This window comes from Mugil cephalus, chromosome 8 (assembly GCF_022458985.1).
Source record: "Mugil cephalus isolate CIBA_MC_2020 chromosome 8, CIBA_Mcephalus_1.1, whole genome shotgun sequence".
In the NCBI taxonomy this organism is placed as follows: domain Eukaryota; kingdom Metazoa; phylum Chordata; class Actinopteri; order Mugiliformes; family Mugilidae; genus Mugil; species Mugil cephalus.
Window position 1 is genome coordinate 21,395,995 of NC_061777.1, and position 576,716 is coordinate 21,972,710.

The window sequence follows — 576,716 nt, forward strand, 5'->3', positions numbered from 1 at the left end:
GATAGTGTAGGTAGTGCAGTGAACCCTGTGCGCACATCTGTTTCAACTAATTCTGTATGGAGGTATTGATCTGCGGTGGGTGCAAGTGCAGTGTACTAGAAGATCTTGCCTCCCCACACTTGGCATCCTGCCAGGATCCTGTCAACCATGGGTGTGAGTGACGGCCTGGGCAGAGGCCTCACTGCCTCACCGTTCAGAAGGCTGTTAAAATGGTGCCTCAAAATGTAGTAGGCCTCCAGTTACATGTTGTCGGGTGGCGTGGGGCGGGATCCCATGCAGTTTTGCGAGGCTAGCTGGGAGCCCATGCTGCAATGCGCCTGAGCATGTTTGAAAAACAGTAGAAACAGTGAATTTGGCTGGTAAACGGCACCATGACTGTGAGTCCTTCGCCGACCGCTTCAGCCCATGTGCTGAGGAATAACAAAAACAGCATGAGCAGGGCATGACTTAAAGCATGACAACAACCCACAACCCTCATCGTCCTACTGTGCCTCACAGCATTTAAAACTTGATTAAAACCTCTTCTCAAGTAAACCCTCAAATGATCTGACGGAAAAGTGTTTGCAACTGTTTACATTGCCTCCCACAGTCCATCCATCCTCATGCACCTTTACCACCAGCAGACTATGATATGCAAACACACGTTTTTTCTTCTGTGCTGAATGAACAGCATACAGTATGAAGACCCCAGAGTCTGGACCGGCTCATCCAAGGATTCTCTCAAATGTGAGAAAAGGCTTCTTGAGCACACACGCTGCCGCCTTGACTTCATCTGTTTGCGTATCTCTTATTCAAATACGGGCTGAAGCCACCTGATCCAGTTTCTGTGGACATGCACATATTGAAATGAAATTAAAGGAAACAGGATAGAATTACCATAGAAACACAAGCGCAAGTTTTTAAACAGCTCATCTAATTAAACCAGTTGTCAGTATGGTTTAGACAGTCAGTGGCTAGTACAGCCCTGCTCTTGATAACTCAACTCAACACTTAAGATGTAGTTTAAAGGTTTGTTTTATTGACAGGGAACTGGTTTGTTAAGGCAATTTGTGTCTGTGGTAATGAGCTGTTAAGACATGCTCCTTTCTTTAGACTGCAAAAAAAGTAAATCTAGTGTATTAAGGACGCACAATAACGTCACTGGAACCATGGTACCGGAGGCGAAAAGGCATGTAAATTGTCATCTTTTTTTTTTTTTTTGCTTTAAACCTCTCATAGTAAGAGGTTCACTAGAAAAACAAAGCTTTTAACAAGCACTAACGTATTCATTGTTACCATCATGAACAAGCCCCAAAAAGAGTATTAGTGCTCCAGGGAACAGTCGTTGCCTGTTGTTTTTTTTCTGTACTCTTGAATAATTTAAGGAGTTGCATGTAAGACAAAGTTGCATCCACTTGCTTCATTATATTTTAATCCGGAGCAAATGATTCTATGCATACTCTTGGCATGGCGTTTGATAGTCGTTGCTGCAGTGATTGCTCATAAATCTGCTGAAGCGATCCAAGAACATGAAATAGTATGCCCTCCTCGCTGTGCCTTTCTCATCTTTCCAGGGATTTGTGTTCCGGTAGATGCCAGATCGTCCACAGGTGCCGTGCTATTACCAGAGATAACAAGAGTACACTTGTGCTCATAAAACCACTACACAAGTATTCAAACTCATTGCCAAGTGATTATTGCTTAGTTACTAGAAATGTAGGTTGCTGTGAGTCCTCAATAATAATCAGAACTAGCCACAGATATCGCAGATATCGTAACTCTTGGCAAGTTCTAACTATTTCCTACACGGTTGCAGTAAGGAGCGGCCGTTGGAATTGAAAACCGTCACTAACATGATCACTGTCAAGGTCAGGTCATAGTGTGGTGTGCTAGAATGATGTTACACAGTAAGTGTCAAGTCTGATGCCATAAGCTCTTTCACAAGATCTCTGCAGTTGTCGCGTTGGCGTTAAACTGGCTTGTGCTGCATTCCCAAATGGTACACAGTTAGCTCAGCACCTCCTCCATCATCTCCCCCCTTACAGAGCAATGCTCCTGGCATGTCCCACTGATATGTCATCATGGTTATTTATACACTCCCACCCACCCCACATTAAGTTACACATCTGGACTGTCAGTGACAGAGGAGCTCGAGCGCTATGCCATGTCATGTAAGGGATGTGGGCAGAGCGGAGCATTTATAGCTCACTTTAGGCCCACATCTTTTCCATGATAGGGACTCATGACATACCTTACTCAAAACCTCGTATGAAATATGAAGGTCAATGAAACAGCAAAGAGTCCGCAAGGTGCATTGCTGTGCTGTGACAAAGCGCTGCCGTAAAATGTATTTTGTAATCTGAAAATGCAACACATCCAGCCCACTATCAGGAATAGATACTAAATACTACAAGAATAAAAATCCAATAACAAGCTCACCTCTCTGTGAAATAAAATAAAATCCTGCCCACTGTAAAAAGAAAAGAGGAAAAAAAAAAAGAACGACACTCAGCAACCTCCACAAGCCTTCTCCGCCACTTTATAAGGACAGCTGAACAGTGAAGGCATGTCTTAAGGGGACTGCCTGGGCGTTGGGTGTCCTATCCAACCCTGCAGGGAGGCCTCGGGGAGAAGCTTGGGTTACAACTGCCAGAAACCTGAGGCCCTATGTCTGCATCAAAAGTAAATTCCACTTAACGTGCCACATCCCTTTCCAACATGACCAGGGGGCTTGAGAGGCCTGAGACTCCTTTTTATAGTCCATACCATGTTTGTTTGTGGTAGCAGGGCGGACGGTGTGCCTTAAAGCAAGCTGGTGGTGTGAGACCAATGGGATGTTTGGCAATGGATTTTAGTCTTCCCTGCTCCATTTCCAGGTTTCCACTTGCCACCTCCTGCACTGCCCGGGTCCCCCTCCGTTCCTCAGAAGGACGAGCGGCTTCATTGAGCTTAAGAGCGTGGTCGGATTTGATGGAAGAAGCCGACAGCTGCCAAGTCAAATTCCCAAGTTGTCTTTGCCTCATTTGTGGAAGTTTTTGTAATTTAAGCACCGAACCCATCACGCTGATGGACTGCGGGCTCCGCGCAAAGCCAAGCCGACGTCCCAGACATGCGCCGTCCGTGGTCTGCACATGATTTAGGTGTCAAATGACTGATATGAAGCATAGATTCCCTGTAGCCTTACTTGCCCAGATTCAGCTTCAAACTCCCACTGGTATTAGAACAATATTTATTTGTGTTAGAGGGGAGGTGATTCATATTACTCGAAATCACTGGCATAGTACGGGTGAGATCCGTCTCTTGCTGCGCATTTTTCCTCTCATTAAAGGTGTCCGTGCCCAGAGGAGCGAACCAATGCCTACCACACATTTCCATGTAGTGCCAGCGCTGCCTTTTCTTCTCTTTGTGTGCTGTCTTTTGCTGCTGAAGAAATTCACTCCGTGTGGGTTGAGGCAAGGGAGAGGGTCACAGCTTTTTTATCGCTGCATTATTTACGATCTCGCCGAATTCATTTTTTTTTTCTCCTCCCCCCCCCCCCTTAGCAAATTCATCCAAGTAAAAAGCACACCGCAATCTTAAGAGAGAGGAAGAAAGGAAGAATGTAACTCGTGTAGCCCGAGGTGGGCTATGACTCACCTAGACATTGTTCAGATGGAGTGAAAAAATAAAACAAGTTCAATAGGAGTTTCTATTGAGCAGTGCTTAAAGCCACCTTTCTTTTAACAAGCTGCAGTGAGAGGTGGTTTGCCTACCAAGCTTGCCTGCAGCTCTCCGCAGGGCGATTATGTCACGGCGGGCCAGTCAGAATGATGTGTATCTCTCTGTTAAAAGGCAGCTCTACTGCAGCAAAGGCTCTGACTAGGAATATTATTATTATCTCCTCCAGGATCCTCTCCACAGCAACAACGGTGCCGCATTGAGAGAGCTCTGGAGAAAGCTGTTTTTGAAATAATCTGCCTGTCTGTTATCCTGCCTCTCAGACAATAACATCCAGAAAGGATTTTTTACTTTCCACCACCCACACTGACAATGGTGTAAAGGCTTTGCAACAAAAGGATGATGTGGATATGGGGAGAGTGAGTTTCCGTGACCTGCCCTATCATAACTCCACACGGTGGCCCTGAGGGAGCCGGGATTTGGTTGTGGCTGTTGACCAGCCAATCAGGAAGCAGTGAGCCGTGTCTTAAAGGGCTATCTGCCATCTCTGCTGCCGAGAATCCTGGAGAGCCAAGAGGGAAGCCATTGGTGCTCAGATCTGTATCAGGGCCAGGGAGTAATGACGAACAGCCCCCCTGATTCCACCGGGAGATTACCTGTTTTCTTTTTTCTTTCTTTCTTTCTTTTTTTTTTTTTTTTTTTATCGCCGCTCGCACACATTTCGACATTAAAGAGGAAACTAGGCCACGCCTTTTTCACAGTCAACCCCGCTGCACCGAAACAGAATGCTATCTCCCGCTTTTGTTTTCCATCTCTTAATTCTCTTATTTGTTTCTCTTTCACTGCCTTTTCCCATAACCGCGGTCTCGGGCAGGACTCGGCCCCTCCAGCTCCACTCCCTACCCCGAGAGAGAGCCACGCATGCTTTTAAACCACTGAGCTCAGATCTGGTGTTGCATTAATTGAGTTAAATGGATTGCGATGGCCGAGATGATTTGTCTGTCGGCTTTTATTGCTGCAATTTAGACTGTGCCTCATTGCATTATGCCACTTAATGAGAGCCCTTAGCTGCTGTTTTGTCTCTGCTGGTATTAACATGCACAGGTTCACTTAACAGGAGAATGTGGGAATGTACTCGCCCTAATTTCCTGCAATTTGTAGTGGTTAATCAACTGGGGGCACTTAAAAATATTGAATGCCTCTACCTTTTATTTTATACCTATTGTTCACGTCTTTGTCTGTGACCTCTTTATTGGTTATGCCCTACCACCAGTCCACCTCCATCCTTCATCCGTGGTCCTTCCGGTGAGTTTGAGCAGTTTCTGGATCCTCGCTGGTGAAATACGCCTCGTCCCCTTTCCTTCATTTCTCCTTATCTGATTAGTGCTGGCTGTGGGCCTGCTGCGGCGTTGATTTGTGACCCTCTCTGCGGCGGCGAGAGGCTTTAATGCAATGCGTGCCTCTGCCCTTCTCCCTACTGATGAAACAGGCCCCTGCATTCCCCTGATAGACTGCTAATTTGTATACTAAACTGACAGGCAGCTGTGATAAGGGCTAGCAACTGCTGCGCAGCCGGGGGAGGCACGAGCGGTGGTGCGGGGTGTGGTAAGCGAGACGAAGGGTAATATTTTACACAAAGCTCAAGCCCCCTGCTCTGCTCTCAGCATTCATTTCCCTGTGTCTGTTGCTAGGGGGAGAGGGAGCAGGGAGTTTTCAGCCCCGGCCCCGCCGCCGTGCCTTTTGAAAATGGCGCTCAGTTTGTGTGTGTTTTACGAGCGTGCGAGGGGACACCGCTCCGTTCTACACAGTCACTATGGAATTCATTATCATCTTAATGATGCTCCGGTTGAGGCGAGTGTCTGTTGGTTGACAGTTGCGTGGGACGTTTCTCCTCTATTCTCTCTATATATCCCATCATGCTCGCTGGGGGTTTGCAGTCTTGCTGGCTCACACCTGTTCTGACAAGCAGGCGGTGGCGGCCGCCGTGATAGCGGTGGGTGGGAATTGGAGGTAAGGTAGATGTGCCTGTTTCGTTGCCCTGGGAATGCATAGCACTGCTGCGACTTATAATAAACGACCGCTCGGGAGGTCATTAAGTTTCTGGAACGGAGTGAGGACAAATGCAAGGGAGATAATTAATTTGGTGTCTTCTGTTGAAGCCTGGGAGCAGTGGGCCCACTGTGCATGTCTAATGCGGCATTTATTGCCAAAGTAGCATTAGCGGACGTCAGGGGTGGAAAGGTGACATCAGCGGAGGACCCTGAGTGGGTGCTGATTGAAGTCTTCGGTGAGCACTGTGCTGCTCCCGTACGAACAGAAAAATCAAGGAAAGTGTTTTGTTTTTTTTTTGCCATAAAAGTGCTGCTATCATTAAAGCTGTCTAGGTTTACGCCGAGCAAATCAAAAACTAAATTAATCTGAATGTTACAGTGGTAACACTTAAGGGTTTCGCTATAATTGTGTACCAAAGTAAACTTAAATCGTTATTAAAAAAAAAAAAAAACAAAAAAAAACAAACACATTCTTATCACTCTGAAATGAAAAGGAGTACTGGTCCTCAGGCGACAGGGGAATGGAAAATTGGAAGAGAGGGCAGTGAAGGAGGAAGTTGACAGTGATGAAACACCCAGCAGTGAAGCAAATTAACACTGGCTGTGTGTGTGTAGTAGGACGAATGATAAGTGTGGGCCCACAGACAGACAGGTTCAGCCAGGGTAATTGAGAACCTGACCGTTCATGCCAGAATATGTGCCCTCTTGCCCAGTTCCCTTTTCTCTTTCTCACTTTATGTTTTTTTTTTTTTTTTTGGGTTTGTTTTTTTTTGAGTAAACCTTCACTCTCAGACCGTCATGTGGGTCCTCTGTTACCCACGCTCGTCCTACTGTACCCGCGACTCCGGGTGATTATCATCTACCTGTTGTTATGTACTAGCGACTTTTCGTACATTAACCATTAAACCGGTTTAAGTATTAAGTTACCAATTAATCAACAACAGTTGGCTTCTTGGGTAAAAGTGAAAAGGGGAATATACCATTTTGCAAACACATTTGCTTTGTTACATGTTAAGATTATCCGTCTAACCGCTTTTACAACTGTCTGTCAAGAACATAGCATGTGCCAAATGACTCAGAGCTAAATTGTAATTATAGTCTTTACAGGCATGTGCCCACAACAAAGCCTGCTAACAGGTTTCTTTGTTTTCACGCCACAGCAGCTGAAGCACCGCCAGCTTGTGTCAAAAAAGATATCTACCAGGTTGGGGAAGGGCCGTACCTTCCCTTGCAGCGAGGGGTGGAGACCGTATTAGGAATTTGCTTGTATTTAGTCTAGGTTTAACCAACCTCTGTGTACAAGGTTTCTTCCTGTTTGGAGATTATTTGCTCGGCTCAAAGGAATGCGGGGCATGCAATAGGAGCTCTCAGATCAAAGGTAGATTGAAGGCCTGGGGATCATTTGATATAAAGAAGGTGGGGGGGGAGTGTGGGGGGGGGGGTGAGGGTTTGCGGGGAGAGAAACTGGTCTCTCAGCAGTCTTTACTAAATGAGGTTAATTGAATCTGGGTAATTGCTGACCTTCCTGTCTCGGTGAAATCACAGCCTTAACTGATCAATGCTTTTCATAAATTTATGCCTCAAGGTCGTTCACTTGATTATTCTGCCCTCCCTCGCTGCCTGCATCGCCGCGCTCAGTTGGCCCATTGTGCAAAAATTAAGCGTGGAAGCGTTTTAACACAAAAAGAATGCAATTAAGCTTGTCTCAGATTTTCTAAATTAATTAGCTTGCTGTGCTGTTCAGTAAAAACAATGTGGACATGGAGCATTTGCAAAGATTCCCCCCCCCCCTTGCTTCTCTGCTGTGTGAAAGCAAATGCATTTCGCCTCGCAGTAAATGTCTCACTTACTGCTAGCGAGGTTTTCTGCCTCTCTGCTCTCCCTCTGCGGCCCTGCTATTATCTGGAGATTTATGCTGCCAGTAAGTCATTGGTGTTCAGGGAAGTTGGGGACTTTTTAAAACAAACAGCAGTGTAATTTGTAATTTGGCATCACCTAAATCTGGGAATTATGGTTCTGCATGTGGCTCTTTGGGGAGTTAGCACTCTGATGGTGGGTTTACTGGCCCCGCTCCCTCCCTGGACTCCTTCTTTTTTCTTTCTCCCCCTTGGTCCTTTTACGCCTGCCGAGGAAACGGGAGGATTTCACAGCTGCTGAGAGCTGGGCCCCGGCTGGGCCCTATGACCTCCTTCTTGCTTTCCCCCCTCTCTCAGTCTCACTCCCTTTTTTCTCCCTCTTTCCAGCAGTCTCTTTCCTCAGGGAGCTCTTGTGTGGCTCAGAGGAAGCTGAATCATAAAGCATGGCTAATGAATAGAATAGGGAAGGAAAGCTGAGGCCTGCTGACGGCCCTCCAGAGAGCGGGCCAGGCCCCTGAAGCCCCAGGCTCAAATAGCAGACGGCCCCCACAAAGGTCAGGCTTCCTGCGGCCTGCTCCAAGGGCTTTTGGCTCCCAGGCAGCGTGGCTTGAATTTCCCCCATTATTTTTTTAAATGGTTAAATTTCCCTGTTTCCTTTGGAAAACCTGCCCTTTGCTCCTCCTTTTTCATTGTCTTTCTCTTTCTCTATAAATATACTTCCCCGCAGTCTCATCTTTCCTTGTCTGTTTTTAATGGCAGCCAAGGTTGCCTCAACAAAGAGAGTGTGAAGAATTTGTTATACATGACCTCTGCACACCACAACCACAGGCAGCCCAGACTGCCAGCAGCTCAGCCCCGTGCAAAAATGTCAACTTGACCAGCGAAACCAGAAACTTTTACAAAAACAACAGCTCGCCAAATCAGGGCTCTGCTTTGACATGCCTTTTTAAGAAGTGCTTTTGCAAGCTGGCCTTGTAATTGTGGATTATAGGACTGACTCATGCAGACTTGGCAGGTGCAAAACACAGTATTAAAACCTAAATATTGGTTGTTGATGTTACTTGGAATACATTTGGAATATAAAACAGCTCATTGCACACTGAAAATGTCCAGACAGGAATAAGGAGATCTAGGTCATCTTGGCACGCGGGCGAACACATCGTTTTCTGTTCTCTTTCGGAGGAACGTGTTATGTCTGTCTTGCTCTCTGGATAACCACTCTGGTCATAACAATTGTTTTAACTGTTACAGTGAGTTATGGTATCACCTACGCTGTCTTTTCTGGTGTTGTGACCCCGTGCCACGCTAAGCAAGTCCCTGATCCAGCTCCCGTGTCCATTTGACAAGCTTCATTTCATTCTGAGCCCATATTTTTCTTCCAGGGCCTCCGGGGCTGTGATTCAAGGCTGGGGTTGTGCTTTTGCAGCGCTGAGGCTTGGTACTGGAGCGTTTAATGTCTTCCAAAGCTAACAAAGGGCTAGTGTTGTAGCCTGGCGCCCTGGTTCTGGGAGACTGAAAGAAGGCAATGGACAACACTCTATCTTTCCTCCGCAGTCTTTAACCTTGTCTACTGTAAGAGGAAACAGGAAGTATTCCAGTTCAGCTGATCGCTCACCCTCCTTTGAACATTCTTCTTATTGAGATCAATCTGAAGAGGTGTTACTGACCTCTTTTTGCAACGCAGTAGTTGACTAGTCCGTCTATATTTCTGTAGTTTATTAATGCTGTAACAAGAACAGTCAGAACTACTCTAGCAGTAGCTAATCATATTCATGTGATCATGATTCAAATCTGAAATGAGTCTAAAATCTTATTAGTGTTGACATAATACAAGATTAGAAGAACTCGCCACCACACACTCATAATTATCAGCAAATAATTGTGTTTAGTAGATGCCACTGTTCATATCCACTGGGTTGTTTCACTAAAATCCATAGTCGTGTTTTTTACCTGCTTCTGTGCCAGAAAAGCCCATTTGTGTGAGAACCGGTAGCGCTGTTGTGGTTAGACTCGCTGAGACGAGACATCAAGCGCCGACATACAAACATTGTTCAGAAAAGTAACACAGTGACAGCAAAGGAAAAATTGGGAGGTCTTGGAAAGAAGAGGACGTCCTCAAAACACTTGTGAAGAACTAACAGGGATGCCAAGGACAGCCATCTGTGTTTACAAAATCATTTGCTTTCTCTTTCTGTCTCTGTCTCTCTTGTACTCACTCTGATTCACTGTTCATTCTTTACATATGCTCCCTTTGTGCTGCGTAAAATACAAGCATGGCAGTTAAGGACACTCGGGCCCTTTGGGTGGAACATATGTTCGGCTCTTGCAGCTTTTTACAAGTCTGGAGATCTCGGATGAGCGGAGATGAAGCAAAGGGATATTTGTGGCTTTAAATAAAGCCCCCGTGTGGACTGATATTACAGGTTGAGGAGAATTTTCGGTGTTAATAATGTCTTCCAAACCCACTGACTGCTTTTGAACAAAGACGGATTTTGTGTTGTATTTTACGGGCTTTCGGACAAAGCGTTTCCCAGACAGCGAGCGTGGATATTTGCGAAAATGCACAGCAGCAGCTCCCTCCACCGAGTGACAGGTCATCTGTTTACCTCTCATATGGGCTGATATTGTCTTTGATACCGAATTAGTGAAACGACGCCGTACATGTATGAGTGGGATCATATTGTATTGATGAGCTGTGAAATTCCCTTGAAAATGTTGCCGAACAAAATGTGACTTCTGAGTCACATGAGTGAATGTAGGAGCTTTTGTAGTCTAACGCTGCATAGCCATCTTACTGACGTCCCCTATCTTTGACGGCGTTTCTTTTAAGGGTTTTCAGGTGGCACAACAGTGCCACCTAATGTTACCTCCTCAGGAAAAAGCCAGACAGGGACCATCTGGTACAGAGGGAGCTCTTCTTGTTGGCTGATTGGAGACTGTTGATTGACTGTATAATGCCATGTGTGGGAGATGAACTTTACCTCCAAGCACTTGTTACCACACTGGTGGCTGAATAAGCCTTCTACTTGGCAGGCAAAACATGAGCCAGTGCTTGCATTAGTTTTGATGAATTACCTTAAATTATATGAGTCAGTTTTTAATAGGATTGACTGCAGTTTGTCACTGATTCGACTAATCTGACAAATCCACTAAAGCGCTGCCTTCTTGTTTTTCTAGGTGTCTGATGTAGGATCGGAGAAGCTCTTTTCCCCCACCACACCCAAAGGTAAGATCCCTGTTCTGTTTTCACCTCCACCCTTGCAGCCCTTTTCCTCCTCTGCCTCATTCATACACATAACAACTACCGGGTTTTGCAAATGAGTCCGGTTCTCCCCCTCTCTAATCCTGCAGCTTCCATTCAGATTTAAATGTCAGCAGACATAAACAAGGTCTGGTGACTACATATGCATACATTTTTGCCTGGGTGCAGAGTGGCGTTTCTTGGACGACCCCGCCAAAGGCTTAGCCCTCCTACATATTGGTTCATTAGAGGGGATTTAGAGCCTCCCTGCCACATGCTCCCACAAATGGGAACTTCCCCTCAGGCAATACAAGCTCTCTGACAGCAGGCCTGGACCATAATGGATGCCAAAGGAAAGAGAGAAAGAGCTTTGTCAGCCCCCCAGACAACACAAAGTCTGTGTGTGTGCATTCACATAGGCCCATATGTGGATTATATAGCTTTTGCTTTTGTACAGCATGATCATGCGTGATTTCGCACAATCTTACGGATTTCTGCGCTTGTGTGCATGCGGTGCGTGGGCGTAAAGTATTTGCATGCCTGACACACCTTCCAGGCAAAGAATGTCGGCTGCACCTGTAAATTTACTACATGCGATGATGCCTGGCAGGTCAGAGCAGGGAGATAGGTGTCAAACTGTGGATGTAGGGAGGCGGGGAAGTGAGGACAGGCGCGATCAGCCTACTAGTGACAGACAGCAGCATGCAGACCGTGTCCCCTCAGGGCAGGAACCAGGAGGGAGGCCATTAACACAAGCTAAGGGAGAGGGAGGTGGATCTGCGGAACAGTGTAAACTAATGCCTTATGAGGAGGGTATATCTGCAGAGAAGACATATAGATCATCATGCCACAACTGAAATGTTAAAAATGGTAGATATGTTTACTCTTGGGTCCAATATCTGTTGGAAAAAGTCTTGAAAGTCTCGTTTTGTTTTTAGCTTTTATTTTACTTGTAACATTGCCCCACAGCTCTTATATTAATCACAAACTAGAGTGTTTCATTTAGCTCCACATTAGCGAATGCAGTCCAAACGCTAGATTCCGTCTCGACAACACAGAAAGGTGTTGCTTGGTTTAGCGCAGCAGCTTCGACTGCCGAGTGGAAAAGCACGGCTGACAAGCAGGAGAGAAACCAGGCCTGCTGGCTGTGTGATGTAGATGACCTGTGACCAGTGTTGGCCCTCGCATTCACAATGACAATGACTTCCAGACTTGCATGGTTTAGAAAACAACTAGACCGCGTCCAACTCCATCTATTCTCCGCCGGGCTGTTGAACTACCGCTGTTGTCATCTGTCAGGGTGTTGACTTATTTTCCCCCGCATGCTTGTATGGAACGCAGCTGCATATAAGCACACTCTGCCACGGAGAACTGATAGTACGGGCACATTAGCGGCCATTGTCTTTTTATACTTTTGCACTGCAGCCGCTGAGGGAAGTTCCCTGCGTATCTGCATCCAGCGCGAATGCAGGGCTGAGGATTAGGGCCCCGGAATTACATCCAGACAATCCAATCAGAGTCTTTCCTGATTATCACACAGATCGACCAGATCCTGTTTGGGCGACTTAGAAGAAGGGCACCGGATTAGAATTAGGGGTTAGAAAGGGTGAGGCAGCAAATAAATCAGCGGTTTGATGAGGTGATTTTGTGACGACGAGCAAGAAGTTATCACGCCACAATTGCAGAGCTGCCAGACGGCTCTCATCTCCCATTCTAATGTTGTTGTTTGGAGCTGTAATGGATTCTAGGACAGTGTTTGTTTTAGCCCTACACTAGTTTTTCTGTGTGAATAATGTGTGTGTAATACAGAGCAGCCCACAGGCTGTTTTCCTCTGGTTTAGAATGCAGCGTATGTGTCCCATTACCGGTCTCGCTCACGGTCCTGTGGGACTGATGAAAAGCCCGCTTCCCTCTGATCACCAGGCCTGTCGAGCTGCTGGCTGGGAGACTCTGAAACAGACACACACACACACACACAAAACGCAAACATTATGGCACACATAAATATATAATGCTGCGATGATGTTTAGCTTGTACAGTCCACCAGATAATGAATGCTTATTTTACTTTTACATCTCCCTTGCTTTTCAACGTGGTGCTCCCCTCTCTGAACTTTATTTTGGTGAGCACTTACGGGTACAAACAGTTGAGGTTAAGTCCAAATTGTACACAGGCCCGCAGTCTGTCATGCTAATGAAACGGTTCAGGGTTAATAGAGGAGAGAAAAGACCAACATTGTAATCAGTGACGGCAGAGCACTGTAATTATGCACACAGAACAGGGTTTTGGGCAAAACCCAGACACCCTTGCTTTCTTTCTCTCATATTTACTTTTCATCATTTCTACACTGCCAGGCTGTTGACAGCCTGTTATAGATGCAAGCCGACAGTACTGATAATAGCACAAACTAATAGTATCTGTAATAGCACAGCACAGAGTGAGCAATTCTCTTCGGGTGTTGTTACCCAAGAGCTATCACAAGTTCTGCTGAATGTCTGTCTGTGTTGGTGGTTATGATGTAGGAAGATACAGCAGAGGGCAGGCATTATCTAACAGCTATTGGTTTTTGTTTATTTCCTGTCCTAAACCTCCTGCAAGTTATCGATTTCCTGGAGGATGGCGTGTTTAAGTAAAAGCACAGAGAAGACTCGTGCTCCACTCAGGGCTACCCTTATTGGATTGCGGGTCAGAGTTTACCGTTGTCACTTGCTCGAAGGCGAATGAGAAGCTAAATGTAGCTGCTGAGCATGAGCGGGGCACCTCTACAGAGCACAGATAAACACTTCCCTGGTAGGCCTTCTTATGACATTTCACAACGCTGGGCCTATGGAAGTGGTAGGGAGTTATCACCCAGCTGTCAGCGGCTAGAAATATCTGAGGAGAAGCCGTAGGAATCTGCACTGACTATGTTGAATGTTGCATCTGTGGGTTTGGAAGCAGGAGGTTTGGTCTCGGCGCCATCTTTTGCTCGTCCTGCCCTCTCTAAGGTTTTGTTGTCTCTGCCTGCTGCTACCTGCCTGGGTGTGAGGGTAAACCCGTGCGGCGCGGCGTCTACCGGAGGAACCTGGTGCATTGTGGGATAGAAAGAGAAAGATTGGGAGAAAACCCATTTCTGAAGTGGATTTGTGCCCTTGTAATCCTGATTAATTTTGACCCGTTGTGCTCATTTTAAACAGAGCATTACAGTAAGCGTGAACACAGCAAGCTCCAGGGCGAAACCAGGAGCTTAGCGGCTTTGGGAGGCTTAGCTGCAGATGGCATTTTAAGCCGGACTTAATAAATTGTTTCCATTAAACTTACCGGCCCACACATACTGGATTAGACCAGTGGAACAAAGGAAGAAGAGAGCATGCAGACGAAAAGAAGGGGGGGGACAGGGAGCACACACAACGGCCATCGAGCACATCTGACTCTGTTAGCATCCCTCTGAGGCTACGTGAAAGGTGAAGATGAGGTTACTGTAGTGTTCAGGGAGATAAAAAGCTTTTGGACATGAATGCAAAAATCTCTCACTTTAGATCTCCTGCTCGTCAGGGATGTTGGACCAATTTGCTTAATTGACTTGGAAGTAAACAAACAAAAAAGATGCATAAACCATTTAGCTTGGCAGTGGATTTAGGGCTTATCCTCTAACTGTTTATATATAAACACATTACCAGTGCTGTAGCTTAAGGATTTAGGATCTACCCATACATATTGCTTTTTTTTTTTTTTTCTATGAAGCCTTTTTACTCATATATCCATCTGCTATTGTGGGAAATCAATTCCTTATGGTTGAACCCCGCCTCTCCCCTCTTCTGTCGTCAGCCCGCCTCCGCCATACCTCCTTCCCCCATCGGCTCATGGCTCGCTCCCTAAGCTCTCATTATGTGCTACACAGTCCAGGGTCCCTGTGTCGAATCGCTAATCAACCACCCTGTCTGCAGGCCTGCTCTCTCAATAGGTGCTGAGTGGCCTTTGTTCCACCGCTGCTGTTTTCTGCATGTCAATAAAAGAGCTATGGCCGCCTCTGCCGTCTTCTCCTCCTCCTCCTCCTCCTCCTCCCTTTCCGTTACCTGGGCTGTGCAGAGCTTCAGGGCTGCTCCTGCACTGGAACATTACATAAAAATTAAATCCCATCGCACCTGCTGGATTCTGAATGCCGGAGAAGGGCGGAAGTGCGGTGATTGGAGAGGGAGTAGCAAGGTCAGGGGCAGGGTGATTGAGGGCGGCTCAGGCGTAGTGGAGTAGATGAGAGAGCATGTTTGTATTCGGCCGGGCAGCTCTCCTCTGGCCAGGTCAGTGTAATGTATCACTAACCTCTGAGGCCAGCCCGACTGTTTGCAGCCTCTCACCCATTAAATAATGAATGGAGGTTGACCCTCTGACCAACTAATCAGCTTTCCGCAGCCGCTGAATCAGGATAGACTGGAGGTAGATGGAGAGAGCGTCTGGCTGGCAGGCAGGCTAAATGACTGCGTGGTGGGCATGACGTTGGGAAAACATAAGGGGTGCAAAGGCTACACGCTGCCAGATTAGCAAAAATTGAAAGCAGCCTCCGCCGCTGTGGAATCTAAGCCTGATGGAGGTTGATTTGTTTGATAAATCCCAGACAGGAAACGCTGCTTTTATCAGAAAGACCAATGTTCCTATATTGACGCAGCATTTATTTTCAAATTGTGGTGTTTTTGCCACTCATGTGACGGCTGCATTTAGGAAGTGGAAGTAGTTTAGAATGCATACATGTAAAAGAAACCATCCCTCTTGTTTCTAACATTGCATCCTTGGCGAATTTGTAAGTCCACTGCTGCGTTTTAAAAGGTTATTATTATATTACAAACTTAGAGCAGAATACAGAAAGCAGGTCTTTCTTCAGGGAGACAAAATACTTGCAAAAAAAAACAAAACATTTCTTTATTAATCTTTGCGTTATTACAGTTCACAGCTATAGGACAGCTTATGAGTGCAGTGATTTGTTTTTGGAGAAAGGAGCTGATATTAATTCTCCCTTTATTGATAGTGCTAATGCTGTTTGTGCAGCCATCCTTGTCGGAAAGATGAAAATAAATAGGGGGAGCTCAGCGGAGATAAGACACGTGTTTAATTATTAATTGAGCCATTACTGACAGAGATTGCCTTTTTTGATTTAAAGCAGGAAGGCCTGCTTCGGGGACAGAAAAAGCAATTACAGAATTCCCAGCTTGCACCGCTGCTGCCCATCGTTCAACATGCGCCGCGGAGAGAAGTGAAAGGAGACAAAACGCTCCCGCACACACATACACTCACAGCCATCCTGTCGCACTGTGGTGTTCCATAAATTATTTTAATTCTTCTTCAATATTTATAGCTTTTTAAATTACGATTACATCGTCATGTACTATTTATGTAGAGTGGCAGGTAGTCAAAGGGCCACGCCGCATTACCCACAACCCCGCTGTGGACTAGCACGCTGAAAAGCTGACTAGAATAAATTGTTTGGTTTTGTGTGATTCAGGAAGTGATGTCAAACGGCACCAGCTTTTTCATGCCACCTGCTTTCCAAGACGGACCTAATTTTCTATGCATGGCAATTAACTGGCTTGTAAAGTCATCGCTAATATGTCATGTTAACCCCCTGTGCGCTCTTTCAGCCTGGCTCACAGCACTATTATGTCGATTAGAAAAGCGCCTGTTTTGTGCAAAGGGCCTAGCGTGCATGAAATATTAACTTCGCCCTCCCGTTTAGAGCATTTGGTCACTGCCGGTCGGGTTTAATTCCTGGAACAGAAACTCTGTTAGATGGTTTATGTATTTGTCTCCGCTGTCTGCGTTAGCCCGGACATGTAAGGACGCTTGGCACCTGTCAGTCCCTGCTATCGTTCCCTGTCATCAGTGTCAGCGCGACCGAGGGTCGTGATCAGCTATTGTGACGGAAAATTGGAGTCACATTGAAAGCTGTGATTAGGCTCCATTGTGCGGTTCTGTGTTCATTGACCGAATATGGATTCGGCTTTAGCTGTGGGGAGGGAGCGATTACAAAATCACTAAAAGTCACGAGGGACTTTTCGGATAAGTTTCTCAGGGATGTTATCAGCGTTTTGGATGGCGTGCTTGGGCGTGTCATCTCTCAGCTATGCTTTTGTCTTACTGTCCAGAACAGGTTGGCATACACAGGAGAGTCAGTGTTTCTGATGAAGTCAAAGTGAATAACCTCAAGCACTAAAATAGGGATCACCTACTCTGCCATCAACCTGCACTCCATACTAGACAAAAGAGTATATTCATTTTTGCTCTGCCTGATGTACAGTTGAGATATTAAAATATATATTTTTTATTATTATTAAACTTGATTTGAATATTACTATTAAGAAGGAAGTTGGCACGAGCACTTCTTAGTAGTGATTTTACTGTGGGCTAGGTTTAGTTCACAAGGTCTTAAACCTGTGTAGCGAGCTGGTGCTTCCCCTCTGAGTGAGGAAATCAGAAGCGCTCACAAATAAGCAGCTTTGCGGTCCACTGACCAACTTTTGAAAATCAGGTGGAGTACTATATAAACACAGAGGCAGCTTTGGATGAGACGAATGTAAGCACCTTGTTGTTGTTGTTGTTGTTGTTTTGTATTTTAGAGAAAGGGAAGAATTTAGAGAGGATAACTCGAGAGAGTAGCAGCTCTCATCACATCTTTTTAATCTTAATCCTCCTCCTACCCCAATGAAAACACAGCCAAGTGCATTATGGAAGGTATTTTCATTGTTTACTTATGAGAATACATGACCAGCGTCTTATCACAACTGTCAGGCCTGAAATGTAAAGCGTGTCGGCTGTGATCACTTGCAGGTTTTCTTGCTTTTAATCCTTTATTCCCAGCTCCAGTCGCTCTGCCAGCCAGAGTGGGGTTTTCCCCCTACCCCGGGTTTGTTTTGAAGATCCCTGCTCCTCGCTATGTGAGTTTTAAGCTCATCTGTGTTGAGAGGTTCAGAGCCAATGTTGTTTGCAGATGAGGCTGTGACGCTCGTTGACAAAGCCAGATGGTAGGCGACTGTGGCCAAACACAGCGCTTGGATAATGTCGAATCGCTGGCAAGGGGACAGTCGTCAGCCTAGATGGATATTACAAACATGCTTGTAATGGATTGGACATTTTGGGAAGCAGTTCACACAGGCTTACAAAGATGGAAAATCCATCGCCAGGAACAGAACGAATGTAAAATGCCTCAGATTCCATGACAGACAAGGACATCCAAGTATCAGAAGAATGTGCCAGAGTATTCAGGGGGAAAAAGGAGATGAACCCTGGAAACAAGTCCCAAATCAAACAGAAGTAAAGCATTTTCCAAGCATTTCCAGATGGGTGGTCTTTCTCTGATGTTTGTTCAGTATTTATGAGCCCTTTACCTTTCCAGTGGTACCATATTGGTATCCATGTTTCTGTTAGTGGCTTATCAGAGCCACTCTGTCTACGAGCAATACCACAGGCTTGGACTGGTAGGGTGGGTCTGACAGAGGGCTGGGTTTGGAGCAGAATGCGGCAGAGCCGTGCTATTAGCTTTGAACTCGGCACATGGTGAAAGACGTTACCTGACACGCACTGCTGGGAAAGGGCTCTTGTTCGGTCTTGTTTCGGCGTTTCACCGTTTTTGAGCAACGTTAATCGTTCCCATGTTTGTTAACAGACAGGCCATCATTCGGCTGAGAAAGAGGGCCATGCATTTCGGCCGTTTCAGCGGCGGTTTATTTAAAAAAAAAAAAAGGAACACGCACAGTGTGGTCTCGAGATTTCAAGCGGTCATCTGTTTGGCTGTTGTGTTTGGCTACCGGTGAATTCCCTGCACTGGGCCCTGGTGGTGGGGCCCCTAATGGTCACTGACTGACTGTAATACCCCATTCAGCAGAGCGTGAGCTCCAACCTCCCTGGCTGTTGGGTTAGTGCTGCTGTGTTGAGGGGTGAGCAGCAGGACTGGGATTTTACTGCTGTTTGCTTTGGTAAGGAGCAAGAGAGAGCGTTCCAGTGTCACAGGAGCCATGGAGACATGTGTAGAGCACTAACAGCAGCGTTGACCAGGGTTAAACTCATATATGATTTTGTGTAACTTTGTGAAAGTTTTATTGTTTTCAGTAATGTTCTAGTCCTGCATTAACAACCTAAGGTGAGGTATTTCCTTTGAAATTACTGCTACAGAGATGTCAAAATAACCAATTAACAGGTCTTTACGTCACATCTGTTAACTGTGACAAATTGCATCCAAATCACAGCTGCTCACAGCTTATTTTTTAGTGGGGGATAATCAATATATGGCTATCACTGTCGCTAATGATACAGGTATTGACTCATCAACTGTTATGCGCAGGGCAAGTGTTGAAGTGCCTCGGGCCCCTTATCAGCTGTGGCACACTCTATTAGTGTGCTGGTTTGGTGTAGCACTGACCTAATCCTGGTAGCAGGTGCCACTGGAGCCGTGCTGGAGTGGACATGTTTTTCAGGGAGGATGAGCCATCTGGGTCTTGATACTTTATGGTGCTTAAAACACACTCTCAAGTGTGACACTCCCAGCACTTACCTTTTAGTTGCACACAATAATCTAAGCGCTGGCTGCTAAAGGGAGAGGTGAGGCTTTCAGGAGAATTTACAGGGCTTGATGTGGCGTGGAGCCTCCGCTTCGACATGGATTCGTGAAACAGTCAGACACACTTGCCGGTTTTGATTTTGATTCCTCTAACTCTTTCGGCGTTGTTTTTGTCATACGCGGTCTGGAATATGTCGAGCAGAGAGAAGGAAAGTGTGTTTGTTTTGTTTCAGTATGTTCAGTATTTTTTTTTTTCTTTCCTTTGGCTTTTGTACCAGCCAGCCTCGCTCGACACCTTTCTGGGGCCTTGTGTTGTTTTGTTGTGTTTCCCCTCCCTCCCCCCTTTTTTTTTTTTTTTTTTTTTTTTTTCTTGGTGTAGTCTGTTTCATCTCACAAATGATTTGGCTGGTTTCAGAGTCCAATTTCGCTCCCGTTTCACCGTGCACCCCCCCCTCTCCTCGCAGACATACTCACATTCACACATTTCCCCAAACTGACACGCCGCCTTCACACTCCAAACAAATCAATTCTTCACTCGCCGCACTTGGAACACCAGAGTGAAATGCTGCAGCTTATAACAGTCCTGAAAACGTGCAGGCAGTTGTTAATGTTCCTTGTCCGCCACGGCTAAAGGAGGCCAGACTCGTACCCTAGTGGGTGTGCGTGTGTGTATATAGCTGCCTGCTTGCGTGTCTGGCTTGGGCTGTGCAGAGATGGGAGCAAACGGTTGTGGGTTTAAGTTAGTAGCAGCACTGCAGGTCAGGATCCAGACCTTGTCTCCATTAGTTTATTTGACACCCTCCGTACCCTCTGCTCCCTCGCCCCTTTCATCTGCCTTATTAACTAACCTCTGTCTTCCTCTTTCGCCCCAGTCTGGGTCACTTTATCCCTCTCTCTCGGTCATGCTCTCTCCCTCTAATCAAGAATGATGAATGAGGCGGACGGGAGGACAGCGAATGTTTGCAAACCTGATACACCCTCCAATTGTCTCTCTTCTTACGGCAGTGGAGAACATGGCGGTTGGGTGAGCGAGGGGAGTGCTTTTAAGAAGAGTGTGTTTGTCTAACTAAGCTCTGTATGAGGGCTATTTCAAACATCTCTGCCTCAGCCCTCTAAGTGTGTCATCAGCCTTGACATGTAATTCATCGACGCCCCAAAAAAAGAAAACAAGGCTGTAGCAAGTTTTTTTTGTTTTGTTTTGGGGTTTTTTTTTTGAAGGCCTCATTTTCAGGTATCACCAGCCGTAGAAAAAAAACGGGGCTTGTAGCTTGTAAGAACACAACTCCTGTGGCATGTAGCAGGGCTAAAATGGCAGACCTAGTCTAGCCTTCAGCAGCTGCTGTGTCTCCATCTGCGAGCCTAATTACGCAGCAGCACCCCAGGAGCAGCTCAGCGGCAGTGTCCTCCTATAGAAAGTGGCATTGATTACATCGGCGGCCCTATACTGGACAGTGTGTTTCTCCCGGGGGCCTGCAGATATGTGAAACTTAAGCTCAAGCACTTTAATGTGCATGGGGGTGCTATCTTTAGACGAACAGTAAGCTAAGACCTTCACATCCACCCTTCCTGTGAAGGAAGTTTGACATATATCCAATCATTCGCTCTACAACTGGCTAGAGAGTATGTTAAAAAAAAGACTAGGTACACTAATTACATTTGGTGTGTAATATTTGCTGATTTGAGCTTCATGAATAAGAAAAATCTTTATTTAATCGATGGTATCCTTCGTTTTTTGGGTGTGGTTCCAAGAAAAAATCCCATTTGAAAGGTGTTGTTTTGATGTTGTATTATTTAAAGAATGTGCGTTGGTGCTGTTGGTAGCACTGATGGCTTTAGCTTGGAATTCCTGTGGCATGCAGTAACGTAGAGTGCACAGTTGACAGACTCTTGAATTATTACAGACATGACCATTGCCTTTGATCGTCGTCGTGAAGAACAGAAGCCCTGGCCTGTAATGACGGCTCCGACATGAAAACATGACTAAGACAAAGAACGGGGCTGGCTGACTGATGATGTCCGGTAGATGTTGACGCAGAGATATTTGTTTAAGCACGCTGCCAGCAATAGAATACCACCTGTTGACAACGCTACCTGCCCCGGGCATTATTTGACATTTTGAAAATGGCCGCTGTATTTGCATGAAGCAGGTGTGTAGCTCGGGCAACGTCTCGGCCAAAGCCGCAGCTTGCGATACTCGCGCAGATAAACCACCTGTATCTGTAAAACACTTGAGGAAATGCGATACGTCGTCAACGGTGTTTTGTCCTACCCCATTCATTGCACTAAACTGCAACGGCTGCGTATGTCAAAACAGTGAATGAGGTATGGCGAACGTTTAGAAGCTGTCAGCTTCCAGTTGTTTCTTTGCTTTCAGAGTGGGGAGTGAAAATGGAGCTGGAGGAGGAGGAGGAGAAGAAAAACATGCAGGCTCTTTCAGCCTACTGTCATGCCACTTAAGATTTGTTGAAGGATTTTCACCCTGCCATTTCCATCCCATTGAGAAGTAATCAGTACGGCACTGAAAGATAATATTATATCCACTTAGAAGCATGTGGGCTTCATGCATGTTCATACATGAAATGAGGCTGGAAAGCAGTGCTGTTGTTTACATTGCTGAGCACTCACTCCCTCCATTTCTGCTTGGACTTGAAGCTTCCTGGCAAAATCTCCCCGTCTTTGTGTCTCTTACATTCTTTCTCCCTCTCTCTCTCTCTTTCATTCCTCCCTTTCTTCCATTTTCTGTGGATTGTGAGCCAGCTGGTGGGCTAATAGAGGATGCTTTCCTGTGGGGCACCAAAGTGATACTGTTCAGGCGTTAGGCGAGCTTAAGTAAAGCTGACACGCTGCTCAAGAACTACAGCCCACACTGAGCTCTACAGCAGCACATGAAGAGATTCTGAAAAGGTCTTAAAGGTATGGGAGACGCAGGGAGGCTGCCACTGTCCTCCCACCGCTGTGCTGTGATGTGGGAAGCAGGAGTTAAGTCCTTTATTAGAAGTGGCAGGCGTTGTCTCCAGTCACCTCGATAATTGCAGCACCACGTCCACTGCTATAATCATTTGAGACAGCTGCCGCTGCGGCGTTCAAGTCCATCAGGCGGGCGTGTCATGCTAATTAATGAAATGATAAGGCTAGTGCTTGCAGCATTGCACAAATAATTCCTGAAGGCTCCTTTTCTTTTCAATCCTTTCCATCCTTAAAGTTCAGAGCACCCCTCCCTCTCTCCGCACGCTGAGGCCTCTGGAAAATAAAAGGTCGTCAGGGTTGTTGATGGGTCAGTGATGGTGAAAGGGGTCAAATTCCAGGCTGGCAGGGTGGGCCGCGTCAGAGGAGCCATTAGACTTGAGCCTTTCTGTTGGAACTTCCAAGATGTGCGTCCTTTTATTTGGGACAGCCCAGTGGCACTGACCTCAGACGACCCGACTGTGTTCATAAGAAGCTGAGACCGACGGCTGTCCCACAGCACATGAGGTCTGTTAGAAACAATTCAGCAGGGGGGTGGGCCTCCGACTTCCAAAGGAAGAACAAGGATGTGTGAGTGTGGAGGCATCTTGCTTGTTTGCAATACTTAATAGCCAGAGGTTAATGACGGGTTAACACTGCTTATGCAGCACCACTGGACCATGCATGAAAAAAGAAAATAATTTGGACCATCAACAGCTAGACCTCTGCAGTTTCCTCTCTCCCTCTCAATCTTTTCTTTCCCATTTAAAGCTGTGTTCTCCATCACTTGCCTCCTATCCATAATGGCATATGTACCATGAGGGATGACTGGCATATGTGTCCTGCACCATATGGCTTGAGTTTGAATTGAGATCTGATGTGCACTGGAAAAACTGATTCATCCCTCAGCTTGAGCTGCCAGCTCTCTGAAATGAACATTAGGTTCCCGATTTATGCCTGGGCTATGACTGTAAACGTGTTACAAGCTTAACACCCATCCCCATTCTGGTGCCATACACTCGTTTGTCAGCTGCAGCAAAGAGACAGAGAGAAATAATTGAAACGTGCCAGCTGTCCCCACTCTTTAGCTATCTTGGCCGTCTTCCTCCCTCGTCCACTCCCACAGAACATTTAACATTTTTGAGTGATTTGCAAAAACATTGCCTTGGCTCCCCTTGTTACCAGCTTGGAGATGCTCGAGGCAGATAAATAGTGTGAGGAAACGCAAGGCGTCGCAAATTTCTCCTATGATTTTATTATTAGGATAATGATTCAACGCTGCTCAGTCCTTCTGTTCCTCTCGTACAAAATGGTTTTGTTGAAATCACCCCGCCTTTTTTTTTTATGACTGAATACCTCGCGGCAATGAAGTGTTGATTGGCAAGAGTGCGGTTTCCTGCCTTCTGCCAGTATCTGTTATAGCCATCTTCCTCAGTCACTCACTCGTGAGCTAAGCCTTGGCTGTGTGCAGATTGCTTGTCTAGAGAGGTACAAAAACCAAATCATTGTGAGCTCAACCGTCAAGAGCAGCAGAATATTCTGTCAACCACAGCCAGCAGGAGACGGATCAAGGCAGCGTGCGCTCTCACGTACCTTCTGCATCCTCCAACGTCTTTCGGGCAGATATGCCGCTTTATTTAAATATCTGTCTGTCCATGTCCTTATTTTATCTGTGCCCCGGCTGTTTATGCGTTGGCAAAGCCATGAAGGGAGTAAACCGCAGTGTTTGCCTAGTAAATGAGAACGCCCAGTGGCCTTAAACTTCTGTTGGCCCATGACATCTCCTTGTCACAGGTACGTTTTGCATATTCTCGTATCTAATCTGAAAAGGGGTTTTGCATACAGGTTCTGTTTCCCTGGCTGTTGTATACACTAGCATCTGTGTCAGCTCTGAGCAGGTCATTTATGTAACACACTTATTTTCATGCATACCATTAGTCTGCTAAGCTTTCAGGTAGAGGCCACATGAGGATATTCTCTAGAGCCCTTGTCTCATTCATGGAGTTATTTGGCCCATTTGCAGTTAGCCAGGTGTGTGTTTAAAAAGCGGTTAAAAAGCTTCAAAGAGAGGGACTTTAAAGACTGCTTCTACAACTGAATGAATTTGATAGCGAATGCGTGCAGGGTTTCTGCGCTGCAACTTGAGTGTGACATGCTAAACACAAGGAGGCGCTGCGCTTTCCTTGGATGGTGACAACCGACCTAGTCCTAGTCCGACTCGGGGCCAAGTCATTCCACACTGGTCCAAGTCATTCCAAGCCGGGCCATCTGGCTACTTAAAGGCCACATAGGACCAGAACAGTGCCAGCTCTCCAGATGTTCCACAGGGACAAACAGGGTCACAAGTGAAGGATATCGGAGGTAGGAACAGCTGTGTAGTGACACTGTGTTCACCCCGGATTCCCCGCTGGACACATCAGTCATCCCCACAAAGTCCCAGCGGCTTGTTGTCCGTCTGCTACCTCAGTCCCCGTGTCCCTCCTCTCTCCAGCCCCCCAGCTCCCAAAGCCGTATCACAGCGAAGTGAGGCACGTGCACACAGGACAAGGCCCAATTCCCCTGAGTAAGCAGGGCCACAGGAACAACTATAAAAAGATCAATACTGGGATGAGATGTCATCTGGTGAGCGGACCTGCCAACATCCCCCTAGGGAATGTCCCTGTCCCCCCGGTGCACTAACGGGAGAGGGGTGCCACCCCCTACCACTGGGCTGCACTCCAACCTGCTTGACTCACTAACACCATCTGCTCAGGTTTGCAGGGCAGGGCTTCAGGACAGCACTTTTTTTTTTTTTTTTTTTTTTTTTTTCTTTGCACAGACACTCGTATGGCATTTGTTTCACATGACTGCCTGTGGCTTGCCTACTGTTTTCCTCAGCATGTGATTGCAGGGGAAGTGTGTTCCGTGTCCCGGGGAAAAGAAGAACAAAACAATGCTGAATTTGGCAGTTTGCTGATATGCTTGAAACTCCGGTTGACAGTTGTGTTGTTTTGCGGCGAGGGGACAGAATTCGTTGAAAAACGGCAGTGATTTCGCTACATGCAGCCCGTAGGTGACATGTGTCAGCGAGGCATTCATGTCGGCGCCGAGTGTTACTTGCGCGACGCTCAAAATGGCTGCTGCTGTAACACTTGTGAAAAAAGTAATCTATAAAAGTAATCTAAATTGATGGCATACACAAAAGCGTATTCACTCCGCTAGACAGACCGTCTGAAGATGCTGGAACGCCTGCAGTTTAAAGAGTTGTCACGCAGTAACTCTGCATTATGTTTCTAGAACAGGAACACATCCTAGCATGTCGCCGTCCGTTTTGAAGTAAAGAAGCTATTGAAGTTATTGCCAATTTGTTTCTCCAAAAGTCTGATACCTCTTACTTTCACTAAAATGAAGCTGTGTCTTTGTATATACGCTGAAGGATTTTGTATCCATCATCTTTTGTATTCGTTTCTGTGTGTGCGAGTGTGAGCGTGTGGTGTGTGTGTGTCAGCTTTCAGATGGATTTTAATGAGGAATGGGTAGGTCTGAGCTGATACCTCCTCGCCTCCATTAGAGCATATTAGAATCATCATTAAGATAACCCGGCGCTCGCTGTGGCCCTGGCTTACCAGCATTAGTGTGAGAATCCCCCCCCCTCTATATGCTAGTGGTCACAGTAAAGCTTCCTTCAGTATCGCTCGCCTCGCATTGTGTCTGGGAGAGCCGGTTACCATGGCAACATCACCCAACGGCGACATTTTGACTGTGGATATTTGCTTCTTTGCCTCTGTTTGTCTGTCTGTGGCTGTCTGCCCTGTCTTTGCCTCGAGTCTTTCTCTTTCTCCTTCGCTAGCAGGGACGAGAGCCTGACAGTTTAATCCAAGTCCCAGACCCCTATAAATCTGGAGGTCTATATACGCCCGGACCCCGGAATTCATTTGAAAATCGTGACACCTTAGCCAGCCCCAGTTCTCCCATAAATGACTAAGGGAGGGGGAGCTCAGCAAATAAAAAAAATAAAATAATAAAAGCTCTGCCTTGCCTTTTTATTGGCCTTTTTATGGGTGTTAGGATCCTTGAAAGATTAAGCAGGCTGTTAATAGGGACTGGATATTCCATTAGTGGGCTGCATGTTGAGTTCTCACTGGCTTGACAGCAGCTCCCAGCTCTTCTCATTTTTTATTTTTTTTTTTTTGTTACCGTTGAAAGTGCCTGTGGAGCTTTTTTAATTGAGGTGCTAGTAAGCCTTTTTACTGAAGCACTGCCGCATCGTAGCTGTAGATTAGAGCCGTGCGGAGAGCGTCTTAACTGCTGGGCTTTCTTGCTCTGCCTCTGTCTGTCTCTGTGTAATACCTTCTTTCTCAGATTTATTTATTTATTTTATTTATGTGGTGTTCCTGGGCTTGGAATAAAATCCACCACTAGCTGCTTTGATTAGCTACAGCAGAAATGTTGCTATAGCAGTTGTAGCCGCACTGTTTCCTGAGGCGCACTTTCTTTCGGACCAATTTGCCTTCCATTCATTTAACCACCAAGACCAGCGGCGACCGCCAAATATCTTGTCTTTTCCATTAAGATTCATAAGTGCTTTGGGATTCTTTGTGCGTGAAAGTGTTGAGATGTAGCATTTGCTACCGCTTCTATTTTCCCGCTACAACAGCATATAATTACAGTCATTAAATTGCAACAGCCTAAGTTTGAAAAGTCGTTGTTCGGTGGAATGCTGATTATAAAAAGCTTCTTCTCTGCTGAAAAGACCCCTGATGAATGGTAAAGACAAAGTGGCCGAGTTCAGAGTTCTTTGCTGTGGTTTCCCATATCCCCTGAAAGAACAGGAAGGGAGGATAGAAAGACGCAGTGGCGGAGGGGCCGTGATAAGGGGCCACGATCTCTCTTCACAGCACAATTGAAACATAATTATTTCATGCCAGATTGTGTGCTCAGCAAAGCCCTGAATGGGGGCCGACATTTAACTTTAATTAGCTGTGATTTATTCATACTGACTGGATCGCGGGAAGAAATTGGATCATCTGATTATAGTCAAGCATGAAAATGACCTGATTAAACACTTAATGGAACCTAGGGAGAGGGAAACAAGGGGAACCTTGGACAGGACATATTGGGACAACATTATAGGGCAGGACGGGGAGTTATTTTTTACTTCATCACTGAAGATCATTCATCATGCGCACTCTTTCCTTTGCTTTGAAATCAAATCAAGAAGTAGCTTAACGTTTACGCATGTTTTTGGACGCATTCTTTTCTCACATTTCGCCGCTTGTTTCGTTTCAGGTGTGCCAACGAATGAGAGTCCTGAGTCCAAGACTTGTAGCTCAGCCAAAGTCTCGGGGCTCCAGCGCAGCCAGGAGCAGAGCAACAGTGAGGTGCCCTTTGCGCCCCCCGTGCCCAGCCCCATCCCGGCTTCGGCACCCACGGGCTCCCCTGCCCCCGCTGCGGCGGCAGCCCCCGCAGAGCCTCCCAGGTTGCGGCTCTCCACTCCGCCTCCTTCCAGCGTCAAGAAGGAGCAGCAGCCTCCTCCCCCTGTCCCCACCCCTCCCCTACTGAGGGCACCACCTCACCCCCAGGCCCACCCTCCTCACCCTCACTCGCACCAGGAGCCCCGCGTTCTTCCACCCCCACAGCATCACGCGCGGCCGTTAGTCAGCCACCCGCTGCAGTACAACACCCTCCGCGACATCAGGTAATTTGTTGCATGTGTGTGTTTGGTCACTGGGACATGGGCACACTGTAGGTCACCCACTAGGAGTAGGAATTGAACACCTGCCAACAAAAACACAACCTGGCGCTTCATTAGCGGCTCAACATTTCAACCTCCGTTTGTTGGCTAGCTGACGTGTAAATGTAAGACCACTAGAGATCTAAGTGCACTGACTAAAAATATGGGACTTGAAATTCAGTATCCGGGGAGGCGTTTTCACTTTCACCGCTTCACCTATTGTACATTTCAGGCACCACTTTCCTTTTATGTGTTCTGGCCAGTCTAGTGGAGACAGTGATAAAATAAGAATTTCCAAATTATTATAATGTAGCCCAGCGCACAGTTCTGTGTTCTACGCTATATTGACTGTTTTCATGTGGATATTGATTTTCCACCTCACAAACTTGCAATAACCAGTTGTCAGATTTACTGTTTTTCATCGAGCAACGCTGCAGTCCATATACAGCGCAGCGGAGTATTTCCCATTTCACCTCATCTTCTCGGATTGTGCCCTCACCCTTTTTAGTTCAATATAAAAAGCGTTATTGGAAAATCATTCTCGTGTTGTCAAAGTGTCAGACACATCATCAGTTCAGCTGAACTAACACGAACCCATAAACAAAGAAACATGTAGACAGTGCATTCTGTCTGAACACTTCTTAAGTAATAAAACACAGTGTGTGTATATAAATATGTGCTAGCGGTGCAAATGATCATTACTTTAATGGAGACTGTTGTTTTTCTTTGTGTCCCTTTGACTCCTCGGCCGCGGCAGCAGTCCATTGGGTCTTCCCAAACAACACTTGACCCCGTCTCCTCACCACCACCTGAGTGGGCTCCCATCCTCAGCCCCAGCCTTGCCTCTGTCCATAGCCAATCTCTCTACCTCGCACTATTCCTCCCTACGGAGCCCGGCCCATCGCCATTCGGCCATGTTTGCAACCCCAGCCACACTGCCGCCACCACCGACCTTACCGACCAACAGTTTAGTGGTGCCCGGGCACCCAGCCGGCACCCCCTACCCAGGTAAAGCCGCGCACCTCAGACGTTAGATGATATCTTCAGCGCAGGCACAAAGTGGCTCATTTACATTTGATTAGATATTTTAAGAACACGTCTTGACGAAATGGCAAAGAACTACAAGGAGGGGTAGAATTCACTGCAATAATTTCTGCCATTTATCTTAACTTTTATAACTAAAAGTTAAGACATTTGTAATGATTTAAAACGTTCCTATAGCTCCGTCTGGGAATATGTGTTTGATGTAACAGTACATATCCTGAGTACTCTGTAATGTTTGTGGACTAAAGGGCTAAGGGCCACTTTATATTCCAGGATATATTTTAGATTCAGTTCCACTAGATTTGTCTGCATAGATTGTGCATATATGTGTGTGTGCATGTAGTGCATACAACAAGGATGATTATTCTAGTATTTGCTGTCACAAAATATGTTGCTGAAACTAGTCAACTAGTTCATGCATGATTTGCTCATCTGGTAAGTGCTTATTTATTACATTTTTACTTCTCTCTTCTTATCTTAAGTGCTAAGTGTAGTCAGCACACATAGGTGTGTCTCTTCCCTATTATTTTAAATGACTTTTCCACATGCCTTTGCATAAGGAACAGTCAATGCCGATTCTTTGTAGAATCTCTACAGTACTGTGTGAGACAAATGATATATTAATGCTAATAACACAGTAGCCATTAAGCAACTCAGAACTCTTTTCTGAAAGTCGGCAATGTTATGACTGTGAATAACTGGAATGCAGTCCAGTTTGTCCAGCAGCTACAGATACCTCAAATATCCTCATGAATTTAAAAAAATAAAATAAATAAAAACAAATAAATCCATCACCCCTGGTCATTGCAGAATGGAAAGGCATCTTAAATGGAAATAAATCATCTCAGAGTCACTGGTAGAGAACACCATAAATCAATTTCTAAGATGGACTGTATTTATAGAAGAGTAGAAATATTAAAAAGATCATAAGGTCACTGTGAGAGGGCTTAGATACGCCACTGAAAAATGTCAGTTCACAACTGGACCTCCATCACAGCTGGAGACATCTTTAGCTTCCTGATGGCAGCACTTTAACAGTAACTCATCGAAAAAAATGCACACCCACTAGTCGCCTAGTCTGACTCGGCCTCAAAAAACAATATTACAGCATGTTTCCTATTGCCAACATTATGAGAATTTAACAATTTAACATTATGTTCAACGATTTCATCGAAAATGGCAATTCCATGCTGCGCTTTAAGGAAAATAATGTATGTTGCGATGACGGGTGTCTCCAAAATATGTCATAAAGCTGCCACTTGTGCACTGACATTCTAATGGAGGGCAAGAGTGTGTGTGTTTTCTGCTGGGATGACTCTTGGTTCTCTCTTGTCTTTAGATACCAGCCTGTTGATATCATTCAACCAACCAATCATGTATTGCCAGCCTCATTCGGGGATTCTGATTGGCACATTGTCACAGGCAACTCTGTTACCACCACCAATGAGTCCCCACGTAGAAAACCCTCACAGCATGAGCTGGAGAAACAGAGAATGCCAGGTGACTATTTTCTTTCTTCTCTTCTACCCTTGTTGTGAAGACTGACTGGGCGCCCGTGCCTTTTTTTTTCTTGTGTCCCCCCCTTCCTTCCCCCCCACCCTTTTTTCTTTCTTTCTTGCCTTTTCTTTTTCTTTTTCTTTTTTTTTTTTTTTTTTTTTTTTGGTTTTCCTCGCTCTCCTTTCTTACAGAGCATGACCTCCTGAGGCAAGAGTTGAACAACCGCTTCCTGGTTCAGAGTTCAGAGCGGGGCCGGGGGCCGTCCGCCTCGCCGCTGGCCCCTGTGTCACTTCTGAGGGCCGAGTTTCACCAACACCAGCACATGCACCAGCACCAACACACCCACCAGCACACCTTCACGCCCTTCCCCGCCAGTCTGCCCCCGGCCGCCATCCTCACCCCGCCCACCGCACCCCCCATGGTGCGTACCCAAGCCAGAAATGTGAGGATAAGTAAAAAAAAAAAAATTTAAAAAACAAAACAAAAACAAAGCTCCCGTAACTTCCCACCAACTCACGTGTCACCCTTCCCGATCTACTTTTCAATCAACTCCTTTTTTTTTTTTCTTCACCCCCAATTTGACCGAACATGTCCCGTAGCTGTAGGAACCCCTCCCTTCCAAACAAAACAGATATGACACAATATGAATTTTACCTTTGCTCTTCGATTTCTGTAAACTGTCCTGCTGACTACAAGCTGAGAGCACCACATCTGCTCCATTTTAATAAAGGCAAATACTGGGCTGAAGGCCCACTGCCCGCCACCTCCACAGCACAGACACACGCGCTAGCATGTCTACCGTTTCGTCCAGATACATGCTAGCTGCTGCTCAAACCATGTTCACATATATATATATTTACATGCTCTGCCACTTCTTCATCCATAACTGTGCGTCAGCCTCCGTGCAGGCCGTTTTCTAACACCGCGGCACATCTGCCAACAGCCCAATTACCAAATTTCACTTGAATTATCCACCTTCGTTTTAAACGTTCACGTAGACTTTGCTGTTCAGTGTTTGCTGATGATCAAAAAAAGGAATCGCCCGAAGGCAGGCTTTGGAATTGTTTGCATATGGACGTGGTTTAAATGTTTTCATTTCCCTGTTCACAAAGAGCAACAGAGGCGCCGTCAAACAGGTCATTGTGTGCGTGTGCGTGTGTGCGCGAATGCATCCCTGCTGTCTTATATTGGTGTGTGATTTTTTTTTTTTTTTTTTTTTTTGGCTATGCGTGTCTGTGCGCACAAAGCCCAACAGCAACCAAAGTTTCCAATGACAAATTCAAAGCTTGCAGTCGGTCGAATGACTTCACTGCGGATAAAGGGGGGATGACATCACTGTAAAACTGTTTCGATAATGTTTCTAATTGCTTCCGTGCTTTGACTGCCATCAAGTCAGGAGGGAGCGGAGGGAGGGGGCTGCGCATTGTTCAACACGGGCAGCTCTCAGATTAGCACAGAGGAAAAAAGGTTATGACTATTCATCCATCATTTCAAATGCACGGCAATCTCTGACAGTCGATTCAGACTAGTCCCCATTTGTTGCTTTTTGGCATTAGTCTAATAGATCTAATCCATCAAGTCATGACCTCTGATTAAGAGCCTTCGGTCCCATTAAGGCCCTGCTCCAAGATTACCCCCATCCTGTACATTAGAAATCAAAGCCTTGGCATTTATGGCACGGCCTCAGATAAGTATGGAGTTTAGGCCGTTCTGCAGCCAGCACACATGCTGTTATCTGCTCTGCTGTTCATTCCTGACATGGTAGGAATTATGTTCAGTACACAGTCCTCGCTTTGAAGATGAAAGAGGCGATTTTCCCCATTTCACTAATTCTGGCATTATTTCAGTCCGCGATGTGCACGCCCCATCTTTCATTGTGTTGTTCCAGTGGTGTTCGAGACTGACGTTAATGTCTTTTTTTTTTTTTTTTTGTTTAGTTTTCTGTTGTTGGTGCTTAACTTATGCCTTTTCCCCTCCCTCCTTCCCCTACAGTAACAATGCTGCGATTCTTCTCTTTGGTGTTTGCTTAGAGAAGCAGGAGTAATGATGATGTTGTGGTTGTTTTACTGATTTGTCATGAAAAGGCAGAATATTTCTCAGCTGGGCACCCTGTCACTCTCTTTCTCTCTTTCTCACTCTCTCGGTTTTATTGTCTCCTGCTCTCTAGATGCCCCATGTCATTTCCACTATGTAACAGCCCTTGGCTAATGGCTGTAATTAATGAAATTATGAACCTCTATATTTGTTTATTGTTTTACGCCCTAAAGCAGCTGGCTTGCCAAATGGCAGCACTGAGTGCCCGACCCCTTACCCCTGTCATGTCTTTGGACAAGGAATAGCCTTAATTGTTTTTAGATGAAATATTAAGCCTTAATTAGCCAAAGCTGTTTACTATAAAACTTTGACAGCCACCATAAATTATAAAGGCAAGAGTTTGTGTTTTTTCTTTTGCCTTTTTTCCTTTTTTTTTTACAGGGCCATAAAGCAGCCTAAGTCCCTTTTCCAGTGTCAGACATTAAACGCGCCGCGCCCTCAGAAATGCAGAGGAGCTGTTTAATGAGCTCGGAAGCTGGCGCTGCGTTTCCTCTCAATAGGCTGTCTGTCTTTGATTTGTGCCCATTATCGCCCACAAACAAGGCCGCCAACACCCTCGCTGCCGCTGTGCGCAGATGTGAATGGCCGCGCTTCACCAGAGGGCCCCTGACCCAAACCGTGCGCCTGCACCGGCGGCTTAGCCGAGCCTGCGCCAGCTCCCCCCTCAGTCACCCGTGTCGCAGCACGCGCGCACACAGAAAATCTGATTCATACCCATTCATTTCGCTCGTTTTATGTAAACCCAAAACATCTGCGCCTGCCAAGAGAGCTTTGTGAAAACACTCGCAAAAAGTACCTGCAAATGGTTTGTGTATTTGTGGGATAGGAATAAGTTACTGTCACTTGTAATTAGCCGCTTTCAAAATAGAACCAGCGTCGGTTTGAGAACAGACGTACAAAGTCTCCATTCATACCCAAGGCAATATTCTTCGTTCCCTCGCTCCTTCCACTCCTTCTCAGCTTACTGACTAGATTCACATGTGTTCGGGGCATGATCGGAAACGTTCTTCGACAAAGCCACAAAGTTTTTACATGGTAAATTCCAGTTGAAAATATTCCAATAGGCACAAGCTTTGCCACAGAAAAAGGGTGGTGTCAGTTTCATGCTGATCTGTCCTACATTAGCTCCTAACCGTAGCAAATTCAATCTACTCAATTCATTTTTAATCATATAAAACAGACTGCTCACACAGGCTTCATATGCTCTGTCCGTGATTTTATGCACAGACCTGCTTTTTGTCTAAATCCCCTTTGAAGTCTGGTTTTCTAACACTGAACACAAGCTATATGTCTCCACATATTCGCCTTCCAGTCTATAACATCGGGTCTTGTAGTTAAAGAAGAAGAAAAAAAAAACGTCATAGCCGTCAAAAGCAATTAGATTCACATTTCTGCAAATTTTCCAGTGAATAGAAGCAACTGGTCTAGTTTTAAAATGGTCTGATTCCTAAGCTGGGTCTCCACGCCCAATGTCTGTACGCTCAATTGGAAAATCATGCAGGCTGTCTTCATCTTGGCAGTCTGCTCCAGCAGTCGTATTGTTAGCAATTTAACTGCCTATCTAACCATGCTGTTTAAGGAAACCCGTGACCAGTGCAAGCCAGCTGCTTTATCCCGGGGCTTATTATTCTGGATCAAACCCTGCTTATTACCAGTTACAGATGTTGATCATGTGTTTTGTTTTCGTAATGTAAAAATAATGAGATGACATTATTAAAGAAGGCTTTTGTGTGCAGGACTTTGCTGGAGCAAACCATTTTGTTGACTTTTGTCTCCTAACTCTTTTCTTTCTCCTCCTCCTCAGTTCGACAAATACACCCCCAAACTGGACAATCCATTCATCAGACATTCAAACGTGAGTTCATTTTTCTCGTTCTGATTTAAATGTGTTATTTGCATTTGGCAAATCAAATATTTCGCATATTTGAATGTTGCCGTGAGCACATTTATTGTGACTGTTGCTTTGCGTGTGCCTACGCTTGAGTCCTGTACGTACCACTGTATGATTTTGTTTCTGTGTCTTTTTGTGTCTCCCATACTCTTTTCCTCCCCAGTTCTTCCCCTCCTATCCCCCAACCATGCCAGGCATGCCCCCGCTGCTCCCACACTCAGGACCCTTCAGCTCGCTGCAAGGAGCCTTCCAGCCCAAGGTCAGACCCACACCCCTGTCCTCAACCCACGAACCAAAAAAAAAAAAAAAAAAAAAATGTAGATAGCACACAAGCGTACGCATAAAGTGAAACAAAATTTAATAATGAGAAATAAAAGGCAGCCTGGAATACTGAACTGCAAGCTGACTTATGACTTCATTATAAACAGACACGCACTCAAACAGAAACTATTTAAATTTCCATCGGGATATAGCGTACGTAGCATGCATCAATAAGGCAGGCTAACTGGAAAATAAATTAAAGGAATAATGAGGAGTAACACACTACATGGAATCAGTAGCCTAATATCTTAAGTGACAAGAACAGTCCCACTGTTTTGGGTTGAAAAAATCATACATTATACAACTTAAACGTCATAAAAGAAGCATTTTGTAAAAGAAATGAAAACGGTGCTGTCCGTCTTGGATTAGAAAAGCAGCACCTCACTAAAGCCGCTGTAACGCACCATCCGCCTTGACCAGTCCTGGTTCACAACGCCATATTGAACCGAGATACGACAGCCCCCTGGCAAAACACAGGCGGTGTCTGTCAGTTCAGGAAAGAAGATGCAGGGGATACGGAGGGGTGGGAGGGCTTGAGTGTGTCTGGCAGATGCTCAGGGACTGTGACCTGGAGTAAGCTACCAATCAAAGCTGGCCTAAATCCGCTGGCCCTATTCCCAGTGGGCTCTGTCATGGAGGGGCCTTTGACAAAAGGGCCCCTCCAGATGGTTCAAGGAACACTCGTATGCATCCAAAGCCTCCGCTAAGTATTCTTGGAGACGAGCTTCGGGGGGGGGGGGGAGAACTTGGGATGTGTGTTTGTTTGTTGGGGGGAGTCCAGGTTGCCCTGCAGAATCTTTTTATCCCTGATGTAGGGATAAACTGATGAGGCTCATCTAGACGCTTGATGTGTTGCTCTGGCGTGGCTCAACGCCTGAAGTATCACTACAGTTTTATCTACATCAGCTTTAGAGGAGCAGTAGCTGGAGATTAGTGAGCCGTAGTGCCACCGAGGAAGGACACGGGTTGAAAGTGATGCTGGAGGATTGTAGTAGTTTGTAGAACAGGAGATTTTCTTGAAACAGGGTTTCAGAAGCAATTCTTTTTTTCATTCTCTAAGGAGGATACAACATAAAATGTAATGTAAGAATGCAATTAAAAGGAGACTCTTGAGGGCGCCTCAGACGCCATTCGAGAATTATTTTAAGAGGTCAGTTTTTGCAGAAAGGATGTAACAATTATTTTACACTCACTCTAAACAGTTGTTTCGTGCAAGAATTAGCTGCTCTAGATGTCGGTGATCACCACGTATGTCTCCTTGTCTCTCTTCTCCATGTCAGGCGTCTAATCCCATCGACGTGGCAGCGCGTCCAGGAGCAGTACCTCACACACTCCTACAGAAGGATCCACGGGTAAGAACCAGGACTGTGACGTCACAGCCAGTCAGCTGTTGCTTTGTTCCTTCCGGTCAAATCCATAATTCTCTATCTGCCAGGGAGAAGTCAATGCATGTCTTTTCGTTAATGTCTCTTTAAGTCAAGGCATGTATTCAAGTCCAGTAGGGAAATACACACAGTTTGACTATTTGTATTTGTTGTCGATAATAAGGATTATGTGTTTATCCACGCAGATAACAGATCCGTTCAGGACGTCTGTCAGGGTAAGTGGATGCCGCATCCATTTTTGTTAAGCGCTTCATCTCTCTGGCCAGGCCACAAAGTCTAAAACCTCAAATTCTTCAACAATTCGCGATCAAACAAATGCAGGGTTTTGGCTGCATTTAAGTTTAACTTCAAGGTCTGTATTGGGTTAAAGTCAGGGTTAGATCCTCTCATTCCATTGCCTGGTTGAAAATTCTGACGAGTTCCCACTTTGTAGTTTGGCCAGAAAAATAATCTCAATGCCAGAGTCCATTTTTAGTTCCCCATATCAAAGCCAGCAGGCTAACCTCAGTTTCTCTCTAAATTTTTAGAAACCTGGCAAGTGGTGCGCAGTGCATGTCCAGATCGCATGGCAGATCTACCACCACCAGCAGAAAATGAAGGTGCGTGAGATGGATAATGATGTCTTGCAGGAATGGTGCTGTCATGTTACTCCAGATACGCTATATTTGCTATGTAATGATTAATGATCCGGATGGATTACTCACTGAGTGCACAGTAGGGTTGATCATGTCAAAGTTGGATCTTTGTCTGAAGAAAAACTCGCATTCGTGTTCCTGGATTCAGAAAGGTTATGTGGGAAGGGAAAGGGCAAATTATAAAAACACGCTGCAAAATAATAAAAAATAAAAATAAAAAGTAGTGTCTTCCTTTGTTGAGTGTTCTTTTTTTGAGTGTGTCTCTTTATGTAACACACTCTCAAAAATGCAGTCTGAAGGTTGCACTTTGTGAACTCCGGCAAAGACTATATGCATGGCTCTGTCCTCCTCCGCAGATCTTAAGCCACATTTATAGCACTCAGACAGAATTAATAGTTGACTAGTTATACTGACTAAAATGCAACACAGACTAAAAGTAGTTGGTTTGAAAATACACCTCTCACTGTCAGAGGATGGTGTGGCCTTGCCATGGAGATCCTCTGCTCATGCCACTGGCCCGGTGGAGTCCTTCTTGGGCCTTGAAGCCCCGTTACCAAGGATTTAGTGTCCCTAATCAGCTTACATGTATTTGTTGTTACACAGCTGGCCAGTATCGGAGACATGGAGCCATTGTTGATGTTTCTGTCCCTCTCTCTCTCATATCTCTCACCCAGTGTAGCCGAGGATAAATCCTACCCACTCTGTTGTTGGAAATGTTTGGTGCTGTTGCCCGCTGACCTAATTTCCTTTGTCTCTGCCTCTCTCGACTACAGCAAATGCCTCTGGACCCTCACAAACTAGACATGAACGGGAAGCTGGACCTGTTCAGTCGACCCCCGGGCCCAGGAGTCTTCCCGGGGTTCCCGTACCCTCATGACCTGGCGCGTCCCCTCTTCTCTTCCACAGGTCAGTCAGATGTCCCAGTACCCAGCATTAATTAAAACACTCAAATCATCCCATTTCCGAAGCCTTCCAGTGCCATTTTTGCCATTATGCAAATGAGCATTTATAGCCACGTGTCAAAAAAAACACTGGAATGAAATGCGTTTTTTTTTTTTTTTTGCTTTTTTCTCCCCCTGCCTCCCTGTAACGTTCACTTAATTATAGAGCTTGCGTAGCAAATGTTTTGCCAGTAAAGGGAGTCAGATATGTCTACTGTCTGTCTATGAATATGTATGACTCTCAGTTAGGTAATTGACTGATTTGCCCTGCGTTGGAGGGCAACAGAGAGGAGAACGGCCTTTGACTGGTAATTATGCAGTGGTGTGTCAGAGGCACTCCTGTAATTGGTTCTTTCATTAAGAATTCATGGAATACGGGTGATGGTAACAGTGTTTTGTGAAAGAGGCCAGCTTGTTGCACATTCAAGTACGGACCTCACTGAGCTGCCATAGATTCACACGTAAACACGCAGCAGCTGCAGGCAAAACAAACCATTACTGACGTTTCAGTGGCATTACTCAACCACCTCTTAGCTCATCCAGCTTATATGCATATTCAGCAAGTTTGTGACGCTGATATATGTTGGTTTATATTTACTCACGTTTACATTTTGCAATTACATGGGTCAGAATTATGATCTTTTTTCTTTAGTTTCCTTCCTTTTAATATTTGACTGGATAATAATAATAAGACCATTTCCTCTTCTCTCCACTCATAGGCTCTGGACACCCAGCGCCCTCTCCATATGGCCCCGCCCCCCACCCCAGCGGCTTCCTGCCTCCTAGCCATTTGGCAGGTAAGTGTAAGTAACCCCACGTTTACAATTTTTATACATTTATATTCCCTTTCTTTCCGTATTTTTCTCACTTACTCACTCTCTCTCTGTTGGGCTCATGTTTCAAACACATTACAGGCCACCGGGGTGTAATTTGAATCATAGATATTTCTACTTCTGATCTCGGGTTCACCTCAAGGTTAATGTAGAATCCAGCTGGCTGCAGCCGGCTGCAGGACTCCTTGAGCAAACTTGTAGTTTACGGTAATGGATTGTGTAGCCATCCTATAATCAGCTGGTATGATTCATAACACAGACTTAAATAACTCCTGTCTGGGCTTATTAAAAACGATGTAGTTTCTAGCCTCCAGACCTACTTGTCATCTCTCATCTATCTGGACAGCACATTGTTTTCATCTTGCAAAGCTGTTTTTCTCATCCATAGGAGTCTTGGAGAGTAGTTGTTGGATCGATTTGTTTATTTATTTGTTTTATTAGTTGCAGTAGAATTCAGAATGACGTGGATTTGCTAAAATAAAGCCTTGAATCAATCCATAATGTGCCAATGAAACAAACTGACGGTGAAGATTTAGAAAAATCTCCATTCCAGTGAATTCATGTATGAAGCACAGATCGAACGCTGTTGTATTTTTCTGGTATATTAACAAAAAAATCCTACCTCTGATCTGTTAATAAGTTCTACATTCCCTGATGGATTGTTGCTGGTTTAAAACGGGAGTGCAAATTATCAGTTGATGAATGTTGGTCATTAACTTTTGTGTTATTCCTGTAAATTTAGAGGCTGTAGTGTGCGACAGAGGAGTCCATCAGACAGTGACTCTCCAGCTAAATCATTTTGTGCTTTCTAGCCTAATTGTACAGCTCCTAATTCTTCTGTCCTACCACAGTCCATTTTCAGCTCAGCTCAGCTCAGCTCCAGCAGCTCAAAACTAATTTCCCCACCAAGCAATGTTGTTCCACTGGTGCCAGCCAGGTCAGAGACACTCCACTCCACTCAGTGGCAGTGAATTCAGCTTCCAGGTGACCTGGCCACCGCAGGATTACCAGGCAGAGAGCTAGGGTGGCAGCGCTTTAAAAAAAAAAAAAAAAAAAAAAAAAATGCAGCTCGCTTGTAAGAGAAAAGCCGAGTGGAACGGGTTGGTGTTGGGGTGAGCACCGCTAGCCAGCCCCCCCTTTTGCTAATCCCTGTTTGGCATTTTGCAGATCCTTTCAGTCGCTCCAGTTCCTTTGGCGGCCTCGGCAACCTTTCAAGCAGTGCCTTCGGAGGATTAGGCAACCCCTCGCTTGGTAAGCGCTGGCCCCCTCTCCTCCTCCACCGCTCCCCCCTTCAATCTGGCCCCTGTGGCCAGTAACAGAACAGAGCAGGACAGCGTTAGACCACAGGGAGAGCCAGGAGGGGAGGAAAAAAAAAAAAAAAATCAAAACACTTAGCTCTAGTTTCTGTGTCAAAACAGCCCCAGCCCAGGGAGGCCCAACAAGGCAGCAAACACCACACCACAGCAAACCTCCTCCCTGCCTCCACTCCATCCACCGACCATGTCCCCAACAGCCTGGCTTTAATCTGGCTGTGCTGCTGCCAACATGCACTCTCAGGTCTGCTGTTTGGTGGCAATTCATCTATTAATTATTTGACAAGCCCCTTCTGCACCACCATGGAGGCCTTTCTCTTCTCCCTCCGCATCCCTCTCTCTATGCCTTTTTCTTTTCTCTTCATCCCTCCTATTTTTGTGTGCCAAATCGGTCACCCTGTTGTGAAAATGGATGTGATTGGAATAGACATGCTGTGGAATGCTAAGGTCTCCCTTGGCTTTTCACAGCCCTCAGCTCCAGAGGGCAAGCGAGTCTCCCCTGTTCATCCGGTGCAGAAAAGGGAGAAGAAGGGGGGGGCCTTTTAGTCTAAAGGCAAATGAGTAGAGTTTTTTTCTACGGTGGGGGGAGCCATTAACCTCTAACTCTTTCAAACAGCCCCAGTGAGAGAACCTCCAGAGACAAAGACAAAAGCAGCTTTTGTTGTTGAGTCTTTCTCATCTTATGTGTCCTCGAGAAGGTTTTGTGCCCAATTAACTTACAGCGGGTCCCACGCCTGTCTCCTTCTTTCCTCCAGGGTCCAACAGCGTGTTTGGCACCAAGGAGGGGCCAGGAGGACTGCCCACGTTTGGCAGCCCCCACCACGACACCTGGAACAGGCTTCGTCGCACCCCGCCGTCTTTCCCCACCCCGCCCCAGTGGCCCAAAACCGCAGACGCTGAGAGAAGCAGCTCAGCCAACAGCCACGAGAGAGAGCGAGAGAGGGAGCGGGAACGGGAAAGGGAAAGAGAACGTGAGAGGGAAAGAGAGAAAAGAGACTCTTCCATCGGCAAAGAGGAGAAGGACAAAGACAGGTGAGTGGTGGCTGGTGGAACTTTTAGCGTACGAATCGGCATTTGTATCAGGGCTTCATTGGACTTGAAGTTTGTTCCAAGAAGAGATTAAATATGATTGTCGTACACACACAATGACTGTAAAGGTCAACAGCCATCAATATTGCATACGTATAAAGAAAATCTATATAAAAACTCATATTTGCAATGAGTATATAATATATTTTTATATAAGATCTTATATTTGAACAAAACAAAACCACTTGGGTTACCTAAATCAGGGGAAGGAGGGGAAAAAATGGGAGTTCTCCAGCTAGTTTCCATGGAAACTAAAAAAATTAACACATGTTTCCAACAAGAAAACAGACACAAATCAAGGCTAACAAGAAACAAGCATTGAGAGATGCAGTTTGTGAAAAATTAATTGGAGCAATCGCTGCGGATGATATTGTACCAGATCATAGGGGATACTGTCAAATTCACACCCTGTAAGACAAGAGCACGGTGAAACGTAATTCAGCTTAATGATCTACCGGCTCAACTCAACTGTTACACGGTGTCGTTACAGGGACTCTGTCGACCGCAACCGCCATTCAAACCGCTCCTCTCCAGCCTCGGCGCCGGTCAGCTACCAGATCAGCAGCCTGATCCGCTCCAACAGCCAGAACTCCAGCGACTCAGGTCGGCACCACAGCGGCAGTGTAGACCGGGTCCGTGAAGCGGAGAAGGAGCTGCTGGAGCGCCACAGAGAATCCTCCACGCTAGCTGACGTGAAGGTGAAGGAGAGTCGCTCGCCAGGCAAGGAGATGCTGGAGAGGAGGCCGTCGGAAGACTCCATCAAACCCACTCACCGCTCCCCTTCTCCGTACTCTAAGGCCGTGATCAGTGAGCAGGGCATGAAGATGGCGGGTGGGCCTCCGTCCACGCTCAAGGACACTGATAGGAAGGAGCCCCCACCTGCAGAGCTCCTCCACAAGGTGAAAAATGACATGAAGATTAAGGAGGAGAGGAAAGAGGAGCAGGAGGTCATGGTGGTGAGTTCGGAACCGGCTCCTCAACCGCCAGCACAAGCTCTTCCCGTTCCCGTGAGTCAGTCAGGAAACCCTCACCACCACCACCCACCTTTGTCCCAGCAGGCCCCTCTCCCCTCACCCCGTTGTAGTGACATCCCAGCGCCTGGCCTGCACGGCGTCCCCATGGCGCACTCCCTGCCGCTTTCCATGAGTGCCATGCCCCAGATGGGCAGTCTCAACGTGCTGGACCGGGCTCGCATGGCTCCCTTCATGGGGGTGAGTCCGCTGGCGGGAAGGGAGCGCCTGCCCCACACAGCCTTCCCCTGGGACCCGCTTAGAGAGGCCTACCGCAGCCTCGACCTGCAGCGGCGCATGGACTTCCAGCTCAGGGCCGAACAAGGACACCGCTTCCCCAGCGTGTACGAACAGGAGCGAGCCTACCGGGAACGGGAGGCGCACGACTACTCTCACCACGAGCACCTTTTGGAGGTGCGCAGGGAGCACGAGAGGATGCGGCAGCAGGCGGAGGAGCGAGAGCGCCTCCACCTGAGGGAGGAGCTGGACAGAGCGCGCCTCCATCAGCTGCACCAGTCCCCCATGGAGGGCCATCTACCCCACATGCCCCCTTTTATGCCCCACCTAGGCGGAATGCACTACCCTAGACTCAGCCCCTCCACGGGGCACAATGGCCCCCTGAACAGAACACCTCCTACAGCCGCACTCAGTGCACCCCCACCCCTTGTGCCAGCCGGCAGTGCCAGGCCAGCCTCGCCCAGGAGGACTACCCCCCTCACCACCACCCAGGACCCACGGGACTACTCCCCATCTCGCAACCCCAAAGAGGTAGAGGCTCGGTAGCTTCTCAGAAAAGTGCACAAAGTCTTACGGGGCGCACTCACAAGCCCCACTTCCCCTAATCTGAAACCTTGTTGTGAACAAAAATGCACTGCTCTTCATCAGAGAAGGGCAAAAACTCCCTAAGGGAAAGGGTATGATTGTACAAAGTAAAGGTGTGTAAGGCTGATTAAGCACATGCCATGACTTTATTTTTAGTGGACTGGAGGTTGAATTATGTCGGTAAAGAGAACACAAATGTGTATGTTTATTTCCGACTTAAATATTTGGTAATTATTAATATATTAATCCAATACCTTTTTTCAGCTTAATGCAGAAAGAGAGGTCCTGAAATGAGTTTGTACATTTCCTATCCATGTTCCATGTATAGATATCATTTCTATGAATTTTATGTATTTTGTGCATTAGTCACGCCTTTTACAATATTTATCCCAGTTGATTGTGAGACATATCCCTTATGACCCACTGTAAAGACTGGATTTATGGTTTCAACCTTCAGTAATTTAACCTCATGGTACCAGGATATCCTCAGTGATGACAATGTACAATGCTACATTACAGATTTGTTTTGGTCATTTGTTTTGCCTTTGAGATATGCAGATAATTATATATTATGAGGTCTTTGTTCAGTCCCTGTAAAGAAAACAGATGTAAATAACTTGTTGATATTCCTTCGCTGCAAGATCACCATGTAAATTTATTAGGCTTTTTAACCATTTCTAGAAAAACAAAATGAAATGAAACATGGGGAATCACTTGCCTGTTGAATATCGCGGTAACAGACAAGCCTGGCCAATGGATGGGAAGTGTGAAGGGAGGGTGTTGTAAGGGGGCCTAGATGGATCATCTGCAATCTATGCAAAGCAGCACACAGCACCCTAATGAAGAAATCGCCTGGAGGGAGCAGACGATACCGGTGATTCTGAGAGAAACTTGGATTTGCTCGTGTTTATATTTACCAATGAAATAATGATGGAATTATTAAAAGACTTCCAAGTCACAAACTGGACCAGCCCCAGACAGAAAAGGACACTTTTGAGTGGACGGCATACGAACTTTCTCTGTCAACCTTGTGGTGTTGTGCAGTTGTTTTTCTTAGACTCTTGTATACAAAACAAGTAGAGTTTTAGGCGTGAAAAAAAAAAAATGAAAATGAACATTCATGGTTTAAAATGTACGGAATAAAGTTTGGACCTAATGTCAAACACTTCCCGCCTCACTTCCGTCCTGGTATTCATTGTCGGTGCCGACTGTAGACTGTGAGAAGTGCATTTGTCTGTGAGCCAGACCTACTGAGTGCCATGTTTATGTGAGGTTGATAGTTTTGCCAATAATGCTTGTGCCTTCGTTTTCAACATTTAGAGCATTTGCCCATCTCACACCGAGCTATTACTTTGAAATCAGAAAGGCAACTGACTTGGCTGGCAGAGTAGCCTAAGCCATCAGATCATTTGACCATAATCTGTCATACATGCGCTGCAGAGCTCTTCAGAACAGATCGATGAGATTGGACCAAGGCAATACAGGGAGGGTCTAATAGAACATTGATTTTGTATGAAAGCAGGTTTTGAGTGTTTGTGTTGCAGGTAACCGGTATTGACTGGCAGCCCAGCGGCATATTGACCCGCGGTCTGGACTCATTAAGAGGAGCAATGCCTGGGAGGCAGGCTATCGGATGGTGGAAAAGAGGCTCCTCTCTCTTCTCGTACGCCTCCTCTCCTCCTGCACGCCACTCATCTGCTTTTCTAATGAGGCCGGAAGGCACTCTGGAGTGGGCCGCGGAGGGAGCCCTGAGGTGCCCTGTCCTGTTATCGACAAGACCTCGCCTGCGCTTGCCGCCTGTCCAGAGACAGTCAATTCATCCTGATAATGCCCCGACTACTCATCTCGCCGCTGTGTGCTGTGAGGCCCGCCAATCCCGTCCCATGGTATCAGCCCTTAATGACAGCGTGGATCAAACCATGGCCAGGTCATTAGGGGATGTTATTGAAAATCAATGGCGCTCCTGTGTCTCACACACTCCAGCAGGGTTTTAAAAGGGCTCCTTGAAAAGACTGTTTGCCAGAATGTGGCTGGCGTATTGGGAAGACTTAAATCACTATCACTTTCAATTTGGGGTCCAGGTAATTGAACCACATATTCTTCCTACGGGTAGCATCTGTCAGTAGCCGGCATCACTTTGACACTGTGTGCTTTTAGTCCTAATAATCTAGTCAACAGGTACTTAACCCCTGTACTTGTTACCGCATAGCGATTTTTCCTGTAAGTATTATTTACCAAGCAAGCTTTGGTGGAAGAAAAACACACACCTTAAATTTCCCCCCGACTCAATCACTCTGTCCTGCGCTCTATCCATTTTACGGCTGAGTGTGGAACGGCCCTCCGGAGATGAAAAGCTCCATCAATTTCACTCATCGTCTGGCAAGGTCAATTTATTTCAGCACACAGTCCATCATCAGATGGGGAATCAATTGACACATTGCCTAGCATATCCAACCCAAGGTGGATTATTACAGCGTCTGCAATTGTCAGCTCCTTTCCACGGCTATTCTTCTAGCTGTTCCATCCAGCCCGTCTCGTTTGTTTGTCTCGTGTCTTTTTTTAAGGGATTGTTCATGATTTTCTATATTTACCTGTTCATAATTTGACACGGTGTCATTGTTACCGCGGCACGACTTCATGTAACATCTTGTCACAAAAAAAAAAAAAAAAAAAGACGACTGACACTTTTTTCCACTATAATCCCAATTAATAGGATACGGTGGTATCTGAGGTAAGACATTGTTTTATTGTTCCTCTAATCCCCTTCATTTATCTGTGAGAAACCTCAATGCTGAGGGTTTGGGATTGAATTTTCATGGTCTCAAATACCTCCAAAAAGCGCTTGGCACAGAGCTCACCCCAGATCCAGCGAACAGTGGAACAGGCCTAAGGGGCTTTTATAGAGCACAATGGCAGCTAATAACACAGTGCCAGGCTAATAAGATGGGCAACAAATGAATGGTTCGGTCCAAGCTCCTTTTCTCTCTTGCTCACTCTTCCCCCGCTGATAAAACATGTATGAAAGCGTTTCTGAGCCGCTATGTAGTGGCTCCCTAGACTTTTTCCCCCAGCGAGAGCTAATGCATTAGTTCCCATTTGAAGGCTGTTTTGAAATGGAGATTGGTAATGAGACGGGAGGCCCCCGCCATGATCACATTTGGATTGCTGGGGCCTCCGCTGGGCCTGGTGATTTGGGAGACTGTGCCTCTGCGCGGAGTTCAAACCCATCTCTCTGCAGGGGTTAGCAGACCCTGACAAAAGTCATTCCCGACCACTATACCATATCTGAACTGTGAATTTAGGGAGAAAGGGAGCACCGAGCCGAGGGCTTTGGCAGCGGATCCCTGTCGCAGCGCTCTTAGTCGGCTGCATGTTGTTTTGACCACCTAAAAAGGCGAGCAGCATACATCCTTCCATGTTGCCATCTTTTTTTAGCCCTCAATGTCAACAGAGCGGCAGCTGACAGAAACCAGGCCAGTCAGCGGTTAAGGAGCTGACATGGAAACAGCCAAATGGTGTGAATTCCGGACCCTGGTGACAAAGTGCTGTCTAATGTCTTTGCACCTCTGGACCTATGACAAATATTCCAGCTCTCTCACACCAACACTACTGCTGCGCGAGGAGATCAAGCAGGACGACCTCGGAGAAGAAAACGCCGCGGATCACTCACAGAGGAACCTCAGGGAGCTCCATGTGGGACAGAGGGGACTAAAAGAGACTTAAGGGAGATGGAAAAGGAGGAGGTCCTGAACAGCCACCAGCCAAAATAAGTTTTCCACTTTGATTCAATTTAGAGGATTTTTCCAGCCTTTAGTGGAACCTCACAATCTCCCACAGTGGCCATATTATGTACACAAGCCATAAAAAATGAATAACATTTATGCAGCTGGGTGCATCTGGCAGTGATAGTCCTCTCATTCAGGGACCCGCAGGATGGCACGGTGCCGCCACACCACCCTCTCTGTTCTATGTATGGACACAAGGCAAGAAGAGACTTAGGGGAGGGGGTGGGCGGTGGAAAGGGAGGCTCTCGAATGCTTCAAATGAGTTTTTAAAAAAAAAAAAAAAAAATAGAGAGAGATTTCAAGGCAAACGGAGGCCATACGTGCCTCGTCCAATTTGGCACAGCTAACGCACATGATTAGCCATAGAGACGTTAATCAAAAGTGGCTCAGCATTTGAAGGGGCGGTGAGAGGCACTGCCAGCTGGTGACAACATGGCTTGTGTGCACGGGCCAAGAGTGAAGTTTATTTGAATATGGATCTTGCCGTGACCGTATTTCTCCAGAGCTCAGTTAGCAGAGCGTTCCCTGGCTCATCAGTGGGATCGCCTCAGAGCCGTTGGCACCCGGGAAGGCGGAAGTTTTTCCAAGCCGCGGAATGAGAATTACGATTTAGTCCATCCCCTCTGGTGGTGTGGGCATATTCATAAGCATTTATTCAGTTTGACGCTGGCAGAGATGCAGCACCTAGCGCTTGGCACCCGTGTGTGAGGATTTCCTTTCCAATCGGAAATTATGAAATTGACAAAAAAATTTGAAAAAATAAAACAAAAAGGGTTGTTTTAACATGCTCTGAATTAATAACACATTTAAAAATAAAACATCCTATCTTTCCACATGAAAACCATGTGAGGCCTCTCCTGAAAACACGGAGCTTAAAAATTAAACTGTCAGTGTTTCTTCTGAGCCAAGCCTCAAGACCACCAGCACTTTAACTGCACAGCATCTGCATTCAGCTTTAATGAGTAATGGGTTGGTATTTGTTCAGCTAAGGCGCCAACTCAAGAAACGTGTTCAGCTTTTCTACAAGGTGGGGTGATTTTTATTAAAGGTAGTTTATAGATGTGCACCAATTGGCCACAACATTAAAACCACTGACAGGAGAAGTACATTATATCGACCATGTGACAGTCGAGCACAAAGACAAAACCGGTTCAGGAACAATTCGAAAACATGAAAAACAACACAAGGTGTTGACCTGGTCTCCAAATTCACTAGATCCCAAACTGATGTAATATCTGTGGGATGATACATAGAGGCCCCTCCCCTCAACCTAACAACATCCTGTTTCCAGACACTACAGGACACACTCAGAAGGTCCATGTCCATTCTCTGATGAGTCACAACTGTTTTGGAGACACAAGGGAGACCTACACAATATTAGCAAGGTGGTCATAATGTGATGCCTGATTGGTCTGGTTACTTTTATTATTTGAATCTTACTACTTGTGTATGTTATGGCAAACTTACTGAAGCGTGATGCACTGAAATGATCTGTGAATGTCAAAGAAAATACTGCAAAGAGATTCTGTTTCAACACAATAAAAATTATCAAAAACAAGCAGGACTTCTGAACAAAGAAGGTATTACCACAGCCCAATCCCTGCAGCACCAGCAGGACTAATCCAGGTGGAGAAATTGAATTTGGCATAAAATGTTCCCAAAATTAGCAATGAGTCAGTAACTTAAATTCTGTCATCCGCTTTGCAATTTGCAAAACATTAAAAGGTGATGAAATTATTCTTATGCTGCTTACAGCTTCAGATGACAAACCTTGTTTTTTTTTTTTTGTTTGTTTGTTTGTTTGTTTGTTTGTTTTCTTTACAGATTTCATTACAACAGCGTTGTTTCTTTCAGTGTGTAAGTGAGGACATGAACAGACATTTATACTTGAGGACTTTTAAATTAAAAGTCAGCTTTGTCTGGCACATATGGCCAGTCATGTATGCAAACAGCAAGGTTACTCAGTGGTACTGAATGTGCTTACAAACAGACAACCAGTGGCCATATGTTGATTCCTACTATGCTTATCTGGAACATATTGTCAGCCAGTGTGGCATCACTGTTGAAGGGAGACACTTTTCTTATTGAATTGATATTGCATTAGGGGGTTCGGCTTGCATGTGTGAGGTCGTTCTCTTGCTGCATTTCAAATTCTTATTACTTCATTCAGCCCACACAGGTCCACTGTGCTGTTGACAGAATGGCTGCAGGTTTTAGACAACCATCAGGAAGAACGTTCACTCAATAGCATAACAAAGGTGTCCATGCTTAGGTGGAAAATGGCAGATGTGTTGTATTCGTCATGAGAATAGCTTCAACAGGGCTTCTCAGCATTCCGGCTTTGGCCCCGCCTCCTATGATTCTTTGGAAATTCGTCTGGCAGCAAACATGCTTTGAAAAGCTCTTATCTCCTATCTGGGCAGGAGTTCCATGCACAAAGATAACAAACCCTATCTTATCTCGCTGTGTTCGTTAATGTCACAGCTTAAGGGGCTTGTTCTTCCACTTGCAATGGGGCTTGCAGAGCGGATTGTTTGCAGATTAGTCAGTGCGGGCCCCTGCAGCACGCACAAAGCGCTCGTCTTGTCCCGCACATGTTCTTGTATGCACACGTTACAGTGCTGGCAGCCTCCCACTTCCCTGTGTCAAATGGCACAATGGCAGGCATGAGATCTAGAGTGACACTTATGACATCAGACAAGCCGGTGTTGTGAGCCAAAGCAAAAATGTACACAATAGCCTCCCCACACACACACACATGCACATGCAAGGCCAGCTATGCTGCTGAATGTTTCAGGGATGACTTGTTGTCATTCTCCTGCTGATTAGCCCAAAGTCTATATTTTGAACCAGCACTTGAGCCTATCAGCGCTTGAAAACGTCGAGGTTGCAGCGCTGCGCGCATTTTGTCCAGTCTGTGTGGCCATGTTCATGATCATCCCTCTATGACACAAGAGACCAGGCAAAGCTCCATTGGCTTCAGCCATCTGGCTATCTCACACAACCCTTGGCTACACAGTGGCTCTCTCAGCGATTGATTGGGGTGTTGAAGGCCAGCTATTTAACACATCAGAACAACAAGTACTGCTATCATGCTGGCTCCTTCTCATGTCTCGTTTCTGTGCCGCCCAAGAATGTCTCTTATCTCTTCCCTTCTGCTTGTTGGTTTAAGCCAGACAGCATATGCCCACATTCCCCCTGTAATAAACCATTGTGCTTTTGGTGTAACCCTGTCAGGCAGACAGGTTGCAGCCGAGCTATGATGGGGGATTTAACCCTTATGGTGCTTAGTAAGAAACAGGCCCGTGAAAACGAATGCAAAACGCTTCCACGTTTGAGGGTCTGAAAGGATTTTTCTCCTCAAAATGTTCCATTGTTGTTGCGCCGATAGAGTGACGGAGAAAAAAAAAAATGAAACCCCATGTTCCATATCATTAAATCCCACTCTCTCACCTGATTACATTCTTATTAGTGTCTCCATTCTTCTCCCATTATTGTTACTTCTAGTGAAACAGGTCTGATAATGTGCACTCACTCACTGGATGCGCAACCTGCTCATTCCCATCTCTGATTCTTTGTTGTCGCCGAATGGTTTGTAAATGAAAAGTGTGAGTGCGGTGTAATTATAATTCTGGGGGTATTATGAAATCAAATATCACAATGAATGTAATTTTATTTGCTTGTAATCTCTCTCACCCAGGCTAATAGGCGTTTTCAAAGGGCACGCTTGGGGGGTTTAAACCGCGGACCATCTCTAAATAGAATGGCTGCTCTGCACTCTCGCTCTCCACCTCTGTTCTTTTGTCTTTGATATGCAGGAAAAGAGCTCGGCAGTCTGGGAGACGTGGGAGATTTGTCGGCCTGTGATCTCCATGCCTCCCTGACAAATGAGCGCCTTTGGCAGGGCTGCTGGAGGTAGAGCTTGTCGGCCCTGCTGGAATCCTGATGAGACCATTCTGGAGCTGCTGGCAATGAGGTCAGGGCATAGGACCAGCCCGCTGCCAGAAATGACCTTTAATCTACACACATGCAGGTCATTTGGCATGCGATATCTCACAATTGCACATCCACCTTTGTGCTCGTACACCGAGCACATTTGTCAGTGAGATTTTCCAAAAATTGAGCAAGACGCATGATGTGAATTCTTAACATTAATTTGCCACATTATTTAAACTGATTTATAGTAATTCAAAAATCTATGCTGCTTATTATGGCAGTGGCCGTCTGTATTTCACAACAATCTGTTATGGCCGGTGTTTTATCTGTATTCATATTGGATTTGTAGGGGTAATTTAGGATGCAATCACCGTCCAGTCAATCTTCATTACATTGGCCTTAACTGCTCCCCCAAGCACGCAATTGCTTGCCATTGATTTTGCAAATTCTTTCAAGCCATGTAATTCCTAATACGGCGTATGGTAAAGAGCTATCTTTTGGTACGTCTGTGCGAAGTAAGATGTTAACAAATTACAGCCAAAATAAAATGTGAATCCCCCGAGGTTGTACGTACTCATTTAAGCTCCACACTGAGCAGGAAATGGTTGATATTGATTGGGGACATTCCCATTCCACACTGTGGAATCACTAAACCTCCACGCTCACTAAATCCAATCCAACATGGTTGCCTTTGATTTTTCAGCTTGCAGCTTCAAGGGGGTTGAGTAATGATTCATAGGAAGAACAAGCACTACCCCTTGTGGCCCAGTTGGCCCAGTGCACCGTGGATGAATGGCATCTCCAGCTGCTTCTGGGCCCCTCCTGATAAGTTAACCTTGTGATAACATGCTAATGCCTGATTAATGTTGCAGTAATTAGACACAGCTTTTCACACTCAGTTAAGAGGACATCCTCCAGCAATTAGCCCGAGCCGGAGAGAGATAATTTCAGAGAACACAGCCAAATCACGTTCCTCCGCTCGCCTCCATTCCCACTTGGCAACATAAAGGTTTATTTTCTCATTATTTCATTTAATTACTCGTTTGATGTTTTATACAGCTGCCACAAGTAATCTTTGATCCAATTAGGAAATGCTGACTGACGTGAGCGTGGGCATGGGATTCAATAAGCTGCTTTCAATTTGCCGGTGTGACCTTATCAGAGGATCTGTGGAGGTTTCGTGTTCACCACTGAATTTCCGTGAATCTCAAAGTCTAATAATTTCCCCTTAAAATGTATTCTACATGGATGGCACACCTTAGTGCATGTGTGCGTGCGAGTTAGTGAGTGGGCTTGTGTCTGCAGGTATCAGTCTCTGAAAAGGCAGCATGTGTGCGCGTTTTCCTCACCGGGCATCTAACAATGAGGAATGAACGCATTAGTGAGCAGAGGCCCCTGTGCTCAGCAGCCTCCACACTGCCCATTAATAATGCACTGCCAGGGAGTAGATGGAGGTTTGCTAGGATTAGTGCTGCACTAAGGACTGGTTTGCTGTTTCTATTAGAGAGACACAGCTTTTCTTAAACAAGAAAGATCAGCCCACTTATAATTGGACTGTGAAAACCTATATCAAAGTTGTCAGCGGTTCCATGAAGCCAGCAGGGGAATTTTGTTCCAATATGAGCAGTGACCCAGGGACTTTCTCTGTGGATATATTAAATAAATGCACATTAGTAATACTGTGTGTATAAATGCATGAAAACGAGAAAAAAAAGGAGATAAAGATGATTAAAGAAACAGACATGACATATGAAAATGGTCAATAAATAGAATCAGCAATGACTTATTACACTGAACATACATAAAACCTTAAACTGGATCTAACAGAACAGACACCTTCTTCAGATTTTCAGCCAAAAAGCAACAGAATAGTGGATATAATAGAAATGTATGATATCAAGGAAGAGTTCTCATTAAGACCCTGTGTTTACATATATTATTATCATTTTTTTTCCACATTTCATTTCCTCGTGTTACAGTAGTGTTTGGTCACCGGCTTCAAATGAAGTTTTATTTTGTCACCTTTAACTGAACACAGTATTTGAGTAAATCTAGTGATTTAGTATGATATGCCAACATTTGCACACTATATATAAAACGCGTCACCTATTTATGCCAGTATTTGGCTCATCACTAACAAGATAAAAAAATTGTTAAGTTCTTAGTGGTATTGAAGGGTTTGTCCTGAAAATGATTGGAAACGTGTTTGTTGTACTTTTGAAACCAAAATGAGGTGTTACCGTATGAGACACGTGTCACACCTTGCTCTTTTACTCTGCGATTTTCAAAATTAGATTTCTAAACCTCCAGAGAGTAATTAGTTTATATTAATTCACTATGATTGTTTTTTTTTAATTACCCTCACGGTGTGTTCGTATGTACACAGCTGAAAACGCTGAGAAGAAAAAAAGCAGCAATTAAGTTCTCCTCCTGACAAGCACTGAACAAGTATTGAACACTATGTACCTTGTGACCAGTTAAGTGCAGTCAGTATTGACCTGTGTGCTGTTAGTCGTGTACATGTGTCTCTGTTCATGATCTACATATTAACAGATAATGGGCTGCAATCAGATACAAATGACAGACTATGACATAGTCTCTCTCAGTTGTCACATACTTTTATAATTAATCATTATAATGGTATTATTTGAAATGCATAATTATTGTATACACGCCAACCAGGCATAACATTATGACCGCCTACATGATATTGTGTAGGTCTCTCTCGTTCCTCAAAAACAGTTGTTGGATGTTGTAGGTGGGGGCATTTGGGTCCTATGAGTTGATGGGAGGGGCCTCTGTGGATCAGGCTTGTTCCAGTGAACCCCATCATCCCAGATACTTGATTAGTTTGGGATCTAGTGAATTTGGAAGCCAGGTCAACACCTTGTGCTGTTTTGTGATGTTTAATGAGTTGTTCCTAAAGCATTTTTGTGTGTGTGCCTTTCAACCATTGCATCTTACAGAAAAGGGTATTTAAGATTCTAGTGATTCTAGTAACTCTAGTGTTGTTATTGATGAAGCTGTGTTTGTGCTCGCTAGCTGTGACTCGTAGATGGAATCTGAAATAATTACGTTCATCATCAGCTAACAGCTTAAAGCTAGGAAGCATCAGATCATATATGTCCTTCTGAAGTCAGTAGCACAAAGCTGAGGCTCATGCGATCACGTGATCATCTATTTTGCTTTCGGCAGTTGTTGTTGTGTTAGCTATAAAACCCTTGAGAACGACTTGTACTTTCACGCCTTCTTCATGTAGGAGATATAGGAAAAAGGAGGCACATTTTGCTTCGTGTCTGTTCTTCTGTCAGACTCACGGAGGATCTTGATCAACAACGAGATCAAAAACAGCTGACATCTAAGGGAGTGTGTTGAGTTTTATACGGGAGCCAGCCTCCTCCATCAAGGAAAAGGATATCGAACTTCCAACAAAACATCCAACGCAGAAAACGATGACAGCAGGGATGGATAAGAGACAGTCAATCTTTTTTTAAGAGATTTGGAGGCTATCTCCAAATTTTCAGGCGCTCAGAGGAAAATTAAATTGACTTTAAGCCAGAGGGAAACATCTCCGTTTAAGGAGGAAAGAATCTCCCTCCAAACTTGCTCAACCTTGTACACATAATGAGAAGAGACTAAACCTCAGTTTGATTGAACTTAACCTCAACAGACATGTTCCTGAGTCACGGCTCAGCAAATGAATGCTGGGGTGCAGGGTGAGTTATTTCTAAAGAATGCTGCACATGCTGTTCTGTTTATAAGATTCTGAGGGCTATGTTTTGGTGTTGCGTGTCCATTTTCCTGTGTTAATAATAATTTAAAAAAAGAAAAAAAGCTTACTGTAAAGTCCACTAAAAAGCAATTCTTCTGGAATCGGTCCCACAGTCTTCCTCCTCTTGAGAACAGCTGTCATGTTGAGCTATGAAAATATCTTCTGGAACAAAGTTAAAGCAGGGTCAGTTATATTCATAGGCTACGCAAAAACAAGTTCTGCTTTTTCAGGCACTTCACTTAAGAAAGACACTGCCTTTGTTTTTTCTTTAAATCAAACTAAAGACGAATACTCATGTTTACTTGAGTATGTGCAGGTGCAGCCAAATGAAGCCAAGATATTTGGCTTCCAAATATCAAATTTATAGTACCACTGTTTCAAAATCAGCAGCTGGAGAATGTCATTATTTAAGACCGCATCTGTCGGCTTCTGAGGAAAGATGACCAGGAGTGTCTGGAGCACCTTATCCATTTCCTCAACATCATGTGCCGACAGCTGGAGCTGGTAGCAGCCAAGTGCTGAACTGATGGACTTTTTCAGGGATGAGATCTTAAGGAAGAAAAAAAAAAAACTCATCCAAAATCCAGATGTTGCCCCAAAGGAGTACTTGGGTTCAAGGCAGAGGTGAAGCAGTGTGGCAGTCTTCCTCTAAGTCTGAGGCAAACTTTGCATAGGAACCTGCTCCTTTCAATCCACTGAAGATTCCACCTGTCAAGACAATGGGAGTATGCATCAGCTTGACTTATCCAAGCATGCATCAAAGTCAGAGTTAGAGGAAACTATCATTAGTTTCCTCACTGGAGATGATGTCCCAGGAATAAATGTGTGCATGTGTGCTTTGCGTCTTTGTGACTCTCAGAACTCACAAAGTGTCAGGGATGCTGCCCACCCTGCACCACCTGAGACATCTTCGAGAAATCCCTGAGGTTTCACAGAACACCGACACAGATGTGCCTGAAATTTGGCTGCACCTGGAAATATCATTATGTCGATTTTGGATGAGAGAGAAATCCCCCCAAGAGGCCTGTTGAAGCTCACGGGGGCCCTGGTTCCTCATGGGATGTCTGGCGGCAAGGTGGCAGACATCACCAGTTTACTGTGCGGCAGTTGGGGCTCACTTGGGGAGAGAAGCTCAGCTGACGATTTTATTCTAAAACCTTCATGATTGATTTTGTTTTTAAATAAAGTTGGCTTAAACTTGTGAAAATCTATATTTCATTACATTTCACACTAATGAGGCAGCAGCAGTTACATTTAGGCCTCAGTTTTAAGCATGAAGGCTACAGATGTGAATTTTGCACAACAGTGATATTTACTTCTCCTGTCAGTGGAGAAAACCACCTCCAAACATATGATATTAGAACTTAGACTTAGCCAGACTTTAATGGCAATTGGTCATAGTAGTTTAGTCGTTACAAAAAGGTGAGGTGTTATACAGCTGGATAGAATACGGTATAAAAGACATTCTGTAGCATTTACTACGGGAGCGGAGCTGAATCGGTCTGCTGAGCCAAGTCCCTCACTGAGACAAATGTCTCCAACTCCCTACCGATCACATGTCCAGACTTTCGGATCAGTTTGTTGATCCCAATGAGGTCTTTTTTGATGGTAACACTCCCAACAAACCACAGCACAGATGTACAGGGAAAGTACAGGGCAGACTGGTAGAAATTGGTAGAAAGACTCTAGTAACTCGCTGCACAAACTGAAAGACCTGAGCTTCCTGAGAAAGTAGAGTCTACCCAGGCCCTTTTTGTACACAGCATCACTGTTGTCCCTCCAGACCAGCTGACACTCACCTACTACTTCATGCACTGGATGCAGCAAATGCATGCAGTTTGTTGACATCAGCAAAACGGCAAGCTCACTTGGAGACTCTGTCAGACACCGCTGTCCCTCCAATCCGGCCTGTTGTTCATGCAGACTTGCAGGTACTTGTAGTGGTCCACTACTTCCACCTCTAGGCCCTGGATGCTGATGAACTCCACTGGTATCCTCTTCCTCCTGAATGCAGTGACCAGCTCCTTGGTCTTGTCCACAGCCAGTGGTACTTAGTTTGCCTGGGACCACTCCACAAAGTTGGCAATCAGTGTCCTATACTCCACCTCCTGTCCATCTCTAATACACCCAACCACTGCAGAGTCATCAGAGAACTTCTGCAGGTGGCAGGACCCGGAGGTGTATTTGAAATCAGAGGTGTAGAGAGTGAACAGAAATAAAGACAGGACAGTCCCCTGTGGTGCCCCCACATTAATGACGACGTATCAGACAGGGCCTGACAGCACAAACTGGGGCCTGACAGACAGGTAATCAGCAATCCAGTAAATCCACTAAATCCAATGTATGTTTAAGGACACCTTCTTTTCGTGCTGACATTCACCAATGAACACACCTGTGCCTCACCATGGACATTACTACGTCTAGGTGCCTCACACCCATCCTGCCCCTGGCCCCTCCTCAATCAGCTGACTGCTGGTGACGTCAGCGCCGCGCTCGGCAGGAAGTGAGTCTGATGCCTGACGCTAGCTGGAACATGAAGAGGAGAAGCTGTTTTCCACAGAGCTCCTGGGACAACAGACTGCGCTTTTGATGGTAACGTTGCAGTTCCCGACGTGACACCAAAACGGCCTTAAAGGCAGTGACGGTAGTTTGGTCGAGTATTTCTGTTTCCCTGTTGAACGTAAGGTGGATCGCTAATGCTAACAATCGCGTTAGCCTAGTGTTGTTATTGATCGAAGTTGTGTTTGTGCTCGTTAGCTCGTAGATGGAAGTTTAAATCCAGATCTTCACCGAAAAAAAAAATAATAATTAAGCTAACAGCTTGAAGCTAGGAAGCAAAAGAAATTCCAGTGTCAGCTAGGTGTCGTCCGGTTTTACGCCAAACTTGATGAGAAACTCTACATTTAATGTAACGACGCGTATTTGTTAAGGTCTGTATATTTACTAGCGTTGCTCAAAAGCTTTCGTGACTCTGTACAGTTTGTCTTTGCGGCGTACAATAAAACCGCACATCCAGCATCACTGGATTTAAAATCCAGCTGAAACCTAGCGTTGTTACTCACTTTCTTTTTAAGGCTGCCTGGTTTTAGAGTCATGGGAAATCCCCCTCCTTAAAACGAAACAGTTCCTCATGTTCAAATGTTACAGAAATAAGTGCAAGCAGATATTTTTGATGAAACCCGAAATAAAGAATGGCTGGTTGTTTTCATTTTGAAAGACTTCGTGTCCTGTAAGTAAAGGGCATGTCTGCATTGGACTAGAGAGTCTTTAAATGTCGACTTTTTGAACCTCATCAAGTATTGTGAGGATCGATTTAAGCTGCTTGTCATGAATAGATAGTTTGGCCTTGATTTGATTTGTTTTGATTTATTGAGTTATTTATTCCGAACCTGCAAATGATATGTATATGTGAGCAAACAAAACAGAAATGATAATACAAAAAATGGACAGTCAGAACAATCACGAAAGATAAATAAATAAAAAGGGCAGCGCAGTTATGTGACTTACATGTCCAAAAAGGGGCGGGAAGATGTACAACTTAAAGTCTTAAAGCGTTTAAAGTCACATTATGCCAAACTTAATTCATTTTACTTTCTCTTTTCCACCATGTCTGCATAGAACAATACCTTAATCGAGTTTAATATCGGAAGCTCTTTACAAACTAGTTTTCTCGTAAATTCTTAGAAAAGACTTTTTGGGACATGGACAACTACAAAAGAGGAAGACCATGGGGGAAGCTTGTCAAAGTGGACTCCAGTGAAACTATTCTGCTTTTCACCCGGGAGTGCACCGTGGGCAGAAAAAAAGGTTAGTATGCATGTTTGGGAATGAGCAGCAGTGTGTTGCCTTTGCCTGACATCGTGTGGAAAAACAAAGTTGCTTAACATTTATGTCGCGTTTTAAAACGCTTTAAATGTAGTGATGGCTGTTAACAAAAGACAGTCCCGCCGGTAGATATTGCTGTCAGTGTCTGGAGCCTTTAAAACCTCCCCCATGAAAATACAAAGCCTTCTTTGGGGCACCAAACTTAGACAGCCCCTTGTGATGAGAACAAAAGACGTCCATTGAGAACATGTGTGCAGAATATTAAGTAGATTTTTTTTGTATGGGGTTTGCTTAAGAATAGGTGAGGGCTATATTTCCCCCGTGTTTTCTTTGTTTCCAAGAGCTTTTGGGGGTCTTCTTTTTTTTTGCAATGCAAAGCTAGTACTACACTTAATTGGTAAGTTTACGTCTGGACAATGACAGATTCAGAAATGTCATGGCAACACAGATTTAGACGGGAGGTTGACATTTTAGTGTAGTTGTTTAGAATATAGGTCAGAATTTTAAGATTTGGTTTTGGAAAAGAAAATGATGTGTTGTAGAATTAAACAGATACATGTATCACCCAGCGAGCTCCTGCAAAACCGACAAAAAAGCAGAATATTTGTCTAGTTTCTGTCAAAATAATGTTCTATCCATTCTGTGTGTTCATGGTGTTTCATCATTTTGTTGCCAGGATGCTATTTGTCGTTTCCAGCCAATAAACTCATCTCAGGGGAGCACTGCAAGATTGTGAAAGATGAAAGCTCAGGGCTGGTGTGGCTTGAAGACATGAGGTACTGTAAGCTGAACTGTTCATCAGTGAATTGTGACTGCATTACAAAGCACTGCGTGGATCACACACTTGTGTCCCAGTGGAGTGCACCGGATAACGGCTGAGCTCTGTGGTGCACTGTTAATTAGAAATTAAATGAAATAAACCGAGTGTGGAAAAAGAGCAAAATGGCTGGAAAGGATTTGCCTTTTTTCATTTGAAAAGTGTATGAAACATCAGCGGTGTATTTTGAAAAATCCATTTGTATGTGTCTTTGTCCGCAGCACTAATGGCACAGTGATCAACATGTCCAAACTGGTCAAGAAGCAGTCTCACGTGCTGGAAAGTGGCGATGTCATCTACTTTGTGTACAGGAAAAGTGAACCGGAACAAAGTAAGTTGTTCACTTTTTGATCCCCCAACATGATGCGCTTCTATGAAGGTGTGAGAAGAAAAGACAGACTGCAGCTCCTTTTGTCACCCTGTAGACATCGCCTACGTTTACCACTCGATCATCACGGACCATGCTGTTTCACAGGACGGTTATGGTAAGTGAGTGGTTAGATCTGTATGTGAAGTGCAACCACACTTTCATTTGTTTTGCCATTAGTAACTTCCTACCATGTGTTTAAACTTCAGCCATGGAGAGGTCAGCCCGCTGTCCTTCTCCTGTTGCTGCTACAGAGATGTCCCTCTCTGTGGAGCCTGTAATGCTCACGACGGCCCCTCGGGATCTGTCTCAGGAGGAACCTCAGCCTTCCACCTCCACGTCGCACTTCTGTATTGAGAGCCCTTCCTCCTCTGCACCCATGACGACCGCAGCCTCCCTTGTCTCCGGTAGGTTCTCTGCTGACTTACTTTTTATGGGAGGGGAGACTTAGACTTAGATTTACGCAGACTTTATCCACCCACAAGGGAATAAATAATAAATAAAAAGGAATAAAAGGAAATACTGTGATGCGTGGAAGAAATTTGGCCGCTTTCTTCAGTTTAATGCTAATTAACGTCTTATTTCTCTGTTACACGTTGGGCAATTGCCCCACTATTTATGAAATAGTCCAGTGGATACAGTAACTCCTTGTTGAGCCACAACGTGGAGTCTGTCACACCCAGATTAAAACAAACAAGATATAATGTGTTAATTAATTGGATTTTATTACCTTTGGACACATTAAGGTTAACTGTCTTGGTGCTAAGTGCTGTTCTTGGCTCCGGCTTCACATTTAATGGACAGACATGAGAATTACGTTAATTGTCTTGGCAAGAGATGCTATTGGCATCCTTCAGCTTTGTGTGCATTTGTAGCTGCGCAATTTGCTTTATTAAACTAAAACCCCCAAGATGTTTATTCAGAGCGTTGGCCTTATTTAATAGTATGATATTGGTATTTATTAAAATGTAAATGATAACATAATTGTAACGTAATTTGAGCTGCTGTGGTCGGTTGTACATGCAGCTCTGTGATAGAAGGCCAGTGAACAGACAGAGGCTGAGCTGTGTTTAAATTAACTCTCTGACAGTAGTCGGTGATGGAAACAAACCTGCTGCTGTTACAGCTGATCAGTACTGAACTTGAAACTAACTTCAACTCTGTGAAGACTCCAGTCGGTCTGCCTGCATGTGCTTTCCTGAATGACACTTTCTGCTTAGAATAACAGTAAATACGTAACCGCGTTGCAATATCGGTATGGTATCGCATTTATTTTCTGATCTTTGGTTCTTTACTTTCTCAGGCCAGTCTAAGGAGGATTCCCCTGCACAGGAAAAAGACAGCGACTTCTCGGAGCCAGAAACCAAGAGGAGGAAAATTGATGATGGTTTGTTATTATTTTCTTCATTTAGGAATAATTCCTCGATTTGTCAGAGCTATTTAAGCTTTGTTCACTCACCAAGCCTTCTTTTCAGCTTTAATTGCCTGGAACCTTTTTTTTTTCTTTTCTTTTTTTAAAGAAATAAACCCTGAAAACTGCCAAAATCCCACACTCACTGTAGTAAGTAACATGCAGTTGTTGTGTTTACAGATAAAGATTATGATCTGGGCCTGCCACACACCTCCAGCACGGACGTGGCCGGTTCAACACAGAGGAATCTTTTGTCTAAAGCCCCAGTGGGAGGAGCCAAGACGGACAAGATGGAAGAAACTCTGACGTGCGTTATTTGCCAGGACCTGTTGCATGATTGTGTCAGGTAAGATTTCACAGGCTTTGACCCGTGCACAGATGTACGCACAGATGCAAAGTTGGGCGTCTTGAACATACATGCAGAATATATGTTAAACGAGTGTGAGATTTAATTCTTTGTCTCTTGGTTTTGCCGACAGTTTGCAGCCGTGCATGCACGTCTTCTGTGCCGCCTGCTACTCGGGCTGGATGGAGCGCTCGTCTCTTTGCCCCACGTGCCGCTGCCCCGTGGAGAGGATTTGTAAGAATCACATCCTCAATAACCTGGTGGAGGCCTACCTCATCCAGCACCCAGGTTTGCGCAGACGAAGACGATTCTAGTAGCTAACACAGAGCCGATACGATAGAGAACGAGCCTTGATTTGTCTTCTGTTGCACAGAAAAGTGCCGCAGCGAGGAGGACATGAAGAGCATGGACAGCCGTAACAAGATAACTCAGGATATGTTGCAGCCAAAAGTTGAGCGCTCTTTCTCCGATGAGGAGGGGAGTTCAGATTACCTCTTTGAGCTCTCTGACAACGACAGTGACTCCTCAGACATAAGGTAAATCAACCCGTTGTGTTTGCAGTGGATTTGTGCTGGCATTCTGGCATCTGATTTTTTTCTTCAGTTAATTAAAAAAAAAAAGTCTTAATATTATCATACATTTAAAATTTTATGTCGTCTCTCGTCGCTCTCGTAGTCTTTGTGTGCAGGGCACATTGTCTGTTGTGAGGCTAATGAAAAGACACTCCGCAGAAAATCATCCATCATTTATGACCCACTCTCAGTCTTTCCTTCCTGTCACCTAACAGCAGCTCCCCGATCTCATTCAGGAACTGGATTTGCTCTCGTGTCTGGCCTTGGTTTCAGCGGAGTAGTTAAATTATTGCATAACACAGCGGTTATTTTTCTAGAGGTAGATCTCAATCAAACTGCTGACGTTACTCCAGGAATGAACTCATTCCTTTGGAAAGCATCTAGAAAGATAGTGGACTAAAAATAATCCGGAACAGATGGTGTACCTTTAGAGTACCTTTTCAAAAAGTGCCCTGCATGCATTTGTAATTTTGTTGCTCCTCGTTGCCTTAACTGTCATCTAATGGGTTCTTGAGTTCACTCCGTAAATCTGATACTGACAGAGACATGATGGCGAATGGGGGTAAACTTAGAGTAACTAGGGAGGCTTAATGAAAACACAATATATGCAAGGCATTGAATGAGGCCTGTAACAAGCGATTTCCTATGTTGGTCTGATTTTGTTTTTGAGAAAATGTATGTGAGGACCTATGTAAAAACACCTGAAATGACCACCTCATAAATAGTTGTTATACAGTTTCACCATTATCTCTTTTTTTTGTCCACAGTCAACCTTTAGTGATGTGCAGGCAGTGTCCTGGTTACAGGAGAGAGGTCAGCCAAGTGCTGTTCGCCACAAGATCAAACTTCTGGCTCCCCAGCCTGTCGACTCTACCGACCATACCTCCGCCCCCCAAACCGGCGGCCGAGGAGGAAGTGTCTGCAGCTTCCACGGGGGAGCAGCCCTCCACGTCGTCTGACCTTCCCTCAGGTAATATCAGGCAATATTACATGGCAGATCCGCAGACGTCTTCACTTCTCAACTCCCGTCTGAATCATTCTTCTGCTCCCGTTTCACGTGCAGCTCCCCAGGAGTACCGCTGCCCCCCTCAGGGCTGCCACCTCATCTGCACCTGCTGCCTCCAGCCGATGCCAGACAGACGGGCCGAGCTAAACCACCAGCAGCTTACCGCTCAGCAATGTGAGTGGTCTCTAGATGCGACGATTACGCGTACATTTACGTGTGACGAGTCACGCGGAAAAGGGAAACTTTCCTGTCCTCAGCTGCTGTAACGTGTTGTGTGTTGGCAGGTGTGCAGTGCCTGCGGCCTTTCTGTCACATGTACTGGGGTTGCCAGAGGATTGGCTGCCAAGGCTGTCTGGCTCATTTTAGCGGTACGTATATTATTGCTGCTGCTGGAGGGTCTGGTGGCCTTACGTTTAAGGGGCTGATTGCCGAGTAGCGTCTAAATGCGGGTTCTGTGTTTCTCTTAGTTTAGCCACTTTTAAAGGAATTCAAACATTCAGCCTCTGACTGTCTCGTTTCCTTCAGAGCTCAACCTGACCGACAAATGTCTGGATGGCGTGCTTAACAACAATAACTATGAGTCTGAGGTCCTGCAGGTGAGATGGATTATACTTCAAATGTATGTTTCTGTGTATTTCTTGTTTAAGCCAAAGTTTTGTTATTTACGTCCTGGATACAGAATGCCAGGAAATATTTGATGATGCTGAAGTAGTGGTCAGCTACAGTATGTTACAGTAATGTTGCTGGGAAGAGTTGGATTAAATAGCACTGGGGAACATCCATTTGAACGCACAAGGGAAATAGAAAATAGAAGTGAAACCGTTGTTCATATAGTTTGCTGATTATCGTTACCACATCACCGAAACTCCAGCTCAACCAGAAGAACCAGCTCAGCTTTGATTTACTGTACATTATATTTTGTCAAGCAGCGAGAAGTGTCGGGCGTCAGTGTGTAGTTTCATGCGTCACAACAGCCCGTTGCTTTTTCACCACGGGGCACTTTGAATTCATGTGTCTGCGCACCAAATTGCTTTTGCTACTTCAAGATGCCTGTAAGATGCTTAGGCCCTTTCGTGTGTTTCCTCCATCAGAACTACCTGTCCTCCAGAGGGAAGTCATGGAAAGATCTGCTCCAGGAGTCTTTGCAGGGCTTACAGCAGGGAAGCTACTGTCTGACAGGTGAGCCCTTAGATCAGAACATAAGGCGCTTCCATCGCGTTCGTCTTTGGTGCGCACACACATCTGGACAATTTCCACAAATCCCCCGTTGAAAAACAGAGCCGCGGCGCTCGCATTACTCTACTCTTATTCGACGTCATCTCTCGTCAGATTCCCGTATCTCTGCAAACACCATCCTGTGCTTCTGCTGCGGACTGCGTGCGTTCAAAGAGCTGGCCTACAAGTACAGACAGAACATCCCTCCGTCTGAACTGCCAGGTCAGGAGACTCTCCGTTGTTATGTTATTTTGTTTTTTTTTTCTTGTTCCATCCAAGCATTTGTTTGTTCCGTCCTCAGCTGCTGTAACGTCTCGTCCTGACTGTTACTGGGGCCGCAACTGTCGTACGCAGGTGAAGGCGCATCACGCAATGTAAGTCTAATATCATAAACTCATAAAGGTAGAGACAGCGGCTCCCACATGGTCACTTGATGAAATTACATTTTGAAAACTTAATCACCCAGTTTTCCTAGTGGATTATTGTTGTTATCATTACAGCGTCTTTCAGGTCATTTAAAATTTTAGCTCATTAGCAGCTTGATATTCTATATTGAAACGTGTGTGTCTGCCTTAAATTGTTATTACTGCGCTGTGGTCTCCATCTGCATGCACTTTAGATCTTGATACGTTTTCTAGATGAAATTATAAATCCATAAACACGCACAGGACAGGACACTACGATTTTATACTAAAGAACATATTAGGTGTAGCTTAAAAATGCACCCCGTAGAATTTTCTCCATTGCTTCGTAAAAATGACTTAAAAGAAGCAACACATTTTCACACCAAATTAACCAAGTGAGAATATACTTGTGTATTTGTTTATTTGTGAAAATGAGCCGATATTACCTATTTGTGAGGTGTAATAGTAAGTTAATTACAAGACCAAATAAGAGTCCATCTGTTCAGAAGTGTTTCCAATCAGTGTAATGAGGCGTGGGTGTTGTGCAGTGTCCCGTTTTGTTTAAAACAGCAGGGATTTGTCGCGGCCTGATCTTCCCACCACATGTTTATGGAAGTGTATGATGGCACAGACAAAGGAGCTTTATGAGGACCTCGGCAAAAGAGTTGGTGTTGAGGGAAAAAGAAAGTTAGAAAACCGTCTCTGAAGAGTTTGGAATCCATAAATCCTCAGTTGGGCGGATTATGAACAAATGGAGGAGATTGAAGAGGAGTGGTCGACCGCTCAAAAAGAAAAATACTGAAAATGCTAATCTGAGAGGTCACAGAGGAACTCAGGGTAACTTCTAAGCAGCTAAAGGCCTCTGTCATATTAGCTGACGTTAATGTTCATGGATCCACCGTCAGTGAACACTGAATGCAGTTTGCTTAATTTGTTTCTATTTAGATTTTTTTTTTTTATTAAAACCTGCACCTTAGCGAGTTCTTAGCGAATACATTTGAGTAGAGTCATTAATCTGTCCTCAGTCTGCTTCAGACTAACATGGCAGAGATGAGAGGCAGTGGGTGTCAGCCATATGCATGTATTTCACTTGTTCCGCCACTAGGAGGAGTGATTGTATCAAAACACTTGCATTGCGTTGTGCTTCAGGTCTACAGTTCTAAGGATCGGCTCGTTTAATCTCTTTGGCTTTGCGTGTTTCCATGCAACAGATAATAATTGTTTCCTTTTTCTTTTCATTTCAGCAAATTCAACCACATATGTGAGCAGACACGGTTCAAGAGCTAAAGGAGCAGAGCGACTCCTTTCTTTCCCCCGACCTGTGTCAAATGTAGAGAGCTGAGCATCCCGTGCGTTTGAGAAACACAACGTTGTTTTTGTCGTTCATCGTAGCTGACTGCCTTATGCAATAATGCAGAAATTACAATCAGTGTCCATTTACGATAGTGGCCAGTGTGAAATGCTATGCACATTAAGATTAGAGTTCACAGTTTAGTAAAGTTTCCTTTTTCAGACCTGGTGGGCCGTTTACGCCAGCCGCCGTTTAGAACTGAGATACATGTTTGTGTTGCTTGTGCGTTCATCAGGCTTAACCAGGTAACTAGTCCTCTTTGGATAGAGCAGCTCTTTTACGTGGAAGGTTAACTAGTGCTTCCTGAATTGTCTGTCCTCTAGCCTGTGCAACAAAATAGTTTTCTTCTCAGATTAAGAGCGAGTAAGGCAATCTGTACGGATGAAGGCCATATACGTATTCTTAAAAATGTTATTGAGCTGTTGGTGTTTTCTGCCACATCCTCCTCTAGCCTTGATAAGCGAGTCTGAAAAGACCTGTTGTTTATTTACTCTTTACTAGCGTTGTATTTTAAAATACCGAGTTTAGAATCCGGGGCTTCCTACATCGTGATTCGGACGATTGACTGTAAAGTGATCAGCCGTGTTACGGTAAGAGCAGCTGCACCGTTGTCGGCCATCGCGGCTAATAATCACATGAAAACGCGTCACCGCCCCGAGGTAAACTTTTCCTGTTTCCCTCGAGCATTACTGGGCTCCCAAGGGCAAAAAGCCACGTCAAAGCCCCTCGCGCACGTACGGGGGTAGATTTGTAATCCTGTGTGATATTTGTATAAGATTCCACGTCTGTGGGAAGGGGATCAGTGTGTTGTAACGCTGTCAGAGGGCGCAGGGGCCTCATTTGTATGATTTGCTCTGGATAATCATCTCCAAGGTGATTAAAGTTGTGTGGAAGGGATACTTTCTCAGAGCTTCATAGTAAGGGCTAATCTGTCGCGAAATGTTACTCTGTGGAGAATCTTCCAGAACAGTTTAAAGGATTGTGCCAATGCAAAGTGACAGCAGTGGTTTCTGTTGTCATTTGTGTTCCAGTTTTTATGTGCGTCGTAGCTTAGTTGATCAGTGTGGTGGATGTGGCTGGATTTTAGCTGGCTCCTCAGGTACACAAAGCTGCTGTTTTGTTGTGTCGGTTGCAGGTTGAACCGTGATTGGTGGTTTGAAGTTCTGTTTCACAGCGGAAGAGCTGTCGCTGACCTCTCATTTATGACTATCATCACCCAAGTGTCAGAAAGCCCCCGTCATGCAAACACGCGTGGCAAACATTGGCGTCTGCTGTAAAAACAATTTGACAAATCAGCCTTTGTTTTTTTTTGTTTTTTTCCGCCTTATTTAGTCAAAACATCCATATATAAGTTTCCCGAGGCCTTATATACTGAGATTTATTAGTCCTGATGCTCCCCGTCCCCTTTTTTCCCTGTAGGATCACTGTTATTAGTGGGTAGGAAAGCCTGGTGGAAAATTACATTTTGTGTGATTTCACACACGAACACTGGTCTTATTTGTTAATGTTTGTTTAGTGTTGCATTTGATTTAGATGAAAACATAAAATGTTAACTGTGTTTTTTTTTTCTTGTACAACTACGAAGATATTTGCACATATTTGTCTCACACATTGAAAGACTTCTTTTCAAATCTACAAGATTATGATGGAAGGCAAGCTTTGTAGAAGAGCTGCACTCTGTGGATCCTGTGTATGGGACGGCAGTAGTCTGATCAGGTTTGTTATCGAACGAGTTTTATTCCAAAATGACGTGTATTTAATCAGAGAGAGAAAGGCATCAGAAAATTCTGTCCCATTTTGAGTAATGATTTACTGGATTTGTACCATTTGCCATGGTAAATATGGAAACGGTGTGTGTTGTTTCAGAATGTAGCTTGTAGTCTTTGTGTTTTCATTGTATGTGTTGGAAAACATGGGGTTGTGAATGGGCACTCTCCTGGCCTCTGCCTCAGCTCCTGAGTTCATTTGTATTGTTTGCAAGGTGATTTAGGTATTTCTTGTCCTTCTTTTTTCTTTATTATTTTTATTACCCCTTCAGTCATGGTGAGTCCACATTGGCATTCCTCAGCAGCTCAGGCCCTCAGCACAAGCCCTGTTGATCCCCCGACAGAGTGGCTGAGTTTTTAATTATTCCCTACAGGAGACGTGGGCACCCTAAGCCAACAAAAGTCCAACACCGCTCCAATCAGGAATTGGTATTAAAAGGCTTTGGAGCAGTGCTTTGCATTCTCCCTACGGTGATGTGCATGTGTGTTTGGGAGGAGGGGATTTATGTTGTACACTAAGGCGAATATTTACTCACTTTGTGTGCAAAAGTCTGGACCAAGCTGCTCAGCAGTCTGCAGGGGGCAGGTTTCATTCTACCTCATCACAGCTCCCAGGGACGTGGGACTGAAAAGGCATCAGTCACATTCACGACAAAACTTAGACCTGCATCTCTCAGCATGAGGGATGTTAAGTTCTTACTGATGCCTGCAAACTTTGTATACAATGCATATTAATATTAATTTTACAATTAGTCTAGACTATAATCAACTTCTAGTTAAATGACTCTAGAGTAGCACTAGACCTGTGCAGAGATTGTTATTGGTGGACACTGAGCTGTGTGTTTGATTTTGCTAAATATATCTTTACCCTGTAGGTTGTATTGTTGAAATGCATATAGACCTGGATTGCCCGTTTCTTACCAAATTAAAAGGCTGATAATGCTCAAAGTACAAACTGACTCGATATTTGTTACCTTCTGGTTAAATGTTTTTTTCCTCGTTACTTTGTCTGCACCACGCGGAGCTGATGCTCTTAACACGTTTTAACAAAATATTCAATAACATTACTGCATAAGAAATTGTGTCACCTATTGTAAAGTGGCGGTTACAAAACCCACTAGTTGTTCATTTACTTTATTTGAAGTATTGCATTTGTGTTTCCACTTTCAATGAGGACCAAATAAGAAGCTTGTGCATATTCAAAACTATTTCAAGTTGAAGATCAGCACAAGTTTGTCTAAAGTTCCCGTTGACCATGTAACATTTTCTGTCAATCAAGGACACAAGATGTGAATGACATTACCTTTATTAAAACTTTACATTAATTCATAACAGCTTATTTTAAATACCATTGTGGGTTCTAGTTCTCCCTTAACACTACACGTATCTCTCTTAACACTATGGTGTATATTAGTACTTTTATACACTTTTATTTTGAGTTCCCTTTTATAATCCAGTATCAGCCTTAGATGAGTATATATTGTATGCATGCACTGTTGCAACATTGATATAACTGTATGATCTATGCTCTGCAGAATTCCTTTGGGTAATAATGAATGAGCAGTATCAGAAATGATCACATGGAAACGACATTAAGGAAAAAGCAGAAAGCACAGGCAGCTCAAAATCCAAAGTGAAAGATCTATTGAAAGCAAAGTGCGATGGTTGGAGTATCATAACTCCCTGAATAGCATCTATCTAAATATTGACATGATAAAATATTGGGGTTATGAAGTAGTCACTCCAAACAATACATTTAGTTTGTGTTTGCAGTCATCTTTTTTATATATAACACCACAGCAGTCAGTGCCTTGGTATCGTAAGCAGCATATTATTTCTTCTTTGTCCATACATAACTTTATAAAAATAGAAAAGAAAAAAAAAAAAACAGCGTGACAAGAATATATTTGACAACAGGAAGCTATAGTAAATGTAATAATAGTTTTGTAAAAGCTGAGAAGTTGGCTATATATTTCACAGTGGTACTAATAGAGTTCAGAAATGCGTGAACTGTCCCGTCAGAGTCCCTGCTCTTCACCATCTCCTCACATCTGTTTGGTCACACTGCACAGCCCTGGGGACAGGCCGAAGGGTGTCTGGCTGTCATTGACTGTGTTTGATTGGGTCAGCGCGCTGGAAGGGAGTGGACCAATCCCTCCCGACACCTGGCTCCCCCATGGCCTCCACTCCTGCCTTGCTCTCTGAGGGCTGAGGCTGATGCTTCTTACAGTGGCCTTCTTACTTTCATGTGTCCCCTTAGCCAGTCCGTTCACTACAGCAGAGGTCTGGTCCAGGTGCTCAGCTGAGACCAGAGGCTGCCGGTCCTCCTCCTCGGAGATGGCAAACACGGGGACGCTGACGTGATCGCCCTCGCCCGGGAAATCGCGCCTCATTCCAGCCTGACCACTGTCGATCTGACACTGTGTGGAGGAGGAAGAGCCGGGGTTGGGCTCTGGAGGGGAGACGGGGGTGTTAAGGACCCCGCAGGCTTTCATTGGGTCTGCCGTCCCGGACAGAAGGCCAAAGCAAGGCCCTGTGAACCGCGAGCGTCGCAGGTTGCTGGCGGAGTTGAGACGCCGCTGCCTCTGGGCAGGCTGCGTGAGGGGGTAGGAGGCGTTGCTCATGGACGAGTCAGAGATGGTGCTGGTGTCTGCCTTGGCTTCCAGGTGAACGTCGGAGAAGACCTTCCTGCTGTCAGGACCTCTGCAGTTAGCTGCCAAACTGGGTGGAGCCTGGAATGACGCAGACGACATGACCGAATTTTTAGACTTAAGAGTGGAAAAAGCTCTGGTAGTACTAGGACACAACAACAAGCCAACATTCACCTTACCCTGGCAGTGGATGTGATGTTAACAATTCAAGTGAAAATGTTTCACATTAAAGCTACTTTTCACATTACTCAAAATGTCCCGAACTACAACACAGTTCTATAACTTGTACATAAGTTTTAGCTAAACTTCTGACGGCATAGGAAACAGTGTGTTCTACTATAGACAAAACATCATGTTTGATCTGTTGTAAAACTGATCCAATTGTCCAAATTGGAAACATGGTCAGTTTTTACAACAGCCCAGTGAAAGAAGTAATTGTAGTTTATGTATTTATTTTTTCAAATGAAATCATCTTTCCACAAACAATTGTCTGGTTATTGTGGTTAATTATGCAAGCCCAAACCGATCTGCTTAGTTAAATACGTGACCCTTTTAGTCAAGTCAGTTCATAAAGTAGAATTTATGACGCCCTGTCACAACAGCATCAACAACGCCTCCTCAACCTTTCAAGCCGTTCTGGCCCTCGGTGGGAAAACACTGCAATGCTTTCAATACTGACACTGTCCACCAGCTTGGTGAAGGGACTGGTGGAGTTCCAGCTGCACCACTTCTTATGAAGCTGCGGCAACGGAGGGAGGAAGTCCTGGAAGGTGCGCACGCTCCACGCTCTCTGCCTGGCGCAGCCGCTGCCGTCGTCCTTGGCGGACCTGGCACCGGTCGGTGAGGCGGTGAGGTCAGGCCACTCTCCTGCAGGGTCAGGACCGGTGTCACTGTGTCGCAGAAACCTCTCCCGCTGCTGAGAAACACGGACGTCATTAGATTCTTCTTCAGATGCGCTCATCCATGGATCCTAAGCACGGAAGTGCTGACAAGCTTTCCCAAGAAAAGGTTAAAAGACAGTGGCCTATACCCGGATGAACAAACTAATTAGAAATAAACAACATAAATAGCTCACATATCAAAGGCGGCATTATGCACAGTCACTCAACTGCAGCTACAATGGTCAATGACCTGCACTGAGCATGGGGCTTGTTACCGAATCATGCACGCATCTTTGGTATGGAGCAACGCTTGAAAAACAGGGCTCAGGTCAGGCAACAAGAAGAAAGTCTGACCCCAGTTCATATAAGTAATAAGAAGCCACATTCAAACAGAAGGAAAAGTGCTGCCCCACACACACGACACTGTCAGCAGCCAAATAGTATCACTGTGTGCAACAGCGCAGGGATATTAGGAACCGACTGCTGCCTGTCTGGTGCTTGCACCTGCTACATTAACTCCTCACACCTGAATGTCTCCCTGCAGATTTTGTTGTGTACTACATTAATGGATTAACGAGAAGAAAGTGTGCTGATTAGCTCAGCCCACTCAGTCACACAGCCAGCCAGCTGAGCATGTGTGGCGACAAATCTCATCATTATTTATTAAGTATATTAAAACTGTCGAGGGAACAGCCGGGGACTTTAGAATGTTTTCACTCACATTTGTAGTATCGTGTAGGCACACACTTGTACAATCTTAACTGCACTTCACAGGTACAAAACCAAGCATCATTTGAGGCGACTCGGCACCAAACTGAGCCTTATATATGTCCTTTTTGCAACCACAGAGAGGGTAAATGTGATGGACGGGTCTGATGTGCGGGTGTCAGCATATCATTTCTGATAAGTTACCTGCTGTTGGTCAAGGAAGGGGAACGGTTTAAGGGGTTGCACTCATCAGAGAGAGATAATCCTTCCCACAAAGTCACTAGCAGCTAGCCTTGTCTAGACAAGAATTAGCCAGGGGTTTAAATAAAATGTTCTTTAGCTCACTAAAGCCGAATGAACACAATGGCAACTTCTAGATTTGACACACGAAGCAAGAAATCAACCCCCCTCCCATCCCACCCAGCGCTGTTGCTTACAAACTGTGGTTCCAAAGCCGGGGTTAGGGACCCTTCTTGGGTCCTGAGGAAAACAGAACGAGACAAAGTTGATTTTCAGACGGCGAGACATGTACAAAAATTTTGATCCAGACTTCTCCGTCTTGATCTCTTCACGCTGCCCACAGCAAGAAATGTTATAAACTCTTCTCATTGCTTTATTGTAAGAGAGGTCAAACTGAGGTTCAGTACATGCCCGCATAGTTTTCCAGGTAAAAGTATCACATTTACCTGGAAATTTCCCTGGCAACGACACCGAGAAGACGAGTTTTATATCTTTTTAATAATTTTTGCAACAAGTTGCTCATGCAGCGTTTCCACATTATTTACATGGAGTTCTGCATTGAGAACACACACAGGCAGACCACACACTGTGCACTAAAGCGTGCATGACACACACCAACACACAAACACACACACAATTGGAGCTGGGAATCTGGCTCTGTAGATAATACTCCATTAGCCTAGGCTGCAGAAAAGCCTGCCAGTCCTTCAAAAAGCTGCCAGACTTGTTTTATGCCAACTCTTATTCCAAGAGAATACAAAAGAGAGCAGAGGAAAAAACGCCTGGTTGAACCATTGCTACTTCAACGCTCCTCCCATCTTTTAATTATCCTCATTTCCCATTTATGTCCTCCTAGTATTCATAGTTTTAGATTGTACCATGCGTATGCCAGTGTAGTGGTGTCAGTCTTAATAGGAACACTGGGTCAAACCAAAGCAAAGAATGTCCTGGACCCTTGATCTTCATTGGTTAAAGGGATCATTTCCCCAAAGCAAGGACATAACCCACTGACATCAAATAGACAATTTCCGTGTCCATTTATGGCTTTCAGAACATTTCATCCTACTGTAATGGAGAAAAGAAGAAGTGCCCAAAGCCATACTAGCAACATTCTAACATGCAGACTTTAATAATGGTTAGAGGCTCATGTTTTGCAAGTATATTGTTGCCCATACCATCACTGAAACCATAGTAAAATTTGATCATGTGTTTGCAGGTCATTGATCGTAAGGTGAAGACCTGGAATAATCTATATACATATATACATATATATATATATATTTTTTTTTTTACCTTAACAGGTCACCAGATTTGATAGAATCACGAAGCTGGAGCAATGATGTCAATGCAAATTACACAAAAAAATAGATAAAAATGTCAGCAGGTCATCAATGATAGTAGACCATCATCCTCTAAGGAGTGTGACTAACCTCCAGAAAATCCATCCAGCACTTTGCATATTTCAAAATGGAATAAAATGGTGGCTCAACACACCGACACATAATCATCCATGGAGCCATGCTGCTAGCTTATTGATTCTTACGCCAGAGTGTTTTTGCCTTGGAGCATGTGATGATATCACTGAAACGGTTCTTACCGTGAGAGGGGAGAAGGGTAGGCCACTTGGGCTTGGGGCTGATGATACAATGAAAACCTCATCCGCACCAAGATCGAGCTCAGTCAGACCGCTGCAGGACAGATCCACCTCTGCATTCTGAGAAACGTCGCCGCCAACGCTGACTACAAAAACATGAGGGGAAAATCGTTTACTCAACATTTGCTGTGCGTAGTGGTGCTTTTTTCGTCACGAAACTGGTAACTAGTGTATTCTCACAACTGGAAAATGACATTAATTCCAATGCACCGCGTTGTTTCCATGCTGACTATGTCTTGGGACTGCTTGGTGTTCAGAAAAGTAGCAGAGCTTATGGTTGTTGTACCCTAACCTAAATGATTGAATGAAACAACATTCAGAGTGAGCTAATCTTAACTCCTTCACTGTGTATAAGCTGTGGGTTTTGGTGTAAACTCAGTGACTGGAGCCCACAGAGAGGGGACTGTACTCCCCTGTTGTTCAAAATACTCCCAGGCTGCTTTATGGGTTAAATGCCACAACCCACAAATCTCTCAGCCTGGGTTCAGTCCCACTGAGAGAGCGAGAGGTCTTTGGATTGTCCCAGGACCAAGCCTGTGTGCTGCTCCAAAACTAATGCAATTTTCCTTTTCATTGAAAACTCAGCAGACCCACCCAGAGTCCACCGAGAGTTTCTCAGAGCTCTGGATTTAAAGTAATATTTTACAACGTACATAGTGATTCAACCAGAATCTTCCCATGACTTATCCATTTCTGGAAATAGCAGCTGCATGTTGCTCGGAAGTCATTTAGAAGAAGTGGGCGGTTAGTAGAACACCAGGTTGAGATACTTTTGGACTAGAAAACCCAATCCTACACTGTTTGACTGATAAATCCTGAAAACAATTCACAGCAACTGAGACACATTTCTGAAACCTCAAGTCTTCACTTTTAAATTAGAGCACTTAAATTTCATCTCATCATTACTTTGCCAGGAAGTGAATTAATGACAGATTTATTTTCCTGAAGGTATTATTATCATTCCTGAAATTATTGTAGTCAAATGTCTAAACACGCAGTGTAGATATAAATCCAAATGAGTGACATCCAGAATAATGAGTTATCCATGGGCTTTGGGCTTGTTGCAATAACTGCATTCCTCATCATAAAATCTTATCTTCTAACTCAAGAACAGCAGAATATAGTTTGAATTCAGAGTTTGGATGTTTTATTGTGACCAACATCAGAAATCTGACACATCTATCCAATGTCTGGTGCATTTCTGTGTGTGCCCTTCCAACCTGTATGTGGAGGGCTGTCGTTGTTGTTGTCCTGCTCTGTGTTTGTCTCCAGGTTGGCCTGACTCTCAGCCATCAGCTGCAGTTCACTGACCTCGGCCCCGGTGGTCTGGGCTCCCGCTGGCACCTACAGCACAGCACAATGCCACTGAGTTGATCTACAGAACTTCATCATGGTGTAAACCAGCAGAAATACCAGGTAACAGGCATTTTGCATAACTGTCCGCTAGTTTCTCACATTAGGTTTTGACCAACATTCAAGAAAAAAAATCTTCAGCTGCAGGACTTTTGAGGGATTCTCTTACATCAACTGCCTGTTTCAAATCTGGACTTTGGCTGGGCCACATCTTTTTTTTTTTTTTTGAGCCATTCCTTGGTGGATTGGTGTGTGAGATTAGGATCATCACCCTGTTTAAAGGTCCAGGTTCGGTTCAGCTTAAGCATTCAGTCAGTCGGCCTCAGGTGACCTTCAAGCACTCTATGATATAATGCAGAGTTCGTAGTTGACTCACTGACTGCAAGCTGACCAGGTCCTGAGGCAGTGAAGCAACTCCAAACCATAACATTTCTAATGCCATGCTTTACAGCTGGTATGAAGGTCTTCAGAAAAGCTGTCTTTGGTTTGCACCAAACATGACTATTGTTGTGGTCCAACAACTCCATCTTTGATGTATCCGCCCAGAGCACATTTTTCCAAAAGGTTTATTTGCTTATTGACAAACCGTAGCTTTGGACCACAAAAGGTTTTCCTGGAATGACTACCATGCATGTCAAATTTGAGTTTTTTCTGATAATAAATGAATACACGTTGACACCGAAAGCTGCCTTCTTTTGGAAGAATTGCTATTGTAAATTACTTTTAGAGTTTAATGATTTGCTTCAAAAAATCCAGAGATATTGTTCTAGGCATATACAATCTTATTTTCTTAAAGAATTAGAGAGCTCTTTAGGTCTTGCTATGACGCTATAAATGCTCAAATAACTAGTTCCTCATGACAGTCCCCTTCGCTCATAAGCGTCTAATCTGGGACCCCTAATCCAATTCATTTTGTGGACTTTAAGGTTTGAATTTAAATTTAAATGAAAATAGCTACAGCATATGAGTTTTATCCTCTGTGATATTTGTTCAAGACTACCATCTTTATCTGTAAGCACTTTTCAAATAGGTTTTCTGGTCTAAATTTGTTAAAAAAGCCAACAATGAGATGTGGTTATTTTTTCATGCAACAACAGTAGTAGTGTCTGTACCTCAGAGTTGCTGGATGAGCAGGAGTTGGCTCTTTTTGGACACAGTTTGGGTCTGGAAAACATGAAGAACCACAGAAATTCAATTTATAATTACAGACATATCCACCAATCGGCTGTAATGAATGTGCGCAGTTTTTTTCTCCACTCTTGGCAGCATATTCTAGGATGATAATATCTCCTCTGTTGTGCACAGAAATGTAAAACCAGAAATGTAAAAATGGACACTATCCCATACAACTGTAGTGAAATGGAAGGTTTCTGACATAGTAACCACCTCAACCAACATAAAATGGGTCCTACATTTCTGTGGCTATTTCCACTCAATAGATGCTCTATTGTGGTCTTGGATGATCCACCACAGTCTTGCATTCACACAAATGGCCTATTCTATGGTCAGTTCTACACGTGAACTGTTAGTTCACGTGTAGAACTGTTAAGAGAACTGTAGAACTGTTAGTTTGCATGTTATAGTACAGTATAGTACAATTATTTTACACCTTTTTTTTAAAAAAAAAAATACCTGTCTGACATTTCTGAATGAGCTTTCTGAGTTTTTCTGTTTTCTTCACAATTCACAACAGTTCATGTTGAGCACTGAAGCATGCAGAAATACTTGAGCAAGTACCCTCTTATTAAAAATTACAGCTGAATGAGTTCATTACCAGTCACCAGTCAACTGAGGGCTACTCCTGCTGTGACTCTCGTCCACCTTTGGCTGTTTGCTGACCAGACAGGACTTTGGGAGTTAAACTCTTTGCTGCTTTAAACTTGCAGGATCTCATCTGACTCGCCAGGCTAGTTGTTTTCCAAAGCTTTCTGTGAACTCATTTAAATTAATAGGGAACAACTGAATAAGAAACAAACAGCCACTGAGGCTACTCATGAGTTTGATGTTTCATGGCAATGCATTTCCTGGCTTCTGAATGACTTGTGTTGTTGTTCTTGCTAATTACACTTTCATTTTATTGAACACATGTTTCCAGTTTCCCTGTCATTAATAGCGGGAACCTGCAGAGTTATTGTGCCTGACGGATGAGTTGGAGACATCGAGCTGGATTTGAAATGAACACAAATCAAATTAAACTGTTTCTCACAGAAAGCTGAACACGAACTGTGACAACATTTGAATCCGACTGGACCAGTAGGTTAACACAATCAGGACAGATAGTATTACAAAGCACCGATTGTACACCCCCAGTTTGTGTTTGTTGTCTTTTTGGATGGAAGTGGGCACACCTTTTGATTAGTGGACAATGCGATCGCTACAAAACTCAGTTTCACCATTTCCCCACCCATTCACTTTCATGCACCGTGTATTTTTTTTGTGCCTTGGAGTTGGTGCCAGGTGCAGCACCTTACATGCCCCGCTGTCTATGGTGAGAATGATCCACATCAAGGAAGCCGCACAGTAGAAGCCAAACCAACCTTATCATCAAGGGTCACCACATCAGGGACTGTGGCTTCCAGCTGAGTCAACATAACAAATTTGTGACTGTGTAGGTGTGAGTGTGTGCATCTGTGTATGAGCAATTTCTGTCAGACCATCGTATTTTCATTCATGAGAGAAATCAAAGATAGGACTTGTGAATTTTCCCAGGAGAATATTCACTGAGGAGTCAGTTAAATGTGATTTGTCTGGAAGTTTAATCTGTTGTTCATTTGTAACCCTTTGAGATAATTTGTGACTCAAATGTCTTACTATAAAAATAGTAGTGTTGCAGTGTCGAGTAAATGCTATGTTGTCTCAGGCATTGACTTGAAAAACCCCATGGGGATAAAATGGTACAGCAGTGCTTTGAGCGAAAAAGCAAACATGGGCAAGTTAATATGCTCACAATGACAGTACATACTGATGTTTTGCAGGTAAACAGTCATTAGTTTTGCAGGTTTTTAGACCTGGGTGAATTACAATTTTTACTTGATGGATATAGACAAAATGGGATTGAATTACGAAATAGTCTCTGTTGTATCGACCTGTCAAGTACATGTTGGGATATTTTGCAGTGCACTCTTGCAGAACTACATGAAAGATCAAGTGATGCAGGCTTAGGATCAAACCTCTGTGGTCTTTGAGCATTTGCGCCAACTTTACTGAAAACCACTTCATAGCTGTCAAGACATACCAAATTGAGTCAGCCTACTGGACACTGTTTTATCCCCTGGGAACAATGAAAGTCTATTGAGTGTTTGTTGAGATAACAATGTAATGAAGCTAATGAACCACATTAATGGGTGATTAAACTATAGCACTGAGGTAGCAGAAGAAGCTTAACACTAAATAAAGCATTATATAAGTCAATAAACAAGAGTACTGCACTGATCATGACAACATGACTATCAACACTTTTATGCTTTTATAATTTTCTTACAAACTGTTGCACTACTTCTGTTACCTGAAAATGATGCAGAGGGCACTTGTAAGTATCATAGCGAAGAAGGCTGCTCCACTCACAGCAGCCAGCAGAGAGTCTACCTTGCTGGCTGCGGGAGCCATGGCACGACGGTCCCCCCCTGGCTCGGTCAGGTTGTGATAGTGGAACAGAAGAGCAAAGCCACGTCCCCAGTGGGTGGTAGTGATGAGCTCCATGATGACCTCCACCATCTCCTGGCTTGAACCGAAAACCAGCTGACTGCTGGGAGGCCGGTTGGACCCACAGAACCTGGAGGAAAAGGTGATGAGGTCCGAGATGTAGAGGACATCGTGGGGGCAGGCGTCAAGCATGGACTGCTGAGTTTCTGGGCTCAAAGCTGGAGTGCTAGTGGACTGCGATGAAGCTTGGGTGATCTCCTCCATAACTGTGCTTGGGTTAGAACTAGGGCTGAGGTCACCCTTTAGGTGAGACGAGGAGGCAGAGTTGACAATTTTGTCTCCTGGGGACACAGCCCCAGGTAAGAGGAGGAGAGAGGGAGGGGGTAGTGAAGACAGGTTTGAAGAGGCATCCGCAGACCTTCTAGCAGAATTTGAGACTTTGGCAATCTCCATTTTTGTGGACTGCTCCTGGACCACCACTTGCTTGACCTCACCATTTTGGAAGGACTGCTGACTCTTTAAGACATCTCCCACACTCTGAAGCATAGTATCTTTATCCACTGAGATTTCATCCGATGCTAAACTGCCAGGATTGAAAGTCACCTCTTCGTCTGCCTCTTCCTCTTCAAAAGTAGAGACAGCGGAGTACTGTGCTGCTGCGTCATGGCTTTCAAACACATCAAAGTCAAATATTTCCAGAATAAGCTGGTAATCAACGGGCACAACAAATTGCCAAACACAGTGTGTCCCAGAGGAGTAGTTGTAGGGGAAGCCAGGAGACAGAATGAGGCCTTGGACATCCACCACATCCACCTTGGCTCCGCAGTCAAAGTACACCTGAAACAGGAGTTACATTTAGTAAATAGTGTCACAATCCACTAAATCTGCTTTGGAGGCGGATCTGAAAATGTCACATTTTTTGAGGCACTCAGAGGTGTCAGGTTTCACAGAGAGACAATCAACATGACTCCTAACACACAACAGCTTGAGCTCAGTTTGAGAAATTCCAAGGCAGCCTTTGATTCACATCATAGTCACCCATGCTGGCATGGCCATACTTGTTATTCTTATGCATTATTTTTTAAACTTGTTCACCACTGTTATTATACACCGGGTCAATTCTTAAATGAATCACTGGCAGGCAGTCTCTCCAATACAGACCCCAAAGCCAGAGATTAACATGCACCTCCCCAGAAATGTACGTGTGAGTCATGGCGATGCATCGAAAAGATTGTTTTGGATCATTTAAAATGGAACACACCAAAGAAACATTGACTGAGGAGATTCAAAGGCATAAGCATTTGTATGACTAGTCCCCAGCACAAATTTGGCAAAAGTTTGAAAGTTTCATTGTTGAATGTGCAACAGAAAGTACAAACAAAAATTAACCCGACTGGCAAAAAAGACACAGCGCCGACTAGCGTTTGGGTGCCGTTGTTACAGAGCAAGCAAGACTGATGAGCACACAGGAATAATTAGTCTGCGCTGGCATAAGCTGCGTGCGTAGGTTATTGCGTCTAGTCCTGCAGAGGTATAAACCGCACTTTGGGGCAACTGTAGTCTGATTCCTCACTGACATACACAGAGTGAACTATTCAACTCAGCTGTTCTGCCTTGATATCAAAGCCTGTGTTTTGCCAGTACCGGTGGCCTGGGTAAGCCTCAGGGGTGGGGTATTTCTTCAAACATGCTGGCTGTAATTCTTCCCAGGTGTATGGGGATGTAAGGGGGACCTTGGCCCTAAGCAGTGGCAGATGTGTGGTTAGGCCAGGTAGCTGAGGACCAGACCATTGTAGGGGGCCTGTGTGTTTATGAGCTTTCCTGTTGGCCTCGAATTCTGGGATGTGGGAATGCCCCAGACTGGCAGGCCTTGATGCCAGACAAGTAGCAAACCAATACCTGCAGGCGAAGCTTGTGCTCAGGACTCAGCAAAGAACATATGAGATCTCTCTGAGATGGAGATTGCAGTTTAGGTAAGAGGAGAAAAAAGGGCATCAAGGACACAGGCAAAGCCAAGACCTAATAAGCCAGACGAGAACGTTCTTCGTGTCATGGACCAACTGTCACTAGCTTTATTCCAAATGCCTTTATCCTCAGTTAACATATTTTATTTTGAAAAACCTAGAAGTAATTTTGAATGTAGGGGTGAAACATTCAATCACACAAAAAGAATCCATCCAAAGATGTTCTACATAATTTATAGAGCAAACAGTGTCACAGGCAGGCCATCATATAAGAGACACATGAGGGCAGATAGGGCAGCATGACCTAATTAACAATTAAAATGTGTTTTCGGTGGTAGATGAAAAGGTGCTGTCCTCAACAACTATCTGCATTAAAATACCATAACCAGCAGGTACAGTTGAATACATATTTTTCTCGTGACCCCTTTGAATGATAATCAAATGATGATTAAATCTAGTAGTAGTCTTGCATATCTCTTCTTAGCCTCGTCTGTGACCTCTGTATGTTTCCTACACAGACCTGTTCTATTCTTTGTCTCAGTTACTCAGCAGCCGGTTTCAGTGTTATTGTCATTTAATTTCACAGGATAAAACCAGTATTAGCATTAGCTACTTACAAAAACTGTGCAGCTTTGCTATACCATTTGTTTAGGCTGCTCAGTGCATTCCTTGTGGCCATCCCAGTTTGTAGAAATACCCCATTAAAAGGTTGGTTACATCCCTAACATGTATTTCTATCCTAGGCAGATTGTAGTCCCTGGGATTATGGGAATATCTTTTAAAGTAGAACATTTTACAGCATTTTAATTTTGGTGGAGAACCATTGCATGCGGAACACTACTGCATGTAACCAAATCAAAAGAGTTTTGAGAAAATCATGGCGTAGACCTAAACTATGACGCAAAACTTGTTTGCCAGTCACGTTAGCATTTCAAGGAAATACAGTAGGAAGTCTGTGTGTGGCTGACCAGAAATGCAACAAATTACCCAGCTCACTACAGTGCATAGTTTTCTAATTACATTTACAAATAGAAGACGCTTTGTCAAGGAATCTTTTTTCTGGCACATGCATGACATAACATTTAATAAAATTAATAATACTAGTATTTGAATAAAAAAATAAAATTAAAAAAATGCTAACATTAATAATTTTGTTCAGGTTACCACTGTTCTGACAATGTATTCACTGTGTTTTTGTTGCTTTTCCTCGTGTCACGCTGCACTTGCACTGCCTACACACTGAAAATGAATGCGACACAGCAGAGAATTACACGGATGACATTGGAACAGGCCAAATGCCCTTCCTGCTGAAGTTTGAGAGAGTAAGCTGATTTGGGGTCCGCAGTGTTTGCAGCGAGGTTGCGCAATGAGCCACTTTACGAGCATATCGGGAGGATCAGAGAAACAGAGTGCACCCTACTGAACTGCTATTCTTTTCTCGGCCTCTCTTAAACACCTGCAATACACTTCAAAATAGACAAACCGAAGTTGAGAATAATGCTCAACTATAAATTACTGGTATCTAAAAGAGAACTCTGCCATGGGTAGAGGCTGTCATCTCTCCCACCAGGATGAGGTCCCCTGCACCCTGGGATGTACATGCTAGACTACACATGAAAGGGCCTCAAAGTGCCACAGTGTCGAATGGAAATGGGACATTCTTATAATGCCAAACATCTCCATTCTGTTACATCACAGGCCGCTCCGCTGGCAGGCCGCTAATTATTCAAGGATGCCTTTTCTCATGGCGAAACAATGGCGACTGCAGTACGCCATTTCATAAATGGGGAGGGCAGATAATATTTTAATGAAGTGATGCTAATAAGCACAAGGCAAGCTGAGAGTTTACATAAGAGCCGACTGGTCACTGCGTCCCAGTTGTGCCACTGGCAGTGGCTTCTCTGGATAGAAGTAGATCAACTGAGCACGTAATTGTCTAAAATGACTTGTTCAGTGAAACATCAGAACAGCTGCTGTCATTACTGAGAGGCCCCTAACAAACGCTATTGTTCTATCATTTTTTCGCTCTTGCATCAGTACATCTTTGGACATGTTTGCCTCATAACCACAGGGATAACTTGAAAACCACAAATTGATAGTGTGGATTTAATTTGATGTACTACAGCTATTACTTTTATTATCTATAAAAATGTAATTGTATCATATGCACTGTTTGATTAGAAAATGAATTCAAACATTAAAAAAAGAAAATAGTGCTTGTGTTACAAATGCATGTCTGAGTATTAATTTAAATTGGTCACGGCTTATATCTGTCACAAACTATTCACTTTTATACCCGTCTCCAGTATAAAATGTAAACAAGCCAAGACACAGTCTGCTTGTCAGTATGCCTATATTTGACAAAACAGGAGCCTGACCTTACCATTTGCTGTTACACTGATTCTTTTTTGATTTTTTTCAAACCACCCAGGGTGACGACACTGCTGTGAAAACTGTGCAACACGAGCCGGCTTCCATTGAAGAACTGTTAACACACACACACACACACACACACACACGCTCCCTCTCATGCACAAACAGTCCCGGACTAGCTCATAAACAGGCAGGCGGGCCCCTCAAAAAGGGGCAGGAATCCTCACCAGTCCTGTTTACTGGAGGAGAAAACCGACACTGCTTCACGGGCTAGTGCTCGGGTAGCAGGAGTCCACCAGGGATGCAAGGCAATCACACTCAATTTCTCAAGTTGGCACCAATGTTGACACTATAAAACTGTGAGGACAAGGTCTTTGTAATTCTGTATAAAAATCTAAAAATAAATAAATAAAAAAATATATATGAAAATGTATTATGTGTAATATTTGAACTCGACTCACAATTTAATCAATGACATTTGGCTGGAATAAGTGATGCAGTTACATACTCACAGTTGTATAAGCACAGGAATAAAAATGTATTTCTAAAATAGAAACTGCAAGACTCAATCCACCACAAAGACAAAAGCTGCAGCGACTTGAGTTTAATGGAATTAGAAGTGCAGCTAATTCAACTGGAATAAAAAGCACTTTGCCCTCCAAGATCAACAAATGTACAGGTATATGCAGGAAGATTTCACATACTGTATTGGAGGAGAGTGCACAGAAAACAGAGACTTACTTTTCATTGCATGTAATGAGTTAAATCCGGTTTAAAAACATAAAATTTCCCATATCATTTACAGAGAGAGAGAGAGAGAGAGTTGCAGGCAGCAAAGAAGAATTGAATGCAGCTCTGTCCTGCCACTTGTATTTTGCCCAGCTCCCCGCAAATATACAGATAGAAGCTGCTTTACAGCTGTGGAAAGGCCCAGCATTCATCACGTATCCCCTTTGTAACGGCAGTGCCTCTGATGGTGCGATCAGTGGCTGCACATTCAGGTCATGATAAGTTTACAAACCACTTCTGCGGTGGCCTGATTAAGCCCAAGCAATTCTATCGTCACCTTAGTGGGTCACTCCCTCAGTGCATTTTCACCTCTGTGTGACCAACATTTCATTCACAGGCCCCTCATACGATGTTCACTATAGTCTATGGAAGTCTATGGACATGGAAAAGTGAAGCACAGTAAACAAATACTGCTGGGTTCCTGAAACTTGCACAGAAACGTGATTGGTTGGGCGAGACAAACAGGCAGATTGAGGCTCTCTTTCCCATGTTTGTGGTGTGAAACCTACTAACATATTTCCACCTAAAAGAGCTGCTGCTGCTGCTGTGGGAGCTGTTGAAGCGAGCCTGTGGACCCCTGTGGTAAATCATGACCTTATCACCACATTGGTTTTCATCTACTTTGGAGAAATCATTTCCAGATTTTGGAATGAGATCCAGGAAATGCATCCATGATAATTAGTCTTTGGTCAGGACGCTGGTGAGAAGCTCAGTCTGGTAGACTGTACTTACACAGTTAAACTGCAATCAATCAAAAGTCTGAATGGATACAACCATATTCCCAAGTTTGACCACAACATCAAAATAACCAGAAAAGCTTATTCTTTGGATATCCTTTCCAGCAACACATATAACCCCTGAAATTTTGTGTGATTTTTGGCAACTACTAACTAAGCCCTCTACCACAGTAATATATTTAGATCTGTCCAGAGAACAAAAATACTATAATTAACTATACTTATTTTCTATAACAAAATAATTTAAGTCGAATCATCTAATTATGTCTGTGTCAGTATTTACGGCTTTGACCTTAGCCCCAGCACGCGTCGCTAATGGACAGGATTACATAGCATCAAAGCTAAATTAAAAAAGTTAAATTTTCAAAAATATAAAGATGCCAAACATTGGAATTGTTTTGCTGAAAGAAAGGCAAATGGACTTTCTTGAAAGTTTTCCGCCACTCAACACTGTAGCTTCTTGAATTCTAAATGTCTGGTGGGGAATTTGTTAAACAGATTTCAAAGGTTTTCAGGTATTTATTTATTTTCTATATGCTTAGCTCTGTGCATCAAATGAAGGATTTGAATAGTAGAGGCACTATATGACTTTGACAGACAAAAAGTTCTACTTCTGATGCAGATTAGATTTTAACAAACATATTGCAATCACTTTGCATCCATGACATGCTTTTTTTAGGACAGCAGACAGTACCGAATATGATGCTCTTGTTTAAATCCCTGTTCGTCACACCATCCCCAGCTATATCATCCTTTCTCTTCCTGATGTAGTTCACTGACACACAATGACGTGTTTATCTGTTGACAGACTCTGTGTATCTGTTGTCAGATAATTTATGGAAGGAATGAGTGAATTCACTGTTCGCGGGTCCCACAACTCAATTCAATTAGAGATGAATGTCCCCTCATTCCATCACAAATAAAACCTTCCTAAACACGGAGCAGAGCATCAAAACAAAGATCAAATTCACTCGGCCTCATCCACAGAGCTGAATTGTGGACCGACAGACTGAGTGGGATAGAATAAATTCCAAGCTTGTTTATGCTGTTCCAAAAATCAACTTAATACAAAAGGGGAGCGGAGAACAAAGCCATCATTTACCATGCCCCCTCAGGCAGATAATTGCAAAGATAGTGAGCACCCTATGCACACAGGAACTAAAGCTGGAGAAGCCGTCGACTCAGTATACCAAGGGCTTTTGTTGGACAGTTCTAAGAACTGGGCTGCTGAGCTGTCATTCCCCATCGGAAGCGGAAGAGGACGACTCCTGACAGGTGGAAGCCACGGTGCTTCTCTTGGCTGTAGTTATGGTGTTCTTGGAAATTTGCGTCAGGGGCCACCTCTCTTATACTGCATTGTGACAGCAGCCACTGCCACATATGGGGGCATTATGCTACATGAAGTGAACAGAGAAAAATATATGGTGTGCACTATACGTGCGCAATGTCATTTTAGGATTTTGCTGTTTATTTACATTGCAGGAACATTATATACATCACCCTACAGCAGACGTAGTAATTTCTGTGCAATTGTGAGCCATCAAAGTACCGATGGCCAACCCTCCCTCCGTCTAAACATAACTGTTTCAGATTACTGACACTGTGCATCAACAAGTCCTGTTGTATTTCTGAGAAAGGTATTCACACAACACCATCCAGAGTTATTTCACCAAAACAACTTAAACACTTCAACCGATCAAGTTTTAGCACCCACTAGACAGCTGTGAGGCTCACTACCTTGACAGGAGCTTTGACTCCACCACAGGAGAAGCCAAAACACGTTCAACATGAATGAAAGTCTCGCTGAGCGTAAAAACATGTCCCAGAAGCAACCCCTGGGTGTTCACTGGGACCCTGCTCATCAGGGGAAAACTTTTGATCCTGAAAACCTCCCGAGACAGATGCAAAGCTCGGGGATCCATCCTCAGAGAGTATGAAAAGTTAAACATAAGGTTAACGCGCTCTCAATGTGGTTCTCGTTTCGGGAGTTTGGAGTCTGCATGCCATTCTCTAACTCTGTGAAGTGCAGTAAAATCAAAACATGCCTGCGCCGTCAAAACATCCCTCTGAAAGCCCCAGAGGATATAATGCAGCACATAGAGTTTGGAAACTTTAACATACAGACCAGAAATTTTAGAAAGTTTTCATGGATGAGTTAAAGGCAAACGGAGCGTAAGCCAGCATGAAGCAAAGTCTTTGACTAACCTGACAGGCGTTTTCATCGCCTCCAAAAAAGTATGGATTCATTTTATATTATAAACTACTAAAACTAAAAGCAAAGCTATCTTACATTGGTTTATAATCTATGAGGTGGATGGACTGGCTAAATGTAATGGACAAACTTCGTTAAAAATCCTGAGCTGAATACACAACAATCTATTTGTGCAGTAAAGTTTATTTCCTTCAGGAATTTCGCAATATTAGAAGCAGCACTTTGAAGGGATGTGTTTACGTCCGGTTCTCTAAGCAGGCAGAACGTGCGCAAAACTCGACTGTAGAAATGGTCAATTTAAAGTCAGTGGCTACCTGCTAAAGTTCTCCATACTGTATTACATCAGCTCAGGCGTTTTTGTAAGCACGTTTGTCTTCTTATATAGTCGGCTTACGTTGTATCTGCCGAAAGGGCATCTACAGTATTAAAATACACGCTTTTCAAGCACAGTCCACGCTGCGCGACGCTTCTTGCTATTACCTTTAACGATGTGTACAAGGTTGTTTGTAACAGACGAGCTATATTGAAATTCCAAACATAACGAAGGCAAATGTCTCTCAATGTATCACACATATGCCTATGCCGAAAACAATGAAAACTATTATATTTCCTTAAAATAACTTATTTTAAATTTCTTTCAGTCAGAATGTTTGCTAAGAAGCAAACAACTCTTGAATATCAGGTTTTACCAAGGTAGCCCGTTGCCTGGTTGTCTCCATACAAGGGAGCACGACACTGAACGGGGTTTTAGTTTGTCAATTATTTTTTTTCAGCAAACAAATGTCAACTTACTTTTTGTGCAACGCATCCCATCACGGACAGTAGATATGCTGTCATAAAAACATGCGCCCCAAGCGACGTAACACAACTCATTTTCCTCTAATTGTTCCTTTTTATTGCGACGCACAGTGAACCGTGTCCCGCTCCTCCGCTTCCCTCTCATTCACCTGAAGTATCGGGAGCGCGCTCCCATATCGTTCATGGGCGACCTCGAACACAGGACCGGACCCCTCTCTAAAATATCTCCTACTGGGCTCCTCTTGGCCAACTTTACCATGCACCCTTCTGATTTTTTTCTTCTTCTCATTACTCGCAGATTGTACGTCTGTAGCTCTTGTGAGTCCAATTCATGATGACCATGTACTTTGTGACTATTACCTGATATTTTTTCTTTTCTGTTGATGATGATGTTATTTTTTTTTATTCTGCAGCCGCGCACCCCGATCGATGTTTAATAACTAACCTTAGCTAACCCTAATCCTATATCTGACACCTTCCCAATTAAGCTCTACGTGCTTGTATGCTTTATTTATTATTAAATTATCAAATGCAAATGTATGCTAAGCTACCTCGCTGTGGTGAGGTCAGCGCAAACACATTTAAATTAGTACAGGTGTTTCTTGAAAAAAACAATTCCTCGTGTCTCAGTGAGATTTACTTCTATAAATAAAGGTTTAATAGAAATAATAAACCACAAAATAATAATAAAGATAAAAATAGCCCTGCCTGTTTGCAGTGATTTCGGAGAATTGCCTGCATAGACATTCCAGACATATGGCGAAGACCCGCACAGATGTGGAAGATATGTGCAGTTTTGTTTAACACAAATCTCACTTAGGTTGTCTGTTGTTGTATTCTGATGATGATTCTGATGGTTGAAGAAAAAGGTCACTTGGTGCTGTCACCCCATTTCACTCTGTTCTGCGTCTGTTCTTAATATTACCAATAGATGGCGCCAAAGTGGAATCTGCAATAGGCATGTACTGCTTTTCTGTGTTCACATTGAATGTGACTTCATCCTTGACCTTGTAATTTTGGATTTTAAATTATAAAGTGCATATGAGGATCGTGTAAGGCCTGATTCAATTATATTCTATATGCATTTTGCCATTTTGCATTTGTGGCTAACTTTTGACTGGAGAGTTGTGATATTCCTAATTTAAAATTTCTCCAGTTTCAGGTGACTACCTGGTTATCATCAAACCCTAGTCATGTCAGTCTCAGGTAGATGTTCCTAATAAAAATCCAATCTTCCCACCAGTTATTTACAACTCAATACACTACTTTGATAAAAGCTACAAAATCTGGATGAGTGGTGATGTCTTCAAGAAAACACAAGTTCACTTGACTTGTTTTAGCTTTTTTCCCCCACATTTTATCCCCACCTCAATAACTGATAACTTCACACCTTACATACGTATCACTACTTTCTGCCAAATTGTGTCCCAGTGTTGAAGGCTGTGTAAGCTGTACTTTGAGCGAAGCCAGTATATGGTGTTCAATAGCTGGTGCCATTGGTATGTTTGGGAGTGCAGTGGTCTTATTGCTAAGGCCCCCTTCTTAGAAAATAAATATTTAGGACTTTCCTCAATTTTCCCACTATTGTTCAAAAACTATAACAACATGATTTTATTCAAAGCATGAACGCAAATGAGTTTACAATATTTTAGATGTTATATGAGGTAAAAAATTAAATAGTGCATAAACATGCCAAGGTTGTAATAAGAGCATTATGTATCGAAAATGTGTCATAAACAATGGAATGTAAAGACTTACAATATCTTATTGTCTTTTTCTTTTTCTGATGTAGTACGACTTCAATGCAAAACAACATGGGCACAAAATTCAACTTGTAGAATATAATGGTTAAATTAGAGCAACAGCCCAAGACCAAGTAAAATGGGATACACAAATATTTACGTATGTCATACCATACAAAAGTTAACAGAAAAAAATGTAAAATGGGAATATACGATATTATGAATATTATGAATATTACGAATACTGACAGCTTCAATATTGCTCTTTGAAGCAATTAATTACTACAGAGAATTAAATAATAAATAATTGATACATTTAGGAATCATGACAACCCTGAGTGAATAACTATGTTTTTTTTTGTTTTTTTATTTGAGTTATGCTCAAATCCCATGTGAAAGCCATCTTAATCTCATTACATTAAGTAGTGACACGATTCAATGCTGTGCATCATACAGTCTGTGCACTGTTTAGCGAAAGAGTCAGAAACTGGCAACATCAGCTTGTAATCGCACTCCCAAGTTAGCTGCACAGCTGGAAAGAAAGGTGCAGCTGTTCGACCACAAGAGTGAAGCATTGTACCACAGCCAATAATAAAAAAAAACACCAGACGTAGTGTCCGTTCCTTATTATGGCTCGTGTCATAAATATACCATTTATATATGTGTGATTATTACCTAGCTTCATAGTATACGGGTTTGCAGTTATATTTAAAATTTACATTTTGAATATATGCAGCGGGTTCTCGCTGGCCGTAAAAGTTTAATTTTTAATTTTAGACATTGTTTACGCCCTCTGTTTCTAGTCGGACATTTGAGGGACGGAAACTAAACAGCCACGTAGTAGAAGGCGAAGCTCGCAAAAAGGTGAGCGTTTACTGTCTTTTGTGACATCTACCGCAATTGTCAATTTATAATTTACCCGCGGGGGCTGCTAATAGGCATATAGGATATTGAGCTAGTCGTTTAATGATTTGAAATATGACAGGAATAAGGCGGTGGCGATTCAAGCTAGCGAGTTAGCAAATTTAGCTTGACAGGTCCCTTCGTAAACACATACTAGCTAGCCGCCTCTCTCGTTAGCGCCGTCAGTCAGTTAGTGTTATCCACCTGCATTTAAAGCTGGCAATATATATGACTAAACCTCGACTAAGGACGATGCACAGACTTTACATTGACGTTCATCAATGACAGTTGTGTTTTGAATTGCTGACTCAAACGGGACCCGAGCTGAGGAGAGGCAAGTAACTGAGCTACTGTCAGGTAGCTGACTTAGCAACAGAGAGTAGGGTTCAGGGGTCATCGCTTATAACGAAAGTGACAGTTAGCATACGATTATAAGGCACGTGAATCATGAATGAATAGCACCGCTGTCACCGCCGTTGAAGCCGATAACAGACGAGTACTTCAACGGAAGAATCGTCAAATGCAAATCAAGCATCTCCCGCGTACAAATGGACACTATGCTCCCAAGTATACTATATTTGTACGGCGTAATCTACGGGGTAATTTGGTGTACGAGTGTGAAACAGCAGCGCCACATTCCTCAGAAGGGTTTGGATGTAAATACCGGCGGGCTGGTGGATAAGGCGCATCTCTGGCTTAAGAGAAAATTGCACACGTTCTTTCAAAGGTTTAATTCAGGCATTTGTAACCGAACCTAAGCAGATAAAGAGGAACCCAATTGTTTCATCTACCTTCTTTTGTAAACATAAACGGATTCGGTGTTATTGCAATGTTGGCTATATTTAACGCAACACAATCCACTTAACTATCGTGCAACCCGGTTAGCCATTAACTCAAGCTTATTCTTAATTTAAAGCAGGCTTGGGTTGTTGCATAACATAATTGGTGTCTAAACACGCCAGGGAAGGAGCTACAGCTTTTTCTGTCATGCATATTGGTCTTTATGATGTCTCATATTCTCTGAGCGAGAGCTGCAAATTATAAGCCAGAGGTTAAACTTAGTGTTGTCTCTCTTCAGTGTTGTCTATGCTCAGAAGAGCTCCTGGACACTGACATGCTCCCAGCTCGCCTGCCTTCAAAGAAGATGGTTTTGTGACTGTTAGATTCTCAGTGGAAGAGGACTCTAACCGTTCAGGGGCAGCTCAGATGGAGGCCAATGCTTTTCAAGAAGACCATGTTAAAAAATCCAAAGAGGCTCCAGCTCATGTTGTGGAGAACACACCAAACACAAAAGGGGATATTCACAATGGTGAGTATTGGTGATGTTTTAATAGGATAAGTTCAAGCTATGTTCTGATATTATGGATAAGTGTGACAAACAAGTTTCGACTGTGATACTTGGATAAAAAAATGTATGTATGTATGTGACATTATTGCATGTCCTACATACTGTACAGTCCTATAATATGCTATTCTTAATTCCACCTGTAATTTGCAAAGTTGGTTCTCCTTAATGCACATTATTGGGATCTATTTTATTTAACGCTTGTATCCTATCATTCATGACATGTTTTAGTGTCTAGTACACTAGTGTTGATGTCTCCATGTTATCCAGCTCTTTGAAGTAATTTGCTAAATAGCTCAACTGAATTCTAATTTGTGGGAATCAAGGGGCAACAATCTTTAGGCAGGGGTCAAAGTGACAGATATCCTGATGGGAGAGGTTACAAGAGTAATTTCCTCAAATTTAACAAAGCTCCATTCAGAGCCACACAGAGTTTTTTATGTTAAATCAATAACCTAACTGCTTTAGCCTTTAACAAGGACAACTGCAAAATGTCTGTTTCAACTTGTTTGCCTTAGAAGATGAGCCCTAATTGTGCTGCTTGATCAGGAGTACATGCAGCTGAAAGGATGGTTCAGTGTTACACGAATGTTTCCAGTTACCTTTTTTCCCTCAAGCTACTGTCGCTTGACAAAGTTGCCAATCCAGTTTGCCAGGAGAATTACATCCATGTATCGTGGTAATTGTGACATTCCTGAAGACTCTTCTTTCCCTTCCCTTACAGGTCCTGTCAGCGCGGATGTGATGCCAAATGGAAACAAGCTTGTACAGGGCTTTGGTGCTGCAGGGGACACCCTTATAAATGGGTCCCTGCCTCCGACAGCTCCTCCTCAGAGCACCAGCTCCCCTGTCAACACACAGACCCAAGAGCCGTCCCCAGGTGTGGCTGCTTATCAACCCATGATGCTAGAGAACTCTGAGGGGGATAGTGCTGAGGTCACGGTTCACAAGGGTGATTCATTGCAGTCACTCAGACTCAGTATGCCTATGCAGGAGACTGAACTGTGTAAGCAAAACTTATGTGGAGTGAATGCGCCCTCTATTACCCTTTATTTTAACCTCATTTGGCTGTGGGTTGTTTTCATTTTTGGCTTAAGTGCACATCCTTTTTAACTCCCTTGTCTGTGTACTATCTGTACTATCAGAAGGATGCAGAGGTGATTTCCCCTAGCTGTTCCAGCCTAACTAATGCCTACAATTCCGATAGAAGTTCTCAGAATTTGGTGTGGGTGCCTTGTTTGAAAGACTGTTTGGGATTAACTGTGTTTTGATACTAATTCCTCTGTGTTTCGTTTTGGTGGTATTTCAGCCAGGCACTGTTATCTTGCTTGCAGTTATAAAATGTCATGTTTTGTAATATTTTTAGTTTGCCTTCGCATTGTAACTCCTACACAAAATCTAAATCCTCATGAAGCATCGCTTTTGCTGAGGAACATAACTGATTGCATTTGTTTATAGAAGAAACAAACAGACATCGGGAATGACTTTTAAATTTATGAATGTAACATACGATAACACTTTTTCTACCGTGCTCTATGAATCAGCATTAGTAAATGATGAATGTTGTGCTTTGTGATAACCAGTGTGGTTTGCACCAAGACACGGTTCCTGCCGAGGGCTTAACTCAACTTCAGTTTGAATAATTTGTTTACTGTTGCTATTTGAGAACGAGACTCAAGCAACATCGTTAGGCACCACACGCGGCAAAGTTAGGCTCACTGCCATTAAACAAAATCTCAAGTGCTGTGATGGGTAGTGTGTGTTAGCACAGAGCTTTATTTTTCCTAACATTATTTTCCTTCAGCCAACCAGAAGCCATCACTGGAGATGGAAAATGAGGAGAAGATTCGCCTGGAGGCTCGCCGGCGTCTGGAGGAGCAACTCAAACAATACAGAGTGCAGAGACATAAGGAGAGAGTGAGTGCATGCAGTTGCTGTGAATTTAGTTAATGTCCTAATTTTTCCTCAGCCGTAATTTTCTCCTCATTCTTCCAAATCACTGTGAGTTAAGAGTTATTCCCAAAGCTTATTAGTTTTGGCAGGATATTTGAACTCAAGGCTTCTTCTATTAGACAAGTAGTTTTTTTGTACAATTTCTGTCCTTGTCGTTTGGTAAAGTCTTCTGCTAAGGATATATTCTTGGAAAATGTGACATAGATGACTGACATTTATTGAGACCACAGCTATTCAGTGTGGAGATTTGAACGGATAGGCTGCAGAGCACAAGATGTAACTTATAACTTTCACCTACACTGAGTAAATATTTAACAGATATAAATTATTATATACAGTTTACATTTTCAAATGTTAACCTGAACAACCTTCATTCAGATTTTGTCATGTGACAGTACTTTTGATCTTGTTGTCTAGTCTCATCGCACCACCACCAAGAACAGACCATTCAGTACCTTGGATCCAGAACTGATGCTACATCCGGAAGCACTACCCCGGGCCAGTACTCAAGCCATGACCAAGGAGTATTCATTCCTGAGGACCAGTGTCCCTCGTGGTCCTAAGCTGGGTAGCTTGGGAATTCCCCCTTCAAAGGAGAGGAAGTCAAGGTCACCTCGACCCAGTAAGATCCACTCCTTAGCTGACTACAAGTCTCCTGAGAATGATGGTGGAGGAGGGGGTGGTGTAACAACATCAGATAACACCACAGGGATCCTCCGGTCCTCAATTAGCTCTGTGTCCACGCTGTCTGAGGTCAGCGTCATGTCAGAGTTAAGTACCTGTGATACAGAGTCACAGGCCGGTTCTTCAGTCCAAGTTGGGGACAATGTGTCAGAAATCGATGGCAGTGAATCAGGAGCAAGGCCAGGAAACGATGGCAATGACAGTGACAGCTCTTCTTACAGCAGCGTATCTGCCAGGGGGACCTACGGCATGCTTTCTGCAGCGGTGGAAAGGCAGCGTGGGCCGTATACAGTGGACGGGAGGGAGATTGCCCCTGAAGCCATGGGTCAGTTCCCCTCCCTGCAGGAGGTGCTACAGGCAGCTAGTGAAGAGCAGCAGCTGCTGGAGCTGGAGCAGGAGAGAGAGGGGATGGGGGAGCCTCGCAGCCGCAGGGACAGTTTCTCCAGCAGGTATGTTGGATTCACAAAGGGGACTGAATACATGATTTGTACAGTAACCTTCAGGTTGCTTTGTGGTTTTTGCTTAATTGCAGTCAATATTGCTTTGAAGTAGTATGAAAACAGTGGGGACTAAGAGTTCTCATAATGTGGGCCTACATCTGTAATGTTATTATTTTTTTATTTTTTAAATCCCAAATTTAATGATCATGGTGTAACTTATGTAATTGTCTGGCAAATTGATTAACTTATCGATTATTAATTTTCCATTCATTTTTGTTTACACGTGTTTCAGTGTTTCTTTGGAGAGTTCTGTCATGGGGCACGATGAAATGCTTCAAGTCATGAAAGAGAAAATGAGACTTGAGGGCCAGCTGGAATCCTTATCATCCGAGGCCGGTCAGGTAATCCGCTGCACTGATTATATTGAACATATTTTTGTTCCTTCTGCTTACAGCAATCATCCATCCAAATTACATCTACAGGTGCTGCCAAAATAATCCTGAAAGTTGAATAAATAGTAAGACTTTGCTATGACTGAATAACTAAAGCCGCCTTCACTGAGCACAAGCAGATATAAACTGCTGAAGCGCAAGGTGAATTATACAGAGATAGCTCACAAACACCATACAGCTGTATAAGCACAGCTGTGAGGGGCATATTTGCCTGCCTGTGAATATCTGTACTGTTACTGTTAATAAACTCCTGGTCTCATGTTTAAAGTCTTATTTGTAAATTGCTGTGCCATAGCACATGCTGGTCACTCACATAATGCCACAGTACCAGAAACACTAAGAATACTTGGGGTAAATGTTGTGACCTTGTGCCCTGTCCACTAGGCTCTTAAAGAGAAGACAGAGCTTCAAGCCCAGCTTGCTACAGTGAATGCTCAGCTGCAGGCTAAAAGGGAAGAGGCCCAAGTCAGCCAGGAGAAGCAGAGCGCCCTCACTGCGGAGGTTGGCACACTGCGACAGAACTGCGGCCAGCTAGAGAAGGCCATGGTGGAGCTTCAGGGCAGTCTGGAGAGCAAGAATGCCAGTCTGGCTTCTCTAAGCAATGACCTGAAAGTTGCTGAAGACCAATACAACAGGCTGATGGGAAAGGTGGAGGAAATGCAAAGCACTGTAACCTCAAGGGACAATACAGGTGAGTGGTGAAGACCGAGAGACCTGAGAGTGATGGGACGCAGACACCTGCTGTCTCTGTTTTTAAATTGAATTTTTTGGACTTTTGCAGTTCAGGAGTTGCGTCACCAGATGGGTGGACTTCAGAGTCAGCTCCAACAGGTGCAGTTGGAGCGCAGCACCCTGCAAAGCCGACTAAAGACATCCCAGGCGGAGATTGACTCGCTCCAGCAGGTCAGACAGTGGTACCAGCAGCAGCTAGCAATCGCCCAGGAGGCAAGAGTAAGGCTGCAAAGTGAGATGGCCAACATGCAGGTAAGGTGCACATGGTTTTGACATCATGACATTGCTTTAGATAAGAGCTGACATGTAGAATAAAGGATATCACAAGTGATATGTGCCATCCTCTGCTGTTTTTTCCAGGCTGGACAGATGACTCAGATAGGTGTTATGGAACATCTGAAGTTGGAAAACGTGACACTGTCTCATCAACTCACGGAGACCCAACATCGCTCCATCAAAGAAAAAGAGCGTATTGCTGTTCAACTGCAGAGTATTGAGGTATATCACATCAGATGTGTACATTAAGTTTACAGCATGTTTTTATCCAAGGGCTTTAAATAAAACTACTCAAGACATGACTATGTAATTTGCTGTTTAACACCTTTTCATTGTCTGTGATGCAGGCTGACATGCTGACCCAAGAAGCAGCTTACAAGCAGATCCAGGATGCAAAGACCATGGTGGAAGACGACCTGCAGCACAAACTGGACGAGTTTGAGGAAGAGCGAGATCGCTTAATAAAACTGGCCAACACAGCCAGCACCTTGGAACGAGAACTAGAGCAGGTAGTTTTGCCAGATATAGTGGCAAGTTGTTTATGGGCAGTAGAATTATCACACTATTCCACTAAACTTTAACACCTTGTATCTCTCAGGTAAAGCTGACCCTTTCCCAGAAGGACGTGCAGCTGCAGTCACTTCAGAAAGAGCACCTGGAGCTAATGCGACAGCTGACAACCACTCAGGAGAACCTACACACCAAAGAGCAGTCCATCAACCAGCTTGAGGCACGTTACCTGGAGCTGGAAGCTCAGCTGTCCGAGCTGCAGACAGAAAGCAGCGCCAAGGATGACAACATTCAGTTCCTCCAGAATGAGAAAATTGTTCTGGAGGTAGCGCTGCAGGCAGCCCGGGCTGACAAAAGCCAACTTGATGAGGGTGCTGAGCGCCTCGGGGAGGATGTTCTGGTGGCCTCAGATGTCTTGGATCAGCTCAGACAGGAAGTACAAGTCAAAACCAACCAGGTATGAAACAGCAGACAAGGCAATAATATCGAGAGAGTTAGAGATGGCTTAGTATAATCAGTTATGTAACTTTTTGGTTATAAAGAATCATATGAAATGATTAGCTGCTTGTGGTGGATCAAGACAAGACATGCTTTTGTACTTGAGGGATGAGGATTTGTTTTTACTTCATCAAAAGTAGCCATCCAAGCATTTTGTGTCTAATGTTTTAGATTGTTTAGTGAATAATGAAGGCATATTGTTACATCACAGATTGAAACTCTACAACAAGAAAATAATACCCTGAAGAAACAAGCAAAGAAACTAAAGGAACAGTTCCAGCAGCAAAAGGTAAGACATCTTCCTTGTTTTTGCGTGAGACCACATACAGCTCTCTCTTGCAAAGTTGGTAGATGCTAGAGAACATTTTATTCAGAAATGTCCCTGCTGCTTGAGGCTGATGTTGTCGTGGGAGGATGTATTGTAGAGGCAGATAGCTGTCAGACTGTGAAGAATGCCCCAGTGCTGGTTGACACGCCTCAGTGGATTGAGTTTTATTTTGCATTGACATGCTGTCATAAAAAGGGTGGATGAGCAAAATGACAGAAATGTGCATCGTATTGTATTTCTTTCATGTTTAAACTTTTATAGACTCTTCATAGTCATGCATTAACATTCACCATAATCCATGGAATTGTATTTGAATTGCCATCAGCAAACCATGAAATGCAAACTAGTATGTCACTGCAGTGGAAGTAATGGTGAAAATATCACCTGTTAACTATAAATTAATCTGTCTCCTTGTTTCTTGTAAAGAAACAGCAGAATAGGAAGCCAGTGAGAAGTCGTGTATTCTAGGATGACTGATAAATTACATATTAAATATGCACATGCAACTGGGAAACAAGCAAGATGAGATACTTACTGTCTCTTTGAGTCCGTACTCTTAAAACTGTGCCCTCATTCTCTTTATTACTTCTGTGCAACATGTTCCCTCCTCTTTTCTCTTTACCATTATTATTCTTTTTTTTTCTTTTGCATAATACATGATGTACTGAAAATTCACCACAGCTTTCCTTTGGTGGTTTACTGTAATGATTTGTGTTTTATATGATATGTGTTTCCTGTCCCTGGAACAAGGCTATTGAGACTGAGAAAATGAAGCGTATACAACATTCTAAGTAAAGATATTTTCTTGTTACAGCCCTTTCTCCTGCAGTATTTCTCCAATATTGGCTACTGTCTCAGTCAAGACAAATCTGAGGAAGACTCTCCCTCTCACTCCTTGAAAGGAGAAAATGCTACTTAAGTGTTTTGTTCTACGTGAACCTTTCGTCAGACACACAGTGTCATTTGACTTTGCAGGTGATGGTGGAAGCATACCGCCGAGATGCCAGCTCCAAAGACCAGTTGATCAGTGAGCTCAAGTCCACCAAAACACGTCTCTTGGCAGAGGTGAAGGACCTGAAGCAGGAGTTGTTGGACGTTCAGGGTGAGAAGCAGAAGGCAGAGCTGGAGCAGGCCCGGCTGCAGAAGGAGGTGGTGAGAGTCCAGGAGCAGATGAATAACATGGAAGCCCATCTGCAAGCTATTCAGACAGAAAGGGATCAGCTAGAAACCCAGATCCAGGTATTGTCCTTTGTCTGGTATCTGTTGTTGAAGCTATTTAACAACATATTTTAGTAATTAAGGCAAAGAAAAAAAAAAAAAAAAGTACCTCTGCCATTGTTTAATTTTTTTGGTTTTCCTCCCAACTTAGTCTCTACAGTTCGATCAGGGCCAGCTGACAGCAGCGACTCAAGAAAATGAAAGTCTAAGGAAGCAGGTGGAGCAAATGGAGGCTGAAGCCAAAAAGTGAGTCATGTGCCGCTTTGAGATTTCAGGAGATTGAATGATTCCCACTGTAATGACTATGTTCTTCATGCATATCTTTGTTATCAAGTGGCATTTACAAATACAAATATGGCAGTGCTTATGTAACTCCTGATCGCCTCCTAGAAATGTGAGTCAGTACATGCGGCTTGAAAAAGTACACCCATCTGCAGCATTTCATGTAACAGAAGATTAAGATTCATGTCCGAATCTTAAGTTCCCATGTATGTTCCGGTGTCCTATGTTCTGGTGTTGAAACAGCTTACTCAGGCTTTGCTTAACTCAATTTGTGCATCAACACAGGGCCATCTCAGAGCAGAAGGTACGCATGAAGAGGTTGGGAACAGATTTGACCAGTGCACAGAAAGATATGAAGGCCAAACATAAGGCCTATGAGAATGCTGTGGGCATCTTGAGCAGGAGGCTTCAAGAGGCTCTGACAGAAAAAGAAACAACAGAGGCAGAACTGGTTAAACTCAAGGCCCAGATATCAGATGGTGGAAACAACCAGGCCTTACAGGTAATGTATAAAACTGCCAGACCTTTAAACTTCTCTGAAAAAAATGTCTCAGCTGCACAATATAGTTTGACACACAATCCCATGCACTTAGCATGAGGAAACGCATCACTGTCAAAAGTGCCAGCAGATCATTGTACAATACACAGACTCCTAATAAAGTGGGTTAAATGGAGTAAGCTATTTAAAAAGGTGTGTTTTGAGTCTGGATTTGTAGCATTATAGAGAGTCTGTTTCGGATGTCAGGTAGGAGAATGTTCCAAAGGTGTTGGCTGAGCGACTCCTTGCTCTAAAACTCATGGTGGACAGTCCGACACGTGTCGTGTGCAGACCAAGTCACGTCATTGATGTGGGTTTCCAGAGAGGGAGTGCTGTCAATAATGACACCCAGACTCTTAACGTGAGGGGAGGGAAGTACAGTGGAGTTATCAGTGTTTAGTGAGAAACTGTTAACTTTTGTTTGAGTGAACTTAGAACCAGCGAGGAGGACCTCTGTTTTATTACCGTTCATTTTTAAGAAATTGCAAGAGAATCTGCAACGGGCAGGAAGGACAGGGCGTGGAATAGTAGAGGTCAGCTTCTTAGACAAATAGAGCTGGGCGTTATCCGCATAGGAATGAAAATTAACATTATGTTTACGCAAGATACTGCCACGTGGAAAAGGGTAAATGATGAACAGTAGTGGGCACAGGAGAGAGCCCTGGGGGACTCCTCTGTTGATTGGTGAAGAATGAAATCAGAAGGGTTTAAAATGGACAAAGTCAGTGCAGTGGGAGAGATATGATGTAAACCATTTGAGACAGGTGCTGGTGATGCCAACTGAGGCAGCCATTTCAAGGAGGATTTTGTCTGAAATGGTGTCAGAGGCTTGACTCAGGTCAAGGAAAATCAGAATACTTAAAAGTCCAGAGTCTGCTGCAATGCGGAGGTGGTCAGTGTTTTTTGTAAGAGCTATTTCTGTTCTGTGGAATTGCCGAAAACCAGACTGGAATTGTTCAAACACATTGGAAGTAATTGAATAATTGTAGGTCTGAATCACATCAGTTGAGTATTTTTGAAAGAAATGGTGAGTGTGTGGTGGGATGGAATTTATTGGGGTCTACACCAGGTTTTTGACATCTTTCATTTTCATTTTATAGCAATTGAAACCAGGGCATGTTGTAGTACATGTGTAACTATCTGCGCACCTCCCTGGATGAGCAAAACTAAACAATTAACAATATTTAACAATAATTTTACATTTAGTCATGAGTGTGCTATGCAGTTATCTGTAACTATATATATATATATATATATATATATATATATATATATATATATATATATATATATATATATATATATATATATAAGACATTCAGATTTCCTTTATCACTGACACAAAAAGAGAATTTTTTTGCCTATATCTTTGTCTTTTACTCACACTTCTTCTTTCATAAAGATCCATAGCAGCAGATACATCATATTTTATTCGTCTTACAGGACAAGATTGAGGCTTTGCAGGCTGAACTGCAAGCTGTGACCAAGAGCAAGACAATGCTGGAGAAGGAGCTGCAGGAAGTGATCACCCTCACCTCCACAGAGCTAGAGGAGTACCAGGAGAAAGTCATGGAACTTGAGGATGAGGTGAACTATGAATATTCTGTGTCAGTGTGTAATATGTTAGTTTTATTTTTTTTTTTTAGCAGAGAATCTTTGTTTCCTGTATGTTTACCTAGTGTATATACACTTCTCTGATTGCTCTGTTCCACTTCATTGTATGTTTTATTGTTTCCACTAACAACATTAATTGATTTCACAGCTTCAAGAATCACGCTGCTTCAAGAGGCGGATCAGAAAATTAGAAGATGCCAACAAAAAGTTAGCACTTGAGCTGGAACATGAAAAAGGGAAACTGGCAGGATTGGCACAGTCCCACAATGCACTGCGGGAGCATGCCAACATTTTGGAGTCTGCTTTAGCGAAGAGGGAGGCAGATCTTGTCCAGCTCAACTCACAGGTGATAAATACTTATACAACTTAGAGTATAATAGTGATTTTTGATCACACCAGTATTGTTTAATATCGTATTACCTGTAGACCAATATGGAAAAATGTGGTTTCAGGTTCAAGCTGTTCTGAAACGTAAAGAAGAGGAGGACCACCAGATGAAGCAAGTGGTACAAAGTCTCCAGCTTGCTCTGGAAAAAGAAAAAACTAAAGTTAAGGACCTGAAAGACCAGGTAAGGAGCTCTACTATATATCATGCCGAAGTATTATCTCCTTCTCATTAAGCTCAAATGCCACTTTGTCTTACAGATGATTCCTGTACAATTTCTTTCAAATTCACACCATACACATTATCTTAGAAGTTGGTCAGAGGAATTATGAGCAATAGTGTTAGCAACTTTTTGTCACCTGATCTTAGATCAGGAGCAGCGCGCTCTTGGGATTTCTAAGTTTGCAATTATGTGATATATCCTTTAGGTGGCAGCAGCAAAAGCTGAAGCAGCCCACAATAGACGACACTACAGGGCAGCCATGCTGGAGCTGTCAGAGATCAAGAAGGACTTGCAGTCCAAAGAGGACTTGGTCAAAGCTCTGCAGAATGAAGCTCACAAACTACAGTGCGTGCATTTGATTGACTGAAGGACTTTTGAGAAATGATGTTTCTAATCTAATAACGCTTGCACAATAATACCATAATGTCTGTTCTTCTTACAAGTCATTTATCATTTATTGTTATATGGTTCATACTGTACAGGGCTCAGGATGAGCAGCACACACAGGAGGTTTCCAAGTTCCAGGAGGAGCTAGCTGAGGCTCACTCCCAGCTCCAGATTCTACAGAAGCAACTGGACGAGGAACTGGCCAAGCAGCCTCTCACTAACCAAGAGGTAGTCTCTAAACCGGGGTTATGTTGCTTATGTTGCTGTTGTTGCTTATATTGTATATACTAACAAGCCCTGTTTGGCAGTTAAAATACACATATGTATGTTTTATTACAAAACAGCATGTTGGCCAGGTAGACTTTCTTTTTTTTAATGAAGAGTATTAGCAGTAAATCTGTTTCAGCCTTAAGCATAATTTAGAGTTCATTGTCACTTATGCATTTCCTTGTTCATGTGACTCAGAAAGTTCTCCTTTGTTCAGGCTTATACACTTTATACATCTGCCCAGACGTCTTCTCTATGTTCTTTGCTGCAGTGATTTTAGTGAAACTAACTGATCCTTATTTTTATTAGTATGACTCAAGGCTGACCAGTCGCCTTGACTCATTCAGAGTATGAGTCAAGGCTGACCAGTCGCCTTGACTCATTCAGAGTATGCTCAAGGCTGACCAGTCGCCATCTAGTGTTTTAGTGGTATAACAATACAAACACATCAGTGCACAGGTCCTGCAACATAGACTATAGTAGTATAAATCAAGCTTTAAGACATATCATGTTATTGAAAGACGCCTCAGTGTCACTGATGTCTAACACTAAGCGCTGGTTCAGGTTGAGGACTTGAAGTGGGAGGTGGAGCAGAGGCAGAGAGAGATTGAGGCTCAAAAGCAGCAGATGGAGCTGATGGAGCAGTGCCACCTCAGGGAGCTGGACAACCTACAAACAGCTCTGCAGGCAAGTGCTCACTTGATTGTAAAACATGGACTCAAACAAAACAGTATTGGCATTGTTACTACCAACTTCCTCTCTTCAAGGTAATTTATCAGCAAAATAAAAATGTCTGTTTCAGAACATCAAAGTGGAGCTGGAGTCAGTTCAGGAGGAACTGAGCGGCACCAGAAAGGACAAGTTTATGCTTCAGGCCAAAGTGGGTGAGCTGAGAAACAGTATGAAGACGGTTCTTCTGCAGAACCAGCAACTCAAACAGGACCTGAAACAAAGCCGCCTAAGGAAGGTAAAGGCTGCCTTCTGACATGAGGGTTAACATTAAGCGATTGTACTGACTGACTAAAAAGTCAATGTGTACACATCTTTTTAAAGGTTTGTTTTGTGTGAAATGATATAGATGAATTATCTGGGTGTGTTAACGCTGATAACACAAGGTGTTGTTAAAGGTGCAGCACATCATTTTACTGAAATTAGCCACGGTGGAGCAACATGTACGGTGTCACTACAGAATGAGGCCTTCTGGGATTTCCCTGTTCTTCAAGGCGTTACTTAGGTTTTTGTACACGTTAGAGGTCTGCAAAACTATAAAGGCCAGAGTCAACGCCACAGAAAGTTTCTTGCTCTCACAGAAAAGACTGAACTGTCAAAAACAACTTGTTTGCAGTCTAGTGTTTTCTTAGTGCCTGTCTGTTGACTTGCTTGGCACATAGTGCTGAGTTCTAGGCCCAAACTACCCTGCTGGCAACATTTTTGAGCTTATTAGTTATGTGATGTAATGTTACAGCCCTGGGCCACCACTGACCTTCTAGCTAATTTGATAATACCTCCGGTGTTTTTCTGCCTGCTCTGAACTGCTGTTCTCCTTAAAAATTACTCCTGACAAAATGACAACTAGAGCCATCCCAAAAAATATGACTAACATAGAGACTTGCCTTTTACTTTGTAACAATTTTAATTTCTGACATTTCCAGCGCACCCTGTTTGCCTACACTAAAACAGAGCATTGCAGAGATGTGCATTAGCAATGGGCAGTGATGTTTCGAATAGCAGTGAAATAAATTGGCATAATTTATCTTCTTTAATATTTAGGCAAGAATTACATCTTAATGATGCTAATAATTTATACTCTATTGATCCCACATGGAGTAATTGCTTTTCTGCATTTCACCCATACATCCTTTGGTAAAGTAGTGTGTACATTCAGAGCAGTAGGCTGTAGTGTAGGGCAGCAAATTGGAGTCAAAACACAAAAAAACTGTTACTGTTTTAGTACTTGCTCACGTGAATTGCCAATATATTGAGTGTAAAGTTACTCTCTAAATATCTGAGCATGCTGGCTTTTAGATACGATCAGCTGTCATCGGACACAATTGACAAACATCGTAACTGAAGGGAATCAAAATTACGTGAGAGTTTTTGGCCTTCCACACAGCAATTAGCAGTTACAACCCAGCTGCGTGTAGCCATTAATTCCTGCAGTGCGAGTCGTGCTTTCAAAGCTGGCAGCCTCTCTTTAGAGAGCCCAGTTCTGGAAGTGTCCCGACAAATTATAAGTGACTGCTGAAGACAAGTGACTAAGTGTGTCCCTGTAATGATGTTGTTGTTGGAGCAGCAGCGCATGGAGCTGAAGAGTGAAGGGAACCCATCAAACCCAGTGACACCAGTTAAGATTCCAGATTGCCCAGTGCCTGCCTCCCTGCTGGATGAGTTGCTCAAACCGTCAACTTCTGTTAACAAGGAGCCACTCAACAACCTGCACAACTGTCTACGGCAGCTCAAGTAAGCCTGTACTTCTGTCTCAGTGGTGGATTTTAACATTATGAATGCATCCACTTGGAGCTTTCTGTTGAGTAATGCCAAGCGGCTAACCAAATGCTAGGATTGATGTAATGCTTTTTTGTCCTCTCAGGGAGGAGATGGACAGCCTCCAAAGGCAGATGGAGGAACACACAGTAACGGTGCATGAGTCAATGAGCTCATGGACAAACACAGAAGAGGGACTGACTCAACCGGGACTTCAAAACAACGTCTCCAAATCACCAACAGCTCTAAACAACATAGAAAATAATGAAGCGGAACAGCAGCAATCGTAACAAAAATAACTTTTCTCAGGCCAACAGAGAGAGAGAGAGAGTGGAGTTCTATCCACAAAGGCACCTTTTAGCTCCCTATTCCCTTTCTCTTTCCTTAACAATTGCTGCCAACATTTGGCATTTCTCCCAACAGCACAGAAGTGCTTTTGCAGAGTAATACTTTATATACCATAGCTTTATTCTTTCCTCTTTATTTGATGGTTGTTTATATTTGCGTCACGCTTCGGTCACATTTATTTATTTAGATTTATGGAATTACAATATTTCATTTGACAGCCTCTCCGAAAGGACACTACCCGTTTAGCTGCTCAGCTGTTGGGCCAGTTCTCCCTTATCAAGTTATTTGTTTTCCTCACAAAACATCATCCTCACGACATTAAATCTGTGGTTTCGGCGCCGCTTACAGATGGCTAACATTTTATAAAGTGTTTCAAAAATCCACGAGTTTGGCGGCAGACTCGTGGTATGACATGTTCTTCCATTTTTCTGTGCCTGTGCCTGTGCATGAGTAAAGTCGCTCACCTATAATTTAACTGAAATGGTTACACATCCAAATGGCTTCTAAGCAGCTTGTGATGAAACATTATCACCTCTGTACTTGAAGTTACCAGTCATGGTTAGTGGTGGTCAATTATTTTGTATTGATTAAATGCAGTGTTTCTTATGTTTGCTGTAATCGTATCACCTTGGGTTCTTGACTGATCTCAGTTATGTTTGTCTAGCATGGACTGCAGTAATTTGTACGCAAAAAGGCCTTAAGTAATGTTAAATATGGTGTTAAGGACTACGTTGATTTGATTTGAGTGTATTTCTGCTGAGGGTGTGTGCAAGATCTGTTATGTTATATCGTATATTTGAGGAAATCCTTACTGAAGGACTGTTATTGTAAAATGAGTTAACTGCATCGACTGACATTGCACACTAGATGAACAAAACTGACAGAAAAGTGAAACTAAAAGTAAAAAAAAAAACAATAACAATGAGTGCAGTCAGAAATAATTATTTTCAATTGTTACATTTGGTACATACTGTATTTGTTAAGAAAAAGAAGACTACCCCTGAATGACATGTTGTTGCTGTTGTTGAACTCTGTTTCATGGATAAATAAGGGGTAAGTTAACTGTTTCCAGAGGTTAATATATACATACACTTCCTTTTTTATGATTGTAAATTTGTCATTATTGTTTGATAGTGTAAAGAAGGTGACATACATGATATCAAATGAAAACCAGATATCAACTCAGATAATTATTCTACATTTACAGCTATACTAAAATTTGAGTGAAGAAGGGTTATTGGATTATACAGTAGCTTTCTGCATGCAACTTTGCTGCAGCTGCTGTCTCTGTGCTCATTTTCACTTAGTTTTTTTTTATTTAAAAACAAACAAACAAACATGTATGCTCATGAATTTCCAAAGGGAAAAATAAATATTTTGAGGAGAATGCATATTGAGTTAAGTAACCAATGTTTTGATTGACTGTGTTCTTTAAAAATCATTTTCACTGTATACTAGCTTTCCTTAAACCTTGATGATTTTTTTTTTTTTCCAGATTGGAATTAATTCATTCCTGATTTAAAATTTGTGTTGGGAGATGTGATTGTATTTATCATAAAATTGCACTATTCAACTGACAGTATGGTGTGGGCTCGTTCACTGTATGCTGTTTAAACTCCACCACTTTATAAATATTTCCTCGGTTGTGTCATTTTTTTTTTTTTTTTAATGGACATATTTTGTTCAGGCAGTATGCTGGGCGGACGGGGTCCTCGTAGTCTGCATTTTGAAACCATCGCGGTGAGAAGACACCTAGCAACAGTAGCCGGGGAGGTGGAGGTGGGCATGGTACAATTAGAAAAAAATGATAATATTTTCAACTAGCAGTGTTTACTGTTGTGTGAACGGTAAGAATACAAGACGTGTTTTTATCGGACGTGTTTGTGTATGCACCTGCTAACCGGTGGCTTGAGTGATTAGCTTCTTGCATTGCTAAATGGCTAAATGATTGTTAGCTTGTTTGACAACCTCACCTTGCTGGAATAAATCGAGTAGCTAATGTTGTTTTCGCATTTAACAAACGACAATATGTAAAGATAATATACGTTTCTTCAATTTTTGTACAAGTACCCTACAAGTGTCGTGTCTTGCTTTTGGCTTGCATGCATACTTGTCTGATTAAGTTGGCCTGCACACACAGTAATGTGCTAACGGGAAAATATGTCGGCACCGTCTTTATACCAACATAATATTTCCACATTGGAATATATAATCGATTGTAAATAGGTGAATATGTTGTCAACCAGAACACCCTGTCCATGCGTTTGCTAGGTTATCGTTTCCTTGAATTAGTCACGTCTGCCATAGCAAAGCATTATGCTACATTCAAACCCTGCCGAAAGTACGTAAATATTAGACATGTGTATATATATAATATATAAAATATGTTTTTTTTTAACTATGTAGCAATGGTCAGTTGCTGATTGTCACCTCTTTGTGATCTGTGTTGTCACCAACAGTTGTACAGTTGTGAGGCATGTTCTTTGAGGGATTAGTTATGACGTTTAATAATTATCAGAAACGAGCGGCAACGACAGAAACCATCTCTGAGTGTGGAAGGAGTTCCGTAATGATGTCAGAGCCGCATGTTGTGTAAGGCATCATGCAAATTATCTATCTCTTACCTCTGTTCGGTGTTTTGATATCTTTTTCGTTTCGGTGTCGGTGCTTTCAATCTTTAGTTTACAGTTTTCCCACAGTTAGGGAATGCAGCACGTGCCCTCCCTTGAAATTGAGCATGCGCAGAACATGTTGTAAACAATGAGACTGTTCCAGACCGTCTCCAGCTTTGTGTCTATCCCACAGTTTATCTGTGCAAAACTAAACGGTTTCCCAAAGCTCCGCGTATATTCTATAAATATGTTTCGTGGTAAGTATAGGGACACGTTTGTAGTTGGATGTCATAGCGTACACTTGGGTTTTTATCGGCATCATCACAACGAAGACGTGTTGAATTTGTTACGTTACAGCCCGTGAACCCACCTCGAATGACATATTTGGGCGTGACAGTGTGGCAAATGAACACAGTCATATTGTTGTAATGTATCCATTTTTCTGTAGATTTGTATTCACAGCTATTACTGTCCAAATTGCGAGCGTCACTGTGTCTATCGATATTTTTATTTGAGCAGTTTCCCTCGTGTTAGCTTTGCCGAGCGCACTCCCGGCTTTTTAAAGCTGACTTGCAGGTTAGCTACCTAGCTAGCAGATGCTAGTCTAGCATTAGTGCCGTTGGTTGTGGTATGAAATGAAAGGAGTTAAAATATTAATATAGGTGTATGTAACTTCAAAATCACTGTCTTTCCTCTTTACATAATATGTATGAAATAAATAATTTGTAGTTGTTGAGCACCCACATTAGCAACCTACAAATTATTGTATAGCCTCCATGAAAATAGTTGATTTGACACTGAATGTGTTTATTAAATTTTATGCTATAAACACACAGCAGCTGAAGTAAGTGGATGGTATTTGGGTATAGTGAGTTATTATTGTCACTGAAGTTGTTATTTTAATTTGCCATCCAGTAAGTACTTGCCTTTTAATTTTAAAAGAAGTCTGACTTAACTTTTAGTATGGAGTGAGATAATGAAAGGTTGTGGACTGTTGTTGTTAATCAAAATGTCTGTAGCACTATAAATAGGCCAATGCTAAGTATCATATTTCTTTACGTTGCGGATGTTTCATTTATTCCCACCTGCTGGTCACAAATGCTGAGGTCATGTTGTGTTGCAGGGAGCTGAAGCATGGAGGCCGTTCTGACCAGGCTGAGGGGGCTAAGTGACGATGAACTGCGCTCGGAGTTTGGCCGAGCAGGCCTCAACTGTGCCCCTGTTACACCTACCACCCGAGCCATCTTAGAGAGGAAGTTAGCCCGTGTCCTGGCCGGACCAGAGAGCAGTGCGTCTGAAACGGACAGCGGCTCTTCAACAGGCACCAAGGGTTGTGCGGACGATCATGCCAAACCTCCGTCCTGTGCCTCCCCAGCAGGTGCACCCACCAGTGCTGCAACAAGCAGCAGCACTTCAGAGGCTCCTGGAGAAGAGTTAGACTTTGGCTACGGTGTTGGTCTCAACCCTCCAGAGGAAGAGGAGATCTCAAAGACAACCTCAAAAGGCTCCACTTGTGGTGCCAACTCTCAGTACAAAACAGAAACTCCTTCAAAGCCAGCACAAGTATCCCCATCCTGTTATTATGGAGTATGTCCGCTGTGGGAGGATGTTTTGGCTAGGACTGGTAAGAGACTTGTCTTGTTTTCTTTGTTTGTGGTAGAGTTTTCAGTGTTCATACCTAAAATTTTCAAAATTCGCCATTGAAGATTGCTGGGTAAACACAGGACAGTATGTAGAAACGATACCTTTAAACCAGCAATCTGATTGAGAGAGGCTAGTACATTTTATATTGATCAGTCTAAACATAAAAATCCAAAAATGGCCATAAACCTGTAAAACAGTTTTGAAAAAGAAGGCAAGCTGATACTCTTCAGTTGGTCCCCCACTTAATAATCAGTAAAATAGCGCAATCATAATAAAACTCCTTCTGTACGCACTTGAAAAGGAACAAATGCTCCCCATCGGAAGGAATTTTTAATCACACTGAGAGGGGTGGTTTAAACCCTTCTTAATCTGTTCAACAGAAACAAATCTGCACCTAATATCCACGTAAACACTTGATCCGATCGTTTCTCTCTTGTTGGAATGAATACATTCTTTCTGAAAACAAGGTCTGTCTTGGTCATCTTCTACTCAATGTTTTCATTGTTGTTAATAAAACTGACATTCCAAAAGCAACTTGGGTTATATTTACAGCACAATCGACAGTCTGCTGTTATATCATGATTGATGCGTGAATGTCAGTACATATTTAGCGTTGATGTAAATGGTTAAGTTACAAAGTAAAAAGTAATCTTGTTCATGTAAATGCAGCAAATGAATTAGATGAGTAAAAATCTTTTTGCACTCTTAGAGTACTTCTACAATTTAAACCATTGTTGCACAACAACTAATTAAGTAGTGTGAAACCACAGTTTTGTGGTGACAGTGAGTTAATGTCTTATTCTCCCACACATTATATACAGTATTAATGTTTGCTTACATGGCTTAACACAGGGCAATTTTTTTAATGGTGATCATTGTCACTGCATTTAATAATCCTTATATATAAGAGTGTATTTATTTGTTGATTTCTTTCTCTGTGTTACCATGTTTTGTAAGTTGGTTAATACTTTATTAATGCCTGTTGGTTGAGTGGGAAAAATGTGCACCATGTACTGAAACCACACCATCCTCTATTTCCTTGAGGCTGTGACCTGAGTAGTCTCTATATGTTATTGTTAACAATAATTTAAATCTAGAATTAACCTGGAATATTTTTGGTCATAAGTGATTGCTCTGAGCACTACTTGCTTTAATAGGCTTAACTTTTTGGCTTTTACTTAGTCGAGGCTAAAGTCCTCAAGTTGGTGTCCTTGTTAGTTTGTTCGTGATGTCCACTGTGTTGCCCACTTTTTGTATTAGTTTGAGAGCACTTTCTCCTGCAATCTAGAATTCACGTTAAGTGGATGAAAACATGTTACTATTTATTTTGGTGGCACAGAGGCCGTAGGACTGTCTGACCTCTCTGGAATGGGGTAAAGATTTAAATTAATCTTGAGCTACCGCAAAAACCAATGCTGTTAATGTTAATGGGAGAGGGCAGGCTTTTATGACGGCTTCAAAAGCAATAGCACTTTGTTGAGCCTGATCAAAATGTGGCTTAACAGGCTGACTAGACAGAAGGGAAGAGAACATAAAAACATTTCAACCACCAGTCAGAAGGCCGCATTAAGAACTGCTCATGAATGAAAAACAAGAAAAATTAGGTTCTTACCTTGTGGAAAATTCTGTGTGTGTGTTTTTATTTTTGGCTATAGAGGGAGCACATGTATACACAGATAAGAAAGATGCCCTCCAAGCTGTAAAGATGATGAAGGGAGCCCGATTCAAAGCCTTTCCCAACCGTGAGGATGCTGAGAGGTTTGCGAAGGGGATCTGCGACTATTACCCTTCTCCCAACAAATCTACATCCTGTGTGTCCCCTATTAAACCAGGCCTGGTCCTTGGGAAAGGTGAGTGTATAGTTCTTTGTGGAAACTAATAAAAATGAATACATCATAACATAACACTCCAAATCCCCCTTAAGGATTGTTACATTGTTCAGTTCATGTCCAAACAGTATAAGAGAGGTGACACTTGAACTGTATGATCATTTTGGAATATGTATTTTGTAGTGATTTTAAACTGGTGGGAAATAAACATGAGTGTTGCTGTTATTTAGCCGACACATACGATTATCAAACACATTACAGTTCAATAATACTACTAACCACAGTGTGCAAAACGACAGTACCGTTAAATCAACAGCTTTCTGAGTTGTTGGACAAAACCTGAGCACCATAACCCTAATAAAGCTAAGATTTACTGCAGGACTGTTACATTATAATGCATTTGTTTTCAGTAATGCACCTCATGAACTGGCAAGTGAGTGTATATGTAACGCCAGGTTACAGAGGAAATGCTACGCCAGTCTATAATGTTGTTTTTCTTGAAGTACAATCAATCCTTAAGTCTCTTCTTCCTTTCCACAGACAACGTGGAGGTTGATACCATCAACAGGGAACGGGCCAACAGTTTTAAAAGCCCCCGTCCTCAGGACCTGACGGCCAAATTAAGGAAAGCTGTGGAGAAGGGGGACGAGTTGGCCTTTAGCGAGCTGGTCTGGAGCAACCCACGCTATCTTATTGGCTCAGGGGATAATCCCACAGTTGTGCAGGTGAGGACAAAAGTTTAGTTTTACTCTTTTACCTCAGAGAGGAGAGTTTTCTACAGTGGAATTACTTTCACCATCGTTTGACCTTTTTGTAATGATATAGTTGTGGTTTGATTAACTCTGGAAACTCTGTGCTATTACCAGAGAAGCTTAGGCTGACTTGGAGTGTTGTCATTTGTTGATACATAAACATTTTTTCCATGTCAACCTTTCCGCTACTGCCTCTGTTAAGCTTGTAGTTTATGAGATGGAGACAAAAATAAAATGGCCCAGTGTATTCATAACAATAATGAATCCTTCCTATCGGCACATAAAATACATTTGCGAAAATATTTTTGCATTTGTGATTCTGTATATTTAATAAATAATAAACAGACTTTGATGAATCCCAAACCGTATGCTGATTTTGGACAGTACTGAGTATTCTTTCCATTTGATAGGAGATTATGTCCTGGTCCATACAGTTGTTCCTGTTTTGTCTGTGCAGGAGGGCTGCCGGTACAATGTCATGCACGTGGCGGCCAAAGAGAACCAGGCAGGCATTGCTCAGCTGCTGCTGGACACCTTGGAGAACCCAGAGTTTATGCGCCTCATGTACCCAGATGACCAGGAAGTGATGCTGCAGAAACGTATCCGCTACATTGTAGATCTTTACCTCAACACTCCGGATAAGGCTGTCAGTTCTTTTCCCGCACGAGCTTAAACAAATACGAGAACTTTCAAATGTAATTGCTGGGCGGCGTTGATATTGTTGCTTGCTTTTTATCTGGATGTTTCAGGGCTTTGAAGCGCCGCTCCATTTTGCCTGTAAGTTCGGGTGCCCAGATGTGGTCAATGTCCTGTGTTCGCATCCTGACATCGATAAGAACTGCAAGAACAAGGATGGCCAGAAGCCTTGTGATGTAAGGAGTTGCACTTTAAACCCTCATTTGAGACACATAGAAAGATTTTGCGTAGATGCCTTTAGCCAGGGTGAACACATACACAGCCTTTCGCAGTGCTGCTGAACACTAGTTATTGAAGGAGGCACAGTTGCGCTCTCTCAGACTTTTACGCGGTGACCTTTCCTCTTGCTTTCAAAATCTTTTGGCATCAATCCCTGAATGAACTCTGTAAGCTAAACTTAGATGAGCAAATTCTGTCCTCAGTTGATCCAGCAACAGCTGCACGTCTGTTTACACATCAGTACTGTTTTTCTTTTTTCCTTTTCTAGGTTATTTGTAGCAGAAAAAATAAAACCCAGGATGTGAAACAGAAGATTAGTGAATACTTGGAAGGTAAGGATACACTGATTTATAACATTCGATGTTTATTTTCCTATTTCCCCAGTTTTCTGAAAGTCACAATCAGGTTCCCTTTAGACGCTCCCACAATGGTCCGGTTAACTAAACACAGGATTTTAAAATGTGTGTTTGAAAGTGATTGATATTTATGTATTTTTTAATCCGTCCTGTTTAAGTTGTCATTCATGTTGGCTAAAAATTGGCGCAGGCTTTCACCGTCTTGGCAGTCCATGACTCCACTTAGTTTTGCAGACATCAACAGTCATAGATTTTGTTTTGAACTTCACCTCCAGCTTAAGGTTTCTGTTTTTGGCCACTCTCAGAAAACGTACGCTGCTGTTGTGTAAAGTGCAATCAGTAGAGTGAAGTCTGTTGAACATATTGTCTAAACGTAAGTTTTGTCTCCTCTCACAGACCGCTGCTACATCCCTTTGCTGAGAGCAACCGACAACACCTCTCAGCCGATCATTGGTGCTGCTTGGTCACCTGAGTCCTCAGAAACTCTGTCGCTGATCCAACGGCACACAAGAAGCCCCATGGATCCTATGATGACCGTCACCGCCTTTGCCGGCCCGCTCAGCCCTTCTAAAGCAAGTTCACTGCCTGGTTAACTATGTATGTTTATCAAAACCATTGCCAAAAACGCTGGATGACCAGAATGTGTGTGTCTGTAGGCTGATGATTTCCGTCGGTCCTGGAAGACACCGCCGAGAGAACGGGCGGATGTCTTCCACCACATTCTGAAGTCTGATCCTGACCGTGGGGCAGAGAGAGTGGGAAGGTATGTCGGAGACTGTATTATGGTATTAAATGTAAAAAGTTTGAAACACAGTAAAGCAGAGATGAAGTGATGTTGTTGGAGCTGTTAAATGTGTTCTGCTCTAGCACAATGTTGATAAGTAGACAAGTCAGGACCTGATCTACACACCCTGGGTTCAAACCTTGGTGCCGTCTCCGTTATGTTCTCCATATTGCCAGTTATTAGGTACACCTAGCTAAATGTGTTTATTCAGCTCTATGGTTATGCTTTATTTAGCTCACACTGAATAATATAAAGGGGGTGGACAAAATCATTATTATACACTTTACTGACAGTTTTTTCCCAAGTGACAAGCGATGATCTGTCTACAGAGACCTGGCTCATGAGATGGGCCACCCCTGGGCAGAGTACTGGGACTTCCTGGACTGTTTTGTGGATCTGTCATCGGCTGAGGGGCTCCACAAGCTAGAAGAGTACCTGAGCAAGAAGGATTTCAACCCTCGGGCTCACGAGGAGGGAGAGAATGAGACCAGCAACAGGTTTAAAACTCCCTCTCCAGGTACCTTCATGGTTATGCCATTGATGCTGCACGTTAGTTCCCATTTCACTGAGTCCGTGGTGCTGTAGAGTAGTGTCCTTAGACATGTCATGTATGAAATGGAATTCTCTGCGTTATTAAGACTTTAACAATGACTAGTTTACAAGTCAGTTTTGGTTCTTCATGATTCCCCGTTGCAGGCAAGCCCAAAAAGTTCTGCAACTCGATTTCAGTTGGTGCCTTCCTGGACGAGGGGGACGATATCAGCCTCGAGGAGATGAAGAACCGGCAGAACGCCGCTCTCACCAGCATTACCTCCTCTGCCGCGTCCAAGGACGTCTTGAAGGGAGCCGTGGGCGGCTGCGAGTTCCACATCGCCCTCCACCACCGCGGGGCCGACCTGATCGAGACGGCAGCGGAGCAGGACCTGCTCTGCTGCTGCAAAGATGGTCTCCTGTCATCTGGTGTCGTCTGCAAAAACGGGGTGTGCTCCTCCTCTAGAGATAGGACTCACAACGGAGACAAAGTGTCTCCACGCACCTCCCCGTCCTCCTCCTGCATGCTGTCACCCGTCTCCAATCTCATGGCCGAGTTTGAGCGGATCTCGATGCAAGGGCTTCTGGACAGTCCCACCAGCTGCAGGGAGAGAAGGAGCAGCGGTGGGAACCGGCACAGGGAGGTCCAGGATTCCTATAGCTCCTTGTCAGCCACTGACCTGACCTCTGGACTGGACAGCTTGTCTCACGGTCCCGGCGGTCAGGACGCTGACACGGTGGATGGGTTGAGCTGGAGAACAGAGGGAGAAGTTACGGAGGAAAGGCGCAGTAGTGGCAGCTCAGAGGAGTATTTTGATACAGAGGAGAGTCTGGAGGTACTAGGTAGGACTAGAGGGTCCATGTCAGAAGTGCGGAATTTCTGCGCCAGGTCCAAGTCATGGGACCACGGGGGCAGGGACCTGAGCAGCTCAGGGTCCTCTGGGTCTTCCTATAAGTCCTTAGATAACTCTCACGACTTCCTACCCAGGACCCCACCGCACATTCGAAGAGGACTTTTTATTGACGGGTAAGTCACACTGGTTTCTCTACAGAGGACATAATACTGTTGTCTTAGAGTCGGACAAATAGAAAATGACCCAGAAAACATTTGTGAAGTCCAAGTCTTGATGCCGAAGCGCAGTCTGTGTGTCCATCACAGGAGTACTCAGACAGTAATATGTCACTTTAATATTGATTTATCAACAGGGATTCGCCAACCAAGTTGGACAAAGAGGTCTTGTCAGCAATAAACGGCATTGACATAGATCCCCTGAAGTTCCCCAGTATTCAGAAGTGGAAGAGCACAATAAAGTCGTATTCTGTGACAGACATTCAGAGGTTAGTATACCTGCATGACATTTCACGACAACACATTTGATTATCACTTATTGGCCTATTAAACCCAGTGATCAGGTTAAAGATTAAAGGTTAAATACAAATATCCACTATGTGAACTTTGGTATGTTTTATTTTTGTCAGAGATTCATGATATTGTTAACGACATTTCCACGTGTACAGTCTTAAAATCCAGTATAATTTAATCCTTTACAATCTCTTTATAATTTATGTGCTAATAAAACACACAAGAAAAAGGATTTTGACTCTACATCTAGTCATTTAAATATAGACTGCAGAAATGAGGCAAAGCAGGTCAAGACCATTGGAGTGAAATGATATATGAATGAGAAGTAGCCAATTTTAGCTGCCTAATATGTGAATTGTTTGTATGTTTCTCTAAACAACCGCATTTAGGTCACGTGTCCGTTTCATGTAGCTAGAATCTCCTAAAACAAAATGTGGTAAAGGAACTGTTATGTAAATGTGACCACTGACTACCGTTGCTGTCTTTTGACTAGTTGGTCTAGCCCTGCTACGGTAAAACCACGACTCAGGATGCAGCATCAGTCTCCCAGCTCCCCCATCAGCGGCCTGATGTCCCCCACTGGTCGCTTCAGTCCCGGCCGGCACGCCGCCTCACCGGACTTCAGCCCGAGCCGTTACAGCCCTGCCAATGTTAGCTACATCCAGCGCATCCGCCTCAAGCACTTGAACGAGCCATCGGTTTAACTCCCCCCTTCCTCCTCCTGCACCTACACTGCGGCCATATCCTCTCCATGCCCCGCTTTCCCTTCCTACTTCAACTTTTTTGAATATTGTGCACACGAGCCACATTTCCCAAAGTTAGTTGTTCACTAAAACCTTGTGTGGAGTCCTCAACAGGATTCCGTCACTGACGATGTTCTTTGAAAAAAAGTAAAATGTCGATATTTTAAAAATTATTTTTTGTATGTTGGTCAGTAGCACAAAAATTAAATGTTTTTATTAATGGTGTTAAAACCGACTGCCATTTCTTATGTTTTTCCTCAGTTCAGGAATTGCCTTAATTTTCTGAAGTGATGGACCAGAGTCAGTTTGGACACACTCTATAGGTAATACATAAAAGATCGGGAAATCGCGACCTCGTTGGCTGCGTCATTTACAAACCAATCTTACATGTTTTTATTTTGTTCTTCAATAAATGCATCCACTTTCCATCTTTTCTGGGTGGTTTCTGGACATGTCTTGACTTTTGCTTTCTGCCACTGATGGCGGCCTTAGACTGTGCAATTTAGTCTGAAACATCTTTCAATCACACAGTTACCACAAAGGATGAATGACGATATACACCCATCAGTAAAGTATTACTTCAAATTTGACTTGACTGGCCTGAACCCAAGCAGCCACCTTGGGTTGAAAAATGAAGCCACGTCCAATACTGCAGTCCCTCTAATGGCAACTTACATATGTGCATTTTTATCTAACTCACCCATTTAAATTGTGTTGAGGCTTAGATGTATGCACACAATCATTATTGACATGGCCGGTTTGAGTGTGCTGTCTGTACAGGCACCACCTGCCTACCTCAGCTCCACTCTGATTTCACCTCTTTGATCGTTTTTGTATTAGCTTTGAGTTAGCCTTAGCCAAGCACCGCCAAGATGGTGACATCCGGAGTCACCATACTGAGCTTCAAACACACTCTTAAGGAGAAATTTGGGTGATGTCATGGAGGGTTTGTCCATCTTTATATACAGCCCGTGGCAGAACCCTAACATTGCTCAGTCTGAGATCACCTTAAAGCTGTATTAAATGATTTTCAACCACTAGGGGTCAGTAAGACTCAATAGCAACAAAAACCCTGATCTATTAAATGGCTTGTTATGTCTGAATCGTTAACTAAACAAACTGCCTTATGCATATTGAGAACACAGCGGATTAGTTGAGAGCTGCAACCATTTATTTATTTATTTTAATTATTATTTTTATTTTATTTTTTTACATTAGATGTCATTTCATTTGGCGTTTATTTAAAAAGACGGTGCTTAATTGAGCTTAAATTCACAGAACTGGTCCAGTGGTTTGAATTGGTCACAACTAAATTCGTGTAAATATGGCAGGTTCTTGCAGTTCTACGGTACCTGTTAAGTCTAATGTTGAAAGATGAATATGCAAAAACCTGCTGTATCCAAACTATTTGTAACTTAGGGATAAGTTCACTGCTGTGCGAAGACTTGTCAGCTTCGTCTAGGACAAAAAAAAAAAAAAAAAAAGTCAAGTATTCTCATATATTCAGATGGCCACTTTCCATAGGTTGGGGAAAAAAACAAAAAAACAAGTGTTCTGAATGTAAATGTTTTTATTTTTGTGAATTTAACCTTTATCCGAGAGCACAAACTACTTCACTGAGAAGATTGTATTGTCATCCTCGTGCTCTCAGGTGACAACAGATTTAATTCTGGTCTCTGAATGTTTATGAATGTGGAACTTTGCAAAAATGCACCTAAAAACTTAAAACAAGCTTCTTGTGCTTTTAGCATTCTGTGCTTTATTACAAATTAACTTTCATGGTGAATTCTCTTTCTGTATGTCTAGACCTCATTTGCTTTCAACTAATCAATAAAACATCACTCGTACTTTACGGCCAGTGTGTCTATGTGCTTGTCTCCTGTCATTTCAGAGGCTGTGTTATCAGCAAGAATAGAGATGTGACAGTAACTGCAGCATTCACGATTTTATTTACGACAATTGCACCATACAACAGTGACTTCATTGAAAAGAATGCCACATGAACTTAACAGCATGTACAATAGCCATACAAATACTTTTTTGCTTTTTTTTTTGGTTTAAAAATCTGTCACGTGTAAAAATCCTCAGATACATTCAAAAGGAGTTGCTATGCAGCTGTTAATCACTTCTGCTGGCGTTCTATGGCACGAAGTAATCACAACAACACCTGCCTCTGATTACATGATGGTAGTCCAGTTACAAAACAATAACATCAAAAGTAATTTTCAAGACACTTAAGGAGAAAAGAGAGCTTTAACCCTTCGTCCAAGAAACATGGCGTGTATCAGGTCATCAGGTCCGCGTTAGCTTGTCCGGGGGCATGAATCCCGCGTCTCCCAGAGTTCTGAGGGCCACCCTGCCGCTGGGTCGGATGGTGAGCCAGGTAATGCTGCCGTTATTCAAGCCCATGCGTAACCAGCCCTCAGGAGGAAACTGCAGAGCCCTAAGAGAGCAACACAATGTTAGCATTTGAGAACTGTAGCATGGATCTCTTTACACAGTCATTGTTACAAAAGTCATTTGTTGAACAGGACGGCATTTACTCTTTAAGTCATGTTTGGCTCCAGGTTGTCATTTAGAAGATATTAAACTCAAGAAAATGATGCTTGGTCAAATGTGTTTGGTAAAGAAGAGACAAGGCTTCATCAAAGTCTATATTCAATGCGGCATAATGTTCTCTTAGAATGTGAATCAATGTTAAGCGATAGTGGAAAATGACAAACAATAATTAAACTAACTTCTGGGGAAAAGATAATGTGTACAATCAGTGAGTCTAGCAGCTGAAATATTAATTTTCTTTTATAGAAACAATTTGACATTAATGAAAAGGCGCTTAGTGATAACCTTCATCTCATGTTACCTCTCAACAAGAGATTTTATCAGAGCACGATGACACAAGTGAAGCACAAAATCTAGAAATATCTTATGGGATACAGTTACAGCATTAATTTGAACACGGTGGTTAGCAAAGCAAAGAGCGATCGGGCCAAACTCTGGCCTCGGCTGAGCTGCGAGCACCGAGTCCTCCGGCGACACAAACCTGCAGACAAAATAGCGGATGACATTGGCATGACACACGATGATCTCATAGCTGTCCTCCTTCTGCTTGGGGTCAGCCCGGTGGATGTAGCGGCGGAAGGCTGCCTCAATGCGAGCTCCATCTTCGTGGTACTGCTGGAGGACGGTAGAGAGGTTGAAAGCCACCTTCGTCACGTGAAAGGGTTCTGTCTGAACCCCTCCGTCAGTACAGAGTCAATACATGCGGCTGCTGTGCATCGCAAGGAATGTCTGAAGAGTTCGATTCCAAAACGAGGCCAACTACCATTAAGACTAAATCAATACTGAATCACTTAATGCAGAAGCAGAAGCTCCTTTAGTGACAGGAAATGTTGCTTTCATTTTAATAATATATAACTTATCTCATCTTCCATACCGCTTAATCCTAACTAAGGTCGTGGGGGGTTGCTGGAGCCTATCCCAGCTGGCATCGAGCGAGAGGCGGGGGACACCCTGGACAGGTCGCCAGCCTATCACAGGGCTTTAATAATATATGTACTAATTACAATTCTGTAAAGTCCAGAACTCACAGACAACCATTTTGTTGGTAACTACTTTTTACTGGGGGTAGTTCATCAATCTACAATATAGCTGTAAAATATTTATTTGCAGGTGTGAAGAAAACCAAATGCCACCTGCTGGTAGGATGGTAGGACTACATACATACTTCTAAAAATGATGTTAGCTACACAAATTAAAAACAAAGGAAAATCAGACACCAGCCTCATTTAAACTTTGGCATTTTGGATCTGAGCTCTTCTCATGACCCCACTGATGCACTGATGTATTGGCTCATTTTTGCAGCAGAATGCCTTAAACAAACGCTCATGACAACTGCACAGACGTGTTGGACAGCACAGAGTTACCCGAACCAGTATAAGCCAATACAAATAACGATTCATAAACTGTGTGCCACAACCCGCTCTGGTGGTAGAGCGAACGTAGCTTTTCTCACCACAGAATCAGGCTTCCAGTGAGTGACCGGTGGGACTGGTTCAATGGGTGCGCCCTCCCTCAGCAAATCACAGCTCACCAGCTCCACTCCTGGACCCGTATGAGATTAGAGGCAGAGTAAAAATGTTAATATACGTTTGTGATGTTCACCGTGCACTTGCTTTAATCTGGACTGTGCAAAGCCTGGGTTGCCAAACGATTGGGTTATCACCAGAAAAGAGACATTTCAACCGAGCAATAGAGGGAAATTGTTTGGTTTTAACCTTAAACATAACGCAAGTGTTTAAAATACTGACCACTGACCAATAAATGTTCAAATTCACCAGCCGCTCGATATGAAATCATGATGTTGTGTCTGAAATCTACCGGCTAATGTCATATTATATGAGAATTTGACCACAGAAGTCACTAAATAGCATCTGCCACTTATCTAGACTTGGAGGGGAGAATATTAAGAAGCTCTGAAAGGTAGTGTGGCATATTTTCAGTACCTGGGAGGTGCTTGCTGATAATGTTTGCAGTCTCTGTGGCTCTGGCCATGCTGGAGTGGATCAGAACGTCATACTTCAATCCCAGCGCTGCCAGCCTCTGGCCCGTCAGCTCGGCCTGCTCGCGACCTGGTTGTGGAGAAGCAAGTCGTGATAAGAAACGGCTGCTCTGTCACGAGTCCTGTAGTTTCTAGTTGACCTGATGTGAAACAAGGACCTAATGGCGTGAGGATCCTCTCCTTGTCGCTGCTCCCGCTCAGGTTGTACTGGGAGTGTCTGATGAGGAGGATGTTGCGTGTGGCTTTTGGCTTAGCGTTGTCCTGCTCGGAGCTGGGGTCTTCCGTCACGCTCTCTTTCTTCTTCCCATTGGTCAGAGCAGATGGGTCCCTCCTGGACAGAGTTAAGAAGACCGGGTGATCTTGAGATTAGGATCCGCTTTGTCTCACACAGTTAATTCGAAGGCAGGAGAAGTAGGGCAACACAAATTTGATTTAACTTTGGGATCAGTATGGGACTTTAAGGCTTGTCCACATTAATAATCCTTTAACCAAACTCAACTTAAAAAGTAGCAATTTAAACTAGACACCGTCGTCTGTAACAATGAATGTTAACCATCTTTACGGTCTCAACAATATGACACACCCAGAACCATAAAGCTGAAACACTTTCGTTTCGTCGGGTGATACATTGTTTCCATCATGTATCTAGTCACAGATAAACCTCACACATATGCTACTCCGCGCCAGCTACATTTTACGCTATGACCAAACTGTAGAGTATATTAGAGGAACACACTTGTCCCAGTTGAAGTCCCAGGCGGGTCCGGACGGGGCTGGTGTGTGGGTGCCAGGTGTCCACGCCGGCTGCGCAGCTTCAAGGACGGGGAGTCTCGACCGCTGACGCTGACCGGGGTCCCTGCGCCGCTCCGCGAAGTATCCGCGGGAGTCGGCGGCAGCAGCCGCGAACACCAACACGGCGGAGCCGCCAGCGAACCCGCAAAGAAGTCTAAAACTTTTCCTGTACGACATCTTACTAGCCTCCAAAGAAGCAAACTAATGCTAGCTAATTAGCCGCGTCTATCCAGTGTACCGTTAATAAAGTGTAACACTGCCTCTTCACGCAAACGTTTGCACTTTCTGTTGGTAAATGGCTTTTGGTTATTAATTCCAACGCCAGCGGCGGAGAAAAAAAACATACAGTATTGCCGCTATATTCTAGGAGGCGTCTTTTTAATGGGATCTAAAACTGTTTTCGGACCAAGGGTTAGCAGCTAATCTAGTAAGCAGGTTCCTACTGACACTACGGTGGCTCGACGGAGACAAAACTGTTGCGTTTTGCTAATTCGCTTAACTCCTAATATTAGCCGCAAGAGGGCGCTGTGACCCTCAACTCCGTTGCCTGTAGTCATGAATATTTTCCGCTCTCTAACGAAGGCAACGAGAACTCCAGTTCTCCAGCATCCATCATCTCTTCGGGGACAAATCATATACTGAATGTCAATAGTACAAATGAGTTCCTTACGACTGGTTTTTATTTCCTGTAGCTGAAATCCAAACATATTACCATATTGTGCAGAGGCTTCAGGCTGCCACTGCCCCCCTCGACAATCTACATTTATGTTTGGCTGGCATGGGAAACCGATACATATCGGCGCATAATAACAACACCGATTTTAAGAATGGATGTCGACCTTTCATGAAACCAATTAAGCCTAATTGGTCCGCGTATGCATGATTGGAGCAAAGCAAAGCGAGGTTAAACGGTCAAAATCAAAATGGGGTTTGTTATTACTCTACCTACCGTAAGAACGCTACATAGCCTACATCACCCAGCATAGTTAAACAGCTCGACTTCTTAAACTTTAAGATATATTTGTATATTAAATTATATTGATATAAAACATATAGTTAGAGTCGGTGACGATTTTTTTTTATATTTATATATGTCCTTGGTAAAAATGAGTAATGCTGTTGGACGAAATGCAGCGTAATGGGCATTTTAGCTCCGAAATAGTGTCTCATTCAGACACTGAGGGTTTGCAGCGAGGCTCCACCTTTTCAAGCGGTTCAGTGACCTCAGCAGTGGGCTGGATTGTAAGGGTGGGATTTCCAGGCTTTCAGGGAGCTCTGTGTATCCCTGCCTGCCTGTTTTAGGATCTATGCGGCTTCAGCGATAGCAAAGACGGACTGGTTAATACCTCACTGGCACAGAAAGGCTCACACACTACACACTGGATCGTCCTTTTTTTCTACATGCGACTGCAATCGGAATAAATAATTGAGGAATGTGGAAATTACAGAATGCCCAACAGCGCTGGAAAGAGATTTAAACCCACCAAATACATCCCAGTGTCCACTGCTGCCACACTCCTTGTGGGATCGACCACTTTATTTTTCGTTTTCACGTAAGTTTGCATTGCTTCTTTTGCTCCTTCGCTGCGTGTCGGGATTTTCAAAACTGTGTGCTGCCAGATTACATGGACGAGAGTGGATTGTAGCTGGAAGTTTGCATGGGTGGATTCAATCACTTAGCCGGGATAAGTGGTTCTATGGGAGACATATCCCAAACGTTGGATCTAGCAGCGGCTCTTAAATGGTTTTGCAAAAAAAAAAGAGAGGGAGGGAGAGAGAAACCCCTGCCTTGTGCTGCCTTCTTGTGCAGCCTCACACAGCCCATTCAACCACTATACTGCCTGCGAGGCAAACTTCCAATAAGCCATGCAAGTTTAACAACGCTGTGATCGTGCAGGAGACCGCAGCTTAGGCCGCAAATACTCGGTTTCCTTTGAAGAAATGCCACAGGCAGTTGATGGTACAATTAAAATGGTTGCATTGGACCCCTGGCCGTTAATGTTTAATGCGTGTCTACCCAGGTGGGATAGTTACAGTATCACAGATCTATCATGAAGCATTGCAATCGGATTCGAGTCTCCAAGGTTTGCTCAGGAGGTTTAATAGCGTCTTCCGTGTCCCACATGCAATCACTTAGCTGGCCCTTTGTGGGGAAATCATGATCTTGGAAGACCAACACGCCTCCATTCTATCAAAAGCAGAAATAAATTCAGTTAAAGTGAATTTTTATGTTGTAACAAGCAAGAGTCACTGCTTCATCCTGCACTAGTTACAATCAGGGTGATTGCATTTATACATGGTCTACCAAGGACCCCTCAAGTAGGAAGGCTTTAGAGCCGTACCCCTCCTTCTGATGAATGAGGACGTCAGTGTTGTGACTGTAACGCAGACCTGACACTGTACCCAGCAGAGATAGTAGCAGAGAGAGTGATGTTTCTGCTTTGAGTTATCCTTCATGCGGTCACCTCTACCGACAACCCTCGGGTGAACGGATTATCAATGAAACCATGCAAATACCCAAAGGGTGCGGCTCGAAAATCATTTCTGGAACCTCTGACCTGCAGATGAACAATCCTAGAGATTGATTGCCCACTTTCCATCCTGCGCAGTGTGTTTGCTAAAGAATGAAACTGCTGAATTTGATTCCTCGCCTTCCAAGGGTGGGATGTTTCACAGCGTCTTCAAGACCATATGTCACAGCTGCCAATAGGAAACATGTTAGATGATTCATCCAGATAATCACAGAGGATTCATCCTCTTCACAATAAGCGATTTCTAGCTTTACACAGATATGTTTTAACTACTTGATTTAAGGGCAGTGTTGTGCATGAATTTGCTTTTTGAGAACTGATCGTATTGGATGCAGATTGTTTTTCTTGGCCTACAGGATTTGTTCCACCTGGACTGCTGCAGGATAACACAGACAAGCTTTAGCTGCACACTGAGTGGTTTTGCACTCTCAGTCTCAGGTCAGTGACCGAGACTGAAGGAAACATATGGTGTTTGTGGGCTTGTGCTGGTAGGTTGGGTTGTATCTTTAAAAATCCCAGCACTCCTTGATACGCTGTCCAGAGCTTTGCATAAACAAATAGCCTGGTTTACAAGTCTGGATACAGAGCAAAGGTATCATGATTTAATAAGCTATTATCTGCAGATCAGCCATGCTGTTCACAACCAGCAGAAATCAAAATGCTTTCGATCCATTAATCTCTTTGACTGTTATTAGTCCATGTTATGCTGCGTTCATGTCACTCTGCACTTTAAGGTTCATCCTTGAGCAGATGGTTGAAGGGTGAGGATTAAGACTTCTCTCTGTTGCTCCTTCATTTTCCTGCAAAAGGTCCAAAGGATTGAGTTGTGTATAATGGAACCCCCTGGGGAGCCATACACGTCCAAACTAGGCCAGGCCTCCTTATTTTCAAACACACAGAGTCCATTATGTTGAACCCTGTCTAGCCTGGTCTCTGGCTGCACAGTTACAATTCAGGCAACAGAACGATGCAAGGGTATGCCTTTATCTGAAATTCAAGTAATCAGAGTAACATGCAACAAGTGCAAAAGAAGGACCATAGGAGCCATGAAAATGATAATCAGGGCTCTCCTGAAGCTAGAGAGCTGTGCTAGTTCTTCATACATTAGAATGTCAAGGACACAATTTCTTTTTCATTCCTGGGCCACAGTGTGTAGGTGTCACACTCCTTTTACCAAACAAAAGCCAGTTTGATTTATACATCAAGTTCTATTCAAGAACTACATAAACATCTCCTCCGGTCCTTGTGGTGTAATTTGGTCAGGGAAGGATGGAATGTGAAGTAAACACACACTCAGAGAAAGACACGCTACTCAGAGACTGCGTTTAGCTTACTGACACCTGACAGTTTGTTATTCCCACCGAGACTGAATTAGAACAAATGAGTACATAATTATTTATACACACTCTCTCACAGCATGGCCACGGCTCATCACAAAAATACTGATGATAAATTAAGCTTTTAGTCACGGTTTAGCCATCGTATCATCCAGCTACGCCTGTATCTATAAGGAGATAATACTGTCACTTACAACTCTCGCTGTCTAAATTTGTTCCAGCTCTGTATGGCTGCACTGAAGGTGCTTTCTTTTACTTTTAACTAATTCCTCACAATGGGATTTATCACTCTGTTTGACCGGATACCAAATGAATAACCTGTCTAGAAATCTGAAATGCCATGATGACCATATATATTGTTTGCCAAGCTTAATAGTCCACACTTAAGAATACATACAGAGCGGTGTGGAAGCAACGAATTGATCATCTGGACACAACCTGTGTTCAGCAGTTTTGGCTCCGTGGAGGTGAATTATGAGGGACGTAGTCGGTGGTGACAGTTGGACCCTGCATATCACCGTGCTGAGAGCAGAGCAGCATGAGAGCAGGCCTGACAGGAATCTAATCTTTGGCTTCCACATCTGTTTCCTCCTTTTGACTGTAGATCCGATGAATCAGACTTCATTCAGATCCCACTGAATGCTTTGTTTTGCGTTAGTGCTCCACTCCGAGGCACTTAAAGAGATTTTGAGAGGTATTGCCATTGTGTGAGTGGAGAACTTGCAGTGCTGTAAAAAAGATAGGAAAGTATGACAGTCCTAAAAGTTTCAGTATGAACAGCTTAACGGTGTTCATTATGTAGGGCAAGGATCAGAGAACATACAGCCTCCAACAGACAAGACAGAAGGGAACGTTTGGTCTATTTGTCTCTTTCTTGGTTGAGACAGCCAGAGTAGCCCTTGTGTCTTTATTTGTTGTTTGAGGCAAGAACTCAATTAAGTCGTCCATGCTAATGGCTAGCATGGCAACGCTGCTTTACATACATTTGCACGTTGTGAGCCTTTTGTTTTTGCACATACTGTACAGACCAATGAAGCTAAATAACAAATAAAAACATTACAATGGGTGCCTTTTGAGTTAAAAATCCTAAATACTAAGGGTGGCTATTATTTAGAACTAACCATCGTACTATGTAATCAGCTGATAGTTTATTTAACTGAAAAAAATGAGACAAACAAAACATGTAGGCCAAGTTCCAATTATTATTACAAAAAATGCCTCGTGTTCCTAATGACTTTGTGGTAATGTTTCCATTTACAACGTTTACAGGCCAGCATTTTAAAACTTATATTGCAGTGTTAGCCAAACACACTTGATTGAATTACCTCGTTCGTGTAGGCTACATTACATTAGGAAGTAATATCGTGTTTACAGTTTTCACGACATGAGTAAACTTCATATACAGGCGCCTCTAGGTCAGAGTTCACGAGTCGTAAAGTGTTTGTTGCTGCAGGCATATGTCGTAGTTTCGTCTTCATGGTTTCTTTATAATATTATGACGGAAAAATTTTCACGTTACCAACTATTTCTTTATTATGCCTTTGCGTTTACAACATTAATTGTCCCAGTTGTTAGCTTGCTAAACTGTTAGCCTTGGCGGCTTCCAGATTTGTTCTCATGACAACATGGTCAGTGTTATCACTTGAACACTGACCATCTTGTGTCCACTTAGACTTCTCATGTTGTAGCCAGAAGTTCTTGAGCTCCATTTTAATTCCTCATATAATAGAGGCTGGACTAAGTATTTGCTAAGCTATTGGTTAGCATAAACTGACATGTTAGATAATAATTCAGTGAATGCACATTTGAAGGGGGACATAGCTATATAAATCCAGTGTTGCTGGTAATCTCACAATTCTCAGAGATGATCGAAGTGCAAGTGTCTTATGTGGACTCTCCTTTCTAATAATTATTGAAGGTCTACAAGTGTTACTGAATGTTTGCTCATTGATCCTATAATCCTCATCCCGCCTGTTCCCATGCTGAGCTGCTGCTGTCTTTTTTTTTCAAGGGGTTTGTTAAACAAGCTTGTAATGATTAATTCCTCACAGCTCTGTATTACTGTCCATTACAGCCTGTTTGCCTTCCTCCCGCGTGGAGTTGGTGGCTTTGAGGCGCCCTGTACTTGGCTGTAGTCAAAAGGATCGCTGGTCTCACTTGTCTGGTTTGTGCACGTGTGGGAGTCAGCTCGTCCTGCCCTGTTTTAAATATTGCTCAGATGATGCTGGGACTTATTTGTGTTTAGTTTGTTTATTGAAATCTGTGATTGAGGGTTCATTGCCAAGTTTGAGATGCTGCAAGGGCAGAGCATTACTCATCAGGAGGAAATTGCCAGCTGGCCTAATAGCTCTCGCAGTGTCTACGCTCAACAAGCATCTGTCAAATAAAAAGAAAAACAGAAGTGTAGCCTTCCTGATGTGATGCCCATGTGCAGCTTGCTGAGAAATTAACAGGACTTTGTGAAATGCTTGCACAACTTTAACGTAGTAAGCCTTACAATAATATTCCCCGACTCCCGGGAAAGCAGCAAATTTCAGCTCGCAAGGCAAAGCTCATCAGTATTCGTGTTCAACATTGCCTACCTATCATCCCATGAGATTCTGCTCTCACATACTGTCATAGCATTAGGTTTCAGCCACTCGACTGAAGTGGACGCAGAGCGAACCTGTCCTCAGGTCACACAGAGGATAAAACTTTGATTATTTTAACAAGGCCGAAAGTAGGCGATAGATACACAGGTTCACCGGGGGCAAAATATACTCTTGCCGTATTCATAACACTAATGCTGCGCAGTCTGCTGTTTTGTAGAGATACACTTTTATTTTTATTTTTTCCACATGGGATAAAAAACAGTAGCAGATTGATGCGGGGTGTCTAGATTTGACAGATTAGATAAAAAAGTAATTTCCTCTAGGTCCTCATGTGTGTGTGCCTTGGGGTGAGCACCTGGAGACTGACAACTTCAACACAGGGCTATGTCACTTCTGCCCTCAGAAGGCAGTTAGGTGACTGGCAGTCACATCTGCAGAAAGGACTTCATATCACTCTGACCAGAGTAGGAACTTGACCTATTTGTTTTAACAGTTCACTCTTGATTGCTCTCAACATTACGTCTTTAGTCTAGTGTGGTGGGTTATGGTTAATTTTCATTCCTATTGTGGTTTATGGTGTACCGCAAGGCACATTTCCAGCCTGGAATATTATTACAGACTGACCAATCATCGGCTCAGCTGCTTCACAGCCTCAAAGCTACTGCAGCTGCTACATGGTGCAGTAGTCAAACAAATTATAATAAAAAAAATAGTAACCTCGGTTAAATCTGGGTTTTACTTTTAATTGTCTGGAAGTATTTATAATTGCAGTGAGGTGCCGATATGGATTCATGGGGATGATGTGTTAAATCTCTCAGCATTGTGTTATTCTGTCTGTAATGAAGAAACTAAACTTCAGAGGTATATAGAGGCACAGGCCAATTACCTAATATCCGGGATATCTCAAGGACTTAAAGTATGTGTGAAGACATGTTATGAAAATGTGTCTGCATTCTGTTATTGTCCACCAGATAAGAGTGGCAGGATTACTTTTAAGCTTTAAAACATCTTATAAAATACATTTATTGCATGCATTACGCTACCACAAAGGCAGCCTTATTGAATTGTTTCTCTAAGTCCCAAGGATTGTTTTATGTGTTTCAGGTGGATGGCCTTACACAGGTCTGTTCAAGGCCCATGTAACTGTCTGTGAGACTAAGTTTGATGTAGCTGTTACACTTGTCATGACTCCTGTTCGTCGGTGATCTATTGCATTGTTGTTGTGCGTGACAGTGAACACAAAAGAAAGCAGAACTCGCCTCAGCTGGATTCTCTTTTTGAACATAAAAATCATTCTACCACAGTGAAGGCAGCAGGAATACGAAACGTCCTTCTCTCAAATCAACCTGGACTCAGACGCAAAAACAGTTTTAGCTGCGGACAGATACACACAAATCAATCGTGTCCTGCATAGTCGGGAGCTACCATGCGTCAGCCATGTATGTTTAGCAAAGGTAGTCCAGCTGTTGCATCCCCTCAAAGCAAAGTTAGTTGTGGTTCTAATTGGGGGGTTAGGAGTCCAGCAAAGGCCCTGTAATTACACATGCACAACATGCTGATGCTTTTATTTAGCCTACTATTGTTAATGTTAATTATAGAGTTACTTCTCTGCTCTGTTTATGTGGCCACTGCAGTGTAATCATTGCTGCAGTGTTACCGGGCCAGTGGGCAAAGGGACCTCCATTCTTCAGGGGGAAAACAATCCTGATTTCCCACCTCATCATACACTCTATCAGTGTTTCAGTACGGCCAAGCAGCAGGCTGCTGGCAGAGCTTTCCTGAAGTCCAAGCTGCGTGCCACCATCAGTATTGATGAGTAAATGAGGCCCGGAGAATAAAAGGCCAGGTCATTTAATCTCTTTCCATTCCAGCCTTCCTGTCGCTCCTCGACAACTAGGTTAAGATAATGCTGACAGATCCTTTTCCTTGGCAATCCATCACATATCCAGAAGCAGGGCGACCAGCTACACTTGATGCGCACAGACCCATCACCCTGAAGTTTTCATGATTTGGTGTTTAATAAGCACGAACCTTAGACCTGTCTTTTGTTTTCTGCCTTGTGTCATGTTAGCCCTCTGAATGGAGGAGCTCAGTTCGTGGGAGGATACAGCTAAAATGTTCGTAGTTGGGAAATATTTGAAACTGACAGCAGTTATGTATGGGATGGGAATATTGTGCAACCAATCTGACGTGGTTCATCGGTACCTAATAAAACATGGACACAATTGTTTCCCACAATTATACTCCACTTTTGCGGGTTCACCAGGTATATTGATGGCCACCAAAAAACAAAAATGACCCATGTTTTTATTTGTCTGAGAGAGCAAAATCACTTGCAAACAATTAACTCTTGATGAATCTCTACCTGCTCTGCCTCTGCTAAGTTCGCTGAAGCAGCAAGAAAGGGCCAGGAAGAGATAGCTGTGGCTAACGAAGATGAAAGGGAGGAGGACGACGACGATGGTTGTAACAGAGTCCCATATTCCAATAGGAATCAAATAAAAATTTGTTCAGGACATTGTGTTAAACAGTTGAGATCACTGCTTGCTGATTAGCATGATTGATTATAAATGTGGAGGTGTCTGACTTAAATGTGTCCCAGTGTATTGTTTAAACTTCAAGGTCAATAGAGTTGGGTCAAGATTCATTTTCAAATCGCTCTGACTCTGCCATTTTCTTCGTGTCTATTTAAAGCTGTTTTGGTTTCTCTGAAGCAGTGGATTTCTGGAGCTCTGGTGCTTGCCAGAGAAGTAAATTGTGCCTTGTGATGCCATAGCCGAGCTAAATGGATCCATGTGGAGCAGTGTGTGGGCGAAAAGTGCGGGAAAGTGCAGCGAGGTGCTCTGAGAGTTTTCTGTACTCCAGCACCCTCCCACCAACCAAACAAGCCCAGGCCGCCTGGAAAGACTCCTCTTGGGGAACATGTGGGATTAATTTAGACCTCCAGCCTCTCCCTCCTTGGGTGCCTCCACCCTGTTTCCCCTCACGTTGTTTGGCTAGAGGGAGACCATGAGTGGTAATAAGCAGAAACAGAGCTCTGCGTCTTAACACCCCCAGCTAGAGTGGCTTTCTGAGAGATCAAGAAGTCTGTAGCCAGCTGAGGCTGCTGGTGTTTACAAGAGAGTAGCCGTGTCCATCTGTGGGACACAGAGGAAGAGAAGCAGATAGACTCTGCGATTACAAGGGCAGGTCTTCCGCATATATGCCACTTTTTGAAGTAAGTCTGAGGAGAAGACAAGTTTAAGCAAACAGAGGCAGCTATTATTCATTCGGAGCACAACCTTTTCACTACTGTTGACAACTCCAGGAACAAACCTTCCCCACTTAAATCCACTATGTGCGGAATATATATGTTGTTACGGCTTATTTCAAACTATTCTGGTAGAAAAAACATTTGTGTTTGATTAAACGGCTAAGTAGGTGACAAACCCACAGACAATGAGCAGTTCCTCATAGCTCTACCAAACGTTTTAGCATCTTTCAGCTAATTGTTTTGGTTTTCAGCCCCGCAGTTTTACAATGTGGTTCACTTTCACCGCTCTCATCGCTGGGGGGGGGGGGGGGTTCCACGCGCAGCCGGCAGCTGTTAACTCACAGATCTGTAAAACCCACTGTATGCTCCCTGATCAGAGCTGAGCAACAGAGCAAAGTTAGCAACATGATAATAAATACAGTTGAATATAGTTGAGCATTTATAGCCCCAGGAGATGTTGAATGCAAAAACGGGATTAACGCACAAATTCCTTGCAAACACATACACCAGCTGTCTCAACTTAAAAGATGATAATGTGTCTGTGTTGGTAAACCCACCCAAAAAAAATCCACGACACTTTAATTGATATAACAAATGATTGAACGAAACTGTTCTATTAATACATGTGGTCTTTGAAGCCATAGATCCAGGAGGCTCCAGCGAGGCTTACCTCTGCTCGGCTTTTGCCCATTCCCTTTGTAGTTCAGCGTAGAGGTGACCTTTTTTACTGCCACATGCTATTATTTCACACCTCTGTTGTCAGTTTATGTATAGGCATCAGTTTCAGAGTATTTATTATCACATTTCAACCTGCCAAAGGCCATATGCTTATAGAGACGTACTGTTTTTTTCATAAACCCACATAAAACTGATCCGTTAGTGACAGTCCCAATATTAATAGTAGTTAAAGATGTATTATTATGTGACAACAAGGACATTTTATAGCTTAATCTAATCTGTATTCGTTTATATTTTGAACTCCTGCTGGACTGCAAGAGGCAGAAGGTAGACATCGGTGTAGTTTCACCATGAACCAGAGGATCACACTTGTCAAATATCCATTTAAAAAAAATGGCATCAAACTTGACAGTGAATAAATTTTAAAATCAGGTTTAATTCACGGTGGAAAAACATATTCAGCCTTCGGGCATTCGCAGTTCTCTGTGGATTCCAGGTCCACTTCTACCTATTGGACAGCCTGTGTGTCATATAGAAAGAAATGTCTGCAGCAGTTGCAGTCGCTCTGCAGCAGTGAAGCTGAGGCTAGTTTTGAACGGTCAGAGGACGGTTGAACTGTGACAGTTGACACTTTGACAGACAATATGAAAAATGTGTAGGCAATGAATACTTGATCTTGGGGAAGGAAGTTGTTGGCCACATCTGTGACTGAGACAGTATCAGAACCCTCTGCCGGCCGGCCCTCTGAATATCCTCTATTACGCTGTTTTCTTTGGCCCAGCTGTGTGCGCAATCAGAAATGTCTGCAGTTTTTGTACCTCATTCATGCACAGCTGATGTAGTCCGTCTGCCTTTGACGGAAAAATAAGGACAGGAAGTTTGACTTTGCATCTGTTGGCAGAAAAGTCTTTATTTCACACTTGTATGTCCTTGGAGAATTCAGTGATACCATTCAGAAAAAAAGGGTAGGAAGCCACTTTAACTCATCCTGTGTCTTACTGGGACGTGTCTGCATGGCAGCACAGCAGCTCTGAACATTCTTTGGGTTCTACATTTTGCCTTATCTCTTTCGGGGTGAGGAAGTTTTGTTTGTTTCCATTTGGTCCCAAGAGAATCTACTGTTCACTAAATCCTTCAGCTTAACAGTGATTGTCCAATCGTAGCTTTGCAAAAAAAAAAAAAAGGAAAAGCAATGGTCAGCAAAGGAAATAGTAGCTCTCAACTACAGAAAATACAATTGATGAGTAAGTTGTGAAAGCCTGGTGAATGAGCTTTATCCAACCTTCTATTTTTTAGAGCTTATGTTAGTTTGTTTTTCCTCTCGAGAGATGATCTGGATGTCACAGCTTGACCTTTTTGGTAAAACTGTTAACATCCACAGACCTGAAGCCAAATGTGGTGATGAACAAAAACAGACCCCCCCACCCCCCTGGGGCCACTTTAATCCAAATTAGGACCTTAGTTGAAGCCTTAATCCAACCTGCACACGACATTGATCTAATTCAGTGACCTGGATGCTCCTACTTCTTTCAGCAGCATAAGACCATTTGATCAGAACTGACGTGAACAGTCGACTCATTTGTTCTCAGACTATGTTGCACAGCACCCTAACCCGACCCCTACTACCACCACCACCACCCCCACTGTCGCCATGTGCATTCTCAGCAGTGTGAATAATTGCTAAAGTCCTGATTAAAGTGCTGTGGAACTATTAGCCACCCGGCCAAATCCAGCTGATCCCTTAAATTGTTTTAATAATATTCCTTGGTGACAGAAGGGCTCTGAGGCGGGGGCTGTCACCAAGTCTAGTCTGACATTTAATAGCCTTAAGTTTTAATTCTAACATATTCCATGTCCAACAATGACTCCAGGTGGCATCCAGCGCCACAACAACTATGAATACATCGCCAAGTTTACCACACCATCCGCCGGGCTTTGTTGGAGGTCCAATATTTACTCAGCTTAGTATTTCAAGACCTCTCCCCTTCTTTATGTCTAAATGAAACTCTGCTTTGCCACTTTAATAATGCAGCAGTTATAATGTACCTCTTTGTACTATTCCCATAACCGCACTGGCTTTTAGCATCACTGACTATCGTGGAGGATAACTTGTGAATATCAATTTGTTCGTTTGATCGATCTTTATACAAGGCCGTACTCAGCTCTGTACCCTCCTTAATTCATTTTACATTCTGCTGCTGCGCTTCCTCCTCAGCCATGTGTTTTGTGAAGATGTCGGACTGTGTCAGTTCTCATTTTGCTCCAGGCTAGATACACCTCACTGGAAGTTTTAATCCTCCTAATGTCTTTGCCGCGATCTGAGCAAAGCGCAGGATGCTGCAGTCTGGTTGACCTCACAGCAGCATAAACACCTGTGATAAGTATTATTTATGTCTGTCACTCCTGCAATTTGTATTCATCTTCCCCCTATGGCAAGTCGAAGCCCCTCTGATATGTGCCTCTGGGTTTTGCCTGTCAGCTGCAATCTGTAGGGCCCCGTGCTAATGAAATCATTCAGGGATACAGCGTTTATCCGTGAAGGGGCCCTGGTGTTTCTTGTTCCCATAAGTATGTTTCTGCCTGCTTTAATGTGCTGGGTGCTGTAAGCGAAGCAGTTCCATCTGGGTATTAGTGAGTTTTAGGTTTTCCTTTAGGTTTTCCCTGGTGATCTCCGTCACATTTTCCTTTCAGAACCAAGTTTTCTTTCCTCGTTTAATGAGGTTGTCACATGTATTAGGTGAAACACTCAGGAGGATTACATGCAAACACTAATGTAGTTTTTGACATTGCTCTGGAATTTTCTGGGCGGGGGTAATAACTGGAAATAGATTTTTCCCAGGTCAGAAAGCCGTCCATTCATCCTTTATCTTTAACCACCTATCTTGTAGTGTAGAGGGTCATGGATGGCTGGAGCCAATCCCAGCTGTCACTAGGCAAGAGGCAGGCAAGACAGGTTGTCAGTCTGTTACAAGGCTAACTATAAAAAAAAAAAAAAAAAAAAAGCAAACTGCCGTGTTATAGCAACATAGAGCATGTGCAGGACAGAGTCCTTTCGGTAGGAAAAGAACAGTGCGTTCTGGTGGGTTTGAAAATAACCACTGTGATGATTTGGGGTTTATTTTAGTATAAGTCTGAGTGCAGAAAAGACCAATTACGGAGCCACGACTCACTGTTGTGACGGATTTGATTGGGAGACCAAATGAGTAGACTGTCAAAAACTGCCGAGCGGTCAGAAACTCCACCTGGCTGAAGGAAGCACCAACAACATAAACTATTGTTCAGGATGTAAGTGTATAAGTGACAGCAGTACAGCTGTCCCAAACTAAGTTAAGACCCAGTGGAGCCTCTATGCTAACGTAGCGCAAATGTCAAGTGTCACCCTGGACCCCAGAAAAACGTCAGCTCAGCTCTGGCTCTGGGGATGGGAGAGGAGCTGGTGTTGTTGTGTCTGGAGTGGTCGGCCTCTCAGCAGGAGGTGACAACAGGAGTGTGACAACAGCTGTCCGTGAAGTCTGCTTTCATGTGGCACGGGTTGAGGTGCGGTGGCAGCTGGAACAGGAGAAACGCACACAGATATGCCGAGCTGAACCAGAAGAGGAAAAAAACAAAAACAACCGTGCTCCTGTGCATCGGCCTCCTGCTTGCAACGTAGGTTCCCGCTTAATGCTATTTTTAGACCAGGACTAATACAAATCAGAGCATCTGTCTCACTGTCTCAGGAGACTTTCATGATATTAGTCATGGCGACTTGAAATAATTTGTCTGTGGCCACTTTCTGCATGCTGTAACATCTCAGACGTTTGGTGTGGTAAGGAGAGTGTTCATGTCGGAATTTGTATTTTGCATGTAAAAATAAAAAACAACAACTATATACAGTGGGGGAAATAAGTATTTGATCCCCTGCTGAATTTGTAAGTTTGCCCACTTCCATAGAAATGATCAGACTCTGGTTTTTATGGTTGTTTACTGGTTATGGTTATGATGTTTCCACCTCCATGCTTAACCGTGGGTATGGTGTTCTTTGGGTCATACTCACGTTTTTTCATCCTCCAAACACGGCGGGTCGAGTTAATGCCAAATAGCTCAACTTTGGTTTCGTCAGACCACAGCACTTTCTCCCAAGCCTTCTCTGAGTCATTTAGATGTTCACTGGCAAACTTAAGGCGGGCCTGTACATGTGCCTTCTTGAGCAGGGGGACCTTGCGGGCACTGCAAGAGTTCAATCCATAACGGCGCAGTGTGTTGCCAACTGTTTTCTTGGTGACGGAGGTCCCAACTGCTTCCAGATCATTAACAAGCTCCTGCCGTGTTGTTTTAGGCTGCTCCCTCACCTTTCTCATCATCATCCTCACTCCATGAGGCGAGATTTTGCGGGGAGCTCCAGACCAAGGACAGTTGATGGTCCTTTTATGGGTCTTCCACTTGCGAATAATGGCACCAATAGTTGTCACCTTCTCACCAAGCCTTTTGCTGATGGTTTTGTAACCTATACCAGCCTTGTGCAGGTCTACAATCTTGTCCCTGACATCTTTTGACAGCTCTTTGGTCTTGCCCATGGTGCTGTAGAAGTTGGAATGTAAGAAACTGATTCTTAGAGCAGGTGTGCTTTATATACATGACGAGTTAAGATCAGGAGTATTGGTAATTAGTTGACTGAGCACAGCTGTGTGCCACATGCGCACCAGCCAATCTGTAGGAGCCTGGATTCTAAGTGAATTGTTGGGGATCAAATACTTATTTCCCTTAATAAAATACATAACAATTTATAACTTTTAGATTGTGTGTTTTTTATGCATTTTCGATTGATATTCTGTCTATACCCATAACCAGTAAACAACCATAAAAACCAGAGTCTGATCATTTCTATGGAAGTGGGCAAACTTACAAATTCAGCAGGGGATCAAATACTTATTTCCCCCACTGTATATATATATATATATAGTGCATGAAGCAACCAGCCAAGTGGACTATTTAAATTCTGTGAAACTTAAGCTTGGCTTCTACTTATGCAACACATGTGCACAGAGCCTGCTTGAGTGGCCTGTGCTGTTGTAAGTAATCATTCTGTGCCTATGCTAAAACCCTGATCGGCAAGTAGGTGACTGTGTTGATTTTTCCGTGTACTTCTGCAACTGAAAATGAGCATCTGAGTTGAAAGTGGAGCTAAAAATGTTGGACAACAGTTACTGAAATCAGTGCAAGGCACTAAAAGGAGGGGAGATGTCTGAGTACGTTGTGCAAAAGGAGGCAGGAGAAGGAGGATTGGCCTGTGTTTGACCGGGAACGGAGAGACTTGGGTTAGGAAATGAAGTACGGACCAATCACAGCTTTTGCATTTCTTGGGGGGTGGACTATAGCTCAGATCTTAGGCTGTGCTGTAGGATACAGATTTATGCCATATCTTTAGTGCACCTACAGCAGGACGGAAAAGGTTTTGAAAAGTAATTTAGACCACACTACACTCCTGCTCTCTCACATTTTATACATTCTACTGTGTGTAGACGTAAGTAATGGTAGCCATTCAAGTCAGGCAGTAGAAGCCGGTCTTTACTGCTAGAAGACTCCTTGGGTCACACTGTAGGTCACGTCCCTGCTTGGCATGACCTTGCACCTCATAATTCAGACAAGTTTCGCTCGAGACAAAAAACGCACGGTGCTGATTTCAAGCCTTTTATTGCAGTGGAGCCCTAATCAGATTTTTTTCCCACGCGGCCTCTGAACTTGTAAGTGCTTTTTTTTCAAACAGCTATGATTAGCAAAGAAATTAAGCATGCCTGAAGTGGAAAATACTACTGCACATACCGTGACCCCCCCTCGCTTTTATATGCACCATTAATACAGTCATTTGTCAGTGGCTCGCGGGGTGAACGTGACTTAGCCCGTGGGTTCGCCGGCACGGCCCGGATATTTGCTCCCTGTTTGAAGCAGAACGCTTGCAGACGGCGGCTCTGCCCGAGAGCGGCGTGGACCAGAAGACTGCTGGTGCTGCCAACACATTTCTCAAGCCTTGTCGAGGTGATGTCTCGTGGTGCGCTTAATGAAGCACAGGCAGAATGAGCGAGAGTATTGATCTCTAATGGGTTATGCATGAAGTAGGAGCTTATTATATTCTATGGACTTGACCGTGGAAAGAAATTAAGAAACTTCAGTGACGTGTGTGTGATTTCTTTTTTTAATTATTTTGCACTGGGGTGCAGCATTGTAGCTGACGTGCATGTGTTCATGGCGGCCTTTTGTCACATTCTCCGTAATCCTGAGGAAACACTTCACCCCTCTATGCCAGACAGCGCCTGACCTGCAAGACTTTCTGCCATAGCACTCGTCAGTGTGTGAACAGCTTTTGGTCACTTCTGGGGGCTCGTCATCTGTCAAAGTCGGATCCTGAGTCCTCGTCTGTTTCACATGGCTCCGAGGCAAGAGCAAAATTAACATTTTAGCAGAGATGGATGTATTTATTTTTTGAATTTCTGAGTGTGAAACACTGCAGAGTGTCTGGCCGCGTAGCTAAGCATCATCACTCCTCACACTCTTACGCAGCAACAAGGCTGCTGCTGTCCTCATCTGCCCTGCATACAGACCCTTAATGCATAATAAGTGTGTTTACTGCTCAGCCGTTACCAGCGTGCGCTTCTGCTTTACATTCAGTGTGTGCGTCAAAGCTCAGAGAGGCAGCGACAAGGACTGCCATTCAAACACTTCACTGTGCTCATTTACAATCTGTTCTTCACATTGCCAGGCTAAGTGGTGACTGAGCGAGGGTTATTTTTAACTCCCCCCCCCTGTAACTGGAGCACAGTGCTCTTTCAATGAAACGGGTAACAGGGCTAACAGGCAGGTAGTTATCGTTCAGAAGTTATAGTTTATTCTCATTTCCTTTTACCTTCTGTCTTATTTTCTCTACACAGGCAAGTGGATCAAGAATAAATAAACAGCACAGCAGCTCTGGGACGTACGCTTTACTACACAGTAAACTGGTGGGAGTATTTAGCGGTTACATTTGCTGTAGTTTTTCCTTTTTTTTTTATACCTGTCAACTTACCTTCTGAGCAACTCCAGATGACATTTTTATCACCCCTCCATGTGTAAGAACTTAAAAGCCTGACACGGCCTGGATAGAGTTTTTATCTTCCTCCACTTTCCGCCAAACACATCACCACCGCGTATAGCAAAGTGCAAACAATGATAAGTCTTTGCACTCTTCAGGATCCTGATGGAGGTGTTTACTCCTCGCCGATGTCACGGGCCGTTACATCGAGCATTCACAGAATTCTCTCTCTCTCGCACGAGGCCTTAGCACCTGGTGATCATCGGTTCGACTCGTAATGCCTGGCTTTGGCCCTGACCTGCCTCTGCCAGGTATGAATGGAACAGATGGGCCTGGACTTAAGCGGGGAAGTGATTCTGCTGATGACACCTGTGCATAGCGGACGTGCTTCTTGCTCCCCGAGCTGCTTGGGTCCACATGCAGAACATCGATCTTGTAATGTAGGCTGAGGTCGGCTCAGTCTCAGACAGATGGTCTTAATTAGCTGATCTATGTATTAGACTGTGAGCGCTTGTTCCACGCAGCAGGAATTTAGGTGCTTGCGTATATTCATGTTTGTCGTCTTGCAAGGTGTACGGCGAGGTTGGCATACAAGACATTGTGGACATTGGTTAGAAATATTAAATGATAGCACAGGAACTAAATTATAGTTTAAATTCAAGACATTGGACATTGGAAACTTCTACTCAAAGCGGAGTTAATGGTGCATCTGCTGGGGATTAATTTCCACTGCAGATTAATACACATTTTGTTTTGTGGCACAAGGACAAGGGACAATAAGAAACTCACAGAAAATCTACAACAGTTCCCATGTTCCACATAATGAGTTATCATGTCATCTCACTGATGTGTTTTTAATGGGATTTGGCCATCAGCGGATTTCTCTAGCACAAAGGAGTAAGTTATTATAACATTTGACTACATAAACAGTGTTCTGGTCATTGTTGAAATCTTTTCATGAGAGTTGTTTAAATAATAATACTAAAAAAGATTAATCTGTTAGACCTGCTGACCTGTGAGGCTGTTACTGAAAGATATCAAGATACACATCTTGTTCAATTTGGAGAGATTAAAAGGCTCTAGACTGCAGTCATTTCTAGCTGTGACTGAGGCTATCAGAGGCAACACTTCCCGAAGACCTCTTTAAACCCGGCACATTATTTGCAGCAGACTTTTAAAAGACTCGTCTCAGCTGAGTCATGGTGGACTCGGTTTACCACTATCCACCGCGATGGAGCTGTAGCTTTTCAAATGAAGACGTCCCTATGTTGAGAAGCTTGGACGCAGCACAGTTTGAATGATCTGAATATTGCAAACATCCTCATTAGCCTGTAATGGAGGTCAGTCCTCTGTTCTCCTCTCACACCTGCTGCGTTTCACAGGAAATCGAGTGTCTCAGCGGCCCTCTGTTGCTCTGGCGCTGCCAGTGGCTTTGATGCCAGGCCCTAATGAGGGTTGCATGATGGCACAGCTGGCAGAGGCTCTGTCCCAACATCAGATACTGACTCAGGGTCCTGCTGGACTCTTTTATTCCTTCCAGAGACCACGGTGCTATTGCACCTTGTGCACCAACACCCATATACAGTACTTGCAGTTTTATGAAAAAAAAGCAACTACTAGTGTCTGATAATTTAAAATAGCTTGACACTTGCGCACAAGATGCAGCTGATTTAAAAATACTCTAGGTCACAGTCTTGTCCTTGCATACATGTTGAAATACTAGCAATGGTGTCTATTTCTGCCCTTAACATGGGCATATATTAGCATCATCACCTCAAACATATCTGGATATATGGAAAACAGTCCCAAAAATATATTAACAAGTAACACTTTTTTTGTAAAAAGTTGGACAACTTTTTTTTGTGTCTTTTTGTTGTTATTATTTTGAAGTGTTACTCGTGTTACTAGTTCCTGCCAACTGCTGTCGAAGGTACCAACCATGAATTGCAAATATTGCTAGCAACAACAAACTATCAGGGCCTGATTTACTAAAGGTTTGTGCGTGAAAAAACATACGTAAATGACATAACACCCGCAAGCTGATGACAAAGCTCTTCTGCTAAGGGGGCGCAGTGAGGGTTGCGTCTGTCAAACGGGCAAAATGGCGGGCAATCCATTTAGCGTGTTTTGCTTAATGAATGTGACAGTGCAAAATATTGGGTGGAGAAGATGCAAATAGATTATTTAGCGTGCGCAGTGTGATTTACCAAAGCGGAAAATGATTGCGGTGTCTGTTTTATGTGCCTATATTTAGTGCCTTTGAAAGCCAAGTCTTAAGTGGAACAGTATAAATGGCTGCAGTTATTGTTGTGAGGAGGAGGCATAGGCACAACTAAAGGCAACAGGGAGAACCAATATATTTCTGCTCATGTCAACATTCTTGGAACGACAGAAGCAAAAGTAATTGAGACGTATTCGCCTATCCAGCCATGCCATTTTGGAGGCACCTGTTTTATTTGCTGAGGTTTTTTTCTTTGTTCTTTTCTTATGTCTTGCCATCTACTCTTAATTCCACCAGTGTTCTTCTTGTTCTTCTTTTCTCCACAGCATTGACCTTGTCACAGACAGCCTTCCATGTTGCGTTTACCATCTCTCTGCTATAACTCCAAAATATGTTTACTTGCATCTTCCACGAACACCTCCAATTTCATGTCTTCACTATTCATTTTGCGCTTTCATTCAGTGATCTCCTGTATTCTCTTCAGCAGAAAATGGCGCAAAATCCCCATTTTGTCGACCCCTTTTGCACCTGTTGTCAGTTGCGCATGCAATCTTAGTAAACCACCCACAACATGCGCAATCTATAAGCTTGCACACGCAATTTATAGCCCCTTATTTGGGATCTCCGTGATTTGGGCCCTTAGTGTTTGATTGTTTAAAATGTAACAGTTAAGCTCATCACGTGCTAATGACATGCATTAAATGGCTGACTTAAAAATGCATTATATTCAGGCCTTGAATAGATTTAGCAGTTAGTTAATTATTTTGGATGCGGTTGTTTGTACTTAATGGATAGTGCTTTCATGCATGCCCACCACAGCATTGTAGTGTAAAACAAAGTGGCAGCCATCGGGCGTTGGGCATATAGAAATAGAACGGCTACATGTCCTGAATAATACACTGCTAACACAAACCTGTTCCAAAGTACGGTTTTCCATTAACATGGTTAACAACACTGGTTGTTTATCATGTATAAACTGAGCACTCCTGGAAAAACAGTGGCAGCTGGAGAAACTGGACACTGCTCTGCAGAGCAGCGCTGAATAGTAAGTGCTGGAGGCCGTTGTAACATTTTGTCCCAATCTCTTGCCTGACTCGAATAATCCAGCTCCAAATATTAAGTGTCACACGGAGGCAATTGGGTTTGCAGATGGGGGGCTTAATAAACTGCATCAAACTGCTCTCCCGCCATTTAAACGCACAAAAAAAATAGTTTTGGCCATTACACTTCTTGTTTAGCAGAAATGATCGCTGCTGCCGCGTGATAGATTTGATTTCCAAAGCTCTGCGCTAACCCATTAAAAAATTAAGATATTGGATGGGTTTCAAATCATTTAGTGGATCGTTAGTGAAGCCTGGTAATCCTGCAGTGAAACGAAACAGCTAATTGATTGCTATTAGGGAAGAGTTGCCGCTTCCAAATTGGAAGACTTTTAAACAGCAGACACCAGAATCTCCTCGTTAATCCACCTCTTTTCATTAAATAGAGCAGAGAAATTGATGCCGGCCCCCTTGAAATGAATCACCGCCGCTGCCAGAGTCACGCCTGTGTGTCCGTATGTGTCAGCACTTAAGAGTGACCACAGGTTATTTGATGGCTCAGTGGTTATTTACCATTCTTTTGTCATGTCGAGCTGCTCGGCTAGAAACTGCCACAACGTTTAGAAAAGTGTCAGCAGGTTAGGAGTGGTGACATCCTCCTCGGACGGTGATGTTGGTATGAGGGGTTTTATTAGACTGACCCCGCAGGGCAGAGGGGAGGATTGAGGGGGGAAAAAACGCAGTCAGACTACTTGCTTTGTTTTTAACTCCAAATGTAGGCATTTAAACACAAAGACGCATTGAGATTTGCCCCGCTGTGGGAGCCAGCAGCGGGAGCAGACAGAACAAGCATACACGGTAGTTTACAAAACAAGCTGTTGACACACAATGCAGGGGCAAGCCGGGGGCAAGATGCTTAACTACGGTTTTAGCTTGTTACGTGTGTTTTTTTTTTTTTCTTGTTTTTTTTTTTAGTTTGTGTGAACTGTGACCTGTCACGGCTATAAAAAGGTGCGAAGCCATGGCAAGGTGACAGTGAATGCAGCGCCTAGTTTTGCCTGACTAATCCCTGCAGGATGGGCCGCCTGGCTCCACATAATAACCGCGCACTGATTACGCCCCTCTTACCGCCCGTTGTATCAGCACATTCCGCTGCTTTGTATAATATTATCTGCTCTTTAATGGACGTTTTTTGTTTTTTTTTTTTTATCCAAAGCACATTTCTGGAGCCGCGCATACCAAATATGTATGCACTCTCCGGCAGCATTAATGTACGGCTTTTATCCAAAGTGCCCTCATCACAAGACTGCAAATTTAGCATGGGTGGCTCCAGGAAAAATGGAAACACTATCTATGGCAGCATGAAAGCAAGCGCAAGATAAAGCCACCTAAAGTTAGTGTGCGACTATAGTCCAGTTTTACTTCACTGCCAAGCTATCGCCAGCCTTTAGTTTAGCAGTGTCTACCTGCGCGTTTTTCTGTGCCCGCTTATATGAATAAAATGCTGACAAAGGATCGTGGTCACATTATATATATGTATGTATGTATATATATATATATATCTCATAGAAAGGATGTTGTGGCCCGCGGTGCAGCAGGGACTCGTTTATGGATGATTGATGGCTTATTGTATGGCAAAACAAAATCACACAAGCTAAGCCATTTTGTAGCTGCAATAGTGCAACCTCATTTAATTTATTGCTCCCATGTGCAAACACGTAGCTGTTATCGCCACTACAATTAACTTCTTACACATAGCTGCTTACTCATTGCTAGTACAAGCAAATACCAGATTCTTGGTAACTCTTGGCAGTGTTTATTTTAGATTTTTTTTTAAAGCCCTGGAACAAGCACTGATATAGGCCATCACGGCACTAAAGGACTTGAGTGTGTGTCTATTACTTACTGCTAAATGACACTTTGTCAGCCCGACTTAAATAGAACAAATTCCTCTTACATTTGGTAGCTATAAATATTTTACAGCCTCCAATGGAAAAGGATTTCTGTCTTTGGCCATGGCTCTGTGTTTTGGTGGTTGAACGCCCGGGGATGTCCGGGGGGTAGTTTTATGTGTGTATGCTTTTAAAAGAATTGTTAATAGTCACAAGTTGACAGTTAATGTTAGATGAGTAGTAGGAGACAGCGGGTGGCCGGCTGGAGTGTGGGGGCCCGGAGACTGTCACGTCGTCTCCTCCACCATCTCTGAGAAGTAATTTACTTCGCTTGGTTAGGTGAGGACGGATGGTTTAACTGTTGGAGGGAGATGGGTGGAAAATGGCGTCCAATTTATTACACGCATCACATATAAATAATGTCTGACGCACTCACTGATGCTGATGTAGTGATTAAGATAAATTGTTGCGGTGTGTCAGAGTTTGGTTAATATTCGTTTCTAAGGGTAGAGTAACTAATAACGTGTGTGTAACATGTTCGACCCTACTTTGTTGCAGTGTTGAGTTGAAAATAAATATAACACTGACGAGAAAAGGGTCGGACTTGTTAAATCACTAAACGCATCACGAAATTACAGACACAAATCAGCATAACCTACATTTTGAACAAATGTTTGTCCTTTGTGTAAAAGAAATTGTGCTGCCAGTGTTTGCAGATACTGCAATTGTGGGCTTTCGTGGAAAATGTGTCATCTTGTTACCCCTCCAGACAGAATGTCACAGTGTTCTCTGGCCAAAGAACTATTTTGCCGTAGAGGAGGTGAATCCCTGACTGTTTCAGTGTGGCATTAAAGCCTCTGTGTGTAGGTAGTTGGACACAGAGGACTGGAGGAAGATGAGACAAGAAGCGCTGTGTGTTTCCTACAGGCTCCTAGTAATCACAGCAAACACTTGTACCAAAGCACTGTACTGTTGCTGCTCATTACCTGCAGCAGTTGTTGTTATGACCACTGTGTTAATATTGATTCTCTAGGCTGGAACAGTGCATTCATAATAAAGCTAGAGGCAAAGCTCCCTCTCCCTGCTCCTACCAAGCTATCTTCTGTCATTACCAGGACTTTTTATTTGTACTACAAACTGTCTCTATTTGCGCTGTTGAGGTTAGAACCAACTTGATGCAGCTTTTTTCCAGTAATTTGTTATTAGATTAACACTGTGGTTCATTCAGGTGCTGACACTCTACGGCAGTTAACAGAAATGTCAAGCATGTCTCCTAATGATCGGCGCATCGATGATACATCAGTGTTGATGTCAAGAGCCTGGGAAGAAGGGATGGGGGTTGCCCCAACCTTTTGACACCAGGATGGGGATGACCTTGATTCAGGCTCTAGTCATACGAGCTGTGCCATTGAGAAACAAGAAGTAGCCGAGACGGAATATCTGCTTGACAGACCGAGACGTCTTTGCCTTGCCTTGAGTAGGTAAAATTTATTTGTGTATTCATTTATCATAATAGTGACATTTCAGTGTTATTATAATATGTCATAAGTCATTACTAAGGTCAGAATTAGCGCTGTTTATAATCAACGACTCTAAGGAAGGTTGTGAGGAAATAAAAAGAGAGGCTGCATTGTTGCGTGGAGAAAGACCTATACCGGCTTATTAAATGACAGCAGCGTTGTTAGGAGCTAGCTTGTAAACATAGTACTGTATCAAGTAGATTAAAAGCCACATATTGTATAGCATTATGGAAAAACTGACACGGACCAAACATGGTACTAAAAATGTGAGGTCCCATCCCGAAAGTTCCTGCTCATTAAGAGAACTGTCCACTGAGCAGAGACTCTTGTTTGGGTGTGAACATATCTGCCTCTAGTTCTACTCAGGTCCTGGTTCCTCCAGTAGAAACACATTTAGAAGAACTAAGTTCCTCATGGTCCTCACTTCCAAGAAAAAGTTCTTGTGGTGCCAACAAATTTACCGCCTAATTAAGGTATGTGATATGAAAATGCTGCATTTTAGGTGCCCCCCAAATGACCAAACAATTAACTCTAGAAGGTTATATTGTCAAATAATTTAATTTGGGTTTGTCATACAATAATCTGCAACCTGCTTGCACACTCTGATGCAGTTCTAGCTAAATTAAGAAAATACATAAGTTCCCCTTTAGCTTAGGAAACAGTGAAAGTGGCTCTACCAGAAGAACATGGTACTTCTGGAGTCCTTGGAAGGTTCGGGACATCATTTGCTCCAGTGCCTGTGTTCACACCCCAGTCTCACAAATTTGCGACCGAGCTGAACCCTTAACCTCGGAGTCACGGGGTGTACAGCTGCCAGTCAAACACCTACAAAGACACACTGTACAAACTCACACTGTGTGTCAAGTGGTAGTATCGGCCGTGGGACCTCCCACTCACACCATCCCAGAAGCCTCCTTCTCCTACCTGCTGCGTGGCCGTCATATTTTCCACCGTGGGCTGAAGCACCGGGGCCCAATAGAGCCTCCATTCATTCAGCGGGCCGAGGGAAGAAGGTGGAGGCTGCACCCAGTAACGGCAGCTTTTCCCTCCTCCTCGTGAATAGGTGTGGATGTAAGAGGTTCATGAACTGCTCATTTTATTCAGGGCTCAGGAGAGAGCAGCGCCACTCATAATCCAGGACCCCAGGGGCAGTTACGAGGAACGAAAGAGAGAGGCTGCATTGTTGCGTGGAGAAAGACCTTCCTCTGTCTGCGGCTGCTTTTAATGAGATCCTTTTTTTTTTTACAGTGTTTACTGTAAACCCTTCCTGCTAGTTAGTCTGAAATAGGCCGATGAGCAGGTGCTGGCCTGCTGAGGACCCCAAAGGATCATAGCTACACTGTTGATCCAGTCTGTTCCATCATGGATCAGAATTATGTATTTATTTTTCAGATTCCCGCTCTTGCAAACTGCTGACATTCATGTGTGATTTTTGCCCTGCACCCTTTGCCCGCCTCTGACTTTATGATTAATGGTGTGGGGATGAGATGAGTGCCTGTGACTGACAGTGTAGAACAATTAATACCCCACACTGCTGCTTTTCTTCTGCAGACAGAATGAGACTGAGCCCCACCACCTCCCCGTCCCTCAGCGACTGTCAGAAAACTGCTGACACAGGGCCAGCAAACAAGAGAAATAATCCCCTAATTAAATCTTTTTTGGCATCAAAGTTGGAACGTTAAGCTTTTTCAGCGATGTGACATTACTCTCTCCTTCACAAAGCGTGAGTTGTGAAGAACCAGCAACACTCCCCCCGTCCCCCTCTCCCACCCTCCCCAAACACACGCACAAACACATCATCAGCGCCTCTAACAAGTCATAAGAGACACACTGTGAAGTCTCGGCTCCAGTCTGCCACCGCTACAAACTGAGTGGAATCTTCATGTCACATTCATGCTCGCTGAAAAGCTGCATTATCTCGGCAGAAGCAATTTTTACATATCTGTTCATTTTTCCACTGCTAGAAAATTAACTTTGCACTGCTGTCAGTATTATACATCTGTGAAACTCTTGCTATAAACTACCAACATCTGACATGAGATCTAAAACTCAGCCGTCCTCGGGGACGCCCTGTTTCTCTTCAAGTAGTGATTTACTGATTCAATCTCTGGAAATCTAATGGAAAATGAATTGAATTCCAGTGGGAAGAGAAGGGGTTCGTATCAGCTCAGGCTGTGAGCTGGTGCTCTTACTGAGATAAAATGGCATCGAGTGCTCAGCGCCTATATCTCGACAACGCGAGACCAGGTAGAAATATCAGAGGAAAACGGAGAGGAGTGATGTGGTTTTAAGTGAAATATGGGATTGTAAAAAAAGCATTTCCTGACAAGGTGAAGGGTTAAAACGGATGATAACAAAACACTCCTTTTTTTTGGGGTTTTAAAACGGCTTAGCTTAGTTTCAGTTGCGACAAAATTCCCAGGGAATATACTGTGCACCCTAGATCCAGAACCACCACCCTCACATGTCCCACTGCTTGTTTCCTCAGGTAACCACTTCCCATCAGCAATCCAGCCTTCTGATGGTGTGTCACAGGGCACACTGGTGGTGTCACACCACAAAGAGTGTTCTGTTCAGTCAGAGGCCCGGTGGGCAGAGCGGCATGGCTCCGGCTCATCATTCACTGATAAAATTAAGAAAGGACAACCCCTTAAGATTCTTGTACAAACTGGAGCGGAGCAAAGTGTTTTGTCTGCAGGAAGGTCAGCTGAGTCTCAGATGTTAGGAACTGTCTGCAGTAGAAAAGCACTGCGGGGAAGCTTGATTCTTATGGAGCACAGATTCAAAATAATATGGCATTACAGATAAATGTGCTATTTTTTTATTGGCTCATCTACTGTCGTTAGGATTTCGCAAAGTGCTGACTCGGCAAACAAACAAACTTGGATTGGATTCACATGTGATAGTCTCTTTTTATTTTATAATTTATCTGAAGCTATGAGGGAAGGAAATAGTTACACTATATGTCCCATTTATATAGATAGGGAGAGGACCATTAGTGTGGGCTTTACTCTGGAATACTGTATTTGCATATTTCTGCTGTCAGCAGACTGACATATAGGAATGGTCAACAATGCAAAGCTAATCACTGATAAGACTGCCCTAAACCCACGTTAATGAATCCATTCTGAATCGTACCAAGAGTTCACTGTATGATGGGTGCATGCTTTTTCAGGACTGGCAGATGGTGAAATACAGTCCAGCTAAGTTACGCTCACACTTTCCCAAAAGACTTGGTTTGTGAACTACTGTAGAATATTGTAACACTGACTGTATATGAAGATGGATGAATCCTTCTGTAGGATTTGGTGTGGGTTGCCGTGGCCCTAACTGTTGAGCCCCTCTCTTTCTCAAACTTAAAACTGGGTGAAGAAGTTAAGCCTGAGTGGAACTGAGTGGGTGGCATCTAGCCAGAGAGCTATCACACTACCGATCAATAACTTCGATTTCAATAACTTAAGAAGTTACTGTAGGAAAATAAATTCCCAGAATTTATATATATATTTAAAAAAAAAAAAGAGCCTGATACTAATATTCTCCATTCCTTCTATTGTCAGCACTGTCATGTGGGTCATTTTCTATTGGTCGGTTGCACATATTGCCCTGAAAACTTCACCAAACTTGGACCTTGATTCCTAACCACTGCCTACATTTTGGATGCATTTGTGACCAAGAAGTTATTACAGATAAACCACTAAAAGGAATATTTAGCAAAATGTGCCGCTTGACTTGCCCGGTAGCTGCAAATAGCCGAACCATGTGTATCACACAGGGTCACGCAGTCTTTTTTTTTTTTTCCGTCGCCCTGAGGTGGTAGAAGCGTCTCCACCCTGGCTGATAACCAATGGCAAGCCGTCCAACTCTTTTAGACAACAACTGGAACATCACGCCACTGAGGTCACCGTCTCGTCTGTTTCCTCTCCACCTGGCTATATGTCCCTCTGTGGACGTTTTCTCTTTCTGTGTCGCTGAGATTCAGGACGAGGACACATAAACGCTGCAGAATGTTTCTCCACTTGTTCCTGCTGATGATATCCTAAGCCTGAGTGATTTTTGGACAGGTTTGACTTCAGCAGGCCAGCCATAGCTTCTTCATCCCTGACGGTATGCGCTCAAGTTAGTGTGAATACGATTTTGAGCTTGCAAAGAGATGCCCACAAGTTGTTTCAAAGTTTTTGGTTGTAAATCATTCATAGTGGGGGGAAAAAAATCATGTATGCATGAAAAATAAGTGCAGCGTAGTGGCTCGCTTAGTAAGGAGAACATCATATTGTCAGGGAGGATAAGGACAAAATGCCAGCAAGTCGTTGGAAGAATCTGCCAGAGCATTATAATTATCAGCAGCCATTGGACCATGTTAGAGTGTAGTTTGAACGTGGAACTGCGTAATTTAATTATTCACCCTTTAACTACAGCGCTTTGATGACCCAGAACACATTTCCGAGTTTTTTCCCATTCTGATTAAAAATTTAAATTTGTGGGAAATAATGAAGACATATAATTACATATATTTATATAAAGAACACAGGCATATAATAACAGCTCTCAGCGGCTTCAGCACAAAAACAGAATTGTCAGCCTTCAAAAGCCCACGTCGGTTAAACCCACCAGCGCGAACTGTTCTGTCTATCATGGTGAACTCATCTGGTTGGGCCACAGGAAGAAAAAGAAGGCTTTTAAGAAAAGCCAGGAGCGCTGTCCCACACTCTGACACCCCCGGCCTTTCCCTTCTTTTTGTATGCCGCTGAGCTGACACAGCCCATGCATGTCACATTGTGTCCGCAACAAAAGCCACGGCTGCGCTGGCCGCACCAAATTCATATTTAGAAAGGTTGCGATTGTGCTTGTGTGAATAGCCGGCTCCCTGGACCAGCCTCAGGGGCCTGTCAACCTTATTCCTCCTTAAACAACATAACACACTTTGGCTGCTACAATAGAATTTATGTCCGCTTGCTCCGTGGCTTCTCCACCCATTTTCAGTGAGAGGAGTGAGGGGATTACTCTCTCTGCATTTTGCGAGGCTGAATCCAGACCCCACTGGTTCTTAGAAGAAATTGTTTTCACTACAGCTTTTCAAACTGTGCCCTGAGCCATTCTCTTAGTGTGGCAGGGGAAACTCTGTGGTACTGAAAATGAGACAAATTGGTTTCTGGCCCAGGGGGGAAATTATAATTAGCAGAGCTCAAACCCGTCTGCTTTTGTGAGAGCTTTGGTTTCCCTTACTTTGCTTTTGCCATGACGATCCAGCACTCGACGCCAGACTCGCACCATATTGTCCTGTCACTCACTGTCCACCAGGTGTTGCACAGCCTGAAGGGCCTCTTAGTTTCTCGAGAGGCCTCGGGGTTGGAGAACGTCTAAAGTAAACCTTGCGCCCCCACCCCCCCTTTTCCTCCTTCCTCTTATTCCTCCTCTGCTCTATCACAGACATTTCCAGAAATGCACAGGAAGCAGATAGAGTCGATGTAGGCCAGCCCGTCTAGAAATGTTGTGGCAGTATTCTTTTCTTCACGTTGCTCATTTATTCCCGCTTTGAATGAGGATTAAAATTGGCTCCCTATTCCTCTGCCCTCATCACTATGGTGACTCTTGTTCCTAATATAAGTTTTCCATCCAGATCTATATTTACGCCATGTCATATTTATTCCCAGTTGTTGTGCCTCTGCGTGGGCACCAGCAATGGCTTGGTATTTTCAATTTGTCATCTGTCCAGACTTTAAATTGCACGGATCCATTTTTTTCTTGTGTTCAAAAGCCACTGTGACCTCATATGACATGTTTCTGATCTTAACCTGCCAATTATGATAAACTTGTACACAATACAGAGTGATTACTATTTACGTGGAAATAAACTGCAGCTTGACTGGTTGGCTGGAGGCGTACAAGCACAAGGCGGTAAAAGTGTTGGCTTTCTTTTTGTATCTCAGTCTTTGTTTCATATTTGTAAGTTTTGATCTGCTAAAACAGGTATCACTTTTTAAAGTTGTTAAGGAAAATATTTAAAACACGTGGCTTTGAATGAAATCACTACCTTTCCTTGGATGGCATGTGTAGCTCTGTTTCTTTTAGCAACACTGGGTGTGGCCTGATAAAATTAGTGATCATATTTAGATTATGAATAGCAGATTTAACAACAAGTGCCAATACCCCATTGTATTTTAAAATGCCATGTGCAGTCAAACCTTCTCACGGGGAAAGGGTGTTGAAGGCCTTGGTGTTTTTAAAGTGGTTTTCATGCAGATTTCCTCTGCCCATTCAGAGCAGAATGCCTTTGTTTCTCCGCCTGCAATTCCAAGGTAGGCTAAAAGAGGAAGGCAAATAAAGGGAAAACGCACACAGTGTAGAGTGGGAGAGGAGACAGAGCGCTGGGATTCCACAGGGTGGATTGGAGAGGATTTGATCCTTTAAATAGAAGCACCTGTTCATCTGGGATTAGTAGGAAGCAGAGCTCTATTTTTGTTCAGTGGGGATGTGTGCCCATCACGCTCTGAGTCCTAATGGCTGCCTGAGCGAGGAGTCGCCGTTCTCGTGTCGGGTGCAGATGCCCGGACCAGCTGGGGGGAAGCTCTTTTTGTTTCGCAGCAAATGTCATGAAAATGCCCCAGAGTAAGGCAGTCACTAATTACTGGTTAACAACAAAAGTACCTGTTTGGCTCACAGAGGCAAGTGTTAACACCAGTGTGCCCAATTAAGAGCGCAATGATCCTACAGAGCCTGCACTGTTCTGATGATGGTCAGATGCTGCCTAATTAGTGCCATGAGTAAAACTAACTATATACAGTATGTTCACTGCTATTGTAGTTAATACAGATTAGATGCAGTTTCACTTGTCAATGTAAAACTGAACTTTAAAAATGTAAATTTATGATTTAACACAGGAAGTTTTTCATCCAGAAACCATTTCAAGGCTAGCGGCGGCATGTCAGGAAGTTGCTCCAGTTACACATTTACCATCTTATTTATCTATTCATTAAGCTCTCAGCAACATAATTAATAAGCACATATCTCAAAATACCCAAGGTATTCCTTGAATGAGAGAATTATTGTTTCATTTCTTCTGGTATTGTTTGACGTGGCAGTGATTTTGAAATTCTGTCTCTGAGTCATTAAGGCTTCCTTACCTCATCATTATCAAGAGGGGGATTTTCTGGTTTCAGTCGTTTTAGGAAAAGTTTAGGACAATTCAGACTTCAAGTGCAGCCTTACAGTTGGACGTCTGTCCAGCGATTCATCTGGGTTCACAGCACGTGCTCTACATACATGCCCACAGTAAGGGCACCACACACCTGTCTTTGGAGCTTGTGACTGAATCGTGTAAAGTATTTTTTAGCGTCACACTGTAGATATTGGACTGAAATGTAGTTATTTAAATTATTTTGAACATTCATTTGCAAAATTTACGTCTCTTTTCCCCTTCCCCTTCTCAATCTAATTGGGTAATTTCTGCTATAAACATGCCCTTGCCTGTGGAGCAAAAGTACCTCTTGAGAGTTTTTAAAACATTTATAAATCAACTTCTTTCAGAACATGGATTTTTTTTTTGACTGCATTTTTATGGATCCAGCTCTAATTGTTTTCAGAATATCGGTTAACTCCACCCAGCCCACTCGAGGGGATTTTTTTTTCTTTCTTTCTTTCTTCCTTTCTTTTTTTTTTGGCTGGCTTCAAACAGACTAAATCACAGATGACTCTACTCCACCTATAATTGGGTCAGCATGTGTATTTATAGACAGAATCTGTCTTTCCATACACAAAACAGAGCTACTTCCACTAAATGGCCTGAATTGTGCTCTATTCAAACACCAGCTTTTACCAGTTGGGACAGCGAGGACAATAAAACGCAGCGCATGTCTGAGCTGCTATAACAATGCAAAGAATGAACAAAATGAGAAATAGACAGTGTTGATTCCTGTGTCACTAGCAAACATCCTTCTGATCCTCTGCAGGGCTGTGCCCTCAGAAAAACAGGAGTAGATACACTGAAAGAGCGAAATACATAAATCTTAAAAAAGCCCATCAGTCTTCATTCCATCACGTTGCCAACTTGGTACTCCCCATCGCCGTGTTGAATCTTTCAGTGAAAGATATGCCCGAGAATCACTTAACAGTTCAGTAATGAAATTCCACACGCTTAACGTGAATATGTTGTTATCGTAAAAGCCGAGATATTGAATCAGCCGTGACCTGACATCAGTGTTTATCCCTGCATATGGCTCCAGCAAGGCTCCCACTGCTCTGACTCTTCAGCTCTTTCCTGCGTGGCTACAGGGAGATAGAACTCAACAGCCCCCTAAGCGGATCAGACCTTACATATTGTTCCACAATTTCATTAAGGGTCACAATTCGCAGGGCTGTCAGCAGCGCCATAATAAACTCCCCAGTGCAGCCGGAGCAGATGGTGCAACCCGAGCGTCAGGGGAGAGGCATCCAGAGGAATCCCCTTAGCAGGAGAATAGGCTAACAGCATGCGCTTTAAAAGATAACGCCTGCTTTTCATATGACTTTCACAAGATCCTTTGCTGCGCGAGTTTACGGATGAAGCTGTAAACTGTGGTTTTTTGGAAGTCACAGGGCCATGATTTTCATTTCCTTTGGTCAAAATTGCAGTAAATCAGTTTCAGTGAGCAATAACTGAGCAAATATCCAAACATTTGGTCTCATTATCAATAAAATTTTAATGGAAAGGGAATCCGAAAGTACAGCGACGTAATGCTTCCAGTTTCGGGGCAGTGACTATTTTACTGTCTGGCCGAGCTGTTTGTTACATTGCTTAAATGGCTTTTTTTGAAAATGGGCAGCAAAATTTTACATTTTACAGTAAAAAAAATAAAAATTGAGTTCATATTGACACAAAAAACACCATTAATTCTTTTATTTATTGTTTTGTATCCTCAGCTTAGGTATCTCATCATCACAACTGATGATTCCTGCACAAAGTTGGTGATGCAGATATGATGTATTTCTTTGCAGGTAGAAATTAAATCTCCATACAACACCGAATGCCGTAGTTAGTTTAAACGTGCATGCCACCATTTTGAATGCATATTTTGCTCAAGCTTCTCTCACCGTTTTCCTGCCCATTGTTTCCATCACCAGGTGTCTCAATTATCTCTGCTCCCATTTGAAAGAATGGATCTCCAAGTAGTGCCTGTTTGCTGCAACTATCCATCATCAGATCCTCATATTTGCATCAGTGAGTTTGCCAAATAAGAAAGGCTCTCAGGGCAGAGCGTGTGTGAATCGGCCCTTGATGCAAAAGAACATATTGATGCTCTCCGTTAAATGCTAACAGTGCTTTAACATCAATAATGCAGCTGTCCAGCGTGAATGTGCCCAGTCATGTACGTGCCGCCATGTCCTTCCATGCTGTCACTTGCTGTGTGTTCTGAGCTTCCATTGAAGACAGGTCAGCCCAATTTATTGACCCTTCCACCCACTGTCTGCCCATGTCTTTGTTCCCAAGTTCCCGGAAAACACTGGTGGGATTCTGCCCAGTGCTGCCAGCCTCTGTTTCTAAAAGGAAGCATTGTCTTGTCTTGTTGCAGCTCGGTAAATCAATGGGACTCTTTGTTCCCTCTGCAGCATGCAGAATGTTGAGCCCCGGCCCGTACAGACGTGTCATGATTGCGACCTACAGAGTGTAGACTCAGCAGATTTTTTTTTTTGTCTGTCTTTTTTTTTTTTTTTTTTTAAACTGTTGCAAAAGGACCAGCGGATGAGTCACATTTCATCCCGACCCCTGCAGCTATTTAAACGGAGGAGGAAACGGGGTACTATGATATCACAGAGCTGTCATATTCCATCACCCTGGAGGTTTAAAGTCTCGTTTTTTTTTTTGGAGCCTCTGTGAATAAGTGTGCCTGCTCCTCTGTGCACAAGCATGCTCATCCATATGTAGTGTGTGCCTTTGTATCTGTGTTCTGACTAGGTAAGGATAACCATCTGAGATTCCTGCAGATGTGAAGAAACCACTCTGAGGTGCCTCAATAGGAGAGAGCAACGGAAGTGGGAGGTGTAGAGACAGATGTGAATGAGGAGGAGGAGGAAGAAGAGCGGGAGGAAGGAGGGGGTGGGCACTCTTCAGGGAGTTTCGGGGAGGGTTTGGAGAAGGCACCTGCTGCCACTTCTGGGATTTGTGATATATGAAGGAGAACAACTGGGAAGGGGAGGAAGGGATGGGGGTGGGAACAGGTTTGAGCTTGAAGTGAAGGACATTTTGTCGTCCTACAAATTCTTCACTTATCCCGTTGGGTACACACACATAAATGCCGAGCAGTTACAAGTGATGGGGCTAATTCATGTTATATTTCAGAGGGAAATTCTTTTGAAAAGGTCTGAAGATGATTTTCTAAACCTTCTTAAAATCAAAAGTTCCTCTGCCTAATGCAGCTCCCCGATTTTAACCGATACAGCCTGTTTATGATTTACATCTTCAGTCAAGTAAATGTAAAGTTTCATCCCAGCATCAATAAATCGTTACCACATTCATTTTGATGCACACTATATTCACTGAAAAAATGTAACAGATGGGCAGATTCTGCTGCGTCTTAACAGGGTTTTACACTGAATGCCAAATGGCTGCGTTTGTTGGCATATTTAATTTTTTCCAAGCTTCAGACAAGAAGATCGATACCAGGGTCGGTTTAAACAAGCACGACGCCAGAGAGAAACGTTTTTCATCCCGATTAATTATATAACATGTTCTTTAGAGAGCATTAAAGCCCAGAACGGACATCGAAAAACTACCAACAATAAAGCCAGCCTGTGTCCGGACCAAAAAAGCTGCACTTGAACGCACCACAAAGACTATAGCCAACTTCCAGCGGGCACATACTGTACACTCTGTGCTTGGGTTGAATAACTCTTCCTACCAGCAGGTGACAGTAGCCTGTATTCAGCAAGCAAAAATAGAAACAGAAAGAGCTGGGAATAGCTACTGTATATATGATCATATGATATGATTTTTTCTTTTCTCATATTATTAAATTATTCCCCAAGATGTCAAACTGCTCTTAATTTTTTTGTGCTAATATTGTAAAGACTGTAACTACCAAACGTAAGAGCTCCCAGATAATTTGACAAAATATGCTGATGTTCAGAAAGGCTTCCCTCACAAAGCACCCTCACAAAGAAAGAAATAAACATTCCTAGCTATTTTCGCCCTATGATGGTAGGCATCAGATCAAGACCCACAGGGAAGCACATCTGGACATCAGCGGTGGGAGGACGGGTTTGGTCCCAAGCCTAGCCTGTCATAATACATCTAGGCATGTGGGCAGCAGTAAAGCGAGGCTATTATGCAGCCCACCACCACACCACCACAGAAACCTCCCTTAAGATACGGAGGCCGTGCACTACACACGAAATGCATGCACTCTAATGTAAATTTTAAAAACACTTTGAAATCCTGTGAGGCAGCAGTGTTTCAACAAGCTCTCTGAACAATGGCTTCTTGTGTTGTACAGTTTTTGTATGTGCAGCTGTGTGCTTTGTTATTTTATGCGAACCAAAGGTGCATTTCAATCCTTGAAATCCTTAAGGCATTCACTTGGGTTTAGTTATTTTAAATTAGAGAACAAATACCAAACAAATATGTCTTGTTAAGTTGCAATTTTAATATTGCTTTTGTAATATTCAACAAAATTGAGTATTGTGTGGCAGAACTGGCTGATCCCACCTCATAGTGCGAGATGGTATTATGTACTATTCATTCTGGCTGTGGATTCAATTTCTTTCTTCATCTGTCAGCAGCTGTGTTTAAATGGAAAGGACAGCCTTATAAGCTGGATAGGATTAAGAATTTCATATTCTGACTCTGGCTGAATATCCCTTAATATTGTCTTTATGGAAAGTCCAGTAATGATTTCTGTCTATAATGTCAAATCTGTTAGAGGTGAGTGGAAGGCCCAGATCACTCTAAATGAAATAGCCCAAGGTGTTAAGCCTGGAGATTGGCTTTCACTGAGCACATGTTGGAGCTAAGCGAAGGATATTTCAGGGCTGTGTGTGAGAGAAATATTGTGAATTGGAAGAACAAGTTAAAGATGTTATCTTGGTTTACTGTGAGGCTGGTCTTGGCTGATGTTTCACCGCTCCCACTGCTCATGAAGTTCAAAATTGTTTCGCCAATATTTATTTACAAGGTACTAGCTGAGCTAAGTGATAAAATAGTTGGAGCAGAAACTGTTTGGCGTTAACACATAATTCTACTGGAGGCTCAACAATTTCTCAACAAAAAAGAAGGGAGGTGGGGCATTGTGGAAAATAACAGTTGAATTCATAAGGAATGAAACAAATCTTTGCTGGCTTTATAGTGTGTGACCTTTTCATACAAATGAACATCCATTACAAGCCAAAAAGATTTACACAATTCTGATAAAACGAATCAGCTCCAGGGAAACTATCTATTTCACATTATACTACAATTTTAAGTCTCTATTTTGAGCCCCTGTACAGACTGGTGCACTGTAGTAATGGGGTTTACATCAACCAGCAATGATTGCCATAGCTGATGAGGAAAGTAACCAGACAAGGAGTAGGCTGCAGCATTTCGAAGTGGCGGGAAAGGGGCCTCGATTGAGGCGATCACTAAGGGAAGAGACAGATTGACTGACAAATGATGCAAACAAAGAGTTCCCCAAACATTAACCATAGGGAACTCCATCCTCAGCTTTGGAATATTTTTATGTTCTGCTTGTCAGAAACATGGGAAATATATTAAATGGTCACCAGGGAATGGGACGTCAACTAGCAACCAACTGTCAACAGTGAAAGATTAGGAAATGAGTGAATGTACTTATGATTCTATGAGTTGTCTATGACCGTCTCTGGTGGTCAGGAGGAACGAAACAGGAAATGTCCAATCAAAGTTTCTGATGCTCCATGGGAAAAAGAAATTCAACTTCTAAAGGATCTAAAAAAAAAAATAGTGATGACGACAATCAGATTACCACTGATGTGACATTTCCTTATAAGAAAGCACTGATAGATGAGTACTAAGAGTATGACCGTAAAGTTTTAGGTCATAATTTATTCTCACTTCTACAATTGGAAGACAAAAGTTCCTCAGTGTGGATGGATAGTGGACGCTCTATCTGGTTAGCTTATTGTGGCTAACATTGGAAAGTGTTGGCAGACGCACTGTTAGCGAAGCTGTTAGTGTTGTATATCTGAAAATATTTATTCCATTTAACTAAACAGTTCTTCTCATAGTTCCACCATGTTTTATCGTTTACGTAATTCTCATCTGCACACCCAAAAAGTATGCTAGCTCAAGTGCATAAAACAAACATACTTGTAAGGAGGGCTGCTAAATCGCTTGAAAGCAGGAATTCATTCAGTTATTACCCCTTGTTTCTTCTTCCATATGAGTATTTTGTTACTTCCAACAACTTCAGTTAGTTGTTGCCCCAGTTGAATGTCCAAAACATTGTTGTATTCTGCCTCTTTGGCTATGAGGGAGGAGGAATATGTGTGAACATTTCCTCTTGTTTTATGACCAGTCGAGTCTTGTGCCATCCATCTCTGCCAACCCCTGTACCAGCCTGTGTGTACATTAACCTGATTGATGAACAGTTCATTAGGCTGATGGGCTCTACGGGGACAGACAGGCATTCAGCAACGAAAAGTGGATTTCAAGCAGAATTTGCGGTGGTTTGACAGAAGCTTCATCAGCGGGTTAGTGTGGCTGTGACATTTTTCGGAATGGGAAAATATGATATTCTTGCTTTGAATATCTGAGGCTTGGTTAGCCCATCTCATTTAAACACTGATTTTGGGAACAGTGGTGTTGGAATGACAATATTAGAAAAAGTCTTCCTGCAGTGAAGCAACATGACTGTACATATCATGGTGGTGTGAATCTATGCATTTTACCTTAATTTATCCCAGGGAACTCACCAACTATGTGCTGTTCATATTCACGCACACCTCTGCTGAATTATCCTCGGTATCCTCTATCCATGCAAATAACAAAGCGGGTCTTTTACATCTTGCTGCCACCTCTGATTTGTGTGTTTAAGCTAAAACCTGGTGTGCATGTTTGTGCTTTTTAATGTGTACTGTGTCTCTGATACTGCTGCAGGCTGAGAAGGGCGACTCTGTTCTCTGGAGAGCAGCCTGTGTGTGCCTGTTTGTGTGCTTGTCCAGTCTCGGCTCAACCTCGGTTTCCTGCAGGAAGCGAAAAGAGAATTGGACTGACCTCACTGGTGTGGATGGAGCAGCTTGCAGATGGCGCTTGGAGATAAATAGCCATAACAGTGATAATTTGTGTTGGAGAGAGTGGGGTTGGTGTGGCTGGGTGTTGGAGGGGCATTGTGCTTTAAAGCGTAGATGTTAAGGTCATCAACATGTCTTTTCTTTTTAAACCTCTCTGAGTTTTTCTATTACCTTTGCCCTCCTAATGTGTGTTGCTCTCTATCTGCCTGTATATCCGTCCAGTGTGTCTCTGCATCGTCCACTGTATTTCTGGAGCACCTCCTCAGGTTTCAGCTCAGTTCTTCTTATCTCCTCCTCCTTACTTCTTCTTAGAATAGCTGAGTCAGTTGAGTGCTAGTAGAGGAGATTTGGCATCGCTGCCCTCTGCTTTGGCTGAGAATAAATCTACATTTAACTAAATGCACTGACTGGCCTCTGTCAGCAAAAAGCATTGGATAAGAAGCAGGGGCTTGAAACTAATACTTTACTTTTACTGTTTACTTATTGTTCGAATGGTTGTTCAGTTAATTCAATATCCTCAATTAATCTTCACTCAAATTTGCTCGAATAATGGTTCTTCTATAGGTTATTGTTTGATTTTTAAAAATGTCTTACACATTGAATACGCCAGTTTACCTAACTTTAAGGACAAGTCACAGCAGATTTTAAATGGAAAACTTTTGGGCAGATCTAATTATTTAAATTAAATCCTCTAGTTCTGTGGATTCACCTTTTGGGGGTTGAAGGAATCACTTCAAAACTTTTGCATCGATGTAGGTGAACTCTTTGCATTTTTACCAAGCCGTCTTGACATTTTTTCCCAAACTGTCACCATGTGACATTCCCCAGAATTAGTTTGCTAACCAACGGGTAGCAAGCCAACTTGTAAGGTGTCACATTTACCATCCCATATAAACAGCGCCCTTTGTGTTATTCACAACCTTGTAACTGGACGTGTTCAGAGAGGTCCGAGTTCACGGGTTGTCACGTGTTTGCTGATGTGTTTTCATTACATCCTTTTTATTTCCTACATGCAGTTACCCCGTTGTTGGCTTAATAAACAGTTTAACACCCTTGTTGACTTCTTGACGCCAATGGGCGGCTCATGTTAGTGCCTGAACGACTCTCTAAAGCTAAGGATGTAGCCAACTCATAGGTTCCATTGGAAGGTAGCAAGACCTGTGCTAGTATGTTCCTGGTTTGCTAGCAAGTTATCAGACACGACATTTGCTAAGTAGTCAGGGTTCTTTATTGTTACTGTTAATGCTTACATTAACAGCGTTAAAAATTATCTGCGCCCAACTCTAAAGTTTGATGAAACTAATTGTCGCTGTCAAATTAACTGTTCGACACAAACCTGAAAATAGGCTGCAAAGCAGACTGCGTCTGTCGCCTCATTGAGCCATAACTCTCAGAGCTCTTGACAGTGACCACACATTCAGGGCTTGGAGCTCGGAGCTTAGAATGAGAGTGGCTAGGAATGTGACACAGGGCAAGCCAACTTCTTCGGGCATTGCCTTCCCTCCACACATATCCGCCTGGCAACTGACTCAGCCACCCCAGTGGTTGTTAGGACAGTCGAATCTCCCTCTCATCCCCCTACAATAGCCCAGAATAACTAGATTGGGTGTCATGCAGATACGTATTTCAAACTGGCAGGTCCTAACATTCATACACACATACACACATGCACGCATACACAGAAGCAACAGTTGTGCAACAGAAGTGGCTGCCTTTGCTTATGTGGTCTAAATACCCTCAGATATTTACTGCACTTGTCCAGTTAAGCCTCAGTGTCTTTGGCCCCATAAGCCTCATTTATTCCAACTGACCCATAGCACTGTACTGGTTTCTAGTTTCCCACGGAGTGCCTGACAAAACAGGCAACGCATGTGTCATCGCGCCTTGGGGAGCTTACACTACTGACCCAGCCCACGCAACAGACTGTGGTTTTGGATGCATACACATGGCTTGTGTTTGTTGTGCCAGTTTAGTGACACATGTCAGTGCAAACTGTTTTTCATCAGGAAAAGTAACTGACATTTGTTTAATGGGATAATGAGAGCAGGCTGTTGACGTGTTGTGTTCCAGGGGGAGAGATTTGTAGAGGAGATAAACGGGAAGATTAACAAAGCGCATTTCACAACAAACAGTGTATTTCTCTTTATATGACACAGGCAGTGAGTAGGAGGATGAGGGAATGAAAAGTGAAGCAAACACACACTCCCATCGCACACATATTCACAAGCACACACACTAATTTATTACCAACATTACAGTTTTCACCACGTGAGATTATCTGCTCCCAAAGAATGCTAATCCACATTTTTTTTTTGCTTTTATAATTTCATCCCTTTACCCCGTCATTTAGTTTGTCACCATTTTGATGCTCACTAAATTTCTTGAGATCACGGGTAATGACAATAATAATTAATCCTCGCTGGCAAATTGTTTCTCTACATTTCACCCATCCATTTGTCCACACAGAAATGTGTACACTCAGAGCAGTGGGCTGCTACTTGTGTAGCGGGGGAGCAAATTGGGGGTTAGCTACAGAGCCAGGCTCCATTTGCAATAGCACCACTTATTTACAGTGTGATGTGAAATACTGTGGTAAGCTGGTTAAACCACATTTGTGGCTAAGGGAAATAAAAATGTTCTCATCGACAGGACAGGGCAGCCTTCCTGTTTTTTTTTTTTTTGCATTTCTACAAACAATAGGAATGGGGGTTGTGAATATGTAAATATGAACAGGCAGCGTCTGAGGGCAGAGCATTTCACTCCATTTCAAATGGACCGCTTATGCAATTATGAAAATGCAAATGACCCTGAGGTCTGAGCCGAAATGGAGATGGAGTATAGTGCGCCATGCAGCTACACAGGATTGTCTCTCTTAGCATGAATGCAGGCTGAAGTGGGACTTGATTTTGTTCACTGGCAAGTCTGTCGATATATGAATGAAAAATTAATTACATAAATATAACCCCCAGCAGGTTGTTGTGGAAACATGTTGTTTGTACTTGGAGTCCACCATGTTGTATCGCATTGTTTCTACAGTTGACCTGAATGTGCGAACAAGTGAGCTCTTCCGCTTTCTGGTTGAAAAGAAAATACCATCAGCATGAATGGGACACTTGTTTGGGTCATGTTGGCTCCTTGTTACCTATTTTTTATTTATTTACCTACATGCACTAAGGGATAACAACATAATCCAAATATACACTCTATATCCTAATTGCTTTCTGCTTTGCAGTTTTTGGGGAAAACAAAAAAATACCCACCATTAATAAATACCTTGAAGCTTAAGGGACAACATTTCAAACATTCAATCTATGAAGCTCTGCTGCTCGTCCGACATGCCTCCAAGTGCTGTGCTCCACGTTTGCAGCAAACATCACCTCTGTTTCCTCTGACAACAACGCTGCTGCTGTGTGTAGAATACTAAATACTATGAGTGTGAATGCAAGAGTTTCAGGATGTATTTGCGTTGGAGATAGGCAGGTCCTACGGGAGTTGGGAGCCAGTGATACTCCCGTTCATCAATCCCACAAAGAAAATAAGTCTCGCAGACATCGGAGAGTGGGGATGAATCTGGAATGTACCCCGCCAGTGTTTTGGCTGGTGCAGATGGGGGTGAATGACTGTGGGAATCGTGGATCTGGAAGGAGAGATGGGAAATATATTTCTCAATGTGGCATGCAGATAAGGACTGAAATCAATCTCTTGCAGTTTATTTATGCTCTCCATTTCCCAGATTTTAAATCATAATGAAAATGCTACAGATTCTGGATCACTGCATCTCAGCAGGCGGCCGGTGGGAGAACAGGCCTCCCATGTGTACCCCGCTGGGCTCAGACTTAATGAACTAATCAATGGGATGGCATTCTCACTGTGGGATGAATAGATTACTGTAAGTATTCCCAGTGGCTGTCAGCGTTGTCTAGTGTTACAGGTGTTATCATACCAACATGCTCTGCCCGACATGGCATTCGATCCAGACAAAAGATGATATACTGCATCGTTCCTGCTGAGAACATTTTAAGTTTTAATGTCAGAATACTGCAGTGTCAGTGTTTCCTGCTGACGACTCTCCTTTCTACTGATGACACGCTTATGATGGGTGTTGTATTGTATTCATGTACTCTTTCAAGCAGTGTACATAAGCACAGTTTGGCGACACTCAATTTTCATACTGTAAGTGTATTTTTGTTTTACATTCCAACATATATTAAGCTTGTGAAATGCAATCTTTCAAAATATGCAATGTGAATTTTAAGCGAGTGGTTCCCAAACCGTTAGCTTCTGATTAAATATGAAGGCTGACAGTGTCATTTGGGTTATCCAAGCTTGATGTTGACCCTATGAATAACGGAGAGTCTGCAGAACTGTATGCGAGCGCATTCACTTTGAGACATGTTGGCATTTACCAGGTAGAGAGGGTCGAATACAGTTATTCCAGTGGTTGCATGGTGTTAATTATGGAATGTTGCGGTAATCTGTCTTTTCTTTTCTGCCTGTCCTTTGTTTCTTGTGAGATCCTCTTGACAGCTCGGTTGAGTACCACTTAAATTGTCACCCACGTTACAGATTTTCTAGGTTGCTTAAAAACAGTTACTTCGACAGAAGAATGCAAAATTATGAGTATTCAGTAAACAAGCCATCAGTCAGTGGGTTTGCAGCCTTAATAATAGATCTGAGGTCAGCTGACTGGCAGGAACGTCACTGAGTGATTCACACAGACACGGCGCATTGCATATTTCTTCCTTGCGCTCACACAGGCGTCATCTTGTGAAAATGTCTACTTTCATTTTAGACAAAGAAAAGTGCTGCCCTTCGGGGCCAAAACCTCCATGGATTGCCTCTGTTTTCTCTTTGAAGGCTGTTCAGTCTCTTCCCCCCCATCCCTTCCTTCCAGAGCTACTAAAAGAACTGATAAGAGTAACTTCAAAGGCCGTGCTGTGTTTTTTTTTTTCCTTTTTTTTGCTCCCATCCAAACGCAGGCAAATGAAGGACAGGCAGATTTGAGCAGTCCAATGGCTTTTGGATGTGCAGAGCATAGCAAGCACATACTTGATAGATTGTCATTGTGGAAGCGACTGGTTATCACAACACTGTTTTAAACTTCATCTGCCCACTTCCTTTCAGCTTAAGAGAAATAATGTCCTCGTCAAGCTCTTAATTACTTTCTACAGGCTGCAGTAGCTTTCGTTCTCTCTATAAATTCCCAGGGTCAGACGGTTTATTTCGAAGTTTTCCACCCAGTTATCTGGATTTTGTTTAATCAATAGACTCAAGCCTGTGTTTCTAGGGTGGCTGGCATTCAGTACAGTTTTTAGGACATGACTTTGTGTCCAGGATTTTGAGAGCTGGGTTATCATCAAGAGAAAGATGGGATGTTTTCTCTAATCTTTAATACCCAACCAGACATCCCTGCTGCTGCTGCTGCTGCTGCTGCTGCTGCGGGGACAGAGACTTATCAAGATTCCTTCATTTAGTCCGTGAGCTAACAAGTTGAGTGTGTATGTTTCTGCCTGTAAGTATTAAATTAATATATTTCATCATCTCTCAGGGGTTGATAGTTTACAGCATCATTGTTATCCACAAATTTAATGGAAGGTGCCTTCAAAATAGAAAACAGTTACTAACGCAGCTTTAAAAAATCTCAACAATACTGTAGACACTATACTGTAATTCTAATTATCTTTTGCTTCTAGTAATCACTTATGGTTTAGAAAATAATTCACATAAGCCATGCTTTCATTTTATTTCATTTTATTATGATTTAATTAACTGACCCGATATCACATGTCACATTTTACGTAGAGCTTACCATCCTGTGTTAAAGAGGATCTGTTCCATATTTATTGGGAGCTGTGGAAAGACTAAACCCATTTGCGCTTTACCTATGCAAATGTATAAGAGACAAAGTGAAAGCTGCTGAGTGGATGGTCTGTCCTTCAGCTGACTGAGGTTAATAAGGAGGCAGGGTGTTGCTCTGCCAGCCTGAGGCGCACACCGTGGATTATTATTCCCTTTTGATCCCTTGTTTTTTACCTCTCCCTCGTCTCAGTAAAGACAGGAAACGTGATTTTCACTTTTTTGTCCCTTGGCACCAGTGACGCCTTTACTCCCCTGTCGCGACACAGTCTTTGATGTGTTCAGGGGCCCGCAAGCTGGCATTTGAAATGCACATTGGCTGGAGGGTGCCCACTTGGTTAGCTCTCCAGATCCTGTTTGCAGGCTTTTTAATTATCGCAAAGAATCCAGGACTTTCTGCTTCCTCATTTTGGCCCGCCTTGGTATTTTATCCCAGGACACAAACCAGACTCATTACATTACTGTACTTTTGGCAGCAGACGCCCCCTCAGCTTGATAAACTTGGTCCAAACTCTTTGACTACTTTGGCTGCTCCAGTTAAAGCATTATGGTTACACAAGCACTAAAAGTGGCCTGTGAACAGTGTTGATAAGCACTCTGCAGTGTATTTGTTACTCCTACACAACTAACCAATGTGTCCGTAATTAGATTTTCTCTCAGTCACATTTTTCTACCACGCTGTCAATTCCTTAAATGGTTGCTGTCAGCTGCACTCTGATTTTCCTCTTCCATCGGACTCTGCTTGATCACACCGTTGGTGAATACACATGATCCTTTGACAGGCGAGTAAATTGGGATTTCATGAGACAGCAGAGGTGCATGCTTTTGCACTTTCCAATTTTCTGAGCATTTGTACCTTGTCTACACGTCGCCAGGGCTGCAATGACACGGCGCGGTATTCGCGCTCCACAGTCCGCTGCGTAAACGACACTGATGTGACTGATACTTTCATGTTTTTTCTTTCTAAAAGTTAGTTTGCTACAAAATAAGCCACTGATGCTGTGTGCAGCAAACAAACTGCACAAATACACAAATGACAAAAGTTTGAGTTAGTGAAGACAGAAATGTATCTTCATCTCTAGCCAATGTATCTTAGAGGTACACTCATAAAACTTGTTCAATTTAATTTGGTTTGTGACTAAACTGAATACTGTGCACAAAAAACAGTTCTCCATCAGTATTTATGTTCCTCAGTTTGTTCATATTGATTTGACCATGTGACTCAGCCCACAAATGATGATAGCGAATGCATTCAGTATTGAGTGTAGCAACAATGGTACGATATTTGACTAACAAGTCCCTTGTGCTATAAATACTCACTACTGAAACACCAAATGTACATTAGTCCACCACTGAAAATAGTCCTCAACAAATGCTAGTGCTATCCTATCCTATTTGAGTCTTTTTTAAATGCCGCTACGCATATTTTTGGGACCAGTTTTATGGCCTGGGTCTTTGGTGGGTGCCACTCAGTCAGGACTGGACACCACAGACTGCAGGAAAGTTGATAGTTGATACAGAAAATGTGACTCCAATACAATCAAGTTCATAAATGGTTGTGTGAAAAGACACCTCGGCCACATTAGCCCCTCTCTGTTCTCTGTTAGCAGCTTTCTGCAGCCACAGCTCTGAATAATTCAACAGAGCAAAAGAGGACTTAACAGTGCGGGGGAGAAGATATGGATTGAAGATGAATTGGGGTCATGAGTAGCAGGAAATTGACTTGTTGGCGTCAGAGTAAGAGGCGCTTGTGGACATTTAAGTGTGCTTATCTTTTGTGTGCAAGCGGACTTGAGTGTTCTAGTCATTATTGTCAAAAAAGACAAGTGAAAGTAAGATGGCATGTGAAAAACCCTCCTCTGTCTACTGTTAGATATGTCACTAATTTATATATTCTCCCTGAGTTTCTGACCTGCACAATCTCTGCAGTTCACCCAACCGCGACACATCTTTATTCTGACGGTGTTGCGTCTCCAGAGAGGCTGCACCAACAGTTGGTTTGAATGATAGCACCCCAGGACATTCATAGTGTCCTGACATTTGAGTCCAGGTGATTTAGAAGGGCAGTGGGTGTGATTCAGGTGTCTCCACACTTGAATATTTCACAAGCCTGACTGAGTTATGACTTGCACGCAATAGCGAAGGTCAGCGTCGGTGCAAAATGTTGGTGAAATTTAAAGGAGACTCCCCGTTGATAACCTCGGTGACCAAGCTGACAGGTTCCTGTTGAGTTGAACTGGGTGTGCTGAATTAACAAGCACAGCAGATAGTTGGATCAGATGGATTTATTGTAACGGCAGACTCCCTACAGATAGGTTGAGTCACAGTTCAGGATGAGGCTTTTAATACAATATGACCTAATATTAAGGCTCCTGGACTGGTGAGCATGATGGGAATGCTGGTCCAACAATTTAGTGCAGAGACTTATTCTCCTCAGAGGAAGAATCCCTAAAGCAGGGGTCTTCAATGTCTTCCAGACCACAGACCCCCAAACTGATGGAGACGTTAAGAAGGGACCTCCTACTTACTATATGTGTTCTATAATAAACTCGACCCAGTGCTATTTATAAATATACACTAGTATTAGCGTTTTGCATTCAATATTAAGCTATTCAAATATTACACAGGTTCAACTTATTCATTTATTTTACTTCAAACATGTGCAACACTAGGGTGGCCAGGCAGCTACCGCAAAACGTAAACATACTTGACATAAATATATATGTAACTGGTGCATAATTGATACTAAATAAAACAAAGCAATCCATTTTGGCATCATGGGAGTGAGCAGCACTGGTAGCTTCTTTCCTGCTAATATTGCAGCACAAGTAGGGTCTCGGCCAGTAGCAGGAACCTGACAGAGTCAGTGTGTAATATATGGCCTCGCGATTGGCTCAGCAGCGTTAGGGCAGGTGCTACTGTGCACAGGAGGCATTGATTGACAGGTCTAGTGTAGCACTCTGTGTGAAACAATGTGCTGTTGAGACAGCTCCTGTATCGCTGAATGAGTGAAGTGCTGCCCGAAGGAAACGTCTTCTGCCTCCATTTAACCCCTAAAATATGCTGGATTTATGTCAATGCATATTACAAGAAATTCAAATTTAATAAGATTTGAAAAATATACAAAGATGTCTAATCAACCAAAGATTTTGCGACCCCCCTGTCCTGCAGTACCTCTGTGGGCCCCCTAGAGGTCCGGGACCCCTTGTTGAAGACCTATGCCCTAAATGATCGCCCAACTTTAACTCTTGCATCACCACTGCATTAATATTGATGTTTGGTTTTAAGTTCTAAATGTCTAAATGCCAGTACCCTCATTGATTAAAATGGCAAAATGATGGTCTCAGTCCTCTCAGTGCGTAGTCATAATTAGAAATGGTTAGCTTGCTAATACATTTAATGAATATGAATCTGGTTGTATTCATTACATCTGCTTAACATCAGTGCGTTATCATTTATATAAGTGGATTATTCAGTCCAAACAGGGTTAGATCCATGTGTCAAAAGAAATAAGTTCTCCTCCATTGTTTCACTATGTCAAGCTGACATTCAGTCAGAAGCAAATATGTATTGATTGGTTGGCAGATCTGAGTGTAAATATCACCAAGGGAGGGTAATGGACAGGTGTGACACAGATTCAATTCTGCTGATTGATCCATTCATTTATTAGTAACTGCCAGGGTCACACTTTCTTTCTCACCCCATCGAGACTGTGTTCCACTCGCTTTCACGTAAATACATTTTCTCATTGGGGCTTTGAAACAGTTGGTTCTCAGATGGAGAATGTCAGCTGCTGGTGCCACAAGGTGGGCTTTGGCCAAAAACTGGCTGATGCAGAAAATAACTTTACAGTATCCCACTTCTACTGGTGTAACAGTGTCCTTTCGGCTTAATTTAGTATGGCTGGATGGACTGGAAATAGATGATACATACACATGTGCTATATATGCTTTAGAACATCATGCAAAAGTAGGTAGTATACATGAGAGACTGCTTCCAGTTATGATTAATGTGCCAATTTAGAATAAAACTAATAAGAAAAGAAAGAGGGAGGCCTAGTTTAGATGTGATTGTCAGGAATTCACAAGATTAGAAATGCAGTTATAATCCAAATATGAGTGCATTTAAACATCTACCGCCGAGTTTCATTTAATAGGCAAAAATAATCCTGATCTCTGTTTCTTCCTTTGTGTCTCTAGGTGCCCTTGGTTGACGAAGGTAATCTCTCCCGCTGTGCCTCTCTACAATGGCCTGGTCTTCCTCTTCGTTTTGGCCAACTTCAGCATGGCGACCTTCATGGACCCTGGTGTTTACCCCAGAGGTTTGTTTGCATTGCTTGAGTGTGCACAGGAGTTTCAGTATTGATGCTATTTTTTAATATAAAAAAATAAATAAATAAAAGGAAAAACAGTATTAATGCTGGAAAAAAAATATATTAGCGTCTGTCACAATGTTTGTGCCCATCGATATGAATAATGCGGTCGACCTGTTCCACCCGTGCAGAGGGTACATCTTGTGACAGCAACACATTTATCAGAGTACCACCCTACAGTGTTTCACAACCCCATTATCTGCCTCTTACAGCCTGTTAAAGTCCACAAGCTCCACATGGAGGACACTGGCGGAAGTTATACAAGCCCTCGTACTGCAAGGTGTATTAAGTATCTCTCAGCTGTTGAACCCATCAAACAAGTTGCACTGACTTATGCTCCGAATGCAGCCAGACTCCCTGTCCTCAGTCCTATCTGGGTTAAGGAGGCTAATGATGATTGAACCTGTCCCTGGGGATATTTGAAATCTGCTTCGAAATGATAAGAACCTATCGTAGAAAGAGCTTTTCTGCTCATAAAGAGGTAATAATCATTAGGTTGTATAAAGTGGAGGAAACCTGCCTCCTCAGAGGTGACCGCCGCCTTCTGTTGCTGCTGCTGCTCTACTGAGCTTTACAGACTGTTGAGAAGTAGGGATTAGACCCAGCGGGGAGATTTAAAAAAAAAAATAAATAAATAATAAGGAATTAATATGGCTATTCAATGCTAAATTAAAGGAAATCTCTAATCCAGATTGAAAAATATAAGAAAAATCAAGTGTACCTAAAAGTTTTTTTTTTTCTTTCAGGTCACTAATGGCACAGTTATTACAAGTCATTTCCTTTATCTTTTCATTATAATCCTCGGTTCATTCATTAGTGGAGGCCAAAACGTCTGTCAAGTGGATGGAAACAGGAATTGAAAGAAGTGCTAAGGTAGCTAGGTGTCTACTCGGTGGCTAAATACACAGAACCTGGTATCACAAATACACACATTTCTCAATTGCACAGTGATGTTCTACAGCCATACAACCACAATACTAGCCTACTGTATGCACACATGCCAACAAATTCCCTCAGTAAAGTCCTTTATGCGGGAGTAGCAGTAGCTAAGCTGCTGGAAGCTTATCACCAAGGCCGTAGCAGAAAGATCCCTGGGCTGCATGTATTGGCCAAGGTTGCATTTTCTCTGTAGCCGTATCCATCTATAGCTATAGCTACTTCTTGTTTTCTCCTTCCTTCACAAGTTACATAATAAGTAGTAGGCTACAGTATATGACTTACTCACCAAAAAATGATAAACCAGTGAAAAAAAAACAATTCTAATTTCACAGTTCATGTCTTTCTTTATGTCAAAATAGTGTAAGAAACGTGGTACTTCATCTATGTGACCACAATTAATTGAACATAAACAGGTGTTTCAATAATTTAGCTTTGCCCAGTGACTAAAATGGAATTTCCATTCCATCCACAGCCCCCTCAATGAAAACACAGTTTAATCAACAGCTCTCTCAGTTATTTTAAACAGATGTCAAATACCATAACCTTCATGAAGCTAACATTTAGATATTAGATATATTAGAATCAATTCATTTTTACTAGTGTACCTAATGAACTGGCAACTGAGTGTATATTTCTGTTGTGTTCCTGTGCTGTACTGTGGCGGTTCTAATCGTCATATTGTTCTCAAAAACAGCTGCATGCTACCAAAAACTACAGCTACACTGAATAGCAATGGTGTGCGGTACATGTAAAGACATGAGTGGGCAAAAGTGCTCTTTTGCCTACTTGATCATCAAAGGTGAACGGTTTGAACAAAAAGTAATAAAATACATAGCGCCCTCACTCAGTGTGATTTGCCTGCCTCATGAACTGTAAGTCAGCAGTTTACCCTTTTTATGAAGAGCGATACACGTGATCATTACCAAACGCTTGCTCGCGCATGCGGACGCACGCACTGAAGCTTTGTGGAAAATAAAGTGACACATAAAGAAAACTGAGCGTTACAGCCCATGAGCCAACGCTTGCTCCACCTGACCTTCACATGAGCGATCGCCTGACCGAGGCAAGAAACGGCACCTTCGGGATTAAATCTAAAATGCGCCTGATGGAGATACCAGCTGTTCGTGAATTGTGACTAGAAACGTGTTTCCTGAAACTGAAGTGTTACTTTTGCCGTCCAAATGGATATCGTATGAAACAGACCACTGCTGCGTCTGCTGAACAGTCCTCGCATCGAGCATTTGCTGAAAAGAAGCTGTTTGTGGAGATGCAGGCTGCAGTTTGTTTCTGCTGGTTTGGCAGGCGGTCTACCTTTAAAATCTATTTGAATCGACTCTAGAGCCATAATCACAGAGCGCAGCCTCCCACTATGAAACTGTTTATTTCTGTGCTCTACCTTTGTTTCTCTCTTGCTTTCTCTTTTCAATCTCTTTCTCTCTCTGCCTGTGTTGAGCTAACATGGGTTTCCCTGCAGTTATGACTGCGCTGTGAAATTATTTTCTCAGGCCCGTGCAGCTGGGCTGAATGTGGCCTTTGATCAGCTGAAAGACTTGCTTACTTTCCGCTGCAGCTCCAAAGCGAAAGGGTAAATGCTTAAAACAAACAGTTTGACTGGCTGCAGAGTCACTCCAAGGACAGAAGAAATGCCACTTGTACTCTTGTACCTATTATACGTAGGATGGCGTTGGCTCACTTAACACTTAAGTTCGCCTTCCTTCCTAAGAACGTGCTCAGGGAATCAAACAGAGCTGATTCTGTGATACATGAGGTACGTTTGTCTTAAATCATCCTGAATGATTAAAAGAGGCGCTCCCCTGCTGTCCCCTTTAAACACAATCATAATATCATCCATCCTTTTTTCTGAATCTGTGCCAGTGCTGGTGCTCGTTTGCGTACCACACATACATGTATTTTTTTTTCTCACATTCAAGCTTGTGCCTCTGTGCCGTTCCTGTCTTCCACAGCCGACGAGGACGAGGACAAAGACGATGATTTCCGCGCGCCGCTCTACAAGAACGTGGAGATCAAGGGCATTCAGGTCCGGATGAAGTGGTGCGCCACCTGTCACTTCTACAGGCCGCCTCGCTGCTCGCACTGCAGCGTCTGTGACAACTGTGTGGAGGTGTGTGTGTGTAACCGCAAAAACACACGTTCAAATCAGACACACTGTGTTCGTTCAGTATGCATACGGATCATGGTTAGACTGAGGATTTAAGTCGGCACTGGTGACGCTGTGTCGCTTTACGTGAAAAATTATGGTGTCTGTTTTCACGTGGCTCATATTCAGAGGTTTGTAAGTCATGCCCAGAATTAAATCCGAGACAAACACTCGGTGTTTACATAAATAATTTATTATCCTTGTTTTTTGGCAAGAAAACTGTCATCATTAAAGATCATCATTACAGGCATAAATATAAGCTTTTGGCAGCTTTAACCGTAAAATACTGTTGTAGGCATTAGCCTGTAATACCTCACATAGCTTTGACACCAGTTAATACATGTGCAAAGGTACAAACACATGCACAGAATCCTGACATTAATATCCATCTGCTAACAGCATATGCCTGTTTTTTTTTCTGTTTGCAAATTAATGAGTGTTTGATTATCAAATCATTTGAATGAGTGATTTAATGAGGGCACATAGACATAGGGCTGAAAGACAAGTTCACATCCTGGCCCTCCAGACAGAGATAATAAGACATTTATTGAAGTTGATGGATTGAATCTCTGCTGAATCTATTTCCCTTCCATGAAATGACAAAATTTGCAAACTTAAATTTCGTAATCAAGTTTAAAGCCCAAATTCAATTTAGATATAGACATGAAAACACAGCTGACTTTAAATATCTCACAAATTTCTGAATAACCTCCCCACTTCATCCCCCCTCAGGACTTTGACCATCACTGTCCATGGGTGAACAACTGCATTGGACGGAGGAACTACCGCTACTTCTTCCTCTTCCTGCTGTCGCTGAGCGTTCACATGGTGGGGGTCTTCTCTTTCGGCCTCATCTTTGTCCTCCACCACAAAGACAGGCTGGGAGCGCTGCACACCACCGTCACGTATCCTTTCACCGCTGGAAATCGTGCCTCTTCTAGACGCAACTTTGCTCGTAAAGTTAGCAGACTCGCAGCGCATGACCTCATGTGATCGTGAACTCATTTTGTTGCCATTGCCCTTGACCTTTCGTGCACAGTCTGGTGGTGATGTGCATAGCGGGGCTTTTCTTCATTCCAGTCATGGGACTCACAGGTTTTCATATGGTGCTTGTGGCTCGAGGTCGAACTACCAATGAACAGGTGGGGAAGCGGCGCGGCTTTGTGTGAATCGCACACACGCGTCAAATATTTACTCATCAATCAATTATTTATCCAATGAAACTGAGCAGAGGCCGTGATTCACAAATTTTTGGTCACACCAGCTGCGATAAAGAGAACGCACTCTGTGAAATGCACATCCACAGTACATGGGATAATATAAATGCTAATTAACAGCACATATATTCTCATACATTCTACACGACAATTATTTGAAGCTTCAGGTATTCATGCGCTGGTTATCAGTGTGTGTGCTGTAAATGCGTGTGTGCCCGCTGTGGCCTTGCGCATTCTGTTGACTCTAAACAAGGCGTTGTGTTCCTCAGGTGACGGGTAAGTTTCGTGGAGGAGTAAATCCTTTCACCAAGGGTTGCTGTGGCAACGTGGAGTACGTCTTATGTAGTCCCCTGGCACCCAGGTAAGATGCTTTCCCTGTGTATGTGTAGTACGTCTGTTAGAAGGCATGACTTCTTATTCTGCGTATTCTTCTTTTAATATGCAGTATGTGCGTGTGTGCATGTACATAGATGATGATTATGTATTCATTGTACGACTGTTGCCCCCCAAAGCCTGTTACATCTATGACAGAGAAATAGATAATCATTGCAGTGGTAACTTAACCGGCCATGGGTGTATACGCATGCTCTGAGGGGGCTGCAGAGGTGTGAATCTAGTTCTGCCTGAGAGCAGCCAGCAACCCTGGGAGAAGGCAGATGGCCGAGAGAATTGACCCACTCTGCAGAACAACAGTTAATGGGAAACAGCGCAGGGCTTTTTATACACGCAGACACGCTGAGCCGCACTAAAAACCCACAACGCCACTTTCACATCCTACCGGGACAAGTCCCATTCCGTAAAAACCAACAGTGTGACTGCACAGAGACAACAACAGGTGGGGGTGGAATGTTGTCTTACTAACATCTGCTGTTAAGTCCCTGATGGATGGTTTTTAGTTTACTCAACCACCGTCTCAGATAATGTTGAACCTAACTGATTCTGAATAAACTGTTAGAAGAGTGTTTTGCAGTCTGTTCAGAAGTTCTTCACGGTGGCCCTATTGCATCTCAAAATTTCTCCAAATTTGGTGCTAATGTTCACACGAAGATGAACTGAATAGATAAAAGGTCAAACGCTAAAGTCACTTCGACGTCACAAGGTGGCAGGCCAGTTCGGATCGCATACTATCTAATGCAAACATGGATGTTTCAACTTGCCAAGATTGACAACCGCAAGGCGATAACTCGTTTTCAATGTAGCCTATTGAGACTCCTCAGAAAATATTCCACACAGTTTATTCCTTAACCAATAAACATAAACCTGTAATGAGCTGAATGGGACATGTGTATTGTTGAGAGGTCAAAGTGGTTTGATAGAAGTCAATGAAGCTCAATAAAGTGGATTTGTATGTAAATACAATTTACGTGACCATACGGTAACAAAGCTGAAAATTCCACGCAGGTACATATTGGACCCCAGGAAAAAGCCCCACTTCAAAATTCAGCCCCCCTTCATCAGACCAGACCTCTCAGACAGGCAAATCACCATCAAGGTCAGTGACAACGGTATCCACGGCACCATAATCAGCTCCAAGGTGAGTGGCTCGCAATTACTATGTAGATGTCCCCTGTTATTCTATCACCCACACGATCCCTTTTCTGTTTCACCATTTTCACTTACTTTTCTCTATTTATTGTATTTTATTTTTTACAATTATAACACTGCATGTCAAGCTCAGAGTTTCTCATTTTAAGGCAACCTTGTACTCTAGAGGATACAGTAGCCAGATATACTGGAGAATTTCCACATCGCTACAACAGGATATTATTAGACACCAGACTTCAAAGACAAGTGATTCTGAAAGGGAAAATTCATTTGACAGTTTCCCCACAAAGCGATAGACACTGTGAGTGAATTTAAAGGCAAGCGGTTTCCAAAAATAATCTAAGAACGTATGGGACGATGGTTTTATATTTGTAAGGCCGCTCATTTCACAGTGTTTTAAATCGATGCTCTCGCCTTTCAGCTCATGCTGGTTCAGCAGCTCACCAGGTCTGTGGTGCCAAACCGGACACTTGACCAGTTGCGTATGAGTGAAATCGTAGCAACAAGGAGGCATTGTAACAGTGATGCACTCGTATTAAAGCCACACCAGCCACAAACAGAAAGGGCTTTCTTCTTCCAATCATACATTTGCATTGAGCGAAGCTTGACTGAAACGGAGCTAGAGTCGACCGTGTGATCACTCACGTCATCGCCCGTGTGATCAGATCACACACAGATGGTGGAATTCAACCTGAACATTAATTAGGTCTTAACATTTAAAAATGTTTAAAAAATGGAAAACGGTCTCTGGTCTCTGGTTGGCAGCTGGTTGCTACATTAAAAGCTTTCTGAATTACACTCCTTAATCTTAGACTAAACCAACAGTGTTACACAACTGCACAGTTAAATGTGTTGAGTACCATTTTAATATGGTAATAATACTCTATTGAGTGAGACAGTCAATCCGACTGTGACATCAATTTCTTGTTCGACTCCATTAGCCTCTAAAAAGCATCTTAAGCATATGTGGAGGAGTTGCCAAGTGCTGCTTTGCCACACTACAGCCGTCGCACCGTTACATGTGCACCGTCCTCAGCTGTTCTGGGTGCTTTTAACTCTCCACTCTCCCCCCTGTAGTCCAAAAGCAGCCTCGACTGTCTGGAGGAGAAGGAAACCCAGCCGCCGCTGCCACCCAAAGCCGACAGGTACAACCACATGAAAAGCCAGCTGACCTCCAGCGAAGGTAAGAAGCACAGAAACGCTGCCCTTCCCTCACTCTCCTGTCCGTCATCACCAATCCCATTTCTGTTTCCTGTCAGAATCCCATCAACCGGCCCCCTGTAGGTCACCAGTACGACTTGGTGCTAGTTCAGTCTGATGAGTGACCATTTTAGTGATTCGGCCGTTCTCATGCCTGGTCTCATGCCGAGATTGAACGTTGACTAGGGGGAGGCAAGCCCTGCTCACGACACCAGATTTGTGGTACAATTTCAGAGTGAATCACCAGCATGAATCATTGTTTTTTTTTCTGGTGGTATGTTGCAATGAAACTCTGCCAAATGGAAGGGATGGAAGAGGAATATTGTCCAGAAACACAATACTACCTAAAAAAAAAAAGATCGCCTTTGAAAACCATCTACATAAATGCTCAAATTAGGAACCTTATGTTGGTGGTGGATTTACAGCTGAGGGTGTTAGCCAGTGGTAGTGTAGTCTTTACACTGTTGCATTCAATAGAATGAAGTGTCAGTAAAATATAATGCGTACAGCAGGTCTCCTCCTGAGGATCTCCGGTGTCATGGTGCATTATGTCAGGGAGTGAACATTTGCTGCTCTTCCATGGAGCACTACTGCTGCCTGGTGGTACTTCAGTACCACAGTGGCTCTAAACGGATCGCCTCCCCTTTCCAAAGCAATTTGTTGAACTGGTAATTTGGAGACAGAAAACGACCTGATGAAAAGCACCTTTAATAATTTAGTTTTTATTTAATTTTTTCAGCTTTGCTTAATGAAAGGTAGTTGTAGTAGGACTCATTAGTGTTGCACTGCATTGTTACAGTGTTGACTCATTTTGTTCTGTAGAAATTCTGACTGCACGGGTTTCCAAAATTCAGACTGTAGATAACACAGTTTGGGAGAAGTTATAATTTCACTTTTTTGATCTTTATCATGGGTCATTTCCTTTATTGCCTCTGTGTGAACTGTGTGTTTTTATATGTGTGTTGTAGAGAGTTCTCTTTCTGGTAAGACCCACCCATCCACTCCAGCCATGTACAAATTCAGGCCGTCCTTTGGCACCATGCCTAAAGTCCACTACCACGCTGCTGGAGAGAAGGTGAGACGTGATTTGTTTTCAGCATACGTTCTTAAAGTAGCATCATTCTTGTCGTATTATGAAGTGTAACTCTACTTGGCTACCTGAGCTTCATTGTTTGGTGTAAAAGCAAAATGACTCAGGTTTAATGTTGTTCTCTTGTTTCTTTTCAGATAATCATGCCAGATGAACGGAAGACTTCGGCCATCTTGGAAGAGGGCGTCCGTGGTCATGACTATCGATCAGAGCCAAACTTGGACTTGCCCGAATACACCAATGCTCCCCTCCACCGCACCTTCCAGTCCTCTCCTCTCCAGCTGGACTCTGACCCCATCAACTCCCGCTCCCTCAGCCTGAAGCAGGGTCACCGGCGGCCCGACAAGGGCCAGCTCCCCGTCCTGCCACCCCAGGCGGTTACCTCCACCCCTTACAAGAGTGTCTTTGCTCCAACCACTCTCTCTAACCGTAACGGCAGCCTGTCCTACGACAGCCTGCTCAACCCCAGCATCTCCCCAGCCACTGCCAGTGAGTGCATGGCCCACCGTGGCATGCCCTCCGTCGGGTTCCATTCGCCCTACCTGCCCACCAAAATGTGCCACATCCGGGAGCCTGAAATTCAGAGACAACAGGTACCCCCTGCCTACAGTCCAGTGATGGCCCCCAGAGGGGTGGGCAGGCAGTCCCCTCACCCAAGGGACAGGGACCCATCCCCTGTGCGCTACGACAACCTCTCCCAGAGCATCATGGCCTCCATCCAGGAGCGGAAGGAGATGGAGGAGAGGGAGAAGCGGCAGATGCTGCATGGGCGCTCCCAAACCCACATCTATGCTCAGGACTCTGGCGTGTTTGATGGGGGCTATGGCCTACCCTCTAATACCTGCTACGCAGATGGGCCCCGAGGCCCTGGCTCTAGGGGCCCAACACCTCCGGCGTATGGAGGCTCTAGAGACAACCTGATGGGTGTCGGCCTGGTGAGTTATGGTCAAAGAACACCTGTGCTGCGCCACGCCGGCTCCACGCTGGGCCGCGCCCCCAGGACATCCTCCACCTCGCTGCACACAGATCATAGTAGTACCAACAGCAGCCAGAGCAGGTCCGCCGGCCTCGAGGGCCTCTACCGCTCCCCGGGTCACCAGCCCCACTCTCCTGCTATGCCCCGGTCCCCCTCTTACTCCCACCAGAAACACTCCTACATCAGTGCCCTTGAGAGGACAGACTCACCTCGTCTGGGGGGCCCAAGGTATGAATCCTAACGTCCCCCCTGGGGGGACTGCATGCATTGTTTCAGAGCCGGTGGGGACTGGTGGGCATTGAATGTATATTCCAATTGGGAACTCTGCTCCCTCTGCTGGACTCAGCAATTCACAGACACTAATGTACTACTCCTAACTGAGGCAACATGTAGCATTCGTATACGGTGTATGGTAATTGACAAACTTGTTGTGTTCTCTCCATTTGTTCATAAGTTCTGTCTGGTGTGAATTTGTACACATTCTGTTCTGATTTGTATGTTTGCCTTTCTAGAAAAAAAATATAATTTTTTTTTGTATTATCTCACAAATACCAGATGAATAAAATTGTGTGACTCTTCATTCCTTTTTTCTTTTGCATGCTTTTCACCCGCTCGCCTAACACCCCCAAGCCTTTCGCTTCACTAACAAGCACACACTCACACAGCGTTCGTCATCACACCTGTTCCGACTGTCATTTTCGACGTGTACGGCTCCACGCTCCTTGTTCTGATTTTGTGTCGAATCTCTTTGACTCTGCGTTGAATCGTGTTCTCTGTTCTTCTCTTTCCACTCAGAGAGGCCGTGAAAGTTAACGGGCAGATGGACTGCCACCCGAGCACCCAGGGTGCCAACCTCAGCCCCAGTCGCCACAGTAACGTCAAAAAGGTGACAGGAGTAGGAGGCACAACATATGAGATTTCAGTGTGAGCAGGGACTCCACGCTGGCCTTCGTCGACAACGCCACCCTGATACGTAAACGAGATTCTCTAATCTCCGCTCAATAACGGCCAGCCACGGGGCACGCGGGACTGTGTGCGGGTGCGTCCAGCCACATGCCTGTGCGTGTTTGTACCTGAGGGGTGGGTTGTCCGCTGATAACAACACGGGCTGTAATGTATGTGTGTTCTGCCGTTACGATTTTTTGTGGCTCATCGTGAGAGTGGACCGTCCAGTTAGACTGTCAATGTTGTTACTGTTGTATCAGCTGTGGTTATGAAGTGTTGCTCCAAACGTCACACACACACACGCACACACACACACACCAACACACACACTCTGCTCCAGAAAATGCTGGGGGCTGAACAAAAAGATGGATTTAACACCGACATCCTCACGACGGACTTCTGTGAGGAGACTTTCTTTCCGAGTCAGCTGACCTCAAACAGTCAAGGTGCTTCACAATAACTTGTACTGTTCGTGTCACCACCGGTGTATGTGGTGGTGAAATGATGTGCAGAAAACGCAAGGTAGATGAGAGGCTCTTGAGGGGGTCGTCTTCTTATTATGTCTGGTGGTTGCATTCCAAATTCATTGAGAAAGGCTTTCTTCTAATGGTCAGAAAACTTCATCTTCGCTCTAAAGATTTTTCTCAGGAGTGAATGCAACCAGCAGAGATGCTAGTTGACATGAATTCACACAAGGTGAATGTCTCCTTCTTCAGTCAGTGCAGACTTCTAGGGCTTGAATATGGCTTAGTGCCCTTTACTCCCTTGATAAAGCTACAGTACATCCACTTTTTGACAATTTGACATGACCCATAATACGAATGATGCGCTCCGAAAGACAAGAATACCTCATCCAGATGGTTCTCATCGAGTCCAGCCCCACACAACCTAAGCAGACATCTTCCTCTAAAAGTTGTAAAGAACCAAGTCCTGAGTAGAAACAAAGATATCCAGCCATCTCATTATTTTTATTTTTGAACCGGTTTGTTTCCTTTTTATATAACTGACCTTTCAAAAGCTATGTTTGATACTTTTTTTTTTATTATTATTATTACTTAAGCCTGGAATGGATGTTTTAAGTGGCGTGTACTATTCATAAATTAACAAAAATCCAGAAAATAACCATGAATAATGGGTAAACCCGCAAGTGGATGGAAGTTGTTCTACCATGCAATGTACAAAAAGATGTTTGATGAAATGTAATTAATAGATAGGTGTTGAGGACACGGAATACTAGTCATAATCCTTGACTGGTGAACAGTCCATGCTGAGCTGTCAACATGTGCTGCACACAAAGCATGGATCGGCCTCTTGCATAGAAGTTGTCTTGATATTTTGGTGCCAACACTGGCTACACACCCTTTAGCTTCAACAAGACAACAAACAGTGAAAATGCCAAATCATTCAACTTGCAGTTGCTGTCTGGTACAGCTGCAGTGTCATGCTCCACTATGAGAGCAAAGGTTTGTTTTTGCTGTTAAATACTGTTAAATGGGAAGAAAAGTCTAACATTCACTGCTTTTAACCAGAAACCAATAACTGATAATACAAAGCAGACGATGGCTTAACAACCTTGATGTTACATACATGTAAATGATACATTTGGTTGCAGAACGTCAAGCTACACTTGCATTAAGAATACACCACCGTTGCCTTTTGAGAAGAAAAGCAGTTCCATACCCAATGAACTACGGCTGAAACGTTAAGGGACAATGAAGCTGGTGTTTTATATTAAGCAGCAAGTGACACTAACCCAGACTGGGTAAACTTACGACAAGAAAAGGTGACGTGATCTTGCTTGACAACAGATTAGTTTTAGGGTTTTTTTCCTCCCGTTTCTGATACATTCAGTTTATTTGTTCCAAGTCACAGCCTAAAGGCCAGTAGCTGTGGTAGAGCCTGCTTTCTGCCAAGGTTTGGTATCGAGACTTCAAGTGACAACCTTCTGGCGGGCATGGTCTCTCTGTTGAGGTCTCACCCAGCTGCCTTACCTTACCACGAGGAAAGTAACACAAAACTCTTGTTTCAAGTCATGTATTTCTGAAATGTTAAAAAAAAAATATTTAAGACTGTGGTATACAGGGCTAGCTTTCTGGCAAATCTGATGGGGAGGACCATCAGTGAAAAAGCAAACTTGAACATCTCATACCAGAATAAACCCTAAGCTGCTGAGAGTCTCAAAAACCCTTCCATCTGTCGTAGCTCTCAGAGCGCTGTTTGACCACATATTAATATGCTCTCGATGTCATTCCTCTTTAAGATGACTGCCATTAGTCCACTGTTCTATTTCTGGGATGGACATCACTGCAGGTCAGGGGCCATTCCTGACAGTCAGCAATGACTCTGTTCAGCCATGAGCTGATTTCTGAAACTCAAATACAAAGTTCAATATGTATTAAAATATAGAATATACTATAACTGTACATGCGTTCCTATTTTTGTGAAGAGGAAATATTTCCCAATGACCTGAGCAGAGTAAATAAAGTTTCCACCTCTTTGAGTGAAGTGATTCTTGCTCAGGTAATGAACACCTGCACCACATCCACACAGTACGATCGTCCTTTTAGGCCACAGCTGCTCAACAATAATATAATGTCGATTCAATAATGCTGAAGTGACTTTATATGAATGCAAACATGTGGTCTCTGACAGCTTTTATTTGAGGGTGGAGGAAACATTTCAAATCATGAGTGCAAATGAAAAGCGACATTTCATCCATGCCGATGCACTGGTACTTGGATGCAAGGTAAGAACTTGACGTAAAGAAAAGGAGAGGGTGGTGAGCATACAGATCATACAGATCAGAAAGGGCACACTCTGTTACATATACTCTACATGCTTTTCTGTCAGGGAATGTTAGAATCTAAAGGATACAAACGGGATTCCTTGGTGAGGACCTTTAGTCAGAGCATAGCTGCACCAAAATGATGAACCGTTTACTTTGGACTTAATGGTTTTTAGTTATTTAAAACAAAATGGGGGGGAAAAAACATAGCTAAGTGCATCTAGTCTCCTAGCAGTCAGCTATCAGCAAACACTGCGGTCTGCAGCACTCATCTGATGGCCCTCAACTGTCTGGATTCCTCTTCTAGTCAGTTCCCAACGGAGCTGAACAAAGAAGGAACCAAGAATGATTTCTACAAGGCATCCACTGAGAAGTCTTTACATTGCTTGTTATTTATAACAGCAGAAGCGTGGACAAGGTAAGAAGGGATTTTATACATATAATGCACCTCCATAATGCCTGGTCCCTGACCCTGTGCTGCCAACAAGCAGGCTACATTATCCTCTTTCCCTACAAACAAACTCTGCTTCAGAATAACAAAATAATAATAAAAAAAAACCCAATGTGGGAATCATCGCTATCACAAGCCTTGTTTCACAGTTCATTAAACGTAACACTGAACTGTAGATGACAAGGATGGAAAGCACTGCATTCCATGGTGCAAGGGAAAAGGGTGAAAGGGAAGGGCTTCTCTTTTTTTTTTCATAAATTCACTCAATTTTTCCCCCAGTGGCATCAAGGACTTGTGATCTTGAGGCAAAACAGATAAAAAAAAAAAACTAATATGCAAGTGTCCAAATTCAGTTCATTTTACAGTCTATTGTAGAAAAAGAGGAAAACTGATAAATTGAAGATCAGCAAAGCAAGTTCTTGGTTCTCAATTCCCCTCGGCTTTCACCTCCTTTTTCTCATCTTCCTTCTTCTCCGTCTTTTTGTCCTCTTCCTTCTTTTCCTCTGATGCCTTGTCTTTTACAGAGAGCTCCTCCAGCTTCGCTGCCACCTTGTTTGCACTATCAGTGTTGCCTGTGGTAAAACAATGAAACATACCGTCACCAAAGATGAAAGATCAAAGTTTCAACTGGGCTACTCGTCTTTGGAGAACATGTCCTTACTATGTCTTAATATTCCACCTATTAGATAATGTGGACATATTAGAAATGACTATGAACCTGTGAATACTGAGTGAAGATGTGGCAGAACATAGTGACACCGGCCTTTTACAAAGCCAGTAAAGTGTTACATTCTGCATGTTCATGTAGCAGACAGAAAAAGTCCAAGGCTGGAGTTTGCAGCAAAGAACAGAGTGTGTCTGCATCCTCCTGAAACATGCCAGTAGACCAAATCTTACCTACAGTTTAAAATCACCTTAAAAAGGATCAACACACATCAATAAAACTAGAGTTTTAAAGTAATTACACCTTGTTGTGAACTGACAGAAGCATTTGTTGAGAAACACTTCACGTGACCTGCACTCAAACTTCACAGATTTTGTAAGAAAAATGCTTATTTACCTGTTCCCTGTTTTCTGACCTCTTCCTTGCACTCATCGAACTTCACCTTGAACTTCTGAGCATCTGTGAAGAGGACACATAATCCAAATTAAACAACTTTAAGCAACTTAAAAGTGTTAAACTGGATTAAATATAGAGAACTTACTTTCTGCATTTAAAAAGCGTATTGCCAGGAGTTCGGCTTTAGGGCATTCATCTGCATAATCTGCTAGTGTGTTCCACACCCATGCTCTGTCACTGCCGGCGTTGGGCTTCAACTCCATCGTCGGTACGACTATATTTCAAATGTAGGAGAATGAGGTTAGCACATAAAGGCTAAATATATAACAGAGATTTTTATACCTCGTAGTTTGACAGTCTTTTTCACAACTGTATCATCTAAAGAACACCTAACATTGGATGTTAGCTTGGCCAAAGTCCATCCAGATTTACTACACTAAGGAAACCTGATGATCCTGTTTCTAGTCCCCTTAAATCAATTTTCTCCACTAAACACACTCTGTAGAGCGTTGATGCATTACAAGACAAACAAAGAATAAAACTGTCAGTTTGGAAGGTCTTAAATATCTTAAGATGAATGAGAACACTAATGAGAGGCTGCAGCAACCACCTCCCTTTCCCTCATTCACAGTTCAATGCCCATCACTAAAACCACTGCTTTTAGGTTTTTGCAGTAGGGGCACAGTTTAGCTTATTGTCTGTGGTACAAGTTCATCAAAATGCAACAAAAGAATTTAAACAAACTGCACTTCACATATGAGAAGTTTTACTTGCTTGAGTATAGTCAGTTACTAATAGTAGTTTGTTTGCACTTAATGATATAAAATAGCAAGTAAATGCCTATTTTCAATGTGACTCACTGTGGTGGTTGGCACAGATCTTCAAGGTTCGGTCTCTCCTCATCAGGAGGCGGATTGTGCCCTTCTCTTTGTGTTTCAGCAGCTTGACATCGCCAGTTCCTCTCTCCTTCCACTCTGGTGGATCGTTCTCAGAGGCAAAGCGATAGAGTTTGGCCCGCCTGTGAAAACAAAGGGTACACTTCATTAAAAGGAGATCACTAACAGTGACTGTACACCAAACGTAATGGCTCGTCACACGATCAGATGCTGGCCGGTAATTCTGATTGCTACACTTGTGGGACAAATAACACTCATGTGAACAAAGATGACCACTGAGCCCGCTTACATTTTAAAGAGCTCCTCCTCATCTTCTTCTAATGTTTTCACATCCTGCTCAGGGAGAGACACGATAGGCTCAAAGTGGGGATCATGATTAGTGTCCTCTGCAGCATCTGCAGTGGTGTCGTGGTCTTCCTGGTCCTGAAAGAAAAAGTAGCAAAGGAGTTAACACACATCCCAATAAAATAAAAATCAGTCACATGTCAAATCTTTAGAGCAAGTTAAATGTAATTGTGCGCGATGTGTAAGGTCTGACTTCTTTAAATTCACTGGAACAGAGTGACTTCTGAAAACTTGCCAACAGGCTGGGAATGCTTCAATAGAGGGATTTAAGAGCTCATTGGTCGAGTTCAGCTTTTGTGGGGGAAACTGGCACGGTCTTTTGTAAGTCACTGTCGCTGAGGCCAGCATCTTTAATGACATCTGAGTTAACATGTCCTCACGTTAAAGTGTGAAAAACAATGCTCATTGTTAATGAAATGGCAACAACATACATGTTATGCACGTAACCGTGAACATACATCACCTACAAGGTGTGTCGTACCGACGCGAAACTGAAAATACTGGGCATCATAGCGGTAACTTCTCCTACTCCCGTTATAAGTAACCCGATAAAGATGCAATTGATTTGATAATAAGGCAAGTGGCTTGAATAATTAAAACGCTACATTTAAAGTGGATAATTTTAGCCCTTTATATTTTACTTGAGCAGCACACCGTTGTTTAACTTTATTTTCCAAGCCAACTCACTGTGAAGTTACCTAGCTGGGTCAAGAGGCCTCTGAGCAGCGGGCTAGTCCAGAGCTAGCCGCTGGGCTTTTAACACTGGCGCTAACTAATACCACTGGAATTTCTTCAGTAACTCAAGTGACACGACTTTTGGCCAACTAGCACTTCATTGGGTAACACACAGCCGCTGCCAACCGCTCGTTAATGCGGAGTAACAGCCTCCAGAGCCCTGCTATTTAATGCTAACATTAGTTGGCTAATGTTAGCAACTGTTGTGCTCGACGGACAAAGACAAGACGCCCCGCTAACCTCGTTGTCTTCATAGCCACCTGGTTATTGCCAAAATGGTAAAATACACCGTTCAAATGATTAACGACTACAATCATTTAGTTAAATCGCTGTGTATCGCCTCCCCATGCCAGCTACAAGAGTGTGAGGCTAGCGTTAACATGCTGACTGCCCGCACACTTTAGAGTACTTCTGAGCTCAACGCCGTCAACTCCAAAAGAAAGAAAGCGATTTAAGATCTCACAGACAGACATACGGAACACTCACACTGTCTGTCAAAAAGCACATAAGCTTTCATTACACTCTATAGCCTTGAAACTATACCAATTGGCTTTTCTAACAGGACATCATTGTCGGCATTTCTGGGTCGCAGCTTCCTTTTCAAACTTTGCCGAATTACGACACACAAAATCCAACTGTTTGTCGCGCAATTCCGATTTCAGAGCAAACATAACACATCAGATGGCCCAGAATGCGTGTCCTCACCTTCGGGTCTGCCATATTGATGTAGATGTTTGTAGATTATGGAAGTAGATTCAAATCCCTGAACTGGCCGCCGTTTCCCTTCTGCTCCACTCACTTCCTGCTGCAGCTTTCGCGCGCCGAATTCTCTCCGTAGTACGCCCGCGCCCCCACATCGTCAGCGCGCGCATCGCCTTTCTCCTCTTCGGGACAAAATATTGTTTCTACCATTTACTAAGAAAAGATAAAGGGGTTTGAAATCGAAAAGTATGACACCCTATTAAACGATTTAATATTGTATTTTACCACCACACACATTTCTACTGTGCATTTCCCCATTTTTCTGTGTTGCTGGAGTTTCCTGTGTAAGTTACTATTGTCTTTAAACTGTCAGCTGCTGCAACGCTGCAATTCCCCCACAGTGGGATAGATAAAGGGTTACCTTATTATACAGTTAAATGGCCATTTATCCGACGCTATTTCAGTATAGACTAAATATTATCACAGTCATAAAGGGGAATTTGGCGTAGGCCTATTATATCACAATTCATTCACTGTCTCTGGTGTACTAAATATCACTGACAAGTGAGGATATGTCTTTCATATTATAAGGTAGCGCTATGTTTCATATAAAAGTGTGCAGTATGTATTTTATGATTCTACTGACACATTTCCTTATGTATGTGCAGTTTAATAAAACACGTGCGAATAACACTATGCAATACAGTACAAAATAACCACAGAATATGCTAAAACAAAAAATAAATACAAAATGATGACGACGCTCGGGGCCCGAAATGACTACTACCACTTTAAGAAAGTTCAAAGTTCGTGTTGCACGTGGTTAAGTCAACATGGCGGTGCCCTGCACAGTTTAGTGAGTGGGAATTAAAAGTGAGTATACAAAGGTAAGGAAGATGAATGAATAACATCTGGATGTAAAGTGTACTTTGCTAACTTGTAGCCGATTTAAAAACTATAACTTTCTATAACTGTTAGACATTAAAATACTAACATGTCGTTTCCTTTAAACAACCACGAACCACAGTCATATTGCCACTTAGGGCTTTATTTACCATTACGTGCAACTGTGTTGTGGTTAAAAAAAAGTGTTAAAGCTTTTTTCACACAAGTATAAAAGCCATTCACATTTACTGTACTACGTTTTTCAGAGGTATAACATCTAATAACAACAAAAAGTAGTAGAGTCTATGAGTCTAATTGCAACACTTCTTTCTGTACTAGCCTGTTAACTGGACAGTGGGATTTGTTTGTTGTTGTTTTACCAGCCAGCAGTGATGGCGGAGGTAAGCAGCAGCCCAGCTCTTCCTGACACAACATCCTCAAAGGAGGAGAAGCCTGAAGACCCCCCTCAAGACTCCACAAGTGATGCTGTTAAGTCGGATGTTCCTGCTGAAGCAGAGAGCGAGGCAGCCTCTGATCCCAGCCTGTACCGCTACATCAAGGAGGACCTCTTCACATCAGAGATCTACAAAGTGGAGATCAGGAATCTACCAAAGTTCACTGGCTTCAACGACCTGAAGAAGTTCCTGGCCAAACACGGCCTCAACCCTCACAAAATCAAGCTGTTTGGGAAGCAGACCTTTGCCTTTGTCACCTTCAAGAACGAGGAGGAGCGTGACAAGGCCATGAAGTTGGTGCACGGCGTGCAGTGGAAGGGCCAGGTGCTGACCGTCAAGCTGGCAAAACCCAAAGCGGACCCCATCCTGAGGAAGAGGAAGCAGGAGGAGGGAGAGGGCGCGGGAGGGCAGCCGCCATCCAAGCGAACAGAGGGGGATGAGGAGGAGGATCCGCTCAGCGTCCAGATAGCCAACGTGGTCACTCCTCTGTGGAATGTGCCTTATGAGGAGCAGCTGAGGAGGAAGGAGCAGGAGGTGGTGGCGGTTCTGCAGAGGCTGGCAAAGTAAGTTGTGTCTTCTGTAAGAGCTTATGGAGTCAGACTTGATGCAGGCATTGTGCTGGAGCAACTAGATCTGTGCCGGTGTGCTTTTAAATTTTATACACATTCAAGTTTGACAATAATGTTTCTTTTCAGAGAGATTGGCAGTGTCAACAAAGCCATGCTGCCATGGTTGTTTGCACAGAAAGGGAAATTCAACAAAATGTGTTGTCCTCTGGAAGATATCCGGCCCTCTCCTACACAGGTATCAGTCAGTCAGTTTATATATGTTCCCCAAATTGGTTATGCAGCTACGAAAAAAAAAACAAAAAAAAACTAATCACATTTAGATACAAAAAAATGTGGATCAAAGAGTAGACCAGTTTGAACTGTGTAACTGTATAATATGTGGGTTGTTCCAAACCTTTGAATGTTTTTGACCCTGTTTCTGGATCATGGCAGACAGAGTACAGAAACAAGTGTGAGTTCCTCATCTCTGTGGGCGCGGATGGCGAGGATAAAACCATTGGTTTCCGCCTGGGTAAATATAAAGGAGGCTCCTGTGCTGTGGTGGGGCCGGCGGAGACGAGCCACGTCTCGGCCGAGGCCAAGAGGGTGGTCAGCGAGTTTCAGAAGTTCATCAGGTATTATTATGTGGTTGTGTTGTTGTATTTTCTTTCCCGTGCTCTTAGCCAAACTACACAAGCAAATGTTACCACTTGTTGGTTCATTTATATTTGTATTGCTTGAACAGCACTTTGCTGAGGCGAGGTTGTTTTTAAATGTTCCATAGAAACTTGAATCTCAGTTGAACTGCCAGAACAGAAATCTGCAAATTCTTTTGTCCGTTTAAATTAATCTCACACTTATTTTGCAAACAGGACAACATCATACTCCGTGTACAGTCCTGAGACATATGAGGGACACTGGAAGCAGCTGACTGTACGTACCACGAGGACCAAACAAGCCATGGCTGTGGTGTTCTTCAACCCACAGGTGACGAACTATTCACAGATCAACCGTGTCTGGTCGAATATGATCAGATATGTTTTAGATTTTAAAATCCTTTACTTGTTCAATGACCCTTAGAAACTTGAAGAGGAGGAGCTCGGTGCCCTAAAGAGCTCCATGAGGAAATACTTCACAGAAGGAGAGGGGAAAGACAGCGGCGTTACCTCTCTGTACTTTGTCAGAGAGGGTCAAAGGTGAAATCAAACACGACTCTCCGTGATTCACGATCCCTCAGCATGTTTTTACTCATGATCATCAGAATATGACGTTGACCCTTCAATTTTTTTTGGGGGGGCTGTGCAGGACGTCTCCCAGTCCCGAGGACTTGCCCTGTGAGCTGGTGGCAGGAGAGAACTGCATTCAAGAGGAGCTGCTGGGTCTACAATTCCGGATATCTCCTCATTCCTTCTTCCAGGTAAGGAAACAGGACTTATCTCAGAGGTGTCCCGATGGCCCACTTACTACTTCTCCAGCAAATTCATGCTTAAATTTAGCAGCTAGAATTGGCAGTTGTAGTCAGTATTGTCCAGTGAACACATCTGGAGTGTGCAGAACTATGCTATGCTGTCTTTCCTTTTTGGTAAAAGTGAACTGTGGTATGTGTTTCCTGCTAGGTGAATACTGGAGCAGCAGAGGTGCTGTACTCTGCAGTGGGAGAATGGGCTCAGCTGGATCAGGACAGCACAGTACTGGATGTGTGCTGTGGCACAGGAACCATCGGGATCTCTCTGGCTAAGGTAACGTTTGTTGTTCTTATCAACCAGCTCTAAATGCACTGATCAAGCCAGGGACCCCCACCCCATAGCAGTGACACTCCTTGATGTCTGCAACCTGACACAGACACACACACAAGGTGTTGACCTGACCTCCAAATTCACTAGATCCCAAACTGATCAAGTGGGATGATCCATAGAGGCCCCTCCCCTCAACCCATAGCACCCAATCCCCCCAGTAACAACATCCTGTTACCAAACACCACAGGACACCCTCAGAAGACCCATGTCCACTCTCTGATGAGTCACAACTGGTTGTCACAGGTGAGATTCTTAATATGGACATTTTCATTGTGTCGTTGATGTTTGTCTCCAGAGGGTCAAAAAGGTGATTGGCATCGAGATGTGCCAGGAAGCAGTGGAGGACGCCAAAGTTAATGCAAAACTCAACGGTAAGACGTCAGATAACATCACTACCAACGTGCACAGAATGTTACATTTAAATGCTTCATGTTTTTCCTGTTTGTCTTTTGATCACTTCTTTGGATCACGTCTTTTTTTCGTGCTTTAAGGTCTAAGTAATGTTGAGTTTCACTGTGGAAAAGCTGAGGACGTGTTCCCAAACATCCTCAATGCGCTCGTGTCACCCAACATCACCGCCATCGTGGACCCGCCGAGGGCAGGCCTGCGTAAGTACAAGTGACTGAAAGAACCGCCCACGATCCACTCTTTTTGAGATTGGTCCTATTTAGATTTGTTTTCTTGATTTAACAGACTCCAAGGTGATACTCGCCATCAGGAGAGCAGAGCACCTGAAGAGGCTGGTCTACGTGGCGTGTAATGCCAAAGCAGCCATGAACAACTTCATTGAGTGAGTTTGTTTTGTAGCAACTAGTGACGTTCGATACAGCCGATTTCCTTTCTGATACGATACGGAGTAAACTTCAGGCTGGAATTGGCAAAACAAATCCAATACAACACACAGGGACACACCTAACATGTGTAGTAAATCTATAAAAAAAAAAAAAAAGCTAGTGCATTTCAAACCATTGCTTCATAAATAATACAAGACATCAAAGTAATTTATTTATTTTAAACACTGAAGTAATTTAGTGGTATCATTCACATTATAGCTGAGCTAATACAATAGAAAAAACAGTTTGTAAAAAACTACATTTTAAAATTTTAATTTCAGTCAAAGCAAATTAGAATGACTGTAAATAATATATTTTAGATAAAATGTTAATTATCCATCTTTTCTAGTATATATGTTTCAAAGTTTCTAAATGACTGCAATATCTAAAGTTAAATATCTAAAATGATATTTTGATTTGAGAATCAGTTTTAGAATATAAAGATCTGGTATCGATATTTCAGTATCGATCCATCACTAATAGTAACACTTATTAACTTAAATTTCTAATCTTAAAAAAAAATCTATATGTAGTTTTGTCATATCGAGTGTTCATTTAGACAGGAATCAGTTTCTACAATAAGGTAAAGGTGTTTTTTTTTTGTCTTCAGTTTGTGCAGAGCTCCATCCAACAGAGTTCGTGGAGCCCCTTTTCGTCCGGTGCGAGCCATGGCCGTGGATCTGTTCCCTCAGACTATGCATGTTGAGATGCTTCTACTGTTAGAGCGAGTGGACTACGATTCCCAGCAGCAGGAGACCAGCAAGCAAGAAGAAACAGGCTCTTAATCTTTAAAAAAAAAAAAAAATAGGCAGAATGGACTCATTTATAAATGTATGCACTCATTTTTGGCAGAGTACAGTCCCCATATTTGTCATTAAAGTATTTGCAAGACTTAATGTTTAAAGTATCTGTTACTAAAATCTTTATTCGAGTATGGACAGGTATGCCTGAGCTGCATGTATTGTCCCTTTACAAGTTATTCTGTTTTAAAAAACCTTTGTTTGGATCAAAATGCGGTTATTCTGTGAGCCATGTTTGAAAACCATAAGCCTATTAGACTCATTTGTCTCATACAGTACTCCACATGCTGTTGTAGAATAAAAACCTTTATCAAACTGCCACCTCAGTTTAACTTCTTGTTTCAGAGTTCGATCCATCTGTGGCTGAATAAAGCAAACACTTTCTAGCCATTAGTCAAGACATTTTATTTTGCATAACAAATATCACCAAAGTCATGGAGCTCAGATTGCAATACATACTTCATTTTCTAGGCAGCAACGTTTCAAACATTTTGGTACAACTCAACATGAACACGTAAAAGCAGTATTCCCCCCGCCCTCTTCTCACACAGACACACACTTGGCAAGACAACACACACAAAGATGGGAAAGCGCACTCTTAAAGCGATCTACACTGTTGCAAGAGCCTTGTTGTAAACTGATGCTCTTGTGTGTTATGTAGAAAAAGCACAGGCCAAATACTTGAGAGAGAATGCACAGCAGTTTGTTTTGATCCAGCAAGTGATGGGTCGCTGCATTTTCCTGTGTTATAGCTCTTACTCTACAGCTTGCAGCAACATCCGTCTTCTATAAAATGCATAAGACTGTATGTAAGCTTTGGTATGCATGATTTCATCAGCTTGTGTTGCACTAGACAATTTGATCACAATTTGTTCATGTCAGTACCAACGATTTATTTTTTATTTCCCCCCCCCAAGGTTGCCCTTTGATAAATGTACTCTACTTGTGATCAGACAGTGAAATCAACTGTCACCGACTGCAAACATACACAAAAATCATAATCCAGTGAGGAGTTTTAAAAATCTGCACATGCTGTAGGCATATTTCCCCAAGTGTATTATGTTTAATAGGCTTGTCTTCATTAAAAATACTAATTGCTTACTAAATGCTTTATCAAGTAAATGGAGCTTGGTCTTTCCACTTCCTGCTGAAGGGTGTTTTAGGTCCAATATACTCTATATACTCTGAGCCCTTCATGAAATGGATTAACTAAGGCAACATGTAGCCAACATGATTCTTTTCTTTTTTTTTTTTAAGGGCACCAAAAATGAAACTTAAATGTTAGTTGTTGTTAGTGGGTGTGGGTGGCATTAGTATTTCAGTAAGGAAAACAAAGCGACTGAGAGCATCTAAAAAAAGATCCTCCAACTTAAACATGTTACAGTACTCCGTGGGCCTGTGCTTGGATTTACTGCAGCGTTGCTATGGAGAGCAGGACGAGTTTCTTGTATCAAAGTAAATGTAAAAAGGCAACAAGACCCTCACCTCACATATCCCAAAAGCAGTTATTTCTATACCAACAGCGTGATCAGTCAACAAAAATATCTGACAGGACACGAGTGCATTGAAAGAGTTCTGAATAGTGATCACCTCACAATGCGAGTTGTTATCGTGCAAACCGAGACTGTTCATTCCGAGGAAAAACAAAACGGTACGTCTGTATGCATCACCCAAAATATCCATGACACCTAGCATTAAAATACCCAATGAAGGAGCTTTGCTTCCCAATTAAACAAATGGCATAAATACAAGTATTAGTAGTCCCTTTCAAATACTTTAAGCACAAACAAAACTAACAGGTACTCTAAGACTGCTGAAAACACTTCAAAACAAAACCAATGTGTGCAGTGGTTTTTCGCGGTTAAAGAAGCATGCATTTTATTTTAGTCGGATGTTGGTTTGTGAGTCGAGTCATGTTAACTTCTCTGCACCCAGGAGGATTTTTCCTAGTGGTACAGCGCGGATGCATCTAGAGAGGTAGAAAATATTTGCTCTATGATCCGTTGGTGCATCGAGTCCTACCCTTAACATCTACCAGCTGCACCAAGAAGAAATGTACGTGGAGGAAGCAAGCAGTTCTACCGACCTGGTCTATATGATACTATATTGCCATTAGATCTCAGTGATGCATAATTAAGGGATGGATGGTGGTGTGTGATGTTGGACAGTGACTGGGCTTCAGTGCCGTGGTTCTTCAGTGATTCCGAGACTTAAACGTCGACAGTGCAGAGGGGTTCGCTCCCTGGTTGGGCCGACTCCATTATGGTCATTTTAGGTTTCTTCCTCGTTTCCTCCTGGTACAAATATATAAACACATACACATAGAAAACTTGGTAGTGGCAATGGAATTTTGGCAAACTGGACAACTTCAACTGAACTTCAGTCTGTGATGTTTGGACACATGTATGCCACTTTACTGTAATCAGTGCTTGACCAGAAATCTACTCTCACAAGTACAATTCCCTTAAAAGAAAACCTTCTGCACCCACTAGAAAAAAAGGAGCAATTCTTACCCTCTGAGTAGCCAGTTTCCTCATTTCTTCTTGCAATTTGTTCAAGATATGAAGGTTTGGCTTGTTCTTTTTGGCATACTGCTGGAGCTCGATCACACTCTTGTCAGAGTTCTCCTGAAAAACATGAGTTTGTTAATGACATGCACAAGGATGTTGCCCCACTGCTCAACAAAACGTTGCCGTGAATGCAGCAATGGGCAATGACTGCACATTTAGTCCCCGTTCACATCTGACATGACCCAATCACAAGTGGGCCGCTCTAAGTACACATGTGGAAACACTCGAGATGCATTGAGAACACATCAAGATCCGATTGCTCAAGTCACATTCGTAGCAGGTCTAGGCTGCAGACAACGATCACCTACTCAACTGATATTGTAAACCTTGAAACAAAACTACTTGACAGGGCACTTACCTTCTTGACCATCTTATTGCTCTCTCTGCCGTACATGCGCAGCAGTGAGCCCCAATTCTTGACATGGGGGTGAAGCATCTGTAAGATCTTCTGAGATGCCAGCTGTTTGCCAACCCTCTTGTTCTTGCCTGGTGACAAAGACGATACACATTTCAAACCATTTCCCCGGCTTCACAAATATAGTATAACCATTTAAATACTAATATTAGCATATTCTCAAAGTACTAATGTATGTATTTATTTGGTCACCAATAATCACAATTACAGTCCAATCAGAATAAAATGTAACCAACAGGATCATTTATCTCTGGTTAGAATATATACATTCTAACCTGGGCTAAAGATCAGGTTATTGTTTATAACAACCTTGTTAATGAATTCTGTGTTAATAAAGATTTTTGGGGAAACGCTCCTTCCATTTTATACCCAGCAGATGACTTGGAGGCATGCCGACACATTTTTAGCGTTCACATATGAATCTATAATCAGAATTAGTTGAGTAGGATTGTAGAAGTATTGTCCATGTAAGCGATGCCAGAGCTACACAGAGGATTCAAGTATTTTCCAGCCTCCAAGCTCTCATCGTAGGGCATTTTAACATTCAGGGTTTACTTACACCAGCCGCGCACAGTGTGTTTCCCACACGTCATCACGTATTCACTCTTCTGGTTTTTTCCAGGGATCACCTCAAATTTAATGCTGGTGTCTCCCATTCCATGGTTTCTGCAGGGAGGAACAAACATTGGCTTTCTCATAAACGTCTAAAACGAGACCCACTGGGGTGAAACGATGACAGAACGGCTCCTTAAAGCAGTCGACCGGGAGCTGTGAACATCTGTGGCGCTGAATACAGTGCTGTGCAGTTTAACCATGCTGACAGAAAATAATAAAAATGCTGAAGCCTACTTTACCTTTTAAGGCACTCATGAAGAATCTGATATGGCGAAAGAAGTCCTGCTTTGTTGGTCAGCTCATACACTCTTGAGTCTTCTATACTGATATGATTAAAATACTGTGGAACAGAGCACATTGAATGTTACCGCTGTTGTCAAATCTGAAGGAGAATTTTGCACTTCTACTTAATTTACAATCTACTTTTGCAACAATACTTCTTGGAAAAAGACTTTTGGCACTGATACTTTAACATTATCTTTACTGTAATCCTCTACTGACGACTGTGGGTTTGATAAAAACAAACAAGTACCTCCAGTTCATCTCCCTCGACAGGTTTCTCCTCCGAGGTCTGCTTCACAAAGTCAGGGATGAGGATTTCCAGTGTGGCTCGAGCTGAAGTTGACAACAAATGTCTAGTGAGGGTTGAAATATTACAGGCGATTGCACCACAGAAGAAAAATGTGTGTATGTGCATTACATCTACAGTAATGAGGTACCATAAAGATGAACTACTGTTGTGTAAGTAAATAATGTGTATAGGAGACAGTTTAAAATGAACTATGTGGCATTTATCAGCTGATTTCCTCATTAGCTCCCATCAATGACGAGTATATTTGTGCCGCCCATGACATCTCCATCTAGTTGCAGTTTTAGGAGTGTACATCAGGACCAAGGTTCTTTAGAAAAAGACATTAATCTGATTAAATCAATATATATTAAAGACAAACTAACAATGACAGACTTCCAGTCTAATCCCATTGATTTTTATCCACTAACATTAGGCTTTGTGTACTACAGTATATATTCAGTTGTGATGTACACCACTCATCACAATGCTTAGCAGCACACACAAAACCAATTACCAGCTTTATTCTTAGCAAGTTTTTTACTGCTTGCAGTTCCTGTGCCGTAAGTTACTCCATCTATAATGACCGAGGCGCCGAAGGGTTCACTTGGGTTCTCTGTGGGGCACAGAAATCCATTTTGATGTGAATACCTTGCAACACTAAACAGCAATAATAAAGAGTTTGAGCCACGATAGGAGAACTTACCACATTCAAAAAAACTGTAAACAGGTCGAACCTTTAGGACACGCTGCATATATTCATGCAGGATGCAAACTTCAGACTTTCCATTAGGATTGATAACAAACTCTGTTGAAGAAGGACACGTTTACTGTCACATCTATCATGATCCAGGAGAAATTCTCAGCTTGAATCATGCAGCTCTTACCTTTCTTAGTAGGAGCATCTTGGACTGACAGTGTGATTAGTTTCTGGTTGGCAGGTAGAATAGGCCTCTCTGACTCTGCCTGCTTCCTCTTCATGTCTCTGTTGAACTGTCTTCGCTCAGCCCATGTGCGAAACTTCTTGACAGTGACTTGCTCAAAGTCAAAGCACTTTTCAAGGTACTGACGAAATTCTTCAAGTTCTGAGATGAAGTGTTACGAAGTTAGAGAATGGGTTTTGTTGCAGCAAAAACAGAACGATAAGCTTTCAACAGTCTATCAGTGTACACTCGGATAAAGCCTCACCTACGGACTCATCCTTGCACACCTCCACCTTGGCCTTGACCTGTCCCAAGGCTCCTTGAGCAGTGTCACATGGATGAGACTCTTTATTCTGCAGGATGTCATCAGTGGTACCTTCTCCTTCCTGGATGTCATCAGTGAGAATGTCCTGCTCCTCAGTAGTAGCGTCAGACTTGCCTGCTCTCTCGTCACCATTGGTCTCTTCGCCTGCCTTGACAGGGGACTTATCTGCACTAGATGTCATCTCTCCATTTATCTCCTTTTCCTCATGTTCCTTCATTTTCTTGTAGTGTAGGCAAGGGATGCTGCTGGTTGGTGGGTCGTGTTTCTGCATGAAAAAGACCAAGGATTGTTAACAAAGCATCTTAACTGTGCTAGTTTGGAACAGACAATTTTATGCTGACTTCCATAACCAAAGCTAAAATGTTCATGTCCTTCCTTCTCACTACTTCAGAGCAGCATTGCTGCTGCACTGTTCTCAAACAAGCACCAAGCACTTTAACTGAGTGTAATATCTCACAATTTTAAGAACATGCTATGTAACTTTTCTGATTTGTGGAGGACTTCTATAAGAACCACAGACAGCAGGCGCTGAAATAGACAGATGTTTTAAGCAAGATGTTGGTGGCAGTCCAGGTAAACCATATAAATTATGCCAACCTCTCCCAGACAGGCTCTCAACTAACAACTCATTTTTTTTCTATCCATTCTTCCCATCAGTGAAGTAGTTGTTCAGACCCGACACTGGCATCTTACCCTAATACTGCCAGTACCAAGGAAGTAGGGTCTGGACCAGGTGACCACTCTGGTCTCTCTGTGCAGGTAGACTGGAATGCCTGAGTTATGGAATGTCATGATCCATCCGTCAGGTAGAGGCTCAGTGGGTGGACGTCCCCGACCTGGCACACAGAAAAAATGTAACACATATGATGAACCTTTCTAGTGTCATAAGTTTTATTTTAGGTTTGACAACAAATTCTCAAACTAGTTATTTCTGATACCACAAAACTCATACTCCTAGTGGTGTGAGAGATTCGTCACACTAGGCTGCTGTTAGGCTTAGAATAATTAAAACCCATTCTAAAACAAAATGAAAGGTATTGAACTGTGGTGCAGTAATGCACCGTAAAGGCCAGTTTAGTTGTTCACTTTGGTTGTGCAAATCTTACGCCAACAAGTTACTCAAGGACAAACCTGTATGGTCATCAATACACGATTGCGTCCAGAAGTACATATCCTACATATTTATGTGAAAATTGGAACAATATTTATGCTAGTTATTGTATTTTTGCTAGTTATTAACAGATTGTATTATAGCCCATAAAAAAAAACATATTCAACTGTCTGTATAGGGACTACCCTAAAACGGACAGATCCACCACTCACTCTTCAGGACTGTCTTAATTTTGGTCATCATGGGCTGAACACCTCCTTCACCATCTGACTGATGATCACTGTCTGCACCATATTTGTCCTCTGCCGGGCGCATCTTCTTTGGGACGGGCATGCCCTCCTCCAGCAGAGCGTCAACATCATTGTCAAACTCCTCCTGGAAGAGTCGATGGTTAAGGCCAGCAGACAAGGGTGGGCGACCAGTTTAAAGGAGTTTTATTGTGCGAGTAGAAACTGATTTGATGCCGTAAGCTGCTCGAAGCACGACCACACAACAACAGCAGTTCTATTTGGGGCATAAAATTGATTCAGTGATTCCCAACCTGGGGGCTGGTAGGTACTGCAAATGGGCCACCAAACCATTTCATCTGACATTTGGGTTTTGGTTGTGTTCTGCGACATTGTATGTCAAACACCAACACCATAACATCTAAATATGATCCACTGTAGTTTTTATTTAAAAGGAAAAGGCCATAAATAAGAGTGCAATGTTTTCATTTTATTTTTTTATGTTATTGCTTTTGCTTAAATTGAATTTCTATCTGGCGAGACCTGAGCAGAATTTACATCATCTTTATATTGGGATTTTGGATCTGATATTGGATGTCAAATTTTCATATACAAGACTGCATTTGTTGACAGATTCCGTTATTTATGGATAACGGAATAATCAGCCTGTTACAGACAGACCCTTGCGTGTCATTTCTGATATTCGTGTGGTGCATTATAGAACTGAGAACGCAATATATGGCCTCTGTATTTATGGGGTCGGAGGTGGGATGTGAAACTTTTTGAGACTTAAAAGTGGGCCCTGAGTTGGAAACCACTGACTTAGACAATTTAGAAACAAATTATACTGAACCTGTATTGTCACATTTCTAAGAGGTTTAATCCCCCCTTTATTAATTCTGATGATTACTTTAAAGTCAACAGGACACTGTGTTTAAATGGGAAGAAAATTGAAAATGACACTGACCTCTTTCAGCTTCACACTTCTCATTTTCAGTAATAAAACAGAAATAAAAGACCACATTCATATTATTGTGTGCTGCCTAAAGTGAATATCTGTGTCTGGTTTAATCACTAATAGAAAATGGTTTGATTGGAGTAACGTCAAATCAAGAAATATGTTTGTTTTTTTGTCTGATCTTTACCTCCTTTTAATCGAGCACTGATTCAGCCCTGGCTTTATATTTTCATGTAACCCGATTTGTAACCCATTTCACCCCACAGCATCACATTAAATGTAAAACTCACCCACTTTTTGCTGCATATGTTCCAAGTGTCAAGGAAGAACTTGCTAGCTGCTTTATTGCTATAATCAACCAAATCGGCATGTTGCTTTGGGCTTAACATTAGGAACTCTTTGGCTATTAGCAGCCACAGGAAGTCATAATCATGGTGACAACAAATACCAAATAGTGGCTACAGCTGTGGACATAACAGACGTACCTCATAGGAGTAAGCTGCAGCCTCATCATCTGCTTGCTCCTGCTGAACTATGACCTCAGACTTAAAGCCACCATGATCTCCGTTGTCATGATCCAGGAAGTTGTCGCAGAAGTCATCCAGCTCGTCCAGGACAGCGAACTCTACCTTGTTTTCCAGGTCTACCTCAGCTTCCTCTGACCTTCTGCCTGCAGTCTTTCCTGCTCCAGAGCTACCTTCAGCTACTTCTTGGTCACTAATCGAGTTGTGCAGCTCCCCATTGAGACCACCTAAGCCATCATCACTTCCTGCCTCCTGGCCTTTCCCTGTGTACAAAACCTTCCTGTCTTTGCTACTGCTGCTTTCAGTGAAGCTTACACGGATCTTAACATCTCTGAGCAGCTTGAGGTCTGGCAGAAACTTGGTGACCGGGGGAGCGTGGCGGGCTGTTCTGGGGCACGGTGGGCTGGGACTGGCCTCATTTGAGAGGTGGCTACAGATAGTTATCGAGCCCTTGCTGAGGGGCTGCAGTGTCTTGGCTTCCCCGTCCCCTGGGGTGTATGTGTATCCATCACCACCAGAGCTAACGTCCATTACCTCTGCGTCACTGGACGTTTGCAGGGGAGGTGGTGGAGGTGCTCTGCCCTCATCTAGGCCATCAGGTGGCTCCAAGGGGAGAGGGGGTAGAACATCATCTATCTCCATGTCCTCTAAATTAACAACTACAACGTATACAGACTAATAATATATGCTAAAACCTGACTTGTTACGAGACTTTCTTCTTATCTAAACCCAGAATACATGCAGATGCACATCCCTGTATAGACCACGTACCAGAGGTGAATATGCTAAGCTGACTACATTGTTCTTTTCATTAATGTAGACAGCTTTCAGAATCACTGTCTCAATTATTGGAAATCACAATGCATTCAGCTTAATATGGGATATAGGCACTGATCATCCTCCACTGCGATCTTCTGGGAGCTAGGAGAAAAAGGGACCGGTGAGAATAGAAGTCAGATAGTACAACTGTATGCTCCACAATTTGACGTAAAACTGGTTATTGCTATGTTACTGCAGCAAATTAAAGGGTTGTCTTTGCTATGAGGCGAAATTTGCGTGTATCTTTAACAGACAAGCACAATTGTGGTAAAATAAAATGGGGAACGAGCCATCTTTAGCGCATCTGTTCGGTAGCTGCAGCTGCATCGAGGGGCCCCTACAGCGCTAGCACCAATGCTAATGTGCTAACATTCAACCATACGCAGGAAAGGACAGCTAGTCAGGAAACAGTTGTTTATTGAACTACGGGAGTACTCACAGATAAATATGACACAGGTGTCTCCTATTGGTCACCTAACCTCCTTCCTAAATTATTTTATTCTTGACGCACCGCGACACGGCCTCCAACTCAGCCCCGCCATCTTGAAGAAAACCACAGCGGCGAGCCAACTCAAGCCCCGCCTCCTCGTGCCGGCTTTTTTACGATCGACGGGTCAGCTGACCAATCACAGCATCCGATTCTACTTCTTACTGGTATGATTCAACCAATCAGAGTGAACACGTTTTATCCTCTTCTACAACATGATAATGTATATTCCGTTATACGCACACTTCACCACAATTCATGCATCAGGTTTACAAATTATTCCCATACATATTTACCAGAACTGCTGGTTGTGAGTAGTATAATGAGGTAATATTTGCTATTTTTTAAACTATTGTTTCCGACTTACCTTCAGGGTTTTTACTTGCAACTAATGGAACCGAATCAGGCTTAAAAGAGATCTTTGTACCCTCTAAAGGTAAAGACTCTGTATTCAAAAAGAATATTAAGTTGATTACAGGTTTCATTTAGGTTAGGTATTCCACATGGCCAGCTGGGGTCAGTGTTCTCACATATTTGTGCAAGAGACAATACTCACCAACACCAAATAAAGAAATGGACATTGTTGACAAAAATGTTACATAAAGTTAAAAGAATAGCAAGAAACACAGATTGTTTAACACTTACTGTTTGCAACAAGTACAGTCTGTGTTAAACAATCTGTGTGTTACAACCACACACCACACAGCAATAAAAGCACTGGCGTGACTTGTAACATTCAGGATGGATTTGTTATTCAATTATTTATGCAGCCTGGGGCGGCAACACAGCTTTATGGAAGCTTCAATAAATGACACATGAATGTGTGAAAATATTATTCATAAATGTGTGGATTCTGCTTTTAGTGGAACCTAAAGAGCTGACATTAAACTGAAGCACTACAGGCTACACCAGGAGTGCATCCACTTTTAGGGTAACGTGTAATGAGGATTGTGTAAATTACATTTTCTTTCTTTCTTTTTCCACACAACTCTTTACAATTCATAAACTACCTAAGATCTTTCTCCAAGTCATTGATTGTGAATATCTTTCCCGGTGAACAGATGTCTAATCAATTCTGCACGCCACTGGAAAAAAAAAGGTTCCTCCTCAGTGCATGTCTGCTTTCATAACGTTAGAAAAAATATTGTGAGCATTTTGATACATTAGTTTTTATTGTCAAGTAGCTGTAAATGGCATGTTCTACCATGGAAGAAGAGAGCCAGTAACCAAATCTGAAGCTACTGTTGTTTAGCTTTGAAGTATTACTACCTAATTACCAACAACAGCCTTAAAGTGTTCAGAAACTGCCATCAGATTACACGTTTTCTTGAGAAATACTGGTGACCCCATGAATTCTGATAGGAAAATGTGCATAAATTCTACATCCACTCCATATCAAGGTTTTAAAGGTAAAAATCTGACTCCAGCAAGAATAAATTAGATTGCATCACAATGATCTTATGGTTACCAACAAACTGTACTAGATGAGAATTTTTCAAGCAATCCAACCCCACTGTTTTGTACGTGTAGGTTCCCCTAGAGAATAATAAATGTCTTTGGCAATCTCCTTAAATTAGAGCACATTTTCAAACATTGCATTTTTAACTTAAATCAATAAGAAATACACTATCATTGATGTGTATGAGGCAGCTAGTGTCTAGCTGAGAAAGTGAGAACGAGTCTTCGTGGTCACGTAGCTGCTGAGGTAAAGTAGCAGCCGAAGGAGGGAGATCGCGTGTGATTAAAGGTAAGGTGATGTGGAAAGGCACAGAGTGGGCTTTCTTCATCGCGTCTTCATGCCAGCAGTTTAAACTGGAAAGAACTGGTGCTCCATTTGCTTGTGACACCGTTGAGCATCGTGCGCTCTGTGAAGGTCACGTTCTCTTCTGCGTCGATCAGGATTATCGTGTTGGTCCTGAGTGAACAGTGACATGGAGGGCACAAAAGACAACAATGATCAAATTAATATGTACATTTGAAATGAATGTGGCAGGAGTAACAATACAGACAATGTTTATAATTTAAAGTCAAATATGCCAAACATCCTTATCAAGAATGAGCAGGCAGTGCCTTGCTAAATGACTTTGGCAAAGACTGACCCTCTGACCTTTTGGCTACAGGAGACTCTGTATCCACTAATCCATTTCCTCACTGTGTGGGATTGATTATACTGGGGATTTTTGTGTACCAACACTTCTCTGTTCTTTTTGATCCCCCAGTCTAGCCTCAGTTACCACAGGTGGTAAGACGGAAAAGAGACGTGGCGTAGGTGGAAAGCACTGACCTTGTTCCATAATGAGGGGTGCGAACACAAATGGCTGACAAGGCCTGGACTGTTGGCGCGGTGTAACCATCACCCTGGCTCTCTTGAAGTGGATCAGGTGTGTTCCTGTTAAACAAAGCCGTGATAGAGCCTTTGTCACTCTCCAATACATTATTCTCTGTCATACATATTTAGGCCAAAGCAGTGTTCAAGCAAATCCCATCCTGCAGTGATCCTCGAAATGCAACAACACCCATTAATATGTGTAGCGTATCAGGCTGTTTGGGAACGGGCTCTCTATTCACATGTCACCACCACCAAGAAAGTGGGCCATGCAGTTGTTGAGTTTTGATTTGTTAAAAAAAAAATACACACAACAGCTCGTTTACAAGCGAGCCTTATGAAGCGGAACGAAAAAAACACAGAGAAACAACACCATTAACCCAAGCACCTCTACAAGTTCTTCAGCATAAAATAATGAAAAAAAAAAAGATGTTTGTATGGTATTACTTCTTCGTTAAACAAATAATTTGGGGAAGTCTTTGCAAGTTGAACAAAAACCTTGAGGTGAGAATTTTAAGTTACTGTGTTTGTCACTATATAGTGCCATTAAATGTAGATGTCAAAGACATCAAGCAAGCCTTGATCCGTCTGATATATTGTATGTACAGGACATACAGACCAACTGTTAAAGTCACAAAAGGAAGAGGAAAGTATAAAATATGTCACTTACAGTTCCTCATTATTGAGGACGTTAAGCAACTCCTGCACCAGTCCATCGCTGGACAGCGACCGGTCATTGACGACACTGGTGAAGTGATGCTTGCCCTGCAGAAGTTTCTTCCACGGAGTATCCAGCAGCGAATTACTCAAGCCATAGATTCCTGTAGAGTGACACAGGCAAAATGCAGATTAAAAAAAATAGTAGTGTATATAGTATATAGAAACCATTAAGCTTGGTCGGTGCACCTTTGCCATGTCCTTTAATATATAACACAGTGTGAGAGTAATATCAACATAGAAATGCCAGGCTAACATGAACGGGCCATAGGCCGAGAGGAGAGGCAAATGTGAAATGAACGGTTTCTACAGCAACCATATTAAAAAACACAGACCTGGATTTAGAAGGATGGGTTCAGGACTGCCTCTGTTTCCATAGTAACACACAATGTCTTGTTTGGCTCTAGATGGGACACAGAAGATGGAAAATTAGACATCGCCTTAAGCAATTTTTGAAGTTGTTTATGACTGATTATGACTGCTGTGTCAAGAGCCGTAAATACCGGAAATTAAAGATAATGCATCGATGACGACGTTCAAAGGAGAGCTTCTTAGAACACATGTGAAATGAGTGCTTAGAGTGAAAGAGAATATCCACAGAGTACCATACGATAATTTTTAATGACTGTTTTTCTTTGCAGTCCTGGGAAAAAGGAATTAAGACGCAATTTGTGGATGCAACTGAAATGGGAAAACACTGTATCATAACTGCAGAATTTAAATGTTATCTTAATGGAGGAACTGGTTCAAATTAAATCTTCAAAATAAAAATCGTTAGTGCAAACATCTTTGACTACCACAGAACCATTTAGTTATGTTGTTCGATCTGTTTGCAAAGTCCCCAGTTAGAAGGAATTTATTCAGTCTGAAAAATCTATCTGACATCAAGGGAATCCGTCACAGCTTTGGTACAGGAGAGTGAATTATAAATTATGACCAAATCCTTTGAACATGTGGGGGAATGGTATTTTTTTTAATGTCAGTTTTATGACAGCTATTCCATTAGCATCAGTAAAATGTGGTGCAACAGTGCTTCAACATCTGACCTGGAAAGTTTCCCAGTCAAGAGCTGGCAAGACAGGGTTAGAATATGCCGCTGGGCTTGAAGCTCTGTAACAAAATGGACTAAATAAAGGCCGTAACACAAATCAAGTAATGGACATGCACCGCTGGTCTATACCATATATCACCACACAGAACCATAGAACCCACCGACAAACAATTTACTTGTCTAAACCCCAATTAGTTGATTTCAAGAAATATCAACAGCCAGGTTTTTGATGAAGGGTTCTTCTGGTTCTGTTTTAGGGCAAACAGTCGGTTCCAGCATTTCCATGAATGGACTACCTTTGGATTTTGAACTGTTGGTTGGACATGACTTATTGGTGATAAGAGTCTTCAAGTGTACCAAAAGACACTTTACCATTGTACCATTACACAAACACAGACACCTTGGTGATGCCAAGCTGGTTGGATCCATGGGCTCAAGGCTTTGATGCCAAATTCTGGCCCTATCATCTACCAGACCAACGTCTAGTTTTGGTGAGCCTGTTGCTCACTGTGAGCTCTAACAACCACTTGTTCAAAGTTGCAGTTTGAATCTACAGCTTCAGATTTCTGTCCTTGGCTGACAGGAGCAGAATCGGACCTGATATTGTGATACTGCAGCCCATTTGTTTGAAATGAAATGCCTGTTTGCTTTCCATTTTTGAAGGTTAGACCTCACTTCGCACAATAAAATGCTTATTCCCAAATATCGACAGAATGAGGATGATTACCTATTATGTCAGTATAACAACAATACATAAACACAAAAAAATCATGAGATGATGGGACAAGAGTCTTCTTTCTTTTGCTTCATTATTTATACAGTTCTTTCCTCTGGGATATTTTTCTTCTTTTTAAGCTCGGCATAACTACAAAACGCAGAGGGAATAACATGATGACACAGACTGACATGAGCAAACCTCACACACTGGGGCAGAGTTTTTTAAAGGCAGGAAAATACGTGTTCAAACTGCTGTGAGTGAATCCTCAAAGCTGACGGTTGACATAACATGATCTCTTTGACAACAACAAATCCCGGGCCTTGATATAGCTTCTTGTTCCTAAGCTTCGTTGAACATTTTAAATAAACGGCTACTTTTTTGTGTTACTACGGTTACTATGAACACAGCTGCATTGGCCAATGTTGACTCGGGCAGTAGAGCTCACTCCTGATACAATCATGTACACAGTAGTTACTCAATGGGAACCAATGGGGCTGTAACCTAAGGGGAAATGAAAGAGTCTGTAAAGCTTTTATTTGTTGCCTGTTCTGCTGTGGGCAAATATAATGTCCAAAATACTATTTTGATCTCGGTATTGAGACCAGAGCTTAACAATACCTGGCAGGCTGGGTGTCTCTGGATACACTGCGATGTGCATCAAATTGACCGTGATGGTAGCAGGTGGAGGGATTTGTAAAGAGATAGCTCCATTTCTGCTTTTTGAAACTGGCTAGAATATTGAAAGTCCCATCAGGTGTGCTGTGGCTTGATTTGGGCTGAGATTGGGGAACAGCAGGAGGTCAGGACTACTGGGCATACAGAGAATGAGGAGGGAAGAGTCGGGAGCAGGCTTTTTCAGATCTCAGTCAGAGAGGTAATCAGTATGCTGTCTGGGAGACGTTCTAATGAAGAGTCCTCTATACTGAGGCTGTAGAGCAGTTTCCCCATCGACAGCTGTGGTGTAGTTGCCTGGAGATGGTTGGATGAGTTTTCAACATTAATGGCTCAGAATGTAGATGGGCACATCACTCGGGCTCATGGGTAACGACAACATGTACTCATATCTTATCACACACATCTGTGCAAGTACACACAGTCACATGCAGAATTTTTTTTAGCTACACTAAGGATGACAATCTCAGACTGTCTGTCAACCACTTAGATCCAGAAGGGTTCTCTAAAATATGCCAGGTTCTATGAGATGTAACCTAATGTAACATCTAACACTGATCTTGACATTTCTCCTAGTGCCACCACTGGGCTGACAGTTGACTTCAGGATGTTTTTAAACAGCAGGGATTTGACTTGGTTCAATTCATTTTCTCATGACTCAGTATCTGCAAAACTAGAATGACTGCTTCACAGTTGTATGCCTCTGACAACCAGTCAAGTTCCAGCCTATGTCTCTACTGAATCACATAACATACTTTGTGTGTAGACATTGAATGCATTTAATAAAAGCTTTTTCGTAGAACTTTATAACGTCACATTTGGACGTTAAAAAAACAAAACAAAAAAAAAAAAAAAAAACACCACTGACATGGTGTCCTTTGACCACCAAATTCTAATCTGTTAAAGTTCGAGAGGACATTTGTTTCAAATGTGATTAAATTCCCTCAAGTCCTTTCAGAGATATTGCCTTTGCATGAGACATACTGTACACACAAACTGTAAAACCATAATGGCTTGGACCACAGAAGTTGTCGGTGCAAATGGCAACCTCCAGGACTGAAAAATGAGTGTCAAAAATGCCAGTTCCTCAAATGGCAAGTGAAACCCCTTCGACTATAGAGTGCCCCACACATGGCAACCGCACAGGGGATGAATAGTAAGTCATCCCTTTAAATCCTATCAAGGACTAAGTAATGCCTAATTGGGGGTGTGGGTGCCCTCACAGGTTGCTAGCTGACTTCCTAGGCCTAATATGCCTGCTTCAGTCACGCTCCTGCCTCTTGCACATTCCTTAATTAGCCGAGAACTAGGTGGAGTCATGCACCATCAAGACTGTGATTGCCGACGTCAACCTACTCTTCAGGAAAGCTATGTATGATTTCATGTAGGGTTCGTCCTTCTTTATATTCACTCGCTGGGTTTAACAAATGACATTCTTCACCTTTACTTTGTGTTCAGTGCTCATTAGTGAGGGTTAGCACTCTGACAAAGAGAACTACAACCTTTCACTGTACAATATGATTTAGTAGGACTCAGTTTTGCTGAAAAAGAAAAAAAATTAACAACTACAAAGCCAAAATCAACATTATTATTATTTCTGTAGCAACTTTTAGACACCGGGATTGGCTCCATGAATAATGCAGTGTATGATCCACTGCTGATTGTACTAAGGACAGACCCGTGTTCTGTTCTGCTCTAGGAGAATATGATTTCTCCATATGAAATGTTTCAAGCACTTGGAACAAGAACAAGTATTTTAAAATGTTGAGAGTACAACCACCCCTCGAAGTCTGTATCCACTACACTGCTGCCTTTCTTTTTCAGGTCAGCCAAGCGCCAAGAATCACAACACATGGTTTCAGGCAATAAGGCTGAACCGCTTTCTAGTAGTTTTTATAAAACAGCCACACTGGAAATGTAGTATGAAGAGGCAAACGTCAGAAGAGGGTCCTCATCAAAATGGATAATCTCTGGGCATCGACTTTAAAGCCAAGAGTGACTTAAAGTGGGATCAAAAAACAAAGCTCTAGAAAAGTCAGATGAAATGGCAGATATGGGGCCTAGAGAGCATCACGCTGAGAATATCTGAGATCAAATTTTAAATAAATATGGGATTAAATCCACAACGGGGAAGGTTCGGTAGAATCCCCAAGGCTGCCACTGACCAAATTACTCATGTACAGCTCAATCCAACAAGGTCATATATTTTTAATTAAGCAAGTGAAGCATCACCATTACAACCAAGGAATACTGTACGACCAGAATGAAATATTCTGTATATCAACTGTCCAGTATTCCTCTTAAACGCAGCTCAGTGATGGTGAACAAACCCTGTCAAGAACTAAGAACAGAGAATGCTTAAAAATTGAAGGTACATATTTTCTACCACCGACACTACCATGATACCAAACCTCTGGTTAGAGATGAATGAGAAATCCTCTAAGTGTAACAGAGGCCTTCTCTCCTTCCACCAGGTGTAGTTATTGATTTAGAAAGAAACTAAATATCTTATTTCCTCAGGGCTGCTCCACACACTATGGTGGAAAACAAATAGGCTGTAAATGATGGTGTTGATTAAAAAGGTGAAGGCTTGCTTTTTGTCATCTGTGTCATCTCTATCTGCGGTGAACATAGCTCCCTTCAGAGGGGATTCTGAGGGGAGAAAAGACATGCCGTACTTTCACACTTTAAGGCTCTGTCGATGATTTCAGCCCCATATGACAGGCCAGTCAAAGCAGAAGACATAAGACCTTTTCACGACGTAAACACGCTGTATCTTTCACTTTGCTGCTGTCTCATGAGCGTGGCGTGCCATGGCGTGGCGCCTTATTCATTCATTAAAGGGCGAATGCTACCGGGGCAGTGCAGACGCAGCTATCGCTCCTTGGTTTAACAAGGGTATTTGCATATACTGACAGTTTCAGCCAATCAAGAAGCAACAGCTAAGCCATCTAGGCGCAAGTATGCGTTTATTCCTATGTGAAAGCGGAAATCAAAGGCTGAAATGATTCTGGATTGAAGCTGCAACACACCTGGGACCTTTGAAAATGTGCATGTTTCTTTGAAATCCGATATTGCATTTCACTCAGGTTAGCTGAGCCTGCTTAACTCTTCACATGATGATGTGTGGCGCATGCTAGTTCACTCGCGTTATGACGTATTTGGAGAGTAATATCTACTTTTGGTCTTCCATAAAATATGATGGAAAATATGTATGGGATCAACAGCAAAAGGTTTGAGACTACATTTAACATCAAATAGCAAATTAGCATAGCATCTGTCCTAACCTGAGTCAGGGTTAGGTCTGTAGCCAAGCACCATTTCACATCAAAGTGGCTTCTTGGATTAAAGGATGTCCTGGATGCCCCTGATGCTAAGTCACAGTGTAGGAAAATGTCAGAGGCTGTGTCGTCCTCCTTATTGGATTTGGGGAAATTTTCATTCCTGTAAACTGCAACTGCAGACTTATATAAAGCAAACACTGGCTGGTTGTCACGTAAAAGGCCTTTCTCTTGAAACACTTTGAAACGTAAAGTGTGAATTGGACCTCGTTCTTGTTTGTTCAAGGGTTTAAGATCAGCAGCCTAACACATTTATGTTAAATACATCCTTCACAACGTTTAGTCTGTGGCTTTGACCTCCGTCTTTTAGAATTGGCATGTGTGTTGGCATGAAGTCTATATTTAAGATCCTACTGGGTTCTCAGCTGGAAACTAAATATTCAGATTCAGATGACTGAGCATTATAAGCTAGTGTGAGACAGATTTTTAAATCTGTCACTTGGTGAGCGGGGTGAATGAACATGGTACCTCTATCCCATTGTTTCAACAAAGTGCCTCTTATCCATCATACTGGACGTGGGCCAAATTATTAGCGGGCGCTATACTGAAATTTCAAAATTTATAATGTAAATGTATCTATCACTTTCACTTAAAAGTGAAGACATTATGCTTGGATACACTGATCACGACACCGAACTTTAAAGTGAATATGCAAATTTGTTTCTTTCCTCGTGAGGGATACCTGGAACAGGAATGTGTGTTACAGCCTAACCTCCTACTTCTCTCAGGAGTCTCTAACCTGACAGCCTTGATCCCACCCTGACTCTTCTCTCTTTACCGGGTCATTAAATTCAGTCAAGTCGAGGTGAAGTGATGAAGCAGAATAAGAAACAAACCCTTCATTACATTTAAAGCCATCTAAATTTGTCTTAGTCTAAAGTCCCGAAATATGAACAGATGTGTTTTAGAATTCTGATGAAGGCTCATTCAAAAGTCAGCATCTAAGATTTCTTTTAACTCCTGCCCGCTTAGCACTCCAGAGATAAAGATGCAAGTATTATTCCAGAGTACAGCCAAAGCTCACAGGAACAGAATAACAGCCCATTCTCTGAGACTCTGAAAAAAAAACTCTAGTGAGCAGGAATCTCTCACTGTCACTGATGTGAGACTACAAGAAGTTATAACAAGGAACTTGTGTTCACACAACTATTTTCGATGGCCATATTATTCATTTTTTTGGACAATATGAATGAATTGGATTACACACAGGGTTAACTTTACCAGTGGAAGATAAGTGTCTCATTTTACAAACAAATCTCACTGTAAACGTATGTTTTATTAGGGGATGAACCACACACCCTGAAACTCACCTGAATTCTGCTGTGATGAGGTTGAATCCATTGTACAGGTGGCCTTCTGCTGACACCTTCTTCAGGTAGGAGAAGCTGTCTATATCCTTCTCCATAAGGTAATTGGACACTAGAAATCCTGCACACAAGCAAAAGTACAAGTGAATAATAAATACATACAAATACAGTATGCTCATATGCACCTTTAGGCAGCTAGGTCAGCAATGTGTATAAATGTTATAGGAGACTCTGGAGATGTTACAAAAAACATTTTATCTGTTACTTAGGACTTTTTCATGCCGGCCCACCTCTTCCTTGTGCATCGGGGTTAGGACGTCCCTCCATGTAGTTGGTGATGGCAGCCAACTTGCCCCTCTTGCTGATCCCCAGCCATGATCCCCCTTCCTTTCCATTTTCCAGGTCCAGGCCTGATAATCACAAAAGCAGTACAAAGTTTATCTAACACAACTCCAGTGTGTGTCAGACTTTAGAGGATGACCCTAACTGCACTTAATAGTTCAATTAAGGAGTTCATTGGTTAATAAACGATCGACTGCTACATATATGTACATTTCTTGAGACCTGTGTAATTTTCCCTCTACCTATACTAAGATCAAGATAGGGTTTTATTGGCAGACAAGACTGTAAACTGATGAATATAATTAACTTCTAGTACTTTAGTTGTAACGGATCAGGTCAGATCAGTGTGGAAAATTTTATTTGCAGCCAAGTCAACATTTTAATTACATCTAAGAACAAATAACTCCATTGACAAATGATTAATCGGTTAATATTTGGATTTAAATTATGTAAAAATGCAGCATTTCTTTTTAAGACATACACAACAGTCAAACATGCCAAACATTGACCTTCATCTCACATTTAATCTCTTTCTCCAATAAAAGCATTTTTTTATATACATAACATTAGGCCTACATCGAGGATCACCTTCAGCACGCAAACTCTGAAGTAAAAGGATTTAAAAAAGGCAGAAAGAAAACGTTCTTAACTTAAACAAGCCTACATTAATATGCACCGACACACAAAAAGTTACTTCATACAAACACATCTGAAATTACAGCAACAATAAAAAGAATATACCCCACAGTGTGTTTTTAAATTTAAACAACCTTCACATATAGCGTTAGCAATAATTAAATAAATCCAGCACATCAGTAAATTAATTGTTTTCTTTCCACATTCCTCTTCTTGAATTGACACAGCTAAGGTGGGGCCCTGCAAGTCTGCTGCACTTCCTGGTGATCAATAAAGACAGGTCCACTTACACTGACAGTGACCAAGAGAGCCTAACGGCCTTGTTCCTCTGAGGGTGGATGGAAAGCACGCCCGATCCCACAGGGAGCTATAGCTTTCTTCCCTTCTCGTCATGCTATGTCTCCTTCAGGGCCCTGCCAGTGCCCTCAACCCACACGCCTGCCCCCCCTCTCCCCAGCCCCACAGATAAGGCAGAGCCATTTATTTCTGTCACATCGCATAAAAACAGCCATCAATTAAGGGCCCACTAGTGGAGTCGTGACCCCTCTATTACAGAGGGGAGAGGAGACTGATGAACAACGAGGCTATCTCTGTGCTTCCTCCTCCAGCAGCAACAAAAGGATGATTGATTTCCACCGCTCGGCTATAATGTGTATTGGACACCAGTCAATTAAATATAGTTTACTGCGGGTGCGGGTAGCGATGTACTGGGATGAAGAGGGAGAGGATTGGATACTGGGGTGACGGAGACAAATTTTTTCCGTGATTTCTGAAACCTATTTAGTCTTGAATGTAATAGGGGGCTCGCATGGATGCATTCAAGCGTTCTCACTTAAATATAGGCTAAATGAAGAGACTAGATGCAACAGAGTAGTAAATGAGATGAACTTTTTTTAGATGTCACTTTAATCAAGTGAGTATCTTGTGGGCTGGAAGGAAATTAAGCCCAGGCAGGATTGCCCATAACTGCAGTTCCTCAAATGACCACTTGAGGCTTATGCATAATTAACGAAGCAACATCTAATATTTATGTAACATTTCTGGAAGCAGGAAGTGATTAATTCTTTTACGTAAGTATTAACCATATATTAAAAGTAGTGAAGTGCTGGGTGGTGATGTAGTCTTGTTGAGTACAATGTACAGACTTACCGCTGAGGATCTCACTGTTGCTCCCCCAGAAGTCTGCAGCTTTGGATGGTCTGTTGTACAACTCATCTCTGTTTGCAGCCAAAATCAGCCTGAGGAGATGGAAAGAATCCAATAAATTGTTTTGTTATTCTTGATCATTTGCGAGTGTCACTCATTCTGTGTCATTTAAAAAAATGTAAGCTACAGTACTGCACTCCCACTTGTCAGGTAATCACTTGACTCGATCATCCAAAATCAAACATTCCTCTAGTAAAAAAAAGAAAAGAAAAAAGAATGAGCTGGTTTGTCACTGAGAAATGTTCAGGTTTTCAAGCTTAATAAAAAGTAAGATGCATTCAGGAGCCTTCAATAAGAGTATCTCATTTTAGAAATTGGCTGAAAGGGATGCAGAGGATACAAAATGATGAAGAGGTTGTCCTTTGATGATGACCAAATAAGTCATGATCAAAAGGAATGTGACAGAGAAGACAGATAGACAGACAGACAGACAGACAGACAGAGCAGCCCGTCACTGAATGAGCTTCTCTGTCTGACATTAGCAGAGACATAGAAAAAAGAACTTGCAATCCAAGTTAGAAGATTCAAACATACTAGCTGTCAGTGTGATAATGCAGCCTGGTACAAGTGCTTTTTAATATTTCTTTTTAGTTGCTGTACATTCAAGGATTTTTTCGTTTGCAATGATACAGAAGCATGAGATAGAACAAACTTGTGCACTCAGGACCTGGATTATGCATAGTAACTATAAAATGTACAAACTGAGTACTATACATTTAAATATAGATTTAAATAAACAAGATAAATAAATAAATGTCTCAGTGAGGGACAGGTGGACATTGGATAAACCGCTCTCCATTATGGACAGTCCATCCCATCCACTCCACCAAACATTAGAGGGTCAGAGGAGCTCATTCTCCAGCACAGTGATTCAGCTCTGCTGCCACAGTGAACGCTGCAGAACTTCCTATATTCCTTATTCTATCCAGCTGTATAACAGCTCATCTTTTTGTGTCAATTAAGCTGCTATGATCAATTAATTTCCCTTGTGGATCATTAAAGTCTGTCTAGTCTAAGTCTGAAGCAGAAATATAAATAAAAACAGCAACACAGCAGTATGAATAAAACGGTAACAGAGCAGCATGAATTGTGCGAGTTTGTGCAAGGAAAATAAATGTGCAAAACATTGGGTTGACTGCACTGTCGGAAGTCCACAATCATCTCTTTGTCAGTTTCACGTTGATGCAGAGGTTGTTTTCACTGCACAAACATTCCAGGTGTTCCATCTCCTACACAGTACAAAGGTAAATTCACGTTTGGCCTTTTGAATCAAAGTTGTCAAGAGAGACATGTGGAGTAGGATGATCCATGAGGAGACAGCACAGTTAGAAAAAGACCTCCACCATGTCGCACAAGCAAAAAGGCAAAAGGAGAGGTCCACCAGCAAAACAACTCCCCAAACCACGACCACTAGGACAATGATCTACACAGATTGAGGATCGGCCTCAACCGCCACTTGACGACCCACAAGTGACCAGATCAACTGACAGGAGGACAATCATACTCCCTTCAAGTGATCGCCAAAGGAGATTGTTGTATTATGTCCAAAGACACAACATTTTAGAGCTATGTGCACACGTGTATCTTAAACATTTCCACAGGATTAAAGATCACAGCCATAAAAAAACATGGGGTCTTAGGTCTTAAAATGTTGCTGTGTAAATATCAGGTTGCAGAACTGAAGGCCACTGCTGTCAGACAGATACTTATTGGAGAATATATCAAAGGGTTAAAACAATTTAAAATAACATTTTACAGGTAGATCATTTCATCTCCATTTCATTTTGCAAAGCCGAACGGGCCTGCTACATCTAAGTAACCTCTGCAGGTGTTTTATTGCATTCTAAATGAGTTTTTATTGCCAAAGCAAGGTAAACATTTACTGCAGCAAACACGAGCAGACAGCCTCAGCAAGAGTGTGATCTGATTTACAATAAATCCCCTTTAATGTGAACCGTTATGTCTGACACTGGCTGTCTGTCACTTAAGCACAGCTCAACAATTTCTGACCCGTGCCATTATTACAGGGAAAGGAAGTGAGTAATGATGCCATTATGTTCACATAAATGAACAACAAAAGTTTATACCCGTCTTTCCTAACGGGTCCATTATGTAACGTATCATGACTTAGTGGCTGTATATCCTCAGCATCTAATCCCCAGCTGCACATAACCTCATCCAGCTCAACCGTTCTGTTCAGCAGTTTTAAAAAACAAACAGTCCCTTGCTCAGAGGGAGAAGTAACCTCTCATTTGTAGCATGTGACATTTGTAAACACGAATTAGCATTTTAGCAGAGAATCGTATTGTTTTCTTTATATGTACCTCGCCAGTTCTATCTTCATTGAAGATAAATCAAATAAGCTTTATGCAAACTACCCAGGCCAGAAAAAAAATCTGTTGACCTCTGTTGACAATAGGTGTATGTTCCTTCTGAGCTTGGTAATGGTGCTCCTAATCTTTCAGGATGGGGACCATGGACCTTGTTAAGAGCAAACAAACAAACTAAACTGACCTAACAGGGGTTGACCTTGGCGTATCAAAGGCTAATGACGCGCTGTTCCCATGGCGCCATCCGAGCCACCACTGTTCCTGAAAACAAAGCTAACACTAATGATGCTGCGCAGGAGAGAGCATCTGCTATCGGATCCTGAGGGGAAAATCCCATGCGAGCGGCTCAGATCCCAGCAACAGCCAGCCAGCTGCATCATGTAGGAGGAGCAAATAGGTATCATGGGCTCATCAGCATTCAACTCGAATTTTCTTCCATTTGACAAACACAGATTGTGGAGACGTGTTTAAGAAGATTTGTGATTACCACAGGAATCGTTTCTTCATGATTTCTAAAAACTGGCGACATATTGGCATTTCATCTGTCGTTAAGCAGACAAAATGTTCTGTACCATAGCTCTGAATTCTATGGAATTTGTAGCAGGTATTTCTTGACTGCAGGAAATAGTCTACGTGACTTTTGTCAACCAAACACTTGTGTAAATGTTGATAGGATTTCACTGGATAAGTGGAAACAACAATTTACTGGTAGCTTGGTGGCAGTAGCAGTCAGAATCCAAAGGATTCATCATCTGGGCATCAAAGTTTCAGTTATGAATAGCTCCCAGCAGTCATCAAGAAATATTGGAGTAGGTCCAGAGATGTCAACCTTGTGGTGGTTTTAGATGAAATATCACAAGATCAGCAGCGTTGGTAGGATTTGTCTTCTGGGAATAATGGATGGCTGAACAAAATGATATGGAAATCTATCCAATGCATGTTGATACAGCTTATTATATACTTTATATGCTACATTAGTCTGAGCCCAGCATAGGCAGCAATCAGAATAAATCCTTTCAAATAGCGTTCCTTTTGAGCTAGTGTTAAACCACAGTTTCAGTTTGCTTACAAAATCCTTACAAACTGTAAACAGATATGTCATCATTTAGATTGCCACGAGAGACACTGCGCTCCTCAGGAGATAAACAACTTCATCTTCAATGGCGCAAAGTCTGTATGGAAGACTGGCAGCGTGCTGTTCATTTACTCCATCACTTTCATCTCTGTGGATTCAATGTATGCAGCAGCCTCTAAGGACTGCTTCTGGAGCTGTTGATATTTAAATGACACCGACTAGCCTACAGGAAGGGCTATAATATCTATGTGTCAGTATCATATTACAAGGCTGCGTAGTTGATTGTGGCACCGCTTTTGTTTGGAGCAGCTGAAAACAATAAAAGACAACAGCGAAGGCTGGAAAATGAGTTTCAAAATACAGAAATCTCAGCATGTGGGTAATCAGTGAGTCATTTGCTCTGAACATGAACCCATTTAACTCCCGCAGATACATTCCTGTCATTTTGTGCTTTGGGGGTTTAATAATTGGATTAAAAAAAAAAAAAAAAAAAAAAAAAAAAAATGAAATCTTGCCCTGAACCCTGTTTAATATGCTGAGCATTCCTTTTGATTTACACATCGCTGTCACACAAGATGACTACTTTACAACTAGCAGTCTATAAATAGCGCAGACGGAGTAACATTAGGACACAGTATGTTTCACCTTTCCCCAGGTTCAGGTTTGAGTCGCTACTCATAACGCACCTCTGTTGTGATCTCCTTAGGCAGGGTCAGACTCCCAGGGGGAAGGACAGAGATGGACTATGGCCTGGCAGAGAGATCTCTCTTGAGCTCTAGGGGATTATAATAAGCTGGGGCACCATAACTCACGTTGACTGGATGTAGTGCAGCAGTTTGTGCTGCCCACTGAAAGAAGCTAGCGTGCACTGGCGGGTAGGGCGCATGGAGGTTGCACAAAGAGCAGTGCTTTAACAAAAATGGTACATTTTGAGCAGGAGTCTTACTTTTCATGTTGCACGCTGGACAATTGAACGCGAGTTTATAGTACAATTGATGTCAAGATTTTACATTGCATTTTTAAAGGTTCTGCAGCTGCTTGTTTAGACACTTCACTGAGTGTTTAAGAAGTCTGGGATCAATAAAACACTCCACAGCACAGTAAAGCGGCAGAGAAAAGGAAATGTCACATCCACACAGTTCTCCAAAAGGAGAGAACATGTTGAGTATTTTCCAGAAAAGAAAATGTTGCACAAAATGAATTCATAATAATGACCAACACTGTTTTACATTTGCTGCTTGAGATTCATGAAGTTAACAGAGTATCTAAAGTCACAATCCTTCAACTCCTCTATGTTTGTGTGATTAAGCAATAAACAAACTCTCTACCACTGACTGTACGCTCTTCACTAGCTTCAAGTTTGTGTGTGATTGCGTCCTCAAATGTTAACATTTGTTTCAAGATTTTGACATATTAAGTTAGCATTTTGTAGCACCATATTTTGGTGCACCTGGGAATTCTGGTAAGCCATTACTTCTGTCAAATAACTTGTGGTAAATCTGCTGAAACCTGTTCAAATCTCTGTGCATGTTTTCAACTAAACTGTACCTACACTTTACACCTAACAGGTGTCACATTGTGACCACCTTCCTAATGTTGTGTAGGTCTCTCTTGTGCCTCCAAAACAGTTGTGACTCATCAGAGAATGGACGTAGGCTTTCTGAGGGTGTCCTATGGTGTCTGGACAGAGTGGAAAAGAGCTTTGGGTGGTATAGGTTGAGGGGAGGGGCCTCTGTGGATCATCCCACAGTTTGGGATGAAGTGAATTTGGAGAGCAGGTGAACACCTTGTGCTCTTTTTAACGTGTTTTGCGTTGTTCCTAAACCGTTTTGGTGTGTGTGTCTGTGTCAGGATGTATCTTGCTGGGGATGGCTGCTGCCATCAAGGGGTGTCACTGCTATGGGGTGAGGGTGGCTGGTCTAAGTGGGTGATACATGTCTAAGTAACATTCACAGGAATACCAGGTCCAAATTTTCCCAGCAGAACATTGGATCATCACAAGGTGGTCAATGTTATTTACTTGCTGAAAGTGTGATCATGGTCGTGCGTCAGCAAGTAAAACATCTCATAATATCTTTAAAGATTTAAGGGTTGTACCTGTAGGCATTTTTGGATGCAGGCCGGGGGTCAAACTTGAAGAAAATTATACACATGGATGTAGTGTGGATTGACAGCAGGAGTTTCACCCAGTCCACATCTGCCTTCAAAGCTTAGTCATATCTGGCAGGGAGAAGAAACAGGAAGAAGTATCAGAGCTCAGTGTTGAAAGACCAAGTGTCGGGGGGGCTGGTTATTGCAGAAAAAATAGACATGCAGTGGAAAAGAACAAAATCATAAGAAGACCAAGATGGGTGTGTTCAAATTGTGCAATATTGTGCAGACTGAGATAACTGCAGCTAAATGGCTTAATCAGAGAGCATATGCATTATGTCTGGATCTTAAGGGTCAAAATACATTTTTTTTCCCCTAGTCAGTAATTATGTCAGTACTTACATGGTGTACTTGGCAGTAAGTCAGAAAAACTGGCGACCCAGAGTGCATGCTGTGTGGATATCCCTGTGAACATGACACATGGTCAGTAATGGCATAGCATCACAAGGGTTTGTTATCTTTAGCATTTTTTTTTTCCAAGGAGAACAAAGGTAGCAATTAAGTATCAGTATTAAGCTCGGCCACAAATAACAATGCCATTTAACAGCATGTTAGATTAGGTAGGCTAATCAAATGACACACCTAAGTTAATAAGTATGGACCACTTTAACTAAATTAACAGTCTAAAAACACTTTATTTGTGTGCCAAACTGTTTGTATTTGCTAGAGTCCTGTTTTCAGATGAGCTAACCTAATAGCATGTCAATAGCTGTATGCAGCTAGTAACAAACATCCTGGTTAAGTAAAATTCGTCAGTTGTAGGGCTAGTTTCAGCACAAGTTACCTGAACCAATGACAAGCTAACGTTAGCACCGTAACTGTGAAAGCAAGACAACCCCAGAAAACTTTAGCTACCTCACCCCAGTAGCACGCAATAACAACAGAAAGCAAATAATGTTTGTTGTGATAATTGTTTTCCGGTTGCCTTCAGCACTGCTTACTGCTGTACCCTCTTACTCGCTGTTGACAACGAAAAGGAAGCGTTCACAAAGAGTGAGCTCGGTTTGTGTTTTTAAAAGCCTTTACAGTTAACGTGAGTGGCAATTCCCTGTGACTTGACCTAAACTCCACCCACCTTTGTACTTTAAATGCACAAAACGAGTGCACTCCCAACAGGGCTCAGAGGCTCGTCCTGATTGGTCGCTTTACGAGCAACAACCGCCGAGCTGTCCGAAAACAGGAAGAGTTTCCGGTTACTTATAGTTTTATTCAAAATAAAGGCATTCATTACCGACGAGTTTATTACTTTGAGGACGTGTTGTTTGAATCCGAAGAAAACGGTCTATAGTTTTAAACTTAAGCAACACATCGCTTTGCTTCATATACGCTCTGAGGTATATGTTTGATATACCGTGCCTTGTCGGCGTTCCCTCGCGAATCTTATTATTGAAAATTTTTACTTTGAAATAATTTGCACCCGCTGACTTCTTTTTATTTGTGTTACCTTCACAATGCCACAGTACATGTTTAATATCATAACAATAGATGTGGAAAATCTAGAGAAATATCAAACTGAGCAGGTGATAATAAAATAAAACAAAATAAAATAATACACATATAACTGATACTTATATGAGCAACTCATTAACATTCCGCATTTTGTGCGTTTTAACGGGTGGTTTAAGGGAATAATCTTATTACACGACACGTGCAGCACTGACAAATGAAAGCAAATTAAAGTAATGGATCGAGGGAATTGCTTTAGCGAGGACTCTTCAGATAAACCAACGAATAATCAATCAGACATTTCCTCCAATACAGTGCGAGTGGTGGTGGGGCGGAGACACGCATACCCGTGACGGACAGCATCCAGCACTGTTGTGGATGAGAGGGATAAAGGCTGCGCTGCCTTTCATACCACACAACGTCGCAGTCACTTATAAGTAATTATTAACGCCAGTGGCTTCGACTAGGCCTCTGAGTACTAACTTTTAAATCACACAGGGTTGTTTATTTATTTATTTATTTTTGCATGTGGCGCCTGACTGAAGGAAAGCGCACAACTGGCAACTACAATTAGAGATCTGTGTGATTCTCAGAGTAGTGGCTTCTCCCTGCAGCAGCCAAGTTGCGTGCAAAAACAACGGCGTTTTTGAGCTGAGGCTCGGAGTACTGCTCATCATCACACCGGGGAGTCCCTTCGCCTGCGAGAACAAGGATGAACAGGAAAAACTGAGGTAATAGCAATGCGGCTCTTTGCTTGTGGTGATTATCTTCCGACGCCAAGTTTTAGCCTGTGCCGTTACAACTCAGGAGGAGGAGCAGGGTGTGACAAGAAATGCAATAACAACAACGTGAAGATCGTGCCAATTTATTGCCTGAGTAGCAGAAAATAAACCGCGGGCTTCTTCCTCACCTCACAGAGGGATGAGCAGGTGTTCAGATGAAGCATATTGATTAGGACTCTCAGACCCGGCGCGTTAAAGCCTTGAATTATCACGCTGTTGTTAAATTGACATTTTTTTTTTAAATGATGCTTTTATGATGGAAGCACGGACAAGAGGAGTCATTGCTGCACAAAATACTTGAGGAAAAACATGTGCATGTGTTGCTGTGAGCTCTCGTCGCTAAGGATGCAGCCCAGAGGCAGCGAACCGCAACGAGCTGTCAATCACCCCATCCTTACTACTCCATTGTTGTGCCCCTCCTGTTTGTGAGTGAGTTACCATGGAGAGTCTTCCGGTTTCTCTCCTCCAGTGACCTTATGAGGAGAAGTGGCGGCTGACAGTGACTGGACTGATGGCGGTGTTGGGTTAATAGGGCTGCGGGCTTCAAAAACCCGAGCTCAGGTCATTAAGAAGCCACAAATGAAGTTCTCAGATGCCTTTGATTGCTCTTGGTCAGCTCCTTTTCCCTCCCACACGAGGCTTGCCTGTAATGACCTCAGGACGTGGTAGAATGCGATTAAAGCAATTAACTGTGAACAATTAATTTGCTCTCACATGTGCTTGGGTGTGAATGCAGCCCCACGCATGTATTTGAGAATCCGAGCTCACACTATGCAGCAAGAAGCTTCTGATAACAGTTTAAGTTGGGTTTAGAGCAGGGCAGCAGCACAGTTGCATTCACAAGGACTGAAATATTAATTTTTGACCTGATCTGATTTGCAGATTTACCGAATGCCACATTTATACTCCTCAGTGCATGAAGAAGATTAGCACCCAGATGTCACGTTGCTGTATGGACAACTTTTTATAATGATGATCTGAGCGGTATTTTATATTGCCTCATATTGTCGATTAAAATCTCAATCATGGTACAAAGATGAAACAAAGGTAAAACGAAGGCAGTGTTGCAGTTTTCTTGAAAACGTTTGACCACTCATCCAGGTGGTGTCATGGTGTTGAGTTTTGAACATTATCCTGGATGTGTTTTTCCTTGCATTTCCTTTTTCTGTTTTAAATGTTTCTTCCCAGATGTTTTCATCTCTCGCTTTACTTCCTGTCTGGGTCTTCCCTCCATTGATTGATTGATTGATTGACTGATTTCTCCTGTTGTGCTCCTCCCTCGGTGGGCCTCCTTAGCCTCAGTGTCTAGTCCTGCCTTTCCCTTTATCAGATTTTTCTGTTCACATACACTTATATCACTCTGTGTCCCAGTTCAGCTCCCCCATTTTATTTATTTATTTATTTTTTTAAGTTTCATCGTTGGTTTTTGGGTTAGATTGACCTGAGACTCTTTGCAGCACGTCTTGTCACGTTCATCGTAAGTGCTTGTTAAACTAAACACTATTGTTTCATCCAGTTCTTGGTTCCTTGTGCATATTTGGGTCCTACCTCTTTATTACATTTGTGACAAGCGGCTTCTTCGGTTCTAAATGACCATCTTGAAACTCGAAACATGACAAACTTGAAACATGCGTAGGGACCCCCCGTACTCTTCTGCAATTAGAGATTAACTTGTGTGGTCTACTCTCCACGGCTGGTGTTTTTTATTTTTAGGTCCCATTAACAGACAGAAAGCAGATAATTTTAACATGGCATCTGGTATTGTCTGTGCCAAAGTGGAACCCGGATCTATGCAAATCCAAAATGCTCAGTCATTTCCATGACAAAGTTTAAATAAAACAAGTACAGTGTATGTGCTGTGTGAACTGTTCTGTGAAGCATAGAATGAATAGTTAAGTACAATTAGAAAAGGGGTTACAGATGCAGATGATCTTTTTTGAGTGGGAAAGAAATGGCATGCTGTATATCACCATAATCACCAGTTAAGATAATTATCAACATTATGCATGTGCATACAGAGGCAAGCACATTATGATACGCTTGTCTGAGTATGAACACCAGCTGGTATCAAACACCATAAAAACTATAGTTCGTAACGTTGTGGAAAATATCAAAAAGTAATGAATACAATTAAAGACTGAGCATTTTAGCCAGCAGATTATTGCTGGAATAACTTGAACAAAACCTTTTTTTGACCATCTTAAAGGTTAAAAAGACATTTTTGTAACGGACATGACAAGACCCGGGGTCATATTCAAGCAGTTCGTGTTCCAGTGGACTGATTTATTGGGAAGTGCAATGCCTGAAGAAGACAGAGTATTTCTAAGTGTTAGCCCTGCAGCAGCATGTTGGCAATTTGGATATAAATGCGGAAGCTGGCTACTGTCAGATCGGGTCTTTGTTTCAAGTGTGATGGAACTGAAGAGCCATGGCACTGTCTGAATTTAAGCCTGTGGTTTGAACATCATACTCCGACTCACCTGTCTGTGTACTGCGCATCCACGTCTGATGCACTTGCAAAAGGAGTGTGTCAAGCAATAGAAAAAGACGCCACATTAATTGCTTTTGAAACACCCTGAAATTGCATTTTCAACATACTGCAATAGAACACGGGTGATTTAAGGAAACGACTTCCAGGGGCTACATCCAGAGTATTCATCACTGAACTCTTAAGGACGGCTCATATCGTGAAGACCTTGCAGCGTATTGATTGGCCAGTCCTAAGCAATATTAAACACCTTTTAGATGAAAAAGTCATCCACTCAAACATTTAATCAAAGAAAACTCAGAATCTTTTTTTTTTTTAAATGTGTTTTCTCACAGACTCTTCAGACAGTTTTGGCTCCTTGTTATTTTGTTCACGGTGTCAAGGTTGGCATTCACATGAGAAGGGTTATTTCCAGAAGCTATTTTTTTCGTAGCAATTATGTAAATAGAAAAATACAACTCTAAAATGGAAAACCTCAAAAAAAAAAAAAGAAAAAATAGTCATATGGAGATGCAGTTGAGCATTTATGTAATTACACAGATTCTCTTCCATCAAAATTTAAGAGAAAATTAGGAATGGCACTTTTCTTTGAGCTTTTAAGTTAATTGTTTACAGGCCTTTTACATTTTGGCTCATGTAATTAATACCATTACCTCTGTTCCATTAAATCAGGTTTGTTTTAAAACAACAGACCTTTCTCACAACAGGCAGTTTTGTCCAAAAAACGAATGTGCAGTATCACTGAATGTATTCTATTCGTCATGTGGGCTTGATATCGCACATGCTGGCTCTCTGCAGAGGCCTCCTGGTATATTTGATTTAACAGAGTCAACATTCATGTTTGAGGTTTTATTTGAACACTTTTCTTGCCTTGATGAATTAAATGTCTGCGGTGGAACGTGTTCTATAGTCAAGTTACAGTATAAACATTGATATATGTTTAGCTAGCGTTAATCCCTTCTCCTGTAGTGACTGATAAGAGATGTTTAATGTATTAAAAAGTGATGAGGGACACAGCATGCAGTCCTTGTTTCATTAAAAATATATTTCCGAAGTTGGAACATGGGCTAGTCAGATCACGTGAATGTGTTTCAAAGTGACAGTCATTTCATTATAAAATATTCACACAGTGACGTGTCAATCCATCCATTCGTCCATCCTATTCTTCTGCATATCATATATCAGGAGCCTTTTCAGGTCACTGTGATTTCATAGAACCCATTTGCAACTGCAAAACAAGAATTCCTGCACACAACACAGGAGTCTTCACTGTCTCTCCCAGATGTCTGTGTATAGTTCCATTTTGTGAAAACAACAACAACAACAACAACTTTATGCACCTTATACCTGTCACTTATCTGTTAATGTGAATTGCAGTGTGACTTGTTGTTTGGGGTAAAACTGTAGAAATTTCTCTGGACAGCGTTTCCCTGTTGCGCTGCAGCAGAAGTGTAATTACCAGAAGATGGAATTTTTACATGATTTGATTAATCTGAAAGACTGAAGGCTCATGCCGACTTCAAATAAGCTTTTTATTATAACTATATAATTATAATCCAATTTAAAAGTGGACACGTGAGTATTTTTCAGTCTGTGGGCTGTGATAGTGAACGAGCCATACGCTTTGTTTCACACAGTATCCAGAGAGGCTCTGTTGCTCTGATGCATGTCTTTTATTTGTTAAGAATTCTGTGATTCACGATCTCACGCAACTGTTGTTATAAAATACACTGGTATTACACATTGATGACATCTCTCAATAAAGTTGTAACTCTCCCACTGTACACCAGTGCAGTCTAGTCCCATCTAATAAACCTGTTTCATGGGAGACATTTTGATTTGTCACAATACAGGCTCAAAGCACAGGGCTATTAATGTAAGTGAGCCAGAATGCACGAAGGCAGGAACCCCCAAGTTAGATGCAGCCATCAGTGTTACACCTCTATTAGTCAAATCGGCACCTGGACCGCATGTGTGTGCGGCCCACAGTATCACACCGCTGGTGAATATAAAAAAATCATTAAGGAAAGACTGGCCTCGGAGCTGACCCTGCACATACTGCAATTTCATTGCTAACAATGGTTTATTGAAATGACTCTGTGCATGACCGTAAATACATTTATAGAAATGTCCTACATTGAGAGGCGATGTTATGTAATCACATTAGGCTTATATCCCTCTCATTATAGTTCCATGGTCAGTGTAGCAGTTCGTTATTGCGGTTGTGTGGGAATTAAAGAGCAGCAGCAGTGTTCTATAGAAATAGAAATAATATTGTGTATTTGTTCAGTTGCAGCAGAAATGTACTGCTTCACACCCTTGAGTGCTTCATGCTTAAGTGGTGACCGTGTTGAAAATGTCATCTTTCTTGACTGAGTCACATATCGAGGTAATTATCAGCAGAAGTGTCCTAGGGCACATGAATTATTATCAGGGGACCGGCCCGTGTGTTTGCTGCATATGGAGACTAATGAGATTGTGATTCCAGAGTGGTTCTGCTGAGATGGACTGTGTGTGAGCTGTGTGTTGTGGCTCCTGTGAGCTGACTGAAGCAAGTGATCGGGGGGGACAGCCTGTCCGGACCCAGAGTGAATGGTCCTTTGTGGGACAGACACCTGCAGAGCACTGCCTCCTGCTCCTGGAGCGATTAACATGCACCTCCAACCTCCCCGGCCTTCCCTCTCTCGAGTCCCTCGGCCACCCATCCTGCCACTGCTGTGTTGACTTGGCACCTGTTCTACATCACCCATCCCACAAAGGCTATAAGTCATGTCTTTGTCTGGGTTGAGTCAACATAGTGTGACTGCACAGTTCTGTTGGGATTGTTATCAGTTACAATCCCAACAGAACTCTGTTAAATTTAGATGTTTCAGACCTGCAGGTTCACTGTCTTGAGCGGCTTCCGTTCAACCTGCAGAAATACGGCATTTCATAAGAAATGTTTGATGATCCCATGATGTTGAATGGGATGACTTTTCAATCAATGACAAGCTATTTGTCCTCAGATGCTTTTCGAAAGCCCCAACCTGAAACCCCTGGAGCAATCAATAAGGTGACGGTGGTAAGGAAACACTCCCTTTTAACAGGAAGACTCCTCCTTGAGCAGAACCCAGCTCAGATGGCGTGGCCATCTGCTCGAGGCCAATCCGGGTACAAAGGGCATACTAGCAGCATATATACAAGATGCATCCAAGAGTACTGCATGTGCAAACAGATATGCACATAGTCTATATTCAATTTGTGGTTTAGTTTGAAGGATTTGTTGGCCTTTTTTGATATTTAAATCTGAGACTAGGATTACAGCTCTTCTGCCTTGGTGTATTTTTACACTACAGTTATAAACCAAACACTTATAGCTGTTTGTGGTAAACGATGAATAGCAATACCATGGCCCACTCGTATCTCCCTGACGTAGATAAGATTAAATATTATGGAAGTATTAACAATCCCCAAAATGTAACCTTTTTACTTTATTCATTATTTATCTTACAAAACAGCAATGAACCAGAATTCTATAGCTCCATCTCACCTTTAGTTCAGCCGCCCTGGCTACTCGCTAATCATTATGAGTCATGTTCTCAGTAGATTGGTTTCTTTTTTTTCAATTTGACATTGTGTCATGTCCTTAAATGCCAGGGCCAGTGCTTGAAGCACTGCGCGTGTCAAAATTGGTTTTAAATCAGATTTTCTCTGCATCATCTCCCTGCCCAATTGTTGGGACATCGCCTGCGCTGTTGTTAGAATATCAACCGGCCTTTGGTGCTTTGTAACATGCTGACTCGCTGATAATCCACTCCCCTTTCTTACGCCCTCACAGGCCCAGCATTAACATGGAGCACTGATTGGATTCCTCTCCTGAATATTCCTAAAACCTGCCCCCCTTTCCACCCGCTCCTCCTCTCTCGGTAGATTAAAATATCTGTACTTCTTTATGCTCCCTCACACGCACTGGCCCACGCTGAATATTCCCACTGAGTGAATGGTAACGCGGTGTTTATCTGATGGCCACGAACTGAGGCGCTGACCAAACGGACCCATGTTTGTCCGCCTGCAGCTCGTCTCACTGTCCGTCCGCACCCTGCACCCCGCCCACATTCCTCCGCTCCACCCCCAGTCTTGGATCCCTGTGCCGCGGGCGGATTAACTCCACCCTCCACGTTCTGGCCTGACTTGATTATGTCCAGGGATAAGAGCTGCTTAATTGTAATCACTGGAGCTGTCCTGCCCAGCGTAAACACGGGAGCACACACGGATGAGCCCAAACGACGCGCTGAAGTTGCATATTACAACAGAGAAAAGCCACTGTCTGACACTCTCTGTCCAAAGGAGCTTATGTTTTCAGTCTCCTTACTGTGTTGGCTGTCAGTTAGCGGGAAACTCCTTGACACATCTAAGTGGAATTTATCCAGCACTTCACACTTTTAATTATGGATGTGAAGCTATGAATTGTGAAAGGAAAAAACAATGACGCACCACGTAGCTGTTCACTTGTCACATGTCTGGGTCTTTGTGATAAAGAAGCGGTAAAATCCTTGAAGACCTACAAGTATTCTCAAAAACCCGACGTGTTCTTTGTTTTTTTTTTTTAATCGTGAAGTGTATTTTATGCACATCTATATGTAGATTAAAACTTCTTTTACTATGTCAAATAAATTAGTAAATTTGCTGCATATACGGTCATTATAATTTTCAATATAGAATCAATGAGCATAGTTACCTAATATACCTACACATAGCACAAAGCTAGCATAGTCTCTGCAGTATTTGTGGGTCTATTCATTGACTTTAGCTCTAACATTTAGATTTCATATTTGTACCGACAAATATTTACAACCTTTACATCTAGATTTACTGGATCAGCCTGCTGTGATGCATCTTTGTTGTGTGCTACATTAGTGCCATGCTTTGGTCAGCTCGTATCGTATTCCCATAAGTGATCACCTCTGAATGCATTCACACATTTTCCAATTGGAAAACTTCAGTATATTGATTTACCTGCAACTTTTATTGCTGAAAATGAGTCTTTGTTTCTAGTTGATGCTTGCGCTGGAGCTTGAACGTGTGAAATGAAGTTGGCACATTATTAGATTGTTCGGGGTGGGAGGGTGGCGGCTAAGCCACCTGAACAGTAGCTGTCTTTAGTACGTAATTGTTTCACAGAAAAATTCTGAGGGACCTTAATGAGCAAGCACAGCAATTCTATTTCTACTTCTCTGCAGAGGCTACAGTGACGCTTTTTGGGGTGGCCAACATATTTGCCTTCTCCCGCCAGCTGGTAAACAGTTCTCTGAAATCTCATCTTTTTTCTTTGGATGGCGAGGCATTGTCACTACTGTAAATTTGGAAAATACTTATATATAAGCCATAAGCTAAAGTGGACAGCATCCATTTCGGTCATCTCAGGACTGCATTCTTTGCTTTCTTCTCTGTTGACTGGATCTACTGTATGTAAACAAGTCTGTAGTCTGATGTATTGTGGGAAAACTCAGGCCTCTTTGCTCTTTGAACTCCCTACAAAGTGTGGGCCCAGTCCTCGGGAGAGTACATCTTGATGTCTGTTCCGATGAGAAGGACATCTATGTGCCAACAACTCTCCAAGAAAGATATTATTGGAGAACTGGAGTATTGTAAAAGGCGTTCTAGTGGAACAGGCTGACCATCTGGCCACGTCAGAGCTGAGGTCAAATCTGAGGTGACCTGTCCTTGGTCCACGGCACCATCGGCGCTAATTACCGGCCTCTTAGACTCCCCCTCAAATGCACTTTGCCCCATTTTTCATCTGCAGGGTTTGGCTTTTAAACCTGGAATGCAATTCAGTTAGTTTCTGTAATACTGCATGCATGTGTGTAACAGCTATGGTTTAAGTGTGCAGATATATGCTTTCACATCATTCACAGGGAATGAGTGATAACCTTGATAGTAGTACTGACTGATCTTTTTCCAGTATCGAGGACAGAAAACGAATGAAGCAGTTTGCATGTTAAAATATAAAGGTTAAAGACAAACAAAACAATAAAAAGGTTAGGTAAAATGTGAAGTCACCTTATTTTAAACTGTTTACTTTATGTGATTTGATTAAATAAAAGACATGCCCATCTGTATGTCAGGTTAAGACATATCTGCATCAGTTTAAAACGTAAAGCTGCAGCACATAGCTTTTGTCTCACTTTTCTTGCAGTGAGAGTAATTAAACAAGCACTGCTGGAGTGTGTGTGTGTATGACACATTCCTCCCTACTTGACACTTCAAATCCCTTCTCCTCTTTCAGCAATTATAATCTGTGTTCATCCTCGCTGTCACTCACCGTCCTTTTTAAGACTGTAATCCTTTCTCTGAATGCAGACTTCCCTTTTTATCTGGAGTATCATAAACTTTTATTAGACTAGGATCTATTTCCTTCTTTCCGAGTGGCTCAAGTGGTTCTCCCAAATTCACAGAACCGTAGATACATCTCTAGCTCTTCCTTTTTTGGCAATAGCTTCCACCGTGCTCCTGGATGCTGTAAGCTGCTGGACTTGAAAAAGAATCAGCCAGAAGCTAGAGAAAGAGACGGGCAAATAAAAATGCTAATTTGTGTAAATATAAGTGTGATATGTAAGTACCTTTAGATGTTTAGATACATAAATGATTCCTCTGCATCGATGCATGTTCTCCGGCAGCGCTGAGCTAAGTGTTCCAGTTTTCTTTAGCATTCACAGGAGGCAGGTTTGGAAATTTTAAGAAATAATACACTGATCAATTTGGGGGACTTAACTTATAAAATCACAGCAGAAGTTGCGCAAGCAATTAAATCTAAGGAATGAGATCAGTTTAACAGAACGTCATCTCGTAATAACAAGAGAGAGTAATTCCTTTGCCTGAGCTGCAAGACAGCATTAAATAGACCCTTGTTTTGATAACAATCACATAAATCCGTAGTATTAGAATGTCTTCTAAATATAGAATATGATAAAATATTCTCAACCTATACACACGCTACATGCTACAGCCAGCGGCCAATCAACGCAGCTTGGCATAAAACGTGGAAACTGTTGGAATAAAACAAATACCACAACACATCTAAAGCTCACTAATTAAAGAGAAATATCATTTGTGTAAAAATGAAAGGTTTCCTGGTAACAGCAATGACTCGAGGCATTTCTCAATATATGTGTTGTGTTCTTGCATCCGTTTTATCTAGGATACATGGGGAGCTAACTTGCGAAGCCATGCATCCCAGAATGCATTTTGCTATTCTAATTAAAAAATGATCGTGCTGCATCCTGCTTTCTGTTCTCCAGAGTTGAACTAGCCATGTGCAGACTACCAAGTACTTGGTATTGCTACCTATCAGTGACGCCAAGACTTGATGATGTCACTTTTCTTTGAAACATTTGGACAGAGTAACGATTGCATCCTTTCTATGTAAACGCATGAGCGGCCCTCACTAGAGCCAAGGTTCAGTTTGTCTGTCCTGGATTTCTGGCAAGATGCAACATGTACATGGCTCAATAGAAGATGAAAGGGCTCAAGGTTCGAGTCCAGCTCGGGCTTTTCTGGGTGGAGTTTGCATGTTCTCCTTGTGTCTGTGTGGTTTTTTTCTCCAGGTACTCCAGTTTCCTCCCACCGAGACATGCTCGTTAGGCTGATTGGTGACTCTAAATTGACCCTAGGTGTGAGTGTGAGTGGAGATGGTTGTTTGTCTCTGTGTTAGCTCTGCAATAGGCTGGTGACCTGTCCAGGATGTACCCCGCCTCTCGCCCGATGCCATCTGGAATAGGCTCCAGCAACCCCCGCAACCCTAGTCAGGATTAAGCGGTAGCAGAAGATGAGATGAGATAATGCATTTCACCCGCTCCCTCTTCACATTGCTCAAGAATTCAGTGGTAAGTAATATGGGAAAAAGGAAAACAGCTTCTTTGTGTCCATTTTCATGTTAGCTGCCGGGGCCAGGCAGCAGCGTGACAGCTAATTTATGCAGGGGTCATGTGAGATGGCCTCCTGAAGAGGGTGTCAAATAAAGACAGGAAAATGTTTTTCCCCACTACTTAAGAGCTGGCAGCAAATATAAAGGGACACTGTCAGAACGTGAATGTGGTGCAGGAGATGCCAGCGTATTCATCAATGCCAGGCTTTATGTGTGGGAGGGTTTTTGATGTGCAGGGCTCGCGCTGCAGCGGTCTTCTGTGGACTGTGAAAGCCAGGAGCTTTGCCCAGCTGGGACTGAGTGATGGTGCACGCAAGCTGGCTTCCTGCCTCCTACAGCGGAATATTCCTCTCGGACTTAGAGAGAAATGACTAGAGCATGGAAGGTAACTTTATATCATAGCACGATGAGAGATTTTAATGATTGGAAGGGACTGGTTCTGTGTTTGTGGCAGCTTAATCGGGACCCTCGCTTAAGTGCTTTTCAGGGCACTCGCTCATTAATAAAGCATATTCTCCCTCGTCCTATGTCTTCCTCCGTTTGAAAAGTAGATCTCTGAGACGTGGAGTGCTGTGCATTGTTGAGGAGCAGCGAGTCTCTGTGCCACGCCGTGTTGTGGTTGTGGTGAAATCAATTCTGGCTGCTGCAGAGCTTTGCAGCATAGAGGGCAGTGCTGCAGTGTGTATGAGGCTCTGTCAGCCATGGAACCAGATGTGCTGCAGTAATGTACATGCTACTGTGCACGCACGCAAAAAGTAAAATAATTCCGCCAAGCAGAAGTAATTTGAGACTACAGGACAATTCAAGCTGAGTCAGCACTAGAATCCACATAATTAGCCTGAATTCAATGGCAGATAATTCTCCAACAGAACGAAAACCTCGGCTAAGCGTTTTTGTGCCCTACTTTGACAAGGGTGTTGAATAAATTGCGTCCTCTCTTGTTGCCATGGTGTCTGTGCTAACTTGTCATCATCATATTTGCGGGAAACGCAGCAATCCTCTTATTCTTGTAGTTGCCCCACTGCAAAAAAAACTGTAATTCAAACAGACTCTGTCCGAGCTCCTGCCGCGCTTCGATGCGTGACGCTTGTGTTGCCCCTGCTCTTCACGGTGGGTTCGCTCAAGTCGTCTCGTGGCAGGACCACCGCGGAGCACCGCAGAAGCCCGCGGGCACCTCCGTAGTATGAAATGATGTGGATCGATCTGCGCGGCCCAAATGCACATCTCCTCCGTGTGCGCGTGGAAACCAGTGCTCCAACTGTAGAGCTGTTGCTTCAAACAGCGTCCTCTTTCATTTAATTTCTCTTTGAGGGTGCTTCAGGCCCAGGGGTGGCTGCTGTCGGAGTCTAGATGGGTGATGGGTCTTTTTCGCTCTACATCTTCAAGCCAACCGTACAGACCTGGCATGCGGCCTCAGCTACTCACTCGCTTCTTCCACTGGGAAGAAGGGAGCGAGAGATAGAGAGGGATGATAGAGAAAACACTCGGCATCACCAGGGCTTGGATTGATTTAACCGTTCATAATATTTGTTGGTGTAATGTGTGTGTGTGTGTGTGCAGTGCTTGGAACGCTTTGATTACAAGATGGTGTTCACTAATAACAATGACAGAAGCAGTCAACAATCTCAGCCATTGTGGTAATCAAACCTCTACCCTTGGCAGTGTTTCCCGACACTGAAATCCAGCCATAGCCGTGACATCTTGATGAACAGCTCCTCTTCTTTCTCCGCGAGTTCAAAGCACGGAATGACTTCTACTGATGATAAATTATTAAAGGAATAATAAAAGGGTCCACTTTCCATTCAAAAACTCATAGTATCCTACCGTCCAAAAACAAACCCAGTCATTTGAATCAATCAGCTCCTTTTTTTATCAATAATAATATTTTAGAATAGCTATTTCTGTTGTTCACCCTTAACTTTAACAGTTGCACTTGCAAGGTTGCAGGACCACACATAAAATGCCATTTATGTCTATTAAAACCAGTGTATTCTTTCTAAGAACTGAATTAGAATAAACTGGATTATTTTAGCCCAATTAGAACATGTTAGCATCCATTCAGTCTATTGTTGCAGGGTGCACATATATATATATAAAAAAAAAAAATCCAGGCTTAAACATGAGATTCAACAGCAGTACATGACTCATAGTCTGTACAGTGATATCAATACGGTATGTCACCCTGTCCCTTCCCCCTTCCACCCCCCACATTTCCATGCCTGAATCACTTCAAACCGATGCTAGCACTGTGAATGACAGTATAGTGAGTAAAGGAGGGAGCGGCAGCAGCAGGATCTGTGGGGATGAGAAGGAGGGATGCTGGGTGGGGGTGGATTGATGCAGGGCCTGATGGGATTGAATAGTAACTGATCCCCCACTGCTGCTGGCATGGCATAGCAGAGGACGAAGCCATCTTCCACGGAGACCCTGTTAGCCCAAAGCATTTGTCATGGTGAGTGATGTAATGGACTTTGTTAAAGGACCGTGTTGATTTATTTGTGAATGTTCGCAAGCATGTTGGATGACACACGCCTAAGCTCCCATTTCTAGACTGGGGGATCACATCACAGTGTGTGCTGGCTGAATTCATTTAAATAATAGTATTCCTACTCTCCTTCTCACTCGCCTCATGCTGCTTATCATATTATAATATGATAGCTGATTTTAACTATTTATGAGCCAAAAGAAAAGTCTTTTATGACCTGTCACTTAATGCAGGCAGTCATAGATTGGATGGTAATATTATGCATGTGGTGTGTAATATTGTCCTTCATAACCTGTAGACAATATACCACACAGAGGAAATTCTCTTCTCCATATTCACTGGGTTTAATGAGATCACTCTCTCTCTGTCTGTGTATTATTAAACAGTCTGTGGTAATAGAGAAGTCTGTGTGATGGGGAGAATTGGAAACTCGAGGAAACGCACACGCATAAATTCTAATTGCACCTTTTTGTATTAGTATATCATAACCTCACCTCATATTAATGTCATATTAAAGTACTCTTGACTGCTATTTGTTTCCACACATTTCTAATAAGACAGAATACCCTTCCTCAGCTCTCTGATTGATCGGCATGCATGTTTAAGACGAGAGTCGAATAAGGCTGTGGTGTTGAGCGGCATGATAATTAGAGAGAGAGTGTTGTACTGGACGCAAAATTAGTATTTGCCCCCTAGTGCACAATGAGTCATCAACATGTTTTTTTTTGTGGAAAAGCAAACTCTAAAATACCAATATTTATGCCAAATGATTTTATTTTTTATTTATTTTTTTAGTCACCGATAGATATTGCAAAACACATAGAATATCATTTATTAAAAAAACACACACAGGGCCTTGAAAAAATGCGCTCTTCAGTATTTTATTACCACTACTATTAACCAATCAAATGACGACATACAATGTGAATGATGTAATGTCAGGCGTACACAAACTGTCACCAAACTCATAAGTTGCTTGTTACTTTGGGTTTGGCTAGACTTACTTAAATATTTTCAGAACAGAAGAAGCATTTGAAGCTTTTTCTCATGATTTAAGAGCCGTTATTATAAAAATGAATTACAACCCAAAAAATGAATTACGAGTTGATGAATACTATCGAAGGAAATGTTATTTCTTTGGAGTAAAAGTACTCACACAGTCAGTCCCTCAAACTAAAGCGCACTTTCAGTTATTCTCAGTTGTCACAATTTATTTCTTTTTAACATATGATCCATGTTTTCCATTGGTTTTTAGATGTTAATGACACTTCCAAGTCAAAGCTCTCTTTAGCTAATTCAGCAATTATGACAAAATTCTTTCTTTCTTAATGGAAAGTTATCTCAGCTGAGATCTTTAGTCCTGACCTCTTCAAAACTTTGCTAAGTGCAGAAATTAAAATAGAGAGGAGAATCCTGGGTACTTACCCACTTCTACCACAAACATAAACTTCACCCGATTGCTACTAACCCCCCAGATGTTCATCTGCCAGCGCTGTTTAATATGCAGAGAGAATCCAAAAATAATTGAACCCTGTCACAAGTAATATAACCCCAATTACCTCATTCAAGATGTGATCTGAATGTGGCCATTCAGACAAAAGTACCGCGATCCACTATGAGGTTGGGGCACTTCAAATGTCAGGATCTTTGCAGAATTACAACGTGTTCTTCCTGTCCAGGATTATGCACTGGGGCACACTAGGTTTAAATGGGTCATCAGAAAAAAAAGGGAGAATAAATTTGCTCTTTTAATGCACTGCTATGTCATTTCTGTTTGTCCTTTATTGCCCTGCTGTGATTATAGCTGGGGGTAGCAGGGGTACAAGATGGTGTAGATTAAATTAATTCTCTGAAATCACGGTGCAGTCAACTGTTTAAACAAGTTTGGGAATGCAGATTAATCCTTTAGTGTCTGTGTGAAATGTTTCAGGCAAGAATGGCTTCAGCGCAAAGTGGCCATAATCTGCTGTCTCAACATAATGGCATATGCTAATGTGTTGTTCTCCGTCTATACTACACTGCCCACAAATAAGCGACACTGATTGCACCGAGAGGATTTGGAATGTACATTACTGCTCCGCAAACCAGTTGACTGGCGGCAAGCAACACAGATCTAAGTGCAGTTTGACACCCGCTCCAAATGCCATGCCATCTTCTTATATGTGTCTCCCCTTTTACAAGTGCTCCTGCTGGGTCTCCAGTCTGCGTTCAGCTGTTGGGGACAGGATATGAATATTCTGAGCAGTTCTTTTTCGCGTACACAGTAAAGCGAGCCCCACAAATTATCAGTGCTAATCGTGGCATTTACTAAACGGTGCTGAAAGGCAGTGCGTTGTCACAGAACTCACTGCGTAAGGAGATGGCTCTACCCGGGGACCAATTTTTCTGCCTCAATGATTGACAGGGCTTCAATGCTTCAGCCAGGCCTTTGCCATGCACCATATTTGTAATGAAAAATCACCCCCTTCGCCCTCCCCCTCATCTCCTCCTCCTTCTTGTTCCTTCCTAATCTGCTCTTATGGGTCTCAGCCCGTGGCGTCTTAAACCCCTCCGTCTCCAACAGCTGCTGAGGACAGGGAGGTATGGAGAGATTAAATGAATCTTTGCAGCCCCCTGAAAGAATCCCACATGCCTCTTTCCCTCAAGCCCCTGCTAGTGTCTTTGATCCGGTGTGTTTTCCAACCCAAGCGAGTTCCACTTGGCACAAGGGGGCTCCTACACATGCCAACCTACATACAGACCTCTTTAGACTCCATGGTTGCTGTTAAGCTTATCACTGTAGTTTAGTTCGAGGGAGATAAAAGGTTAGCTGCTTTCAAAGTCGTAGTTCTGGAGGAAACCGGTACATTTAGAGATTCTTGCTTGTGAGCAGGGTTTTCCAGTCTTTGTCACAATATAACCCTGGACCTACCACCTACAGTTCCTGTTACAGTAACATATATGAGGGTTTGTGCAGGATATATAATGAAGCTCTGAATTACACTGTAGTTCCAAGACGGATTGGATATGATGACAAACCTCTGGGGGATGCCTGTCATCTCATATTAGCCGTTTGCAATTAATAGCCTGCGATGGCCCTGGATGATGCTCAGCCGGATAAATGAATGTGGATGCCCTGTGCTTCACCTTGCAGTACAGAGAAAACACTGCCTTGTTAAATGGAGAGATATAGACACTGTCTTCCTTTGTCTTTATGTCTGCTGTTTTTCCATTCACTGTGTTAAAACCAGTTCACCAATTTCTGTTGATCGTCATAGTCTTCTCCGTACATAAATGCATCCACACGGAACCTCTAGCTTTTTAAAAGAGCAAGAGAGGGAATATCAAGTTGTAATAATATCACATGGAGCCAAAATAGACTAATATATACACTGCTTGCCCTAAAAAAAAGTCACCACCTAGATTTAACTAAGCAAATAGGTACAAGCCTCCTATTAGATAATTACTGCATGGACAATTATCTTTCAGCTGTCAACAAGTTATTTAACTCCAACTGATGAGTAGCTTCTCATTTCTTAAACAACCATATGGAAAGACACATCCTGTAGTCGTGGAAAAGATGTTAGTCTGTTTGAGAAGGGTCAAATCACTGGCACCAAGCAGAGAAAACATCTAAGGAGGCTGAAGCAGAAACCACTAAAATTGGGTTAAGAACTGTCCAATGCATTATTAAAACCCGTAAGGATAGTGGGGAACAGTCATCTTCGAGGCAGAAATGTGGTCGGGGAAAAAAAAAAGATTCACGAAGGGAACTCAAGGGACTGGGACTGAACAGCTGTGCTGTCTAAAGAAAACCACTAATCAGTGAGGCTAACTGCGAAAAAGGCTTCAGTTTGCTAGGGAGCATAAAGATTAGACTCTGGAGCGATGGAAGAAGGTCATTGGTCTGATGAGTCCAGATTTACCCTGTTCCAGAGTGATGGGGCATCAGGGTAAGAAGAGAGGCAGATGAAGTGATGCACCATCATGCCTAGTATCTACTGTACCAGCCTGTGGGGGCAGTGTGATGATCTGGGGTTGTTGCAGTTGCTCAGGTCTAGGTTCAGCAACATTATGCCCAAAGAATGAGGTCAGCTGACTACCTGAAAATACTGAATGACCAGGTTATTCCACCAATGTTTTTTTTCTTCCCTGATGGTACAGGAATACTCCAAGATGACAATGTCAGGATTCATAGGGCTCAAATAGAGAAAGAGTGTTTCAGGGAGCAGGAGACATCATTTTAACACATGGATTGTCCCCCACAGAGTCCAGACCTGAACCCCATTGAGAATGTTTGGGATGTGCTGGAAAAGGCTTTGTGCAGTGGTCAGATTGTTTTAATAAGCAGAAGCTTATTAAGGAGAAGCTTATCGAAACAATCCCACAGTGAATGCGTGTTATAATCAAAACTAAAATATTTTTCATGGCGACTGTTTGTTTGGCCAGGTATTTTTCCATTGTGTGGTATATTTGGGATACCTGGTGATAATATGTCATTTGCTTAGCTTACAGGTGATACGTGATACTGCATTCTGTTTTTGTGCAGGGCAAAGCCTCATTTGCTCTTGATGGAAACTCAAGCAGCGCATGTGAAAATCTCAGGGCTGCTGTAACCCTGGTAACGTTCAGAGGGAATTTGGAGGATGGGTGATAGATAATTCTCAGTGAGCATCCACTAAGCTAATACAGTGTGTCTCTCAAGTGTGTGTAATTTTCACATTTGGTCCCCGAACAGGCCTCCTGTGGTTTTTAATTTCGGTTTTACCACTACTGAAGCAAGCCCAGATACCAAGGAAAGATTATGTGACAATTCAGTAGTCAGTTAGTTGCAAAATGCAGGGTAAGCTCTACTGTATTGAGTATGTTGTATATATACATTCTTCATTTCATCTCACCTCCCCTGGATGAATAAAATTCCTGGACTTAAATTTTTCATTTACTATTAGCATTTCAAGTGATATTGTTGATATGTTAACCACCGCATGGTGTACGGGATGATGGTGCTCTGCTTCATGCTGCGTGGGCTTACATGGGTATCACACACACGGTTATGGCCATGTTCAAGCTAGCAGTAAGGAAGTTGGCCATGTTTTACCTTACAAGGCTCAGAAACTTTGTTGCATGCCATTTACCAGCAAACCCAAGGCCTCCTACCTAAACTTAAAAAAAAAAAAAAAAAAAAACACTGCATGACAATTTATCTGGCTTCCTGCAAGAGTTTTTCCATTTTCTTTCGTATTGTGATTTTTTTTTCTTTTATATATATTTTATTCTTTACACGTTTTCAACGGTTAAAGAGCATGTGACCAAGACATATTTCTGTACAACACGAGGCCTTGTCACCCTGAGGATTTCCCTGTCTCGAGTATTATGAGGAGTCAAGGCTTCCATCCATCTGTCTACACTCTCCTTGACCTGAGAGTTAGCAGGTTACACAAACCCCTGACCTAAAGGTGCTTTCCATTTTCTCCGTTTTCCTCCTGCCTCAGTCCTCAGAGCCCCATTCTCCTGAGCCATCACAACCATTAATACACTGAGTGCAAAAATACATTAGCTCGTACTAGGAGCCACTAAGCTGATGCCCATCTGCTGCTAGAAAGGGATTAATTAAATGATTCTGCCTGGCCTATTACCTTGTTATAGTTTTTGTCATGTGTTTGCAGAGGATACTGAAATTGCTGCTTTCTATATGCACTTTTTTTCACCACTGAGACTATAGGTTACATTCAGTTTATAGCCCATTTAACTTGGGTAGTCAAATGAATACAGGATGTGAAGTGTGATTTATAAGGGGCAGTCATTTATTCTCGTTTGCCATTATGACAGAGACCTTATGGAAGTCAGTAACAGTTCTGGTTTGAGTACATTACGTGCTCCGTGTTGTCCCCGTGTGCTCTGTGCTTTCTTCCTTTGCACAGTGAGGACTATAATCAGTCATCATTATGTGCACCAGCCATGTTCTGCCAAAGCTCAGTGGAAGATTGCATTATTCAAACTCTTGTGCATGTTTACAGCCTGATACAGACAGAAGTTATTCACCAACTGTGTCCAGTGTTCTGCTTAAAGTAAATAGTTTTAAGGTTCTCACCTTAATGTTGTTCTATATTTTAATGTATTTTGCATACTATTTACTGCAGGAAAGGTAAACATTTGAGAAAGCTAGAGTTTGGACCTTATCTGCTGAAATCTGAGTGAGCAGAAAAAATATCTCAGAAATTTGAAGGGTTCCTTCTCCAATCTACCAGTTAGGTTTCTTGCTTAGAGTCAGAGTAGTTATAGTGATGTTCAGCTTTAGATAATTTACAGCCAACCTGGCCGAGCTCCTTGTTACTAGTCTTAATGCTAAGCTTAGCTAAGCAGGTGCTTGCACCAACATCACATTACATCACATCAAGGGAGCTATTTGTTGTCTCATCTCCCACTTGGCAAGAAAACAAGCCTTTTCCTCAAAATGATGGACAATTCCCTTAAAGGACCCTCAAAGTGTGTGGGAATTCATGATTGTTTCCCCATTAGTGTATAAACAACCACCTGTTACTATAAGTTGTGTGTTAATTAGCTTTGGAAAAGCTCTTCAGATCGACATACAGAGCAGATCAGGTTTTTACATTTAGATTCTTTTGGAAGAGCTGAGGGAGAGGAATTCAGCTCGTTGCAACTTCACCTTTAGATGCTACTTAATTCTTTATGCATCTTCTTTAAGGTAAATGTGACGTACGGTTATTAATATGGTTATTAGTTTCTCCCTGCTTCTGAACATGAGAATTTCACTGTCAGATATCTCAATCATTCATGTAAATTAATAGTATTATTTTTGTTTAAATATATATTACAGAACAGAACGTTATGGTTACATTAAATTGGTTATTCTCACTCCTAATAACAACAACAGGACTGGTGGCATTTTACTGCAGTTACTTGGTATGTTTACACATGGCCACAAAAAGTAGAGTTTGCACAAACTCCATCAAAGACTGCATGCAACAAAGTAGACCTTCTACCTGTAATATTAACTAGACACGAGGCACGAAGGATCAAAAGGGAAGGCTGAAAGAGATGCACATGGGAGAGAGGATTCTGAGGGTTTCAATCTCAAAGCTCTGGGGCATTATTCAAATGACTTTTACAGACCGATGATAAGAAGACTTAAACTGTTTCCAATTAGCACAGAGACTTTTCTTTGTGACATCTTGTGATCAGACCATTTTGGTGGTGATTTCAGAAACTGGGTGGATACTTTATATCCACTGCAGTCTCCATGGTTGCAGGTGGTCTAGAAGTTAAGGGAACAAGACGCTTACTGGCAGTGATCCTATAGAGAATAATTGTCTTAATTCGAGCGCATCATCTTTTCCATTTAAATGACTGAGAAAATGGGCAGACCAAAGGGAGAGAAATACCCTTGCGGGGGGATGTTCTTTGAGGAGTGCAGAAACACAATTTTACAGTGGCAGAGCTCAGTATTTAGATCCACTGTGTCAGAATGCAAGCATGCAATTCTAATTTGGGCTTAATTTGATTTGCATTTGTTTGGAAGTGCCATTGGTCCCCTGTGACTGTGCTACTGAGCTTCCATATTTGCGAAGGATGTACCTCCACTTGGTACTGTGTGCAGAGACGGTTAGAGATATTATTGGTTCAGCTATTTCATGTATATGTATCTATTTTCTTTTTTTCCATCCTGGTCCTGAAGGCATCTCAGTATCCTAGGAACAACTAACTATTGGATGATTACACATTTAACATTGTACAAACAATGCCAATGGTTACTGTGTACTTTAGTGTAAGTTGTGTGTGTGGCCAGGTTGTGTCCAGTAACGCACAACTCCTGCTTAACTTCAACCTTGACTTTGTTGCCTCTAACCACTAGCACTTAAGATCTTACGTTTTTTGTCATATTTTACCCATACTGTAGTTTTCATTGCTAAATAGTATTTTTATAGATACAATGGGGTTCTGAAGGATATTTCAATAACTCATATTTAGCTTCAGTAAGCATTTGCAAACCTCTCTGTTTGTCCAAAATCAAGCTAGCTGGTCACTCAGAAAGCAATATCATAATAAAAATTCTGTATATAACATGCAAGTAAATGGTGCTCACGTTGTGGCATATGTGTCAGTGTGTAAGTAAAGAGCTGCTGGCCACGCATTAGAGATCATTCAGTTTAACAAAAGAAAGCTACATTGGTGACACTGGTGTGAGTCAGACCAGTGATACCTTTAGGACCCTTTGTTTACTGGCAGTCAAGCAGCATTCACTCTGCAAGAAATATCAAGAGCACGATTTAATTTGACAAAATACAGAGTCCGACCCTACCATTTAGAAGTGAAGCAATTTCTGTTCACATTATAACCAGCAGAGACAATGAAAACTCAAACGAGGTGCCTGACAAGTTTGAAGTTGGAAGATATTTCCATTTGTTTGCACCATATGCTTCTTTAGTTTCTCTTGGTGGGAGCCTGGCCTTCAAACTCCCTGGTGGCCCTCTGCGCATATGCGTTCCTTGCTCCAGCCTCCACAGTTGGACTGTGTCCTCCAGTATTGGCTAGCAAACACACAAATGTGTCATGCAGTTTTCAGGAAAACACGGGGAAGTTGTACTGCTTTGGTGTTTGGCATTGCTTAAACTTTTCTCCCTTTAGAGAAGAATTGATGTGCTTACATTAAAACAAAACTTGGAATCCTTTCAAAAGAAATCAAATCGATCGATGTAGAAATTTAATAGTTGAGCATACGAGGAGCAAAATTCAGTGTTCAAATGCTGCTTCCTTTTTTCATTATTGGACAATGATTTTCTGGGAGACCTCTGTAATCCCGACTCTGTTGACCAATCCCCAGAGTGGCTCAAAGATTACTTCTTGGCCCCAGACCCCAGTGACAAGTCGTTTAACAACGCTAAGTCCAACTGCGGTCCCCTGTTTGCCCAGGAGCCATCGATGTGGCCTGTCTGGAAATATCGAGGTCAGGCTAAGCCACTCTGCAGTGGTTTCTAGGGCACGACACATATCAGAACTGCGGTGGAGTTGAAATCTAGTTCAAACAGCAGCTGGAGGAGGTAAGGGAGGTGCTTGGCGTCAGCTAAATCTCCCAAATACTAATGTTACAACCTCCCTTCATAGCGCCCACTTCATAACCAGAGTGTAGGCCTAAACTGTTCCCCCTGGTGGGGTCATTGTCTCTTACATCCCTGTCGGTTGGACCTACTGGAGGCTGTGGGCAGTTAATGTGGATAAGTGGGTAAGCTGCACCGTGGAATTGGACTACCCACGACTCTATCTCGCTGCAACTTCAAGTGCGTGGAACTGAAAGTGAGCAGGCTCAACCCTCTTTAGATCCACAACTTGTGCCATCGCTTTGTGCATTAGCCCATCAGATTATGTTCCTGCCCACATTTCTATCCTGCACTAAGACTGCAGTTTTTAAATAACACAGAATCTGCTTACTTTTTCATGGAAAGGCGCTCTTACTCTGTCAGCCTTTTTCACTGGGAACAAAAAGTGTTATGTAAGGAACTTAACTACAAGGAAAATGGTCTTCTCTCACCCTCGCTACTGTGGTCCCTTTATGAGAAAATAAAATGGCTTGACACTCGTAAAATGCCTAAATGTTCATTCTAGCTGAAGGTGAAAATAGGGAGTCCACCCTCTGCTTTTTCTGGCAGGACTTAAGGGACTGTGGCTCACAGGTTATTATCACGCTGTTAAAGGTTACAAATCAATACTTGTCATGACAGAAAATTTCTCTTTTTTTTTCAAGCACCGCTCTGCTATAAAATTACACAGTCCAATCTCTTCCTCACCCCCTCCTCCTCCTTCAAAGCTTTGGATGTAATAATCTGACAGAGTCAGGGCGATAGTATTTTTTCTTTTTGATACGGAATGTGGATTTTTGGATTGGTGATGATATAACTACACTCTGGGTACAACATAACCAGGGCTCTGACAAAGCAGATCTGTCTAGCTATCGAGTGTAGTGATTATCTGACAGCATTTGGGAAAGTGTTCCAGCCGTACTGACTTACAGGGATGGATAATATTTAGACAGTGATCATCTACCAAAGATATTGAATGCATTTTAATTGGAGAGGACAGATGAATATTGATTTTTTTCCCGTGAATACTGCTTCTGTTTGCATCTTGTTCCCACTCAGCCTTTGTTATGTACAATCCCTGCAGTGTAGATGCTCTGCTTATGAGCCAGTAGACGACATGAGAGTTTAAAACAATAACTTAATATTTTATAGATTAAATTATATTAAGATGTCATTTTATTTCTGAGGTTCAAAGATCAAGACCTTGATCAAACAAACAGCTGTTTGAAAAAACAACTTGGCCACAGTGTCTCATTTCTGTTCTGGAGCTTTTGATCATTATCAGAAGATGGGAGGTTGCCCAGCTGTTGTGGAAATCTAGTTACTGAAATCATTTCTCATCCGTGTTTCCTCACAATCTCAATTTAAAGTGACAAGATCATGTGATGTGACTGAGCCCTCCAGAACAGTTACAACATAGGCCTTGTTGTTGTAGTTGCTTTTGACCTTTAAACATCAGCTTTACACTAACACGGTTTAAAATTCCTGAGCAGACTGCAAACTTCATCTGGACGGTGTACCTTTCAGTCCGTTACTACTACCGGCAAGGCAGAAGCCCAGATTAACCTCACAGAATATCTGTGGAGAAACCTAAAGATGACAGTTTATGTATGCTTCTTATCATGTCTGACAGAGTTAAAGAGGATCTGTCGTAAAGAATAGGATAAACTGCCCAACAGAGGAAAATCACAAGACTGTGATTCTGCCTTTTCTGCCTTTCCTATCCACAGACTGAAACCCCCTGACCTGTGCTGTAAGTGATATTATACCTAATTTCCTTCCTTTACCATATATTAGTTATATGTACACCAATGGGCCATAAAATTATGACAACTGCCAGAAGAAGTGAATAACAGTGAACAGTTCAATGTTCTGCTGGGAAACTCAGCCTTCGGGTGGATGTTACTTAGACATGTATCACCCATCTAACCAGACCAAACACAGTTTAAATGTATGAATGATGAATGAAAATGTAAGGAACTATTAATTACCTGCTGAAAAACACCTAACCTTAAGCCATTTTTATCCTGATACTGATATCACATACTGCTAGGAATGAATGTCTTTTATGTCTTCCATCTCTCCTTCATCTACTTTGTCCTGCACCCATTCCTTTCTCTATCCCTCTAATGTTTCCATAGCCGCACTATCAACTGTTGAGGAGCTTCCAGCATATGTAGCAGAGGTGATCACGTTTAAAATTGCTCACTATCTCATGAAGATGAAATCCTGCTTCGCCAGGATTTTCTTCTTAACGCGGTGCAAGGATTTTCTCGCCTTTACAGTAGCCACTATCCGCATTTGATTCCTTCCTTCCATACTGCCATTCTTAGATTCTCTCAGAATCCTCCGACACACTCCTTTTCATCTCTTTTGTGGTAAAGATTTTGATGTTCTGGAAGGTATTGCTTCCATGTTCAGCAAGTATTTTGTGAGAAGGTGGCTTCCTCTTTGAATTTAGGTGATATGTTTTGATATAAGGATTTATTTTGTGCTTAGCTGGCTGCAAAAGGCTGTATTAGATATATCCCTGGGAAAGAGGAAATAGTTTAAGGTTTATAGATATAAGTTTAGGCTATTTTAGAGGTCCTTATTTTAAGGCAATAATCATCCGTTTCCTTTAATAATTTTGAACACTTTCATGGGTAATTTCCTCTCCCGTGGAGGTCTGACTGTTGCTACTCGGCAGAGAGCCGAGGCCAACCTGACAGGTGTAGGAGTGTAGAAGGAAAGCCTTGGCACAGTTAATTTGGATTAACTGCCTTGGCACAGAATGGTAGGGGGTTTCACAGTGGGCTTTATCTTCAACACAGTTCTTCACATCGGATTCAAGCTTCTCCTGTGTATCTGAGAAAATGTCACACCTAAAGGTTTGAGCTCTACCTCTGCTGCTTATTGCTCTTTTGCCCCGGACATGCTCGATTCATCTTCTCTGCGTCTACATGGTGGATTTATTGAACATCATACATAACTTTGAATATATAAACTTGCAAGCCTATAAAATCACCACACTCAGATGCATCAGGACACAACTGAAGGTTTTTGATTTGTGTTCTTTGCTTGAGTGGGACCTGCATAAGCTCAACAGCTCCTAGGCCCTGAACCTCCATCCATCCATAGCTAATGAGTGAGGCTTGCAGCCGCTGACTCACCTTGCCTGTGTGCTCTGCCTTGAAAAGCCCAGAGTTACTTTCACCTGCTTTCCTGTTGGCCATGTGCCTGTTCGAATTTAGTGATGCATGGTACTGTTTATGGGCTGCTATTTTAGGAGATGCCTCTCTGAATTTGTCATTACTTGGATCACTTCAACTTCTAGACTGGTGCATGCATACAGTGTGAAATACTTCTCAACAATCAGTTCTCTGGTCTTCTTCTTTTGGACTGAAAAGTTTTCAAAGTTGATATGTTAGCAAAGAGTTGTTTATTTGCACATCTGGTTTACATTAGATTGACTTGAATACAAATCATTGTATTTTGTTGCTTGGTTTCTGGTCTCCACAGACTCCTGAGGGAAATGCTGACCTCTTTAGCTGCTAAATGCGCCACATGCTCAGCATCTATTTGCTATCTTTCTTTCAGTCTTTTACTGCGCACATCGCCTAAAAAATATATTTCTTTGTCAACACACTCACTTTACACATTATGTAGTCCACTGTTAATATAATAGCTTTAGGTTTGAGGGCTCACTGTGTGACTGAGTGTGACTGTAGTTTTATTTTATTGTTGGTGTCAGATAAAGTATATTGTGCCAGAGTTGGGGCACAGTGACCGTTTTTTAAAAAAAAAAAGAAAAGCCAATATCATCTTGTGATTTTTCTAATTAGGTTTAATATCTATGACAGAGCCACCGTCACTTGGTGACAGCCACATGGTTTACGAGCCATTATGAACCCAGAATGAGTGAATCAGATGTCTCTGACTCAGCCATCATTCAATATGAATAAGCCTGGCTGTTGGTTCTTTTGCCCCCTCCAATCTGCTCGGCCCACCTGCCTTTGTTTACCAATGCCTCGTGCTCCCGATTCACACGTACAAGACGGGCCATCGTCCAACGGCCAACAGGATATTGCACGTTCTCCCTGTGTCTGTGTGGGTTCTCGCTGGGTACTCCGGCTTCCTCCCACCATCCAAAGACATGTGCGACAGGTCTTTGTTGAACTTGGGGTTTGTGGAGAAAAAAAAAAGACTGAATATCTAGACATAAACATAACATAAAGATTTGGTGCAATAAAATTAAGGGCAAGTAAAGTGCATTAATGCAAAATGTATTATTTCTGATGGTTTTCTTATTATCTGAGCAATTAAAGCATGGCAAGTTTACTGCTCTCACAAAGGAATGGCCATCGTTCTATAATCTTTTATGTAGATCCCCTTTTACAAGGAAGTATGTTGGATATTTTAGGGCGATGGTTGTAATATATCTGATATTAAAATGCCGTTTTTGTAGCAGAGTTGAGTTTTGGGTTTATTAAAATATTGAAGAAATGTCAGAAATGGGAATTTACTTCTGTGCAAATGATGATTTTAATATTTTAGATGAAGCCTTAGTGCTTTCAGTTAGTCACTGGAGGGCTTGATTGCAATGTCAATTAGTTTTTTATACTTTTAAACAGCAGTGTGTGTCCCACAGACATAAGCTATGAAATATGAAAACGTAAAAGAAATGTGAGGGTTTATTTTTCAAGACGTGCTAAAATACCCACTGGTTGCCAGTTTTCCTTTCGGATATACAGTATTAACTGTTGTCTTAGCCACTGGTTTGCTCTGACGATTTACTTTCGCTGTTGAAGTTGGAGCAAGGCTCTGCATATTTCTGGGAGAAAAATATAGTAAATTAGGTGTATGTTTTATGCTCTGCCTTGGAATGTTATTACTTGTGATTTCTGCATTAAAGATATTAGTTGTCAGAGTATGCTGACATTTACATGAAATCTTTCTGTTTAAAAAAGTACTAGCCACAAAACAAAGTTCACTTGCTTTGTGGCTAGAGTGGTACAAAAATATTTACTTTTTCCAGTGCATGAAGAATGGACAGCAGTAAACATGTCATCAAGCGCCAGCGATGTGCTCACCCCCCGGACTGTGGAAGGGAAGCTGGAATGGAACTGAAATTTGTGGGGACCTTGTAGCTGTCTGTGATAGTCATGCATGTGTTCTGCACAGGAGACACCACAGAGCCAAGGTGTAAAAACAAGCAGCGAATGGATAGTCTCTATAGGCTCTGTCTGGACGCCAGCTCAAATCTAGAAAATAGTTTTTAATATCTTTTGGTGTTTGGAATATGTTCAAAGATCATGATGAACTCAGAATAAAAATGAAACAAATACTGCAAAATCAAAGTAAAATAAGCTACTTGAAATGAATAACAAAACCAGTACATTTATGGAAATCTTGCAGCCAAAAACTGTAATTTTACAGGAATGTCCATCTATTTTAAAAAATAAATAAATAAAATTCCTTTATTTTCCAGTGTGCAAAAGATTCCTTTTCTCCTGTACGCCTGCTCAGAGTGAAACGTATTGTCATTCCCTCCTACTGCGTCATCGGGTCAAGTTCCCATCCAAGTTGCTCGTCATTCATCTGGATGAGCTGTGTACTGAATCATTGTATAGCCAAGGGCTCTGGGAACCCATATAAATAACAGGCACAGAAGCTAGCGCTGCAACAGCAATAAAAGAAATGTATGGCCATTGTGTTTTCAAATGACTTACTCTTCATGCACTCCTTTATTTAATTCCATATGTTTTCCACTTCCACTGACGTCACTTTAAACAATGCATCCCATTGTTTATAAATTCTGCTCGACCCTTTTCCTCACTTATCATGGGGTTTCTTGACAACAGCAGCGAAATAGAATATTGCCATTTGTAAAATGACAACCATACCAGTAAAATGTATATGCTACATTAATGTAGTACTGGTGTCAAGACTAGATATTCATTTATTCACAATGCTGCTTTTATATTGGGTCTTAAGTGCTATTTGTGTGTGTCCATATTTTAATATCTTTGTGTGTGTTTGCATGTCTGGATCAGTGAAAGAAAAGACTGCTGAGCATGTGCCTCATGGAGCGAGCTTGTGAATGAGCAAATGAGCGTTCGAGTGACTTAGTTGAGTGTGTGGGTGAGTGTGAGTGTTTGAATGAGTGAGTGATTCATTATTATTGATACGGCAGCGTGTTTTCTCTCAGTGTCAGTGTAAGTGTTGCTGCAATGTGTTCGGTGTTGTCTGGCGGCCACAGGTCTGCAGTCCAGCGTGACGGAGCGGTCGCTGCAGCCGCTGGTGTTGGAGGCTGGAGTGGAGTTGCCACTCCGTCCGCAGCTCTTGGCCTCCGTCCACACTACAGTGATCCCCGTTCATGATCCACTTGACAGGGCCGTGGGGGGGGGGCAGCAGCTAGGTCAGGCCCTCATTCCATTACCTGACTTCTGCAACACTAACAGGAGGGTTTATAAGGCTTTCCTGACACTGGCGAAGGGAATTTGCTCGTCTCTGCTGTCTCCGATGTGTATAGTTGTGAAGGACTAAACTGCCAAACTGTATAGTTAAGTTACAGCATGAATTCAGTCTTGGGGATTTTTCACTGTAAGCCAAATAAAAGACTAATGGAAATTCACATGTTGCATTACACATTATTTAACATCCCTCGTCTTTAACATCTTTAATATCTTTCCACTTTGTCAGATTATGACATGAGTATTAAGTCCATTGACTGTATATAAAGGTGGACAAACCCTCTGTGGTGTCACCATTATGTTTCCTGAAGAGGATTTTTTGAATCTTAGTGTAGTTTTCTTTGGCTGTGGCCATCTGTGGAGGTCCTCAGTCTGGCAGTAGTAACATTTGCTACTCATCCAAGTATTTTCTTCAGTGGGCAATCAGAGTTTGAAGAGGAACATCTGTGGGCGTTGCCCACTTTAAGCTCGCTGCTAATGATCCTGATAATGATACTTACCTGGAGTGAAGTAAATTAACTAAAGGAGCTACTTGGATGAAGTCCAGTTGTCCTGGTTTGTAGCTTGTTTTTTGGACAATCTACTAACTACTGAATAACTGGAGCATCAGTGGCGGGTGATGAGTAGTCAGACAGCAAACAATCTATGGCTGCACTGCATATGGATACTAAAAGAGCTATATAGATTAAAGCTTTTCTTGTAGCAGGTTGTAAACATGTTCATTTCTGCTGTGGACCTGTGGAATTTGACCCTTTAAAATGAAGGTGGAAAGCCTTGATTGGCCATTTGAAGAATTGCACTCTTCAGCATTTAAGCATTACCTTCTTTTTCCAGCCCTGGAAGTTGCTGCGCAATTAGTCCCCGACCAATTACAGATATATATATTTTGTGCACCGCATATGCGCATTTTTCCATAAGAAAGCTCTGTTCAGAGAATCAAAAACAACAATTTGTAGAGTAACAATACAGTAGAAATATATCCTTGGTTAACTGGTTAAAATTTGGAAAAAATATTTTTACAGAGCTTGAAACTTTGGATTCCACCCTCAATTACTTATATTAGAAGGTGGATATAAAGAGATCTCCTCATGGTCACTATTAAGAACAGTAACTACTGCAGCAAGCAATTGTTTTCAGTGTACATGTGAACATATACTCAAATGCCTGCTTTAATAGTTGGCTAATATCCTCTGGCATTGCTAGCATTAGACTATTTTCAATTTAAAAAACAAAACAAAACACGTCCTCTTAAAGCCACAACTTGACTTGGCTTTGACATGATAATGAATGTTTTCATAGATGGAGATCTTGTATTCCTTTCATCCTCTCAGCTCTTTGCTCGATCACACATCACAGCGTGTCGGGCGTGATCGAGGGGGAAGTCCGCTGAGTGGATGGGAGGATACGTACACAGCCTCCCCCCCAGAGCTACATGCTTCCTGACTCTCCAGAGGGTCTGTGCGGTGCAGTGGAGACGATGGCCGACTTAGAATTATGAACTGTGGCTTCCAGTGGCTCTTTGAAGCACAGTCAGAGTACACACAGACCTCATTTGTCTGGGCCTGCTCTGTAAAATCTATTGCCAGGCCAGTCCTGTGTGTTTCCACCGAGTTTTTTATGGTTTGTGTCTTCAGGACGGGGCAGCGAGGACAAAGCAAAGACAAACAGTGCTTTTCCTTGTTCTATATTGAACTTGGCACCCAAACGTATGGTATTTGGAACCAGAGATACTAGAGCTGTGTGCAGTGGGGGGTTAAGAGTATATTTCACAAGCATTTAAAATGATGTGAGCCCATGTGAGTTACTCCACATTCCAAGCGAATAAAGTATGTTGTACTGCACTGAGAAATCCTCCTTTCCTGCCACGCTGCTGGAGCTATATTTGATGATTGCACCATTAGGAAGATAAGCCGGCTAATTAGAGTTAAACACCTGAGCTCTGAGAATAGCACCTCTCTGTTTCTGTTTCTTTCAGACACGATGCGGCGGCAGCAGAATAAAATCCGAGCTGCCTCTCTGCCAGCGTGTTGCCAGTTTGTTTTCAGGCCCATAGAGGGCAGCTGTGCTCTCCAGAATCTCTCCACCCTGACTAATGGAGAAGCAGACAGAGAGACGGAGAGGGAGAGAGAGACATGTAGTAACACAAATTATCTGAAGTGGTGGTGTGTTTTCTTGTGTGATTGCACTGGCATGCACTTAGTCTCCAGAAAAAGTCAATTTCTTCTGTGTTGTTTATGGCTTCAGACTACTGGAGTGCTTGTGAAGCACCATGCAAGTCCCTAATGAAGTCAGGCATCTGCCAGGAACAGTGCTTGTTTTGTTGCTCTCTCATACTTTCTAAGTCTCTCCATTGGAATATGTCCCCTTTAAAAGATTTCTTTTATATATATAGTCATCATGTTGGCCAAGCTTACAGTGCAGAAGTGTAACCAACTGCTTTAAATGAGCAGTGTTAATGAACCATAATGTGGTGAATGGCTGGTTCCTGACACCGAGTCGTTTCTGCGCAGGCTTAAAAAAATGGCAACCACTTGTTGAGCGTGGCTACAGCCGAGCTGCTGTTCTCTGCCAACACAGGAAGAGTACTCTTGTAGATGTAATATGTTTTTGTCAAGCAGCGGAGGAAGAGAAAGAAAGAGACGGAATGAATTTTGGCACAGAATCAGCCCTCTGTAGTCAGGGTCCTGGCAGACACTGGACTCTAATAAACCAAACAATATCACATTAACACACAGCGTCCGGAATTAATGGGGCTCTGCTTTGGCCAGCAGACGACACTAACACAGACACACACACACACGCGCGCCGCTGTAAGAGCCCACTGTCTGGACACTGACTATTTAATTCTGAGGCTGATAATTATAATAGTTATCTGTTGCCTCTGAAAATTATTGAGCTTGTCAGCACCCATTAATTTAGTCTGTATCATAAATTAAGTAGCACGGGTTGCGTTTTATCCCGTGCTTGCTGCAATAAATGGAGGCAGTTTTTTCCAGAGGCGAAGTCTGCTTTACTGTACTGTATGTCACACATAACAGACCTTTGTTCTGCTTTTAAAGTGTAGAGAAAATGAGTTGGAGATAAATTAGGCACAGTCGAGTATACGCAGCTACAAAACTGAAATAAGGACTTGTCATCTAAGCGGGGCTGTGCGTATACATGCCAGTCAACAATTCACTCCGTAGCCATACATAACCGCAGAAAATGGGAGAATGTCTTTATGTGTCCTGGTGAATGTCTGTTTATGTTAAGCGTGGCGGCCTTTCACCATGCTGTACACCCACCTGTTGTTGTTAAATAAAGTGTTTGGTGCTGGTGCTGAAGCACGTTTAAACCAGCCAGTGAACAGCAGCAGGACCACGTGGGAAGCGGCAGAGTGGAGAAAGCACAACTTATAGGCCTCTCCTGTGTGTTGTTTTCAAGCGCCGCTTCGTGCATCTGCATTCATCTCTGAGAGTAGCTGTCAATCAAAGCGCTAATGCTCACTCAGTGTAAGATGCGAGAACAACGGTTGCTGAAATACTCAGCTTCCTGGCAAACTGTTAATCACACGATATTCGAGACAATGAAAGAACAGTCACAGAAACATCCGCCTTGAGCTTGTGGGGCTTGACTTGACTTGTTTAGGGACACCTCAACAGGGGTGAGGCTGAGCGTTACAATGATAAAGCTGCTAGTACAAGCTCACTGGCAATATACACCAATCAGACATAACATTATGACCACCTTGGTAATATAATGTAGGTCTCCCTTGTGCCTCAAGAACAGTTGTGACTCATCAGAGAATGGATGTGGGCCTTCTGAGGGTGTCCTGTGGTGTCATGTTGTAAGTGGATCGAGTATCTGTGGATCATCCCACAGATACTTGATCAGTTTGGGATCTAGTGAATTTGGAGGCCAGGTGGAACCTTGGGTTGTTCTTCGTATTTTTTGACTTGTCCTTAGACCATTTTTGTGTGTGTCTGACAGGCTGCATCTTGCTGGGAGTGTTATTGCTGTGGGGTGGGGGTGTCTGGCCTGGTCTGGTCTAGGTTGGTGGTATTCGTTGACCCAGTTTGAGATAAGCAACCATCATTTGTTTTTCGTACAGACAGGGCTGTAATACAAACACCAGCCGAAGTTGTTTACAATACCAACCAATGCAACCAATGCATGAGAAGCAAAATGGAAATTACAAAAATAAATAAGACGATGCCGTTTGAAGGGAATGTAACATTCATATAGATGAAATGGTCATTTAGAGTGAAAGAGGCCGGCTCTGCATGACAGTTTATTCCATTTCCCATCTTCCAAGCCTCCTAGCTAATAATAAGGTTTTCCTTTTAAATGGCAGACACAAACTATTACCACCTGCTCCTATGAAGGCATTTCCTTTCATGAATCTATGTGCTAGTTGGCATTCATCTTTGTGGTGTGTTCAAGTGCAACTTTTGGTCTAGACGAAGGCGACGTCACAGTCTGCCTTTGTTGCTGGTGGTTCTTTAATGTCTGTTTGGCTGGACCAAGTCTTCAGAGCGTAGCTACAAAATGACGCATCTGAGGACTGCAGGTTGGTGCATATGATTTGACATGACTTTAAAATGTATGCTGCAACTCCATTTTATTTAGTTGGTGTAACTTAATTCTGTAAAATATTTAACCAGCTGTTCCTTCTAAAGTCATACGTAGCTGCTGCAAGTGCAAGTCTTTTGAATGTGTGTCTCTGTTGGGTGAACAGTGTTGTAGACATGAACGTATAAACAACCACAACTCTTTTTTTTCCAAGAGATAAGGAGAGTGTTGATGGTTGACAGAGCACAGACTGTCTGGCTCAAAACTTCCTCATGAGGGACAACCACAAGATGTTAAAGTCCACTGCTGCTCCCTAAATCCCCATCATCGTTTCCTCCATCCCTCTCTGCATCTATATTTCATGAGGTTGTCCTTCCCTGCTTTCCTTCACTGCTGCTTCCTTTCTGTCTTTCTCCTCCACTATTCACGTCTACATCCCTTTACCCTCTCTTCCCACCTTCTCTCATTTCTCATTCCGTCTTGTGGTATCTTGCGGCAGCCATTTAAATTGGATGCGTGGCTGATACCGGCAAAAAGTGAAAGATGTGATGTTTATTTCTCTGTCTACAAACTGACAGGACTGTCACATTCCGCGCTGCGGAAGAAACACGTTGGGCTGTTTAGTGGGCCATACCGAAAGGAATAAACAGTTCCGATATGTGTTAGTGGGGACCTTTACCCAAACTTGCGACGCTCATTATATGAGCAGTTCGCTATGATTTGCAAAAGAATGTTTGACAGGCTCTGCAAGGCATCGTCTACAATACATTGGGCTACAGCTTGGCCTGTCTTGCTGCAAAGGAAGACACCGTTGAAAGACTAAGTCTTCGCAGCTGACTTTGTGTCACTTCCCTCATTTTTGGTTTTTCAACCATGTTTCTTCTCTTTCTCTTTGTATTCCCATCTCGACAGCTTGCACCCTGTCCTCTGCCACAGAGCCTGGTGAAACCAAAAAACACATTATTATCTCATTTGATGAGCGGAGCAGCTTCTGTCAGTTTGGCCACCCGCTGCAGCAGAGAGACGGTATTCTTCGGCACAATGTGGTTTGTTTACCTTTATGTAATAGCTCGGGCTATTTATGCAGCTTCAACTTTGGAAGCTGGCACTCTGAATACCAATCTCCGTAGCGTTGCCGCGTTGCTGCTTCTGCACAGGTATTTACCGCTCCTGGATGGGTTCCAGACTCAGATATATGGCTGGAGGCTTAAATAGATGTCAGAAAGGTCTGCACTTGCACTTTCTATCGGGAGAATCCAATATGATGTAGCTTTGTTGAGTGTGAAAGAGGAGACGAGGTGAAGAACGACATGCACTGAATGCGCAAAATATTTGGGACATGATATTGAGCTGCACCCCCTTTTGTGCAGTTTAAAAACACGACACGCCTGCTTATCTTTTTTTGACAAGTATTAGTTTTGCTTGGAAGGTCAGTATGTCCCACCTTTTACCTGAATTTACCTCATCTTTGTACTCATATTTGTACATTTTTGTATTTAACTCCTGAGTGACTGCTGCTACTGACGCAAGTTCCAAAGAACGTGGTTGACATGGCAATTGGATTTTAAATGTATGAAGTCTAACATACCAACTGGGAGCAATGGGGTGACTGGTTTTGACTGTGTAAATTCTCAGGGACAATACAGCGGATTCTAGTTTGCATTTTTGAATGCCACGTATTGGGGGTCTGGGCGGAGAATAGATTCCGCGGCGCATTAAGTCCGTCTCAATGGATTTTTACTCTGTCACAGCACACTGCACTCCAGTTTTCATAAAAGCATTGAATCACCATTTCCATTTCTCTAATTCTTTCCAGCTTTTGTTGTAGGCAGCAGACTTGGCAACTATTGTCTGACACATTGCTTGTGCCAGAGAAAGCTGCGTGTGCGCTTGTACGTCTGTGTGCAGGAGAGCTGAGACTGGCTTATCCATAAGCCATAATAGCAGACTGTTGCTTTTAATGCCATATCAAGTGGAAGTGTCTTTGCACAGTTGTCTCTGCCAGTATCCATTTTTACACCAACTGTGAGTGAGATGCAAGGTTAGAGTGTAACAGGACTAGTCTAGGAATTTTGTGGATGTTGGACGGATTAAAAAAAAAACAATCCTTATTTTATCAAAGGGATGTGTGAAACCCTATAGTCTGAAAGGATGCATAACGCACTGTTAATGTAAGAACAGAACTGAAGAAAAATTAAATGGGAGTTTTGAGGATTTTCTACAACCACAATAATAAGCTTCTTATTAATCTGCCCCATACATAAATTAATATTTTATTTAGGTCATGAAGCAAATGTGGGTATACCTGTAGTAGTCCATTTTATAATTTGAAAATTGGATTCTGCAGTCTGCTGAGAGTTACTTTTTCACACTAAAGAAAAGAACAAATAAACTTTTTTTCCCTTAAAAAACACTGAATTGTGCCTTTGAAGCACTTTCATTATTCTTTGGCTGAATAGTTTTTGAGAAAAATCTATTACTTTTGAGCGTCTGAAAAGGTGCTTCGGTATTAGCATTCATACTGCCGGGGTAAGGCCAGGGACTCTAATTGTGGTTGTTTCACCTCACTGAAATCCAGTAAGACCCCCAACACCATCGCTATCCCTTCATCCCATTAGTGGTGAACTCATGGGGCCTCTGATAAACCATGCAAGGTCACAGAGTCATTGACAAAAGACATTAGTTAAAGTGTTCTATTCTTGGCACTAAAGCCTTCAGATAAACAATGGTAAGAGAGTCTGAAAATAATGCAAGTCTCAAGGAATAGTGAGGAAAATGTTGCTTTTGCATTTCATAAAACTGGAACACATTAGGTTAACTCAGCTGCCCTGAAACCTGTCACTTTTGCACTTCAATGAAAACAAACAGAATTATAACAGAAACTAATTGCTGTTTTTTTCAGAGGTTTTTGTTGGTGCATTTTGTAACGAGCAACAGCTTTTTCCTCATATTAGCAGTCTTAACTGAGCTAAAGCTAAGCTAACAGGCATCTGGCTGACCCAGGGCTTAGCATAATGATAACACTGGAATCATATCATGGGCTATAACTCTTAGAAAATATTTCCCAATCTGATAAAATCCAGCTTTAGTGTCGCCATATAATTAAAGCAAAGTTCAGAAGTTATTAATTTAGTTTATGTTAAAAATGACACATCAGAGCTTATAGAAAATGAGCAATGTTCATGACTGCAGGAAGGATTTAGTCATTAGCCCTCCTAACACCTTTCATGAAGGGAGCATGAGGCTTCTGGAAAGAATCACTGCTGTTAACTCCCTCCACCCTCTGTCCGTGTGTGTGAGGAGTGCCGCCATTGATAAAGAAGCCAGATCTCCCTCCAAATGACTTCCATGTTACGTCATCTGTCAGCATCCATTAACCTTCAGCCATTGAGTCTGAAGCCAAGCTCTGCCGCAGCCAAGAGCTGCAGACAGTGAGGATAATCGGTGGAAGTGTTTCTGAAGGGTTAGAAAAGTAGCTGCAGCTCAGTCATATTTGATAATAAATTTGAGCAAATATGGTGTGGGAAGGGCCAGTCTTTTCTCATAGCCTATATGGGTTTCATATCTTATTGGCGCTGTATTTCATTTGTATATTAAAATATGTATATGTGTGATGCAGACAGATTTCAGGGGAATTATTTCAAAACAGTGTCATCACCATCACCATCCCTTACTACCCGTGTTCCTATGGTAACAGTGAATATACTCCGTGGCGCTTCAAAATAGTGTTTATCTTTTAGCTCAGCTCAGTGATATGTTTTTGTAATGGAACCCCTCTTGATCGATTTGGATCTGAAATTTCGACCTTTAAGAGATAAGTGTTTCTCAGCCACAGCTATAACACTAACCCAAACAGAGATGTCTCTTCCACACACAATCTGGGGCACACAGATCATTGTGTTGCCTTGTAGCAACAGTGGCAGCAAGGCAACAAATGGGCCAATCTCCCAAAATGGGCTCCCATGCAGCTAGCCAAACGGTACGGCCCGGGCCCATATGGTCCAGCCTGCCCTCCTTCTTCACCTCAGCCCCCTTTTCCCAGCATGTGATCAGACAGACATGCAGCATGTTCGGGTTCCAGGAGTCTGTGTAATGAACACGCTGTGGAATTCATCATAATCATTTTCATTACCAGCTGACGCACAATTTGATCTGTGAAATGTTGTAAAACAATAAAAGAGTTATAATTACGATTTTGCACAGGATCCCAATTTGAGAGTCTAGGACCAAATGAAATGTACAAAAGCAGCACATAAAAGTTTCTTCCGAAGTAAATGTTTCCAGAGAAACAGTTATCTGCACGCATCGATAGCCTAGAAATAGATTTTTTTAATTCCTGTAATAAGTGGTATAATGGATGTAATAGACAACACAACAAAACGAACCGGAGAACAGCCTTCTCCAAATATCAGGATGAAGTTTATGTTTTCCAAAATGTGCTCACTTGAACAATGCTCACACATAAATCAAACCAGGAGCAGAGACAGCTATGCACTTAGGGGAAAGTGAGACGTATAAAGAGAGGGCCCGCTTCCAAACAGGAATAATTTATGTAACAACAGTGGTTTCACAATCTGAAGACACATGTGCTCGACAAAGACGTATGACTTTACACCAATAAAGCCGTCATTTAGCAGCTGTGTGTAAGCTTCTGTAGCTGCAGAATAGCTATGTACTGGTCCAGTGCCCCTGACAGAGAAAACTGAATCAAACTCATATCTCATCTGGACTTCTGCCGCATTCAGCTCCTGTTTGTCTTAACCTGCCCTCTCGCCCCTCTCTTTCAGCTATCTCAAGTACGTTACAACAAAATCTAGATTTTTTTTTCTTTTCTTACAGAGGCAGGGTCTGCCGGGATTTTTCTGCCTGGTCGCTTTCAAAGTGTCCATCAGACTGTGACGGGGTTTGGGCTTGGAAGTCAAGGTTGTGTGTGTTTGTGTGTGTGTGTGTGTGTGAGTGTAGGGAAGGGGGTCTGGTTGCTGGAGATGGAAGAGCAGGCGGGGCAGGCGGGCTCCCCCGACCCCTTGGAGTTCCATCTGGACTGTGGGGGGCTGTCATTTAGCAGTGCAGCAGCCGGGCAGGGGAGCAAATTGCTTTTTAATCGATCATATTCCCAGTAAAAGCCACTCCCAGCAGCCACTTGCCTACTTTCTGTTCTATTTATGGAAACTGCCCGCCTCTGCCCACTTTGTGTGTCTGCCCATGTGTGTGTGTGTGTGTGTGTCACAAGTAAAGAGGGAGGAGGGAAAAAAACAGCAAGGATGAGTTTTGCTGACCACTTCAAGTCAGCAAATACAGAATCCTGTTTTCTACTTTGATCTTGTGGATGTATTCCAGTAGTGCAGGGACCCTTTAATGCCCTTGTAGTTAAAGATGACATGCGGCTGATACGAAGTTGTTTCGATGGTGGTTGGAGGGCGACGACACATGGTCATCAGATACTGCGCCAGCGCCACTAAAAACGATGGGGAGTCATTAAACACCACAAAGCTACAGTCAAACATGTCATGTTCTTTTACAGAAGCCCCACAATGCTGTAATGCGATCCAGCTTCTGGTATCTATTTTGAGCCTGATGCCCAGTGTTGAGTGTGACACGAACAGGCGCTAGCGAGCAGCGTCCGCGGGTAATAAATTATGACTCAGCCTAGTGCCGCCACTGATTGTTGAATCTATTTTCTAAGATTCGGTTGCTTCTAACTAATCTGCCCCTTGGGGCGTTTCAAAGGGACGTTTAAGTCTTTATTTCCTTTCTCTGTAGAACTAACATTTTTTTTTGTTCTTGCCATAAAGCATTGAATTGCCCACTTTGTAAAAACAAAAAAAAGCTCCAGCTGTAATAGTGTCACATAAAATATCCTGCAGAATAAGCAGTACCAATGAATGAGGCCGCCGCTATCAAGCACTCCTGTCAGTTTTCCTTAGCAGGCCTCCCAGGAATTGTAAATGCCGTCACATTCTCAACAAGACAGGTTTTTGCTATTTGCTGAAAATGAGCCTTTGGGTGCGCTTCTCAAGCACAAGGCTGCTTACTGGAACTTTGTAGAAGTTGCACAGACAAGATCAACGGTAAATGAGATGATAATCCTGTTTAATCAGATTTTTATGATGACCCTGAGAGCTCGACACACTTTAGCCAATGCAAACACAGAACGCGTCTGCAACGGTAATAAATAACTAAACACTGTAGGCAATTTACTGTAACAAAACATATGCGGTACAACAAAGCCCACCCCATACAGTGACAGCACAGTTACACGAGTGGGAGACAGAGTGAATTAAAGAGCAGCGGTAGTGAGGGGGAAGGATGGAGAGTTATGGCAGGTACTCAGCTGTCATTGTCTTGTCAAGGTCTCACTGCTTGACCAAACAGGACAGGAGACACACACATATATATGTATGTGTGTGTGTGTGTGTGTGTGTGTGTGTGTGTGTATTCCCTTTAACTACTGCAAGTCGGTGTGTTGTTTATTGTTAATGGAACGTTGCTGCAAAAGGAAACACATACAGTACATATGATTTATAAGGCCCAGTCAAGGACTATATGTTAATGAAAAACAAGAATGAACAGCTTTTCTCACATTTGCTGCACGCTGCTGAATCCCTTTGGTGACTCCCTTGATCTACATTACGGCATAATTACCACAAGAACAGAACTACAGTTTAATCATTGGATTCGTCCTCTTTCGTCCTGGCAGGAACAGTTCCAGAAGAGTTCAGTCCGTTTTGTTTTTAGTTTCAGACAACACAATAAACCTGATTTTTGCTTCAGTCAAGAGCTCAGAGAACTGCTTGTTTACTCTCGTCTTTTATTCATCCATGTTTTTATTTCAGAGCACAAAGTCTAAATGTCTTTCCCTGTTTTTCAGGTACAGAAACTCCAGAGTTGTGACTCTGCTCTGATAAATGTCAACCTGCTCTGATATTTGTATGGGTCTTTCTCCACAACCAAAGGTGAGTTCATGCCCTTTCCAAAACGTCCGTAATATATTGTTACCGGTGGATTTATGACGAAGGAGTGGTGACACTTTGCAAACAAATGCTAAACCTCACCTGGAGATATGCTGTAAATGTCCGAAAAGGTGTAAAAGGCAGCTCGTCAAGCGAAGATCATATACGTGACATGGTTTGAAGAAAGGCTCATAAACAAAGCTGAGGATCAGGTGACTGTGTCATGCGAGTCCACAGCTGCGGTAGATTTAGGGGTGACTTTTAAAACACGATGAAGCTCATTTCTAGTTTGGATTATCTGAGCGGTTCATAAATATATTCTCTGCCACTGAGAGCGCAAAAAACAAGTTATTTTGTTATACCCCGCTTATATCAAATTGACAGTTTTGAAGAAAAAGAGCCAGTGTCTGCTGTTATGTCCTGTGTAAGTTTCTTGCACAGATCCCAAGTAATTTTTCTGTGTGCCCAGGATCCATTCACCAAACAAGGTTGCCCTTGCTTTCACTGTCTTCCAAAGTACTGTTGCTCTTCTTGAAAAGATGCTTTGTTGCCACCTGACAAACAGATCAGGCCTTGATCTTGGTTGCTTGGGAATCTTAAACTGAAGTTGAACCTACAGTATTTGTGGAAGCTTAGATGTAGAAGTTTGACAAACAGTTAAGCACGTACATAGGAACTATATTTGTTTGTTTGTTTTATTTGTTGTTCCTTTTTGCTACTGAGGTTAATCTGATTTCTGGCAACTAAAAAAGCTCATTTGTATAGTTTGACTGGAGAAAAAATGCATTCCTCTCTTGGTCCTGTACTGTTTGTTGAGATATACTGTAGTTCTTGGGGAGCAGTACATCACCAGAGCTGCATCTGCGCACCTCAACCTGGAGTTACGGCCTGGCTTTGGATGAGACGTCAGCCTTAACATAGGGGGAAGATTTAAACACTTGCAAACAACTTCACAAGAAATGGTGAAAACTGTCCAGGTTGCTCTGAATGTACTGTATTAAAAGTACAGGCACGGGAAATTAGCCCACCTCCACTACCTCCCTGGGGTAACCATTCTGCCCCAGTTGGTGCCTTCACTGCTCTCCCCTTGAGAGGCCGGGCTGCTGGGAGAGAACCACTGAGTGATTCCTCACTGTCACCTGCTGCTTCATTGCCTGTTAGCATTTTTACAGTGAGAAACTAAGAGCTCAAATTTGTGTTTTTGAAATTTAGGATCATATTTTTCCTCCCCGAAGCTCTTAAATCTGTTGTTTGTGAATCAGGATGGTGGCAATGGGTGGCCTGTGGACCCACTGTTTACAGCAGATTAACTTTAAGTAAGGTTGAATTACAGTCACACTATAAGTTGTTCCTTAAGCGCCCTGCAGTTCAACCAGGAGTCATTCCATGGATGAGATTTGAAAACATTTTGAGTCAAGAACATGTGCAAATTATTCATCAGAGTTGTTTACTTATTTATTTCTGGGGAACTGTTTTTACTTACAGTGCTGCTTCAAAGTATTTGCACCATGCACCATGTGTCTCAAAACATCAACAGATTAATTCATCCTTAAAGTTTAGTACTGGTAGTATCTTATTTGTATCCATATTTAACTACTATTAAATTTAACTTCTATTTTATTTCACTTATTTATTTATTTCAATATATGTTTGTAGATATATTCATATTCACACGAATGGAATCTTGATATTTCATCTTTCTCTTTTTGGTATTGTATTCATTCATTTTGAGCATGTGTTAATAACAACAAATCTATGCACAAAAAAGAAATACATTACTGGATTTTCACACAAGTCCTGACTGCACACAAAAAGAAAAATAAATGAATATGAATGAAAGAGAAATACTAAGCTTTTGTGTTAGTTGTCTGCAAAGGCTGGGAACGATTTTAGTCCCTTTTTCAGTACAGAACCACTTGACTTCTGAGATGCTGGTGGATTTCCTCACATGAACTATTAGCCTAAGGTCCTTCCGCAACATTTCCACTGGGTTAAGGTCAGGACTTTAACTGTAGAACAACCAGTGTTCTTGGGATTGTTACATTGCTGCATGACCCAGTTTCTCCTAAGATTCAGATGATGCATTTTCTTTTAGAATTGATTGGTATAATACATGATTCACTGATTCATTAATGATGGTAAGTACTCTTGGCATATATGCAGTAAAACAGGCCCAAGCATGGACACCATCCCCCATGTTTCATGGAGTGGTGGAGGTTCTGATGCTGTTTAGTCTCCAGACATTTGAACCGAATAGTTTTAATTTTGGTCTCATCCGTCCACTAATCATTTTCACATAGTCTTTCAGCTCATCCGCGTGATGATTGGGAAACTGCAGATGGACTGCTATGTTCTTTTTGGAGAGCAGTGTCTTTGTCTTTCCACTCTGCCACGCACAACATGGTGCGTGGCAGATGACTCTAACTTTACCTCTTAGATCTGCACTTACCTCACAGATATATATCTCAACTCAGTTTCCTGATAAACAAATACCAAAGTATACTCTTTCCCTGTTACTGGTTTGATCGGGTTTTCTTTGTCTATTGACAAGACTTATGTGAAGATTACTGATGTTTTAAGTCTTTTTTTATACAATAAGTTGTGAGGGCTGGGGGGTCTTTGATAATTCATGTTAGCTTGAACCTTTTTATGGTTACATTGCAACAAATTACTTCTCATTTTATCTGCAGCCAACACAAAGCTGCTCTTTGTGTTTCAGTGCTACGTGTGTGATCACAGCTGAGTGGAAACTTATCCAGGTAGATTTCTCTTTGTAAACACCATATTCATTGTGACCTTTCTCACTAAAACTTGAGCTACTGCACTTAAGTTCTGTATAATGTTCACACTAGCCTTTACTATACCTACATAAAATTGCAGGGTACAACAAGTTCAGTGTGTAACCCTTACAGAGTAATCACTGTGCAGATAAGGTTAAGTGTGCTGACACACTGTAAGAACAGTGCAGCTATACATCCATGAGCCCTGCCTCTCATATCAAGGTCATTTTATCCCTAAATCCTCAGCCTTCCAAAATGGCATTGGTTTAATTAATTCTCTGGAGCCTCACTAAGAAAGGCCATTTTAATAGTGAGGGAAGGCATATTAATCTACTGGCAAGGGGCCAATTATGGTTGACTGTCATTGTACGTGCACGGGTTGTGTGGACTTTTTATGACCGTCTCCAGACCTATTTTGAAGTCGAACTTCGCAAATTTGCTCATTTGCTCAGTAAAGAGGAGTTCTTTTATGCAGAATAAATCAGTGCAGATTTGATCTGTGTGTGACATGGCTGCACAGTGTAATGCTGTTATTCTCATTCATTCTTCGTACATATCACATCCAGAAATGCTCTCTTTGGTGACGGTAGTAGCTGAATCTTGACATGGAGTGCAGTGTGTGATCCTGCTTGGCATAAAATGGAAGTTGGTGTAGTGGCTCATGGGCACCCTTCCTCAGTAGGTAGATGAAACTATTCTCACTGTGACGATGCCAGCTTTGGAATTATGCTGAGGTCAGTTGTTGAGCTCAGTGCTTGTTTAATGAATTTAGGGAAAACTAATCTGCATTTTTTTTTGCTAATTGGCTTTGTTTGTCTGTTTGTAAACCTTTTTTTGTGTCTTTCTTCCTTTTGCAAAATGAAACTACTTAGAAATGTATCATCTTTGGCACTGAGATGATATTTCTAGTATTTCACTTTACAGTTCCATGTCCACTGTGTCACCATGTTATTGCTACTAAAATATAAAAGACGGATGCAGTTCATTCTACAGTACAGAAGCGCATGCTAGAAGGCAAGTTACATCTGTAACTTGAGCGTTTCATGAGAGATACTGTATAATTTGTCAATAAATAAAATAAAGCAAAACACAATAGCATCCGATTGTGTCTGGGGGTCTCAGTTACATGCATCTATTTGCAGACCGTTTCAGCAGAAAAAATGACACTGACAGAAAACGGCACATAGCCAGCAACTAGCTAGTTTGACTTTCCTATCGCGGGTCACCCACGCTTACACAAACGTGTCCATGGCTTACATTTTAAAGTTGGCTTCACACTCTGCCCTGCACTTCGGCTGAATGGGGAAAAAACTGTTCTGAAAAGTTTTGAAGTTATTCTTCCCGACGGTGTTGAGTGTACAGTGGAAGATTTTTTAATAAGGCAGCCTCCGCCAGGAGTCGCACAGACAGTCTCTAAGGGCCAACAGGCCCATAGCCATACCCTCAGCAGCTTTCTCACTAATGTACTACTTTATTCTCTGTGTCTCTCTCACACTGACATATTTGAGAGGTCAGTGTTCTGTTTTCATTTGAGGGAATAGCGACTGCTGGCCCATAGCCCGGTGGTCCGTAATGACCTGTGTTACTAATAATTAAGATGGAAGAGTATTTGTTATACGTTATGAAAGGACACACCGTTTTATTTTGGTACCCACCGTGCTTCTTTCAAATTACATTTTTTACATGATTAATAAGAACAATTTGCCAAGAGAATTGTTACCTCAGGTGACATTTAGGCCATGTTGCGTCTGGAATGATATATGGCGATGTATTCAAATATTGCTTGTAATTCATTTTGATTTGCTCAGTGTCAGAATGAGCCTGAAACCAATGCTTATCATTTCATGAACGGAAGGCATATTAATGTTCTGGAGAAAATGTCTTTAATGAGTTAATGTACACCAAGCGAGAGGAGCATTTTATGTCTGGGATCCTGCACCATGAATTGGTCGAGACAGAGAGCGAAATAGGTTTTCAGCTGCGCAGTCAACTCCAGTCCAGAGTCAAATGTGCAATCTTTAGAGGAAATTACAGGTTGTAATGATAAAGCCTTCAAGTTCTCCCTGTATGCATTCACTACAGTAACCATATTCGTAACATGCCATTTCCAGCATCTCAACTGCCTCAAAGCACTTAACAGTTAAGAAACTAGTTTTCCTAAGAAGATTGCATGTTTGACTTCAGAACAAAATGACTGCGGTGCTGGAGGTGTGGTTGGTGTAAAGCTGATATTTGCAAAGCCTCAAGACGTGAATTTGGTCAACTTTAGAAGTAACACTGAACCCGGGCTCCCATGTATTTGCTGCCTGACACCTTACATACAGTATATTCCCATTCTGTCACTGCAACACATTAGTATGCTGGTTGAAATGCTTTGGGACCAACTGCCCCATTTCAGTGGAATAGCTTGTATAGTATCAAAGCCTGTGTTTACAGCTGTTCTCAGTAATAATTACATCCTCCAGAAGAGAACAGAGAGAGCATGCACTTACCTCCAGTGGACCTTGATTTGTGGGTAACAATTGTGGATGTTTTATTAAATGGTCACAAATTATGGTGCCACCCCAGGAGGGCTGCTGTCTTCAGTCTCTGACATTGCTCCACTTCCTCCTATTGTGTTGCAGTTAGGGCAGGCAGTGGCAGTGTTTCCCATGGGCTTCAGTTTGGAATGGAGAGTTTGGATTCTTAGTCTGGTGGCTGAAAAGGTCACCATCCACTCAGAGTGAGATTTCTAATTTCTATTCTCCTCATGGTTTGTTACAATCTCCCCTGGCAATAATAAGACAAAACATAATTTCTTAAAGTGAAGATGGGGCATGAATGTGTGGTAATAATAACCTGAAGGTGAACTTTGAGCTATATGCGCAGATGTTAGGGGTTGATAGGGCCATAAAGCCGATAAGTGGGTAGAATATTTTTTTTTATTTTTTAGCCTTTCGTGTCTTTGTTGAACAGCTAGCAGTGGATAAAGACAGGAAGTAATGGGATGAGAGAGAGGGAACGACATGCGGTGAAGGGCAAACCTGTGCACTGCCGCTGCACGGCAAGCGGGGCGTACTGACCTCACAAACATCCGTAACTGCAGCGTCCCGTATCCAAACTCAAGCCCGAGCCAAGGACAGCAGGCGCAGCCACTTGCTCAGGCCACTGTGCTGCTGTGGTGAGGGTTACAATTCATGGGCCACCCCCACAACCAGGTAGTGTGCTTAATGTTTAACCTGATCTTTACCCTCTTAGTTTTGTTCAGTCTGCCGTTAGCATGCTAACGTCTGCCAATGAAAACAACTGGAAAAGTCGTTCTTGCACATAAACCAATTTAATTGTAAGGTTAGCATAATTTTCAGGTTTATTTCTTGAGGGTCCCGATTTCACAGCACTTCATATGAGCAGAAATGACCTGCAGTATTGCTACCAGCCATTTCCATGATAACATTGTTACAATGTTACAATTGTTACATTGTTCCTGCTTGATATAAAAGCTAAAGCTATTGGCTATCTACAGGCCTCTCCAGACAGGGCAGTGACTTGTCACAACCGCTCTGAGGTCAAAGGTTACAAAGTTGCAAGGACAATTAAAACATGTTCCAAGGTAACACAAAAAAGAACAACAACGCTGCTTCATCTCATTGATTCAACTCGTTGATTTTTTCAGTGTGATGTTATTCACAGCAATAATTAGCTGCTAGCACAAGCTGCGACAGAGCTCGCTGTTTATTTCAGACGTCCGTGACGGTGGGTAGTGCGATGTCGCCCTTGCCGTGGGGTTTTGAGACTGTCTTTGGATGCCTGGTGATGATGCAGCAGAGGGTAGCAGCAACCGCACCAGCAGAGAGCCGGTGAGCGTGACTAATCCGGGGATCTCCTGTGTCATGTGTACTGCTGGCTGTCCTTCACGCCTCACGCCTCACGCCTCACTGACAGGGAGCGCACACCCATGGCTTTACTCACTGAGGGAGTTTAGAGCACATTTGTTTGTCGCTCAGTGCGTTATCACCACATATACCATAGTTTGATTTTCATTCTAGGTCTCAGCAGGCAGCCTGCAAACTTTATAGTACTTACTAGACTATTGTATAACTTTATGAGTTTTATTTCTTCTTCTATCTAGTAGAAATTGACTCAGAAATAATGAAAATACCTGAGAGTCTCCTCCGGATGTTAAAGCCAGCGAGTGTCTATCTTTGGTCTCTCTTTGGATGGACTTAAGGCCTGAGTTTTCCACCTGAAGAAAGCAGTACATCTAAGATAATTTCCCTGCGGGGGATCGATAAACTGATCTTGGTCTTGAATCTTGAATCTGTTGTCATTCACAGTGTTCTGACAGATAGCATAAACAGATAGATACAGTAGATAGAGTTACGTCCTTACTGGTGTCAAGAGAACGAACCAGTTGGTAGGGAGGCTCCATCATCAACACAAATCACATTTTAAATCCCAAAGCATTTCATTTTGAAACGGATGTTGTAAATGTGTCATTCTTTGCATCCATTATTCAGTCTTTGACCTCTTTTGAGAGCACAGATTTCACTTTCCATGAATTCACAGTGGTCGCTACAGCCCTTCAGAGACCTTAATTCCGTTTTAACACTGCACTTTTCATTTTGCCTGCTATAACATAAATGACAAAAATGATGTATAAGGACGGTGACTAAAGCCTCAGATTATCGTGTGCCAGAGGAGGGAATTTTGGAATGTACGGTGCACCGGTATTAATGAGATTTTTCTAATTCAGTGCAATAAGGGAAGTTTCCATCTTCTGCCTGTACTTCACACCAATATGAGACTACAAATGTAGTATATAGTATTTTCTTATTATATGTGAATTCAGTATATTAACACTTTGCATAAGCTTTGTGGTGCAGGGAAACACTAGACATACAAGTGGCAAAAAATCTGTACCAAGTTTTAAATTCAGAATGCCAGTTGCAATTTACAGTGTATAATAACTAAGAATGTGCAAACCTTTCATCAGATGCTGTTTGGTTCTTATGCTGGACACGTAGTGTAGAGGACCACACAGTTTGCACTGGCAATGTCATTGTCGAGTCCTAATTCTCTGAGGGTTTCTCATTCCATGTGACATCCATCACCTACATGTAATCATTTAAGCCATTATTTATAACCACTTATCCTGTAGAGGGCCATGGGTGCTGGAGCCTTTGCCAGCTGGCACTGGCCAAGAGGTGGGGTACAACCTGGTCAGGTCGCTAGTCCATCACAGGACTGCCACAGAGAGACAGGCAACCATTCATACTTGAAGCAAGCACACTTTTGGCTAATTTATAGTCATCACTTAACCCAACTGGGGGGAAGCCAGGGCACTCAGAGAAGAACTGACAGGCTCAGTCCTATGAACTGAATGTGTCACGTTACAATCATTATGACTTTATTTCGCTTATGAGGAATGCTGGTGAAAAGTTAGCACATGGATCTCTGTTGAAAAACACAGTTGCAAGATGTCTTGTTGCTTTTTTCCTGAGCTGCAGGCCTTCTTTCAAACTTGTTGGCCTAGACACCATCTGTTTCCCTTTCCCACTGTTTCTTCGTAGTCAGAGCAACCCAGTGAAGCCAAACCAGAATAAATCTCTCTTTGCTGACTCTCCCCATGCCAGCTCCAGATACAGCCTGCTCCATTATTGCTACTTTTTTATTGAGTCTTTGAAACCTAAGAATCACTTTTGTCTCAGACCTGAGCACAGTCTGCTTTCATCTCTCGCCCTGTGTTTTCCCTGTGTGTAATAACCTTTATCGTGGTATTTTGATGTATTTAATGGGAACAGCTCAAATGTGTGTACTGAGGCGGGCATACAGCGTATGAAACAAAAAAACGCTTCATAATATAGTGTGCTTTCAAATATGTGTGTGTGTTTGTGTGTGAGAGGAAGGAAGGGAGTACACTGCACTGGAATGTTAATTGGTATGACTGGTCTGGCTCTCAGATAAGACACAAGGAATCTCTCTTTCTCCTTTCCTGCCTTTCTCCCACACAGCTCCACATGCTGTTACCTCATAACAAATAAAAAAAAAAAACAGAAATATTATAAGTGTGAGGTGATTCACGGGGAGACTCTAAGCGCATGTATTATTAAGACTGGAGCGACGAGGTTTTGAAGTTATGCTAATGAGGAGCTTTTTGGTGCTAACAATCATTTGAATAATATCTCTGCCGGTCTCTCCTCTGTCTCCTTTCTGTCTTCCGCGAGAGTCACACAGTCAAGGACGATGCATGGGCATGAGGCTGCGCCCATGCTGTTTAAGGGAGGTGATGGCAGATTAAACAGCAGCTGCAAAGAGCTCAACACAGACCTCTGACCGGAGGCTTCTCCTCCCACGTGCAACCTATAATAAAGGGCTCATTTTATGTTTTCCCCTTCCTACTGTGCATATATATACACACACATATATATATATATATATATATATATCTATATGTATATGTCTGTGTGTATGTATGTATGTATATCCAGTATATATACAGTGTGAAAGTCAGTGTGGATGCAGTGTTAGTATGCATGTATTCATACACAGGAAGCACACACATATAAGGTTCCACAGCCATCCCTTTGTACTCAGACTGAGCAGAATCAATTTATATGAATATCAACATATAATCATGTGTTTTGGTTGTCATCGTGATTTTAAGTGGTATGTAGCATAAGAGCTGAAATTTATTCCTGATCACATGTAGGAGGAGCAATGCTGCATCCTTGTGATGTTGCAAGTGTGGGAGCATTAACCAGATCAAGGTAGACAACCATATTTATAATCAAGGCTTTATGAATAATTTAACATACATTTCCCACACTGACAATAGCACAGAAGTGTTCAGTGTATAACCCCCTGGATTTTTAGACTCGATAGGGCAGGAATGGTGCTGAAGCAGCAATTAAACCACAAACACTAAATAATTCCAGGACGATATTACTACTACTGCTACTACTGCTGAATTATTCATAAAGCACCTACAGTGTTTAGAAAGACAAGATATGCAAGATATGCAATAAAGAGTTCAGAGAACATTTCATAAAGTTAATATAGAGTTTTCACCTTTAAAAAGCTTCATCAGGAAGATTTTATGATCTGGTAAACAGGAAGGTGCAATAGTGAATGAGGTAAATAAAAATGCCCTGATTCTATCCTATTTAATGTGTTTATCAAGGCAGAGGCCACAATCATAGAAAACACTGAGGTTATCATATGAGAATGCACTATGCCAAGAGCATACTAATACCTTATACTGAGTTTTTTATTACATCACTATCAGTGTTAAGATGTATTATTAGTATTTTCAGTATTTTCTGGACATGGTTATCAGGGTCACCAGTCAGATAAACATGAGTGTCGTCTGCATAAAGGTGAAAACCGATTTGATGTTTATGTTCTATATTGATATGTTATATTGTATCAGTCAAGATGAAAACTTAAGATCATACCACGTAAATCTTCTATAAAACATTGTATGCAGAGGCACAAACAAACCAACCCATGCCCAGACACACCGACAATGAACAATACAACCAGGCCTCTAGTCTAATAAAATGTTTCTATGTCAATATATTTCACTGTACCAGAGCCAGAGTGCAGTGAGTTGCAATAATAACAAAAGCAACTGTGTTTGGACTTAGCAGCCTTACACTGCTTACAGTGCCAATAAGATCCACAAATAATTTTGATGCAGAGGCATTCCAACTGCTCTTATTGATTCATGAGAGAGACGGCATGGGATTATGCCATTGTAGGAGCTGTGTAAACTAACACAAACTTGAAAGGGCCTGTTCGCAGACTTGTGAGAGTAATTTTGTGTAATGAGTCGTTTGTTTAGTGTTTTGTTGAACTCTGTATATGTTCAGTTTGAGTCAGCTGGATTTATGAATGCGAGTTGTTTGTAAGATCATAAGATGAGATACAGCACACATGCAATATTCATCGCAATTTGACTGTGTCCACAAGCCATAGAGTAGTGGTTCCATCAAAGAAAGAATTCGATTAGTTTGAGTCTCCATAAGGGATTATTCAATTATTAATTGTATGGGAAAAATAATTTATTATTTACTAATAAATCAATTCTGGAAAATACGTGTAGCAAAACTTGTTTACTTTATTAAATGTACATTATGTTGAACATGACTGTACTAAACTATAGGATAATATGTATAAAGTAGTTTAAGCAACAGTTAAGTGCTTATGTGAACTGATGCATCATATAAGGTTACACAGGATGTAATAATGTAATCATTTTATCTGCAGAACAGATAACTCAATTTTGTAATGCAGAATTTATACTGAAAATCTAGTCATTTTGACACTTTTCAGGTGTGGATAAAGCCAAATCGGTTGATTCAGTCTTGGTCCAGTGCATAAATACCGCAAGGAACCTCCTCTCAAGTGTACAAGCTCTAGTTTCAACAAGCTCAACAGTGGAGTGACTGGCAGAATCATCCCCTTTCATATATAGCGGAAACATTAGAATAATGCAAATGAAGAGCTCTTTGTAAATGGAGGGTGCACATATGGGTTAAGAGGTACTTTCATGCCGTCGTGATGATGTATTAGGGGACTCATTGTAATTTTACTACGCACAAATGGAAATGTAGCTTATGTGTTTGTCTAACGGAGAGCAGTTTGTGTTTCTCTTCACTGCCCAGTACAAGAACAGTCACCAAACAGCTCCACTGATGCAGTTAATGGTTTGAGGTACATCTTGTAAACAGGTGCCTAAATTTACTCATTATCGTCCACTCTTTGTTTAATTGCTCACCCCCTGCGAGTAACCAACCAAAAGAGGATCAAAGCATATCACCATGACGTTTCCCCCGCCTGGGCTGATTTTGTTTGATTGCTGATGAGCTGCGATTTCTCCCTTCACCGACTCCCAGAATGAGCCCACAGCAAGACCTCCGGCTCAAGACGGACCACACACGGAGGTGGAAGGGGAGGCGGTGGTCATTGATTTCTGTCATCCTTTTCTGTCGATTTCTTATTTCTTTCTTCTGGGCCGTTGTCACATTGGAAAACAGAACCTTTATATTCTCCACTCTGTTCAATTTGAGGCTGTAACTCGGACAATCGGGTGACATCTTTAATTCAAGTGCTCATCCTAAATTGCACTTGGAGACATTTGAGATTTACGGACAAATTCTTCCAATGTGTCTGGCGCTGCAGCTGTGCATCACCGGCACTACAATCCACAAGGTATTCATCACACAATCAGACAGTCTGACAGAGACTGAACCTAGATTTTATTAGACTCGTCTCACACAGTGTGACATCCAGTGAACCGGCAAGATTGCTGTTATCACACAGTGAATAGGGTTGAGTCAGTCAGTGAGCATATCTAGTTTGGGTTTAGCCTTAAATGATGAAGAAAGCACATGGTCACAATGTCGAGTGGCTCTGCAATAACGGCCGAGTTCATTCATCAATGGCTGATGTATGTTTTTCTTCCTCCATTTCAGGTTGTACCTTCAAAATCCTCCCTCTACCTCACTCCCACGTAATAGAGGGATGTGGCAGAAAGACACAACCTATAATTCATTTTGATACAGGGTCAGTCCTGCACATTTCTCTCATTCTCCACATCCTAATAAATTCTCTAAGCCTAACCTGATCTGTTAACCTTGCTCACATCATCTGAGCCAGAAAAGGCGAAGGTTTACAGCTGTTTTCACAGGTGCGCATTACTCCGCGTGTGGCACGACGGAGAGGTGGTTAACTTAGCACGCGCAGATGAGGCTTTCATATGTGCCGTTTGCATGCTTCCTTTAAGCGCACGTCTGTCTTTTCTCCAGGTGCTCCGGCTTCCTCCCACACACCAAAGACATGCAGATCGGCTTGATTTTCAAACTTGTAGTCTTCAGCTACAAACCGTGGCTGAGTCAGGTGAAATGACACGCATGGAGCCGGCACAGTCACTTAAGATGATGGCGGTGCAAGGAAAATTCAGTGCTAAAAATACAACCGGAGTCGACGAATCAGTCTCCTGGCTCCCCCCACTTGATACTGTTTATCTGGTTTTGCACAAGCTTCTTCTGGAGACACAAGCATGCATACATAAGTTAAATGAGATTTTGACATTCTCGGACGAGGACTTTCTTATTTCATCTCTTTCTCTCTTCCTCTGAATGAGGGGCCAGGGTTGACCGCTTACCTTCATTGTCCCCCCTTTATTCTCCGCTAAACACCACTGACAGCATCACCGCTCACATAGATCGCCCCCTCTGTTCTCCCTTTCCCTCTAGACCCGTTGCATCCTCTGAATGGCCAGGGCGTCACAGGAAGAGGGAAAACAAAGTTCGGAAGTATTAGTGTTACTTTCCCTCATCTCCCGGGATACAGAGGGAGAATCAATAGTTTTTCATTAACCTGTCTTCCTCGCTGTAAACGAGTAGGTACGGCCTCGGGTGCCAGTAAATGATCCAGCAGTGATAGTGTTTGGAGGGTGATATCGCTCTCTCTTTTTTACACTAGCACAAACACATACGTTTCACCTGACAAGTGAGCACTCTTTCTCCCCAGCAGATTAACTTACTCTTATTGACGTGTTGCTTGGAAAAAAGAGGCAATCTGGTGCAACAACTTCCTCCTACGGAATAACACCTGCCTCTTAGCAACCGTTTTTACTTAATCTTATGCGGTTTTATTGAGTTTTCCATACTTACAGCCAAAGTTCATATATTCCAACCATAATGAGATCAAGAATCCTTCACGTTCATTATCGTCATCAGTAGCTAAGGCCTGGTTTAAGACTTGGGAGGGAAACAAACATACTGCTTAAAATAGAATAGATAAACCTCCCATTTGAGATAAGAATGAAAAAAACAACAACAAAATAAGTCAGAAAATGTGATCCATGGTGCCGGTGATCCATGTTTGTCCATTTTAGTCTGTTTCAGTCATGTTATACAAGTAATGGAGCTCATTTCATCTTATTTCAGTCTTGTAACTGCCATCCTACTTGGAGGATGCACATAATATGTGTGTTTGCTCTCTAATTTGCTTCCCACTATGCAGTAGCTGTCCTTGATGCTATGCATTATGGGTGTTACATAGATGTGAGCAGATGTTTGACATAGTAAATGCAGGTGTGAGATGATCACCAGGAGTAAATGTCAGTGACACAGTCCAACTTCTGGTGGAGTTAGAGCACGTTTTAGGAGAGCTCTCTGCTCTATTCGTTGATCTTTCAAGGATTTGGCTTTTCATGCAGTTGTATTAGTTTTTGGTCCCATTTTTGCACTGACTCCATCCCACCAATCTGTTTCTCTGGCTACCGCCCGCTATATGGGGTGGTGGCACCACAATATTAACTGATCATTCCCTCCTCCCTATACTGATTATCTTACTTACATCAAAACTGCTTATGCCAGAAGAATCAAGTGTGTTAAACTATTCAAAAGACCTAAACACATTTCTTCTTACCATCCTAATTATTCGTTTTTCTTTATTAAACACACAAACAACAAACACTTACAGGAGAGGAGCCCCAGAGTGATGCAGGTCAGAGATTTATTTTTATTGTTTTTATTTTTTTATGTCTTTCTAATGCTGAGCGAAGGTGATATAAAGTGGCTCTATTAATTTATATTAAACTAGCACCTAAGATGCTGGTCTCCTGCCTTCAGCTATGTGCTGCAAGGATTTGGTTTGAAATGACAATCCATTTCTGGCATATGATTAAAAGATGAAATGTTGGAAGAGTTTTTTTTTTTATTTAGAAGTGACATATTCCTTCACTTCTATTTAGACCAATGGCTGTATTACAAAATAATTAAATGGATAAAGTGACTCAAACCATTAAACCCATAGCATGGACTTTGTATACAGCTCTTTCCGTTCTGTTTCTCCTTTCCCAGATGGGCCACCAGTGTCTCACATCTTTGTCTTTCAACACAATGCTGCTAGTGTTTGGGAATGACCTTACTCTCTGTACAGTATCTTGGATTAATCTCTCATTTCCCTTGTGAACTTGCTCACTGTGCCCCACGTGTTGAAAACACAAGGTTTTATTGTGCAGCACGTGTGGGATAGCAGCACATGTCATACCTGAAGGTGAGGTAGTGGTGTGTTTAGTCCATGCGCACCTGCTGCAGTTGTTGCACCTGGTGCCGTGAACAAGTGTCGTGTGATTTAAGAACAAGAGAATGGGGTTTTATCTGTTTATGCATAACCATCAGTCCTTTTCCTATCATCTTGGAAGTGTGTCTCACTGACGCCATACACACTTGGAGCGCTGTACAGGAATCCCAGCCAGACTCCCTCGTCTCTTCCATTAAAACCAAGGGGGGGAAAAATGAATCTCACTGTGATGATAAGCCAAATATGGAAGTGATGCAGAGGCTGAATCATTTCTCACAGAGAACAACTGGTGAAATAATGACTACAAATTACCCAAGATGGAGAACTGATTCAGAGGAGGTGATTATCATAGCCAATGAAGGTTGAAATTGAGCAAATGATTAGGAAGGAATCCAGTATTAATGTTCATGCAAGTATGCGAAATTCATGTTTGTACAAAGTGTCAGTCAACAACAAGGGGTCAAGACACCTGTTATTTCACAGAGCCCACAAGTCAATCATGTAAGAAAACCTACTCTGACTCATCCAGACTTCCAAATCCACCCAAAACCTTCAACATTATGCCAACTGACTAGATTTTTAGAATAGAAAAAAAACCTCTGAATGAGGTTGGTGACCTGCCAAAGTGGCTGGTAGAGCAGACAGATTTACTGGCCCCATCCAAAATTTATCAGCATTTGGCTGGGGATAATTTACTGCCCTGAAGGGGAGATGAAGGCGGGACAACTGCCATGGCATCGCCTGGATCCAGATGGCCCAAGACAGAAGGGGATGGATGCAAGCACTTTATCAGCAGCCTATGTTCCATAAGGCACTCAAAGGCTCAAGTACAAACAAAGGCAACTATATATGTGTTTGCCAAAGTTTGCCATTCTTTGCACTCTGCACTGTAATACTTGAATTCTCTGTTGAATAGTTGTATGTGTATTTGTAAATAGTGTTATATATTCTTCTACTGGACCATGAACTTTAATATAGAGACAAGTCATGGAAACTTGCGAGACTTATAATGAAAAAAAGTGCCGGAACTAATTTATACCAGCATTTAATGTCACTCATCATGTGCTTGTGTCTATGAATGAAAAGTGGAGAGTATAGGGCAGTTAAGACCTGGTTTCCCCCCACAGCTACTATCCTGTGGTCCATCTCTTATACACAGTACCAGTCCATTAGAAATGATTTTCAGATCCTGGTTGCCTGGTGACAAGATTTTCTCTTGTCTCTCATTCATTGGCTTCAAAGATTAACCTCATTGACCCACAGGGGTCAGTAGTCACATCTCTACATTGAACACAATGGCAAGAAACATTTTTCCGAATTGTCAAGATGAGGGAAATTAGTTTTCACACAAAAGGAAATTCAAAGTGCTTGCCTTATAAAAAGGCATTTAAGATGACATAAAGCCTGGAACAGAGACAATTAAAACAGCTCAGAAAGAAATGCGGCCAAAGTGCAGCCAGAAGTCAGCTGAATTTTCAGTGAAGATCCGACATTTTTAAAAGTAGTCAGATTGGGGACAAAGGTCAAATTTGGTATATAGTTTGTGGCAATTATATGAATCACTCACGAAATACAAAGAACAAGTTGTGGGACTGTTCAATGTGACATTTGCATTCTCTTCAGGAAAGAAACAAGAAATCACAGAAAATGGTCACTGACCATCTGATTATTCCACTTGCATTGTTAGATCTGTTATTACCCAAATTCCATATTAAAAAATGCCTTGGGTCTTGTTTTATCATTGGTGGAAGAAGTACACCGACACAGTAACCCTTTTATTTATCATTTGGAAGGGCGTAAGAGATAGTCAGAACTAAACCAGGGCCAGACACAGAATATTGGACTTGCATTGCCCATGTGGCCAGGGTATGACACAAAAGTTATCAGTCTAACTTCTGTATAAGCTACACTAGCTGTCTCCAGACTCTAGTCTTGGTTTACTTTAACGCTAATGCTTAGTTTAGCTGTTGCTATGGTAATGGCTGTTTTCACACAATGAGCGACAAACAATACCGTGTGGCCATCTGTATTGTCTGTGTTGTTGTCTGCTGAAGTATTGCTCAAGCTTTCGCTGGCGTTGGTGGATCAGTTTAAAACTGAACTGGTGGAACAAGCTATACGATTGGTTGATGCAAAACCAGGTCATTGGAGGGCTGAAAAAACTTAGCTTTGATGTGTAGCACGTCATGCTGTCATGCAGCGTCAAGCGTAATGGAAAGTAAGTACTGTTTTATCACTAGTGTGAAAGCAGTGTAACTGTCCAGTGTACCTCAGATATTTCTGAATACAGTAGAAAGCACCCAAGAGTACCAGGCCTTCGGTGTTCGGTGGTTAAAGTGACCCATGATTCTGTTTTAAATACATTGTGTTTTGTGATCTAATGTATCGTGGAGACCAGTGGAGTCTCTGTGTATTAAGATATTCTGTTGGTAAGGGCAGGCTGGCTCACAGGGACATCCTGTGGGATGAAATGCATCATGAACTCAAGTCACAGCGTCCTGAGAGTTGAATCCTGTGCGAACCAGACGCCGTATCAGTATGGGTAATCTGACTTGCTAGAGTCACGCACCATACGCTGCTCTGCGCGGTGCCGTGCCCTGGAGGATGCCCCAAAATAAGACGCCTGACTGTGGAAAACAAGTGAGGGCGTATGCATAGCTGTGACTTATGAATGCCAGATTCAACCTTGCATGACTGATGCTGAGAAGCCGAAGGAGAACTGCAACCTCAGTCACTTTGCATACCCTCTGTGATCTTAACGCTAATTAGGAGTTCTTTGTTTATATCAGCTTACATTTGGGATTTGCACAGTTTGAGAAGTCTGTTGCAGATTTAACTGTCAGCACTTTGATCAAAGTGATGAGAATGAGGCCTCCTGTCTAAGCAAACATGCTTGCACTCCTTTCCAGCTAAGATGTGAGCCTAATATCTGTTTTGTTTTTGTGAAACGCTACAGCTGCCGATTTGTCAATCAGCTGAAGAGCCTCTGTGTAGCGGACCACTCTGATGATGGGCTTCACGTCTGATGCTGCATGTTTTTGCCCATGCCGTTTGCTCGCTTTTATTTCCCTCGACACTTGTGTAATTGTCATTCCCAAAATGCTTTTTGATTACTGTTACCGTGTCGGGCAGCTATCTTCTATTGACTCAGTGTCAACAATAATTGACAATAATTTACTGATTTAAAACATATTCTCAAGTTTCTTTTAAACCGTATGTCTAAATCTGCTTTGATTTGATTGTGCCCCTACGATACACCGATCAAAGCTTTTTGAACTTTATCTTTGTTATCGCAAGCACACTTTGGTTCCTGTGATCGCATTTGTCTTCTCAGCCTGTCCTAAACGATGTGTTATCTCTGACCTGCTAGACCCATTTCATGCCATTTGCGCCACAAAGAAGCTCCCCTTTACCAGTCAATGCGGTACATTGTGTGGATAATCACATTTCTTGTAAAACATTGCGCTGAAAATGAGCCTTAGAAATCCAAATGTGGCAAATGTCCTGTGGCAGATTCCGTCAATACTCGCTGTGTACTTGTTAAGTGTAAATCTTTAATTTTTACCTTTGTTTTTCCTCTTGCTTTGTTTCCTGTTTTTGTCTGATTAGACGTTTGGCGGAGTGTATTTCGCAGGTGTTGCCGGGATGCTTGCTAGAATTACTCACTGTCATCAAGACGGATCGTCCATAAATATGTTGCAGGCTATCCTTGTTTATGAATGAAGGCGGGCATGCAGCAGTTCAATCAGCGCCACTTATGCCCCGGCTCATTTCTTTCTGCTCCTCAGCATCATCGGCAGGTTTTCACCTCTGTCACTTTGTGCAGGTGCAGCATAACAGCAGATTTGCAAACATAAAGAACGATCCAGCTATTGCCCATATTTTGGTGACGGTTTGGATTATGGATTATGCTGCGTACATCCCACCATGAATAAACTGGATATTGCCATCCCCACTCTTCCTTCTTTGACTGTGTATTGGTCACCTGTAATATGTAGTAAATAAGTAATCATCTATATCCTCATTGATGCATGCACTATAATCCGTAAACATTATGGTAAATTTCATGGAAGTCCCAAGAGGACTTTTATATTTTCTAAATATGTTCTGCTGGGTGGAAACTTGCATCTGAATTTAAGTCAGTCTTCATTTTTCAGGAAACATGGGCTACACATGCTAAGTTTGATGGTGTAATAAGCAAATAGTTGTAATAAATCACACTGATATTGAATCGGAGCTGGATTACATTTTTATCAACATGATGATGTTGGCTTCTACATTTCCTGAAATGTACATACAGTACATGTATTTTTCATTTGCTTTTCCTCCAATAGGTGCCATTGAAATATAATATCCACTCATAGCAAGAGTAAGACCATGAGTATTTCTATAATTTAATGTTGTCAAAATTATATTTAGAAAGTTAGGTTTAAACACACACAGCACAACTATTGTGATCTTGGTTGAACGCGTCCTTAACCTTGGTCTAAAAATGTAGCCTACCTTTATGTGAAACCAGGCAGCTACATGCAATGTTATCTTTATATGTAAACTTTGCATATAGCTTTGCATGTAATTCAACTTTACGGCGACCTTGTTGCTATTACAGAACTGCACTGCACACTTACAGAACAATTTGCACCATGGATTAAGTAATAAGTGGGCTTTGTGGTGAAATGAGTAAATGAAAAATCCCCACGACACAGTGGCTGTGGTGCGTTTAAACGTGGTTTTGGTTGGTTGCCAGAGCTCCAGCACAGCCCACCTTGAAGAGAGCAGCAGCACATTTTATCACAGGAAGGGGCAACACTCTGACCCCATCGGGGAGCCAAGGCAGTGCTGGGTCAATGGAGATGCACTGTCTCAGCTGCACAGTCTGACGGATCTAATGCAGCTATTTGTAATGGGATTCTATCCCTTCAGCTCTGAGCCCAAGCTCGCTGCAGAAGACCTGAGGCCAGCTCATCGGTACACCATTGTCTCAGTGTCTTCTGGGTGCAGGACAAATGATCAGACTGGACTGTGGCCATGTCATTAAGGCGGCTCCTTTACACATCATGGTTTTAGATAAAACATAATCAATCAATTTTAATAATTGATAATGAAACAGTGCTTTGTCCAGAGAAGGACAAAGGACTTGTTGCTGTTTCAAGCCTCCAGAATTACTCTATAACCATCATTGGGAGCAGTTAGAGATGTCATCAGCAGTGACAGAAGCCTACACGTCTAAGGAAATTAACGTTTTTTAAACGATGTGTGCTGATCTGTGTTGTTTTATGTTGTGACCTTTGCCATCTTTGAATAACTGATGTGACTGAGCCATACTCCACACACATTTAGTGTTTATTAGCTGTAGACATTTTAAGCTTTGTTACAAGGTCTCAGTCCTGCATTGGAGAAACTCTGCTCTTAGTTCTGTTTTACATATTAGAGTTTTTGCCACTTCAGTCAGCTAACCTCTGCTTCAAAATTCAAAACTCTCCAGCAGTCTGACATGGTAGCTGAACAATCGCCTTAGCCAGCATTATCACATTTTTGGGGACCTGGAGGCAGTGGGTTAAGCTGTAAACACTGGAATACCTTATAAAGTGTACACCTCCGGCCACGTTAACACGTGTATTGGGAGTTTCTGCTCACTTGGCGAATGAAAGTCAGTGCTTCCTCTCTTTCATATCCGTTCTTGCTGTCCACTAGCTAACTCCTGAGGGAAATAAAGGGCTCAGTAGTTGCTAAATACTCTGTATTCACCAGCTAATCCCTAGCTCTGCTGCTGGATAGGTAGTGAGCATTGGGTACAGTGCAATGCACTAGCCGGACTAACCTGCAGAGAGCTTTTCATCTTATACTGTGAACTAACTATTAAATCAAAGATATGTAGCTCTCCTGCTCTAAAATACATTTTGACAGAAAAATTTAATATTCATACCATGCATTACGTTTTTCTTCCTGTGAGGTCCTTGGCTCCCATCACGACGCTTTGTTCATCGCTAAGATATTAATTCCAGCTTCCAAACCAGCCACCTGCTCTACACCGTTGCAGTCGTGAAAGCACTGGCTGATTGGGTGATTAGTCAGCTAAGAGATTCTTCCAGTCTTTGAACTGATTAAGAAGACATTACCTGAGGGAGAGAAAATGGTCCACGGGTTTTTAAATGTCACGGGAGAGCGGCAGTCTTACGTCCTTTTTATTTTGGTGGGCTTTGTTTTGCTTATATTTATCCAGGGGCTGGGTTTGTGGACTTTGTGGCTTTTTGTTTCCCATCCAGATACACTGTAATTCTTGTTCATGGCAAAAATGCCACCTGGGAGCTGCCCAAGAGAAAGGTGCACATGTGCTTTAAAGGTGTGGTGCTGTGCTCAAAGGAGCCCTTGAGACAGGAAAGTGTTGCATGCAGAGAGCGCTTTCTCTGCATGCATCTCACATACTTGGAGAACTCCTTATGCCAAAAATAAAGCACATTAGGATGGATTTTGTCAACTTGTCTTGTAATGTATTCACTGACGACTGTTAAATTCGTGATGAATTTCTGTTATGTACCGATGCTGACTGTTTTCTTCAGTTGTCAGTGGAAATCATGACCGCGTCAGTCTCTCTCTATTGTTCTTATTGACTTCTCTTTGTCGCTTGATTCCCTCCACTCTTTAATGATCCATTATTTGTCAGCACTGATTTGAGTTTGTTACATGATGCCTGTTGCTCAGCAGCCAGCATGATAGTTTTCCATCCGACCATATAAAGCTACAAAGGCCAGCCAGAGAGCACAGCAAAGGAAAGATGCAAATCTTTACAAAGGGCAGTTTTTATTGGATTTATCTCTCTGACTCTGGTAAACACCATCTACAATAGCCTTTTTGTAAAATAAAATGGCCGGTAGTAGCTCTTCACACAGAAAGAATGCCTTTTTTTTTTTTTTTTTTTTTTTTTGTTGCCTCCAGAATAGTTAATGATTCATTTGGGTAAACAAGGATTTAATTGTCTGTCTATTGAGGCCTGTGTACAGGCCCTGACATCTGATGTTAAATTATAGCTATAAAATGCTGGGCAACACTGAGTTGCATTTTAGTGCCAAGCTGCCGTAGTCTGTGGGAGCCATTCAGTTAAAAACCTGCACCGTATAGACGCAAGGTCTAAGGATATATGGTAATGTCAGAGCATGGGGTATGTCTAGTATATTTTTTATTGAAACATATTTGTATAAAGAATAAATCCCATTTAGTTTGACAGGAATGACATTCTGCTGAATCCAGGTTGGAATTATTTGAGTTATGATTCAACTGCAAATGCAGCTAAAGGTAAAAAAAGAAAAAAAGAAATGGACAGTGGATATGGGCCTTTTGGTGTGAGAGTTTTACATCAATAGTTCAGGAGCAGAGCAAGATGGTGCTGAGGAGTGATGTATTGAAGCTCCCTGTCTCGCAGAGTGAAGGGCCCATCATCAGGTCCGCTCTCTCCACTCGGCCTTCCTACTTCCCGCCTCAGCCTGCACATCATCAGGGAATGTCGATATATTGAGAATTCTCCCTTCTCCACCAAAGCCTAGAGCAAGGAAAAACGATGCACAGTGAAATGTGGCTGAGGCTGAAGGTAGTTGACACAAACGTTTCTGAAAGAGCTTTTAGTTGGAGGAGCTCCATTTATGTGTTAACTGTTTTTGTTTAGTTTGGGAACAAGATTTTTATAGAGAGAAAAAAAAAACAATTTAAAAAACTATTCTTCAACAAGTGCGTTTAACATCTATTGTTAGTATTTAGATAAAAGTGTGATTTCATTTCTCTCTACACTCCTCAAGCGGTTTCATTAGATTGACAATTTGAAAACCAAACACAGGGAACACTGAACAAAGAAAGGAAAGTCAAGCAATGATTTGAAAATTGTAATAATCCTCAAAATGTTAAACTATAACTTTAAATGTGCAGCCTTTGTTGCAATAAGTGGGGAATACTTGTGTATTTCTGACAATCAGTTTCCATAGATTTCATAGTTATTGCAGCATTTACTCACAAAGCTCTGAGTTCAATAGTGAATCTGTTGTTTTAGCTCCACCAACCTTCTCCGCCATAAAGAGGGTTCACCAGTAACTGTTCATGGCATTGTGACACTGTGCAAGGACATTTATCTAATTTAATTTGTGGATTGTGCACCGATCAGCCATAACATCATGTCTACTGACAGGATAAGTAAATAACAATTCAGTGTTCTGCTGGGATACTTTTGGACCTGGCATTCATGTGGATGTGGACATGTACCACCCACCTAGACCAGACCAGTCACCTCCACCCCATAGCAGTGACACTCCTTCATGTCAGCAGCCATCCTCAGCAGGATGCAGTCTGACACAGGCACACACACAAAAACAGTTCAGGAACAACTCAAAAAGACATGAAAAACAGCACAAGGTGTTGACCTGGCCTCCAAATTCACTAGAACCCAAACTGAACAAGTATCTGTGGGATGATCCACAGAGGCCCCTCCCCTCAACCCATAGGACCCAAAGACCTGTGTTGGAGGGACCCGCAAGACCTGCACACTATCTGTCTATGCTCAATCACCATTGTGTGGTGATGCCATTTATTTACATAAAAAAATGTTCACCGACAGGAAACTGGTGAATGAATCATCTCAGTTTCGCCACGTGAATATTTTGAGGGGCCTGCACCCCGGTCTGGTACACACGAGACTGAACCGTCATAAAAAGACTAGCATCCGTTCAGTGGTTCTATAAAATACTTAATATGAATGTCCATCCATCTAACAATGTATTTATTTTGAAGAACATTTAAAACTTGAAGTAAACTGCACAGATTTTCTCTGTCTTCTAAAAAGACTCACAGAAAAGCTATGTATTAGTGATAGTAATAGTATCATGCTACCAGTTAAAAGTAATGCAAAAGGAAACTAGTTATAGCACCATTTCCTTTTGAATTCTACCTTAGATGAGAGTTTCTACTGACAATGGATATATACAGAGCAGATAATTAAATACGGCATGTGGAAGCCTGGAAGTCTCATAAGTGGGTTTTCCCTTTGCAGGAATGAAAGTCAGTTGTGAGTTTTCAGTGTAATCATGCGTGGCTATAAAAGAGACAGGGCCCCCATGTGAGTTGCTGTTTCGTTGGTATGTTCATGTAATCTCTGGTACCCAGTTTAACTCCAGTTGAGCTACCTCTGCGTGCCTGGTTCAGGAAATTGGGCTGTGCATAAATGCTTCTAAGAATAGCTGCCTCTGTTTTCTTTTTAACCAGAAATATGGTGGTTGTAGCTAGTTTCATTTGGATGATTTAACCTCCTTTCCCAGGGCGCAGTAACTTCAAGCGCTGCACCTTCTCTAGGTTGGGTTGTTTATAATGTTTCACTGCGTTAGTGTCACGGTAGGTGCTACCCCATATTTTGAGATGTAACTAGCTCCTCCCAGCTTTTTGAGACAGGAGTTTTACACAAATACAAACACGCCAACATTTGCAGTTTCAGGCCTCAGTTCACATGAGCGGCTGCGTTGTTGTGGTGTTTTTCACCAGTTAACTGCAATTAGACTTAAGATTGTCAACAATTAATCGGTTGTTCTCCCCTGGAGTTTTTATCTGCTTGCTACTGCTCACAATATGTCCTTCTTAATTACACAGTAATCGGCATAAACAAAGTGTTTATTTTTGTGTAATGAACTGTGGCTCTTTGCACAAAAAAACAGAAAAAAAACAACAGAAAAAGGCAGGCAAAATGAGAAGCATGGCGATCACTTTTAATTCATGGTGGTGACTGAAGAAAAGGTTTGAACAAACGGTTGTAAACAAAAGCCTTTTTTTTTGAAAATGTAATTCATTTTCCTAAATATCAGGTTGCAGTTCTTATTTTTGGTTCTTGCATATTTGGTTATGATCTTGTAACCGGCTAAGGGTGATGGTTGTCCTTACTGTTGCTGCAAATAGTGGCAGATGATAACATCCCAGAACAATCTTTGACCTCTGACACCCCCAACACGCACACACATAACCACTCACACCTGCCTCATTCTCCAGCCATCTCTCCCTCCCGCTTCTCATGCTCCGATACCCGAGATAACGTCTTCTGCACACATAGATGAGAGTCAAACGTTCGGCTGGGCTGCTGCAGCAGCGCGCGTTACATAATTGACGACTGCGAGGCTGGGGCTGCGTGCCGTGCACGGATCCTCGCTCGCAACTTTTAGTCGAGGCAGCAGCGTGTGAAAAAGAAAAGAAAAAAAAAAAAAACACCGTCTGTGCCGTTGCTCCATCGGGGAGACTGAACCTCCATATGCCTTGTATCCTGCAATGCTGCGGGTGATGGGGCTGAATTCACAATCACACTCCCTGGGGTCGACCTGCATGAACTGACTGTCACATATACAGACGCCTGAAGTACTCCAGAAATCTATACTATACTATGCTTTAATTAATCATCAGCTGGATGTGATCATTCAATCCCACTAACACAGAGATTATCAGATATATCAGAGTTTTCATTTAACAGCTTTGTGTTACGTATCATCCGTCAAGCTGTGACGTGATTGGTTTTGGGTTAGGGCTATTTGTCAAAATTTTTTTTTTTTCTTTAACCAAGGTTGAACATCTTTTTTCACTCCACTTTTTTTTTTCTCCACACTGTTATATTCACTATTATATTCTTGAAAGTAATGACTGATTTCTTGGCTTGACAGTAAACAGCAGATTTAAGAAAAGCATAAACTAGTACATAAAGTACCAATTATTATTACATTAACTGGACGTAATAACAATGTATCAGTGCAAATCTACAGTGGATCAAAGTCCGAGATCTTTCTAACCTCAGCTGGCAAATCTAATTTAGACTTTCTGTGCCTCAGCTGACGGAGTTATAAGTGTGTGTCACAGCAGAATGGACTCGCGCCGCAAAGTGAGACGGTTCAGGTGGTAACAGATTTCTCACCGTGCCAGAGGTCTTATTAAAGCTTCTGCTGAGACAAGAAGCAGAGAGGAGGAAGGTTTGCTGTGTTCATGGTACTTTTAGTGCCTTCTTTAGGAGCAAGGATGAGATGGAATATATTAACCAGTGTTAGGCAGGAGGATTACACAATCAGATCGACTGGAAGTTGAGAAATAGATGGTGTAACAGATAGCTGATAGTTAAAATGTTGTTGAGCAAAGACAGAAAGTTGAACAAGAAATTAATTCCTTGCAGATTCAGAATAACGCATTTCTGTTTCAGTTTAACAGCTCAGCAAACTAATGAGTCATTTTCACCTTTTTGTGGTTAAAAAAAATAAAAAGGATGTTTGCAACGTGATGCGATTCAAGTCTGAGCAAATACACTGCAGCTGTTTTGTAGTTGCTCTAAAAACTGCTGTGGTAAATAATGTCAATATATTTTCTGTAGAGACTACTGTCACAAGGTCAGAGAATGTGGTGGGGAGCTCAGATATTGGAGCGCGGAGCTGGATGATCTCCTTTCTGATACCTCAGTCATTATCTTGATATATACCAAAGTGTCGGCTCGTAGATTCTATTACAGCTCACAGTCGGAAATGAATATATAACAAATTCAAAAGTAGCCTGCTGAAATGTATACGAAAGCCAAATAACAATTTCTCCTCCTTCTCACTACCCTTCAAACGTTTTAGTGAGCTCTGTTACTTTGCTTTGGCAGGAAATCTTCCTCTCTGTGCCATGGCCTTTTTTCACCACCGTTCTTTATTAGCATATTGAGAGGCTTTGGGTGCTGATGAGGTGGAATAATTTGTTCGTGCCTTGAGTTAAAGGAGCGATGGACAAGGTCGGCTCTCTGACGGAGTGGCCCTGAAACTTGGACCCTTCTGTTTTTGTGATCCAAGTCAGTCAGTTTGTGTGGACTAACAATGACAGCTGTCATTTCACTTTATGAAACTAGAACAGCAGCTGCATACTTGCTGGCATTCTTCTACATAATATATGAAATCGTTTAGGTCAGTCACTATCCAGCATTTACATCACACATGAGCTCACAAGCTAACCCAATAAACTGTTAGTCAAAAACTAATTATAAAATATAATTTGTACTTTTAACTCATGTAGCGCTGCGTCATTGTTTTGTGCACTGAGGTGGATGATGGGTGGACCTCAAACAATAGCAGTTGGAACTGAGTGACGCACGTTGGAGCTATTAAAAGAGTTACTTTTACTGGAATTACTGCAAAGCTCAAAAGACATTAGATGTGTGTTTAGACAGTTGGTAGGATGCAGAAAGTGTTTGTGTGTCTCTGTGAGTGTGCCTGAGTGTCATTGCGTGTGAGTGTTCATCCACATGAACGTCAGGTTCAGAAGTTTCCCAACACAACACTAAATTATCAGAAGATGGTCAATGTTATTTACTAATGTCAGTGGTTTTAATGTTGCAGCTGATCAGTGTCTGGAATTGCTTGAATCATTAGTGTAAAACTTTGCAAAATACTGTATATATTAGAGGGTACTGCCAAATAGTGACTGTCTGATGCTCTCTAGATCAAAGATGACCTGTCATCTAAGATGTTAGTCTGTGTTGCAGAGTAACCCACATGCATATGAAGCAACCTTACAAAATAAATGCTTCTGTTTATATTTTCATTTTAAGATTCGCATTAAGCCCTTCATTTACATAGTTGCCCGGACAATTCAAGTCAGGTTGTCCACCGCATTCACAGAGGACAGAGTTTTATTCATGCCCAGTTGCACGCAGGCAGTGTGTCCTTATCCACTCTGTCATTTGGTGTGTACGTGACTGCGGTTCTTCTGTGTGAGTGCAAAGAGGCGCTGACAGCTGAAGAAAGGCCTTGATCAGTGTAGCCTTCCACAGTCAACCCTTCACTCACTCAGTCATTCAGCTCGCTGCCTTGCCATCGCTCTGCATCCATTTTTAATCACAGAATTACACAGAATAGCTCTCCAAATGAGGTGGGTTGAGGCGAGACTTGTCATGATAGAATATGCAATTGTGTGCATAATACACAGCAGGTGAGGTATCAGGCGCTGATATGAAGCACAAATATTGCATTAGGTTCTGCACTTACGCTGTCAAACCGTGGTGGCTGCATCAAGGCTGGTGGTGAAGACAGGTTTCAGAAACAGTGTAAATATATCCGATCCAAGCATGTCAACTGATTATTCTTGTATGCTTTCACGTACCACAAAAAATTACTTAGTTTAACTTACAACTCTGTCTCATTATCCATATCCTCTAGTTTCCCAGTCGAGATCTTGGTAAACGTGTGTCTCAGAACTGACCATTTACCAATACCTCTTTAGCCACTAGAACCCTGGGCTATCACCTCAATAATCGCAGTCTCCCATTATTAATCCCCACAGGAACAGGTGGGAGGTTACACATTATTACTTGAGGACAGCCAGAGCATCATTCTTCCATTTAACCATCAATCTTTTCATTCTCATACTGGGTTGTTGTGCTGTTGACTCGTGACTTACAAGAGCATTGCATCACTTTAAGTAGAATAAATAGTGTATTTATCAGGATGATACTGTGAGCTGTAACCGTCTGTTGGGGTAATCTCCATTCAGGAGGAATGTAAGGCCTCCTCCAGAATCTGTGAGGGAGAGAAAGAGAGACGAGTTGATAACTAATGCGGTCGGGCTTAGCTTCACCTTTGATGTTTGGACCAGAAATCCAAGGTGCTCAGAGCATATCTGTCCTTGAAGTGAACACACTCAGGAATCTCTGGAGAGGGGGAGATGTTCTAATCCCAGACACAGCTAAAACCTGAAAAGGAAAGTCGAATTTGGATCGATTTTTTTTTTCTTTCTAACTCATAGCGAGTCTGCTGATCGTGAAACATTGGATGGCTTCACTACTCACAGATGCACATTTGGCAGTGAGTCAGAGCAGCATCTGGAGACGCTTAACATGTGGAGTACTGCCTATGCATTAAACCTTAAACAGTCTTTCATATTTCTGATTTTAAGCATGAATTCATGCAGTTTAAACTCAGGGTTCACGGTTCAAACTTCAGGTGGCACAGCTAGCTGTTCCAAGTTTTCACAGGAATGCTGTCTTACTTTCAGTATGAAAAACAAGAACTTAGTGTCTAAAAAATAACCCTGAACTTGCAAATGAAAAGAATGTTGTTGCATCAAAGGAAGCCTTTGCTCTTTCAAATCTGCTTCATTGAAAACTAGCTATTTCTAAAAGGTTTTTAACCAGAATCAGCCTCAAATCCAGTTGCAACAAGGCAAACTGCAGATGAACTCCATTTGGGAATTGCGTTTATTCAAAATAAATATTCAACTGGAGTCAAGTGTTTCTTGAGGTATGAGGCAATTTTTGAGGAACTGTTACGTCGTATTAAAACTATCCTTGAAATTAAATGTGGCTTGCGAAGGAAATGTGTGTATGGGCGCGTTTGATTTCATCATCAGTGACATCTTCAAGGGTGCAGTCGATCCAGTGTTTTGCTGTTGGGCTTTTGTTTCCTCAGCCATCAAAGCGAGCAGCCTCTGGATGAGTTGGTGTGTATGGTTGAATGATTCATCCCATGCCATGAGGCATCAACACCAATTTGCGCCATAGTATTGGACACTGGTCTTTTTCTTTCTTTGTGTCTGTGATGTCTATATTCTTGTGGTGGTACAATGTGAATACTAAGGCCAGCCTGAAATATTGGTGTGTTGAAGTTATTGACTAAATAGCTCAGATTCGTCAAAAAAAAAAAAAAACCCGCCACACAAATTTAGTGAAGCTGTATCATCAGGCTTGTTCTTTATTTGAATGTTCCTTGCTTGGACGTACCGTTAATACTGTAACAATATAAAAACCATTGTATAACATATACATAATTGCACTTTTGTATAGTTAATACCCTGGTTTCCTTGGAGAATAATAATGCCTAAAAGTGATCATGCTTCTATAAAACAATTGTTATAGTAAAATACAATGTAGAGAGCAAACTGGTTTAAACACAGTTACATTCATCCAAAGAGGATATACATGATAAATGAAGCATGGATATGTTTTGTATGTACAGTATTCTGGTACATACATGTTTCAAATGTTGAATATGGCAGATTAGAGTAGAGTATTAAAGAGTATAAAATGAAAATGAGGAAACACATAAAGAGAAAAAGATAGTGGGCCTAAAGCTGGGCCTTGTGGCACACCACACGTGTAGTTTTTCAGTATTGTGAGAAGAACACTGCTAATGCACTGTTCTTTATAGAGTTTCTCCCTTACATAGAGCCCTTGGCAATAATCTTAATACTCATTCTTCACGTTGTTTGTATTTCTTTGTTTAATCCACAGATTTCCCCTGGTGGACTGGACAAACAGGTCGACTCTAACAGAGCTGCACGTACCCTAAGTCTACTTGTGGTCTGACAGAACACATCGACATCAAAGGTACACCCACCCTTCTCTCTATACCTCCAGCCTCGTTTAATCACTTTGTTCAGTTCATCATTGCAGTAATTATATTCCCTGACATTTTTTTTCTTTTTCTTGGCAAATCCAAGACTTCACTTTCTTTGTTATCTCTCCTCGAGGGAGATTCACTTCACTTCATTTTGTCACTGAGGCACCTCATATGATTTTTATTTCAAGACATTCCAAAGCCTTTTCCTCAGGAAATGTCCTCTTATTTCAATAATTCACACAGGGTAATGTCACAGAAAAAATTATTTTAGTTCCCTCCACAGATTTCAGCGTGTTTTAGAGCTGAACTGGAGAGGACGTTTGTTCTGGTCTGGTTTCTAAAGACAGAATCAACTGTGTAATTGAATGTTTGAAGTCAGGCACCTGTAGTTAGCTACAACCAGAGACACTTAATTGCAATTTGGATGTCTTATGTGCTGCAAAAGACTTTATCTCTTTTGCATGCCTTTGCTTTTAAAACTTTCTGTAAGAAGTAGGTCACAGAGCATCTGAGGACTAATTGAAATACTGACTACTACTTCATTTCAGTAGTAGTGTGCTTCACTTTTGGTGTTTTCATACAAAATCCCTAGTTGCTATTATGAAATTGCTTTGCCTTTCAACTTCAAAACAACCTTTTTTTCTCATTACTATCATTACTATCAAAATGTTCTGTGGTCTTTGGCCCAGCATTATGATTATGATATACAGCTGAGAGTGATGCACAGTTTACTTTGCCATATTCAGTATTCTGCAGCGTATTTGTTTTGTGATGATATATGATTATCTATATAGATTTTCTGCTCCATTCCTTCTAAGAGGTTAACAAAGACATGTGTTTGCACGTATGAATGTGTTGCAGATGTGTTTGTTTGTCAGTGTTTTCCAGCCTGAAATCCTTCACAAAGAAAAGGGATCGAATAAAATATGGATGGTAAACAAAAAACTAATTTCTTTTCTTCAAGCTGTGAAAGTGATCAGCTATGGACTCCACGCACTTCGCTAAGCTTTGCTTATCCTGGAATCACTCAACAATACTCCTCTGGGAATTAGCACTCACTTTAATGTTGCTCAAAGCAGCAATGACTGGAATCCTAAATTGGAGAGAGGATCAGTCTGGATGACAGTGCATTCCTTTCAGCGATATCAGTACAGTGCTATTTGGAATGGGGGATATGTTTTGGAAATTAAAATGACCTTCCATTAATGTCAATCTTTCAAATGTATTATTGTTTTTAAAAATACATTTAAAAGCATTTAAATTTTTCTTCATAAGCAAGACTAATTCAAGCAGACTTTAATGTCTCTGATTGGAGTTCTTGAACTTATGAAGCCTTCCTGTTGGTGTGCAAGAATTCCCAACACAGCACACGAATATCTGTCATATGATAATTCATTTAACTGACAGTCACTCTCCATTCGAAATTTGATATATTGGACGGCTTCATTAAAGAGACAAGAATCTCTTAAAAGCCTGAAATAAGTGGCTCTGAAATGGCAGTTTAGGTGAAGAAATATCTCTTATATTGCCAGTTTGTCCTCTGACTACACAAATGTATCATCATCAAAAGCAAAGGGAGATTAAATGCTCTGCTCTGAACATTACACACAGATGTGTTTGCATGGCTATCTTTGTGAGGACATTCATTGTCATAATGGATTCCCTAGGCTCTTACTCTAACCATGATATAATTGTTACCTTTACCCTAAAACCAAGTCTTAACTCTTAAACAGCCCTGTCCTCACACTGTGATTGTGTAAAACTCAAACTGGTCCTCAGAAAGATAGCTGCATAATGGCACACGCGCACACACATGCAGTACAAGGAAGAGGAGCAGGTGTTTTTAAGTACCCAATTGTGCCACTTAGAGCTGTATCCTCAGATGGGTATCAGGTGGGTTTAGGCAAGGAATTAATTTGAGTTGCCTCTGGAAAGGGGCAAATTGTCAGTGTATGTGTGTGTGTGTGTGTGTGTGTGTGTGTGTGTGTGTGTATGTATGTATGGGTGGGAGTGGGGTGGTGGCAGAAGGACCTCACCACCCACCTAGTCCCTAATCAGCTGAATGTCCCTAACTCAATATCGGGCACAAATGGTCACACTCAATTATCTTCATCCTTTACCTCCCAATCTGTCCCCTCACCCCCACAATAACCAGCCTGTCCAAACCTCTCGAGACGTGCCCATTCTGCTCTGGGCAGCCTCTTCTTGTGGCTACAGAGCTCATTTGTCTCTGTTTAAGTTTTAAAATAAGACAAAGGTTCAGATTTGACTCAGTAGTTACACATTTGGGGCATATGGAAATTTACTTTATTCCTGAATGTTTGATGAGCCCATTGATATAGATTTGCACTTTGCATTTTCACAACAGCGGGGAATGGGGCAGCTGAAATTTAAAATGTAAAATCTTGAACTTGAAAATATTGGGATGCACACAAGCTATCCCCTCAACTGATTATCCTCAATGTCACAAAACACACATACACATGCACTTTTAAATGGCAGCGAGAGGCATCAGCAGCCTTTACCATTGTACTATGGTACACTCAAGCCCAGTTTGTGATGTTTCTCACCAGAGTGTATCAAAGCAATAATAGATGCAGAACCTCTGGTCAGAGTGTATGCACTCTACTGAAGGCACTATTTTTTCCTTGAGAGTTTACTACATACACAGAAGGTCTTGTCACTGGAAGATTTGTTTTGTTCTGGAATAGTCCAACTGACCAGATCGGGTCAGTTGGATAGGTGCAGAGGATTTAAAGTCAGAGATCCACACTCAAATTGTAGTCATGTGGGTATGTTTGTTACTTGCTATTTTTAGCAGTGAGAGTTTGAGCTGAAGTGTGTTTATCACTGAGGAAACGCCTCGCAACAGCTCAAGTGAAGCATCTGATCCACACATTGAATATGATCCTGTTTTTCCTCTTAATTAAAAATGTTTACGCCTTAAGAGTAGTCAAATCTAACCCACTTCCCTTTGTGGAATTAATTAAACATTTTACATTTTTTATCTCGTCTCTTTTATTAGTTATCATCCCCTCCACGCATAAACTTCCTGTATTGCACATCCACAAGCGGCATGGCCGCCCTTGGAGTTGTACTTTGATATGTTTTCCGCCACATAAAGTTGGAAAAACATGTAAGTAGGGCGTGTTTAAATGAGAGTGGGGTTAAACGTGCAGACCTTGGCCGTGTTTTTAGCCCCTCTGACCCAGGTCGTTAGCAAACATCTGCTGAACCAAAGCTTTAAAAAACCGGGGCTGTCACGGTGGCAGAGGGGAATTCTTGAGATGCCCCTCCCTGTGCATTCTGGGCTATTTAAAGTAGGGCCAGAAGTTGGTGTTTAATGATAAGCTGTGGGGCGTAACTGACATGCCTGCCATATTATTCCCTTTATGACTCAGGAAGCAATGGCTCCTTTTGCCCCCGACCCTCTAGGAGTGTGAATCATTAGAGTCTGTCATCAAGTATGTCCAATGAACATGGCTTATGGAAGCCTATTATTGTCGTTTATCTCAAGTAGTAGATAACTTTCAAAATAGACAAGGATGCTATTTTTGCAAGCATTCCTTGCCCAGCAAGTGTTTCCATTTGGTGATGACTGTAAACTCTTACCAGCCAGAAATGTTAGAATGGGAACCATATGCATGTTCTAAATGGTAGGTACTTCGTGTGGAAATAAAAGATAATGAGAGATTATATTCCCATGTCATGGAAAAGAAACAAAGTAAATATTTTCCTCAGTTAAACTTCCTGTTAAACATAGGATCCCCAGCATATATTACTCTGACAGGAAGAGTCAGACGAGACTCCGCTCCAGATAAATAAATGATCAGTGTGCAACAAACATCAAAGAGGGATTGTGTTCTTCAAAGGGAATAAGGGCCGCACGCTCACTGGTCCTATAGTGATAAATGAATCCTTTTTTTTTTTTTTTTATGCACACACACACACACACACACACGCACACGCACACACAAACACACACACACACACACACACACACACACACACACACACACACACACACTTGGACATGCATACACTGTTTCCACAATCTGACCTGTTTAATATTCCATGGTTGCATCTGCATTGATCATCCCCTGCTGATTCAAAACCACCCCTCCTCAATCTTTGTCTGTTTCAGTGAGAAGATCAGCTAGAAAATATCCAGAAAACTTTGTCTCCAAACTTAGTGTAATCTTTATTTATTTATTTATTTTTGTAAAGGACGATTTTGTTTTTCAATGTGGTGCTTGAGACCTCACTTGCCTTGTTTTTATGTTGCACAGCCTCAATTTGTCATCCCAGTTTCTGAAACATCTGGGACACAATAATTCATCTTATCGCCGTGTTACTGTGGATTTTTATGTTGCTGACTGGACTAAATTGACCCCAGGGTGACATGCTTGCGGTGTCTCGTGTTGTCATTATTCTTTAACCAGCATTATTCTTTAATAAGTGACCTCTTAACAAATGTGCCCTTCCTTCTTGGACTGAACAGTCCAGTCCAAGAGCTCAAAATGGTGTCACGTCGACATAAAGAAGGAGTGAAATCGTTGCTTGTAAAATGATTTAGAGATAAAATATTTAGAGACGGGATCGTATTTCAGCACTCAGGAGCCCTGGGGTCAAACTCAAATCTGGGACCCTGGTGAGCTTCAAAGCCCAAACTCTCCAACGTGTAGTATGTATATACACAAACACATTCTTGCAGTTCTCTTCAGTGATGGGCACTATATATTTTAGACAAGGTGGTGAGCCTTAAAAATTGTGTCACAGAATCTTCACAGCAACAGGATCTTCGCAGTATAGCATCTCGTACTAGACCTGCTAGGGTCAAGAGAGCAGCCCAGAACAGAGTTGGCCTTCTTCACCAGTCTGTTCAGTCTCTTTATGTCAGCTGCTGCAGCAGACCACTCTGTAGAAGATGGCTGATGCCACCACAGAGTCCTAAAAGGACCTCAGTAGTTCTCTGTGCACTACGAAGGACCTCAGTGACCTTAGCAGATAGAGTCTGCTTTGGCCTTTCTTATAAAGTGCACCAGCACGGTCAGTCCAGTCCATGCTTTTGTCCAGGTGAACACCCACATTCTTAGTCGAGTCCACTATCTCTATTTCCGTTCCCTGGATGTTCACCTGTGTGTTGGTTGAGTTTGTGCCTGCGGAAATCCACCACCAGCTCCTTGGTTTTGCCCAAGGCAGCTTTCCTGGCACAAGACTACAAAGTCATGGATGAGTCCTCTATATGGAGACGTCTTCCCAGTCCTGGATGAGGCCAACGACTGCAGAGTCTGAGAATTTCTCCAGATGACAACTGGTTTAGAGGTGTCAAAAATCTGCAGTGCAGGGGGAGAAGAGGAAGGGAGCAGGACAATTGCCTCCCGTGCTGGACCACATCAGACACCCAGGCCCGTTTCCTCACACACCGTGGTCTATTGGCCAGGTAGTCAATATCCAGCATGTGCACCTGCTTGTCCCTCAGTATGGCAGGCTGCATGTTGTAATAACAAGGTGCGCTAAGCAGTGTAGAATCAGATTAATTCTTAAAGATTTAGAATAATTTCTCACTGGGAGTTTAAATGTGTCTTTCTTATTGTAATGAGGAATTACAAAGGTGTAGATAGTGAGGATAATAGCGCAATGCTTATGAGAATATTTTCTTCAGATCCTAGCCGAAACCGTTACAGCATGAATTGGTCTTAAGTATAAATCATTACATAATGTCATCATTGAACACTCTCCAGAATAGTTTGTTCAAAAATATATGGTGAACAAATACATAGCCAAGTTCAACCCAGTTAGAAGAACCACATGGTATTTGTTGCCTTTCATCGCTGTTTTAATCTCTTGATTTTTCTTGTTTGTCTTCCTTTTGTTTTTCTTTCCCCTTCTCTCCTAGCTCTCCGTTCTTCTTGCTGTTTCATCCCTCTGCCTCTGTTAGAGCGGGGGATGTCTGTTTTCTAACGCCTCTCAGTCTGCTTATCAACTAGGTCTGTATTGCTGTGGATTGGTATTTCCAACCTCATTTGTTATTGTCCTGTCAACCCCCCTGATATCACGCCACCATCAGTTATGGATATCAGGGTCTATGTGACATTGATATGCACTGTGGCTTGCGAGTGTTATCTGGAAATCCTGATTATTTATGATAGACGACGCGCGCGTGTGTGTGTCTGATACTAGACCCAAGTGTCCGTTTGAGTGGCTGTTGGAATCTTGCATGTGTTGGATTTGTGCCTGCAACAGTGCTTGTGTCAGAATGCATTATAGCTCTGTGCATGACTATATCCAATGACTGTGCTGTTCCTCCACGCTGGCTATGATTGTCCATTTGAAGCAGCGCGATCATTCCTTTCCACCATTTGGATTTCCAGAAACAAGAAGCTTTGTTTTTGTGAGTCTGTGCTGTCCTGCTTCATTCCCTTTGTTGTTTTTGGAACTGGTAGATTGTGTTTTCATTTTGCTGCCCTCATGTTCGAGCAAAACGCTACTGAGCTTCATCTGTGATGCCAGGGTTGTTTTAATCATAGGAAAAGCTCAAACCTTTTAAAGCAAACACATAATTGGTATCCAGCAGGGCATCCTCATTAATGTGTTTGCTGGACTGGAGTATCAGAGACTTCCCCATGTTGTAGCCCTTTGCGGGGAGATTTTGATCCCTTCAGTGTACTGGCTCAAGATACCACAGTCAGAGTTAAATAGATTTGTGCTATGACCCTGCCTCCCTGGTTATCCAGCCAAACAGCCTAATTGTTGTGTTTTGATGTGTTGGATTCTTTTATTCATGATAGTTTTTGAAATCTTGTGATGCATTCCATACCATCAGTATCCCATTCTGGCCAGTGATGTCTTGTACTTGAACTTGAGGCATGTGTCAGCCTGTTGATGCCACTCATCCCGCCTGTCGGGTCTGGGTGTCTTTAATGACCTGGTGCCCCCTCCTCCTCCCCCTTCTCTTCCCTCCCTTCCCAACTTGGAAGATCTGTACAACCGCAACCAACACTGGACATGGAGGACTATGATGTTCGCTCCGCTGCCAGCATCCTGGCCTCAGTGAAAGAGCAGGAGGCGCGTTTTGAGCAGCTGACCCGAGCCCTTGAGGAGGAGCGGCGCAACGTCACCCTGCAGCTAGAACGCGCCAACCTGCCTCCCAACGCCCCCGCCAGCCAACCGCTAGCATGGCAGCAAGTGGTGATGCAGGTAAATGACGCCGGCGTGCAGGCTGACACCCCACCGTTGTCTTTTTCAAACACCAACTTGCTTTACCATGTGTCCCCTTCCCTGCCTATCTAAAGTGACATTCGACTCTCCTGCCCCTCTCCTTCCATCAGAGCAAGCTCATTTCATTGCCATGTTTGCTCATGGTCATTGCTTTTCATTCTCGGTGGGGCTTTGTAATCACTCCCTTCTATTTCTCTGTGATTGGAGACACTTGTTCCTATTGTTTGAACCCACTGTCCTGGATGTTGTGCAATAATCTGCTCTGTGGTGACTCATCTTAAAAAGTGAGCAGATGAGATTCAACCTCTCATTGTGCCTCTCTTTGCCTTCTGCTTCTACACCACTGCTTGCCATCTAATCCCATCTCCTTTCGCCCACTGGTCTTTGATATTGTGTGGCGGCGCTGCAGATTGGATGTGGCCTTTCGCCCAGCTTTGGCCAGCGCTGGGAGCACATTAGAGTCCTGGCCAGGACTTCTATCTACGCTGGCTGACTCTGCAGGAGCAGCAAATTTAAGATGTAAAAATGAGACATCTGTAATCCCCTTAAACTGTCAACAGTCACAACAAGCACACTGATTTGCATACTTCAAACTGGTAGCAGCCAAGGAAAACCGTTGAGTTAATAACTTCTGTGGGGAGGCAACATGAAATCTTTAACATTCACTCTTTGAAACTCTACCTGGTGCACATGTTTCCATTGTCCTGACATTTTCTCCTGTTTTTACTCTTGGACAGAAACACTTTTTTGAAAGAAACCCCTCCAGACTATACACGTGTTTTACTAGCTACAATCTGAAAGCACAATTTGACAATGCAGCACCTGTGGCACTTAGACACATCACCTTTAATCACGGTAAAGGAGGCAGACTCATGTATTATTGATAGAGCGAGACTCGCAGATATGGAACCGCTTTGCCTGCGTTTGCCTGTGGTTGCATTTGCGTGCAGTCACATTTGGTTAACAGCCGCTGTCAGTGTTCATTTTCAGAGGGCTTGCTGCCAATTTGGCCTCATGAAGAGATAATGAAGAGGATGCAGGAAAAAAGTATTGAAGGGTTAAGTAAACTTGTCAGCACCTCATGCCACCGCAAAAATAAAACATAATCTGCCTCTTTTGTGGACAGTGTGTGTGTGAGAGAGAGACATCCTCACCTCAACTTAAATCCTTCTGTGAAATCCTTACCATTCACACGTTACACTAGATACATCTACTCTGCCTATTTAATAAGTAGGAGTCAATTTTGTAAACACACTTGTAACCATGCGTTACAAGTGTGGAAAGTTTGTTGGAAGAACCTTTGCTCAGCTTTGCTGTGTGTACTTGTAAGTGTGTGTGTGTTTGTGTGTGTGTGTGTGTGTGTGTGTGTGTGTGTGTGTGTGTGTGTGTGTGTGTGTGTGTGTGTGTGTGTGTGTGCGCCGTCAGACCCACTCCATTCACATAATGAGGCAGTGTGAGGGATGAGGAATGCGTCAGGTTGTTCTCGTTATCTCCGTCCCCTCCTTGTTCAGCCTCCCTCACACACAGAATCCTCAGGCTGCATGATGAATTGAATGGAGCGTGGATCAGTAACTGAAGGTTCAGAATCACAACCCCAGGGCCAGGCTCAATGAAGTCTGCCATTATTTAAAGCTGAGGTCAAGAAAGAAAGAAAAAGTGGACCAACTCTGATTAACGGAATAAGATGCGAACGGACAGCTAATGAGCAGGATAAGCCACTGATCTGCATAGATCTCCGCTACAGGGCGCTCACCATTGAACAGGCCGGGTCAGAACATCAATAGGCCGCAAACAGTTTATCTGCCTTTATCATTATTGTCATCTTTTTCTTCACTGACAGCACAGTGGGTAGCAAATAAACAGGAGGGTAGATAAAATAAGAGGGCGTGGGTTACTGTAAAGACAGATCAGTGTGTCATTTCAAGCAATCCACACAGATACTTTTTTTTAGTTTTGTTATTTCTTGGCAAGCTCCCAATCACGATGTGTTGGTTTTAACACATAGCCCTGGACAGCAGCAATGTAATTAAAAAATGTTTTAAAGTTTGGTAACAAATATTTTGGCTAATGTTATTATGACCACTGCAGTTTTGCATTACGTAACAATAATGTATAAATCTAGAGTTTGTTTGATCTATTTTGGCCCACACTTAAAGATGAATATATATATATTGTCGTCTTAAAACCATGAAATCTACAAACTTTAGAGAAGCCTCTGTTGTCATAATAGAGCTCTACATCTGTTGCATGGGTTGCCATGATATCATAGACATTCATAGTGCCAAGAGAAAAAAAAAATCATAGGCTCTTCTGGATGAATTTTAACAACTCGTAGCTCTGTAACTTGACATTTCTTGCCAGTGTTGGGTCAAATGTTGCCCAACAGCTAGCTTTTGGTCAACATTGCCTGCTGAATGTATAGTTACAGACTCTGAGAGCATAATTTGCTACAATCAGTGCCTGTTGTGTTTTCGCTACTCCTCCAGTAGCGTGTTTTATTTTCCCAAAGTAGCACTGTCATTGTTAATATTTAAGCACGGTAGAGTTCAGTTTACTTTCAATTCAATTTATTTATTATTCAAAGTGTCTCAAGACACTTTAATGAATCCAGAGCCTGAAAACTCCGGAGCAGACATTAAAGCGTCCAACACAAAGAAAAACTCCTTTTTAACTGGAAGAAACCTTATGAAGGGACCTCATCTGTCTGAGAGGAGAGTGGAAGAGAAGAGGGGAAGACAACTGCAACTAGCAGATACATTCATATATGAGTCTGGATAAGATATACATGCAAAATATATACTACGAGATAATACAGCATGAGGCATAATACATGGGAGATTGATAATAGATTAAAAAAAAAAGAATGGGTAAAGCCAGCTCACTGACTATTAATTGTAGAAAAGTTACTGTCATAAGATAGAACAGGAGCACAGAGGCTTTGTCTGTACAATGTTAATACAAGTTAATAAAGATGGATCTCCACAAGATATTTTGACCACTGACTGATACTGTAACAATGGGTGTGGGACATTATTGTAAACACCACTGCCCTACTTTCTAACCCTCATTCACTTCATTGACACTGTATTATTTGCCACCAAGAAAGACTGTTATTATAATTCCTAATTTTGTTGTATTCACAATGGACAAGGAAGGCTTTCTATCCTCTAGTGTTTATGTTCAAATCAGAGCCGTGCAGTCAGACACTCCATTAGCTTGTCTGAGGAAGTTACCAGGAGAGATTCAGTGACACGGACCGACATCCTTAGAATCTGCGTCCATTGAAGGTTTCATTCACAGGATTACTCACATGTGAAGATCATATCCTTTCTCCCATTGATATCATGTTTGTCTGTGCTAATTGATTTTTGCCCGAAGGAGCATTATTGCTGAGTCTGAAAGGTCAAGTGGTATATGGTGATAGTTCTGTGTGTAGAGAAAGGCAGACAGCACTCAGACAACCAATGCCTGTCTGGAGCTAAGGGAGAAGGTGACCTCATTTCATATACACCAGACGGCTCATCTCTATACCCACAGCCCCTGCGCTACACATCCATAGATCCTGTCTGGAGGTGCGTATGGTCATTTAAAAGGAAACTTGGTATAATGTCTTGCACTATGGATATCATAAAACGTTGGTGTTCAGACTCTATATTCAGTAGGCTTCTAGCAGTGCGGAGTCATATCATCCCTTTGTGCAAATATTGTGGGAAGTTTTCAAAGGCTTGTGAGCTTTAGAGAGAGAGAACAGTGCAGCCTTTGATCTGTGCTGCTGTCTCTGCTGAAGATGTGCAGGCCCCAGCCCTGCGATGGCACCACGGCACTCAACCAACAATCGCTCCAACCTCCCTCCACCCACTTTCATCCCCACAACCCACAGCCCCCAGCCTTGTCTAGGCACAATGGATACAAAGGGCTGAGGGTGCTATAGCGACAGAAGATCTATCCCTCCACTGGCAGGGCCCGGGAGCCCCTGTACCCTCGTAAATCACCTGCCTAACAATGAGCCTTAGTTGAAGCCCTCCCCTCCTCGATTTTACCCTGTCTTTTCCCTTGCTGGGGCATCAAGAACCTTCTCACCTCCCATGAGCACCCTAATTACCTTGGTGTGAAAGTGCCTCCTTTGTTTATGTTTGTATGCCACACTGCTCTCACATCCCTCCTACAACACTTTCCCCTTGTTATGAACCAGCTTGCAGAAACGTCACATTAAAATTCTAATGATGTTGCGGCCTGTTTTGCCCTGTTTCCTTATGCGACCCCCTCGATCGGGTCTCATCATAGTTTAAAAGTTGCTACAGGAACTTGGTCTGAATCTTAGGATGCAGACAGTATAAAGTAAAGTCTGCAGCATTTTCTGACCCTTCCCACTAGGCAAATCTTAGCCTGTGACCTGCATGCTGCAGACTTTTGATTATGATCTGGATTGTGCAATGGGGCAAAAACCTACTAAGAGTGTGTTTAATTGTACTGTTTTCTAACACAGCCATCACAAGTCAGAGTTTATTTGGAGAATCATTTTACTCTTGCAGCGGCATGCTCCAGTGACATTGATTTGACCACTGTATCAAACCCAAAACACCTCACCTAAGCCTCTGTCATATCGATTAATACATTTCTGCAGGAGCCACATAAAGCTACATAACCATCTGTGGTTTAAAGAGGTCAGTGAGCTCCTGCAAAGCTAGGCAATCTTCATTATTAAGAATTGAAGCAGTGAAAGTACTGGCATTTATGGCGTTTTCTTTTGCAGGGAATTAGACATTTAAATGAAAGCACTCTCCTCCCTGCCAGCCAATACTTCCCTGCCCTCCCCTCCAAAATGATAATGAGTGCAGTCAGAGCGTTCTCCAGCTCCAGCAGGAGAAAGGTGTGGCTGTACAGGACTATGTGTTTGCTCAAAATTTCACATGCAAATGCGAAACTGAGTAGCACTACTGTTGTATAGGTGGAAGGACGGATTGTTCAGTGGTGGCACAGTTTCTCTTAGCTTGTGGGTGATTTGTTTATTTCCGTGAGTTTTAGATTTAACAGTGGCATGTCTCTGTGCAATATGTAAAATCTAGGAAATGTATTGTACAGGTATGTAGCAGAGACCTCTTCCAACTATACTGTGCGACCTTAAGCTAAAATGCAGAGCACATGTGTCGTTAATGTCCTAGATTATCTTTTATTCACTGCACTTCAATTTTAAGAGTCAAGTTGGAGGCAGTGGCCCATGAATCACAGTGCTAACTGCTCAAGGTAGGCGGCTAAGTCCTTTTTTGTATCTCATCTCAGTACAGGAGCTGACAAGGGCGGACAGACATTTTTACTCAAGGTTGGGGTTGTGCATATTCCTCTTGTTCCGATGAACAAGGAGGGAGAGGGGTTTAAACTGGAGACATTGGAAAAGCCTTTTGTATGAGCTATTTATATTCCTCTGGGGAAGCTTGAACCTTCATTCTTCAAATCAGTCCGACCGAAGGTGGACTTAATGCCTGTCCTGGTGCACCTCCCTGCCATTTGATCACAATCCATTAAACCATTACGCTCACTAAAAGCACTAAGAGGGGTATCTGAGAACCGCTCCCATTTCCTTTACCACACATCCTCTCTGTGTCCCCACCAAACTGATCAGAGAGGCCAAATATCTTTGAATTGCAAAGTGTGGGCAACATCGAAGTCCACTTTTGCACTTGAAGACGAGCACGGTCAGAGACATAACTTTCACCCATGTGTTTAACATAAAGTCCTTCACAAGACCCCAGTGCCATGAGGAATGTGACCTCTCAGTCCGCAGTGTCCAGCAGGACTGCTAACGAGGCTGGATGTTGACCCACTTTGAAAAAATACAACAACAAAAAAACAATAAACTAAACAGTAATCTAAATTGAAAACAGTCTTCAACCCAAATTGTAGGGCTGGGGGTGTTCTTCAAAGCCTTGATTTAATTAACCCCATGAGTTTAATATACCGGTGCAACACTTTTACTAGATGACTTACAAGGATGTAAAATGTGTTTAAATAAGAAACAGGAGCAGCACTGAGCCTTGTTTTGGGTGGTTTGCAGGAGTAAATTCACACTTTATTGGACAGGACAAATTCCTTAATGGACAAAGTGACTTTGGGCTAAAGATTTCTTTTTAATTGCACCCCAGTGTGTTCAATGTGCATATCAACGTCCATAAGCCAAATAAAACAAATCAGATAACCTCAGCCAGACCCTCCACAGTAGAAACTTACATCACAACACAGTCATGTACAGTAGCCTCCGGAGCTAATGTTAATGAAAAAATGTGGACATTTGTTTGGATTCTGAGTTGCATTCAAAGTTTCTAGAAAGTACCTTAACTGTGCATTTTAACAGCTAAGGCCTCAACCAAGTTGTAAACGATTAAATGATTTCTCTCAAGACCGAAAATTTAAGTTGCAGATGAATCAACCATTTTGTGTCCCAGCTGAGAGTTAAGAGGCAATTCCTTTTTTTGGTGTGTAGCAGTTTCTGTTAAATCACTGACTCGTGTTAATTCTCTACAATATAAGCATATGTGCAGTAACAGTAGTCTATATGTTATACTCCAAAAGTCTGAAGCATCCGATGACTGTGCACCCTGAATGATTTAATGAGTTGTGGCATTGCCTCGGGCTGAGGAACGCTACACATCTGCATCTGGACAGACCGTGGAAAGACTGGACATCACAGTGTCTGGAATTTGCAAACCTTTGCTGTTTTGTGTCGGCAGGATTGCACACACTCGCGGACACTTGATCTAACATTCACAGTTTGCCACAAACTGGAGCCGGACACAAGGTCCGTCTTTGTTGAAAGTTGGTATGTTTAGAAGAAGGGATGTGCAAAGGAACAGGGTTAAGTGTCAAACCCAGAGGGGCTGAGAGTGATTATTGAATGTGATGGTAATAGTGCAGGGATTTGTACAAATATGGGCACTGGTTTTTTCAGTCTCCGATAGTCTGCTTCAATCTGAGATAACTACAGGTTCAGCTCTATGGAGGAAAAAAATAACATTGGACCTTCACATTCCTAAGACAAATAATAATTACAAACACAGCTGACTTTCATCACGATTATCTATTCATCCCCAAGCCAGCGTGACACAGCGGACAGAATTCACAAGAAGCCGATGGTCAGATGAGAAATCTGCCAAAAGGCTGTGAACTATCAGCCAGTGTGTAAACATATTCTAATAGGGGGAAAAGATCCAGTTTTACTTGCAAAAAAAAAAAATAATAAGCTGAACCATCTGTCAAAATATATCTAAAAAATGTCAAAAGGCAGAAGAATATCACAAGTAGCTCGGCTGAAATGAGCATTAGGTCATGGGGCAACTGATTCGCTGTTTTCACTTTTAGACGCGCATAAACAGTCACTGCCAGACCTCATTCTAGCTACAGAGAATATGTACCATTTTAAGAAAGGTGATAGGAAAAATGTTTCGGGGCGTAAAAGTTAATGGTTTTTCTCCCGCCAGAATCCGACTGGTTCAGATTCTTTTGTTAGCGTCTCCTTCAGTGTCCCAATTACGTGTGACAAGGCGGCAAAACAAGGAACAGCCTAATCCTGTTACGGTTGTATTACAAATCTTGCTGTGCAATTACAGTACTGCAACATAAAAACAGAAAATAGAACCTTCTGATCTGAAGTGATGCCGTTTAGACAGAGCTTTATTTCTCTAAATGAAGGGAAAATTGCCTTTTTGCCTGACAAAAGCCCCCAATAGATTGCACCCTAATCCGCTGCATAGCTGACAAGCCATTTTTCAAGGGGAAAATAAAACATGATCGTAAAAGTCATTAGATAAGGACTTTTTTGCAAGCTGTGCCATTGTTAGAATAAACAGCAGTCACAGCAGAGCAGATCTTCTTGCCTTCTAGACTCTTGGCTCTTACACTTATATATTTTTGACATCGTACCCCTACACTGTGCTGGTCCTAAAGAACATAAAGCAGCAAAGTAAGTATTATCTTCAGAATCACTTTTTATGCATTTTTGCGGAGCTGCTCTGTGGATATCTGACTAAACTCACTCACCTCTTTGCTAAAGTTTGAAGGTAAAGTGCAGTTTCCTGAGAAATATGTTCTTGGCACACAATGCACTTCAGGTCTGCAAGTTTCTGTGTCAGCTTGTACTCTCTTTCCATTTTGTTCCGCGTCCGTCATCATTAATTGAAGTGAAGAACATGGTTTAACAGCTGCAGCTTCATTGGAGGTGTCTGCCTGTCAAAGCCCGCCTTGTTGCTGAACGTTAACCTTTCCACCGTCTGTTCGACACCTTACATCCTGACAGGGTAAACCCCACTTCAGGAGCTTTGATTACAGCTCTTGGATTATTCATACACCGTGTACATTTGTTTTACAAAGGCTGGATGTAGGTCGACTGGACTCAAGAGGACGTAGCTTTTGTCTTTACAGTAGCAGCTATTCGTTGAAACATCACCAGCCTCAGACATAGAACCACAGGCTGAACATACGGCCAATGCGTTTTGGGATTTATCTTGACATTAAATGTTTAAGACGGTGTACATTTGTGCATGTTTATTCTACTTCAGCCTCTCCTCGCTGTGACCGCCATATTGGTTTTTAGCCGTATGAGCTGCATGGTTCTAGAGGCGGAAATATCTGTCTGTTTTTGAGTTTTGAGGCTCGGTTTGCTTTTTATCTTGTGCAATTAGCAGGTCAAAGTTTTCATGTAGCCATACGAAAAAATGTACCTCTAATGGATTCGGTAAGCACAAAATTTAATACATACAGTTGTGGTTCTCAGTTGATGATCCTCACTGACTTCACACCTACTTGTGGCATAGCTACAGAGGTGCGGACCAGACAGCTTCCTGTGAGGAAGTTCCAGCAACTGTGTGCATGTTTCAGCTGTGACGACGGCCTTTACAAAAACCCTTTTCTTACGAAGACGTCAAGGATCATTCTCCGACATACCCTCGCTGACTGATCGCTGGCTTCTTCTTGCTGTGTTCCTCTCAGGGTGAATTGCCTTGATGATTCCTGACATTTTCATCTGTCCTCATTATCAGTTACCAGTGAGCCCAGCTCTACTTTAGTCTAATGTTAACGTGCAAAAAGTTGGAAAAGTTGAACAGCCAGCATCATGCATTTAAGTCAAACTCTAGTGGTTTGGATCTAGATGGCATGGAAGTCTGCCAATTGTTCCTCAAAACCATAAACCCTTAAACGAAACTGAACACGCACAAAGCACACGTGCAGGTTTGTGGAAAGCTAAGAGTAATGCTTCTTTTTCCGTCGGCTCCCATGAGTTTTCCAAAAGCACTTAATGGATTTTTAAACAGGGTTGTGAAACTCACTCAATGCTTTAAATGGCTTAAATGGAATATGATATTCTAAATTACATAAGAGCAAGAAATGTGCCACGGCTGAAGTTACAATACCGCTTTGTAAAGGTAATGCTGCTCGGATGAATTCTTAATGGTATTGTTGAGAATAAATAGATCTAAATGTAATGGTGCATGGTGTGCCAGGTCTTTCATTAAGAACAAATGGAGCAGCAACATTCTTGGACATGAAAATAGCACTGCCAAGCTGGTGGAATGCAAAACCTCAGCCGTTTCCCCTCCGTTTGGGATTTCTCCTTTCTCCGTTTTCTTCTTTTAGTACAGTCATCCTTTTTTTTCCTCTTTCTCTGCTGTCTTTTCAGGCTTCTTTCAGAGTTGTCCTTAGTTAAGCTTCCGTCTCCGTTATTAGATTAGCATTCCTCCTCAGCCTTGGTCACAGTCATAGATATTTGAATGTGAATTCTTTCACGTACGGCCCACCCCTCCCTTATATCAAGTGCAGCGAGAGGAACGGCACAAAGAGCTGGAGAAAAGGGGCTGTGTGTGCGTGTGTGTATAGGGTGTAAAAATTTGCAGAGTATGGGGTGCCTTCGCCTTCAATAGGGGCAACTTTTGTTTTGTGTGCGAGCCCCTGTCCCTCCCCCTCCTCCTCTTTTTCCTTCGCTCCCTCTGTCTATGCCAACAAGGAGGAGGGGTCGACGGGCTGACAGACAGACGCAGCTGGAGTGCATAGAGGGAGCCGGTCCCACCCCACTAGGATGCCAGAGACACGGTCAGACCCAATGAGCGAAAGGCGAGAGACAGAAAGCTGCTGCATTTCCAGCTCTTGCTGCCTGTCTGTGAGCCCTCCTTTCTATTAACACACCTCCTCTCCCCCACATTCTCCCAGCCCTGGAGGTTTTTTGTTCTCTCGCTGCCAAACTTTTTTTTGTTGAGAGAGTATGTGTGCATGTGCACCCAGATCGGTCCCTTCCTTTTCTTGGGCTCCAGCTCTGGTCACAAAAGGAAGATTCTGACTCTGACCCCTGTCTCTCTCTCTATCACAAGCAGACATGCATAACATCTCTGCAAAAGAAAAAAAAAATGCTGGGTCCTCTTTTTCAGCCCAGCTTCAGACAGACAGAGTTACACTGGATGTAAGGAGATGTCGCTTTCAGAGTAAAAGCATTAACGTTGACTCGAAAATGAAAAAGTGAAATGACATGTTTCCCTGTTTATATCATTCTGCTGGTATGAAAAAATACAAATTCTTGATGGAAATAATTAGTAATGTGGTCAGCGTGTAGCTATGGATTCAAATGTGTCTTAATGTGTTTGATATTCTCTGATATTTTCTGAAGCAAGTGTTCTCTGAGGCAGAAATAGACATTAAATGTAATGACAGCAGGCTCAATAATATATTCTGATTTACAGAAAGTCAGTTAAATCTGAAAATACACACTAGGTTGCTATTTTAAAGACACGTGAAGAATTATTATTATTACAGTCATTAAACGTTAATAAAAGATCATCCATGAATCTGACTCTGATATTTCGAAGCTGGCTTTCTTTGTCCTCATAAATGTTATTTTAGAATCATATGTGCAACTATTTTGAGTTTTATGGGCTAGGATAGCTGCACTTGTACTGTAAATAGACAGGTATCATGTACTTTAGCTTGAAATGTATCCATTTATTAGCCTTTACCTCATAATGTTGGCTTATTAAACAGAGTATCATACTATCTTGCGCAGCTGTACTAGGTTTAAAAGTGTATGTATAAACATGTGTGAAATGCATTTCCAGCACACGTGCAACACATCCGTAAAGCTACCTTTTATGGGCACGGGTTTTATTTTGAAAGGCGCGCCGCCACACTCCCGCTGTCTGTCGCGCTAACTCCGTGCGACTCGACGCGGCTGAGTAGAGGATGGCTGCCTGCGTCTGAGCTGCTGCCTCTGCGCTCACGGGGGGGAAAAAACTCAGCGTAAATAAACAAGGAAAGCGTGAGGAGACAAGCGGAGGAGAGGAGGGAAAGGAGAACTTTTACGAGAGGAGGAATTAATTGTCACACGTTTCCCCGGGAGGTTTTTATTATATCGGGAGCGAAGGGGGGATTTTTGGACCATGCCTGCTGAAGTGAAACAGGTTAGTGCTGCTGTGCCTGCCGGTCTCCTCTTTCTCTCTCTTTCCTCTCATCCCGTCTTCAGCCTCCTCGACTCTTCTCGTCTTTCTCCGGTTCCTGATTGATGCCAATTGTGTGGGTTGTGTTGCGTGCCTCCCATTGCCATCTCGCAGCATCACTTTTATGCCCTTTGTGTAGCTTTTTTATCACTCAGTGAAACACATGAGAGCAGAGATTGTCAGATGTATGGCTGTCCTTCAGGAGGCATGTGTGTAATGTCTGTGCACATGCGTGTGGTGTGTGTGTGCATGTGGTAAACGTGCATGTGTAGGAGCTGCTGCATGCCATCAGATACAGCTAGGGGTTCTTACACCACTTAGTGACCATTACACTCTGTAAATAGTCATGTCTGGGACATAGATTTAGTGCTGGTCCTGTGTGAGTGTGTGTGAGAGAGTTAGTGCGTGTTGGGCTGCCTTACATCAAAGCAGTGCTGTGACTTATGAGTTCCCTGACACATTCATGGGCTCTGATGTGTCAGTACCACCTATAGAATGACTTGTGTGATGCAGGGACAGGCAGTGAAGTATTGAAAGTTTGTCCCCGATCATCGCCTGCAAGGCTCTGAATGAGCCCGGGGGCCAGGATTTATAGCCCCGCGGGCTGCAGTGCCAATTGTGCGAGAGACATGGCATTAAAGCCCTTTGTCTTTCACTTGCACAGATACCGCAGGAATGTGCTTTTGTTAGCTCTTGCGAGTGTGTTACTGTGTCTGTGTGGGTGTGCGCGCACCAGGGCATGATGTGCATACATTATTGGAAGTGTTCCTTGCGTTTGAAGCGCATCCACAGGCAGCCTACACTATCACAGCGCTCTTTTCCCCAACCAAGCTTGGCAGCGCCCAGATGTACGAAAAAAAAAGGAAAGACAGACATCCAGATAGAAATAAAGTGCAGGGGGACAAATCTGATTGAATAAGGTCAGCTTCTCATCAGTGCTGCTCTCCTCCACCGGGCCGAGAGGGGTGGAGCTACCAAACCCCTGTCTAGCAGATGGAAACATTCTGCCAGCTCTCACCGTTGCTCTGATAATAATACATTACCAGTAGCCCCTGTGGATGAGTGCCACCTGATAACTTGGAAGAGCCTTTGCCAAATAGAGAGGCCGAATTTTCTCACGCACCAATGTCTTTTTCCATTCTTGATAAGACTGAAGGCTACTTTCAAGTGCAAGCTGATGGGTCAAAACTTTTGGAGATAAAATGCATGTCACCAATCTCAGAGTTTGGGCCTATGCAAATGCATCCCGAAATGGGTCAGGGAGCTGCTCCCCGTGCCCGTTACCCCCTATAAGTGCGACATGGTTGGCATAGTTTGGGCCAGGACAGCGTCACGACGTGACCTTTTCAACTCAGATGGACATTCCTCAGCTAGGGAACACCTGCTTGGACAGTGTTGCGGTCAACGTGTGTCCAAGTCACACTTAGGCCATAAATGGATCGAGGTTGGTGACCATTTTGTCGTTCTTCTAGCTTTAGACACTGAGGCTGTAAGAAGCATATACAGTGATGCTCTGTACCATCAAAAATGGGTGTTAAATAGTACTGATATTGGAACTAAGAGGAGAAGAGAAGATATTGTTCTGACTTGACCTCATGCTTAATGCTGCGGAAAAGCTTACAGTAAATGAGTTTTAGCACTGTGAAGATTACTGCACAGCCCGCAATTAGTGGGGGAGCATGCGCCAGACCACGTCTGAGTTAAATATGAACTGGCCTTTATTTTAAAGCTACATCAGGAGGGTAGCGGCGAAATCCTCCAAATTCAGTTGAAAAGGCTGTAGCATCTTCTGCTCATGAAAAATGGAAAAACAGTTAAGGAGAAAAGAAAACATTATAAATAATCCAGCAGTCATCATCTTGCCAAGGTCTATCAAACCGCAACTTGACATTTCCTCCACAAGTTAGGAGGACCTGTCTGAATTAAAGAAATAATTCTGCCAAAGACTAAAGGACTTCAGACTGAGGGTTACTGCCAGATTCTTGACAGCAAGCGTGGGTTTCAGATGCAGCAGCTGAGCGATCCACCCCTCTCCGATGCTGTTTGATTTCTTACCCATATTAAAAAAACGTCAAACGTCAGTCTGCGAGGCTGCTTTTGTACGACGGTACGAGACTCCTTCCGTGTCTCTTCCCATTCCTTTCCCCGGGCTTCCCTTTTGTGGCGGCAGAAGATGCTGCGCAGATCAATATTTGAAGGCATGTAGAGCATGAGGAGTGGCATTGTTCGGGGAGTGGAGGTCACACAATAATAATGCCAATGACCGGAAACATATGAGCATAGCTGCTAGGAGTCCATCAATGCAAGGGAGGGGGGTGGGGTGGCTGGGTGCAGGCTGTGTGTGCACGGAGGGGAGGGTCATGAGTGCTGTTGTGTTTTGAAGGCGAGAGGTTCGATCATATGTTGGTGCGCACTTGGTGACTGGCAATACCAGATGGCCTTCCCATCGCACAGCCTGTCCATACTGGCCATACTCCCCATGCTTCCCATACCTTTCCCATGGCTGCTCTCATTGCTTGACCCATGACATGATGAGGCTTGACATGTCACAGTTCCTGCCGCCCCGCAATCCACACCATCTACTTCTATCACTGGGTTTTTTTTTTTCGTTTTTTTTTTCTTTCAAGTGACCTGATCTGAATTTATGTGTGATAGATGACACCATATACACGGTCAGTACATATATGTCCCCCCCACACGCTAACTGCCCCGCTGTCATGCACATCACGCGCTCACCAGCACCATACTTGTACATGTTCGGCCGCCTTTAAAGACCTAACACACCAAAAATAGGTTCGGGGGGGTTGATGGATTGATGTGTTGACCAATCATTCAGATGAATCATTTTAAGAAAACATTATCTACTAAAGTAAATTCACCAGATTAAGATAAAAAAAACACTCGGTCTTCAATCCATAACATTGTTGCTGGAGTTATTTATTGTAAAATAATATCTGAAATCTCCTGATGCAACTCAATACCAGACATCTGGTCCACCAAGTGGGTTAAAACAAACACTAGGAATTATGTGCAAAGGCTGTTTGACCCCGGCAAGTGTGCCTTTCCACTATACATAGTACGTTTGGTCAGTATCAAATGAACATGCCCTGAGGTTTTTTGGTGTGTTGTGCTCTGTGGAGGGCTCGGGCTCGGGCTCGGTGCCGCTCAACCCTTGGCACCACAGCGCCTCACCCCCCCCCCCCCCTCTCATCCCCTCTGCCTTGGCTTCCCTGCTGTCTGTCCTAACCCATTTGGCTGGCTGACAGTGTGACCGATGCAGGCCCGCACACGCTCGCTCTCCCGTCTGACCACTGGGCGAGATCCATAATGCTCTCTCAGCTTTCATCATCACGCTGATGGAGTTAAAAAAGAAAACAAGGTGAGTGGTAGTAAATTGGAAGGTGGAGTGTGTGTGCACGGAGATGGATGCTTTCATACTGCCACCATTGGGGAGAAGAAGCGGCCCATTAATGAGATGCCCGCTTGATATCTGGCTTTGTCCGGTTTTAAAATGTGCGTAGATTGCATACATAAAACATATTTTTATGCTTTTTTTTTTTTTTTTCTTTTGTGGTCAATTTTGTGCCATTATTCACTCACCTGCTAATGACTCTGAGACGGGGGTTCTTTTATTTCCCGTGCTGCTGAATAAAACTCTGTAAAGGTGAAGGGTTCACTTAGTTTCAGCTCACTCTCCCTTCATCCTATAAATGCACACACACACACACACTGGAGGCTAGAGAGGAACATCAATTGGATCCCCAGCTTATTTGCGCCGTGTTTGTCTGCAGGCTGAGGCCAGGGCAGCCCTGCTTATAAGGGACTGGGATTCATGGTTTCCCTGACCGTGTCCAATAAACACCTTCCTCTCTGTGCTGCTGGAAGCCAGCAACAAGAGCCGTGTTTCTGATAGGGTAGATAAGAAAGAAACTTGCCCCGGAGAAAGGAGAAGAGCCGCCACCGCATTGTAACACAGGCTGCCGTGAAAAGCGGGGAAAGTGCACCTCATCACACTTTAAGTAAAGCTTGTGTCCACATCGAGGCTGCAGTTATTAAAGGGACAACATTTACATGATCGCTTTACATCCTTAAAGTGGTGTGATTACATAATAACAACAGCCGGGCTGTTACACAACCTGATGCTCTAATTTAAGATGATAGATGATAAGATATAAACGCTACTTACCAGCAGTGTTTTTAAGAGGAGTGGAAGAAAAGCACTCATTTTCTTAATGATCCAATGTACTTTCATGTCAGTCTGTGCTCATGCATTGGTATGAACATGTTCTACTGCATGTTTGTGGTTTGTGTCGGAACTGTGGATTAAGTTGAGGTTTCTGGCCATGGACAACCATGGACAAATAAGGACCTCTGTCATCCTTAAATCTGGTGACCGATGACACCATGGGCTGCAAATTCCCATTCATGTATATATGTTCATATTCTCATATTCTCTCCATTCTGGGGACACTAATGCCACCCAGAACCTTTTAGCAGAGAGGGACCTTTTCAATAGAACTGGGCCTTCTTTGACAGTTATGTATAGTTCATATAGGCTCCACCCTCTCCGTCCTGCAGCTGGGGACCTCTTAGAGGGGCCCTGAGGGGGAAGGTCCAAGTTCTCATAAAGCTTCCCTCAACCAGAAACCTATGAACAAACGCCTCCCTGCTTCTTCCTTTCTCTTTTTTTAACCCTCTCCAGTACCATGCACATTCTCCTAGCAATGCATGCGTGTTTAGTCTGGAACTTTCTTTTGAGGGATTAGCCCACTTCCTGCCTCTGGGCCGACCGCTGGAAGCAGCCCGTATGACGGGGAAAGCATTGATCCTCCATCATCGTACCATCTGTCTCATGCTGCCTTTTGGGATTAATGATTCCCTCTGTCGGCTCTGTAGTGGAGGTCTGTCTGTGATGGCTGACCATTCACGTTACACTGTCATGTAGCAATGCGAGGAACTTGTGTGCAACACGCTTTGAAGCTGAAGGCAGACCTAGCACTGTTAGGGGTTTTGAAAACCAGCTGGAGACAGATTCTTTCTTTTTTTGTAAACGATGGTAGCTATTTCTTTGTGGAATTAGCTACCATCTGTGGAAGTGTACAGCAACAGCGATGCATTTCAAATGAAGATGAATTAAGATTCAGCAGCAACACATTGCATACTTACTCATTAATTGTTGCCCAATTTGCTGGTCCGAGGCAGCGACTGTCGCAATGAGGAATACACCTGTGACCAGCTGTACGTATACTTCAGTCTCTGCTCCCGCGACATGTGACTCATATAAACTCAGACTTGTGTTAACATTAATGTTTAAATATCTAACATTGGTTCTGCACACGAATTTGCTACAGACTGGGAGGAAATGTAATCCACTGAACGGTATTTTGATGGATATAATGAAGCTTGTGTTCCATGCTCAAAGATTATGATTTTTGGCCACATTCTGATGGCCAGTTGCAGTCAAATAGGCGAATAACCCATGATTGCAGGGCAAAGGTTATACTCAACCAGAGTAGATCAGTGTATCAGATGTTTTTTATTCTCTAATCAGTGAATTGTATCTGAAAAATAAGTACACATCTAAATGTAGTAGACGCATAGCTTGCTTACTCAGAGCCCAGTCACAAAGCCTGTTGGGTATTTGAAGTGAGGACTGGCCGTTGCTGACCCGCTGGCGGTTGAAGTTCGTTGATGAGGTCCGACACATCATTAGAATGCTGCTCTGAGCCCGGCAACACACAATAGTGTCTGTAACTGCTCATGGCTTGGGTCCAGGGAGAAAAATAAAAGAGAAAGATAGAGGAGGAAAGAGGGAAAGTCCAAACCACTGTAAGCTGACCGGCCCCTGGGGCTGCAGTGGCCTCTGCTACACACAGCCTCCACTGCTGCAGCCACAGCCCTGGCCACAACATTGCCGGCGTACAAACATTATGCTAACCAGTGGCAAGAGTTCAGCCAAACCAGGAGCAGAATCTCCTTAAATAGCGGAGATAAATCAGTTGCTGGCATTCTCACCGCTGCCGATCCTCCACTCACGCAGCAGCTTGTACAGTTCACTGCTCTCTACAATAGACACTGCGCTGGCTGTCATATGCCATTACATATGATGGCACAGCATTGTTGCACATCTCCTCAGTGTCTCTTGATATGTGCTCGGCCTGTTCCCAGAGGAGCCGCCAGCGAACAATGGAGGGATGCGGCTCCTCGCACATTCCACAAGGCTCTATTGAGCCGTCTAATGAACCTCTACTGCATGCGTGGCCTGCACTGGCTGCCGGGGCTCCACAAAAATACCATCTCGCCCCATTCCCCCGCCCCCCCACCGCCCCCATATTTAATTTGTTTGGAATGTGTAATAGGCTGTGAAGTGGAGCGTGGTGCAGTGTTGATCTGTGCCAACCAGGTCTGCGGATATGGAGGGACAGGTGCCAGCCATCCGTGGAAGGTGCTGTACTTAACACTGTGCTCTGGGTTGGAGAGTGTATAATTCTGGCCCTGTGGTGTAGGCTTTTAGAGCTGCCAGTATCCTGTTGCTTCAGCCAAGCAAGCTTTTAGTTTAGTAATAGGACATCATGTCTGTTTTTGTTTTGTTTTTTTGAAGAGGGGGCGGCAGAAAGTTGGAGAGAAAAGGTTGTGTCACAATTCAGTTGTAAACCAGTACAGCTACAGTGAACATGAAGTAATTAAGTTTATTGTCTGTTGCAACTCATTCCTGCATTGGGGCAAATCATACCCAGGGACGCATACGCCGATCAGCCACAACATTCCGACCATTGACAGGAGAAGTAAGTCACATTGAGCATCTTGTGACAGTTCAATGTTCTGCTGGGAAAAATTTCAACCTGGCATTAATGTAACACCCGCCTAGACCAGTCTGGGCACCCCCATTCCATAACAGTGACACTTCTTGCAGCCATCCCCAGCAGGATGCAGCCTTACACAGGCACACACACAAAAACACTTTGAGATCAACTCCGAAAACTTGAAACCTGGCCTCAAAATTCACTAGATCCCAAACTGATGAAGTAGCTCGGGATGATCCACAGAGGCCCCTCCCCTCAGACACGTAGACCCCCTCTAACGACATTCTGTTTCCAGACTCCACAGGACACCCTCAGAAGACCCATGTCCATTCTCTGATCATGAGTCACAACTGTTTTGGAGGTACAAGGGAGACCTAGACAATATTAGAAAGGTGGTCATAATGTTATGCCTGATGGTGGCATGTTATGCTGAGCCCATTGAATGTTATTCATTTGATTCTCTGTCAGCTGCAAAGAAGCTTCTATCTTCTATGATTTTCCATTATGCCTACAGCTTTGGCTGATTTCTTCATGACCGAGATCCGATGAGGACTCACTGAAAATAGACTGTAAGAAAGGCAAAATGGAAATTTCTTTTAAACAAAATATGACGACCTCTCATCCCAACAGCTCCAAAGTTGACAAAAAACTTGGGTACTTGGGTTATAACTAATACAACTTACAAGTGTGAATTAAAATTGTAAAAAGGTTGTTGAGCAAAGAGAACAGAATGCACACACATCAACACAGAGAGTGTTGGCGTTCCAGAAAGACAGTCACGGTCAGGTGGTACTTTAGCTACTGAGCCAGTAGAACATCATGTTTTCCTTCATTATTTGCGCTTTTACTTGTCTCCAGAATGCAGTGACATAAATAGCTATATCTCGGGCAGACTTGTATAGACTTTGCAGAATGAAAGAAATACAGCTCAGAGGATGGATGCTGCCCGCGCATTGCCTTTAAAACGTATCCACTGCATTGCTATGCTTTCCTAGCTGGACCTTCGTCTCCCGTCACCATTATACTCACTTGGCTATTTATTTTCCTATGGCTTTTTCAAAGTTGCCATTGGTTACCAAGCTGCTTTCTTGGGTCAGAGGTTCAAAGAGGGGTTCAGTTTAATAGCATGGTTGGAAAGCAGCTGTATAGAAGTACGATTTCTTTTCATTTTTACCTTCGAGGATTTGGGATGTGCAGAAAAGAGTGCACTAAACCCAGCAGAGTTCTGAAAGTTAAGCAAACACGGCCTGTTGACACAGACCTCCTTGAGTTCCCAAATTCTTTCCACCATATTCTGGTACAGTTAAGAGAGGCTTAATCCAATAAAACCCACTCTTCGTCTGTTTTGTACTCTGTCTCTCTTAAATCTGAGTGTGGGTAGCGTGTGTGTTGCTGTTTGGGGGGGTTAAGTAAGTTCCTGTGAAGGAGTGGCCAGCTGCAGCCTCTGTTGTTGAGGCCACAGGGGAACACAGGGAGTGTTTTTGGGGTCACGGAGCAGCTACATTCCAGACTTGAATTCTCAGATGGGAGCACTCATTGCTCAGTCTGCTCTGAGCCGTAACTCACCTCCACTGTTTTTCATGTGTCACTTATCCTCAGCCCTTCAAGCATAATGTCCCGGAAACACTGGTGCTAATTAAAGCTGCTGGTGTCTGTAACTGGCCAGCAGAACACGTATCAATGCCCTCCTTGTGCAGTGCATAAGCATCACTTACCGATGAGTCACAAGTCACAGGAGAGCAAGCTCCGTGCGCCCCTTTCCTTGATGCTTCATGTTCTCATGTCGCTCATGTTGTGAGGTTTTGAACTACTGACAATACACGTCAATGCACAATAATAAAATAACCAAGTGGAAGAATCCCCACTGATTCAGCAAATTAAATAACACACATCCCCACACATCCCATCCATGCAACATCCTGCGACATTACTATTGAGTTTTATATTGATTACCACATTTCATTCACTGGTCCAACACAGTCTGGGATCGTTTTCCACAGTATCCAGGATGTTGACATGTAAAATGATTGTGCATGTAATGTATTATATGCATGAGTAGTTAAACAACTTTGGTATTAACTAAGTGTGGCCCGCTGAAACATGAAAAATGCATTAGTTTTAGTGTTTCACCAGCTTTATCGTAATACACTTTATTGATTGAAAAACACTGTGCATTGCTGTAATTCATTAGTACAGAATACTTTGTAGTGCTACAGTTCTACAAGTGATGAATATGCAAATACATTCATGTTCTGCTATATTAGTGCTGACAAATTGCCGGTATTTTCCAAAGTCCTGAATTATTCCAACCAATCTTTCTGAAATATGGTCATCGCAGCAGGAACTGAGTGTTGAATACTAAATCTGCGGGACTGGCTTCAAAGGGAAGACTGTTGTGTCCCCTGCCACGTTGTGGTGTTGTAATCACAGTGGGCATGTGCACAGAGACCGATCTGAAATTACAGGCCCCATCCACCCTCCGCAATCTGAGGCTTGCAGGCAGCAGGACTGGCATGATGTCTCCAGTCCTCCGACCCTGGAGCTTGAACGCCACAAGCTTCTGCTGTTGCACAGTACTCCAGTCTCTGTGGCAAACAATTCTCCTGTCTTTTCCCTCCAACAAACCTAATTAAGTTCCCCTCTCGGCCAAGCTCTTCTGCCTCTCTGTCACCACAGCTGTGAAGTCCTCTCTGCTTTGAATAGACTTCCTCCCTGAGTGTTTGAGTAACATGGCACCACCTGGTCTCTCACAGGTTTGCTTTAAAGTCAAACTTCAGTATTTATGTATGGCCGCAGAGGAAGACTTTCCATTGCAGATAAACTGAGGAATCTGCAAGATGGAGTTTTAAATTAGGCTCCTTTGGTATGTTTACTATTGTGAGGCTGTGTTTTTCCGTGCGTATACTGACATAATGTGACCTTGGCTGCTATGTATGGATTCCTGTGTATTGTGTTTATTTGGCAGGGTTTGTGAACTTTGCTAGCAGCAGCACTGTGCAATGAGTTTGTCAAGTGGGTCACCCTCTCTTGTGCTGAAGCTCCAGCTAGCAGGAGAACAAAAGACCTGTGGTTGAAACGCATAGCCAGGAGAAATCTGCCACAGGCGGACCTTACTGTCATACGTATATCCACACAACTGTGTGGATATACGTATAAGCTTCAAAAACATTATAAGATACTTGCACACTGGATTAATGCTCCCTTGGTCATCTATTCCTTCTGTTTCGTGTCACGGCTGTTCAAAAGGCGCATGTACATTACTCTAGTTCTTGACTTCTTCTCACTGCTTTCACAGTTGGTCCAGCTTGTTCAAGTGCAACTGCCTTTTCAGTAAAGTAGAAATTTCTTGTTGACTTTCATACATAGACTGTATATAAATATGCACAACACGTCCCCACTCTCTTGTATTGACTAAATTGACGCTAATTTCCTGGGACACGGGAGACATGATCTTGGGAGTTTGGAGCCAAAGTATGTGCACCGTGGTCCGAGAGAGGAGCCACATGGAGCTACGTTATCAATGACCACACTTTCACCAGACTCACCCGCGTTTTCTATGAATTAATTCTGCACTAAACCATACCTCCACCACTTACAAAGAAATGTTGGATTATACACTCTACCTTTTTTTTTTTTTTTTTTAAACCCTCACGGACCTATACGAACGCTCCGGTTGGTTGTTAACTTATAGTCATCATGATGTCACATCCTTTTTCAAATGCAACTAAAACGAAACTCATTAGTAAAAAATGGATACTTGAATACACAACCGCATTATATTAGCTCCCTAAAATGACAGAAACCATTGTTAAATGTGTTTTTTGGTGTTTAGTTTTAACTCACATCCGCTAACGAGGAGGAGGTGGAGCTCCATAATGCAGACAGTCACCAGGGAGAGCTCTTCTTTCTGCTGTGCTGTCATCCATCTTTATACAGTCCATGCTTGCATATTAACATGCTTCATAATGAAGCCACTGTAAACATGCAGCAGGCAGACCGATATTTTTTCTCTCTACAAGTTACATCTTTTGGCTTGAGGTTTCAGCTTGGCTCCTTTTTGAAGGATGAGCATTTAGCTGCTCATGGATGTTTCACTCCTCCCTGGCAGGCAGAGCTTCCTTAATTGCTGCATGCCTCTGGAACGTGCCTCTCTAATGGGGCTGTTGGAGTTCCAATCAGACAGCGTTTTCTTTTCTCTCTAACATCCCAGCTTGCACAAGCAGGGCAGCCTGAATCATGCAAAAACAAAAAAACGCTTTGGTTTTTGGTGATGTCACTCAGAAGGATGTGGCCTGAAGAAATTATCTTTCTTTCAAGACTCCTTTCAAGTTGTCTGATGTCAGGATGGGATCCGGCAGGGATGACGTTTTATGTTTATATCTGCTGTGGGTGTCGCCAAGCTGGCAAAACAATGGGTGTGATAAAATGTGACAGCCATGCACTCCAACAGTTACAGAGATTAATTTTCTCAGACTGTGACAGCCTAATTCAAGTAGAGAATCTTTTTTGATGTTACTCCAGAAAAGTCTCAATGGGGGAGTTTGTTTTGTTGATGCTTTTACAGATGCCTCTGTACTCTAGCAAAGCAGCATCTTAGGCGCTAATCCCCTTCGACATCGCTGAGCACGTACACAGGTAAAAGGTCCTCTATAGATTTCAGTCATTGTGGGGCTTTTCCCGTAACACTCCTGAGATTAGCATAATAGGAGCTTATTCCACATTCCCTGGAACCATTATGGACAGAACCGGGAATGTCACAGTCATTCTGTTGAAAGCACCCAAAGGCTGACTCATTGTGTGTTGTCCCGCAAGTCTATAGAAGTGATTTGGTAAACTGGGACAACAGTGGTCTAATACCTCAAATGAGTCATGATCCGTGCAACAGGCCCCTTGCCCTTCCCCTTTCCATCCTCCTCTAACTATTAGGCTTGTCCGGGGCCTAGCCGAGGCTGCCAACGAGTGAGGGTTTAACCATTCAAGCCACACACATTTATTTCACTTTGCTCCTCTGTGTTGCTTAATCTTTATTTTGGCCCTAGAACAAGTGCGGAAACTCCTGGCAAGGAAAACAAACCTCTAATAGGGGATATGTGAGCACCTTGTCACCATATGGGACTTGGAATTCCACAGGATTGCTCTCTAATCTCCGCAACATGTTAGGAATCCGAAGCCCTTGTTTTTCAGGAGAAAATAGCAGTCCGCTCACCACGTGGCTTCTCTTTTGGTGTGCAGCATGAATGTGGCATTTGTAGCACCCCTGTCGCACGCTGAGTTTGAAACACTCACATGCATACATATGGGAACTCTAATGCATCTGGGTTGTTGGCAGTAGGGTTGTAATCATTATGTATGCAGTTAGAGCGGCTTTCAGCCCTCCTTCATGTTTCGTGTCTATTTCATTCTGTAGCCATCAAGAGGTGGAAGTCATTGCTCTGTGTGGACCCTTGGGAGACAAATCGGAGTTGGGATTGCTGCAAGAGTTTATGATTTGTGGTCTTGCTCAATGTCTTGGTTTCTTCTCTGGCCAGGTAAAGGACTTATCTGCCAGATATCATCGCTTTGTTCCTGTGGTGCCATGCACTGCAGGCCAGCGAAGCTTTTCAGAAGCTTTGCTGTTGTTCAGGGAGGTCGGTCCTTTGCTACTTGCTAAATGGCTGCTGGTGCTTCAAGGCTGTCTGCTTCCCAGACTAACTGGTGCCCTCATCTCTCCTCTGGCTTTTCTTAACCCAGGTGGTGATAGGAGATTTTAAATGAAGTGAAATGGAGTCAGAACAATGGCTTCCATTAGTCATCATTTTTAACTTGATTTTGCTTGTTTTAAGCTTTTCTTGGTAACACAAATTTCAGTGGTATTTTTTGTTGTCATTACATGTGCATATGTGGTTAATCTAGCATTTTAATCTTTGGGCTTCTACTCATTAAAATGACACATTGTGATGTAAACACCACTGTGAAATGTTGTTATTTGTGTGGGCATCACATCTTGTAGAAATGTTTCTCAGGGTTGTGTTTTTGAGGCTTTAGGGTGGGGGGGCCATTGGCCACTCATTACACAACACAATAAGTTATGCGTAAACATAGAGTCATCATTTTCTTTTCCCAGGCTGTGAAGAATCATTTGTGGTTTTGCACAGTTTCTCTTTGCCATAATGTAGAACAGGCCATGCCCCATTTGATACATTCCTCAGGTTGAGCCGAAGTCTTCAGATATCATCCTTCTTCAGTCTTTGTTCGCTACGTCACTTGCCGGAAAAAGTTTTTTTTCGGTTGTTTTGAGATATTGCCTAGTTTCTTCCTGAGGCCAGAGGACTAATGGACTTTGGTCTGTGGTATCCACTCTAGCGTTTTCTCCCTCATTGGGCCATTTGCTGAGACCCCAGTGGGGCAGACAACAATAGGCTTCATAAGAAATATTCACCATGACTCGGGCATTCCAGCAAACAGTTGATCTGTTCACAGCAGTTCAGTGTCTAGATAGGAAGCTGCTGTGATTGAAGAGAAAAACACAACCTCAGTGCTTCCAGGGATCCCAAATAAGATTGAGTGTTCATTTTGTTACTGGATGGTGCCTGGCTGCTATCTATCTAACAGCTCTCTGGCATGCAATACTTACGACTCTGTCTTGTCTCTGTTTGTCTCAGTCAGGATTTCAGCCTAATGAAATGAGGGTGCATTTAGAGTCCTGGATTAGAAGTGAAACAATTGTTATATATCTTTATTTATTTCCTGAAAATGTTATGGCACGGGGTCCGGCCTCACAGCTGCTGCTATATTTAGTGACAGGGTGGCGCTCAGGTGCTTACAGCCTGGACAGTATGCAGAAGCTCTGAGTAATTGCAGTGAAATCTGGGGATGTCTCAGATAGAGGAAATGTTGTGAGTCCCTTTTAGAATCAGGATTGTCTCTCTGTGTGCGCCAAACCGGACTGTCAAACACAAGCTCATTCTGATTAAAGTTCTGCCAGCATGTCAGAGCTGATTCATCACAGAGGAGTCAGATGTTGAGTCAGTACAGATAGGCAAACCCACCCTTGCATGTGTTACCATGTTTAGACAAGATCTCACTAATATCTAAAAAAAGGTGAAGGCCAGTTTGACCAGTGGAGCTATTTTAGACTTCAAGTAAAGACATTGAAACAGGTTTTGGGGTCAAAATGAACTAATACGATCAGTACGAGAATTTTTTTTTTTTTTTTTGTGCCATGATCTGCAGAAATTGCCAAGAGATGGGTGGAAAATATTCAGCATTGCAAGAAATAAACCTCCCTCCACTCAGAGATCTTTAATTAGCTGCTGGCATCTATTCACAGAACAGGATTTTAATAAGACGGTTGACTGTTTTCCACTAAATTGGTTTGTCTTTGTATGTGCTGCTAACATTAATATACAGTCGGAAATACCCTATTATTAATGTGTCTGTGCTTCATTCATTTAGCTTTTCAAGCGCACAATGTATGATTGTCACCTCAACAGTGCAATACACCAGACACTGACAGGAGTAATAAATCACATTGACCATCTTGTGACAATCCCGCGTTCTACTGGGAAACTTTGGGACCTGGCGTTCATGTGGATGTTACCTACTAGACATGTGCCACCCACCTAGACCAGACCAGACGCCCCCGCCCCATAACAACAACACTCCTTGATGGCAGCAACGAGGATGCAGCCTGACACACACATACAAAAAACACTTTGGGAACAACTCTTTAGGAAAAAATCATGAAGAACAGCACAAGGTGTTGATCTGACCAAGGTCCTGACCAAGTATCTGTGATGGTCCACAGAGGCCCTCCCCTCCACCACTAGCACCCAAAGGCCTCCCACTAAGGGCATTCTGTTGCCAGATACCACAGGAGAGACTTAGACAATATTAGGAAGGTGGTTATAATGTTATGACTGGGGGGCGGGGGTCAGTTTCCTAGATGGTTTGTAATATGCCTCAGCCCACCGTTGCGTATGAATGCTCACATTCCTGCTGAGGCGAAAAGGAAGAGGACAATGCTAAGGCCACAAAAGCACAGGATGTTAGCATTTACTGTAGTTAATGCTGTTGTGTCAGTCAAACCCTCCAAGTCAGTTCCTTTTGCAGTGCTTTTGTAACCTCTGCAATCCTTTGTGAAAAGCTGACTGGGGCCTTTTGAGAAAACGTGCATATCTGCCTCTTTTCTAGCAGTGTAAAGCTGACAAAAAGCCCCGTGGTTATATTGCATTTTCCCAGAGAACGATTTGCTTGCGATTGTGCGGCTGCTTCTTCTTTTTTTTTCTTTTTTTTTTTTTTTTACCAAAGCTGGCTTCTTACAGGTCTTTCTCATGGAGGATTATTGGGGAATGCTGTCACAGTCCAGTGCACTTTTTTTCATGCTCGCAAATAAAAGTACTGTTGCAGTAGAACGTGTGAGTTTCTTTTGTGATGTGCTTGGGTGCACAGCTGTGTGTGTTCAATGTCCTGCTGTTTGGCTACCGCTGACAGAAACATCATGTCTGAGAGTGCATTAGTGCGTTAGCCCATACATTTAGACTTTCATTAAAAATTAGATAATGGCCAGTCAGCCTCCATACGCATGACGTTCCTCTGTGACCACAGCTTGGGATCACAGATTATCATAATAATCATAAAAAAAACGATGTGTCACTCTGCAAATTATTCCACAGTGGTGTGATTTTACTCGGCAGCTTAAAGAGTCAGTGAAACCTGCCTTTAAGCAGTTCCCAACACACCTTAAACAGTTTCACGACTGTGCTTTATTAGATGTCTTTAGTGTCCGCTTTTGTAAATGTCTTCTGGGAAGTTTTTCCGACCGTAAAGGACTTTACGATATAAGAGCCACAGCGAGACGACGCACCTGGGTTGGTGCAGTACGTGCAAAGATCTGGATGTAGACCAAAGATTGTAGTGTGTTATTTTTGGGCTCCACTAACGCGCTGCGGAACTCATTGCGCGGCAGTGAGAGTTGTCGAAGGCGCACACATACACACCCTCACAGAAAGCTCTCCACACTGTCGGCCTGGCTGTAGTCATCTCACACCCCTCCGCTCTATTTTAAGCCCTCAGACAGAGGCCCGCTCCCCCTCGAGTGGACCCCACTCTCTCTGTGTGGGCTAGCTCATGGGCCTCTGGCGGCCCAAGACATTTACACGCACACAAAGCAGCTCCTGCCAGCTGGTGCAAAGGTAATAGCAGAGGTAACCTCCCAGATGGGGCGGCCTCGCTGCACCTCTGCCCTGGCGACGCCGAAAATGTGTAGAGGATGCTCATTAAAGTTTTCTTTCTTACAAGAGAATCGGCATGTTTGTCGAGGCTCTCGCAGTGGGTTGGGACACACACTAACTCACAGACGCATGCACACAGCTCTGAACACTTTCTAAATTCAGGCTTTGGGTTTTGCATGAACTGGGTTGATAGCAGACTGAATTTCTGTGGAGATTTGGCTTTGCCTTCCCTAAATTGCGACTGCAGTCGTCAGTCCAACAGCTCGCTGCATCATATTCCTCCAGAACATCACTAGTTTACACTGACAGCTGGGATTTATGATAATCTAATTATAGTCCTCCTCTTTAGGTTCTCCCAGGCTTAAAAAGCTGAATTCGAATAACAGAACACCAGTCTTGTATAATTCCTGCAGAACTGTACCAGCGAGCCTCTTCTTTCTCCGTGACGCCCAGCTACCAGGGCGGGGTTGAATTCCTCAGTGGGCAGACAGCAGGAAAGAAACGAGTACCCTTGTTTCCTTCCCATCTGTGTAGAGTTTGTCCACATTGCTCCAAATGCTGCGCCAGCAATGCACCACTTACTATTACAATAAAATAACTCATGAGTTAAGGACATGTTCCGCTCCCACTCTGCTGACATTAGTTCTTCTAGCTTGTTTACATAGCATTGTAACTGTTCATATTGACAGTATTTTAAATGAGTGCTCATTGCATTTTATAAAAAAAAAACTTAGCTACTCTGAATGTTACTTTAAGTTTGATTTAAAATAATTGGCCTTGAATAATCTAATGTCTCCAACCGCAAGTACACTAGAGCAGGTCATAAACTGCATCCTGGTTTCTGGTTTCATCAGATTTGCCAAACGGCCCTGGTCACATATTCTGGAAAGTACCTATATTCTGGTCAATTAAGAGAGGTAAATGGCGCTAAACTGATTTGAGTGGCTGCACGGCATCAGAATCGTGGTGTAATCAGATGGCTGGCGCTCACCGGACATCCTCTGTCTGACAGAGACAAAAATACACAAACATCTCAGTGTTCCCGACAATCAGAGCTGTAGACAGGGAGGCGCGGTGGCTCGATCAGCTGTTGTTTCTGTCTCTTCTTAGGGTTACGGGCTAGCCCCGAAGCACCACTCACTCAAGTGTCCGATGATGGCTGTTGTTCTTTGTGTAATTGCTTTTAGATTACCCATCCTCCCCTGGGTTAAAATACTCGTGTTCCCGGTCTATAACAAAGTGGAGTCTGGAGATCCCCGAAGGTCCTTAAGCGGCTTGCAGGTGGTGCCCAAGAAAACGAGCAACTGTTTAACATTTTCATTACTCACTCCAAATTAGCCCCAGTGGTGTTGGTGTATGCGTGACTGATAATAGCAATCATGTCTATCACTTTCCGCTGTCCTCCCACGGGCGGCGTGGACACTTGGTCGACACAGAATGTACTGAAGGACCTCCCATTTATGATACTGAGTTAACGCAACGCAGCTTCGAGTTCCAAGCATGGATCTAAATGCACATCGGACATGACTGAAGTTTGAAAAATGTCTCTTTGTTTGCCTCTTCTGCTTTATCTTCTTGAGCCCTTTGATGACAGAATACTGACAAGGAAGTAGTTTGAATAACGCTCTTTATCTCTTAAAGGATAATTTCAGTTGATTACCACTTTAGTATTTTTGTAAATCTTTTATGTCATCATCACAAGTAATGTCTTACATCCAGGGAGATAAATCATCTGCTGTGTTGGTGATATTCCCTCTCTCTGTACAAAAACCTGTGTAGATCCATAATTAAAATAATACATAAGAACAGCACATCCTGTTAGTTGGCCTGTAAATCCTAATACATGTTTATGTACAGTTTAGACAGTAAGTTTGCTGTTGGCTTGTAGTTTTGTTGTGTTTCCCGAGTGTTTGTTGCATAATGGTATGAGGAATGCAGTATCCCCGCACGTCAACAGTGTGTAGGATGAGTGGGGATGGGTAATCTATAGCCTAAGCAAGGGACTCTGTGAGGTCAGGTTCAGGATTAGGAGCAGCCATGGCCAGTGTCCCACTGGGCTATGAAGGGTTGGGTTGAAATTTCCTTCCTGTGGGGAGTCATGTCTTCACCAGAGTTGGGATGATATCTGTCATCCAAAGTACCCTGACCTATCTCTTAATAGGACTGTTTGTAGTTTGAGGGGGGGGGCTGTCTTCACTCCTCTCCCAGCTAATGGCTATTTTGGGTCAAGATCCTGTTTACTGGATACCTAATTCTTCAGAAGTCAGCATTTCCTGTTACACAGTAACCAAAGAACAGCAGCAGATGATACGGATGGGGGTTGTTTCATCATGGGGGGGTGGGGGGGGTGGATGGATAGAGATGTTAGCGCGTGTGCGTGTGTGTTCGGTTGATTAAAGGCTGGGCGGGAGGAGGGGGTTAGCAGCCAGATGATAGGCCTGCAGCTGCTTGGCTGAGTGGGAGGGGAGCTACATTGAAAAGCAGCGGTGCCAGCAAAGTGGGGCTTAGCCAGACACTGAGAGGAGATAATCCATATTTCATCTGCATCCTCCTCTTCCTCCCAACCACCTGCAGAGCAACACAACATAGACCCAGAGCATGAATACTGCATGATACAGAAATAAAATTTGAGAAGTGCTAACATTTTATTGGCAGAACGAAACAGGCTTTCATATCCAGCACCTTGGGGAGCTCTTCGGAGCTTGGGAACAACTCTATTAGAGGGAAATTCAAAGTTACCCCACCCAGCAACCCCCCCTAAAAAAATACCCCTCCAATCACACCCACTCACTCACACTCCCATCCAGCCTTTGCAGCTATAGGCGGCCCCCACCCTTTTGGTTTTTCTCCGTCCGGAAGGTTTTACTCTGCGTTCCTGGTATACAGTATACTCTCTGGAGTGCTTCCTGATCACATGAAAATGTAGTTTTTCTGATATTTTTAATCCATCCAACAAATGTTTGCAGTGAAGGCCACACTTCACAGCGAGTGATCCAGAGCTTCAAAGACATTTTTAAATCATGGCTGTTGCTGAATTTTGCTAATTTAGCATGCAAAAACGGCACACTACCAATAAGTATATTTCAGATATCTGCCTCGTTTTAAATATTCATGATCAGCTTGCAGCTTTGAAAGTGAACTTAAGAGACTCTTTTGCTCGCTCAGCCTCAAAGACGCGCGCACACAAACGCACACAGTCCCTCAGCACCAGGATGAGTGCCTTGTCTATTGTCTCTGCATTTTCTCCCTATTCAATATTCAGCGAAAATCAGGTAGACTTGTTTCCATTAGCTTGTAAATGAGCTGCTGTGTTTTTTGTGGCTATTAATCTCTGATTAAAAATCTTAACTGCAACACAATGTCATCTGTAGAAAAGCAATACAGATCCTGTTTAGATTCAATTTGGCCCTGTTTACCTCCTCCAGAGGCGCGGGAATACATTACATGCAGGTTTTGCAGACTTGCCTTTCCCTCGCTCGCGCTCGAGTTTATCGCTATGTTTATGAGCCTTGTCATGAAAGATGGTCTTTGTGTAGACTCAGGGATTTTTTTTACTTCCACCACTGTGAGTTGAGAGGGAAGGCTGTCTTTGTTTTGGAGTGATGTGGAGGGCATCATGTCTGTGGACTCTGGTTGACCCAGAGATTTCAGATCTGTTTGTGTTTAACAGTAAGCTCCGGCTCTAAACTGCTCGCACTCGAGGGACTGTTTGTTTGTATTGAAGACTGTTCCAAGTCTGTTAATCGATGAAGACACCAACAGTCTGGATACGCAGTATATGGTGATGATCAGACAAAAATGCCATACGTTCACTGATTTCATCTTGTGCCATTGTTACAGTTTCTACCACTGTCAATCCATTTAAAAAATTGTACACCTACTACACACACATGTATATACATGCAGTACCCTACAAGCGAAGGGCAGTGTATCGGGCATAACATTCCTTTTCATCTGACAGAGAGAAAATAGTAAATAAAGTCACTAGGTCTGAGCTCAGGCCTCCGGATCGATTTATCCAGCAGCACAATGGCTCCTTTATAAGACACGTATACGTCCAGCCTCAACTTATTGCTTGACCCATAGAAGGTTAATAGTAAATTGGCAGGGATTTCCCCGTCGACCACCTCCTACGGCTTGTCCTCCGCCTCCAGCTGCGACGCTGTGCTGTTGCTCATAAAATGAGCCCAATTCTTTACCAGACGGTTGGCACGGGGCCGTAAAAAATATCCCCAGAGGGGCACTAATCACGTTTGACCGAGTGCATATTTGAAAACTAGTCGCAGTTAGTGTGATGGACTGTATTAGCTCTGCTAGGTGGTATCTTATGTGTGCAGTTTTTCAGTGTACGGTTTAGGCGACAGTGGAGGCGCCTCAGGGTGCAAGACTCCATCGGAGGGCTATGGGGTTTTCTGTCCACATGACAAGTGGTTTAATTTCTCCAAAATGTCCTAACTACAGAATGCATTTGAGAGAAAACAGTCACATCTTGGGTTAGAGTTTTTTTTACTATTTTGAAGTGAATCAGCGCAGACTTCTTACCAACAGCTTTATAGGATCTGCCTTGGAGTTCAAGAAATATGGCACTGTTTTGTTGACCTCTTGGCCTCTTCATGTAGAGGACCCCCCCTACACGTCACAAACCCCATCCCCACAGTCCCAGAGGAGGACATTTAGTATCCTTCCTAAAACAGTGAGAGAATGGAGCTAAGCCTGTTAGCGGTCCTCCGCTTTAACTGCCTCAGGCGTTACTGTTTTCTACACAAGAGAGACGGCAAGAAAGGGGGGCAAATTACTCTTAAATGAGAGACCCTGTGGCAGTGCATGCAGACAGTTTTTGGAGAAAGGGTGCCGGGAGGACAGTAAGTGTTGCGCTGGTAGTGCACAGGAAGTGAAACATATGTCCCCTTTCCAAGTTCCTAAATCTCCAATAGACCTCACATGAACTGAGCTTCTGGCAAAGCCTGTCTCACAGCCTCCTCCGCAGACCCCCCCCCCAGTCACCATCCTCTGACAGAGTCGTGCTGACAGTGATCCAGGAGCTGAGAGGAGGGGTGCAAACAAGCCACCCTCCGGGAAACCAGAGATACGCCGTCGAAGCATACCCACCCAAGCAGCACATCCCGCCCACTGCCCGTTGACTGCGGCAGGCTAACTATAATCTGACTCTACATTGCCGAATTCTTCTTTTTCTGGTTGCACCCGTTGTCCAAATAATCAAACCCCTGGCTGTGAGCGCCGACCTCTCTCTGATACTCATTGTTTTCGATTCTGCAGGCTCAAAGCGGTTTCTCTCCCGTTTGTTTGTATTTATTGTCCTCCTCCCTCTCATTGGCTGTTCTGCTACTTACTAAAGATCTGCACTTCTTTACCTCCCTGCTGCCCGAGTTGCTGAATGCTGCCACGAATTCCATGTTTACTGTGACTTTCTGGATGTTTGACTCCTAATTTGACTCCCGGCTATGAATTACGGGGAAAGCATATGTGGTATGTGACTCTGTGTGTGAAAGTGTGTCTGAATGTCGGTGTATAATTGATGGCACATGTTTGAAATTATCCAAGGTTTCAAAACATCTCTTGGTCCGTTTTCATGGAAATAGCAGCCTTTCCAGAGATTAAGGTGGTGTCACGTTGCCAGGGGTCATGCTGGGTTTTCCATCTGTCACTAGATAGTTGTTGGAGTGGGAAAATATGGTCCGCAGTGCCCTGTCAAGAAACAATCAGGTCTGAGTTTGTCAAGCGTCCCGGTTTTATCCTGTCTCTAGGCGCTGGTGCTAAGGAACAAAAGGGCACATCGACGGAGGGTGCTTCTGGGAAGAGGTGGAGAAAGCTGGCCTTGGGTGGGAAATGATGGTGGTGTCTGAAACCAAGCGACCAAGCGTGAAAGAGATGAGAGAGGGAGGGAAACCCAGATTTGGCCCAGGATCAGTCACCAGAGCAAGAGAGATTAAGGTCCCATCATTCCCGGCTACATCATTAGGACTCTGGCCCTCTCTTTTTAGTTATTTGTGTGTGCTTTGCCACTTTAAACTGTTGAGTATTTCTAGAAGCGAAGCATGCACTTAAATGCTCAAATTTTCACACAAAGATCACAACCGCACAGTCTAAGGCCAATCAGTTGGATTTCCAACTATTCCAGAGAGTTGGGACCTCTGCCCCGGCTATAACAGAGATGAGGTCTGCCTGGCTGGCCTTGGATGTGACTGAGTGCCCCCCTTCTCCTTTTTTTTATCCTGGGACAGCAGGCTGTTTTGGGCCTTTGCCACGCATTGTCAGCTTCTCTAGTTCCCCTTCCTTTACTTGACTTCCCTTCTGCCTCTGCTTGATCCCACAAACAAACCTTGTTTTGGCTGGATGTTTGGATCACATGGTCATAGTTCATCGTCCTTCCTTCTGGTGCACGGCATTCTCACACGCTCTTTCTATCTTTCTTATTATCATTTGAACTTTACCGTGTGATTCTTTGCTCCGGAGAGCCGCTGAGAGGGCAGGTGGTAGAAACAGACGGGACTGATGGGAAATTGGACGACCCAAGGTTAGCCAGCCGATCTTTGCGAGGGGATTAATTGTGTAAGAGCCATGTAATGATTGCTGGCATGTCTCGGGAGTGAAATCCTGTTAGTCACTGCGCAGGGGTCAGACAGAGACTGAGCTTGTGTGTGTGTGTGTATGTATGTGTGTGTGTGAATCTGTGTGTGCGCATGTATGTGTTTTCTGCATCAGTAAAGAAGTGACTCGCTCCAATATGCATGACCAGGTGGTGATCTGACAGGGCCTGTTGTCTCAAGCCAAAGGACCGACAGCCTCCCTCCCACTATGTTCAGACTGAGACATGCAAATCTAAATTCTGCTTGAGTGTAGGAGGGACTGGGAACCTTGTCATAGGATTCATTTGTTGCCTCTCTCAAGGCCTCTTTAGACTAGACAATATTTAAAATTTTAAGCTACTTGAACTTGAACAATCCCATGTTTTCAGTCTATACAGTAGTACTGATTATTAATAGTTTTTTGACAATTGTGCAGCTGTGTAGTCAGTATTTGATCTAATAGTAGATATTTTCTTCAAGATTATGTTAACGTACACAGTGGTGGTATTTGATATCAAGGTTCAGAGTATTGCAATAACTTCCCAGGGTGAACTGGATGCTGGGACGGACATAGAGCTAGGGAGGCTAGGGATATGTTACTGTATATTATACAGCAATTGCAGCAATCTTATCAGGTGGTGGCCATGGCAGAAAAAAAGCTAGCCTGTATCACTGGGACTTACGCCTATTAGATACAATATAATGACCACTGTCAGGAGAAGGACACAAAACTGACCATCTTGTACAATACAGTGTTCGGCTTGGAAATGTTTGGACCTGGCTTTAATGTGGACGTTACTTAGACATGTACTACCCACCTAGACCAGGCCAAACACCCCCACCCCATAGCAATGATGTCCATTCTGTGATGAGTCACGACTGTTTTGGAGGCTTAAAGGAGAGCTTCACGATATTAGGAAGGTGGTCATAATATTATGCCCGATCACTGGAAAGTATACTGGGTAATTTAAACATTAGATTTTATTCAGGCTTGGTCAATGTGAGAAACCAACCTAAACCTGTTATGTATGCTGTACACCTTGGGCACCCTCTGCAGGGATGACTCATTCTCCTAACACCAGCTGAAGTTTTCTTGTTGTGATTCTGTCCTACGGGGAGGAAAGCCCCTTATCGACGTTTACTATATCTCTCCATCCTCAGACAGCACTGAGCAGCTTATTGAACATAGATGATGAATGGGTGTGGATAGATGGCAGATAACAGGCTGCTGCAAATTGACACCACTGTATCGCTAAATCTCCCGCCTTTGTATTCCCAGTCCTCCTCCTCTTTTTTTCCCCCAGCACATCAATTCATTACAGTTGAGATTAGTTGCCTTTAAGGAGCCATATGTCCCCTCATGCTTTGTTGTTATGAAATATACTCCACGAGAGATTGATCAAGGGCTCCAGTATGTTGTTGTCTTCTGGATGTACTGATTGTTTTGGAGCGATGCAGGCACATCTTAAGGAGTTCTTAAGACTGAAGGCTGCACATTGTACTCGTTAATGTTCTAATTTTTTTGTAGCAGAAGCAGACAGTAGAAGCGCACTCCTCCATGTAGGAATTAGCCAGAGTAATAGTCTTCTTCGTCTAGGCGCTGCTCAGAAAGGTGACGTTCCATTATCCACCAAGTCAGCCCAGTTCCCCTGCTAGTCAGAGCCGGCCGAGCTGGACTGAATGAAGTGCAGGTTGTACAAATCCTAAGGCCTTCATTTGAGCCAAATCCCTGCCTTTTTGATGCTTCAGACTCCCTGCTACCGTTGGCTGAACAGGCGTGATTTAACTGCGAAAGCTCTTGCAGTCTATTTTCTCCTCATCAGAAGTGGGGAAGGGTGGTTAGGATAGGTTAGGTTAGGACACAGACATTCTTGTTGCTTTGTTAAATACAGGAAGGCAATGAAGGTTTTGTTTCTCTCTGTTAATACAAACCTTTCCAGTTCTGTGTTTGAAAAAAGTTAGTTTTGCGTTCTTTATGAGGCGCTCTTCAATATGGCTGACACACGGCATAGTGTTCATCACAACCACAGATATTGCAGGGCAATACACAAGTCCCTTGAGCAGGGCATAAACACTATGTGTATAGTTTTTACGTTTGAGTCTTCCTTTTGTGGGCACTTAAGTCTATCCAACCTTGAAGTTACCGCTATTCCACTGCCAAACACAAACTATTTCCACAGGAGAGAACATTCTTCACCCTCACATTCTCTCTCACATCCTTGTGCCTTTTTATCATTCCTCTTTGAGATCGGCCATTAACTCAATGTGCTCCACTTCTCTATTATTTCCTGAGTCCTCTCAAGTCAGAATCAGGCCCGTTCTCTCCTGGGGACTAGCAGAAAGCCATGCTAGCCCACGGCCAGACGGCTTTTAATCATTTATTTAGGGGATGTAATGTCGAGTTCAACTTCGCTCTCTCACTTAGCGCACGCAGAGACGAGAAGAAGAGCGCGGGGGAAGTGAACGAGAGACAGCGCATTAAGCTCGGATCAAGAAGCCAGTTTGTCAGCGAGCCTCTAAGGATCCTCCCTTCCTCTTTCCAGTGCTTTGCCAAGCACTATGTGTTTTAAACAAGTGTATGATGGCACTGCTTTTATTACATATTCCTTCTTTGACAGTGTCTCCTCTGGGTTCACCCAATAAGCCTTCAAAGGAACTAGGAACATCTTAGGAATGCAGTTAATTTTTTCACATTAGCAGGGAGAGACAGTACACACAGTATCCTTATCTTAAAAAAGATACCGTTATGTACATGCAACTTGCTCCACACGTGTACATTGCAAGGCCAACATCCTAACTGAATATGTAGTGAGGCAGTGTCTTTCTCCAGTGATGTTCAGTTTACAGAGTGGTGATAAAGAAACAACAGAGAGGTACTTTTATGTCGCAGCCAGAAGACAATGGATGACAATGGGCCTGGAAATGCCCTCTATGTTCCAAAAATCTTTGAATTTTGAGTGAACGGTGAATCTTGATGTCTGAACAAGGCCTTCTTGTATTCGTCAAATTGAAATTAATTTAACTTCCCGTGGAACTGGAAGACATTTTCAATGGAGAATGTACACACTCTTTAAATACGGTATTATCCATTATTGTTTTCATCTCCGACTCAGGACTGTAAGTCACATTTATAATTAAACAGAACAAGAACGTTGATTGGAGGCAACTAATCAGCACAAGCAGTTTCTTTTTTTTCTGAATACCACTAGAAGGTCCTTCCTAGCAGAGCTGTGCTGTTTAGCCCAAGGTCAAAATTTGTTAAAATATATTTTCCTCAGCTCATCATTGATGATGGGTAACTAAATGTGTCTCTCTCTATGAATGAGCTTGCCTTGCTAGTGATTAATGATAATGGGGCTTGGGAACCTTTCTCCGTGCCTGACACAGCTCTGTTGAGAGTGCTGACGGATTGTAGCAGGTACATAAAAACATTTTTCATTGTCATTCAGTGTTTCATTGAGTGGGGAGTTGCATTTACCCAGAGCCAAAAAAGGTCATTTTCCTAATGGGATATGGAGAATTGAAGAGTGTTGGATAAGGATAAAAGATTCTCACCATGAAAGTTTTGACTGTTCAGCAAAAAGGACTGGAAATCAATGAGGACTGTGTGGGGTTTAGAAGCCTGAGAGAAGTTGCCCAATCAATGGAGAACTGTTCCCTTATGAGTGCCTTCAAAGAAGAAAACAAGCAGTCTGCCTCCACAAGGTGTCACTTGGCGTGTTTTGCCTGAACACAACAGGGAATAACACAGAAACTTTTCCTCTCTTTCCACCTCTCACTCCAGCTTGATGTAATTGGTCAGACAAAACTAATCAGCTTGGTTCAGTTCAATAGTTTTTTTTTTTTTTTTTAAATCGCAATTCGATTTTCTGATTAAGATTAAAATATTAAATAACTCCACTATTACCTTCCACTGAGGTAAGAGGCCACGTCAGACACCGTGAAGGAAACCTTTTAGATCAGTTACAGCTATCTGGGATAAAATTACACCACCCCATGCTTCCTCTTTTTCCTCTTAGAAGAAAAACTGTCGTTTCCACTACGCCGTCCTACTCCAACTCTTTTCCCTCTCCACCCTCTCCATTACCTTCGATTTCCTCTCCCTCTCTCGGCTCCGTGCTGTTTTGGTTTTCCGTGATTGCCTCAAATGCCTTTCTTCCCCTCTCCATCTCAAGAGCTGTAATTTGGTCACACTCTTGCACAGCGGCGGGCCATGCCGGGGCGTTGCACCTCCGACCACTGACTTTGTATCATATTGCATCGTAAGAAATGCAGCAAGAAGCAGATTTTTCTCATGCTTTCACATGGGGTCAGGTGGGGTATGCAAGGCTCTGTACTCACTTTCATCCATAGCCCATGGATAAATATTTTTTCAAATCATTTTTTAGAATGAAATATAAATCAAAACCTGTCCTCTGGGCTTTTGCTTGCCTTGAAGGAAGCTTTAACTGAAATTGAAGTCTCAAGAGGTGAGGAATTGTTAGCAACCCTGCACTGCAGTGTTTGGGTCTAAATCGTGGATTGTGAGTACGAACGGTGCTTTTGGCTAAATTTCCAATTTGTTTTATGTAAGTAATATTTTTTTTTCTACTGGGCTGAATATATTTGATCAAGTGAATGATTTTCATAATGCTTCTGTGTGCACTGTCACATTTTACTCGTCTTCTTCCCACAGTGTATTGTAATCCTGTTGTTTTCTGCACATTATTATTTGTGCAGAAGTGTTTTCACACTTTACTTCTGCTTTATGCTAGAGTGTTACATTGCAAATTGCAAGTGGCAACGTCCATTCAACCCTTCATTTGCAGTGTTCTTAATATGCCCTGTCTTTCCTCTGCTGGAGTCTAACATCATTTGTTGCTGCAGTGGTCCAATTAAAGTGTCATCTTGTCGAATGTATCATGGAAGATACCCTGGATGTTGGTCTGTTTTTCCCCACCGCATCTAGCTGGTTATAAAAGAATATGTGTTGTAACCCTTGATTAAATAGTTTGATCCCTCTCTCTGTGCAGGAGCAGAGCCCCAGTAACGCCACATCCCTGGCCATGATGCAGGAGCCGCAGGAGGTGGTGGAAGAGACGGTCACCATTGAGGAGGACCCTGGCACCCCCACCTCCCACGTCTCGGTGGTCACCTCTGATGACGGAACGACACGCCGCACAGAAACCAAGGTAAGATGCAAAGGGTGCACTGAGCTATTTCTACAGTATCTCCCAAACATACTGTATTTTTAAGGTTGGAAATGTATTCTGCTCATGATGTTGAACTTTGAAATACTGCTAAAAGTTACCTACGGATAAAACCAATACTCTGAATATATTGAGGTGATGTCCAGCCTGGTGCCTATTATCACACCTTAGCAGGGCCCTTCACAGCAGTTGTGTTATTGCAGCACAGGGACATCTGCAAAATCCCACAAAGTCCCTTTCAGTAGAACTTCAAATTATGGTTATGGATTACTGCTCCCCATCAGCGTGGTACTGTACCTCCACTCCCAGACTTTCACGCTTAAGAACTCTAAATCCCATAATCCCATAGCCCAAAGTGGCTTCATCTCCCCCCCTCTGCTTTATTTATTTGATTATTTTTTTGTTATGAGCCAACTCCCCTGGTGTTCTCCCATTTTTCTGTTTCTTAAACCCCCCTTTGTTGATTCGTCCTCTACTGTGTTCTGTTGTTTCTCTGTAAGGGTATGCCAACTAACGTGAAGGTGAGTGAACTTTTATACCAGTACGCCTTTTTCCCCGCCACGCCACCATTCTGTGTGTGCCTATGCAGGCTAGAGCAGCAGTGTGCAACACAATCTGCATCACCACAAGCTAAATACAGCAAGCTCTGTACTCTAAAATGCTTTGATCTTAAGTCACTACTTGCTGCTTCCACCTCTTGGGTTGGTCCATACTCAGCATTACTGTTTCTTTTGCATGTCATTTTTCCTCCCTGTCTCTGGTTCTCTGATAAATTGCTAGTCCTCTTACAGGAGCTACAGAACCACTAATCACACCATTCTCTATGTCCCCGTAGAGATTTTTTTGTATTTAGAAAGCAATTCAGTCTGTAGGACGCATTATAAATGCTGTTAAATGTAGTCATTATTTTACATGTGGAGTAGGAAAAGGTAATTTGCTACATTTATGAAGACACTAATGCCAAAAAAATCCTTTTTGTGTAGCATCAGTGATCTGCAGCCAGATGATACCAAGTGTACGCCTTTTCAAAGCGTTTTGGTTTACAGTCTGTGCACTGACAAAAAAATTAAAGATCCTACCAGAATGCACGGCAGATTTCCATTTTCAGAATAAAATAAAATAAATCTGCAGCGTCTTAAAAAGAGGGGTTGGAAGTTCTTCCTCTTAGCTTTCTCATTTAGAGACATACCCGCAAAGACGAGCTCATATTGCAGCATGTTGTTTTGGGCTTTAGATGTAAACTAAGTTCGAGTCAGCTGCTGTTGTTGTAGACTTCCAGAGCAGTGGAGAGCTCTGCTTGCAGCTCTTACACCAGGGACTGTGAAACTGTAATTAAAAAGCCTGGTCTAATCCTTCATCAGGGAGGACCCATTGCCCTCTAGCCTGTTTACTGCGAGGGGATTGGCCACAAACACTCCCTCACGCTGGTATGATTTTATGCATTGGGGCACAGAACTTGTTGGGAATAACGCACACAAACGTGTGCACATCATCACACTAATCAACGGCTATGCTGCTGAGAAGGACGCTACTTGTAAACGCCCGCCACCCTGCTGGGAGGAGGGGCCGGCTGTTTTCAGGAAGTCACTTTGAGGAGAGAAGCAGAGTAATTCATGATAAACATTTGGAAACTAGCATCTCTGTGGTGGGAGACTTGTTCTCCCCACTCTCGCTGTTTGTGACTTTCTCTCGGTATCTCCTCTTTTTTAGCTAATTTCCATGTGTTTTTTCTTTTTTACCTTCTCCAATTTTTCCATCTTTCTCGTCATGTTTCAGCACCACGCAGTTTTATTTATGTGCTTATCTGCTCCTTTGAACCAAGTCTTGCCGTTCTGTCTAATGCTAACACATTCCTTTCCCTTGATGGCTATCCCCCATCTGACTGTTGGAAGATAAAACACGGAATATTCTTCTTGCTTGCTGAATCTTAGGCAAAAAAGTTTTTCCGGTGGTATAAACATTTTTTTAAAATTCTGATTTAGCATCAGCGATATCGCTAGTTAGAATATGGAGAATGGAAAACTGGGGCCCAGACAGAGCTACCACACATAACAGAATGTCTGTGAAAAAGGATTGGCCTCATATCCTCCGTTCAGTTGTGCCGAGGTAATATTCAGCTGATAAATTCAGTCAATGTAGGAGGCTTCTCATATAAAACTGGAAAACAACTTTGAATAGCCTTTCAGTGGCAGATTAAGTGCTGGTTCTATTTATGTTTTCGATCAATTCAGCTCAAGTGAATTGGCCCGGGCCCTGGATGTGTGCTGGAGTCCGAGCTCATGTACGCGCTCAATTAGATCCACGTTCGTCCTCCCGTCCCAGCATGCAGCGCTATCCCTTGGCCATCATCCAGCCCTCTTTTTCTCCTGGCTGGCCCCTGTCACCAGCGGAGCACCAGTCATTTCAGAGGAAGAGCTCAGCTGGGCCAATAATAGCAGCATTCCTCCTTTTTCCTCTGGATATGAGCTAATGAGAGTCAAGGCACACCACACAAACAAATAATAGCATTTTCACGAGCTTGCACACACTGGGGAGCCAACCTCAAATAAGCAAGAGCTAGTGATTAAGTTCTGCAAAAAAAAATGCCACATGGTAGTTCCATGAGGTTCAACTGAAAAAATTAATTGTTACGGTGCAGTAGAACGGAGTGCATGTTTTTTTTTTCTTTAAAAACACTCAATGAGCATTTTTTAAGCAGAATTTAAAAATAGTTTATAAAGCACAGCAAGAACACTTTTCTCTCACGGTGCTTGTGGTTTAACTGTGTGCACCTTGTCATTATCCCTAAAACACCTGCACTGTAGAGGTAAAATAAAAAGTTGGATGCACCTACCATGCATAATGGAATTGAAACAGCTTGCTGAGAGCTTTCCCCACCCATCCCTCAAACGCTAGGTTACCAAGGTGGTGAAAACCGTCACCCGACGCACCTACCACCCATTGATGGTCACTGACGGCTTGTTAGTGGAGTCCAGGCCTGCCACCCGGACCCCCACCCCGGTCTCCATCTCCTCCCCGACCCCTTCCGAGACAGACCCAGTAAAAGACGTCGAACTCTGTGTGGTTTTTTTGCTGTGCCTCCCCTCCTCCTCCCTCCTCCTCCCTCTGCTTCCATCCTTCAACCTCTAACATCAGGTCTAAAAGACTAAGATGAAATATTTATCCATTCAGATGTCTGAAGCTTGAGAAGAAAATAACACTTTCTACTTCCGAGATGCTTTTTAAATGGGCTGAAAATTACACACGGGGTTGGCAGTCGCAGGCTGCTTAAAAACCTGAATTGCTACCTCAGGCAGTCCCTCTAACCCCTGGTCACCATGTCCGTTTAAACTCTCAATAAAGTGAATGCCACAGACGTTGTGAAACCTCTAACAGTGCTATAAAGGGGTCAGTTTGACGCCTACTCCACACCTCCCCAGTCTGATAAACAAGTAAAGACTGTGTCAAACTGCCTGTGGTCATTGTAATGCAGTTAGGACTTTCCATGCATGCTCAAACACGTGCTGCTACATTGCAATTGGTTGTATTGCTATTTAGCAATTGTCTTTCAGCACTGTTTACCCCACTTACCCACTACTGACACCCAGGTCCCTGGTCTCCATTTGCGTGACGGTTTAACCTGTTGTGAAGGTGAACATACATCAAACAAACCGGTGTGAGGACGACTCCCTGTTAGTACTAGGCAGCTAGGATCGTCCGGGCTGGGAACCTCTCGCATTCATCGCACTCATTCCTCTCAGCCTCTGACAGCTAGAATAGAATAAAATTAGGTGATTTATAAAAGGTGATCCAATTACTAGATTCGAATAAAAGAAGTTGGGCATAATTCTTCCTCTGGAAGATTTTGGTCCTGCTAGAAAAGTGTATTGTATTTTCTTCCTCTAGGAAAAATGTATTAAAAAATAGCACGGATGGCTGTGTACAATACCAATGTAATCTCTAGTGCATGGTAAGGCATTCAGCCCCTTGTCCTGTAGTCCCTTTGAAGTCCAGAGAAGGTACAAGGACCGCCGACATGAAGCAGAATAGCTTAGTTGAGGTCCTTCCACGGCCCACCGCTGTAAATCCAGAAAATAGAAATGAGCCTATTACTCCAAGGTCATTCACATATTTTAGCTGAAGTAAATCAAGCAAACGAGCTCTTTATTTTTAACAGCGCAAAGCCAAGGCAGACTGGCATCAAACATAAACTGCTTAGTAATTGCTCAGAACATGGAAATGATCCTTGATGTCCCTGAGATAGGCTTTGTTATTTAGCTCGCAGTCAGGGTGTAATCACGAAACAAGGCCAGTGAAGATTTCTGTTTGTTTCAACCAAGATAATGTGAATGCTGTGTTGAACAACAGATATGTGGTTTGTGCGTTTGCTCTTGGCACCCTCTCCTGTAGCGTGGGTTAATGCTTCATTGTGGTTCCTTGATATTCTTACATGCCTTAGCTCGGTGCTGATTAAAATTGAAATTATGACATTGATGGGAAAATGAAGAAAGCGTTTTACAATTAAGAGGGTTTGCGTTGAAAATTAAACCCATCAGACGCAGGAGTGAGTGTTTCAAAAAATGTTTCCCCCCCCAAGTAATAACTGCGCATCAGTCTACACTTGTCAAATGGGAATGAACCTCTCTCAAACACTTTGTCAGGCATGACATGAATCGCATCAGATTTGGACCCCTGCAGATGACGATTAATTTTCATCAACCTCATTAATTTTGAAGATGAATTTATAGCCCTGGACAAAAAAGCCAATTATCGGCCACAGCAGAATTCAGTGGGCAGCAAATTGGTTTCTGTTTGGGCGGAGAGCCCAGGGAGGGAGTTGGGTAGCTGTCAGTTATTCTCCAGGCAGACAGCCTCAGAGACAGCAGTGGAAGTAAAGGTATTTAGTTAAAGGATGAAGTGAGCGTGAGAAACAGATACACACAGGTCTGTTCACAGTCCCCCAAGCTACAGAGTGATGCTCCTGTGCTCCCCTGTGGCCATGCAGGATTCAAGGCCTGGTACAGCTGTAACACTTAAGACGACTTTTCCGGCACAATTCAGCGGATTCGGCATACGGAGGCTGAAGATGTTGTCTGTCTCAGATTGTTAAAGCATGTGTAAAGCACCTTTTCCGATATCTAATTTAAGGTGCCATCGATTTGCAACAATGGCCTTAAAATTGGCTCCAGTACAAGAGCAATAGAATTAAAACTTGGATTGATCAGAATATTCGGTCAGCAGTGAGTTTAGAATGAAAACCTTCAGACATGAATGTATAAGGGAGTTCTCCTCTGCACTGTGTTTGATATGCATGTTTTATTCCTGACTGCAAGACGCAAAATCGTCATCTATTTTCCCCCTTGTATTTCCTGTGTGCAACTTCAGGATGCCTTTGCCATGTCCCTTCTGAACGTAGGTTGGACGTCACGTCAGGCCAAACGTTCTGACCAGTCGATCTGTTCCTCTCCACAGGTGACGAAGATGGTGAAGACGGTGACAACCCGCACAGTGCGCCAGGTGCCCCTGGGCCCTGATGGCTTGCCCCTGCCTGAAGGCTCGTCCCCACTGGGCAGCTACACCGATTCCATTGACCGGCGATACATGAAGAATGGAAGCGACCGCTTCATCACGCCTCAAGCGACCTCCACTCTCACACGCTCCTACAACAACTCCTACAACGATTCATACGCCGATACACCTGAGAGCCAGTACGTCCGCCACTACGGTCTGCACGATGGTTACGCCGATTTGACGGACAACTACGGCAGTCTGTCGCGCGGCGTCAACTTCCGACCGCCGCGCTATCCCTACATGCCTAATAGCTACCGGCCCGAGAACAGCTACACGCTGCCCATTCGCAAGGATGACTATGGCCATGTGGCGCAGCCCCAGGTACCTATGGGCAGCAGCACTGTGGATCTGAACCGCTCGCAACCAGAGCGTTTCCAGCCCGAGCCATATGGTCTGGAGGATGATCGTCGCAGCTTGGGCCCTGAGGAGGAAGAGCCATATGAGCTGGAGCCCGACTACTCCACTGCCAACCGGCGCACCCTGCCAGGGGCCAACCGAGGTCGCACCCACCGGGAACCTCTTCGTGATGGGCCCCGAGTCAGGTGGGGATAAATGCAAAAAAAATAAAATAAATAAATTAACGAGGTTTGCATTTAAACAGAAACATGAGATCTACTAATTGATTTCAGAGTGAAGGAATTGCACCTACTTTTTACTTCCAGTGTCAATACCTAAAAGCTTGTCTGAATTATTCAGCCTACTAGAGCGTGCAGGAAATTACAGTTTGTGAAAATTTATCTATTTATTTTACGGTGAGTTCTTGTTCTTGTGCATAAGTACAGAGGAGATCAGTACAGAGAGAATAAAGAATGTGTTGTTGTTATAAAAAGGACAATATTACAGTAAACAGATGTCTCCTCTCCTGGAGTAATTTGCTTGAGAAAGGAAGCGAGGAAAAAACAAGTTTTTGATTGCCATTCTCCTGCAAATGGATAGTGAACATATGTTTGTGTCAGAGGTACAGAGGCGGGAATGATTGGAAATGTGACGAGTGAGGGGAGGAACGGAGGGATGGTGGGGGAGTAAGGCAGGCTTTTGTCAGTTATCCCTCAGAGCCTTTTTTGGAGGAACCTTTGTCGAGAGGAGTGTAACCTCTGCCTCCAGTGGGCAGAAAAAAAGGCTGTTAGGTTCTAACAATAAGATTCCAAAATAGACTTTTGTCTCCTAATAGCTTCCAATCATTTTGTTGCCACCCAAAGGGGAACCCAAGAAAAATGTCCACTTTCAAGTAAATTGAAGCAATGGTTTGACGCTGAGTTGCTGGGATGTGTGTGTGTGTGTGTGTGTGCGTCCGTCCTGAAGTGATCTGTAGCAGATGGATATTTTCAACTTCTCTGCACTTTTCCACCATTCTGAGGGCAAAGTGTTTGGGCCCGGAGCCAGATCTGAAAGGAACAGAGCTAAGGAGGTGGGGAGGCAGGAAAGAACAAGACAGCCAAGAGTGTGTATCTGTGTTTATTTTGTCATGATCAAAGGTGACGCAGAATCCAGCTTTGCAGGCTTCTTAATTAAGCTCATGCTCTCGCACACTCGTGCGTTCGCAGCTACTGTAGCTGGATTTAAAGGCTCCTGCGTTGACGCTCACGAGACTTGAAAGAGCAGATGCCTAATCAGTCTCGCTGTCTTCACACACTTTTGACTTTGCACTGACACTGACACACACACGCGCAGTATCTCAACAGTGTCTCATGCGCACACGCTCACTCAATATAAATCCACATCTTCAGAAAATGAGTCACTCCCGCATCCTTGTAGTGAGAGGCGCTTGCTGTGACAGGCAATTTGTAGGCTGCCTTACATATGTCACAACACAGCCCTAACAGCTACGTACACCGCCTCACACACACACACACACACTGACAGTTGCTCACGTGAATGCCAAGACACACATGTTTGAAGCAACTCTTGACTGACTGCTTATCTGGTTAATTGCAGTTGGAAATGCATCTTAATTTCTTATTTCCCTAGTTTCTCCTGCGCTCGCATCACCTTATATCAAAACACTAAACACAAACAACACTCTGGAACTGTTCTCCCAGAACGTCCACCCTCTCCTGTGCACTCACACTGTGATTAGTATTCCTCCAAAAAGCTACTCTAAATTGCTGCAATGAATCTGGGAATTACAACAGTTTAATTACAGCTTATCATTCCATTGCAAGGCCTCAATTATGCGCGGACAAAAAAATGGAGACGTTTAGTACTGAAGTGGCTCCCCGCATTTTTGTCAGCGCCGCGGAGTCCATCATGCGTAAATGGGAATGATGATTTCTGGGAGTGGGAATGATTTTTAAGGGGTGGGAATGCATGACAAATACGGAAGCTTCCGTACAGGACACGAGGGACTGCAGCCTGGGTTGAGGAGCATGAAAATGATCCGAATTCCTGTTTTCTGTTGCTGCACGGCATTTCCCACTAACAACACTAAATGAAAGAATATTGTTTTCATTACAGTTTTTGAACATTTTGAAGGACATCTTTGGTACAGATTGAAATGCGGACTGTCACTTACAAGACTGAGCAGGGAGAAAACATGGAGAACACACAAGTCTCTTTAAAAATTCATTGATGAGACTTAAGTAAAACTGTAAACCTCAACAACAACAAAAATCAAGCAATCATATCCATTTGACAGAGAGTTTTCTACACCCCTCATTTCTACAACCGCCCCTTTCAATCAGTGTGGCTCTGCATCTTTGGCGCACGTGACAATACATCTGCAACTAAATTTTCTCTGCCCTTAATATGTCGTATGCCCAAACAATAGGGTTGCAAAAATAGAGCCCGGCGCATTAGCCTCCGATTCGGACTTTCAAGTCAACGCAAAAAAGTTAACAGGTTATGGTCACTACACACTGTCCATGCAGAACCTGACCCAGTGTAAATATCAAAGTGTTGAAGATCCCAGATAAGATTACAAAATAGTGTCTGTGGTACACTTTGAACCAATAAGGTGAACACGGGATGTTAGATTCTGAATGAAATCATTGAGCTCACCAGTATGGAAGTGTTATCAGTTTCGATCTGTCTAACTTTCTGACTTTCCTCATTTAACGAGCTCTTCCCTTTTCCACCTGTCTGTAATAGTCAACTGAAACATGTGTGTTGTTTTCAGCAGTGATCTGTTAGAAACTTTAAAGTGTCTCTGTAGCAGGGCAGAGGGCTGGCATGCTGTTGTTGTATAAATATGTTTTTTTTTTTTTCTGTGTAGACTAATGCTGAACACATGCAGTACAAGTTTTAAGTTTAAGTATTTTTACTTTGTCTGACAGTTCTGATTTTTCTCAGTGTTGATGCACTTTGCAGTTCAGAAGCAATGCATCAATAAATGATTTTAGTGTTAGACTTAGTGATCTCGCCAAAGGCAGCAGGGATGGAGTTTTCCTTGAACGCTGCTCAGACAGACAAGGTACATCTCTCTCCCTCTCTCTGTCTGTCTCTCTGTCTCCACCCCCACACTTTCTGGATGTAAGGATCCTAGCGTATCCTTTGTGTGTGTGCGTGTGTGTGACACAGTGTGTGTGTCCATGAGCACCTTTCTCTGGGTGTGGGTGTCCTCGTGGCAGTGTGATTAATAGCCGCTTTTGAACTCTGCCACAGTACAGGGGCGTCTTTAAGCCAATCTCTAATGGCTCATCTCTCCTTGGGCATTTTGTCATGTATGAGGTCTCTGAGAGGCGCTCCCTAAATTATAGAAGGAATAATTTCATTTTCCTGTTAGAGTGAAAACAACTGATAGTGGTAGTGGAAAATGCCGTCTAAACAAAAGCTTTAGGAATGAATAAGCGGGAAGACATGTACACTCCGTCTTTTCTGTTCCTTTCTTTCTCCTTTACCACAAAGACTTTTCACAATGAATTATTGCCCATAATTCAACATGAGCAATATGTTGGACAGGGAGAGTTGGTGAAAGGCTCATGAATGCTGCAGAGAGATGATCTGTGTAGATATGGGATGCAAACAACTTCTGAGTCTCTAATCCTTTCTAGTTGTATCTCCTTTTATGGGCCTGCAGAAGAGGAAGGTCAAGCATGGCTGCATTTGAGAGATGATGAAAGTAATTGACAGAAGATGAAGGAAGGGAAAGAACAGTGTAGATGAGACAAAGTCCAGCTGAACAGATGAAGGCTGAAGTTTGCAGACGTGCATACATACATCTCATTTCTGCTGCATGTCATTTCTTACATAGGATCTTCTATTCTTTCTTTCATATAATAAAACAAAACAACAACAACAACAACAAAAAAAAACACCTACGCATCTGCAAACGAAAGCGCAGATACACACAAATAGGCTGGACATTTAGCAGCTCGATTAACATGAGGAGTGTGATCTGCTGTAATCACGCTTGGAGCGTCGCGTCTGGCGGCGGAGAGCCCTTTCACATCCTATGAATACACCCTTCCCTGTACACACAATGGCGCCAATTTAAATGCAAATCCTGACATTCCCATCACTCAGCCCAGCGAAGCCTGCTTTACCAAAAGCCCCGCCACGTCCGCCTAGATCTAAACGAGCCACAGTCTCCGCAACTGTACATCCTGTCAGATAATGACAGAGAAAGATGGAAAGAATAAGTGATACTCTGCGCGGACAGAGATGGTGGTTATTTATGCAGGTTTATGCAATGGCAATGACGCTGGATTTTGAATTGCCCTTTTTCTTTAGGAGGGTTATTCCTCCCCCCCTTGCCTTGTCATGTCCAATGTTCCGCAGCAAACAAAATCTGGGTGGTGGGGTGTGGGAGTGTGTGCTCTCGGTGTACGCAAGAAACCATTTAGTAACCGCCCGCACGTGTACACATGCTCGCAAATTTCCCTCTTTTTCCATGTAGCCTGTCATGCCTTTCAGTGCATTAGCCAAACCTCAGAGCATAATTCTCCAAATGATGTGCTGTAATCAGGCTCCTGACTGACTCCACCTTCCATACGATGGTTATAGGCTGGCTATAGAGGTTTGCGGTTCCCCAACATGTTCCACTGAGCTGAAAAAAAAAAGTAATAAGAAACATTTAAGAGGAGAATAAACAGATGATGAGCTCCACTTCAGTTTAGGTTAGCTTTGCTCATTTCACTGCTTTGCATCACTTGTACCCATGTGCCTGCAAAGATTGTCACTACCAGTCATGGTTGTTTCGACTTGATTAAGCTGATGCGTTCGGACGCACGGCGACTCGACAGCAGTGGTGTCGCACCCCATCTCCATTAATCCTCTTTCAGTCCACCTGAATCAGGGATTTAGTATCTTGTTACAATGTTCGGGCAGGAGCTTTCCTGAGTTCATCTTGTATTGATTTCCCTGGCCAGTAAAATACACAAAGTCTTGCCATAAAAGCCAATATGTTGCTGCAAGGCTTGTGTAAAAGAAATACTCTACTGAGGAATACGCCAGAGCCTAGAAGAGATAGCACGCAGACCCCCGCTTTCCCTCTTCCCCCAGCATGCCTGGGAAAAAGTGTAAAAACACATAATTAACATAAAACTCATTAAAATCAGAGCTCGGTTTGGAATTCCCTGCCAACAACCGACGTTGGCCACCATTTTTCCCCCATTTTTTTTTGCACCACCAACCACCATACATCAAAGATGGTGAGAGGAGACCAGCTGGATTATGTAATGAGGGTAAACAAGTCTCAAACTGCGGGGTGGGTGGGTGGGATAATAATGGCTGTGCATAAGTACACAACCCTAATTAGATTCCTCTCCCCGTGTCATAGCTTTGCCCGTCAAGTATTCTCTCATCCCTTCAGACAACTCAGAGGTGTTCCGTATTAAATTTGTTTTTTGGAACAAGCTCTCAAATATTCAGAAATATTCTCTGCTACTTGTCTGCCTTTGTTAAATGTGACTCTCCTGACTCCCCATCCATTTATTGGGCCCTAAAGTGAAAAATCTTTTCTATGATTAAAGAGTCTTAAAGTCAAGTAGCCGACACTTCGGAAACAAATGAGTTGTCAGTAAAATCGAGCTCCTGTATTTTCACACATGTTCGAATAGGGAATTGATGAGGCTGTCCTTGGAGTAAAGAACCATAGAGAACAGACTCTGAGAGGCTCGGGAAGTAGAAAATCATTGAAGGAAACCCCCCGTGGACCCTTTCTGAACACCCCACTTCCTTCATCACTTAATTCCATCACTGAAAATGAGTTGAACTCAATACTGTTTAAGTCCGTAGCGTTAATGGTAATAATGCTAATGAGGCTAATGCTAGTAGAAAAGCCTCAGAGTAATGGTCATTACCATTACATTTCACTAGCTGAAAGCTAGAGTTTGGTGCTGTGAGCAAAGAGAGCCCTGAAGGCATCATAGGGGGCTCATAGTCCTCCCTAGAGGGGGGACGGCATCGCTCTTTTCTGTGTTCCCCAGGGAAGAGACATCAAATCTTTTCTCTGCTGTATATGGTGGCTTCCTAAAAAAAAAAAAAACTTCACACGACTTTCCTTCAAAGCCTTTTCTTTGGCGTTGCCTTATCTGTGTTTCTTTGTGAACGTCTCGTTTTTTCTTTGTGCAGTCTTTTCCTGTCTCTCAGTCACTCTCTCTAAGACTTTATGTTTGTTGAAATTTGACATGTTTGTTGCTGCCACCTGACAGGGAGGAATAATAATAAGAATGTTGCGTACCATATCCTCCTTATTGCATGCAATTGCTTCGGCAGCTCTCTGACAGACCCGTCAATAATGGAACCAAACCACAGATCAATGCATTCCCTTCACTCTCTGTCCTGTATCCTTTCCTTTTCCCTAACATTGAATCTGTCCATCTTGAATCATAGATCTATTACTTATTTTCATCTCTTACTCATCCTGTCTCATGTTTTCGCTTTTCCCCCTCATTAGTCAGTGATTCTCACATCAGCTTCTCTGATAGTCTTTCTCCCAGGTGCCTTTGGGTATCCTTCTCTCAGACGAATCGGTCTGAGTCACCCTCCATTTACTGCTTCCATCTTCCTCGTCCTAAGTAGCCTCTCCTCTCTTATCTTCCAGAGGGTACCCAGATGACCCCATTGAGGCAGAGCTGATTGATGAGCGTCACCCTTACATCCATGGCATTTATTCAGCACCGCTGGCTCAGCCAGAGAGGGGCAGCATGGCCAGCCTGGACCGCATGGGTGGTCGTCGTTCGCCTTCCATCGACAGCATCCGCAAGGACCCACGCTGGCGTGACCCCGACCTCCCTGAGGTCATCGCCATGCTAGGCCACCCGATCGACCCAGTCAAGTCCAACGCCGCCGCCTACCTTCAACACCTGTGCTATGAAAATGACAAGATTAAGAAAGATGTGCGCCAGCTGAAGGGGATTCCCGTACTGGTGGGCCTTCTGGATCACCCCAAATCTGAAGTCCACCGCAAGGCTTGTGGCGCCTTACGCAACATATCCTATGGCAAGGACAATGACAACAAGGTGGCCATCAAGAACTGTGATGGCATCCCAGCACTTATCCGCCTGCTGAGGAAGACCAACGACATGGAAGTTCGAGAACTCATTACCGGTAAGAATTATTAGTTTGACATTTAGGAAAGTTCACTTGTTCTCTGTCTTGCATCTTGTCTACGCGTTGACTACAATTACATAGCCAGCAGGTGGTTAGCTTAGCTTAGGCATAAAAACTGGAAGTTGTGATGAAACAGCTTGGATCTTTCCAGCTGTGCCGCTGTACCTCTAAAGCTTATTTGTTAACACTGTAGTTTAATCTACGACCAAAGCTTGAAAGCAGCAAGCTTGGTTGTCCCCATTGACAATAATCATATAATATATCTTTACAAAAGCAGCAAGTATTAATAGGAGCACTCACATCAAATGTGATAAGGAATCAAGTAGGTGTATTTTGAAAACTGCTCCTACTTCCTTCCTCCCAGCTAAGACAGAGATCTCCAAAACAGTTGGATAGTCTACGAAAATGACATAAAACCTGCAACATCACTGTTATTAAAGAGTTCAAAACAATCCAAGCTGATTAATATTCTTGATAAACCAATACGTTTCCATGTTATTGTCTAAATTACATAAGAAAAAACATATATGATTGTATTTTAACTTTGTCTGCACCACATTGCTATATCCACAGATATTCAGATTTCAGTTGATTTGTGTCTCAGGCGTACATGTTTAATTAGCATCGAATGGGACGACTCCCTATATGCTCATGAAAAGAGATAACACTGCATTCAAAACTGTAATTAGTCATTCTATTAATTCCAGAGATGACATAGTTCTTAGTAAATCATCTTGCAGCCCACCACTTGTTAGAATGCCATATATTAGAAAGCAAATTGGTCAGTCTTGGATGATTTTTTTCCATACATGGTCACGAAGATCAGAAAATTTGATATTTGATTATTTTAACCATATTACATCGCACTGTAATTGTACTGAAACGGAGAAAGCATATAAACATTGACCCTGGTAAAAGCGGTCGTTGGAGGCATCAGGTAATGAAATATGTTTTTCTGATTCCTTTAAGAGGAGCTATTGATTCAGATACTTTGATGGGGTTTCCTCTCCGTGACCTGGTAAATGTCAACGGGGAATACAGTAGTGTGTGTGTGTGTGTGTGTGCGTGTGCTCAGCCAATCCCAAACGGAAATGCTTTGACATGGCACTCTCTGGTATCCGAGAAGGGGCCTTTGTTTTCTGTGCACATGTCTGAAAAGTGAAGTATTTGACCTTTGAGAAGTTGTGGCCAAGGGAAAATATAGTGTACGCAACACTCCAAACAAATAAAGTAGATTTTTTTTTTTACAGTTTGTTGTCAAACTCAGTTTTTGTAGCTGTCAGTTGTTTCTGGCTTGCTGTCATGTCGTGTATATCTACGAGTCTGTGGTCCTGAAGGATGAACATCATTAAAACGAACTGCCTATTGATAGCTTTAACGCAGACATATCGATGGTAATACTGGTCCTTGAAACAAACCGCCACTTTTTCAGCTGTTGTGCATTCATGTGTAAATGTGTGCGTTTGCTTTTGTGTGGCAGGGATGTTGCAGTGAGCGATGACTGTGCCGCAGCAGAAATGATTGCCTTTACAGCACCGTGTTGCTCCCTGTCGTAGCTAAAAATAACCCTGCACCACAAGACAAGGAGGACAGAATTGAAGGAGGCTTTTTTTCCACTCTCTCACTGATTATCCAGCCCTCGTTCACTCAGCCTAATTTTTTTTCACTCCTTCATTCATTATCTACACTCTCATGGATTTTCTCCTTCTCTGTGGTTTTCTCCCTCTGTCTCCGGCATTAGGTTTCCATTGCCGGCCCCCGTGGCCTCGGTGAAAGCAGGCCAGTCACAATGCAAGCTCAGCTTCCAGCCTCAGCCCGTGTGGCTGGAATTGGCCATGTTTTTCTACAATTAAATATAATTGGGGGTTTTAAATATAGGCCCCCTTTTCTTGGTGCATGTGTTTAAGAGTTTGCTGCTAGAGTTTGTGCTGTCCCTGTAAAACCACAGAGAGCTCTATTTTCTACAGGGGGAAACGGGTGACGTGGAAGGAACCAGGCGGTTTTATTTTTCCAACACATAAGACAGACAGACATACAGACCAGTCGTACGTATTTTTAGAGCTTTGTGCCGCTCAGCGTAATTCTATTTTTCCTCCCGGTAGGCTCTGGGATGTTTGTGCCCTCCAGCAATTCCGACTCTGGAAATGTAGATTATTAAGTGAATTTGTCTCCTTTTTTTCCTGCAAATGTCTGGGCTCTGTGGTCAGGCAGGTGTATTTGTTTTTTGGATGAAATATCCACAAATATCCAAGTTGGCAAGGGTTTGAGCTTTAAGAGAGATTAAGTCTGTGTGAAAGAGTCATGTTTTTGTGCATAATATTCCACGTTCAGGCCTATCATTGTGTCCCCTGTCCTAATATTGTGTAGGTCTCCCTTGTGCCTCCAAAATAGTTGTGACTCATCAGAGAATGGGCCTTCTAACAGGTGTCCTATGGTGTCTTGACACCAGAACACTACTACTAGCTACCACCAGTCATTTCATCTGATGGTTAACTTTAAAATATTAATGAATGCATCCATAATTACAATGAATAATAGGGGAATAATACAGTATAGAGCACCAGGTTTAATATTATAACCACTTAAAAAAACTATTGTTAAAAATTTTGTGTGCCCATTTTCATTACAGAAAGTAAAAGGTATTTCAACTTCGCATCTGTAGCTGAGAATAAAATGTATTTTTACAGCAGTCGCTTTGAAATGCCATACCAGGAGATGTACAGATGTAATTGATAACGTGAATTAATAACTGCCGTGTCCCATTTAGGTGTCCCATTTCCTTGTCTTCAAAATGTTTGCATGCCGCCTTGCTTGAAGGTTACACTCAGACACCTGGTCGGGTTTATTAGCGTTTTTAAATACACCTGCAATTTTCTGACGTTTTCTTGCGCTGACATCAAATGTAGGTTGTGGAGAGAAAAAAAAAATGCATCACGGATGCTGTCATCGTCTATCAGCTGGTCTCGAGGCAAATGTGATAAGGCAATGGACATCTGAAGACAAACTGGCAGCGATGAAAGACAATAAAAGCGTGGCAGTTTTCATTTTTTTCTCAGAACGGGCGCCAATAAATAAGCGGAGGCTTGTAAATCACCACTCAGCTGTTGGCGCCGTTGGACTGTGAAGGACACTGAAGGGCAGTGATTACTGGACTGTTGTGCACTTTAAGTGTGATCACGGGAATCTTGTCCAGGAATCTCAAATATAATTGAATTGTGTTTCCCACTTATATTACATTCAAGAAGCGTGGATAACAGAAACATAGATATTCTAACATGTGTCACTGGCGTGCTGTTATTTAGGGCACACATATATACACAGACACATAGTGTGACTTATACTCACAGACTTATGTTGATGTAGGATATAGCAGTCACTTTTGAGAAGGGCAAAATACTTGAGATCCCCCGCCCTGATCCATAAGGTTTCCTACTGAGTTCATCATTGACATGCAGTATGTCAGTATGTGTCAGTATGTGTCAGTGCGTATAGTGCAGCCCTTCCCACCTCATTTCATTAAATGCTCTCTGCCGGTCGGTCCCTCCCCACTGAGCACACACGCACACGCACACACACACACACACACACACACACACACACACACACACACACACACACAGACCTATAGGGATCCTCCATTTCTCCTATTTTGTTGATGTTTGCTGTAGTGTGTCCACTTATTGAGGTCTCCTCCCTCACGGTTTTCATGCCTCTCGCGCGCCCTTCCCGTTTTTTTTTTTCCTTCCTAAACCGTGCCGCCCTCCTCCATTCTCCTTTACCGCTGAGAGCGTGATGGATGGCATGAGGGGCGAGGAGGAGAAGGAGAGGAGGAGAACGGTAATGGGCAGAACTAAGTTAATAGCCCTGCTTGAAGAGCAACATGCCTGCCAGTGGTGCCTGGAAAATTTAATTAGCCTCAGCCACGGCACCAGTCCCACTCCCAGTCCTTGTCCCAGTCCCTCTAGCCCTACGTCCACGCATCACAGACAGAGAGAGAGAGAGTGGGGAGTAAAGGAGTAATTAAAGGACAGACAAGGGGGCATGTTTTATTTAACACCCAGCTCATAACTTCATGCCGTTCAGCCATTTACTTGAGCATATTTGCGCTTATATTTGATACCACTATAGTTGGATTATATGGAGCCCTGATAAAATCCTGACAGGCCAAAATTGTCTGTGGCAGTCAGTGATGGAAGACGGAGGTAATGATATACTCTTTGTGCTGAAGTGGCTCAGTCGGATTGAAAACAAAAGACGCATGGCAAATCACAAGTCTGTGGGAAAACCCAGACATACTGAGAGATTGTTTCTGATCTGACAAGGTGTTGTCTCAACAAGCCTGTTTACAGAAACCAAACCACAGCTTAAGACATAGACACATGAGGCATAACATTATGACCAGTTTCCTAATATTGTGTCGGTCTCCCTTGTGCCTCCAAACCAGTTGTGACTCACCAGAGAATGGACATTGGCCTTCTGAGGGTGTCCTGTGGTGCCTGCTAACAGAATGTTGGTAGTGGGGGCTTAAACCGTTTTTGTGTGTGTGTCATTGTCATAGGGTGGGGGTGTCTGGTCTGGTCTGGTCTTGTCTGGGTGGGTGGTACATGTCTAAGTAACAACCACATGAATGCCAGGTCCAAAATTTAAAACGTTTCCCAGCAGAACATTGGATTGTCACAAGATGGTCAATGTTATTTACTTCTCCTGTCAGTGGTTTTAATGATGTGGCTGATCGGTGTATTTTATTGCTGGGTGTGTGAATAAGATTGATCATCTTACAAAAGAATTTTCAGCTGGGAAACCTCCAGGTCTGGCATTCATGTGGATGTTACTCAGGCATGTGCCACCCACCTGATCAGCCACCTCTACCCATTAGCAACGTCGTTCTCTAGCTGCTGAGGCCCTTCCACCCAAAGGCTCCCACCTACCAATATGAAGCAGTTGGTTTTTATGTTGTAGCCGATCTTTATATTATATATCACAGTATGTAATTCTTTTGATCAGTTATTTCATTCCTTATGAGGGGGGTTTTCTCTCATCACAAATCCACCAGAGTATTTACCCCTTCAGAACTTTTCTCAACAGATAAACACCATTAATAAACCAGACCCCTCACATTTTTTTTTTCTTTTAGTTCTTGAAAGGTGTTTGGCTTACTTATGAGTGGGCACGGTAAAGTCTTGGAATTTTATATTGTGGCCCTTCTGGGAATCCACACTTTATTAGACAACAAACGTGGGAGAAATGTAACTATATGCTGTATGTATATACTTTATATATGATTATAATTAGAGCCGGTGACTCCCATTTCCTCGCTTTCTGTGTAAATACTTAACATAAAGCTACATTAAGATCTGATCATCAAAGTTAACCTGAAGGTGAAAATAAATCAGCTATGAAAAAACAGAGCTGAAAATGATTTCATCTGTTGGTAAGCAAAGCTGCCTCTGTACTACCGCAAGCTGTAGACAGGCATAAACCAAGGCAACTTGATTTACGAGGAGCTATTTATGGGGACTATATTAAAATGGTAAATGAATGTAAATAGCCAGGAACAGCTCACTATAGCATATAGCATAGTTTTATTAAGCTTTAATATAGTCAATACTGCTGCATCCTTGGATCCGCCTTCAAAGTTACAGGTATACAGTCAACAGTTTACAAAAATAAATAGTCCTATTTGAAAATGAATAATGCATCTGAGCGGTGTGTTAACACGCACAGTCTACACTGCGGCTATCCTTTTGTTTTATTAATGTCAGTAGACGGATCAGTGTCAACGTCAAAGTGTCGCGACATCAAGGTTCAGGCAGGATTTAGACAAAATCCTAAAACTCTGCATTGGATCACCTGCAGAGCGGTGCTGAAATAGATGCAAATGGTCTGCTTCTCAAACGCAAAGTGGATCTGAATCATGCACCAGCGCGGTAATTAATTGATGCACTGACAGCGCTCACAGTGCTTTTAAAGTTTTCAAGTAATGGGTTTTAACAGCTGACATCCCAATCCAAAGCCACAGATCCGGGTTTGCATCAAATATTTACACAGCGAGGGCCCTGTTTCAAACTGGAATGAAATGCAGCCAAACACACAAATGTAGGTTCACATCAGGTGTAAAGTGAGGATGTGACATCTCAAGGTGTTTGTCTCGCGCCTGAGAGACAGCCTTACATCCCTAACAACACCCGCCTCTGACAGGGGACAGCAAATGGACTAAACCTGATCCAGTCACTGGCCTGGAACAGTGGCAGGACACGGGATGGAGATCGTCACTTCCACAGCACTGTGTCATCTTAAATAACATTCTGTCAGTGGGCTGTATGCCTGTCGTACTTGATGGATCACAGCCGGAGCAAAGACATGCCTTTTTCTCCCCCCTGGCATATGTGATCAGTGTGGAGCTGATTCTGTCAGCCTGAGCGGCCGCGGCACTCGAGATGATGGCGGACAACCTGAGGGAGAGAGGGTTTGCATGACTGGGCGATACTTAAAGGCTGACGAGGCCCAGGTGTCACTGCCTGCTCAGAAGCGCTGAAGTTTCTTATGAGCCCTTGTTTATTTCTCTAAGTTGTGTCTTTGCTTGTTTGCTGTCGAGAGAGAAGATTGCTGGTATGGTTTATATGCACAAATATATTTCCTAGCATTTTGGATACGGGCTGTTGGACATCTTTTACTATATCACATAAACAATAGCACACACAGAGGAAATTAGAGGCATCATGCGCGATTAATCTCACAGGGCGCACACAAAATGATGGAAAGTTAAACTTAATGGCATAGAAATGAATCGGAGAGATTTACTTGGTGGAATGCTAATGGGTTGTTTGCTTCCTCCTCATCTGGTGAAACATGTGGCCAATTGCAGAGCTCATATACTAAGTGTCTCCTGATCGGTGAGTGACGGAGACGTGCAGTGAGAAGTTCCCGTTGTCTTCCTGGAGCTCACGTCAAATGTCGCTTGTCACAAGTGAAGCTGGTGCTAATGACCCAGCCGTAGAGGTAATCAAGCTGTCAGCCCGGCGTTCAGGCATGAATGTTAGCTAGCTGTCAACATACCACGGTGCACAAACCACCGAGTGCACATTTGTTTTTAATCAGATACATGCCTGGATGCTGAAACTTCCTCTCCAGCGCTGTAGTGCGTTTGTTTGGAGTAAGTGACAGAAACCGAACCTGTGAAAAGGGACAGTGGAGAAAATATGTGTCAGGGATGGAGAACACGATCCAAATGAAACTTTGAGGGAGCTAAAAATTGGAAAACTTTTATTGCCACGTACAATAGTAAGGGCAATACAAAGCAAGTAGCTCTGCATTGTGAAGTTCTTCCTGTGCTTCCACTTTAAATTCCATCTAACAATAAGGGAACATAAGAATAATAATATGTCAATGTAAAAGTAAATTAATAGAAAAATATGTGCAAATAATGATGGCAGATAAATTATATCATCATGATAGCTGTGTATATTGGCACTCACCATACATTCACACGCATGCATTTGAGCTGTCAGATGGAGCCTTGGGCACACGGGCCATGCATTCACACCATCTGGACAAGCAGACTAGCCTCTAACTAATCTGGGATTAGCCAAAATATAAGATTTTGGCCAATGATTGGCTTATGATTTCTTATTTCTCACAGGCAAAACATGCAAAGACCAAAATCCAACCCGCAGGCCGCCATCTTGAAAGATTCAACTTGCCACAGTGCATAATTACATGTTTTTTTCCCATGCAAACATTACAACTTGTTAACTTTTCTCATTTGGACTTGACTGTGGTGAAGGAGTTAGTTATGAGTAGGGTGTTGGCCTTAAACTCACTTCTGCAACAAAATGCATTGCTATCTGTTTGTGTAATGGGTTATGTGTGTTAGTTAGTTAGTTAGTTAGCATTTAGTTTACTTAGCAAGTACGAGAAAGAGTTGCATTGAACGATACTTTCTCCTTTTACCTATTATTTTCCATCTTAAGTACTTAAACACTCACATAAAGAGGACATGTCTGAGTGCATTAGAATAGTCAGTAAATATGTTACAACTTTTAAGGTCCCTGCAAACAGATGTACTTAGGCCTCACACTTATGATTTGTGTGAGAACGCCTCACCAGTCTTACACATGTAATAACTTCGCAGTCAGATACTGGTAGCCTGGTGGTCTAGAGGAAGTCAGTCTAGTCACCAGCTGCATCAACAGAGGGACTGTAGGGAACACAGTTGTTGTAGAGCTGCGCTTGAGAGGGAGTAAAGTGCTAAAGTTAGTGAATTAAAAAGATTGAACATCACAATTACACAGCGTGGATCAGTATATATAATGAGTTTTTGTTTAATTTATTGGAAAAGGAAACACATTTTCTCCACAAGGACTGCAGACATTATTAGCTGAGGCCTGTCTGTGGAGACATTTACATTTTTTTTCTCTGTGCACGGAGAGCATGATTTAATAGAGGAAACATTGACCGTGTGGAAAATGTACAGAAAAAGTTTAAAGGACAGGGCCAGGAAGTGTGACAGTTTTACTGCTCCGCTAATGGCCTGTTATTATAGAGCGAGAGGGAATCGCTCAAGGTGTGCAACAGCACGAGTTACTTTCATCCCGAACTTTTAATCCACCCACCACGCCGAGTGGACTGATTCATCTGGCATCGTGACTTGAAACAGTGACTTCTCACTCGAAAAAGCAATCACTAATAACGATTAGGCTGCCGGCGGCATGGACAGGACTAATGCCATTGTCAGACTGCAGTCAGGCGGTGCAGCGGAACCAAAGAGGAGTCACAACAAGAGAAGAAGAAAGAGAGGTGACTGCCATGAATTCTTGATATTGACTGACACTGTAGTTTGTCCTTACAAGAAAAACAAAAAACTAAACATGTCATGTACTTACATGTGGCAGCCCTAAAGTGAGTAAAGTGATGTTAGATTCAGGTGGCAATGGAAAATTGATTCTTGTTCTTCACAGTAATTATTTAGATTGCAGGCAATGTGACGCTGAAGTTTGGAACAAATTTTGATGTCAATAATGTGTTAAAGCCATGTTTTTACTCTTAAATCTCTATTGCCCGTCACCTCTGTGTGAGGTAGAGAGGACAGGTGCATGCTGGGTTTTCTGAAAGACACAACTAGAAGGTGGTGTCTGTGCTGCCAACACAGCGGGCTCCAGCAGCAGCAGCAGCAGTGGCTATGCTAATGGAGGCAATTAGGGTACTTTAAAGCCTTTACCTGATTACACTTTGCTTAAGAAATACCCAGCGGTACTCAGACACCCTCTGAATTTCTTTGGTAGTAAGAGTATTATAGTAATCCACTGATAGCTGTATGTACATCTATAAATACACGGCGAACAGGCACTTCATTGCACAAAATGACTTACACTTTATATAGACTTTGGATGAATAAATGGTTTTTAGTGACTGGAAATTAAATTGAAAATGGCTAAGTGTGCAAGCAGAAACCAAACGGAGAGATGAAGAGACTTGAAGGTTGGATTAATGAAAGTAAAAACTCAGAAAAACATCCAACATGGACTTAATGGATTCATGGAGTGTTTTTCTCTTTTTTCTTTTTTTTTTGGAGTTTGTTTTGTTTAGTTTGGTTTCCAAACCAGAGGCTGCTGCCTCGCTCCACAGCTTCCATGCGTCAGAGCGAAATATCAGACAAAACATCTGATGCTGATGCTTTAAGAGAGCCTCTTATTTTCGCGGCGCTGGCTGCCTGGCGATGCTGCCAAATTTCCCCCCTCCTCTCTACTTTGTTTGCCTGCCTCTCTTTTGTAAATCCTCAGGATGCGCATAGCCAGCTCAGTTTAGTTTATCTTATTTATTTTTTTTCTCAGAAGTATAAACGGGGCCGGCCGCTGCAGAGATGCGCAGACAACATAGAAAATGCCCGTTCTCCCGCTCGGATCATTAGGGAGAGAGTGGTGCTCGGAGTTCATCTGTGTCGCTGTTTGCACGGACAGAACAGCCGATGTGTTTCTTTTACGCACAGTGTGGAGTATTAATGCATGAAGGTCCGAGTGCTTCGCCACACCTGCAGCGCCAGCAGTCGCACATTATATGCATAACCTCAATATCACTGTGGAAATGTTACAAGAAAGTCATCAAACTATCCCAGTGAAACAGCTGCTATAAACCCTGTATTGATTACACCACAGTGGTGGTCAGCTAAACTCTCATGGGAGCATGATAAAAGCATTACATAGATTTTTTAATAAAGTGCAGCTGATATCATGACCGACTACTCAATATCCTCTATTATTTTACTAATATGTGCTTTTATTGCCAATCTAATTATGCTTTTGATTGCAGACTCAAAGTCACCTCTCATTCTCTCATGTGTCCAGGTTATTTCCTGAATCACTCCACCTCTTCTTTCATTTCTCTTTCACTACACATATACGTCCCGTCTCCTTCCTGGTTCATCCTCAGTTAGTCATCCTCCTAATCCTCTCTCTCAAACTGCTTCTTCCCTCTTATCACCGTCCTCCTAATGCGGCTCTTATTTTTCTCTCCCTCCGGCAGGAACCCTGTGGAATCTGTCGTCCTATGAACCCTTGAAAATGGTGATCATCAACCACGGCCTGCAGACCATGACCAATGAGGTCATAATCCCCCACTCGGGCTGGGAGCACGAGCCCAACGAGGACTCAAAGCCGCGCGACGCCGAGTGGACCACCGTCTTTAAGAACACTTCAGGTTGCCTCAGGTAGGCCTCGCTCCAGACCGGACTCACGCACACCTCGAGTCACTACTTTCCTCTCCAGTTTCAAGCACATTATCTAGATTTGTTTTTACGGTGCAGATGAATTCACTCGTTACATATTTCCGTGTGTGTTACAGGCAGGACATTAAGCAGTTAAATATGTTTTAGGGAAAGATATCCGAAAACAGATTTTCTGTTGTACAAGCTTTTGCCTTTAATAGCCAAGCAGATTAACTGGGTAGCTGAATAAATCACTGTCAGACTTAGCACTGATGTAGTCCGAATCAGAATCAGCTTTAGTGTTGTGTTTGCTCACCCGTGCAAGGGGTGCGTTTAGGTATTTGTGCCAATAAACACAAGTAAGAACAATACCAAGAAGAAGTAGTCTTTTTTTTTTTTTTTTTTAAATAGAATTTAATTAGTTGCATCCCCACTCTGACTTTCACCTTGGTTATTAAAAGAAAAAATAAAGAATCTGCAATTCATATGAGAAATAAAACTCCCATCTTGAAATGTTCAATTTAAAAATGTCACCGTGGTAACTGCTGGCTCATTTTAATTAAACCGATGAAAGCCTGCAATATGAAGTTCAAGCTTCTAAACAAAACCGGCTTTAATATAAGGAAGGATGCAGATTGACATTTGGTAAAAGTGTGGAGCCAGATGGCAGATTTATTAAAGTGGACACCTTTCAGTGACCATCCTAGGTTTTATTGACTGGTAGCTTAACATATCTGGGGTCTTTAATGGCAAGAACAAAAGATACCAGCTGCAGAAGGAGACAGGTGTGACGTCTATGAGACTGTGAGTCGGGGTCAGATTTAAGCTCTTTAGGCACTAAAGTCCTTTTATGATACAGCAGATGCCGGATTCCTCCTGGATCTGACAGTATGTAAAGCACTGTATGTTTGATGTCTGTCTGTAGTGGGATTAAATGACTTAGATCTGTGACTTCAGGACATTTGACCTCATACACTGTGTTATCCCAACAGAAGAGGTTGATCTAATATAAATATATTTTTTATTTTGGGTATATTTTTGTCTGCTGTTCACTCTAATAAATCTTTTTTTCTTATCACAACAGCCTGATGACTCGGACCAATAGCTGAGCATTAGCTGCAAACTAAAATTACACTCAATTGAGGTTAGACTCGAGATTGTTACGGCTGACTGAAGTTAAATGAAGCCTGCAGTGCAAACTGGTGAAGCGCGCCACGTTTGTTTTGTATCTTTTTTTTTGTGTGTGTGTGTTTGTGAGAAAACCAGCAAATCTTAGCCTGAAACAGCAGCGGCTGAGTCACACTGTGCTTTGACTGCAGCGGAAACCGTGACTTCTGTTATTTCCACGTCGACACGCTTCCCCGTACTGACTCACGCGGCCGTTCTGCCGACCCTTTCTGGGCCATTTGTTTTAAAAATGGAGGTCTGCGTTGGATTTCCCGCGTGCACACACCGTTGGAGCCTTGATGCTCTTCATGAACCGATTCCACTGCTTGGAAAAGGCCTGCAAGAAGTTTGTTTGGCTTGAAACTCTCGGCCAGCAGGAAACTGCTGCCTAACTCAAAATTCGCACTCGTTCACCCACCTCCACCCGCCGTACACGTGTGTTTCTTCCTCCTGCCTGGACCCCTTAGTGAGGGGCTGACTAAACACACACATGGCAGGTTTAGTAATTAAAGGGCTCCATTTAAGTGAGCATTGACATCTTCAGTGAAAAATATTACTTTCCCTCACAGCCACTCTTCCCAGTGGATGTCTGTTGACATTTTGTCGACCGAATGATCCGATGATTAATTCAACAAATTGAAAAATGGAAGATTAATTGTTAATATTATAAAAAACCATTAGTCACTGCTCTTTGCTCTAACATTTAAAAGCTTCACTTTTTCCTAATGATGCGCTCTGCCTGGAGACAGCATCAGCCGAATACCTAATAGTCAAGCTGCATCCACGCTCTACGGTCTCAAAACCTGCGCAGCCTTAGTGAGGCATCCCCTCTGCTGCTGCCTTTTAAATGCCGTTATCAGCTAAGGATGACAGCTTGAGTTCAGCGGCCTCGAGTTCCTGTTATTAACTTCTGAGCTGTTTCCCCTTTATTCTACTGTCGCTGCTAAAACCGTCACTTGGTCTCCAGCTCCGAGTGACAGTCTGTAGTAAAGTGCGAAAGACGGAGTGGGTATGTGGGTTATCGCGTCTCACGCCTCGCTGTTTTTTGTCTTCCTGGGCTGTCCGAGCCCGTCTCGACTGTAATCTAGACGTCCTCCCGCGCTGCTGTTTGACATTCACAACAACATAATATTCAAATGTGGTGCAGACAAAAAAACAAAAAAAAATAAGTACCAGAATATATTTCACACATGATTACGCTGCATTAGATGGTTTGTCACCTAGTTTTCTCAGACAGGAAATGTGGATGCTGGCTTGTAATTTTAGAGCATTTTCTGTCGAGCTGAAGAGAAGCGTTAGCAGACTAAGAGGGAATAAGTGAAATCACTAAAGATATGGCTCATAAAAGTCATAGAGACGTCATGGAGTTTAACATCTGGCTGCTGCTGTGTTTACTGCCTGCTGTTTCTCATTCCCTATCTCATGATTCCATTCATTATCTGTCACGCTATCTTTGATTTGTGTGTCTATATCGTATATTAGACTCCAGACAAAGTGTTTTTACACCTTATCGCCCTTGTTGCTACTTATCTCATTTTCCTCACATATCACAGTATCCTGCCGTCTCCCTCACTCCTTTGACCCTCGATGCGGGCCCTGCTGACGAGAATGTGTATCCATGGCAACTGCAACTAAGCCCATCAGTTGCCTAGACGCGGGGTTTGTGCACTGGGGAGAAGTGCTGATGCCAGGGAGAATCTGTTTACTCACGCCAGCAGAGACGCTGCTTACACCTCAATAAAGCCCGGAATAGTTTTATTACAACGGCCTCCTCTGTTGATGGGGACGTGCTTATTTCCAGTGTTTACACTGTGGGCTTATGGGAAAGGAAACGTCCTGTGTGCCTGTGTGTACGTACGAATACACTATGCATTTTAGCACTTAAAACGTAGAGGTTGTAGATACAAAATAAGACTTGGACACACCAGACTAAGATCAAAGAACTACCTCTAACGAAGACAGATGGTTACTCCCCTCATGCGGGCTTGAACACACCACAGCAGCAGGCAGCAGCTCCCTGTATTCTATCACACAGAGCTGCCCTATCCTAAATATGGGCTGATCAGCCGGTTTTGATTTGTTTTTCACGCCGGACAATAATGTCGTTGAGAAAATATTTGTGTACTTGAATGGTCAGATTAGGTGGAGAAGGAAAGCGAGAAGAGCCTGCTGTGTGCGTTGTTTGCCTTCTTTGTCGCTCCCTTTGTCTTGTTGTGTTGTGTGTCTTGTTAAGCTGATCAGCCAAACGGGCTGCGCCATCTCACCCGATGCACCGCCGCTGATTCCACGTTCTCAATCGGCTTAAAAGGCGCCAACGGGGGTCCAGCTAGAGCCAAAACTAGGGCCACGGACCCCCATCGATGGCTGAACATCAGTTTAAGCAATATTACCGTTGAGAGTAATATTTCAATTACACAACAATTACCAACAAACTAAAGCGTATAATTAAATATATATTCATGTTGATGGACATTTTGCTCTCAAAATTTAAAGTTTTTTGGGAGTGTGACTCCCGTTTCCATGGAAATAAATGGGGTCTGGCTAATACCTGGAACACAGTCAGTAACGTCAGTAGACTGAGACCACCAAATAAATCGAAATTAACAACAAACCGATCCATTTTGTAGCGTATTTTTTAGCCGTTTCCTGCTCCAGCTCCGACAGTTACAGTGTTGCCATGGAGATGGATACAATGTTGCCACAGACTTGGCGGAGCAATATTTTTAGTGATGAGTCAGCCGTGCTGTAATGCCGATTTGAGCACGTTCTAAATGTCTTATTGACCAATGAGATTGCTTGGTCAGAACTACTTGTTGTATAATCGGTGTTTAAGAACATTTAAGATTTTGCACATAAAACTCATGCTCATCTTCAACTTGGATTTCCTCGGCAATACAGACTAATGTGATTTTTTTCTTTTTTTTCCACATTATTGTGTGATAACTGTCTAATGATAAAATACAGTATATAAGAGTAAAACTTTTTGTCTCCACTGAGTACTTCTACTTCAAATTAGAATTCTTTGATGTAAATAAGGATGTGAATACTTCCCCCTGCTGATTACCTCACTTGCAGTCCCAAAGTCTCAGAGTCAGACTTGTCATTTTTATTTGACAAGAGATTCATTTATTTTTTATTTTTGTACTACTAATAACTTAAACCAAAGGGAATCATGGCTTTGCTCCCACACTTCTAAATTGCACGTCTCAGATTTTTGCTCAGCTGCCTCAGATAAGTCTTGCTTTGCCCCGACTGACAGACGTTGACAGAATTAGAACTTTAAAGATGGTAAATGATGAAACCGGATGACGAGGCGTGTTTCTATCACCCTAAATCTGCTGATGACACAGACGGATTCCACATTCAACGCGCAGTCTTCTCTTTCTTTGCTCTGACTTTATGTGAAGAATCTGAACAAGCATTAGATAAGAAGCTAAATCAATACCCTGAATTCTGAAGTGGGATCAGGATCGATAAACCTTAAAGCGCGCCCTGAGCGTGTGCCAGAGTACACATATGGCCGTGCAGTGCTGCGGCTGACCTTGCACGGCGACAGCAGAGGTCAGACGTGTCTCCATCCATCTCCATCAGTCTTCTCCAGTCTACTCCTCCCAGCTGCTCTATTGTCCTCTGATGGCCACATGACTCTGAATGACCTTCACGCCCATTTTTCATCTGATAAAGCGACACACACCACGGACACATTCAGACGGCAGTGACGGCTGAAAGGCTCCGGGTGACCTTTGCAATCACACCCGCTTATTCAGAGACCAGATAATGGAGCAAATTTTGTAAAGATTTCTCCAAACAATCATTTCAGGAATGTAACCTTGGCGTCTTGTGAACCACAAACTCAAAAACTCAAAAAAGCACATCTCCTTAGGTGAGGACTAACTGAGCAGTAGCAGTCAGCAGTCAATAGACCCTTGGTTTCCCTTGTTTCTTCTGGATCTTTAGAAAGAAGATAAAAAGGCTTTAAATCTGTTGAAATATGCAATATTACACATTGAGTTGGGAAATCAGGTTCATCCCACAGGTATTCTTCAGCCACTAATCCTGATCTCATCCAGATAAAAAAGTAGTAAGAGCGAATTCAAAGAAGCAGACGGCAACATGCCAGGTCAGCAATCACTGGAACCACACTAACATCACACCTCTAGATGGCCTGTCCAGAGACGACAGCAGCTTCCTTCACCGTCTTCTACTGACAGATGAGTCGACTATAAACCTCACGCAAGACAACTGCTCCCTGAAAGACTGCTGGAAATGAAACAGCTGACAATAAAACCGTTGTGTCTGCCTGCCCCCAGACTCACTCCTGTCAAATAAATCCAAGGCGGGCGCGCCTTTGGATCTGTTTACAGGGGAGGTGGGGACGTTTCGTTGATGGTTAGGGATGGGTGGGTTTTATTTATGAGTGAGTCCAGATGACCGGTGCTGTCTGTCTGCCGTCTACCCAAAGTTTTAATTAGCGCCTTGGACGAGGGTTGAGCGGTGACCAAGACGAGAGCAAGCACTAAGACAGGTGTGAGGTTTGTATGAATGACAAAGGCATTTGTGCACGTTTAAAGTTATGTTGAGTTCTATGTACATGAACAGGTGACAAGGTTGATATCCATTCGTGCCAGTTAATTATTAGTCGTCACTATGTGGCTTTGCTGGTGTGTCCTTGGTTATTAAATTGAAACAGTCACACATGTACCAGTGTTGGATGTCGTCCTTGTTTCAGTCCACACAGCACTAAAAAGCACTTCAGTTCTGCTTACCTCCGCAAGGCTGCCACTCTTTCATAGGACTAACTGGGGGTCGGCTAATGGGATTATGTGGGTTGGAAGCCCTCATAAATGAAGTCCCTGGTGAGGAGTGGGGAGCCCCAGCTATCCCTTAACCCTCTTTAAAGCCTGGCCTGTCACACTCAGTCAGACAGCCACACTAAGATTGCACCAGCTCTGCTGCTGTGCTCACAGGAGCTGCGCTCAGGGCGCTGGCTGATGTAACAGGGATGGCATTTCCTTTTGTACCAGAAATGAAATTTATATTCATCATTTTTTAAAGATTATTCTTAAAGCCACCTGGCTTTATTACATTGTACTTTTGAGGCAGACAGGGGGAGGATCAAGGCCGTGGGTCACACGCGGACACAGAAAAACATAGGTCTCCTATTTGGACAATCATACATGGTTTCCGAAAAAGAAACTATACCTTATTTAGCTGTTTACTTAGCTATAGGTGTACTTTTGATGAACTTTTATTCCTAACTATACGGAGACATTTTCTTGTGTCTAGTTGTTGTGGTAGTACAAGTATTAGTCATAGCAATAATACTATTCGTAATAATTGGAGGATTTCGGAGGGTAACTGTAGTTTACTGTGGTCTCACCACAGCTGGAGTGGCTTTTCTGTCCTGATGACAGATTTGTTTAGATTACAGATATTTTACAGTCATCTTTTAAAATATCTAAATGTAGAATTAGACACAACATATTGACTGATACTACTGTTCGCCTTCAAAGTACAAATTGCTCAGATCTTTGTGTGATATGAAGTATATAATTAGATAGAGAGATACTTTATTTATCTCAAGGGAAATTTTGTGTCCAGTAGTTTCATCATATAGAAAAGGACATGAAAGAAGTTTTATATACTTATGTATTTATACGTCTGAACAAGCTTTAAATAATTCCAGTCATGTCTCTGTCTAATAAACCATATCAAACTTACTAACAGCAGTTTTTGGGCTCCTCTTTAAAATCAGCTTGAAGAAGGATTAATAAAGATTTGTGACATACTGAATCATATTTTATTTCCTCAGCTGTTACTCTTTGCAGGTGATCGTGTTGTTCTACTTTTCTGTTCCTCCTTCTCTATGCTCATCGCACTCTTGCATTTGCCCCCATAGAAACGTGAGCTCAGATGGGGCAGAGGCTCGGCGCAGACTGAGGGAATGTGAGGGACTGGTGGACGCCCTGCTGCACGCTCTTCAGTCAGCCGTCGGGAAGAAGGACATGGACAACAAGGTAGGCCAACATCTGGCTCTCCCACAGATACTGGAGTTACTTGTGTGTATGCTAAGTGATGAGGTCCAACCTGAACGTACCATGTGTAAGTAGTTGACAGTATCCATGCCTCTGTTTTCTCCTAGTCTGTGGAGAACTGTGTTTGTATTATGAGAAACCTTTCCTACCACGTCCACAAAGAGGTCCCGGGGGCCGAAAAGTTCCAGGACCCATCAACGCTGCAGGCCCCTGGATCAGCGGGAACACAGAGGAAGAAGAGGGATGACGCCGGCTGCTTCGGAGGCAAGAAGGCGAAAGGTGAGAAAATCGTAATCAACCAGAATCATGAATTAGAATAATTCTGCCAAAACGATTATTAAGTCTCATTTTTCATGAAAACAGAAAGCAGAGACAAGTTATTCAAACAGTTCTCTTTTGTTTTGCGCTCACTTCTACTTAGCTGTTTCCGTTAATAGCTCTGCGTGTGCTCTGGGCTCACATATTACAAAGCATTTAACAAATGCGTGTCACATTTAAAGAGGCGATAGACAGGTAGGATTTATGAATGAATGGAGCGCCAATATAGAGTTTTCAGTTTTAACATAAAAAATAGAGAAATAAGACATAAGATAAGATGTACATATTTAAGATTTGGTTGTGGAAATCCGAGTCAAAGACAGGTAAGAGTAAGAGATATCCGTAACCCTGTACATCAAAGTTTGTATATAAACCTGAATAAATTGAAACAGTAGAAACATTATGTGGGATATCAGAAGAGTGGAAACAGATAATATTAACCTGGGTGTATAGGCTTTAGTTAAGATGTGCAACATCTGACATCAAAGATACTGCCAATGATCTAAACCACAGGTCTTAAACAGGGGGTCCGCAACCCCTAGGGAGTCCGCAGAGGTACTGTAGAGGGGTTGCAAAGTCTATGGTTGATTAGAATTTATTTATTTTTTTTAAATTTTCCCCACAAATTTAAATTTCTTTAAAGATACATTAACATGATTCAAACATATTTTAGTTAAAGGATACTTTAATAGTGAATGCAAAATGATAATAATAATGCATATTTATAAATAGCACTAAGCCGAGTTTAATACAGAACACATGTAGTAGGTGGGGGGCCCCTACTTAATCTCCCCATCAGTTTGGAGTCCTTGGCCTGACAACGTTGAAGACCCCTTATCTAAACTCTTCTTTACTTGTTACTACACATCATCATCGTCATCGTCCCTGTTTACCTTCTAGAAATCTTCAATAAATACACACGAAAACACCAACTCAGTTAAACAACAGAATCAAGGCCGTTGGTTTTTCTGAATTGTTAGCAGATTACAACAAACTCTGGCAAAGACAAAATAATTCACAGTAGTTGCTTTTGTTAGAGCACAAGGACTCATTTAGTCTTTACACAGCGAATTTCAGCTCCGGTAGAAGACCGAGATAATGATTGATATCTATCACGGCGCCGTCTGCCGCATCAGGAGGTTTTATTTCTTATTGACTCTGGATAACAGATGCGCCACGTACGCACTTGTTGTCAGAGACGCCTTAATCAGCGTTCTCCTGGGTCGCTGGTTAAATGGCACCGTTATCTGCCTGCTGCACGACAATAATGGCTGCCATTAATCAGTCAGCCAATGAGGTGTGACTGCCAGACACTGACCCCCATCTTCAAACGACTCTTCGGAGAATCCCACCAGTTCAGGGGTCAGGACAACACGGGGCGAACACGTATACAGATTTATGAAGAATCCAATTAACCACGTGGACACTTTCACACTTGAACACCCAAACACACACGCCGAACAATGAGATGCGTTTTGCCGCTGCAGACCCTGAAGGTGTTCTCTGAGAAAACATGCTCAGGATCACAAACATTAAATGCAGCTATAAAGGATTATGGAGGCGGGTAGTTAAGCCGCACTGTCGGCAATAAGCTTGATAATTTGTTACCTTAAGTAGACTAAGTTTGCCGTCCTCTCTTCAATACCACATTCGGTGCAAAATATACCATTATGACGAGCGCGCGCTCGGCTGCTCCGACTTTGTTTCAGCTAATGAGGGCTCTGATTCTTGGCTGGTATTTCTATCTCTCTGAGCACATTCTTCCCACGCAGAGATTTTAATGAAGCACTTATACAAATGCTGGCAGGTAGTGCTGTTTTATATGTATATGTCTATGACTTTCTTGCCTGCCTTCCCATCCGACCGTGAAAGCTGACACCTTTCTTTCTCAGCCTTTTCCCGTCTCCCCATTTCAGTCTTTCCAGCCTGAACATCTTCCTTTATGTTTTCACACTTTTTTCTCACCGTTTGACTGTTTCTTTTTCTCTCCCTCCCCACCACCACCCTTCTCTCCCTCTTTCTCTCTCTTTCTCTGTGAAGCCGTTCCATTAATGCCAACTCTTTGAACGCGCTTCCCAGAAAACACCCGTGGACTTCTAATGGTTCTCTATCTGGCCCTTTTCTATCTCCAAAAAAAACCTCCTCCTTTCTCTTCTCCCATATTTTATCGTTCCTTCTGTCTTTTGCCTTTTTTCTTTCCCCTTCACTCCTTCACCTCCTCTGTGTTGTAAAAGATGACTGCTTTTTGTGGAAAAAAAAGAAAATTGTTATGCACAGCTTCTTGACACACGCACACGCGCCTTTTTCACCATGCCTCTTCTCTCTTCTCCCTGCTTTGTGTTTTTTGGCATTGCTGCTGCTTCCTTGGCTAACTATAGAGGAATGGTTTAATCAAGGTGAGTGCCCCCTCTCATCCCTTCTCACTTCAACTCTCCTCCATCCTCCCCCTCTTCCTCCACCTCCTCCTCCCCCTCCCCTTCCTTCCCATCCTGGCTGTAGAATATAGTACGAAGTAGTTTTGGGTGTCCTCCAGAAACCCGAGAAAGTTCCAAGGACTTCAGAAAATCGGGGCGTATCATTCATTCCATATACATTCCCTCTCCATCCCTACCGACCGTAGAACTGAATATTATAGACTCCGCCCGTCCCAGACTCCTCAGTTTGATATAGGTAGTTTTTCGTTGGCCATCTAAAGTAGGTGACAGGTAAAGGGAGTGCTTGAGAAAACTGGTAAGTCTGTCCGTTTCTGTCAGGTTGTCAAGCAGAGTTTGACTAATCAAATGAATCAAGCATGCAGTGAGGAAAATCAAAAGCAGTCTCCAAATTTATCTGAGATTTCCGGACCACCTTGATTCCAGCAGCTAGGACGCGGCTAACTGGATCCAAATTGTAGCCTTAAGCGTAAATGTCAAGCTCTGCTGCAGACCCTGTTCTCTGTGTGTGTCTTTGCCTGATTGTGTGTGTGTGTTTATCAAAACTTCAGATCACGTCTGTTATTCAAACTACAACAGATTTGTATTACATCTGCCAAGAAATTGTACCGTGATTAGTTATTTGTTTGTGCCTGACGAAATTTGGTCGAGTCCTTTTGTGCCGGGTTTTCCAGTGTTATATATCCAGGAAATAGCTGTTTATATAATCTGCTTGTGTATTAGCCATGGAGCTAATGTGAGAACGTTTAGTTTAGTTTATGAGAACAAATGGAAGCATGGGAAGCAGCCATCCCTCACAGTTTTTAAAGGTACGCACACTAACATCTGTTCGCCCTGCTTTTTAATTTAAGCATTCTTTTATCCTTTAATTCTTTGAAAGTATCCCAAAATCTATTCCTTTGAGACACGTTCAGACAGCATTGTTGTTTTTTGGGGGGTTTTATTTGCCACAGTTTTAATTGCATCGTACCAACAATCTGCACTGTGTGTTGTGCGTTAATGTGATGTTGGAAACAAATGGGTTCGGAATTTGAGAAAAATTCACTTGAGCAAGAGCTCCAGATGTTTTAAGTTCAAAATTTCAGTTCAATTTCAGTCCAAAATATTTCGTTTTGTTTTTCTACGAGCAATAACCCCCATGGCAGACATGACTGCATTAAAAAAAAAAAACAACTGCTGCTGATATCTCTAAGTAGCATTTGATCTAGTGATAAAGCTACCCATTGTGCACCAATTCAACATTTGCAGATTCATATTACAAAATGTTCCTCCAAGTAAGAAATAAGTAAATAAGTAAACACAAAAGCATTTCCTCAAAATAAATTTTTGTGCCATCTTTCCTGGGTGTTGGACATGGAAGTGTATGAGCTTGTTTCCTGAAAGGAAAGAGCATGTCATAACTTCTGTTCATCCCAACCCTAACTGGCCATTCTGCCTCTGTGTCTCTGCATGTGGCCGTTAACTGGCTGGGCGGCAATCATCACATCCCTCTTACTCCATTTCCCATCTGCCACTGCGTTACTCAAGGTGTTAAGCAGCTCAGGAAACACTGCCGTTACGTCTGTAAACTTCACGGATTTCATTCGGATAAGAAAGTGTAGAGAAGTTGTGTGTATTTTCATGCGGTGGTGTGTGATTTTTTTTGTTCGTGGGATGTATACCAATTCACATCATACGCAACATAAAAAACCGTGTGAAATCTGAATTTATGTTTGTACATGTCATGCTTCTAAGCTCTTTGTATGTATGTGAACATTTCCGTTTTGTTGTGGGTGGGACCGATATGTTCATTTACCGGTGAACTTTTGTATAAAAAAAAAAAAAAAAAAAAAAAACTCATTGTTATTTTGTACGTTTAAATCTGCCTCCCTGTGAGCAGCTCATAGCCCAACCTTGAAAATTTTTCATTGGTGGGTTTTTTCCTGAAAGGCTCATTTATCTTGAGAAAATACATATCTGACAGCCCAACACACTGATATCACCCTTCCAAGCCCGTATCGGTCCAGCCCCTAGTGTGTGTGACAGTGTCCTTTGTAATCCATGTGTCTGACGCTGACGCTGTCTGTCCTCCTCTCGTCTCCATCCAGGCAGAAAAAACGGTGAGAATGACAAAAACTACGACACTTTGGATCTGCCCAAGCGCACGGAGCCGACGAAAGGTAAAGTCCTCGTCTGTCAAGCGCAACATCCCCGAGCTAACACTGAGCCTCGAGGTCGCTCCTCGTCTGGATGCTTTGGCTGGAGGCAGGCAGGTCCGGTGTGTTGGTCAACAGTAGCGTGGGAGGCCTTTGACAGAGAAAGAGGCAGTCTGTTATTTTAGCTGTGTTTGATGGTTTTGTTGCCTCCAGTGAGGGAGTTGATTGTTGGCAGCTTGTGACATTGACAGTTCTGTAAGCCCTCTTTGTGTTAAATGCCGCAACAATGCACAAGGGCACAAGAGGCAATAAAAAGGCAGCCTGTTTTATTCTGAGCTCTACCAAGTTTGGAGCCAAAGAGCATGTTGAACTGTGCCGTGCTATAATTTGTTGGTGTCTACTCAACCTCTTCTGTCACGGTAATTTAATGTAAAAAAAAGTAATTAAATATCTGATTGCTCATGAAAGTCCTCTACAGATTTAAGGCAACGTTTCCAATTTTGAGTTTGTATAGTTATTTTTAACCAGAGTCTGTATTACTGCCAGGCTAATCTGGCTGCGTCCAAAGTTAACAAAAATCTGCGCATCATCACCTCTGAAGCTCACAACTTTACACACATAACAGAAGTCTGTCACCAGTTCACTGTTTCATGCGGGGTTATGTGCCGAACGGTTTGTTGGCTGCGGGCGCTCACTTCCTGGAGTCTCCCCTGGTTGCCTGGCAAGAAGAAATAGGACTCTCAAGAAATACTTTGGCACGTGAATCCTGCACAAAACAGCACACTGTCAGTTTTTACACCCCAGCTTTTTGTACAGTTTAAGCAAACTGCTGCAGATATACTGTGCTAATTGGGGAGCTTTAGAAATGCCGGCCAGTCTTCGCGCTACGTTAATGTAGCTAACCATGCCTTCAAATGAAAATGAACAACAGGGTTTATATACAGTAAACGTTCCGGAAATGTAATTGGCAAAATGATTGTAGATGCATTTAGCTGTGACTGTGATTGGAATCATTGCTTCATTATACAAATGTAAAACCCTATAAATGCACTATCGCCGTAAACAGCGCTTCCTTGTTGATTTGTTTTAACCACCACAGAAAGGTATAAATTGCCGCAGTGCTTCCCTGTACTTTCGGAGAGCCTAGAAGCAATACTCCGTGCTGCAGTTGAAATGTCTCCTCTCCTCCCCGCTCCTCCTCTTTTTTTAATGCACGGCGTGAATATGAACATGTCAAAGGTCGCATGGCAAACCAGAGTCGTGCTTTGTCCCCAAACTCTGTAATAACGTGTGACCGAATGCGTGTTTGTGCACTCGTTCCCTCTCTGCATTTGGATGTTTCGCCACTAACAGGCAGTTGTAACGCTCATAAAAGCAAATTAGCATGCAGCGCACGCATCCGGGATGCGAGCAGAATGTGTATTTGCTCGTGTGCGTGTGACTCAGTGTAACGCCTCACTCTGTGGGTAGGTATGCGCACGTGTGTGTTTGTGTGTGAGAGGGAGCGGCTGTCCATCTGACTAGCGGCGTCTATGGAATTTGACTGCACTTATACGACATGATGTGGTATTTACACTTCAGCACCTCCGTCAGTGTCTAGTGGCAGCCACTCAATGTCGGTATCGCTTCCTGTTTGACTGCTAATTAGCCACATTAACACGGCAAAGTGGGCTCTCATTAAACTAGATCACAATTAATTGCTGTGCTGTTCCAAGTTAAGCCGATTTTGCCTTTTTTCTTTCTCTTTTTTTCTTTTTTTTTATCACCCCTAAAGTAAAGGGAAGCAGATGAGCTCCAAGGATGGTAATTAATATTTTCCACTCGCTGGGTTTTCATGGGTAAAAGCCAAGCTGGCACGCTGCAACTGAGAATCTATAATAGTTACAATTGTGCTGTGATTACGTTGCACAATGTGGAAACAACACCCGTCGGAGTTTTGACTCCAAAGACGGCAATAATCGTTATAGGCCCAAATGTCATGCACAGTTGGAACGAACTCGTGGGCTCGCCTGGTAGAGAGCGGCTGGTATTTTCTCAGACAGCCGAATCACATTTGACGTTTATTATCTCGAAACACAGGCGGATAACAACAACAGAGATGCATGGGTAATAACCTTAATCAGTAAAGAAAAAAAAAAGAAAAAAAGAACACATTGACTTTTAAAAACAAATTTGTCACTTTCTCAATTTGGGAAACATCGGAGGTGAAAGCGTTAGTGGACCGTAGAATTCTCCTGGGAGCCTTGTTTGTTTATCTATGGAAATGTAGTGTTTGTGTGGCTCAGCACGTGCTCCTTCCCGGCCACAACCCCTGGTCGTCTGTGGAGAGTCTGCAGAGGGAGAGAAAGAGAGAGCAGCTCTCATTTGGTGGCGATGGCTGAGGAAGATATGGGAGATTACACGTGTATCCAGGTCCTGATCTGATGTCGGCCGGAGAGAGGCCGGTGCAGGGAGCAGCCCTGGACCTGGCAGTGGGCGACAATTAATCGTTTTGTTTGTATCTGTAGAGGGGAAGAAAGAGGAGGGAAGAGTCGGAACAAGGACTTAGGGCTGTATTTTTTCCTACTGACTGCAGTTTGTGATTGCATTCCTATTTGATGCATGTTCTGAGGGTTAGTAGACTAGTCTAGAGTTAGTCTAAAACTCCTTAAAGCTTTAGTCACAGTGTTTGTCCACTTAGGAGCAGCAACACTGTCTCATAACTGCTAACTGTTCCACTGTCTTCCCAAGCTCACTGGGACTTTATCTGTCTGCCATTCTATGTTTGTTAGATAGGACCCAAATTTCTAAATTTGTGTCACTGAAAACAGCCTGGTCTTTGCAAAAGCCAACGTGCACGTCCTAGTTGCAGTTCCAAGTATGTCAACTGGGCTGCAAACAGAGTCAGTCACCGTATACCCCTATGGTAAATTCCTCATTTTTTACAGCAGGAACAAAAGCTTTAATCTCTATAGCATGCGTCCTCTTTATGTGACAGGTGGTTTTCTAGTTGTCTGCCGTGGTGCCACCCGCCCGCCTCAGCTCGTAATAAGCCACCTGTCCACAGCTTAATCAGAGGGATTGTTGTGGACCACGACTGTAGATCAACATCAGTTTGGGTAAACGTCTTGTGCTCTTTATGTTTTTTAAGTTGCTCCTTAACCGTTTTTGTGTGTTTGTCTGTGTCAGGAGTGTCATTGCTATGGTGTGGGGGTGTCGTGTCTGGCATCCACATGAATGCCAGGTCAAAGTTTCTCGGCAGAAGTCACAACTGTCACACCGTGATCAGTGTCATGTACTTCTCCTGTGAGTGGTTTTAATGTTGTGGCTGTTGTGTGTATATTTTTTGTTGCAGTCAGTCCTTTTTTTGGATGTTGTAGCGTTGAACTGAGCTATTTTACCGCTGTAGTTGCACCAGAGCTCGGACCTGTTGCAGACTCATACATCATTAGAGGAGTCTGGAGTAAGTGGCGGTGCATTATTCATCCCATTCTGAACAGATCCAGACAAAGTGGGAAGGGAGCTGCAACAAAAGCAATTAAGGAGTGTGAAAAGACCCTTTTCATTAATGAGTGCGGCTGCCCCTGAGATGATGAAACATTTTCCCAGCAGTTAATTGAAAACACAGGGTTTACCTTCAGATGGGACAAAGGTCAGGGGACGGAAGGAGAAGGCGTGATCACTGGGTGTGTGCTTTAGTGCACTGCTTGCTTCCTTGTTTCGGAGGGTAAAGGAAAGAAACTCCAGTAAATAAAAACTCCCTTTTCTTCCTTCTTCCCAACGTTTTCCCCAGGATGTAGAAGAGGTTGAGCAAATGTCGAAGCAGTTGCTGTTTGTCCTGAGAGAAGTGACATCTCAAATGAATTAGCCTTTACCGTCACTGCGGCATGCATCTCTTACCTTGATCCTCCTGCATCTTTCTCTCTCCACTTTATCATGATGTCACAATGCAGGAAAGTAAAAGACATCTTCACTGAATAATGGCTGTGTTTTCAGTGAGCTCTAACATTCATACGAGTGCTCACATTCCAAAACTGAAGTGGGAGTTACTGGACCTTTGCAGTTGAGGGAGACAGACTGTGGGCTTTGTTCATCTACTTCCAGACACATTAGCTTGGTAAAGCGGTTTCAGATGTGTTTTGCACATTCTTTTATTCATTGTCTGTAATTAAGTAGCTCTTTTGCATGTGGCTTCAACCAAAAGTGCACACGAACACTGAAGCTAGTGCACTCAAGTGTCATGTCTATGCCACCGGTATGTTTTAGTATGTTTTTTCCTTAAGAAATAGCATGTTCAGTTGTTTTCACCCCACCACCGAAAACAATGAGCTCCAGTCGTCATTGGTTGAAGTTTTCAGAGAAACACAGCTGACCAGTCAAAGTAGTAGTTGTGGAACTATGCTCGCCAGATCCAGCTCACAAGTATGAATGCTTATGTTGGCTTAGACCACTCTTGCGGGGTAGGTCAGTTGCAGAAGTTTAAACCAAGCTTGGAAATAAAAAGTACTTTGCCATAGTTGTATTCAGCTGAATAACAAGAACACACACAAAATATGAGTGTTCAACCATTTAGCAAGAATGACTGCTAAGATGTACAATCAGTGACTCTAATCTGACCACAATTTTCCAGTAATAACAATGTGTTACTATTTCCAAACCAGTATTCACATTAAAGTTACATATCCAAGTTGCTGTGCGGTACTATTTTAACTATCTTATGTTTTTGTTTTCTTCTTCCGTCTCGGGAATTGATGTCATGTGTGCGACAAGTCCCGTTTTCAGCGTGAGGATAACTCGCAGTGACACAAATGTAAGTGGAGGGAGGAGAGAAATGAGCGTTTTCAAGCTGGTAATACCTAGTGGTTAGAGGCCCAGCTTGGAGGACCAAGGGTCAGAGGTTCGCCTCCCAGAAAAAAAAACTCTTTAAGAGCAAAACCATTTAGTTAGAATAGAATAGAAAAACCTTTATTTGCCGGTGCAGCTGCTGAATGTAGCTAATAAAGTCAATTGTAATCTAACTTAGTCATTTTTAAAATCAAGTAATCAGTAAAGTAACTAAGTTACTTTTTAAAGGAGTAATCAGTGATCACTAATTGGATTACCTTTTCAAGGTAACTGTGGCAACACTGTGTAGAATGCAGTACACAAATCAAACATCCCCCTTTCTTTACTATCCATTCAGCCACTTGTGTCTGTCCTGTCCATGCATGAAAAGTTGGACAGTATACATATTGTCACACAAGGCTCTATGACCAGGGTCAGTTCAGTTGAATTGAACTTAAGGGACTACAGCTAAACCACCGTCTTTGTGAAGCTATATCTGTACATCAACTAAACTGGGACTACCTTTTGCCTCTAGGCCAGCACTACTATGTTTTTACATGAGGAAGTAATTCAAGACTTTGTGGATGAACAATATTTCTTTTGGCAGAGCTTATTCCCACCATGATGAATCTTTATGTCAAACTTTTAGTTGTTCTTCGTACTTTCCAGTGAAGCTGTAAGATCCCAAGTGCATTATGCAGTTCTTATTAGTCATATCTGACAACAGGGGCAGTCTGACTAAGCAATAAAGGCATTGTGTCTGAAAAGCCTCAGTTCTTTCCATGTTTGCCCTTTTACGCTCTCTATTTCTCCGGCATCCTTGCTTACTAATTCTCATTTCTCTTGCTCACTGCCACTCCGGTGCACTCTCCATCTCTGGGAGATTTATTGTGCTCCCCTCGCCACATTGAGCAGTTGAGAAAACAGCAGCATTTACCAAGACGACAACTGTGTAACGCGTTTCGCTGCTTTGTCTTGCAAGCCAAGCATTTAATTTGTGGAAAGGTCTTAGCGTTGACAAACACTGGTGCGAGCTGTTATTCACTGCATGGTATAACCCTCTTTGATATCAACTCACTGGGGACGTGTATTCGTACTATAATGAACGCTGACTGTTGTGCTGTTGGAGTCAGCTCTGTCTCTGAGGCATCTCAGCTGTTGAAAACTCAGAGGCTCAGCCGAGTTAAGGGAAATGAAGCTACTCTTTCATTGTTTTTGTCTCGGCTTTTGTCACTCCGCACTGAGAACTGTTTTACTTAATGGCTCTGTGACGTGAATCTGATTCTTCTAATTATTTTTGCGATGTCCCTACAGCTTAGAAGTGGTAGTACCCAAAGGCTTGATGGACATCCACAATCATTTTTTTCAACATGAAGCACCTTTGTGTTTCTAGCCAAGGTCTGCTTCAGAGTTGCGCAGATCCAGTGGAGAGAGAAAATTTCTCTCCTGTTCTGCATCTACTTTACGGCAGCAATTAAAGCAGGACGCCATGAATAATTTACTCTTTCAAAAATACTAACCAGTGGTATCACATCGGAGCTCTCTATTTTCATGCCTGAGGAATTTCACACCTTCAGAGTGAACGCTGACTCCTTGCCTTGCTGAATTCCTGCTAGTTCACAGCCCGTTGAGCAGAATTATGTGCCCTTGTATTCAGGACAAACACAGCCGTCAGTTCTTCCAGCTGCCCTCCCTCTTCCACCTCCTCTTCCTCACTTCCTCCTGTCACATTTCGCGGCCAGTTGAAACCCCAAATGACGAGGTGCTACCTCACGGACGCCTCGACCGGACAAGCAGATGGGTCACGTACGCGAAGCGCGCACACAAAACATAAAGCATGCGCGTAAGAACGTAGAACGCTTGCACGGACATACTTTCTCACAGCTTCTCTGCTATCTTGACACATAGCATACACTCCACACAGGCCTGGTTCCAGACTGTCTGGCACCTTATGTCACTCTCTCTGTACCTTCTGACATTATGTTTCCCTCTGCATTACACCTTCTGTATGTCAGATATGCCGTGGGTTGTGTGTCTGTTTTGTACTGGATGCTGTCATGTACAGCATGTAAGAAAAGCAGACTAGCATATCACTAGGTGTGATGAGTGGCTAATTGGTTTCGCACAAAAGTCAGATGAGATCAGAAAAAGAGATATTGTGCCTCAAGAGACCTTGTGGTCTAATAAAGATAAATGCATACAAACAAAACCTAGAACCACAACATCAGATGTTGTCATGCCCCTCCCTGCATTCCCGTCACAACTGTGTATATCATTACTAGTATCTAAGTGTTCCCTCCACTCAACAACTGCGCAGAAGTGGCAGCAGGAGATAATTGAGGCTCGTTAGTGAACGCGCAGATGTTACATTACCCCTTTTACACTAAGCACTTTGTGGGCCCTGGTGGATAGGACGGATATATCAAAAGAGTCAAGAGCTAATGAAGCAAAGAAGGAGATAGACATCAGGTGTGCTGTAACCTAAATGTTGAAAATGTTTGAATCCAATCCTCTACTGTCACAGAAGCCGGTGAAAGTAGCTAATTGCAGGACCCAATACCAATGGCGGCTGGAGTCATACAAAACAGAACCTGCTTCCTGTTCCTGTTAAAGTGGCGTGAATTGTCCCATAACTTGAGTTTTGACGTTTTGCGCAGCATCAATTCTCTACAGTGGAGCCACATAATGAGACAGTGCATGATCTACACTCACCAGCAACTTTCAACAAGGTGTTGGAAAAATTCCTCAGAGGTCTTGGTCCATATTGACATGACAGCATCACGCAGTTGCTGCACTTGGATTGAGACCTGGTGACTGTGGAGGCCATTGGAGTACAGTGAACTCATTGTCATGTTCAAGAAACCAGTTTGAGATGATGAGCTTTGTGACATGGTACATTATCCTGCTGGAAGTAGCCGTCAGAAGATGGGTACTATGGTCATAAAAGGATGGACATGGTCAGCAACAATACTCAGGTAGGCTGTGGCATTTAAACCATGGTCAGTTTGTACTAAAGAGCCCAAAGTGTGTCAAGAAAATATCCACCACTCCATTACACCACCACCACCAGCAGCCTGAACCATTGATACAAGGCAGGATGGATCATGCTTTCATGTTGTTTAAGCCAAATTCTGACCCTGTCATCCGAATGTTGCAGCTGAAATCGAGACTCATCAGACCAGGCAACATTTTTCCAATCTTCTATTGTCCAATTTTGGTGAGTCTGTGCGAACTGTAGTCTCAGTTTCCTGTTCTCAGCTGACAAGAGTGGCAACCGGTGTGGTCTTCTGCTGCTGTAGCCCATCTTCTTCAGGGTTTGATGTGTTGTGTGTTCAGAGATGGTATTCTGCATTCCTTGGTTGTAACAAGTGGTTATTTGAGCTACTGTTGCCTTTCAGTCATCTTGAAACAGTCTGCCAATTCTCCTCTGACCTCTCACATCAACAAGGCATTTTCATCCACACAACTTCCACTCACTGGATATTTTCTCTTTTCCGGACCATTCTCTGTAAACCCTAGAGATGGTTATGCGTAAAAATCCCAGTAGATCAGCAGGTTCTGAAATACTCGTCTGGCACCAACGACCATACCACTTAAATCCCCTTTGTTCCCCATTCTGATGCTCAGTTTGAACTTCAGCAAGTTGTCCTGATCACCTCTACATGTCTAAATGCATTGAATTGCAGCCATGTGATTGGCTGATTAGCTATTTGTGTTAGCAAGCAACTGAACAGGTGTACCTGTACAGTGTTCCACAGAACTTTTGCCCTAATTGTCTGCTGCATGTCTTTGTTGTAATTGTACATGTTAGCCAGTAATCCCTAACTATATTTTTCTACGCTACCTACCTAGGTATTTACCAAACAGCTTCAGGTGCCACTGCTGTCACAGCAGAGTCTGATTTGCATAAAAACAAGGCAGAGGTTGCATGTGAAGTACGGAGATATGTGTGAGCAGAAGACTGCTGAGTTACAGCGAGAAATCGCGCAGATAGTAGGCACTTAAAATACCTGGTGTGAAGGCAGCCAGTTTAAATTCAAAGCCCAAAGTTTTGATAGAGTATCAGATGTTTCGGAATGCGTGCATGTATTTTTAAAGCGTGACATGATGTATTTAATTGTGTGCCACACACACCCCTGCGATTAAATGTGAATCCCGCTGTTTGGAGCGCCACCATCCACTGAGCCCGCCCGGCAAACCCAGAGCTAATGCGACGCTCCTCTCTGCCAGTCACTGACTTCCCTTTGATGTTGATAATAAAACAAAGGACAACGTAGGAAAAAAAAAACAACTAATTATGTGAATAGCCAGCGGCTTGGAGCTGACATTTTTGCTAACTCCCCCTTTAACTTCCCACCCTTCTCTCATGAGCCATTGCACACAGCCAATGATGAAAAGAAGTGATAATAAGACAAGGAGTAAAAAACAAATGAGGGGAGCGAGAGGGTTATTTAAGTGGGACCACCTTGTGTTTTGTTGGAAATACAAAGAGGTTTGCATAATAATGGTATTCCTAGGAGGTCTCATAGAGAGCTCTACACGTCATTAGAGGAGTGAAGCCCTTGCAGATTAGTATGTGTTTGTGTGTGTCGATGCATAGCAGCATTTATCCACCTGTGTTTGGCGAAGGATAGTGGGGCGCCTCTAATTCCCAGCGCTACCTCTCTGGAAGCGCATAAACTTAACCACACTTCCACCCACCACGAACAGCAGCGATGAGTTGTCTCTCCAGTTCTTTAAACTTTTTTTTTTTTTTACCCTCCAAATAAAATCTGTGCCCCCATTTCCTCCTACGACGCTCTGTGGGATTCCAGCGAAAAGGTGCTGGGAATGCACAGTAGTCGGCAACGTCAGCCTCTTCACACGATTAACCATGTCATTGGAGCAGTCGGCGCAAAGTGATAATTATGAGACAAGAGCGACTCCGGGGAAGTAGGAGGAAAGAGCGGTGAAATTCGCTGCCAGTTGGAGCCTTTGTTTGGCCCCGATCGAGGCACAAGAGCGCTGCTTCCTGTTTCTGGCTTAATCTAATTAAAAGCAGATTAATGACACGCTGGCTGGCATCGCTGGAGCTAAAACAGAGGCTTACAGAAAAGAAAAGTCCCCCCCTCCTCCTGATTTTTGCACTGTCCCATTACTGGTAAACACTAAGTGAAATATTTGTTATAAGCATTAAGCATTCTACTCTACACTGTTGTATACAGGAGAGCCTAAATGCGCCAGGAGGACAGATGTCTTCAATTGAAGAAGAGGGTCAGAGGGAGCAGAGAAGAGTTCAGTCCTGGCAGGAGTCCAGTCAAACTGTCCCTCCACTGAAGTTTCACTCAGAGCATAAAATCAGTCAGTCATGCTCTATGTCAGGCCAGCATTGTGCTTCAGATTGCATTATAGTCATGGGAAAGATGCTTTTATCCAAAGCAACATAACATTTGTGCTTTCCTTGCTAACAAGTAAGCAGCAAGTGGTAACACCAAGGCACCAGTGCTTTAACATTATTTAACAACAGTAGGAGAGAGGGAAGTATAAACAGGAGAAAGATGTAAGCCTGTATTTATGTAAGAGAGCAAGATGAGTGAGTAGGAGGAGTGCGATGTGAAACATCTCTTTGTGGGGGGTTCTTCAGCATCCACAGCCAATCTGTTTGACTGGTCCACAATCGGCAGCGTTTTGGATTTTAATACGCATTTCGATTTGACGGTGAGTTCATTTAAGTCGGTGGGTGCAGCTCATCTCGTCCTCCCTGCCTTTCATTTGGCTCTGATAGGCACACACAAACCCCAATTCATACATCTGTCCACAAATAAAGTCACACACGCACACGCTCGTGTACACACACAAGTACTCAAACTCTGCTTCTCACACACACACAGACACAAGGACAATGCACTGTGCCCTTGACCATGAGAGTGGCATTATGTTGCTATTAGAGGAGGTGTTGTTTGTCAGGGTGTTGCAGTGAGAGAAAATATTACCTGTGAAATTTGACCACAGCCTCAGTGTGTGTGTGTGTGTGTCTGTGTCTGTGTGTCTGTGTGTCTGTGTGTGTGTGTCTGTGTGTGTGTGTGTGTGTGCACTCTGGGGAAGCTGAAAGTAGCCTTAAGTGAGAGATGGGTGCTGACACTGACCCAGACACAGGAAATCCCTCCACCATCAAACTCCATCACAGCCGTCATCACACATTCCACATTCAGAATCCAGCCGGAGACATAAGGAGCACCTGTTTAGTTTTGTTGACTTTTGCTTTTGTAAATGTTAATATACTGTTTTTTGTGGAAAGCATCCTGCAGAAGGCCTCAGATTGCACACGGTTGTTGCTGTTTGGTGTAGCAATGCAGTGCACTTCCTACAAGTTTAAATTCTTTCAGAGGACACACAGTTTATGATGAGAACTGTGGCAGAGATGCAATTAAGAAATTGGCTGCTGATTTCAGATGAGCTTCTTTTTTTTTCTCCTAAGCTGCTTCATAGTGCAGAAATGGTTGCTAGTGTACTTTGGTAACATAGCTAACTTGATGTAGTTTGATGTAGGAATGGAGGAAATAGGTAAATACATACTAACGTAGACATTTAATGGTGTGCTCCCTGGCTTAGGAGTGACAACCATTTTCTGATATAAACAGTAATGTATTTTGTTGCTGATGGTGCAGTCTCCTTTTAGGAAAGATTATAGGCACCAAAGAGAATGTCATTTTCATTAGTTCCCCGTACACGCCACTTGAATATCCAACACAGTAAATCCAATCCAATTCATCAAATACAGTTTGTATTTATTGACACCAACAGTTGACTACCGGTATCAGCAGCTTTATAGTAACAATGACATTAGTGCAGCTGTAGTCTGAGTCTGTGTGGTAAAGCAATATTCCTTTCCATCAACCGAGCTGCAGACACACACACTTTACATCTGCTTCAGTCTCCAACCTCTGTCTTCAGTCGTCGTTCCAGTCCGACACACACACGCACACGCACGCACACACACACACACACACACACACACACACACACACACACACACACACACACACACACACACACACACAGCATTATCTCGGCTTATTCCCAAAGGCTGGACACCCAAACCCCCACCCCAGCCGCACACTACATTGTTTAGCTGTAGTGCATCGGTTTTCTTGTGGTAAATCGTAGCCGTTCACCGTCTCATCTCTGTGGGCTATTAACCCAACAGCTGTCCCCATGCACCATGCAACATTCATAGCTCAAACCCACTCAGTCACGATTTCTGCTTTCTCTCTATCCAACCTTTACTCCTCTACTCCTTGCACCCTTTTTTCTTTCCTCGCCCACTGTATTAATCCTTCCCTCCCTCTTCCCTGGCAGCCTCCTTTCTCTTTCTTGTTTTCTTACTCTCCATTCCCCCACTTTGCCCTTTTTCTTAGCCCTTTTCTCCCTTTCCTACCCGTCTGTACCTATCTCTCTCCCCATTAGCTCTCCATTTTTCATTCGCCGCGCTCACCCCCTCTTCCTCTTCCTCTCACTTCTGTCGATGCACAATTTTCCAGGTGAAAATCCCTGTCAGACGTGGAGAAGTGCAGCATGTTGGGTATTGACTGTAAGGTGGAATTTGTGTGGAAGGCGCAACATCCATCCCTGACGACTTAAGCTTGTATTTCTGAGTTTCAGGCTCAGGTGATCGACCAAAACTGGCAAATGGGAAATATGATACCCCCCACAGCTTTTCCCTGTGGGACCTCCCTCCTTCTCTCTCTCTCCCTCTCTCTCTCCCTCTCTTTATGTCTATCTCTGCGTATCTCCACCTATTTCTTCTATCTCTCTCCCTCTCTGGCAACCTCTTGCTGTTGCCTGCGATTTTAGTTTCATTTGTGTCTGGGGGAGGACGTGACTTGCCTGGGTAAGGAGAGCAGGCACTCAAGGTGATGCTGAGACACACTCCACTCAAAGAAATGCACACAGGCACGCACACTAAATCACTCTCCACTCTGAAACACTTGAAAGTCTTGACAGATTCGTTGCTGCTAAACATAAACTTACACCGGGCCCGAACAGGGCTCAGACTCTAATTGGATCGCTCTTATTTGCATTTTGGCTACTTGCTTATATGGGAATTGTATGTAAGGACACAGATCTCCATAAAAAAACCTCTGGGGTTGCCAGTTTAGCGTTCCAGTTTGGGCCTTCAGCATATTACTTCTGAATGAAGATGTTCTCCCAAATGACAAAGTTTGTGTTATATTACGTGCAGGGTGAAAAGCGGTGCTTTCCTTTTTCCTTGTTTTGCTCCCTCTTGCTCATCTGTCTCTTGAATGAGCAGATATGTAAGTGGCAATGGCAGGGGTGTTTCCATAGCAACCCTAGTACTACCATTGTGTACTCTTTCATTTCTACATTTTGGCTACATCACTAGATAGAGCAATTTTGGCATGTGTGCTGCATTTTGCATTTGTGATGGAGAGGGATGCGGGAGGAAGAGAAGGAGGCACAGAAAATGAATGCTCAGCACATCAGAAGACTCCCCTTTTCCCATCTCTTCTCCCATTTGGGGCCGGCATGATAGTATGTGCTGGAAATGTATTTGCAGCGTATAAGTGGTAGCCTGTCATATTCTCCACCAGCTACTGTGCATTGGTGTGTGTAAAAACCTGTTGACCAGTGTACAGTGGACTTTAAAGCTGATTTCAAGTATAATGGGATGGAAAGCATGAGTAGGAGAGAGACCCATGTCATAAAGTTCACATCATCAGATACATCAAGATGGCAGCTGCCAGTAAGGGGGGTGTAGCTAAGGCACACTGTTACTGTTCAGTACACTACACTGTTCATTTAGAAGTTCAGTCGAACACATACTCTACATAACCAGTATGCTGTTGTACTATCTGGTCTCTAAACGTTAATTCAGTCTTAGTCCACTCTACTGGTTTGAACTCTAAGCTTAGTCCCTTTGGCTATAAAATTAACATCAAATTATGTGTTACTCACAATCAGCCATCAACTCATTTAAACCTTGAACTGGATCATTACTGGAACTGACTTGCTATGAGTTTTATCCATGTCATAGTTAAGATAGAAACTCAATAAATACCTTTAAAGTGAAGACAGCGGAGCAAGGATTCTGTGGAAAACAGTATGATGCTAGTCGTCAAAACACATACCTCTAAGATACACTTTTAATGAGGTACAATGTTATTGCGCTCCTGTGAGTGTTGTAGTCTTTCCTTGCATTCCCTGAAATGGCCGGTTACAGCTTTGAGTGGGGTAATTCAGGATTTTGAGCACAGGAATAAATACAGTGTATTATTTCCACATAAAGGCGTACGACAGGTGGCTTCTGCCTGTGTCAACAGTAGCAGCATTTGAATACACAAAGAGTTTCCTGAGAGTTGGGCCGAAACATTAGACAATATTACATTGGAAAGCCATTCATTCAGTAGCAATTTGTTATGAAAGACTCTCTTAGTCCACACCACTCGAAAAAATGACACGCGTTGTCAGTATGTTTTTCATCCAAAGGTAAATAACATCTCCATTTGACAGAGGTTCTAATATAAACTAAAATGTCCACCTCAGGCTCTCAAACACTAATATATTAGCAGGAGGGACGCTGGAAACAAGCAACCATAGTATTACCGCTGCTGATCCATCGAGGGGCCAGATAGCTGTGAGGCACATTCTTGAGTCGGCCACAGAAAACCTAATACAGCTATGGCTCAAGATTGAGAAACCTAGTGGCTTTGTGTTTTTGTCCAAAGTTCAGGGGTTGTAGCTAGCAAAGGGAGCATTTTTAATAAGAGCCTTTGGATTTTTTGGACATTTATGTGTCAGTGGGGTTTTGCCATCGGTGTTGATGTGTCCTCTCTGGACAAAAAGCCCACAGCAGGACATTGCTGGCCTATCAACACAGGAAAGAGGAAGTATTCCCTTGTCATTTCAGAAGCAGATTGCTGCAGAGGGCCCTATTGTGCTAAATGTTAGGAAACAAGCTTTCATGGACCAGACATTTGGTAGCGCTGGAGCAGGACCCCCACAGTGACATGGCAAAGATGGAGGGAGAGAGTGACAAAGGGAACTGTGCTGCACATTTGTCTCGTGTCCTTAGCAATATCTTTCCCTTTTGGTCTACTCTGTCTCCTTGCCCAAATCTCCCTCCCCTTTCTTCAACCACCCCATCATGCCGTGGCATCTTTGTGGCCCAAAACTGATGGGTAGCTGTTTCAGAGACAGGCCAATTGCCACCGTCTGCCTCTCTTTATCACCATCCAACAAACTAAGGGCAGCCACCATGTGGGTATGCTAATGTGTGCTGCCCTGTGGCTGCCCATAGAGATGCCAATCTGCAGCAGCGGCCCACTGGGTCCGAGAAGAGAAAAGGAAGCTTTGGCTTTTTGGACCCTGTCAGTCTAAAGGGGTGACTGGGGGGTGAACGACCTTTGCAGACTGGCGGTGCACTCTGTTTTGACTCCTCTTGGCTCCAGGTCTGTCGAGGGGGCTGCGGATACAGAGGGAATGCGATCCTCCATCACATGTGCACCCTCCGGCACACTTGCATGTTTTAAATGAGCAGAATTAGACATGCTCTAAGTGGTATTTGTTGAAGTGTGTTTGCTTTCAGTTTAACCTATGTAAAGGGAGCCCCAAACTGAAATTACACCAGAGTCAGCAGCGGGGAGAGAATTTGATAGTCGATAAAGTGTACTTTTGTGTGATTTGTACCTAGCATTAACATTCATCTCATACCAGGGCCTAATTACATTCACATTAAGATGCATCACTAGCATAAAAATGGAATTCAGATTTCTAATTTCCTAGCTGACACTCAGATTTCATTACATCCACCCCATCTAGTAATACTAATGCTTCATTTCTCTACTGAAACATTTAGTAAAAGCCTTTGTCCTTACGTTGCTAGACACAAACAAAAGAAACCTAACTCTGCAGTCAAAATAAAAAAGGCCATGTGTAATTTATGGTGATTTCTTTTGACAATGTGACAAATAAACCCTTTATCAGAATGATGTATGTCCTTCCAACTGTATGTTATATGCACATTAGAAACATACAGTAGGTCTCTTAGGCTTCTCCATATGTGGTCTGTAAATACAAATAAATTGCATATTTTAAGGCTTGTGAAAATCTAATTATGCATCATGTATTGCAAAACTGACAATGACTGTAGACTCCATCCATCCAATGCTTCTCCAAGCAGAGCACACAACAGGATCAATATTAAAAAAAAAAAAAAAAAAAAAAAAAAAAAACATTATTTGCATTGACTATACAGCAGAACTGCTTTTCTTAACATTCACCAGTTCACTTGTTTTGTTTGTGTGCTGCTCCACCACTCACCTTTTCGTTTTTAATGAACCCAGGAGAGTCACAACCATTATTATCTGCAGCATACTGCTTTTAATGGTGTGTTGTTTTAGCCATCACCGTGAGGTGGCTCTGCCCCAAGAAGGTCTCCATTAAGGCTGTAGCACTCTCCCATGTGCCCGGGTGCTCTTGCGTAAAGGCGCGCTTACATAAAAAGGAGGCTGGTGAGGTTAAATGTGCATGAGTTTCAGATGTGCAATGAGACCGGAGACTGGCTTACTCGAGGCATCCCCACTGGAATGGTCTCATTTATTTATGTGGCCTTTTACAGAGGGAGAATGTGACCCTGTGGCCAGCATTGCTCTGTGAGCATTTCTCCTCTTTTTCTCACTCTGTCGGCCATGTCTCTCTCTGACACTCACCTGTAGAAACTTAGCAATGAGAGTAACAGGAGACAATGCCTTCTCCTGTCGGACTGTTACGAGAAATTCACTGAGTATGATATATAGGGGGGAATTTTTTATTTTCTACTGTTTTTCATTTTTCTGTCCGCTACTCTCTTTGTCTTCCCCTATCTATCTCCACGTTTTTTCACGGCGGTGTAAAACTCCCCTGTGAGTTGCAGAACGTGATACACCACTACGTCCCCAGGTTTCGGTGGAAGTGCTATGCGCTCTAAGTGTGGTGGAAATGGGGCAGTAAATAAATGGAGTGCTTGTGTAGATTCAGGAAGAGACCCTGTACACCGTGTAGGCAGGCTATATAGATGAGCATCACTTTTTGACATGCCTGGTGCGTTCGTGGGCTTGTGTGTGCACTGAGGTGTTTGCAGAGGTGTGTATCCAGTTCTGCCCGAATTCAGACAACTCTTGGAGAGCGAGGCAGATTGCTGTGGAGAAGTGAGTCAGTGAGGTGTTTGCCTGATTGCCTGACTCTGAGAGGAGGGTCTTCATTGTGTTCACGTACATGAATGTGTGTGTGTGTGTCTCGTCCTCACCCATTATTTCATCCATTATCATTTACCAGCCTGTCACACCACTACACCTTGGCTTTAATTGTAGCCAATAGTGAGGCCACTTGAACCAAATTAAGCTGCAGCTCTGCACCGAGCATCTCTCCATCACTTCAACTTAACTTTGTTTCTAACCTAGTTTTCATGCACCGCAGCGCCGCGAAGCCCCCTCTCCACAGTGCCTGGGCACTAATTGAGCTTTGCCTCAATTGCAGGAGTTGTCACCATCCTCTCCTGCTTTGAAAAATAACCTGCTGCTCCTCCCCTCTCACCTCATTTAGGGATGAGCTCAGATCTCTGGAGCGTTTCCTGCATGTGTTAGCGGCCGTGCCCGTTTGTACTTGTGTGTGGCGAAGCCAGTCGTCTGCGTGCGCTTGCGCGTTGTGGCTTTGTGTTGGAGCTCAGCACGAGCCTGGGTAAAGAGGCCACAGTTGTGTGTGATGTTTGCCACGCCAACACACATGCTGTGGAAATAGAGACGCTGGAATGGGCTCACTGGGATCTGGCACTAGTTAACACTTTGATGTATTCATTCGTCTATTTTTGTATTGTATACATATATATATATATATATACACATATATATATAGTGTGTGTGTGTGTTAGGTGGCTTTAGAGGGCTATTTGCCAATTACTGCACATAGATTAAATAGATTCACTAGAATACTTTGGACATATTTGTGGCACAAATCTTGTACTTTCTGCCGTTTTATTTGTCGTCCATAGGCACTCATTACTTGGGAAATTAATACTGGCTTACAGAGATTATTCCAAAATTGGCCCCTTGAGCTAATTGATATCATGTAATAATGATAGGAAAAAGCATGTAATGATGTAAATTGAGCAATTGCATAGAGATCGGTCTGTATCCATCAAGAGTCCTTTTACTGTCTATATTTAAATCTTCAGTAACTTTATTCTAACGTGGACACATTCATCACCAGCTAACTATGTCTGTTATTTTGTGCTGGGCATACACATATTTATCAGAGCCTTAATGTAAGAAAAAAAAAACCTGACAAATATTTAATGGACGAGAGCGAACCACAAAAACAAAACTGAAAAGTGGCCGGCTGCTTTGTCACCACTGAAGTCGTCACGCATTAAAAAATTAACGTTACATACCTGGTGATCCCGCAGCAGCAGCCACCACTCTCTTACAATCTGCATTCTTTTTGTTAATGTTTTGTTGAAACATGTGGTAAGTTTAAATAAGGTCTAAAATTAAGGACTGGTTAATTAAGGACTGGGTAGAGGTAGACATATATTTCTTACTTTATTTTTTAGACAGAAAGTGGGGATGAAATAATAAAACTCACACATGATTCGCTTCGCAGAGTCATTGCAGCTCTGAAAAAAATTGCTTTGATTTGTTGCGTGTCACAGTCATCATGCAGCGACAAGGGTCAGGCACCAGTTTGTGCCGTCACATTGCTGCCTCCATTGAAAATTAAGTGCAGCCAGTAGTTTTTTCTGGTAGCCTTTTTCTGATCCCTGCGTACACAGTTAATATGAAATTATTGATTATAGCAACCAGTAATCGTGCAGTCTTTCATTTTGGCCTTGCATGTATGCTTTGGTATAAGACTTGAATACTCACTGGACTGGCCATTGAGACCGCACCATAGAGGGTATACTGCCTGTGGCTGTAAGCAATGTCGCTAAAAAGTGGGGGAAACTGAATAGGTCATTTCTTACGCCATACTCCATAGGATACATCATATCCAACTAATCTCATCATGTTTTCAGCCTGTCACACAGTATAAGGCTGTGGGTTGCCCTGGGCAAAGCCTAGGTCACGTCACGCTGACGACTCATCTCCCTGCCTGAATTGAAATTTTGCCTAACAAACTGACTAGCATCCCAAAAGGCTATCAGAAGACAAGCGAAGACAACAGCAACACTACTGTACATAGCTGCCAACAGAACTCGACCTGGCCAGTGCTAATTAGGGAGGACCTACGGGACTTGGTGTTGGCATTAAGCCACTGCTAGAGACACCGAGAAAAATCTCTGCCAGACATACTTTCTAGCTTCACGGTGAGGAAATTCCACTTAGGATAAAGCAATTAGTTTGAAGGCCCAGTAAATTTCCCTTCATGCTCATCTTCTTTTGTTGTGCTGAGTCAAGTCACCACAATCGTTTGCCAAAGCAAAACCCCAGGAATTAGAAGATGGGAGAAATGTGGTTTTGCAGATGACATTACAAAACAGATGAAAGGTTCAAGATGGCTGACATTTTTTGCATAGGCAATCTGCCTTGGAGATGAAATGTCTGTCAACAGGAGGGCCTGGTCTCCAGTTTGCTGACGGTGCACCCAGTAGGCCCAGAAATATGAGGCGCATGCAGAATGTTGCTGAGTGTCTGGTTTGCGGGCGCTCCAGTCTCACGTAGCACTTGAGAAGACCTATTCATATGATTCATGTTTTAGCACATGGTTCATACCGGGGCTGACGACTTCTGATTCCACTGCTTCTTTGTTGAGTTCTCTCAAGCACCACCTCCAGTAACAGGCTCCCAATCTGGAATTTCCTCTCACACACATGCTGGAGTTACAGTATGATCTCCAGGGGAAATGCCACAAGGGAAAAACCCAGCTTTCTCAGTGTAACAACTGTGTTGCTTGTGTGGCAACCTGAGAGTGCGACCAGGCTTCGGCTTTCTGCAAATTACGGGTGTGAGATGCGGATTTAGAGGCACAAATCAGTTTATGTGTTCCTGAAGCACCAACGTGACACCCTTCCACGGTTTTCTTCAACTGAAAAAGTCAATGAGTCAAGAAAAAAGATGTTACTCTAACATGACCTCATATGGCTTTTGATTCATAGCGGTATACTTGTACACAAGTCGTACTCACATCACGAAAAGATTCTCTTTTTTTTACTTTGCAGAATAAATGTAGTGGAGGCCTTGTGTACCAATGTGCATCAGTCATATAGGGTTACTATATCCCTACCCACATAATGCAGGGGTTTCAAGTACAACCTTGGAAATGCCGTCCTCAGAAGACAGGGCAAGAAACATTGGGTTATATTTTCTTTCATTTGAGCCATGAGGGATAGAAAAGGGATTTGACATTACTTGTGTGCTCTTGTACAGGATGAGGACGAAGCTGCATTTCTGTACGATATGATTTAGCCACCAGTGTCAAAGCATCGACTAAGTATGTGGTAAAGCCTTGGTGTGTGATAGCTGATTGTGCCCCCTGCTGAAACACTACTCCCTTACTTCTGGCTGTGATTGAAAACCATACTCTGTCGGCATCTACTTTCCACACCTGCCAGCAGTAAATGTAAGAACCAGTTTTGAAGCCGAGTGTTTTTTTTGACACATCTCACGCGACTGTTTCCTACAAATCATTTAAAGTAAACCTTAAAAGGAATGCAGCTGTGAATTAAAAAAAAAAAAAAAAAAAGAATAAGAAAATAAGTAAGAAGTTTTTGGATCCCCTTCCTTCAGTGTGATGTATCCCACCATAAAAAATGTACGACTCCCTCAAGAGGGGGAAACGAAACGACCTTGATAGACGAACTATCCAGCCTCTGGAACCCCCACCTTTCAGCTGAACTGCTCTGTAGCTTGTCGGCCTCTAGTAAAGCTCTTGTGGATAAATGAGTTTGATTTGATGTGATTGGATGCCTCTGTCTCTGCCTGCACCTGTGCTGACTAATACCTGATAATGTAATTACGTTTCCATCAGAGGGAGACCTAATGATCGACTGCGGCGGAATGTCTCGTGTGCTCGTGAGATAAACCTCCCTCTCAGATACTCGGGGTTTGGTCACGACCGTCGAATCAATAATGTTGTGTTCGCGTTTATAATGCTGAAGTTTTTACTTTTGTATTACTTGGTGGAAATTTACTCAGCACTATGCCAGCATTTCTTTGCAGGGGATGAGAGGCCTTTTCTGAAGCCAAATGTTTTAATCATATTTTCTACCACTGTACATACCAGTGTATAGTTTTTTAAATTTGCAAAATCACAAATCGTTCTTGTACATTATGGCAAACCCAAGCTTTTTTAATGTTGTGCTGTGACAAACGACACTCACTTTGGACCAAGATAGACCCTTGCACTATATTGCCGTCACCTTTACACAACTTTACTGGCCTGAATGTCTTCCCAGGATTCTGGCCAACCTGTTTGTTTCCTTGTATTTCCCTGCAGGCTTTGAGCTGCTGTATCAGCCTGAGGTAGTGAGGCTTTACCTATCTCTGCTGACGGAGAGCCAGAACTACAACACCCTGGAGGCAGCTGCCGGGGCTCTGCAAAACCTCAGCGCTGGACAGTGGACTGTGAGTGTGAGGGTTTGAGAGGGTACAACACAAAGACACTATGTTCTCATTGTACATATCACTTAAAAGGCAGCAGTGTAGCTCAAACAGGTAAACTCTTTTTAAAAATTGATTGGCAGATCAAAGGAGGACCATTGCACAGTCAAAGCTGAGGGATTTAGGTTTTATAAAGAGAAATTTGACAATAAGTAGTAATTAAATCCAGCTATATTATGGAAATCCATTCTACATCCATGAGAAGACAGGGTGACACAGGGAAACTAGCGTATTTATAATACCTTCATCCAGGTGGACGTACGTGATATATAAGGGTTATATAACTGATGTACGGCACACTCTCATCTCTGGTCTATGTTTGCCTCTGGTGATAGATGAGAACCTCTACAGCCAGGTTGGACATTAATTCTAATTAGATCGTCAGTGGAGCTGCTGAGAGGCTGTCTGGCTTGCAGGCAGCTGTGAATTGTCAACACGGAAGGCTAGTTGTCAGGTGCCAGTTCCTGAGCAGCACCTCGAGCAAGACCGGTCACTTATGTTTTCCAGCAGCCTGGCTGCATTCAGCCCAGGGCGGCATTATCACAAAAGCATTTCACCTAACACCCATGTGACAGACTGGAAATACGTTCTACAGTCCTCCGCTTTTTGCAGCAGCAACAACGCCGTCTAACTCAGGTGGAAAAAACATATGATTTCTTTTGATTTTTCTTCCGGGGGGGGGTTCACATAAGTTCACATCCATCTCTGAGTCTCACATTTAGCGTTCTGAATAATTCAATGGTAGTGATTTCCAGCTAAGGTGAGCGTTCTGATGTGAAATCATTCTTCCTTTGAAGCTGATCAGAATGCATGGCCAGGCTCAGGAACCTGCAGAGAGGCTAACACATCAGACTGTCACATCTGGTAGATGCACAAAGCATGTCCTGCTCCCTGAGAGGGTATCGGAGCCTCTACTTTTTATCCAGCTCAGTCTTTGCTTCAGCCAGGTACCATAGGATTGACATGTTTTCCGAGGCTCATTGCTGCCACCTGGTGGATACTCTGTGTCTGTCCTCCGCTTAATTACATCTCTTGGGGCATCGGCATGAGGAGGAGAAACCCTTTTATGTCACACTTAATGTTTCATGTTACAAAAAAACGCAAAGTCAAATCTACTGATGTTTAAATTAAGAATAATTATTTCACATGTTCATTCAGAGCCCCACTGTGTAATGTCTTAGTCAAGCGTAAGGAGAAGTGATGTATTTTCTTGTAGTTACTGAGTCAGTGATTTAGTGTGCTCGGGAAAATATGGGTTGTGTGTGTGTGTCCTTTCGGCCCTCTCTTCCCTTGGCTGGTGTCACAGATGTGGCCTGCACTCCTCCAGTGGTACTTTCCCAGCAGTCAAAGGAAGAGAAGTGCGGTCATGCCGGGCAGCTCCCTGGTGGGAATCTGGAGGACTGCATGAATGTCAAACAGGACACTAAAGGCACTACAGTAGAGTTGAAATGATAAAAAAGGCAGTCACAACATTTCCTCTTCCTTCCCTCCAGTGGTCCAACTACATCCGAGCCACGGTGCGTAAGGAGAAAGGTCTTCCCATCCTGGTGGAGCTGCTGCGCTCCGACTCTGACAAGGTGGTCCGAGCTGTTGCCATCGCCCTGCGGAACCTGTCCATCGACCGCCGCAACAAGGATCTGATTGGTACGATATAAGATTTCAAAATTGCAAAGACGTAGTGGATGTTGTCGTCGTTCCACATAGCCACTGCTGTAACTGCTGAAATTCTCACTAAAGTCAATGATCAGATCTTAGCTTCTTTAAGATGTGCTTGGCATGTTTTCAAGTCTTATCTTAAACGGAATACTCAAATCAGCCTGTAATTATTCCCTCTGTCAACACTGGCCTTAAAGAGATCCCTTTGCTGATGTAATGTTACTGAAAGAAATGTGCCGTTCTCTGTGTAGGCACTACAAAGTACAACCAAAGCTAATGGCTTAACAGACTGAATCTGTCAAATCCAATTCAACAGACTATGAACACTTTAGCACAATATTCCCTTGATACAGAACTCTGAAAGACACTCAGCTGATTTGACTAAACTCTGAATGCTGAGTTTTTGTGTTTTCATTTTTATATCTAAGGATTCAACATTTAGTTCCCCGTGTCTTCCGCTGGAATCATATCAGAAACAGAATAGTTAGCAATGTCACACATGATGACACGGAAAAACATGAACCTGAGTATTTCACAGATTCTTACACAGCTGTCATGCATGTTGACACTAAGTGTGATATGAGTTGATGCCATACCAGTCAAACAATATTATATATTTTTTAATTAATTTATCCTACTTAATAAAATCACTGTCTAGGCCTAAAAACGGGAGTTCTGTTATTTTAAAACTCAGAAGCTCTACGTTACTTATTAAGGCATTTAATTATTAATAGGGATGCACCAACACAGACTTGGTACTGGCACTGTGTACAAATATGACTTAATAATACCAATAAAGTTCTGCAGTTACACTGCATACACTTGCTACCAGTTACTGCCTGAGTACACTTTAACTGACCTTATTGAGGCTATGATAGGATTTTTAAAATGTCCTTCTACGTCCAGTTTCCATCAGTAGCAGCTCTTCTCTGAGCCAAACCAGTGCTGCTAATAAGTGGTTAGCCTTAGGTTACAGTAGCATAGTATGCAGTGTGGTTGAGCTCATAAGTATAGCATTTGAACTCATGTCAATATTGATACCCGGTAATATACTGGCATCATTGCATCCCTGTTTTATCGTATATTCATTTTGATTACATTGAATTTAAAATGTGTTCGTCATCTTAGCAGTGTCACCTGATTAACCTTTATGAATTTCCTTACACTCGCAGGAAGTTATGCCATGCGGGACTTGGTGAGCAACCTGCCCAGCGGTCAGCAACGGCCAGCCAAGAACCTGGAGGAGGACACCGTGGTCGCCATCCTCAACACCATCCACGAGATCGTCACCGACAGCTCTGAAAACGCCCGCTCCCTCATCCAGGCCCAGGCCATTGAGAAGCTGGTCGCCATCAACAGAACGAGGTAAAAATATATGTATGCGGTGCAACAAATGCTAAATGTTGCTGAATGTCACTTTACAGCCCTTTAAATCAAACCATGTATGTTCATATTTATGTAAAGCGTGTAAGAAGTGTCGGCGTATCATTGAGACATTATATGTGTAATAATTATACCATGACCTTACTGCAATTTGCATCATGAGCCTTTCTATTAGTATTCATGGGGGATAATGTAATGTGTCTCTAATGGCCCAAGCTTGGCTCCCCACAATACTATACTAATGCAAGCCTGAGCCTACAGACACCGCTACCCACCACGTATTAATTACCAGCCTTTTAGAGCTGGAGGCATTGTTGTAGGGGGTTGCCCATGAAGCTGCTGAGTGTCCTTCCTCTAAGTTCTGCTCAGCAACCTGCAATTGAGAATAAACAGATATTCAGCTTGATATTTTCATTTTTCAAGAGGTGTCATCTGTCACCGCCTTGTTAACCATCTTAAAATTTAGTGTCAGCTCCACACCTCACTTCTAATGTAGAATCAAGGGCACTTTCAGAGGCCCATCCTTGTGCAGTATTATTCCTGTGAAGAGTCACTCAAGCCAGCGTGAATACACACTGTCTATTTACAGACCAAATAGCTGCGTTCCCTCTCAACCTTGTGAGATTCACTTTCTTTGAAGTGAACCTACCACCCCCTTACCCACTCACATGTAATTAATACTGGTGTCTCAGAGGCAGCTAATGAAAAGCAATGTACACTCATATGGCTGTGAATTAAAAACGAGACCTCGACGGTGCTCAGGGGACTCAGCGTCTCTGAATAAGGAGATTGATTGCAGCGGCGCTTTGTTAACACGCCCTGGCCGCCACTGTGGCGGGCTTAGATGGGGTCTCTGACTTAAATTGCCCCAGTCATTTTTCCATCCATTTCCTCCTTTGTGTGGGCCCCACAGCCAATCGGCACGTGAGACAAAGGCAGCGTCCCACGTCCTGCAGACAGTTTGGAGCTATAAGGAGCTGAGGAACGCTTTGACCAAGGACGGCTGGAACAAGAGCCACTTCCAGGTACAACACTGTTATCTCTCACGTCACACAGTAATCCAAAGTATTGTAAAGTATTGTAATACTGAGACAACTAAGAAAGAGAAGAACCACTTTTCCATCAGTGAAGGGCTGAACTATGAATGAAAAAAGTACTAATGGCATTAATCACTTTGAGACAATAATCTCTGATAAATCTGAAATGACTAAAACAAATAACTAAACTATTCTGCCACTTTCCTCGTCTCTTCTCTTTCTCAGCCCACTGTGACAGTCACCCCTAAGGCAACCAAGAACGGCAAGCCAGGTTATGACGACACCACTCTGCCCCTGATGGAGAAGAACCAAGGTCAGTCAGTGGGTTTGTGTGTGCTGCCTGTTTAGAGGACTAAATAAGGCAGGATACAATAGTCTATTCAACAAAACTGATGTATAACTTGGTATAGCTTGGTATATACTAAAGATGTGCATTTTTAAATGCAGTGCCATCATTAAATTCATTGGTTCCTACTGACTATCCAACAATCCAACAAAAGGAAGCAAATGTTACCCAAAATGAATTAAGTAGTGCGTATTTAAGAGGCTATATTCAGCAGGGGATGGATGCACATTAGTTTCTAACCGAGTAATTTCCCATCAGAGTTGAGCGTGTGCCTAGTGATGGTAAACAACAATGACTGAGCTAACACCACACACACAAAACTTAATTAATTGTTTATGTCATAGAGTTGATTAGAATAAGAATTTGTTCTCGTCCCTAAGAACCCCTGCTAATATAAATTAGCACATTCTATTAAGTAAGCTATATAAAAGTGCCCTGACCTTATCCAGCAGTCCTCAAAACGGGTTTATACAAAGCACTAACAAATGTTGACTCTGTGTGTGTCCACTTGCTGAGGACATGTATGCTGTTGCTCTTTTTCTTTTTCTTTTGGCTATATTGAAGCACTCTGCTTGACACATTACTACTCTCATTCCCTGCGTGGTGAAGCTGTGGTTTGTTAAATGTTGCAGTAATGCCATTCACAGGTTTAGTAAAAGACTAAAATAAAGCTGGAGGCCATACTGCTGCTGTTTCGCAGGCAACCTTCAAGAAGTTGCGAATTAAAGAAATGGAGAATGGCATTTCAGACTGAGAGTCTGACACTGATGGTGTGAGTGCTTTTTCTCTTTAACAGCAGTAGTATGTACGGGGGAGGGATGGAGACTTGTGAATCACATTGGCCCAATAACAAACATCTCTTTTACAGAGGAGCCAATAGCGCACCTGCAGTTGACTGTCCTGAATTTTTGGGCTTTTTTTTTTTTTAATTTTTTTTTTTTGCGTCCATACATGCACCCGAATCGTTGCTCATGTCTGCCCACTCTCAGTTTTGCGTTATTCAATCACTGGCTGACAACCATTTCCCTTGGAAACAGCAGCGTTTTGGCTCAATGACTCCAGTTTGTGTGTGTGCCTTTTTTTTTGTACAAATGGCATATGAATGCTTTTCAGGCACCAGGAAATGTGGCAGTGGTGATATGATACCTATGGATGAACTGGGTCCAGGTAAGAGCCAGACTGCATGATAGTCCATAGCCAGAGAAGAACTAGCTCTCCTATAATGTCTCTCCAGTGTCCAATAGTGGCTTCTTTGATTTGACATCTCTTCTACAGTTTTTTGTTTTTTTTTGAAAATTAAAACCTCTGAAGACACCGATGTCACCGTCATGGCTCTGGACTGAGCGTCATGGTGCTATATGCAAAGCCCCTCTTTTGATAAGATGTTTGTATAAAGCTGGGCCTTCGTTTGGAGCTTAACACCAAAACCTGTGGGTGGTTCTCCTACTGCACAATGAATGTACAATAAATATATCCTTGGACATGTTCCTTCTGCTGTGCTTCCCTTAGAGCAAATATTAATTCTCTTGATAAAAATTTAGAATTGCCTCTTTGACTCTTTTTTCTGTGGTCATTTATGATCTTTGGGGGAAGTTTTGTTTTTGCTTTCCTCTTATCCAAAGTCAAGATCTTGGGGTACACAATGCTGGTTCTCATCCAGGCACCTGGGCTTGTAATTATCAAGCTCAAAGACTCAAAGACTATGACTGAAGGACACAAAGTAGAACTTGAGAGTTGTTTATGAAACTTTATACGTGATTTTTAACATGTAGAGGGATTCTTCAGCAGCGTATCAACCCATGATGTTGGTAGCGGGTATATCCTAGGCTTCCTTATTCAGTTTTAGTGTTTTAAAATGCCTGTATTAGCACCTGATCTTCCATGCACACTTTATTGGACTTACTGGGTCTGTTCATGCTGTTCTTGTGTAGCCGCCAGTCAGCCAAGGACTCTTTTCCTAAACCATCAGTTTTATTGCCTACCTACACCTGAACAAAATCCACCTGAAAGATCTCATCTCATCTTCTACTGCTTATCCTCACTAGGGTCGCGGTGGTTGCTGGAGCCTATCCCAGCTGGCATCGGGCGAGACCGACAGGTCAACAGCCTATAACATGGCTAACACATTGACAAACAACCATTCACTCTCACACTCACACCTAGGGTCAATTTATGGTCACCAATTAGCCTAACGAGAACGTCAGTACTTGGAGAAAACCCACGCAGACACAGGGAGAAAGGCCCAAACTGGACTCGAACCCTCGACCTTCTCACTGGCCAGAAAGAAAGATGTTTTTTAAAATTAAAAAATTAATTTGACTGACTTCCTATAGCCTTTCTTCCAGAAGGTTTGCTTTTAAAACCCTGGATTCAAACATCGCATTGCCCAAACACAGGTCAGCATGTTTTAAGCTGGGGTCATGATGACAGTCTCCCTCCAGTACAGCAGCAGCTGAGGGTTAGTTTTGGTGGTCACCATTGGTGGTCCTAGCTCCATGAAATATTTCTGTACCTTTTCTCATGACATGGTATTCCCAAAGGCCATCTTTGGGTGTTTCCAAACAGGTTGCGGCATCTTTGGAACTCTTGGAACTAAATCTTTGTTTGATTGATAAGATTCCAAATTGAAATAAATTATACCAAAGTCTTTGGCAAAGACAGACACCCGTACAATGAGATGCTTGATAAATAGCAGCCCGGAGCTAAAAGCCATAATACGTGTGGAACTTTTTGTGGTTTTGAAGAAAGGATCACATACCATTCGAAAATACTTTATCTCATTTGTTTAACGCCTACACTGAGGGCAGAAACATGAGCAGCAGGAAAGGTTAGACAAACAAAAAGAATGAAGAGGGATGTGCAGTCTGCTTTACTACTTTTTTTTCTGTGTCAACGACCTTCCTTGTTCTTGTAAAGGATCCCATTAAGGACAGTCTTTGTATCTGTCTCTTTATACAGGTTAAAGCAACAGTATAAATGATCTGTCACGCTTTTAATGTTCATGAAGGACACAGAGGAATTAACTGACCATTGTTCTCTGACCTCATTAGATGGTTACTCCACTATTGACCAGAGGGACAAAGACTGCAAATATAAGACAGGCGACGGCTCGGTGGACCTGACAGAACGGGAGCCATTAAAGGTACAAACAGAGCTCTTCTGATCACTGGGCATCAGGGCACGGACCATGAAATAATGATGACTCATTGAAATGTTACCATATGTCTCTCTCTCTCTCTCTCTCTCTCTCTCTCTCTCTCTCTCTCTCTCTCTCTCTCTCTCTCCCTCTCTGTCGTTCTGTTTTCTGGGGCGGCCCTCATTAGAGGCTCTTAATCCTATTGATTTTTTAAAGAGTCTAGAAGTTGTCATGATGTTCCACTGCGGCTGAGTGCTGTGGACAGGCTCAGATCTGCGAGCCACCAGTTAATTGAGTGCAAGCTTGCGGAGTCTGTGAAGTAATTAATCTGAGACTGATTAAAAGAACCGGCAAGGAGCGCTCCTCGTGGAGAAGTCAACCCTTGCCTTGGCAATGAACAGACCACTTCATTATCGAGTGGTCGTCTGGTTGATTATACAGATGCTTCACGCTGCAGCCAGACTTTGTGTATTGTCAAGCTGATTGGCAATCCAGCCTCAAAGCAGTGGCTGGATGAAGGCCTCGGAGTACGCCTGACATGTCCTTTATGTGTTTCTTTTTCATCCACTTAGCAGTAGATGGATTTGATTTGCCTTGTGGGACTCTACGCTGAACAAACAGTCTGCTAAAGTCCCTTTGACATCATGTCTCTTTAGCTTTATCTTCACACATCTGTTTACCCATGCAGGTTGAAAGCAGCTCTGAGGCAAAGTCACGCTAGAAATTAAGTCTGTAGCAGAGTGAACAATTCAGTTCTTGTTGTTTTTCTCCAGATTACAACAGCATGTTAGACTTAGGAAATTGTATGAAAGTGTGAGTAAAACTATTTTAATTTGAACACACAGAAACAAGTTCAGTGAGTGCATATAACTTCTTGTAGCCGCCATCCACTGTGGCTAGTGGTTGCTCATGCTAATTCTAATTTAAATGTAAGTTTAGTTCAGTCAGTATTACCACTGTGGCTGAACCATGATGACCTGACTCTATAAGGCACAAATCATCTAGCTAAAGATTGCTCACATTAGCTTTTTACTTTATTCCTTACAGATCACATTAATTATTATCAAGAGCACTGTGTTATTTATTTATTCGAATTTATTCAAATTTGTTTATTTCTATTTTTGCATTTATGTAGCAGATCATCACTAAAGGATGAAACCAAATGGTTTGATTTACATTTAAGGTGCCGCTACTGTGATCATGTTTTGTCTAAAGAGGAACGTGACATAAATTTAAAACTTCACTACTGTCTCTCATGGAAACTTTCAAGGTTGCTGAACCTCTGATCTTTTGGCTTGTTAGACATGTGTTGTGTTAACATCTGTATCCACGCCCAATAATGATGCTGGTGTACTGACCACACACCGCGAGGATGCCTTTCATCATGCCTTTTCATCAAGTTTAACCACTAGAGGTTAACATGAAAAAAATATATATATTTTAAGTTCTCCTTGTTGTTTCTACTTTGATTTCATCGAAATGTTTTCCTTCCTTCCTTTTTTAAATTAATATTTACCGTTAAATACAAAGGGGGTAGTTTTAAGGTATGGCACTTCTCTTCCATATAAAAGCTCATGAATGCTTTGTACAGTATATGACTAATTAGTTGTTAATCAGGTGAACCATCACAAATAGGTCTGTCGTAAGACCTACATTTGAGTGCATAAAGACTAAATAAAGCATTTAATGTGTGTAAAGATTCTCAGGCATTGAGGGAATGTAACCAACTCATTTAGCAGCAAAGTAGCAGCACCTGTAACTGTTCAATTTGGCTCAGAGCTATTTTTCATCCACTGAAGTCTTTAGAGCTGAAAATAAACTGTCACATCTTAAAAGGGCAGACTTTTACCATCTCAGACACGTCCAACAGCGGTAATCACAACGAGCTGTCGTGTTTGTCTTCAGATCGTTCGGGCCTTCTAGCGTTACTCCAAAGCTCTCTTCTAAGTCTGCCGTCTGTTCTTCCCAGAGGTGTTCTGCCCGCTTTGAATGCAACTTGGCCGTTGAAACTGCTCTCTCCCTCTTTCATTTGCATGTTGTGGTCTGCTGTTTTGTAATCACTTTGACTTCTTTCCAAGCTTTCCTTAAGGCAGGGAACTAACACTGGCTTCTTTGATCCTGGATGCATGTTGTGTATGTGAATGGGAGTGTATAAGTGAAATGTATTGACCTCTTTTTTTTTGTTTGTTTGTTTTACTCTGTGTGTTTTTTTAACCCGTCCTCCTGTGGCTACAGAATGACACAAATAGGAAACACTATATCAGGAGTAACAGGCCTGCGGTCAGTCTGGTGGACGCTTGTGATGTTAAGCCCCAGCCTGTTGACTCCTGGGTCTAAATGCATGCATGGTAGGTCTGAAAAATTAAAGCACAAACAAAAGAGTCTAACTGAACCTTTTGGGTTGGATTGTAGCATCCTTTCTATTCCCTGTTTGTTCATCATTTCCACCTCCTTTTCCTTGCACCTCCTCATGCACTTTATCGTGTAGACCTGCTGTCACCCTGCACCCAGCGCAATCAGCTGGAACAGCCACCCGGTTCTTTTCATGGAAATCACTGCCAGTTCAATGGAAACCAACTCTTAAGGTTTCATATTTTATGCAGATTTTCACATCACAGGCCTCTTGTGGGAACAATACTCCTTTCCAAAAACAGGCACAAGAGGAGAAGCTCTGTTGGAAAAATTACAAATTGTAAGTCTAGCCTTGTTATTGTTGGAATTAACTCCAGGGAATGTTGTAGTCTGAGAAAACAGAGAAAGCTCCAACATCCAAATTATGCCTCTCAGGGTGATCAACAGAGTGTTGAGAAAAAAATCCAGTGTGACTTCTCTGATGTATAATACATGTAGAAAATAGACACAAGTCTCTGTTTATAATTCAGTCCCACCTGTCTCATTGAAATGTACGCTTAGCCCTACTCACTGCTTCCCCTGGCAGCCTTTGCTGAAATGGGTGCCAAATGATGAAGAGGAATCATTCTTCTACACTCTAGAGAGATCCTCGAGGGACTCAGTTATCCCTTAATGAAAAGCAGTGGGGAGAAAGTAAAAGATATGCATGCACACAGATACAGTGTGTGCTGCCTGTCTGCTTTCATCAATACACATTCCTTGGGTCAAAGTAAGATGGTATCAGATAAATAATTCACGTACGCCGATGAGCCGACGATGGCACCCGACACGTAATAAGCGCGAACACACTTATATGCACATATTATCGACTCATACATATCTATTTCTTTACTATCTTTAAGGCAGATATGCGGTGGAGGGTGAGCTCACACTCATTTTGAAGTCTGGAGTAGCTGACTTGAATATTTAGTGTTTAAATTCCAGGTTATAACTAAGTGTCATCTTATGTAACTCAAATTATCATTGTTTCATGCAAGTTAAAGAAAAAATATTTGCTTCTTGGTGGTTGAGAGGTTTCCAAAAATGTCTGTTTGATTAGAGAAAATCAAATATAATTCAGTGGAATGCTGAATGAAGCCCCCTCAAATCTAATAAAGGCTGCATGTTGAACCAGTCTGAAGCAGCATCCACGAGTCTGAACTGGGTGAGCTTTAGTAGTAGTCATAGCATTGTCAGCATCATTGATCTGTTCCTGCCTCCTCCTTGCTTTCGTTTGTCACACCTCACCGCATCCCTCATTGTTATTTTCTAATCTCAATCACCTTTCTCTGTGGTGTCCATTCAGCTCTCTCATGTCCATGTCATCACAGGGACTGTTCTGATAGATAAAGTAGTGTCAGTGGTGATATAATTTTAGTAAAAATCAGCTAGAAGGTAAGAACGAAGCATCAGGTAAGTCATTTTCACTTCACATTTAGCACATGCAGGATTTCCTCCAGCACGTTAAGCATCTGTTTCACTGTCTCATGCCTCCTTCTGCCATCTAGACTGAGATGATTGAAGCATTGACAGTGATGGTAACTTCTCCACAACTGTGATAATGTTGGCTGACAGTCTTGTTGTTAGATGTCAAAGCACAGCTGAAGAGTTTCACTTCAAATTTATTATCCACTGATGGCATAATGTGCTCCCTACTCTGGAAAATTATGACATTTCCAAAGATAAGGCTGGTGATAGTAGCTTTATAATAGTTTTTCTTAATGCCCAGAGATATAACGACCAAAGCTAAACTACTCCCTCTGTAGTAGACCCTTTCACAAAAATGTAATGGCATTAATGTTTGGGATATTGGAGTTGATGTGGAAAAGTTGGGGTGTTACAAAAGGATACTGAAGGATAGAGATGCTGCAACACACAGTATTCCGTTTAAAGCTTCAGTTATTAACCTCCTGAGACCCTGCATCCTCACATGGGGTCATTAGGTCACACAATTTTCTACAATTGTAGGTTTGGGGCAGCTTATTCTGCTTCATTTAGACCTGTTGTCCTCATAAGTGGACACCTTTATCTGCCATTTAGTAGTAGCAAAGGGTCAATACACTAGTCGGTGTAAAAAATGATAGCATGATAGAGGGCATTTCAGCAAAATCTTTTTATCAAAATATATTTATTGGGCTTTTTAAGCCTTTATTTGACAGAACAGTGGAGAGAGACAGAATGGAACGGGGGTTGCCTGCAGCGAGGACTATAGCCCCAACACACGGGGCGTGTGCTCTACTCACTGAGCTAAACAGCGCCCCCAAAATCTTTATTTTATTTTTATTTTTTGGTTGAAACTTCTCTATTTATGATTATTACCATCTCTAGTTTGATATGACATGCACATTTAACAGATTCCATCAGTAGTAATAAGCAAGTACCCATTTGAGGACATTGGGATTAAACGTCCCACTCAAAGATGATGCTCAGTTTTTATAATTCTTAGGTCTTTGGAGAATTTAACAAAACATATCAAAGAGGCTCAGGTCTCAGGAGGCTAATGGTTTGGTTACTAGCACTGTAAATTATAATAAAGTAATGACACAATACCAGATAAGTTAAAAGGTAGAACTAGGTTGACATGATAAACTGGTTAGCGTACAGTTGCATGGATTGTCAAGTCCAAAAAGTCAGATTGCTTTACTGATACATGTATGATTTGATGGTGATCATAGTGCCCAGTGGAAAATAGTTGCCTCCTGTGATTGGAAGAGCTTCATATTTTGTTCAGAGTAATACAACAGATGTAAAAATATAAATAAATAAATAAATAAATAAATCTGTAGCATGGAAAACCAAAACAATAAGCTGAAAGGCACCCCTCCTAAATTACATAAACATTCTACATAAACATTTTATTGAACTGTGGAAAAGGAAATATGATGAGTGTGGCTTTTAAGATTGATTTGGTCTTGATTAGGACCAAACTGCCTTTGGACTGAGTCTGTGTTGGGAATTTATCAAGTGATATAAAAACAAAGTGACACATTTTTGTTATGGGCTTTGGTGTAATAGGATTTGTATACTGTAATAAATATGTAAAACACTACCAGCCTTTAAATCACTGCACAGTGTTTAACTTACCGTTAGTCAGGGGGAATGATAATGTTGGGTTCGGAGTGGGCATGCGGAATTTGAACTGAAACTCTCTGTTGTTATTTCAAACTGAATAGATGGAGCGTCTAACATTCTTTCTGTCTCTTGCCCGTGTGCTTCAGGCTTAAAATAGCAACGGAGCGACACCCCTGCGAGAAGAGGATCTCTCATATCACCACTGCCATTTCACATGGAGCTCATCTTTGGAGTTGGACTTTGTACAGAAAAAGAATAAAGAAAAAAAAGATTTGTTCACAACAGCAACTACCCAGCAGCAGCCAGCGTTCACTCATGCTTTTCAGAGAAAAAAACAAACAAACAAAAAAAAAGACACTACTCTTACTACTTTGTCATATCTACATTCCCACTGGACATCATTTGAACTTTACAGAGTTGACTCTTGTTGAGATTTACCAGTGACAAGAATAGGACTGAGGCTGGTGCTGGAGGAGGAGGAGTGAACGTGATGAGCAGATACCATGGAGTAAAGAAAGTGACTGGGAAAGGAACGTGTGTTGGAAGGACTGGAAGGGAACTTGTTGGAGCAGAAATGGGAAATAATTGTTTTGTTTATCCTTTTCAAAGTTTTCAAGTCTGTAAGATGTCTTTACTGCAAATGTTATGTGTCTTGGAGAATTTTACTTTCAGGTTGTTGTCAAACTTTGGTATTTTGATGTGAACAAGTTTGGATTGGTGTGTTTGAAGGTCACAGGATGTTTGTTTTTGGTTTGAGGGGATGGATACAGGAGAAGGAAAGTAACCGAGCCTAAGAAAAGAGCTGTAGCATACAGTAGTGGATAAACATGTACTCCCAGCAGCCTGCTCTCATGAACTTAAATCCATTTGGGTTCACTGTGTTTTTTCATGAAAAAAAGTGCACTGAGATGCTTTGAAATCAAATGTGTGATTGATGTCTATTTTATAAAGTGAGGATTCTGCAAGTCGTAGTGTGAAGGAAGGCAAGTGACACAATGAGTACATCTGATAGAGTTTCTGTTCACATTGCATCACACAGATAAGCTAAAATGGAAACGGACAAAAGCAACAAAGACTTTCTGTTTCACTATGGTCAACACATACAAGCCAAATGGCAAGTTGACCTTCACTCACAGAGCCGTGGTTACTTGTGTAACCACTCAGGTAGTGCAGTGATTGCGTTTCACTGGTTTCCTGGCTGGTTGCTGTTTGTCAGTGATGTGTATCAAAGAGGATCTAAGGCGTTTTGTTTATAAATGATTTGTGAAAAGAAAGACAGAAGTTTGCTCTCTTGGATAGATCTAAAAGCATTTTTTTTATTTTTGTTGAGTTTTATATAAATGTATATTAGGGTCAAAAGAAAAAAACTGTAAAATGAAAAAAAACTACAAAAATGTCAGACTTCTTAGTTGTATATTAATATAACATTGTTTGGAAAGCACATCTCATTTGATAAAGGATCGCCGTGTTTCTAAGCAAGAAATAACCATATAACTTAAATGTGTGTCAAATATTGTCGAGTTACGCCAACAATCACCTATTTATATTTTCTATTTGTCAAGAAAGATCACAGAAAACAAGAGTTTATCTGCAGTGTTCTTTGTAAAGGTGATGATGTTTTTTCTGGCAGCCCTTGCGTCTTCGTAATAGGCATCCTGGATGGGGTCAGAGGTCAGACAGAGGTAATTGAAAAGACGAGGTGGCAGTGTTAATAGAAATCCCGTCGATTTTTTTTTTTCTTTCTTCATTTGCATTTAGACCAAGTTCTCACCAACCCTCCTTTGCTAGTGCATCTAAAAGAGGAATAATTCAGTTGTGAGCATGAAGAAAAATCTGTACAGATGTTTATATTCTATTCTTTCCAAGTGCCGGTTCTTTTGTGGTGTCATTTGGATATTAACTAATTCATTCATGTGCAGGAAGAGAAAACAGGCGGATGATTGGATGTGGGCGGAGGCAAAACTAAGACGTTGCATCGCACTGTATAAATTAAAACGTAAAGATTGGTCATATAGTATATATTTTTACAGTGTTATAGAGTGCTAAGTTGAGACGTAGGGAAGTGGATGGATGCAGAAACATATTGCCATTGAAGAGAATCCAGTTAAAGGTGGTATCACTCGTGTCATCAAGGCGAACGGCATGTGCCTGCGTTGAAGTCTGATTTTTTTTCTTTGTGACGTATGTGACTTTATAAAGCTTGCATATTTTACACGGTGTTTACAAAGATGTGCGTTGTGGTAAAAATCAATGAACTACAAAAAAAATCTTACTGTATACATTTTAATTTCAGAAGCTAAAATCGTTACGATACCCAGCATCCCTTTTGTGTGTCCTCAGAAGTGTGTGCTATCATTGGACAAAGACCCATATGACTGTCTACTCCTAACTGCACTACGCAGTACCACAACCAAAGGATCTGGAGTTGAATTTACATGAATTCACAAAAAGGGTGTTTCTGGTTTTGTGAATGTGCAGCCCATTGTACATTTACAAAATAAAGAGCCAAGCGACTGTGCTGTAAGCAAAAATGGACACGGACACACATAAAATCAAACAAACCTACCTGTGTAGATATAACTGATTCAAGACCGTCAAAATAAAGTAACTGTACTACTCAGTAGCAGATGTGTTTGTACCTATCATGTGCCTTAACCTTTTCCATGGTAGATAAAGATAAGTGTGTTTTATATAACTTTATTCCTCCCCTTTCAACTGTCATCTCTTCCATGACCCCTGTTCACCTTCTCACTCTGTGGCAGCCTCCCCTCATCCTTCCCTCCACTCACCTCATCACTTCGTTCATCCTGTACCCCACTGCCCCCTCCTCCCCCCACAACCAGAAGTAGTTTAGACTGTTGGTGGGTTTCTGCCTTGTATTACATTGTATTATAAACTTTTAAAATGATAGAGTCGTTCGAAAAAGGGTTTTGATTTCCTAGAGGAGTAAAGTTGTTAATGCTTTGGTAGCGAGCAGAAGCGATGCCACAGTGACAGAATGTATTATGTTAATTTTACTAATACCCAGAGGCAAATATTACGCTTGTTAAACATAACGGAAAAATACTGGTTTGTAGAGTATACATTTGGTGTGTTTTCAATAAATCATGCCTGGAAAGAAGGTGTTTCTTGTGACTGTGTCTTATTTTATGTGATTAATTTTCAGCAACACTCGGATGTCTAACGTCACGTCAGCAGCCCCAGGTGGCAATAATGCTTTTTACAACCCACTGCAGACCTTGCAAGGTCACGTCACGCAAATTATAAAAGTACAGTTGAATTTAGCTCTCGCACTGATTGATTTACAATGTGGTAAGACTTTACTATCATCCATGCGAAAGATTCCCAGTTCTTCCCAGAGGAATCAGAAAATGCATAGATGCAAATCAAGGCCAAACCAGAGTTTTCTTTGTGGCCGTATACCACTAGAGGGTAGTAAATAATGTGTCCAGACATCTTTATATTATGAGCACAAATTCACATGGCAAGGCATACATTCCTTCTTTGGTTTAAAAACTGGTCTGTGACCTGAAATGCTACATGGAGTTGTACATAGTTATATTATTTTCAGGGAATTAGTATTTGTTTATTAATATTATCCATATATGGGGAATACTAACAAATAATAAAATATAGGCCTTCAGTATATGTGCATTATCATTTCCTCCATATTCGACCTATATGGATGCAATTAGGATTAGGGTGTTCCCTCACTGTCTAGGCAACATTGTATTTACTTTAGTTTCATAATTTCACTGATTACATATAGCTATGATTATAATATAGTATGTAACGATTTCATCAATGTTACTGTCGAACAGTTTTATTTTAATTTTGTTGTTAGTTTGTGTACTATAGGTACTAAGCGCGCAGAATCTGGTGCGCGACTATTTTTTCAGGCAATTCTTCGGCCACCATGTTAACCGTCCTGGGTCCTTTCATAATAACAACATGGCTGCCCTCTGCAGAGGCAGGCACCGGTGGAAGACAAATAGTTTACATGTTTTTACAAGGAACCTGACAGGTAATATGACATTATTTATATATGCTGTTATAGAACTAAAGAAAGAAAGATAACTCCGTGAAACGTGTGTGTTTGCAACTAGAGCTCATTTACGGCACCAAACCTGAGGGAACTCAGCTAATTTATTTGCCTAAATTACTTAACTTACTTAACTTGGCGTCCTCTACTTTCTAATATCTCCCAGTCTCTGAGTTTATGGGATATCTAGTCCAGAGAACCACTAGAATAGTTAGTCCCAGTCTTGTCATTTATTACTTCGTTATAAAGACATAAAGTGATGCTAATTTTTTATTTTCTTGCTATTTATATGTATTGATTTGCTCTTTTGTTGCTGCTAGCTGAATTGCCATCTTTTATTCTACACAAATTGATGTGCCAGTTTATTCTTTAAGACCGCATTAGTATGAGCTGAATAAGGGTGAGTTGGGACAGTTAACTGTGTTGCTCTTATGTGAGTCCATATTAGTTTGCTACGTACATGGCATGAATGGTGACTCTTGTTACTGAGTGGCGTTTTATATGTCACGGTTAATGCAACAATAACAGCTCCATATGCTTCCAATGTCCCACAGTGAAATATGACTATGACCTGGTGGTCATTGGTGGTGGTTCAGGAGGCCTTGCCTGCTCCAAGGAAGGTGAGATCTTTTCACTGTTATTCCAAAATGTTCAGGGGATGTATGTTTTACACAGTGACTTTTTTTTTTTTTTTTTTTTAATTATCTCATAACACACTAAACAATATGTCCACATCTCACAGCGGCACAGTTGGGACAGAAAGTTGCTGTTTTAGATTATGTGGAGCCATCTGCTCAAGGTAAAATACATTATACAGAGCGAAACTTCAGTTCAAACATTCAAAGTCATCATTGCTAAACACATTGGAAAATGTTTTTCCAAACAGGCACAAAGTGGGGTCTCGGTGGTACCTGTGTTAATGTCGGATGCATTCCTAAGAAGCTCATGCATCAGGCTGCACTACTTGGCTCAGCGGTCAAAGATGCTAAGAAGTACGGCTGGCAGATATCAGGAACAGTGTCCCATGACTGGTAAGTACAGCAGTGTTTTCTTCTCTTAAGGTAGTATTTCTCCCACTGCTCTGCCCCTGCATGTTTTCGATGTTTCCCTCGTCCAACACACCTGATTCAAATGAATGGCTCCTTATCAGGCCACTGCAGAGCTTGATGACGAGCTGATCATTTGAAGCAGGTGTGGTGGAGGGAAACATCAAAAACATGGAGGGCAGTGGGTCCTGAGGACCGGAATTGAGAAACACTGCCTGAAGGTGAAGGGATATCGCATGTTCAAATTCTGTCAATGCAAAGAATATATACTGTAGCTGAATAGCCCCATCTAGTGATGTGATTGCAGTAAGACCTTCTCTGCGATATAATGGAACTGGACGGCACTTTGCTTATAGCACTTATTGTGCCAAAACAATCAAACACCTCTGCTCTGTTGTAGTGAGTGCCCTGTATTTGCTGTGGTTTGTTGAGGGAGTAGTACCAGCAAAAAAAAATAAATAAATAAATAAAAGCAGCAGGATCAACAAATTGATCCAGAAGGCTGGACATGTGATTGGTAGAGAGTTGGAAATGTTAGTCTCAGTGAGGGACAGGAGGACACTGAATAAACTGCTCTCTATCATGGACAATCCATCCCATGCACTACACCAAAGGTTAGAGGGACAGAGGAACTCATTCTCCAGCAGAATGAACCAGCTCCTATAGTGAACGCTACAGAACTTATTTTATTCCTTAATCTATCCAGCTGTATGAGAGCTCATCTTTTTTTAACAATTAAGCTACTTTGACCAATTAATTTTCCTCATGGATCATTAAAGTCTAAGTCTAAGAAATTCAACGGCAGTATCTCTTTTCATAAACTAGGGACCTGGTTTCTTAGAAGATTTCACAGATCTTGCAAGCAGTTTTATGTAGGAACTATTTTATGTATGCGTAACGACAGCCACCAGCTATATTGTTTTGCAGACAGAACTGTAACAACTGAAAATCTTTTCATTAAAATAGAAAAACATTTCTGTAAATAAAATGAGAATCGCCGTAGGGGTTTAGGGATTTAGTTCTTGTATTTAAAAAAATAAATAAATAATTGTACTCTTTTAGATGAACACATACAAGAAATTTGCTCTCTACATTTAACCCACCCATTCTCGTACACAAATAATAGTGAGAATACTCGGAGCAGTGGGCAGCAACGCAAATGTTTCCAGGGGAGTCTGTGTCTGGGCTTCTTTTCCTTCTTCCATTCTTTCTCTGCATTGTGTTTTAAAGTGTTACATCTGGTGTTTCCTCCAGGGCCACCATGTCAGACGCAGTTCAAAACCACGTCAGGTCTCTGAACTGGGGTCACAGAGTTCAGCTCCAGGACAAGTGAGTAACAGTAGACCTGGTTACTTTATTATCAAACTTGGTGATTTTTCTGATGCTCTATTAATTTAGTTGATACATTTAAACCTTGTTACAAGGCTTTTTTTTTTTTTTGTCTGATTTAGTTCAGCTGAATTTTATTTTTCCCTCATCGTAAATGTTCATTTTTTTAAAAGCTCTCACATTGTGTCAGTGTTTATAGTCTGTTTGACGTTGGGCTGAATGCAGAGATCCACGTCTCACCCATCAATGAGTCAGCCTTAATCCCTCCTTATTAATTATTATTTTTAATTTTCATCACCTAATTTCAGAGATGCTCATAAATATTTATACCTCAGCCTCTCTTTCTTTCACCTTTTTTTTTTCATGGCATGATGATATTGCTGAAGGCTGTACATTTCTCTCACACACTCTACACGCCTGAAGGATTGATTGTCAGCGACCGCATGTTGATAGAGTGGCTGGCTGGAGGGCAAACAGGTGTTAACCTCTGTGTGAATGTGCCCAAACTTACATTTTTAATCCAGTGAGGTCATTTGCTTGGAAACAGAATGTTGGTAATGCTTCTTGTATGAATATTTTAAAATGCAAGACAGACATTGTTAACCAGAGGGGGTAATTGTTAATTTTACAAAAATGAATTAATTATAAATGCAATAATAAATGGATGCAGATGTTAGAATAAAGGATTAGTAATAGTTATGGTAGATTTCCCTGCAAATGAGAAGTCGGAATTGGGTTTTTGGACTACTACAATTTAAAATTATATTTTACAGTTAAGTGTTTTCTAATGATGAATGAATTTAAATACACTATGGTTCATATAAGGATTCAGACCCTGAACTGAATGAAATCACAGCCCAAAGAAATGGCTGAAGCCATTCCCGGAGCAGATTTTCCCAGTGTGTGTGATACACATATATAAAGTTCAACATCTAATCTGCGTTTTCAGATAAAATATGCAAAACATAACCTGTCACACATCTCACATGATCTATGTCTATTATGCAGGCCTGCGGACAAAATGTAAGGAGTAGACGGTGGGATTTAGCAAATATAAAAGTAACTAGCAAATTTAGTAAAAGAAAATGAGAAATTACAGAAGTTCTGAGTAAGAAAATGGGTTAGTTTATTTAATCTGTGCTAGCAGTGTGTTTCTTTCTGTTTTACAGGAAGGTGAAATATCTGAACCTCAAAGGAAGTCTGTTGGACGAGCATACTGTCAAAGGGCTGAGTAAAGCAGGGAAAGAGGTGAGCTGCATATTTACTTTAAAACATGTACTGTATGTATTCATTAACTAAAATTGGATATCATTTATTGAGAAGGTGTGAGTCATGTGTACTCAGAAAAACATGTTTTGTGTACTCTGCATACTTGTCATCCTGCTTGGACATAATTCTAATCTTAATTTTTGTAGATAATTTTGATTTATCGCTTTTATTTATTTTAATGGATCTCATTCATATATCTAAAATTGGCAAAAATGTCAGAGCCCTAACACACCTGTGCACGTATCTACTGTTGTTACTCGTTTCAGTGATTTGACAGGGTTTCCATCATCGCGTTAATAAAGAATCCTGCGGAGACCACTTGCTTTCATTTGACATTTCCTTGTTTTTTTGAAGGATGTGAACAAAAGCTGCGACTTCACATTTCCCCTCTTCTCTCCTACAGACGATCCTAACCGCCAAGAACATTGTGATTGCCACAGGTGGACGGCCCAAGTATCCCACAAATGTAAACGTCACCATTATCATTCCACTGAGACGTTTCTGTGTTCCTCTGCCATTGTTTGGTTGGTTGGTTCTCTGGAAGACACTGAAGTGAAGAATGTGGTTTGGAAGGGTTACACCATGTTACAAGCAAAGACACACAGAAAATAGCAGAAGAGAGGAAACTGTTCCCGTTTGTTGTGTGTAATGATATTGATAGATGTGCTGACTGATGGATTGTCACAGCTTTAACTGTTATTACAGGTCCCTGGAGCGATGGAGCACGGCATCACCAGTGACGACATATTCTGGCTGAAAAAGTCTCCTGGAAAAACGTGAGGACACTTTCTATTCCAACACACCTACACACACAACCCGTGTTAAATATATATATACGTGAAGGAGATTTAAGCCAGTTAATGTGCACCGTGCTTTATTTTGATGTAAACACTGTCACAGTTGCAAATGTGTCTGCTGCTTCGGTCCCAAAATAATAATATCTGGATTCTTGCGTCATTCTATGTACAGTCTGCTGCAATGGAAACAGAACGTCCTATTTGCAGTATTAATGCCCCGCTCTAAGCACTGCACTACCTTGCTCGATGACACGGCACATCCCGCTGTCACGCACTGTAATCATTCATCAGTGACATGCAGTTTGTTTTTCTCCCTTCCTGTCAGCCTGTCCTCGCCTTGTGATTCAGATTAGCGGCGTGCATCCTGACCTTTACAGAACAAGCCCTTTAATCCAGCCATTTAGCTCCTGTCATCACCCGGTTAATTGGTCTTTTCCTGACGTTTCCTCTTGGCACAAAGTGCAGATGGTGACTAGTGGTTGTGATGTACCTGGGCTGCGGAGGTTGTTTGCTTCATGGTGAAAGATAAGCGGAAATAATTATTCTGATATTTAATCTCCATATGCGTCAAGGTTACATGCACCTAGGGCATAGAATTATTAAATGTTTTTAATTACACATATAGTTTTAGATAATAAATAGTTGTTATATATTTTGGCAGCGGTTGCGCACCAGCCTACTGCAATGTCCTGATTAGGACCTTCGGTTCTTTTATTATAAAATGAGCCACATATACAGTCATATGTATGCTATTCCTTTTTGTGACCACTTGGTGGCAATACAAAATCATTTGTTAACAAATCGATGTTTGTGCGCTATAACCGTTCTTAAACTATTACCCACTCGACAAAATGTTTGTATATGAAGCGGAATTTTCCACTCTGAGACCACTTGAGCTCAGGAAGTCCTTTGATATAAGAGTCCTCCGCCTCCCTGCAGGCAGTTAGGCGTTGGCTGTGGATTGGCAATAGCTTCCACCTTGAGGAAATTTAACCTCACACTTTAGCCGGGGTTAGACATGTTGTTGTGCAGTTGAGCCATCAGCTGTGCAGGTGAGGTCCAAGTAGCTGTTTTTTCTGCAGGCAGCACTGGCATAGGAGTGGGTTACAAGTGAGTGATGGGTGTCTAATGGACTTTGGCTCACACACACACACACAGTCCTAAATGATAGATTTTGCCTCCAGGCCAAAAGCCTGAGCCGCTGCCATCATCATGCTATCAGGAGAAAACACTGAGCACGTGCCAGCAGGATTCCTAGACTGCTCTAAAGATAGGCCTGTCCAATGAGACACCGCAGTGTGTAGGTTTATGTAGCGGACATAACTCTCCTTTGTGTAGTGGACAAGGATGACAAAATTTTTTTCAGCTCAGCTCTTAAAAGCACTACACAGTTTTGTGGAGAAATACAGCACTCGCTGCATCCCTGCTGCCCAAAGGCTGCCTGTGCCCTCAAAGGGTGGAACCGAAAAGGAAACAGAGAGAAGAAGAAATCAAAAATACACATCGATCCATCCATTGAGTAATACCACTTATTCTGTGCAGGGTTGTGAGTAGAGGAGATGGGAGCAAGAGAGGTCATTGTTCTATCGCAGGGCTAACACAAAGAGACAAATGATACTCACACGCATAACAACCACCAATTTAGAATCACAATTTAACCTAACAAGCATGTCCTTGGTCTGTGGGAGGAAGCAGGTGGACCTGGGAAAAACCCACGTGTGCAATTCTTTCAAAATTCATAACTAAGATACATACCACTAAAAATCAAACATAAAAATGGTCAGACATAAACTCACTTGCCTGTAGGTTTGTGTGAGCACAAAGCAGTGACAAGGTCTCTCTTTGAAGTTTAATTCAATGAACATTGTAACAAAATGCCTCACTGTAGCCATCATGGTCTCAACAATACGCCCTAGTGCTGAAAGCTATGTAAGAGCCACACACAAACCTTGACAAACCCCTGCCCTACTAAGGAAATTTGTGCATGAAAGTAGACAAAACAGGAGCTCCAAAATAGAAAAAGTGTCATTATGGTTACTTAGCTGAGCTAAAAGATCCCTAAAGCACAAACACACGTCAGAGTGAAGACATGGTCTTACACAGTGTACAAAAGTCGAAGTCGAAGTCAAAGTCTGTTAAGAGTGGCTCAACAATAAAACATGCATAAACAACAACAACAACAAAACAAAACATAAAAAACACCACAGTTCACCTTTTGCTAGATATTTTTTACTTTTTTGTACAATTACCTACACTTAACAAAAACAGCTGAAGTGCTGGTGTGCACCAGTCAAAAGTCTTGACTAAATCCATAGTGTCAGATTTTACACCATTAATGTCACCTTTGTAATTTAATCAGCATCAGCATAGACAGGACTTGATTTACGTAAATCTGATGAAAGCCTTTTTTGAGAACCTCTCTAAGCACAGTGATTGACACTGAAAGTACAAACACATGCTAAATACAAGAAAGTAGTAGTAGTTATTGTGTCTTTCCCTTCAGAAGCTCTTCTACTCTAATAGGAACATAACAAGAAAATATATTTCCATTTAAATGCCAATCTAGCCTCATTGTGGGTTTTCTTGGGGTTTACATTTGTTAATATATTTACATGTCTCTGTCCCATTCTCATGAATTCCAGTGATCAAGAACGCCTAACAGGGAATTTCTACAAATTTAACACTTGAACTCAAGGATGAATTCATTTGAAATAGATATTCAGTGTTCACTATAACCTCACTAAAACACATTTTTGGCCTTAACTCAAGAATTCAAATGATAATTACATATGACCAATTCCACCTGCTTCACTTCCTCTGCCTAGATGACAGGACCAGGACAGAAGGCTTCCTGCTCTTCTGGTGGTCCATCCCAGCCTCTTTGGTTTTACTGATACTGAGCTTCAGATTATTGTTGTTGCATGTGATGAAGCTCAGTCATTTGTATTCGTCTGTGAAAACAGTCCCTAAGTGAAGACAGCATGTTTTTCTCTACAAAGTGTTCCCTTTAATTATAAATGTCAGTATAGTGATCCCTCCCATGTCTCCAAAGAGTACACTTCATACCTTATACTAAATTTGCAGAGTCTGCAGAAGTTACAGTATGTGACAGGAGTCTGGACAGTTATAGTTATGGATGTAATTGGCGACCTGGCAACATTAAGCCACAAGGCTTACTGTTACATGTCTGACAGTCCACCTCTATCTAGCATTTCACTTCACCAGTGCCACCAGCAGTATGACTAACAATGGAAGGAACATCTGCCCATTATGTCTAGGGAAGAGGATGTGGTCAAAGTGAAAGTTTTCAGCTTAACCAACACATGGTAAAAAATATCAGACTTGGACTGACATCAAGTCAAAACAAAATCACTCCACATGCCAGACAGAAACACCAGAGTATCCGAATGTAGTGCTTATCAGTGCGGGGGCTTTTGAAGAACTGGCCAATGTTAACAGACTGTCCGTAACAAACCTCCTCCTACAGAAGAAAGAAAGAATTCCCTGCAACATCCACCAATACCACTCAGTAGTTTCGTAAGGTTTTTATTTGTAGGGGGTGGGTTCCTGTTCAGTTTGTTTTCAGTAATGGCAACTGTTTTTTCACCTTCACAGTGATTCTCCTTATTAGACTCATCAGTAGTTTTATGTTTTAATTTTATGTTTTGACATAAAGCAAATCTTCCATTCATTTGGTAAATGCAAACCTTTTATGAAGTTGATTTCTGATATTATAGGTATCTTTGCCAGCCTCTGTTTATGAACTCCATCTGCATCCAGTGTTGTTGTAAAGGTTCTAATCATCATCATATTTTATCTCAAAACACATGATAAACAGACTCTGGACCGGTGTAAAATACAGTCACACACAATCGAAAAGGAGTAGGGTAGATGAAGCAGACAGTCCCTCTGTTATGAAAGTGAAGAATCAAGCCAAAGCTCTTTGCCTAATCTTCTTTAAGCCACTTCACAATGTGTGCTAAGTGCAGCTGTGCATTATGCAGACATGGGGAAAAATGGGCACAGGGGCTTTTAGTGGTTAGTGTTAGTGTGGACAAGGGCAGGATGTGCCGCAGGCAGTCAGAGCTGTCAGGTGGCGCAGACCTAAAGCGAAGAAGGTCTGGTTCAGAGCGGCAAAAACAAGAAAGAAAAAGGCCTCATCCATGTGGGTGACGGGCTTCACTCAGCGGGCTGATGTGTGGACTTGAGCCCTGAACATGGCACTCCCCATCCGCAGGGATTAGCTTAAACGCTAGCAATTAGCCCTTCTCAACGCTACGGGTCTCATGGCTGGATTACAAGCGTGATTCACCTGGACCACACACACACACACACACAGTTTTCGCTGTCCCTGTTTTTGCCATTTTCTTCACACCTCTTCACCTCCAAGGTTATGAAGTTTTGTAATTCATCACCTCTCTTAGTGTAGGATTTAAAATAAACATTTTTACGTTTTTAGCTTTTAGCTTTGGATTAGCTTTGTTTTATTTGGCCAAAGTGTGCTGAAGAAATGATGAAATGTATCTTATTGTATTGTTAGTCCTGCTGCTAAGAGCTTCTCCCCGTTTGTGTTTTGCAGACTTGTGGTCGGAGCCAGCTGTATCCTTTGTCTGCCACTGTGAATGAATTAGCACAACGTCTGCTGGTCAGTTAGCAAATTATCATGCAAATTATGTGCAGTGCAATATACACAGATACATTTTCAGTCTTCTAGTATTGATCCATTCTCAAACCATGATAAAACAGCCACGATGGCAGTTTAACAAGTATCTTATTTATTTAACTTTTTTATAGACTCCCTGACTGCTGTGATATAGTGTCAGTCTTTGTATCTTATGGCCACGCATTAGATTTTATACTGTACATGTTAATCAAGAAAGGTAGTGTAATCCTTAACATGGCATTACCCAGATGTGGCTCTGGAGTGTGCAGGTTTCCTCACAGGCATTGGCTTGGACACCACAGTCATGGTTCGCAGCATCGCCCTCCGTGGGTTTGATCAGGTATTGCTCTCTGAGCTACACCTGCCTGTGTATTCTGTACATCATGATAGTGGTTTTTGTTATGTCTGAAGTTGGCTATTCTCTCGGTCCCTGCAGCAAATAGCAGGTCTTGTGACAGACTACATGGAAGACTATGGGACGAGGTTTGCATGGCAGTCTGTTCCAAAAAGAGTGGACAAACTGTCATCGGGAGCCCTGCAGGTGACCTGGACCAACACCCAGACAGGCAACGAGAGTCAGGACACATACGACTCTGTGTTGTGGGCAGTTGGTGAGTATCTATATTGTGTGTGAGTTCTTGGGGAGAATTTTGAAGAGACTCTAAAATGTAGAAGCAGTTTGTGTTTCGTGCATACTTAAGACTTGGAAGTGAGTCGATGAGAGCTCAGGATTAACTTGTACTTCACTGCACACAGACAAAAATCACATTTAAAGACAAATATCATGTTTTTATTTATTTTTTTGGCCAGAACCATATCAAACAAAAGAGACCCAAGGTGCCAGGCATTTCTTGCATATCCTCACATTTTGAATATAGCATTTTAATATAGCTTTGAAAGAAAACCATTCACATGTTGATGTAGGTTTGTCTCTATTGAACTGACACTTGAATTGGACCTGTATTACCTGTCACAAGACTTGACTAATGCGAAACAATTTGATCGGCCAAGCTGATCTATCCCGGGGCATAATCAGCTCCCAAAGGAGTAGTTCCAGACCAACTTTCTGACACAAAAGAATAGTTTACAGAGAATTTAGTCTGGCTTTCAGGCTACATGACACCACCATGCTGTGTTGGCTTCCATTGAAAATGACTTATAGCCAGTTGCTTTTTCACCAGTAGTGTGAACATAGCCCAAGACTTGTATCTGGGCTGACTCCAGATTTGATTTGCCTCAATTAACTTATGACTTCATTTACCTTGAGAGACTTGGAGCTTAATTTGGACTCTAATGTTTTAGCTACGATGGACCTTTCCACAATAGTATTTTGTTACATACCAGATGTCTGGACAATTGATGCAATCTTATGGTGCATTTCCACCGGCTTAGTAAGGTACGGCACGGCACGGCACGGTATTTGCGTGTTTCCACTAGCACGTAGTACCTGGTACCAGGTACTAATTTGGTATGGCCTCACCCCTGGATCCAAGTGAGCCGAAGCGATACTAAAACGTAACGTTAGCCGACTGCCTTCCACTGATTGGTCGACGAGTGTTGTCACTGGAAGCGTCATAAGCGCGCGACAACCAACCAGACTGTAAATAAACACAAGACTCGACCCCACCACTTTTTAAAACCTAGCCTGCAGCCATTATTGTTAACATAAAGGCTACCAAGCTAGCGTTAGCAACCATTAGCTTACCCTCAAACGTTGTCTTTTTGCAGCTCGTGTTCTCTCGTCTGTTGTTGTTCTGGTCTTCCGGTTTTGTGCGTGGCTTGGCTCGGGGTAAATGACGCCACGGCAATTCTGCGCAGCCATGTTAGGACGACCCTGCCCACGTCGAGGAGTTAGTATATGGTACTCAGCTGTAATGGAAACAGACCCGAACCTTATCATGCCTTGCCTTGCCGTGCTGTGCCGTGCCATTCCATGCTAGTGGAAATGCACCATTACACTACCCAATGTGGCATCAGTAACCTCCTTATCACTTATTTTTACAGCTTTTCCGGCAATGGCGTGTGATGCACCACTCATGTATAGTCCCTCTGATATTTTCATGAGTCCCTAAAATAAAACACTGTGCTATTACTGTCTTCTCCCTGCCACCAATTTCATTGTCATCCTCAATAGAGTGCAGTGTCAGCAGATAGCAGAAGAATCAAGGCTGCAAACAAAGTAATAAAGCCTGAGTGATGGGAATGGGCAGGGGAAGTGTTAATCACCCAGCGCTGGCTCTCTTGCTCTCTGGTTGGAGAAGGGCAGGACGGGGCAGGATGCACCCAGGCACAGGGTCACCACGTTCCCCTCTTTGTTCTCTTTCTCTCTCCGGGCTTTCCTGCCCATGCCAGCCCTGCGGAAACCAACCCTGCATCTGTCACTGCCATCCCTGCCCACGGATCACTGCCTGCCATTACTAGCAGCCCCTCTTCTCCTCTGTCCCATCTATCCATTCTTTGTTCTATCAGTTCATTTCTCCCTTTTCCGCCAACAGCCTTACTAACAAAGGAGGGAGTATCCATCAGGACGCTAACCGTCATGTTATTTGTGTTGAACTTACTCAAAGCCACTCTGCTTCCAAAAAGTCTGTTTATAAGCATTTTCTTCATTTGAGAGTATGTGCGTGAGGGAGAGCAGGACCCTCAGCTCAGTTCGTGTGACAGTGACAAGGATGTGCTTGACCTTGCAGCTGAGATGACGTTTCTCTCCCCTCCGGTGGTAGAATTCCCACGTTGTTGCAGCTGCTCACGTTCTCACTGCCGGTGAGAATGAGATTTGCACTGAGTGTATTCATCAGCAGATGTTTTGTCATGCGTGAGGTCATGCGTCCCTTAGGTTTCCCATATTCATAAGAATGAGAATTCAAAATCTTGTCATTTTTTGGTTCAGCAAAAACAGGCGTTCAAGCTGTTTTGGTTCCAGTCTGCCTGACACCAGTGTTCATTTTACATTTGCTTCAAAATCCTGAGCACCGCAACGTTTAAAAGAGTCTCCATTTCCTTTGTGTACATGCAACTAGCTATCGTGTGATTGCTACGTGTATATATCACTGACCGCTCTTGTTCCCATACAGTTTAGTGAGAACCTATAACATTGTGGTCTCTGCTCTTTGATGTCTGGATGCAGGAGTTATGAGTACAAGGCCACTTCCCTTTACTGTGGCCTTACACTAGAGGCCAGGCAGGGTCCCAGGCCTCTGTGGAGTTATTAAAGGCCAGAGGGGACCGGGGGACAGTATCACCACTGTCTACCACATCCTTCTCTGTGGCTCTGCCTCCCTCCACCTTTCCCCTGCTCCTTCCTGGCCTCATGGCCGCTCCCCTGTCCAGGTGTGCCTGCAGAAACACACCAGGAAACAGAACATTTTCACATTTCCTGTCTGCGCACAGACAGTGGGAACATTAGAGTTGCTCCTGACTATCCTCTGCAGACCTCAAGGAAGTCATTTAAAAAGCGTTGTCTAGTTTTTAGGATATTTGCCTGTCTCTGTTTTATAAGGTATCAGCAGCCCTGAATGTTGGTCTGTCTGATTTACTCCACTGAAGGCAAAGGAGCTGGGAACAGCTCCAAAACACAAGGACAGTATTGTTTTTTAAAGCTAAATACTGGCTGAATTACACTACATCTAAAAACAGAATAAAACACTCCTCACTTTTCTTGTTGCTACCAAACACTTCCCTTTCAAATGTTTTCCCAGTGTTACATAGAACAGGGACTAAATTTAATGTGCATTGTGTTTCATTTTAAATCTTAAAATGATCATGTTTAAGATCAGAAGGAGTCAAAGGAGTTGAATATTAAAGCACAAGAAATATATTTTTTCAAACATTGGATATGCAAAGTTAAAGTAATGGATAATTCCTATTAAGAGTTAACCCTTAAAAACTGAACCCAGAAGTCTGTATTTAATCAGATTTGACTGGTGCTGGCAACACACTGTAGCAAACCAAGCCCGTTTGTCATCACATTTCAATTAAAATGTTGCTAATGTTTGATTAGTGCACGGAGGTACATGACATCACTTACTGAATCCTGGCTCGCTCTGAACCAGTGAGAAAAGCAGAGAAAAACTTTGACAGAGAGCAGAGAGTCTTCCATCATTCGCACAAAACCATGTGTTCGTGGTCATGGCTTCTGCATCAATTAGCTGTATTTGCTGCAATGTATTGTGCCTTTTTTTAGTCAGGTTCATTCTTGTTTCTACTTCCTGTAATTTCTCTGGGGAGGTGCACATCAGGCTACAGCTTCACGGTCTGCGTAGGGTCTGAGCTGTCGCCGTAGCTACGGCATCAAATTAACGCAGAAGTATAAACTGCCTATTAATGTTGGCATGCTGAGAGCAGAAGTTGAGTGGTGGAAGTGATGTAGGTTAATGTTTGTGTCTCATTTCTAGTGTGACTCCCTGTTAGAGTCTTATAGTAAAAGCTGTCTATTGAATAAATCTAGTCCACTGTGTTTTCCCTTGACATCTACTATATGTTGTTTTAGTGTTGCTAGTGAGCTTTTTATTGATATGCATCTTAAAATCCTTTTTGGCTTGAAATGAAACGCATCAGGTTTTGGCCGTTTTTATGGTCCGTTTCCATCCAAAAATAACAGTTGCCCGTCAAATTTCTCTCCCTTTTGTCTTTGTTCATTTGATTGATCAGATAAGCGTCCAGCTTTCATTTTAACTTGTAGAGCTTTGTTGTGACTAATTAGCCGAACAGTCCAGAGGCTTCCTCTCAATGTCACAACAGGCTTTGTTCACATTGGCCTACTTGTTTGACCGTAGTGTGTGAAGGTGTCCGAGCTGCAACCGAGTCCCTTATCAGCCAGCTCACTGTTGTTGTGTCTTTACCATACAATAGAATTGACTGCTCACTCCTGCATTGACTGGAGCTACACACAGGAAGGCCAGATGTGCAAAAATAAAGTCTAAATTTCTCTTTCACTTGAATTTATGAAGGAGTTTGTAGTATAAACACCAAAATAGTACCTACACTCTCTCTTAATTCAATTCATATATATAATGCACTCTTCATATCAAATGTGAATAAGTTTTCCTGGATTACATGTTAATACATGGAGTCCTTAATAAATACATGAGCGTGCCTCAAACCATTTAGAAAGTGTTTACTGTAAATGCTAATTAGGGTCACGTACTGTATATTTAAATCAATATTAAGAAATAATAACTAGTAGAATATTTTTAGAAAAGAATTCTGAAAAAGATTTAATAACTCAATTACTAAATTTCAGTAAAATTTACTACAAATTAGAATGACTAAAGAATTCCATGTATTCCAGTATTTTGGTTGAGACTGGAAAATATTTGGAAGTCCTGTTTCTGGGAATTGGCTAGGACTTCCCCTCTCTCCTTCTTCTCTGTGCTCTCTATCCCATTCTGCCACACATGCTGTGGAGCGTTAGACAGCCCCCCTTGGTCTGAGAAGAGGGACAGGACGTTGTTCTTCGGCTCCAGCCAGGAAAAGGGGTCTCGGGGGTTTGTTATTTTTGCTGTCCGATAGCATCTACATGGGTACCTCAGGGCCGGGTGTTTATTATCCTACTCACACAGGTTGTGGGGAGCTATGTTGGGGACGGGGGAGCGCGTGGTCCATGCTCCATCACCATGGAGACTCAGTGTCGACAGCATCAGTCAGCCGTCCCCATGGAAGTGTCAGAAATCGCACCTTGGGGTGTCCTTTGGGGTCAATGGGATACCCCTTCCCGGTTGCTCATCAGTTTTCTCTCCTTCTCGAGCTTTTCAAGCCCTCTCAGCTGACCAGATGGTGTCGTTTAATAGCCTTCCTTCGCTTGTGTCTCCACTGATACTGCTGATTTGAGCTGTCAATTTTATCCCACCAAAACCTGGAGACATTTGGTTTACAGTGAAATAAAATCAGCACATTTTCAAATTTGAGAGGCTGGATCCAACAGCTATTTGGCCTTTTTGAGCCTTTAAGCTATCAGCATCGCTCTAGCAATGCATCTGTCGGTAGGTTGGTGGATTAGTCCACCATTTGATTGAAATATTTCCGCAATCATTGGATGAATTTCCTTAGAAATTTGCTACAGAAGTTCGTGCTCCGCAGAGGGTCTATATTAATGTATTTCATGTAAAATAGCCTGGACATCTATTGGTGGATTCACATAAATATTTGTGCATTAATGATTCTATTATAAAGGAATATTTGGGAAAACAAAAAAAAGGCCCATTCCCATGTGTAGTGACATAAATTAAAAAGGCAGTGTCCTCAGGCAGTAACTATAGTGCCTGGAGAAGCACCAAGATTGAGATTCTTTCCAAGGAGCAGGTCCAAGCCCTCTCTGTGCTCTGAATGTGTTCATGAACATATTAAGTACAAAACTACAATCACTTTTGCCATTAGTTCTAATTAGCAAATGTTAGCATTAGGACTGTCAAAATTAACACGTTAACACTGTTTAATCAATCATCATGATTAATCTGATTAAAAATGCTAACGCAATAAACCCATCTGCAGCATGGAATGACTCTGAGCGTCTCTGGCAACGCATTTCGGGCAGGTTGTCCAAGTAGAGTAACTGTTGCGCATGTGCAAATGGGCAGTTGATCCGTTAGTGACAAGCAGCAGAACCAACCAATAAAGATGGCAGACACTAAACCCGCACATTGGCCCTCTCCATGGGAAATATGAGTACAAAAAAACACGACGGAACAGTCGAACAACATTAAGTATTATGCACAGTCTGCAGGAAGGAGTTTTCTTTTCACCATAGTACTTCCAACTAAAAACTCAGGTATTGTGGTAGCACTTTGACTAATGCATAATTTATACTGCTGCGCAGGGCTGCCTTGCAAGGACCTTGCGCACAGACCTCCCACCTGGGCGAAACATTTATAGTTTACAGTCTGGCTGGCTCTGTAACAGTGCCACCCAAACACTAGTCAGTGCTGTATAATAATATAATAATATTTGTAATATCAGAAGCATAAATTACGAATAAAGCATCAGCCAGCTCGTCACCCAAGACACAGACGAGTTGTCAATTCTGGCTTGCAAATGTCTCACCACTCCTGCAACCACTGTTCTGTGTAAAAGACAGTTCACAGTTGCAGCCAGTGTTGTAAATAAGAGGCGGTCAGTGCGTTTACATGCAGAGCTTAATGGAGCTATGCTCAAAATTCGACTTTCTGACTACAGTCCTTGTCCCAGTTTACATGCAGCACAAGAAAATCGAATTTTCGAAGAATCGAAAACTGTTCTCCTCCTCCACACTAGGTGGCGATACGTGTCTTTTCAGCGGGATACGACCGGCATTTCAAACAACAACCATAGGGATAATAGTACATTTTTTAATCTCATACTTAATGTTCGCCCTACTTCTGGTGCAGATAAGTTGCGCAATACCCTTCAAACGGTTCTTCTAGCGGCTCCATTTATCTTCTTCTTCTTCTTCTTGCGATCGGCTTTCTTGGATGTTTTTGTTCCAGGGTCATACGCCAGTGCAGTGGTTGTGAAGCATGCGTACATGCATTATCCGGTTGGAAAACTTTGGTTCCGTATACGTGCCGGAAAGAGTAACATGTTTACATGCACTTAAGTTATAGTCCAATTAAGGCAATAATTCTTTTTTTTTCACGTGCATGTAAACAAGTAAATTTGTCATAGTAGCTTCTGAAAGAGGAGTAAAAGAGTCAGATTAATGTGGATGTGGATAAATGTTTTTTTTTAGTTGAAAAAGTTTCAGGTTGTTTTGTTGAAACTGTTGAAGCTGTTTGATAAACACGTTAAGTGCATATATATTCCCTTCTTTCTTGAGTCTGCTTGCTCATGCAAACTGAAATGCGATTAATATAAATTAAAAGTATATTTAATCATAGTTAACCAAAATTAATCCACAGAAACTTGTGACTAATCTGATTAAAATAGGTTTTAATTGTTTGACAGCCCTAATTAGAATAGTAACAAATAAAGCAAGATTGGCCATGGTTGTTTGATAACTCCCCTAATTCTTTAATGCTGTTTTGCATGGAGCAGCATGATTTGTTAAATATAAATGCTGTGCTATAAAATACTTGCCACCTGTTCCACACATCAGTACTGATCTAATATTGTGCCTCTGTTGTTTCCTCCTGATAACCTCAGGCAGAGCTCCTGAAACCAAAGCCCTGGGTCTGGACAAGCTTGGTGTGCAACTCAACAAGGAGACGGGGAAAATAGTTGTGGCTGCCGACGAATCTACCTCAGTGCCAAACATCTATGCTTTCGGTGACATCAGTGAGGTAGGCATTGTCAACAGAGGCCACACGCAACATATTTATGAGTCTTCATTTAAACAATGAAAGTCAACACCAGCCCAAAGTTTCTGGAGCTCCACACCCATCCCTCTGACTGTAATTGTTTTTCAATGTTTGAACAGCTGAATGCCTCATCAGTCAGATACAAAAACAAAATAAACTAAATGTAGTTCTAAAAAGTCGGTACTTGAGATATGTGTATCTATGAAGTATGAGCTGGAAGTGGCAAAAATAGTGTGAATTTCCACATAAAATGTGTCAGTTGGAAAACTGTTTAAAATTCACCATTCGGACATTTTAAGAGTGTTTTTAGAATCACATGATTTGACTGGAGTGACATATTTTATTTTTACAACATGATCTATCGCTGATGTCTGGGAATTAAAGCAGGACAGAATACGAGCTGAATTTAGGGACTGTCTAAAAACACACTCATGGTCTAGAGATTTTTTTTAGCTTTGTTTCGCTTTACATCCTCCCACTCCATGAACAGCCTCTTTAACATTTCCAAAAAAACACTATGACCCACTTTTCATCGATAGTTCTCTCCTTTTCTAATCATATACAGTACATGTGTTGGGTCATAGGCTTCAGTTAAAAGAATCAGAAATTAAACTGTAAACCTACTAACATCCAGCTGACAATCCTCACATCACTCATTGATTGTCATCTTAAATTACTTGTTCCAGCAGCCTGACCCTGACTGAATATGAAGTAACTGTACGAGCGTGCCGTCGTATTGCTGGAACTGGCTTTGCTGGAGCCGAGGCAGCCGTGTTAATACTAGTCATACCTGCTGTATGTAATGTCAGTATTGTTTTTTCACCCCAACCAGCTGTGTGCTTCCTTCCTGCCTGCCAGGCCTCATGACACACACCTACACGTTTGATTGACACCTCGCTTTGATGAGTTGTGCTTCACCCCAATCTGTCTGTCAGCCTTTCACAGCAGCAATTTTTTTTTTTTTTTAAATTTAGAAGCTGGAGGGTTGCTGTCCTCCTCGGTTTGTCCAGTGCTTTTTGGTTGTTGTTTTTCTTTTTGTTTTGTTCTTTTCCATCTCAGAAGTGAGACCCAGAAAATGCATTATGATGACGCATGCTGTCTGGTGTGTAAATTGTTTCGGAATACCAGAGCACACATCCACGGGAGCAGGAGATGTTTTTGAACAACAGGATGTGTGGTGGCAATTTAACAAGTTTAAGTCATGCTTTCAGAATTGCCCTGCAGCCCTACTGTTTCCTGCATAGTTTGGATATATGCGTGTTTCTGTGTGTGTATCCATGGCTATATGTTTGTCTGTTTTGGCAGACATCCAAAACAATAAAGGCAGATTTTTTTTTTTAAAGGAAACTTGACGGTTTAAATGTTTAGCACTTGTCACTTAGGCCACTTGTGCTTTTTTCTGCACTTAGTACATGTGTAGTCAAACTTTGGAAGGTAAACCAATTACCAATAATTTGAACTTTTCCACTTCTAATATTAAGAATTTCTGTCAAAGTTATTCAATGATTATAGGTTTCCACATAAATAATTGTTGGTGCTCCGTCAAGCGATGTCATTAAATTTGAATCTAATTATTAAAGCCCATATTTAATATTGCAGATTTTTAATTAATTAAGTTACTATTAGAGTTAATATATTTGTAAGCTGTTTTGTTTTCAGGAGGTAACAGAATAAATTACCTAATTACACTAAAAAGGCAGTTGTTTAAAAAGAACACTTTATTTCACGAGAATAGTTTAAAGTGTGTAGTACAGCAGCAGAACTTCCTGGATGTAGAAGAACAGCTGAGATACTAAACCTGATTTATTGCTAAGTCTTGCGGGAGAACCAGACGAGGAAAGTATCAGTATTGACTGTAAGAAGAACTCCCAACCAAGGAATTCATTCCATTCTTGACCAGCAAGAATACTGGAGTCAATCTGAATGTGCTGGACGCAGAGAGTCTGCTTCATGGGGGGGTGATTTTTTGAATACTTTAACTGTATGTTTGGTGTAAGAAGAGCGCCATCTCAGCGGGTAAGCTGTTGTACTGGCTCGGTTTCGCTGTTGTTGGACAGGGTAAACTTGACCATGTGACTGGCATCATGTGGTGATGTGGGAGAGGTATGCACACACTAAAGCAAATCATTCTTTTTTTTTTATTTGTTTGTTTTAGGGCCGCCCTGAATTGACCCCAACGGCCATCAAAGCTGGAAAGCTCCTTGCCCACAGACTGGCCGGTCAGAGCACTGAGCTCATGAACTACAACAATGTAAGACACACACAGACTCTGAAGTTGACATACAAATTATAACCATCTGAGTCCACTCTGCGCGATTATACCTTTACTGATTGTGACTGATGATTCTTCATATTCCTGTGGACACTTATTTGTCCTTCCACATGTCTTTATGAATCTATTTGTATAGTGGGAGTTGGCATCCTACAAAAGACCAGTATAAGACATGGGTCTGGTTTTAGGATTGATGTGTAGCTCCCTTCATGTACAAAACTGAAGTACACCTTGCATCCATGTACAGTATGTGGCAACTTTGTGATGGTCGTTGTGCTTTGATATTTCATGCCTAAATAAGGCCTAAAATACGATGATTTTTTAAACAGTGAAGTGTTGAATTCTGTATGGCAGGTGGCCACCACAGTGTTCACCCCTCTGGAGTACGGCTGTGTGGGTCTGTCTGAGGAAGAGGCCGAGAGGAGGCACGCAAAAGACGGCATAGAGGTGAGACTTTGCAATAGCATAACTTTCAGCCTGCGGCTTTTAATCTGCACTATAAATATGTATGTTCATTGTGGTTATTAGAAAAGCTAGATATTTTTGGTTGAGAATTTTAAAAAACGTGAATATAAATCTGCTATAACAGTCCATTATGTGGAAAATGATAAATATGTGCAGAACTTTTGTGCGTGTTGAAGTCACTGCTCTCTGATGAACACTTTATTTAAGGCACCAGTTGAAATCCTGACGCTTGAAATCCTTCAAAAAGTTTTAGACTATTTATCATAAATGTGCACCTTAGCTTCACAATGCCTATAACTACTGTGGCTTTATTCTCTGTACCAATTTCATATGAATGGCTTCGCCACATATGCTCAAACAAAATGACAAAGCAAGGTATTGTTAGAGACTTGTTACTGCCAGCAGCCCACATAAGAGGAACACAATGTCAAATAACACCTAAACAAACATTGACGCAGACCATGACAAAGAAATAGCAACTGGCTCCGTATTATTCCCGCTCCTGTGCGTGCACGGCGTGCCAGATGCCAGCCGACACCTGCAGGATGCTGACGATAAACGGTTTAGCGGGCGAGCTCGGGCTCCGGGCTGTGAGTGACAGGCGATCAGGAGGCCTGATTGAGGTGTGTATGGGGTGATGACAGGCGCGCTGAGATCTGAGGAGGAGCTGCAGCTCAGGCCCCAGACAGCTGCACGGCCCTTTACAACTTGTGTCGGCACGTTCGCCCGTAGAATAAAACGCACTCCGCACACGTCTCAGTAGGAATTTGGAAAGCTAGTCATCATCTTCAGAGGCTTTTTAATTCATCAACACATAAAATACAGTATAAAGAGTATGGTGCTCGGACCTGATGGCCTTTTAATTGCATTACAATGTGCTCTAAGGGGGAACTCTTTTTTGTTTACCATCATTTCTACTCTGTTATGCAAAAGTGAATTACACACTATACAAAATGTACGCGAGAAGAGATGAAATGATCGTCATTGCTCAAAATTTTCAGTTTTTGTTTGCACATGAGTAAGCGCCGCTGGTCAAAGCAAAGATCCACGAGGGGATATCATGTACTCGCTCTAAAGTCCTCACTGCTTGTATAATACATTTATTCATACTCCTGTTTATAAGATGTGTCCTCTTCTTATGTCTGTGTTAGGTCTACCACGCTTTCTATAAACCTCTAGAGTTCACTGTTGCAGAGCGTGATGCCAAACAGTGTTACATAAAGGTAAGAATTATTTTATTGTTATTTTGAATGGCTTATAATAGGTTTTCATGAGAAACATTGACTTGTCTAAGGACACTAGTAGCCAAGAGTGATGCCTCTTTGCCTTGCTGTTTGGTGCAGATAAGATTTGTACAGACATTTTCTGAGAGACTCACTCAATAAATGAAATGAAATGAAATGCTCTGACTGATGTAACCATTAGTAATCCTGTTTACTATTAATTCAACTCTGGCATCTGCTTGTCCTTCTCTACCAACAAAAAAAGATCATCATCACAATGTTTGGTTATGTGTAACAAATATGCCAAAACATAGACAAAAAACAGACAAGGAAACATCACGCGGCTGTTTAAGTGTCAGTAAGACAGTTTTGGCTTCCACTCCTTAGCTTATTTGTTTTTTCTTACTCCTCAGGTGATATGTGAGCGGGGTGGTGATCAGAAGATCCTGGGTCTGCATTTCACTGGTCCAAATGCTGGAGAAGTTACACAGGGCTTTGCTTTGGGCTTCCAGTAAGTTTAAAATAAATCACATTTTATGTATATTGACTGAATTTGAGCCTTATGCCACAACTATCCAAGTCATTATGGAGTTGAGCTGGTGTTTTTTAATTCTCTCAAAGTCTCCCAAGATGTGTAGATTATAATCTCCTTGTAGGAGTTTTCTGTGTTTGGCTTTTACCTGTCAACACTAATGCAGTCAGTTAGTTTTTTTAAAACAGTCTTCAATCTGTGCGTTGTACTAAGTCATGTGTATCCACAAACTCGCCAGAATATCTTACCAGTATTAGCAGCCTTTGCAATCAGTCAAAGATTTCCCAAGATATATTGAATTCACAGATGAACCAGTGTGAGTGAAAGCAGCATAAAGAGCTCTTCTTGCTTGTGTCCCTCAGGTGCGGAGCATCATATTCTCACCTCTTGCAGACGGTAGGAATCCACCCAACCTGTGCCGAGGAGGTGGTCAAGGTCAACATCACAAAGCGCTCTGGCTTAGATGCTACAGTCACTGGCTGCTGAGGTTAAGCGCCTCGGCCTCTGAACACAGTGAGCGCACAGAAGAAAGACGTTAGCCTTTGTTTATCTCGCTCTTTTTCCTCGTACCTCTCCATTTCAATGGCCCAGGTTTTCACTGGGCTTTTGGCTGCACCTCCTCTGCACTCGAGTCTCGTCATAGGCTAGCGATGCAGGTCATCACCAGCTGCCCAGGTTAATGTCACTGACATGCCATGTAGTAACCAAGACTGTTATTATCCCAGTACACACATGTTGTGTGTGTGCGCTCTAAAAACACAGAGCTGTAGATCAGGTTAGAAGAGCCCCGCCACAGAGCGAGCGTCTTTTAAATAAACACGTTCATCAATCAGGATTAAGGCCTGCGCTTAGGGTTTTGTTGAAATCGTACGTAAAACGTAGACCGAGCCCAAACGTTCTTCTGAATATATATTCCGCAAATATTGTTGTTTCTCTGGCTGTACTTCCTGTCCATTAGTCTTGGAGGTGACACATACCATACACCCCCCCACCATGACACTGATGGATAGCCCCAGGGCCGTCGCCGCAGCGACACCGCTCCATTTCCCATGGACACACACAAATAGTCGGCGGGGCGCCTGTCAGTCAGCCAGCAAAGACCTGATCCAGGGAGCCCCAGCTTGTTTAGGGCTCAGCAGAGTCCAGCAGACCCCTTCCTTTTCCTCCCATGCCCTTCTCCATCCACAAGTATGAAAAGAATATCAGTGAGACTACAAATATATGCTGTCAAAAGCTGTATGGATGGCACATCCCAGGCACAGATACAACTCTATCTGTTGATAAGACTGCTATGGGCTCGGTTACAGCTGCACTGCTCAACCTTACCCAAAGGTGGCACTATTGCACTCCAGTTCTCACATTTTTCTGTGAAGTAAAGGACAGAGTAGTCACTGGATAATACATGATCCTGAATGCATTCAGGTTGCACATTTAATCCCTTTAATCCCTATAAAAGATATGCGCTTTTGGATGAAGCTGCAGAGCTAGCTGACTTTATTGGTGCCAAACTGATAAGGGTTATCTGTTGTGCATTTACATGGATGGCAAGTTAGCCCTCAAGAGTCATCACCCTTGAAGATAAGGCAAGTTGTTTATATCAATAAAGCAGTAATGGACTCCGACAGTTTGCCAAGGTGCCCAAATGTTCAACCTGCCGCCTGAATTAGACATTTGGGGTTTATTAAGGAGATGTGGAGGACTGTCAATAAAGAGGATTGCTACAGAAAATGAGAGACCTAAAAGGAGGCTGCTGGGGATAGTTTATTTTTATTTGAAGTCTAATCTGCCCAGTCTGATTAATGATTCTGATGAGGGGAGTGACAGCGTGCCAGGAGATGGAGAGAGGAAAAAGAGAGAGAGCGAGAGCTACCAGGTTTATTTGGATCCAGGCCGGAGGAGAGAGAGCCAGCCCCGGTTAGGGAGGGAAGAGGGATTCCTGTGTGCACTGTTCAGGGCCGAGGTGCTGACTGAAGGACCCTGACCTCCGCTCAGCAGGAACAGCTTGACTCTATCACCCGGAGCACAGAGGGCTCACATGCTACGGCGCTGCACGATAGGGGTCATGGGGGGGTGGGCCCGGGTGGAGAGGTGGAGTTGAGACGGGCCAGGGTACAGACAGAACCATCCAAGCAGCCAACCAACACAACACTGAGCGGTGGCCTGGGTAATTGAGTCATGTTCCTGTGCTTAACGAGCTACTTCAGAGACCCCAGGGTGGGCCCAAGGCAGCGTGAGGGAAGTCATTGAGGCCATCAGTGTAACTATAATGTCTGTTTGCTTTTCACCCTCCACTTCCCTCCTGCATTGGGCAGTCATTTTACACAGCACAAATCTTCACGCACACAAAATGAAACAGGTAGCATTTAATGTTTCTGAGAATCGTCTGTGTAACTTAATTTCTGTTCATCGCCGTTGATTAATCACACCAGGTCCAAGATTTGAACAGTTAGCCTCAGCTGTGCTCCACGGGGGGTCAGGGTTCAACTTTCAGGTCGACCAGCTAATGATGGCCTGCGCTAAAACCCAAAACTGGGGAGTGCAGGCCTGATGTCACCTGGTCGCATACTATAGCTGTTGTAAATAGAGAAGTGTAATTTTCCATTAAAGCTTTGTTATACATAATTTATATGTAAAGTAATAACGCATTGGGATGCACCATTAAAGTAATGATGCCAACTGATTGAGTGCTCGGTGTTCTACATTCATGACTGAATGTGTTGTTGTAAATACGAGGTGTGCTGTGTATAATTATTTGGAGGGGATTGTAGATATTTTACTGAAAGAAAAACAAGGAAAATAAAAATATATCAATGCCGCTCTAACGTCAGTACACAGCTTTGCTTAGTGCAAAGACAGGAAACAGGTGTTAAGTGCAACAATATTTCTTGGCCAACAATAATGTGTAAATTTTACAATTTTGTTTAGGTGCAGTATGGTTAGAGACAGACTCGCCGTTCTTCTGTTTTCATGCTTGTGCTAAGCTAATATTCTATTGATGCTGCCTTAATATTTAGAGTTAAGAGTTTTCTCATAATTTAATAAGCACATTTCTCAAAATATGTCATTAATTCTAGTTAAATATACTTATATAAATTGTTTTCTTGAGAAAGAAAACATTATGAGGGCATCTAAAAATACTAAATGACCTATGGTGCGATTATGTCAATATAAACATGCGCTCTGGAGCAGCATGTTTATCTGAAATACACCGCATGGCTAAAGTCTTAATATGAAGAAGTGTCACAAGGGATGGACACACTTTGACCCGAGTTGTCTCTGCTGACAGGCAGTTCTGCTTTGCAGCCCTGTCACTCAACCCTCTGCACCAACAATGGCAGAAATTCCACTGTGTTTGTTTGGTTAAGGACGGAGCTCTCTGAAACCCCTGAACCTCCTCAGGATCCACAGCAGCTTCACTCACCCTGAGAGTGATGTCGATGTCAGTCCTAACCCAGACAGTAGGAGTAAAGTTCACCCGTCGTCTCAAGAATAGCTGGCCCCATTTGCCAATTGTGTCTCTTCTGTTGCTCCACAATGGAGCAAACAGGCTAAATCCACCTTGAAATGCACTTAGTAGGACATGTCAACATGTCAGGGTGCGCTCGGTTCTACGCTCCATCTTAATCCAGCCCATTGAACACTGACAGTTGTCTGTGAGTCAGACTTTCAAAAAGCCTTTGTCACTTCAGGTCTTGAGCTCTAGCAGCCACACTGGAAGAGCAGAACCCTCATACACATGTTAAAGCACACTTGCTGGGTGTACAGCCATATAGCCGTAGCAATAGCCTGAAGAAAACGATACGTTACCTTATGTAAACATTAGCGAAAAATGACGCACGGAGCAGAAAAGGCTCAACCTAGGTGAGGATTATCCCTGAGAAATGAATAGGGGCCAATTATGACTACTCTGTTGTACTGCCAGTGTCTGACTCAAGAGCTGTCAGCCTGAGTTGCCTGCAGGGCCCGGATGGAGTGCAGTGGCCGGGTAGAGGGTCTTTATGAGGCTTGCCAAAAAAAAAATTTTTTTTTTTAAAATGGTTGGCGCTCAAACTGGTAAACCACTGTTCAAAACCGGCCTTTCTTCCTTTCATGTTTAAGCCAATTACACTGTTAGTCTAAAGGTGCGCCCATAGTGACAACTATGGGACCAAGGTTTTTTAGATGAGTCTTTCATTCAGTGCGTTTACATGCACGTGAAAATGAACGAATTATTGCCTTAATCGGACTATAACACGAGGACTTAAGTGCATGTAAACACGTTACTCCGATTAAAAGCGGAGTTCTTATTATCCGATTGAGACACCAAGATAATGCGGTTGGAATCGGAGTTTTCATCGGACAATGCGTGTGCGCATGCTCCACCACCGCTGCGTTGGCGTGTGACCCTAGAACAAAAACGTCCGAGAAAGCCGATCGTAGAAGAAGAAGAAGAGCAACGGAGCCGTCTGAGGGATAACACGGATTTTGCCTAAACCAGAAGTAGCGTGAACATTACGTACAAGATTTAAAAATGTAGTATTATTCGTCAGGTTGTTGTTTGAAATGCCGGTCTGCCGCATGAACGACTCTTGTTTATTATGACTATTATTGCGTGCCTGGTACTAAGCCTATTGATATGCTCACAAAAACAACCATGGGACCAAGGCTCTTAAGATGAGGTCATATACTTTCACTGTCACCAACAGTAAACATTTACACACTTTGGACAACTTTCTATTGCACAGCTCATCAGAGCAAAGACACTTTAATGTGTTATCTAGAGTAGGACTGAGTCGGGAGTTGGAACAGTCCCCATCAGGAATGTCAAGGTTGTCTTCACAGATCTTCAAAATGCAATTTTTAATTTTGCTATAAATGTTTCCTCCAAAAAACAAACAAAAAAAAAACAATCTTATCTTCTCATTTAACTGCAAATACTGACAAAAAGAGGAGGAGGTCAGCTCCTGACAGAGTGGGGGTCCCATTGGTAGCAGAGTAGAGGTGAGGGCCTGTGAAATGAGCTTATCTGACCCCTGATAAGAACAGGATACCCTGAGGAATGGGCTAAATCCAATACACACGGTCTTTATCTGAGGGGATGTGGGTGTTTGAAAAGGAGCTAGATGTAGCACTGTGGTTAGGCTTGGCCTACCTAGACCGGTCTGACAGACCACAGTCCTTTGCAGGATACCAGCTCCCTTGGCCAGCAGATGAAAGGGTGTGATACAATGTCATAGTTTGTGGTTCATGTGCCCAGACGTTATAAAGAGAACAATTATGACCAGCAACCTCAACTCCTAAATCATAGGCAGATCTTTTGCCACACAGGGAGCTGTGTTATTACCTTTGGAAGCAACGAAAAGATTTATTAGGCTCGTGTTTGATCACGGCATGCAACAAAGGGATAGTGTGCGTATATGCTTGCTAAATCCTGTCAAATATGACCCTATAAGTCTGCATGCCAAAGCAGTACAACACACACTCTAATGTTTAGGTCTAAACAGAATATGTCTGGCTCTCTGTATTGTAATTCACAAGAGCTGTCATTGTTTTTGTTTAGTTTTTTGTATCTTAATCGTTATCAGTTTTTCATTTAAATACCTGATGGGTAGATTACTTGCTCAGATATTTTCATTGTTGCTGTTTTGCACAGAGCTTTGCAGAGTTTTCATGGCGTGCTTTGTATTTGTCATTTGAGCTGAGGTTCAGCATGGCATTTTCTGAAAAAATGAACCATTAATAACCTAAAACTCTTTAGGATTCAGTCACATGATCACGTATAGTAGGAAGTCTTTTCAGATTGGTTGTCTGTCCTTCGCCACCCCACCCAAAGGGCATGGTGGTTGGTTGGTTTGTTGGTCCAATCCCTTTGGTTCATTGTACTTTATGTCTCAGACATTACAGGATCTATTGCTATGATTATTTGATTCAGGATCCCCAGCGGACGGATTCTGCTGACTTTTATGATGCTCTGCCACTTCTTTGAGAGCCACCATAAAACCATCTGTGCTTCCACAGCCATGGAATATGAAGCATGATATCCATATCCTATCCAAATTCATTCCCAACAACTGTACTCTTTGTCTGTTAGCAACTGTTAGCCAAACTAAGATAAACTATTATAAATTAAGACAGTAACATAATCTGCTAAATGCAGTGCGTTCATCATGCAACAGTACAGTACATAAGTACAAGCTTACAGAGATACAAGGCTGTACTCAGGATACTGGACGCTAATATAGTTGTCTGTGTAATTTATCTTTTTATTTTAAAAAAATATGTTGTTAAATTGCTGTTTTATTTAAGGCTGGTAACAACTGCAACCTATAGTTGATTTGAGGACAAAGATTCTGTCAGATTTCTGTACTCTAGGCTAGACATGAAAACCAGAATAAACAAGGCCACACTGATTTAAACCCACAAGTTCCTACATAACTGGTTCTGCTTCGCTTGACAGAGGTTTTCTCAAACACTGGGACAGCTGAGAAATCATCAGTACCAGCACTGAGTTGACAGTTTCCTTCTGAACGTGTCTGCTCGGGGCCTCTGGTGTTATCAGTCTGAGTCACATCACATAAATCTAAGTTGCCTCCAGTGCCATGAAGGCTTCCCACTGCGCAGCCAGAGATCTGAGATCTAATGAGCTGTCTGGGCCTGAGAGGAACATATAACACGCAGAGATAGCGATTCCTGCTGATGGTCCTCTCCATAAAATGCACATAGTAAGAATACGCATGCACATAAGGGGGCCGAAATGCACGGGCTGACTTGTTGTGTGATGCAGATGGACTGCACGCTGAGCTTGCCCTCTGGCTGCTGTCAGTGCCTGTCTGGCTGATTGATTCTGTCTTTCCTGTTTAGCTAATAAAAGCTCCGTTTGGTGGGATGTGCGGCTTGTGAATGAACCAGTTACACACATTCTGGAGTCATGCCCGACTCTGTTTATTTGTTTGCCACCCGTCTAAATTAGAATGTTCGGTATCCTGAGCAGCCTTGCGTACTGCCCGTATTTGAGACATGAACTTTCTCCTGAGGAGAGGTGTACATGTGCTGAGTGTTTCCAAAACAAATGCAACATTTTCAGACAGCTCTCAAACAGGAATGACACCGTCATGGTCGCCACCGGCACACTCACGCACACAAAGACCAGTGTATATTTAACCAGCTCAAGCTCACTAGTCAGCCCTCGCAAAGTCGCCTTTGCCCTTAATGTCATCCTGTATGACAAATGAAGTAGAAGCAGCAAGAAGAAGAGTGGTCATTACTGTACGTCTCAGCTTACTGATCTGGATTCCTTCCATTTAAAAGCACTGTGGTCTTTATTTTTGTTCTTTTCCTCGCAATTGCAACGAAATGGACTGAGTTCTCAGTTGATAATGACAAACTGCTGGGGAACAGCGCACTGGCAAAACTACTGTATAACAAACGTGAAAATGGCAGAAAGTGTTTGCTCTGTCTAAATATTTTTTGTCAGAGACTGCTCTGAAATGTGACCCGAAATGTGTGCAGAAAACCTTTGTAATCATAACTCAGTGCTCTGGACTTATTCGGACAAGCAAACATTTGAAGCCCTTCGAAACGGTGCAGATTAAAGTGCTGTGATTAAACAAAGCCACCGGGAAAAGTAACTTTTTCATTCGTCTGTTCAACAACAACAACAAAAAAATAAATCAGTACAAGAAGCAAGCGCACCCTTGGCCTCAGAAGCTCAGGGTGTTTTCAACCAGCCCCTGACATCAGCCTGCTGACACTCTGACCACATTTCCACAAGAAATAGATCTTCACATGTCTCTAGACTGTGGTCAAACGTCGGCCTGAGGGAAACTTCAAAGCTGTAAATGGCTGTTGGTCAGCGTTGGGACATCAGTGAGCATCTGTGTCCATAGTTTTTGTGGTGTGTTCAGTTTTTTTTGGCCGGCTGAGCATTTGTTATTGGAGAGAGATCATTCTGATTGGCTGCTCAGTTTGGTGAACTAATATAGTGAAGAAAAATGGAAAGAACTATAAAGCAAGCAATCAGTGAAGTCACACAGAAGGCTCTTTGGATTTTTCATCTTCATCTCAACTGAATATTCTTATAAGACGTATTCAACTTTCTGACCCTGACATAGGCGACATGAGATGATGCTACAGTTCATTTGGTGTGTGTGGGCCTTTAATTCCTTGAAAAATGTTTCTGGGACCACCTGTTCTGCGTACTTGGAAAGGATGGAAATACAAAGCTTTAGATGGACTGAGCTAACGGCCATCATTGATACTTCTGTCCAAAGCACACCACTCCAAGAGGCCTGGTCTTTGCCAGCAGTATATGTTCATTGGTAAATTAATTCTCTTTGCATCAGGCCGTCTTTTTTCTAGGGTGGCCACTGCTAGACAAATTGCTAGACAAATGATTTTCCTCAGAGCAGAATCATTTAATTCCACTAACGTCGGAGAGCTCTTCAGATCTTGGCATGACACCAATTAGACCTGCCACTTCCTAAGAAGGTTCTGACAACTGATTCCTAATCTGGAAGCCCTCCTTTTAATTCGTGGATCTGAAGGTTTGAAAAATGTAGGAGTGTGCGACCTTAATTTTATGTGTCATGTTTCATCAGATTTTTTGATTTAAACAATTTAAACCGAATGGTCTTTTTCACGTGACTGTAAATAAGGGGTCAGAGAGATTATATTTTTCTTGCCTGCTGCTCTCTGGGGACTTGCCCATGAGATACAGCTTCACCATTAAAGGGGAGTTTCAAAGAGGGCTGATAAGAATATTAAAGTGAGACACAGAGAGCCTCCCCTTCTCCACTGCTCCGAGGGAGGATGGTTTAGTCGTACTGATAGTGGCAGTGAAGTTGCATTTTGTTCTACTCCTCAAAGTGACAGGCGGGCCAGTCACTCCTCGCCATCCCTGAGATCTCTCCATTCACACCTGCAAAGATGCCCAAGGAAAACATGAACCAGGGAGGCCGGACCATTGTAATTCCTTGACATACTCCCATACAGTATATCTTCTTCTCCTGTTCTGATAACTTAATGCGTACTCATCTACTGTCACGTAAGAATTGCATTCATGCGTGAAAATTGTGAGAAAGATGCTTCAGTCAGTGTGTTTCTAATGTGACTTGCTAGAAGTAGTAGTTTTAGCCAAACAAAAACATAAACACTGTCTGCACTTCGGAATGACACCCTTGTTTGTGGTCAAGTTTCTCGGAAAGAGGTTTGTATCACTTTACTGATGCAATTCTGAGAGAAATTGGAGTCCGCTGAGTTGACGGACAGCAGATACAGTACAACAAACAGGTAGTGTATTTTCAAAGCATGCATAGTTTACACCTTGTACTCCAGTAGATGTTAGGGTGATCAGTCATTTCCTGTGGCCTAGCGCTACATTGTCTTCGGTAGTTGCACTTGCTTGTCCACAGAAGACAATTTAACGCAGTGAAAAGTGAACATGCGTTGCTGCTGTAGTGCAGTTTGATCAACTTAAAGTTAAGCTACCATTGTGTATTGGTCGAAACAAACCTGTGAAAAATTCTCAATGCAAATTCAAAATAGATACTGCCCAACGGTCTTTCCATTGCTATATGACTCATCCCTTCTCACTTATCCATTTTGTAGCTGAGAGTTGGATAATAAGATCAGTGCCGCTTATTTCTGGATGGCCGGCCCAAGTGTGAAGCTGTTGCAAGCCTGGCACGAAGACATAAAGAAATAGCTATAAAAAGAAATACTGTAGCTATAAAAAGAAATGCTAGCTCTCTTGTTTCCCTCCATAAAGAATACAATCTCCCTTCCTGTTCGCCTAAAATGCAATTAATATACTATAAAATATTTCTTCTTGTGCAAATAGTGAACTATAATTTTTGCATTTTTCTTACCATGCTTACTGTTGATTCATAATATTTTCACATTTTAAAAAGTACTCTAAACGCTGCAACACTGTATCTCAGTGTACATACTATATCTTTCTCAGAACCAGGTGCTTGAGTGAAGAAAATTCCTCCTGCTTATCAGTCTTATGATACAGTTGCTCTCTGCGCCCACACTATGTAACCGTTACTTTATGGTTACAGAAGACAGCAGTCAAGTTTCCTTGCCTGGAGATTTGCCCTCTTCAGTGCGCTCCAGTCCTCCACGTCTCAGTGATGAGTGGATGCTAGTGAATGAGTGCCAGTCCCCTGAATGATGGCGGTCCCATCTATTTCTATCTCTCTGTGGTCTGCATGCTGCTCACGCTGACCTGCAGCCTTTCTAATTCGGTGATGAGCTGTAAAGTGACCTGCTTGCCCCGGCTGGAACAAGAGTGGGATTCCAGGGATTTCCTTACCAGGCCTCTTGGCCTGGATGGACGACACAGTATACACGCCCTGATCCTGTCACACTCCCCTACTTCTCCGCGGACTCATGAGGAGACCAAGGCACCTGCTCCCAAGGGCACCCTGGCTTTGTCCCCTACACACACCCTGCTCATGGGTAAGCTGAGATGCCAGGAATAATTGATGACGAGGTAGGCCAGGGTATCTATCCAGGCAGGGCAGGAGACACTTTCCTCCACCTCCTGCTGAGGTGTTACTGTCCTGCCTCCATTTGCACTAATTGGTTTAAACTCACTGTTGCCCTATGACTGAGGCTCACCCTTTTCAAATATGTCATTAAGTACTCATGTGTTTAATCTATCTCAGCTGCGAATTTGATACACCACTCTTCCACCACACAGAATCTACAGTCTCATTTAGAAAGATTTGAATATGTCTGGGAGGTGATTATGTCTGCAAAGTGGTTTTAACAACAAAAAAAGGATTGTAATTTGTCAAAAAAATTCCATCTCCATTGCTTGGAGATAGATTTTTCTCTCCCAGCTGTTTTTAGGTAAAGTGAACACTATTGTCTTTTGGGCCTTTTCTGTCACCTAGACGGATAGATCATTTCAGTTTCAAATCAGAGCACTATGCACCCTCTCCCACCGAGCCACCTGTAACTCTGTATTGTTTCATTTTGCAGTGCAGGGGATTGGCTGACTCTAATCCATGGCCACAGAAGAGGTTTAAAACACTCTGGTTTCATCTAATCTTCCAGCTCAGGCCTAGCCGAGCTTCAAACCCTTTTTCTCCACGATAGGAATGGACAAATAAAGTCTCTCCCAGCGCTCCCATGAAAGGGGCCTGTGTGCTCTATGGATTAGGGACTTCTGTTTTCTCTGTCTCTCTTTCTCAATTAGACTGACAAGGATGGGGGGAAAGGTAAAAGAAAAAAAAAGACTCTCCTGTTTGTGCTGTATTATAAGGGTTTGCAAATTGTACATTTAGGCCTACTGCCCATTTCTGGTGTGTGTGTTTTGTTTTTTTTGTTTGTTTGTTTTTTGATTATTTTTTAAACCGACATTATATGCTGATTTAAAATTATTATTACATTTTTTGGCCCTACACATGGCAGGAATTTAAAGGAGTAACTGATGTGAAGTCTGCATTCTTATCTTAAATCGGAACAGACTGGGGAAACATTCTAACAATTATGCTGAGTGAGATTATTGCCAGTTTTGTTGTGAAATACCTTAACAATCTTTTTGTTCCTACATCTCATTATTCATATGTTCTTAAAAATTTATCAAAATAGTGAACACATTCGCAGACAGTTATGGGGGCGTGGAAGCTGAAAGACTACAAGCTGAGGAGAGACTTCTGTTCAGGCACTTTCAGGGACAGCTCATCTGTTGTAAATAAAGGTCCTTCCATTCCGGCGCATGTTTTGTATCTCCAGAGCTCCCGACTTCCTGACTACTGTGAAATCACCGGTCTCACTGAAATGGTATTTTGTCAGCGTTTGTTTAAGCGTCTTCTTCGTTTTTGTTCCTCGTGAGGAACCTATGATACAGAGCAGGTGTAGACGTTGTTCGTGGACGTTGCTGTAGTTAGTTGCTAGCTTGTTGCTAAGGTCAGCGCGTTTGTCTTTTTAACCGGAGTGCTTACAGATAAACGTTTATTTAGAAATGTGTTTAGCCCAGTATTTAGGCAGTAATTCAGTATGATAATGTCCTATTATAAGTTGCAACCGAGTGGTATAGAGTAAACCACATACAAAACTACATTCAAAACTGTGACTACCTAATAACAAACTCTTGTCCGTCTATTAACGTAATATCAAGTGTTTCTCATACATGTTGTCTTTTAACTCGACTGAATCCCCTCTTGCGCTGGTATATAAGAGGACAGCAGGAATATTAGTGGAATAGTTATATAACTTAAGCAAAACTTATTAATATATATAGTAGTATGAAATAAAACTTTAAGGATGTAGGCCAATGTAAGACAGATATAACAAGGAACTTGGATCATAAGAAAGGGAAAAGAATCCACGTTAAATTACCACAAACTACCAAAGTGAACTAAATTCCTTGGTTTGCTATGATTGTTCATAGATAAGCCTCATGAAATGTCTTGATATTAGCTATAATGCCTCTGCAGGAGAACTGAAAAGAAAATTAAACATTAAACTATTTTCTCTACTGTACATAAGCTTAATTAATACGCCTATAATATGTCTTGTAATTGTTTATTTTCTTTTAGCAGATTCAAGTTAATATCGAGATGTGAAAGTGCAATCTTTTTTTATTACTATTATTTTTGTCTTCATTGTTTGGAAATTTAAATGAATTATTATTAGACTTTTGGTGACATGAGTCTTTTTAGTTGTTGGAGCGTCTTTACTCAGGTTACTGTGTCATCCATGATAACCTGCAGATACACAGCTGTGGTATACTGGGTTTTATTTAACTTGCTAAATAAGGTAGAGGAGTTCTGGTTGAGCGCCGGAAACTGTTCATCATTTACAAGTACTTGCCGTTCTTTCATACATTTCACCGTCGGTTACTCAGTCTGGATACAGTCAGTCATCACACCCCAGGAGATGACTGACAGCTGAAACTGTGGGGGATGTGATGTCTGACAAAGTATAACATGTTGTTATTTCCTGTGTTCTTGATCCCCTGCTGCACGATGTCTTATTGGGATTACAGCACTATAAACATTTACTCGTTTTCAAATCTTTGCTATACTGACAACAAAATCCTCATTCATCCGAAAGCCATCACACCCCTGTCTGTTGACGTATGATGACACTTGAGCTGTCGACCCTCTTGTGTCCCTTTGTCCTCTTGTGCCCAGGTAAATGACCTCATGGAGGAAATAGGTGATCAGGCAAACAGATAAGGCTCCTGGTACCTGTTGACCACAGTCAGAACCTCCTAAATCAGGACCCTCTGACACAGTGCTCCATCAGCTCCTGCCTCAATGACACCCACAAGGCATTGAGGCCTTATCTGCAGTGGCCCCTGCTTAGCATTCACGCCATTCACGCGAACAATGCTACCTCTTCCCGCTCATTGGATCTGTGACTGACAGTGGGTGTTGGTGTACTTGTGTCGGACTTCAGCCTCTATCTGCCACTGGGCTGTTTATCCAGCCCAGATACCTCCACCAAGACACAATAAAGGGTGTGTGTCTTCCTTACCACTTCCCAAGCTGTTTTTCTAACTGCACTTTTATAATGGGCCTTGCTCTCTATTTGGCACATTGGTTTCCTCCTCAAAAGGACCTGTAATACTTGGGGGAGGGTGAAGGCAGAAGGGGTGACTAATGGTCGCAGAGCCACCCACTGACCGGCCAGCGAGGTGGAAATGCCATCATGGTCAGACGATGACAAGCTGGGAAGCAGCAGATATGACCTTTGCTTTTGATAAACAGCAGAATGAATAATGAATAATGGTTTGATGTGGCAGTTATGGACAGAGTTTATTTCTTCTTTAGTCTTTTTAGCAAAGACGTTCCAGAGAAGAAATATTATTAGTTTGACAAGTAATAAAGTTGCATTTTCACTTGAAAGCATATCTCGAATGGAGCTTTTGAGTTATGTGTAATCTACTTTGGGTTTTCATCACGCAGCTCAGATCTCATATTTGAAGAGGCTGATATCAGAGCACAGGATCTTGGGATCCCATGCCTACATAATGGCTCCTATGAAGCGGGGGCATTATAAAGCTTCTATAATAAGGCCCTGTGATCAGTATATCCCACCCTCCCTGCTCTTATTTATGAATGGCAGAGTTTGACAAGAGCCAGCGTATTTGGGTAGCTACCGATCACATGATACCGCCACTAAATGAGGAATGTGGACAGGACCCCCCCGTGGAAAAAAAACTTTGATGCCCCATATCATAACGAATACTGTCTCCGTCCCCTCCTCCTTCAAGCCCTCATATGAGCAGGGATGCTGAAGAGGGGAACGGGCGCTGCAGTCGAGGGGCTGCACAGATAGTGGCTGTGTTTGATCTGAAGGTCGCCAGCCCCTTGCTGGTGTTGAGAGATCCTTGGCTGACGAGGCTGGCTCTTATTTAATAACATGAAGGGGAAGCGGACCTTTCTCTCATAATTAGGCCTAATTACCCCATAGGTGTGGACAGACGGCCCAAGAAGAGACAAACTGCCTTTATCCACGGACTTAGAGTCAGATTACCCAGAGCTGTCTTATCTGACTCAGGTCCAGCAGGAGCCTCAGTCCTCTCTTGCCTCGTCCCACCGCTCCAGCCTCAGCTCAGTTCTAATAATCAGTCAGCCTGATTTGTTATGCCTCATCCACGACACACATTTTGAAGTACGCTATTTGATGTGGACGTGTTTAATTAGAAGGTGACTGCAGAGGAATTTAGTAGCGATCTATTTTCTAGTCACTTCACGAAAGCTTAATGTTTCTTAAAACATTTAGACGTACTTACAAATTGATGTGATTGACACCCTGTCACTCTCTTGTTTGTTTGTAGTATCTGTCTGTCCCTTCCTGTGCTGCCTGCATGTTTGTGTTTGGGTTTGTGGGTGACTCACATGCAGCCACAACAGCAGACTCATTGTTAGGAGAAGTTCGCTGACTGGAAATGCTGACGCATGGAAAACAGAAGGAAGTAGTGGTGGGGGAAAGTGGCGATTGTACCCATCTTTTAGGTCTGAGGTTGTTTTTTTCAGTCCTTGAGCCCTGCACAGCGATGTCTCCATCACTGATCCTACAGTTGACAGTGAGCTGTGACTGGCACTGGATAGTTTTACAGCCTCTGGTCTTTAGACAATGAAAACAACCAGTTTCAGGCTGCTGTGTCCATGACACATCTCCATGCAGGCATGCTGCAAGAGGACAATAAGGGAGGCTTAATCCACCTGTTATCAGGGTGAGCCTGCCCCTGTCACACACTGACACAAGCACAGGACTAGGCTCAGGAATGCAGCCTTACCCACCCATTCACAGAAGGAGTAGCTTAACTGATAGACCCTCAGAAAAACACTGCTGACAGTTATTTGTCATTTTCTTCATACCACACAAAAACAAGTTTGTACAGTTGTTTGCTGACGCCTTTCCTGTTAGATCAGTTCTGAGGTAGGGTTTAATACCTAATGGTCTTAACTGAAACTGTCAATTATATATACTATACTATACTTCTCTGAATATATGACATATGCGTTTTTGTTTTAATTTTACATATTCAGGGTGTAATTTGAGCTATCCTTTCTGAAGTGATCCTGGGAAAATGTATCACTTTGTAAACGTTCATCGTGTTCTCATGATGTCAAACCCATGCTAACCCTTGGGGGCTCACTGTTTCCTTGTGAGACCATCAGATTGCAGTGTTGTGTGCTTAATTAGGCAGACTGGTCAGGGGTCTCTGTCTCTCCGCTTCACAGATTCACATGGACAATTTAACCACTAACCTCCTGAAATGAGCTGCTCCTGAATGCCTCGGGCTCCAGTTTCAGTGTCTGCTGATTGCACAGGGCAAGGGTTATGATAAGTAAAAGTTGAGGAGGGGGGTGAGCGGTGGTATTTTGTGGGTTGGGTGACAGTTTTGCTAACTGACCAGTGTTAATTATGGATGCTTTCCAAAATATCTTTTATTCATCATTTATTTATGTCTTCACAACGTTACCTGCTTTCCAAATTTAAGCTCCATTCAGTTTGGAAAACTTGCCATTGTTCCTCTTTAGATTTAGACTTTCAGGTCGCTTCTTTCTCTTCTTGTAATCCCTGACTGACTTCACAGTGTTGAGATCAGTGCTCTTTGGAAGCTACGTCATCTGCTAAAGGACTTGTCTTGAGGATACTTTTCAGTGACCCTGTCTGCAAGTTTGGGCATGCCATCATACAATCTCAGACTGATCAGATTCCTAGTTTCTGCTCCTTAATGGATAAGACCTTTTCCCACTTATGTGTTTATCAATACTTTCTAGAGTTAGAGTCGTTATGTTTGCTAGGATCTTGTGGAGTTTTATTACTCATGAACCTGCATTAAGTGTTTTTGAGGCCTATGTACAAGGGATGTAACATCCTGATCCTTTTTGGTATATATAGGCGAACCATATTAACCATGTGCTGATAATAACCAAGCGTCGCTGACAAGTGATTGCACTGCAATTTAATGTTGAAGCATCGTTTCCTTGAAGCGTATTTGCGGTCGGCTTGGTTTCCTCAGCTCCCCGGCCTACAAACGACATAAAAGCCTGAGCTGTTACCTGTGCCTCTGGGACAACGGCTGTTGATCACAGGCGGAGTGAGAAGCCTGAATCTCCGTCTGTTTACAGTAATTAAGCTGTCAGGGATTGTGATTTATGACGTATTGAGTAAGAGAAGTGTTATCACGTAGACCAGAAAGAGGAAGACAGAGAGGGAGAGGGAGGCCACGGGGTTTTGTAGCTGCCAACAATAGAAAAAAAAAAAAAAATACAGACAGTGCTTTAATCACGACTGTCTGTTGTGTAGAAGAGAATGGCTGGAAGGAAAAACAGATAGAACATGAAAGTCTGGACGTTCATCTTATAGTTCCCTAGAAGAGGCCAGTTATGAATCGTTATCTCTTTGTTCCTTATTTCTGCGTCTTATTGGCTGTGTTGGTGGAGAGAGCCTGCTTGCAGCGATTCCCTTCCCCACTCTATTCATTTAATAATATTTTCTCTTGCAGCGACCACAATGACACAGGTTTGCGGCCTCCTCGCATACACAAGTTGATTGCACGACGGAGGGATGTCTCGTCCCGCTCCGTCCCCCATCTATACCCTTAGGGGGGCTGGTGGCCCTCTTAACGCTCTCCACTTCAGCTGCCATGGAAGGGACACTCCCCTCTTATTTTCTGGGTGAGTCATGTTTTGACTATTCATCTTCCAGTGAAGTGAAGATTTTAAATAGATAGGTATAAATAAATACATCATTCATAAAAGTCAAATTCATGTAGACAGGTTTGTTAGTTGATTGCGTGTGATAAGCAGACATAAAGCTATTGAGTCAGCGTTTGCTTGAGGATTGACAAGATGTAAGAAGTTATTTAAGGCCAACTATCGTGCACCAAGAATTTCAGGTTTATTTGTTTGGATAAGACATCAATGTTTTTCCTTCCCTTTCTGAGCAGTGTTGTATTGAAAAGGTTCTGAAACGTATAAAAGAGCCTTTTTTAAAGCAGCATCTTGGGTTTTTCAGGTCGGGGAAGGGTGCCATTCATATGTGGAACCTGAACAGCAGGAGGGTTGAGAAGGTTGTAGAAGGACATTCTGGCAGCTCAGTCATCTGGCTCAACACACTGCAGCCAGATACCCTCATCACGTAATGTCTAACCCGATCATCTCCTATTAAAGATTCATGAACGTGAAATATTATTTACGCTTTTAGTGTTGTCCACCAGACAATTTATGTGGTAAACATTTTGTTATTGTGGTTATGAAGCATGAAGATGATCGGTGATGAAAAATCTAAAACATTTGTCTCTTTTTGTTGTTGGTGTTGAGCAGTCAGGGGCGGGACATGCAGGTCTGTCTGTGGGATTTGAGTGAAGGTCGCAGTGAGCTGGTGGAGTCGTTGTGGACCGGCAGCGTTGGGTTCTGTCAGTGCACCACGCTGGAGACGAGCCCTACAAACTACCTGCTGGCTTTTGCTGGCCAACAGACAGAAGAGGTCAGACATCAGCACTGGAAGTTGTCACTCATTAAATTCTGTTTCCTGCAGCGATCTGCCGTAACCAAGGCAACCTTCAAAATGAAATTTGAAATGTGTCAAGCTAAATATTTGTCAGAAGTGAAAGTAAGCTCAACTGAAATAAATTCACTTTGTGTTTGTACTACATTAGTAACAATCCAGATTGCCCCAAGGTGCTTTAAAGAACTCAGACCTTGAAGCACTAACGGTGGCAAAAAAAACAAAAAAAATGTTAGTGGCAAAGAAAAAATTTTAACACCAAGAAATCTTGAAATAACCCAGCTCGTATGGGGGGAACCATCTGCTAGAGGCTGGCCAGGTAGTCGGACTGAAAAAGAAAAAGACAATGTGGCGGCTAATTACATATAATACTATATGATATGATAGGACATAATACCATCAATAGGAATTATTTCAATTCAATAGTTGCTTCTGTTATTATATAAATAGATTTTACAGGAAGAAATTTCCTTAAACATCTGGATTGTGCAAATTCTATAAATCTTTTTTTTATTATTATTATTAATTGCCAGTTGTTAATGCGGTTTGTTAAACTTTAATTTTTCAATTTAATTATGGGAAATTATCGAGGTGCCCTCCAGATTTAAGTATCCACTGGCACAGGTTGTTGTGCTTTCATGAAGGTAACCTTTGAATTTACTGGCTGGTAGGAGGTAGGCAGGTTAATTTATTAACCAGCCTGTAAGGACTTGACCAGACTTGCTGTTACCAGTTTGCGTGATTGACGTTAAGTGTTCACACATATTTGTGGCTTTCAGTGTAGTGTATTTGTGGAAAATTGTGTTCCGTTGGAATAGTTTTTTTTCTTACATCAAAGTCCTTTTCATATTTTGACAACTCTTATTTGAATGGTTTGAATCCAGTCCAGGAGCAGGAAACTTGTTGTGAGTCAGTGTAACATATGAGCGTCTGTTTTGCAGCCAACATTTGTCAAATGGTAATCTAAGTGGCATCATTAACAACCCAGCCTCCATGCCATGAGTCAGAGAGCACATTGCAAGGACGGGGACTAAATACCAGCTAAATGTCAGTTAATTTTGGCTGTAGTTAGTAGCGTTGAAAGCACCTAATGGCTGTGTGGGTGGGCCTACAAAACAAGTGTAATTTTAATGCTCTTTTCCAGATTTGACTAAAGGACGTATTTCTGCTTCGAAACCTACTTTGTATTTATCTGATAAAATAATCAAAGCGACTTTTCAGTTTTCATTTCTAATCTTAGACCGGTGGGTTAGAAAGTCCGCGTCCTGACTGTGCGCTAGAATCAAATCACAGTTTGGTCTGCCTTGTATTTCATTCTCAACACCCATAAGCCCGCACGGTTTTGTGTGTCTGAGCGGTGAGATAGGATGGGGAGAGGGCAGCCAGCTATTCAGGCATCTTTTATTGCCTCCAGATTCATGTTACTTGCTCCTCCGTGGAGGAGCCACACTTGAAAGGGACAGAGCGGTCACCTGATCCTGTCAAACGTGCCTCCGCTAACCCCGGTCCAGCAGGCCAGGCACTGGGGCGCCTGTGACTCCCAGCACCTCAATAATGCCATTGTCCCAACAGACACAGACAGAACACACCTACACACCGATAAAAGGCAGACCAAACAGGCCACTGCCGATTTTGTCATTTGGTATCTCCACCCCATTCCGCAGACATAACTGCCCAAGACAGATGCTTATCATGCAAGTAAAACGCCCACATAAATGAATTCCCCCTTGAAACAATACATAGGCACTTGCAGAGCTAGCACAATGGTATGAGTTAGTGCTGTAGGCAAAATACAGGTCAATATTTAGATATGTAACCAAGAAAACAGACAACAGTTTCCTACTGAGCTAATTCAGGCGGTTTCACTGTTTACTGCTCACAGTGAGATCCCCGCCAGCAGATTGCTGCCGCGGCAGAAACATTAATTAATAGTGTGGGTGTTTTATTTATGGGCAGTTTGATGCCACACAAGAACAGTGATCACCTGAGGCACAGACAAGTCCTTAAAGGCCCTCTTTGTCAGGCACGCAGAGGTAAACATACAGGACAGATGTGGCCTAGCGCTAAAATACAGATCGCTCCCTTAAAGGGCTGTTTAATCTGAGGCCTAATGAGGATGAATATGCGAATCATCAGCGCAGAGGAAGTCAAAGGAATGAACTTTGGTAGTGATGTGGGTACAAACACACACACAGAGGCATTCACTTTATCACTGGCTTCATTAGTCGGTGTATTTCTATCAGAATCATTGCCAGTGTGTGCAGGAAAACAGCACTCATGTCGCAGGGTCAGGCTTTAGCAGGATTTATTATAGACATGAGGACGGCTGCTCCGCACTGATGGATGGTACAGTACTGCGAGTTGGAGACACTCTGATCCGTGGAGGTCCTACAAAACAATGACAGATTCAGTTTACAGCTTTCTGATTTCAATTCAGAAGACAGACAAATCATGACTTGGCAGGCAGCTTGCAGACATAATATACGTGTTACAGCAATTTTATGTGTATATGTAACTATGTCCCAAAAATGAAAACGGATCAATTAAACATGAACACATTAGGTTTTAATGGGTACACTTCCAACTAAGATGAACCGAAGAAAACCACCTTCAGTTGTGTATATGCTCTCTTTCTAGCCATGCTAGTGGTGTGGCTTCCAGGGTGGCAGGCAGTCAGCTGGCCCACCAGTTTGGTTCAGGTTGAAACATCTTGAGAAGTTGGGTGGGTTCTTGAAAATTGGTTCAATATTACCTTGTGCGTGACTTTTGCGAGCTAACCTCCCCACAGAACCGACTGCAATTAACCTGAGGACGCCATCATCTGATCAGTCAAATACATGTAATATGTTAATGGAAAAATATTTCTTATTTATCAAGGTTAGGGCAGGATTTTAAAATCAATAATACTACAATTTATTGGTCATCTGAAGATGAGAATACTTTGGTAATAATCCCCCGACTTTTCATTTTGACCTCAACATATGTGTGCAGTTAAATATCTTAAATAAATCCCTTACTTAATGCAGAACTGACTTAGAGATGCTTGAATGAATGTAATGTGAACACATTCTGTTATAGATTTTTAATATCTAGTTGTTATGTGTTCTCCACAGATCAAGATTATTGAGGTGCCCAGTAAGACGCCAGTCTGCACCCTGGTACCAGAAGCAAAGCTGGGGATGGTCATGTGTATCAAACTGTGGCAGGTAAACACCAGGCAGCACCCAAGTGTCATTTAAAAAGCTACTTCTGGGGCTTTTGACCTCAACCTTAAACAGTAGCACAGTGCCGCCACCCTCCACCCATTGCACATAAAGTTCAACAAGTTCACTTTGACAACCAGATGATTATGTACTTTCTCCTGATTGGTCGGCAGCAAAGGATGAGACACAATAATAGGAAAGTCAACAAAAATGCACGTATAAGACGCGGCACATGATTTACAGCCCAACAACTTGTCCTGGGCCATTTTTCCGTTTCTTCTTAGCTGGCAGCGAATCTCAGCGCTGTAATTAGAGCGTTTGGAAGGGCTGGGGGTTCACAGCCATATATCACCCTGCAGCTGTACATCCAATCTAATCTGGGCAGAAAGTTTGCTTTCTGTTTTGTAAATGCTGTCGAAGGTTTTATTTTCCAGCCATTAACTGGACCCTGTGATTATTTTTATGGTTAATTATTAACTCTTTGGGTTTGGGCTTCGGGGAGAGACTGAACGGGGTTTGTAGACTTATGCAAGAGTGTGGATGGTTTGCATAAATTTTACTGGCACTGCAGTTTACAGGCAACAGAAATCAAAACACATAATTTTAACCCCAGAGCGAGACGCGTTGCTGGCCCGTGCACATTCAGTCATCTTTTCCTGTAATACTAATTACAGTTACTTTAGAGTCGCATACAAACCATAAAGCTAACATTATGTTTGTGTTATTATAGAGGCGAGTTATAGTTAAAGTCTCAGTTCCTCGAACACTGTGTTTGTATTTTCCTTTGTTTCCCTTTGATTTCACTGTTGCAACCACCTTTCATCATCTGATTTATGAACCGATGCTGGCTCAGTGTTGAGTGCCAGGAAACATAATGATCAATTATATCATTATAAATTATATAATATCATTGTAATACAGCACAGGCAGCTGTCTAACTTCAAAGACGAAAGGCCCAGGTGACTGTAAATCATTTCTGGCTGATTCCTTTCAAGGCCGAGGCATGTTCATCTGTTATGCTGACTGAATGACTGGAGAGGTCCAGGCGCTGGGAAGAGAGTCAAAACCTAGTCTCTGTGTGCATTTGTGAATGTCTATAAACCCTTCTTTCATTCACTATCATACACACACACACACACACACGCAGAGGCTGGAAACCCTAACCCGCACATTCTGTCAGTCACAAGAACAAAAAAAAATTAAAAATCCTCATCTTGTCTTTCACATGAAATGCTCATATGCTGCCCACTGTTTCCTTAACCTCACCCAGCGGGAGGCAGCAGCTGACACAGCCATCCCCTCTCTCCACCTTGTCTCTCTGTCACACACACACTCCAGGAAGAAGCCACTGACAATTATCTCTTCCCTCTGTCTTCCCACTCACCATCATCTCCTCTCTTCTTCCCACCATTGGGACGAGAAGTGATTATCCTTTTTCATTTCTAAGGCAGACTCACCAACAGATTTATTGCCGGCCTTTAAGACCTCTCTGCTGGAGTTTATGGAAACGATTAAATGCAGTGTTAAATAACACTTTCTTCTTGTTTCAGCCTCCCCCCCCTTGAACAATCCCACCCAACCTTTACTTTATATGCTCTAAAAGGTGACAGAGATTATTGTCTGATTTATCTGCATGTGGATGGTTGTGAAGCGGCGAACAATAGAGAGTGAGAGTAGGGAGAAAGTGGCTCCACATGTGGGTTTGACTTGTGCGAGGATGTCAGACTGGGCCGGGAGGACAGTAGTGATATATGATGTGCAAGGCTTTTAATGTGAACAGAGGCTGGCGGGGAAAAGGAAATGTTCCTATACAGATATCCATCACTCTCAGCTCATCACCTTGCTGCCTTGTGCCCATGACATCATGATGGGGCCGGTACAAAAACCGAAGGAAACGATTGGTTCCTTATGTTGTAGCAGTGCCTGCCTGAGGCCTGTGGCGGCCACATCATCAAACAAGCTGTTGGTCACCGGGATGTTCATGATTTTGGCTGGAATTACTACACAAGGACCTGACTCAGAATATTTAATGCATTGATGATGCTGCTAGTGCTCTAATTACATTTATATGTTTGAAAGCCTGTGTTATTTATTTATTTTTTTTTGTGACAGAAAATATCCAGAAACAGTGCAATATGTATTCACCAATAAATGGTGTACCCTGCATTACACTAAATGTTAATTCACCGCACTCCATAACTAAGGGAATAAGAAAACTCTTTTACCAGGAGAGCAGTATGTGTGTGTGCGTGATATCATCGTTTTTGCGGGTACTATTCTGTGCCATGGTGCAGCACATTATGTGTCAGAAAATTAATTTTGAATTCACCATCTCCAAATAATAACTGGATCCACTTAAAATTTCATCCTTCAGTATGTTTAAAAATTGCTCAATGGACAAATGCAAATTTCTCTTTGTCACATTTGTCTGAAACAGACCGTACTGAACTGCTTTAAGGCTTGAAACCAAACATTTTCTCCTTGCTATTCCTTGCGTTCACATATATATTATTAATTCTAAAAATGGTTGCTATTCTAGGGAAGTGCAAATCAGGGTAAACCGGTCCATCATGCAGGGCACTAAATCTGTTTTAATAATTCGTTCGATAGGAAAATACTAGCATATAGCATAATAACTATGTAAACGATAGAGCTGGTTCTTTTTCTGGTTGGAATAAATACATCGCTTTTATATGATTTACTTGTGGACTAAACATCAGGTGATGTGACGAGTTTCTTGGAGGGTCAGAAACATGGAGGAAGCAAAAAACTATTTTCACAAGCCTTTCAAAAGATCAGCAAAGTTTCGATGTGATCTGTCTCAACCCGTCGTAGCCTTTTTTTTTTTTTTTTATTGAATGAAGTCAGTCTTGTTTGAGGTTGTGGCGTGTAAATGCGTACCTCACATCAGATCATTTATTCAGCATCCATGTAGACGGTTAAATTGAAATGTCTAATTAGAATGATTTGTTTTGGATTAAAGATGTGAACAGGTAAATGTATCCTATGGCAGCCATCGTCCTCCACACATTAAAAAAACTACCAGTCATTTAATCTGTCCATAACACTTAAATGTCCCCACTGGTCTGGTGACATATTTCACTTTATTACTGAGGTAATATTCAGCCTTTTTTTGCCCTGAAATTAAGAGCCCCTTAATGTTTGACAATCTTTTCACAAATTGGATAATTGTTTTAAAATCCGTGTCTTCCAGTCTATTATTAGCTGTCATTATGTTATGAATATGAATATCATCTAATATCTACGCAATTTGTAAGAAAAAAATCACAGCATTATTAACTGTGAAATTAATCAACAAGAAACATGGTTTGTGTAAATTTAGAAATGTCAAGAAATGGAGATGGATCCGATTATAGATCTGAAGATTGTACAGCCTTATACACCGTAGTCAAACTAAATTATTTCTGACGGAAGGTCAATGAAACACATTGGATTTTAGGAAATAGTGGGCATTTTTCACTGTTATTGTCATCTTTAAATTAATCAACAGCTAAAATAATCTACCAGGAGATGTACGGATTTACGTTGGAAACACTGAGGAGTGAAAGTTAATTTAAATGGATTCATTCTGCCACTATTACTATGTTTTCTGTATTTGTTTTAGCTTCTTGTAGTGCACATGTTGCCTCAGCAGCACGGGGATTTAAACCTCCTCATAAAATGTGTGTGTTCTAAGGGTACGGACAAGGAATGAACTTAACAAAAAAAGACAGATTCATGGCCGTACATCACTTTAAGGCATAAATATGTGGTCCAAAATGCATTTCCTTATTCACGGTGCTCGGCAGCCACAAAATTCTCCCTCCTGCTTCCTACACACGATCTACTCTTTAATGCATTGCAGTGATTTCAGTAAAAGTAACTGTTTCTGACTGATTTCTTAACTTCAGCACCAGCATTCGTCGCTCAGTTTCACTCTAAATAGCTGACTAGCGCTTTGGTGATGTAATTACAGATCAATGCCAAAATGACACACAAGCACACAGATGTACATTTTGTCATATGTTTCTTTTAAAATAGAGTGTAGAGACTGCTGCTTATAATACTCAAATTCTTAATAATGATATTGATTTTAACAAGACGCAGTGAGAATATTGTAATGCATGGTTATTATTGCCCTGCCATTACACTGTAATGTGCTGCATTATATAGCTCTGAAAACAGCTGGACCCAACCTAGTATCTGTTATTGTAGAGAAGATACGGTTTCTTTGATTGGTCCTGCGTCTCCGACCAGCTTCCACCCATCTGTCTTTCCAGCTGTTCTCTGGTGATGAATCTCCTCCCACAGCCCCAGCCCCACTCCAGCAGAGAGCCCTCTTGTAGAAAGGCCTGTGGAGGATATAATGAATTAGGTGTCTACCCAGGGTTCCCCGACCTCTGACCCATGACATCATCAATCAAGGAGGTCCTACACTTAAGTGAAACGGTGGGCCCCAAGCCTGGAACGCTTAGCCCGGGCCCTGCCGGCAAGCAGCGGCCACTGATTTTCACTTGTTTTTATTTGTTTTCACAGTCCCTCAGTGTTCGTCCTCGCTGACGTGTTTGGAAGGAATACACGACTCTGTCTATAATTTGTTTAAAGCTGGAAGAAGAGAAATATAGAGCGTTAAGTGAGAAGAGGACTCGAAGATGGATGAAAAATGGCCGACAAGGCCTCGATACACATATGGAAAAAATTTCTTTCCCTCCTGGATTCTGCATGGTACTGTTTTAGAAGGGGACGCCTGATGGTATTTTAAAGCAAATGCGTGAGCCAGTAAGTGTACACCTGTGTGTTCGTAGCCCCTGACAATTGTCCCACAGCCCCATGTGATGTCTTCTAATCTTGGACATTCACACTCCGTTGCATTGGTTGATTTGAAGGTGTGCACTCTAATCTTGCAGGTGTAGTTTTGAAGAAATTTGGATTTTCAGGAAGGCAGTGAAATTTCATAAGGTGTCCCTCCCTCACCCTTTATTCATTCCTCCTTCTTCTCTTCCCTCTCTCATTCCTTTCCTTTTCGCCTGCAGCAATGCAAAGATACATGAAGCACTTACTTTTTATCGGCACATCTTTGTACTCTCTCACACCGGCGTGATTTATTTGCTCGGCTGTGCCTTCCACACAGCCTCTGCGCCTGTTATCATGCTCACTCATGTAGAGGAAGCCAGCTAGCACTGAGAGGTTATCTGGGACTCCCAACTGTGGAAGGGTGCCACTTTATCATTCTCTTTAAATGTTGCACTCTTCAGTTTTCCCTTTTAATATGCGTGTAACTACATTTTGTACTCGCCACAGGTCGCTCTGTATGTATTTAGCAGACTTTGTTTGCTTGCCTGTTTCTGCACCTGGTTTCATTTCATTTCGTCCAATTTGAAAGATTTACTATGATGGATTCACCATTTGTAAACATTGTAGCTGGATCTGCAGTGTCCTAAACGGGGGTAAGATGGGGATAAGCAAGATTACCTGGGTACTTGTACGTGCTTTGGAACATGAGCATGCAGGTGTATGGAGGTGAAGTAGTAAGCGATAATTAGTTCACATTTACCTGTGTTAAAAAGTAAGTAATTAGTCTGTTTTTTAAAAGAAATATATATATATATATATATATATATATAGTATATTTATTATGCATAAAATATAGCTAATATTCTATGGTAAAAACATAAACAAAATATAAAACAATATAAAATGTACAATGTCTGATGAGTTTTAAGGCATGTAAAGAAAATCAGAACTGCTCTTGGAGCAGTAGTATTAGCAGTGGTAACACCACTATGATTTTTTGCGTGTGCTAGATTTATCTGTGCTGGCTGCAAGGTCTGTGGCTCCTTAATACAGATGAGGAGTAAAGTGAGGAGTGGTGTAATGGAGTGCTGGAAAGAAAGAGCAGCAGCCTGACGAATGGAGCCCGCAAAGGCTCTCCAAGTGTCAGCGGGAGCTTCCCGGATGATAACCTCTGCTCCTCTCAGCTTCCAGCACCACGCAGCGGTTTCTGTGGTTTTTACTGCACAACTTTACTCTCCCATCTTCACTCACACTACTCTTTGTATTCTCTCGTCCCATGTTGCTATCCCTCCTCCTTCCTCTTGTCATCCTCCCTCACTTCCAGCCAGACTCGGGTCCTGGACCTCTCCTGTTGGCTGGATACGAGGATGGTTCCCTGTTGCTGTGGGATGTCACCCAGAGGTCCGAGCTAAGCCAAGTCAAAGCCCACCCTGAGCCCGTCATGTGCCTGACCTTTGACACCAAGCGTCTGAGAGGCATATCAGGCTCTTCTGAGAAGAAACTGTCTTCCTGGAGGCTGGATGAGCAGAACAACCTGCAGGTCAGCAGAGGACAGGCCTAGAGGGGGTAGTAATGTCTAGTAACTCTAAGCAGTTTTTTTTTCTTGATAAATCCCTCCCTTCCCCAACAGGTTTACTAAATTCCCTTGCTTCACTTATACCAGCTATCATTTCAAAATGGGTTTAGTTGAATTTATTTGAAGTAGATGACTTAAAGCTATTCAGTATTATAGTAAAATATTACAAAAATGCTGTGAGTATTTCAAAGCAGTCCAGTTGTTAGTGGTTATTTCTGATGCTGTTCAACTGTCAGTGTTGAGGTTATTTTGACAAATGTTGCATTTAAATTTCTGCTTAAGCTTAGGATTTGCCAGCCACCTATTTATGTGTTATATTTATTCATTATAATTATTATTGTTAATATTTATATTAATGTTAATATAATATAAAAAAAATATTTTAGCTATATACTGTGTGTGTGTGTGGGTACGTAGATATGTATCGTTTTAATTAATAAAATAGTTCTAGCTATAAAACACATAAAAGTATCCACCAAGGTACACGTACCTCTTGATGTTGGTTACTGAAGTGTTCCTGGTCAAGTTGCTGAACACCCCGACCTGCTGCTAATCCTGCTAACAACTAACCGTTGCACACGAGAGTCAGTAAAAACCTGTAAAATATTATTTTTAAAAGAAAAGGTAATGGAGGAGATGGGAGCAGAGAAGTGTTGCCTTTCTCCAGGCTTGCTTGCAAAACATTAGGGGCCAAAGAGGAAGAGGCTCAGCAGGGCTCCAGGGGCCATAAATCAGCTGCTGGTTACACAGCATTGGCAGGACTAGGGGCCAAGGGTGAGCTGAAGCTGTCACTCCAGAGCCTAACCACCCACATACACACTGACATAGCCACGCATTAGTCTTGGTTATTGTTGTTCAAAATACCTAATATGGGTAGAACTAATATTCCATTATTATATTATATAATTATATTTAAGTGTGGCCGCTGGATTTAAAAATATATATACTTGTCTGTGAAGTTCCAGAATTGTTTTTAGTCTTTTATTATTATTATTATTTTACAGTTTATAGAAAAATGTACATGTATTTAATTTAGCAGTTAACATAAACAACCCAGTCCAACATTCCTTTTGTATCAGGGAACTGCTAACATGCATACTTAGCCTAGAACACAATGTTTACAGATTCTCACACACACTTTCATATGTCGCACTAAAAAGGATCACATCAGCTTTGTGCCTTCATTTATTTGACATAACAGCCAAGGCTTCAGGGACCTAACGCCTCATTTGAAGTTGTATTTTCTCTTGATTTCATGAGCAAAAGGGAATGCTCCCATTTTTCAGCCAACCCCCATGAATCAGAGCCAAGGTGAACCTGAGGCTGATATAGTACGCTTCTGCACAGCGAAGGGGTATTATTCTTTCCAAGGCCTTTTACAAATGAATGCTTGAATTAGAAATATTTGCAAAGCCCCATATTTTCACCCTGAAAAGGTGTCTAGAACAACACTACGAAGGATTTGATTCAATATACCAAAAACAGGAGGAGAATGGTTATTGGGTTTATTTTGCTCAAGGAACAAAATATTGATTCAGCATGTAATCCAGGATGAGGATGACAGGAAAAAAGCACAAGGAGAGGGAAAGGATCCAACAGGGGCTTTTAAATTATTCTCAAGTGCAGCTCAGTGTGACGTCCAGACAGCTATCCTCAGTTCTTCCCACAAAAGTATTTTTGTGCGGCCGAAGTAAGGGGGCAAGGGGAGCCTGCCGGGTGGCGGACCCGGACCCTGACGGACGACCCGTGAGAGGTAATAAAAATATCAAGACCTCAGAGGCCCCTTAACTAAACAAAAAACACATCTGCAGTAAAGGGAACAGTAGTTCACAGTGGGAGGCTGCAATAAAGGCTGAGGAGGCTCTAAGTGCCACAGCATCCCACTTCCCACAAATTACCCCTGCGATACAGTCCAGTGTAGTGGAAATGGCTGGTAAGGCAGATGGACTCTTTGTGAAATGGAGGGGAAACTAAATGTGACACAACACAGTGCTGTTATGATTTAGTGAAGCTGAAAGGTTGTGAAGAGAGCTTATCAAGGCCAGATAAAGACAGATAGACCCAGGAATGGAGGTTAATGTATTACACATGGCTCCCAGAGGCCTTTATCTGCTGTTTGACCTGGCTGGCTGATATCGTGTGATAGTAATGAGGCATCATCGTCTGTATTATTTTTCTGCTTTCCGTCGAGCATGCATTTTTGGGAATGTATCAGGGTGAGACCGTGAGGACGTGGGTGTTGGGGTTTACAAGCTGTAGAGCCAGATGGACATATATTTAGGCGGCGGCCACTGTTGCATTGACAAGTGCGACGATGGGTTTCTCCAGGAGAAAGAGAAAGACAGAGGTTGAGGACTGGAGGAACAGAAAGCAGGTACTGACAGAGGAAGATTAGCAGTGTAAATCAAGCATGTCTGACAGCAAGCTTTTTTTTTGACACTGCTGACAGTTCTCTGCTTGTTTACTGCAATTTCAAAATATCCCCTCTGTCTCCTACAGTTGTTGCCTTCATGGATTCCTCATGAAACTAGATTTCTTGCACCGCTAGTCTAGAGGTGACCGGTCTTTTGGGTCAGATCAGGCCCAACTTCAGTCTGCTATTGGACTGCCGTATATGTGAGCTGCTGTTATAAAATTTCCGACTCTTTTATTGAACACCCCCACCTCCTCCTCCACCTCCTCTCTTTTGTGAATGGGACTGCTCACCTGTTTGACACATCCATCTCCTGTCAGCCAGAGCCAAGCTCTAACAGGCAAGGTGACAAAAGGCTGTAATCTCCTGCTGCCGAGTGTGATTCAGGGACAGGGTGTGTCAGAAATACCTGCGAAAAGCCTCCCAGCCGCTAGGCTCGAGTGAGTGAGCGATGATGGGACGTTTCAGTGGATCACTGTGAACACTGAGATTGGTGCCAAGTGTGAGGGGGAAAGACGGGGAGAAAAGTGGAGCAAGGCATGAGTGAAACCTGCCCTTTGATTATCGGCAGTGTCGGTGAGATGCTACAAAAGAGGATCCTTAACCGTGAGTTTGTGTTGGATCTGTCGTAGACCCACAGAGCGTGGAAAGTCTTGTGGGCCCAGCTGCTAGCAGAGATGGTAGCCTCCTGACAGCTGAGAAAGCTGGCGGATAGACAGCAAACCTGCTGTGTGTGTGTCTGCATGCTGTAACACAGGCCAGGAAGGAGTGTTCCAACAAAAAAAAAAGAATGATGAAGCCCAAAGATGGATTCTGTCTGTGACGGGATAGTCAAGAAGACTCTCCTGTTAGGATTTCAATGCAGATTGAGATGCTTCATGTCTCTTACTGCATTTTGTTGATATCCATTCTGTTGTTATATAGCTGTGCAGCAAGAGCAGAACAGTTAGAAAAGACACATAAGTTATTTATGAGAAACAAAGTTTTCAAGGGATGCAAACAAATATATTTTTTAGTATACTTGATATGCTAATAATTTTCTCAATGCATTAGTCCTTCACATAAACAATGTTGGCTGCCTTTTTCTGTTTGCAGTTTCCAAAGATAAACTATTTTACTTTCAAAGACAAGCAAATATTCAATAAGTTGGAACCAGCATGCTATTTTATTTTTGCTACCAGGGAAACCGGTAGCCTTGCTTTGTCCAAAATGACATATTCCAGTTTTCTTTAAATGACGTTAACAAGAAAATGCGATTTTTTATTTTTTTTTTTATCATTATATGATAATCCTTCTTGTACTGCAGTGTTAAACTAAACATGAACAGATTCTGTAGGTAAGCCAAACTGATATTGCAGGCTGGCTGCAGCCAACATTTATTTTAATGACTGATTATATGTCGGTTATTTTTTGTGATCAATGGATGAATTAATCTACAAAATGTCATAAAATAATGACAAATCTGAACAGATCAAAACCCATCGTGATGCACTAAAATGTTTCATTCCAGCCAACTATACCAAATTAGTTATGACTAAAGATACGGCACATGTGGAATTTTTGCTTGATGAATGACTTAAAACAGTTAATTGAATCACAGGATTGTTTGTTATTTTCTCATTAACTAATTCATTCATTAGCTGATTGTTGCATCGCTGTTGCCATGAAATCAGAGTAAACACTGATCGCAGGCAGCTTAGGAACCAGCATGGCTCCACATGAGCATCATTCATTTTAAATTATAGTGCAGGACAACCCCTCTCTCACCATTTTTTCTCTCTGCCGTCTCAGGCAGAAAGTAAAAACAATTAGCCAGCCGACCTTGCTGAATGACCATTACTACACGATTAGCCATTTACTGCTCACAACTGACCCTTTAATGAAACAAATGCCTTTTCCTGACACAAACTATGGGAAGCAAAACAAACAAAAACAGACACTTAAACCCATCATTATCAGGAGTCTAATGCAAACCAGATGGAGAGAGGTAGAGGCATACCAACCCCTTGAGGTAATAACAAAGCTCCAAACAATCTATCACCCCTCAGTTTTCTTTGTATCTGTGTTTCTGGCTAGTTTGGTCAAAGCACCCACACACTATTTCACACTAGTGGTACCAGCGATGATGGTTTGATTAGCAAAAAAAAATCACATCACTGTCTGTTCTGAACTTAGCTTTCTTTCTCTTATGATCAATGACATTCCTCCCTTCTCTCCCTTGCATTCCACTTTATCCACTTGGGCTATGAGTACCTGGCTTATATCTTCCACATGCAGCTTGTGGATGGTTCCTGCCCGGAACAGGAGCATGCAGATAAATTTCCCCAACATCTCCTCCTATTCAAGGCCATTAGTCTCCCCAGACACGACTTATGAAGTCAATTTTACGCTGTCCAGTTTGATTTCAGCTCCCATATCCAGATGTTTGTGTCCCATCTAGCGGACCAACCCAGATCCCTGCTCTGCAGGAAGAGCACGTTCTCTCCCCAGGAATGCCCACCACAGCAGGCCCTTTAGATAATGATCTTAGACGCCATTCATTATAATATGTCAGAATGTTACCCCTTTAGAGAGATTGATACAGTCTTTGGGACACTCTAGATCACAGGGAGAGGGGGCTGTGGCTAATCTTTAGCAGGCAGGCTTTACAACAGTGTATTTATCGGGTCTCTTTGCCTGCTGACCAAACCTTTCAGTGTGAATGTAATTCATCAGAGGTGCCTAGAGTAACAAGTTCTCTGCAAACATGCATTTCAGCGAGATGGTCGCTCTCATTCTTGAAAACTGTGACACAGGTAACTCAAAGCACTACCATGCTTGCAGAACAGGCCTCCCTAACTCCAAACCAAATAATGGGACGCAGAGAGATTTACTCGTGGCCCTCGTGCCATAATGTTTTATGGTTGATGATTGAGTCCCAGGAGTCTATGGCCAGTCTCAACAGATTCCAGCCTCATAGTTAGACCTCAGTCATCAGATCAGCTGAGAGTCTCTCCTTGTCAGTGGTTGCTTGTCCACAGTTTCCTACACCACAGTGATTAATCGATTTACTGATCTATTGGTATGTCTGATTTTTTTCCTCTTTATTGTTTTTTTACATCCAACAAAGAAACAGCTCCAGAGCATTTTTGTTTCTGATATTGTCGTGTGTGTAGGTACTTATTAAACGTGTATATGTGTCTTTGCATGCGTTTATTACGTCCAAATCCCTGTTAAGATCATCTTCTTCTTTGTGGTTTTGCAGCTACAGGACTGTGTGACGTTGGTCAACCCTGGGGTTTCACAGCTATGTATCAGAGAGGATGGGAAGCTTCTAGCTTCAGCGGGCTGGGACCACAGGGTACGGGTGTTTGGCTGGAAGAAGCTTCGACCGCTGGCAGTACTTCAGTACCACACTGACATGGTTCTCAGTGTGGCTTTCTCTGACCACCAGGACCCCAGACAAAGACTGCTAGCTGCAGGATCCAAGGACCAGCGGATCAGCCTTTGGTCAATATACAATGAGGCAGCTGACACCGGCTGAGTCTTTGAGAAGGATGTACAAACGTTGATCAGTACTTCATTTTCTATTCTCCATGCTGTTGAAGTGTTGCCCTTACACACTAATTTATGCTTTTCAGATACTGTTATCACACTTGAGTCACAGAAAAAATTATATCTACTAGGTTCAAAGAATCTTAAATCAGTGTAAAATTTGTCCTCCACTTACGTGGGTGCTATAACAATGCATGCTAAAATTTGTAGTATATTGAAAGTTACTGTTTTTTACAACATGACCCAAAATTAAACATTCTATTTTGAGTTATATTGACATATCCTGACCCTTATTCCAAATGTTACTAATACACCCACTCGTACAGTGTGCTATGTTTTTATCCATTTGTTTCTTAAAGACATTTATGAGTCAGCGGTGAGTATTTAGTAGGCAGGGAATGTGAAGATGTAGGAAAATTGCCCTGGATTACAAAACCAAAGACTGCATTCCAGTTCAAGACCTTATTTTCTCTCAGGATAATTCAGTGGGTTTTTTTATTGAATCGGAAAGTAACGGAGTAGAGCTGTACAGACGCTGTTCCTTTTGTTAGTAGGCCAATAGCTTTTAAATAGTTAATTAGGCCCTAGCTTACTTATTCAGCGCCCTGTTTGCTAAAGCCTGATGTGATGCGCTGTGCAGCTTTGTGATTGTGTTGACTTATCTGATGGGAGATTTGCTTCAGTGGACTTGAATTTGAGGTATACGGCGCACCTGAGCAGCTATGTAATCCTGTGTTGTTATTCTAGCAGGTTTTGGCTTAAAGCACAGGCCCTCCAGCCTGACCTGAGCTGTATTTGTCAAACAAGGTTAATCGGGGGTGGGACATGGTGAACAGAGAGGTGTTGGTTTTGTGGATGTGCTGATCAGCAGTTGCTCTAGCTGGTCAGGATCATCTGCTTATGAGCTGATTTACTTTTCTTGGTTACTTGCCGGGATCAAAAACATGAGAAAAACTGTGAAATGTAGCCTAAGCTAGCCATCATGCTGAAGCGATGCCCAATACAGATGTCTTCATATGAAAATGACTTTGTCAAGAAGGTCAAGGGTGTTGTTGTTGAAAGTCCCAGAGAAAATAGAAAGGTGTTGTTTTTCTATTCACTGTTTCTAACAATATCTTGTGCAAGTCAATGAGCAGCATGGGAGCTTATGTGTTAACAACACTGTGCTGAGAGGCCAGGGGCCAGCTTCAAACACTAGACGTTCTGCTTCATAGCAGCTTTGTCTCCTGGGATGATCCCAAGTTGAGAAGCTCATCATGTTGTACAGGAAAGGCCTGAGAAATCAAAGAGCCAGACTCGCGTAATGGCCACAAATCATTAGCGACCAGAGGAAAGACAAGGTCATTTGCTAGACAAGCTGCTTTGCCGTGATGCTACCGTCATGGAAAAATGTGTATAACGGGAGGTTTGGTGGGGTTTTTGGGCTATTAGTACTTGTTTTCAAAGTTATGTATTGTTTGAATTATGTTTGTACTCGGAACTTATTGAAAACTCAAACATATCCTTTTAAAAATACATGAAAGATTTTTTTTTGGGGGGGGGCTATTCTTTTTGTGGTAACAAGCCTTAGTGACTTGTTTTCCTTGTTTCCTACAGACCTCCATCTATACCTTTTGTCCCTGACCCCTCTGGTGACATCTTGCATTCATAATAGCTTCCTAACTCTCCTGCTGGCTTTGAATAAACACTAAAGGTGGTGTGGTCCAGCTTCCGTCCATTCTCTGATAAATCAAATGCTGGTGTAGATGTCTGCTGAATGGAGCAGAAAGCAACCCACCGGCCTCAGAAGTGCCTGGCGGGGTGGCGTTAGACGTCGTAAATCACTTCATAATGGATCATTTAGGAAGTCAATAAATGGACAGGGAGACTGTCTGCACAATAGGCCTTGTGCTTCACTTATCACCTAACGTGTGTCTTCCTTGGCCTTTAAGGTCAGAGGTCAGCCTAGCTTTTGGATGGGACATAATCCGGTAAATTGCATGGGTGTGTGTGTAGTTGATGCTGTCGCTCCATAAGCCTTCAGTTGTATGCAAGGATCGTATTACAAGCTAAGATGTCACACTGGCTCTGATCATTTTGAAAACTGAAATGGTAAAAAGGTTTATTTTCTTATAACCATTCTATCTGCAAATGCCAAGACCAATGCTTCACCTCACAGTCAATTTTGTTTTATTTATTTTTTCATATGTGAATAATACAAATATATTAATCCTCTTGCTCTCTGGTGGGCGTGTGTTTTGATATTCCACATAAAATGTCCGTCAGCGACCTCATGCACAGCATAAACCGTGGCACGTTTTGTACAGTTTCAGAGGCCAGTGGGTGGGGTATATGTGAAACATGTGTTCTGTTGTTTGGGTGGAGGACTCAGGTTGGTTTACCTAGCTTGTTTTTAATAATTGTCCCCAGATACTGCAGGGAGTCACAGCAGATGTCCCAGATGCAGCTGAGTGCCAAATGATGTTTCAGGTCATGTTATCATCCATCCTCTACCTCTTCATACTTCATGGGCAAGTCCCTGGCACTTTGTCTCTGCTGTATCCATGGACATCTGGTCACATAAATTGTTGTGCAGTGTAACTGGGTCTGAGCAGGTTGGTCTTTGCCTCTGTGTGAAATTAATGAAACATGTAAATAATGTGCTTGAAAACAGCCCAGGCTCGTTGAAAGGAAAGCAGTGCGTATTTGGCTGCATGAGTAGAAATGAAATAATTTACAAACCGGTATAATTAAATATGTTTTTCCAGTGATTATATTTAGGTGACGTGCAATTCATTCTAATTTCTCCAGTAGGCGCAGTTTCCCCGATTTTCCACTGCTTGAGGGCTGCAAATGATGACTTCAGTGTCAGGTCCAGCCAGACTGATGTATGCTATGCTTCACCCATTTACAAAGAGTGTTAAGGCAGGATATGATGAACATTTTTATTTCTACGTACGGTTTGAAGCTAAATTAGACGACTCTAAATGGTGCCGGCCAAAAAAAGAATACATCTACTCAACTAAAAGATTTGATTTACTTGTACTGTGAGTATATATACATGCAATTTGCTAGATTATAATTCAGAGGCAAATATTTCGTCTAATTTCACAACACAGCAACTGGAAAGGCTTTTTGACATAGCAGTAAAGATTTTACAAATAAGTAAGTGTGTAATATATGTAATTTTGGATTAAGCTTGGTAAAAGTATAAAATTAGCATCATTTTGACACGCTGCAATGGTAAAATGAATTTTGACAAGGCACATGTAAGATAACAGAATATATCTACCATTATGTACTATAATAAAACATAATAAATTAGAATGTAAAATATTTTGTAATATATTAAAACGTCTTCAAACACACTTTGCTAAGAAACACTAAAGGATTTTCTTATTGTTTCTAGCTATTGATAGGTTATTGTTTTTTTTTGTTTGTTTGTTTGTTTTTTGGTTTTGTTTCGTTTTTTGTTTTTTTTTAATATTCTTATAAAGGTCACCCATAAGAATATATTCTTTAGCATAGCTTTGTTATCACTGGATGTGTCTTAATTACGGTCGACCATTTAAATCCAGGCTACATTTAGATTTTAAACAAACTGAAAGTAAGCCTCATCTATAGGCTACTTCAGGGACATGATGGAAATGTATTGATGAGGAGAAACCTCCTCAGACCATCACACAAATGTCCTGAAATCTCTTCCCGAAAGTTTACCCAGGTCAGCAGTTTAGACTGGTTTCAATAAACACATCGCGAAGGCAACTTTCAGCCTCATTGCGGTGTCCTCTGGGTTGTAAAACCTGTAATTAGCTCGAGTATAGCCTTTTGACCCGGCCTCTCCCACTCGTTACCTTCGCCCAAACCCCCAGCGAGCCCCCGGCGGTGCTTCTCAACTTTCCGACGACGGACCCCGAAGACCTGCAGGCCGCCGTAAGTTCACACCAGCCGGCCTCAATCCGCAGAAACTATCGGTAGATTTATTTTTAATGGTGGATGATGATGATAATAATAATAACAACGATAGTAATTAATATATTGATTAATTAGGTGATGCTTCACGTGACACGAAAAGACAGGCTACCATACGCTAGTTCGTAGACATTAGGGAAAGCGTGTGTGGTTAATAGGCTGCACGTAAAAACAAGACCCTTTGACTTTTTTAACAATTAATTGTCCCAAATGATTGATTTTATCACTCTCTAAAATCTTTCTTGCTAAGGGTTTCTTAATGACAAGAGAAAGACTAGATACAGACTAATTTAAAATGAATATTAGACAGACCTTATTGTCCAATGGCTACTGACCAAATAAAAAAGTTGCTCTGTAAAGCTGGAAGTTTCAGTCACCATCAAGCAAACAAAAAGAAAATGATACAGCCAATTAGTCAGCGTTTAAATGAGTGGAAACATTATTTAACCTTTGACACCTTTACAAGCCATTTAACAGTCAGAGGTCAGGCGCCCTTGGCATCCTTTTTCCATTGCTCTCTGCTCAAATAGCAGCTGAGTTCAATGGGAAAAAATACATTATTGAAATGAATCATTAGGTTTGGTTTCCTTTTGTATCGTGACAGGCACAAATCCCAAAGCAGACTGTTTCCCCCCTTGAATGAGATTAACCTTGACAACAAAGCATTCCTCATAGGACTTCAAATAGGAGATGGAAATGGCTGCACTGATAGGAGGAGGGTCACGTTCTGCAAATATCGCACAACTGTCCCATTAAATATGAGCAATGATATCCTTTTGGGGATAGGGCTAATGTAAGCGCTGCCTTTTTTTTTAACCCCACATTTTGAAATGTTGTCATTATTTTCTGTTAATGTATGAATACACAAAATTCAGAATTTAAATGATTTAAAAGTATTTGCACAACAGTGTTGTGTCTAAAATGTCTAAATGCTCGACAAATCATGCATATTTAATTGAATTTACTACGTGTCTGTATCTGTACGTGTGTATGTGTGTGTGTGTGTGTGTGTGTGTGTGTATATATATATAAATATATATAATTAAATTAGAATAGGTTAGGGTTCAAATGTAATGGAGACTTAAAATGCCCCCTTGCATGTTTATTAATCAATCAACTAAACTGCAGGATCTAAGTTGACCACAGATCCTCTAGCGAAGTTGTTCATACTTTGTCATAAGAGGAAAGTGTGTGTTCAAGCATGTATGTGGTTGATGACTACATTAACGTTTGTGTGTGTGTTTTTCATGAAACCAGGTGCAGATTTCAACTGAACTGTAGTGTGGTCTAATGTTTAGACAGCTTCCAATTCCTGCTTGCCAGTGACTGCAGGAGCAGTGGACACCCCAGCCTATTTCAACAGGGCAAATCCGGTTTAGAGAAACTTGAACAATGCTATCAGTGAGGTAAGCTTCTTCTTTTTTTCTTTTTTAAACCCTCCGCCTTCAGCACTGCAACAGTCACATGACTTTGAATAGAAGATTGGCACAAAGACCCTTTTTATGAATTACAAGTATTTAATGTTTATTTTACAGATACAGAACAGTAATTCTGCTTCATTTATTTACTTTGAATTGCTGCAAGTCAGTGCCATGGTACAAGCTTCTCAGAGCGGCTCAAGATGTTCTGAATGTTTCAAAATCAAATCTAGATTTATTTTTTTTTCCTCAAACAAAAACATTTCGATGTGTTTCGACACCCTTTCTGATGAGCTCAACATGCAAACATCTCGTCTACCTAGGAGGCTGATGGACTATATAACGTATGGCTTTTTTGAAAGCAATAAAAACAAGGCAAATCAAAAAGTGCATCCAACACAAAAACAAAAAAAGAAGAATTCAATTCCAGTCTGTGATCGACAGTAATGTCTGTGTTAAGGAGAGGTCCCTCGTCCTCTGTTTGCTGGCTCAATGTCTGCACCACAGTGGCATGATGTAGCCGAGAGCTATTGCCATTTGGGTTCAAATGTCAAAGCAGACCTCTTCATGGGCTTAGAGCAGGTGCCCAAGCTTAATGCAAAGATGCATTTCCTTTAAATAAATACGGCAGGGTTTATCCAGCAGAAAGGAGTTTCAGCCTGTGAACCCACCCCACAGGTTGTATAAGCCATCAATGGACAGGATTGTGTTGACTTTACTGCCTGATTCCATTCCCACAGTGCTGTGCGCCGTTAGCCAAGGTGGACAGTCGTCATTATCTGGGCCCGTAGTCGTAGTTAGAGGGGCCACTGGTGGCTGAGTACATGTTAGTTGTGGCGGGGTTCATGTGGTGATGGTACGTGTGTCCTCTAATGCCAGGTAAAGGGTACGGCGACGGTCTGGTCTTGGCTCCCAAGTAGTGTTCATAAGTAGTGGGGTACTTATAGGGGTGGTGGTGCAGGGTGTCCGGAGGCAAAGAGTGGGGATCTGACCGGAGGTCGTGAGGAGGGCTTGGTCGGCCACTTGTGAGTGGGACGGCATGGAGGCCTCCTGGGACGGGCAGGGCGGGGCTGAGGACCCGGGACATAAGCTGGTGAGCTGGGTCAGCGTGTATGGGCGTGCCGCTGGGGTCTCGCTCGTACTCCCGCCTACTGTCTTCTGTGAAGGTATGGACACAAAAACAGTCAGTCAACACATGAATGCTTTGCAGGAGCATGTTATATTTTCTGCACTCAAAACTACAATGGATTATGACAGGTACAGGTTTGTGAATGTTCATTTTGATAACAGCGTTTTGATATTGAAGTCAGTAACTGTTTCTATTTCAGACAAATTATAAGTTCTGTAGTAATAGTAAAAATAATAACTATAATTCAAAATCAGCTGGTTAAAGCAATTTATATCCTAATATAGTCTAGAACATTTCCTGTTAATACACATGCAGAATAATTTTCTTATTATTAGAAATTACTTATTCAGTTTCTTCCAAAACTTTTAGGGGTGCAACATATAATTTAATAAATATCTAATTGATTAAATTCTTATTATAAATTAACTAATAATTGCATCATGTCATCATCATGTCACAAAAATGTAATTTTCATTTCAGGTTTTACTGAAGCAATAGTCAGTTATATAACAGAATGAGAACCTCTATTATGTTGGCAGTGGACGACATTGACTGGCTGATATTTGATGTTTAATTAAAAGCCAGCTTTGGCCCTAGTACTGCAAATGCACCAGTGCACTTGGGTTAAGGATAAGAAAGTATATGACATCGAAAAAGCTGAAGCATGCCAACATCTGAAAGAAAAGCATTACTTCAAAAATACTGAATAACATAACTTCATGCATACGTTTTGAAATGAAACAAAGAACGGGCTGCAGACCTTTCTCTGTGCCGTTCTGCTGAGGGGGAGATGACATTGGGTTTCTTGTTCTGGCAAAGGCACTCATTATTGGCAGAGAGCCTGGTCTGTGATTCCTGGGCCTGGAACAGGGAGAATGGATTCAGTTACAAACTCACTTAATGAATGTCAAGGGCACAATTTCTACATATACATTAAAATGATGAGTGCACATTTTAAGATGTTATACCGACACACTGATTGTAACCATTAATACACTGATAGCCCCAAAATTTAAATTAAATTAAATGTGAGGTGACCTATTACAACTAAAAAAAAGATATTGGTTCTCTAAAATAATCCAATACTCACATCTACTTCAGTGTAGCTGCATAGTTAATACTTTGAAAATAATAATTTGAGTAGTTTACAGAACTGGATGAACAGCATGTGGTTTAAGGTAGTTTCAGCTGTGTGAGTTCAACCGATGGGTGGAGCTTGCTCCATTGTGACAATTACGAGAGTGCCTGGCGATTTGTCAATGACAGAAAAACACAGTCGATTGACTTTCAAACAATATCCAGTGATTTTTTAAAATTCATGGCACTTTCTGTTGCGTTATGTAGCAAACTCCACCCGTCTGGCACCTGTGCGAGATAAAGCAAACAACAAAACTATTTTGCAAAAGCTCTCTGGCCTCGCTGTCTCTATTATACATTTTTACGCCATGTGGAAACACGCCAATAAAACTGTAATGTTTGAGTGTCAGTACTCACCAGTCCTCTGGGTCACAGTCCCTGAAGCCCTTCGCAAAGGGATTACTGGCTATCTTCAGCTGCGTGATCTGAAATGCAAAGGATCACATCAAATAAACATCAGTGCTAAACACAGGGCCTTTTCTACTTAGTCACTGCATTTATTTACTAGAAGGGACAGCAGTGATAGGGCTACATAACAGAGTGAACATTTTAGTTGGAAAAACTTCTCCGTCTTAAAAAAAAACACTGATTTTAGTTTGTCTTCGAGAGAATATGTGATTAAACACCTTTATTCATGCATTACAACTGAGCTCATGTAACTGCTATTATTATTAATATCATCATTATTACTACTATTTACCTTATCGGTTTTTGATCATAACTTTAGCCTAAACATAATAATTATCAACACTATTATTTTTCAAATTCACTGTATTTGTGGTTCATCTGCATTTCATTAATCTCATTATAAAATGACCCACCACAACTTCGGGTTTAAAAATAACAAACTTTGTCAGTGACATTTAACATCAAATAAGGTATTTTCTGATTCTGAAATAGCAGTGTTATTTAATTTCTTGGGCCGATTAATGTATGGTCACACAAATTGTACAGTCGCCATAACGCACACAGTCCCAGACCGCTCTTGGACTATTAGTGGGAAATTGCTGAAAGGAACAGAGATTTAACCCAACGTTTCATTTGTAAAGAGCCGCTCTGAATATCCGATGGACACAGTGATGTGTGAATCTAAACAGACCCTGTGACTGATGAAGAACAGAGCAGGGGTGACGCAGATAAAGGAACAACAGTTGTGCTCACGGACTGGAGGCAGAATTAGCGCAAAATACGCGCAGTGAAAGAATCGCAGCCTACATCCAACTGAACTGACTTATTCCATCAAGAATTTGTTAAATTTAGCGCAGTACTTACATTAAATATTTTTTTTACTCTTTATTTATTGAAAAAAAGTTGAAAGAGACCTTGTTCCAGGCCTGCCCTTTGCGCTGCATGACACATAGCGCCACTGCAGTGTGCCCATAATGCCTGAACTAAATGTTAAGCTAGAGGCCACGTTTATGTTCCCTTAGCTGCTGCACATTAGCCCATAAGACATTCATGCGGATTTACAGGAGCTTCTTACCCGGTGGTTCTGGTATGCTGTGACCGCAGTGAAGCGCGTTTCCTCAAAAACAAATGTTTTGTAGTTCTCCTCTGCGTATTTCTCGCTGTCCTTGCGGGGATCCACATAAACCACGTGAAACCTGGGCTGGTAGCGGTGCATGGAGTTCAGGATGATCTGTAAAAAAAGCAAAACAAATAAAAAGGAAATGGTTGAGTGGTAAATCGCGCGAGTAAATAATTAATTAAATACAAATGCAATCCACTCAAATAAACCAGGGTAAAGTCAAAATATGCTCTCTCGGTGACTATTGTCTAAAAAGGACTAGATCTAGGCATATGAGGTGTTGCAATATAACAATAAAAATAAATAATCACGACGGCCTTGTTAAATATACAGGCCCATTTAAAATTGTACTATTTCGTAAATATACTAAAAAGGCTACCTGAGAATGGGATATATTTGCAGTTTCCGTGCGTAAAGCGCATTAACTAGTAGTGAGATGAACCGGCCACACAGGAAAACATCTAGTCTGATCATTTACTGTATTTTTCAAAATATTTTCCCTCGAAACTCCCATTTCTTTTCTAGTTTCGCAACTAATGCAGTGACAAGAAAACACTCAGCCGGAGTGGAAGATCAAGCGGGAGGGGCTGAAATAATTTCCAGTGGTGAAATATTCCACTTCCTCGCCGTCAGGTTTGGAATGAAGCCTCATGTGTGGTGCCGTTTTTGTGGATAGAAAATAAGCTTCTGGCAACATCTGGCTATTAATCAAAATCTCAAGGTTTATTACTGCTAAATCATTTGTATCAATCAATTTGAGGACCAATGAAAGTATCCCACCACTCCTTGGTTATAATAATGTTTCTGTTGCGACTTATTGTGTCTGCACGCAGAGTCAAGCAGGCTTATTTTGACCACCTTAACCTGTGCAAAATTATACTCATTTAGATTTAATTGACATTTCTATTCTTAACGCATCCAGTTAAATTGCTGCATATGTTTGAAGTAGTGTCTCCCCATGAAATAGTTTTCACTGTTATTGGTTAGTTTACTGTTTAATGGGAATTTGGGCACGCGGGGCCTGCGTATGGTGTGTTTTTTCTGTTCAAACGTAGGCATGCCAGCATGTCGTCTACTTACATGTCCGTTGTCATCCAGCAGGTTGTTGGTTAACTTCAGTTTGTCAAAAGAGACAATCTGCTTCATCCACTGTGCGCCTTTGGCCGGAGAGTCCGGGTGGTAATGAACCCTGCCCGGTGTGGCAGGATCAGCTTTACCCGCGACCAGCCACGACGAGCTGTGGAAAGCATACCTATGAAAGCAATAAAAGTCAGTTAGACACGAAGTTATACGTCGCCTGATTACGCATGCAAACTTTCTATGCATGCGTTGACATGTATAAAGACACACCGAGGCAAGAAAAAATAAACTTCACGGTGGAGGAAAATTATGACACTAAATGTTTCTTTAATGCCAACATATTTCGGGCACAAACTGGTAAATATGCAATTACTATACATGTTCTAGTGTAAAGATAGATAGTCTACTAATAATAATACGAGTCCTTGCATATATATTTGTTAATTTCTGTTCTGCTTTTTATTTATTTATTTATAACTGCATAGTTTGATTTGTGCGAAACAGTAAAAACTCCCAGACCTGCAGATGGTTTTACAGTCTTGTCGTAGCTCACGACAATGTTTCACTCCTCATGAAAACATCCAAAAACTTACCTGTAACGTTTGTCATCTACAGGCAGGAAGTCCATCAGGAGCATGTAGTCTGCCATGGGATCCATCCCAAATATTTTTACTTGGAAAGTTGGAAACATTCTCCTGGCAAAATAAAAAAAAAAAAAAAACAACACGGGTGACTGTTAAATCTGAGCTCCTAAGAATTGTTAGTGCTACTTTTTTTAGGGGTTATACCCCACTTTCCAAATGTGTGCGAGTGTGTGTGTGTGTGTGTGTGTGTGTGTGTGTGGACAGTGTTGTGAAATTAGTCAAATGAGACAATAAATTACTAAGCTCTAAAAAAAAAAAAAAAAAAAAAAAAAAAAAAAAAAGATAATAATAATAACATCAACGATAGCAATTATTATTATAATAAAGTTCCGCTTTGCAGAAACGTATATAACTCCAAATCTAGGAAGCTTCATTTTGGAGGCTAGGGGCTGCAAGAAGACAGAGATTCCAAACAATTGCAAATGACGTGATTCACTTCGTGCGTAACCGGATAAAACTCTCCATAATGTGAATGCTTTGCGTTTGTTGTCTTTTAGCGCCGCTTTTCTAGCTTCTGGCAGGGCACTTTAACTTCTCTCCTGGTCGTTTGATGAATTCCAGATACACGAAGGCCTACTCGCATTGGAAAACCCAGTTTTGAATTTGAACTTCTTTTTTATATCGTTTTTGAGAAGGAATATTCCGCGAATTAAATTTGCATGACAACAGCAACAACAAGTGGAAATATTTAGAGCTAGTGTGCACTGACACACTGGTGACCTCAATTAATTTCCTCAATCTCACCGCTGTTGGAAGATTTGCTATAGCTACATTTTGGTCAGCGCCGCAGCTTTCGGATTTTTTATTTATTTTTTGCGCCACACAGGTTACTCTGTAAGACAGATCTATATCCCCCCTCAAGAACACGAGTTGAAAGTTGAGTAATCCACCCAGTCAGTGAAAGGGATCCTAAAATCAACGCTCAATTAACGTCAGTGTTGTGGCTAGGTGAGGCTGAAGGAGCTTTTAAAGTGCTCTGCTGCAGATCTCCTTTCTCCTGTCAGACAGTGCAGAGCTGGGAAACTCAACCCTCACTTTCAGGATTAAAGACATCTTCTCAAGCCTCTTTATATCATTGTAAAGCACAGCCGTATTTCCTGTTTACTGGTAGAAAATAACAGTTTTTCACGAGATACAATCAGAATAAAATATTAATTCTGCAATAGAAAAAAAAATAAAAATCAGATGCCAATAAATTATTATATAACCTTGTTTAACTAATAACGTAATCAAACCCAGATGTTGGGTGTATTCATGCAGCTTATACGCAATGTGGACTATTGGGAGACTGGAGATGAAAGTGAGTGAACCAGCTCCTATAGCTAACAATAATAATAATAATAACCATGATAATAAAGGTCTGAATAACACCAGACTGCAGCAGTGCAACCTGCAACTGAACTGAACTTCATCCCCTCCTGCAAGGACTCATAAATAAAAGGCCACCGTGTTGCACATAACACCGGTGCGTAAAATTAAAACTGACATTGAAGGAAACCAGCCGAGACTTAAAGTTGACCCTATTAGATCTGTGGTCCGATGTACTGTTAGACAGAAACTGTATGTAATTTGCCATATATTTAAAAGAAATAGTCCTTGTAGAGCATGAGGCATGATGAGGACTCGTGTGACTGTTTTATAGTGCGGAAAAGTTTTGCAATTGTAGACGGGGGAAAATATATATATATATATATATATATATATATATATATATATATATATATATATATATATATATATATATTGTGTGTGCTGGTATTTTTTAAAATAAAGTAAAAACTACACACAGTTGTGTAGTGAATTGTAAAAATATATATATACACATATATATGTATAAAAATATTTATTAAACGCATTTTCCCTAAACTGAGTAATATTCTAAACGATTTATATTTTATAATAAAATTATACTAAATCGAAATACAACATTTATCTCATTATGTGTTTTTCTACATTAGTCTAAATGCATATAACTACTTAATTCTCGTCTTTTCAATATTGACTGATATTCTCTGTTACAACAGAATATATTCTAACTTGATTCCAACTTGTATTATTTTTTGTGCGGTGGACTCGGACGGGCAACAGGAGAATCTTTGTGCGTCTGGCCTGTAACGTGTGCTCACCTGCCCGCCTTGGTGACGATCATCTCCGTGCCCAGCTGGTTAAATTCATCCCATAAAGCTTTCATCTCCAGCTGGACGTTAATGTTGGCCACTTTCGGATTCTTCTTCACTATAGATTTGCTGTTCGGTGTGGAGTTAGAGGATGACGAGGAGCAGTTGGGAGTACCGCTGTCGCTCGGCGGGGCCTGGCCCGGGTTGGATCCCGGATAGTTGTAACTGTGCTGAGCGGCCGGGCAGGGCTCGAAGTGGGACTCATGTTGGCTGTAGGGGTCCCCGGGGGACGGAGAGAGGTGGTAGCCCCCCGGCGCGTTGAGGCTGCTCAGGCTGCTCGTCGTGAAGGCTGCAACATCGCAAAAATGGGACAGCTGCGTCAGCCACGGACTGGATATGGCTGAAATCATCCCAGAAAACTGGATTTACTAAATATGCCTTGAACTTTGAGTCGGTTATAACACAGACAGAAGCAAAACAGAAGCAGAAATCAGCGATCTCCAGATGTAGATATCAGGCATAAATGCACCCCTTTCGCTTTAAAAAAAATTTCCGTCTCGGCTGTTCATTAGTCCCTGAGGTTGCATCCACTGCCAGCACGCTACATGCTGTCTGATCTAAAGCAAAAGTCCGAATAGTGGTGAAACGTTCCCAAAAAAGTGCAGCGGTCACGTAGAATCTCTGGACTACTCGCAGGAACGAGCTTCGAGTGCGTGTGGATTGATTTCAGCTTCGGATCGATTGCGCTTCGAGCGGCCTCTGTTGTGCGCTGCTGCAGTGTGTCACGCTGCAACGCAGTCTCCTCTCTTATCTGACGCAGAGGGCCTCCCCTTTGCGATAAAACCGGTTCTTATTTCTATTTAGATAAGGAACTGCAGGTAATGCGCCTTTTCCTCGCCTTGGGACGAGACTGATTGACACAGAAGTGCGCCCCTTTTTAATGGGCTTTCCGGCACCCATTTAACTTTTGGATAAGGGTATCGCCCACATCACCCCAGTTAACAAACAATAGAGGATGTCCCCGGCAGAGTGGAGTGTAAACGCTTTACAAGGTAAACACACACTGATTTGCATGAACAAACAAACAGGGAGCAGGTCCCCGTTGCTTTATCGCTATAGGCAAATACATATATGTGATGGATAAACACCTCCCTCTGAGCGGGATATGGTTAATATGGTCTGTTTTTACCATTACGCACGGGGTGCCCGTTTAAACCCTCCTCCTTTTGGCTTCATTTTCAATGTGTGTGATCCTGTCCTCGAATTAAAGTTGACTCTTGGTACACCGCTTTGGAGTTTTGGAATTGGAAACTTTTTCCCCTCGCTCTGGTTGCTTTGTATGTGGACTTCTGCTCTCTGATTACTGCGATGAATCCGCATTACTTTGATACGGGGCCAGGCATGGCAGAAGTTTTAAAACAATAATTCATTCAATGCATTCCAAACTACGCTCCAGTACGCGGTTTTACGCATTTTGGGGTTTTAGAAATGATGAACAGAGCGAGCGCAAGGGTGATATTTCATTGCGAGTGAGATGTACACATGATACAACAGCTCGATGGGCATCAACAAACAAAATTACCTTCCATTTCCCGGGTGACAGTGCTGTAGTGCATTTTAAAGGAACTGTGGTTGTGCAGGTCTGGCTTGTCCAGGCCGGCGCTCTGTTTCTCAAACGCTGCGTTTCCTGCTTGCTCTGCAGCCGAAATCAGAGAGGCAATACTGAAAGCATTTGCCTTTGGTGAGAGGGGACCGCCGTCGTCCATAGGCAAGGGATCGAGTCGTTAGAAGCCGTCTCTCCTCCTCCGCTTTCTAGCCGCGCAGAAAGCAGGAGAAGGCTGCGCACAACGGAGAAGAACATGCGTTAAAATGGGGATTTCTCACATTCCGTCACCGGCGCTCCGTGTGTGCGAGAGTCAGAGTTGCAGTGCTCTTATTAAAGTATTCCCACCGCTACTGCAGAGACGCGTAAAACCTCCCGAAGCTCTGATTCATTTTGATGAACCCCCAACGCGTCCTGCTGTCAAAACATAGTTCATCCGCAAAGAAGTGAGAGAGAGAGCGCTTCCCTTGTTTCTCCTCCGGTCGCTGGCGGGGTGGTGTCATCTGAGTCCTGCCTTGAGGAGAAGCTACTACTGCTACGGGAATGTCAAAAGTGAGCGAGATCCACGCCTCCCTAGCACCACTAGGAAAAAAAGTGTCGGCGCTCCGCACTGAATGTTTTATTTCAATAAGACCTTGTCAGTCATTTGAATTCAGCTCTAACGTCACTGCAATGTCCGGCTTCAGAGATCGCCACTTTTCCAGTAAATTATGGCACTATATATGCCGAGGCATATTTTAGTCCTGAGCCCTTTTTTTTTTTTTTTTTTTTTTTTTGCACATCAGGGGCTGCAGTGCAAAACTACATCTTGACTTCTAGTCAAATGTTACATCTGAAGGTGTAGCTAGCTTTTTAAACAAAGAAACCCCCAAAGATAATATAAGTTAATTCAATTTACATGTTTTACGTGCTTTCAAACCAACAGCACACATCAATCTGAATATTATTTTGAATTCACAAAAAAGACGTATACTAAACTAACAGAAACAAGAGGCACATATTTGACTTTTTACAGGAATCACTAATTGTTGACAATCTGGTGACACCGCGTACACCAACCAGGCCTTCACTTTCCCAGGAAAAAAAATACATTATCTCAGATTTACTCAGATCTCTCCCTTTGTGCGACTTATCACACTCTCGCGGGCAGAAAGAGAACATTTACCGAGCAAAACACCGTCTTTTCAGCCAGTAAACAGGGAGGGACACACGTGGCACTTCCCTCAGGCCGCAGTTGGACTTGACCTCTCCGCCTCCCGCCTCCAGTGTCGCCTTGTTGCTTCTCAGCTTATCGAGGTCCCAGCTTTAATGTTGGCAACTTAAGATGCGTTTTGTAAAGGCCGGCGCGATGGCGACCGGATAGAGTTTAATTTACACGGGAGTCACTGAATTAAGCAGCGGCGGGGTTCTAATGGGATAAAGCAGTTAGAGGATTACCCCTATTTGTTTTGGATGTTTCTCCACGGGAGGGAGGGAGCACAAATAAACTCCACCAACACAGATAGATAGATAGATAGATAGATAGATAGATAGATAGATAGATAGATAGATAGATAGATAGATAGATAGATAGATAGACTTTGCAGTTCATACTTGCATCATCTTTATTCACAACGCATGTGAACTCTAGTCTCTGTAAAAGAAATCACGCGTGGCGCATTCAAAGCCAGTATAAACCATCACACAGATGACATATTCCTCCCACTTTTTTTTTTTTTTTTATCAGATATGATGCCATGATACCAACTCACTTCATCATTGCCAAGTCGGAAGCCTCCTTTGTAAATACTCAGGTGATAACAGACAAAATACAGCAGCGGACCAAAATGGGAAGAGACTGTGTTGGAATTCGCTCGCAGGCCTCGACAGCGGCCAAGGCGCGGCGGAGGCATTCACCACTGCACTTGTGAACATAAAGATGAACTTTTAGATGAAATTTGTGCGAGGAAAACAAAATGTCCAAAAACAACTGCATCCCCGGCTCCTCTGTTTCATCGAGAAAAAATTATCATAATACTTTAAGCATTTCGGTCTATTTTCCGTGCATGTAATTAAGACAAAAAATAAATAAATAAATAAATAAATAAATAACTGCAGAGTTTGCATCAAGTAGACTGAAACAAGCTCATTTTAAAGCCGCGTGTTATAGTGTTGGCATTTCATTCTAACACTGAAGCAGCTTTACCAGGAGAACCATTTTCACTCTGGTGATATTGAGTTTTATGTTTTTTTAACAGACGTTTTTGATTCTGCCTGAGACAGAATCCCGCGCATTACAGACTTCGTCCAGTGGAGCTGAGAACAAACCTGACAACAAGTAGACAAAGTGAGCAAAGTATGTGAACAGCTCCCACTGATTAGGACACAGGCCCGAACACCGTTTCTCTTTTTCACTGACTGATGGATGCAGGACAGAGTGGACACGCTGTACTGTACTTTGCGTCACATTTGTCTATAGCTGCTGCTCATCTGTCAGTGAAAAATCAGATCTCTGAAGGTTCCTTTGATTTTATTAAAAATGTGATGACATTATTCGCTATTGAAGCTGGGCAGGGAGTTGAGACTTTTAATTACCGTAATAAAGAGGGCCTATTTAAACGAAAATTATAAGGAAGAAAAGTGCCTCGGATTTTGAAATTAAGCTACTTTGTCTTAAAGTTTCACGGAGCCGATGTTTTTTTATTTCTGTTTATTTATTTTTTTATTTGGATTAACTTCAGTAATTGGTTTGAATATTCCGTAAACATCCTCGATAAAGATGGGAACATTTATAGTCCACACGTACGTGCATTACACAGACTAGTTCCCCTGTGACAGGAGTAAAGACACATTATCAATTGCGACAGCTTATTTATTGTAGCTCATTAGTGAACCGCAAAACAGGCTACATTTCTCTTTGTAATTCTGAACTGCGCTGCTGTTACTCTCCCTTTCACATTCCCTTTGAAGATGAAAGCCGCACTTGCAATTTTGCAGATTTGAATAATTTCAGACGTTAATTAAACTTTTTTTTGCGTAAATTTCAATACTATTTTTTGTTTGTTTGTTTTACAAATAAAGATAGTAGAATCCTCACCCTGTGCCGTTTTCTTTTTCTTTTTTAATCTTACATCCCTGAATCAGTGCTGCTATTTACATGTGTTAAAGTGAGATATTTTGGAGTTAACTGACACGCTAGAGAGATGGCAGTAAAGTACACCTGAATTTCCTCTGTCTCATTTGTCGTGCGCTTTTACGCGCTCGATCAAATGCGTAAACGATTCTCTGTATGAATATTACAAAACACATTGGTGTGATTGTAATTCTATTTCATTAACATTTATTCCGACACATTTGTATAATCATTCAGTCACACGTTGAGCACGTCTCCCTCTGTTATTGGCCCTTTTATGAGCATCGGTGTCTTTGGTTCCTCGTGTGGCCTGTGTGGTCCGGTGTGTCCAGTTGTGGTAAGACGACAAATCACCAAACCAAAAAAAAAAAAAAAAAAACTTCTGCCCACGCCTCGTTAAATGACACAGATCTGACGGCTGCTATTTTTGTGTTCGGCGAACAGACACGTGATTAGGTCATCGGTATATCTGGAAAGACCAGAGCAGGGGACTCTTCTCCTCCCTGCTTCGCCCAGACACACAACAGAACAGCACAACATCTCCCTTGAAGTTTTCCGCACTTGCGCCACAAAGATATTTATTTCACCAGCCTTCAATTTAACGAGCTTGTCTGCGCCTCAATCAGAACGGTAAAATTAATAATTACAGGCTCACATCATTTAACGGATAATAAATCACAGCGTATTCCGGCGTTCATAAAAACAATGATTTTCTCATTCACGTTGCGTGACTGAGGCTGTGGGGACCGAGACGGCGCACTCCTCGTATAAAACCCTATCCTATCTAAATATTAGTGTAAATCTCTGAGTAAGAAGGAGAGGAAGTGAGCAGTTGACCGCTGACAGCAGAGGGCCCGGGGTGTCCCCTCTCTCTGCGGGGCTTGAGGAAGCGCACGAAGACGCACATGCGTGCAAGCAGGAAGTATTCCAAACGGTGCCTCAAATATAGGACGTCCAATCTTTATAGAGAAAATACATTTTAATGTAGACGTCAGTGATGGTGAATGATTTATGGATGAGATCAATTAAATGTCCCTGATATTTCTGCAATATCCTACAGGCCACTGTGGTGCTTAATAGTTTCCTAACTGGCCGTTATCAGCTTATTACTCGCATAATGACGCACATTTGTGCAGTTAAATCGCTGCAGACTCTCAAGTGTGTAATTAAAAAAAAAAAAATCGTTTTTTTTGGTCTCAACTACTGAGACTTGCAACTAATTTAAGTATTTTAAATACATTTCTTTTTCCTTTTGAGCAGGTGCAAGTAGTCTGTTGTCGTGCAGCACCAGCAGTGCTCTAATTTTGTCGGTTGGCTCAGTTTGTGAATACCTTCATTCACCTCTCCTGAAAAAAAAAAAAAAATCCACCTCCTTTCCCGAAACGAAATATCTACACCAGCGCAAACACATATTGCAGTTTTACGAAAATAATAATAATAACTGCAACAGAATAAAAGGTCCAAACATTTTTACCGCAGTGTTTCTCCGATGTCTATTAATATCTGCCTTTCCCTTTAGCTATTTGTAATTTCGTGACTTTGATCTGTCACTGAGTGGTTGGCTGGTTAGTTGGTTACTTCGCGTCTTGAATAAATGCAATAAATAAATAAATAAATGTGCGAGCCTATCACTGATACAAATACTATTTTGCGTTTGCAGTGGCCTTCATATTAAATCCTGATTGGGGTTTTGCGATCACATGGTGTTATAGTGTTTGCAGAGCTACAGCATCTTTCGGTAGCCTCTCACTCGCGGGTAACGGCGACCACAGTAGTCCAACATAGTACAGTACGCACTTGTAAATGTTCTATATTATAGGTGAAATACCATAGGATTTCTACTGAGTAACTATAAAAGACAGCCTAGTGTCCATCTGTATTATTTATTATTATACAAATAAATAGTCAAACTTACAGGGACATTGGTGGCAATAATGTTATTGTATAATGTCTAAAAATAATGTCTACATTATTTTATTATTATTATTATTATTTCATTATTATCATAGACTTTTTCACTTCTTGGAGAAATTAATTTTGTTCTGAAAACAAAACAAACAAAAAAGAAACAAAAAAAAAAAGCACGTTTCCTTGTTGGCATATAAATGTGGTTTTCCTGTCCGGCCCTGTTCTCTTTGTATTTTGGGGGTCATCATAAAAGGACATGGGCATAAAAACACAATGGAAATGAACACAATGGCCGAGCAAAGGTGAAAATCATGATTCCCTAGTGTCATTCGCAGACGAATTCCCACACATATTCCCACACACTGTGAAAAGTTGGAAAAACAGGCTGTGGGCTTTTAATAATATTCATTAAAAAAAAAAAAAGAAGAAGAAGAACGAAGCGGAAGGAGGTGAATGCTTTAAAAACAACTCTGCTTTAACCCAATAAAAGGATGCCATGCTATTCAATGATTTCTCAGCACATTTAGATATTAATCCAGTCGAAATTATTACAGTTTACATCATATAATAAATAGATTCTTTGTGCAACAATTATTTTTTTTCTCCTAATCTTAATGAATTTGGCGTTTAACAAATTCCCCGTCTGTTCCATTTGTCCTTGCACACATGCAGAAATAAATACAGACAAAGAAAGAAAAGAGCTGTTTTCACTTTCTCCCTCCCCCTTTGCCGTTGAGAAGATGTGTGCCACCACTATTTGTTTATTTTGGGAAGGAAGGCCCTATCTCCATATGTTTTCTCTGAGTTAAGGAATACAGTCCTGACAGCTGCCAACTGTGCCCTTCAACAGCCTCTATGTAGCCCGGTCAGCGCGGGTCGGCCCTGAATCTACAGCCCGAGCGCACCTCAGGGAACTCTGTGAAGGGGAGCAGGGGCAGGCAGTTATCAACCGACCACCACGGGATTACGATTAGATACAGTCTGATGTATGGTAGCTCGAGAAAACGTCCAAACGTATGTTTCTTTGTTGAATCAGGGCCTGATGGTGATGAATACACGGGCTCGGGTCTGGTACTGTCATTACACCAACTATCTGGATCCTCTTTTCAGACTTGTTATCGGCTAAATTTCTCATGTAGAGGCCGAGAAAGCAAAAACAGTGTGGAATGTCTGTGTAGGACATAGGAAGGGTGGGTTGTGGGGTGGGTGGGTCCTCACAGTCAGATCCCTTTTCAAAATCACTTCTTCTTCTTCCCTCCCGTCTTTGTTTTAAAACTGGGAAGCTTTTAGCTTTTGAAAAGTATCCTTTTCCTATCTGCAGCACGGCGGCCCCAGTCGTCATCACCTTGCCTCTCCCCGCCGTCCTATTGGAGCGCCGGTAAATAGCTGGCATTCCTGCCACAAAGAACTGATGATGTGGGCTCGGGGCCTCCGTGATCTCCCCAAATTAATTAAGGCCTTTCTTCTCTTCAAGCAGGATCTGCGGCCTTTGTCTCTCTAATACGTCTTGAGCCCGGTATTAAATGTGAGGGCAGAGTCTGCCCTCATTATAAATCTGTCACTGCCTGCTTTGCTCTTCTTGGCCTGGTCCGTGATTCTAAATAGGCTCCAGTGTAGCAGAGCAGCCATCCTCAGTCTGCCTCTCGCCCCTTGCCTCCTCCTTATCTGCCGCCCCTCCCTGCTCCCCACTGGCTTGGTATTTATTTGAATATGAGAAGGCCTGCTTGTTGTTTCTGGCAGAGGGGGCTAGAGGCTGAGCCCCCCTCCCCTCCGCCACGACTACTACCACCACCACCACCACCACCACCACCTCCTCCTGCCCCTCAACCCCCGGCTTCTTCCATCCCTCCATCCCTGGATCGCTCTTTCCATCTGTCCTCCCTCGGCCACCTTGGTTTGTTCACTCTTCGCTGGCCTCTGCTGATTTTGTGAACTTGAACCACAGGCTTCTCGCTAAAGACCATTACAGACAGGTCCTATGTGCGCAAGCACAAGTGTGTGGGTGTTTCAGTGCCTGCATGCATATCACATTAGCTCCTTTCCCTCTCTGAAATTAATAACTGTGTTAGCAGAGTTAATGCTCCAGCCAGCGGGGTGGCCACAGTCTGCTCCTTTTCTTTCAGAAACTCAGCTGAGTGAATATTTCCTTGAAAGTCTCCCTGGTCAGTAAAGGCACCTTTCAGGGGCTGATCCCTTTTTCCTCCTTGCATTCGTTTTTTGCTTGACAGCATGCTTCATCCCTTTGGCCCATGTGAAGAAAGGGTCCAACCTCAGAGCGCCGTGAGACGAGCATTTGAAGCGGGAGGAGGTGTTTAGCAGAGTTTTAACGTGGCGATTCGTTCTGTGACAGCGGGATCAAGCCTGCCTCTTACCAGCGGCAGGAAGTGAATAACATGTCCATTAGAGAGGCTCCCACAGCGGCCCCAGACAGTGAAATTAGGGGATCGGAGTTCTTGTAGGGATTTGACCTTGAGGAATGCCAATACCACACCCCCGGCTGGAAAAGCACAGTAGAGGAGACAGGAAAATGAGCTACAATGTGGCTTTTTGTTTGGGCGTACCAGAGATTCGGTTTGAAGGGGGAATATTAGGCCTTCCTGTGCTCCTCACCCAAGATGAAGAGGCAGGAAGTCACACAGGAGGTAAACAATGTGCAGAATGGAGCCAATACCAAGGAGTGGAATTTACACCCCCATCTCCCCTGTTGGCATGGCTCGGGGCCAGTTGATAATGGACACTGTGCCCAACAGCCCCCGCCCCCCACGCTTCCATGTTGGAAATATTTCCCCACCACAGAAAAGAGTACTTCAGTGTAGAACGACCAGCAGAGTTTTGTACAGTGGTGGCTTCGCGAGGATCAGCCGTAGCTCAGGCCTTCAGGTCACAGACCTTGATCTGTGCCTCTTGTCACCCAGTCGCTCAAAGAATCCGTCCGAAGCGGCCTCCACCAATAAGAGTGAAGGCTGGACAGTCTGATGCTAATTACGGCGATTCATCATGTCAGGCTCTCCCTGCCACCACATGTTTGTTTTGATCTCTTCCTCTGCAGCGCCGTGACAGTGAAAGATGAGGGACCATGTGGCCGGGCCGGCGCTGTGCCACGGAGACCGGCAGCACAGGCGGGCCGTTCTGGTTCCGGGTCCCAGCACAGAGCGGCGCAAACACCGGTCGCAACCCCGGCACGGAACTCCATGTCAGAGTTTGGAAAGAGCGAGCTCAGTAGGGCGTGGGGGAGATTTAGCCGGCTGCCTAATTGCAGACCCAAAAGTGTAACTTTAGGTGATGAGGGGATTAAGGCATGTTGACTTGTGTTCACTGGGGGGGCTAAACTGACACTCAGTCCCCCCACAGCGGACAGTTCCTGAAGCCCCCTGGAGTTGGCCGGGGGGTCTGGGTCACATTAAGGGGGTACTGTGTGGCCTGTTAGGGCAGACCACATGACCAGCTCCTCTAAAACAAGCACTGCTGTGTCCGTAATGTCAAACACTTCCTCCATCTGCATCCATTAGGCAGCTCTGGTGGTGGCGAGGAACATTTGAGAGCCGAAGGAAAACAAAAGGCCCAGGGATTACACGGGCCTCGTATAATGAAAAAGTTCCCTCGCCTATTGTGCCGAAGCAGAAACAAAACTTACTCAGGGGCTCCATTCATTTCTGAGACGGCGATAAGCTTTTTCTGTTTTTGCGTTTTTCATAGCTTGAAATAAAAGTATTATTTAATCATGCTGTTATCACTAAAATGTATAAACTACAACCCAAGTGTTTAATCCCACACACGCAGCCTCTAACGTTTCTGTTTACATTTATGCACTGTTTACAACTGTGTTTGGGAATTCTTGAAAATGTTGACTTACATTACATATTAAATAAAATTCATAATTTTATAAGAATGAAATATGTTCCAGAACACCGCACCAAGCTTTTCAAACTTTAAATGTTACCAGATTTTTAGTTTTAACTCTGGATCAAAGTGATTAGAAAAAGCAGAATATTTTCAGTTTTATTTTTCAACATGTGTATTAAAATACACATTCAAAATTGGTCACATGAATAATTAGTAGCTCTTTCATAACATGTAAAAGAATGAGTCTGAGGGCCATAATCAAAGGTTTTATTAAATAATTTTCCCCTATTATTATAAATAGTTTTCTTCAGCCATTGAAAATACATAATATGCACATAGAAGGCCACCTCTACTTTAAATTATACAACATCCTTATGCAAACATCCTTACTCTCCTAATCATGTTTCATCTGAATAATTTATATTTCCTATCATTTGAAAAAAAAATGTTTAATTTGTAGAAAAAAGAAAAGAATAATCAGATTATCTGACCAAACATAGGGGTAGTATTTGATTTATTATTTTAATTAATAGCATTTTTTAAAAGGCAACAGAAACACAGAAATTACAGTGGACACAAATCTGTTAACAGGTAATATCAGTGTTTTATAATACAAAATGACACACGCACAGAAATGTAAATCATTCAAGTTTTTTTTCCCCCTATATATAAAAAAAAACTTTTTTATGGGAAAAATGTTCACTTTTCACTATTCTATTTAGTGAATGCCACTCATTAACAATCTCTATTTACACTGCTATTAATCTGTCTCTCTCATACTTGTGAGAGGACATTCCACAGGCCCCTATCATCCTCACCCGTGTTGTAAAGTATGTGTGGACCCTCTGACAGATGAAGCAGGCGGCACGGACAAGCAGAAATCTTTCTTATCGTACGTCCTGTAGCTCCCTCCATTGTGGCTCTCACTGAGAGGGCCTTAAAAGAGCCTGAAACAGCTGAACGTGGAGAAGAGAAAAAAAATAAAATAATATATAGGCCTTGTGTTTGGATCTGATTTCTCAGCTCATTAATCTTGACTGCAGTCACACAGTGTGTCTCAGAGGCTGGCATATTTTCAGCCAGCTTGAATGTAATGATATTTATTAGGACATGTCCTCGCTTGCTGTGTGTCTCTTACTGTTTCTGACATCATTGTCCTACATACCTAGGTGTGTTTAGATGTGACTAAGAGGAAGAGGGTTGGACATCAATATTTTCACTCTGTTTCTTCTCCTCCCTGTGACTTTTTTTTGATATATATATATATATATATAATTTAGTTAAAGCAGTTGCCAATTAACCCAACTTCACATCAAGTTCAAGTTCTCTCATTAGCTGTGCGTAGCTATAATTTATTAAAAAATGATTTTAGCCTTTTTTTCTGACCACATTGTCATAGCAACATGTTAAACAAGAGAAAAAATACATTCATTTTCCATTCAGTGTTATTTATTTGTACAGTATCAACGATAAATTAAAATTATCTTGAGCCCGAAAGTTCAAAATGCTGTTATTAGTCAGAGCAAAATCTGCATACGCCATGATTTGTGTTTCATATTTATACTTTTATTGCATGTAGAAATTGCGCGTTGGCAAGATTGTTTTCAGAGATATTTATCGGTGATCAATTGCTGCCGTGACAGCCATCACGTTAACTTTAGAACTTTTAAAGTGTGAATAGACAGATGTGATGGTCGCACACTATTTCGAAGCGGTTGTTCGTGCACAGGCTGCAGAGAGATTTCACGGGCCCCATTGCCTCCAGCTCGGCTGTTGATCCGTGCTGAACCCTTGCAGCAGGTTGACTGAAGGGAATGTTTGGCTGGAGAGACCGTATGAGTGAGTGTGTGTCTGCCTTTGTGTGTGTGTGTGTGTGTGTTCGTGCATCTCTGTTCCAGACCTTAGAAAAAGCAGTAGCTCCCCTGTGTGGTTTTCTGGTGTAAGAGCACCTGGCACGGCAGGGGGAGAGGTGGGCATTTGGGTGCCAGGATCTAAGCCGAGATGTCCAGGAGGTGAGACTTTGACCCCTGTGATTAATCAGTGCGATCACTCCTCTCTGATGTGCCTGTATAAAAGCAGCCACTTAAATGGAAGAGGCGCACCGCTGATAATCTTGCTGCATTGAGTTAACATGCAAATATTTAATGCTTTTCCTCCTCCGTGTTCAGCCTAGGATGTCCCTGTGCTCTTGTTGTTGAGAACACACCTAGAAAAAAACCCCTCTGTCATCGCCTTGTCTCTCCATGTGACATATGACAACAATTCCTCCACCATACACACACATGCCGGCATGCATACACATCCACACGGGACTGAGTGGAGCTGAAAACAATTATTCAACGTCTTGTTGCCGGGATCTTTCAAACTGTCTTTTTTTTTTTCTTTTCTTTGGTAACGTGACGTACAAGCACAAGCAGGACGACTCTCATAGAAGTTCAGATACTGATATATCCACAGAGAGTTATTTGGCCAGAGGCCCTTTGGTTCAAGTTGATGTTTGGGGTGACCTGTGATGCCGTCTCTGGAGGCGGCCTAAAGCAGGATCAGGTGTCTCTGTCGTCCGTGGAGAGGATGAATATTTTCACATGGCATGTGCCCTCTCTGGACACTGGACACTTCACGGCCCTCCCCCTGCCACCCTCCAAATATTTACCTGACATGTCTCCGTGGGTGGTGGCCTATCTAAAGAAACATGTATACACACTTTCACGTTGATGGATTATTTTGCATACAGATACACACACTGGGGCTTCGCTGATTTTTGTTTTGAAAGCCGACACGGACGGCGCTCGGGCTCAATGTATATAAACCCCACGTTTTTCAAAAATGCTAAATAATAGTGTGCAATTCTTCACGATCTGAAAACAACCCGGTGCACGTTTAAATGAGTGAGTTTCCAGTCACAGCCAGGCGCCCTTTGAGAATCTCAAATTCTCAGTTCCTGCGCGGTGCAACAGAACAGACTCCCAGGTAGACAAATGCTCCGACACATACCTGCGCTCATGCTTAAACAGAAGTCCATTCCCGTGTCAGGCCTCATTGGTGTCGACACTTTGAAGTTGTTGGCTGCTTGTTTACCGATACTAATTAGCAGGTAGGCAGCCTTCAGAGGAGCAGAGGGCGTGGAGGGCTTTGTGGGTGGTGGGTCCTGCTTCTAAAGCCGCAACCATCTTCTACAATCCATCCTGCCCTACATTCTCTCCCCCACGGCGAAGGAATGCTTTCAGCTGGACTCACCTGGTGGAGGGGTCTGGGTCAGGCCACTCCAGAGTGGACTTCAAGATGCCTAACATTCAATATGCTAACATTATAAATATAATATTGCTTTATCTTTATGCTAAACTAATGCAAGAGTCCCGTCAGGAATAAATGCACATTTTAGCTACGTTCACATTTTTTTTTAATTATTCACTTTTCAAACGTCCTCCTACAGAGAGAAGACTTTTCATGTCTAATACTGATGCAGTGTCCTGCATTAAGCATTAAACTTTCACCAGTGACTAGCACATAAAATTATATGAGGGTAAGATTTTTTTTTAATTGCATTTGTTTTATTACAGTATTGATTGCAAGAAAAATGCAATGACACATTGTTTTCAAATTTCAGACATTCCGTCTGTGCCCAGCGGAGACGTGAAAATGGAAATGAGCTTTGACTGAGTTTGACTGAATGAGAGGAGTAATTGGGAGTCAGTCGGTGGGGATCCCTCCGGCTGCTGCTGCTGCTGCTTCTTTCAGCGGTGAGACCACCACAGCCCACGTTTTCCTACTTACTGACCCAAACACAGCATGCGCAAAATATCGCAGCACCCCCTTTAGGACAGTTGATGTAGTGCCAGGAATGTTTGATCAAAGTCTCATCAGCGTTCAGCAGCATGCGAGAAGGGATGATACTCTGATTTAGACTGAGTGTGTATGCACAGTGTTTACCACTCAGGATGAGGTTTCTGCATCCCTATGTATGTGTGTGTGTGTGTTGAGTGGAGTTTGCTTTGAAGGCAGGTTATTACTGTGGACAGGGATTATCTGCCCCCCTCCACTAACCTACTACTTCCACTCCCCAGTGGCTTGTGACAGCCCTCAGTGTCAGTCTGAGGGCTGTGGACGATGTGTGTGGAATTGTTTACATTAAGGAGGGCTGAGTAAACCGGACTCGGGTTACCTCTGAAGCCTTTTCTATATTGTCCATTCCAATTTAAAAGTTGAAAAGTATCATATGAGCGATGCGGTGTATATTACCCAGTAGCCTCGGATCATATTGGTTTCGTGTAATGAGGGCACGGGTCCTATGTTGGCATGTGATGAAACTCCACAGATGAGGCTCAGCAGGCCTGAGTCTGAGGGAATCATCCTACACACGCACAGACGCACACACACACACACACACACACACACACACACACACACACACACACACACACACACACACACACACGTGAGACTCCACCTCACACCAGCACCAAATCAATTCATGCGTCCTCCCTCCACACTTGTGTTCTGTGGTTATTTGTTTCTGCTATCAAGTTAGAATGGATAAACATAAACACTCACTATACTAATGCATAGTCTTAAATGAACAGTTCCTGGAGTTGGCTCCATCTCCCTATTAGTATTAGATGGTGACTTAAATAAGGACTATAGATGCTATCCACTAACAAACAGTGATTATAAACCCTGGAGAGGTTCCCTGAGGTTCAAAATCAAGTTTTACAAGACACAAATATCAGATACACAGTATCATTTCAGTTTGTGTGTTATTTTTGTTATGTTTTATGCTTCTGTTGATAGGGACAGTAAAGAGAGGTAGGAAATATGAGTAGGGGAGTAACACGCATAACGAGGAATCTGCAGCTCTGTGTCTGCATATTATGGTATTACTATGGTATTATGGTATGAGCCATAATCACTCAGCCACGGAGTCACTTGGATGTTTTGCATTATTTCTGATGGTTCCAAATACTGTATTTCAAGAGGCATTACATTTTTGAAGGTATCAACTCAAGTTGATGTAAAAAGTTCTTTCTAAGATATGTTTTTTCTTGTGCTGTCTTGAGAAAACAAAAGAGAAACACAACTACTGGAGAGCTATTGCTCTTCCCATCGTTTCATTTCACTTTCTTTTCTTCTGTGTCTATCCTTTTCACTTTTACTCAACTTCCCTGACTCTCTATCTGTCTCCTGCCTTCCCACCCACCACCTCTGTTTCTCTTCCCTCCAGCCAGTTGATTTATCCCCTGCTCTGTTTTCCCTGGACCACATGGCCCGGCAGTTTGCCCTAGCTCCACTCATCCAGAACCGATGTCATTCAGATCCAGTTAAATAAATGGCCCTATAAATTTCCTCCAATAATAAGCCCGGTTGCTGCTGGAATGTGAGCCGGCTCGTTGGGGACGGGTGCGCGCGGGGGGTGTGAAATCCGCGCAGCCCAGTAACCCAGGCAGTTTATAAGACAGTGTGAGAAAGCACGGATGCCGCGTTGATGAGGAGGAACACGGGTTGAGCAAGCGTGCTTGTGTAGATGTGGTTTGAACTCTGGGAGTCACAGCAGGAGCGGGTGGGAGGGATGCTGAGGGAGAGTATAGGTGGGGGATTCCAGACCCCCGTCTGTCTCCCTACCTGGAACGAGACCTCGGGGACACTTTAAATCAGCCCACCCAGAGACAGACGCACCAATCAGGCCTCTGTCAGACCGGGCTAAATCAAGTCAAGTCAAGTGCAGTTGTGTGTGTTGCCTGTGCAGCTGCACATGTGTTCTTAACATGTATGTCACTGGGACTCAGAGCCATCCGCCAAATTTGTCTGCATTTATGATCACGTGTTCAGAGTCTAAATCTTCCATGAAATATGTGAGAAGTAAACAAAAATGTAAAATTATATATGAATGTGAGGATATGGGAATGATGTGATGAAGGTTTGTGGTGGGACCTAAACTTAACTAATATAAACCGCAAATATAGAGTTTCAGCTATGGAAATATGTCAGTGGCATGCTTTGTATTACCACATTTAGTAGTAAACTATTTAAAGACAACTATCCATTATTATTATTTTCAGCATTGAAAGATGTTGTTCTTCCACTTATAGCATTCTTTTGGTTGCGTGTGCAGATGTTGTGCACCGCTGTTTCTGGGCTTGTGATTCAATATATCACGTTCTCCACATCCACTTTTCAAATCCCAGTTTGAATTTTACTGCATTCGACTTTGACAATTTCTGTTATAAAAAGTGTCCAGGAACAAAACAAAATGAAACTGAGACCTTTATTGAGATATTTTTAGCTGCGATAGCAGGGACACTAAACATCGACCAGAAATAAATGTGCCTTTCTAGATAACCAAACCAAAACTAAATTAGTGGCACAATTAAAGGAACACTGACAAATCCGGATATGTGTATGGATATGTAAATGACAGACTAATGCACTTCTAATATATTTATATTCTCTTTTATACACATTATACACATTTGGTGATTTGGTGCAGGCTGATAGAATTGCACCCCTTATAACATTTCGTTGCACAGAAAAAAAAAACAAAAAAAACACATGTTTGGGGAGTTTCTTTACCAAATGATTTTTCCCTGTATATTAGGTGAACAGGAGCCAAACCTTACATTGTTACTGATTACAAAAATCAGCAGATTTGTTGCCTCAAAAATGCTAAAAGATACAAGACTGTCAGAACTAACGGACTGAAGAACAATATTTTCCTCAGAGTTGTAACATTCATTAACCCAAGCCAAACTCCTGTGGCAATAAAGTGCGTCACTGTAGCGGTTTCCAACATTTCTCTTCACTAATAAAACACATAAAAAGGGACAGTAAGTTTTGTCACTGTTAGAGCTTAGTGAGTTTTGCCACCCAGACACAACTGCTGGGACCAAACCTTGTTATTCCATTGAAATCAATTGTATAATTATAGATTGTGACTTCAGATTTGACCTCATCCCCAACCCGCAAAGCATTTTATACGGGCTGAATTCTGTTCTCTTTTGTTGTTCTTTTTCACTCGGTCCCAGTCTGTGTGTTTACCTTCATCTGATTTATCAGCTCTAGCTGCAGTAGCTGACTGGCAGCACGTGAGAAAAATGCCTGACCCCTGCACCGTCCCACCGCTACGAGTCTCTGTGGGAAACGGGGAAACTCAATATTGTTTCTCCCACCAACAGAGGGATGTGCTTAACACGAGGGGGTGGGACGGCTGCCGGTGGGGTGGCTGTCAGAGGGTGCAAGTGTTCAGTTCACACTACGGCTCAATAGCAGCAATGACAGAGTGAAAAAGCGAGAGATTTGGCACATGAAAGCATCAAAGGGGCGCCGCGCTCCTCCTCCAGCGTCATCCACAGACTCGTTGGATGGCGCGCCGCCTGCCCTCTGCCCACAACGACTTTACCAGGCGTTATAAAACAAACACGCCCAGCCTGGCATTAAACTGAATTAGCTTAATTTTAAAGAGCTTCCATTTCCATTTACCTGGAGGTTCTGGGGGGAGGAGGGTTGTGGGTGAGGTGAAGAAGGTGGAGGGTGACCACCCCCCGAATACAACCCACACTGCCTGACTCCATCCAGTTCCCTCTACCTTGTCCAGTTATGGAGCTGAGTGACTGGTCCACTGTGCAACGCCAGTGACCCGAAACCCATTTACTGCCTTAAATCGTTGGGCCTGTCCACCACCCCCACCTCCACCTCTCTCCACTGCCACACCGCCACCCTCCTGTCCGTCTCCTTCAGACGATGAAAAATCACCTCCAGCTCTGTAAATGGGGCTGAGACCCCATCTGGGCCCTGGTCCCCTCCCCGCTGCCTGCCCTGTCTGCTTAGAGAGGGGATTCCTCTTCCTGGAATGAACCAGTGGACCTGCTCGGCCCTCCCCTCCGCCTGCCGCCTTCACCCACAAGACCTCTAGCTTATATCTATGTGTTTATCAAATCTACATGGAGAAAATAAACATTGTTTGAGCATGATGTTGACAGATTACCTGGAAAAATGAGCGTCAGCCATAGTGGAAAGAAGTGGCCATTTATCACCGGGAGAATGGGTACACGTGTGTGTGTTTGTGTGTGTATGCGTGTGTGTGTGAATGTTGTCTCTGCTGCACGAAACGATCCGTCTGAGTGTGTGTTTGCATATCTGTTTTTTCATAGCTGATGTTTGCATACCTGTTGCATGAATTGGTCTGTCTGTGTGTGTGTGTGTGCGTACAACTTAAACGTCTGGCTTCCATGTGAGGCAGTAAATCTATCATTCCTGCTGCGTTTACCCACCACTTCACAGAGCTGTATGTCCAGTGTAAACAACGTTTATCACTGCATGCAAATGAGCCCGTAAGCCGCAGCCTCCACAAAGAGTCCATTCACCCTGCGCACTGCGCTTTACCAGCACACTGAATCTGATACCCCAGATTACAGGCTTATTCCCAGGCATTGTGCTCTGATTCACTGTCACTCACACTCCATGGTGGTTCCCTCCAAACACCACTTTGCAAGTAGCCTGTATGTTCTGAAGCCATTATTGGAGTTGTGGCCAATACCTGTCCACGTGAATGTCCTGTTTCAGCCGTAACAGTCCTGCTGTGAACACACGAGACATGATTTTTCTCCTACTGCCTCTTCTTCTTCCTTTTTCTCTTTTATTTCCTCTCCCTTTAATCCCTCCTTCATTTTCTCCTCTTCCTTTTATTATGTTCGCGTTGATTGGAGTAATTTTTGATGTTATGGTATGGTGCAATTCAGCTTCCTTTTATTATGTCATCTGATTCAGTTAATGTCATTCACATCTGATAAAAAAAAAAAACGGTGACCAGTGTTCTATGGAGGACCAACTCTTTATTTATTTGTTTATTGACTGACTGGGCGTCCGACCGTGTGGCAGACGGACAGAGTCAGCGATGCACCGCTTTTTCCAAATACCCCAGTATCTGAGGGTCACCGCTTGTGTCAGTGTACGACACCATATGCAACAGGCTATGAGTCAGGTTCTCTAATGCAAAAAGTAAATAGTCCTGACTGACGGCGTTACTTTCTGCCACATCAGCTCTACAGCTGTCTCCTGGTTTGAAGTCGCCTGCGCTGGTTGCTGTGCCATTTCAATTCAAACTACCTGGCTGGCTGTAAAAAGCAAGGCATGAGCAGTTGAACTATTCACTTGCTGATCAACCAATAGGGAAAAGTTCAGAAAGTGTGGACAGCCCCACTCATCTGCATTACATTTCTTTGCGCATGCTGATGTGCGTGCATCAATAAATAGATAAATAGCATTTATTTATTTATATGTTTATGACATATATATTTAGGTATTTAATTATGGCAGACTTGGTCCTTCTCAGAATTGACTGAAGCCTGAACAACAGAAACACGTGTTGCTGTGAATTACAGCTCCTGGCCCCACTGGGAGGTAGAAAAAGATTTATAGGACACTAATAAGCACCATCTCCTCGGCGGTTCACACTGCTTCATACTGTGTGTCTGTGGTGTGTGGAACAAAGACGTACACACACAGTACATGTAACATGGACGAAATATTCATGATTCACATGAGGAAACTGGAATCTGGTGCAGTACAATAAAAACACACACAAAGAAAATGATGGCCTTTATATGCCTCAGCCACCTAGTTGCAGTTTACATTCACGTCTGTCAACTCTTATAATACGTGTTTGTAGTAGCCGTATTGTGTTTTTCTAATAGGAATATTATTTTGCAACAGTGAAGTTGACATTTGACCTTTTGGATCTAAAATCTCCTCATGGCATCATGGTTACACATTTATGTAAAACGTCATCAGAATAAGCGCATTCATTCTGAAGATAGGAGAAAACAATTTATTATGTGAGCTCACCGTGACCTTTGACAAGCAAATTTTATTCAGTTCAACCCAGAAATTTCAAATAAATCCCCCGCTGTGCTACTATCAGTAACTCTGTGTTGCTTGTGAGTTCATGGTGATCTTTCATGTGTGACTCATAACTTTTCAAATTACTACATCCTTGAATCCAAGAATCCAGCGTTCGTGCCAGATTTGAAGAAATTCCACCAAGGTGTTTCTCAGATATCACGTGCACAAAAATGGACAGGCCAGACAATTTGTCAGACTGTATGTACAGACCGGATAATGGCAACAGAGAGCAAATAAATTATAACCTCTATGAGCAAAAATGTAAGGAAAGTAAATATATACATACATTTACTGCTGAATTCATGTGTTTTCTAAGTTGGTTTACAGAATGGAGTGGAAGAGTTTGTTCATATACAGACTCTTATGGGTATGAATAACAAGTTTGTTAACTTCAACAACACGTTTTTATCACTATTCAAAGTCAGACACAATCATCATATTTATAAAACTATTTGATTGAAGACATTTTTTCATAGTTTAGTTTTAGTCCTGAAGCCTTTTATTTAAACATTTAAATATTTATTCATTTAAATATGCTGCACTTTAAGTTTCTTTTTTGGAGAGAACAGTCTAAACTGCAGCTTCAGTGGTGGACATGTGCCAGTTTCTCTTATACATCATAGTCTTTGCTTGTTGGCTTGCTGTTGGACAGCGAGTGACAGTAAGCTGACGCACTTACCATGTATTCACCAGCGACTTTTGACAGGCCTGAATTCTTTGCTCTGAGCCAGAGATGTTTATTTCTCCGAGGAACATCCCTGAAAAAGAAGCTGCAGCTAAAATGCTTTCATATTGAGCCCGGCTCTGTGTGTGTCTCTATGTGTGAGTCAAGACATGTTCCCTGTCAGCAACTGCTTTTGGTCTGAAATCGCTGCCTCCTTGTAAGAGCTCTCTTTGACAGAGCAACAATACCGTCAAATCTGTCTGCAGAAACTCTGAAGACAAAAAGACAGAAAGAGAGTTAATATGCCTACGTCGTGTATGTGTCGGCATGTGCAAAGGCACGCATGTGAGCCCTTTTGCCAATATTTGTTGTGTGAGTGTCCCTGTCTAGCTGTGTGTGTGTGTGTACTCACCTGCGAGATGGGCTATTCATTAGGCAGAGATGAGCTCATGAGGGTGGGTCTGACAGAAGGATCGGTGAGTGTATGGGCTTGCGGCCCATTTCAAATCCAAGGTTAATCCTGGCCTTTCACACTAAAGAGTCTAGTTAGCAGAGCGCGTGGTGGGTGGGTGAGGAATGGTGGGGCACGAAGATAAAGTGCAATTGAATAATGCATGCGTGAAATCACGGTGAAAAGCAAGCAGCAGCAAGGAATGAAAGGAAACACTTACGCTGGTTTCGGAAAGTGGCTTCAACATATGAAGGGGCATTATTTGCAGAACACAGAGGGTAATCCTCATGGGAAACAAAACACAAAACCATCAGTACAGGGTGCATCCAAAGCTTAAACTCATAAAAGATGAGATTTGTAAGATTTACATTTTGCACGTGTATGTAGTTGTTTCACAACGCTTATACAATATTGATCATTGGAAAATTACTTTTCTGGTCGGCGTGATGATTTATTTAAATCAGTCAACACTTAAGTGAATTATCCATCTATCTGACATTTATTAATTGTGACTACGTTTTGTATTCAACTGCAAGTGCACTAATCTATTGCAAGTGTGCATGCTCTCCTTCAGGCTCAGTTTTGGTCTCCACCAGCTCAGGATGGAAGTTTTTTTGCTGCCTCTGTGCTCAGCTAATCGCTTACTTTAACTTTCTGCTTAACAGGAAAAGTTTGATGGAGTTGAGATGTTCAGTGTGCAGGTGTGTACAACTGTCAGTACGCCTAATGACTCACTGCAGTTTTATATTTATTTATGCACACCACCGATGCCAGTAACACGCATAGCACACTCAAAGTAGTCCAAAACCTCAAGTAGTCCTTTGTACGGGGGTTAGTAGTTTTTGTGTCAGTTCATGATTCACCGCGTGTGCGCTCTTTACCGCTGCCACAGCTGACAGGACATTAAAGCAGTGATCAGCATGTAGCCACTGGCAGGTAGCCTGCAGGGGATTTGGAGAGCAGAGAAAGTCACTGTTTTTCTCTCGGTTTCGCCACCCTTACACTGTCATTCCCTAATGTGGGTGTCACTCCCTTTACTGTTCTCAGACATGTGCGTGTACACAATTAAACACTTGAAAAAATAAAAAAAAAGGTGAAAATCCACTGCAAATGATGAAATCCATCCTTTGTGGTTCACTTTCCTGCTTCCCAGAGTCTCCCTTTCTGTCCGTTGCCTGATTGATTGTTTTGCCCTGTTTTCATCAACAGAGAATTCCACAGGAAACGACGGTAATTAAGAAATATCGATGCTGGATACATCTATTTGCTTTTCCAAAATGATCATTAGCAAAGATTCGGCTGCAGTCGTTCATCACTGTACAGAGGCACTTGGCATCGGACACATATAGTCGCTGCGGGCCTATCCCAGCATTTCTCTTGGCGATGACTTCATTAGAGCAGGATTTGCTGTCCTGTAAACATGTGTCTCTCTGGGAGATATGATATAATGGCTTGACGAACGGATCATCTGTCTTCCGCACACATGGTAAAGCACAAGATCCCTAAGTGATACAAGGAGGTGGACAAAGCACTGAAATCACCATGACAGGGTTTTAACTTTGAATGTTGATAAGTCTGTCTTAGCTTTAAAATAGTCCCGATGATATGTTTTCACAGAAATGTGAGGCAATTAGTGAGCATCAGTCACACTGAATGTGTGAAGTCTGGAAAAATATGACGTCATTATAATACACTGTATCAACACAGAGGAGTGGTTCAAGTTTTCAATTCAATAAATAGAGAAATCCTACAGGATAATCACTTAATTATATTGGCTGAAATCTGAAATGTGAACTACACCACAACATTAAAACCACTGACGGGAGAAGTAAATAACATTACGACCATCGAACTTTCGGACCTGGCATTTATGTGGATGTTACATGTACCACCCACCCAGACCAGACCACCACATAACAATGACACTCCTTGATGTAGCCTGAGATAGGAACATGCCTAAAAACAGTTTCCCAAATTCACTAGATCCCAAACTGTTCAGTGGGATGAGCTGGACCAAGCGCGATCCACTCCCCTCAACCAAAGGCCTCCACTAATAACATTCTGTTGCCAGACACCACAGGACACCTTCAGAAGGTCCATGTCCATTCTCTGATGAACCACTACTCTTTTGGAAGCACAAGTGAGATCCACAATACAACCCACAGAATATTGGGAAGGGGGTCATAAAGTTATGTGAACACTTAAATTTGTATTCATATTCTCAGTCTTAATGGCCTCTTAAAAAAGCAGGTGGTCTGACATTTCTGTGCATTGTCTCCACATGTCAGCATTAAACTGACCAGTAGTATTAAAACAGTGCAGACAGCATCGATGGCAAAAACTCCAAGAATAAGACCATACACGCTGTAAGCCTTTTCTCTTTAATGTACATGCCCAAAAATGGTCGCACTGTTGAATTACATTCAGTTCACAAAACTGTTTGCACAGGATTGTGTTGAAAACCTGTAACTCTGGGAAATACAGAAGTCTTTGTGAGTGGTCTACATCAATGTAAGCTTTTATAACCGTGTGCTTGTGGCATCATTCTTTAATTACGAGGCTAAAATTCCATTCAGCAAATGTTGGATCTACTGTAATGTCTGAAGTGAAATGCATTTCATACCAATCACTAATCACTGTTGTCTGTGTTAGAATACAGTTCTGTAGTTCAGTACTGGGCAGGGACATGTTCGCTTGGCGTAGGGTACAGAGTTTTACTGAGCTTTCATCCACTGATCCTTTCTTTTAGAAACTGGTGTCTTTGACCTCCAGAAAGTTGTCCACAGCTGCACTGACATCATCAGCATCAAAATAGCAATCATTAATCTCCTTCTCCCTGAATTCAGCTGCCCACTCCTTCACCATCCTGTAAGAAGTCAACCTCCCCTAGTGTTGTCTCCATGTTCTCATGAGCCACTTCTGGTGACAAGCCCCTGAGTTTTCTCAGATTGTGTTGACTTTCAACTTAAAACATCTAACTTAGACCACAAAGTTATTAATCATCCCCTACGTGATACGGTCTGATGAATCCTTCTTTTCGCGTGGAACCACAAGTTTATATTTGGATGAACCCAAAGAAATGCACTGATTGCTCTGCAGGGATTAAAAGTCGCAGAGAGCTGGCAGTCTGCAGAGTTTCATTTTAGCCTTAGCACTGAGATCACCTGACCCAGACTTAAAATAGGCAGAAAAGGTATGGAGGAGAGTTTACTGCTTAACATCACTGGAACAAATAACCATTATTGGTTATCGGCACAATAAGAACTAATGCACAGGTTGAAAAAAATATACAACATAAAGATGTGATCACATCCACAGGTGTGATAACACTAACAAAACAAAAGCAGACAGAAGAACCAGATAAACAAACATAACCAGCCCAGCAGACTAAGTGCTGTCTGAATTAAACAGACAGTGAAGTATTTACCTGCTTGAGCTGCAGTATCATGTGGAATAATTCTCGGAAGTGTTGCCACTTCAAAAACCCTCTTTGATCCTTTTTAACAAGATACTTGTATTGATTTATTTCCACTGCTGCCTCACATACCCTTCTTAACCTTCTGAGAGTATTGTTTGACAGCTGGACGGTGTAGTGTTTGAGAACAGAATTGGTTTTTGACTTTAATCAGTGAAGGTCCATGTGATCCTGAGAGGTAGATTCAGCCCAGCTCTTACACTGATCCACTGCAAATTTCTCTCTCTCTCATAAACACTCCTTATCTCTGCTGGTGCTGGCTCTGAACTCTGTCTTCAGTGTGTGTGTGTGTGTTCAGTTGTGGCCAAACTGTGTACACAAGAAAATGACAAAGGAGTTGATTTATGACTGTCTACAGGATAATTTAAGTGTTTAAGTCACAGTTTTGTAATACTCTGCAAATCCCCCGGATGGTTTTACAATCAAAGCTGAGCTCATAACTCAGTCTCAGCACTAACAAGTATTACTGAGACATGGTTTAGACCCTGGTGAATCTAACTGATTCATATGTCCTTTGTCCCACAGAAGCCAGAATCTTCAACATCAGCATTTCTTGATTTGAGATTCCTCCACAACCAAAGGGCACAGGTACCCTCTGAATAATATATCTGTCTATGTCTCAGGAAACTTACCTATTTATCGTTATGTTTTACTGCGTAATTTTGTTTTTCTATCTATCTATCTATCTATCTATCTATCTATCTATCTATCTATCTATCTATCTATCTATCTATCTATCTATCTATCTATCTATCTATCTATCTATCTATCTATCTATCTATCTATCTATCTATCTATCTATATCACTTTTAACCACATTTGGCAAAGTTTCGACTAACAGCTGTCCTGAGCTGCTCAAAAACAATAAGCTTCGACTTTGAAAAAATAATAAACGTGAAATCCACAAACCTCTGCTGCATGCAATAAATTTATACTTTCATAAATCTCCATGAAATCCTCTTTTTGTAATTGCATTCTGAGCAGCTTGTCCTCAAAGGATTGACGGGGGAATGCTAAAGACCAAGCTGTCTGCCTGCAAATGGTGAGCCTCTAAGCCTCTGCATATCTCTTGGTAACCTGATGCTAGATTTTCAGGCCTTAATTGGACTTTTGCGGTGTCAAGTCTGATTATATAAATCATAAGGTGTATTAACCAGCATAAGCTAACACTGTAACATCTGCGCTGCGTAACTCACATAGGTGTGCAGCTTTAACTTTTGATATAAAAATGTATCAAATTTTTATTTTTTGTTTTGATAGTAACTTCTACATTCACAAGGATAAAAAGTTGTGACCACCAACTGAGATCAACCCAAACATATTTGCTTCTTCTGTGTCTGTAAACCTGAGTATTGGGCTTTACTACAATTCTGGGCTACTTGTACCTAACTAAATCCATTTGATGCTACTTTATTGTAGACACGCACAACTTCATGACCCAACTCTTTCTGGAAAGTGTGACGTGTAGAGAATTAAGTTTTTTTTTTCTTTTTTTTTTTTTATCTTGCAGCATGTTCTCTTGTTCTCGCTGTGTTAGGCAACAGGGAATAAGAAGAGAAAAGCAAAAGAGCTCTGTCACTTGTTGTGACTTGCAGCATCCAGTAAAAAGGAAAGAGGCAATTACAGAGCTGGTTTACTGAAGGAAAGACACAAGTACTTTGTGAGGGCCCTCCAGTGGTTTCCACAACTACCAACGAATAATATTTGAATATTACAGCAATATATTTAAAACGGGGAGAAAACAAAGGTGTTTTTTGTGTTTTGAAGTGGGATAGTTAAACAATAATATAACATTTTTGACTATTTTATTGTAATTTCTATTTTTATTTTCTTTGTGGATCAAATTAAACAGACATGGACTTCAGCTTAAGGCCAAGATCAGGAAAAAAAAAAAAAAATGACAATACTGGATGTGCATGTGTGTGCTAGTTCTTCCAAGCATGTTTCCTCTTTTAAATAACCCTGCATGGATGGCCTCCTGAGGATCCACATTTGGTCTCATCTAAGTTTCCAGAGGTTAACCTGATGTCCCATGTGAGCCTGTTGGAGTTCCTCTCTGTGTGTTTTAGACCCCACTTCCCCCTCTGACATCCCAGGAGGTCCAGCCAGGCCTGGCAGCCCCTCAAAGACGCCCTTCTTTTGCCCCGCGCCCCTGGGGACGGCAGCCTCCGACATTTATGCAAAGTCAACAGGCCTTAATTGTAGGATCAGGTTACAAGCTAAATTCTTCTTGAGCCCATTAACAACTGCAGTCAATTCAAAGCCGGACGGAGGGGCGTTCGAGTGTGAGTGACAGCGAGCGGAGGCGATGCAGAAACACGGAGGAAGGAGAAAAGAAAAAGCAAAGGAACATTTCATGTTACATCACGGGTACAATACAGAAACACGCATGCACGCAGGCACATTCACCTTTAGTAGGCGGACCTCCCAGACTACGCTAAATCTCGTCTTCATCAGTCTTTGTGCTGGGGATTTGTTTTACTGAAGGAGAGGATCAGAGCAGTAACTCATACATTGTCAAAGTCACAATCAGGCCATTTTTCCTCCAGCTTCAGCATGTGAGCTTGACAGCCGGATCCACCTGCCCCATGGTTCCACTCAGACAGCTGAGGACACACTAATGTAAAAGAAGTGAGCCAGAACACTGTGGCAAAAACGGGTTAAATGAATCAAAAGCTCAGTGGCTACTACTGACACAAGCGATGCACAACACACACTGGGTTTTGCTTTGTATTTACAGTACATACTGTGTAATATATGGGCGCTGAAGCTACTAAACAGACAGTTGTTGGCAACACTTGAAATGTGTCTGTTCTTAGAAATCCACATTTTCCGAATGAACATTGACAAACAGGTGCATAATTTGCTGGTTTTACAATTGCTCTTTACGATCTTCATGCCCTAAAGACAAATTGTGATTATTTTATACACAGGAAGAGTAGTTGCTTGCCAAATTCCCCACAGCTTTTTGCACTGTGTAACAAGTCCCAGCATGGACAGCCTTTATAGCAGTGCTCAGCACTCAGTCTGCCAGAAACTCACGTAGCATATCGCAGTTTGACAGTGACAGAGTTTGCCTCGATTATAGTCAAACTATGCTACGTCTGTTGAATCAAACTTTAATCAAACTTTCAACTAATTTGCTTCAACCCTTGTCCACTATTTCATAGATAGTAGGGAACGAGACAAAAAAAAAAATTAAACAAAAACAACAATGACATCGAAACGAATGGAGGCACCATCAGGGCTCGTGGCTCTAAGCCTGCTTTATTGAATTCTCTGTTGTCTTTATGAAGGCCAGGCTAAGACGCAACCAACAGGTGTAAGTCTTGAGTGGGACAAGCATCAGGATGTTCCCTTTGACCCCAGGGGGAGATTGGACAGCTGCACAGTCTGGGTGTGGGACTTTGGGGGTGAGGGGGCGGGTGTTGAGAAATGAGTGGATAGACTGAGTTCACAGGGTTACACAGGCTATTTCCAGGTCAAGGCTAAAGACAAGTCAAACACAAATAAGTACATACAGTAGTTGGATAGATAAAATCTGGATCAGTGTCCCTAGAATAGGGTAAACTTGGGTATGGTAGTTTTTATAGTTTGATGCCCGACCAAAACTTAAGACAAAAGAGTGCAGCGCTACTCCAAACTACCATACTTGAAGGAAAGGGCAAAAATCCATAAATTATTAAAACAGCTAACGCATTACTGGAATTACACTTCTGGAAGTAGATGTGAAAAAAATTGAGAAATTGAAAAATGAGACCCTGGCTTCTTTTTCACTGTTAGTAGTTGAGACAGTCAGATTCCCAATTGAGACAATGATTGATCATTCTAGGATATCGAAAGAATAACAGATGCAAAACTAATCCATCTTTTTGACATAGTCCATAAATTCTTCTTCTAACTCTATTGCATTTTTTGGTTGGAAAGCCAATAGTGAGTGATGATGCACATGTTGCTTCTCAACTAAGTACTGCATGGTGTGCAGGTCAAAACTTCTGTTCAGGACAAGTTATCAACCCTAAGGTGACGAATGCGGAACAACTTCACCAGAGGTCACGTTCCTTTACTTAATGTTTCTTTATGTTTCCTCTTTTATTGATTTATCGACCATCCATTCAAAATACATGTTTTTACATTTTCAGCATGGATTGTTGTGTACAGAGAAACACCAACAAAGTAAGGTTTTGTTGCATTTTGTTTTGTAATTATAGCTTTTAGCTTTAGGAGAAGAATTTATGAGAAATGAGAAAATATTAAAGAGTAAATACACAGAATAAAAGATCCTGAAGTACAGATCAAGTGTTTCTTATCTGTTTCTCTCAATGCCGCATTAACTTGGCTGACCTTGTCAATATGCTGTTTCTAGAGCTGTTGAGTCAAATATTCTTAGAAGTCGGAGTAAGCTTTATTGTAGATGTAAAATCAATGCACTAAGCTTGTCTCTGTGCCTTGACTGAGCCAAGTAGGGGGAAGCAAGCAAGGGACACAGTAGGTTCGTGGATGTGTTTATTAAGACTCCCAAAGCAACACCAGAACAAATTGCTGGCATCATGCTCTGTTCGCTTCTCCCCTCTCTCCACTCCCTTGCGCTCTCCTATTCTGCCTCTCTCTTCTTCATGTACCCAAATGCATTCTACTCACCCCTATGCCTCCCTCCTGTCCAGCTGTAGATGAGGAAAACCCCTAACCAGTTGGCCAGCAAGCCCGTCATCCAGTCAGCCAACCAGAGGGCCCTGCCAATCATCATCTGGTTCTTCTCATGCAGCTCTGCATGAGTCTTTCCATTACACAAGTGCCACAGTATACCTGCTGAGGTTAAATCAAAACACATCATTTCCATAAGGGTCATGACACACACCAAGCCGATGGTCGGGCATTTTCTGGCCGTCGCTGAACTTTTGTGGCCCAAGTTTTTCCGACACATCTTGCAACGTTTGCACTAGTCGTTCCCCCTGTTGGCGAAGAAGTTTCATCTTGAATCAGCCTAGGAATGAGGCAGTGAGAGAAATCACTCTGATCAATTATTCCTTAACTTTAACCCTTAATGGAAGTAAAAAACAGTAAACCATAGCACCATTAAAGTTCAAAGAGGCATTCATAAGTCGCTAACTTTTGCCAGTTTTCAAATTTGCAATTAACTTCTGAACAGTTTCTCAATCAGTCCCAGGAATTGGCATTGATGTAGACCACTGATCAATGATTCACTTACCTGTTATGAATACATTAACTTAGCAAGTCAGAGAGCACTTGAAGAAACATTTCACTTATCTAAATGTTGTCTTCTGAATTCAATCTCCATGATGAATGTAGAGCAGCTGATAGCATGATTATGTCACCATACACAGTAACTGTTGAGGAAAGCAAGGGATGAACTGTCATCAAACGAACTGAGTATAATCATCAACAACACTTGTGTTTGCAGCTCACATTTGATATCAGGTAAGATTAAAATGTAATGCATCAACAGGTTCAGCCTTAATAACTTTATAGGTTAAATCAAATTGTGACTGAAATAACGTTGCTAACCACTAGCTGTATGCTTCAAGGGTGTCCAAGCAGAAGTTGCATTTCCTGTTACCCTCCACAATGGTTCCACTTACTTCTTGTAATATCTTGGTAGGAGACACTCGTTTGATAAAGACAGACCAGACTTGGTCCTTGTGTCTTATGGTCAAATCATCCATCCAGTCAGTGTAGAGGTCGGTGAATATATTCCCATTAGTCAGAGTCAACTTTTTAAAATAACACTCATGGTCTTAGTATATTCTCTAAAATATGTGTTTTCCTCAGAAATATGGTAACCCGCATTAAGAGGCTGGAGTGTTTAGGATATTTTGCCTCCAGCTAAGCCCCACCCCCTAAACTATGCCACACTCTCTAAAGTGTAAAGTGGTCTATAGTAGTTTAGTAGTTTAGTTCACTGGAAGAGTTATTACCTTTCATACAGGTGCAGAACATATGGGCATTTGGTAGGATCTTTGTGGTGTGTTCTGGTGCGGCTTTTTGGCTGGCTGGCAGCAGGTCTTTCATGTTGGTTTGGTGTGTCCATACGGTTGGTTGTGCTTAGTTTCTGAAGTGTCTTTAAGTTATGTTTTGACTGTGCTTATACGCATCATTCCGCATTCACCAAGGTAAAACTGAATAATGGAAAATTTTGATATGTAATCAACCAGAACTTATGTGTGTCCCTCACAGGGCGTGTGTCTGTCAGTATTAAAGGCCCAGGCATGACATGGCGAAGCCAACACTGCCATATTCATTTCATTATTTATTTTAGCCAGCCACATCTAAAAAAACAGTAAGGTATTTCTCTACAGAATCAACCTGCAGCAGTTTACACCTGTGCACACATCTGTGTACTTATGTGTTTTCTTAGCCTTTCTTCATCAAAGGGAAGTTTGCTGAATACACAAGCGCCTGTTCTTCCTGTTTTGTAATCATAGATACAATCAGCAGTGCACGATACCACGGTTAAAAATGAATGGCTGGCTTTTCACTATCACTAATTAATGTATCTGCTACCGTGCCAACAAGGTAGTGTGTGATGAAAAGGGGCAGGGAACCACAAGCTTTAGCTCCCTCCAACTCCTTTTTTGAACACGAAGAAAAGGTTGTATTTATTTTTATTATATTTTATTTGTTTTTATTATTATTACTCTTTCTCTCATAGCATGTGAATCCTGTATGTCATTGCTTGAACTCCATGTTCAAAAATACATTTTCATTCATTCATTCATTCAAATCTTACATTTCTAAAAGAGAGGGAGGTTCAGTTTTACATGTAGGCACACATTTAAATGACACAGGAGAGTGGAATTATGCTAAAAAATCATATAATAATTGTTAGTTATTCTTTGGTCTTTTATACCTATTTATTTTTTTTTTTTTCTAGGTGGCTGTGAAGCTAGACAGGAGGTGATGGGCTGAGAGAGAGGGGACCGTGCTCAAGAGTGAGGACCCACTCAGCAAGGTGAGCTATCAGGGTGCCCCCTTTACTTGCTAGTAAAGTATACCAACTACTGTACCAGGTTACAAACCTTGACATTTTTGCCACGTATATGAGCAAGAGTGCACATACAAAAACCAGGGCTAATGAATTAGCATCCATAAAACAAATTATTCATTTCAACTGTCTTTTTCACCACAGACATTTCACTCATCACTGCAGTTAATAACCGTGACAATGACTGAGTTCCATTAAGTTTCTTATTAACCTAAGTCAATTAGCTAACATGCACAATACCAGGTGCCATTGAAGGGTAACCTCAATGGTAGGCGGCCATCATTGTTGTTATCAGTTACACAAATGAACAAAAAGAATTAGCTAGCTAACATTTGAGCTGATTTTTTCCTGTTAGAAGCTCAGCTAACCTTTTTCAAGGTATGCTTTCTGCTGCTTGTTTGTTTGCTGATTTGCTAGTCTTGTGAGTTTGCTGGAATTCACTGCACTTATGAATAATAACGCAGGATACTTTTTACTGTGAACTGTGAAAGCTTATCTTGTCCGCATCAACCTTTGTTTGATCACAATAGAAAATGTTAATAATAAAATGAGATTAAATTTTATTCCGTAGTCAAAAAAAAAAAAAATTCTCAGAGAAACTGCCCATCTAGCACATAAAAGACTCAGCTTATCAGTACTCAGATGAAAAAAAACTCTCGTATCGTCACCATTACCCACTGTATATTTATCTACTCTGTGTATATTTGCACTGGACTAGTCCCTGTGTGTGTTTTGGTGTGAGTTTAGAACATGACACGGTTGTTTGCCTTTAGCATTAAAATGGCACCCATTGTAGTTGCACAGTACCTGTGACTGTTCTCTATGATGCGAACGTGTTAAATAGACTAGCAGCAAGTGTAAACAAGATAATTATTTGTGCAAATATGAAGCGTGTTTTTAACTGACACCAAATAGGAAATTCTGCAGGAGAGAGGATTCACGCCTCAGTTAAATACACATGCAGATACGCATTTAAAGATATAAAATAGGAACACAATGAGATGACTACAACTGGAGAAAAGGGGAGCATGTCAACTAAAGCAGTTGAAACCAAAGTGGATTTTACAAATGCACACAGTACAATGTATGATATACTGTATACTTCATGTGTATAAAACAATCAAAACTGTACGCACAGTAGTTTGTGCAACCTCAGCTGTAAGGAAAAGATGCCCTAAGGAAAGCCTGCATTGATTGAGGTACGTTGCATGCAGTAACTTAACTCGATAGTCTTACCACGTGGTGCATCTGCATGTTTTGTGACGGATGCGTGAAGGAGCACTCATGGAGATGAGTGACAACACGTGTAACCTCATTCCCAGTGATAGAATTGTAACTGCTCCTCAGTGTGGATGTTAATGATTGCAAAGGTCAGGGAATTTAAGGAATACTGATTTTGGCTAACACACATTTAAATAAATTGAGAAGAAAATCCACCGCACTGATAGACAGCTTAATCTTGCTCAATAGTGTGAGTGTGGTAATAATAGGATAGTGTAATGCGTTGCCTCAGACTTGCAAGTTTTCTATTTGTAACAATTGTGATGAGATGATGGATTTGGATCACGTGTTGAATACGGTCTTGGTGTGCCTTCAGGCCTTTAGGCAACTCTCATACCCACATTAGCTCTGTGCGATCACCCACATGTCTACCTTTGTCATGATACATCCCACACACCATATGAGTCAAAGACTTCTGTAGCTGCGCTGTAAAAAAGATAGCACGCAAGAAGAATCAACAACATGAATAATTCTATACAGTCAGATTACATGACACATCAATAGTCACAAATGACTCAAAGATCAACAACTGTAAATGAAAAAAAACAGAGTGAAAGTCCTTAATTCATTCGTCAGTCTTTCCATGTGTCTCTCTGTCTCCTAAGCCCGAGGTGTGCTGCGGCATGCATGGTGTGAGAAATCAAGTCCTGGCAATCTGCCAAGCCCGTCGTCAAACAAAGAATTGATGCTCTGCCCTCTGGGCTTTTCCTGCCCATCTTACGACTAGTATGAAAGCTTGGCAGTCAAGAAAGATTACATGTCTTCTTTAAAACCTTCCTCTGCCTCTGCCAACTGCTACAAAAACACCAGGCTAGGAGCTGAGATAGATGCTGGCGGGGGGATGTTCTCGATAATAAAATGCTTTGTAAGAAACCCAGATTCTTAGTTAAGCATAATTCCCTGTAGGAACACAAACTCCGGTGCCTCTACATGGCAATGTAGATGGAAAGTGTTATTTTATAGGGGTGACAAATTGCAGGTATCTATTGTGGCTTTGAGTGAGGTTTTCAGGGAAGTTTGCCAAGTTTGCTGAGCTGGAGCCAGAGCTTTGACTGACTGCTGCACCTGACCGTGCACAATCCCCGAGATCAGCTGATGTCACCAGCCGCCACGGCAGCCGACCAATAAGGAGGAGCGCATGCTCAGAATGTCCCTCCCACTTTGTAATGTCATCCAATGATGAGTGCGGAAAATATGTCCGACCATTCGTTTTCTTCCCTCCCGTAAGCCTCTTTAATGAGATGATGAATGATGCGGTATCTCCCGGCAGGACGGCCACACACACAACATGTGATTTATACTTTCATAGGATCTGCACTGCAGCCAGAAATGTAGATCGTTTTTCTCTTATATGTTACTGCTGTTTATCTACAGTTTTCCTTTCTATCTGTATCCATCACAAGTGATGTGTAGTGTTACAGGGAGTTCCTATGTTATATTTGTTTAAACTGTACCATGGATAATGTGCAGCTGATAATACTTGAAACTGATCACTGAGACAAATTTATATTATACTGATATTTATATGGTTTGGATGTTTCTCTCGAGCAGATATAAGATCCCATATGTGTATGTATATATATATGTGTGTGTGTGCACACATAGGACCAGTTAAACCTTAAAGAAACTGTCTGGACAGAGATGAAATCTTATTCTTCCTATTGCAATGTAGTTTCAGCAGACTCCTTTGCTTGTTCCGCCCGTTAAGCCTCAGTTTAACTTAGTTAATGGTTGTGCACTTCACACTCACTAATCTTGCATGGATTATTTGTCAGTAATCACAAAGAACTCCATTTAGATTTCAGTTAAGGTATCAAACCACACCTCATACCTTATGAGGTTTACGTGTCAAAGCCAATTTAAGGTGTACCAGACGGCTTGTGAAAACATTTGTATAATGTCTTTTGTGGCCTCAGAGGAGCTTTGTCAAGTCAAGTGACAGCACACAGAGTATTGTGAGACTGGGCTTTCTTAGCATTATATATATTTTTTTGGCTCCATGGATTGATCTGTCGGTTCGTTACTTTAGTCCAGACTGAAATTAGTTAACATAAACATAAATCCTGCTGACTTTACTGATATAGATTTTTTTTATTATTAATATTGTATGCCATCATCAACTGAGATTTGTTTGATGATTAAGCACTTCCTTGCTTTGTGGTGGCAAATGATAGCACACTAACTCACTAAACCTAGGAGGTGTACAGGGTAAACACTGAGATCAACTTATTAATACTGCCAGTGTAGGTATGTTGACATTAGCATTTAGCTCTAAGTGCCGATGTGCCCTATATAACCTTGCAGATCTGCTAGCTGTTCTCTTTTTTTGGCCTCAATCTATCTCTTGACACGCTCCCAACTCAATGAAAGTTCACTATTAAAACTGCAGTTTTCCTTTAAATGTAAAACCCGCTAAGAAATTATTTCCAAAAAAATTTCCAAAAGTGGAACATTCAAACTTACAATAGTTATACCATGAAAATATCTAAATGAAATGCATTTCTGGGAGTGTCTCTGATTGCACGTGGGCAGTCCAAACAAGCTCCTGTCTACCTGTGTATAGTGTTGTCTTATTTGGGGCCAAACCACAGGGCTCCCAGAGTCTGCCGGTTGCAACTCGCTGCTGTAAACAGAGTATGATCTTTGATTTATGTTCTCCTCTGCCACTATTACACTCACACACTTGCATGCACACTTGTGCATGTGAAATCATACCCACGCTGTAGCGCTTTCTTGAAAACATGCACGCACTCATCTTGTCCTTGAGCGATGTCTTGAGCCCAGCTGTGTGTAATGAATAAACCAGAGAGCTTCAGTCTGGAGACTTGCATGCTAATTGCCTATAGGACTCTTCTCCGTGCAACACTCCTGACTAGACCACCCATGGTGAGGAAAGGGTGCATCCGTCTCCGTTCCAATAAAGCGTGTCATTATCTCCTCGCCTGTGATGTGCCACTACACCACTAAAAGATAAATGTTGTAATAACATTTAAGATGTCTCCAAGGAAACATGATTGATGTTGCTAGCTTGTTGCGTAGACACTCAAGATTTCTGAAAGGGTGACAGCGCATTGTTGAGAGTTTGTCTCTTTGTTTCAGAGCTAAATTCAGGATATATTTAGACAAGACCTCTTTGCTCCTAAGCCTAGCCCCATCGGTTATGCAGGCACAGGGAGTATTTGGGGGGTAACGCATGATTGGAAGTATGTGGTGCTTGATGCTGGAAAAGCTGCTGTCGAGTCTGAGCAGACTACCCTCCTCCTCTGACCAAATCCTCTTTGGCCACGGGCTCTCCCTTGTGCCAAGACCTGCTGAGAAGGGTCTGAGCTAAACCAACAACTGGGCTGCTTGATGAAAGGGATGAGCAGCAGGGGAGCACGCCATGAACTCTGGGTCATCTCACAATCCTGACGACTCTATCCCCAGTTTCTCTTTCACTGGCACACAGTATACCACCAAAGTATAAGCTTCACTGCAGGGAGCTGATGTTCTTTTAACATCACCGTGGTGGACTGAGCGAGAGCTGTTGTGACCTGGGGTCTGCTGTATTGGCTGCACTCACGCTCACTGTTGCACATAGCGAAGCCAGCTGAATGGTGATGAAAAACAACATAGTTATGACACAGAATAGGTGCGTGAGAGAACCAGAAAATCCATCAAATTATATGATTAAAAAAGGCAAGTGTGCATGTGTGTGTGTACTGTGTGCATGTAAGTGGCTCTGTGCGTGTGTACTCTGATGAACCCAGAGCTTAAAGCTGTTTCAGGAACTAGATGAGCCCTCCTACCCTTTATGTGGAAAGCTTGCTCATCTCGTTTTTCACGTGTGTCAAAAGGCAGGAGAAGTCAGCTCAAGTGACCCAGAACTTGACTGTCAACTGTGACAGTCTGGGTTGGGCGATGTGAGGCTTTTTGTCTTGCAGATACAGTATGACATAAATGCGTTTGTTTTCTATGCAGACAGTTGAATGCGTGTGGGAAATGGGGGGGGCTTCTTAGCAAGACAAAGGAAGACACAACCGGGCACGTCAAACTGAGATGAAACGCCGCGGCTCATCGTCACCGCATTGCAACACTTAAAATAGTGGGAATGGAGAGGAGGCATTTGAAAACGTAAAGTGACCACCCAAGGTTGAGAATATAGCTACAGGGAACGACGCAGATTTCGAGCAAGAGCAGTCTTGGCTGACATGTCCTTGCAGCAGGCTGGAAGACTTCCTGAAGATAAGAAAAAGTATTCTTGCAGTCCACCGTAAAAGAAATAAATCATCTAAAAACAGTTTTTTAGCTGCACATTAATTTTCAAGGCTCACATTCGCTGTTACGATTCCAAAGAAAGCAGCAGAAACAAACACAGCCTTGTAGCAGGACATGCTATTTGTTTTCCTTCAAGCACTCCACATTTTGCGCTGCTCCACAGGATCTGAGGCATGACAGAATATACATATGATTTTATTTCTCTGATCACAGGCTTCACCCCCTCCTCCCCCATCTGTTTTTTTTTTCTTTTTTCTTTTTTTTTGCATATGGAGCTCATCAAAGACGGACGACTTGTTAATGCTGGGATTGCTCAGCTGGAAAGTTGTTTTCAAGTGCTAGGCCATTGAAGAAACACAATGTAATAAAACACCAGCCCGAGCCACTTTGAGCTTCAGAGCTTTTCCCGTCGACAAAGAAATCAATCCTTAAAAAGCTTTTGCTTGTGGAGCGGAGCACCGTAAAGCTTCTTAGAGCAGGTCTGCATCACTGTTGCTCAGATAAGGATCAGGAGGAATGATTGTACTGTGAGCTTTTCAGCATTAGCATGTATGCGACCGGCCGGCCCTTGAGTCAAACTGAGCACGTAGACTGAAGTGTAATAGTTTGCCCCCAAACATGTTTTAACACTCGAAACTCCTAGGGTCTGCACCATGGTGGTCCTTATTTAGCCTCTGGAGGCCACTGTGCTTGTGTGTAATGGCCAACTGAGACACATTGTCCTTGAACAAAAGTGTTCAAGTCCCCTTCCCTCTGCAGCTGCCTTAATAAAGCCTTTCTAGCAGATTTGCAAGCCATGAAACATTAACAGAGTGTTTGGCATGAGAATATGGCTATTGTAGGAATGCTGGTGTTGTGGAAAGTGCAGTGGAGAGTGAAACACTACGCAAGTGTGCAGCTGCGCCCGGTGCCAGCACCTCTGTAAGCTCTATGGCTGCTGTGCATTTCAGTGGAACTTCTAGTTTGAGTAGCTTTGTACATTGCGGATGACTGACAAGGGGATTAGGGTGAGCGTGACCTTCTCTAAAAACAGAACTCACAACCCCACATCAGGCTTTGTGCTGTGCATGCACAGTGTGTGACACATACACAAACTGCACAGGTTTAATTACCCTTGTGAGCACTTTTTAATTCATGGGAAAGGTGTGTTACGGATCCACAAAGAACTTCTCAGCATTAGTGAAAAGCAGCTTAGTTAATGATCATGTTACCTTTTGCCGCTCGCAGTCAGACTGAGTCAGTGTGGGAGCTCAGGATCACACAGCACGAAGCAGACGTTTCAGGCAGACTTTTCGGCTACTGTAACTGTTCTCCTCTGGCTCATGCTGCTTGCCACTGACTGCATCATGCAGAGACGTCACATAAAATCCTTGGGAAAAAAGCCAGTCAAAGCCAGTCATCTGCTTTGGGGGAATTCAAGTCAACGGTGCAAGCGCACCATGCATGAATGAAGGTGCACAGTTCCAACCATGTGGTGGCAGAAGCAGGTGCAAACAGACTAACAGTAAATGTGCTTATTGATTTTATTCTAATCTTACTGTACTAGCATTTGTTCTACTGTTCTTAGTGGAACTTTAATAGAATAACCTTTGCGAAGACATTATATTTAAAACCCTTTTAAATTCTTAATTTTTAATTTTCTTAATAACTGTCCAATGATTACACCATTCACCATTTATGAGGATTTTGATATAAGTATAGGGACACAGTCAGTCTCATGCACCACCCCCACTGTCACAGTTTGGGATCTTCTCTCTAAAATCGTTTTAGTATTCTGGACTTTTAAGTTAAAGAGTAGGTTCACAATTTTTCAAATAATAGTTTTATCTGATCAGTGAAGGTTGTGTGTAGGTTTTCCTCACTGGAATATTTTGTTCCTGTGCATATTGGCTGTTTGGGGATCCCTAGTAATATAATAACACTATACTGTATTATGTGATCTTTTTAGTACTACACTGTATCAGTTTGATCTGGTCTGCCCATTTTTCTTGCAAAACGTAATAATGTTAAAATGGAAAGAAATAACACTGGTCCAAAGCTCAACAGGTTTGGAAAGACCCAAGGTTTCCCCAGTTGCCATTAGCTGGAACTTATTGTCAGCCCTAATTGACTTTTTTTGGTTTGTTTTTAATTGATCCTGCATATTGGCAGACTGAGAATGTCTTGATGGCTGTTGTATAAATTCTGAATCACAAATGCTACGATGGACTTGGTGGATGGAGATTGTCCGAGATTTCCAAACATCTGCAGAAGCAATGCCTCTTCAGCCTCATCTGTACTTTGTGTGCCAGTATTACTTAGTAAGATGTGCATGCAAACATGCCAAACTAAGATGAACTTGGTACAGTATCAAACACCGATCAGGCACAAGATTAAATCCACTGACACCATTAGTGTTAAGTAAATAACATTGACCATCTTGTGACAATTCAGTGTTATGCTGGGAAACTTTAGGACCTGGTATTCATTCATATGGATGTGACTTAGGCCACCCACCCACCTAGACCAAACCAGACACCCCCACTCCACAGCAATGACACTTCTTGGTGGCAGCAGCCATCCCCAGCAGGATGCAGCCTGACAAAGGCACACACACAAAAATGGTTTAGAAACAAATAAAACATGAAAAGCAGCACAAGGTGTTGACCTGACCTCCAAGCTCACTAGATCCAAACTGATCAAGTATCTATGGGATGATGCACAGAGGCCCCTCCCCTCAACCCACAGGACACCCTCAGTGGCCCATGTCCATTCTCTGATGAGTCACTTCTGTTTTGGAGGCAAAAAGGAGACCTACACAATATTAGGAAGGTGGTCACAATGTTATGCCTTATCTGTGTATTTAAATACAAAATATTAGCACCATCAACAATCTGTTTTCAACGAATGCTTCCATCTTGTCAGTCCAAAGTATTTTCAGGCCATATCCGTTTTACAATGTCTATTCTTTCATTCTGATATGGCAGCAATTACGGTAATTGGGGGGCATCGAGGAATTATATTTCATGAGTGATTTCACTGGCACGAAGCTGAGCTTGGATTTCTAAACTGCACGCTCACACTGCTGCACAAACAATTACATGTTATGAATTGCCACAAAGACTTACTCAAACACTGTACACCCACGCATACATGCTCACACACACACACACTGAATATGGATACATGCGTAAACTTTCACATTGAGTCTGTTTTGTATAGGCTGTGCATTTCTACCATTTTATCTGAATATGCACACATCACTTTGGGTTAATGTGTCATGAGTAGTGTTTAATTGAGTAGTGTTCAGTTTATGAGCTTTGAAATGTTTCTCAGGAAAACTCCTGGTTGGACTTGTGTTTTGACAGTTTAAGCATGTTACTGTAAGTCTGCTGCATGCTGGGTTTCCCTTGAGATCCCCTGTAGGTTTATTTAAACATATTATGTGTACAAAATACACATCATTATGATACAATCTCTCTTAAGGGAAATGGCATTCACTCATCACTCTAATGCAGCAGCTCAGATCCTCTGACACTGGTAGCACTTCTTCTGCTGTCCTGGACAGTGAAGACTGCACAGTTTTGCCTGAGGCTGCCAAATGGTTTCTTTGTTTTGTTCTCTCTCTCTCTCCCTCTCTCTGTGTCTCTCTGTCTTGTACTGTTCATTTGAATATTTGGGCGCTGACTCATGACGCCTGCACTCATTCATGCTCATTCACAACATCTTGATAGTGTGTATATATCACCTGGTTGAATGACTGACAGCTCCAAGCAGCAAGGCTGTAATTAATCAGAACAAAGCCGTGCAATGCCTCTGACAGCTGTGATAGATTGGGGAAGTTGCTCAAGCTGACTGGGTTTGTCAGGTCAAAGCTATGACTGTCATTTTGTACGGATGAAAAGAGCAAGTGACAGCGCACTGTACCTGCCTGATTGATAATATGGCTGGTAATTGTCGTCTGATCTGGAATGTGTCGGCCTGAAGCACAATGGACATTTACGCACAGTCTTGTCTCAGGACTGTTCAGTTCAGTTGTAAAGTGAGGAAAGCCGTCTCTGTCAATACAGTGCAATACTGCTGCTCTTCTCTGCGTTTCCATTATGTGGCTGTTAATGAATCTCAGAAGTGAGTTATGCAATTGCATAGTGAGCTTGGCAGTGTGCACCAGACTCATTTGTCAAACTACTTTTGATAGTCCAAAGATTATATTACAGTGTACAAGAATAACAAATTAAGATATCAACACACAAGCTATGTAGACTTGATAAGAAAATATCATCTTCCCGCCCTGCGTTCTCTTTCTTCCCCTCGTCAGTGTTCCCTCTCCGAAGTCCAAGGAGAACTATTAGTCCCACACATTTTCACACATTTTGTTTCCTGTGAAACTTTATTTAGGCTTCTACTGATTTACGACTGTTTTTGTGATTTAGTCTCGGGAGGGGTTGTGTGCTGAGAAGGAACAAGGAGGAATGGGTGGGATGGGTTCCAGTGAGGCACTCATGTGGTTCTCTGCCAAAGTTAACAAAGTGGTGATCTATCACACCATCTGCTGTCTCTGATCTGTGACTCATGGTTTTTGGACAGCGGCCAACAGCTTACCTGCTTGTCTGATTGACTGACAATGACCAAAGTCTCAAGAATTTGTCTACTTAACCAAATAAATGATGCACAAAAAGCCATTTAGCAACATTTCTGCAGCATGCTGATGAATTAGTTAGAGCGAAAACACACAATAGATTCAATAATCACACATAAAATGGCATTAAATGCACCAAAAGTAATAATAAAACAAGTTGCTTAACAACTTAGCAGTACCAACACTGGCTTTCTGTTGACAGCTTTGAGTTCACATGGTAAGTGTCACCTACCTGGAAACACTGTTTTCACACTAGTGGTACATTAGTGTAATTGGTCGAGTAGTTTTCTCTGTACTGCACTGCACTGCACTGCACTGCACGATGAGGAGCACAAAACACTATCATGAGTGAATCTCCAACATCAGCATATTCTTGACAGCGTCTCACATAGAGTGAATCGGATCACACTTCTTCCAACTGGATCCTCCCCCAATACCTTCTTCCTCTTTAGCTACTTTTAAGTGTCACCAAACAACCAGGAAAGGCATGTCGAACCAACAAACACGTTTGTTCAAACATGAGAATGAATTTCTTCCTAAAAGTAGCTAAACATGTCTGGCCAGGTTTAGTGGTAACCCATAAAAACAGATTTACTTACTCAGAATGATAGTGTAACACTGACAGATGTTAAAGGGTAATAGCACGCAACTTAAGATTTGAGAATGACTAACGTAAAACAACACATCTTGAGATACAACAGACGGGGTTGCTTGTGAATGTTGGTTTTAGATACAAACAAGCAGATTAAGTATTAAATACATTTGGCTAAAGTTGAAAGTAAGGTTAATGCTTTTTGGCTCATAAATTGCAAGTTGGTGTAAAATATGATTAGCAGCACTGTTGGGTGTCCAGGAAAAATGGTAAAGGACAACAGTGGCCTATGGGTTAGAGAGGCAGGGAGGCTTGCTACTACGGCTGCTGGCTTGAATTCCTGGACTGAGAGGAAAATTCTGAAAAACATCCGCTATACCTCTAGTTGGACTAGCTGGACTAGCGGTGGATTAGCTGCCCAAAGACCACAACACGCACAGAGAGGTTCAGAAGTTTGGAGGAACAAACCCTGGAAATGAAGGCATGTGTTCATTCAAGGGGAAAAAAAAAAAAATTTAATGACTGATGATGAGGCAAGCATAAAAGTGGATATTGGTTATGGTTATTCTGAATGTGTTTGACTGGTAGGTAACATTAGTTTGTCCTGTTTGTAATGTTTGACGTCCAATTCTAATGTGTTAGCCAGCAAGAAGGCCACAGCTTCAGGTCAGCTTACTTTTGTCCTTGCCAAGATGTGTGATGTTTGCTACAGTACAAGTACCAGTAGTACTGGTAGTATCGCTGTCTGGGGGTGGTCCTCACTCTGGAAAACTGTCTTGTCCTTGTTGACTTTGAAGCAATAGCAGGAGTTTGCTAACTCAGTGCTTAGCTAACACAGTTACCATGACACCATGATCTGACTGTACTTTGTTCTTTTTTTTTTCCTGTGCAGGCTGTCATAGTTGGTTGCTTTGGTGCTCCAAACCATATTTCCTATCAAGAAAGAAGAAGGAGGCAGAAGGCCAACGCTAAGGCCAAGGATGACACCACATATGCTGCCTCCATGTCTGCTTTGTTCTGCCCTCTCTACCTCCAATCCTTCACACCATTGGCTGTCAATGACTGGGTCAGTGGATGACCTCGCTGTTAAGCCAAAAGCTTTATAAATGGACACGCTAGCTGAAGAGTCTCAGTCAGGATGGAAATGCACGCTTCAGAGATAAACTCAGCTGAAATTCAGAGCATGATCAAGGGCGGCGGTGGAGATAATTAATGATTTCTCTTTTTCCGCGCTGAAAAAAAAAAACCCTGCCTCCTGTCGCTACAGCTGACCAACATTAGTAATAAATTCCTCATGGTTTGACAACATGTGGGGTGGACTTTCTTGCCCGGCTAAAGCTCAGCTCTGCATAGCCCCTCATTGTCCCATAGGTTTTACATTACAGTTGGGATTGAGTAAGTCCCAGAGAGATCAGGATCCCACGTTAACTCTCTCCCCCCCCCCTCCCCCCTTTCTCGCACTCACACAAACGGACACACATGGTTTTCCCCCTTTTTCTGGATTTGCTCCCACACACAGCTCAACGTTAGGAAAGCTCATCTACAAATCCAGCCTGTTAAGAGAAGAAATACAAGCTGCTATTGAATTAGCACCGCATTTGTGTTTGTGTCACGATGGCGTGTCGGAGCATGTTTTTGTCTGCTGAGTTAAAGTGTTGGCCTCCGTGCACCACCAGAAGATAAGCATAGTTGTGTGTCATAGTGAGAGAGTGACAAAACTTATTAACTAACTTATTTGGCGATTGATTGATTTGTGTCTTCTCAGCTTTTTTCTTTGGTTCATTTTAAGTTTTTTTGTTTTTGTGCTAGAAATTGAAAACTAAAGTGCCACTTACAGAGAAAAGTATTACTCAGTCATCCTATTGAGGTTTAAGGAGGGGTTTAAGTACAATATTTGAATGTACCACATGATATGATGTCACAGTGAGTGGATGTAAACAAACTGAACTTACTGTAATTATAAGAATTTGTAGTAAGATTAAACAACAAAACTAAAGTGTTAATGGGTTTGGGTGAGGGGTTAGAGGTTTGTGGTAATGGTTAACAATGTTTGTCTTCTGTTCCATGGGATTCTATGTTATCCCAGTAAACATACTGATAGCCTCTATCTGATACTGAGTGGTAGACATGTATAATGTTTCTATGGTTCATCAGCCTTCATTTTCTCACCGATGCTCTCTTCCCATCAAAGGTGGGGAAGTGTGTATCTGCCATTCAATTGTTTGAGTTTAATCTCTAGTGCAAACACAGATGTGCACTCAAATTAACAAGTGCAAGTACAGTTCACGATTTAAGAGAAGGGTAAGTGAGCATAGTGGAGCATTTAGTAATAAATAAATAAAAAATAAAGAGCAAAGGACATAATTTCTATCGCACAACCATCACATGGTGACATACACAACTCCTAATTAGTTTTTATTTTAATTTATTTCTTTCAGTTTAGCTCGATTTTATTCATATAGCATCAGTAATAATCCAAATTGTCTCACAGTGGAAAAGAAAACCCAGGGGCAAGCAGGGAGAGCATTGTATTAGATGATGATACATGCAAGACTGAGAATAGATAAAAAAGAATGCATAGTCACCATTCAAATCCTAATTTTGAACAATGTTCACATGCAGTCAATGCCATTTGCTGGTTTAACTTTTCATTTATTTATTTATTTTCTGGCATTAGATTGCGTCAGTACATTGATTTGTATCTGCCCGTAAACTTATACCAGAATGACCACCGCTCTGGTACCTAGTTCATGTTAATGCTAATGTGACTGGATTACCTCTTACAGATTAGCTCTGAACATTTAATTGCACTACAAATGGATTTACAATTAATAAACCACATGTGAGCTTTATCTCCAGATTCATTAAAAAAATAATAATAATTGATACTAGAAGCTATATATTACCTGTCCTACTATGTTAATACTACAATTACAAGTCTTTCTCTCTATCCTTTTTTATTGTCTTGTTCTAGTGCTGGAGTTTTTACTGCAGAGCCAAACTAAGCCATCAAAAAACAACATAAGAAATTAATGAGTTCCTTATTCAGCTGCTGTCATTCTTTAAGTCCTGTCATTAGCTCAGACACGGGTACACTGATCACATTTGCACCTATAATCAATCTTTCAGTGCTTACTTAGGGAGCGGCAGGACGGCTGCATCTCCAACAGCACGTTGCGCGCTGCCTGTCCCTGGCCACAGGCCATGCCATGCTTGCACTGTTTTCATACCATGACGCTACCATTCTTTTATTTCAAGGTGATACAAGAAAATACACACCGAAATAAAATAAAAAAATAGGTACATAATCCGGCTAAGTCACCCTGCAGGATATCCTTGACAATACACACAGTAAATGTCACAGTTGTTTGTTTAAACAGGATCTGTTCTACTGATGTCATGTGTGTCAGAGTGAAGCTGCCATCAATTGCTGAACTGTTGATATTCCTTCAGATGCTACCACTGCTTTTAAAACAAGACCATTACTGGATTGGTGTCTTTATCCAACACTTGAGACTGAGATGTGTTTTACTGTAATACCCCGCTCCAATCACAACAGTTTTTGATTCATCAATTTATGCAGCTGCACTACTTGCAGATTTGCAGTATTATTCACATTTTCACATGTCAGTCATCTGAATTATAAATGCATTCAGTTGAATCATGTCACTTGGAGTGACACCGAGGATCTCATGACTTTTAGATTTGACAGTTGCTGAGCTGTTAAGTACTTCAGTTTTGTTGTCGTTATGTTTCTTCTTGATTTCCGGTATCTCTGCTGTTACTGTCAAATAAAACTACATGGCAATATAATGTAATGCTATACTATTTTTAGTATTATTATAATAATAATAATATAATACTGAATAATAAACATTTTCTTGAACAGATATATCTTAAATTAATCAGACTTGGGATAATCATGTTTCGGAAGCGTTGAGTACAAGGTGTCCTTAGTGGTAGAAATTACCACAGGACTACAGTATGCTTTAAGGTGGTGAAAAAATAAAAGTAAAATGCAAGACAGTTAAAAAAAATTAAAAATTAAAAATATTTATCAAAGTCACTTTTAATGTCTACTTTTAATTTTCACTTCCCCATTCTTCCTGAACATTGTCAGTCATTTGGCGGGTGGCCACCTGGAAACCTGAATCTCCGTAACAGTCATTGGCTTACTTTGTTTGTTCAGCCATAGTTATATTTACCTGCAACTCCTGCAGAGGATATAAAATGTTCTGCCCACACACACTCTGATGAGTTGATATATGAGTCTATTGTGTAAGATAAAGATCGGGTGATGGAACATGCGTCAGCCACTGTGCACGACATGTCATTTTGTTGAAATGTTACCACAGACAACCAGTTCTGTAAGTAAATACTGTGAGTGCAAGACTTTCATAGAGTCCAGTCAATCCACTTAATCAACACAGTTGATTTAAAATTCAAATTTCTAGACTTTGACGGTGGGATTTGTTCTCATAAACCTATTTCTTGTCACCTGTGTCAATAAATGACATACTTCATTATCTTTTCTCCAGCATTTAGAGGTCAAAGTACTGGACTGTACATAACTTCAGAGAAAACTGTGAGAAAGACAAACAGCCATGTTTGCACCTTCACACGGCGTGAGTGTAAGTTGTCTCCAAGTTGCACGAAGTGGTCTATTTATAGGTTTTCCTTCATACCTTTGCGATGCACGTCAGGTTAGAAAAATAACTGCCTTCAGTTTGATTTGATTGATTGCCAAGAGGAGCTTCTGCTGTTTCAGTCCAAACAGCTCTAAATCAAACTTGTCACAAATTTCCGGATTTAACAAGGCATCACGTACCAAAGGAGACAAAAATGTATTATGGGCCACCTCTGCTTAGAGTTATTTTTCAAACCTGTGATAAGGATCTAAGAAAAATTCTTGCACTTCAGACAAACTAACAAGTGGCTTGTGTATTTTTTGGTACGTTTTACCTCAGCTGGTAAAGAAACACTGTGACGGTTAAAAATGAATGCAGAGGCCTTCAAAAACAATTTCCAATTTGACCTTCTACAAAGCATTTAGACTGATTCACTTTGGTTCAAGCCTATGTTTAAAAGCAGATTCTTATGTACACCTATTCCTTGCAAAAGGAAAAAAAAGAAAACCAGCAGTAAGGTGTAAGATGAATATTAATAGTTAGACGTGACAAATATGTTTCTTCTCACAGGCTCACAGGGGTCCCGTCGAGGCCCCGCTGGTGGATTTGCAAAGCAGCTGGGGTTTTTGGTTGCACTCGGTTCAAATCATCAACTCCCCATAGTTTCACAATTAATAATCCTTATGATTAAGCAGAATGTAATACTTTAGAATAATTGTGCAATGCCTAAAGAATTTAGATTGTGTACTGCGTTATAGGCACTTATTTTTCTTCCCTTCCTTCATTTACACTATAAAAAAAAACGTTATGAAAATGCATATTTTTAGAGATACTCTGGTAATAAATAACCCTGATAGGACATTCAAAACTTAATACTACTAGTATTACTACTTTATAATTGCATTGTCATTCTAAGGAGTAGCCCATCAGTGGACTAAGCGTTTGCAGAAAAATACACAGAATCATTTTTTACAGCACATCAAATGTTCCAGAGAAATGACATAGGTTTGCAACATGAATGATGATGAGTAAATAACATTATCAGTGTCAAATGAACCACAGCTATTTTATAGGAAACGTAAGTTAAGTTTTAATTGGAAGTTTGCATCTGCAATTAGTTTCACATGAAAATCCCTGTCTACAAACAGCAGTACACACATTGTACCGGTGGTGCCTCCTAGAAAACTAATAATAGAGTTAAATTCTCTTCCTCCGGTGCAGCTTTTCAGAACTGAACCTCCGACGCAGTTCGCCTGTCCACCTGGAGCACATCATGGCTGCCAGTGCAGGCGTGGCAGCTGCAGCACTGCACTCTGGGATACCGGACACCCCGAGCTGACGACTCTGATGAATCTGTCTGCCCCTTGCCCTGTGGCCCCCATCAGATCCATCCTACTGGGAAACAAGTGTGTCTGACTGACCCAGACCAAACGCTCCCCTCACTCACACACACACACACATACACCGATTCAAACACACACTTCCCGAGGCCTCCATTTCATGTCACACCATTAATACCAATTGGCCTTTCTTTATGGCTACAAATGTTTTTCACATGCTCCGAGATCGTCTTGAATCTCCACGGCCACAACAAAGGCGCAAAACTCCTTGTACTCTGGGGTGAAAAACCACGGGCTACTCAGCCGGGGATATTTGTTAACATGATTTGTGGAACTTTTCAGACCGCAGAGGAGTTGGACGGTGCGTGGGCGGAGACCAAGTCAGATCGCCCTCTGCGACGTTTGATCGTTCCTTTATTGTGTCTACAACTCGGGCAGCAGGGGAGTCTGTTAAATGCCAGTCAGCTACACACACAGGCTCATTGTCAAAATAATGCGCAGCAGTGAGGTGTTTGCTCTTGACACATCAACAAACAGAACTGAGGGGATGTCAGTGCACAAACGGCGACCAGTGTGCACAGCATCGGACAGATCCCTGAAGGATCAGCTAAAGAATGATTCTGGAACAAAAATTAACACAGCCTCGGTTAATGATACGTGTTTATTACCATTCATTTCCTCAGTCGATTAAACTTTTATGTTCACTTGTTGTGTTGTGTTACAGTATGCTCAAAATCCCTATTGGAGATTTTTTACTCAAATTATATCAAAACAAACAGACAAAAAAAAAAAAAAAACATTCTCGACCTTGGAAATGGCAGTGAGCTGCAACACACAATGCTGACAACCTTACTTTTCATTGACAATTAGTTCCGAGAAAAACTGACAAAGCTTTTTTTCCCCTCCAGTTTGTTTCCCCTTGTAAATCATTTTGCCATACCTGCTGTAATTCCTAATGACAGAACAACAACAGAGCAATTATATCCAGTTGACTCTTGTTCCTGTTTAATGTCTGTACGACTGTGTACAAGTGTGTTTTATAGTCAGCCCGCCTCATCCTCACAGCCCCACCCCGGTCTCCTGGAAACCTTCTGGCCCTGTTTTGTTTTGAATCAGATGATTTGTCAGTGAGCTGGAAGCCCCGATGCCACGGCGCCGTGTTTACTTTTCACTCAGCATATTAGATATGGCCTCACTCTACCCTGATGCTGGTATCATCTAGGTGGAAGTGTGTGCGCCTTTGTGTGCGTCTGTGTTTGCACATGCCACATGCCGCTGTCCTTGTGTGTGAGTCCGTGTCCCATTTCCCATGCCACCCCTCAGCCGAGACCCACACGCCACAAGCACAGTGCTTTGATGAGTTTATCAGATGGGCCCTTTATGCCAGGCCCTCCCTTTCCCATCTCCCCCTCCATCGCTTCCTCCTCCACTACACATTACGTCCATATTTACATTGGCGTCTAGCGCAGATACTGATCCAAGACTGACGCTGGAGGTTTATCGCTTTCGCCAGAGTACATATTGCAAGAAGTGAAGGAGTGAAGACAACTATCAGCAAAAGTGCCCTGTAAATAAGATGTATTGCGATCTCAGGTGGAGTGAGGAAAGCAAATTGTCAAAACAAGAATTTAATAATGTGAGATTCAGGTTATTGCCGGAGCAGGGTTGAAAATAAAGGCAGGTTACAAGGTTAAGACTGGACCGAGAAGTTCATGAAGGAGGCATGATGGGTGAGTATGAGATGTGGTCAGAGGATGAGAAGGGTCTAGGGGCAAGTGGAGGGTGTGTGTGTGTGTGTGTGTGTGTGTGTGTTTCTCTATAATGACAGGGTGCTGGGCAGCTGGATCCTGTTTTCCAGTGCATTCGGGGAGCGTAGCAGGACATGGACTAGCCCGTCTGTGGGCCCTGTGTTCATTAGTGGAGCAGCACTGCAGCACTGGGGGTGATTCACAAGCATATCAAGTTAAAAAGAAATGCCTAGCCACAGAGGGATTTTCCTGCTGGGACAGAGTAGGAGTGTGTATGTGTGTGTGTGTGTTGGGGTGGGGGGTGGGGGGGATTAGTAAACTTCAATCAGAAAACTTCCCTACCACTAAAGAGATGCTTAAAAGTCACATTCATAGTTTCACGAACACGACACCTCTCTCTTCTTCCGTAAAACATGCTGAGACATTTTGGGGTTTTACCCTAAATACAGTGATGTTTTTTTTTTATTATTATTATTACCTTTTTTTTTTTCTTTTTTTTTATCTGGACTGCTCATCTTGTGATTATTTGTAGACCTGGTTCCTGTGCCTGTGTATGTTTTTCAGTGTTTTTCCCCTGACGCTGCTGTGCGCCGGTCCAGGCGCGGTGCCAGTCGCTCAGGTTTCACTCTGCTTGTGTTTGCTTCTCTGACTGGCTTGGCAGAAACCAATAAACACCACACTCCCACCCTTATACCTCCTCCTCGTTCTCATTCTCAAAAAAAAAAAATATTCATCCAGAAGGCACTTCTCTTTATTTTTATTTATTTATTTGCTTCTACTTCTTCTCCTTTGTAGAAAATCCCTGAATACGTAAAAATAGGCAGTGTTCGACTTATGAATTCAAACTCAAACACCAGGCATACTGAGCCTAGCGGTAACTAGATCTATTCTGCTGTGATGCCACTGAGCCTCAGCTATCCATTTGTCTTTGGCGAGACCACAGGGTGAGTTTGGGGTGGTCGTTTGGTGTTTGAGCCCTGGCCATCTTCCACTTAAAGTTTGAAGCTGGACATTTCTGGACTGAACTGGTGCCCTGCTCCTCCTCTCACCCCTCCTCCTCTCAATTCATGTGGTTTGCAACTGCAGCAAAGCACATGTGGCTTATATTGTTCTGCTTACAGGTTGACCCCCATCAGAGTTATTATCAGAACTGTAAGTACAATAAATAGAGTGAAATGTGTCCCGATGGCATTGACGACTTCAGTGTTACCTATTAATATGCGATACCGACACATGGGGCTGGTTTCACCGTGAAAATATACAGATTATGGCTTTCAAGTTCATTGTCGAAATAGGGAGAAAATATGCATGTATGCTGAATTTAAAATTCATGATGGCATCGATACTGCTGTAGAAACTGCATTCAAGAAAAGGTGTTAAAGTGGCAAGAGACAGATTTTCAACTCCGGACAGTTTTCCACAGTATTTATGGCTTCAACCAGACCCACGGGGAACATTTGTTTTAACACCACTCTGAGAGAAGTCTGAAGCACATTGATTTTATAAAACATATTTACAAATAAGCGAGTAATTACAACAGGGGCCTGCGGTGGGGTTGCCAAAGACATGAAAACAGACAGAAATTCTTTAGTATGTGTCCAGAAAAGCACATATGGCTGATATTATGTTAATTTAAAAAAAAAAAAAAAAAAAAGATGTGATGTGATGTTCTTATGAAACTATGGGGGAAAAAAAATATGGCATCGCAATCTGCCAGGCTGACTGAATGATTGAAAGGTATTTGTTTCTGTCTGGTCCTGGTTTCCTTTAGCAACCGATGGTGGCTCACAGTAGCAATAGCAACATAGCAGTCTTTGTGGAATGCATTTTCCATTTTCATTTTCTCTAGTCACTCATGGAAAAGAACTAGGCTCTGACTATTGATTATAGTTTGGACAAAAACTGTTCAATTCATCTTCAAATGGACAAGAGTCTCAGAATCAATATTTTGGCTCCGGGCTGTTTGTTTTAGCTTTCCCAGAAACGGTTGGAAATGTGATTCGTCAGATTAGAATTTTCCTTACCAGCACCGAACCGTGTCAGTGTTTAGTTTATTAAAATAATCGCGTCACATCGAAACACTCCATATTCGTCACCTCCACATGTAAGAGGCTGCGCGCCCTTATGTCTGCTAAGCTGCAGAGTGGAGTTCTTTTCGTTGTGTCTGTGCGAGAGGGTTTATCTCCATTTTTATCTCTTCTGACAGTACACCACCATGCCTCTATCGTGGCATATTTGCCCGAGACCTCGGCTATGAACCTGTGAAAGGAGTCTGTGTGCTACGGCTTGCAGTGTACTTTATGTGAAACAATACAAAGTTACAACACGCAATTAGCCCAAATAAAATGGAACCCGACCAGTTGGACGTGTTGCTGTCTGTGAAATCCAACACAAAGAAACTGTCACATGAAGACAGCAGGAACGAACATAGTTCTTCCCAGGTCTGGTTTCCTTTATTCAACATGTGTTTATCTTTCTTGCATGCAGTTATGTCTGGCATTTGCAGAAGCGTTATACTAACATGCTATACTATAGAACAAACTGCAATGCAAAGAAAAAAAAAAAGAAACACTGTGACGGTTAATTTACTGTTATTGTATGTCATGATGAATATGAAATACTGTACGTTCTCTCTCTCTGAATAAATAATCCTCATTAATGGGTTTTCTGGTAATTATTTAATGGCCACGGTAGCTTGACCCTTTCTCAGTGACTCTGTGAAAGTCATTCACACCATATCACTGTTCCCTCTTCTCCACAAAAAACCCCATAAATCACTTTCCTGTAAACAGTAGTGACACGCAGCCTGATGTGTGCTTCGATATATATTTAGGAGACCACAAGGCCTGAAATCTGAGCCCGCTTGTGTTTAGGAGACAAACTGTAGAGAGACTGCGTGCTCACATGTGTTTTGGGTGCAGGCTCGCTCCTCTCTGTGTGTGGTTTGTGTCGCGGAGCTAAAAGTACAGGTTATACACAAATGGCATAAAGCTAATTTGTTCTTATTGTTACAAATTATGTTGTCTCGCTTAAGCGTGGTAATGCTACCAGTAACAATAACACAGATTCAGACCGGGCCGCGGCTGGGGCAGCTGTGTGACGCCACTGCTGGCGTCGCTGGCTGCAGAGAGTTACTCAGTGGGAATGGTTCTTGGTGTAAACACACTCTTGGCAGGACACATGACACGGGCCTTCAGACGAACCTCCTGGAATGACAGTTAAATAACATTCACCTCATAGCCCAAATAACTTTGAGTTATTACGCATTACAATAAGCATGTACCATTCAGACACATTTGATTTTCAGATGTGGGAGATCCTTTAATCCAGGCAAAAACACAGCGGCAGTATCAGGTAACTGCCAACTTCGCAGCAATGAATAATACATGTTGGCTCGCTGACAACAATTTTGGCAAATATTTGTGTGAACCCACAGTGGATAAGCCCGGGAGGAGGCAACACTTACATAAATGTCACAATGGCAATTGTTGCCCGTCTGAAGAATATTGGGAATAGCAATGTTTTCATGACAACATGGTGCACGTCTGAGTTCACTGTTTAACACGAGGGCCCACACTCAAAACATTTTGACACTGTAAGTCACTTCATAAAACACAACACAATGGATTTGGAAATTCTAAAGTGGGAGACACTAAAGAGGTATGAATTCCAGCTTCTGAAATGGTAAATATCTTGCAAAAACTGTTATACACAGCCAACATCCCAACAAGTGTCAGATCCATGTGTCTAAATAAAAGTAGGTATGCTGGGGTTAGGGACTTGTGTTTACTGTGGTCATTAGAGGTACCCTGTGACAAACAGCAACAATAGCAGTGCCAAGTGGGACTGTGGCAGAACAGCTCCAAATACTCTATGTCTTCTTTTTTGTGTCTGTCTGCATAAAGTCAAAGATAAAACCCATCATTTTAACACCAACTTAAAGCCAGGGTTGTAATGCAGTATACTCCAATTCCGAAAACAGCCCAGGTACTCCGTCATGTCTGCGTATGGAAGATAGATGTCGACAGAAGCTTTTCATCAGATGCTAGCTGGGCCTCGGCCTGTGTCGCCCTCTCAACACCGGATGACAACTCGCAACCGGGCTCCTGAAACCCAGGAGAAGTGCTGAAAAATGCCTCTGATTACAACCCATTATTAATTGTGAGAGCAACGAGCAGAGAGCAGAGTGATCATTTTTCTTTCTTTCTTTCTTTTTGCCAGCTTTGGCTTTCTCTTATCTTCCTAATCCTATCGCATCCCTTTCCTGTCTGCATTGGCTCAATATTGTGGCTCTGAGCTTGACCCAAAATGGCAGAAAGGGTCAAAAAAAAAAAAAAAGGGAGGAAGGAGGGATAAGTGGGCAGTGAATAAGGGGCTGGGGACAGATTTAAAGCCCTGACTGGTGGTGGCCATGAGGGGGTTCCCCATGGATCAGTCTCAGGCCCAGGTGCAGAGTTTTAATGAAGATGGTGGAGTCAGAGAGAGTAGTGTACACTTTGAATTCCCCATCCCCATGTGAAGTCTCACTCAACACAGTGGCCCTCTTTGACCTCGGATTAGTTTCCTTTTCCAGGTTTAGAAGCAGGATGCTGACCTGGAGCATTTACCCCCTCTGCTACCTGAACACCAAGAGATAGCCCAGCTTCCCTGGGGACAGACACTGCTGTCGCACACGCTGTCTGGACTGAAGCCAGCTTGCACGTCTCACAACAGCAAAGGTACCCAGCTGGCAGTGCGGGCAGGAAGTCTTTTTTTATTTTCTCTGTCCTGACCCATCCATCCTGCTTTTTGTATTACGGTATGTTATTCATGGGTTTTTGCATATTGCATGTCTTTCATGTTTTGTGTGCCATTTTCAAGCACATGCTTTTATATTTATACAAAAACCCTGCACGGATGACCTCCATCACAGATGCAGCTTTATTCACGTCTCACATAAATTATAAATGTTTAATATTTTCGTAACGGCTGAGTGAATTTTTATCTTTTTCCAAAAGCACAAACCAAAACAATCACATAATAAGAGGTCTTTCAATGAAGCTGCTCCATGTAATGTTTTAAATTTTAACAAAGCCTGCAACGTTTCCGTGCCTGCATATCGCACATGTCGCATCCACTTTGAATGTGTTTATCTGATGTGACCTAATAATTGAATTCCCTGCACAAAGCATCTTTTGCGAAGTGTGTCACAGAGGCTGTGTGGACTTGAGGGCATTACCACTGTTTGTTCTAGATCGCTGCTTGTTTGTTTTGGGACCAAGCGTGAGTTAGTGAGCTCGGGCGAGCTCTGGCTGCATGGCTTCTGCTAATTACACTCGAGCTGGCAACGAGTGGATCCACAGAGCATCCGCCTCCTTCAGATGTGAGAAAGATAAGTGTGTGTGAGAGGGAAGGTCAGACTGGAAGTGCTGAAAGGGTGTTTGCAGGCTGAGAATGTGGCTGCGGTTTGCGCACACACCTTGTCTGTGGTTTCTCTTCGCATTTCTCTCTGGCACTCTCTTCCTGGGTCGTTTGTGCCGCCACCCTGCGCTATCTGTGCTCATATCTTCATTGGCTTCCTAACACCTGTTGATAAAAGACATCCTCTCCTGTCAGCAGCAGCCACGCAGCCACTCGTGCATCTGATCCGTAGAAGAGGCAAAAACATTCTCTCACTGTTATTCCTCCCTCTTTGTAGTTAACTACCCTCCCTTGATGATCTTTAATCTAATTTTTTGGCTTGTGACCGACCTCTTTTTGCTGTTATTGTTTTTTTGTTTTGTTTCTTGTAATTTAGTGGCAGATACTGTGCATACTATTATTATAGTGTTCTGTAGATGAGCACTGCATTGTATATACATCGTATAATACAACAACTTTACTAGAATGCAAGACTCCCTCGCAAACTAAACTATTTAAAATTTTTATTGCTGGTAATTGATATGTTATTGAGTGGTATCATTTGCCATTCATCAGCATCCATTGTTTTACTGTATGGATGTGTTAATAATACACTATGCATATAATTATATAGTGTGAAAATATTATGTAAATATAATGTATTATGTAAATATCATAATTTGAAGATATGAAGTGTGGCCAGAGCCACAGTCTTCAACACTCCCAGTCAAGTGCAGATACCTAAAGAAACATGTTTGAGGAAAAGGAGTCTCTTAACAATCACCTTTTCTCATTGACTTGCTTTGTCCAGTTTTTAGTCTCTGTTTACTGATGTGCCGCATTCACTCCATGTAATGTCCCTCAGGGATACAGGCTGGTTTCAGACCTCAGCCTCACCCCTATTTCTGAAATGTGTGTTGACTGATGATCATAATTCTCCACAGATGTTATTCTGTGCCCTTCCATCTGCGCTCCTCTCTGCCTTTTTTAATTGCTTCATACGCTGTCATTTTCTTCTGGTGAGCTAATTCCTTTTGAAAAACAGATGCAGCCGGGCTTCAGGTAGAAGAAAAAAAAAAAAACACGAGAGGCGTAATTAGATGCAGCATTGCCTTTTGTTGAGTAGAGTGCTGTTGATGTAGATGGAGCGTGTCTATCTGTGTGTGCGCGTGTGTGTGTGTGCGTCACTAAGGTAAAGGGAGGTGGCAGGGTGCTAACAGCTGGAGACAGGCTCCAAAGCAGTGAGGTTACAATTGGTGTTAATAGATGCCTCTCTAAAGAGCAGATCACAATACACATTAAAACATCCTCCCATTCAGCGTTTTCTCTACCTCGTTGAAGCTGTTTCTCTGTCAACCACAAGTCGATTGAACTGGATTTTCTAGCCAGCAGAATAACACACATGTAATACACATATTTTCCTGTGTATTTTTCACACACTCTGTTAACATTAAATGCCAGCATGGGTAATCTCCTCCTAACCAGTACAAAAAAAAAAAAAAAAAAAAAACACAGAAGAATCAGTTGAACATATTTATTTTAGAAAGATTTAAGATAACGCTTTTCTTCCTGGTTTAGTTCTACAAAATAATAAAAAGCCTCACTACTGGCCTCATCTGTTCTGGTGGAGATACAACAGCCTTATCAGTTTTTCTCCTACAAGCTTTACATGTTTCAGATGTAAATACTTTAAAATGGAGAGAAAGATGCAGATTTCTAAATGCACTGGGCTAATGTGGACTCTGCTCGAGTTTGGAGCAGATGAAGTGGGACAGAAGTATCTCATAAAGTCAGACCGGACGGTTATTTTTAGACATCGTGGCATCAACACAGTGGGTGCACTTCCTTTAATCTACACTGAACCATCTATCGATCATGTATTCTTGTTGACTTTAGGATCAAATAAACAACAGTCATTCCTCAACCCTTTCTCTTGCTCCACCATCATTTCAGACGTTCTGAAGTACTTTATTTTATGATCTAGAAAGCTGAATTGGTTTTCCATCAGCGAAAGTTGCACTTAGAGCAACTTAGAGCCGATGTCATCATGTTTACAAGTGATCAATGCAGTAGATGCACTAATAGACTGTAATAGACAGAATGCTCTCTTGTTGAGGTCCAAAGTGTAAGGAAATCTGAACAGTAGGCCAGTTCAGTAACAGCCTGAGTTGGCTACATTGTGTATTGCTATTTCCTGCAGGTTCTGGTTAGGCACAGGCAGCCTGACCTACTGCATGGACCGGTAGAGCTGACACCCAGCAGCCTCTGGGAGTTGACAAATGGAAAAGGGCCTGAAGATGAATGAAGCACAATTACCCGAGGTAACAAATGTTCCTAGTGATTTATGCCCAGCTCGGGTTGCTTTATTTTCGCCTGGGTACAATTCACCAGGAGGACAGTGGTGGTGCTGCAAACCCTGGGGCTGCTCTGTGCTGATGCTCAGGCAGCAGGGCTGCAGACATTGACTGATGGGCTATGTGAGACCACCGCCATTGATATTTCCCTCATTTCTCCTCATCCAAGCACTGTCTCAACAATGTCAAGGTTAGCCGTCGTTCTCCGAGTATTTCGTTTTCTTTCATTTCTCCGACCTATAGTATGGGTGATGCCAGGGGCCCCTTTGCTCACTTCTCCTAAAAGGCCCACCCATCGGTGCCCTAGGGCAGAGAAGAGAGAGGGAGAAGGTGAGAGGGAGATGGAAAGGGGAGAAGGTCAGACTTCAGGCTTCAGGCATTGTAAAGAAACACACACTTCCCCGTGTTTTCACTTGTCTGCTTGATGAACTATCATACTCACTACATGGCGAAGGGGGGGGGGGGGTTTGTACATTATGGTCTAAGGTGTGAGAGAAATAAAGTACAGTCATAAAACACCCTCAAATATTTTGTCAACTGACATCTTTTAACACATGAGATCTAGCATAACTTGGGGGCATTGCCACTAGAAGTATTGTCTAACTTTCCTACTACTATCGTTCCTTCACGTTGTAACACTTTAAGTTAAGTTTCCTTTGTTAACCATAGAATTTTGCAGTTTCTTTAGTTCAGTTATTAACAAGAAAACCTTTTCCTCTTCATTCACATGCACGTTGTCGTCATCTGATTTTAAGATGACCTTTTTTTTCATGCCCATACTCATGCTATGTTGACATTCAAGTTTCGAGCCCTGAAGCCGTGTGTAAATTCTCACCTCTGAGCACGTCTTACTTATGAGCAGTTATTATACGCTTTGATATCTTGGCCCAGTGCATACGAGAGTTACGAGATCTGAAACGTCAGTGTTGTGCAGAGTTGAAAATCTGCTCTCTGGTTACAGACCTCTGGCCCAGGTGGTCTCTCTCACACTCGGCACGCTGGCTCAACCACTGTCATGAAAAACAAGACCCACAGTCCATATTTATAATGGAACATTCAACATCTCCCTTCTCCCCCACGCTCTCCTGCGCTGGATAACAAATAGCCAGAGTGCCATATTCATCAAGATCAGATTAATTAGGAAATAAAGCATTATATCATAAAATAAGCTTTGCAAATTTAGGAAAGTTCTTCACAGGAGGTAATAATTTGCCCACTCAATGAAACTAATTACCTAATTGAAAAATGGTTCCACTGAGACTTAAGAGTCAACAGAGGCGTGGCAAAATGATATAACTGATTATTCAATTGAAACCATTAACCGTAGAAGCTGTTATTATGATAAATAGTGCAGGAAACCTAAACAAGCTCTGCTCAGTGGTTCACTATTGATGAATATTACCCAGTTTTAACCTTGCGTGATTTATGTGTTGTTTGTTAATCATAAGAGGTGCAAACTCTGAAATGTCGAGTACGTATTTAAACTTGGATCGGGTTTCTCAGCGCATTGCGCAGTGTGTTCTTTTCTGAGCAGCACTCCGGGTGATACATTGTCCCTGGTGCTGGAAAAATTGTCATGGTGTAACAATCATTTACACTGTACAATATACAGTGCACTGTGAGTCACATGTAGTGTAGTGGAAATTACAAATATTGTTAAAAGCAACAAATCCTTCACATCCACGGGTCATATTCTGGGATAAAAGACAAAAAAAAAATGTAATTTAGCCACAGCTAGTCAGCTAAGAAGGCAATTTTGGAGTTACCAGGAATCACATTTATTCAGCTAGCATGTCTCTCAAAACATAGAGACGAAATAAATACTGTTTAACACAACAAGTGGCATCATACCATTTATTTATTTCAGTCCAGAATGCCATTAGAAATATTGCACCTAACATAATTTTCAGCATTTGTTCACTGCTTCCTGCATCGGTCGCTTCTAAATCTGAGCTTCTTTTTTGAATATGTCAAATAAGCTCCTGCCCACTCACTAAAGAAATCTCTGTAGTGGCTCTGGAACCCTTGCAAGTCATTCCTGCCTGCTGGAGATTTAAGGTGCAATGCAGACTTCATGGAGACTGTACTGTGCAGGATTTTTGCAGAATCATATTGTCTCCTCACAGTCTGTCACTTTGGGGAGCGTGATCTGTCAGTAACACTGTCAAAAATACTTACGTAGATGTCAGGTTGTAGATTCATATACTGAAAGTAAGTACAAGTAAGTGGCTTAATATTCTTAACTCCTACTTTGTCGATTTTTTATCTAACATAACACAAAACACAATCCAAACATATAATACAATATGTGTTATTGCCAGTTATAATGTGATGTGATATGATAGTGTACAAACACCAATCCATCTTTTATGGCCAAATAATGACTGATTTTGACCTGGGGCATTTTTCTTGGATATACTGTATGTCATCACTAACAGACAGATACTTTCACCCACAAATAATCTCCCATGTGCTCACACGCATGTACATACTCCTTCAAATACATTTGACTAATATTTCCTTGTGATATGTTTCATGCGCAGACCCTGCGAGCAGCTAAAACGATGTTGGGGCTGAGGGGAGGTCACAGAAATGTGGCCCAACCTGCCCCTTTCATCTGCAGGTCCTGTTCATCTTCACTCCCCCCCACTGCCCTCTGCCATTCGTCCGGGGAGATGCCTGTCACAAATTCCTGCGCTGCATGTCAAAGACACCCGTTTCCCCGTGCAGCCCCAGGCCGGCCTTACAGACACAAGCCAATGGCGCACTCACTGGAGTTGACGTCTGGACCGCAGAGACAAAGGTGAAAGACGGGAGAACGTTGATGCATGCTGGGCAATGTGGCTCATTTCTCAGTGAGCACATACTGCACTATAATGGCTAATGATAGTCTTGAAAGGCAAAACTATTTTTTGCTGTCATGAAACATGTCAGATTACACAACATCACTCCAAAGGCCCAATCTTAACTGTTGCTGTTACAGAAGATTTTTTTGTTGTTGTTGTGTCGGAGTGTCGTACCTGCATTTATTCTAAATACTCTTTGCATACTCTAATTGAAGGCAGACCTGTATCCAACAGCTCCTCCTCTTCCTGCAGTCACCTCCTTTCTCTTTTTCCTTTCAGTCTATAGGTAGTTTAGGGTGGATTTAGCTGACTGAAACCTTTCCAGCCACATTAGGCAACCTCATGTCGCTGATGCGGCGGCTTATGTCTGCAGGTGGTGCTTTGTGTTTGCATTTAAAATGCTACTGATCAAGCAGTTCAGAATATCTGTTGCTGCAGATATTTTGATTTAAAAAAGAAAGAAAAAAAAGCTTATTTATAGGAGGCTATGCTTCTCTCTTTCTTTCTTTCTTTCTTTCTTTCTTTCTTTCTTTCTTTCTTTCTTTCTTTCTTTTTTCTTCTTCTTCTTTTTTTTTTTTTTTTGTTCTTGTTTGTACAGCACCAGGAACACTCCTTGCCAAAAAAACACCTTCTGCCCTAAGGGAAACCATCTCAGTTCCTGTGCAAATAAATAACAGCACATGCAGTCAAGACAAAACAGCAATTATCCAGGAGAGAGAGGAGGGAGAGGGAGAGATAATGTAGTTCACACACTATTTTCGTGTTCCACCTCGGTTCTGTCGTTACATGTTCCCCGTCGCTGTTTTTTAGAGGCACAGTTTCCTGCTGCCGATAAATGTGCGTGGATTTGGGCTCTTCACTTCACCCTGCAGTTCGCCTTGTTTGCATAAATACTGTTTAACACTTTGATGATCAGGAGGTCTTTATGGACTGATCCCCCAGCGAGAGACTGCTATTGTCCCAAAAGACAACAGGGGTTCATTTTGAGTTGTGTTGACACTAAAGTCTGAGCTGAAGCCTTTGTCTGTGTTCTCTTGCTCTGTCCTACTAAGTAGTCCAGGGTACAAATGCAGGCATGTTTCTCTACAAATATGAGTTGAAGTATAAACTAACCCTTAAGCCCAGCTGACAGCTCAATTTGATTTTTTTAAGATGACTGGCATTAAAGTCTCTCCACCCTGTTTTAAGTAATAAGGGATTACAGGTAATCTCCTGGTAATGGCAGGCTGGCGTTCCTATACACCGAGCGCTCCTGAGGCACAGTGGGAGATGTTGTTTTGGATCTAAAATTTGTTTAATACTTGTTTCCCAACATATTAATTGGTTCATTGGTCAGTAAAGACAGGACCTACTACTGACAAGGTCTGGGTGCTGTCTGCATTTGTGCATTTGTGTGTAGGTAAGTGTAGTATCGGTCATAGTGACATTCCAGAAAGAAGTAATAGTTTGAGTGCAATATTTATCACAATGCCAACATGATTTTCTTCTGTTGGTCATGGAATAAGAACAAGAAAAGTACAGAATATTCAATAACAAAAGATTGCAAAATATATACTATATATAAAAAAGTCAAACAAATATAATAGTGCATTAATGAGAACCTCATACTTATGTAGAGGAAGTTTTAACTGCGGTGGTTCGACCAGTCGGCAACAAGAGGCTACATTTTAGATGCATTTTCCTTACAGGGACAAAATCCATCATCACCTTCTGCAATTGTTGCTCCTCATTATAAACATTAGAAATGTTGGAAGTAAAACCCGTCATAAAGATCATTTCCAGGAATGTTTGAGTCCGCGCTTTCAGCATATCAGCGTCCTTCCACTTCATTGCTGTTGTAACTGTCATGTACTTGGCTGTTATCATTCCTTGCCTGTGTTTGGACCAGGTTCATAGAACACTGTAACTCAGGAGACACATTGCTGGATCACAATGAAGACTATAGCCAGTATAGTCCCTGCCAAAAATTGCGAAACTCTTTCCCAGAAGGTTTGAGCTTCAGTGCGAGATGATCCCATACCATGAAAAGAGCCTTCATCCTGATTGCAGCGCCAGTAGAGATAAGATGCACAATTCTGTGCAAGCGGGGTCTTATATGTTCTATGCAAAAAGATAACTGATCTAGATGCTTTGTGTAGTGTTTTCCAGACATTGCGTGACTCTAATTCTAAAGCGTTGCCTCACTGAGGTGTTAGTCATTTGCCGCCTTTGTTAGAATCCTTAGACGACTTTTGTACTTTCTCGGTGCAAAGAAAACATAATTCTGTCGCTATCTTCCAATAAATTTCCAAGTCACTCGTGTATTTTCAATAAGCTTTTTCTCCTACATAGCTGACCTCCACATTTATGTAGCAGAACCACTGTTGTCACCATTCTCTCTATACGTTTCCCTTATTTGCCAGCACTTGTTTAGTCTTGTTAGAAACAGCTGATGTTTTCAAGCCCAAAGGGTGTTCAGAACCTGTCCAAATGCAGACATTTTAGATTGATATTTTGCTTAGTACTTCAACCACCCAGATTTCTTTTGCTAGTGTCATAAAAAGCAATGCAACTGAAGCACAGAAATCTTACAGCAACAAACTGCAGCAGCCAGCAACCATGGCTAATGACAGACTAATGATAAAATAAACATCTTCTTCTTTGCAAATGCGGAGCACATTCAGGGCAGTTACACATGCACACACACAAACATACACAAAATTAAAAAGTGATTAGCAAAACAGACAAAATGATCCCAAACCAAACCAAATTTAGTTAACCCCCTCACCTCTATTTTAACAAGCAAAGGGGAACTGAAAACCGCCATCTGGGCATGAAACCTCCGAATCTGGCAGCACTACTCCTGTTGTATACTTTCCCAGAAATGTCAGATAACGCAGTGCATTGCAGTTTGTTGTGTATGTGGATGCATAGCTGCAGACCAGTCAGGGTGTGTCCATGTTGACCCCTATCCACCGCCGACAGTGTCAGCAATGGACACATAAGCGTTGTAAGTGGACCACGGAAAAATAGAGGAGAGGTGCATGCATCACTTACTTGGGGAACACATGACACCAGGATTCACTATTCAAGCCGGCGGAGGCAGTGTGATGCTTTCTGCAGTCTTCTGCTGAGAAACCTTGGATCCTGCTTTCCATGTGGATGTTACTTTGACACGTACCACCAACCACAACAACGGCATTTGAAGTGTTGACTTGGCCTCCGAAGTCCTCAGATCTCAATCCAATCGAGCACCTATGAGTTGTGTTGGACAAAGTAGCTAGATCTACTCTCTAAAATCAAGTCAGGACCAGTTACAACCACTTAATTAAATGTGCAATACAAAAAAAATAAATTAAGATTAAACTTAAAAGTTACAAACAATGTTTGATGCATTCAGTTGACCCAATATTTTTGGTACTAAGATCAACCTAGTATTTCTGCAATTGTGGCTACACAACTTAGTATTTCTGCGTCACTTGGCATTGAACTTTTTTCAAGTTCAGGTAACTTACTGAAATTGACATGATGAATATTTTAATTCCCCATGCCTCAATTCAGTCTAAAAGATAAATCTTTTTGCGTCTATAGACTATATTGGGTTACAGGATTTGTTTTTCTTCTACAATCAGCAGTGTTTTTAAGTATTAATCAGTCAAGCTGGACAACTTAGTCCAAAACTCAAATAAACTAATTATTAGATATATTATAATACTATTATTATTATTATTATTATTATTAGTAGTAGTATTGTTAAGTAGATCATAATTAAAGACACTGTTGATTGTAGAAGGAAAGATAATTCCCATAACTCAATATAGTCTGTTGGTTAAAAGTAATTTCATGAGACGTTGTCGGAACTCAAAAAGACTAATGGAAATTATTGCGTTGATTATCTTTGTTAAGCCAAAAGATTTCTTTTTTTAGAGTGCATGGAGGCTCCACCTCACAGTTTACAGGACTTAAAGTATCTGCTCCTTACAACTTGGTGCCAGATACCACAGCACGCCTTCGGGGCTCTCGTGGAGTCCATGCCTCGATGTGTTTAGGCAGCAAAATATTAGGAAGGTGGTCATAATGTTGTGCCTAATCTGTGTGTGTGTGTGTGAGTGTGTGTGTGGAGGGTAAGCTGAGCTCTCCTTTGTGGTCTCACTGAGTGTTTGTGACGTGAGCTTTTATAGACTTGAGCTGTTGTGTAAGCTCTTGCCAGTCTGGGCAGATGTGAAGGATGGATTTACTTGCACCGTTGCCAAATCACAGTTGTCTCTTCAAGGTCCCTGACCACGGGATAAATGTAAATCCTTTTAATTTGATTCTAGTGAGGTATTTACATTCTGCAAATATGGATATGAATATGTTTTTCACACAAAAGCATATGCGTACAGTGATTTTAAGGGCTGTGATTTCTACTAATAAAACGTCAATGTTAATTTAAGAATGTTTAAAAGAGCGAACCAAGTTTGACACATTTTTATCAGTGGTTATGTAGTTCTACTAAATGATTCCAGATGAATGACTCTTGTGTGCGTGATCTTCACAGGAGGACAGTGATAAAGTTCTGACATAAAACATGGCATCACTGCTGTGTTTATTCTTCATTAGCATTTCACGTGGACCAGCCAAGAGTAACAATGGACTGTTTCCACTGCTATTGAGTAAATATTCTGTAATCTTTGTCTTATTCACCTGAAAGGTCATAGAGTAGCATGTCCAGTCATCGCTCAGCCCCTTGCTGATTGGCTGGCTGCCTGCTCTTCATTGTTGTGTGCTTATGCTGAGCACTGGGCTGTACTGATTTGCTGTTTGGAGAAGATTTAGACCTGTCACACACACACATGCACATGGTGGTTTTTAAGGCAGGGGGGGTTACAGGATTATAAAGAGGAGAAGTGAAAATTCCTGTTTGGGAGATCTGCTGAGGCTTAAGTTTCCCCACTGCACATGGCATGATGGAAAAACTCCCAGGAGGAGGTGGGGATCGAAGCGTCAATCCCACTCTATGCTCAAGGTAAACACAGAGGTATTCAGTGACCCAAATAGTGCTCTTTGGGTTTCTTTTAGCCCAGCTTGTGTTTCTCGCTTGTGTCCCTCTGAATTGTAATGTTGCCATGCAACTATCTAGCTGGCGCTTGCAGCAACAACACGCCCGAGTATTTTTCTTGAAATAAAAGCCAGTGGATCACAAGCTTTCACATTCATGGTTGACTGTGACTAAGCTGCAAATCCTAAACTTACCATAAAACCCTCTGTAAAAAACAATCTTGAATCGTTCTGGAGACCTTGTGTCTTACGTTAATCTTTGTTTATTATAAGAAATGTACTAAAGCAGGGTTTTAAAGCTTGTTAATAATAGCAGTGCATAGTAATTGCAGTAAATACCTTGTTAAGACCATTCAAAAGTTGTGCAAATATGCCTAAAACATTTCAACCACAAAGAACATTTTATTTAGCAGATATAGAGACGTGTACCTACGGCCCTCATCCCTGCTACCTCTTTGAGTAGAAGCACTTATAACAGTACCCCTGTCCGCCAAGGAAAGCCTCCATTTTTATTTGGAGTGCTACAAGGGAACCTGCATTACAAAGCGGGACCACTTGAGTGACTAAGCTGGATGTCATCATCTGAGAAAGAGAGAGACTTCTGTGGACTGTAACAACAGAGGGAACAGCACTCAGCCCACCACCGACTGTCAGCCACACTGAAATGGGAGCGTTTGTCAACACTTCCAAGAATCACAGTTCCTACCTGGATGTGGGCGCTCGTGTGTGAAAGATTTGAAACGGGTGTCGTCGCCTGAGCGTACAGCCCCGGCAGCAAACTGATAAAAGACCATGACATTTATTTTTGGCATGTGTGTGCACGCTGTCATCTTCTTGAGCGTGTTCCATGGATTTGCTGTTACACTCATAGATGTACGGAGGAAAAGAATTATTCATAACCAGCGGCGAATCAATTAGTATATTTTGTGTGTGTAAGCTCTCATATAAAAAACTGTTTTATCTCATTCTTTCACAAGATTTAGAGGTACACGCCCTGTTGGTTTCTGCAGCCTTTGTAAATGTTTGTGCACATGTGACTGATGTGTCTTTTTACTCCTGGTGTTGTTTTTACTGTCAAATGATGAAAAAGTGTTTCAGTTTTTGTCAAATTTTAGTCATCTCACACTTGACACAGACATTTCAGTCTCATTTGGCTGACAAATGGAGGAGACAGTGTTTGGTTATTCACGCGTGTAGTATACACACACAAGTGTGCATGTGCCTCTGCACTGCAGTGATGCAGACTACATCAGAAGATCCAAAATGGCTCACCAAGATGGCATTAGTGTTAGCATTAGTGCAGCTATCGCCACTAAAGAGAAGCAATTCATTCAGTGTTTTTATCTACACAATTGTGGCTACACAATTTGGGAGGGCCCCAGACAATGACATACTGAATGTGAGCTATCCTCCCTGAGTAAACTAGCAAAATCTGCCATTGGGTAGAAGTGGCCACCAAGGGGAGCTGTAGAATACTGTTGGGTTTTGACCGCAAAATATACCAAATAATTTTTTTTATGGGGCCCACAATTGCATGGTTTCCTCCTGGTGATGTGCTCCCGCCTACTAGGTAGCCTACTGCTTTTTCATTTTTTATAGTTGGATTTATCCTTTTTATTTAGAATGCAGATCCTACCTTTGCACTAGAACATCAAAACTGAGATGGTTAGCTTTACACAAAGATAAGAAAAAGGGAAACAGCAACACCAGCATGCTAACTAAGTGGGCAAGGAACTGAATATTACTAAACGTATTTAAAATAAGTGACGCGATGAGTTCCCCTCCTTCTCTTTCATGTTACACATCACTTTCACCCTCTGTCTCATTTTCCGCTACATTATATTTAACCACAGGGTGGATCTCCTGGTTTCCCTTAACATGAACATTGCTGTCATCGAGAGAGAGAAGAGGGCATTCCCACACCATAATCTAGCTGCAATAATCACACAGATAAAAAATAGTCAAGCTGTTATTTTTTGCAAACACAAGGCATGCAGTAAAATCTCTCAAATTTCAGTCTCCAGGGCATAAACAGAGAAAGACAACAAATTAAGTTACAACTAGGATTAATACCTTTTGTTGGGACTTGAGATCATTCTTCTTGATCTGTTCACATGAAAGACTTAATGTACTTTACACCCCATTTCACACTACCGAAGCTTAAAAAAACCAGCCAGCCATGGGAATGTTTGATTCGGCTAGTGGCATTGTTGTTAATGCCGAGATCAAAGTTTCCCATGCTTTACCCCTTCAGGTCAGCCAGAGTTTAGCCAAGCAACGTAAGCAGAATGACCCAGATGGTTTGGCAGAGGGGCTTTCTCAGGTGAGGTGGGAGTACGGTTCTCCATCTTCAGCCAGTGGAGAGCCTGGCATTGCTGGGACTGTTGTTAGTGGGAGCCCTGAGTCTGAGAATGAGGTCATGGCGCAGGGACTCCAGCGTTCCCCCTCAACTCTGTCGGGCCCTGAGGCTCCCTCACATCTGCGTGCTGTCTGACCCAGCAGCATGCAGCTGCTCCCTCTCATTATACCCCCTAATGGATGGATCCGTTTCCCTGTGACCTCATCCTCCCTCCGCAACAACATCCCTCCATTGCTCCATCTTGATAGCCCTCCATCCAGGCACCGACTCCCTTTTTCTTGCACGTTTGCGGCCCTGATCAGACACAATTCGGTGAAAATAGGGGTTCTTCTTCACGTATTTATCAGTAAAATGCTTACTGATCTATCTGCTGTGAAAAAGGTATGGAACTGTATGTATGAGTCTAATGAGGTAGTAAAATGGGGAGGAGTGATGCAGTTTTTATGAAAGGTAATGTGTTATGCATAGTTTTTGTATATTTGTATATTGAGTCTATATTGAGTCTATAAAGTACAGCCGAAATCTGTTTCTATTATGCTTCAGTAATTTAGTTCTAAGTCTTCTCTAAAGGTAATTGTGTTACCCAATTATCCATTGCACATTCATTGTTCCTTAAGGTATTGAATATTTCCGTGGTCAAATCTGCGTGTACAGTCTAATGTGGGGACTGAAATCCAGCGTGTTCACAAAACAAGTCAAATAACTGTCTCGTGCCACCAGTTCATGAGTTGAACTTTCTCTTATGTGAATATGGCATGTGGTTTTAAGGGTCATCTACTTCAACCAATCAAGTCATTCTTTGTTTGGACAGAGCCTACAGAGACTCGTTATGTCTTGCAACAGAAGCACACAAGAGTTGCAGCCTTACTTTTACATGCGTGAACATCCATGTACTCAGAGACACATGTACAGATCTTCTCCATCATTTTTTACCCTCTTCATGCATGCAGTTTTCCATAATTCTTTTTTTGCAGAAATCATGCATCACTGAGAGACATATCACCTTTATGTCTTCATTCCTTTGTGATCTCTCCACAGTTCAATAAATTACTCCAACAATGCTGTGAGTATTTTTACCTATAGCAGCTGGTTGTATGCGTGTGCGCGCATCAGTGTGTAGCATTCATCTTGTGTCTAGTCCATTGAAAAGAAAGAAGAAAAGGCTGGGAAAGAAAAAGGAGCTATTCTCTCCTGAGCTCTCCACCTGTGTTTACTGCTGAGTAAACAGGAGCTGTTGTCACGAGCGGGGAACAGCCTGCGGTTCGCTCTTAGGAATTGGATTTCAAGTTCTCTCTGCTCCTTTGATTTTGCCGCAGAAGGCAAAGCGAGCCATCAACAAGCCCTTCCATCGCGGCTTCTTCTGAGACGTGATGGATAGAATCAATTATGGCTCGGGCTGCCCCAGATATTTGTCTTTATCATTAACACAGGCCCGCTGTGTTTGAAGGGTGGTTTGAGAGGCAGCCTCAGACTATTTATAGGCCAGGAGGCTTTTTGAGCAAGCTCGTCTCATCTCAACTCATCTCAGACCGGCTGAGATGCAGATTGAGGAATTGCTGTTTTAATGCACAGCTTCGCATTTACAGTGGGGGAAATAAGTATTTGATCCCCTGCTGAATTTGTAAGTTTGCCCACTTCCATAGAAATGATCAGACTCTGGTTTTTATGGTTGTTTACTGGTTATGGGTATAGACAGAATATCAGTCGAAAATGCATAAAAAACACACAATCTAAAAGTTATAAATTGTTATGTATTTTATTAAGGGAAATAAGTATTTGATCCCCAACAATTCACTTAGAATTCAGGCTCCTACAGATTGGCTGGTGCGCATGTAGCACGGAGCTGTGCTCAGTCAACTAATTACCAATACTCCTGATCTTAACTCGTCATGTATATAAAGCACACCTGCTCTAAGAATCAGTTTCTTACATTCCAACTTCTACAGCACCATGGGCAAGACCAAAGAGCTGTCAAAAGATGTCAGGGACAAGATTGTAGACCTGCACAAGGCTGGTATAGGTTACAAAACCATCAGCAAAAGGCTTGGTGAGAAGGTGACAACTATTGGTGCCATTATTCACAAGTGGAAGACCCATAAAAGGACCATCAACTGTCCTCGGTCCGGAGCTCCCCGCAAAATCTCGCCTCATGGAGTGAGGATGATGATGAGAAAGGTGAGGGAGCGACCTAAAACAACACGGCAGGAGCTTGTTAATGATCTGGTAGCAGTTGGGACCTCCGTCACCAAGAAAACAGTTGGCAACACACTGCGCCGTTATGGATTGAACTCTTGCAGTGCCCGCAAGGTCCCCCTGCTCAAGAAGGCACATGTACAGGCCCGCCTTAAGTTTGCCAGTGAACATCTAAATGACTCAGAGAAGGCTTGGGAGAAAGTGCTGTGGTCTGACGAAACCAAAGTTGAGCTATTTGGCATTAACTCGACCCGCCGTGTTTGGAGGATGAAAAAACGTGAGTATGACCCAAAGAACACCATACCCACGGTTAAGCATGGAGGTGGAAACATCATGTTTTGGGGCTGTTTTTCAGCAAAGGGTACAGGGCAACTTCACCGCATTATGGGGCCAATGAATGCAGCCATGTACTGTAACATCTTGGACAAAAACCTTCTTTCCTCAGCAAGAACACTGAAGATGCCTCGTGGGTGGGTTTTCCAACATGACAATGACCCAAAACATACTGCCAGGACAACAAAGGAGTGGCTCAAGAAGAAGCATATTAAGGTCATGGAGTGGCCTAGTCAGTCTCCAGACCTTAACCCGATCGAAAACCTGTGGAGGGAGCTGAAGCTCCGAGTTTCCAAGAGGCAGCCAAGAAACTTGAAGGATTTAGAGACTGTCTGTAAAGATGAATGGGCCAAAATCCCTCCTGCGCTGTGTGCAAACCTGTGACCAACTACAAGAAACGTCTCATCGCTGTGCTTGCCAACAAAGGTTTCTCTACAAAGTACTGACTTGTGTTGTGCTTGGGGATCAAATACTTATTTCCCTTAATAAAATACATCACAATTTATAACTTTTAGATTGTGTGTTTTTTATGCATTTTCGATTGATATTCTGTCTATACCCATAACCAGTAAACAACCATAAAAACCAGAGTCTGATCATTTCTATGGAAGTGGGCAAACTTACAAATTCAGCAGGGGATCAAATACTTATTTCCCCCACTGTATTACCGCACGACTTTGCTCCATCGCCCCCATTGGTTAGCCACATCTCTCAGCCCTGTCACTCAGCAAGTGTGACTGGTTGGGCATGCTTGGTGATCAATGGCATGAGCTGCAGACCATGAGAGGAAGGGAGGAGAAGGAAGATAAAGGAAGAAGTACAGGACTGAAAGCTGGAGAGAAAATGAACAAGGGTCCATGATTCATCTCATCTGCAGATGAAGGGATGCAAAAAAAAAGAAAGAAAAAGAAAATAAGGAGGTATTATAGGCCTTGAGATGATCCAAGAGAGATCATGAATGCATTTCAGTGATGCAGTTCCTGGGATAGTTGAACATGTATGAATGTGTATGGGGAGGGTGAGAGTGTGAGGCAGACAGAAAAAAGGCCAAAATAAAAGTGCGGCAGCAAAACATTTGGTTGCCAGGCAACAGGGCTTCAAGCAACGGTAGTATTGAGTTATGAAGAATGGCGGTGCATGACTCGACTTCCCAGATCTAGTTTCAGGGGGGTATTGAGGCGGGGCAGCTGGGGGGGGGGCTGAGTGGGGAGAAATGTCTCCACCTGTCCTGATTCGTCAGGACTGGATAACAATGACACTGGCCAATACAGATTGTGGAGCATGACCCTGCCGGATCAACAGGGACCCTCAGACACAGCATGTAATCTAAAGGTGAGCTCATTATATTGTCTCATCACGTGTCTTTTAGGTGGTGAATAGGCTGTGAGGCTCCAGACACAAAGCCTGAAAGTCAGAAAAAAGAAGGATGGAATACTCTGCTCATGATATCAAAGGTAAGTAGTCGCTGTGCACAAAACATCAGTGTGCAATCAGAATCATACCATGGTAGCTGATTGAGATTAAGCTGTTTTGTTACTTTATATTTTGTTTGAAATTTCTATCCAAGGATTCCCTTTGAATAAACATTTTTGGGTATCAAATCATTGAAAATAAAACATCTAGGTTAACTGAGTTTACATGGAAATCTGACCAAAAGTGTACAGGGTTACAAGCAATAACCTTTTGCAATCACATTTGCAGGTATAATGTAAAGATGAGGAACCTGAAGCTGTCACGTTAATGTGCTTTACATTTAAATAAATAACTCTAAGGCAGGATAGTGCAGTATTGGAAATGTTATACTTACTGTTACTTACTATTGAAGAGTTGGACGATGAATCCAGAAAAATGTCCAGAAAAATGTATTGCTAAAGTCAAGGTCAAAAAGGCTAGAAAATAGCAAATGTTTCGATACTTTAGTGCTAATGTGGCGCATGGCTTTGCTGCATCTGTCAGTCATTTGATTCCAGTCAGTTTGTCAAACTCCGCCAACAGACAAGGCAGACAGTTAATCCTGATGGTTTTGACAGCTCATCCCCTCCCAACCCCGTGTCAATGGGCTCATCATCTTCCATCTCCTATCAGCCCCAGTTCACTCAGTCACACCGAAAGATAAAAGCACGTTACACCATATAACCTTGTTCCCTGAAAGAGAATAATTTGCAGCATGTGTGAAGAGAGAAAAAAGACAGTGTGTGTGGGTTTCTGATGGATGGTGCCAGGGCATGTTTTGAGTGTCTGAAGCTGCTAACATGAATAAAGCTGAATAAATATAAAATTTGGGTAATTCAAATGAAAATCCAGCGTGACAAGTGAGGCAGAATGAAAACAGTCTTACAGCGCAGGTATATTCACCTATTTATGGTTAGGTTTAGGCACAAACACAGCTTGGCTATCTGTAGGGACAGATCAGAGTTTGGATCTTTGTTGTCAGCGTCACCTTAACAAATGTGATTATGGCTGTTACGGTCAAAAAAATGCTGAAACAGGACCATTGTTGCGTTAATGTCTCGCTGATCCATCCGTCCACCCCATCCCCTCCCTAGACAGGCTTTGAGACTCTGTAACCTCTCTCTGTTATATTCACTGTGGCCATCATAGGGTTCAGGCAGTTCATATAGAAGTGGTATAGCAAGTCCCAAAGTATGTCTGAAATGATTTACTATGTTTATGTAGTGACTGGAAGTTCAGGCTTGGATAGAAATCAGAAGATTGTTAACCTTTGCATGGTTTGTGAGATGAATATTGAAATCAGTTTGAATGCAGTTATGCAAATAAATCAATCAATTAATTAGAAGAACTAAGTATTTTATTTTATTTGTCTGAAGAAGAAAAATGCCGGTGAGGAAATGTTCCCACTATCGACAACTCACATGAAGAGTGAAGCCAGAGATATGTAGGTTAGTCTTTTAACTGCTTAAAAAAGCAGCTTTCTCTTGTTTTCAGTCTTTACGTTGCTGGAAGCTGTAGCTAATGCAACTCAAACTCAACAACTCAAACAAGAGTAAATATTGTATTTAAAGAGATACCCAGGTGAATATTTGCATCTGAACAGCGTGTTTGGGGCCTTGTAACAAAAAACGCGTCTCTTGGTGCAATTCTGTAGCACAATGAAATGTCTTATGGGCAAGGAAGATCTTGACTACACAAAACATCCTTGTGTAATTAATTCATTGATAATATTCCTCATCCCATGACATTTGTGGACAATAACAAATACATCAGAAAATCTATGGATGTATGCATAAACAAGCTTACCCAGCTGTTATGTATTCTGAATTCTGGTAATACTATGCAGTGCTCACACTCTTAAGATGACCTTCCAGGACTACTGCTGCTGCTGCTGCCTCAGGCCATCTGGTTCAAACCAGGTACAACGCTCGAGTCAGGGAGTGGGCTGAGGTTCCTTCGGATGTACAGCTGAAACCCACTTCCTCAGAGGGCTGTCCAAATAAGAGGTTGAGTCCTCGAAACACAGTGTGTGCTCCTATGTTGATTACAGTGAACATGCATACCAGATGGGAGGCACACATGTTGTACTGTACTATGCAGCGCACTGCTTGGTATTTGTACTCATCTTCAGCGGCGGAATCCAGCTTTTAACGTGCCTTTTTCCTTCCGCTAAGCCTCCAAATGACAGTGTCTTGTATATCAACACTGAGAAGACACCAAATGTTTGCTAAGTGTTGGTATGTTGTGCCACGCTGCTAAATAATTATAAGAACAACACTGGAAATCCACCTGTCTGCACTGCGTGTTTTCTTAAATGTATATATTTACTTATGTGGTGAATGGTGAAGTGAAGCAGATGACTGGGTGTCTCTGTGGGTATTTGTCAATGTATGTGCAGTCTACACTGTTGCCTTTTAAGACATATATTACATTTCATCAGTGTATCCTCAGCTGAAAAGTCTTAACAGACGCTAATAAAAACAATCATTACTACCCTTTGGATTCAAAAAATCGTGTGTTAATACAAATTATACATCATCTGCTGTGCAAATAAAACTGATTAAAATGATAAAGGTATTTACAAATGACAAGGTGTTTGGTAACCTTTCCTTTCCTTGTTCTTTCAACTTAAGTTGCCGCAGTCAGTTTCACAATACAGTTTTTACACAGGATACAGATCGAATTCATTTATCTATAGAATAATTTACAGTTACTATAAGATTATTAGTCATATTAAATATGCAGATTATGTACTGGTTTATTTATGATAGTGGAACATATCGTTTATGTATGTACATCTAATTTAAGATTCCATTTTCTAGTAACATAATGAGGAAATACCAACTAGTTATAGAATGTCAGTAAACTGAGAATCTGACAAAATGTCTGAATTTGCTGTACAGTATCTGCTTGTATTGATCACCATATTAATCGATGGAGCATTTAGGTTTAATGAAAGAAAGTGGTCATTTTAACTTTCTTAGAGCACTTAGTTAAGATTAGATATGATCTATTGCAGAAGTCAGATTATCATTATTTAACATTTTTCAGCTTCCAAAAATAGGGTTCAAACTAAATTACAACACTGATGTCTGTGTTTATTTAGAAAGTGGAAGTGGGAAGCTTTAATGCGTTTCCTGAAGTGCATTAACCTGTATATTCTACATATGTTGTATGTCCCTGTTATTGCCTCATTTAAATGGGACATTCAGTTTCTCAGACAGGATGACATGCATACAGGAGACTGCTTTATAACAAACCTGAGGTTTGTTGCACAGCTAACAGTTCCTTCCTTCTTGGAGTTTATGGGGGTCTGGACGTTGTCAACGTTAAGCAGAACACTCGGCAGTCACGGCGCTGACAGCATCAGGCCTCGTCTGATAAGACGAGCCTGCTGCTCGCCTGGGCGGGCCGGGGGTGCTCCCCTGACACCTGCTGCAGGTCTTAGACGGGGGTTAGAGTCAAAAGCCCAACAGAGATATTATCTGACAAACATTTCCTGTTAGAAATTCGTCGTTTTCCAGTCTAACAGAGTTGGGCTCATGAAACTGCTAAAACGTGTGTTATTGTTGAAGGGGTGATTGAAATCAGTTACTGTATAAAACAAATGTATTTCTTGTCAAGAGTTATGGAATAATCAGCTCCTTCTATTTTCCTCTACATTGATGTCATGAGTAATTTCTCGATCTCATCATTTGCCTTGGTCTGCCTCACATTTCACTTCTCTTCTCAGGTTCTCACTATCAGGGCTTCATCTCCAACAACTACCTGTCAAACGCCTCGATTTCACCCATGAGTGACTTTGTCAGTTCACAGTAAGAAGACAGATTAATCTACTGTTTATTTAGCTTGCCAGGACAATCTGTCTCTAGCTCAGCAGAGAGTGATACTGGATCCCATACGTCGTACATACCAGTAATGTCACACTGAAACTTGCTTGTCAGCTGCCTTTGTGTCCTGCTTCATTCATTCAGAGTAACTAGAGTGACTCGTAGGAGAAACCTCAACACCTTGTTTAGCAACATTACAAGCAGCCAAACGGGTCAAGGGTCAAAAACACAGGGCCCTGTCAAACGACACCGAAAACTGAAGAGTATATTGTTGAACAGAATATAAGAGCCAGTAAAGAGCAACTAAAATGTATAGCTGGCTGTTAAGATCAAATGTGTCAAATGCCACTGCTCCAAAATTCATTTGATTTGTATTAGATAACAAACCACTGAATCTTTCATCTTTCAAGTTCCAACTCAAACACCATTTCCATATTTTTAATTGTCAGTATTAATTATCTTTACTAGTATCATTCCACCTATTTTACATTTTGTTTCCCACTTGAGCTGAAAAAACAGTCCTAAGGCTGTCATTAGGTGTCTCCCCAGCTGTGATGGTTAAAAGGCCATTATTGGAAATGTATGGTAGACTTAGACTTAACACTTTAGACTTTAATGATGCACAAGGGAAATTGGTTGGTCACAGTAGCTTAGTTGCAAGTAAAAAGAAAAAAAAAAAACTCTTAAAAACCACAAGTAAAAAGAAAGATAAAATAAAATAAAATCTAAGCATTATCTGGTAAAATAGAATAGGAAATAGAAAATGGTGGAAGCAAAATATGCACAGACTTATCATTATGAACAAATTTACAAAAATAGTGGGAAAAATAGTGTCCAAGGTGGTGGGGTTGTTTGAACCGTTGCATGGTAACAGTGGCGTGGATCTTGTCTCATGCTGCTGCTGCCTTGTCTGAATGACTTCTGTAGCAAGCAGTATCTGGCCTCAAACTCATGGTTTCAGGCTATTTTGTGAATTTCTTTGTCCCTTTGTAGACTAAAATATATTGCAAAATATAGATTTATATTAGATTTGTTTATTTAGCTTTTATAACCTGTTCACCGTTAATCCAATGATACAGACCTACATTATACAGCACCTGAACAAATATATCCCAGCGGTGGGTGTAAAGACACATAGATACTTTCTTTTCATCTGATAGCTTGAATTTGAACCAGCATGTGCAAACCACACTTGGTTAACCCAGCTGGGTCTCATAATCTGTTGACAAGAACTTTGATTAAAGTTTACTCTTGTTAAATGAGTTCCAGTGGCATGGAAAGGTCTCACTCTGTCAGGTCCTTCTGGTCTGTGTCAAAGAGTTTTGGGCAGAGTTTGATGTCAACAAATGACATGGTGGCAAACAACAAGCTTGCACATGTGTCTATGGTGATTATATCATTCCTTTGTGAGCAATAATCAATCGTTTCTCACTTGAGAAAGTGGTGTGCAATTGCTTTCCCAAAAAATGTCAAAGCGACTCAATTGCACGTTCTCCAGGAAAATATATCTGCGAAGGTTCTCATTTACTCCAAGGAAATAGTTTAACCAGAATGAAAACTAAACCAAAGCATGGTCAGTACCTGGTCAACTCCACATGTGTAGAGCCTTTCTCTTAGGAAACTCATGTTTTCAAAAACCAGGCCTCAGCTGCCAACATTAACAAAGACCTGCGCCATGTTCCCTAACATTAGCCAAGGACCAGCTCTCCTCACTCCAGTGCACAAGGTTGTCAGAGCGAGAGAGACTCGGAGTGCTGTCACTTTGAATGACTCCATGAATAGGCCCATGCTTTTTAGAGCACACTTCATGGCTGTAAGCTGTTTTGACATGGGCCCTAATACCTCTCCTGCACTTGGCCAAAAGGTTTGGGTTCAGAGCCCCGTTCACAGCGGGGAAAACTGCAGCGTTTGGCAGCTCTCAGCCTGCAGACACAAGAGTGGTGCTTATCTGCCTGACTGAGAGGGAATGACTGTGGCATGACGCTCACACAGAGCTGGAAGGTTGTCAGTCACTGCTGCTCATCTCCCATCTCCCCCCAGACCATCTGCCTGTCATTCTGTCACTCAGTCTCTTTGGTTTAAGATGGACTGCATGTTTCCTTCTGAAAATGATTACAACTACAAAGGTGCATTGTTTGGCTTATGCTTAATGGAATAGTTGGTCTGAATACAAAGCATAAATAAATAGGGAGAAAATGCAAGCTTGGCACTGTCCGAGGGTAAATATACAGTATATATTATATATAAATAAAAATTATTATACTATACTTAGAAATATTATGTAATTTGTTCCTAGCCATTTTGCTAAGCCAGGCTGATTTAGATTGTTGCTTCGTATTTAGCATTCAGAAATAAGAATGACGTCTATATTGTCACACAAAAGGGCCAAACCATTTCTTTGATGATAGATAGAAGTATAAATCCTGAGTGATTTACACTGGATCCAAGACAATTCAAAACTTTCAGTTCAAAATGCAAGAAATAAAAGTATTTATTCCTCTCATTGAAATGAATTTTTGTCAAAAGCCGTGTGTATGTGTATACAGTATATCTACGTGTATATGAAGCGTGTACCTAAGTACAACAGAACAGAGGGATTACGTTACAGCTCTTCAAGTTCACTTTCAGTCTCTCTCTGAATGAGTGTTCACTTGTCCAATCAAAATATTATGCAAGTCCTAGTGGTTTTTAACAGACCAATTTCAGTTCAGTTTCAAAACTTTGCATAATGCGTATTTGAGCATAATACATTCTGTCTGATGTGTTATCCTGTTGATGGAAAATCAGCATAATTTCAAATTAAACTGTGACAGAGCCAAGGTTAGAAGTTGATACCCTGTTGGGTCCTTGGCGGCTGAAAATGCATGCACTCACGGTACTATAATGACGTTTGGATAAACACATCCCCCGAATAGCAACTACTGAATGTGAGAGTTGGAAAGTCATAAACAGCATTGCAGGTTGAGGCAGCAGATTGCCCTTGGGGTAAAGAGACTGGCTTGTAATCAGTGATGGAGTAAAACCCAACCTGAGAGTACATTCATTGTACTCGCAATTTTATTGGCAGAATAGAATTCAGCCCAACATGGATTTTTATGACCTTAGTTCAGATCCTACTAAAACATTCATTCAAAAAATAAAATTATTGTACAAGTCACTGAATGTTCTTTCAAGAGAATTCATTCCACATTTTCACACATATTTCCTAACGTATTTTGTTTGCAACAGCAAATTCAAGATTCATTTGGCTGCAGCACTGCTAAAGCACTACTAACCAACAGCACAAAGGTTAGAAATGACAAATTGAGCAACAGATGTGAACCACTAATATACAAGTGGCTAAGAGCGGTTGGAAACGCAGCAGATCACACAGGAACAACTATTTACATCACAAACAAACCAACATCTGGTTGAGACAATTTACTTTAGTCATACTGTAATAAATAATCCAAGAGATGTGACGTTCAAGAACGAACTAAATCTATTGACAGGCTCTTTAAAGTGAACGACGGGGACGTAGTCCCAGTTGTAAGCTGTTCTTTTTTTTGTCTTTGCTAGGTGATAATTCATCAGTCGATCCAGAATATATAGTTTAGACATAAATAGACTCAGATATCCTAAAAAGAGAGTATGTATTAGCGTCTAAGCTTGAGGGATTCTGATCCAGATCCTTCTTATTTTGAGGATAAAATAAGTCATCCCCAGGCTGGCATTTTAAAAATAAATAAATATCAAAATGAACCAGTCTGTTGAACAGCTCTTTTAAAGGAAAATCTGTTCCCTTCACAGAGTCGTAAATCCCATCTCTACATAATACCAAAAAATTGTCAACAATGACGTGTATGTGCACTGATTACTTTTTAGAAATAAGACAGACACTGGACAGACACAACAACAAGTGATATTAAAAGCTGCAAGTAACAACAGAATGCCAATAGATGTTTAAACAATAATTTAAAACCAGCATACACTGAAATATTAGAACTTTTCCAACAATTGTCTATTTATACCTCTAACTAACTGAGAGCAACATTTGTAGACATGACTCTGCTCGCGTGATTCATTTAATACTGACAATCTTAGCCCAGCGTTTAGACTGTACCAACTCCAGATGGGACTCTTCAGCCTGCCAGCTGGAAAACTGGACTTTGCTGTGTGATGCTGATCTGACAGTGCTGTCGTTAGAGGCTCTTCTTCCAGGGTAGCTCTGTAAAGCAGAGATGAACTGCAAGTTCAAGTGAGAATTTCTTTTCTCTCTTCTCCATCACTTTGAAAAACCTATATCATTATGCATAGTCACTGCAGGCTACAAATGAATGAATGAGTGAATTAAGTGAATTAATTTACAACAATTAATATTGATGTAAATGTGACATTTATCTATTTACAGAATCCAGTACCAGACTCTCACAGCAGCAGTAAGGTGACAGTTGTCTTTTTATGTTCTTATTTTAAAAAGCCTTTAAATGCATTTCTGCAAGAATCTGCTGTGGAACAGTTGCATGTATATTTGTTGAGAAAAGACGTGCAGTGTCGCCAACTGTAAACTCACGTAGAGCTAATCTTTATCTTAAGTAAATAAGGACATAAGGCTAAATCTTTGATATCTGTGATAAAGTGGACTGATCTCACTTAACTGGAACTAGAGGAAGCTACGGGAGGCAACACAAACAGTGGTGAGCAGCGGTGGCAGATAAGGCTGGTTTGATCCACTGTGCATACACCAGACCAAAGGCTCTCTGATGCTGCCCTGTGTTGTCTTACAGATAAAAGCCAGACCACAATAAGGCCTCAGAAGTCAGCGAGGACAGTGAGTTATTCCCTCTGTCAAACGTGTTTCTGCTGACTTGCTTGTTTGTTTATTGGTGGCTTGTCCCTCTGGAATCTGATATGCGATCCTACGCTTACAGTAAACCCTTCAACAAAGCAGAAAGCGTGTTCAGGTTTCCTGTGTTTGTTTCCTTGTGTGCGTATCGCAGGTGAAGATCAAAAGAGGAAATATTTTTGAATCTTATAAAGGCATGACTGGTAAGATATTTGGTATCAGGGTAGGCACGCTTCTTCGTCCTTTCATGCATTTTAATCCTGAACCCTCCAATGAGGGTGACTGGTTTCCATTCGTTTATTTTTGTGTGTCTTTGACTAATTGTGTTGGATTCCCGATTCCAAGAGTTAAAAAAGTGCACTTTTTCATTGGGTACTGCTGCGATGCAGGCAGTGACCGCTATGTTTTTCCTGATATCTGTATTTTCACTGCGATGTGCTGACTCACTCACTGCTTCAAACCATACAGTTGGTGAACCAAAACTCTCTTTCCAAGAAAGCATAAAACTATGGCTCTGGTTCCAGAAGACCTTAAGGCTCAGCTATGCATTACTGCCATCTAATGGACATTTAACATAGACTTTATTCACTATGTCGCCAGTATACCAACCTTGCCAGCTGTTACATACTGTAAACTAAAACCTTATCGATTCATTTCATTGCATGAACATGAGGTGTGTGTCCATATTTGTTTGAACTAGAACGAATTATTTACTGTTGAGCAAAATCCCCAAAATACCCGGCCCGCTGCTCCAGATGGAGCACGGAGGAGGTCTCTTTTGTTTTGTGTGTACATAAGTGCTCCTAATCCTTTTCTGCTAAGACACCTGCCTAAGTATTGTTTAGTAACAATTAAAATCATGAGCTGATTCATCCATATCTGATCATGCCACGTTTGTGTCCACAGCTTAGAGCCCTTAAGTCCCTTTGTGACTTGATTACATGTATCAAACATCACAGAATGGCTGCAGCTGGCTCGTGGCGGTGTGTACCTTGCAATAACTCATAAACATCGCATTATCACAAAAGCGAAAGCACAATGGGGACGACAAAGAGTATCGGTTTCACGGGCACTGGTCAAATAGAGCTCCAAATGTAAGAAAATACTGACTGAGTGTCGGCTGGGAGATAAACACACACTTAAAGGCAGCGAGGTTGATACACTGTATCTGCACCCTGGACAATTCACCTGGGGCCGTCTCTCAGCACCACCATTCACTGCCTCGCCATCTCTTTTCTGCCAGTGCAAATTGACGTGTCATCACTTGACTATATTGATCAAACCTCAGGTGCAAAGTGGTGGCCCCTGCTGGACACCTTACCTAACGCTTTTTATTAAAAAAATAAAATAAAATAAGGCCTGATTGTTTCTTCGGTGATGTGACGAGCTCTGCCTGTTTGACATTCATCGTCGGTAAATACGAGGCTGAAAGGTGCCACGGGTTTCTTTAGAAAACACTACAAAATGTGCTTTAACTGTAGCTAGCTGCCTTTCAGTGCCATACAAACAGAGCTAATGTGATCCAGACTAACCCCGGTGCCCGTAGTGGTCACACTAGTGTTGTCTGCTGACAGCTCCTGTTAAGACTCTATTGTGTGGACATGGCTGTGGAAGACAAGAGGGATGGTGGTTAAAAGCACAAAGGGGACATAGGTACACTCTCCTCTCTTTCTTTCCCTCTTTACAGCTGCCTTTTCTTCTAGCTACCGCTCCGTCCATCATCCTGGATGAATGAATGGGGATCCCCAGCCCTGTCCGTAGCTCCTGAGTATGAAGGGTGGCGTAGTATGGAGGGTCTGGAGGGTTGTAATTGTGGATGAGGCGGCGGGGTCCGGGGGGGGGGGGGGGGGGGGGGTTGGACTCACTCCTGGACACCAAAGACAGGTGCTGGCCAAGATATGAGAGACTCATAATGGTGCTGACAGATGAGATGCTCACAGAGATTCTGGCCTGAGCGCTGCGGCTTCCTCAGCTGCTCCAGCCCCACTCTTCCTCTGGTCGTTTGTCTCAAGCTAACTGCTGGAGCAGAGGTGCTGTTGTGCCTTGTCACTTGGCACATCTTCAAAGCCGAGGAAACCAAATACTAAAGCAGTAAGGACGTATCTGTTTCCTTCATAGCACCATCCACCAAACTCCAGTTCGGTCCCACAGGCATGAAAGTTTCCACTTTCACAGGACAAGCTTTTGTGTTTACCATTAACGTGTGCATCACATGTGTAGGACAAAGGTTCAACAGAATGGAACAGAATAATCAATCTTCTAGGCTGGTAAAACCTCATGATCATGATTACTAAATAATTTAAGGCATCTGGGTGAACTTATAATAAGAATGAACTTGGATTTGTTATTTAAAATATTGTATTAGCATATCCTGCTCGGTATTTCTAAGAACCTTTCTTTTTATACTTTAAAGACAATTTCTTATGCAGTGTGATTGATATTATATATTACATTACATAATACACAACATAATACATGATACACTGCCTTAAAACTATATTAAAGATGGCTGCTTTTTTTTCTGAGCTCGGGAGGTCAGAATCCTTTGTACAATTTCTTCGTTGTCATAATTTTCACATCCTGCTTTAGGAGACTTATTCATGCTTCCCATATTAAAAAAATGCTAAAGGTCACTGAGGTCACCTGAGACAAAGGCCTTTATTAAGGGGGTGGAAGCCCCGTGTACCAGGGATGACAGATGCCAAGACGTGATTGGCCTGTTCCTGCGCGGATGGGATTCGCTGTCAACAGGTCCCAATTAGTCCAATCAGAGTGGAAGGAAACGGCACAGAAAGGATACTTTGTTAGTGCCACTGTTTGTGAAGCTGATAGAAAAACAAAACACAATCGCTAGCTCTTTCTTCCCACCCCACTGGGCCGCACCATTTTCTATGGGGGCAAATTAACTTGAGATTTAGACGTGCTTTGTTGACATGCTGCGGTGCGGAGGCTACATTGTTACAGCCTTTAATGTTGCCGTTGAAGTAAATATTGCCTTCTGCGTTGCTTTTGTGTTTCTGAATAGCATTCAATGACCAGAGCTGCTTCCTGACACAAATGTGTCATCGAGGACATTTTCAGATGGCATTCAAACCCAGACGCAGCCTAAGCAAGGGCCACGGTTCAGAGGAAACGTTATTTATATGAGAAGCAGCAGACGCCACAGAAAACGGATGCTGAGTCACACACGCTGCCCTTTTGACAACAACAAAAAGACACAACAGAGATCATGTGACTAAAATATACAAAACAAACGCAACAAGATGTTGCAATGAATCACTCGGATTCAGATAAAAGGTTGTGCATTCACACAATTAAATGCTCAGGTCATGCAGAAATCTCATACCACAGTGAGATTCCTTAAAGCAAATAACCATCCTGGGACCTTGACCTAAGCAACTAATCAGCCAGCCTTTAGTGAGTGATGGGACATTGGCCTCTGACCTGAGGAAGTCATTTAGATGAAGAAGCACTGAGGAACCGATTCATGGTCAGAATATCAGCGAAGAATATCAGAGTCTTGATGCAAGGATGGCAGAGGTGAGGTTGGACAGGTAATTGGAAAGGTGGAGCGGGGATGCCCCTCTTAATGAGGACATGCCACCTTCATGGTCCGTAATTGATAAACTGTCTCAGAATCAATTGTTTAGTAATGCATATAATATATAAAGTACAAGTTATTATATCACATACCATTCTGTGGAAGCATTGTGGTTTAAGTTAAATGCTTCTAACCACTTACTGCTAATTCTAAATCCATGTGATAACTTCCTTAGCAATTAAACAATTTAACCATTTGGTCATTTGTGAACAGTTCAGTCTAACATGATCTTATTTGAATCTCTCACACAGAACATAACCTTGAAATCTCTCTTTCAGGTTTTTTGAGACCCTGTATTACTTTATACCGCTTATTATTTCAGAGCAGCCCGAGCCAATTGAACATTCGCTCACTAATATTTTGACAGGCATCTTATTGGAGCGTTTTGTTGTGAATGGCCAGAGGAGAAGACGGATGCCAGCCTCCCGTGGCCTGATCCTGGATTCCTCAGATATGGTTTTTCCACTGTACAAGTGTACCATGACACATGCTGACTACGACAGTGTGGCATGTTTTTCCACAATGTTGCATCGCCTGCTCCGCTTAAAATAAAAATCTCCAAACTTTATTGCTTGTAGAGCAAAGCAGAAGCTCAGTTTACTGCCCAACTGTGAATACTTTCACTTTGTTCTGGAACAGACAGGTTTAAGTTTTCCAGTCACAGCAGCAGCAGTAGTGTGATAGTAGGCAGATGCTCAGGATTCCTGTGATAGAAAGCCTTACATACCTGTTAAAATACTCTAGACCAGTGTTTCCTTAAAGTTATTTCACTTAGATCTTTGAGCTTCTCTGTGCAGAATTTGACCCCGGACAATTTACTTTAATTTACTGTACCTGCTTGATACTTGTCCCCTCTGCATGAAACTGTATTTTTGAAAGAAACTTCACTTCAGAAACAAAAGACTTCAGACTCAACGAGGCCATCCCTGCTCTTGAGTAACATCTATTGGGTAGTGATCAAACAAGTAAGTGCTCGATTGAGGCACCACATAGTTCATGTGAAAGAATGAACAGCTGGAATGCAAAACGTGCCTCTCTGTTTTAATGGACCACTTTGGCAAAGACGTGTGCATTGCAACCTGAAAGAAAAAGTAGACACTGTTATGAAGTGCCAGTCACTGGTTTAAGTCATCGTGCTATCTCGTGGTAAGAGGATACACTGAGCTCGGAGGTTATTTTAGGGTTCACAGTCACATCTAAGGACCTTAAGGATCTCTGCTTTTTCTTTGGTATGTCAGAAGGACGACAGTGAAGAATCTCTTTAAGATCAAAGCATTGAGATCAAACACAAAACACCCATAGGAAAAGGAACGCAGTTCATATGGATCTCAATCACTGTCTGTCCCTGAAACCAGGAGGCCTAGAGAGGCAGCTGAGTGCTATATGTAACCAGTCTCATAGGTACTACTGTCTACCTTGCAAGGACTGTGTAGTGGCGTTCCCGCTAACCAGCAGTGTATGTTTTGGTCAGTCACATTTCTGAAGGCCCTGTTGTTCCCCAGATTGTGGAGCAGAATCAATGCCGGGGTCTCCATAAATATAACGAGAGGAAAAGACTTTTTGTATTGTGTATTGTAAATCAGTTGAGGTGAATTGACTAGTAACTATCATCTCGGAGCACCAATGGCCAGCTACATGCTGATTTTTTCTCCATTTCTCCAAAGCATTAAGTCTAATGTTTTGTTCGTTATTGGCCAAACACACATTCTTACACAACCAGGCAGAAATGTTTAGGAGTCCTCTGAGATTTCCCCTCAAGGCAGTGTTCTGAGAAACCAAGGGACAATACGTCATCTTATATGACGTGTAAGGGTGACTACTCTATCTTTTATCCTTTTAAAACAACCAATGATTACATTTTCCTGGCTCATTGTGGCCATGATAATAAAAAATAAAAGAAGCATAATGTTGTTATAATGCTAAAAAAAAAAAGTAATAATAAATACCACAAAGCCAGCCTTTTTTGTGCCGTGTGAGACCAAAGGAAAATGTTCACATCCGATTTCCTATGACCAGTTTCGTTGGTGGATGAGCAATACCAAGTCGGACATTTTTGTGCAATATATTTTTGCTGTCTGAATTAGAGTTAGATAAGAAGATTAATACCACTCTCAGTTTATGTTAGACTAAGCAGTTGTCTTGGCAATGAGCAAGGCAATTAGCTGCACCGGGAGCAGGGAGTGTAACTTCTCTAAACATACCAACAAGTTGCCAGGCATTTGTCACGGTGCTGTATTCTGGACTAGCTAAAGTCTGCTAGGAATTGATACTTGAACAATTTTGAGAAATGCACGCCTACATTACAGAACATTATGTTATCATCTGCATACATATTTGTCCTTTTTTGATTTATAACGAGAGTGACTACCAGAGTAGCTATGCTTGAAGGGCCTTGAGACAGCGCTGAGCAGACTGGTGAGGATGTTAACTTGCTACCTACAAGTAACAGTCCCACTTTTCTTACGTCTGGCTCGCTCAACCACTGGAGGCCATTTTTACAAGAGGAGGAAGGAAAAATGCCTCTGTCCTGAAGCTACATTTTTCCTGTTAGACTGACTGACTGATGTGTCGCAAAGAGACGTTTGATGCTAAAGGTGATGCACCAACTAGCTTCCTCCGTTTAAACTTTCAGGAGGGGACTCAACACAATCACCTGCCACTCAAACTTAATTTTGTGGCAGACCCTATCTAGCCTGAAGCAGGGGGAGCTCCCACCAGCGCTCAGCATACTTATCCAGCACTGATGGAAATAAAGTGAGTCTGAGGGGAAGGAACAGCCCTGACAGAGCTGTGAAACAGCAGGTATGTAGAATCACATATACACAACTCAAGTCTGTGCAATAGAATGTGTGTGTGAGAGAGAGTGGGTTTGATGTGGGTTAATAAGCCCCTACTGCAGTAAACGACACAACTTCCCAGCCTTAATAAGTCCCAGTGCGCTGCTAAATCAGCAACTGCCGTGTTATTCTTCCAGCAGTGTTCAGTCCACACTGGCAGGGCTCCTCTTTACTAGCCAGGTGAAAATGGTGCACAGACACTGCCTAATCATTCACACAGACACACAAATGTACACAGAAGACATTGATGAGCTGGGATGGTATTCCTTGGAGGAGACTCTATGGCAGTGGTGTGCTTTTAAATGTATAACAGTAATATAAAAACACTGTGCAGGTGTTTCTTTCATAATGAGCCAGAGCAGAGCTCTTTTCACACAGAGATAACCTTCTTTTCTTTTCCAGACAACCCTGTTATGTCTATTTCCTATATGTTCCTAGCTAACTGAGTGTGGTCTCTTGAGTGCTGTAGTATGTAATTTATGGTCAAACAAAAACCACTGAAACAAGGACTTATGGCCTGTGAATTGTTTGTGTTAGCTACCCCATAAAAGGCATCATTTTGTCAGCTTCAGCAGAGTGCGGAGTAAAAGGTGAACGAGGCAGTGTGTGTGCATGTCTGAGGGTATGTGTGCTGTACTGGAGAAATCAGATGTAGTCCAGATGGCTTCTTTAGCTCGCCTTTTGCTACATCTCTGACCCGAGGCTGGACAGGCAGGAAAATGTAAGATGGTAAGATTTTAAAAGAAACTCGACAAGAAAATTAAATCAATTTAAACAATCTCAAGACTTCTAGCTATGAGGGACCTTTGGAGTTCCCCCAAGAAGTCCCTACTTGGTGGATACTTTTCAAATTAAAAGACTGATGCTTGCAGCGCTGTCTGACTGGTCAAGTAGTTACTGCATATTATCCCACCTCTTGCATTGCACACCTCTCCTCCGGCACCGACTCTGAAACACCGCTTGAAAAGCATTAAATCACAGTAAACAGTGGTACAGCCTGAATCTCTTCCATACTTGCTGCCATTTCTCACTGATGCTCGTCCATCACTGTACTGTATATGATGTTAATGCTGCTGTATACTGTTCAACATTATTGCCTATTATTGGAGTGGAGCAGGTTGTTGTAGAGTCACATGCACAGAGAATGTGTCAAAACGGCCATCCCTTCAACAGAATAATCTGCGTACTATGTTGAACAATGTGAAGAAAACACTTACCACAAAGAGTTGGTATATCACTAAATCGCTAATTTTACAAAACACAGTCTGTTTGACATGGTAAGAAGTTGTTGATCATCCTGAATACAATGTTCTGCTGGGATACTTTTGGACCTGGCATTCATGTGGCTGTTACTTAGACATGTACCACCCACCTAGACCAGACCAGACACCTCCAACCCATAGCAATGACACTCCTTGATGGCAGCAGCCATCACCAGCAGGATGCAGCCTGACACAGACACACACACACACACACACACACACACACACAAAAACTCAAAAAACATGAGACACAGGACCAGACCTCCAAACTCACTAAATCCCAAACTGATCAAGTATCTTTGTGATGATCCATAGAGGCCCCTCCCCTCAACCCAAAGACCCCTAGGAGACACAAGGGAGACCTACACAATATTAGGAAGGTGGTCATAATGTTATGCCGGATTAGTGTATGTTCTTATTACAAAGACGTGTGTACAGTTTGACTAATGCAAACTCAAGGTCCACTGCTTTTTTCAGAGTGTACATTCATATAAACCTTACAGACACGTATTTGAGCAGCCTATACCACACCTCTACCACCTCTAAAATTCAGTCGAACAATGTCTAACACTTACTGTATGTAGGAGAGAAGATAGTCCGGGTTTGAGTTTCGCATTGAGTTTATCTCCCACAAGACCTACACTTAAAGGTTTGCATTTAAGAACGGTTAATATTTTCTAACCCGAACCAAGTGTTGCAGTTGCTAGACACTTTTGTCATAACCAGCCAGTCCATCTTTTCCCAACTTTAGTCAGACGATGTTGTCCACGCAAAGACTCAGCGGACACTTTGTTAATCTACAAACTGCCAAAAATTGGCCATAGGGATAAAGTTAAAGTTCTAGAAAGAGCAAATTGAATATTATGAATTAATTTATGTATTCATTTCCACTGGAATACACTGTACTTATAGCTGGACGCTCATACAACGCTGACAAATGTCGACAAGTGTTTTACAGCAAATATTCTTAAAGCTAGTGCTCTGAGTAGTCCAGTGGTGTGATAGTCAGAACACGAAGCCAGCAATGCTGAGTATCTATACTGAAAGGTCATTTGTCACTGTGGCCACCCACTCGGTGTAATATAATGAGATTTGGATCAAGAACTGGAATTTTAGACATTATAAGCAAGACACCTTCTTGTATGTCAACATTAACATTATTAACATGTTCCCCTCCTAAATGCTGTAATCAAAATGGTATTCTCATCAAAACGGACCAGTAAAGTACAGTTTATGGATTTGCCACAAAATCCATAATTGCCGTTAACTCTGGAGTAATTCAACACCTTCTATGAAATATGGACAATGACTTACTACCATGTGAGAGAACGGCATGTTTTAAGCTTGTTTCCCAGGCTGTTTTTAGATGTGTTATGGTTGTGGGCATCAGTCATAATGCCAAGGTCAAGGCTTCTAGATGGGTTTTCCACTATTAGACCTCATTATAGCTCATTAGGCCTCAGCTGCTTGTCTCTTCACCTCCTCACCCCTCATAACATGCTCACGCACACGTTTATACACATATAACCCCAGCTCCGGACGGACAGATGGACAGACGCACATGCACACACGGACGCAATCGTACAATACACAAACACAAATACAGTCGGCCCTCTTCGAACACACCCCTTCCATGCCAAATGGCAAATAGCAGTGGCTGAGTGTTCCTAGAAACTGATGTTTGGTAAACGGAGAAGGCTGGGAGTCGGGGAGCCTAGTGGGCGAGTACAGCAGGTGGTTCGGTTTCAGGTCCCACTGGGTGCATTCCCTCACTCTGAACCACAGGCCAAGGTAGCAGGGCTGTCTGGAAAACAAGTTCATCAACAACTCCTGACAATCTGTTCCAAGACTGAGAGCGGGGGTGTGTGTGTGTGTGTGTGTGTGTGTGCGTGTATTGTGGGGTGAGTGATTGGAGCTGTTGAAGGCCAGAGACCCGCCACGGCCCCGTCAGGCTTTTTCTGTCCAGCCTCTCCTCAAACAGCAGCACAGTCCTCCATTACAGCTGGCCCCTCTCTGCATGGGGCGGTGGCTCCTGCCACTAAAAACACTACATGAACTTCTCCCACTTTCCGAAGGCATTTAGCAAAGATCAAATGAAGCAGTGGCAGAGGTTCCTAGGTTCCTGGAAAGTTAATAAATACAGTTGTAGCTAACACCATCTCTGGACGGTGATGGGAACCAAAGCAACATTACTCTGGTTTGTCCCAACATTACTCCTTATATGTGCAGTGTGGTTTTTAAAAAGTAAAAAAACAAACACACAACAACAACAAAAAAACACTACGTCTCTTGTGGTCTAGTATGTGACCAGAAATAACAATCCCAGGAAAGTGACTGATTCTAATAAGCAAAGCTACAAGCCACAAAGACAGTAATCTGACTAATGGTGTACTATTTGGAACACGGAGGTTTGGTGGGACTGTCACCATGAGAAACTGGCTGTATTAAAACGAGTAAGGCTCAATTGAGCAATGGTATGATTTATTTCTTATGAATTCTGCTTTACCTTTAAAACTCACAGTGTGTTATTAGTCCTTTCGACAGTTACATCGTCTCAATTTAATGCTTCACTGAATCAGAAATGACACTACAATACCCAGTCAGGGCCAAACTAATGGTTTGCTTCGAGGGGCTCAGTTCTCCTTCAGCCACAGGGTCTGATTTTATTGACACCTCTCTGGAATAATCAAAGGCCAGAAACATTTTTATTGCAGTGGATCACTAAATCCCCAATGTACAGCTGTATATTAGATCAATATTTGTTTTGTTTTTTTACTTGTGTAGGTCAGGTTTAGCTGAGAATGCGATTAAGATAAAGGTTACTGTGAATCGCTCAGTAAATGTCTTAAAGACAGTGCTTGAACTTTCGGTCTGGGCTGACACAAATGCCCATAAACATGTATATCCTGACAGCTAACTGGTACGTCACTGCATCCCGCCCCTGCTCTCCATTAAGACAGGCTCGGGGAGTGCAGAGGGTTTGGTTTGTTTGACGTGTGCACGGATCAGTGGTGTGGATGTCCTCCCCTGCTGGCAGCCATGTGCTGAGGTGTATCAGCCAGGAATGGGATGCTGAGAGAAAGGGGAGGACGCAGCAGGAGAGGGACGTTTGGAGGACAGAAAGGCTGTCGGAGTCAGTTAAAGTGCAGGATAACAACAGCAGGAGATAAGTCAGCAATATCTGTCATCGGGAAAAAGAAATCTGCTAAAGATCCATTCAAAGCATTCAGGAAAGTTTTCACAACGTAGGCAAACTTTAGTATAGTCTGGAACTATTTTACATATCATTGAGGAAGTTAGTATTTTTTTTGTAAAAAAAAAAGCACATATAAAATGTCAAAATGACATATTTTTCTTTTGCATTAAACGACTGAAAAGTACAACCAAGTGCAAAAAGAAATGAAGACATGGAAGATATTTTAGAGCATTGCCCATTTGCTGTGGGAGTGAGGACTTAAGTGTGACTACTGAGAAATGATGAGAAGTAAAAAAGTTGGACGAGATGGAGCGGAGGAGACCTGCTTAAATGCTACAGTGAACATATGGCCCTGGTCCTGGACATATTGACAGGTTGCTTTCACCATCTGCTTCTGGAACACCTGTGGTGATTTTACAGATGCCGGTTACCTCATGCTGCTTTGAAGTTTGCATGTAACTTAGAAAAAATATGTTATTCCATGAAGTATACAGCAATTTGTCATAACTCTGGGACCCGAATTCAGACTACTAAAATATAATCACATTCCGAGTGTCAGCTTCCATTCAGCTCCACTGATTCTGCAGCATGCCATCGACAGGTTCACCTATTGTCTCTCGTATCTCTTCCAAAGGAATGTGTTTAGAAACCAAACCTGCAACTTCAGGTTCAGCCACAGTAACCTCATCCGCTCTCCTTTTGTGATCGGCACTGCGTGGCAAGTGGCGAGAGGTTCGTCATGTGCGAAAGGCCGTTGGGATATCACTTTCTCTGTGTCTGTACGCTTGCATAGCCGTATAGATTGATATCACCTGTACAAGCCCAGTATTGTACATCTCTGTTCCATCTCTCAAGCCATCACTGCGGAGTATCAGATGCAGGCTCTGACTATTTATGAGGTCACAATGGTCCTGTCAGGGTGGGTGAGATTAATGAAGCTTGTTTCTGTGGCCGTACGTGTTTCTTCAGCCAGATTTTGTCAACCCCAGGCTACACATGGATGTCCTCAGTCTAAAATGAAAGAGTTTTTACGTCTAATATGGTTCTAGTACAAGCTGATGTACAAGTGTGCTCCAGTTTTGCATTTTATGTCTTTAGATTGCAAACATTTAGGGTACATCAGTGGTGAGGTGATGCCTCAGTCCCCTCCTCGCACTGGTTCAATCACTGCACCCTCTGATCCACAGTCCTTAACAGTGACCTGCTACATGAGAGCAGCATAATACCGTACCATAAATCATAGGTGCTTGTGCCGAAGGGGTGACCACACAATGCCACACATGCCGTGAACTCTCCCTGTCTCTGTGAACTTGCCCCCAGGTGGCCCTATCGAATGCTGGGAGTCCCATGGGACGCACAATGGTCCGTATTAGCTGTCGCTATCAGTGTGTCAGCTGGTGAGATGAAGGATGGCAACTTTAGGAAAGAATGGATCACCTGCATGTTTGCACAATAGCCTGGTGTTGTAGTTCACAGTCTCGGGGGGGTTATGTAAAATACTTCGAGTACACTCATACTGGTGGTGATGGAGTCAGGTGAAAGCTGCCAATAATTGTGCTAAACAGGCAATCTGAAATCAGCGCTTCAGAGAGATCCAACTTGTCCCAAATGCTTTCTGCTACTTTTTTTGACAGTAAAGACAGCACGGTCATCAATACAGCAAAAATATATGCACCACGAAGATGTCAAATTAGTGACAAATTCTCTGATTCTATAAAATTACTAACTCACTGTTTATGTTTACTGATGTCACTCTAATTTACTAGCAGCATAAAACTGCACACATGTTGGCAATTAGCCAATGTTAGCGGACAAGGAGTTGGATATCAAAGTAAATATTGCATTTGCACTTTTTTTGATCAGAAACACAACAAACTAAGTTCTTCTTTTGCCATTGGAACTTGATGTAAAGTAATGTGAATAGTTTGTTTCTGACATACTATAAAATGATATTAGTCAGTGCAAATTCACTGTGGGTGACAAACTTAACTTATTGTTCCAATGTGTTTCTATTTCAAATAATCTCAGACAGTAGTGCAACACTGAGGAGGAAGCGAGTGCTTTTATAGATGCTTCAGCTACCATACTAGGCTATAATTCTCGCTCTTGGTAATACTGACTGGGGGGGAGGGCAAGGTTCTGAACAGGTTGTTGAGTGTATAGCACTAGCAAGTAGCATGTTTGGTGAAAAGGCAAGATAACATGACAACATCTTCCCGTCACGCAGGTGTTAGTTCTTATCTTGCCAAAGTCCTTGTTGAAAGAGTCTTGTACACCTGTGGCCTCGTGGCACGGTTTAACACTCGCAAAACTTTACTTTTCACCACTTGTACTACTGCCCTCTGTAAACTGAAACCTGTTACAGCTAAAGTTAGCTGCAAATGTTTTTTCCAAATCTATAATAGAAGTGTTATGCCATCTCTTAAGGTGTGCATACGCGCTCATTCATCATTGCGTGTTAAGTGCAAGTGTTTGAATGTTTGTGTGTGTGTGTGCGTGTGAATGTGTGTGTGTGCAGCAGCTTAGTGGGTGTGAGATGCTATCTGGGGCCATACATCAGGCCTGGTGTGGCAGTGGGCCTGTGTAATTATCAGGTCTCAATGGGACGCTGTGTTATTTTTGCCCAGGGTGAGATGCTTATCTGGCCCTGTCAGCAACCACCTGGATGGATGAGCCTCCCTCCTCGGAGCACTGGCTCACCTTCGGTCTACACCAAAGACAAACTGGCTAACTTCTCTTATGCAGACCACAGCAACCTCTGCTGACGTCCAAGACAAATCAGCTCTGCCAAGACTGAGATTGAGAGAGCCAAGAGAGAGAGCCATCAGGCTAAGTGATTATAAGTAGATTTAGACAAATATACTTGTCAGGTGGTGGCTTTTAATTAATATTTATCAGCTTTCAGTATAATGCAGAGTGCAGAGGGATGCGGCACCGCCATTGTTTAGAATGATTTAGAACTTAGTTGGAATTCTTATTTATTGCGTATTTAATGAATAGTAGATTCAGTTTAACTGAAAAAAAAAAAATTCTTTTGAGTATTTTATCATCTTAATGGTGATTCTTAAAACCTTGAT

General features: G+C 42.5%; 15 protein-coding genes, 2 long non-coding RNA genes and 1 other non-coding gene across 57 annotated transcripts in view; 10 read left to right on the top strand and 8 right to left on the bottom strand.

Moving 5' to 3' along the window:
* Positions 1 to 44,003, top strand: part of fbrsl1 (fibrosin-like 1) — a 255,188-nt gene extending 211,185 nt beyond the window's left edge. For 3 of the 11 annotated variants that reach the window (XM_047591767.1, XM_047591771.1, XM_047591772.1), the window contains 14 exons: positions 10,721 to 10,769; positions 27,517 to 27,925; positions 28,719 to 28,969; positions 30,694 to 30,944; positions 34,401 to 34,451; positions 34,651 to 34,746; positions 36,089 to 36,160; positions 36,379 to 36,408; positions 36,721 to 36,792; positions 37,602 to 37,734; positions 38,489 to 38,572; positions 39,770 to 39,853; positions 40,671 to 40,947; positions 41,495 to 44,003. In XM_047591767.1, coding sequence (XP_047447723.1) covers positions 10,721 to 10,769; positions 27,517 to 27,925; positions 28,719 to 28,969; positions 30,694 to 30,944; positions 34,401 to 34,451; positions 34,651 to 34,746; positions 36,089 to 36,160; positions 36,379 to 36,408; positions 36,721 to 36,792; positions 37,602 to 37,734; positions 38,489 to 38,572; positions 39,770 to 39,853; positions 40,671 to 40,947; positions 41,495 to 42,797 — 3,162 coding nt within the window. In that variant the 3' untranslated portion in view covers positions 42,798 to 44,003. Of the gene's footprint in view, positions 1 to 10,720; positions 10,770 to 27,516; positions 27,926 to 28,718; positions 28,970 to 30,344; positions 30,506 to 30,693; positions 30,945 to 34,400; positions 34,452 to 34,650; positions 34,747 to 36,088; positions 36,161 to 36,378; positions 36,409 to 36,720; positions 36,793 to 37,601; positions 37,735 to 38,488; positions 38,573 to 39,769; positions 39,854 to 40,670; positions 40,948 to 41,494 lie in introns of all 11 variants that reach the window. The other 8 variants (XM_047591775.1, XM_047591777.1, XM_047591768.1 and 5 more) reach the window with 7 other exon arrangements.
* A 12,770-nt stretch (positions 44,004 to 56,773) lies between these two features.
* Positions 56,774 to 68,364, top strand: chfr (checkpoint with forkhead and ring finger domains, E3 ubiquitin protein ligase). Of its 2 annotated transcripts, none has more exons than XM_047591641.1 (18): positions 56,774 to 56,921; positions 58,014 to 58,136; positions 58,831 to 58,930; positions 59,193 to 59,302; positions 59,397 to 59,456; positions 59,548 to 59,745; positions 60,642 to 60,725; positions 60,930 to 61,095; positions 61,229 to 61,383; positions 61,469 to 61,631; positions 62,435 to 62,637; positions 62,731 to 62,847; positions 62,958 to 63,041; positions 63,199 to 63,269; positions 63,765 to 63,852; positions 64,003 to 64,110; positions 64,190 to 64,262; positions 65,537 to 68,364. In XM_047591641.1, exons 2-18 carry the CDS (start codon positions 58,031 to 58,033, stop codon positions 65,577 to 65,579), a joined length of 1,929 nt encoding a protein of 642 aa, XP_047447597.1. In that variant the 5' UTR covers positions 56,774 to 56,921; positions 58,014 to 58,030; the 3' UTR covers positions 65,580 to 68,364. The 2 variants fall into 2 exon arrangements, with proteins under 2 accessions (XP_047447597.1, XP_047447598.1); XM_047591642.1 differs by having other exon boundaries at positions 56,840 to 56,973.
* A 335-nt stretch (positions 68,365 to 68,699) lies between these two features.
* On the bottom strand, positions 68,700 to 87,609 carry si:dkey-112e17.1. Of its 2 annotated transcripts, none has more exons than XM_047591640.1 (7): positions 87,406 to 87,609; positions 78,402 to 79,375; positions 76,009 to 76,060; positions 74,764 to 74,887; positions 73,487 to 73,629; positions 70,740 to 70,973; positions 68,700 to 70,141 (listed from the first exon to the last, which is right to left on the bottom strand). In XM_047591640.1, the coding sequence occupies exons 1-7, from the start codon at positions 87,484 to 87,486 to the stop codon at positions 69,455 to 69,457; spliced, it is 2,295 nt and encodes a 764-aa protein (XP_047447596.1). In that variant the 5' UTR covers positions 87,487 to 87,609; the 3' UTR covers positions 68,700 to 69,454. The 2 variants fall into 2 exon arrangements, with proteins under 2 accessions (XP_047447596.1, XP_047447595.1); XM_047591639.1 differs by having other exon boundaries at positions 70,740 to 70,976; positions 87,406 to 87,607.
* A 2,330-nt stretch (positions 87,610 to 89,939) lies between these two features.
* Positions 89,940 to 106,599, top strand: golga3 (golgin A3). 2 transcript variants are annotated; one of them, XM_047593089.1, is made up of 24 exons: positions 89,940 to 90,017; positions 91,135 to 91,365; positions 92,126 to 92,407; positions 93,206 to 93,318; positions 93,772 to 94,487; positions 94,771 to 94,879; positions 95,315 to 95,621; positions 95,712 to 95,914; positions 96,023 to 96,160; positions 96,286 to 96,447; positions 96,537 to 96,905; positions 97,158 to 97,235; positions 98,250 to 98,513; positions 98,644 to 98,738; positions 99,060 to 99,276; positions 100,756 to 100,899; positions 101,075 to 101,272; positions 101,379 to 101,495; positions 101,740 to 101,879; positions 102,017 to 102,149; positions 102,753 to 102,875; positions 102,991 to 103,155; positions 104,482 to 104,648; positions 104,779 to 106,599. In XM_047593089.1, the coding sequence occupies exons 2-24, from the start codon at positions 91,263 to 91,265 to the stop codon at positions 104,960 to 104,962; spliced, it is 4,527 nt and encodes a 1,508-aa protein (XP_047449045.1). In that variant the 5' UTR covers positions 89,940 to 90,017; positions 91,135 to 91,262; the 3' UTR covers positions 104,963 to 106,599. The 2 variants fall into 2 exon arrangements, with proteins under 2 accessions (XP_047449045.1, XP_047449047.1); XM_047593091.1 differs by having other exon boundaries at positions 92,126 to 92,281.
* Positions 98,363 to 107,744, bottom strand: LOC125012894. Its single transcript, XR_007113334.1, has 3 exons — positions 107,645 to 107,744; positions 101,347 to 101,453; positions 98,363 to 98,472 (listed from the first exon to the last, which is right to left on the bottom strand). It is a non-coding gene; the product is annotated as an uncharacterized LOC125012894 (long non-coding RNA).
* ankle2 (ankyrin repeat and LEM domain containing 2) lies at positions 106,722 to 116,975 on the top strand. Of its 4 annotated transcripts, none has more exons than XM_047593092.1 (13): positions 106,722 to 106,867; positions 108,756 to 109,256; positions 110,932 to 111,126; positions 111,646 to 111,830; positions 112,315 to 112,503; positions 112,607 to 112,729; positions 113,041 to 113,104; positions 113,525 to 113,700; positions 113,785 to 113,891; positions 114,242 to 114,429; positions 114,609 to 115,470; positions 115,650 to 115,781; positions 116,300 to 116,975. In XM_047593092.1, exons 2-13 carry the CDS (start codon positions 108,767 to 108,769, stop codon positions 116,508 to 116,510), a joined length of 2,922 nt encoding a protein of 973 aa, XP_047449048.1. In that variant the 5' UTR covers positions 106,722 to 106,867; positions 108,756 to 108,766; the 3' UTR covers positions 116,511 to 116,975. The 4 variants fall into 4 exon arrangements, with proteins under 4 accessions (XP_047449048.1, XP_047449051.1, XP_047449050.1 ...); XM_047593095.1 differs by having other exon boundaries at positions 114,642 to 115,470; XM_047593094.1 differs by having other exon boundaries at positions 106,722 to 106,799.
* Positions 116,976 to 118,479: 1,504 nt separating this feature from the next.
* Positions 118,480 to 122,328, bottom strand: pgam5 (PGAM family member 5, serine/threonine protein phosphatase, mitochondrial). 4 transcript variants are annotated; one of them, XM_047593105.1, is made up of 6 exons: positions 121,844 to 122,328; positions 121,266 to 121,438; positions 121,052 to 121,177; positions 120,562 to 120,650; positions 119,590 to 119,720; positions 118,480 to 118,992 (listed from the first exon to the last, which is right to left on the bottom strand). In XM_047593105.1, the coding sequence occupies exons 1-6, from the start codon at positions 122,074 to 122,076 to the stop codon at positions 118,842 to 118,844; spliced, it is 903 nt and encodes a 300-aa protein (XP_047449061.1). In that variant the 5' UTR covers positions 122,077 to 122,328; the 3' UTR covers positions 118,480 to 118,841. The 4 variants fall into 4 exon arrangements, with proteins under 4 accessions (XP_047449061.1, XP_047449059.1, XP_047449057.1 ...); XM_047593103.1 differs by having other exon boundaries at positions 119,590 to 119,723; XM_047593101.1 differs by having other exon boundaries at positions 119,590 to 119,723; positions 120,562 to 120,656; positions 121,844 to 122,326.
* A 190-nt stretch (positions 122,329 to 122,518) lies between these two features.
* On the top strand, positions 122,519 to 183,027 carry zdhhc8b (zinc finger DHHC-type palmitoyltransferase 8b). Of its 2 annotated transcripts, none has more exons than XM_047593097.1 (11): positions 122,519 to 123,452; positions 170,280 to 170,401; positions 173,356 to 173,513; positions 174,282 to 174,454; positions 174,589 to 174,691; positions 175,036 to 175,127; positions 176,168 to 176,300; positions 177,389 to 177,494; positions 178,480 to 178,586; positions 178,739 to 179,805; positions 180,373 to 183,027. In XM_047593097.1, the coding sequence occupies exons 1-11, from the start codon at positions 123,349 to 123,351 to the stop codon at positions 180,503 to 180,505; spliced, it is 2,298 nt and encodes a 765-aa protein (XP_047449053.1). In that variant the 5' UTR covers positions 122,519 to 123,348; the 3' UTR covers positions 180,506 to 183,027. The 2 variants fall into 2 exon arrangements, with proteins under 2 accessions (XP_047449053.1, XP_047449054.1); XM_047593098.1 differs by having other exon boundaries at positions 176,168 to 176,258.
* A 134-nt stretch (positions 183,028 to 183,161) lies between these two features.
* Positions 183,162 to 187,659, bottom strand: ranbp1 (RAN binding protein 1). The gene is made up of 6 exons (XM_047593110.1): positions 187,500 to 187,659; positions 186,004 to 186,137; positions 185,679 to 185,836; positions 184,964 to 185,092; positions 184,819 to 184,881; positions 183,162 to 184,330 (listed from the first exon to the last, which is right to left on the bottom strand). Exons 1-6 carry the CDS (start codon positions 187,512 to 187,514, stop codon positions 184,185 to 184,187), a joined length of 645 nt encoding a protein of 214 aa, XP_047449066.1. The 5' UTR covers positions 187,515 to 187,659; the 3' UTR covers positions 183,162 to 184,184.
* LOC125012939 lies at positions 184,492 to 184,620 on the bottom strand. The gene has a single exon (XR_007113339.1). It is a non-coding gene; the product is annotated as a small nucleolar RNA SNORA77 (small nucleolar RNA).
* Positions 187,660 to 188,268: 609 nt separating the features above from the next.
* On the top strand, positions 188,269 to 193,134 carry trmt2a (tRNA methyltransferase 2 homolog A). 2 transcript variants are annotated; one of them, XM_047593099.1, is made up of 12 exons: positions 188,269 to 188,383; positions 188,765 to 189,399; positions 189,532 to 189,640; positions 189,838 to 190,019; positions 190,257 to 190,371; positions 190,465 to 190,580; positions 190,690 to 190,801; positions 191,001 to 191,123; positions 191,476 to 191,551; positions 191,672 to 191,788; positions 191,874 to 191,970; positions 192,624 to 193,134. In XM_047593099.1, exons 2-12 carry the CDS (start codon positions 188,774 to 188,776, stop codon positions 192,796 to 192,798), a joined length of 1,848 nt encoding a protein of 615 aa, XP_047449055.1. In that variant the 5' UTR covers positions 188,269 to 188,383; positions 188,765 to 188,773; the 3' UTR covers positions 192,799 to 193,134. The 2 variants fall into 2 exon arrangements, with proteins under 2 accessions (XP_047449055.1, XP_047449056.1); XM_047593100.1 differs by having other exon boundaries at positions 188,287 to 188,369.
* Positions 193,135 to 193,720: 586 nt separating this feature from the next.
* dgcr8 (DGCR8 microprocessor complex subunit) lies at positions 193,721 to 202,537 on the bottom strand. Its single transcript, XM_047593096.1, has 14 exons — positions 202,308 to 202,537; positions 201,011 to 201,970; positions 199,553 to 199,715; positions 198,923 to 199,065; positions 198,170 to 198,494; positions 197,869 to 198,066; positions 197,688 to 197,789; positions 197,499 to 197,597; positions 196,946 to 197,028; positions 196,653 to 196,753; positions 196,358 to 196,464; positions 195,742 to 195,869; positions 195,327 to 195,440; positions 193,721 to 195,107 (listed from the first exon to the last, which is right to left on the bottom strand). The coding sequence occupies exons 2-14, from the start codon at positions 201,689 to 201,691 to the stop codon at positions 195,024 to 195,026; spliced, it is 2,328 nt and encodes a 775-aa protein (XP_047449052.1). The 5' UTR covers positions 201,692 to 201,970; positions 202,308 to 202,537; the 3' UTR covers positions 193,721 to 195,023.
* Positions 202,538 to 203,508: 971 nt separating this feature from the next.
* Positions 203,509 to 221,264, bottom strand: tango2 (transport and golgi organization 2 homolog (Drosophila)). Of its 4 annotated transcripts, none has more exons than XM_047593106.1 (10): positions 221,012 to 221,264; positions 220,570 to 220,632; positions 220,174 to 220,296; positions 214,615 to 214,703; positions 212,778 to 212,897; positions 212,491 to 212,608; positions 205,734 to 205,801; positions 205,352 to 205,502; positions 204,640 to 204,744; positions 203,509 to 204,270 (listed from the first exon to the last, which is right to left on the bottom strand). In XM_047593106.1, the coding sequence occupies exons 3-10, from the start codon at positions 220,227 to 220,229 to the stop codon at positions 204,150 to 204,152; spliced, it is 828 nt and encodes a 275-aa protein (XP_047449062.1). In that variant the 5' UTR covers positions 220,230 to 220,296; positions 220,570 to 220,632; positions 221,012 to 221,264; the 3' UTR covers positions 203,509 to 204,149. The 4 variants fall into 4 exon arrangements, with proteins under 4 accessions (XP_047449062.1, XP_047449063.1, XP_047449064.1 ...); XM_047593107.1 differs by having other exon boundaries at positions 221,088 to 221,253; XM_047593108.1 differs by having other exon boundaries at positions 221,083 to 221,253.
* Positions 221,265 to 222,049: 785 nt separating this feature from the next.
* arvcfb (ARVCF delta catenin family member b) lies at positions 222,050 to 412,464 on the top strand. Of its 13 annotated transcripts, XM_047593063.1 has the most exons (24): positions 222,050 to 222,404; positions 262,283 to 262,367; positions 292,473 to 292,568; positions 298,481 to 298,571; positions 299,562 to 299,781; positions 338,885 to 339,043; positions 339,562 to 339,582; positions 341,957 to 342,100; positions 344,513 to 345,153; positions 351,594 to 352,099; positions 362,621 to 362,804; positions 369,868 to 369,985; positions 370,111 to 370,282; positions 372,700 to 372,717; positions 374,841 to 374,912; positions 396,159 to 396,286; positions 397,816 to 397,966; positions 399,151 to 399,343; positions 400,275 to 400,386; positions 400,624 to 400,711; positions 401,858 to 401,911; positions 403,795 to 403,886; positions 406,116 to 406,228; positions 409,490 to 412,464. In XM_047593063.1, exons 5-23 carry the CDS (start codon positions 299,590 to 299,592, stop codon positions 406,215 to 406,217), a joined length of 3,147 nt encoding a protein of 1,048 aa, XP_047449019.1. In that variant the 5' UTR covers positions 222,050 to 222,404; positions 262,283 to 262,367; positions 292,473 to 292,568; positions 298,481 to 298,571; positions 299,562 to 299,589; the 3' UTR covers positions 406,218 to 406,228; positions 409,490 to 412,464. The 13 variants fall into 13 exon arrangements, with proteins under 13 accessions (XP_047449019.1, XP_047449025.1, XP_047449021.1 ...); XM_047593069.1 differs by lacking the exon at positions 406,116 to 406,228; XM_047593065.1 differs by lacking the exon at positions 339,562 to 339,582.
* An 815-nt stretch (positions 412,465 to 413,279) lies between these two features.
* txnrd2.2 (thioredoxin reductase 2, tandem duplicate 2) lies at positions 413,280 to 437,931 on the top strand. Its single transcript, XM_047592652.1, has 17 exons — positions 413,280 to 413,367; positions 413,940 to 414,005; positions 414,128 to 414,184; positions 414,272 to 414,416; positions 415,686 to 415,760; positions 416,930 to 417,008; positions 417,433 to 417,495; positions 417,735 to 417,805; positions 422,406 to 422,425; positions 422,738 to 422,829; positions 422,926 to 423,100; positions 430,605 to 430,741; positions 432,915 to 433,010; positions 433,386 to 433,478; positions 434,648 to 434,719; positions 435,133 to 435,230; positions 435,614 to 437,931. Exons 1-17 carry the CDS (start codon positions 413,295 to 413,297, stop codon positions 435,735 to 435,737), a joined length of 1,536 nt encoding a protein of 511 aa, XP_047448608.1. The 5' UTR covers positions 413,280 to 413,294; the 3' UTR covers positions 435,738 to 437,931.
* An 8,989-nt stretch (positions 437,932 to 446,920) lies between these two features.
* gnb1l (guanine nucleotide binding protein (G protein), beta polypeptide 1-like) lies at positions 446,921 to 469,006 on the top strand. 2 transcript variants are annotated; one of them, XM_047592467.1, is made up of 7 exons: positions 446,921 to 447,023; positions 452,212 to 452,383; positions 452,724 to 452,846; positions 453,032 to 453,194; positions 456,329 to 456,421; positions 462,537 to 462,752; positions 468,446 to 469,006. In XM_047592467.1, exons 2-7 carry the CDS (start codon positions 452,274 to 452,276, stop codon positions 468,722 to 468,724), a joined length of 984 nt encoding a protein of 327 aa, XP_047448423.1. In that variant the 5' UTR covers positions 446,921 to 447,023; positions 452,212 to 452,273; the 3' UTR covers positions 468,725 to 469,006. The 2 variants fall into 2 exon arrangements, with proteins under 2 accessions (XP_047448423.1, XP_047448422.1); XM_047592466.1 differs by lacking the exon at positions 446,921 to 447,023 and adding an exon at positions 451,568 to 451,803.
* Positions 469,007 to 474,183: 5,177 nt separating this feature from the next.
* tbx1 (T-box transcription factor 1) lies at positions 474,184 to 484,069 on the bottom strand. 3 transcript variants are annotated; one of them, XM_047592464.1, is made up of 9 exons: positions 483,691 to 484,069; positions 483,322 to 483,577; positions 481,749 to 482,139; positions 479,572 to 479,673; positions 478,979 to 479,150; positions 477,854 to 478,009; positions 476,728 to 476,795; positions 475,994 to 476,094; positions 474,184 to 475,262 (listed from the first exon to the last, which is right to left on the bottom strand). In XM_047592464.1, the coding sequence occupies exons 2-9, from the start codon at positions 483,503 to 483,505 to the stop codon at positions 474,880 to 474,882; spliced, it is 1,557 nt and encodes a 518-aa protein (XP_047448420.1). In that variant the 5' UTR covers positions 483,506 to 483,577; positions 483,691 to 484,069; the 3' UTR covers positions 474,184 to 474,879. The 3 variants fall into 3 exon arrangements, with proteins under 3 accessions (XP_047448420.1, XP_047448419.1, XP_047448421.1); XM_047592463.1 differs by having other exon boundaries at positions 483,322 to 484,069; XM_047592465.1 differs by having other exon boundaries at positions 481,749 to 482,088; positions 483,322 to 484,068.
* A 23,620-nt stretch (positions 484,070 to 507,689) lies between these two features.
* Positions 507,690 to 525,467, top strand: LOC125012938. The gene is made up of 3 exons (XR_007113338.1): positions 507,690 to 507,728; positions 513,579 to 513,656; positions 525,330 to 525,467. It is a non-coding gene; the product is annotated as an uncharacterized LOC125012938 (long non-coding RNA).
* The last annotated feature ends 51,249 nt before the right edge of the window (positions 525,468 to 576,716 follow it).

Excerpts from the sequence above, each read along its gene's own strand:
- chfr (XM_047591641.1), top strand. The coding sequence starts at position 58,031 with ATGGACAACTACAAAAGAGGAAGACCATGGGGGAAGCTTGTCAAAGTG. Across the intron at positions 62,638-62,730 it reads GTCGTCTGACCTTCCCTCAG|CTCCCCAGGAGTACCGCTGC; the intron begins GTAATATCAGGC and ends TTTCACGTGCAG. Across the intron at positions 63,853-64,002 it reads GGGAAGCTACTGTCTGACAG|ATTCCCGTATCTCTGCAAAC; the intron begins GTGAGCCCTTAG and ends ATCTCTCGTCAG.
- si:dkey-112e17.1 (XM_047591639.1), bottom strand. The coding sequence starts at position 87,486 with ATGAGTTGTGTTACGTCGCTTGGGGCGCATGTTTTTATGACAGCATAT. Across the intron at positions 74,888-76,008 it reads GCTCATCCAGCAACTCTGAG|GTGCCAGCGGGAGCCCAGAC; the intron begins GTACAGACACTA and ends GCTGTGCTGTAG. Across the intron at positions 70,977-73,486 it reads TACCCTTCTCCCCTCTCACG|CAGCGGGAGAGGTTTCTGCG; the intron begins GTAAGAACCGTT and ends CGTGTTTCTCAG.
- golga3 (XM_047593089.1), top strand. The coding sequence starts at position 91,263 with ATGGAGGCCAATGCTTTTCAAGAAGACCATGTTAAAAAATCCAAAGAG. Across the intron at positions 92,408-93,205 it reads TATGCAGGAGACTGAACTGT|CCAACCAGAAGCCATCACTG; the intron begins GTAAGCAAAACT and ends ATTTTCCTTCAG. Across the intron at positions 95,622-95,711 it reads AACCTCAAGGGACAATACAG|TTCAGGAGTTGCGTCACCAG; the intron begins GTGAGTGGTGAA and ends GGACTTTTGCAG.
- ankle2 (XM_047593092.1), top strand. The coding sequence starts at position 108,767 with ATGGAGGCCGTTCTGACCAGGCTGAGGGGGCTAAGTGACGATGAACTG. Across the intron at positions 112,730-113,040 it reads ATGGCCAGAAGCCTTGTGAT|GTTATTTGTAGCAGAAAAAA; the intron begins GTAAGGAGTTGC and ends TTCCTTTTCTAG. Across the intron at positions 115,471-115,649 it reads AGAGGACTTTTTATTGACGG|GGATTCGCCAACCAAGTTGG; the intron begins GTAAGTCACACT and ends ATTTATCAACAG.
- pgam5 (XM_047593101.1), bottom strand. The coding sequence starts at position 122,076 with ATGTCGTACAGGAAAAGTTTTAGACTTCTTTGCGGGTTCGCTGGCGGC. Across the intron at positions 119,724-120,561 it reads ACTGGAAGCCTGATTCTGTG|CAGTACCACGAAGATGGAGC; the intron begins GTGAGAAAAGCT and ends ACCGTCCTCCAG. Across the intron at positions 118,993-119,589 it reads ATCCGCTATTTTGTCTGCAG|GGCTCTGCAGTTTCCTCCTG; the intron begins GTTTGTGTCGCC and ends TTGCTCTCTTAG.
- zdhhc8b (XM_047593097.1), top strand. The coding sequence starts at position 123,349 with ATGCCCAACAGCGCTGGAAAGAGATTTAAACCCACCAAATACATCCCA. Across the intron at positions 123,453-170,279 it reads ACTTTATTTTTCGTTTTCAC|GTGCCCTTGGTTGACGAAGG; the intron begins GTAAGTTTGCAT and ends TTGTGTCTCTAG. Across the intron at positions 175,128-176,167 it reads TGTAGTCCCCTGGCACCCAG|GTACATATTGGACCCCAGGA; the intron begins GTAAGATGCTTT and ends AATTCCACGCAG.
- ranbp1 (XM_047593110.1), bottom strand. Across the intron at positions 185,837-186,003 it reads GAGGAGGAGCTCTTTAAAAT|GCGGGCCAAACTCTATCGCT; the intron begins GTAAGCGGGCTC and ends TTGTTTTCACAG. Across the intron at positions 184,331-184,818 it reads GGTCAGAAAACAGGGAACAG|GCAACACTGATAGTGCAAAC; the intron begins GTAAATAAGCAT and ends GTTTTACCACAG.
- trmt2a (XM_047593099.1), top strand. The coding sequence starts at position 188,774 with ATGGCGGAGGTAAGCAGCAGCCCAGCTCTTCCTGACACAACATCCTCA. Across the intron at positions 191,124-191,475 it reads TCGGGATCTCTCTGGCTAAG|AGGGTCAAAAAGGTGATTGG; the intron begins GTAACGTTTGTT and ends GTTTGTCTCCAG. Across the intron at positions 191,552-191,671 it reads AGTTAATGCAAAACTCAACG|GTCTAAGTAATGTTGAGTTT; the intron begins GTAAGACGTCAG and ends TCGTGCTTTAAG.
- dgcr8 (XM_047593096.1), bottom strand. The coding sequence starts at position 201,691 with ATGGAGATAGATGATGTTCTACCCCCTCTCCCCTTGGAGCCACCTGAT. Across the intron at positions 199,066-199,552 it reads AATTAAGACAGTCCTGAAGA|GTCGGGGACGTCCACCCACT; the intron begins GTGAGTGGTGGA and ends TCTGTGTGCCAG. Across the intron at positions 197,790-197,868 it reads AGATGCTCCTACTAAGAAAG|AGTTTGTTATCAATCCTAAT; the intron begins GTAAGAGCTGCA and ends CTTCTTCAACAG.
- tango2 (XM_047593106.1), bottom strand. The coding sequence starts at position 220,229 with ATGTGTATAATTTTCTTCAAGTTTGACCCCCGGCCTGCATCCAAAAAT. Across the intron at positions 214,704-220,173 it reads GCATCCAAAAATGCCTACAG|GCTGATTTTGGCTGCAAACA; the intron begins GTACAACCCTTA and ends CCATCTCCTCAG. Across the intron at positions 205,503-205,733 it reads ACCCATCCTTCTAAATCCAG|GAATCTATGGCTTGAGTAAT; the intron begins GTCTGTGTTTTT and ends GTCACTCTACAG.
- arvcfb (XM_047593063.1), top strand. The coding sequence starts at position 299,590 with ATGGAGGACTATGATGTTCGCTCCGCTGCCAGCATCCTGGCCTCAGTG. Across the intron at positions 339,044-339,561 it reads CACGCCGCACAGAAACCAAG|GGTATGCCAACTAACGTGAA; the intron begins GTAAGATGCAAA and ends TTTCTCTGTAAG. Across the intron at positions 397,967-399,150 it reads CCGCAACAAGGATCTGATTG|GAAGTTATGCCATGCGGGAC; the intron begins GTACGATATAAG and ends TTACACTCGCAG.
- txnrd2.2 (XM_047592652.1), top strand. The coding sequence starts at position 413,295 with ATGGCTGCCCTCTGCAGAGGCAGGCACCGGTGGAAGACAAATAGTTTA. Across the intron at positions 414,006-414,127 it reads CCTTGCCTGCTCCAAGGAAG|CGGCACAGTTGGGACAGAAA; the intron begins GTGAGATCTTTT and ends CACATCTCACAG. Across the intron at positions 435,231-435,613 it reads GGCTTTGCTTTGGGCTTCCA|GTGCGGAGCATCATATTCTC; the intron begins GTAAGTTTAAAA and ends TGTGTCCCTCAG.
- gnb1l (XM_047592467.1), top strand. The coding sequence starts at position 452,274 with ATGTCTCGTCCCGCTCCGTCCCCCATCTATACCCTTAGGGGGGCTGGT. Across the intron at positions 453,195-456,328 it reads CTGGCCAACAGACAGAAGAG|ATCAAGATTATTGAGGTGCC; the intron begins GTCAGACATCAG and ends TGTTCTCCACAG. Across the intron at positions 462,753-468,445 it reads ATGAGCAGAACAACCTGCAG|CTACAGGACTGTGTGACGTT; the intron begins GTCAGCAGAGGA and ends GTGGTTTTGCAG.
- tbx1 (XM_047592464.1), bottom strand. The coding sequence starts at position 483,505 with ATGGACGACGGCGGTCCCCTCTCACCAAAGGCAAATGCTTTCAGTATT. Across the intron at positions 478,010-478,978 it reads TGCTGGATGACAACGGACAT|ATCATCCTGAACTCCATGCA; the intron begins GTAAGTAGACGA and ends CTTTTTTTACAG. Across the intron at positions 476,095-476,727 it reads GACTGTGACCCAGAGGACTG|GCCCAGGAATCACAGACCAG; the intron begins GTGAGTACTGAC and ends TCCCTGTTCCAG.